This window comes from Acomys minous (genome assembly GCF_964271855.1).
Source record: "Acomys minous genome assembly, chromosome: 4".
Taxonomy (NCBI): Eukaryota; Metazoa; Chordata; class Mammalia; order Rodentia; family Muridae; genus Acomys; species Acomys minous.
Window position 1 is genome coordinate 49,856,450 of NC_140486.1, and position 480,516 is coordinate 50,336,965.

General features: G+C 45.9%; 12 protein-coding genes, 1 long non-coding RNA gene and 2 pseudogenes across 36 annotated transcripts; 9 read left to right on the forward strand and 6 right to left on the reverse strand.

The window, feature by feature from the left end:
* Nucleotides 1-6,267: 6,267 nt before the first annotated feature.
* On the forward strand, nt 6,268-19,267 carry STING1 (stimulator of interferon response cGAMP interactor 1). 7 transcript variants are annotated; one of them, XM_084780401.1, is made up of 9 exons: nt 6,268-6,394; nt 6,472-6,556; nt 12,168-12,280; nt 12,643-12,869; nt 13,002-13,185; nt 13,404-13,512; nt 16,682-16,920; nt 17,500-17,686; nt 18,290-19,267. In XM_084780401.1, the coding sequence occupies exons 4-9, from the start codon at nt 12,643-12,645 to the stop codon at nt 18,481-18,483; spliced, it is 1,140 nt and encodes a 379-aa protein (XP_084636527.1). In that variant the 5' UTR covers nt 6,268-6,394; nt 6,472-6,556; nt 12,168-12,280; the 3' UTR covers nt 18,484-19,267. The 7 variants fall into 7 exon arrangements, with proteins under 7 accessions (XP_084636527.1, XP_084636530.1, XP_084636531.1 ...); XM_084780404.1 differs by having other exon boundaries at nt 12,192-12,280; XM_084780400.1 differs by having other exon boundaries at nt 6,271-6,556.
* Nucleotides 19,268-22,293: 3,026 nt separating this feature from the next.
* SMIM33 (small integral membrane protein 33) lies at nt 22,294-25,305 on the reverse strand. The gene is made up of 2 exons (XM_084779355.1): nt 25,243-25,305; nt 22,294-23,807 (listed from the first exon to the last, which is right to left on the reverse strand). Exons 1-2 carry the CDS (start codon nt 25,249-25,251, stop codon nt 23,418-23,420), a joined length of 399 nt encoding a protein of 132 aa, XP_084635481.1. The 5' UTR covers nt 25,252-25,305; the 3' UTR covers nt 22,294-23,417.
* A 6,967-nt stretch (nt 25,306-32,272) lies between these two features.
* On the forward strand, nt 32,273-42,250 carry ECSCR (endothelial cell surface expressed chemotaxis and apoptosis regulator). 4 transcript variants are annotated; one of them, XM_084779991.1, is made up of 11 exons: nt 32,273-32,428; nt 36,128-36,166; nt 36,490-36,534; nt 36,684-36,743; nt 37,329-37,466; nt 38,074-38,136; nt 39,276-39,389; nt 39,853-39,951; nt 40,155-40,191; nt 41,569-41,665; nt 41,910-42,250. In XM_084779991.1, the coding sequence occupies exons 1-11, from the start codon at nt 32,368-32,370 to the stop codon at nt 41,916-41,918; spliced, it is 762 nt and encodes a 253-aa protein (XP_084636117.1). In that variant the 5' UTR covers nt 32,273-32,367; the 3' UTR covers nt 41,919-42,250. The 4 variants fall into 4 exon arrangements, with proteins under 4 accessions (XP_084636117.1, XP_084636119.1, XP_084636118.1 ...); XM_084779993.1 differs by lacking the exon at nt 38,074-38,136; XM_084779992.1 differs by lacking the exon at nt 36,684-36,743.
* LOC311596497 (large ribosomal subunit protein eL22-like) lies at nt 38,478-38,941 on the reverse strand. Its single transcript, XM_084779995.1, has one exon. It carries the CDS (start codon nt 38,835-38,837, stop codon nt 38,556-38,558), a length of 282 nt encoding a protein of 93 aa, XP_084636121.1. The 5' UTR covers nt 38,838-38,941; the 3' UTR covers nt 38,478-38,555.
* A 5,356-nt stretch (nt 42,251-47,606) lies between the features above and the next one.
* Nucleotides 47,607-82,992, forward strand: DNAJC18 (DnaJ heat shock protein family (Hsp40) member C18). Of its 4 annotated transcripts, none has more exons than XM_084779987.1 (9): nt 47,607-47,769; nt 53,971-54,057; nt 56,266-56,452; nt 58,014-58,159; nt 62,165-62,350; nt 64,665-64,774; nt 66,560-66,669; nt 71,531-71,703; nt 78,508-82,992. In XM_084779987.1, the coding sequence occupies exons 2-9, from the start codon at nt 54,018-54,020 to the stop codon at nt 78,630-78,632; spliced, it is 1,077 nt and encodes a 358-aa protein (XP_084636113.1). In that variant the 5' UTR covers nt 47,607-47,769; nt 53,971-54,017; the 3' UTR covers nt 78,633-82,992. The 4 variants fall into 4 exon arrangements, with proteins under 4 accessions (XP_084636113.1, XP_084636116.1, XP_084636114.1 ...); XM_084779988.1 differs by having other exon boundaries at nt 47,608-47,750; XM_084779989.1 differs by lacking the exon at nt 47,607-47,769 and adding an exon at nt 54,560-54,652 and having other exon boundaries at nt 53,965-54,057.
* Nucleotides 82,993-88,684: 5,692 nt separating this feature from the next.
* Nucleotides 88,685-96,085, forward strand: SPATA24 (spermatogenesis associated 24). Its single transcript, XM_084778418.1, has 6 exons — nt 88,685-88,875; nt 90,330-90,395; nt 90,628-90,758; nt 90,850-90,920; nt 95,724-95,826; nt 95,930-96,085. Exons 1-6 carry the CDS (start codon nt 88,759-88,761, stop codon nt 96,057-96,059), a joined length of 618 nt encoding a protein of 205 aa, XP_084634544.1. The 5' UTR covers nt 88,685-88,758; the 3' UTR covers nt 96,060-96,085.
* Nucleotides 96,086-96,224: 139 nt separating this feature from the next.
* PROB1 (proline rich basic protein 1) lies at nt 96,225-102,870 on the forward strand. Its single transcript, XM_084778417.1, has one exon. It carries the CDS (start codon nt 97,731-97,733, stop codon nt 100,782-100,784), a length of 3,054 nt encoding a protein of 1,017 aa, XP_084634543.1. The 5' UTR covers nt 96,225-97,730; the 3' UTR covers nt 100,785-102,870.
* Nucleotides 102,871-104,047: 1,177 nt separating this feature from the next.
* Nucleotides 104,048-106,175, forward strand: MZB1 (marginal zone B and B1 cell specific protein). The gene is made up of 4 exons (XM_084778419.1): nt 104,048-104,268; nt 105,063-105,187; nt 105,507-105,617; nt 105,729-106,175. Exons 1-4 carry the CDS (start codon nt 104,068-104,070, stop codon nt 105,883-105,885), a joined length of 594 nt encoding a protein of 197 aa, XP_084634545.1. The 5' UTR covers nt 104,048-104,067; the 3' UTR covers nt 105,886-106,175.
* Nucleotides 106,176-117,840: 11,665 nt separating this feature from the next.
* On the forward strand, nt 117,841-131,284 carry SLC23A1 (solute carrier family 23 member 1). Its single transcript, XM_084780864.1, has 16 exons — nt 117,841-117,987; nt 120,324-120,385; nt 120,917-121,051; nt 121,632-121,789; nt 122,388-122,476; nt 122,599-122,666; nt 122,805-122,986; nt 123,119-123,239; nt 123,426-123,582; nt 123,820-123,967; nt 124,583-124,688; nt 124,994-125,123; nt 125,202-125,345; nt 125,772-125,867; nt 127,709-127,973; nt 130,715-131,284. Exons 1-15 carry the CDS (start codon nt 117,879-117,881, stop codon nt 127,954-127,956), a joined length of 1,953 nt encoding a protein of 650 aa, XP_084636990.1. The 5' UTR covers nt 117,841-117,878; the 3' UTR covers nt 127,957-127,973; nt 130,715-131,284.
* PAIP2 (poly(A) binding protein interacting protein 2) lies at nt 129,257-147,138 on the reverse strand. Of its 4 annotated transcripts, none has more exons than XM_084780866.1 (5): nt 146,984-147,138; nt 145,598-145,669; nt 135,188-135,351; nt 132,672-132,851; nt 129,257-130,281 (listed from the first exon to the last, which is right to left on the reverse strand). In XM_084780866.1, exons 3-5 carry the CDS (start codon nt 135,323-135,325, stop codon nt 130,225-130,227), a joined length of 375 nt encoding a protein of 124 aa, XP_084636992.1. In that variant the 5' UTR covers nt 135,326-135,351; nt 145,598-145,669; nt 146,984-147,138; the 3' UTR covers nt 129,257-130,224. The 4 variants fall into 4 exon arrangements, with proteins under 4 accessions (XP_084636992.1, XP_084636994.1, XP_084636993.1 ...); XM_084780868.1 differs by lacking the exon at nt 146,984-147,138 and adding an exon at nt 146,398-146,454; XM_084780867.1 differs by lacking the exon at nt 145,598-145,669 and having other exon boundaries at nt 135,188-135,346.
* On the forward strand, nt 135,432-136,358 carry LOC311595751 (large ribosomal subunit protein eL42-like; annotated as a pseudogene). Its single transcript has one exon. The product of its transcript is annotated as a large ribosomal subunit protein eL42-like (transcript).
* Nucleotides 147,139-153,774: 6,636 nt separating the features above from the next.
* On the reverse strand, nt 153,775-185,050 carry MATR3 (matrin 3). Of its 6 annotated transcripts, none has more exons than XM_084780858.1 (15): nt 184,920-185,050; nt 173,791-174,881; nt 168,839-168,900; nt 168,013-168,054; nt 167,602-167,714; nt 167,305-167,357; nt 164,602-164,727; nt 163,642-163,767; nt 163,053-163,220; nt 162,222-162,353; nt 160,904-160,947; nt 159,995-160,364; nt 157,990-158,356; nt 157,374-157,495; nt 153,775-154,865 (listed from the first exon to the last, which is right to left on the reverse strand). In XM_084780858.1, exons 2-15 carry the CDS (start codon nt 174,700-174,702, stop codon nt 154,815-154,817), a joined length of 2,688 nt encoding a protein of 895 aa, XP_084636984.1. In that variant the 5' UTR covers nt 174,703-174,881; nt 184,920-185,050; the 3' UTR covers nt 153,775-154,814. The 6 variants fall into 6 exon arrangements, with proteins under 6 accessions (XP_084636984.1, XP_084636986.1, XP_084636985.1 ...); XM_084780860.1 differs by having other exon boundaries at nt 157,990-158,212; nt 184,920-185,047; XM_084780859.1 differs by lacking the exon at nt 184,920-185,050 and adding an exon at nt 184,412-184,516.
* A 26,730-nt stretch (nt 185,051-211,780) lies between these two features.
* Nucleotides 211,781-214,884, reverse strand: LOC311596906. Its single transcript, XR_014779028.1, has 3 exons — nt 214,666-214,884; nt 214,226-214,463; nt 211,781-211,913 (listed from the first exon to the last, which is right to left on the reverse strand). It is a non-coding gene; the product is annotated as an uncharacterized lncRNA (long non-coding RNA).
* Nucleotides 214,885-244,618: 29,734 nt separating this feature from the next.
* On the forward strand, nt 244,619-473,555 carry SIL1 (SIL1 nucleotide exchange factor). Of its 2 annotated transcripts, XM_084780062.1 has the most exons (11): nt 244,622-244,774; nt 294,554-294,657; nt 297,346-297,459; nt 315,031-315,169; nt 393,070-393,190; nt 398,349-398,448; nt 415,620-415,811; nt 422,231-422,352; nt 471,248-471,344; nt 471,742-471,906; nt 473,047-473,555. In XM_084780062.1, the coding sequence occupies exons 3-11, from the start codon at nt 297,355-297,357 to the stop codon at nt 473,401-473,403; spliced, it is 1,398 nt and encodes a 465-aa protein (XP_084636188.1). In that variant the 5' UTR covers nt 244,622-244,774; nt 294,554-294,657; nt 297,346-297,354; the 3' UTR covers nt 473,404-473,555. The 2 variants fall into 2 exon arrangements, with proteins under 2 accessions (XP_084636187.1, XP_084636188.1); XM_084780061.1 differs by lacking the exon at nt 294,554-294,657 and having other exon boundaries at nt 244,619-244,774.
* On the reverse strand, nt 323,606-324,685 carry LOC311596132 (glyceraldehyde-3-phosphate dehydrogenase-like; annotated as a pseudogene). The gene has a single exon. The product of its transcript is annotated as a glyceraldehyde-3-phosphate dehydrogenase-like (transcript).
* Nucleotides 473,556-480,516: the final 6,961 nt, after the last annotated feature.

Here is a 480,516-nt window from a genome sequence, read left to right on the forward strand (position 1 = left end):
TCTGTTTTATTTTGTTTTGTTTGAGACAGGGTTTCTCTGTATAGCCTTGGCTGTCCTGGACTCGTTTTGTAGACCAGGCTGGCCTCGAACTCACAGAGATCTGTCTGTCTCTACCTCCCTGAGTACTGGGATTACAGGCATGCACCACCATGCCTGGTTTGTGGCAGTTCTCTCTTTAACTTCAGCTTTTCAAATTTGGGTAGTTACAGATCATAATAGATGTTTCCCATGTACCAAGCACTCTTCTAAGCACTTAGCACTTAGTTTCTTTCACATTTCCAGCAATCCTTTGTGGTCAAGGGAATGGTTCCCAGGGGACAAGCTAGTCCACACCTTTGGAGAGATATGTATAAAACAGGGTGGTTGGGGTGGCTGGAGACATGACTCAGAGGTTAAGAGCACTGACTGCTTTTCCTAGAGGTCCTGGGTTCAACTCCCAGAAACCACATGGTGGCTCACAACCATCTGTAATGTGATCCGGTGCCCTCTTCTGGCCCACAGGTGAACATGCAGGCAGAACACTATACATAATAAATCATAAAAACAAAGAGACAGAGCCCTTGGGGGAAGGGATGTAGGTGAGTCAGTGAGGATGCATACCTGGTTTAGGGCAGACAGTAGTTTTTTGGTTGGAGGGTATGGATAGGCTTCAGAGTCCACAGAAGACATAGCACTTCCTGCCTGCAGGCTAAGGGGCCTGGCTTGTTCCCACTGGGCTCCTTTTGTCTGTGTTTCTGTCTTAGGGAGTCATCTGCTATGGCTCAAGGAACTAGGCCTAGGAGTCCTGGCTCTGAGGCAGTCTGGCTGTGGAACGTGAAGTTTCTGCCTTCTCTGGACTTCAGTGCCTTCTCCGCATCCTCCCTCCTCCCTCCCTCCTCCCTCCCTCCCTCCTGCCTCCCTCCCTTTTACTCTTTGGCCGGGATCATGCATGCTGAGCACATGCTCTAGCAAGGAACTGCACACCAGAGACCTCTTTCTGAAAGGAGCATTCTATTCATAGCTCCTGAGCACGATGGAGCCCAGATGCAGGTGCAGCTTTAATTAACTTGTCCTTTCCTCAAATAGCGCTTTGCCCTGCCTCACAGGTGTCCTTGGAACACAGGTCAGGAACAGAAGAGAGATGGAGAAAACCACCAGAGGCTCACCCATCTGCACATGCGTGAGCAGGTGAATTGTCTGGCCCCTTCTTGGGGTCCTAATTGGTTGCCTGGTAGGCCTCCAGCCTGGGGCCTCAGCATCCCCCTTTTCATTTCCACAGTTTTTTGGTTTTTCTTTCCCCCCACCCCCCCCCCTTGGTTTTTCCAGACTGGCTGTCCTGGACTCCATTTGTAGACCAGGCTGGACTCGAACTCATAGGCATCCACCTGCCTCTGCCTCCCAAGTGCTCTCTCTCTCAGTCATTTTACCCCTCAAAGAAGAGGGTTCTTTCTTTTTTTTTTTTTTTTTTTGGTTTTTCGAGACAGGGTTTCTCTGTGGAGCCTTGGCCATCCTGGACTCACTTTGTAGACCAGGCTGGCCTCGAACTCACAACTCACAGCGATCCGCCTGCCTCTGCCTCCCGAGTGCTGGGATTAAAGGCGTGCGCCACCACGCCCGGCTTGAAGAGAGTTCTTTCTAAGCCAGACATTGTTCTAGTCCCTGAGGTACAAACCTGAACCCAGAAGACAACTGTCTTTTAGTTTAACTGGCCAGCAGGTGTCGCTAGTGCCATCCACATAGCACCTCATAGGCCCGGGAAGATGCAGGCTCATGCGGAAATGGGAATTGAATTTGGCCAGCTCTCTTCCACCAGCCCAAGTCAGAAGCAGGTTCCTCCAGTGGAGAAACACACCGCTCCCCCTCCTCCCACCACAAAGGCATCCTTGAGACTTCCTTAACAGCTCAGCTGGCCCAGGACCTTGCGATGCAGAATCACAGGACAGTTTGGAATCTTTCTGCAGCTTGTGGCTCACAGAGCACACCAGGCTTCCTGCAAACCCATCTGTAATGCCCCTCACTCTTTACCCAAGGCAGTGTATGTTATTAGAAAGAATTTCCTAATCTCCAAGCAAAGTCTGACGCTCACTTTAGCTTCTCTTCTGTATGCCATCTATGGTCAAAAGAGGAAGGCTGGGGCTGGAGAGATGGCTCAGAAGTTAAGAGCACCGTCTGCTCTTCCAGAGGTCCTGAGTTCAATTCCCAGCAACCGCATGGTGGCTCACAACCATCTATAATGTGAGCTAATGCCCTCTTTCGTCATGCAGGTAGAGCACTGTATACATAATAAATAAATAAATCTTTAAAAAAAAAAAGCCTGGTGATTTGTGCCTGATGGTGCACATCTTTAATCCCAGTACTCAGGAGGCAGAGGTAAGAAATTATGAGTTCAAAGCCAGCCTGGTCTATAGAGCAAGTTCCAGGACAGCCAGGGCTACACAGAGAAACTTTATCTCAAAAGTACAAAAACAGCCGGGCGTGGTGGCGCACGCCTTTAATCCCAGCACTCGGGAGGCAGAGGCAGGCGGATCGCTGTGAGTTCGGGGCCAGCCTGGTCTACAAAGCGAGTCCAGGACAGCCAAGGCTACACAGAGAAACTCAGTCTCAAAAAACAAAAAACAAAAAACAAACAAACAAAACACTACAAAAACAAGAAACAAGTAAAGCCTGGTATGGTGGCTCATGGCTATAATACCAGATTGTGGGAGGCTGAGGCAGGAGAATAAGGAATTCAAGACCACCTTGGCTTATATACTGAATTTGAGTCCTGCCTGAGTTACATGAAAACTTGTCTAAAAATAACAAAACAAGCCAAGAGTGATGGTGAACCCCATTAATTCCAGCACTGCAGAGGCAGACACAGGGGATCTTTTTGAGTTCAAAACCATCGAGGACTATTTAGCAGACTCCTTCTCAAAACAAAAACAGAAGCGATGGGCTGGAGAGATGGCTCAGTGGTTAACAGCACCACCTGCTCTTCCAGAGGTCCTGAGTTCAATTCCCAGCAACCACATGGTGGCTCACAACCATCTATAATGAGGTCTGTTGCTCATTTTTGGTCTTCAGGTGTACATGCAGGCTGAACATTGTATACATAATTTTATTTATTTATTTATTGGTTTTTGAGACAGGGTTTATCTATGTTATCTTGGCCATCCTGGACTCAGTTTGTAGACCAGGCTGGCCTCAAACTCACAGCGATCTGCCGCCTGCCTCTGCCTCTCAAGTGCTGGGATTAAAGGCATGCGCTGCCATGCCTGGCAATAATTAATAAATCTTAAAAAAAAAAAGCCACATCAAAAGAGAACAAAACCCAAAAGGGAGTGGAAGAGATACTCAGCTGTTAAGAGTGTTGCTGTAAACCAGGTGCAGTAGCACATTCCTATAATATCAGGAGGCAGAGGCGGGTGGTCTACAAAGCGAGTCCAGGCCAACCAAGTCGACACAGAGAAACCCTGTCTCAAAAACAAAACAAAACAAAACAAAACAAAACAAAACAAAACGAGTGTTGCTGTATTCCCAGAAGAACCTGGGTTCAGATTTTAAAAAAAAATCTATTTCTTTATTATTATGTATACAGTGCTCTACCTGCATGTACACCTGTTGGCCAGAAGATCTCATTATAGATGGTTGTGAGCCATGTGGTTTCTGGGAATTGAACTCAGGACCTTTGGGAGAGCAGGCAGATGCTCTCAACCTCTGAGTTATCTCTCCAGCCCCTGAGTTCAGATCTTAACTTCTGTCTTAGAGTTCTATTGATGTGAAGGGAAACCATGACCAATGTTATTCTTATAAAGAAAGTTGTTTAATTGGGCCTGGCTTACGGTTTCAGAGGTTTAGTCCATTATCATCATGGTGGGGAGCGTGACAGCGTGCAGACAGATACTGTGCTCTAGGAACTGAGAGTTCTACAGCTTTCCTTTCCTTTTTATTCTATTCTATTCTTTTTTCTTTTTTCTTTTTTTTTTTCTTTTTTTTTTTTGGTTTTTCGAGATAAGGTTTCTCTGCGTGTAGCCTTGCCTGTCCTGGACTGGCTTTGTAGACCAGGCTGGCCTCAAGAGAGTAAGTTCTACATCTTGATCTGCAGGTAACAAGGAGACTGGATGTGTTTCACTAGCTTGAGCATTTAAGTGCTCAAAGCCCCACCTCCACAGTGACACAGAGACACATTTCCTCTAAAAAGACCACACCTCCTCCGATAAGGCCACACCTTCTCCCATAAGGCCACACCTCCTAATAGTGCCACTCCCTATGGCCAAGCATTCAAACCCATGAATCTATGGGGGCCATACCACCACAGCGTTCATGTAACAAGCGAGGCATGGTCTTTCACACGCCTGTAGCACCAACACATAGGGGATAGAGACAGGAGGCTCTGTGGAGCATTCTGCCTGCCAGACTAGCTGAAAATGCAAGCTATGAATTCAGGGAAAGACTTTTTGTTGAAGGAATAAGGTACAGAGTAATAGAGGACACCAGATGACCTCATTTGGACTTTGTACACAGGCATATTCACATGTGCGTATACCACACACATATGCCATTAAAACACTTTGGGTTGGTGGTGCAAGCCTGTCATCCTAGCACTTGTGAGGTAGAATCCTGAGGAGTCTTTTTTTTTTTTTCCAAGACAGAGATTCTCTGTGTAGCCTTGGCTGTCCAGGACTCACTTTGTAGACCAGGCTGGCCTCGAACTCACAGAGATCCACCTGCCTCTGCCTCCCTGGGTCCTGGGATTAAAGGTGTGTGCCACCATGCCTGACTACTGAGGAGGCTTCTTAGTGAGGTCTCTCTGTGGACAGATCATGGAAAGTTTGCTGCTGTTGTTGTTGAGAAAACTGACTGAGTCTGCTTTATTGAAATAGCAAAGGGGCTCAATCTTTCTGAGGTTGAGGTACACACACACACACACACACACACACAAGAGCAGCTACCAGGAAGTGACAACTGTTTTCTGTGGTTTGACTAGGAGCAGGGTGGGTTGTTTTTGATAAGTGGGGCCTATTGTTTGTTTGTACAGGTGGAGCAGATCAGTCAGGCTGCTGCTAATCCATGCTTTATGGCTAGGGGCTATTGCCCTGTATACCCTGACTCAGTTCCTCATGGCCTGAGGCTATTACCCAACAATATCACAGAGCCATATACTGATCCCTTTTTAAACTTTGGAATTTTAAGATAGTTTCTCTAGGTTGCCCAAGCTGAACTCACTCTGTAGTTCTGACTAACCCAGATCCTGACCTGCTTTAGCCTTCTCCTTTTTTTTTTTTTTTTAAAGACAGGTTTCTCTTGTAGTCCTGGCTTTCCTGGAACTCAATCTTGTAGACCAGGTTGGCCTTGAACTTGGAGATCTGCCTGTCTCTGCTTCCCAAGTGCTGAGATTAAAGGCATGCACCACCACCTCCCAGCTTATAGATTTTTTAAAAGGTTCCTTTTATTTATTATTTATACAGCGTTCTGCTTGCATTGTGAGCTTGCACGCCAGAAGAGGGCACCAGATCTCAGTATAGGTGGTTGTAAGCCACCATGTAGTTGCTGGGAATTGAATTCAGGACCTTTGGAAGAGAAGACAGGACTCTTAACCACTGAGCCATCTCTCCAGGCCTCTAGATTTTTAAAAAATTAAATTTAGCAGGGGCTGGAGAGATGGCTAAGAGGTTAAGAGCACTGCTTCTCTTGCAAAGGTCCTGAGTTCAATTCCCAGTAACCACATGGTGGCTCACAACCATCTATAATGAGATCTGGTGCCCTCTCCTGGCATGCAGGTGTACATGTAGGCAAAACATTGTATAAATAAATAAATAAATAAATAAATAAATAAATAAATCTTTAAACAATTAAATTTAGCAATTACACTTTCCCCTTTATATATTGAGCCATCTTTCTGCACTGAGACAGGCGCTCTTGTAGTTCAGGCTTTTTTGGAACTCACCTTGTGGCTAAGGACAGGCCTTGATCCTGGCTTGTAATGTATTACATGCATATAAATTCATGTAAATGTGGGTAAAACCATTTTTTAAAAAAAGCTAGGAAGAGCCAGGCGCGGTAGCACACCTTTAATCTCAGCACTCGGGAGGCAGAGGCAGGCGGATCTCTGTGAGTTCAGGGCCAGCCTGGTCTACAGAGCAAGTCCAGGACAGCCAAGGCTAACACAGAGAGACTCTGTCTGGAAAAAAAAAAAAAGCTAGAAAGGAGACCAAGAGGGAGTAGAGGCGCTGGGGGAAGTGGAGGGAAGGGCAAAAAGAGGCTTGTGAAGTACGAAGTGAAAGTAGGCAGGAGTCTGAGGGGCAGACACAGGAGAGGGTAGAAGGAGACAGGGAGTGTGTGTGTGTGTGGGTGAGGGTCTGCTAAACACACTTTGTTTGACAATGCCATAATTAAACCTGTTGTTGGGGAATCCACCAGAGAAGACCACTCAGACGTGAGTTTAAGCCAATAGAAAGTCGGGCAACTACACTGGGTGTTGGGGATCCCAGAATAACCCAGAGCCTTTCTCAGGGAGAGCTTTCAAGAGCGAAAACCACATCCTGAGTTGCCACTCTTCAGTCAGCCAGAAGCCGAACTACAGAAGCCGAAAAGCAAGGTTAGTGCATTTAGAGACGTTGCTTTCCTTCTTTCTTTTTTCTTTTTCTTTAAAAAAAAAAAAATTAATTTAGCTTGGTATGGTGGCTTATGCCTTTAATCCCAGCACTTGGGAGGCAGAGGCAGGTGGATCGATGTGAGTTCGAGGCCAGCCTGGTCTACAAAGTGAGTCCAGGACAGCCAAGGCTACACAGAGAAACCCTGTCTAGAAAAACCAACAACAACAAAAAAACCAAAACAAAAAACAAAAAACCCCACCAAAAATTTTTAATTTATTTTTAGTTTTTGTCCATTGGTGTTTTGCCTGCATCTATGTCTGTGTGAAGGTGTCAGATCTTGGAGTTTACAGACAGTTGTGAGCTGCCATGTGGGTGCAGGGAATTGAACCCCAGTTCTCTGGAAGAGTCGAGTAGTCAATTCTCTTAACTGCTGAGCCATCTCTCCAACCCCCTCTTTTTTAGGTTTTCAAGACAGGGTTTCTCTTGAGTAGCCCTAGCTGTCCTGGACTCTCTTTGTAGACCAGGTTGGCCTCGAACTCAGAGCGATCCACTTGCCTCTGCCTCCTGAGTGCTGGGTAGAGACTTTTCTAGAACTATGGACATTGACGGAGTAGGTCTTTGTTTTCATTTTGGCGGGTGGTGCTGTGTACGTGCTGAATTTTATGGTCTGCACGGAGCTTCCACCATGGAGTCAGTTGTGCTAAGGCCTGGGATCCTGTTACAAAACCCAACACCTTGAGTTGATAACTCAAAAAAAAAAAAATCAGAACAAGCCGGGCATGGTGGCGCACGCCTTTAATCCCAGCCCTCGGGAGGCAGAGGCAGGCGGATCCCTGTGAGTTCGAGGCCAGCCTGGTTTACAAAGCGAGTCCAGGACAGCCAAGGCTACACAGAGAGACCCTGTCTTGAAAATCCAAAAAAAAAAAAAAAAAAAAAAAATCAGAACACCACACAGTCTGAAAAGAAAATCTAGGGAAGGCAGAAGTTAGAGGTTGAAGGTTAGACGAGATGAACAAGAGCTGAGAGAAAGAGGAATAGAAAGTTGTTACTCATGGGTAAGTGTATCTGTTCAGGATGATGAAAAAAAAATTATCAACACTGGTGATGACTCAATCAAACCACAAACATAATTTCTGCTGCTACCACTTCTTGGTCTTTTTGGCTAAGATCAAGTGTAATTTTTGCTGCATAATTATGCTTTGCAGGCTAGTCTCGCTGTCTTCCAGGCTCCGCCTTCTAAATGTTAGCATCATAACACACACAATCACACCTGGCGAGAGGGCGGGCAGCTAAAGACACAAGTCAGACTGGGTCACAGATCCGCTGGGGTCACTGAGATGAAAACTTCCCCAATGTTGACATCCTACTAGGATTAAGCAATGCTGAGATTGAGTGAGGGCACAGTGGCTCTGAGAGGCCAGAGGCCATCAGACATATTCACGCTTTGTCAGCATGAGGCTTCCTCTGAATGGGTAAAGGAGGCTCTTTCTCTTCCAAGAACATCACTATGAGTGTCAGAGAAGACGGAAGAACTGGCAGGAAACAGAAGTAAGAATCTGTTCAGACTAGCCCTTCTGGGTGTCTGGACAGAAAAAAAAACAACTACAAAAATTGTGTAGTGGCCTGTATGGCAGGCAGCAACTTAAGCTATCTACCCTCCACGGCCTTCGGCCTCTTCCTTGGCTGGCGAAAGTCAATCTCAGACAAATACAGACTCCTTGCCCATCTCTAAGGCTGGTCTGTCTCTATGTCAAGGACAGTCTTAGGCAAGCCCTCTCACAGGATATTTCCCAGGCCTGGCCTTAAGGTCCTAGTCAGCTCTCCAGGCCTCTGGCCAGGTCAGGCATTTGCGTCTCCAACAATGTGTGTGTGTGTCTGTCTGTCTGTCTGTCTTCTGTTGTCAAAAGCACAGTGCAAACTCGGTAAGTCACAAAGAGAACAGCTTGATTTCAATTTGTAGTTCTGGCCCAAGGTCAAAGGACCTCATTCAGTATTAACTTTCTTGCTGGTAAAATGACAAGGCAGGGCATTATGTTGCCGAAGACAGAAGGCATGTAGTCATTTATTTATTTCGGATTTCTGAGATAGGCTCTTATTCAGTCCTGGCTGTCCTACAACTCACTGTTTAGCCAAGGATGACCTTGAACTTCTCGCTTCCATTGCTTTTCAAGCACTGGAATTACAGGAGTGTACCACTCTGCCTGGCTGAGACAAGAGACGTAAGTGTGTCTCTCCACTCCTTTTTTTCCCTTGTAAGTCCGCCAACATTAAACAACAGATGCTCCACCCTAATGACCTCTAGCCCTAGTTACCCCGCAAGTGCCTCATCTTTGTACATCTTGGTTGCACTAAGTCCCCACCCGCTCAGTACCCCTGAGGGGAAACCGCATTTCAGATCAGGCAGCCTGTTGGCGGGACCTTAAAAAAAAATTTTTTTTTGGACAACTTTGAATATAATTGAGACAAAATAAGCTCACTGTGTGGACCGCTGATCCAATCTGACCAGGTCCTTAGAAAAAGGAACACCACCAGGTAAAGACAGATACCCAGAAAGTGAGGCTGGAGGGAAACATTCAGTTCAACTCTGTAGACCAGGCTGACCTTGAACTTAGAGATCCACCTGCCTCTGCCTCTCGAGTGCTGGGACCAAAGGAATGAGCCACTACCTCCCGGCCTAGAGAATACATTTATGTTGTTGTGAACCTCCCGATTTATGACACTTAGTTATAGCAGCCTTGGAGAGTACATAGATGCCTCCCCGCATGCTCCTTTGCCATTTCCCTCATCACAGAGTTAGCTGACCCCAAGGCTTATACGTCTCTTTTCAGAATGTTTTATACTTATAAACTGAGTCTAGGATATCCAGAGCTCTGTTACACAGAGAAACTGTGTCTCTAACACATACACACACACAATTTACTTGGATAGAAATGTTATGCCCATTTGTTCTGCTCAGTTGTTGATGCCAGTTCAAGGCCTGGCATAACAGGCTGATTCACCAGCAGACCTGCTCAGGCACAGCATCGTCTCTAGGAGGATGCACTGCATGGGATGCGTGGACAAAAGATGTGCATCACTGGCATAGTGGTGCACATCTGTAGTCCTAACACTTGAGAGGTAGGAACAGGAGGAGCAGGAGTTCAAGGTCATCCTGGGCTACACATTGTGTTTGAAGATAGCCTGGGCTACCTGAGATCCTGTCTCAAAATAAAACAAAAACAGACAAACAAACAAATTAAAAAAAAATTTTAAAAAAGCAAACCTGTGCAGGAACTCCTGGCAGTGGAGGCTTTCCCCTCAGCAGCTTTATTCCTCTTGCCCAGTGCCCAGGAACTTTTGCTGTGATCAGTCCACACCAGCTTGTAACCACAATCCATTCACCAGGCTCCACTGGTTTCTCTGCTTCCTCGGTCTCCCACATTCTCTGCTCCTGACTGCCAGGCACGTCTTAATGTTCCTGAGGGACACTGCTCGGTACCTTCTGTGGCATGCATCACTCCAGTGCCTGGAGCAGTGGATGAGTGTAGGGGCCAGAGCAAGAAGGAAGCAGGGCCAGGCACAAGCAATGTCAAGAGGTTTTCTTCTACCTCGATATTGAAAACAAAACAGCCAGGCATGGTGGCGCACACCTTTAATCCCAGCACTCAGGGAGGCAGAGGCAGGTGGATTTCTGTGAGTTCCAGGCCAGCCTGGTCTACAAAGGGAGTCCAGGACAGCCAAGACTACACAGAGAAATCCTGTCTTGAAAACCAAAACGAAACTAAAACAACCAAACAAACACACACACACACACACACACACCAAAAAACAAAAAGAAAAGAAAACAAACAATAAGCACTTATTTATTTATTTAGTGTATATGATGTTCTGTCTGTGTGTATGCCTGTACCACTTGCATGCCTGGTATTGGAAGAGACCAGAAAAGGCATTAGATCCCCTGAACATGGAATTGAGATGTGAACCACCATGCAGGTGCTGAGACTCTAACTTAGATTCTCTGGAACAGCAGCCAGGGCTCTTAACCTCTGAGCCCTGTGGCCGGCCCACCCTCACTGAATACTTTGTTACTATTGCTCACTCTGCAAACCAGGCTTTCCTGAAACCCACACAATCTTCGCACCTCAGCCTCCCCCATGTTGGGATTCAGGCAGGTGCCACTGTGCCTGTTCTCGGATTACAGGCATGTGCCACTGCGCCCAATCTCCTACTCAATTGTAAACTGTCTGTATCATCGGTCCATGTAGTGAAGGAAAACAGAATAACAATCAGCCAGATTCTTACTGCAAGGAGTCATCATCTTTCTCATGCCGTCACCTCTCCTTTAGCCCTTTGTGTGCCAACTATGAGGAAGAGAAAGCGCAGGGAATTCCCTGCGGTTTAAGGAAATAGTTTTTTAAAAAATCCAGAGGCTTTCCAGGAAGAGTTAAGGGGCATCTCTGAATGCCAGTTTTTTTTTTTCCTGGTGTCTGCTTGTGATATGGGAGGGGTTCAGGAGAGGATTTTCTTGTCTGGGAGCGAAAGAGCTACTCCTGCCCAGGGGCAGCCACAGTCAGCTTCTCCCTGTGCCAGGGAAAGTACATGAACCGTGCCCTGGCATCTTCCATCTGCGCCTAAAACAAGGCACAGAGCCAACTGGCTTCCAGGGAAACGTCAGGCTTCCAAGCCTCACGCACTAGGGTAAACTGATTGTACTTCTCTGGGTTCAGATCACCCTCATGCAAAAGAAGGATCAAGAGCTTGACAGTCGGCCAGCGGGAAGAGATGCTCGCCACTAAGCGCAAGGATCTGTGTTGGATCCCTGGTACCCAAAGAGTAAAAGGAGATAACTGTACCCACAAGTTGTCTGTGCCCTTCTCCCAACAACAAAAAACTGTAATTGTAAAAACAAAACAAAAACAAACTAACAAACCAGGAGAAAGAATTTAGGGCCATCTGCCTTGGGGTGTGGGGTGTGCTGATAGGACTGAGAGAAACAGGATTCCGGGATTCAAAGCCCTTTGGCTATCTGCACCAAGTCAGCAGGTTATTTAGTGCTAGTACCCGCCCACGCAGCTATTCTGTGCTTGGCGTTACAGGCGTGGTCATTTCCCAGGCTTCTCCCCCCCAATTCTTTGCTCAAAGCCCGTGGTTTCAGTGGTTTCAGGAAGTGAAGTGTGCTGTTTTACCCTCTCAACCCTCCACTGCCCCAACCCTCTCCTCTTAGTGTCCCAGACATCAATCAGTAGCAGAGCAGAGGGCTTCTGGGCTTCTGGATCTCCTGTAGGGCCGTGTCAGCTTTGGTTCTTGTGTGGAATCCTGCGGGGTATCTAGTGGACTGTGTTATATCCCCGGTGCTTTAGAAGAATCCAGAATTCAGGGCTGTGGCTGCTGGTAAGGGAATGACTTCCTGAACACCAGAGTTTTGGGGGTTAGGAAAGGGCAGTGGGGGACGGGGTGGGGTGTGGTGGGGTGTAAGCGCTAACTCAAGCCTCGCTCCCACACCTGTACTCAGACCTAGTTTATCAAGGCTGGCAGGGTGGGGTGTTCCCGGATTACCCAAAACTATGATCTGGCAAAGGGGCCAGCGCTGTGGTTTTACTGAGGAAGCTGAAGTGTTTTTGTTTTTTTCTACAGTGTTTTTTAACACTTCATTTTTAGTCTAGCATCGAGAGGCCACTTGCCAGCAGCTGCTCTACAGCTCTTGTGTTTCTCCTGTTCCAGAAACACCTCCATCTAGGAGGTAGAAGGTAGGGTAAGAAATGGGGGCAGTCCTGTCCTGGTACTCTCTGGTGGGAGGGCTGACCGTGGGCTGGCCTTTACCGTCCAGGTCTTGGATTGTCACTTCCTTTTTTATCAGACCAGGGAGGAAGTCGGGGCTCAGTGGGGCTCACATGTATGCGCTGTGTTTGCAGAAAAAAAGAAAGACAAAAAACTCTCCTAGACAGATACTGTGGGATGCTATGTGCCCAGGGCATCTCCTAGAGGCATCTCCAAGAGCAGTCTGTGGGGACAGCTGGGCAACGAGGAATTGGAGACTCAGTCAGGACCTCAGTCCCTGAAGGGCAGGAGAGGACCACAAACACAGCTGTGGATTTCTTGATGCCCACAGATGCCATACTCCAGCCTGCACCCATCTATCCCACGTCGCCGAGGTCACCGCTCCAAACAGGCTGCCTTGGTCTTGCTGGTGGCCAGCCTGACGATCCTTTGGGTGGTAGGGGAGCCACCAAATCACACTCTGAAGTTCCTGGTACTCCACCTAGCCTCCCTGCAACTTGGACTGCTGTTGAAAGAGGTCTGCTGTCTGGCTGAAGAGCTGTGCCATGTCCACTCCAGGTAACCCTCTGCAGTCCCCATGGAGATTTGGTACCCAACAAGCATCATTCTCTTAACTCCTAACCTTGGCCTTCCCTGAACATCATTGGTTGATCTGGGCTGGGATCAAAAGCGGGATGCTGTCTCCTGCAGGTACCAGGGCAGCTACTGGAATGCTGTACACGCCTGCCTGGGCTGCCCCATCCAACGTATGGCCCTGCTGCTATTGTCTTTCTATTTCTACTGCTTCCTCCCAAATACTTCTGGCCATCACCTCAGTTGGATGCTTGCCATCCTGGGCCTCTCACAGTCCCTAAACATCCTTCTGGGCCTCCAGGTATGACACAGATGGCGTCGTAGGTGTTGGTAGATGGGGCTGTGGCTAGTGTTGACCTGACTGAGCTCCCCGCTGGGATTGAGACTAGTTTAAACATTGGAGATCTGGGTGGCTTGAGATGGTGGATTCCATAGCATCAGTGAGAGCAAATGTTGGAAAAGCTTCCTGCAAAAGAAGGGCCCCTTGACAGTCCCTCAGGTCCTTTCTGCTGTCTACAGAACCTGACCCCAGCGGAAGTCTCTGCAGTCTGTGAAAAAAAGAACCTCAATGTTGCCCATGGGCTGGCTTGGTCATACTACATGGGGTACCTGCGGCTGATCTTGCCAGGTAGGCCACCTTTTGCATCTTCATTTGTAGACCACAAGACACACAGCTTTTGCTATACTTTTTGCCTATGCTTTTCAAAGCATTTACATGTCTACCATATAATTAAATTCCTAATGTATCCCCATCCACGTGAACGGTGTTATGGAGTTTTAGTTTGATCTTTGAGACGGGAGCTCATAAACCCGCGGTGCTTTAAAACACCCTATGTATTTGAGGATGACCTTACACTTCTGACCCTCCTGTATCTCTCTCCCAAGGCCTGGGATTTCAGGTGTGAGCCACTACACTTGGCTGGTTATTATGGTTGTTTTGTAATTATTTTATTTGATGGCTTGAGGATTGAATCTGAAGCTCTAGTAAACACACTACCACTGAGCTACCTTACCAGCCCAAGGATATTGGCTTATTATGCTTGGTTTACAGTAAGTAAGACTGAGTTAAAAGGTAGTCAGGGCCAGGGGTGGTGGTGCATGTCTGTAGTCCCAGCACTCGAGAGGCAGAGGCAGGCAGATCGCTGTGAGTTCAAGGCCAGCCTGGTCTACAAAGCAAGTCTAGGACAGCCAAAGCTACACAGAGAAACCCTGTCTAGAAAAAACCAAACCAAAAACAAACAAACAAAAAACAAAAACAAAAAACCCAACAACAACAAAACCCCCAGGAACAAAGCAAAACAGCAACAAAAAGGCTAGCCAGTGCTTTGCCCAAGGTCATCTATGCTGTTTGCTTTCTTTTCCCCTCCCTTTAAGCTTTGTATTTTGTGTGTGTGTGAATGTGGGTGAGCCAGAGAGTCAGCTCTCTCCGTCTGCCTTTTCGAGGCAGGGTCTTTCTTTCTTTTTCTGGTTTTTCTTTTTCTTTTTTTTGGTTTTTTGAGACGGGTTTCTCTGTGTAGCCTTGGCTATCCTGGACTTGCTTTGTAGACCAGGCTGGCCTTGAACTCAGTGCGATCCACCTGCCTCTGCCTCCCGAGTGCTGGGATTAAAGGTGTGTACCACCATCTAGCTTGAAAATATTTATTACATGCTAGATCTCCTTACTGTACCTTTTCCTCTTTGAACTTATATGCTGAATGAAATCATTATCATCCATATTTTACTTTAATCTTCTTTTCTTTTTTTTTCTTTTTCTTTCTTTCTTTTTTCCTTTTTTTTTTTCTTTCCGAGACAGGGTTTCTCTGTGTAGCCTTGGCTATCCTGGACTCACTTTGTAGACCAGGCTGGCCTTGAACTCACTGCGATCCACCTGCCTCTACCTCCCCAGTGCTGGGATTAAAGGTGTGCAGCACCACTGCCTGGCTTAATCTTATTTTCTTAAAGATTTATATATTTCATTTTTAATTTTTCTTTTATTAAAATTTATTTTTATGCATATGAGTGTTTGGCCTGCATGCTTGTCTGAGAATGTGTGTGTCTATTACCCATGGAGGCCAGAAGAGGGCATCAGATCCTTTGGAACTGGATTTAGTTATAGACGGGTGGTCACTGTATGAGTATTGGAAATCAAACCTAGGTCCACCGGAAGAGCAGCCAGTGCTCTTAACTGCTGAGCCATCTCTCTAGCCACTGTTTATTTTATTTATTTATTTATCTTTGAGACAGGGTCTCATTATGTAACTTTAGCTAACCTAGAACTCTTGACCTAGATCAGGCTGGCTTCAAACTCTGCTTGTTTCTGCCTCTCAAAGCTGTTTGTTTGTTTGTTTGTTTTTGTTTTTTGTTTTTCCAGACAGAGTTTTTCTGTGTAGCCTTGGCTGTCCTGGACTTGCTTTGTAGACCAGTCTGGCCTCGAACTCACAGCAATCCACTTGCCTCTGCCTCCCTGAGTGCTGGGATTAAAGGCATGCGCCACCACACTGGGCTTCAAGGCTGGCTTTAAAAGCATGAACCACCAAAGATTTATATATTTATTCTTTTTGTTTGTTTGTTTGTTTCTCGAGATAGGGTTTCCCTGTGTAACAGAGCCTTGCCTGTCCTAGACTGGCTTTTTCCTTGTGTGTGTGTGTGGGGGGGGCGGTTGAGACAGGGTTTCTCTGTGTAACCTTGGTTGTTCTAGACTCACTTTGTAGACCAGGTTGGCCTTGAACTCACAATGATCCGCCTGCCTTTGCCTCCCGATTGCTGGGATTAAAGGCATGCGCTAACATGCCTGGTTAGACTCAATTTTTAGACCAGCCTGGCCTCAAATTCACAGAGATCCACTTCAACTTCCCCTAGTGCTGGGACCAAAGCCACCACACCTGGCTCCAAAGATTTATTTTTTCTTTTTGTGTATGCATGTGTCTGTAGCTATGTGCACCTGAGTACAGGTGACCATGGAGCCCGGAAGAGGATGTCAGAGCCCCTGGAGCTGGAGCTGGGGGCTTTGAACCATCCAGTACTGCTTTTGGGAACTGAACTCAGTACCTCTGGAAGAGCAGCAAATGCTCTGGTCCACTGTGCCATCTGCCTAGCTCCCACCACTCATATTTTAGATAAGAAAAGTACGTCTCTGAGAGAGAAGTGACCCACCTATTGTTACACAAATGAGTGAGACAAGGAGAGGGAATTGGGAGGCAGGTCTGTGCAGAGCCAGCACACTTGGCCACTGTACTGGGGAGCTCACGTGGCTGCGCCTTGACTTTCAACCACAGCCTATGGCTCTCCTGAATCTCTTGGATGCCAGGAAGGCTCTGGAGCTCGATGCCTGACACTCTCCATCAAGGAAAGCTGAGAATGCCACTTCCCAGGGCTCTGCCAATCTCTCAGGGACCCGGCTGCTGTGGTAGTGGTGGTAGGGGACTGACAGAAGTTCAGGGGCCAGGCACGGTGGCATCTTCTTTTAATCCCATCACTTGGATAGCAGAGGCAGGCAGATCTGTGTGTGTGTTCATGGTTACCTTTGTCTAACACAGGGAATTCCAGGACAGCTAGGGACGGACACACACACACACACACACACACACACACACACACACACACACACACACACACACACAGAGACAGACATACCCGCACTCGAGAACAGAATAGGGGGTGGAAGGGAAGGTCCTTGAATATTCTCTCCTTCTTCAAAATCTCCTTCCTGTACAATGAGAGAGATCAGATCCCCCAAGTGTCTCGTGCCCACCCACTGAGGAGGCTGATGACCTGGAGACAAAGTTAATGAGGTGATTTCTTGGGCTTCCCTAATGCAGGGCTCCAGGCCCGGATCCGAATGTTCAATCAGCTGCACAGCAACATGCTATGGGGTGCGGGGAGCCGAAGGCTGTACATCCTCTTCCCGTTGGACTGTGGGATGCCTGATGACCTGAGTGTGGCTGACCCCAACATTCGCTTCCGAGATATGCTGCCTCAGCATAGCATAGACCGTGCTGGCGTCAAGAATCGGGTTTATTCCAACAGTGTCTATGAACTTCTGGAGAACGGGCGGCCGGTAAGTGCACAGAGCTGGGTGGGCTTGGGGGAAGGAACCCTGGATCCCTAGCCACGCACCGGTAAGAGCTTATGACTCTTCTTGAGCCCGCTTGCACAGGATTCAATTCCTGACGGAGACGACACTGAGGAGTGACGTTTATGGAGCATCTACTGTATACCACGGCCACCTCATTTTAACCCTTACCACCATTCTGTGGGGTGGGTGCCATCCCTACTTCTACAATAGAGGAAATTGAGGCTCGGGGCACAATACTGGAGGCTATGAGAGCATTTGAAGAATTTAGTGTGGGTGTGGGAAAGCCACAGCAAGGCAAAACCCCGGACCCCGCTCCCAGACTCCATTTCCCAGAATGCCATGCTCCTGGATCATGGAAGAAGAATCTGTGAAGGCTTAACTCAGCCCTGGCCTGAAGTTAGGAAGGAGGCGTCAGAGGCCTTAGCAGGGCAGTCACGACCCAGGACTCTCGTTCCTTAGACTGAAGGAATCTGGCCAAAGCCGGATCAACATCAGGGTCTACAACTCATCTGTCAGGGTCCTTCCTGCCTGGTTCAGTCTCCCTGTTCTCACCTCCCCCAGGTGGGCGCCTGTATCCTGGAGTATGCCACGCCTTTGCAGACCTTGTTTGCCATGTCACAGGATGGGAAAGCTGGCTTCAGTCGGGAGGATCGGTTTGAGCAGGCCAAACTCTTCTGCCGGACACTTGAGGACATCCTGGCCGATGTCCCTGAGGCTCGAAACAGCTGCCGCCTCATTGTCTACCAAGGTAAGAGACTAATATGGCTGGAGGGCAGGAATCAGGCATCCCGGTGTCTCACAAAAGGTTAGAGATCGAGGAAACAGCAATTTCTGGGCCTTCCCAAGTGGTCAAAGGGTTTGTGCCCTGTCCTTTCCTGCTATGGCAGATGTCTTCTTGCCGCCCAAATGTGGCCAGCCTTGACCCTGCCGCTCCCTGACTGTGGGCCCCTTGGCAGGTCTTTTCCTCTTTCTGAACATAAACTCTAAAAGCAGGAGGGTGGGCTTCCGTGATTTTTTGTTTGTTTGTTTTATTTTTTCAGACAGAGTTTCTCTGTGTAGCTTTGGCTGTCCTGGATTCCCTTTGTAGACCAGGCTGGCCTCGAGCTCAGGTCGATGCGCCTGCCTCTGCCTCCCGAGTGCTGGGGTTAAAGGCGTGCGCCACCACGCCCAGCTTGGCTTCCATGATCTTAATAATTACTTCTAGCTCTAGGATGCCCTGAGAAGCTTGCAGGGTAGGTGGGAGGAGGGGAAGGAGGCTGAAGGACCATCTCACGGTTCCTAAGGGTGCACGCAGCCCTGCTGAGAGTGAGGAAGGTCCTCACCCAACCCTTCTCCTACATCCCTGTTCCAGAAGCCACAGAGGGGAACAGCTTCTCCCTGTCTCAGGAGGTTCTCCGGCACATTCGTCAGGAAGAAAAGGAGGAGGTCACTATGAGTGGTCCCCAGACCTCAGTGGCGCCTCCTTCCTCCGCCCTGTCCCAAGAGCCGAAGCTCCTCATCAGTGATATGGAACAGCCTCTCCCACTCCGCACTGATCTCATCTGAGGCATGGGGACAGCCTTGCCCAGGCTTCAGGTGATCCTCCTGACCGGGCCTTCCCTCAATGGCTGGGGGCCTCACAGAGACTTCACATCTCTAGACGAGTCTCAACAATCTCCCGGCAAGCCGTTTCACCTCTCCTCAGCCTACTCCTCTGTGAAACAGGGAGTCCTCCTAGGGTTTTTGTGAGGACTATACATGTAGAGGTTTGGTGTCAAGACCTGCCACACTTAAGAGATAGGCCAAAAACTCTGCCGGGACAGGGAAAGCAAGTCCTCAATAGTTCCTGCCTCACTAATATGTCGGTCAAATATACTGGGCTAGAAGGCCGAAGATGACGCTCCAACGTTTTAGAGAGTTATGGGTGACTCTCCAGGCAGCAAACTCTCTCTCTCTCTCTCTCTCTCTCTCTCTCTCTCTCTCTCTCTCTCTCTTTGCTAACCTGTGCTTCCTATTTACTCAGGTAATTAATTTTACTCCTCCTCAAGTCTCTGATGGGGTTGAAGACCAGATAGTTTAGGGGTTAAGATGTCTTTGGGTCTAGATAGATGTTTTAAGTGATAGAGATGAGATATGATAGATATTGAGTTACATTCAGAATTTTAGACTCACCGAGATAGGAAATATGTTTTCTTCAAGGTTGCCAAATACAAACAGCCAAAATACTATGAATGTAACATGAATATAATTCCTCATTGTTCTGTGGTTCTTGCTGTATGTAGTTTATTTTATATGTGTGTAATAATATAAATGTATATGAAAAAATAAAAATTTAAAGAGAGAGGGGGCACGCCAAGTATTTCCCATGGATGTTTCAGGCACTCTTTACTCTCTGCTCTTCCTTGACCCGTCTGGATGGTACCAGCTGACCTCTGACCCTCCAGCTTCGGGTCATGTGTGTTCAGTAGATGGAGAGAGGGAAGAGGCCAAGTTAGGAGCATTTGTTCTGTCCTGCCAGGCTGCTTCTCAGGAAACATATGTCTTCCTCTTGCCCCTTGCACTGGTATTCATGTGGTCCTGAAGTACTTATCCTCTGTGGCCTCCTCACGTCATGTCCCTTGTACACGGTCCTTTTAAAGCCATGCCCCACATTACCCACTTGGAGCATACCGTCCTTTTGCTGCCCGGCTGTGATAGCTGTGAGGCAGTGAAACACATCACTCTTGACATCCGTGTCTGGCTGTGTAGGCAGCAGGCTTCCAGCACTCCTTCCCAGCCTGGCACAGGGCAGTCAGGGATGTGTGCCATTTCAATTCAGACAGAGCTCACCATTCACTCTGAAGGCACACCCCACGTGTGCTTTCAGTGTCCTCGTCTCCTGTGGTAGGCTGAAGGGTCGGGAGCCGGGACTGAGTGGAACTAGTGCACAGATGCCGCAGGTGGTCCATAGCCGGGTCCCAGGGAAGGGACCGTTCAAAGAAGCAGAGGCCACTGAACAGAGGTTCCCCAGGGAGAGAGCTGTGAAAGGTTCAGGGAGGACTAGCAGGGGACGAGATTGACATGCTTGGTGTCCTGCACGTAGCTGACTGCCAAGAAGCAGCTCTTAGCATCACAGCTGCCACTTTTTCTCCCCCAGAGACAGGGTTTCTCTGTGTAGCCTTGGGTCTCCTGGAACTGTGACCAGGCTGGCATGGAACTTAGAGATCTGCCTGCCTCTGCCTCCCTGAGTGCTAAGATTAAAAACATGCACCACTGAGCTGGAAAGATGGCTCAGAGGTTAAGAGATTAGCTGTTCTTCCAAAGGTCCTGAGTTCAATTCCCAGAAACCACATGGTGGCTCATAACCATCTATGAGATCTGGTGCCCTCCTCTGACCTGCTAGCTCATATGCTGGCAGAATACTGTATAAATAATAAATAAATCTTAAAAAAAAAAACATGCACCACCATCGCCTGGCACACAGCTGCCTCCTAAGCAGTCACAGGAGGTGGATTCATCTCTGTGAATTCACATTTTGACCTCATTCAGCCCCCCCCTCACTTCCCTGATTTCCAGCCTCTCTCTTTCTGTGGGATGCCAGGGCCTTAAGGCTCACTTATCCTTAATGGTTCCCCAAGGGAGTCAGGTGTGGTGGCGCATGCCCGTAGTCCCAGCACTCAGGAGGGAGAGGCAGGTGGATCTCTGTGAGTTCAAGGCCAACCTGGTCTATGAAGGGAGTCTAGGGCAGCCAAGGCTACACAGAGAAAGCCTGTCTGGGGCGGGGGTGGGAGTAGGGTGCGGTATAAAGAGTTCCCCAAAGGTCAAGCACTAGAGCTATCTTTTTTTTTTTTCTGAGACAGGGTCTCTCTGTGTCAGCCTTGGCTGTCCTGGGCTCGCTTTGTAGACCAGGCTGGCCTCGAACTCACAGCGATCCACCTGCCTCTGCACCACCCCCCCTGAGAGCTGGGATTAAAGGCGTGTGCCACCACATTCGGCTTTTTAAAACTTTCATTGATTCTTTGTGAGTGTCACATCATGCACCCCAGTCACACGCATCTTCCCATTGCCTCATATGTGCCTTCTGCCCTTGCAACCTCCTCCCCCAAGTAAGAAACACTCAAACAAACAAAACAAAACAAAATGTAGAAAATATCTCATCATGGAAGCTGTGGTGTGTGTCACAGAGTGTCCCACACTATGCTCCTTTTGTCCCTTCATCTTCACTTATGAATGTTCATTGCAATAAGTCATTGTTCTGGTTCGAGATCTCTGGCTTCTGTGACGCTGCGTTCTCACTGGGACTCCTCCCGGTTATCCTGTTGTTGTCCTGGAGATCCCGCAGCTTTGGATCAGCAGGACCGGCCCTTTTGCAGATTGTGTGGATTTTGGGGAGGGGCAACTCAAAGCACTAGATCTGGGTTTGGGTGATAACTGAGCTGGTCAGATTACTGGCTCTCCCTTATCCACACCACTAGGGTGAGCTTTTCAGGATCATTCTGGCTGAGCCACTAAATGCCACCCTTGGCAGGAGGCAGGGTCAGCTCTCTGAAGTCATGCCCTTGGGTCGGCTCACCCACACCTATGCCTCCAGAGCCAGCTCCACTGTGCTGTCCACTGCAGGTCTGGTGTCCACTCTCTCAGGTGCTACAGCCAGTAAGGGTCAGGGATAGCTCTTCCATTCTCATGATCTCAGGGCCAGCTCTCTTGACTGCCGCAGGAGGAGAGGGGCAAGGAGGGGAGGGCATCACCCCTGTGCCCACTCCATTTCACAGCAGACGAGTGGTGGGGGCAGTTCTCCCACACTCATCTCCCCCAGGACCAACTCTACTGTGCTGCCCAGGTGAGGGGCAGGGCCCACTTTCCCATATGCTGCAGTGGGTAAGGGGCAGGACTAGCTCGCCCACTCTTAAGACCTTGAGTTCAGGGCTCCCAACTGCTGTAGGTGAGCCTCCCTTTTTTCTTAGAAATATTCTCCCCCCCCCCCAAGACAGGGTTTCTCTGTGTAGCCTTGGCTGTCCTGAACTCGCTTTGTAGACCAGGCTGGCCTCGAACTCACAACGATCCTCTTGTCTCTGCCTCTCAAGTGCTGGAATTAAGGGCATGCACCACCACTGCCCCCAGAAATATTCTTTTTTTTTTTTTTATGTATTTATTACGTATACAGTATTCTGCCTGCATTTATGCCTGCAAGTCAGAAGAGGGCGTTAGATCACATTATAGATGGTTGTGAGCCACCATGTGGTTGCTGGGAATTGAACTCAGGACCTCTGGAAGAGCAGTCAGTGCTCTTAACCTCTGAGCCATCTTTCCAGCACCCTCCCCCTTTTCTTTTCTTTTCTTCTTTCTTTCTTTCTTTTTTTTTTTGAGACAGTTTTTCTGTGTAGCCTTGGCTGTCCTGGACTTGCTTTGTGGACCAGGCTGGCCTCAAACTCACAGAGATCCATCTGCCTCTGCCTCCCAAGTGCTGGGATTAAAGGCGTGTGCCACCACACCCGGCCTGGCCCCCTTTTCTTAATAAACAGGGCATCACGTAATCTAGGCCAGCCCTCAAACTTGCTGTATCACTGAGGATAACCTTGAACTTCTGATTTTCTGCCTCTATCTCTCAAGTGATACGATTAAAAGACTGTATCACAGTGCCCAGTTTGTATGGCTTATTTTGTATGTTTTTGACTGCATATGAGTGGGGTTCAGGGAAAGGGGTGCCTTTCCAGCTTTGTTCTCCTAACCACAGATTGAACTACACTACTTTCCTGCAGGGATGGGGTCCCCCATACTTCCCCCATCACCCACACAAATTCCATGACACTCCTTTTCTTTTCCTGTTTTCCCACTGGCGGGATCTGGAAGTAATTTGCAGGACATTTTAGGCTTGTTCCAACAGGCCTACCCTCACACAGAAAATAAGATGTAATAAGAGCCCCCTCACTCCACCGTCAGATCCGAGGGTGTCAAGACAGAGCTGGGGACGCTCAAAGCCAATCTTGAAACTCTAAGTGGAGATTACAGATTCCAGGAGCTTTGGAAGTTATCAACAAGGCCAAGGCCTGGCAGCCAAAGGTGCCCTGCAAAGGCAGAGAGGCAACAGAAGGGCCTCCTTTCCAGAGCACCCAGTGTGTCAGAGTGACACCCCACAGCTCCTCGCTCCAGTTCTCTCTGCCTCAGCCGATGTGTGAAGGTCTTCTCAGTAGACCTCTGACGTTCCTGCTCAGGGATGGGATCTTCCCTGTACTCCAAGAGGGCCGGAGATCAGAGGTACAAGAAGGGAACAGGAACTCTGAGGAGGTTCCGGTGTTCCCGGAGGGGAGCTTTGTAAGGGTGGCCTCGGCACCAAGTCTCTAGGCAAGGTCCTCAGGTGGCGTTTCACAGTCACTTATGAAGCTTTCTTGTTAAACATCTGAGCACAGCTCCAGCCGGGTCCAGAGTCCAGGAGGTCTGTAGCTCTGACACCCAGGCTCCAATTCACTTCTCAGCGCAGTTTCTTGTCCCGAGACCAGTCAGGCTAACTCCAAATCATCCTCCTACAGATATGTGACTTCATCAATGCTGGCCCTGTGCCCATCTAGGGTTGGGCCAGAGTGAGGCATAGCAAGTCCCCGCTGGGTTTCTCTGTGGCTGTCCTGCAGGCCCAGCAGCCGCCAGTGGATGAGGTAAATGCCATTCTCTGGCTTAAGGGCTGGTGGCTCTGGGAGGAGAGTGGCGTGGCCCTGGTGCAACGCAGGCCCAAAGTGAACTGCCAGCACAATGCAGATGGCCAGTAGGACGAAGGCAACGATGATGAAAGTCAGTAGTGGCAGCCCGTCCCCTGGAGGCAGTCCCCTGACCTCACCTAGCATCTCTGGGGGCTGCCTTTGAGGCTCCTGTTCCAATGAACCATTCACAAATGGAGAAGGCTGAGAATAGTGGCCATCCTGGGGGAAGAGGAGAGATGACAGAGAGAAGTTGACGTGGGCATGGACATACCCCCCCCCCAAAAAAAAGGCCAAAGGAGAGGAAGGGATCTGAGAGACAGAAAGCCCCAGAGACAGTAGTAAATAGAGAGTGGGTAGAGAGAAAGAGAGGACGGTGAGACACACTCATAATAGCAAACTGAAAGGCAAAGACAGTGGGAGCTATGGGGGTGGGGAGGAAAGAGAGATCACAGTCAGAGACAGAAATGAAGATGAGGACAGTAACAGGAAAACAAAGCTCCCAGGAGGATAGGTAGTTAAAGTCATTCAGAAATGACAAAAAGGGGAGTTGTGTTTTTTTTTTTTTTTTTAAAGACAGGGTTTCTCTATATGAGACCTGGCTGTCCTGGACTCTCTTTGCCTCGAACTCACAGCAATCCGCCTGCCTCTGCCTCCCAAGTGCTGGGATTAAAGGCGTGAGCCACCACACCGGGTTTGAGGAGCTTTCTTATAGCCTGGTCTTTGTCCCCAAAGACCCCTGTCAGCACTACCTCTTCCCAGGTCTCCAGCAAGAGTCACAGAGAGACCCTGTGTTGCACTGGAAATCTGAGCACTCTCTGGGCTGCTGCCCCACATCCTGGGCAGCGGGCAGCCACTGCTCTGAGATGTTCTGGAGAAGGGGAGTAATTGTCTGGTCTCAGAGGCTCCTGTACTGTAAAGTCACCTGAATCAGAAAGGTAGCACCCTGGACAGGGGATAGGAACAGAGACACAGACCCCAGAAATTTGGTGTGTGATAAGTATGCCCCATTCCCCTCCAGGTCTTGGGGCCAAATTCCAGAGGCGTAGGTAGGGCTGGTGTCTGGTGTAGATTCCTGGCTATGCCCAGGATGGGTTAAACAGATCCTGCACCAGTCTACCCTGGCCAGGATCTCTGGGCTTTTCTACTGAAAGCTGAGGCCAAAACCCACGTCATTAGTATGTCCCTACCTTGCTAGGTGTTGAGTGGGGATAAGAGATTTCAGTGAGGGAAGATAAGATCAGAATTAGTGAGGTGGCCTCCCTCTGTCCAGGCATCATCATGCCACAGTACCCTGAGAATTGGGGGCCTCTCTAATCTGAGCCCTCAGCCTGGCCCACTCTGAGGAAGGCAATTGGAGCCAAGAGAAACTGATAAGACAAAACTATTTCCTTTAGTCCCTTAGTCACATTGTCCCAAGATCCTATCTCAATACTGCTGCCCATGCAGGGCTGAGGCAGTGTGTGTGTGTGTGTGTGTGTGTGTGTGTGTGTGTGTGTGTGTGTTGGGGGCAGGGAGGCTGTCACGGGGCTCCTGGCTGGGGTGGGAGAGCAGCTCTGGGTGTACAGAGGGAAAAGGAAGCTTAGGTTGGGAAAGGTCTAACGCCCCTGTAGAGAGTCAGGCCAGCCCGGCAGGAAGGGGTAAGCCAAAGGTCTACCTGGTGCATTGTCCGAGGCTGGCGCAGAGTTCTCTTGGGACTCGATACCAGCTGGGCAAAGGAAGAGAGCTCACTGCCCTAGTCCAGCCCCTACCCGGAGCTGCCACGTCTGCTGGGCTCCTGGACACACACCCTCTGCACACACCCTCACTGTTCTTTCCCGCGCTTGCACTTCCGGGAACATCTGGGCTACCCTGGGCCAGCCCTCAGCTCTGAGAGTACCTTGACCCTTCTTCTAGGTACTTCCTTTCACACCCCCTGCAGCTTAGGAACCCAAGTTGCCCTGCCCACTCCTTGTCCAACAGATTCTAGATGCGTGGGGGACACCTACTCCCTCCCTAGGGCCCGCCCACTCTCTTACTCCCTCCCATTTCCTGAAGCTATAATCTTTTGCTCTTTTTTTGTTGTATGTAATAGCTGAAGCACTACAGAGTGTAGATCATATACTCCATATAATATATTGAATATAATGCCGCTAAATCTCTATAGCCCAACAGATTCGTCAATCCATTTTTGATTTACAACATTTATTTCTAAAATACTAAGAACTAAATTAATTTTCATTTTAATTTAAAAAATAATTTATTATTGTGTGAATGGGTAAGTGTAGTGGATGCACAAGTGTTTTGGTTTGTTTGTTTGTTTTTATTTTTATTTTTATTTTGGTTTTTTGAGACAGGGTTTCTCTGTGTATCCTTGACTGTCCTGGACACGCTTTGAAGATCAGGATGGCCTGGAACTGACAGCGATCTGCCTGCCTCTGCCTCCCAAGTGCTGGGATTAAAGGTGTATGCCACCACTGTTTTTGTTTTGATCCCAAATGTGGGATGGGGAACAGATTTGTGAGAGAACAGGTGATGTTTATGCACTAGAAAATGAACCACCTAGTTCGGGGGCTTGGTTTTTGCCAGCTGAAACACATCTTACATGAGACAAAAACAGGAGGCGGGGCTTCTTGGGCCTTGGTATTGTTTGGCTGTTCATTGCTCCATTTTGAGAGGCTCCAAGAGAGAATGCTCCAGCGAAGGCTTCAGGGCTCCGGGTTCCAGCTGCTGTTCCAGGTTCCAGCAGCAGCTTTGGTTGAATCGCTGGTCTGCTGAAACCCTGCCGACCACGCCAGGGGAATCGCTCCCAGGAACTGAGTCCAAAAAGGTCTACTTCTCCTGTTCCCATTAACCTCTTTTCTATCCTATCTAGGGTAGGTGGGTTGGAAGGGAGGTATAAGCATTAAAGAACCTCAAAGGTTCTTTGGAAAAGGTCAAAGGTATGTATACATGCGTGATATGTAGGGGGTGCTTGTGCCATGCAGGTATGTGGACGGCAGAGGACAACCTTTATGATGATTCTGAGGATCAAACCCACATCACCAGGCTTGTGCAGTAAAAGAACATTTACCTGCTAAACATTATTATTATTATTATTATTATTATTATTATTATTATTATTATTACTATCAGAGACAGGTTCTCTTTATGTAGCTCTGGCTGTCCTGAAACTCGCTATATAGACCAGGCTGGCCTCAAACTCATAGTGATCCATCTGCTTCTGCCTCCCCAGAACTGGGACTTAAGGAATGTGTCACCATGCCCAGCTTCAGCCCCTATTTTTAACTGACCCATTGTCATTGTATATACAAATGGAACATAATGTATCTTCCCCTCCCTATCCTGGAAATCCTTATCCTCCTGCCTCTGTCTCCAGAGTCCTGAGATTATAGATGTAGGTCATGTGCAGCATTTTATTTTATTTTTTAATACAATATGTTTACTTTTTAAAAAATTATTTATTTACTTATTTATACAGTATTTTGCCGGCATGTATACCTGCAGGCCAGAAGAAGGCATTACATCTCATTATAGATGGTTGTGAGCCACCATGTGGTTGCTGGGAATTGAACTCAGGACCTTTGAAAGAGCAGCCAGTGCTCTTAACCTCTGAGCCATCTCTCCAGGCCCCCAGTGCAACATTTTAATACATTGTACAGGTGTATAAACATTGGCTCAGGGTAGCTGGTGTATCTATCATTGTAGGCTTTTTTTTTTCAAGGTGGAGGTAGTGGGGATGAATTCTACACTCTACTGTAAAGATTTCTTCTTTCTCTGTGTTGAGAATAAAGACCTAAAATGTTAGCAGCAAACTAGAAATCCTAGGCTGACAAGATGGCTCATCTGGTAAAAGCACTTGCTGCCAACACTGATGTCCTGAGTTTCCAGATCTCCAGGATCTCCATGGTGGAAGGAAAGACTTGACTCATACAAATTGTCCTCTGAATCTCACACACACACACACACACACACACACACACACACACACACACACACTGTGGAATGTATGCTCTCCTAGTACACACCTAAAATAAATGTTTTAAAATATGTAATATGTATGTATATATATGTGTGTGTGTGTATATACATATATGTGTGTGTGTATGTATGTATGTATGTATGTATGTATGTATGTATGTATGTATGTATATATATTCTTACCTCACCACACATTTTTTTAAATCTCATGATAACCAAACACCTATAGAACTCTGATTTATATCCTTATGAAAAACAAGAGTTTTTTTCTCTGGGTTGTTTTGTTTTGTTTGTTTTTTGTTTTTTGTTGTGTTTTGAGACAGGGTTACTCTGTGTGGCCCTGGCTCTCTGACTGTCCTAGAACTTACTCTGTAGACCAGGCTGGTCTGGAACTCAGAGATCCCCCTGCCTCTGCCTCTTAAACTCTGGGATTAAAGGTGTGTGCCACCACACCGGCTGTTTGTGTTTTGCTTAAGATGTGTCATTATGTAGTTCGACTCCAACCTCAAACTCAATATTCTCCTTACTCGGTCTCCAGAGTACTGGGATTACAGGTTTGCACTATTCCTCCTGGCCTAGCTTTTTCAAGATAATTTTTGGTCCCAACTAGCTATCCACTTCTCAGCCTGCCCTGGATGCATACTGGCTTCTCTCTATTCATGTGGCGACTAGTAGACTCCCAGAAGACCCCTCACCTAGTGCCTTAAAGCTTTATGGCTTCCTGTTCTTGGCCAAGCTTCCTATACCCTGTCACGCCCACTGAGCCCAGGGCTATTGACCTGACCCTCAGATTATCTGAGGCCTCTTGCTGGTGGGCTGTGGAATCTCTATTGATCATTCCCCCTGGTAATTGAAGGTTCTGCCTCCCTCCCACTTTGGTCCTCTTGGATCTCAGCCAGCTGGGATCCGGACTGTTCTCCAAGTCAAGACTTTCTCTTCTGAGCTCGGGAGAGGAAATGAGGACTTTCTGGAACCAAAGCATGTCCCCAGGCTTCTCCATCACTTTCCCACGCCCCTCTCACCTTGCTGTCTAAGCCTTAATTAATCATCTGGTCTCCTTAGGTTGGTGTCACCCTTTCCTGGAATGCATTATTCAGCTCCTAAGACTGGAATAGCCTTCCCCTGCCGCCCCCGCCCCTCCCCCCAACTCTACATGAGGTGTTTCTCACTTGTTACTAATATTTGATTTTCTTTTGTTTGTTTGTTTATTTGTTTTTTGAGACAGGGTCTCTCTGTGTAGCCTTGGCTATCCTAGACTCACTTTGTAGACCAGGCTGGCCTCGAGCTCACAGTGATCCACCTGCCTCTGCCTCCGGAGTCCTGGGATTAAAGGCGTGCGCCACTCAGCAATATTTGGTTTTCTTTGTATATCTGTGTGCATATGAGTCCCGTGGACATCTGCGTGCGTGCTTGTTCATGTGTGTGAGTGTGGACATGCTTGTGACATGGCATGTGTGTGGGTGTTGAGGACAACCTTGGGTGTCTGTTCCCCTCCCACTTTGTTTGAGGCAGTCTCTGTGGTTTGCTGCTGCACACACCAACCCGGCTGAGCTGATCGTTCCCAGGGACTCTCCTGTCTCTGCTTCCTATCTCACCTAGGTGCACTGGGCCTATAGAACCGCACCACCGCACCCCAGCTTTGTGTGGGTTTGGGGGTTTTAAACTCTGGTTCCCACTGAGCGATTTCCCAAATACCTGTTGCCAATATTGTCAAACTTCACCTGAGACAGGGGGTTTGACGCTATAGGGTAAGAGTTTGTCTTAAAACAAGATAAAATAAACAAAACTACAAATGCATATAAAGTAACAATTATATTTAGAGAAAAGGTTATGAAGCCAGGCGTGGTGGCACATGCCTTTAATCCCAGCACTCGGGAGGCAGAGGCAGATGGATCGCTGTGAGTTCGAGGCCAGCCTGGTCTATAAAGTGAGTCCAAGACAGCCAGGGTGACATAGAGAAACCCTGTCTTGGGGGGGAGGGAGAAGGTCATGAATTTGAGAAAAAGTTGGGGAAAAACAAGAGGAACTTGGAGAAAGAGGAAAGGGCAGGAAGGTTGTAAACACAGTATTCACACAGAGTGTGAAATTCTCAAAAAACAACCAGGCGTGGTGGCACAGGCCTGTAATCTCAGCACTCAGGGAGGCAAAGTCAGGAGGATTTCTGTGAGTTAAAGGCCAACCTGCTCGACAAAGCAAGTGCAGGCCACTCAGGGCTACACAGAGAAACCTTGTCTAGAAAACAAAACAAAACAAAAACTCCAAAACAAAAAACCCTAAATCCAAAAGCAAACAAACAAACAAAACAAACAAACATAAACCCTAAAAAACAAACAAAACAAAACGAAAACCAGAGGTTTGAGAGAATGTTCATCAGTTAGGAGCACTTGCTGCCCTTCCAGAGGATCTGAGTTTGGTTCACATCAGGTAGCTCTCAACTACCAGTGACTCTAGCCCAGGGAAGGTGACACCTGTTACTGGCTTCTGTGGACACCCATATACATGTGGCATATGCTTACACACACACACACACACACACACACACACACACACACACACACACAAATACATATCAATAAAAATAAAATCTTGCTGGGCATGGTGGTATAATCCTTTAATCCTAGCACTCACGAAGCAGAGGCAGGCGGATCGCTGTGAGTTCGAGGCCAGCCTGGTCTACAAAGTAACTCCAGGATGGCCAAGGCTAACACAGAGAGACCTTGTCTCAAAAAACCAAAAAAAAAAAAAAAAAAAAAAAAAGCCAGGCATCGTGGCGCACGCCTTTAATCCCAGTACTTGGGAGGCAGAGGCAGGCGGATCACTGTGAGTTCGAGGCCAGCCTGGTCTACAAAGTGAGTCCAGGACAGCCAAGGCTACACAGAGAAACCCTGTCTCAAAAAAAACCAAAAAACAAACAAACAAACAAACAAAAAAACAAAACAAAATAAAACCCAAAAAAACAAAAAAAAGAAAGAAAAACAAACAAAACTCCCCCCAAAGTTTATTTTACTTACTTATTTATTTATTTATTTATTTATTTATTTTGCAGTGGAAGTATGCTTCCTCTCTTGTACATGTCCCTGAGTTCCAACATTATGAAACAAATACATAAGAAAGCCAGGAATCATGACCAACACATGTAATCTCAGTACTTGGGAAACGGAGGGAGGAGGGTTAAGAGCTCTTGGGCAGCATTATCTCAACAGTGAGTTACAGACCAGCCTGAAGGACCCCAGGGCCTACCTAAAACTAATCCACCAATCGACCAGCCAATCAATAGGCAGGGAGGGCATGAGGTTGCACACCTTTAATCCCAGCACTCGGGAGGCAGAGGCTGGCAGGTCTGAAGTGGACAGATCTAATCTCGGGCTACAAAATGAGTTCCAAGGCAGTCAGGGCTACACAGAGAAAAACTCGGTCTAGAAAAACCATAAACAGGCTGCGCCATGGTGGCACACGCCTTTAGTCCCAGCACTCGGGAGGCAGAGGCAGGTGGATCTCTGTGAGTTTGAGGCCAGCCTGTTCTACAAAACGAGTCCAGGATAGCCAAGGCTACACGGAGAAACTCTGTCTCAAAAAACAAACAAACAAACAAACAAACAAAAAGAAAATGACAGGAAGAAAAACCATGAACAAACAAATGGACATAGTATTATATATCTGATATCTCTATTCTTCATTTTTTTCTCATACTCTTGAGTGGTTTAGATTTACTTCACTAAGTCTGTGCTGGGGCCTTGCTGTGTGGTGGGCTTTGTGTAGGAATACTGTTGGCTCGCAGCCTTCAGGAGAAAGTGAGGACACAGAGCATTCTATGGCAGGTAAGGACGGGATATTGTTCAAACACAGGGACCATCTAACCTCAGGGGACTAGGGAGGCAAGGGCATGCACACGCGTCTGTGTATGTGTGTGTGGGTGCCTGTGCCTGTGTGTGGGTGTGCCAGTGCAAATGTCAGTACAAAGGCCAAAAATCACCCTCAAGTATTGTTCCTCAGGAGCTGTCACTTGTTTGTTTGGTTTGGTTTGGTTTTCGAGACAGGGTTTCTCTGTGTAGCCTTGGCTGTCCTAGACTCACTTTGTAGACCAGGCTGGCCTCGAACTCACAGCGATCCACCTGCCTCTGCCTCCCGAGTGCTGGGATTAAAGGTGTGCGCCACCACTGCTCGGCTTTTTTTTTTTAATGAGGGTGTTGGGATGGAATTTAGGGTCTCATGCTTGCAGGGCTGGTTCTTTACCCACTGAGCTCTTTGCCCAGCCCACCTCTTGTTTGTCTATTAGGAATAACGAACTTGCTTGTAAGGTCTCCCCAAACGATGCTGGAAGTCCCGTTTGGACAGAGAGCCCTGAGTGGGGGGAGGAATGTGGGGAATTCATAGTCTACAGGGCATGGGCAGCTGGTGGGTAGGGCTTGGAGCTGGGTCCTTAGAGAGGAAAATGTGTGTGGATCAGTAGCTTGGGGGAAGAGCAGGTGCTGCAGGGAGGGACCTGAGGGATCCCACAGAGAGGAAGGTAGTGTTGGGGGCAGACTGCCACCATTGGTCATTGCGCACAGAACCCAGAGCGGCCAAAGAGGCCCTAGCCAGTGCTCACTGCCTGGGCTGCTCAGGCTTATATCCTCATCTGGGCTGCGTGCTGAACTGGGGCCCCTGGAGCAAGCTCCAATCTGTTTCCTTCTATTCTTTGACAGGAAGCTCCTGGAGAGCCAGCCCCCGCCCCTGCCCCCGCCCCCCCCTCCCCCCCATCTCGGCCCAGCATTCCCTCTCTCTTTTCCACTATGGACAGAGAAATACGCTGAGGAGCCTGCTGGCTACACACCCAGCTGATATGGGGACCAACGGAGCCATGCGACTGGGTTCTGCAATCCTCGGTTTACTCCTGCTCCAAGGTAAGAGGTACTTGCCACTTTTATCCAGAAACCTGCCCCCCCCCTCACCACATGTTCTCATCCAGGGCTCTGCCTGAAAAAGGGAAATTCCAGAACCTTTCCGTGAACAGGGATCGGCTGGCATAGAGGATGGGAACCGCCAACCTGGTAAACAGACACCATTAGGCTCAGTTATGATGTTTCTTTGGGTTCCCCCATAGAGTCTGGCCCCCTAAAAGGTGGGAAGTGGCTGGCTTGATACATAACAGAACCTGGAAAGTTCCTTCTATGGGGTATGCAGGCAGGCAGAAGCGTGTAGCTGCCCTGTCAACACTCTCCAGTAATCTGGGCACCATAGTCACTCTGGAAGATTCTAACACAAAATGGTCTCTGTTCCTTGGGCTTTATGGGTGACCTTTTCTCCTTACCTGTGAAAAATTACAACCTGTGAATTTTGAATGCTGACTTTAATCTCAAATCACAGCAAGAGGGCTTCTGATTAAACACAAAGAAGTCTTTACTGAGGAGGATATACACAGCCCAGGGGCTGGACACGATGGCCTCCAGTGAGGTGATTGAAATAATGCTTCTCAGATATCGCTGGCAGTGTCAGGAGTGGGGTCTTGAGGCAGGAGTCTCTAATTAGGGAGTCACTGCTGGGAACCATGAGAAGTCCAGGATGTTCTGATTCACAAGGCAGCAACTTCCCTTTGTCACTAACCCCTGCCCCCCACCCCCCATCCTTTGTGGAGGATGTCCCAGGCTGTACTCCAAGCAGCAGGAAGATGGGCCAGGGTGCTTAGGTGAAAAGGCCTGTGTTCCAGAAAACATTGCCTCCTGCCAAAGCAGAACACTTCTCTAGAAGCCCATGGGCTGGGGTCAACGATGGTAGCCCTTCCTACCCATCAGCCCCCACAGGGGAGAGTCAGAGCTTAAGGTGGGGGGATTTCTGAGGGTGTCCACAGGCCTTCCAAATGCACAGTCCTTCCAGTTGCTGGCCTAGGCTTTCTCTAACTCCTTGTCACCCTGACTTGTCACTCTGACTTGCCCAAACTCTCTAAGCAGTTGTCCGTCTCATTTTGGTGGCTGAGGCATTGTCTGGGGGCAAATTCATGCCAACAGAGGGGCTTGACTATGAGAAGAGTCAGCCAGTCAGCCAGGCATGGTGGCGCACGCCTTTAATCCCAGCACTCAGGAGGCAGAGGCAGGCGGATCGCTGTGAGTTCGAGGCCAGCCTGGTTTACAAAGTGAGTCCAGGACAGCCAAGGCTAACACAGAGAAGCCCTGTCTCAAACAAAACAAAACAAAAAGAGTCAGCCAGTCTTTAGATTTGGAGAAATCAAGAGAATGGGGCAAAATTTTAAATGTCTGGCACCGACTAAGCAAGGGTTATCAGGGGCTGTAGGCTTCGTATGTTCTCTCTCTCTCTCTCTCTCTCTCTCTCTCTCTCTCTCTCTCTCTCTCTCTCTGTGTGTGTGTGTGTGTGTGTGTGTGTGTGTGTGTGGTGTGATGCTGAACATCCAATCTAGGGCATATATACAATTATACCTCTAGCCTCCCACACTTCAGAGAACCCAGGTCCAACTCAGACAGCGAGTGAAGCCAGATCTTCAAATCCTGCTTTCTGCCCCACCCCTTGTGGTGCTGGAATTGATTCCAGGACACATGCTAGGTAAAGGCTCCACCACTGAGCTACATCCCCAGCCCCCGCAAAGCCATGCCTTTCAGCACTAAAATCTGCTGCAGAGGAAAACAGGGGCATGGGCGGGGTTAGGTTGGAAGGAAGTTAATTAAGCAGGTAGAGATTGGGAAGTGGAGTCAGGAAAATTAGAAATTCTTTGGCTATGGCTCTTTGGATGTCTGTAATCCCCTGGTCAGAGGCACTGGGCCTACAGAAACACACCCCTCAAGTCCTCCTCTGCTCACAGCAGACTATAGGTGACGGATTGGGAGGAGTCGGGTAGGTGGCAAATAGAGTGCAGGCCTTTAAGGCTTGACGCTTGTGCCCTGGGAATTTGTCAAAAACTTGTAGATCATTTTCTAGATCTATGTAGAAAGGCAGGTGCACTCTGACTTCCTGTCTTCCCAGAACCAAGATGATATATATATAATGTGCTTGAAGAGGAAGCAACTGTCTTCAGAAGTGTTGGATGGAAAGGGTTAGCCCAGGCTCATCCCTTGCTAGGAAGGATTTTCCCTAGCCTGGGGTTCCTGTGAACCCTGTTGCTTCCTTCTGGGATCTCTACCCACAGCTGAGCAGAGATGTCAGAGATCCTGATCTCAGGGTTGGGTAAGCGTTGGCTTGGAAACGGTTCCACATTACCCACGTGATGTGGAGGAACATAAGGCCTTAAGGAAAACAAGCAAACCAGCCGGCTGCCACAGCCTGGGGCAGGATTCCTGAAATTTAGCTGCCTCGGTCCTTCCGGGGCCTGGTTCTGATGCTTCCCTAATGAAGAGAAGCCAAGGAAACCGGCGGAGTCAGCTCAGCAGCCTCATCTAGCCCGTGTGGAGGGGAGCGGCTCCAGATGGGTGGCTCCATTTCCCTGTGTTGTTTTCCTTTCACATTGTTCATGGGTTTCGAGAATGACTTCATTGTGGAAAGTGAGCAAACATAACCTGACCTTCCAGGTCCCACCCCCCACCCCCCACTAAAGCATGCACATATCCACGCAGAGGCCCGCAGACACATGAGTACAAACAGAACAGCCAACAAAGGGCTCCAACTAGTAGCTGCTGGTAACCTCCTCCCTGGATCTGGCCCAGAACAACCATTTCTTCACGGGCCTCTGCCTGTGAGAGCGAACCAACCAATCAGTTCTCAGAGCTTCCTCTCCTTCTGGACATACCTCAGAACTTGTTTCCTGTGCATGCCTCTGCCTCTGGTGGGGGAGGGAGGCAGAGGGAGGGAGGGGGAGGAAGGGAGGGAGGGAGAAAGGAAAGAGAGAGAGGGAATGAGGGATGGATGGATGGCAGGAGGGAGGGAGGGAGGGAGGGAGGAAGGGAGGGAGGGAGGGAGGGAGGGAGAGACAGATTCACTACCCAACCCCGATTCATTTACCTTCCCTTTCCCTCCCCTCCCCTTGGATTGGAGCCAAAATGGCAGCCACCACAGGGGGAAACAAGTGGGTCAGTAGTATATAGGCCCAGAGACCTAGAGTTCTGGGTATTTGTCCAGATGTGTCACTAGTTTAAGTAACCATCCCTAGACTTGTGTTAGGGTGGTGAGATACCTATGATTGAAGACACAGTAGAAGACTCTGGGACTCTGAGCCACGAGGTGATGGTGACAGGCCATTTAACATTTAATCCTCTGCCAAGTGTGCCTACCTTCTAGCATGGGGGGCCTAGTTTCCCTCATGGGCTCTGCTCAGCTTTTTTTTTTTTTTTAAATTTTGTTTTCTCTGTGTTTCTCTGTGTACCCTTGACTGTCCTGGACTCGCTTTGTAGACCAGGCTGGTCTCGAACTCAGAGATCAGCCTGCCTCTGTCTACCTGAGTGCTGGGACTAAAGGTGTGTACCACCATGCCTGGTGTGGTTTGTTTGTTTGCTTTTTGTTTTTGAGACAAGGTCTCTCTCCACAGTAGCCCTGGCTGTCCTGGAGCTCACTATGTAGACCAGGCTGGCTTTGACTCAAAGAGCTATGCCTACCTCTGCTGGGATTCAAGGCATGTGCCACCGCGCCATCATAGCCTACGTGCTTTTTGTTTTCTTTCACAGGCTACAGCTCTCAGCCTACGACGACTCAGATCTCTCAGGGTAAGATTTGGTGCCCGCGCCAGCGTCTGTGCCTCAGAGCTTAGGAAGGCATTAGAGGAGGGAGCTCTGGTCTCTTTTTCACTGACTGCAGGTGACGGGAGCTTGGGCCAGAGGTCTCTGGGGCCATTCAACTGGTCTAGTCTAACGTGCCTTGAAGAGGGAAGAGATGAATAGTCAGAGGTAGAGGAGGAAAGGGAAAGAGAAAAACAAAACAAGTAAACAACAACAACAACAACAACAACAAACTAGCATCAGAGAAGAAGAGAAGGGCACAGGACCATTGGAGGACATGGGTACCAGATCCCTCACATGCTGTGTTTCAGGGCCTTTCAGGAGTCGGAGCCCCCAGCCAGTTTCTCTCAGCTCAGGTGAGTGACTGAGTGCGACTGCTGAGAAGCTTACCTCTACCCTCCCACCAGCCATTCAGGACTGCTTAGGGTGCTCAGATGGGCAGCAGCGGGTAGGGCATCAGCAATCCTGCCCCACTTCCTCTCCTCATCTGCTTCTGTCCTTGCAGGAGACAAATCTTCCTTAGAGCCTGGCAGTGCAAGGTCCCTGCTTAGCACCATTACCCCAGGTACTCAGCCCTCGAGACTGCAAATGGTGCCCAGAGAGGGCCCAGGAGGAGTGGGACACAGTTTTGCCTCTGCTGGAGGATGTAGACCTGTGGCAGGAGGGACAGGCAAACAGCGCCTCACACTGGTGATTCCAAGGCAGGCCAGCAGGGACGGGGATCACAGGACCCACCCAAATGTCAGCCACTTCAGACTAGAGCTCCATGCGTCTTTCCCACAGGCGGTGGCCTCAAGAACTGTGCCCATGGAGGAGTGAGATGAACAAGTGGAGACTGTGGGGGGCTGGGGGGGGGGGTGGAAGGAGGGAAAGATGCGTTCCCAGCAGGGCAGACTGCAAAGACCAAGGGTCAGAGCTGAGCTGGAGGACAGGTCCCTCTGGGCCTGAAGGCAGTGACGAGGAGGAGGGCTGGGGCCGCAGCTCAGGGCTATGGTGCTCGCCTAGTGCAAAAGAAGGCTTGGGTTCAATTACCAGCACCACGCACACAAGAAAAGAAACAGAAAGACAGGACAGTGTGAAGTAAGGAGCCCTCCTTGTACGTATTCTGGATGATTCTCAGAGCAGGTCATGTATGCTCCCTAATGCACAGAAAGTCTACGGAAGGCTTCTCAAGGCTCCTTGGTATCCAGTCAGCCTGTGACGCCGAGGTCAAGCACCATGGGTAATCACTCCCTTTCTTTGCCTGCACGGATGTCCTTCCAGGCACAGAAGCACACGCTGGGACCTGGTGAGTAACCCAGGGCAGGCAGGCAGGAAGTGATGGACCCTAGCTATCTTTCAGTGGGCTCCTTCTTCCTTTAGTCAGGTAGCCTCAGTGCTGGGGTGGAGGTTATTTGTTTGCTTTTGGTTTTTCAAGACAGGGTCTCTGTGTGTAGCCTTGGCTATCCTGGACTCGCTTTGTAGACCAGGCTAGCCTCAAACTCACAGAGATCCACCTGCCTCTGCCTCCCGAGTGCTTTTTTTTTTGAGACAGGTTTCTCTGTGTGTAGCTTTGGCTATCCTGGAATCACTCTGTAGACCAGGCTGGCCTGAAACCCACAGAGATCCACCTGCCTCTGCCTCCTCAGTGCTGGGATTAAAGGTGTACGCCACCACCACCCATTTGGAATGGAGGTTCTTAAGTCTAGAAGCTACATCAGTGGTACCTCAGTTTGGGAAATTACAAGAAAGCCTTGGGAAGAAGCAGAAACAGGCAGTTGGGCCTGGTCACAGTGAAAGTTGAATAATCCTGAATTTGGGGCTGAGAAAAGAATGAATAGGGAAGGGCGCTCCCAAATAGATGCTGGGAAAAGCTGAGAGGGATGGGGACCCTCCATTTTGGCCATTTGCTTCAGGTACAGGCCCAGGGGCCCCAGAAAGTAGCAGCGGCGGTGGCGGCAGCAGCAGCAGCAGGGGAGGTATGTCCAACGTGTGTTCCCAGCAAAGGGAGCAGTGCACATGTCTATAACTGTTTCTTTCGAATCATCTTCTGGTCCTTGGACGTTTTACACTCTAAGGCTTATTCAGGAAGTGAGTATAGAGAAGGAGATAGGACAGCAAATGGGTGTGAAGCATGTGGCCTGTGTAAGGGAAGAGAAACGGGACATTGATTCTATCCTTCTATCATGTATTTCATAGAGACTGAGCCCAGGCAACCAGCGTTGGTGGCAAGCACCTTTGCCTGTTGAGCCGTTCAGCCAGCCCAATATCATTTTAAGAAGGCTGGAAATCTCTGCCCCTTACCTGGGGCACCCTGGCTCTTTTTTTTTTTTTTTTTTTTTTTTTGTTCCTAAGTTTTATTTATGAATTAATACAAAATACTCCAGACCAACGTGTCTCAATCCTCGTCCTCCTCCTCATCCTGGTTGATCTGGAAGTAGCGCAATTCATAACTCTCTTTGCTGTTGGCAACAACGCGCAGCCAGTCTCGAAGATTGTTCTTCTTCAAATATTTTTTGGTGAGATATTTCAAATACCTTTTGGAGAAAGGCACCTCAGAAGTGACAGTGATCTTGCTCTTGCTCCGCTCGATGGTCACAACCCCTCCGCCTAGGTTCCCCGCTTTGCCGTTGACCTTGATTCTCTCCTGGAGGAACTGCTCAAAGTTGGCAGCATCCATGATTCCATCTTCTACAGGATGGGTGCAGTTGAGGGTGAACTTCAAAACTTGCTTTTTTTTTTTTTGCCCCCCTTCGCCACAAGCTTTTTCACGGTGGCAGAGGAGGCAGAAAGGGCGGCACCCTGGCTCTTTAGGTCAATGTCTTCTTTCCTCCCATCTTCAACTGTTGGCAGAATGTAAATGGTTTCCCTGTTTCTGCAGCATAAATCCTTTCTTCTGGGTACCACATGGTGGTGGGAAGCATCTTAAACGTAGAGAAGGAAGATCTCCAGCCTCTGTCTTCAGGGGCCTCGTCAGTGGCAGAGAGGAAGTCCTTTCCCATGGGCTGTTAGCTCGCTCTAGGGTCTTATATCTCAGGGCATCAGGAAAGAAGCTGATTCTCTTTGCCAGTTCCTGCCTGTCCCCTTCACTGGTGCACCGATACCCACTCTGTTTCAGGAGACTCTCTGAATGCTACTCCCAGTCCAGTAACCACCAGCCTGCTGACAAGGGATGCTGTGACCATCCTGCCTAGCCCCACATCAGAGTCAGTGCTAACCGTGGCTGCCTTTGGTGAGAGACGGCAGGGAGGATGGGGAAGGAGGCGGGACTCACTCCACCTCAGGACTCACTTAGACTCTGTTTAGGAACACAAGTTCAAATCTCACCAATCATTTGGGATGGACTCGCTGATGAGTAAAGCCCTGATAAAAGAAGTCTTCGCTGGCCTTCTGGCCAGCTCTTTTTTACTCTCTTGGGCTCCAGATTCTTGTGGATGATAGGGCTGGGCTAACTAGACCACCATAGTTAGGGGTTCCAGCTAATAGACTACTCATTTTTCCAAAAGAGAAGCAGAATCCACTTCACTCTCAGAGCAAATATATATTGCGCGCGTGCATACACACAAACACACACACACACACACACACACACACACACACACACACACACACTAGCACTTACCTGGGAAGGGAACTCTAGACTCATCCTTATTGTCCCTTCTCTTCTTGCCTGTCCCCGTCTCTTCCCTGCTCAGGTGTTATCAGCTTCATTGTCATCCTGGTGGTTGTAGTGATCGTCCTAGTCGGCGTGGTCAGTCTCAGGTTTAAGTGTCGGAAGAACAAGGATTCTGAAGGTGATTGTCTCCACCTGGGCTCCTTGACCCTTGTGCTGAGGGAGCAGGAGCAGGGGGCTCAGGCTGATGACAGCTGGGCTGGGTGAAGCAGTGGACAGAAGAGCCCCTTGGTGACCTGGGGAGGCGGGCTTGTGTGGGCTTTTTAATGGGAAGGCTGGACATGTGAGCGTAGAACCCTAATCTGTGTCCTTGGGATTTTACAGATCCGCAGAAACCAGGGAGCTCAGGGCTATCTGAAAGGTAAGACTTTAGATGTTTATGAAAGGAATCTTTTATCTGATCCCAAACCCCTCTATGCCAAGAAGAAAACAACTCTCTCTGCCTTCTGTACATGCACATTCATGCACACACAGGAACACAGGAACACACACACACACACACACACACACACACACACACACACACACACACACACGCTTCCCCCCTTCACATACCACACCCATCCACACCATTTGCAGACATATGTCCCACAATCATCTGGTCTTCACTAAAGCTGGGGGCAGGCTGGCAGGCTTAGGGGAGCAGAGATATGTGAGGTTCCTTAGCACCTGGGCTCTGCGTCTGTTTCCTCTGCATGAGAATGCAAATTCTGATATAAGATACATCCCTTCTAAGTTGGAGAAACTTGTCGAAAACCTACTCTGGGCTGGTGATGGCACACACTTTTAATCCCAGCATTTGGGAGGCAGAGACAGGTGGATCTATCTCTGTGAGTTCAAGGCCAGCCTGGCCTACAGAATGAGTTCTAGGACAGCCAGAGCTGTTACACAGAGAAACCTTGTTTGAAAAAAACAAAAACCCTACTCTGATGTCTGGCGGTGGTGCCTGCCTTTAATCCCTATACTAGGGAAGCAGAAGGCAGTCAGATTCCTGAGTTCATGGCCAGCCTGGTTCTCACAGTGAATTCCAGGACAGCCAGGAATACACAGAGAAACTGTCTTGGGAAACCAAAACTAAAACCAAAATGGAAACCGAAACCTACCTTGTACCATATGCAATGGCATACAAGTTGTGATATTATCTCAAATTTTTACAGCATTTTTCCCCCTGAAGCATGAAACATGCTTTGGAAGCTGAAGCATGACAGGTTATAACTTGGTCAAGATCAAACAACCAGATAAGAAAAACAGGTTTTTTTTTTCTTTGTCTTGTTATGTTCTGTTGACAGACGGTCTCACAGAACTCAGGCTGCCTTTGAACTCACTATATAGCTGAGGATGACACTAAACTCCCTATCTTTCTATGTCTTGCCTACCAAGTGCTAGGCTTATAGCTGTACACCACCAATCCTGCTAGGCTTATAGTTGCACAACACCAACCCTGCTGGGCTTATAGTTGCACACTACCAACCCTGTTGGGTTTATAATTGCACACTACCAACTCTGCTGGGCTTATAGTTGCATACCACCAACCCTGCTGGGCTTATAGTTCTACACCACCAACTCTGCTGGGCTTATAGTTGTATACCACCAACCCAACTTAGAAAAGAACAAAAATAAACCAGGTTTAATTACCAGTCTCAGAGCACATTCTCGTATTATTATGAGTGCCCCCACGGTGCCTTGACGCCCCATTGCTCTGTCCTCTCTCTATAACCCTGACTCCTTCCGTTCCCAGCTGTTCCACAGCCAATGGAGAGAAAGACAGCATCACACTCATCTCCATGAAGAACATCAACATGAATAATAGCAAAGGCTGCCCCTCAATGGAAAAGGTACATTGTAGCTGTTCTTTCCTTTCCCCAAATTCATCCACCTGCACTCCTCCCCTCCCCTCCCCTCCCCTCCCCTCCCCTCCCCTCCCCTCCCCTCCCCTCCCACCTCTCAATCTTGTTTTCAGGCTCTGGTTCCTTAGCCAGAAAGGCTAAAGTCATGAGCAAAGATGCAGGCTCTTCCGCTGCTGCTTTCCCAGCTGGCCCCCACCACGCTTACCCTTCCTCATACAAATGTGCTTTTCAGATTCTTTAAAAGCGACCTTGAGTCAACAGGGTCCAACTGTGACGCAGCCATCCGGTAACCATGAGGAAGAGACAAGATGTGATCGGTAAAGGCAGCAGACCACATAGAAGTTATTGGCCTTTGTGTCTGCTACCAGCTCTAAAGGATATGAAATTCTCTAGATCCAGAAGCAATGTCCCACCCGAGAGAGACTCCTTCCCACTTGGAAGCCACTCTAGGCAATTGCCCTGCTCTTGCTCCTCCTCAGAAACTCACGAATGAGTCAATAGAACAAGACTTAAGGAAGTAATGAGGTAGACTAGCCCAGTCTACTCGAATTAAAATTATTTTCTGGCCTGTAATCCAATTTCTTTTAAGGTTTATGTTCTCATCTACTTTCCTTCCTTCCTTCCGTTCTTCCGTGTGTGTGTGTGTGTGTGTGTGTGTGTGTGTGTGTGTGTGTGTGTGTGTGCCTGCCTGTGTGTAGGTATATGTACTGTGTGCATGCAGGAACCCACAGAGGTTAGAAGAAGGCATAGATCCCCTAAAACTGGAATTACAGATGGTTGTGAGATGTTCTGTGGGTACTGGGAATTGAACTTGGGTTTTCTGAGGCCAAACATGCCTCTGTGTCTCTGCCTCCATGGGTAGCCCTGAAAAATGTGTGAACAAGAGGGAAGTTTTTCTAGGTTTGCCTGTTGCCTGTCTTTATTTATGAATTTAATTATTTTCTTGTGTATGTGTGTCTGTGTGTGTGTGTGGTGTGTGCTGGGATTAAAGGTGTGCACCACCACACCCGGTATTAATTTTAATTTTTAAAAAATTATTTTAAAGGCCAGGTGTGGAAGCACAGGTCTTTAATCTCAGCACCGGGGAGGTAGAAGCAAATGGATCGCTGTGAGTTCAAGGCCAGCCTGGTCTACAGAGCGAGTCTAGGACAGCCAAAGCTACACAGAGAGATCCTGTCTCAAAAAACCAAACCAAAACAAAACAAAACAAAACAAAAAAATTAAAATTAAGGGGGTTGAAGAGACAGCTCAGTGGTTAAGAGCATGGGCTACTCTTCCAAAGGACCAGGATTCAGTTCCCAGCACCCACATGGCAGCTCACAAGTGTCTTAACTCCAGTTCCAAGGGTTCTGATATCTTCTTACAGTCTTACTTGTAGGCAAAACACTAATGCCTAAAATACTAAACACTAAATAAAAGTAAATTATTTTGGGGTGTGGTGACACATGCCTTTAATCCCAGCACTTGGGAAACAGGCAGGTGGATCTCTGTGAGCCTAAGGCCAGTCTATTTTACAAAGCTAGTTCCAGGAGCCACAGGTGCATAAGTGAGAGACCCTGTCTCAAAAAAACAAAACAAAACAAACAAAACAAAACAAAAAATAAGTACACACCTTTAATCCCAGTACTTGGGAAGCAGAGTCAGGCGGATCACTGTGAGTTCAAGGCCAGACTGGTCTACAAAGTGAGTCCAGGACAGCTAAGGCTACACAGAGAAACCCTCCTGCCTACACATATTATATACACACAAAATCTTTTTTCTCTAAGTGTTATTGTTAGATGCCTATAAATGCCTAAGTATATGAATACAACCAGATGACTTCATTTAGTGTTGCTTGTATGTATGTGATTTCAGAGCTGACCACCGGAACTGAGTAACCATCCCTGGGGAAGGTTATTTCTCCCACTCCTAGCATCCCTTGGTTGCCTATAGTTCCTATGTTGGGATGGGGTCCCTGAGGACTCTTTCTCCCTCTCATGTTAGCACATTTGTTGGTGGCATGCTTCCTTGGGTCTAAAATAAATTTTCAGCTGAGTGTAGTGGCACACACCTTTAATCCTAGCACTCGGGAGACAGAGGCTGATGGAACTCTGTGAATTCAAGGCCAAACTAGTCTACAAAGTAAGTACAGGAAAGCCAAGGCTACACAGAGAAACCCTGTTTCAAAAAACCAAGCAGACAAAGGAAATATCTGTTTTCTTAGTACTAGGTGTGTGCTACTGTGATGTTTGGGAAGAGTAGAGGAAATAGTTGTGTGTGTGTGTGTGTGTGTGTGTGTGTGTGTGTGCCTGCAGAGAGCTTAGTTAGAACCCAGAGAAACAAAATGCTATTTCCTTCTGGCTTAAACTTCACAAAGTGAGAGGAGAAAAGAACAAAAAGTCTCACTCACACCTCCCGTCTCAGTAAAACTACAACAAATATTTTCCTCTTTTTTTACAAATTTATTTTTAGTTGAATGGGTGTTTATATTTTTAAAGATTTATTTATCATACAGTAGTCTGCCCAAATGTGTGCCTGCAAACCAGGAGAGGGCACCAGATTTCATTATAGAGGGTTGTGAGCCACTATGGGGTTGCTGGGAATTGAACTCAGGACCTTTGGAAGACCAGCCAGTGCTCTTAACCTCTGAGCCATCTCTCCAGCCCCTTGTATGGGTGTTTTATCTGCATGTATGTCTGCACCATGTGCAGTGCCCACAGAGGCCAGAAGAGGAGGTCAGATCCCCTAGATGTAGAGTTCCAGTTGTGAGCAGCCCTATGGATGCTAGGACTCAAGCCTGGATCCTCTGGAAGAGCAGCCAGTGCTCTTAGCCATTGAGCCATCTTTCTAGCCCCACTCTCTAAAAAACTATTAAAATGAAAATTTGAGAGGTTAAGTGCTCTCAATCACATAATTTGGGAGCAGAGGCAGGCAGAGATCTCTATGAGTTCAAGGCCAGCCTACTCTACATAGTTTCAGGACAGCTAGAGCTAAATCAAGAGACTTTATCAATATAATAATAATAATAATAATAATAATAATAATAATAATAATAATAATAATAATTGATAGCTGGGAGTGATGGCTCATGCCTTATCCCACCACTCGGGAGTCAGAGACAGGCGGATCTCTGTGAGTTGGAGGCCAGCCTAATCTGCAAAGTAAGTACAAGACAGCCAAGGCTACACAGAGAAACCGTGTCTCGAAAAAACAACAACAAAAACTAAAACAAAACAAAACAAAAACAAAACAGAAAAACCCCAAGAAACCAAATCAAAAAAACTGAAAGACCTCAACCCTACCTCCACAGTTAGCCATTTCTTCTAGCAAGGCCACACCTCCTCCAATAAGGCCACACCTCCTGATAGTGCCACTCCCTATGGCCAAGCATTCAAACACATGGATCTATGGGGGTCATACCTATTCACATCACCATGGTGATGATGATTGTGAAGATGAAGAACAAGAAGACCAGGTGCAGTATCTACATGCATAATCTTAGCACTCTAGAACTCTTGGGAAGGAGACTATTGAGTTAGAGGTTAGCTAGGAGCTACTGTGTCAGATATGTTTAAAGAAAAGAGAGGTAGAAGAGACAGCTCATCAGTTAAGAACACCTCCTGCTCTTCCAGAGGATAGGAATTACAGTTCCAGCACAAAGATCAGGTAACTCCAGCTCTGGGGATCTGATCCTCTTCTGACCTCTGTGAGTGGACATGGGTGCAAACACAGCCACACACACTACATAAAAATTAATCTTAGGTTAAAGATAGCATACCTCTTTAATCCCAGTACTCCAGAGGCAGAAGCAGGGGGGTGTCTGTGAGCTCAAGGTCAATAAATTCTGGCCAGTCAGGCTGCAGGCTGCACAGTGAGACTCTAGCTAAAAATAATTCTATTTCTCTCTCTCTCTCTCTCTCTCTCTCTCTCTCTCTCTCTCTCTCTCTCTCTCTGTCTCTCTGTCTCTCTCTCTGTCTCTCTCTCTCTCTGTCTCTCTGTCTCTGTCTCTCTCTGTCTCTCTCTCTCTCTCTCTCTCTCTCTCTCTCTCTCTCTCTCTCTCTCTCTCTCTTTGGTTTTTTGAGACAGAGTTTCTTTGTGTATCCTTGGCTGTCCTGGACTCACTTTGTAGATCAGGCTGGCCTCGAACTCACAGCGATCTGCCTGCCTCCGCCTGGGATTAAAGGCGTGCGCCACCACCGCCCGGCGTAATTCTATTCTCAAAAGAAGAGTAGGAACCAGGGACTGCAGGCATGTCTTTAGAGTGCTGTGGACTTCCTTCTCTTTGCATATTAGGAGCGTGAGCTGTACCTTGCCTCATGTAGCTTACACACTACTGGGCAGGGAGAATGGGGGGAAAGTACTTGGGAAGTAAGACTAGTCAGCATCTGTCCCAGACAACCTGGGGTACCACCACCCAGACCACACGGGGAGAGTCGCTGCATTTCTTCCTAAGCAGCAGGCTGCTGAGGAAGCTTGGCTGACTGATGGTGGGTGGGGTTGTGGGCAATGAAGGGCCTTAGTTTCCTTTCTACACGATTGTGTTCCCTTACTTGTTACAGAAGCCTTTGTTAATAACCCTGTGAGGGCTGGAGAGACGGCTCAGAGGTGAAGAGCACGGTCTGTTCTTCCAGAGGGCCTGAGTTCAATTCCCAGCAGCCACATGGCGGCTCACAACCATCTATACCTTGTAATGCCCTCTTCTGGTGTGCAGGTGTACAAGCAGATAGAGCACGTGTGTGTGTGTGTGTGTGTGTGTGTGTGTGTGTGTGTGTGTGTGTGTGTGTGTGTGTGTATTTTATATATATATATAAAATAAAATCTTAAAAAAATAATAACCCTTTGGTATGTATATCTCACTGTCTCAGAGTCCATTTCCTGGAGTATTCATCCTACATATGAACACAATAGGATTTACTTATAAAATTTTGAGACAGGATCTCCTCTATCCCAGGCTAGTCTGGAATTCACAACGTAGCCAAGGATAACCTTGAATGTCTGCATCTTCCTGCTTTCACTTCCCAAGTGTAGATATGCACTTCCATGCATATGTCGTGCTGGAGACCAAACTCCTCAGGGATCCATGCATAGTAAACACACTACCAAACGAACGAAGCAAACACATCCCTAGTGCTAATACGACAGCGTTTTCTTTCTTTCTCTTGTGTGTATATTTGCATGTGTGTGGGCACACGGGTTTGTGAGTGGGAATGCCCAGGTGTGCACTTGCATGTGGAGGCTAGAACTTGACAGGCCATGTCTTCTTCTTCTTCTTCTTCTTCTTCTTCTTCTTCTTCTTCTTCTTCTTCTTCTTCTTCTTCTTCTTCTTCTTCTTCTTCTTCTCCTCCTCCTCTCTCCTCCTCCTCCTCCTTCTTCTTCTTCTTTTCTTCCAAGGCAGGGTTTCTCTGTGTAGCCTTAGATGTCCTGGAACTTGCTCTGTACACCAGGCTGGCCTCAAACTCAGGGAGATCCTCCTGCCTCTGCCTCCCAAAGTGCTGGGATTAAAGGTGTGTGCCACCCCCCTCCCCCCCCCCACTCAGGCCATGTCTTCCTCACCGCTCGGCACCCTATGCATTTAGGTATGATCTCTCCTTTGAACCAAGTGCTTCTTGACCGGGCTAGCCTAGCTAAGCTGCCCCCACCTCAGGAAACACCCTTTTCCTACTTCTTCTGACACTGGGACCATAGATGACTCAAGTGGGTAAAGCTACTTGCCACAGAAACTTGAGGATTAGAGTTGGGACTCCCCAGCTTTTGTGTGGGTGCAGAGGAGCCCCCTATGGCAGTATTTTTTTTTAGAATGTTAGGTATATTTTATTTAAATTGCGCTAACAAAAGCGCATAGTAAAATCCAGTTACAGTACAAAAATCTATCATTGGCATAGAACTTTCCAGGTGACATAACAATGTTTAGAAGTCTTGAAATGGATTCTGTTGGCTTTGTTATCATTCTGCTGTGGACACATGGTTCAGCTGCTTAGCATACTGAACTAATCAGGTCAGGGACATGGGTGGATTTCACTCTGGTTAACTCATATGACATCTTCATTACAAAGCTACAAAATTTCCCCCTGACTCTGGACAATGTACTGCAAATGTGAGCTGTTAGTCATAAGGTATTTATATTTGGGAGGGGGAGGAATGAGCTGGTATTAATATCTTTGAGATTGCAAGGCTCTCGCCCAGCTGCTGACACTGCAGTACTACAGTAGGCATGATGTTCCTGTTGCTAAGTAACAATACTCTGAGGAAGGGTCCAGGATGAACTCATTTAGTGTTAATTCCCACTCTCAGCAAAGAGGAGTCTTTGGTAGGATCCTACTTTGTACGTAAATACAGGAGTCCATCTCTGACAGGAAATCCGAGTGGAGCCCTCTGCTGCTCCTGGAGTTTCCCTAAGCCCACATCTCTTCCTTGATGTCTAGACAACAGGATGGTGACCATTTACAGGACAACTTCCTCTCTTTTCTTATACAGACCGTGCAATCTTAAAGCAGGAAGTGAGCTGTGTGTGTGTTTGTGTGTGTGTGCATGTTAGAATATCTTTTTTGTTGTTGTTCAACCTATTCAAAAGCAAGCAACACACCAGCTCAGCTACACAGGCCCCGACTAAAAGAAGGAAATTTATCCAGTATCTTTCTTTTTTTTTTAGGCCTGGATAGGGCAAACCTCGCATCAGAATCTCTAGCAACAAATATTTTTGAAAGTAGATAATGGGCTGGAGAGATGGCTCAGAGGTTAAAAGCACTGGTTGTTCTTCCAAAGGTCCTGAGTTCAATTCCCAAAAACCACATGGTGGCTCACAGCCATCTATAATGAAATCTGGTGCCCTCTTTTGGCCTGCTAGCTCAATTGCAGGCTGAATACTGTTTTTTGTTTGTTTGTTTGTTTGTTTTTGTTTTGTTTTGTTTTTTTAGGAGGGTTTCTTTGTGTAGCCTTGGCTGTCCTGGACTCCCTTTGTAGACCAGGCTGGCCTCGAACTCACAGCGATCCACCTGCTTCTGCCTCCCCCTAAGTGCTGGGATTAAAGGTGTGCACTACCACTCCTGGCTCTTGTATAAATAAATCTTAAAAAAGAAAAAAGAAGTGACTAAAACTGAAAATACTGGCTGCAGGCTCCCTTGCCCTGACTCTGGCACATAATTTCTCAAAGCCAGGCTAGTCCCATTAAATTCTATGTAAATCTGTCCAAAACAAAACAAAACAAAAAAAACTTGTGGTCCTAATTGTAAGTTGTCTGGATTTGTTAATATTTTTCCTTTTTTGTGTGTGTGGAAAAATTTCCTGGGTTTTACATAGTCTTTTTTCCCTGTAACTTTTTTAAGCAATTATTTTATTTACTTTTATTTTGTGTGCATTGGTGTCTTACCTGCATGCATGTCTGTGAGAGTGTCAGATCTTTAGAGTTACAGACAGTTGTGAGCTGCCATGTGGGTGCTGGGACTTGAACCTGGAGCCTCTGGGAGAGCAGTCCCTTAACCTCTGAGCCATCTCTCCAGCACCCCCTATAACTTTTTGTTTTGTTTTTGTTTTTAAAGACAGTGTTTCTCTGTGTAACCTTGGCTGTCCTGGCCTCACTTTATACACCAGGTTGGCCTCAAACTGACAGAGATCTGCCTGCCTCTACCTCCCAAGTGCTGGGATCACAGGCATGCACCACTGCGTCTGGCTTTTCTTGCAGTTTTTGCACCTATTTCCTTCCTGAGAACTGGCTTGGAGACCCCAATTCCCTTCCGTATTTTCCTTCAAGAAGTTCTTCTATTTTTAGTTTGTAATTGTGTGTGTGTGTGTGTGTGTGTGTGTGTGTGTGTGTCTCTGTGTGTCTGTGTGTGTGTGTGTCTGTGTGTCTGTGTGTCTGTATAAGTGAATGCAGGTGCCCATGAAGGCCAGAAGAGGATGTGCAATGCCCTGAAGTTGTGGTTACGGGTGGTTGTGAGTCACCTGACATGGTTCTGGGAATTGACCTCTGCAAGCGCAGTCTATGCTTTTAGCCCCTGAGCCACTTTGCCAGCCCCCACCTCCAGAACCGCCATTGCTTTTGCTGCCTGTTGCTCTCCCTTGGCTCCTCCACCTCAAACAAATACAGCCTTTGACTGACAGCAATGATTTCTGTTGATTGGTGACTATCAGCAGCAATGGACCAGAAATGTTCTCAGTGTTGGGGTTTGGAGCCCTGAGTTTGTCCAAGTGATACCTTTAGAGACAGACGAACCCAGAAAAGTCAGTGGTGGCACAAAAGGGCCAATGGGTACATTATCATGCAATCATCTGAGAAGGTAGCAATACCTTCCCACCCCACGCCACCCCATCCCACCCTCTTTTTTTTTTTCTTTTTCCTTTTACTGGGAGGTTTGGGATAATGGGGAGAAATGCTCCCTGGGAAGCCTCAGTTTTCTAATTTTGCTCAACACTCTTAAAATCTAGACTCTGACCCCAACTGATTTCATAACACATGGACTTCTCCTCAACTTCCCACTTCCACACTTACCCAGATACCTCTGAGTTGATGGTGTGCAGGCATCTGTGACTACCTGCGGATCTTAACCCTGTGCCCTGGGTTAAGCCCAGTACCCTATCTCAGTGGGCCAGTGTCTAAATGTGGGCTATCTACAATTCCCCCAAAATAAAACCTTTTATGAACAGCCATCTGATGCATGGTGCTGATCAGGCCACAGGACCCAGGCGTCTGGCTTCTGGTAGTGAGCATAGCCTTTAACCAGTGAGCCTCCCCTCCTGACCAGATCCAGTCTTCCATTAGCACACTGCTACCTGAAATACACAAGCTGCTCATAGGCCCAGGGCCTCAGAGCTGCCCTTCAGCTTATCGCTTGGTTTGGATGCTGCTCTTTTCCAGTTTAAGAGGATAACATGCCCCACCTGGTTACGATGCACGGTCCTTCCCACACCAGTTCATGTCATTATACTATTTTGTTTGTTAAGACCAGGCCTCATTTTGTATCGAAAACCATAAAGACTTTCTACGTCCGTCCCAGCTCTGAATAATGCCATGGAGACTTATCTTTATTTATGATAGTTTTAGGCCATGGCTTACTGTTGTTCCCAATTAACTTTTTTTTTTTAAGATTTATTTATTATGTACACAGTATTCTGCCTGCATGTATGCCAGAAGAGGGCACCAGATTCTCATTATAGATGGTTGTGAGCCACCATGTGGTTGCTGGGAATTGAACTCATGACCTTTGGAAGAGCAGCCAGTGCTCTTAACTGCTGAGCCACCTCTCCAAACCCCCCCTCCCCCACCCTCCCCCACCCCCGCCAACTAGCTCTTATAACCTATGTTTAATCTACATTCTGCCACATGGTTCTTTGCCTCTCCTCAAATCAATGGACTTCCTCCACGTCTCCTGTCTCTTCGGTGAATCTTTTTGCACCTCTTTCTTTCCCATAGTTCCTTTCTCTCTGGAAGTCCTGCCTATTCTCCCCTGCCTTTGCTATAGGGTTAGGGTTAAGGTCAGCTCCTTATTCAGCCAATCAGAAGGTTCTGGAGAACAATGTTTACAAAACACGCAGACGGGTGATGCCCAACAACACCAAAGTCCAACCTGTACTCAACTCTCCGGGTATAGAAATCAGCATTTGAATAATACAAAGATAATCTTTACACAGTGCACAAAAGCACCACTCCAGCAATCTCAGGCTGGCCTCAAACTAGGGTCCTCCTGCGGCAGCCTCCCTGGGACTGCAGACATGTTCCACCATATCTGGTGTTCTTTGGAGATGAGGCCTCCTGTAAGCCACGCTTGCCTTGAACACCTGCCTTTCATTTCCTCTCAGTGCTAAGATTCATGTACATCACTCCCTGGCTCATCCCTTGATCTTTCTGAAATCAGAAGCGGGAAAGAGCATTAGCTTTAGTAGCTAGAACACAGGAAATCAGCTTCCTGTTCCTTTCGATATACAGGCATGGAGACCTAGTTAGACATATTGGAGACTTTATGACATGCCTAATACAGACCCTACACTACTAATTTACATGTCAAATCACAAAGAAATGGCTTTTGTTCTGCTATGCTAGTCTCTAGTACTGGCTAGCATTTATTAATTACCAGAAAAGGTGTTAAATACTTTATAAGCATTACCTTATTGCATCCTTCAGCAACGACAGGCTAATATCTTAACCATTATTCTGTCCCCCCTCCTAAATCAGATGACAGTGCTGAAAATATCTAGACAACTACCATTTTCTTTTCTTTCTTTTTTTGAGACAGAGTTTCTCTGTGTAGTCTTTTTTTTTTTTTCAAGACAGGGTTTCTCTGTGTAGCCTTGACTGTCCTAGACTCGCTTTGTAAACCAGGCTGGCCTAGAAATCAAAGCGGTCCGCCTGCCTCTGCCTCCCAAGTGCTGGGATTAAAGGCATGCACCACCACACCTGGCCCTGCCATTTTCTTGATAGTTACAGAGGTAGGGGGTAGAGCACAATGCCATCTTTAGGTGGTCTCTTTGTAATTAATATTACAAATGGCACAGGCCTTTAAGGATCAATTAGATAGGTTTTTCTTTTTTGATACTGAGTTCCTCTGTATAGTCCTGGAACTCACAGACCAGGCTGGCCTTGAATTTACAGAGATCTGTTTCCCTCAGTCTCCTGAGTGCTGGGACTAAAGGTGTTCGTGCCACCACAGGTCTGCTTTTGGTTTAGGGTTTTGTTTTTTTTTTTTTTACTTTTTTGCTGGTAGTCTTCAAATATACGCTTTTTTAACTCAAAAACTATAAAACTTTGTTTTTGTTTTTTGAGACAGGGTTTCTCTGTGTACATGCAGATAGAGCATTCATACACTAAATAAATGGATATTTTAAAAAAGATTTTATTTATTTTATGTGTATGAATGCTCTACTTGCATGTAGGTCTGCATGCCAGAAGAGGGCATCACATCCCAGTCTAGATGGTTGTGAGCCACCATGTGGTTACTGGGAATTGAACTCAGGACCTTGGGAGGAGCAGCCACTGAGAGTCCTGTTCTCCTGGCTTTCCAAGTAGTCATAAACTCAGCATGCCGCGGCTATGACGGTAGGGAGGTGTTAGAGCCACACACATCACCTGGGGCTCTTACTCTTCTGTTAGGGCTCAGGGCTATGCATCCCCATGTTCACCTCATTTTCCCAACAGCCTAAGCAGCTGTTGACAGCACAATTGATTTGGTTTCCTTGAAGAGATCTAAGTGAATTCCAGGTACTTTTTCTTCCCCAGATAATTTTCTGAAATCATGATCATTTTGCCCTTTTGTAGACTTGATTTTTTTTTTTAAAGATTTCTTTCTTTTTTAAATAGTGTTCTTCCTGCATGTGTGCCTGCAGGCCAGAAGAGGGCACCCGATCTCATTACAGATGGCTGTGAGCCACCATGTGGCTGCTGGGAATTGAACTCAAGACTTTTGGAAGAACAGCCAGTGCTCTTAACCTCTAAGCCATTTCTTCAGCCTGTACACCTGATCTTTAGCTTGGTGATTAGATTGGGTTTGGTGATTCCCAACCTAATTACCTTCCTCTGTGAAGGAGCAAGGGAGTGAGGAGACCAGTAATTCCCTTAAATCATGTGAAAGAGTTGCTTTGATTCTTTGCTAGACTCCACGGGAGACAGGGCGACAAACAGGAGGAATAATCAACCTTCAGTTCCTCTTTACAAACTTCTTAGAGCTCGTCTCTCAGAAACGAAAACGGGTCACGGAAAGAACTGGGCTGGGAAAGAGAAACGCCTCAGAGGCTCATGAATAGAAAGGGTCTGAAGAACAAGCAATGGCAAAGCTGTGATGAGAGCTCCCAAACTTGTCCCCTCAACCCATGATGGTCCCTCTGATGCCTGTGGAGCTTGGATGGGAGGAACCCAATCTACTGTTTTGTTTTGTTTTGTTTTTAACCTTCTTCACGGCATTAAACTTCCCAGAGTTGAGTTTAGCCTTTCCCAAATCATCTTTCTATCTCCAGGGCCTAGCTTTGAGTTTGCACAGAATAGGCACTGGCGGCTATTTACGTGGAACATTCCTGAGAGTGTAAACGGTCACCCGTTGGCATAGTGTGCTAAGCCGTTGCCTGTTGCACCTTTGTATGGTCTGAGGATCAAGCAGGACAGAAGTCGCTGTCCTCAGGTACAGATGAGTCTGAGTCAGAGTCAGTTGCCATGCAGAAATCAGCCAACTAAATCCCACAGGCCTCGCTCTAGGCGTCCAGTCTCTCCACGCCTGGGCATCTCTGAGTGTCTCGAGTGGGGCCGCCGGGACTTGTAGTCGCGTAGACGCGCTGCACACGGACTAAACTACAATGACCAGCGTGCCCCGCGCCCCGCGCCCCTTCTCTTTCAGTCTCTGGGACTTGAGAGGCTCCGCAGACCTGCTGACTGAAAACCGATATGGCCGCCACTCTGGGCAGCGGAGAGCGCTGGACCCAAGGTACCACCAGGTCCCGGACTGGAGGGTGGGTCAAGGCAGTGTTCCGGAGAGATCAGGAATGCGGTTCTTCAGATCTTAAGGCGGAGATCCTGGGCCAGATGGAGGCTTATGGGAAGATGCTAAGCCTGGGTAGGGTTTGGGTTGCAGTGGAGGACGGCCCAAGGCAGAGGCTAGGAACGCTGCCTCCGATTGAGGCTGTGGCCCTGAACTCAGTCACCGACTATGACTAGTTGCCACCAGGCCCCCAACCCTGCCCGGGGCTGCCTGGTGGGTCTTGACTTCCTGTGACTCGAGGGCTCTTAAGGATGCCGAGTTGTGTTAACTTACCTGCCGCTATGGATAACTCCTCCAGGTTAGCCACCTGACTCTCAGTCCCGGTTTCATCTTGTCCCTCTAGGCCTCATCGGGCCAGTAGGCTGTCTGTCCTTTTCCATCCTACGGTCAGGCAAGAAGTTTTGATCCCAATACCTATCATGTGTCCTACATTATGCTGATTCTGCAGGGGGAATTTGACAGACGCGGGTCCCTGAGGTCACAGAACTGTCAGTCCACTGAGAGAGTTTGACCAGTTAACAGCCTTTTACAAACACGGCCAGTAAGTTCCTGGGTTACCACAGCAAGGTTGGGGGTTTGGGTTGCACACTGACAAGGTATCCACCACCAGCTGGGTGTCGAGAAGAAGCTTCGAGGAGAAAACGTTACATAGAAAGACGTGAAGGGCGCGTTGGAGTTAGCCAGGCAGCCGTAAAGCAAGAGTGTGGAGAGCCTGTCACTGAAGGGTCGTAAGTAGGAGAGAAAAGGATTCCTGAAGCCTTTTCAGGCCTTTTGACAAGACAGGAATGCCCCGTCCTGGCTGGCTTGCTCTGTATTCAGTGAGTACTGAGCCCTCTTGCGCTAAACTATAACCTTTTTGTGGGCAGGAGTTGGTCTTACCCATACAGCCCCTGGTATGTCTAGTCCAGTATCTTGGTTCATATTAATTCTACAAGTGTTAGCTTATTGAATTAAAAAAGATTTATTTTATCTATAATTATGTGTGTGTGGAGGAAGGAACATGTGCCTGTGAGTTCAGGTGCCTTCAGAGGCTACAGCCATCAGATCTACCTGCAGCTGGAGTTACAGGAGGTTTGAGCTGCCACGCGAGCGCTGGAGGCCAAAGCCAGGTTCTTTTTTTTTTTCTTGAGACAGAGACTCTCTCTGTTAGCCTTAGCTGTCATGGACTTGCTTTGTAGGTCAGGCTGGTCTCGAACTCATAGCCATCTGCCTGCTTCTGCCTCCTGAGTGCTGGGATTAAAGGCCTGAGCTACCATGCCTGGCCAAAGTCAGGTTCTTTTTTGTTTTGTTTTGTTTTGTTCTTTGAGACAAGGTTTCTCTGTGTAGCTTTGGCTGTCCTGGACTCACTTTGTAGACCAGGCTGGCCTCGAACTCACAGCAATCCGCCTGCCTCTGCCTCCAGAGTGCTGGGATTAAAGGTGTGCGCCACCCATGCCCAGCCTAAAGTCAGGTTCTTACAAGAGCAGTCCTCACTCTTAACTGCTGAGCCATCTCTCCAGCTCCTACAGATGCTAGTTTAAAAGATTTGAACTACTCCATTCTTTGTTTTGTTTTGTTTGGGGGGGGTTGTTTGTTTTTGAGACAGGGTCTGTTTATGCTTTACATTTTAAGGGTAGGAGGCATTGCAAGCAAAGCATTGTTTTATGAGCAGTGTCACCTCTGACTGTAGAGCACAAAGAAGTGGGTCTCTCTTGTACACTGTGCTACAGGGGGAGTATTGGGTAGAGATGCCTCACAAAGCCCTTTTCTGTATCTAAGTGAATTTGTTGAATGTGCATGTTAAGTGTGGTGAAATTTTGGGGCTCTGTGTTTCTGGCATTTAAACTTTTTTTTCTTGAGTGCATCCCATATTTTCTGTATAGTATTCCAGGGAAGGTGTTTGCTGGAGTTTTGAATGGATGTTTTTAGTCATCTTAACTTCTCTTATCTCCAAGCTGCCTCCCAGAGAGTTAAGGCAAATAGCAAAACGGTAGAGCTGGGCATAGCTGCATATGCCTGTTAATTCCAACACTAGAGAGGCTGAGGCAGAAGGTTCATGAATGGGAGGCAAGCCAAAGGTACCTAGTGAAAGCTTTTCTCAAAAACAAAAACAAAACAAAACCCAAAGTCTAAAGTTGATTTGACCCGGAGGTTGGCTTGGGGGTTGCTTTGCAGCTTACATTGATGCAATTAGAAGAAACAAATACCCAGATGACAGACGGCCTGACAGCCATGATCCCTGTGGTTGCTGTAACTGCATGAAGGCGCAAAAGGAAAAAAAGTCTGAGAATGAGTGGAACCAGACCCGGCAGGGAGACGGGAACTCCACATACACTGAGGAGCAGCTGCGTGGGGTACAAAGGTAAGCCCGGAGAAGGATAAATAAGGGATTTGATATGAAGTGCTCAGAAGAGTGTCTGTTTAGTGTGTGGATGTTCTCCCTGCCTGTCCGTGCACCATGTGTCCTCGGAGGCTGGAAGAGGGCTTTGAACACTAGAACTGGAGGTACAGGCAGGCAGCACCCATCTGGTGCTCAGAGTCAAACCCAGGTGCTTTGGAAGAGCAGCCAGTGCTCTTCAGCACCGAGGCATCTCTCCAGCCCCCTTCTTGAGTTCAGATGAAAGACTGGGTAGAAATGGAGTCTTTGAGCAGACCATGAGTTGTCTGATCTGCTTTAAGGGAAGCAGAGAAGGGGGCTGAAGAGATGGCTCAGTGGTTGAGAGTGCTACCTACTCTTCCAGAGGTCCTGAGTTCAATTCCCAGCAACCACATGGTGGCTCACAGCCATCTATATAATGAGATCTGGTGCCCTCTTCTGGCCTGCAAGAGTACATTTAGATACATGCAGATAGAGTACTCATACACATAAAATAAATGAATAAGTCTTAAAAAATAATAAAAAAGATGTCCTTAGTAAGGTGTGGTGATCCAGGTTTGGGTTTGTTTGTTTGTTTTTCGAGAAAGGGTTTCTCTGTGTAGTCTTGGCTGTCCTGGACTCACGTTGTAGACCAGGCTGGCCTTGAACTCACAGTGATCTGCCTGCCTCTGCCTCCCAAGTGCTGGGATTAAAGGAGTGCGCCACCACTGCCCGGCGGTGATCCAGGTGTGTAATCCCAACTACTAGGAGACAGAGAGCCGGATCTCAGGGTTAAGGCTAGCCTGGACAACAAACGGAGTTAAAGACCATACTGGGCAGCTAGGGAAACCCAGTCTCAAAACAGTGAAGAAACAGCTGGCGGTATAACTCACGGTTAGAGTGTCTGCCTAGTATTTCAACACCCTGAGTCCAGTCCCCAGAATCATAAAACAAACAAAAAAGAAACCAGATTAATCCTAGTACTTGGGAGTTCAAGACCAGCCTGGTTTTCAGAGCGAGTCCAGGACAGCCAGGGCTACCAGAGAAACCCTGTCTTGAAAAACAAAAACAATCCTGAAAAATAAAAAAGAAGAAGAAGAAAAACAAACAAACAAAACAAAATAAATAAGGTAGCTAGCTTATTTTTCCTTTTTCCTTCCTTTTTTAAATTTTTTATTTTTCAAAACAGAGTTTCTTGTGTAGCCTTGGCTGTCCTAGACTCGTTTTGTAGACCAGGCTGGCCTCGAACTCACAGCGATCTGCCTGCCTCTGCCTCCTGAGTGCTGGGATTAAAGGCGTGCGCCACCACGCCTGGCGCTGGCTGATTTTTCTAGCTTTGCTGTTCTCAGATTAACTTTCTTCTGCCACTTCCATGGATAGAGGAGGCATGGAGGAGTGCACCCCAAGGAGCGGTGCAAAGCACTGAGGTCTGGGGAGGAAGGCTTGGATGCTTCGCTGTGGGTTCACTGATTTTCTCTTAGGCTTGTTTAGAGCTCACAGGCTGGAGGGGAGTGTTGTACAGATCAAGCCTTGGCAGATAGACATATTGAAATCTTTTTCCTTTAAGAATCAAGAAGTGCAGAAATTACTATGAAATTCTGGGTGTTTCTCGCAATGCCAGCGAGGAAGAGCTTAAGAAGGCTTACAGGAAGCTCGCCCTGAAGTTTCACCCGGACAAGAACTGCGCTCCTGGAGCAACGGACGCCTTCAAAGGTTTGACCTTGACCCTTGCCCATCTGCCCTTGGGGTGGCAGCGGCAGCAAGTTTGTTAGTTTTTATAACTTTTAATTATATTTGTTTATCTTAGTAGGGGCATATGCGTGGAGGTCAGAGAACAACCTTTAAGAATCAGTTTTGGGCTGGAGAGATGGCTCAGAGGTTAAGGGCACTGACTGCTCCTCCAAAGGTCCTGCGTTCAGTTCCCAGCATCCACATGGTGGCTCCCAAACATCTATAATGTGACCTGATGCCCTCTTCTGGCCTGCAGAACACTGTACACATAATAAATAAATAAATATTTAAAAAAAATAAAAAAGAATCAGTTCTTGCCAGGCGTGGTGGTGCATGCCCTTAATCCCAGCGCCTGGGAGGCAGAGGCAGGTGGATCGCTGTGATCCTGATCCAGGACAGCCAGGGCTACTACATTTTTCCTTGACACACACTTTTGTTTGATACGGATTCCTGTATCCCTGTCTGGCCTCAAACTCAGGGACAATCCTGTTGCTTCTGCTTTTCTTTTTCTTTTTCTTTCTTTCTTCCCGCCCCCCCCCCCCCCCAAGACAGGCTTTCTCTGTGTTAGTCTTGGCTGTCCTGGACTCCTTTTGTAGACCAGGCTGGCCTTGAACTCACAGCCATCCGCCTGCCTCTGCCTCCTGAGTGGTTGGATTAAAGGCGTGCGCCACCACACCTGGCTTGCTTCTACTTTTCAAATGATGGGAATACAGATATGCACCACCAAGCCTGGATTTTTACACACTTGTGTGTGTGTGTGTGTGTGTGTGTGTGTGTGTGTACATATATGTTGTGCTCCTGTGTATGTCCATGTGTGTAGAGGCCAGATGACAAACTCAAGTGTTGTTTTTCAGAATCCATCCACCTTTGTTTTTGAGACAGGGCCTCTCACCGGCTTCAGGTAGGCTGTGCTGGTTGTCAGACCCCACAGTGTCTGCCTTAGCAGGCTGGGTTATGAGCGTGGACCCACAGAGCCTGGCGTCCTACATGGGTTCTGGGCACTGAGCTCAGGTCATTATGCTGCAGCACACAAACACTACCTGTTGGATATCGCTTGGCGCTCTTTCTCTTTCCCCACCCCCCTCCACCTCTCTCTCTTGAGACAGGGTCTCAGTCTACAGCCCTGGCTGTCCCGGAACTAGTTCTGTAGACTAGGATGGCCTTGAACTCAGAGATTCCCCCCTCCCTCTGCCTCCCCAAGTGCTGGGATCATAGGCATGCACCACCACTGCTTTTTTTGTTTTGTTTTGTTTTTTTGGTTTTTCGAGAAAAGGTTTCTCTGTGTAGCCTTGGCTGTCCTGGACTTGCTTTGTAGGCCTTGAACCCAAGAGAACCACCTGCCTCTCTCTGCCTCCCTGAGTGCTGGTATCACAGGCAGCGCCACCACACGGCATGACATTATTAATAGCAATTATTAACAGTTCCCCCCAACCTTCATCTACTTACGTTGGTATCTTTTTTGGAACGAGGTTGGATTTTGATTTTTGTTTTCTGTTTTGGGGGCTGGAGAGTTGGCTCAGCAGTTAAGAGCATTTGTTGCTCTTGCAGAGGACCTGGGTTCAATTCCCGGCAACAACAGTATGTCTTACAATCATCTGGAACTCAAGTCCTTAGGGACCTGATGTCCTCTTCTGGCCTCGAAGGGAAAATCTTTTACATTTATTTCTGTGGGTGTGTGGATATATAAAGGCCAGAGGACAGCTAGCAGAATTTGGTTCTCTCTTTCTACCATGTGGGTTCCAAGGATTGACCCTAAGTTATCTGGCCAGGTGAGGAATGCTTTTGCTCACTGAGCCATCTTGTGGGTACCTAAGAAAATTTAAGTTATTCTTGGGGCTGGAGAGATAGCTCGGTGGTTAAGAGCACTGCCTGTTCTTGCAGAGGACCAAGATTCAATTCCCAGCATCCGCACAGTGGCTCACAACTGTCTGTAGTTCCAGCTCTAGGAGATTCAACACTCTCTTCAGGTCTCTGTGGACACTGCACACATGTGGTACACATACATACAGTCAGTCAAAATGTCCATACACATAAAAGGAAATAAATTTTGTTTGCTTGAGAAAATGCCCGTGTAGTCCTTGCTGACCTGGAACTCACTATGTAGACCAGGTTGGCCTTGAACTCACAAGAGATCTGCCTGTCTCTGTCTCCTGAGTGCTAGGATTAAGGTTTGTGCTACCATGCCCACCTAAAAAACAACCTTTGTAAAAAAAAAAAAAAGGCCCTGAGTGTGATGGCGCACACTTGTAATCCCAGCACTCTGGGAGGCAGAGGCAGGTGGATCAATGTGAGTTCGAGGCCAGTCCAGTCCACAAAGTAAGTCCAGGACAGTGAGGGATACACAGAGAAACCCTGTCTTGATTAAAAACAAAAAAACATTTTTTAAAAGTGCCTGTATACCATGAGGCCAGCTTCTCTGTTGTAACTCTGGTTCTCACAGCACTGCTTAGAGAACATGTGGAAAGCCCACGTTCTCTCGTGTTTTTGGTGGTGAGCCCAGCCTTTGATGGCTGAGCCATCTATCCAGCCCCCGTGTTCTCCTATCTTCAAATGGAAGTCTTCTCAAAAACCAATGCCATTTCTTTGGGAGATCTGTTGCATTTCAAGGAGTATATCAGCCGGGTGGTGGTGGCACACACCTTTAATCCCAGCACTCGGGAGGCAGAGGCAGGCAGATCGCCATGAGTTTGAGGCCAGTCTGGTCTACAAAGTGAGCCCAGGACAGCCAAGGCTACACAGAGAAACCCTGTCTTGAAAAACTAAAAGAAATACAAAAACAAAATTAAGGAGTGTGTGTGCATGTAAGCAACTTTATTTGTGTGTTTCTGTTTTTCTGTTTAGCTGATTTCTTGATGCAAACACTAATAGTTTTGAAGAAGAATCGTAACAAAGTGCTTTTTCCTACTGTGTCTATGGTTGTGTTGATACCAGCAGGTACCTGTGACACAGAGTGCAAGGAATATCTGTGTGTGTGGTGTGGTGTGGTGTGTGTGTGTATGTGTGTGTGTGTGTGGTGTGCTTGGCAGATCCTGAGCCTCACAGGTAAGCGTGCTTCTTACCTGTAAGCTGCAGCTCCATCCCTTAAAGAATTTATATTTATGTGCATGTGTGTGTTTATTTGTCTGTGCTCACACTGTATGTACATATGTCCTAGAGGTCAAAACATGGTGCCAAAATCGCAGAAACTAGAGTTTCAGGCAGTTGTGAGGTACACATTGTGATGCTAAGAACTGACCATGGGGTTCTCTATAAGAGCAACAGTGAGCTGGGCGTGGTGGCGCACACCTTTAATCCCAGCACTCGGGAGGCAGAGGCAGGAGATCTCTGTGAGTTTGAGGCCAGCTTGGTCTACAAAGCAAGTCCAGGACAGCCAAGGCTACACAGAGACACCCTGTCTTTTTTTTTTTTTTTTTTTTTTTTTTTTTTTGGTTTTTCGAGACAGGGTTTCTCTATGTAGCCTTGGCCATCCTGGACTGACTTTGTAGACCATGCTGGCCTCGAACTCACAGCGATCCGCCTGCCTCTGCCTCCCGAGAACTGGGATTAAAGGCATGCGCCACCACGCCCAGCGAGACACCCTGTCTTGAAAAACAAAAACAAAAACAAGAGCAACAGGTGCTCTTGACTCTGAGCCATCTCTCCTGCTCCCTCCAAAGCCCATTTTTGAATAATAGGAATGGTAAGCATTTCTCCAACATGTCTGAAATTATTGTCACTCAGAGCTAGGGACAGAGTCCTAACCTCAGGACAGCTGGGGTGACTCAAGAACCCCTAGTTAAGGGCTACTTCTCAGTTCAGTAGCAGTTCCTAGTTGTTCCTATTTATCAAGACTGAGCGATCCCTAGGGCAAGTCCTTTGAGGGAGCTGTGTGAGGCTGTCTAGCCTCAACTCTGGGCGTCTTGCCTTTGCTGCAGTGGATGTTGTTGCCATGGTGATCCTCAGCCACAGCCAGGGATGTGCTCATGTGCTGCCTCTTGTTGGTTGCAGCAATAGGAAATGCCTTCGCGGTCCTGAGCAATCCCGACAAGAGACTCCGATATGATGCGTATGGAGATGAGCAGGTGGCGTTCACTGCACCTCGAGCCAGATCTTATCGTTATTACAGAGATTTTGAAGCTGACATCTCTCCAGAAGAACTATTTAATGTGTTCTTCGGGGGGCATTTCCCTTCAGGTTGGTATCTTTTTTTTTTTTTCTTTTTAAGTTTTGCAAGCATGTATGTCTGTGTACCTTATGTGAGGCTGGTGACAGAGGTCAGAAGAAGGCCACTCTGGAACTGGAATTACATTTGTGAGTGCTGTGGGTACTGGGTCCTCTGGAAGAGCAGCCAGTGCTCTTAGCCACTGAGCCATCTCCAGCCCAAAGCTGGTATCTTAAAGCTAGGATTCTTTGTTCCTCTCGTTACCTCTCTCACTCGCTTCCTCTCTTTTGCTGTCTCTGTCTCTCCCTGGGGGGGGGGCCCTTCCCTTCCTGCTCTCCCACGCTCATATAATAAACTTCTCCATATCATAAAAACAAAGTATGAATTTTTATACCATTTTTTTAATGGATGTTTGCTAACTCTTGTTTGTTTGAAGATCTGAAAAGACCCCGGGCATGATAGCACAGACCTGTAATCCCAGCACTCGGAAGGCAGAGGCAGGCAGATCTCTGTGAGTTCAAGGCCAGCCTGGTCTACAAAGTGAGTCCAGGACAGCCAAGGCTACACAGAGAAACCTTGTCTTGAAAAAGAATATAAATAAATAAATAAATAAATGATGCAGTGGACTGAATGGGAGTTTGATGAAGTCTCTAGCCTACACCTGTGCTTAATTTTGACTATATCATTTCATTTCTTCCACCTTAGTCACATACCTGAAAAATAGGACTGATATGAAAAACTATATTTACATATTACAGCACTGTAGACTGAACCCAGTGTTCACAAATTGTAGGCAAGGCAGAATCTAAGTGCCCTAGCTGCCTGGCTGGTTTTGAAACCCTTATGTAGCCCAAGGCAGTCTTCTTGAACTTGCTGTCCTCCTATCTCAGCCTTTCAAGTAGCTGTGATAATAGACTACATTTCCAGGCCTGCCTGAGGGGTTGTTTTTACTAATTGTTTTTCATGACTTTTTTTTTTTTAATGGGGCTTGTCAGGGATGAGAAAAGTCACCTCAGGGCTTGCCCCTCGGGTTAGGTTTTGTAAATGGTTTATAGATCAATAGAGAAATGTCTTTTATTAATGTCATCACAAAATTGCAATTACAAAGAAAAGTTAGGCCTCTCCCCAAAACAAATACTATTTGTAAAAATAGGGGGAGACAAGATAAAATCAGGGAGGGAAGTGAGTGTGTGTTACATGTGCTTGCCCCACCACACCCGAAGCCTGAGTATGATCTCTGGGACCTGCAAGGCAGAAGGATAGAAACAGTTCTGCAAAGCTGTCCTTTGACCTCCATGCATGTACACATGTGCACACATGCATGCACATGCATACGCAAACACAGACTAAATAAATGAATAAATGTAATATTTTTAAAAGTCCTTTAGGGGCTAAGGAGATGGCTCAGGGGTTAAAAGCACTGGCTGCTCTTGAAAAGGACAAAGGTCGCCAGGTATGGTGGCGCACACCTTTAATCCCAGCACTCAGGAGGCAGAGGCAGGCAGATCACTATGAGTTTAAGGCCAACCTGATCTACAAAGTGAGTCCAGGACAGCCAGGGATACACAGAGAAACCCTGTCTGGGGGCGGGGGGAAGTGTGTGAAACCACACCCAGTAACATAACACAAATCAATTTTTAAGGAACAAATGAAAACACATAAAAACAGCTCAGCAGCTAAGAGCACTTATAGAGGACCTGGGTTTGATTTTCAGTACCCACACAGCAGCTCACAACCATTCCAGGTGGATCTGATGCCTTCTCGTGGCCTCCCTGGGTACTGCATACATACAGTACACACCAGTCCTATACACTGAATTATATGAGTGGCTATTAAAGATGCCAGTTACAAGCCGGGCATGGTGGTGCACGTCTTTAATCCCAGCACTCGAGAGGCAGAGGCAGGTGGATCACTGTGAGTTCGAGGCCAGCCTGGTCTACAGAGTGAGTCCAGGACAGCCAATGCTACACAGAGAAACCTTGTCTCGAAAAACCAAAATAAATAAATAAATAAATAAATAAATAAATAAATAAATGCCAGCTGCCAACACTGGCCACTGAAGCAGACAAAAGTATGTCCCATAGGATTCATGGCTAAAATGCTCTGTCTGTCTTCTGGCCTTTCAGAGTTTCTCCCATGACGTCGGGAGAGTATTGTACATCCCACGCCCAGTTGGCTCCCTTGGCTCACCTACTGCCGTGCTTTTCTGCTGGGTACAATAAACAGATGTCATATCTTTAGCTTCATTGGGAGCAAGACATGGAAAAAGAGAAAAAAGAAATTGCAGTCTCAGGAAAGTTCCCTCCCTCCCTCCTTCGCTCTCTCTAATCGTGTCTCTTTTTCCAGGCAATATTCACATGTTCTCAAACGTGACAGACGACAGTCACTATTATCGCAGGCGGCACCGCTATGAGAGGACACAGACACACAAGAGAGAGGAAGAGGACAAACCTCAGGTGCGTGGGGAGCTGAGATCATACACATGGCCATACTGAGCCTGCTTCTATGGGGGTGAGGAAGCCTGCTTCACCATGCCTAGCTTGTGGGGCTGTCTTTTTTTTTGTTTGTTTGTTTTTTAAATTAAGATTTTTGTTTGTTTGTTTATTTTTCAAGACAGGGTTTCTCTGTGTAGCCTTGGCTGTCCCGGACTCACTTGTAGACCAGACTTGCCTCAAACTCACAAAGATCCACCTGCCTCTGCCTCCCAAATGCTGGCATTAATTATTATTAAGCATACAGTGCTCTGCCTTCCTGTGCATCCACGTGCCAGAAGAGGACACCAGATCTCATTATATATGGTTGTGAGCCACCATGTGGTTGCTGGGAATTGAACTCAGGACCGCTGGAAGAGCAGCCAGTGCTCTTAACCTCTGAGCCATTTCTCCAGCCCATGGGGCTATCTTGATTGAGCTTTTCTGTTTACTAGAGAAAATAGGAGCCGGGCATGGTGGCGCACGCCTTTAATCCCAGCACTCGGGAGGCAGAGGCAGGCGGATAGCTGTGAGTTCGAGGCCAGCCTGGTCTACAAAGTGAGTCCAGGACAGCCAAGGCTACATAGAGAAACTCTGTCTCGAAAAACCAAAAAAAAAAAAAAAAAAAAAAAAAAGTAAGAATCCCTTTACAAATATTCAGAACTAGCTGGGTGGTGGTGGATACCTTTGATACCAGCACTGAGGAAACAGAAGCAGGTGGATCTCTGTGACCTGGAGGCCAGCTTGGTCCACAGAGTGAGTTCCAGAACTGGCAAGGCAACACAGGAGAAGCCCTGTCTGAAGAAACAAACAAAAAATTCAGAATTTTTTTTAAAAAAGATTTATTTATTATTATGAATATGGTCGGCTTGTACCCCTGCAGGCCAGAAGAGGGCATCAAAGATAGTTGTGAGTCACCATGTGGTTGCTGGAGATTGAACTCAGGACCTCTGGAACAGCAGTCAGTGCTCTTAACCACTGAGCCATCTCTCCAGTCCAAAGTTCAGAGTTTAAAGGGGTGTAAAGTAAGAACCCCAGGGAGGCTCAGAAAGCTCAAAAGGCAAGAAGTGCTGCTGGGCTCAGCCTGGCTGTCAGGCTTGCTGGCGAGCCTTGTGACTTGCTGAGTTATCTTGGTGGCCTCACCTTCATGTACACATTCAAAAAACAACAACAAGGCAGTCACAGTGGCACACGCCTGTGATCCCAGCACTCAGGAGGCAGAGGCAGGCGGGTGTCCGTGAGTTCAAGGCCAGCCTGGTCTACAAAGTAAGTCCAAGACAGTCAAGGCTAGATAGAGAAAACAACCAACACACAAAAAGGCAACAACAAATACTATGCCTCTGGCTGGCTCACATCACAGTCCCTGAGAAGATGTGTCCTTTCTCCAAACAGTACTTAGTAAAGGAGGGGGATGAACCTTGACCCTGCATTGCCAAGGAAGAATGTGATTATCTCTGACAGTTAGATGTCTTCAATTTGGACAGCTGTGACATAGTAAGTGTGGCTTAGCACTAGCAATTAGCAACTAGCCCAGCCGTATCTAGCAGAATTACCTAGAGGCGTAAGGGACAGTGGGATTATGGATAGTCAGTGCAGGTTGGAGGTGTTTCCTTTAGCCTCTCAGCAGAGAGAAAATATGTTGTTTGCTTCTAAGTTGAAATCCAGCCTTTTGGCAAACCTTGGCTTTGGGGCCGTTCCTGTGCAGTACAATAATAATCCATTTCCTGTGGATGTCTGTATTCTCAGGCCCTTCTCCGTTCTCTTCTACAGACACCGTATTCTGCGTTTATTCAGCTGCTTCCAGTTCTGGTGATTGTGATCATCTCTGTCGTCACTCAGCTGCTGGCTGCTAACCCCCCGTACAGCTTGTTCTATAAACCGTAAGTTGCCTATTTCTACCTTTTCCCTAGTAACAGCCTGGAAGATGAAAGACTTGAGGTTTTGCTGATTCATGCTGACAGTTCATCTCACCCTCCACGGTGGAGAATGCTGATCTCATGTGCCCAGGACTAGTCATTCAGAGTTTCTCTAGTGTTTTCTGTGGAGGTGAGGACTACCACTACATTTAGGCACTTGGAACAACTAACCTAAACTAAACTAAAAGGAATAGCCCAGCTGTGAGGCAGTGGCCGTGGGAGAGGGATTAGCCTGCTACACAGTGACCCCCCTCTGGTCAACTGCAAAACCGTCTGAATGGGCTTAGAAGAGTCAGCTTAATAATTTGAGCTGCACAGCAAATCTTTGTCACCATGGTGGAGTTAGAAAGGACCCTAATGAAGGCAGGAGTGCTGACAGGTACCTGCATTCCAGCAGTAAGCAGGGACAGAGGATTGCCGTCATTGCAGGCTAGCCTGAGCTACAGTGTGGTGGCGGGGGGGGGAAGAGGAAGAGCAAAGGCACTGAGACTTAGTGGTTTGTTTTTTTTTATTTATTTATTTATTTATTTATTTTTATTTTTGGTTTTTCAAGACAGGATTTCTCTGTCCTGGACTCACTTTTCTAGACCAGGCTGGCCTTGAACTCACAGTGATCCACCTGCCTCTGCCTCCCGAGTGCTGGGATTAAAGGCATGCATCACCACGCCTGGCTTTTTTTATTTTATGGAGGGGCTGGAGAGATTGCTCAGAGGTCAGCAGCACTGGCTGCTTTTGCAGAGGACAGTGTTAATTCGCAGTGCTCACATGTGGTCACAGCCATCCATGACTCCACTTCCAGGGGATCTGTGCAGTCACCAGGCATGCAAATAGTTCATGGACATACATGCAGACAAAACACTCATGTACATAAAATTAAGATTAATTTTTAAAAATTGCAAGGAGGGCATTTGTTACCCATAAGGGCACAGGGTCAAACTATACTATTGTGTTTCTTTTGCTGAGAACAAAATTTGAGTTTTTTGAATGTTGTTTGGTTTGGTTTGGTTTATTAAGACAGGGTTTCTCTGTGTAGCCCTGGCTGTCCTGGACTCAACTTTGTAGACCAGGCAGGCCTCGAACTCACAGAGATCCACCTGCCTCTACCTCCCGAGCGTGGGATTAAAGGTGTGTGTGACCATCACCCAATGAGAACAAAATTTGTTATAATGCTTGTTCAGGCTTGTAGATTATATAAACACTGACAGGAACCTCCTCCCCCTCCTCTCCCTCCTCTCCTTCCTCCTCCTCTTCTTCCTCCTCCTCCTCCTCCTTGTCCTCCTCTTTCCCATTTAGTACTTTCAGTTGCTTTGTTCAAAACTCCTAAGTGAGCATCAAGAACACCAGCTGGCAACACCTTTAGACCTTTTAGATAAGTGAACTCCAGGCAGGCGGATCTCTGTGAGTTCCAGGCCAGCCTGGTCTACAAAATGAATTCCAAGACACCCGGGACTACACAGTGAGATTCTGTCTCAAAAAAACAAAAGAAAGAAGAAAGAAAGAAAAGTAAAGTCCAGTTTGGCTTTTGTTGTTGTTTTTCGGGGAATCTCTCACTGAGTAGTCTGGCTGGCATCTGACTGTGTATCTCAGGCTGCTCTCCTATGTTTGGTTCTCTCACTGCCAGCTTCTAAGTGCCAGGACGGCAAGGCGTGCACCACCAGATCCGATGCCAGGACTGCATGTGCATCCCACTGCATCTAGCTTGGCATTTTTTAAAAAGTAGCCAGGAACTCTTATGTATTTGTTTGTTTTGTATGTATAGCTGAGTGTGAGGCTGGCAAGATGGCTCAGCAAATACAGGTACTTGCTGCCAAGCCTGACGACCTGAGTTTGATTCCCCAGCACCCACGTGGTGGAAAGAGAGAGTAGGGTCTCTCAAGTTGTCCTCCAACTTTCACACGAGTTGTGGTCTGCATATACCTGCCACTCATATGGGGGGCGGAGGGAAGCTGGGCGTGATGACACATGCTTTTAGTCCCAGCACTTGGGAGGCAGAGGCAAGCCTGTCTCCATGAGTTCAAAGCCAGCCTGGTCTACATAACAAGTTCCAAGTCAACCAGGCCTAGAAAGTAAAACCGTGTCTCAAAAAATAAAACAAGCAAATAAATAAATGGGCATGGGCATGCTAGTGCATGTGTGGTCAGAGGAAACTTTGGGAGTGAGTTTATGCTTTCACCGTGTTATGGCAGGATCTCCCTCATTTCTTCCACTGTGTTGCATATTCCAGGCTAGCTGGGCTATGAGCTCCCAGCCAGTTCTCTTGTCTGCTTCCCACCTGGCTGGAGAAGTGCTGAGATTACAGATGGCATGGAGGGAGGAGTCCAAAGGAGGAGGGAAGAATCCAGGAGAGGAGGGAGGAGTCTAGGGGAGGAAGGAGGAGTCCAGGGGAGGAGGGAGGAGTCTAGGGGAGGAAGGAGGAGTCCAGAAGGGAAGGGAAGAATCTAGGGGAGGAGGAAGGAGTCTAGGGGAGGAGGGAGGAGTCCAGGGGATGGGGGAGGAGTCCAGGGGAGGAGAGAGGAGTCCAGGAGAGGAGGGAGGAGTCTAGGGGAGAAGGGAGGAGTCCAGGAGAGGAGGGAGGCATCTAGGGGAGGAGGGAGGAGGCCAGAGGAAGAGGGAGGAGGCCAGGAGAGGAGGAAAGAGGCCAGGGGAGGAGAGAGGAGTCCCGGAGTAGTTGCCTCTGCTCCTGGGAGAAGGCAGCAGGGATCTAGGCAGATATAGCCTTTATATAGGATTTTTTTTTTATGTGACAGAGCTTTCTAGGGAAGAGATTTCCAGAGTGAGGATTAGTGGGATTTCAAGTTTTGAGCTTGGGAAGCTCAGGGATTGGTGGGCTTTCCTGTTTAGGGGTTAGTGGGTTCTGCTGCTTAGGGATTGGTTGGGTTTTGTGGGAAGCCCAGGGATTAGTAGGTTCTTCTGCTCAGGGATTAATGGGTTTTTGTCCAGACTTTTCACCTCAAATTAACATAATCCGGGATGGGTTCTATTGAGGGTCTGGAGATGACCTTTGTGACAGTTACAGAGGTCTGGAGGTGGGGTCTGGCCACTTTCCTGCCTTGACAGTTTACAGAATTTACCAAGTTTACAGAAGGAGTCCAGGGCAGAAGAAGCCTGTCCCTAGTTGGGTGCAGTAGCGGAGGCTGTAATTCTAAAACTCGGAAGGCAGAGGCAGGCGGATGTCTATGAGTTTGAGGCCAGCCTGGTCTACAAAGTGAGTCCAGGACAGCCAAGGCTACACAGAGAAACCCTGTCTCGAAAAACAAAACAAGAAAACAACCACATACAACAAAACAAAACAAAAGCCTGTCCTTGCAGCATGAATAGCTGACAGAGATTGGAAAGGTGCTGCTTCATAGACAGCAGTAGGCTGGGGCAGGAAAGGTCACTGTGGACAGCTCCTACTGAGGAGGCTTTGCACTGACAGGAGCTGCCATTTTGCCTGCTCCTGTAGCAGCAGCCTGGGTGGGAAGGAGGGGCTCTGACGGCCTTGGTGGGGGCTGGGGGGTGGCTGCAGGAGGTCACTTTGATCACTGCTCAGGTATTACAGACTGTATGAGAATTTTGGAATTTTGGCTTCTTTAAAAAACACAGAAATAAGCCAGGCAATGGTGGTACGCACCTTTAATCCCATTATTTGGGAGGCAGAGGCATGCAGATTTCTGTGAGTTCGAAGCCAGCCTGGTCTGCAAAGTGAGTCCAAGGCAGCCAAGGGTACACAGAGAAACTCTGTCTCAAAAAACCAACAAACCAACAAGCCAAACAAACAAACAAAGTACAGAAATAGGGCTGGAGAGATGGCTCAGAAGTTGAGTACTGGCTACTCTTCCAGAGGTCCTGAGTTCAATTCCCAGCAACCACATGGGGGCTCACAACCATCTACACTGTGATTTGATGCCCTCTTCTGGTCTGCAGGTGTACATGCAGGCAGAGTACTGTATACATAATAATAAAGAAATAGATCTAAAGCCGGGCATGGTAGCACACACCTTTAATCCCAGCACTCGAGAGGCAGAGGTAGGTGGATCACTGTGAGTTCAAGGCCAGCCTGGTCTACAAAGGCAGGGTAACATAGAAAAACCCTGTCTCAAAAAAACCAAAAAAAAAAAAAAAAAAAAAAAGAAAAGAAAAGAAAAGAAAGAAATCTAAAAAACAAACAAAAAACCAAAAAAACAAAAACGGAAATGTCATGGAAATTTGTTTTTGTTTTAAATTCCAGGTGTAGGGCTATGGGGCTGCTTTCACAGCACCTATGGCTTGCCTCATACTCTAGCAGGGGTGTGGTTTTTCCAGCTGCAGGGAGTTTCTGGAATTCTGTGATGTTTGACATTCTGGGAACTTTCAGAGGGTATATAAATTCAAGAGCCCTGATGTAGGCTGTTGCTGGTTGGTGCGTGGCTGCTGTTGGTTATGGTTTGTTAAGTAGTCATGCACAGAGAAAGAATTAGAAGAAATTAGATAGCCTTCCAGCAAGGATCAAACTTGTCCCAAGGAACTCAGTGCCCCTAATCAGAGGAAGCAGTTAATGATAAGCTTGCCCCTTTCCTCTCTGTCCTTTTTTCTCTCCTGTCTAGTGTTAGGAGGTTGAAAGGGTCAGAAAAGGGTAGATAAGGATGCCCCAGGTGACTCTTTGTAAAGAATAAACTAAATGTTAAAGCTGCATTGGTAATTCACTATCAGGCTGCGTGCTTGGTGTGCGTAATCAAGGCTGTGTCCTACTGCACTAGCGGAATGACACGTGTTGGGAGATGATGGCGATCGATCGTGCTTAGAGGCCAGAGCCCAGAGTAAGATTGCCAGACAACGCAAGCTGACGTGTGCCGCTCTGTTTCAGAACCTTGGGCTATACTATTTCCAGAGAGACGCAGAACCTGCAGGTACCTTACTTTGTGGATAAGAACTTTGACAAGGCCTACAGAGGAGCGTCTCTTCGTGACCTGGAGAAAACAATAGAGAAGGATTATATTGATTACATCCAGACGAGCTGTTGGAAGGAGAAGCAGCAAAGTAAGTAAGGCCAAGCAGGCTTTCACCGCTGGCCCTGACTCTCCCCCCCCCCACCCCCACCCCCAACGTCCTGGTCCTGCTAGTCTGCTGGTTTGGGTCACATGTTTATGTGAGCAGATACAGATACAAGCACCCGCTCAGAATCTACAGCAAAGAAGGAATTTATTGACATGTGACCAAGACTGGAAAAGTTAGAAACTCGGGCCCCTTTTTTTGGTTTTTCAAGACAGGGTTTCTTTGTGTAGCCTTGGCTGTTCTGGACTCGCTTTGTAGACCAGGCTGACCTCAAACTCACAGTGATCCACCTGCCTCTGTCTCACAGTGCTGGGATTAAAGGTGTGCGCCACCATGCCTGGCAGTCCTGAATTTCTGATTTCCTGAGGACTTAGATTACAGGTATATACTAGCTCTCCCATCTTAGTGCCTGCTTTTTTTCTTTTTTAAAAAAAATTACATTTGGAGGTTCAGCGCTTAAGAGCACTGACTGCTTTTCCAGAGGACCTGGGTTCAATTCCCAGCACACACATGGCAGCTCGCTACTGTCTGTAACTCCTGTTCTAGGGGATCCAACCCCTCACACATGCATGCAAAACACCAATGTACATAAAACAAAAATAAATAAAAAAATTTTAATTACAGTTATTTATTTGTACAAGAATGTGTGTATGTGCCCCAAAGTGTGTGTGGCAGTCAGAGGACACCTGTGGGACTTGCTGTATTCAAATTGCTGCTCTTCTTGTCACTGTCTTGAGGTCCCCAGCCTCACTTGTCACTGGCCACATTTTGCATCCCAAGCTTCTTCATGAAGTTCTCAGTGCTACCTAGTTTCCTTCACAGTTCCTAAATTCAGAGGACTCTGATCGAACCAGCCTAGATTTTTTTTTTCCCCCGAGACAGGGTTTCTCTGTTTAGTCTTGGCTGCCCTGGACTCGCTATTTAGACCAGTCTGGCCTCAAACTCACAGCGATCCACCTGCCTCTGTCTCCTGAGTGCTGGGATTATAGGCGTGCACCACCACCGCCTGGCCAGCCTAGCTTTTTTAGTCAAATCAGAAGTTTAGAAGTTGTTGGCATGAGCCAGGCATTGAGGCGCCCCCCTTTAGTCCCAGCACTTGGGAGGCAGAGGCAGGCGGATCTCTGAGTTTGGGGCCAGCCTGGTCTACAAAATGAGTCCAGGACAGCCAAGGCTACACAGAGAAACTCTATCTCAAAAAACCAAAGGAGAAGGGAGAGACAAAGAAGAGGAAGAAGAAGAAGAAAAGGAGAATGAAAGAAGAAGAAAAATAAATAGTAGTTGCTGTTGCCACTGGCATGGAGTTTGATGTCCCCTTCTTGTTGCTATGGGTACATAGAGGAAAAGTGACCTCCTAGGTCTGGCCTTTCAGTAGGATGAGTAAGAATGGATCTTTATTCTTTTCCCTCACAGGATTCAGTGGGGTCACAGTGTCTGTTACTTGGCTTACAGGCCCTATTGTTATGGGAAGTGCTAGTCGGAAAGGTAGCCCTGTCTCAGCCAATACTTTAATTTATTTATTTATTAGATTTTGTTTTGTTTTGTTTTTTGAGACAGAGTTTGTAGCCTTGACTGTCCTGGACTTGTTTTGTAGACCAGGTTGGACTCAAACTCAGTGATCTGCCGGCCTCTGCCTCCCAAGTGCTGGGATTAAAGGTGTGCGCCACCAGGCTTAATTTTTTTTAATTCCCCCCCCCACAGTTTAGAAACACACACACACACACATACACACACACACACACACACACACACACACACACACACTCACACACACACACCACAGTAACAGTATCCTAGCTTTGAAAACTGGCCTTTGGTTGATATTTTTTCAAAGCCAACTATACCTCATCTTTTAAACCTTATCACTGAGTGTCTTTAAGTGTGTACTGAGCCAGGCGTGGTGGTGCATGCCTTTAATCCCAGCACTAGGGAGGTAGAGGCAGGTGGATCGCTGTGAGTTCGAGGCTAGCCTGGTCTACAAAGTGCATCTAGGACAGTCTAAGGCTACACAGAGAAACTCTGTCTCGAAAAACAAAACAAAACAATAAAAAAAGAACTACATGAAAATCTGCATTTTGCATTCTTTAGACCCTCACACACACAAGTACACATGTACATGTACCACACACATACACACGCACACACGTGTTATATTATACTCGGGCATTAAGATGCTGGCTATGCTTTGAGGCCAGCCTGGTCTACAAAGCGACTCCAGGACAGCCAAGGCTAACACAGAGAGACCCTGTCTCAGAAAAAAAAAAAGATGCTGACTGATTATGCAAAGAGGTTAAAGATTGTACTAAAATTGGCATCTAAGCTTTTGATCCCGTCCACATGAGACCTGTTCAGAGATCCTGGGGCCCTCTGCAGGTACAAGTAAAAATTTGATGAGAGCTAGACCTGGTAAAATAGGCTTATAATCCCATTCTGTAATCTCTTGGGAAACTAAGGCAGGAAGATCACAAATTCAGGGTCTGCCATGGCTGCCAAGTAAGTTTAAGACTAGCCTAGGCAATTATCTCAAAATATTAAAAAAAAAAAAATCTGAGGCTTTGGCTCAGTGATATCAGTACATGCCTAGCATACTTGAAGTCCTAGGATCAAAACACACACATACATACAGACACACATACACACATACACACAAACATATACACATACACACACCACACACACATACACACAAACATATGCACATACACACACCACACATACACACACACATGCATGCGCGCACTCCTAAACAAATCCACTGAATGAGCCTGATGTGTGCAGCTCACCAGTTCTGAATGGAGCTCGTCAGTTCATACTCCTGTAAAAATCTATTCCTAGCATTTAAACCCACTGAGCCTCCACACCACCCACGTGCCATTTGAGAGCAGGCAGCATCTGCCCTCCGCTTGCAGCAGCAAGTGCAGCCGGGAAGGTTAAATTTAGTACTTTGAGGTTGTAAAAATAAACTCACTTGAGAACAAAGTTCACTCTTGGCAAAATACCAAATGGAAATTGTATCGAGGCTAGCCATTGTCTTTGAAAGTCTTTATTATTCCTTTTTTTGCTTCTCCTTGGAAAGCCTAACATGGGTGATCTTTTATGAGTAATTCCTCACTGTGGATGATAGTAGTCCTGAGTACGCTTTCCTGGCTATATCTGCATGTTATAAGTACCGCCAGGGAAAGAGATCGTGCCACTGTGCTGGGCGAGATACGCGCAATGCGGAAGAACTGCCTCCTGGCCCAGGGCAGCGGAGCTGAGTGAGGTCTTGGCCTTGGATGAGCAGGATGGCACAGGGGTAGAATCCTAGGCTTTGAAGCGGGTGTGTGTGTAGGGAGGAGAAGAATTCATTTTCTACTGAGAGGTTGTACGATATGGATGTAGCTTAGCACAGTACCTGCCACAGAGGACACCTCATTGCTGGTGACATCCAAGCTTGAACAGCCTCACACAGTAGCCTAAACAGCAGTGTCCCATGGGATTGTGTCCTGGGTAGTTATAATCGAAGGAGACATTTTGTTAAAAAGGAAAGGTCTTTTCTTTTCTTTCTTTCTTTCTTTTTTTAAAATTTTCTTTCTTTCTTTTTTTCTTTCTTTCTTTTTCAGGACAGGGTTTCTCTGTGTAGCCTTAGCTGTCCTGGATTCACTTTGTAGACCAGGCTGGCCTTGAACTCACAGAGATCCTCCTGCCTCTGCCTCCCTGAGTGCTGTGATTATAGGCATGTGTCACCATGCACAGCTACCAAAAGACTTTTTTCCTTTGTTTTACTTATAAGTAATGTAGTGTTGAAAACAAAACAAAAAGCTAGTGAGCGTTTCGGCTGGAGAGACAGCTCAGTGGTTAGAGCACTCAATGCTCTTCAAAGGACTTGGTTCAGTTCCCAGCATGCATGTAGGTGACTGACAACTGCCTGTAACTCCAGTTCCAGAGGACCCAGCACTCTTCTGATTTCCACAGGCTCGGGCCTGCAGGTCGTATACATATATACACTCAGACACTCATATATATACATAAAATAAATTTTAAAAGATTCATTCATTTTATTTTACATATGAGTGTCTTATCTGCATGTATGTCTGCACCACGTGTGTGCTTGGTGCCTGCAGAGGTCAGAAGAGGGCACTGGATCCTCTAAACCTGCAGTTATGGATGTGATGAGCCACCGTGTGGGTGCTGGCAAGCTGAACCCAGGTCCTCTGCGAGAGCAACCAGTGCTCTTAACCTTTGAGACATCTCTCCATCCCCTAAAATGTTTTTTATTTTATTCTTTAAAAAAGATTTATTTACTTATTATGTATGCAGTGTTCTGCCTGCATGTATGCCTGCATGCCAGAAGAGGACATCAGATCACATCATGGATGGTTGTGAGCCACCATGTGGTTGCTGGGAATTGAACTCAGGACCTTTGGAAGAACAACCGGTGCTCTTAACCCCTGAGCCATCTCTCCCTCCCCTTAAAATATTTTAAAGTTATTGAGCATTAACAGAATTTGTTAAAAATAACATACTGAGCCGGGCATGGTGGCGCACGCCTTTAATCCCAGCACTCGGGAGGCAGAGGCGGGCGGATCACTGAGAGTTCGAGGCCAGCCTGGTCTACAAAGTGAGTCCAGGACAGCCAAGGCTAACACAGAGAGACCCTGTCTCAAAAAACAAAAAACAAACAAACAAACAAACAAACAAAATAACATACTGTTTGAGTAGACCCTTGGCTTGTGACATGGTGGAAGGAGAGCAGGCTGGGACACATTTCCTTGAAGCGCTGACCTTGTGCCTGGTCATTGCTCCAGAGCAGGTTGTTTGACCTATTTTCACTTAGCTTTGTGAAAGCAATCCAGGTCTCATATGAAAAGCATCTTTCTTCAGCTTGTTATAGTGGCTGTCAGGACAGAAAATACAAAGAATCACTAGTGTCTAATGCCTTCTGGATGAGGACTTCAGAGAATGAGGCACATAAAAGTCAATAAACAAAATAGCTGGACGTGGTGGCGCACGCCTTTAATCCCAGCACTTAGGAGGCAGAGACAGGCGGATCGCTGTGAGTTCAAGGCCAGACTGGTCTACAAAGTGAGTCCAGGACAGCCAAGGCTACACAGAGAAACCCTGTGTCAAAAACCAAAACCAAAACCAGAAACAAAAACAAAACAAAACAAAAACCCAACCAGCATAAAGAGCTGGGGGGATGGTGATGGCTACAGCCTTTGATCCCAGCACTTGGGAGGCAGGCAGATCTCTGACTTCTAGCCCAGCCTAGTCTACAGAATTCCAGGCCAGCCAGGGCTACAGAGAAACCTGTCGCAAAGAACAAAAACAAAACACCGGCATAAGGAGATTGTTCCAGTGGAGACAGACCACAGTGTGTTCTGGACACTGCTGTAGCTGTGACTCTGTGGGAACCAGGTGCAGACTGATTTCACAGAGGCCTCCTGCATAGCCTTCCCACCTGCCAGAGCAGCCGTAGAAATGAGCACCTGGTGAAGGAGCCAGAACTTAACACTTGAGTGCAGCGCACCATCCTCCACAAAGCCCCATCACTTGCAAGGTGACTCTGCCAAGGCAGGCACTGTGGGCACCTGCACCAAGGGTGAGAGCGCATTGTTCCGCAGCCTGGGAGACCCACTGCCTGCCAAACCACTGCCTGGCCAGAGTCCAGTCCCTGAAGCCCCACTGCACAGGGAGGGCTGCCATGCTTATCCACCCCTCACTGTGGAGCCCTGCGCTTCACCTGCACTTTAGCCCTGCTTGGTGTAAATGGAATCATGCTGAGCAGAAATGCCAGGCAGTGTTTTGTGTTGATAGAAATGTATTCAGAAGTCATGCCCATTGTTCCTCCAGGCTGCATGCCAGTCCCTGTGCCCTGGGAGTTTGCTGATTAATCAGACAGCTGCATCTTGTTCCACCAAGAAAAACAAAACCTGTCAGCAAGGTGATTAAGAATGGCAGGCATTTTTCAATGATTAAAATAGCATTTTCACAAGCATAGTCCTGTAAAAGCTGCCTGCCACTGGAGACTTTCAGAAGCCATGAAGCCCATCCAAGCATGCTACCCTATTAATAAGTGGTGCACATGACAACTCTGTGAAGGTGCATTTCTGGAGCTCCCCACTAAGAAGGAGCAGCTTAAAAGAGAATAAAAACTTAGACCAACCACCGTGGAGTTGGAAACACAGCAGAGATTATATCCCAGTTAAAAATAGAACGTCCTTCTCCATCATGAGGAGAAAATGGAATTTATTTAGTCAAAGAGACAGAGGCCACTGGGCCAAGATGATTTGACTTTTGGAAGAGCCATTTGAGTTGGTGACCCCCATAGGTGGTTAGGGAGTGAAGAAAGCTGCCAGCCTGGCCTTTTGTAGATGCCCACTGACCCGAGTAGGCCCTGTGTCACATGTGGCTTACGAGCCCACAGTGCTCAGGAAGAATGCAGCAGCTGTCTTTGTCCAGATGACAGAAATAGGCCATCGGGCTCCAGTCCCTCCAACTGCCATCTCACCACCACGGGAGCAAGGCCATGGCACGCCCCTCTTTCCACACATGTGCAAGCTTCCCCGGCCTGTGCCAAATGTCTTGTTGCTAAGAGCTAAGCCTAGTTCTTTTATAATGCAGCGCAGAGACTGCAGGGCTCTCAGGTTTCCAGGTGGCCTGAACTTCACGACCCGGTGCAGTGCCTGATAGGTACCTCTAGGGTAGAGGGGCAGCGGTTGCCCGCATGGAACAGAGCAAAGTGGCATGAAAGTAAACGGAAGTGAACGAAGCCCTCAGCCTTAATGCACCATCACCTGTTGTGTCTTTCAGAGTCAGAGCTGACCAATCTGGCCGGGTTGTACAGAGATGAGCGACTTCGGCAGAAAGCGGAGTCGATGAAACTTGAAAACTGTGAAAAGCTTTCCAAGATCATGGGCCTCCGCAGGGGTGGCTGAGAGGACACTGGCCCTGCTCATGGTGGGGTTTCTTACCTGTTACTATTTACATTGCGAATTCCACTTTATAATACAAGTTAGGAACTGGTGAGCGTTCTACTATCTGCTGACTTTGTTGGGCAGAGCTGCAGCAGATGGAGCCACTTGTCACCATCCGGCTCTTCCCCAGGCTTGGCTCCCAGGGCAGGGACAGTTCATCTGAGGTGCACGGGAATTTACATGGTAAATTTTGGAGCCAGCCCCTTTGTGAATGCAGGTCAGGGCATCCCAGAGAAGACCCACACTGCTCCCTTCATCCTGTCTGCAGCAAAAGCCCACTTCCTAGGCATTTTTTGGTGTAGCCAGTGCACTTCCGAGTACTGATGGTGTCTGCCAAGAGTTGTAGTTCTCCCTGCTGTAGTGTCACCATCTCCCTCAATTTTCAGTTTTCCATTCCCTAAGGACAGTATAGAGAAATCGAACTGTTTAGCCAATAATTCAGTATTATCCAAATCTCTGCTGAGTCAAGAGCATTAGCAAACTACCTGATTTGTTTCTTTCTTTCTTTCTTTCTTTTTTTTTTTTTCCTTCTTTTTTGAGAGAAGGGCTTATTCTGTAGCTCAGACTAACCTGTAACTTACTGTATAGTCCAAGCTGGCCTTGAAGTTGCAACGATTCTGCTGCCTGAGTCTCTTGAGTACTGGGATAACAGGTGTGAGTCACCACACCCAGTGAAGTTCCTTTTATTTCCTTAGTCATCTCTTTCAGAAGGTCTAGAAGGTAAGACCTGTGGAGCAGGCTGGGCTTGGTGGCATACACCTTTAGTCTTAGCGCTCAGGAGCAGAGGCACACCAGTCTTCATGAGTTCAAGGCCAACCTGGAAGTTACCAGCCAAAGTTACATAATGAGACCTTGCCTCAAAACAATGAGAAGAGGAGCCAGGCACAGTGGTGCACATCTGTAATCCCAGCACTCGGGAGGCAGAGGCAGGTGGATCGCTCTGAGTTCGAGGCCAGCCTGGTCTACAAAGTGAATCCAAGGCTACACAGAGAAACCCTGTCTTGAAAAAACAAACAAAACCCCAAACAAACAAAAAACCTGTTGAGCTATGAAACAGTTGAGTGGCAATTCAGCAGCAGGAAGCAGGGCTAAGGGAGAAGGTAAGATACGAGACTGTCAGAGCCTCAGTGTAGTCCCCAGGCCCTTTCAGGAGTGGAGAGATCCTGTGTGTCCCTTCCCCTTTAAGTCATCATCGAGGATTGTAAGTCATGTGATGAGCACGAGTGTGCACAGAAGTGCAGCAGTCAAAACCAAGAGGAGGCGCAGGCAGCCACCGGCTGTGGTTCAGGCAGGAGTAGGACGGGCAGAGCCTGCCTGCGACATGGAGGGCTAATGCCAGCCTTAGCTAATGCCAGCCTTAGCAGTCACTCTGACCCAGTGCCCTGCTCATCTTTTGTTCATTCAATACCTATGGAGTGCCTACTACAAAGCAATGGCTTTCACTCACATGTTTTGTTTTGTTCTTGCTTTGTGTTGATGCCTCCTCACAGTCTGAAGCTGGTGCATCACTGTTTTATGAATCAGGACACTGGCTGGAGAAGATGAAGTGTTGCCCTAGGTCACATGACTAGGTGAGGAAGTACAAAATGTGATTGTCCTGTTTCTCAGGAGATTCTAGTCAGGATGGCAAAGCAGATTTCCCCTAGGATGCCTCTGTCCTCCGGACACCTCGGCGACCTGCAGCGTGCGTCCCTCCCATGGCAGTCATGCGTCCCTTCAGGACTGCTTCCCAGAGCTGGGCAGATGGCCCAGGTTCAATTCCCAGCACCTACGTGGCAGCTCCCAATATTCTGTACCTATATTCTGTAACTCCAGCTCCAGAGGACCTCCCTCTCTCTTCTGGCCTTTACAGGCACAGAATGCACCTAGTACACAGACATACATGCAGGCAAAATACCCTTTTTGTTGTTGTTGTTAAGCAGAACCCTTAGACTGGGTGTGGTAGCCCACATCTATAATCCTAGCACTCAGGAGACAGAGGCAAGTAGATCTCTGTGAGTTTGAAGCCAGCCTGGTCTACAAAGTGAGTTCCAGGACAGCCAAGGCTGTCTCGAAAAACCAAAAAAACCCTGTCTTGAAAAAACCCTGTCTCGAAAAACCAAAAAGAAAAAAAGAAAGAAAGAAAAACAAAGAAACAAACAAAAAAGCAGGACTCTTGATACAAATTCTTCAGAGGCAGAAAAAGCAACTCTTTCTAGAACTCAGCTGTGTGTTGAGCCTTCCTGTGGAAAGCAGAGTAAGACTTGAGTTCCTGAGCTGCCCCCATCATCACAAGACTTAATTGAAAGGACCAGGAGGTGACTGGTTTACAGAACATGTATTTAGATAGGGTCTCATGTATACCAGGCCAGCCTAAAAAACCATGGTTTGGGGTGGGAGTGGGCAGCGGCAGGGGGATGTGGTTTGAGACAGATTTTTGTGTAGCCCTGGCTGTCCTGGAACTTGCTCTATAGTCCAGGCCGGCCTGAACTCCTCAACTCCTGCCTCTGCCTCCTGAGTGCTGGTATTAAAGGTGTGCGTCACCATTGCCGGTCCTTGCTTGTTTGTTTTGTTGAGACAGGGTTTCTCTGTGTAGCCTTGGCTGTCCTGGAACTCACTCTGTAGACCAGGCTGGCCTCGAACTCAGAGATCTGCCTGCCTCTGCCTCCCGAGTGCTGGGATTAAAGGTGGGCGCCACCTGAAACCTTGAACTTCGGATCCTCCTGCTTCTACCTCCTGAATGCTAGAGCACTCCTGGCTTACCTGGTGCTGGGGACAGAGCCCAGGGCTTTGTGCATGCTAGCCTGCTGAGCATAGCCCCAGACTTCCTAATTTTTTGAGAATCTCTTTAACCTATGAACAGCAGGGAACTGATTTTGTAAAATGTGCTGGGCGTGGTGGCATCCGCCTTTAAATGCAACGCCCAGGATGCAGAGGCAGATGGATTACTTTGAGTTCAAGGACAGCCTGTTCTGCATAGCAAGTTCATAGTGAAAACCTGTCTCAAAACATACATTGTAACATGTACCCATGAACCAAACAAACTTGTGGAAAGTTCTTAGACATGAAAAAATAAAAGCTTTGTTCTCCTAACCTCGGCTAGAAAGTGGACCGTCATGAAACAGGTGTGACAGGGTCAAACCCCTCGGCCTAGACGCTCTTGGAGAGTTCTGTGGCTCTCATGGCAGTGACTGAGTTAGCTGTGATAATGACCCAGAGACAATCTGCACTAAATGTCACACCGACTGATCGTCTGTTCTTATAGCCTGGTGGCACTTTTATTTATTACTGGCAGAGTACAGTACTCTTATCTCGTTTCCCCAAGAGAACCATATTTGCTTCTGTTAGATTATAGTTTAATCAATTTGGCACTAATTCTCTTAATTCCTTGCTTATAATTTAGATATGTTGTCTGTGTATTGGTAAAATAAGCTTTGTCTCTTGCCTACATCTTCTGGGAGATTTCCTGGCAGTGAAAACTCTTTAGCTACAGCTGTTGTTGTTGTCACTGTGACTCACAGCTTGAGACGACAGAGTAGAGACTGTGATGGGAGTGAGGTTAAGACACAGGACTCAAGGCTCACACAGGATCAGAAGCTGCCGTCCAAACGAGGTTCCCTCACGAGTGAGAGGGAGACAGAAAATCCTTCTTGAAGGGAATAGTGGAGCTTGGCGGAGCCTGCGGCCTTGTTCATCACTCAAGCCAGGAAAACATCTAAGCTTCATTGATCAGCTGCAGGCTCACAGCCTGGGGGAGGTGACCGGTAAGAAAATAATAGCATTGCTGTGCATGCTTAGGGAAACTGTTAGAAACCACAGGAAACGCTGAGCCCTGCTGGGGCCAGAACCCAGCAGGCTGGCTGAGCTGTGCGCTGCTGCCGTTCTCATTTCACTCTCCTCAGACCTGGCACCTTGGGAAGCCCAGCAGATTCTTCTTGCAGCTGGCCCACGTGATCGTGATCAACCCGTTGTCTCTGCATGCACTGCCCCTCACAGGAGCTGCCATTTACTTTGTATTCATTTAAGGTGTTAGATGGATGTGTCCTAATATATTTATTTTGGGAAAGGGCCAAGTTACCACACATCTTGATGTTTGGGCCTGCGCTGTTGATACCTCATACAGTATCAAGTAACTGCTGTACACTGAGTCTGTAGTTGCATCCCACTCAGTGTTTGGAGGTAGAGATGGAAGGGCTCTGTGACCAGAGTCAGGGATGGATGACACATGGGAAATTAGTTGGCAGTGAAAAATGCTGCAAAGTCTGGTCACCTGATACATTGCATCTAGAGTGAGTGTATTTTAACAAAGTAAACATTAAACAATTTTATATACAAAATGCAACCTTGTGGCTTTTCTTTGTTCGGCCTTTGCTAGGAGCCACTGTGGACTAAAAAGGGCACTGTGGAATAATTTGTGTTTAAAACAGTATATAATACTGATGGTGTGGATTCTACACTTGTTTGTTTTATTTTGTTTCAAGACAGGTTCTGCCTGTCTCTACATTCCAAGAGCTGGAATTAAAGGCTTGTGTCACCACTGCCTGGCTAAGGATTTTTTTTTTTTTTTAGATTTATCCCTTTTAATGTGTTTATACATGTAGGTGTTTTACCTGCATGCGTATATGTATGTGTACCATGTGCATGCAGTGCCCTTGGAGGCCAAAAAGGTGAGTCAGTTGTGAGCCATCATGTGGGTGAGGGGAATTTTATTTGTTTTGTTCTTTTTTTTTTAACATTTATACATAAAATTTCAGCAATAAACAATGTAAAATGAAAACACTCTTACGTTAAAAGTGAAAACAGCCAGGTGTGTGGTACACACCTTTAATCCCAGCACTCAAGAGGCAGAGGCCGGCGAATCACTATGAGTTCGAGGCCAGCCTAGTCTACAAAGTGAGTCCACAGAGAGACTCTGTCTCGAAAAACCAAAAAGAAAAAAAAGTGAAAACAAGAAAATAGAAGTCAATTCCATGTATTTATTTGTTTTTTATTTATTGGTTTCTTGAGAGAACATTTCTTTGTGTAGGCTAGCCTTGAACTCACAGAAATCTACCTACCTGCCTCTTGAGTGCTAAGATTAAAGGTGTGAGCCACTATGCTTGGCTTTTACAGCAATTCCTTTTTGTTGTTGTTTGTTTTGGGGGGGCGTGGTTTCTCTGTGTAGACCTGGAACTCAGAGATGCCCCTGCATCTGCCTCCTGAGTGCTGGGATTAAAGGTGTGCATTACAGCAATTCTTTGAGGGAGGCGTGGAAGTGCCGGAGAGATGGCTCAGCAGTTAAGAGTATATACTGCTCTCCCAAAGGTCCCAATTGGGGTTCCTAGCACCCACATTGGGTGGCTCACAGTGACTGGGATCAAAGGAGTACACCGCAACAACCAGCAAACACGCAAATTCTAAAAAAGAGGAAAAAAAAATCATAATCCAACAACCGTGAAAATAGATCTGGTCTTAAGAAGACATTATTTTATGAAAAACTTAAATTGGACAGTTTATTGTTTTGGGAGTTAAAATATGTTTACAAGAGAAGCTGTTGACAAGCCAGTTCCTACCCTGAAGTGACTGTATAAAACATGAAATCTGCAGCCAAATAGCTCGAAGCAACCGAATCACTGAAAAAGACAGTAGAGATGGCGGGGGGGTGGGGTGGGGGGTGGGGGGGGGTGGTTACGGGGGGAGGGGAGGGGCAGCTTGGAAACAGCAGAGAGTGCCTTGGGTGAAGGCTAGATTTAGCGTTAGAAACCTCACTGTTACCCAGCTCTTTTCTGGCATTGTTCCCAGTGGCCCATATGTAGCAAAGTCTTGCCTGAAAAAATATCGCTCGTGGTTTTAAAATCTTAGATAGTCCGACTAGTGACATCTACTTGGACCAACATGCACATGAGACTCAGTTCAGCAGAGTCAGACCTTGTCTGTGTTCCAGGTGGGCTGGGCCAGGAACAAATGCTACCCACCCCAGGACTCCTAGAGCAAACACTGAGTGCAGTGGGTCGCAACCCTCACAGGGTCACAGATTATGTATCCTGTGACCCAGATTGCTTACATTACGACTCAGAAGCAAACTTACAGTCATGAAATAGCCACGAAAATAATTTTATTTGGGGGGGTCACAACATGACGAGCTGCATTAAAGGGTCCTATCAGCATTAGGAATTTTGAGGAGCACTGTCTCGTTACTTTTCATTTTACCTTGGCACTTCTAGTGCCAGGATTACAGGTGTGCATTACCCCAACTTGAAAGTCTGGGTTTTTGCCTCAAAAACATCCCAAACCTCTCTTCTGATATGATTAGATGCACACCTCCAGCGACATCCACTTAGAGCACAGTAGCTTACCCTCTTGCCTAGGTTATTTCAGTAGCTTGCTTTTGTCCCCAGCATTAAAATCATCAAAGTTCTAATCATGGCCCACATTTTGTTTTGAAGATTTTTGTTTTGTTTGAGACAGGGTTTCTTTGTGTAGCCTTGGCTATCCTAGACTCACTTTGTAGACCAGGCAAACTCACACCGGTCCACCTGCCTCTGCCTCCTGAGTGCTGGGATTAAAGGTGTGTGCCACCAGTGTCCCTAGACCTTTAAATAAAATTTATTTTACTTTGAGACAGTCTTGCTAAGTTGCCTAACTGGCCTTTGAACTCATGTGCTTCCTGCCTCAGCCTCCCACGTGGCTGAGATGATAGGCCTAGAGCAGCCACCGTGCTCTGTACACTAGTTTCTGATTAACCTTGCAGTAGTTACTCTGCCATCGCTCTTGCCCCAGAACAATACTGTCCTTTTTTTCTTTTTTTAAGATTTTATTATTTAATGTATGAGTTTTCTATCTGCATGTATGCCTGCATGCCAGAAGAGGGTATCAGACTCCAACATAGATGGCTGTGAGCCAATTTGGTTGCTGGGAATTGAACTCAGAACCTCTGGAAAAGCAGACAGTGCTCTTAACCACTGAGCCACCTCTCCAGCCCCCGTTCCTCCTTTCTAAGAACCTGCCCCGCCTCACCTGTTCCCCCTTTGCTAAGATCGTCCCTGTTGTCAGCGCAGGTTTCAGCTAGAACACGTCTGCAGACACACTGACCGGCCTTGCCTAACACCCCCCCCCCTTTGAATTCCTCTTATTCCTCTTTTTCTTGGCACTGTCATAGCTATAACGCTACCTATGTTTGATTATTGATTCACTGGTGCACTAAGTTCTATCCTGGTTTTGTCTGAGAGGAGCCTTGAAGTAACAAGCCGCCTTCCAGAAAGAGATGCTGTTGGAGAGCAGTCTGGCAGCTGTGGTGACACAGCTCAATCCCAGGACCTGAAGATGACTGCTACAAGTTCCAGGCAACCTGAGCCAGAGAGGGCAAGGCCAGCTGGAGTGACATGTGGAGACCGTGCCTAAAACACTACCACCAGACCCAAAAGACAGCAACAAAATAGGTGTGGTGGAATAGGCCGGTAATCCACCTGGGAAGTGGAGACAGGGTCAGGAGTTGAAGGGCAGCCTGGGCTATACAAGACCCTTTCTCAACAAGCAAAAAGGAGCCTAAATCCTTTGACAGTTATTGAAAACAGGGAGAATAGTGTGGGAGAGTTGGGGAACTCTCCCATAAAAGAGAACTTTTATGTTCTCTTTCTTTTCTGTAAAAGGTAGAAATCTTTTAAAATTATGTTTATGTGTTGAGTGCTTTGCCTGAATGTATGTCTGTGTACCATGTGTGTGCCTGGTGCCTGCAAAGGTTAGAAGAAGGGGCAGGTCCCTGGGACTGGAGTTCCAGGTAAGTGCTGGGAACTGAATCTAGGTCTTCTGGAAGACCATCTTTCTGAGGTAGAAATTTAAAAAGAAAAAAAAAAAAGTCTGGGCTGTCGCTCAGTAAGTACCTGTCTACCATACATGAATCTGGAGTTCAGGCCCCGGCATTGGACACACACGGATACACACACCTGCCTCCTCCCCACCCTACACAAGGCCTTCAGACAGTGGCAGTTCCCACTGCTGTCACTCCAGGTGCTTCCCCTCGTCCACTCACTAGGCCATGAGAAGGCTCAGGCAGCCCCTGTGGAGAAACCAGGATGATCAGATCCTCAGCCTGAGCTCCTGCTCCCAGCACTAATCTACCAGTTATCAGTGAGCACTCACTTTTTCTTTTCCTGTCATTTTTAATTTATTGTTTGGGGGGAAGATCTCTGTTTAGCTCAGGCTGGTCTCAAATTCAAGAATCTTCTGTTTTAGCATCGCAAGTACTGAGTTTACAAGCGTCGCTGTGATTGCCTGAAAACAGATTTTTAATTTTTTGGTTGGTTGGTTTGGGGTTTTTATTTTGTAAGAGAGGGTCTCACCATGTTATCCTGGCTGGCCTGGAACTTGATATGTAGACCAGGCTAGTTTTGAACTCACAGAGATCTACTGGGATTAAAGGTGCGTGCCACCACTGCTCATGTAAACCCTTCTTTCTACGTTGCCTTGGTCATGGTGTAAGTAACTACTTACACTGGCTGTGGGTGCAATGTGGCCGGCCTGCTCCAGGCTCCTGCTGCCATGCTTTCCCTACTGTGATGGACTGTCCTTCCAAAATGTGAGTCAAAATAAACTCCCCCTTCCTCGAGATGCTTTGTCACGCAGCAAGACAAGTGACTAAAGGAGGCGTCCTTTCCCAGGTAAGAGCTCAAAACCATGGTGTGTGGCGCACATCTTTATTCCCAGCACTTGGGAGGCAGAGGCAGGCAGATTGCTGTGAGTTCGAGGCCTGCCTGGTCTACAAAGTGAGTCCAGGATAGCCAAGGCTACATAGAGAAACCCTGTCTCAAAAAACAAGCAAACAAACAAAACAAAAATAATAACCCACAGTGTGCCATCCCATGAGTTTCGCTGAGCCTAGGTCCCCAGAATCCCAGAATGCCAGCTGACATGCTCTTGTAGTGATGTCTAACAAGGCTGACCGGCCCTCATGCCCACACTGGATTCAAGGATCTCTCCTTGCAACCTTGCCCCATCCTCAAGCTCCGGCTACTGGAACTTCCTTCCCTCCTGGGTGTCGTCCCAAATACATAGGACACAGCCTGTTTAGACTGATGGAGTGAACATTGAGTGACAAGGACATGAAGTAACATCTCATGAAAACCCTTAGGGATGGGACAGAGCACAGTTCATGTAGGAATACTATGGGTCACTGCCCTGGGGGACTATGGAGCTTTGTCTGGGGTAACTGAGGTGAACACCCTCATCTACTAGACAAAATTTTGTATAAGTTCTGCACTGAGGCCACAGAGTTCATGGCATCTTCCGCACACGCTATCCACTTCAGTAACCACTGGCTATGTGTAGCTATTGGAATTGTGGGCTTAGGATGTAGCGTAGAAGTAGAGCACTTTCCTAAGATGGAAATCATAACTAAAGTTATAATAATAAAGTTATAACAAAAACAAAAATTAGCTAGGCAGGCGAGGTTTTGAGAACCAGGTTTGGCTAGTGTCCTGCAGAACATGTCCACTGTGTATGGAATGTTCTAGTGACTGCTTCTCTGGCCCATTTCCCCAAGGCCACTTCCTCACCTTATTTTTTGAAACAGGATCTCACTATGTAGCTCTGGCTGTCCTGGAACTCACAGCGAGAATAAAAGGCATCTGCCATCATGCCTGGCTTATTCTATAAGATTTCGGTCTTTATTTTTTCGTTTTTGTTTTGGAGGCAAGGTCTCTTGAGCCCAACCTAGCCTTGAACTTGCTATGATTCTGAATTTCTTCTACCTCTACCTCCAAAGTGCGGGCTGGGCAGTGCATACTGCGCAAGCGCTCTTTCGACTGAGCTGCTGTATTTTTGTGGATTTTATTGTTTTGAGGCAGGGCTTTTTTATGTAGGCCAGGATTGAACCCACAATCCTCTAGCCTCCTGAATGCTTAAGTTACCAGCCTGAACCACCACACCTAGTCATTTGTTGCTGCATTGTTAGGGATGAAATCCAGCTTGGCTCTAACCTACTGAACCCCACGCCCCGGCCTCGGCCTGGCGAACAGAGGAAGTCCCCGCCCCCGGTTGCCAGGGTGCTCTGTGGCGTCTCATTCTCATTGGCTGGCGACGAGCAAGGCGCGCAGCGGCAGGCTATTTCCAACGAGCTGGCGGGGGGCAAAAGATGGCGACGCCCCTTGGGTGGTCGCAGGGGGGATCCGGATCTGTGTGTCTCGCCTTTGATCAACTGCGGGACGTGATTGAATCTCAGGAGGAACTGATCCACCAGCTGAGGAATGTGGTATGGAGACCGAGCTCAGGGAAGGGCCGCACCCGACGCCTCACCGGTGGGGGCAGGGCCAGCCCCTCGTTGGATGTAGGGGGCGTGTCTAGAGTATACCACGGAGGGCGTTGTCCCTGGCTGCCAGGGGTGGAACGGAGAAGAGCTGGGTGCCTTCCTGAACGTTAACCCAAACTGGCCAATGTTCCCCACTCTGCCTGGTTGCTGAAGGGACTGGCAGATCCTCATTGAACTTGAGTGTCTCCACTTTTAGGGGTAACCTCACTGACTACCCAAGGCTTCCTGCTCACTGAACCCAGATCATTCCTAAGCTGCACTCTGCAGTGTCAGATGCAGTGCTAATACAAACTTGGCCTTTCACAGTGCTGAGTTAAGAGTCTCCAAACCTTTCCGTATCCATTTGTTTCCGACCTCAGCTAAGCGGAGCCAAGCATTGGCGTCACAGGTTACCTCGGTGCTGGCCAGCTTTGAGATCATGGTTTTTGTTTTTTCTATTTTGGTAACAATATTGAGATGTGTTTCTATCTCAAAAAATAAAACTGGCTTCGCATCTATTTTTCACTTTAATGATTTTTTAAGGTTATTTTTTAAAAGATTTATTTATTGTTATGTATACAGTGCTCTGCTTACAGGTACACCTGCAGGCCAGAAGAGGGCATCAGATCACATTACAGATGGTTGTGAGCCACCATGTGGTTGCTGGGAATTGAACTCAAGACCTCTGGAAGAGCAGCCAGTGCTCTTAACCTCTGTGTCATCTCTCCAGCCCCTCACTTTATTGATTTTTGTTGTTGTTGTTGTTGTTTGGTTTTTGTTTTTCAAGACAGGGTTTCTCTGTGTTAGCCCTGGCTGTCCTGGACTCACTTTGTAGACCAGGCTGGCCTCGAACTCACAGTGATCCACCTGCCTCTGCCTCCCGAGTTGCCTGTATTAAAGGTGTGAGCTACCACACCTGGCCACTTTAGTGATTTTTAAACACTGTCTTCCCTTGTGGGCAGTTAGATTCTAGGGGGTTATGAGAGGCATACTCTCAGTGAAATGTACGCTGCTGCGGGCACTGAACTGCCTTCACTTCCCAGAGGGCTCCCAGATCTTTCTCTTGGCAGCTCACTTTAGCATACCCACCGTCTGGAACTTTTTTTTTTTCTCTGTTTATCCTAGTTAGCAGTCTGAGCAACCCTGATCCTTCTAAAGCCGGGCCCAAGGGTCCGTCTGTGTACCACATCACCTACTGCTTTCACCAACGACATACACCGAGTGCTGCCTAGGAGGCTGGATGCTCCTTGCAGGCAGTACTTAGAACCAGCCCTCAGTAATTAAGTCTCCTGTCCTAAGGCCAGTCAAGTCCTGGATGCCTTGGTCCTTGGTCCATTATCCATCCATGTCCTGGTCATTAGGGGGCATCCCCCTCCCACCCCAGCCCCAGTCCCTTCCTGAGCCAGGCTCTGTTGCAGATGGTTCTCCAGGATGAAAATTTTGTCAGTAAAGAAGAGTTCCAGGAAATAGAGAAGAAACTGGTGGTGAGTAGCAGCCTCTGCTGACTCCTCCTCCCTGTGGCTGGGGCTGACTCCTCCTCCCTGTGGCTGGGGAGGGTCCTTGAGTGCTGCCCTGTTAGACCTTGTAGCCCTCGTAGTGAGGCAGACCCTTCCTGCACCCTGGCTTCAGCATGCACCCCTGAGAGAGGGGGTTAATTAAGGGATCCTGAGAGACCCAAGCGGCTTGGGATAAAGGACATGACCACCTCCCCTGCAGGAAGAGAAGGCTGCTCATGCAAAAACCAAAGTCCTCCTGGCCAAGGAAGAGGAGAAGCTGCAGTTTGCCCTCGGAGAGGTGGAGGTGCTGTCCAAGCAGCTGGAGAAAGAGAAGTTGGCCTTTGAGAAAGCGTGAGTGAGCAGGCCTCCGGGCTGGGCGTGGAGGCCAGGGCCGCCTCTGCTTTCTGCCTGCCCACCCTCCCATTTTAACTTGTCCACCCAGGCTCTCCAGTGTCAAGAGCAGAGTCCTGCAGGAGTCTAGCAGGAAGGACCAGCTCATCACCAAGTGCAATGGTAGGCGGGAGGCCCGTGCTGCCACCCACGTTAACATTCATGGACTCTTTCCCAACAGCCCAGTGCCAGTGCCAAAATCAGGGTTGTACCCCAACTTCTGCCCCCGGCTGAGGATACAGGCAAGTCCAGGCGGGTCACACCTTCGAAAATGCCTTCAGGGACCAGGCAGGCCACGGAAGTGATGGATACAATTGGTGTGCGGTATTCTTCACAGCCATAAAGGAACGGGCTTGCTCCCATTTTACTTGAAACATACAACATTCTTAGTCCACCTTTTGTTTTCTCCCATTTTTGATAAGTGTTAGAAATAGTGTACCCTGTTTATGACCTTGCTTCAGGAGGAGCCATAGAGTAAGCCGTCCTACTGGGGGGCTGATCTCAGACCCAGATCAAGGGACTCAGTAGGAGTGGGGACTGGGGTAGTGAGAGCCGCGCCCTTCCCTAGGCTCGCCAGATGGGTTTTTGTTTTGTTTTGCTTTTTTTGTTTCTTTTTTTTTGTTGTTGTTGTTGTTTTAAGAATCTAGAAGCCAGGTGTTGTGCACACACTTCTAATTCCAGCATTCAGGAGGTGGAGGCAGGGGGACTGGGAGTTTCACGCCATCATGAACTGTGTAAGCCCTTGTCTCAAAAACAAAAACGGAATTTACAGACCAACTTTAATGGAAACGTCTGAATTGTCAGTGGAGGCAGCTGACTTAGGCAGTTTTAAGGTACTGTATTCACTGAGTGAAATATGTCTGGGCCACACTGGATTTCAGCTCTGCCTTTCGCCACTTGCTGGTTCTGTGGGACACTGTGAGCTGAGGGCACAGCTACGTAATGTCCTAGCTTTCAGGAACACCTTCCATTTTCAGAGAAGGCTGCACTCCTGTCACTTAGCCTAAGAAATAGCCATGAATTCCATGCATGAAATCTGTTCATTCTCTGTAGGAGATCTTGAATAGGCCGACTTGAACACAAGAGGGTTAAGATCCTTCCCTGTGTGGGTGGGTGTGGTGGCACACGCCTTTAATCCCAGCTCTCGGGAGGCAGAGGCTGGTGGATCGATGTGAGTTCGAGGCCAGCCTGGTCTACAAAGCGAGTCCAAGACAGCCAAGGCTAACACAGAGAAACCCTGTCTGGGGTGGGGGGATATCTAGGGCATTTCCTTAGATCAAACTCAGCCCAGGCCCTAAGGCTCTGCCTGTGTTATGGCTACCTCCTCACAGAAATGCCAAAAGAACTCACCCAAGCCAGTATGGTAGAGTGAACCTCACTTTTAATTAAAATTTCTACCTGGCCCTTTGTAATTGCCTGTTTTAGAACTCACTCCGTAAATCAGGCTGCCTCTGCCTCCAGAATACTGGGATTAAAGATATGTGCCACCTCTGCCACCCAGCTCAGTTGTTTTATATTTACATAGCTATTTTCCTTTTTTTTTTTTTCTTTCCTTTTTTGAGACAGTTTCTCTCTATGTAGGTCTGGTTGATCTGGAATTCTGTATGTACACTAGGCTAGCCTTGAACTCACAGTGATCCCCCTGCCTCTGCCTCTAAGTATGGGAATTAACAGGTCTTTGTCACCATGCCCAGCTAGTCACAGATTTCTCATTCTCTTTCCCAAAAGAGTTTTAGTTGTAATTGATCCAGACTGCTCAGATGACCCTGAGGCCCAGGCTCTGTGGCCCCATCCCATCATGCTTTCTGGTTTTCACCAATGCCTCCTTCCTCTTTTCCACATTGTGCCCCTAGGACCAGATTCACCTGAACTGCTAAATGCAGCAATGTTTCTGCATGGCCAGAACTTGTGTTGTAGTTACCTCATTTTCTTCTTTCTTCTTTCTTTGTAGGTGTGCATGTCTGTTTGTATGTACATGCAAGACCCAGAGGTCAAAGCCAGGTGCCTTCCTCAGTCATTCTCTACATTTTTATTTTGTATGAGTGTTTTACCTGCTTGGGCGCACACACACACACACAATGCATGACTGGTGCCCACAGATACGAGAAGAAGGCATCTGATACCCTGGGGCTGGAACTGCAGACAGTTGTGAGCTGCCATAGTGGGTGATGGGACTTGAACCAAAGTCTTTTGCAAAAGCAACAAGTGCTCCTAACCTCTGACCCAACTTTTCAACTACCTAACCTTATTTATTTATTTATTTATTTTGGCTTTTAGAGACAGTGTTTCTCTGTGCAGCAGCCCTGGCTGTCCTGGACTCACTTTGTAGACCAGGCTGGCCTCGAACTCACAGCAATCCGCCTGCCTCTGCCTCCCTCCCGACTGCTGGGATTAAAGGTGTGCGCCAGCACGGCCCGGCTGCACCTGGCTTTTTGTGTGGATGCTCAGTATCTAGATGACGGTCCTCATGTTTGTTGCGGAGCACTTTACCAACTGAACCACCTCCTCATATGTGTCGGGGGAGGGGTGTGCCTGTGTACCTGTGTACCTGTGTGCACATGCATATGGAAGCTGGAAGGCAACCTCTGATGTCATCCTGAGGAGTGGTACCCTCTCAGTGGCCTGAAGCTCACCAACTTGGCTGCACTGGCTGGCCTAGAGAGTCCCAAGGATCCTCCTGCCTCTGCCTCTCCAGCACTAGGATATAAACAGATGCCACCACACCCAGAATTTTCACATGGCTTCTGGGGGCCCCACTCAGACCCTCAGGCTCGTAAGTCGAGTGTCCCACAGTCCAAGCCCTTCTCTAGTTCTCACCCCTCTGATTTTATATGTGTGTCAACTTTAATGAGTTTGGGCTTTTTAGCTTTATCTTATTATATGTATGGGTGTATTATCTGGTGTGCACAGAGAGTTACAGAAGGTTAACTATGGCGTGGGTGCTGGGAATAGAACCCAGCCAGTGCTCCTAACCACTGAGGTCACGCCCCTCATGCCCTCTGAGAGATGACAGCGCGTGCATCCCAGGCTAGCCTCAAACTTGCTAAGGAATGACTGAGCTGATCTTCCTGCTCTCCGAATGCTAAGATTACCATCCTGTGCCACCACACCTAGCATTTCCTTTATTTTTCTGTCTTTAACAGTGTCGGGGATTGAATCCAGGGTTTTGCATGCTAAGCATAAGTGTGCTTTCTACCAGTGAGCTGTTTTCCCAGTTCTGTGCGGCCTTGTAGCCAGTGGGATGCCCCCTCCCCACCCCCCCACCCCCCCCCCGTGATCAAAATCTCCCAGTGCTCCATGAAGGACAAGTATATAGATGAATGCTCTCAGATCCTTATAGCCAAAGCACAAAAATCTTTGTATCTAATGTGTGCTTAGTTAGGAGCGAGGTTTTTCCATCACTGTCATGCTGGAATAGGGATCACTTACATATGAGGAAGCAGGTGCGAAAAGCTAACTCAGCAGCTAATGCTGCCTCATCAACCTGTGCCTTCCTCAAGGGTGGCCTCATCTTGCTCTGATCGGTTTCCTTTTCTATGTGTCCTTTGTTTTCTTTTTCTTCTCTCTTTTCAAACTCAGAGCTTCACACATGCTAGGTGAATGTTCTAGTAATGCGCCGTGCCACCAGTGTTCAGTTCCTTTTTATTTTTATTGTTCATTCATTCATTTGGAGACAGGGTCTCAGGTAACCCAGGCTGGCCTCAAAATTGACAGGATGACCTTTGGCTTCCGATTCATCTCTGCCTTCCTAGGGCTGAGATTAGTAGTATGTGCTGGCACCATCAGTTTAGATTCTGAGTTTTGGGGGGTTTTTTGGGGGGGTTGTTTTTTAGACTTATTTTATGTGTATGAGTGTTTTGCCTGCATATATGTTGGTGTTTCATGTGTGTGTCCAGTGCCTGTGGAGGTCGGAAGAGGGTGCCAGATCCCCAGGAACTAGATTTGTAAGAACCACGTGGGTGCTGGGAACCAATTCAGGTCCCGTAGGAGATCAGTTAGTGCTCTTACCTGAGCCATCTGTCCAGCCTCTACTTCCTGAGTACGGACTCCTCTTTTGGGGACGCTAAGCACATGTCTGGTGGAGTCCCTGTCCAGCCCAAGGCTGGCGGCTATCCAGCCTGCCGGTGATAAGGCTGGTTGAACTGAGATGGCCAATGTCGATGTTTTCAAGCCCAAAGTCCTTAGGGGACATCTTTTTCATCCATTCTACAGGAGACAGATCTATAAGCTAGGCACTGTTTTAGGTCTTGGGGACAACAGCGAGGAAGTCGTCGTCCCTGCCCTTGTGGACCTTATGTGCTATTAGTAAAGACAAAAAGGTGATGTACGAGACACTCTCCACATGGGCACAAGGGGAAAGGGGGCAGGAAATGAGGAAAGGGAGCAGGAAATGGGTATAGGAAATACCAAGTGGGGTTGTAATCTCTAGACCAAGGGTCTGGTCAAGGAAGTGTAAAGATCTCAGGGCGGCACCCGAGGGCCGGGGCTTCAGAAGGCTCTCTGCTTCTCTCGGAGGCTTTTGCCCACCCTCACCTGCCTGAGGGGCACAATACATAATCATCGTCTCCACCCCCAAGATCCCATACATTTGCCGGTAGGGCAGGGTCCCGTGAAGAACACCCATGATCCTAGCTGCTCAGGAGGCTGAGGGAGAAGGACCAAAAGTGTGAGGCCTGCCAGGCCAACCGGAGGGCGAGTTTAAGGCTAGCCTGGTCAACTTAATGAGACTCTGCATCAAAACCAAGTAAAAAGTAGATGGATGTGAGTTCAGTCCCCAATACAGAAAAAACAAACTGGTTCATACTAAGGGACTGGCAACTGTTCAAGGAGAACCCTTGGGCAGGGAGAGTGAAGTTCTGAAAAGCGCCCCAAGGGAAGACCTGAGAGATGGGACCCACCCCTCCTCCCTGCCTCTCTCCCCCACAGAAATTGAGTCTCACATTATAAAGCAAGAAGATATACTTAATGGCAAAGAGAATGAGATTAAAGAGTTGCAGCAAGTTATCAGCCAGCAGAAACAGATTTTCAGGTGAGGGGCCGGGCCAGGCTGGGGGTTGTTGATGGAATGGGGAGTCTGACTTCCGGCCCCTACCCAGAGCTGTCCAGCCTACGACCAGCTGGCTCCATTGCAGGAATCACATGTCTGACTTCCGGATCCAGAAGCAGCAGGAGAGCTACATGGCCCGGGTGCTGGACCAGAAGCATAAGAAAGCCTCGGGAGCACGTCGGGGCCGTAGCCGTCAGTGTTCCAGGGAAAAATAAAATGCTGGTTCCCTTCCTGTTCTCTAGCACTAATGCCCAACCTCTGTACTCTGTTCTGGGGAGACCAGCTCTTCCCTTCCACCCCTGTGGGTCCCTCCACTGAGGGAGGCTGCTCTGTCTGCCTCCTGTAGCAAACCAAGGCACCAAAGGCTGCATGGGACACAGGTCTGGGGACCACCACCACTGGGCCGCCTCTTCTGACCTTAGGCCCTGCTGCCACCGCCCTCTGGGATCCAGTAGAGCCGATGGGAGTGAGTGGGAACTGGGTCTTTGTGGTCTAGTGGGAACTGCAGCTTGTTACTGGTCATTAGCCCCAGTCAGCCCAGTCGCACCCTAGCTTAAATGCGATTCTCTGGGGTTGCCCATAGGGTTAGGGTTAGGGCAGAATGGAGTGTGTATGTCAGCCCTGACCAGAGACTTCAAAGATGATTCCAGGACCACAGTGAACTGAGAAACCAGAAGCCATCAGGTAATAAGATGTGTATACTATCTACACAAATCACATCTGCAAGCCAGGTGAGGTAGTGTACACCTTTAATCACAGCACTCAGGAGGCAGAGGCAGGTAGATCTCAGTGAGTTCAAGGCCAGCCTGATCTACAAAGAGAGTTCAGGACAGCCAAGGACAGTTCCAGGACAGAGAAACCCTGTCTTGAGAAACAAAATCAAGTTACACCTGCACCTTCTTACACTTCAGGAAAGCAACAACAACAAAACCACAAAGAGGAGGGAAGTGACAAAAGCGGGAAATGCGAAAGGGCAGCCTGTCCAAGTTGCAGGTCTTGACAGGATGAAAGGCTAAATCTGTTCAGAAGCCATCACTAAGTGTGCCCCTAGGTGGCCATGGGGAGCACAAGATCCACAAGACTAGGGTTCAGTCTAGCCTGTGCTGGGTCACTCACTGTAAGGACAAGTGCAAAGGAGGGGCCAGTTCTCACATCAGGGCCCCTGGGGCCTGAGTCATAGCCGGGCCTTCAAGCCAGAAGTTAAGGACAAGTGTCCTAAGACAATGACAGCTGGCCACTGCCTCCCTACCAGGGAAGGAATAGAGCCTTGTGGGCCTGACGCTTCAGAGGGAACCCTACAAAGGTTGGTTTGTTGCCCAGGTTTGCTCAGTGCTAGGCAGCTTGTGAAAGCTAGCTAGGGACGATCCTGCTCCAGGCCACTCTTCCCCGTGGGCCTAAACGGTGAGTCTACCAGTACCTACCTCAGGAGAACCCTCTGGTTCTCCCTACCGGTCAAAGGTGGTATGGAGGTGTGAAAGAAGTCATGGGGGAGAGTTTCCTTGGAATGTTAAAGAGTTGGGGCCTGAGGATGTGGCATATTCAAGATCTCGAACCCTAAACTGCGTTTCAGGTAAGCCCCTTGCAAGGGCAGTTTTCTCACCTGTGATAGGTAGAGTTGGGCCTAGCTGCTGGTTCCTCTCTAGGCCTGCCACCCTAAGTCTGGAGCCCCGCCCCCGCGTTGCGCCTGTGCTGGAAAAAGTTAGACATAGGGGTTTCACCCCACAGGGCCCACAGCTTAGGTCTCTGCTGCCAAAGCCGCTAGCTCAGGGGTGGACGCTGGCGCTTTAAGACGCTTTGACCCCGCGGCATCCAGGCGGGGCGGGGACAGTGCGGGCGCCACCGGCCGTGGCAAAGGACGGGTGGTAGTGCTAGGTGTCCTGCCCACCATGCTGACTGCGCTCGCCGGGCCAGCCCTTCCTGGGCTCTCAAGGCGGCTGCCTGCCCCTACGCGGCGTCAGGACTCATCCAGTTCGTCCGGCTCCTACCACACAGCTCCGGGTTCTCCGATGCCCCCGGACGTTAGGCCGGACACAGAAGGCCCGGGGACTTGGCTCTGGGTGGCCCCTGGGCGGGGGGCGGGCGCGCAGCCTGCCCTGTCCGTCAGCGCCCAGAATAGCCGCCAGCAGCAGTGCTCCGGCTCGGGTTTCCCGCGAGGCCCGGGCTCCAGCCGGCAGCCACCCCGGCCCCAGCTGCGCATGCTGCCGTCGGGGGAGATGGAAGTCATCTTCGGCGCGGGGCCTCTATTTAGCCGCTCCGACGAGGAGGATCTGGAGGAGCAACAGCGCATGGCGCCTGCCTTCAGCAGTCCCTTGCTGCCTGGGCCAGCATCTCCTGCCTCTGTGTCGCCGCAGCCGCAGACCCCCGACGGGGGCTCTCGCTGGGCCACGTACCTGGAGCTGCCGCCCCGCGGGCCGAGTCCTGCTGTCTCAGGCCAGTACGAGTGTGTGGAGGTGGCACTGGAGGAGCGCACCCCGCCCGTTAGACCCCGCACGGTGCCAAAGCGTCAGATCGAGCTGCGTCCGCGGCCTCGAAGTCCCTCGCAGGACAGTCGCGCGCCGCGTCCCCGACTGCTCCTGCGCACCGGCTCCCTGGACGAGTCTCTGAGCCGCTTGCAGGCCGCGGCGGGCCTCGTGCAGACGGCGCTGGCCAGAAAACTGGGTTCTGCGGTCCCGGCCCCCAGCAACGTCACTTGTAGGTCTACCGGGAAGGAGGAACGCACGAACCCTCAGGAACCCGCACACAGCACTCGGGTGGTCCAGGAAGAGGCTAAGTCTCGGCCACCCCGCGCACACGAGAGTTCTGTCTCCACCAGAGCCCCGCGGCCTTGGCCTAGCCTCCGAGAGCGAGCGATTCGGCGCGACAAGCCGGAGCCCGGGACCGAGCCTCTGGGTCCAGTTAGTTCCAGCATCTTTCTGCAATCAGAGGAGAAAATTCAGCAGGCTCACAAACAGGAACCCAAGACCCAGTTGCCCCGTGAGACTACGGACCGAACCGTACCGAGGGCACGGAGTCCCCCTTTCTATACTAGAGGTTCCCGGGTGGTTCCCAGTAAGATTGTGAGGCCGAGGAGCCCATCTCCTTTGCAGCAGGCTCCAAACGGGGCTGTGCGGGGTCCTCGCTGTCCATCTCCCGAGAACCGCTCAGAACCTCATAGGACTGTTTGGAGAATGAGCAGCCCATCCTTCCCTGGGGCATCCTGTGCGTGGGAAAATCGGAATGCAGCCGTCGAGGAAGATGGCAGCAGAAGGAGCCCTTCCCTTTCGCCTCGTTCCCAATGGACTCAGGGTGTCCGTAGAGTTGAGAACCCTTGTCCCGAGGCTCCTTTGTGGAAGGTTCCTTATTCGATAGGTGGAGATGCAGTAGGGCTGAGGAGGGACCCATCTCTGTCAGCCTTGCTCCCACGGGAGTCGCGCCATCCTATAGAAATGCGTAGCCCATCGCCCCGAGAGACACAGGGTCCTATTGTGCAGGGCTCACCCACGGTATTTCGTCAGAAAGCTATGAATGGCCTAACTCAGGAGTTGGAGCCGCCTACACCATCAGCACCTGGGACGCCAGAACTCACAGAGGCGCAGCAGTGCCTGCTCACACTGGAGAATGCGGATATTGCCTTCAGAGGCGGTCAGCGGTCTCCAGATGTAGATACATCGGAACCGCCCTCAAAACATCTCACAAACATCCTGGACGACGACGTGAGCCCAGAAACTTTGAGCTCGGGAGAAGCGGCTTCTGGGCGTCCACGCGTGACCATTCCACGGCCGAGAGACGTGCGCAAGATGGTTAAGACCACTTATGCTCCAAGCTTCCCTGCAGGAACCCCCGGCTCCGGGCTTCCCGCGCCTCCCGCTGACACTTGCGGGGAGGAGGGCGATGCATCCAAAACTCACGAGCTCCCAGCGCTGGAGTCTCCCGCTCCGGCTCATTACACTTCCATTTTTCTCAAGGACTTTCTGCCAGTAGTACCTCATCCCTACGAGGTTCCAGAGCCTTCACTCCATGCAACCCCTAAGGACGCTCCCCAGTCCAATGGGGTCCCGAGGCGGAGGGCGGAGAACAGCACCGCGAAGCCTTTCGCACGCAGTGAGATCCGCTTGCCTGGTGCTCTAGCCTTGGGCCGGCGACAGGAGAAAACCCTGGGTGTCCAAGGTCGCAGTCCTGAGGGAGAAAACCCGGATGCTGAGGCCCAGTGCCTGGTCCTGGACCGCGAGGGTCGGACCAGCCCCTTAGGAGGCACTCGCACCGCGATCCAGTGTTGCCCTTTACGACCAGTAGGGACTGGACCGCCTCGTCCGGGCTCCCCGCAGGCATGTCCAAACTCGAGCCTTGGGTCAGCACCGGAATTGGAGACGCCGCTCGTGGCTCCTGCAACTGCCGTCCAGGCGCCCCTCCCACCGGATCCTCAGGCGACGGCGGCCAGGACCGCCGCACCCTTCCCGAGAGCTGCCTCTGCGCCTCCCACCGACCGGCTCCCTCTTGCATCTTCCCTGGGGATGCGGAGACCTCCGGGACCCGCGCCCCCCGGGAAGGTCCTCGTAGACCCGGAGAGCGGTCGCTACTACTTTGTGGAGGCGCCGAGGCAGCCGAGGCTGAGGGTACTCTTCGACCCCGAGAGCGGGCAGTACGTGGAAGTGCTGCTGCCACCCTCGCCCTCTCCCTCTCGGCCTGCCCGCCAGGCCTATGCGCCGCTGGGCATAGGGCCCGGCCTCTACCCGCCCGCCTATGGGCCTATCCCTGGCTCGTCACTGTCGCCGCTGTCCCCAAACCTGCCGGCCCTTGGTAGTCTCCAGCTACCCTGGGCCTCTGAAGCTGGGCCCCTGGAGGGGATGTACTACATACCTTTGAGCGGGACCCCTAGTCCGGCTCCACCGATGTTTTTCTGTGCCCCGCCCTCCAGTTCAGGTCCCATCCAGTCCAGCAAGGGTTCTGCGGTTCCTTTGTGAAGCTTCAGTGCCAATCCCCATTAGAGTTGGGTTCCTTCCCTAGAAGGTTTTGAAAGTTCCGGTTTCCTGTCTCTTAACTTTTTCTCCCATCAATTCATTGGCCAGTTCCAGCCAGTCACCAGACCAGAGGTGAATTTAAGAGAATGTACCTGCTCTCTGGGCTGATATTGCTAGAGCATCATTAGCAAATGGCTGGCTGGCTCCCCACCCCGTCCCCTGTCCCCCCAACAAAAATGTGTGTCCCTTTCCCAAACCTTCCCATGGTGTGGTGTATTTGTGTAGATGTGTGTGTGCAGGCAAGCAACGCAAGTATGTCAAAGTGAGAAGCCAGACTAACAGGTGTGGAGGCAGCAGGGCCCGGGGCTGCCTGTGGTCAACTGTCTGTATCTCCCTAACCCTGGGCCCAGTTGAGTGGGAACAGGGCAGTGGGTGCTGCTGAGGTGGAAAGGATGGACAGCAGCCATCAAATCTGGATTTGAGCTTTGTCCTGGGAGGCTACGGGAGAACGCAGTGCGGGCCCAGGCTAGCGAGGGGCTGAGAGTGGGAGCTGTGAGGCTAGCAGGTGGAGGGGAAGCATGGATGCCGTATGAGATGTGGAGGGTCAGCCCGGAGCTGGGGGTGAGAGGACTGGATGAGGTGGCCCAGGATCGCTGTGGTCCCTGCAAAGACAGCCAACGGGACAAGCAGCCCCTTGGCAGAAAGGCCTGCGGAAGAGTCTAGGAAATCAGGAAAAGCGGTGAAATCATTCTTTGGCCCTTCTGTTGCTAAGGGTGACTAGGGACACGTGGTGAATTGAAGAATGTCAAGTGATCAGTAATCGTTTCTCTTGGCTGGCCGTTGCCGGAGATTGACAGGGCAGGGAGGACAAGAATCTAGCAAAACAAGTTACTTTAGTTTGGGGAATTATAATTGTTTAACCAAGTGGACGGACTTTATAAAAATAGCTGTGATAGCCAGATGGTGGTGGCACATACCTTCAATCTCGGCAGAGGCATGCATATCTCTGTGAGTTCAAGGCCAGCCTGGTGCACAGAGTGAGTTCCAGGACAGCGAGGGCTTTTAGACAGAAACCTTGTCTCGAAACAAAAATGGTGTGACCACCAGCCAACAGCGCACAGCAGGGCGCTCAGATCCTCCTTCAAGCCCCACTGTCTGTCTTCTGGAGACCCTTGGAGTTGAGCTAGCCCCTGTTGAAGCTGTCCCCACCCAGATGGACATTAGAATCACCAGGGTGATAGGAAGGAAGGAAGTTGGGCGGGTTGTCACAGGGGTGGCTCTTGGTGACTGGAGTGTGGACAAGAGGAAGGATGTTCCTATATGGAGTAGGCCAAGGGGCCCTGACACCTCAGCCAGTTCCATTGTCTGTGTCCTTCCAGGAGCACAGGAAACAGTGCCCACACAGGGACTGTCCCTCTCCACTCCTCACAGCATAGGGAAGACCCCTGCCCTGAGCCAGGGGTAACTGAGGGCCAGAGAATAATCTCTGTGAGGTGGGAGGTAATCTCTGTGTCGTACTGAGGCTAAAATGACTGGGCTTTGCGGTAGGGGTGTTTGACATGAGGTGTTTGGGGAAGGGCAGTTCCCACTAGAGGCAGTGTCAGGGTTGGCGTTTGATAGCTTTCTGGTGTTCAGCCTTTCTGGTGTTGGAGCCTCTCTCAGCCTTCCCCTAGACTGGAAATTGACTAAAATACCGAGTCAATATAACCTCAACATGTCTCCCAGAGACACTGGTCCCTGTGGCATGGAGGGACCAGGGACCAGGGCCACCCCTAGAGTGCATCATCTCATGGTGTGCAATAGCTAGCTAGCTGGCCATGGAGAGCCATGGTGGCTGAAATAACAGCTAGTGTATGGTCAGAATTTCCCGCTGCCACCCTTTTAAAACAAAACAAAATAAAGCAAAACGAAATCCCGCTTTTCCCTGGCATGGTGGTACATGCACCTTTATTCTCAGCAATTGGGAGGCAGGGACAGATGGATCTCTTTGAGTTCAAGGCCGGCCTGGTTTACAGAGCAAGTTCCAGGACAGTCCAGTGCTATCTCAAAAAGCCCAATAAATAAATAACACTTAAAATGTTTATTTTTACTTTATGAGTGTTTGCCTGCATGTATGTATGTGCATCATATGTGTACCTGAGACCCACGAAGGCCAGATGAGGGTGGTGAATCCCCTAGAACTGGAGTTAAGAGATGGTTGTGAACCACCATATGAGTGATGGGAACTGAACCCAGGTCCTTAGCAAAAGAAGCGATGTTCTTAACCACTGCGCTGTCTTCAGCTTGCAGCCTCTTAAGCAGCCCCCCACCCTCCCACCCCTGCGCGCTCACACACACACACACACACACACACACACACACACACACACACACACAAAGCCCTCCTCCATGCCTGGCTCTAGCCTGGGTGAAGGGGACCCTAGGGTTGGAGAAAGGGACCATGCATGTGGCACACACTGTGGTTTCCCGGTCTCACTACAGTGAGAGCCCTAGGCTAGCAACCACACCCATGGCCACATTCCTCCTGGTGGCTGAGTGACCAGTGGGCACTGGGGACCCCTCTCAACACAGCTTCTCTCTCTCTCTCTCTTTTTTTTTTTTTTTTTTTTGGTTTGTTTGTTTGGTTTTTCGAGACAGGGTCTCTCTGTGTAGCCTTGGCTGTCCTGGACTCACTTTGTAGACCAGGCTGGCCTCGAACTCACAGCGATCCGCCTGCCTCTGCCTCCCGAGTGCTGGGATTAAAGGCGTGCGCCACCACTGCCCGGCAACACAGCTTCTCTAGCTAGAGGATTTGTCTCTTCTCTCTGAGCTTTCACATCCACTGTAGCAGAATAAAAGATGACTGTAACCGCCAGCCGTGGTGGCGCACACCTTTAATCCCAGCACTTGGGAGGCAGACTCAGGTGGATCGCTGTGAGTTCGGGGCCAGCCTGGTCTGCAAAGTGAGTCCAAGACAGCCAAGGCTACACAGAGAAACCCTGTCTTGAAAAAAAAATGTAACCAATCGCCTCGCCCAGCACAGGCCCTACCACTTGATCAGGTCACACTATGTAATATCCACCAGCCACCAAGTGCGCTCGCTCAGCCCCAGCCCCTGTCCTTGCATCTTTATCCCCTATATGTAAAATAGAGCTGAGTCAGCTGGAGCTAGGGTCCCACTGCAGAAACTGCCTGCGTGGCACCTCCAGGGCCCTGGGGGAAGGGAGGATACCCAGAGAGGTGTCAGTTCCCTATTGGTCTAAACCACAGATAACTCGAATGCGCATCTGCACCTCAACCTCGGCCCATGCTCTACAAGGTAACTTCAGAGGCCATGCCGCTGCCCCTGCCACTGCTGCTTCTGTTGGGGTGCAAGGCTACCCTGGGGAGCCTTGGGGATAAGGCTTCGCTCTCAGCTACAGCTCCGAGGCTGGATGATGAGGAGAAGTACTCATCTCACATGCCGGCTCACCTGCGCTGCGATGCCTGCCGGGCTGTGGCCTACCAAGTAAGCTCTGCCTGTCCTTCCGTCTACGCTCCATCTACCTTAGACTCTGCCCTGGCCTTTAATCCCCAGCCCTCAGCCCCAAGCAGCAATCTTTCCAGGCCTTTATACACTGCCCCCCCCTTCACTTTAGTGGCCATGCCTCAGTTTACTCATTTGCCTAGTCACCAAAGGGCAGTCGATCTAAGATGGCCCCATCTTATCTTGTCACCCCAGGGAATCACTCATTCTCTTATATTCCTCCCTGTCTGCCCCCTTTTTTTTTGTCTCAACACCCTCCCCAGGTCCCTGAGATGCCTTTACTTTACGCGTGTTGAATACATGTGTATCCATGTGAGCTCACCATGCTTGTCCCCTCTCAAGCATCGCCTGTGTGGCCATGCTTCTGTGTGTGTGCAGAGTGAGTGAGCACATGTGTTATATTAAAGTCAGACGGGGCTCTGGTTATTCTATTTATATGTTTATTATTACTGTTATTATTATTGGCTTTCCTTGTTCTCATGGTTTAAAAATAGCATGTACAACTGGGCAAAGTGTGCCCTGAAGGAAGGGTCAGATCTTTCACATAGCGTTTCCTCCCCTAGCCCCAGAAAAGTAAGTCCTGCCCCCGAAAGGGCCCAGCCTAGCCTTGGGGCCTAGAGGGGGCCCCCTGCAGCTTGCCTCGCAGGTGCTTCCGGCTCAACAGCTCCCTTGCCACCTCATTCTCCCCAGAGACTTGGGTGTCTTGTCCTCCTTTCCTTCCCCCAACTGACTACCGCTCCCAAAGTCCTGGCTCCCAGCACCTCTCCTCATTCCAGATGGGACAACATCTGGCAAAAGCGGAGGCTAAATTTCATGCTCCAGACTCCAGTGGAATGCGGGAGCTGAGGGAGTCGGAATACACGGATGCCCTGGACCGGACCTGCTCCCAGAACTGGCAGTCGTGAGTTGCCAGTCCAGCCCATGCCACCTTCCTTAAGGGGAAGAGCGGGTGGGTACAGACCTCCGGCCTCCCTCATACCCAGTCCACGAAGGCTCTGGCCTGGGGGAAGGCTGGGCTGAAATCTGGGCGAGAGCCGCGGTTGGGAAAACGTGGGAAAACAGATGGCCACAGAAAGGTCACTGTGAGATCCCGGGCCTTGGACTTAACTGTGTCTTAGCTCAGCAAGCATCCGACCAGAATACTTAGCTTAGACTAGGAGCAAGTCCCTCCCCGGCCTGGCCCCATTGACCCTGTCCCCTTTGCTTCCCACTGCCGTCAGCTATGGAGTGCACGAAGTGAACCAGATGAAGCGGCTCATGGGCCCAGGACTCAGCAAGGGTCCAGAGCCAAGCATCAGTGTGATGGTTACTGGGGGTCCCTGGCCCAATAGGTAATGACGGTTGTGGGAGAGGAGGCCCCAGAGTCCTGATTTGTCGTCCCCCCCCCTCCCCCAACTTCCCTGTGGGCAGGTTAGAGTTCAAGGTGCCTGTTGCTCCCTCAGGCTCTCCATGACGTGTTTTCACTACCTGGGAGAATTCGGAGAAGACCAGATCTACGAAGCCTACCGCGAAGGCCATGAGGCTCTGGAGGCACTGCTGTGCGGAGGTGCGCAGGGGTCCTGTTCGCAGGAGAGCCAGGCCCCGAGAGAGGAGCTTTAGTCCAAGCTGCCGTACCTCTGGATCTTCACTACCTTTTTATTTTTGGAGACCGGCTCTCATCACGTAGCCCAGGCTGGCCTTGAACTTGTCCTGTGGCCTCAGTCTCGAAAGTGCTCCAATTACGCAAGCGTCTTTGTGTTTGACCCTCCCAATCCTTTCCTCCCCTTCAGTGGTGCTGAGGAGAGTCCGGGAAGCCTGGCTCTTGCCGTCAATCTTCTGCCTTCACCCTTCTCTGGGGCACTGGGCTGGACCCCACTTTCTACTTTTAAATAAAGCTCACTGAGCTTGAATCCTCTCTGTGAAGGGATTTGGGGGCTGGGAGTAGGGGGAGGAGAGCAGACAATGGTGTTTCTGTTGAAGTTCTTCCCAGCAGGGCCAAAGGCATCTCATTCCACCCACCAAGAAGGGAGCTGGAAACCTGACTGAGCAAGTCAGGAAAGGCCAAACACGGCAGGTCGTTAAGAGTCATGAGATGAGAAAGCAGGACAGCCACCTTGTGGCCACCCAGGCACTTCTCACTATCTGTACCCATTTAGACACTAGAGGCTCAGATCTAAGAAGTGAATAAAAATGAGGACATGGCTGCTCCTATGTATGGTTAAGGAGAAGGGATTTATTTATTTATTTTCAAGACAGGGTCTCTCTGTGTAGCCTTGGCTGTCCTGGATTCACTTTGTAGACCAGGGTGGCCTTGAACTCACAGAGATCTGCCTGGGATGGGATTACAGGCATGTGCCACTGTGCCTGGATAGAGAAGGGTTTTGTGTAGTCATGAGGGAGAGAACAGCCAAAGGTGTCTGGAAGAATCTGAACTGGATGGGGCAATTCAGAGAGGAGGTGAGGCAGGGACGCTGGGGTGGTGGTGGTGGTGGTGATGGTGGTGGTGATAGTGATGGTTATGGTGGTGATGGTGGTGGTGGTGGTGGTGGTGATGGTGGTGATGGTGGTGGTGGTGGTGATGGTGGTGGTGGTGATGGTGGTGGTGGTGATGGTGATGGTGGTGGTGGTGATGGTGATGGTGATGGTGATGGTGGTGGTGGTGGTGGTGATGGTGATGGTGATGGTGGTGGTGGTGATGGTGATGGTGGTGGTGGTGGTGGTGATGGTGGTGGTGGTGATGGTGATGGTGATGGTGATGGTGGTGGTGATGGTGGTGGTGATGGTGGTGGTGATGGTGATGGTGGTGATGGTGGTGGTGGTGGTGGTGATGGTGATGGTGGTGGTGGTGATGGTGATGGTGGTGGTGGTGATGGTGGTGGTGATGGTGATGGTGGTGGTGATGGTGATGGTGATGGTTGTGGTGGTGATGGTGGTGGTGATGGTGATGGTGGTGGTGATGGTGGTGGTGATGGTGATGGTGGTGATGGTGGTGGTGATGGTGGTGGTGATGGTGATGGTGGTGATGGTGGTGGTGGTGGTGGTGATGGTGGTGGTGGTGGTGGTGGTGGTGATGGTGGTGGTGGTGGTGGTGGTGGTGATGGTGGTGATGGTGGTGGTGGTGATGGTGGTGGTGGTGATGGTGGTGGTGGTGGTGGTGGTGGTGGTGATGGTGGTGGTGGTGGTGGTGATGGTGGTGAGAAGGGACACCAAGAGCCAAGAGCAGAAGACCGAAAGGACCAAGAGAAGAGCGGAGGACCGAGCTGAAATGGCAGGTTTATATAGGAATGAGAAGTTGGGGGAGGGAAACCCAGCCCCCGGGCTGGAGAGGTTTAGGTGCGGAGGGTGGGAAGTGCTGGGGGAGCCACAGGTACTGAGTGAACCTTGTCCTGGCTTTTGTTGGGGTCTGACAAGAAACAAACTGAGTAAAGGCTGGGCTGCCTTAGAATGTTGGAGCAATTTGCTGCTGGAGGAACTGGGGTGTCTCACGCAAGCCTGAACTCCTAGGCCCTGGGAACTGCACTGGTCCCCAGTACCCCACTGTGTGGATCAATTCATTAAGGAATTGTTAGGGTCCAAAACAATCCAAGCAGACACAGGAGCCCAGCAAAGCAAGATCTTTCTTTGAATTAGGCGGCAGAAACTGGCCAGTCAGGGACAAGAGCGCAGACTCGGGAGCTGAGCTGAGACCCCGACCCAGACTGGTACAGACTTTTTAATCTCCAAAACCACAAACATCTGGGCCAAGTTACAGTCACAATTTTCTATCAATCAGAATCATTTGTTCTTTCATGGTTAGGAACAATCTTTATGTTTGGGGAAACAGAAGAATAAGGAGGAAGTTGGCCAGCCATCTGGAAAGCTCCCCCAGAGCCTGGGAACTTGAACTTAACTTCACCTTCCGATCAAGATGGAGTCTGAAAACAAAATGGCAGTGCTTAGGATAAGTCTCATTTATTTGGTCCCAACAGAATGAAAACACAGCAGCTTCCTCCTGGATTAGTTTGACCAAGATCGAGTCCAAGTTTAAAGTCTTCACTTCTCTCTCTGAATTTTTTGATTGTCCATAGTCTGGCTTCTGGCCTGTTTGTAATCTGTCTGTTGTGTGTGTGTTTGTGCTTAAACTGTGCCTGTCCCTAACAAAGGGCTTGACTATCATTTACTTTGAGATAAAGTTTCATTATGTGGCCCTGGCTGTCCTGAACTCCCTATGTAGACCAGGCTGGCCTGGAACTCACAGAGATCCAGATTGCCTCTGTTTCCCAAGTGCTGGGATTAAAAGTGTGCATCACTACACTGAGCTAGGCAGGAGGGATTCTTTATAGAAATCTGCAACAGAGTTTTATGAGGGAACAGGCCACCTTACTGCATCCAACTGACCCAGACTAGTAAATAAAGCTGCAAGCCGATGGCATCAGCCCACATCAATGTATTGTTTTCAGGTGTCTCTTAGCCTGTTGGCCATTTTTAGTAGTTAATCACCACCACAAATACATACACACATGCAACGCTATTCTGGGTGAGAACATTGAAAAGAACATAATTTGAAGTTAAAGCTATGCCTCTTTTGGTTTGGGTCATAAAAACTCATTGTGTGGGGTTGGTTACGGTGGGTGCTCTCCTAAAGAAAGGCAGGTTAGCCCAGCACGGTGACACACCTTTAATCCCAGTGCTCAGGAAGCAGAGGCAGCGGATCTCTGTGAGTTCAAAGCCAGCCTGTTCTACAAAGCAAGTCCAGGACAGGCAAGGCTACACAGAGAAACCCTATCTCGAAAAAACAAAACAAAACAAAACAAAAAGGAAAGGCAGGTTAAATTTAAACAGGCAAGCTGGGCATGGTGGTGCATGCCTTTAATTCCAGCACTCAGGAGGCAGAGGCAGGTGGATTGCTGTGATTTCCTGGCCAGCCTGGTGTACAGAGGACAACCAGGGCTCTGTTACACAGCGGAAACCCTGTCTTGAAAAGCAAAACCAACCAAACAAAAATACTTAAGCAGGCTGAGCAAGTTCATAATAGGACAGTAGGTTAGCTACATAGTCTTAAATGACCTTACTTTAAAAACATTTATTTCTTAATTTATTTATTTGTATTTTATGTATATTGGTGCTCTGCCTGCATGTATATCTGTGTGAGGGTGTCCAATACCCTGGAACAAGAGTGACAGACAGTTATGAGCTGCCATGTGGTTGCTGGGAATTGAACTCAGAACTTCTGGAAGGGCAGCCAGTGCTCTTAACTGCTGAGCCATCTCTCCAACCTCCTAAAGGGTATTATTATTAACTGTTCTGTGAAGGTTGTTGAAAGTTCAGCCTACTGGAGGGCCAAGATATATCTTTATTAAAATGCATCACTACACCCTGCATCCCATCTAAGGATCACAATCAGGTTTGTTTTTTCTGTCAGTTAAAGAATTAAAAGGCGCCGGGCGTGGTGGCACACACGCCTTTAATCCCACCCAGCACTTGGGAGGCAGAAGCAGGTGGATCGCTGTGAGTTCAAGGCCAGCCTGGTTTACAAAGTGAGTCCAGGACAGCCAAGGCTACACAGAGAAACCCTGTCTCAAAACACCAAAAAAAAAAAAAAAAAAAAAGAATTAAAAGCCAAGGTGTGTGTGTGTGTGTGTGTGTGTGTGTGTGTAGTGGATGTGAACATGTTTTTGTTTTGATCCCAAGTGTGGGATATGGAATAGATGTGTACATGTTTTTGTTTTGATGAGGAACAGACTTGTGAGAGAACAGGTGATGTTTATCCACTAGAAGATGAACCTCCTCTTGCGGGAGGGCTTGGTTTTTGCCAGCTGAAACACATCTTAGTGCAGACTCTAAGAGGAGAGATATATAAGAGCCCAAAACAGGAGGGAGGGTTTTTTTTTTTGGGTCTTGGTATTGTTTGGCTGTTATCACTTCATTTTGAGTCGGGACTCCGGGTTCAGGCTGCTGTTCCAGGTTCCAGCAGCGGCTTTGGTGGAATCGCTGGTCTGCTGAAATCCTGCCGACTACACCAGGGGAATCGCTCCCAGGAACTGAGTCCAAAAAGGTCTACTTCTCCTGTTCCCATTAACCTCTTTTCTATCCTACCTAGACGTAGGTGGGTTGGAAGGGAGGTATAAGCATTACAGAACCTCAAATAAAGTAGGCTTGGAAAAGGTCAGAGCCTATGGGGTGGGGGTGGGGGATCCGGAATGTAACAAGTAGCGTCAGAGAAATCTGGAGCCCTGGAGAAAGCAGCAGGCAGAAGCAGTGGAAGAAAGGCAGTTATTGAGGTAGGAAAACACACCACACACACACACACACACACACACACACACACAGAGCAGGCACATAGAGAAAAAGACAGGGAAAGACAGGATGGTTGATTGACCCACAACTGTTTGTCCTGATCCAGCCTCCAACTTGTTGAGCCAGGTCATCAGCGGGAGGCATGCTCGCAAGAGAAACCACGCACCGGGCCTTGGTTTTAAACTGCCAGATTTTGTCTTGGGGCAGGAGGGTGATCATTTTGGAAGTTCACCACCTTTATTACCTAGTCATACCCGCCCTCCGCCCCCACCACCAATCCGTCTGCCTACCATTGAATATGTCTGTTAGGAACATAAGTGGAAACCATTTTGTCTGACTTGGAATAATGTAGTACCTGCAAGAGGGGAGCCAACCACAAGGTGGGATGTGAGCTAAGCCCTAGCAGGCTTTGGTATGATAAACAATGAAAAACAGCATTGGTAGGCTAATGAACAGCCCTAAGAGGTGAACCCCGATGGCACAAAAGTAATGCCCACTGAACAATACAAAAAACTGGAGATTTGGAGGTGACTTGAGGACCAAACTGCCATGCTTCTCCGTTGGGCAGCTCGCTCCTCTGTGCAGATACCCATTGGGAAGGGGAGATAGGGGCTGGCTACTGTGTAACTCTGGCTTTGGGTGTCCAGCACCAATGCTGAGCTCACACGTGCCCTCCTGTCAGCACTAGGCACTGGCAGGAGCACTCAAGGGCCTTCTGGGACCTTCAGCAGTGTCATCCCCTTGCCTGCCACAGATGACGTACATCACGGTGGATGCCAGGCAGGCAAGCTTGCAAGCCACCAGAATATTCTAACCAGAGAATTCCCTAGTGGAACATTAGCTGCCCGGTGGACCATCCAGCTGATGAGATGTCTGTTTGCATGAGATTACTGTAACCTTTACAATAGCATAGTATTGTAAAGAACATTTACGTGACCACGCCTAGCTGAAAGGCAAATCTGGTGTGGACATTCTAATTGCTGAGTGCCTCTCAGCACCTGGGGCGTGCTTTCCGCAGTGTCTGAGGCCTAGCCCCTGACCATCACTTGTTCTAGGAGCTACACCTTGCTGCTTTGTTGCCTGGCCCTAGAGAGAAATCTAGGAAACCAGAAAGCCAGGGCTCAGGTTGCTGGCCCAACCCTTAGGAGTGTCAACTGTGGGTCTGAGCAGGTAGCCATCATGAGGGCCTGGGCTTGGGGAGATCCTGTCTGATGTCACCAGGGAAACCAGGGGTTTCTGCTTGGTTCTTAATCTTGGTTTTGTTTTTTTCTTTTTTCTTTTCTTTCTTTCTTTCTTTTTTTTTTTTTTTGGTTTTTTTGAGACAGGGTTTCTCTGTGTAGCCTTGGCTATCTTGGACTCGCTTTGTAGACAAGGCTGGCCTCGAACTCATCAATCCGCCTGCCTCTGCCTCCCAAGTGTTGGGATTAAAGGCGTGTGCCACCATGGCCACCTTGCCCTGAAAGTTGAAGGTGAAGAGCAGGCAGTGTCAGCCATGTCCTGCAGCAGATAAGGACAGAGGAGTGCTGGGGGAACCTGGAGCTGTTTGTCGTGGTCCTAGAGCACAGCATTTCAGCCTTTTGTAATGGATAAAGGGCGAAGTGTCTTAACTACTTCCTGCTGACAGTAGGGCGACCATAGGGGGTTTAAAAGGCTGAAATGTTGGCCAGAAGAACAGGCTGTTGCATTGGCTGTCCAGGGTCTGAGAACATCTGCAGCTGGCACGATTTCTGAGGTTGGACAGGAGCACTTGTGGGTAGCTACTTTGACGATGTCTCAGATGTGGGCAGTCTGGCAGAATACTGGAATATATATATGAATGACAAAGTTAGTAGGTAAGGGAGAAATTTCCTTTTAGGTTGAAACTTGTGGGAAAGCAAAGAGAAAAGGCTTGAGACAATACTGACAATTCGTGAAAATTTTGGGAGAGCAAAGAAAATGTCTGGATACCCATACTTCCGTCCATTTTACCCGAGGAAAGGCTTGAACATGGGAGAGCAAAGAAAAGGTCTGGATGTGGGAGCTTCCTTCCATTTTACCCGGTTGCTGACGATAACTAAAACAGTTGAGTTTTGGATCTGTCCAAGTTTGGTACAGAGGCGTATAAGCTTAGAAGCCCTTAACGTGGGCGCAGGGATTTGAAATTCTCAGAAGGCATCCCAGAGGAGCCTGGAGAAGCAGCGAATGGGCTGCTCCCCTTGGGGAGAGTAGAAGTCAGTGTGACCTGTCAGGGCGTCCCCTGAGCAAGGTTTAATTTGATGAGGTTGGAACAACGGTTCCAGCAGCTTGTCAGTGCTGGTCAGAGACCAAGGGCATGGCCCGAGAGCAGACATGGTTACCTAGCGCTAGGGTTTTGAACTGGGGTGTGTGTGTGTGTGTGTGTGTGTGTGTGTGTGTGTGTGTGTGTGTGTGTATAATGAACCGTGCTGGTAGAGGGAGATGTCACCCAAGGGATAAGGTCCTAGAGGAAGGGTTTGGATGTAGGTTGGTAAGAATGACAGGAAACATCTACAGCAACCAGAAGAGGAGACTCAGCAGTCAGTAGGTGTTGGGTGTAAGAATGTAGCAATAGTTAAGGGAGCCCCAAAACCAGAAAAATGGGGAGGAGTCCCACCCTTACAGATAGGAGACACGTGGGAAACTTAGGCTGTGGGTTGACAGTACTTATCTGGACTCCATTTGACCTGAGAGGTGGATTTTCTGTAGCTTACAAGAATCCTTTTAGGTTCATCAAGGGAGATAAATTTAGCATCATCACTGTAATCTGTACTGAAATATAAATTGTTAGACATGTACACGTTGTAGGAAAAGGTGGTAGACATATAGCACAGTAGAGGCTTGGGAAAAGAACTTTGTGTTAAAAGCACAAATACTCTGAGGTGAGCTTAGGAAAGGCAGAAGCTTTTTTTTGCTTCCGTGGAACAGTAATATGGGAGAAGAGAAATCTGTAGAGCAGAAGGCAAAAGCTCACTTTAGCACCAGCACACGTCATAAAAGAGGGGCTGCTTCTCTCTATTTAGAAGACTGGATAATTTTAGTACAATGAGAGACACTTTAAGACAAAGACAAATGAAGGAAATTTAAAATCTTGAAACTATGATAGGATTGTATAGTGGAATTTTTTTTTTCAAGACAGGGTTTCTCTGTGTAGCCTTGGCTGTCCTGGACTCCCTTTGTAGACCAGGCTGGCCTCGAACTCACAGCGATCTGCCTGCCTCTGCCTTCAAAGTGCTGAGATTAAAGGCATGCGCCACCATGCCTTAGTGTAATGTTTTTTATAGTTAGATTAATAAACTAGAGCTCCATTGATCAGTGTCAACACTCTGAACAATTAATACAATCATAGCACAGCAACAGCACAGCCACAGGAAGAGAAGCAAAGCATCTTTTAGACATGTTGACCTTCATAATTTGTATTCACCAACTTAAAATACATTTTAAAACACCTTCTTGGGAGCTTTAAGACATAGGTGAAATGTTGTCAGCAGCCACTGTCCTTTAGCTAAAAGAACAGGACCAAGGCTGACTGTATCTAGAGCGGACAGTTAAAGTTTGGTCTCCTGCATAGGAAGAGGGCTGGGAAAGTCTGGGAGTAAGACAAACCTGTTTGTCTTTTAAATAAGAGATCCAGTATCTAGTAGCCTTAGTGAGCTAATGAGTTGACTAGGTATTAAGCTAACATCAGCTTAGCCATCAATGTGATCAGAGACCTGAGAAGAATCAATTGTAACCTAAAGGAATCTATCTATTAGTAACAATGACAGAGATGACTAGTTAGTCATATGCCAGTAAACAGACAGTGTCTCAGTTGTCTCCTGTGGCAGCATGGCACCACGGGCAGAGACAGTCTTGCATCAGGCACAGAGGACGAGGCTGTTTCTGTGGAAGGTGAACATGGGAGAGACTGACCTCACCTTGTTTTCAGCAACGTGAGACAGTGACTCTCCGGGTGTCCAGTTTGTCCACAGGCTGACCCATAGCAGACATTGGGAGCAGTTTTGCTCCGTGGCCAGAAACCACAGTCCAAGTCTTCTGAGACCTGAGACTGTTATGATCTGGGAATCTCTGTCTTTATAATAAATTTACACATGTTAAATGCCACATTCAGCAGATCTCTGACAAGTTTGATGGTTAGCTCGCATATTTGAGTTAACCAATCTTTATATCTAGTTACCTGTAATTAATTAATGCTTTAAAAAAAAACCGTATCAAACCCATTAGCCAGGAAGCCTGTAGTTGAATCCAGATTAGCTGACTACAGGAGCAACAACAACAAAAAAGGTGCTCACAAGGACACCTGAGGACAGTTTCTATCAGCGTTTGAGAGAAAGAAGGCAAACCAGCAAGAGGTACATCTCAGAAGCTGTGGGAGAGAGCGCCACACCTTTTAAGTCAGGGTCCAAAAAAGCAGAGGAGTCTCTACAGAGGAGGATTCCTTGCCCGGCTCCTGGAGTTTGTAGTTCCAGGAGACCAGGTCACAGAGATCAGGCCAGTGCTGCAGGGGTGAAGGCTTCCAGACGACAAGGAGGCATGTGGAAAGGAGACCACCAAGGCGTCTGCTGCTCTCATACCCACGACGACGCAGCGGTAGGTTTGGGCATCTGGCATGATTTCCTACAAATACACTGTAATCTTGTAATTCTGTAACAAGACGACAATAATAAAAATAGAGGGTGACCAATGGAGGCATGCCAGCATTTGCAAAGGGAAAGAGAGTTAGGGATTGATTAAAGCAACACAGATAAAAGCAGGCAGGCACTTGAAGCAGAACTGGTTGCTTTTGTTTTGTTTTTCAAATCAGAACAACTCAAGTGTCATAAGTGAGACTGTGCATCTGGTGTGAGGTATCTTACGCTATTATAGGATGGCCAAGGGGTGACCTTGGGGGTGTAGAGAGCATCTGCAGGCCAGTTGCCCTGGGGTCTGGAGGCGGTAGATGCCAGCAGGTTTGGTTTTGGTGTGTGGGTCACCTTATCAGAGGCTTTCACAGGCCTTATCAGTGAGGTCAACCTTCCTGCCCAGAGCTTCAGTCCACCTGAGGCATTTAGGTAATTAGCCTTTCCCAGAATGTCTAGGAAAGCAGGTTTGGGGAGGGGAGGGGCGTGGGGGAAGTATCTTATAATTTTCTGAGCTAGGACTCACAAAAGTAGGTGAGGTCTATGACTGAGGCTCTGCGAGTGGTCGCACCAAGGAAGCTGACTTCTGGGAAGGACATTGTTTCAGGAAAGGGTGAGTCAGCCTTCGTGGGGGGCGGGGGCAGGGAAGGTTCTTGGCCAGGTGATTGACAGCCCAGCTGGATTAACTTGCCCCTTTTCGGGGTGTGTGTGTACGTGTGTGTGTGTGTGTGTGTGTGTGCGCGCGCGCGCATGAATGCACACCTGCATGTGTGTATCCTCACATGCAGTCCTGTGGAAGTTGCAGGAGGACTTACCGGAATCAGCTTCCTCTTTCTACCATGTGGTTCCAACGGGTCAAACCCAGTCCCACCTCCCAAACTACCTTTTTTTTCTGTTTTCTTTGAGACAGGACGCCTTAGTGTTCTATTGCTGTGGAGTGACGTCATGACCAAGCCAACTCTTTTTATTAATTTATTTACTTATTTAAGGCAAGTCTTGTAAAAGAAAGCACTTAATCGGGGGCCTTGCTTACAGTGTCAGAGGGTGAGCCCATGCTCATCATGGCGGGTGACAGCCAGGCATGGTGCTGGAGCAGTAGCTGATCTGCAGGCAGAAGGCAGAGAGAGCGGACACTGGGCCTGGCCTGGGCTTATGAAAAACTCAAAGTCCACCTCCAACAAGGCCACAGTTCCTTAGCCTGGTGACTACGCATTCAAATATATGAGCCTCTAGACCACCATTCATATTTAAACCACCAGAGAGAGAGAGAGAGAGAGAGACATTGGGAATGGTTTGGGAATCTCAAAGCCCGCCCCCACTGACACCTCCTCCAACAAGGCCACACCTCCTAATCCTTTCCAAACAGTTCTATTTCCTGGTCACTAAGCGTTCAAACATCTGTGCCTATGGTGGCTAGTCTCTTTCTCTTTTCTTTTTCTTTTTGGTTTTTTGAGACAGGGTTTCTCTGTGTAGTCTTGGCTGTCCTGGACTCATTCTGTAGACCAGGCTGGCCTCGAACTCATAGAGATCCGCCTGCCTCTGCCTCCCGAGTGCTGGGCTTAAAGGCGTGCGCCACCACGCCCCGCCATGGCCATTCTCTTTCAAATCAACACGCAGGGTGTATTAGTCAGGGTTCTCTAGAGGGACAGCACTTTTTATTTATCATCTATCTAGGAAGGGCATATTAGTGATAGGATAAAAATTGTGAGCGAGTACAGTTGGTAGACCTGTGCCAAGGTGTACCCCCACAACAGATCTGGCATAAGAAGTTTATCATGGGAGGGGACAGTGAAAGCCATCTCAGAGCAGGGAAAGATATTGAGGCTGACAGGCAGGGAGATAGAAGGAATGGGAGACAGAGAGAGAGAGAGAGAGAGAGAGAGAGAGAGAGAGAGAGAGGTCTGAGGTCTGGTATGGCTGGGGACTCTTTTTTTTTGTTGTTTTGTTTTTTTGAGACAGGGTTTCTCTATGTAGCCTTGGCCGTCCTGGACTCACTTTGTAGACCAGGCTGGCCTTGAACTCACAGCGATCTGCCTACCTCTGCCACTTGAGTTTTAGATAATTCTAGGTATAGTTAAATTGCCCACCAAGGGTCTCATTATGTAGCCCAGGCTAGCCTGAAGCTCACTATGTAAACCAGGATGTCCTTGAACTCAGAGACCTATGACCACTGCTGGGAGAAAAGGTGTGTCACCATGCCTGCTAGGCCTGGACTAACTCTTAGGAGAAGAAACAATAGGTAATGTTCTAATCTTCGGATCAGAATGTTGTCTCCACCCCAGGCCAGAGGTCTTCTATTCTTTTGAGAAGTGTAGGCTTAAAGAGCAGTGACAAAGCAGATACTTATCTTCCGATTGTTGCCAGAGAAACAGGAGGTGGGGTCCAAAGCTGACCAGGAGGGAGGGGTCCATCCTCGAAAGCCTCTTAGGTTACACTACCTAACTGTGTTTTAAAGGCATAACTGTGGAAGGGCTAGGTGTGTGGCCCTTGCATGGGGACACATTTTCAAGCCTTGTAAGGCACCCGTCCTGGTGAGGTTTGGGCTGAAGCAAGCGGGTGATTGAATAAGTGGGGGTAGGGGCTCCCTTTCTGCCTCCTGCAGAGAGCTGGGAGGAGTTGCAGAAGGCCCAACAGGTCAGACCACTTTGAGAGCCTTGAGCAGGAACCTGGCGAGAGAGAGGAAAAGGGAGCTGGAAAAGGAGCTGCGCTCAGCTCAAGACAGCCATGAAGCTACTGCCCAGCTGGAGAGCCGTGCTGCCCGTGGGCCGCCCTTGGCCTGGTCTCTGCCCCTGTATCCCAGCCTGGCCATGGGCACAGCAACTCAGAAGTAAAGGTAGTGTCTGGGGTGGCTGGGACTACGGTAACCAGAACGGGGAGCGGGTACCAGGCCCAGCTCTCGCTAGCTGGATGGGCACCTTGGTCCTTGTGAATGTCTCTGATGGCTGTCACATCTAGCCTAAGCCTGAGAGGAAAAGGGGGCGCAGACAGGCCCAGAGTGAACACCCCATGAGCTGCTCAGAAAGTTCCTATGTCCTTTTTTTTTTTCTTTTTTTCTTTTGGTTTTTCGAGACAGGGTCTCTCTGTGTAGCCTTGGCTGTCCTGGACTCGCTTTGTAGACCAGGCTGACCTCACACTCACAGAGATCTGCCTACCTCTGCCTCCCGAGTGCTGGGATTAAAGGTATGCGCCACCACGCCCAGCATAGGTGGTTTTTTTTGTTGTTGTTGTTTTCTTTTCTATTTTATTATCTGAGGATCTTACTGTGTAGCTTTGGCCTGGAACTTACTTTGTAGACCATGCTGGCCTCAAACTCACAGAGATTTGCCTGCCTCGGCCTCTACCTCTGCCTCCTGAGTGCTGCTGGGTTTTAAAGGTGTAAGCTACCAAGACAGGGTCTTATGCAGCAAGGATGTTGGAGGCTGGTCTTGAGTCCGCTATCCATCCTCTTGCCTGCACTTCCTTTGTTCTGGGATTGCAGGGATGTGTGTCATCAGATCCAGCTTTTCTGTTATTTAAAAAGAATTAATACATTAGCCAGGCACAATGATGCACACCTGCTATCCCAGCACTCAGGGAGGCAGAGGCAGGCGGATTGCTGTGAGTTCGAGGCCAGCCTGGTCTACAAAGTGAGTCCAGGACAGCCAGGGCTACACAGAGAAACCCTGTCTCAAAAAAATTATATTTAGTGTGTGTGCTTGAGAGAGAGAGAGAGAGAGAGAGAGAGAGAGAGAGAGAGAGAGAGAGAGAGAGAGAGTGAGGGAGTGAGGGGGTGGGAGGAGAGAACTCGTGAGAATCGATTCTCTTCCGGCTCGCAGGTCCTGGTGAGAGGACTGAGCTCAGGTCACTGGGCTGGGCAGCAAGCGCCTTTTCCTGCTGAGTCATCTTGCCAGCCCCCATCAGTTTGTATATGTGAGTGTGTGTGTATATCTGTGTTTTTTTGTGTTTGGGTGTTTGTGCCAAAGGGGTACATGTGGAGGTCAGAAGACAGTGTATGGAAGTCAACGCTTTCCCTCTGGTCCCAGAGGTCAGACTCAGGCCATGGGGCCTAGTGGTCTATGCCTGACGAACCATCCAACTAGCCCTTTCCTGCTGCTTCAGCCAGGGCTTTGCTATGTTAGGTATTATTTTTTAGTGTATAGTCCAGGCTGGCCGAGATGGAACTTGCTGTGTAGGCCAGGCTGGCCCTTGAACTCACTGTCATCTGCCTGCCTCAGCCTCCTGAGTTCAGGGATTACAAGCATTAGCCACTAGACCCAATAGAATTCTTAATACTTTTTGCACAAAGGGCACTCTTCTCATTTTCTTTCTTTCTTTTTTCTTTTTTTCTTTTCTTTCTTTTTTTTTTTTTTTCAAGACAGGGTTTCTCTGTGTAGCCCTGGCTGTCCTGGACTCTTGTAGACCAGGCTGGTCTTGAACTCACAGCAATCCACCTGCCTCTGCCTCCTGAGTGCTGGGATTAAAGATGTGCGCCACCACGCCCGGCTCCCTACTCATTTTCACAGGGTCCCACAAACTGGTTAGTTTGATCCTGGCTACCGTGTGTGAGGAAATCCTCATCCAGACACAGCACTAGCCGGCAGGGGCCTATCTGTGCATGCCAGAAGGGTGGCGGGGAGGGGCACCTGAATTTAACATTGGCATTCCAAAGCCTCCCTTTCTGTCTGGCCTCGGTCATATCACTACTAACCCTTTTTCTCCCAGGAGCGGAAGAGTTAATAAACAGGCAGCCCCAGAGGATACATGTGACAGCGCATATACAAATACAGATATTGGCATTCAATCGTGTCAGCGATGATGATAAGATTAACTTCTATTAATAAGTGCGGAGGGCTTCATGAGGAGGGTGATGAGTCACATCACCTCCCGCTCCTCGCATGCCATCCTCGCACTGTCCCCTCTGCACCCTGTAGACTCTGTCCCTGCCTAGGGAAACAAGAACAGGCCTCATGCCAGGCGTGGATGCGGGTAGGAGAGATACCCAGAGAGTAAATGTGTCCCTTGCTTGGGTGGCCTTTACCACTGGAGCCAGGGTTAATGCCTTACTCCGCCCGGGTCTCCCTTTCGCAATCTGGAGCTATGGACCTGGTTACAGATTGACTTCGAACAATGTCTGATGTGTGGAGTAAAGTCCTCCTCGGCCTTGGTAAAACCCTCCGCTCTTTTCCTCAGAAGTTTCTCAAACCCGCGTCTCAGAGATGAGAGCTCAGGAGGACCCCGAGAGCCCAGTGCAGGTGCTGGGGGACGAGGGGAACTGGGCAAGAGACATGGTGGGCTGGAGGTGTGTGTGTGTGGGGGGCCGGGCCTTGCTGGCCTTTCTGGGCGGGCAGAAACAAAATTGCTAGTGCACTTGACAAAAAAGGACAGCCCTGAGCTGCACGTGGCACTCGGGGGAATGGGCTGGAGGGAGGGGTGGCAGAGCCTTGGGTTTGGGGGGCTGGCTGACTTGGGCTAAGGGGTCTGTAGGGGCAGGATGGTACGGGACAGGGCTTAACCATAGACTACAGCTGCCTAGGCTGATCCCTTCCCAGTCTTCTGACGTAGGGGCCTCACTAGGAAGCCCGGGGACTAAGGCCTCTCTAGAAGTCAGCACATGGCTTTCCTGAAACGGGGTGTGGGTCGTGGGAAGGGCCACCAGCTGGGGAGCAGGGGGTGGGGGTGGCTGCTCCAGCCCCCCCACCCCCACCCCCGGCTCCCTGATGCCAGGCAGCACAGGCGTTGCTGTTCCTCACTCTGCACTGAGCTCCAGCGTTCTCTTGCCTCAGCATGAGTCCCTAGCATCAGCGGGGACTTCCACCAGGGACCAGCAGTCATCCTTGCCCTCAGAGCCCAAGTTTGACATGTTGTACAAGATCGAGGATGTGCCGCCATGGTACCTGTGCATCCTGCTGGGCTTCCAGGTAGGTTTTTTTCCCCCCAAGGTCTACCTAACCCTAGGTGGCGTGCTCCCCTGGTATTGCAAACCCTCTCTGGACAAGGTCATTTCAGGCCAGAGAAAGAAATAAGGTCAGTACAATGACTGTCACTAAGTAGCAGTGCCAAAGAAGGCTAACTGAGGCTCAGTGTGGTGGCGCACGCCTTTAAGCCCAGCACTCAGGAGGCGAAGGCAGGCAGATCTCTGTGAGTTCGAGGCTAGCCTGGTCTACAAAGTGAGTCAGGACAGCCAAGGCTACACAGAGAAACCGTCTCGAAAAACAAAACAACACAAAACAAAAAAAAGAAGGCAAAGTGGCCTGGGAAGATTGTGGGTGGCATATGACAGACAGGAAGGGCCCATTCACAGAGGGCATAGAAATACCTGGGGGAGAGTGGGGGTCCCCTGAGTGGTGAGCAGTAGCTTTCTGGGAATCCCTTGTGTGTGTATAATGTCAGTGTGAGTAAGCAATCTGTCAGTATGGTCTAGGTTCAGGACACAGACCTGGGGTGCCCATTTCCATGTGCTCATTTGTGGGGCCACCTCTCAAACTCCTCTTACCCCAGCATTACCTGACCTGCTTCAGCGGCACCATCGCTGTGCCCTTCCTCCTGGCTGAGGCTCTGTGTGTGGGCCGCGATCAGAACATGGTCAGTCAGCTCATTGGGACGATCTTCACCTGCGTGGGTATTACCACTCTCATCCAGACTACAGTGGGCATCCGGTGAGCTGTCATGAGTGCGCGCGCGCGCGCGCACACACACACACACACACACACACACACACACACACACACACACACACACACGACATGCAATTGCATGCTTGTCCACGGAGAGCAGGTGATCTAAGAGTGGCTGGTTTCTGCTCTGTGTGTTGCCTGCTCTACCCGGCCAGCCTTAGCGCTGGGTAGCTGGGCTTTCAAGACGCCTGTGATTTAGGAGGTCCCCGGGACCCACTCCACTCCAAAAGTGAAGGAGTGCTGTCTCCTGGCTCCACTGCCCATACCTGTGAGTGGGCTTCCGGCACCTATGTGGACTTGGGGCATTCCTGGTCCCGCATGAGCAGCCCTAGTCTGATTGGCTCAGTGGTAGTGGATGGCAACAGCTGTGAGGAGCAGCCCTCAGACGCAGAAACAGAGCAGCCCGCTTTGGAGCATGTGGTGGTTCTGGGCCCTGGGAGTGCGGGGTTTGAACGGGAGGCGGGGCAGTCCTCCTGGGGCTTTAATGACTTCCCTTTTTGTGTCCCTTCCTCTAACCCTCGTCTTCTGTACCTCTCCCTCAACCCACTCCGCCACTGCTACTCTGTGCCACCTTCCCCAGGCTGCCGCTGTTCCAGGCCAGTGCCTTTGCGTTTCTGGTTCCAGCCAAAGCTATCCTGGCCTTGGAGAGGTGGAAGTGCCCTCCAGAAGGTGGGTTCAGTATTGGTGTCTATCCAGGAGGACAGGTCTTGGAGGTTTGGGCAGCTACCTAGAGACTAGACACTAGGATGTATTCATGGCGTTATGTTTGTTCTCGCGATTTCTGTCCTCAGAGGAGATCTACGGTAACTGGAGTATGCCCCTGGATACCTCTCATATCTGGCATCCTCGGATTCGGGAGGTGGGTAGAGAGATCGGGTTTGACCAAGGGCCTAGGTGGGCGGGCCGCTGCTGAGCTGTGTTCTAGGGGTTGGTTGAGGAACTTACATCCTGCTAGTGGCCAGGTCCAGGTAACTCATAGCTGACTTTGTCTTTCTAGGTTCAGGGTGCAATCATGGTGTCCAGCATGGTGGAGGTGATGATTGGGCTGATGGGGCTGCCTGGGGCCCTGCTCAGCTACATTGGGCCTCTCACGGTCACCCCCACTGTCTCCCTCATCGGCCTCTCTGTTTTCCAAGCTGCTGGTGACCGAGCTGGCTCCCACTGGGGCATTTCAGCGTGGTGAGCAGGCAACAGCACTATTTCTGCCCGATCCTAGGCCCTGTGCGCAACCCCTTCACTCCTGCCCTCTCGTCTGTTTCCAGGTGCCACCCTGGCCTACCAGCTATTTCCCTCTTGTGTCTCTGTCCCCAGCTCCATTCTGCTGATTGTCCTGTTCTCCCAGTACCTACGCAACGTCACCTTCCTGCTGCCTGTTTACCGCTGGGGCAAGGGTCTCACCCTCTTCCGTGTCCAGATCTTTAAGATGTTTCCGGTGAGGAGCTCGCAGGTGCTGGTGTTGAGGAAGGGGCAAGAGCCCCCGATAGCCAGGGAAGGTTGGGGTGAGGGCAGGGGGTTCCTGTCAGTCAGCCAGGGCTCTGGGTGCAGGAGCCACAGGAGCAGGTCAGTCTGCACTGAGGTCCCCAGCGCCTGCAGCACTCCCTCACCCCGCCCGCTCCAGATCGTGCTGGCCATCATGACCGTGTGGCTCCTCTGCTATGTGCTGACCCTGACAGATGCGCTGCCCAGCGATCCCACAGCCTATGGCTTCCAGGCTCGAACTGATGCCCGAGGGGACATCATGTCCATCACTCCCTGGGTCCGCATCCCCTACCCGTGTAAGCAAGCCTGCTTGGTCCCTTCTGCTTCCAGCTGGTGACTCTGCTTCAGCAAAGGCAGCCCTAGCCCTGCTTGTGGGTGGCCACTGAGTAACGGCTTACCCCCAAACCTTAATCTGGGTCCCTGTATCAGTGATTCTCCCCCCCACAACCAGTCCCCCTCCCTCTGAAATAACCCCATCTATTTCCAAGCCATCACAGCCTCCTCAACAACCTGTCATGTTTCCTCCAACCCAGGTCAGTGGGGCCTACCCACAGTGACTGTGGCTGCGGTTCTGGGAATGTTCAGTGCCACACTGGCGGGCATCATTGAGTCCATCGGCGATTACTATGCCTGTGCCCGGCTGGCTGGGGCACCACCCCCTCCAGTACATGCCATCAACAGGTATGCCCATTCAATGTCTGATCCCAAGAGGCCACTATGTTGTTGTTGTTTTTGGATTTTTCGAGACAGGGTCTCTGTATAGCCTTGGCTGTCCCGGGCTCGCTTTATAGACCAGGCTGGCCTCGAACTCACAGTGATCCGCCTGCCTCTGCCTCCTGAATGCTGGGATTAAAGGCATGTGCCACCACGCCCGGCTTGAGAGGCCACTATGAAAGCAAGTGTAGGGACAGGACTGGGTCCCAGTTATAGGCTTGGGTATAAAAGGCCCTCTCATCTCTAAAAGATGTTTCCTTCGAGCATGGAATTACTCCACACTCCAAGGGGAGCCAGTGTTGGGAACTGCTGATGGTGTGAGTCTCAGGGAAACTAGCTTATACAATGGCTAATGATGTGGTGAGGTCGGGACCCTTATCGCCATGGTACAGATGTGGGCCTGAAGCTCAGAACTGTCCAAGGGAGTGAACGGTGGGGTCTGAGTGCAGGTACTGGCTCCTGGCTTCCAGGCTACAGATGGTGCCAGCCTGCACAGCCCCAGAGGGGCAGGCAGTGGACCAAGATGACAAGACAGACTGGTGAAGGGGCTGGACCAACACCCCACTCACCTTTTCTTTGCAGGGGGATTTTCACTGAAGGCATCTGCTGCATTATTGCTGGGCTACTGGGCACAGGCAACGGCTCCACCTCATCCAGCCCCAACATTGGGGTCCTAGGGATTACCAAGGTGCCAGCCACCAGCCAGAGCAGCACAGTCCTGTTCATGGGCTGCAGGCCCTGTTCTAAGCAGTCTTGGCTTTGCCCTAGCCCCACCTCGCATTTGAGAGCATCCCACTTTCGTCCTACCCCCCCTCCCAACGCTGGAGTCTGTTTATATGCTCAATACCCTCCCCCTGGAACTAACCTCGCCTCTAGGTCTAGCCCTGGAACTAACCTCGCCTCTAGGTCTAGCCCTGGAACTAACCTCGCCTCTAGGTCTAGCCCTGGACCTAACCCCGCCTCCAGGTCTAGCCAGCCCTTGGCTTCCCGCAGGTGGGCAGCCGTCGGGTAGTGCAGTACGGTGCTGGCATCATGCTAATCCTGGGTGCCATCGGCAAGTTCACGGCCCTCTTCGCCTCACTCCCAGACCCCATCCTGGGAGGAATGTTCTGCACCCTTTTTGGTGAGTGTCTGATGCCTGCCGGGTGGGAGAGGCAGGACCTGGCTAGCCAGGCTGCCTCTAGCAGTTGTGCCGTGGCAGGCATGATCACCGCCGTGGGACTATCCAACCTGCAGTTTGTGGACATGAACTCCTCACGCAACCTCTTTGTATTGGGATTCTCCATGTTCTTTGGCCTCATGCTGCCCAATTACCTGGATTCCAACCCAGGTGCTATCCACACAGGTACATTTTGTTGTCTGCTGTCTCCAGAGGTGGGGGAATGGGGTGGTCTCTCAAAACTCTTCCACATGTGGCTTGGAAACCAGTTTAGCAGCATGGCACCTGTGATTGCCAAGCATGAGCCTAGCTAATTTATTGAGTTTTTTTATGTGCTCATTTAATTTTCCTAAGAGTTCCACCAGAGTCTATTATTACCTCTGTTTTTCAGAGGAACATGAGTTCCTAAGTTAACAACTAGCAGCTGACAGAAGATTGTCCCCAAAGATGGGAGAGACCAGAGGTACAGATAGGCTTGAAGGTTCAGGCTTTGGAACATTCCATGGCCAAGACAGTTTCTAAGTCAGTGGGCTACACAGATGGGAAGTTCCTCGAGCTCACGGGCTCAAGGTCATTAGCCCATGGGGCCCCCCTCTCTGACTTACTCCACAGGCATTTCTGAAGTAGATCAGATCCTAACTGTGCTGCTGACCACAGAGATGTTTGTTGGTGGATGCCTTGCTTTCATACTGGACAACACAGTGCCAGGTACTGGATTGGCTCTGGGAGGGAAGCACAGAGCCAGGCTAGACTCTTTATGTACAACAGATGTTTTGGTTCCTGAGGAATGGCCAGGCCCGGTGCCATGCAGGTCAGCAAGCAGAAGAATGGACTGGTGGAATGTCCAGTGTCTGAAGGCGGGGAGGGGGATGGACTGCAGCCTAGTTATTTCTGGGTTTCCTCATCAGTTCTTTACAGCCACCCACCAGGCTGAGAGCACCTTTATTTTCAGAGTTGGACAGGTAAAAATGCAGCATTGGTTTGTGGGAGAAATCTACAAAGCATGGTAGCGTCCTGATGCACAAATACAGGAGCCCTAAAAGGAATCTTTGATGAGCAAGTTGTTTTTTGCAAGGAATGTGGAAATGCGATAGACCAGTATGCATATGCCTAGTAAATATGTTTAAAATTAATCCCCATCAGATCTAAAAAGTAGCCGACATCCACTATGAGTCAGGGATGGAGTGTCTCATGTCAACTTTAAAACCTGACAGGCCGGCTGTATTAGCGGCAAAGCACTTGCCAAGCACAGGAGGTGCTAGATTTAATCCTGTGTTGAAACAAAGCAAACAAAAAAAGACCACAAAGTCATAAGGTAGCATTAAACTGCAAATCTGAAACAGCTTGTATGCATCCCAGCCGCTGGACCACACTGCCTTTTGCAGATGGGTTTTGGGAAACTGGGTGAGCAAAGCTCAGTGAAGAGAGTGGTTATTAATCAAGAGTTTTGAGACATGACAGTTCAGCTAGTTTGAACTTGCCATTCTCTTGTCTCTATCTGCTCAGTGTTGACATTATAGCCACGCGTCACCCCACTTGGTTTATACCTCAGCGAAGAGTCAAATGCAGCTCAGGCAAAGCTGGTGGAATTTACCAGCTCAGCCCTGAATCCATCTGAGGAGATGCACGCAACGGTTTGTTATGAGGAGTCCCTGCCATAAAGCGAGAAGTAGAACTGGATTTAGCTAACAATTAAGTTGCCGTGATTAGGTAGGAGTCATTGTAGGTAAGCCTGCTGTCGCAGGAGGAGCCTGTTACCACGAGGGCACTCTGGGCTAGGCAGGCTTTCCCACTATGGCAAGGGAGTAAAGGCAAATGGGACATCGGGACCGGTCATGTCCGTGCCCTTCACTTTCTTCTCTTTGGCCAACTGATTCCCGGCCCAATTCAAACATCTCGATCTCCAGGTGGCCTTTCCTGAGGCCACTAGCCCTCCCCGTTGAGAGCCCAGAGCCTCATTTGTGGTACTCTGGGAGTTGCTCTTGGCTCTAACTGCCCTTACGAGAACCTGCAATCCCTGGGACTCCTCTCCCATCCAAGATCTTGGCTTAGCCTGGCTTTCACTCATGCTATAAAAATGGTTTATTTCCCAAATGTAGAATCCTAGTATACTCAAAGTATATCAAGATCTCTGTCCTGCTGCCGAAGGATAAGGTATTTCCTGAACTTGATGATCTGAGATGTTAACAGTGGAGAACCTACTTCTGAACTCTGACCTCCTTACTCTCTTAGTTACAAAGGATAACCAATAAATACGATAAAAGTCTAAAAAATATGTCCCTACCCCAAGGTACAACCTAGACACTATTTGGCCTGTTTCTTCATCTTAAGAAGTTATGCAACAATGCCTGCATAATTCCCAGGGTGTTCTGAAATAAAGAAATTATTTAGCATGCATATCTAGCATGCAAAACTGCCTTGCGCTCCAGCAACCAACCAGCCAACGCCTACTTGATTTTAGAGATATGCCTTTGGACTGATTGGCTATGTGAGGGGGGGCGCAGCAGAGGGTTGCTAGCCACCTAAGTGACCCCTATGTCCTCTTGCAGGGAGCCCAGAGGAGAGAGGCCTGATACAGTGGAAAGCCGGAGCCCATGCCAGCAGTGAGACGTCGGCAAGTCTGAAGAGCTATGATTTCCCCTTTGGGATGGGCCTGGTAAAAAGGACTGCCTTTTTCAGATACATTCCCATCTGCCCAGTCTTCAGAGGATTTTTTAAAAAGACAGAAAATCAGCCTTCAGTTCCAGAGAACACTCCAGACAATAAAGAAGCTGGGTCTGTGTGCACCAAGGTCTGAAACTACCTCTATGAAAGGTAAGTCGTGTTAATACGGTGCTTGTGGGAGACTGAATACTCAAACACCTGTTCCAACAAAAAGAAAAACCAACTACTCTCATTTAAAAAATCTGTTCCAAGTTTCTTCAAGAGAAGAGTAAAAAGTAAATGTAAATTTTGGGTAGAATTCCTTAGTCATGTTACAGAAATTGCCAACTGTTGTGGGGCACCACTGATTACAAGTAAGCTGAAATAGCAGCCCCAGCAGACACAGGCAGCACCAGGGCAGCTGGAGCCCATAGGCGGTCACCAGCAGCCTGGGTCCTTATGTTAATGCATGCCATGTATACTTTTGCAGCCTCTCATAAGCCACCACCGTCTGTTCACCCTCTCCCAATGCATGATCTTCTATCACAGCCCGCTTGAAAGTGAAAGAACTAAAAAATTAAATTAAAAAATTAAGGAATATTTATTTTAGGTACATGGGTGTTTTGCCTGCATGCATGTCTGTATATTGTGATTTGTGTGGGCCCCACAGAGGTAAGAAGAAAGCATAAGATTCCCCAGAGCAGGAAAACATTTATGAAGTAAAAATGAAAAGACCTTCATTGGCTGGGCATGGTGACATAATCTCAGCACCCGTGTGGCAGAAGCAGACAAGATGACCAAGGCCAGCCTAGACTAGAGAGTTTCAGGACAGCCAAGACTACACAGAAAAATCCTGTCTTGAAAACAAGACAAAACAAACAAAAGGCCCTCACTGTGGCTAAGGATGTGGTAGACCAGCGAACAGTCCTTGCTTAGCATGCAGAAAACAATTCCTAAATTCAACCTTCAGCACCACAAAAAAACCAAAAACCCCAAACCAAACCAACAAAAAAATCCCAAAACTTTGCCTTCCGCAAAGTACAACCAGAAATAACCATACAGGAGAGCAAGGTAACCCCAGCACCCAGGAGCTTGAGGCAGGAGGGCCCTAAGCTGGCCTTAGTGATGTAGCAAAACACTGCCTGAAACACATTAAGTGACATGTCATTTATTATAAGTCTTCAGGTTTGTAACATCAAGAAAAATCTATGTTGCTGCACATACTAAGGATGGGTTCTGCTACTAACACACACATGTCCCCAGCCCAACCAGTTTTATACCATGGCTATCTAAGACTTAATTCTGCAGTCAAGTCGAATACTGGACAGCTCCTTGCACAGCTCCTGTGGATGTGAGCACATCTCACCCCCAGGGATGCCCTGAGGCACTGGGCCCAGGCTCAGTGAAGACCAACAGTGGAGTCTGGAGTCTGCACAATAAACACAAGCATCAGCTCAGTTCTACTATTATTTATTTTTTTAAATATTTTTGAAAAAATATAATTTTTTTTTACAATATTTTCAACTTAAACACTATTCACACTGAACACGTATGGCAGCTTAACCTACCCAAATATGAAGTTTAAGAAGCCAAAACTGTTCTAGCTTAGTTAAAAGAAAAGTTGTGCTGCAGACTATAGTCCTGATGGTTAACAAAGCCAGGAAGAGCACCACTCAGAATCATGCTACCGTCTTTTCAGTACTTCAATTGGATTATGGGCTGGTGTTGGTCCTGTGTTAGACTTCACACATGTATGGCGTAATGCAATGACCCCTCAGAAGATGCAAGCCTCAAGTCGTATTTCCTCAAGGTTAACACTGGGAGAACTCAGTACTCCTAACAAGGTAGTATACCAGGCAAAAGCCAGACTAGCTCCTAGCTGACCACCACCTTACAACCTTGGTCAAAGACATGCTTGTGCAACGACTTACTTCAAGTTAACAGACTTTCTCCAGAAAAGGTTATTTTTGATGGACAAATGCAACTGAGAAATCTGCTTAACAATCAGAACCTGGTTTAAACTCACTTTTTTGTTGTTTTTTTTTTGTTTTGTTTTTCACAAAGTGCAGACATTAGAAAGTTTCAATTAACCCTAAGGGAACAGTTCAGCCTCAAAGACAGACAATTCAGTGAGATTTGGAGGTTATTTAATTTGGTTCTTTGTCACAGTTGACTGGTGCTTCTTCCACTGCTGTCTTTACATGAAGCCATGGGGCCACTTCTACTTTCAGTAACTGTGTGACAGCTTCTCACTTAGTAACAGTCTCAGCACTTTATTAAGCATGCAAGACTAACAACAACTTTGGCAATGCATAAGTGTAACACAGTGACGAGAGCTTTTACAATGAAGTCTTCTAATACTGCCTTCACAGTGTGGAAATTGTGCTACATCCACCAAAAGAGGGCCCGGCTACTCAACATGTTAGTACTTCACCCCAGGAACAAACTCCTTTGCATTTGGATTCAGATTGCTCTTGACCTGGAAAATAAGTACATAAAATTAAAAAAAAAAAAAAAAAAAAAAGCAAGTTCATTATAGATGGCTGTGGATTCTCAGAAGCATTCAGCCTAGATCTTTATGTTAAAAAAAAACAAACAAACAAACCTCCCAGAAAAACACAAAAGGTTGGACAGTAAGGTTAAAGGTGTACACCACCGCACTTGGCCTCTATATCCTATTTTACAACTTCTAAAGGAGGAACTGACATTAAGTCTAAACAACCTAACTTCACATAAACTATAATAGAACAGAACAAGGCATTCTGTCCAGTTACCGATTCTCTGAAGACAGTTTCAAACATGTTAAATACATGCTCACAGTCTAACCGTGGTGCTGTTGGCTACTGGTAATTTATTATCACTCACTGAAAATTAGGGATTATCTTTCTACAACTGTTTTCTCATTCTCACAGGAAACACTATATGAAACAGGAAAAGAAAACTACAAAGGAGACAGAAGACGATCTGAATTGGAAATCTCAGCTCTGCTTATTCCAAATTCCTGTGTAAGCTTGGACAGATCACTCTCTCTATGACTCCATTTTCACATGATCTTAAAATAATTTTTTATTGGAAGACTGGGCCCAAGTCTTTAAGCACTCTAGAGACTTGTGTTAGCATTATTCTGTTTCTTCACTGTTATTTTCCTAAGCACACAGGCCAATATAAAGGAAGAAGAGCTGGAGGTTCTCCACATTGAGAGCTAGAGTTAATACAAAATAAACCAGAGATTATAGGGTAAATGCAGACATGCAGGTAGGCTTAAAAAAAAAAAAGTAATTCTAATGTCATATATTTAATACTAAATAACATATTGGATCAATCATTTAGATCAATACTATTAAATATTTTTCCTTCCAACAGGAGAAATAAACTCACACTTTAAGACTAGCTCAGTGATAAAATGTCTATTTAGAATGTTCCAGGCCTGGGCTTGACCTTCAACATTACATACACACAAATAAAAATCCTTAAGAAGAAAACTAAGCGTGGTTTAATTGTAAAACAAAACGAAAACACCCACCCACCACCAGCCCCCAGAATTCTTGAGTATCTAATCTTCTGGCAGCTAGAGAAGCCAAAGAATGAATTAAAGTAATCTCAATAGTCCATGTCATACAAATCAGTTTCTGTATTATGGACTTATGCAAATCCAGGTTCTACATTAAGCCCAGCAAAGGCCTTTATTCACCAGAACATCAGTATTATGTGACATGACTAATGTAGCCATGAGTAAATATGTCCCAACAGACTTCAGATCACACGCCAGGTTCAGCTGGGTCACTGTAATTTACTGCAATGAAAGTTGTACCACAATGTGAGCTTTGGTTTTTCTGTATTGCCCTTTAGCAGTAGAACATTTTCCAAAAGTGATGGGGAAGATGCCTATAAAATATCTCCTTTGGGATGCTTTTAAACAATTACCATGCTTAAAGCTTGATTGTAAAGTTTAGGTGATTATAACGAACAGCTTAGTAAACTAATGCACAACAGGCAGCAACTGAAAAAATTCCAGAGCCCAGGAATTCCAGATAATTCTCTTGGTCAGAAAAGGTGAACATCTAAAACCAGAAAAAAATTCTAATTTCAAAATCTTGTGGAGCACAGTGGCTCATGCTTGTAATCCTAGGTCTTGGTAGGCTGGGGTCAGGGCTATGTAACTGAGTTCCAGGCTGGACTGTGCTAAGTGAAATCCTGTTTCAACCACCCACCCACCTCACGAAACAAATCCTGTATCTTTTTTTGTTCTTTTTGGTTTTTCGAGACAGGGTTTCTCTGTGTATTTGTAGACCAGGCTGACCTCGAACTCACAGCAATCCACCTACCTCTGTCTCCCAAGAGCTGGGATTAAAGGCGTGCGCCACCACTGCCCAGCCTTGTATCTTACTTTTAGTAAAAGACTCATCAGGTTCTACTTTAGTGAGGATGAAAACTTTATTGCAAGCGCATTAACAGCGACAAGACTGAGAATAAATATGAATCTAGGTTTGCATTCTTTTTCTGCCAACAGCTTGTAAAAGTACCTCAAAGAAACCCAATCAGGAGATCTCAGAAATTTTATCCGATAAAAATATTTAAAGAGCAAAACTTATCAAGATACTTTTATATAATCATATGGTAGTACTGTACGTTCGTGGACCACTCCAAGACATTAAATATTCCAAGGGCAGCAGTGAGTTTAATGCAACATCAAGGGCAAAGGCAGCAACAAGTTACTGTACCCTAAGTGAGACTGGGGACTCTGTTTCCACTCTTAAAAAGTGGAAACCTTTTTAAAGGAGAGTTGTGGAACTCTTCTTAGAGAGTAGCTGGGTTTTCCACTTATGGGAGATGAGATGGGGTCTAAAAAGACGAGAAATGACTTTTTACCACAAGATCTTCCAGAGAAGAGCCATCGCTGATAACAAGGTCATTAAACTGGTCTTGGATTTGGTCCATAGTTTGTGGGAGATCTCGAGCTGGGATAAACCATTCGTGTTCTTCTTCTTCTTCCAGCATTTCTTGGAAACATCGTTCAATAAATTCTTCTTCCCACAACTCCTCTTCTATCTAGATTTACAACAAACAGGTGATAATTAGAGCCTTGGCTATCCCAGACTTGCTTTGTAGACCACCAGGCTGGCCTCAAATTCAGAGATCTGCTTGCCTCTGCCTCCCTGAGTAGCCTTAAAATATCTTTTTTTTAATTAATAAAAAAATTATCTATTTATCTATCTATTTATTTATTTTTTAATTTAATGTATCAGTGCTCCATCTGCATGTACACCTGCAGGCCAGAAGAAGGCATCAGATCTCAGTGTAGATGGTTGTGATCCATCATGTGGTTGCTGGGAATTGAACTCAGGACCTCTGGATGAACAGATAGTGCTCTTAACCACTGAGCCATCTCTCCAGCCCCCCAAAATATCTTACACTAAGCTATTTGAAATCATAATGTAAGAGCCTGGTGCAGCAGTGCACACTTTTAATCCCAGTACTCGAGGCAGGCAAGCAGATATCTGAGTTACAGGTAGATATCATGGTTACACAGTAAGACCTTGTCTCAACAGAACTAAATCAAACCATAATGTAGCTGGCTGTGTGATTTACAACTATTATCTCAACACTTGAAGAAAAAGGTAAAATGGCACCATGAGTTCCAGGCCAACCCTTAATACAGAAGGGGCCTGTCTCTCAAATGCTCCCTAACAGTCAGGCACACTAGTGCACAACTGTCATCCTACAACTCTGGAGGTTGAGATACAGGAATGGTGAGTCCACCCCAAGTGTCAGAGCTGGAAGCGTAACTTTGGTAGAGAACACTACTATGCATGGAGGCCTTGGGTCTGATCTCCAACATCAAAATTCAAATGTTAGAAACTTTCCTCCCTGTTTCTGTACTACAGGAAAAAATAGCCCCACACTACCATCAAGACCTAGGAAGATCTGTTTAGGGTTATTTTAGGTCTTTACTTGTTGCTACACAATGTTTTCTTCATTGAGAGTAGCAAGGAAAGAGTAATGGAATCATCTCTTCACGGAATATTGTTCAGGATTACTCAGGAAGCCCTTAAAATAGCCAGGCCTAACCCAACCCCTGTAGAGATAATCTCTAAAAGGCAGACATTAAGGGCTGGAGAGATGGCTCAGGGGTTAACAGAACTGTCTGCTCTTCCAGAGGATGCAGGTGCAATTTTTAGCATCCACAGGGCAGTTCACACCTGTAACTAGAGTTCCAAGGGATCTGACACCCTCACAGAGACATATATGCAAGCAAAGCACTAATGCACATAAAATAGAAATAAATAATTTTAAAAGACAAGAGATTAAAAACAGCAGCAAACTCCCACAACCGGTCTCAGTATGAGGAGGGTAGACAAGGTCAAGCCTCAGCCCTGCAAAACAAAACAGAACACAAAGGGCTGAAGACAGGGCTCACTGTACCAAGTGCTTGTTGTTCACGCAGAGGGCCCAGGTCCGATTCCCAGCACCCGTGTTAGGCAGCTCACAACTGCCTGCAATTCCAGCTCTAGGGGATCCAATGCCCTCTTCTGGGCTCTGCAGGGACTTGTTTACATAAACAGCAGAAATAAATCTTAAACCCAGGCCTGTTGGCTCATGCCTTTAATTCTGGCCAGCATTTAGAAGGTGGAGGCAGAGGCAGACAGGTGATCTCTGAGTTCCAGGCCAGCCTGCTCTACATAGTGAATTTTAGCCAGCCAGGGCTACAGGGTGAGACCCTCTGCTTTCAAAATAAACAACAGCGCCCCCCTCCCCAACCCAACTGACTCTCAACTGAAACAAGCCTGAATTGCTTTGTTCTAGACTGTTCATTATAGGCTACAGCGAAGCTGGGCTAACTACTGACTGCTGAGACCATGACCAGGCTTGGGAATGAGGATGAGGACAGACAGTGGAAAGATGGAAATCCAAGATGACATCTATAATCTATCAGACTGCTCTGAAGAGAAGTAGCAGCAGACTTTTCAGGCTGACTAAGATGAAAGAGGGTCTCAAGTGAAAATCAGATCAATTTTGCACCAGAACATCTGTGGTCTCTGTTCCAGCTTCCTAAATTTTTTTTGGATTTGCAGTGTCATGCAGAGACCTGATTGGTTTAAGGCAGTGGTTTCCAAACTCAAACTATCTGGGATCTTTGTTCAGTTTCCCAGGCTCCACCCTATTCTTCTGAATCAATCTTCTTCAGGGTGGGACTCCGAAACAAGCTGCCCAAGTAATTTCAATGAGCACTTAAATCTGGCAGTAATTAGCAGCCAAATCAAACAGGAGTGCTAACACATCAATCCTTACAGCGCATAAAGAACCAGACACACAGTTCAGGGCCAAGGACATATTTGAGAGGGTTGAAGTTATGAGAAAAAAAAATGTTTGTATACAAAACTAACTTGTCTGTTGAATTCCTCTTCGTTTTCCATCCACATGTACTCTGCAAATGGATTATCATCTTCGTGAGAATGACCGTTAATAATCACATCTTCATTGATGATGCTTGGGCTAGTACTGCTGCGACTTGGATCTTTCATGGTTGGTGTTTGGTGTCGTTTCTAACCTTTATAAAATAGAACACAATTTTTAGTTCTTCATGAGCACACCTCATTAAGGTATTAGAGGCACAGGCTACATTAGACTTTTAAGAAGCAGCTGAGGGAGGCTCCCAAAAACACGGTGAACATTCCTAAGACCCACCAGACATTCTGCAAGAAATGTAGCAAGCACCAATCCCACAGTGACACAGTACAAGAAAGGCAAGGATTCTTTATATGTCCAGGGACAGCGGCGTTATGACAGGAACCAGAGTGGCTATGGTGGACAGACTAAGCCTATTTTCCAACAACGGGCTGAAACTACAAAGAAGATTGTGCTGAGACTGGACTGTGTTGAGCCCAACTGCAGATCTAAGAGAATGCTGGCTGTTAAGAGATGCGAGCACTTTAAACTGAAAGGCAAGAAGACAAAGGGCCAAGTGATCCAGTTCTAAGCTGATCTTGTTATGACGACAATAAATCATGAGCTTTGATTCACCTCATTTGATTGTAGTTAGTCTTTGGGGAGAGAATAAACCAGAAGAAGAAGAAAAACAAACAAACAAACAAACAAAAACCCAACAAAACAAAACCAAAACACAAAAAACGAACAAACAACAAACAAACAAAAAATACAGCAGAGGACAGGGATTGAGATACACAAATAGAAAATTCTTTAGTGTTTGTGTGAGGATATGTATATGTGTCTGGTGCCATCTACTTGCTTAAAAATTTTATTTTTATTTTTAATGTCAATACTCAGAGGCAGAGGCAAAGGCAGGTGGTTGGTTATCTGTAAGTTCCAGGCTGGCCTGGCTTATATATCAAGGTCCAGCACAGCTAGTGCTACACACTAGAGACCCTGTCTCAGACATGAAGCATGACCACGGGGTATGTACATGTCATGAGATGTTGTGTGAAAACCAGTAAACAGTTTATATAAATTGGTGCTCTCCTTCTACCATGTGGCCTGTGGGAACAAGCAAATAAAACCTTTATCTGGTGAGCCATCTTGTTGGCTCCCACACTTAAACATTTTTTGTTTTGTTTTGTTTTTTGAGACAGGGTTTTACTATGTAGCTCTCTGGCTGTCCTGAAACTCAGAGATCCACCTGTCTCTACCTCCCAAGTGCTGGGATTAAAGGCATATATCTTTGTGCCCAGCCAGAAAATTCTTTAAAATTTGATTTCAGTTAAGTCCCAGAACTAAAACTGAAACTAAAACTAAAACTCTTGAAAATTTATGTTTAGCCAGTTGGTGGGGCATGCCTTTAATGCCAGCACCTAGGAGGCAGAGGCAGGTGGATCTCTTTGAGTTGGAGGCCACCAGTCTACAGAATGAATTCCAGGATAGCCAGGGCTACAGAGAGAAGCCCTGTTGTAATTTTGTTTTTGAGTGCAGCCATGTGTTTGTGGAGACCGGAGGACAATTTTCTAAAGTAGGTTGCCTTCCATCTTGTTGAGGCAATCTCAGACCTCCACACACACCCAGTGATGCATGCTCTGATTTTACCCAAGTGATCATCAAACTGACTGTCAGTACCACATACTCTCTCAAGCAGGGGTATGGCAAATACACTAAACGGTGTAACGCTAGCTGAGATTAGAGGTGTTCTCATGTGCATTACAGCCACTGTCAGATATGCCACGTAACACCTAAGCATGCCCAGGCCATCAGTAACTCCATTATTTCAAAGGCAATGATAGTCATTTGGTCATATTTGATATGGTTTCTCACAACCTACTCACCAGCAAATAGATTAATGCTACCTAATTAATTACCTCTAAAACTTAGGCTAGTCAGATTGGTGGCACAAGCCTAATTCTAGCACTAAGGATGAAGAGGCAGGTGGATCTGAATCTGAGGCTAAAAATTAAAGCGCAGAATTTCAGATGCTTTACTATTTTACTAGTTAAGTTGAAACTGCTTAAGAGTTTCATAACTCTATGCAAAAGAGATGCATAAAAGCAGTTACTTGTACACAAATTCAAGCAATACTGTGACCTGGCCACATAAACACTGCCATCTCAATTTAAAAAGAGGCAAGGAAGCCGGGCGTGGTGATACACGCCTTTAATCCCAGCACTCCGGAGGCTGAGGCAGGCGGATTGCTGTGAGTTCAAGGACAGCCTGGTCTACAAAGGGAATCCAGGACAGCCGAGGCTAACACAGGGAGACCCTGTCTCGAAAAACCAAAAATAAAAAAATTAAAAAAGGCAAGGAACTTCAGTGGGCACTAGATGAAGGCAGCCTGACAGAGGTGAGGGTGTCTTGTGGGCGCAGGTTAGATCTGCCATAAGCTTAACACACGCCTTCACTCCCAGTGCTCAGGAGGGAGAGGCAGATGATCTCTGATTTGGAGCCCAGCTTGGTCTACACAGCAGTTCCAGGCTAGTGAGAGCTGCAAGCTAAAACTCAGTCTTTTTCTTTTATTTTCTTTTGGTTTTTTGACACAGGGCTTCTCTGTAGCCATGGCTGCCCTGGATTTGTTTTGTAGACCAGGCTGGCCTTGAACTAACAGTGATTCGCCTGCCTCTGCTTCCTGAGTGCTGGGATTAAAGGTGTGCGCCACCACGGACAGCAAAACTCAGTCTTAAAAATTCTAGAAGATGGGGCTGCAGAGATGGCTCAGAGGTTAAGGGCACTGGCTGTTCTTCCAAAGGTCCCAAGTTCAATTCCCAGCAACCACATGGTGGCTCACAACCATCTATAATGAGATCTGGTGCCCTCTTCTGGTATGCAAGCACACATGCATGCAGAATACTGTATAAATAATAAATCTTTAAAAAAAGGAATTCTAGAAGACAAGTTTACTATCATATACTGAAAGATTATGAAAGAGATGCTGGGAATCCACAGCTACCTCATGAAACATACTGTTCTCTGAATAGAAAGTACAAAGACATCTACAGTGAAAAATAGACACAAGAAAGATATTTGGACTAGAAAAAGCACATGTGCTTTTCACAAGAATATTCCATGAATAAAAGCAAAATTTGAAAGAAACATAGGGAGTTTGAGCTAGCCTGGGCTATGTGGGATGCTGTGTTAAACACTTTTGGGCTGGCTGGAAATATTTAATGGTAGAGTACTAGGAGACTGAGTAAGCCAGGTGTTGGTGACGCACACCTTTCTTTAATCCCAGCACCTGGGAGGCAGACCACCGAGTCTGAAGCCAGCTTGACCTACAGAGTGAGTTCCAGGACAGCCAGAGATATACAGTGAAACTCTGGACCGGGGGTGGGGCTGGGAGTGGGTGGGGCGGGGCTGGGGGAGTATGTGTGAGGCCCTGTGCTCATTCTATTGTACCACATGAAATATCAGACTAAGCAAATTAAGAGGCAAAAAGAAAGAGCACTGATAGTCTAGTGATAGCAAAAAGAAACATTAAGGGTGACAGTATAGGTAATAAATAGGTTTCTTTTGTGAGGCAATGAAATTGCGCTAAAGTTTTGTTTTTGCTCCCAAATCCCTAGCCCTCCTGTCTCCACTTCCTAAGAGACCAGATTATAGACTTGTAGAGATCTGTTAAATTCTAAATCACTTACAAAACAAGAACTCTGTTTTCTGCCTAGTCTTTCCATCTTGTCTCACTATGTAGCCTTGGCTGTCCTGCACCTCGGTGACACAGCCCAGGCTGGCCTCACACAGAGACCGCCTGCCTCTGCTTCCCGAGTGCTGGGATTACGAGCACGGGCCACCACCACCCGGCTAACATTTTTGGATGATTCATCTTTAGTTTTATCTATTTCCACCCTAATTCTATGTTTTATTTTCTTATCTTTCTTTTTATATTCCATTAACTATTTACCCCATTGTTTATTTTATTTTCCTGTGAACTAAAATATACTCTATACATCTAAATGTTTTCCTTACACGTGTGTTGTGATCACACCCAGGGCATCTGAACACAAGCCAGGTGTTCCTGATCCTTTCCTGATCCTCCTGAATACTGACATTACAGGCTTTTGCTACCACAATTTTTTTTCCTTGTATTTTTCACTGGGTGCATGTGTAAATGCAGGGACCTGCAGAGGCCAGAGGAGTGCACTGTATTGCCTGTAGCTAGAGTCACAGGCATTTTGAGCCACCTGATGTGGGTGGTGAGAACTGATCTCTGGTCATCTGCAGTAGCTGTACATCTTCTTAACCTGAGCCACCTCTCCAACCCCTAGGATTTTTTTAAAAAAAAAACCATTCTTTGTGAATGTCACACCATGCACACCAATTCAACTCATCTCTGTCCTTCCTCCACCCTTGTACCCCACCCCCACGTTCCTTGCAATGAGTCACTGGTGTAGTTCCAGGCCTCTGACTTCTACTGCACTATCAACACTGGATCCTCCCAGACACCCTGCATCTCTGAATCTTCAGGACTGGCCCCTTCTCTCTCTCCAGCAGTTCATAGGTGTGGTAGATGTTGGGTGGGGTGGACCAACTCAAAGGCCTGGATCTGGGCCTGGGTGTTAACTGAATTGTCAGCCCACAAGCTCTCCCACACCCATACCACCAAGGCACTCTCTCCAGCACTGCCTTGGCTACCTCACCCAATATTGCAGCAGACAAAGGGTAGGGCCAGCTCTCCTACTGTGCTGCCCAGGTGCAGGGACTGCTCTCCCCAGTGACCAAGTATGTATCTTTTAAATACATTTTTCAATACTTGACAATTTATGTAACCATCTTTATTTTACTAGATTCTTTGTTTACCATATTTTCCTTTATTTGTAATACTGGGGAATGAAGTCCAAGGTCTCATTTATGCTAGGTAAGAAGCCTAGCATTGACCCACAGCTCTAGCTAGCTCTTTTAGATTGTTTGTGTATGAATATTTTGTTTGCATGTATGTACATGCACTACATGCTTGCACAGAGCCTTCGGAGGTCAGAAGAGGACATCAGATCCCTTGGAAGTCTCACCATGCTCAACAGTCCTCCTTGTTTCTTATATTACCCTCTCTTAATTTGATACATTTGAATATTACTATTAATTTTTAAGAATTATCACATTTCACAGAAAAAGGAATAATGGAAATGGGTCACAGATGCACACACAAAAAACCCTCTGGAGTTTGTATAATGTGTAATTTATATGTATGCTCAGGGAATCTCAATTAACATAACTTCTGTCCTTGCTGCATGCCTCTTTGGAGGCACGATTATGCCAGGGAACAGCAGTACTTTTTACAGGATCTATTTCAGCCACGAGCAATCATGATCTATACCTAACCCACAGGAAGCTGGACTTCTAAAGAAAGTAGTAAAGATGCAGGAAGGTAGATTCTCTTTTAATTTTCTTCGTATTTTATGTATAAAAGTGTTTTTCTTGAGTGCATGTCTATGCACCATATACATGGTGCCTGCAGAAAAGGACATTGGATCCTGTTTTTGTTTTTTTGAGACAGGGTTTCTCTGTGTAGCCCTGGCGGTCCTGGACTCTCTCTTTCTTTTTTAAAGATTTATTTATTCACGCCAGAAGAGGGCACCAGATCCCATTATAGATGGCTGTGAGCCACCATGTGGTTGCTGGGAATTGAACTAAGGACCTCTGGAAGAGCACTCAGTGCTCTTAACCACTGAGCCATCTCTCCAGCCGGTCCTGGACTCTTATAGTAGACCAGGCTGGCCTCAAACTCACGGCGATCTGCCTGCCTCTGCCTCCCGAGTGCTGGGATTACAGGCGTGTGCCATTACTGCCCAGCATATCTGAGAGAATTCCAGGACAGCCAGAGAACACAGAGAAACCCTGTCTAGAAAAACCAAACTAAACCAACAAAAACAAAAATCAAGAGCGGTCAGATAGCCAGGCATGGCACCTCATGCCTGTAATCTTAGCTATATAGGAGGCTGAGGCAGGAAGATCAGATCTAAACTGCAGGCTTGCCTCAGCCGTACAGCAATAAGTTCAAGGCCAGCCTGCATCACCTATTAAGGAAGATACTTCAACATAAAAGTTTTATAATTTTATTAAGAAAAAAGAAAGGGGGGGGGACTGGCATTGGGCTGGGACTATAGCACAGCGGTAGAGTGCTTGCTACTTGTGGGGCTCTAAACTAAATCCCCAGCACCACAAAACAAGTAACACTCCCTCCCCACCACCAAACAGGGGTGGGGGCTGAGGAGGGATTTAGAGCATTTACTGTTGTGTTACATGGGGTTGAACCTCAATTTAAGTAGGGAAGAGGATGGCTGTTAAAACTTTAAGAGTCATATATTTTACCAGGCTTCTATTAGATATATATTTTTTCTATTAATGCTTAGAAATCAGCCAACCCTTTCAATTTAGGAGCTTGTTTTCACTACACCATGATCTATTTATTCCTACCTGAAATTCCTAATATACTGGTTTCCAGAGTGTTTTTTTATATTGCTATTAAAATTCAAAATACGGTTTTACTATCTTTCTCCACTAGTTTCATTTCTTAAGAATTCTCATTAAAACTCAAATCGAATGAATTATGTTTCTTTCATTAATTTGCCTTCGTAGACATTACTCTTTCTTAAGACTGTACTCTGAACTGCTGTGACTCCTTAGGTTTAGGTGTACTCTTTATGCGACACATACACATTTATGTGTTATGTCTACCAGTCTCTTCAGCTATTAAATAAAAACAAATATTGCACCAGGCATGGTGATGCCTATTTGTAATTCTAGCACTCAAGGGGTTAAGGTAGAAAGATTGCTCTGAGTTTGAGGCAATCCTAGACTACATATCAAGTTCCAGGCCAGCCTGGGCTATACGTTGAGGCCTTGTCTGAAAAAGAAAACAAAACCGACAAAAGAGAACTTCGTTAGTCCTTTTCCACACAGAAGCTTTGGGGAAGCATTAAATTTCTGTAGTAATGATTAAAAGAGCACCCTAAAAGCCAGATGGTGATGTAGAGTAACTTTAATTCAGAACACTTCTCTAGCAAGAGATGACATCCAAAGACCTTTCAGGTCAGTTTGATCCAGCTGAAATACAAACATGCCTTTAATCCAGGAGACAGAGGCAAACTGATCTGAGTTCAAGGCCAGCTTGGTATAAAGCTCATTTCAAAGAAAGGAAAGCCTTTAATCCCCTAAAAATGAAGGTAAAGTTAGTTTGTTGAAGGAAACACCCATGTTTGAAAATGATATCTAATTGGCAGAAAAAGAAATGTCAAACCAGAGAAAGATTTGACAGAACAGGATACACCCAACTCTCACTAGAAAAGAGAGGAAAGGGAAGCTACTTAAGGGGCAATGAAGAGAAAGGAGGCAGTTTTACCAGGAGAATTTTACAGAGAGAGGTTGAATGAGAGAACAAGCCAGAGAATGAGGAGCCAGGACTTACAGCAGATTGCTGTAGTTTGAGGCCAAGCAGAGCAATTCCAGGCCGAGAGAGAAGCCAGATTAAATAAGTCAGCTGGGAGAGGAGTTTGAGCCAGAACAGCCGAGTTGAACCAGGCAGCGCAGAGCTCAGAAAGAACAAGTAAGGGTGAGCTTATTAAGCAGTAAGTCTCAGAGGCTGGAAACATTCTAGGCCTAGGTTAGCAGACACAGGCAGTAAGCCTCTGAGATACAATTGAAACAGGTGAATAAAAGTTTGTTTTACACAGTGAGACAGCCTTGTAATGCTGGGACACGGAAGGGGAGTACCTGGAGTCTAAGGCCAGGCCGTACTATGTATATGGATAAGACTTACTTTCAAAAGAGAGGAGGGTGGGGGTAGTTACAGGTTAGGGGGTGCTGGGTGGAGCACGCCTTTGATCCCCGCACTCAAAAGGCAGTTCTCTTGAGTTCCAGGCCATCCAGGGTTATAGAGCAGACCTTGCCTCAAAAAACAAGTAACAACCCCCCCACCCCCAAACCAGGTATCACCAGTCTGCTTTATTCTTGTTTTTGAGACAGGGCTTCTCTGTGTAATAGTCCTGGCTGACCTGGACTCACTCTGTAGACCAGGCTGGCCTGAACCTCACAGAGATCCACCTGCCTCTGCCTCCTGAGTGCCTGGCTCACTCTACTCTTACTAGCTGTGTAAGGACAGGCCAAGTCTCACCTTCCTCACCTAGGGCTGGGAAAGTGGCTCAGGAGCTAAGAGCACTTGTTGCAGTTGAGTCCCTGGCAGCCACAGAGCAGCTCACAGCATCTTTAGCTCTAGTTTCAGGAGGTTCTGTCTATCCCACCCTCAGACGACACACGCGCACACACTCACAGGCATTAAAGTAATACTCGTAGACTTTAAAATAAAGTACATTTAAAAGGGTTTGGTTTTGTTTTTGGTTTCTTTTTTTTTTTTTTGGTTTTCCGAGACAGGGCTTCTCTGTGTAGCCTTGGCTGTCCTGGACTTGCTTTGTAGACCAGGCTGGCCTCGAACTCACAGTGATCCACCTGCCTCTGCTCCTGAGTGCTGGGATTAAAGGCGTGCGCCACCACCACCGGCTTAAAAGGTTTTTTTTTTAAAAGAATAATTTTGTATGTTTGTTTTGCCTGCACGTATTTATTTACACGCACCACCTGTACACCTAGTGCGAGGGCAGAAGAGAACAACAGATACTCTGGAAGTTACTATGGCCATGAGATTCTGTTCTGCTGAGAACACAATCTGGGTCTTCTGGAAGAGCAAAGTATCCTTAACTGCTGAGCCACGCCTCCAGTCCCCGTCTCTCTCTCTTTTTTTCCCCCCAGACAGGGTCTTGTAAGCCAAGAGCAGCCTTGAACTCTTGATGCTTCTGCCTTTATCTCCCAAGTGCTAGGATTATAGCCATGCAGCACTGGTGTTTATAGACAGGGTTTCAATATGTGGCCCTGGATGGCCTGTGACTTGCTATGTAGAGCAGTCTGGTCTCAAACTCACAGAATCCACCTGCCTCTGACAAATGTGTGTGTGTGTGTATACACACTCCACACGCACACACTCACACTTTGCGACAGTCTTATATTGTAACCCAAGCTAGCCTCAAACTTGAGGTAATCCTCCTAAATGTTAGGATTATAAACTTGATCTAACCAAACCCAACAAATCATTTAGAACAATTAATCCTCTAACGTTAAAAATCAATGTTACAGAAAAATCTTTTTGTTTTTTTAAAGATTTATTACGTATATAATGTTCTGTCTGCATGTACACCTGCACACCAGAAGAGGGCATCAGATCACGTTGTAGATGGTTGTGAGCCACCATGTGGTTGCTGGGAATTGAACTCAGGACCTCTGGAAGAGCAGCCAGTGCTCTTAACCTCTGAGCCATTTCTCCAGCTCCTGCTACAGAAAAAGTTTTATGAAAGGCTAGAACCTGGCAGTCTGGTCAGTTTATCAAGACGTGGCATGGCCTCAATGGGCTGGAGATGTTGGTTGTTGCACAACAAAACAAAACCCAAAACCCAGTTTATTTAACACTAATCTCTAATGTTGAAGAGTAAGAAGGACAGCTCACAATTCTCCATCGTTTCTTTAGTCAAAAGCTCCAATATATCAGAAACACTAATTTATGCAACCAGGTATTAAAGTGCAAGACTTAATGCAACCCCTTCAGCCATGAATCAAAGTCATTTTAATTAAAATGTACTTTAGTTCTTTAGTTGCACCTGCCGTATTTCAAGTACGCGCCAACACACACCACACACACATACACAATCTTACTAGGTAGCTATGGCTGGCCTTGAACTCAGAGGTGTTTGCCACCATATCCAGCCCTATATTTCAACTTATCAATAGCCACAGGAGTACTGTTTTTTTTCCTTAAACAGAATTTGACCACCATATCTAGATGATGATGATGATGATGATTATAGGGGTTTTTTTGTTTGTTTGTTTTGCTTTTTTGAGACAGGGTTTCTCTGTGTGTAGCCCTGGCTGTCCTGGTTCTCACTTTGTAGAACAGGATTGCCTTGAACTCACGGAGACCCACCTGCCTTTGCCTCTCAAGTGCTGGAATTAAAGGTTAGCTCCACCACAACAGGCTGCCTGGCATTATTAAATGATACATACTTGCTAAATAATCCGTCAAGCTCCTCTTGTCTCAACGTTAAGAAAGACAAGGAAAAAAAAAACAAACAAACCTCTAGTTCACAAGTTGTTATGAATATGAAAATGCTTTATAAATTACAAAAAGATGTGAAAGAGCCAAAGGTTATTACTTACACAATAACCATTAAAACTGTTCCAACAGTGGACCTTTAAAAATTTTCATTAAAATGAAGGCACCACTATCTAGGGTCACAAAATGATAATCCTAAACAAGATTTATTGCTTATTGGAGGAAAAATCCACTATAAATTACTCTCTCCCAAAGAGGATAGCGGATCACCTACCTCAGCTTGAGTTCTCAGCGACCAATATGCACAGCCTTTAACCATTACATGACTCGCCATTCCCCCCATCCCCTAAAGAGACAGATAAATAGGGTATAATTTTTCTTGAAAGTTACCTATCTTTGTGATACATACTTGTAAGAATGGTTTCGTTCAAGGTCATTAACACAAAAACTGTTCTCAATGTCCTGTCATTCACAAACCAAAACCAGAAACCCCAAGTCCTGGATCTCATTAAAGTCCTTGCACAGGCCCTTTTCCTAGTTGAAACAACCTACAGCTGGAATTTCAGACTCTAATGAACCAACACCTATCAACTGCTAAATGAAACGTGAAAAACGTGCCACCGTGATACAAGAAACGCTCAGACAGCACTCGCAAAATGGGCATTTACTAAAATAAGCGTCAAAGGCCGTCAGCAAACTGAAAAACCGAATTCTTCCTAGGGTTTGGGGCTGCCAAATCAGGAAAAGCAAAAAATCACTAAACCAAGTCTTTTAGCGCGTATTAGAAAATTACCGCGGGCTGCGGCAACACGTTTTGAAAGATTAACTACATGAGAAGCCCTAATACCCTCTTTCCTTTCATTGAGGTAGTAGTGGTGCAGAATAAGTATATTTTAACGAAAAGTTAAGAGTAACAAATGGCCTTTTAAATTAACCTAGCTAAAAGCCTTGCTGGTTTAAGTGTTCCCAGTGCCCCCAAACATCAGGCCTATCTGGAGCACGTGAAAGCTCAAATTAAAGGGGTAGGGATGGTGAAGAAATGGAAGAGGTTGAAAAAGATACAAGCCGTCCGACCGTTACAGAATGCTCCCCTGGGACACCGCCAGCCTGCCAGCAGTCCCTTTTCTCCCCAAACCCTAGCATCGGCAGAAACGCGCAGGCGCAGCAGTAAGGGCTGCGCGTGGCGACGCGCAGGCGTATAGTGGGTAGAAACAATAAGCTTTGTTGCCCAAGCGGCTAAAGAGAGGGATTGGGGTGGGGGTGGGGGTGGGTGGCCCGCAGGGAAAAAGGTACTGGACAGGGTAAGGGGTGGGGGTGGGGGGTGGGGAAAGACTGAAGACTGAGGAACGCAAGAAAGCGCTATCCCGGCAATACTTGCGCGCCACAAAAGACCCGGATAGACGACTGTGCGATCGAAATCGTAAGTAATGAAATGAGGAAAAAATGAGCGAGGGCCATTTCGGAGAGATGGATGGAGCCTGCCACAGCTTATCCCTCAGACTCGGCGGAAATGGGCCACGAACAACCGAGGTCAAATAGGGCTCGGTGGCCCACAGCCGAGGCGGCCCTTTTGCCCCCCCTTGGCCTTCTCTGAGGGCAGCCTCTCGACCGCCAGGTTCGCCGCGCGCTCACAACGTTCCGTCTGAGGGGACCCCCTCACCCAGTGCACGGCAGCGGGGACGGCAGCCAACGAATCTTGTCGGCCTCCGCGGATCTCCACAGGCAGCGCCGCTCCCCCGCTCGACGTGCGCTTCGCCCGCCGCCTCCCTTCTCCAGTCCAAACAAACACCCCAGCCCGGAAGTGACTTCATTTCCGTCACCGCCGGCCCCGCCCACTCGTTCTGTCTTTACTTTCCCGCTAGGCCACTAGAGGGCGCAAGAGAATGCGCCTCCAAAGGTCTGGTCTGTGTTGTGCACTTATTCAGGAGTGAAAGCCTTCCAGGTGCTCTGAAGAGACCCACTTGGCCTTTTCCAGTTCTGTTGACTTCTCTGTATGTGGCAGGTGTGGCTCTTCACTCACCCGCTCTACCAGATTGATGGATTCTGTGGACTTGGGAGCTGGTATCTAAGGAATGCATAGGTAGACTCAAGTGTATATGCCAAATGGAACATCCAAATAATGACTCTACCCGGATATACATATTACAAGTGTTCATAGTAAAAGTAAGAACACGCACTGATGTCATATTGGGATCCTGACAAACAAAAAGCAAAATCAGAGGCATATGGCTGATCCACAAGAACTCGTACTCACACACTTTTTTAAAGGCTTTTACATATTCACAAAATACCAGCAGGTGTTTCCTATGCAGCCCGCAGAGCCTCTTTGAAACCAAGATGAAACCAAGGAAGGCTCTAGATTCTCTACACAAGTAATTCCAGCATTTAGGCTGAAGCAGGAATACAAGATCATCCTTCGCGACATCAGTTCTTGTTCGTAAAAGAAAAAAGGCCAGCAAGTTTTAGTGGGCAAAACGCTTGCAGTACAAGCTTTGTGGCTTGAGTTCCATCGCCAGGACTCACACTAAGGTAGAACACCAACTCCACAAACTTGTCACTGACCTCCACACGTGCCTCAGCAAACCAACCAAAGCCAACTTTTGAAGCGCCCTGTGTACTGGCCTATATGTCCTTAGCTACATGTCCATGCTATCATCACTGGCTAACTCTTAAGATCTACAGTCTACTGACACTAAACAAGGTAAAGATATGTGAAAAACTGTCTGGGTATGATATTCAGTAAGAGGATATATAAACCCCATTAAATGTCTTGGATGAACTTGGGAATAAATTTTAATCCTTAAAATCGCAGGCTTGTACTACTCACTGAAACCACCAAGTTCTTCTGAGAGTTTTGGTTTTGGAAACAGTTGCAGCCAGTGCCAAGTTTGCATCTTTGTATAGTATTCAAAGGTCTTGGCAGTGGTGACATTCCCTTTGCATTAATGCCTTAGGCCCTTTTGTCTTCACTTCCCCTCTGGTAGCACTTTTATCCTGGGCCAATCTAGGTGACAAGGGGAGTTATTCCTCAGTATTTTTTTTCCTGGCTAGTTCCTGGCCCAGAGATCAACATGGGTCATCTAACATGGCTCAACTATGTCACCTACATTTACAGAACTGTATACTAAACTGTTCTAATCTTAAACCTCTCACCTGTACAGCAAGTGCACAAACCACTAAGGTGAAACCACCATGACCTCATAAAAATAAACACCTAATCTAAGCATGCTAGTCTGGAATCCCCAGCACTCAGAATCAGAGGTACATGCAATGGGGGAAAAAAGGCGGGCGGGGGTGGCGGAGGCGGGCACGGAATGTAGCTTAGTTGAGTGCCTGTCTACTTTGCTCTAAACTTTTAAAAGATTTATCTATTATGTATACAGTGCTCTGCCTGCTTGTACCCCTGCAGGCCAGAAGAGGGCATCAGATCACATTATAGATGGTTGTGAGCCACCATGTGGTTGCTGGAATTGAACTCAGGACCTCTGGAAGAGCAGCCAGTGCTCTTAACCACTGAACCATCTCTCCAGCCCTATGCTCTAAAAAAATTTTTTTTTTCTCTAAACCTTTAAGTTTGATCCCCAGCACTAAGTAAAAATAGGCACGGTGGCACACCAACACTTGCAGGGTAGGAGGAGGAGGAGGAGGATCACAAGTTTAGATCAGTTCATCCTTAGCTACACATGGATGACCTGAGCCACACAAAACTTTTCAAACCTGGCATTATTTTAACATCCCTTTAATTCCAGTATTCAGGAGAAACAGGCAGGTCTCTAAATAGAAGCCTAGTCTACATAGTGAGCCCCAGCTCAGTCAAGGATACTTAGTGGGAACCTGTGTCAAAACAAAATAGCCCAAACAAAAATCTTGTTTCAAAAAGGTCCAAAGTGCATGAATAAGTGTTATGTGAAAGTTGGGCGATACACCCTAGAACCTACCACTGAATTTAGTAAGCCTATCTCGGAATAATTTGAAGATTGCATTATCAATACTTTTTGGAAACAGGTCTTGGCAGGCAGGTAGCTTACTGGATTTCAACTAATGGCCCCCATGCCTCCCTCAACCTCCCAAGTGAGCTATGTCTAGCTAGTTGATACTGTTGAATGCTGTCAGCATTCTAGTCACTGAACTGGTGGATAATTACATAGCATTTTCCTCTAAAAGAGCCTTCAATGAAAAGCAAAACCAGATCAACTTGAAAAGGGACAGTTCTATGTAGTTTAAATAAAAGATTAGAAAAATAGCATGGTTAGGGGATAAGACTGATGGTGTGTGAAATATTGTAAAGGCACAATTCAGTTAACAAGTTTGGGTTGGGTTTCTACACTCAGCTGTTTCTGAAAGATGGGTCAGTTACACTTAATGTCCATAAGCACCAAGCACAACCAGAGAATAGGAGTTATACCTTTTAGTTTTTTGAGGCAGGGTTTCTCTTATGTAGCTTTGGCTGTCCTGTACTTGTTTTGCAGACAGGCTGACCTCAAACTCAAGAGATCTTCCTGCCTCTGCCTCCCTGAGTGATGGGATAACAGGTGTGCACCACTGTGTCCTGTTTAGGAATTATATTTAATTACATAGGTCATTATATTTGTAATTATTTGAACTGCAATCACATGGAATTACAATTGAGTGTGGAGGACTTGGGCGTGCTGGGCAAGGGTTTTAAGAAAGCTCTAACTCTAGTCCATGATACCCACCTTATAACTTGGTAGGTAGTAGCTGGGAATTCATATTTATATTCAATTCTAATTTAGGGTGAAAAAAAAAAAAACCCCTTCCATTTAAATGGTTTCTCACTGGGAATGGTGGCACACACCTTTTATCCCAGCACTCAAAAGGCAGAGGCAGGTGGGTCTCTGAGTTGAGGCCAGCTTGGTCTAGAGAAAGAAATCCTTCCTGTCTTGAAAAACCAGTAAATAAAGGAAGTTTTCTCGTGATGGTGTTGAAACTGCTCTTCATCAGTGATTTGAGGCATTCCTGGAGAGTTTGAATTACAAACACAATAGTGTTTGTGATCACAATAGTGTTATCTAATCTTCCAGTTCAGGACCCGGTCTCTAAATAACTAATGAGAAACCACCCTTCACACAGTAGGAATCTGGTTCTGGAACATCTTCAGTTTAGTCATGAATACTATCATATAAAACTTGATACCATGCTTTTAAAACTTACGAGGATTAGCTCAGTGGCATTGCACTTACCTACCCAGTAGGTACATTACAAAGTACTGGGTTAGATCTCCCACACCACAGTAAGTGATTAAACCCAGCTAGATACCTTAAGATACAGTTCCAGCTATGGCAGATTCTAAATAAAGGGTATCCTGTTGTTCATGCCAGCCACCAACCAAGAGTCCCTTATCCTCCTCCCAACTTTCTTTTAGGCCTGGCTGTCCTGGCTCTGCAGACCATGTCGGGTTAGATCTTAGAATGGATTCCTTCCCCTGCTTGTGCCTCCCAGCACTTAAGTCCACCTTGGCTGCCCATTTTTAAGTTTCAAAAAATTTATTGTGAAAAATGCTAAATAAAAATGCCACAGCTTTTTTTTTTTTTTTTAAAGACAAGGTTTCTGTGTGTAGCCTTGGCAGCAGTCCTGGTCTTGTTTTGTAGACCAGGCTGACCTCAAACTCAGAGATTCACCTGCCTCTGCCTCCTACAGTGCTGGGATTACAGGTGTCCGCCACCACACCTGGCTGCCACAATTCTTTGTCACTTCATCCTAAAAGGGAACATTCAAAGGTTGAGGATGTAGCTCACTGGTTGAGTGTTTATACTCAGCATGTACAAGCCTTTGTTTGAATCCCTAGCATTGCAATAACTACTCAATAAGAAAAAATGGGGGAGGGGGTTTAAATAGCCAAGGTGGGAATGGAAAGGAATTCTTTTCCTCCTATATTATGGATATATAACTTTAAAAGTTCTTAGAGGAAGCCAGGGATAATAGTGCACCCCTTTGATCCCAGTGCTTGGAAGGCAGAGATAGGCCTCTGAGAAGTCTGCCTGGTCTACACAGTGAGTCCCAGCTACATAGTGAAACCATGCCTAGAAAAAGCAAAAACCAAAACAAACCTCAGAGGGCCATTAATATGGCTCAGTGGGTACACCCACTTACCATATAAGCCTGACAACTTAAGAGTTTGACCTGGGGTACCCACAGTAGGAAACAAAATAATCCCACAAAATTTTTCTGACTTCCACAAAAGTACATATGTCCACATTCCCACAAGATAAAAACTGCTTCTGGGATCCACAAAGTTAACTCAAACATTAACAATAACACTACCAGAATTCAATAAACTAGATCTGGAGAGAGCAGGCACATGACCAGGTATGTAGTAGTTTGGGCAGGATCCAAAGTTCAAGCCAAGTTTGGGCTATACAGAATGAACTGAAACGCTCTGTTGCTGGAGGGCTTTTTTTTTTAATAAGATGAATTTACTTATTATGTATACAGTGTTCTGCCTGCATGCATGCCAGATAGATGGTTGTGAGCCATCATGTGGTTGCTGGGTATTGAACTCAAGACCTTTGGAAGAGCAGCCAGCTCTCCTAACATCTGATCTTGTATTTTCTGAGTTCTGAGATTAAGAGTATGCACCATCACTCCAGGCTTATGACGTTTGGTTAATGCTAGGAGTACTCTGCCAATACAAAATGAACTGCATCTACAGGCTCCTCAAGTTTTGTTTTGTTTTGTTTGTTTTGAGACAGGGTTTCTCTGTCAGCCCTGGCTGCCCTAGAACTCAAGAGATCTGCCTGCCTCTGCCTCCTGAGTGATGGGATTAAGGTGTGTACTACCACCACTCAGCTGCCATCTCAAAAGTAAAAACCATTGCCACGTCTTATGATGGTGTGCAAGTGGTGTTGCACACCTTTGATCCCAGCACATGAGAGGCAGAGGCAGGCGACCTGTCCTACAGAGCAAGTTCCATGACAGTCAAAACAAAACAAAAAACCTAAGGATAAAACACACAAACAAAACCCAAAAAGATTGCCATAATCTAGGGGAAAAAAAACAAAACAAAACACCAACAAAACGAACCTGACACAATTTCTCTCTTTTTCCTGGTTGTTTTTGTTTTATAAGACAGACAGGATTTCTCTGTGTAACAGCCCTGGTTTTCCTGGAAGTCACTTTGTAGATCAGTCCAGCCTATAATTCGGGTCACAAGAGACCCCTTCTTTCCTAGTGCTGGGATTAAAGACCTACACTACTATCACCCTGATAAAACCTTATTTCTTAATGGCACAAGTCAAGATACTAAATCCAGTCGGGTGTAGTGGCGCACGCCTTTAATCCCAGTACTTGAGAGGCAGAGGCAGCGGATCACTGTGAGTTCGAGGCCAGCCTGGTCTATAAAGCAAGTCTAGGATAGCCAAAGCTACACAGAGAAACCTTGTCTCAAAAAACCAGGATACTAAATCCAGACAACAGGCCATTGGAACATAAGCTATCACTACTGATGGATATTATGTTTCCATTTATATATGCACAATGTTTTTTTGTTTGTTTTTGAGACAAGATTTTACAATGTAGCCTTGACTGGCCTGGAACACTACACTTTGAGGGAGGGAGGTTTCCAACTCAGAGGCAAACTTGCCTCTGCCTCCCAACTGCTGAGAACAAAAGTATGTGGTACTATGCCTATGCCTGGCCCTTGTCCATGGTTTTTGTACTTGCCGTTAGATAAACAAAACAAACACGGAATTAACAAAAGTGAATAATTAGTAACAGCTAAAATTAAACTGGGGAAAAAAAACCTGCAAGGATTTTTTGTGCATGTTACAGAGGATATTAAATTTTTACCCAACAATATATTTGAAATGTCCTTTTAATACAACTGGGCTGGCACATTATTTGCCACTGATTTAAATTAAAGCTGTTCTAGGCACTTCAGATTATCCAACATACCAACCCCAAACCAAAAGACAAAACAAAAGACCCCAAACAACCAACCCCCCCCCAAACAAAACAAACAAACAAAAAAAAAACACCAACAAAAAACAAACCATCAAACTCTTCCCGATTTTGAAACAGTGACACAACTAATTTTTCCAATGCTATTTTCAATTGTTTTTCTTTTCTTTTTTTAGGCCAGGTTTCTGTGCAGCCTTGGCTGTTCTGGACTCACTTTGTACACCAGGCTGGCCTTGAATTTAGAGATCCACCTTGCCTCCCAAGTGCTGGGATTAAAGGCGCGCACCACCACGCCTGGCCCAATTCTATTTTTAAAATTTGAGGTTTTATAATTTCTTTATCCTCAGTATTTCAAAGTGTAAAGTTAAAAGAAGTCTCATTTTTAGTAATGTAACAAGAACAAGAAATCCATTGGCACTAAACTGAGCTCTTTAGTAGCTTTTAGAACACTCAATATAGATTTATGAATAATTTGTTAAAGCATGCACAAAAATATAACAGTGAATAAAAAAAAAAAGTCACAACTGACAAATATTTTGGTTAACATTCCAAACATGTTTAACCAACCAATCAACATGGCCTAGTTTTTTTTTTTTTATTGGTATTCACTTCAGTAACTTGAATCCACAGATATAAGCAGTATATAACCAGAGAGTTACAAGTAAACACAGATTATACATGCAAATTTCTGCTCACAAAGGTCACATGTGCAGGTACATGAATTAGAAGCGTGCGTCTAGAATTATGGCCAAACTGTTTTTAAAATGCAGAAATGTAAAATTACATCCTGAAAATATAGAGATGGTTTACACACTTCAAAAATCAAATGTTGCTTATACCAGATGTATGACAGCTACAGGATTCAAGTGACAAGCAATAGGTTCTTGAGAAATTAATACTGGTCAAGGAGAACGGGAATATTTTTACATTTCACTGAAATAACATTGACTACTGGAATACGAAACCGAGCAGGAACGCAGGGAAAAAAATTACAAATCTAAAGCCAATTACTTAATATTTCTTATCATCTAAACAGCATGACATTAAAAGAAAACTGCACCTGCATTTGAATTGTCAATCTCACATGAATGAAGTTCTCAAAAAATGCAATGCAACCAAAACAGCTTCCATAATCAAATGAAAAGTGTGCAAGGCTCAGATTAAAATGTGGAATGTTTCAGATGAAAAGTAATAAAAAATACAATTGGTTTTGTTCTTTATTGAATGGAATCAAAAGTTGACATTTCTTTGAAGCCTCAAACTACTAAATTTCATTTTTCTGAATGGTTCTATGTTATCTTTCTCTTAGTGGTGCAAGTTGTTTTCCATAGCTTACAACAGTCAATCTCTACAAAGTACTTTTGTCTGTTGTCACTCTGATGAAACAAAAACTTTTTCATTAACTTAACCGTATGTGTACTTTTTGCTATAACACTAAAAACACATAAACAGACATCTATTATTTTCCACTAAAACAAAAGAGTACAATAGTTCTATCTATATTGTACTTAAAAAAGGTTAACATTAAAGTCAAAGAACCATTGTTTTCTTTGAAATTAAGCTTCTTGTACGTCTTAAGTTTCCTTCTTCTGCCTCCGTTCTTCTGCCAATTTATTCAGAAATTTCTGAGGGGAAAAAAGAATTATAGGGACTAAGTAAGTTACAAAACACCTAATACATATATTAATTATAAAATAAAATATTCTCCAAGTTTAGGGACTTAAATTAACATTGATATTTTATGAATGAGTTAATCTAAACATACAAAACTAAACTGGCTCAGGACACAATAAAGCATGAAAAAAAAATGGCAAATGTGGAAAATGGATATTTCAATGTGCAATTAACCCTAACGTTTAGAAATAAGAAAACACAAGAACATGATCACACAGGAAGAAATAGCTAGATTAGATCTTTGCTGTAGCAATTTCACTGACCTAAAAAAGCCATAGACAATACTTAAAGACCATGGCTATGATTGATTGATCTAATAAAACTTTATTTACAACACAGGTGACTGGGCTACAAAGTATAGTTTGATGACCCCTGCCACCTATAATCTTGACAATGATCCAATAAGGGAACATGAAAGATATTTTTAAAAGCATTTCAATTTCCTTACTTCTGGTTAAAATATATCAGTACTGGTTATTGTAGATTGATGAGAGGGTTAAAAGCCATTATATATCCTTAAAAAGAAAATGAAAACAAACAAACAAACAAAAACAGGGGAAAAAAAACCCCACAAAACATCTATTTAAGTGCCAAGGTGTCAAATTTGAGCAACATAAGCTGCCTAATGATTCATATTTCTCGCTAATACAGAAAGAAATACTTAATGATAAAGTATACCCTTTTAGCTTAACACTGGTTTTGACCCCACACAGCCTAAAATCCAAATAGTGTATGTCCAAATCTGTAGTATGAAGTACATCCCCTCCCAAAGTAAATTGTTGTTAGCACTAAAAATGATATTCTTTTGTTATATCTGTAACAGTAAGAAACATAAAGATTGCAAAAGGATATACTTGAAAACAACAAAAATGATGTAACCAAGAACTAAAATTATTTTTTGAAATTCAAGACTACTATTATCCCCGAGTCAATACAGAAAATGTGCTGAGATAACTGAATGCTATACAGATTGAGTTCCTCTTGTTTGAAACACAAGGGATTAGAAGTGGTCTGGAGTTTAGATTTGAATGAGGCTCCATGAAACTTAGCCTAGAGGTAATAATTCTTTTTTTTAGTCAAAGTCAGTATATTACACATTCTACCAAGAGCTCTGCTACTGAGCTGCATCTCTATTCCCCATGGGCAATTTTACGGCAAGTTCATTACTGGCTATCAGCAATCTTCCTTGATTGCCCTTCAACCTCATTCAGTGATACAGGGTCTCTCAATCAAACCGAGACCTTGTTGATAAAGCAGGTTTCACTAGCTAGCCTGCTAGCTCCACTTCTAAGCTTTGAAACCTAGAATTACAGTCTAGCCACCAATCCCACCAGGAATTTATCTGAGTTCTGGAGAGCAGTCCTCTTGCTTTTACAGCTAGCAGTTTAAACACTGAACCATCTCCCTAGCCCTCCAATATATAACTTTACACAATATTTTTAAATGTATCAGCATTGACTACAATTTACTTGTTACTAGACTAGCTGTGTATCATGCTGGAGTATTTTGGACTGTCAGATTATGAATATTCAATAGGTAGCAACTATTCATTATAAATGAAAAAAATCAAGTCCCCTATGATTAAGTACTACTTTCAAGTTTGCGTGCATTACCTAAGATTCAGGCCTTAAAGAGGCTAACTAAAAAACACAATAGGAATTATTCTTGCTTCCTGTTGTGTTTAACCCATTTAGGCTGTGATGCAGAGATAATCTGTTGTCTACAAAGTAAGAACATCATCAGTAAATAGCATTGGAATAATAATTTTAAACTGTGGATCACACTTATAACCCCAGTACTTTGGAAGGCTGAGACAGAAGGATCTCAAAGTCTGAGTTAGTATGACCTAGGAAGGCAGACCCGGTCTCTAAAAATGAATAAGTAGAATAGAGGATCCATACTCTACAAACTCAAAAACTTTCAATTGTTTTCTTTCTTTCCTTTTCTTTCTCTAAGACAGGGTTCCCTTGGCTGTCTTGTAACTCAAATCTGTAGACCAGTCTGGCCTCGAGCTCAGGATTCACCTGCCTCTGCTTCCAAGTAATAGGATTAAAGGCTCCACCACTAGGCCTAATTGCTTGATTTCATGTTCAGACCTCTAGCATATTTGAAATCTGAGAAATCAGTTTGAGAATACTTAAATTATAATATGAAAAATATGGTTAGAAATTATTAGAGATTTTCTTTCTTCCCAATTTACCACATAGCTAAGGATGACTGTAAGTCATGATCATACCACCCAAGTCTAAGAATTGAGTATACAACAATAAATCTGGATTCATTTCAGAAAAGAGGCTCAAAAGTTTGTAGAACCATTAAATTTCTTAAAGCCTAGGGAATTATGAAAAAATGTCTTTGAGTTAAAGCATTATGCTGGGTTCAGAGACATATACACATTTATTTCCATAACTTAAACCAATTGTTAGTTTTCACACGTCTCCTCTTATATTCAGCCTTACCTTTAATTTCTGATAATGAGGAAGGCTGCTGCAATGAGTATTCTTTGCAACTTCTTCATTTGTATAAAAGAGTGAACACAGCTTACAGTAAAACCCTGTTTTAGGTATCACATAGTCTATACCTAGAAACACAAACATACATTCTTACAAATTAAGTAAACTTAAATTTTACTGAGTAGTCTCAAATCTTTTTTCCTGTCAATATGATTTGAATCAGAAAACATACTTGTGAGAAGTCCAGTATGGCCTAAGCTAGAAATATGAACAATATTACATAAATCTAACTCTTTTTTTACTTAACTGATGTTTAAGGTCCTACCTATCTGTATACTCTAAATGAAAGACAAGAATATAACAAACACAAAACAAAAAGCAATGAATAATTTTAAAAATCATTATGAGAAGAGAACATAGTGGAATGGTAACATAATACAAAATTAAGAGACAGATCGGAGAGAAAAATAGAGCAGTATGTCAGTGTAAAATTACAAACTAATTAATCCATGGGTGACAGAACTTTACATACTATCAGCTTATCTATGATCAAGTTTAAAATCCTATTTTAATACATTTGTTGGGAGAAACAGAAAGGGGGAAGAAAGTCTTTAAAGCTCACCAACAGGAACATTAGGCTGATATGGTCCGATTCTATACTCATCTGGAATTGTATAGTCCTCCTTGTTTTCATCATTTTGGCCATCTGCATTTTCACTTGTGTCTTTGTTCGGGTCATCAGCATTCTCAGCAGACTCAGCACCTGGTTCTGTATTTTCCTCATTTTTAATCCCATTTTCCAATGCAGCTTCATTTTCTTGATCAAGTTCCTCCATCTTGTCCACCTTAATTTCAACCAAACCATCATCATTTTTGTCACCAGATTTAAATGTCATGCCTGATTTACGAAGTTTCTGAAGTTCGGAATCTTCCTCATCACCAACCTCATCTATAGTGACCAAACCTTCCATACTCCCTGGGAAACAACGCTGTTAAGAAAGACAAATTTACTCTGCAACAATTATCCTGCAGCATCCCTTCGATTTGTTTTACTTGAAGGGAAAAGGATAGAGTTTTTGTCTTTTTTTGACAGGCTCTTACTAGTATAGACCTGTCCTAAACTAGAGATCATAATCCCTCAGTTTCCGTTTCCTGTTATGCCTTTGTTTTTATTCATGTTCTCAAAATAGCCTTTTCTTGGAATAAGAAAGCAGCTCACATACGGTGTACTTTCCTAGCATGTATAAAGCCTAGGAACAATCCCCAGCACCATAAATCCCTAAGAACAAATGCATTATTTAAGAAAAAGATAAGTTTTCTGTTAGACTCACTAATGTCTTTAAAAAAGAACTGAGTTTTCTTTTTTTTTTTTTTTTAAATAAAGAAAACAGGTTTACTGAGTATACTTTAAAGAGGAACAGGATGGTCAGTTACAGGAATACAGATTGTGGCCAATTTAGCGTCTTACAAAATTAAATAGCCAGGCGTGGTGGTACACGCCTTTAATCCCAGCACTCATGAGGCGGAGTATTCTTAACAGATGAGCCACCCCACCAGCTTATTATAATCTTATTTATTTTTGTTTTATTGAGACAGGTTTCTCTGTGTAGCCTTGGTTGTCGTAGAACTCACTCTGTAGAACAGGTTGGCCTTGAATTCAGAGATCTGGATGGACTTTGTGCAGGTGCCTTAAGAGGCTAGAAAAGGGATTGGGGTCTCCTCAAATTGAAATTACACTGTTTTAAGCCACCAGATGTTGGCTATAGGAACGGAATCTGGGACCCCTGGAAGAGCAGGACTGGTGAGCCATCTCTCTAGCCCCTAAAATCATTTTTTCCCCTTTTAAAAAACAATATTGTTGCTGTTTTTAAAGGCAGTGCTGCTTTAATTAGCACTGTCTGTCTTGGAGATCAGAGATCTGGCTGCCTCCTCCCTCTCTCCTGGACTTAAATGCATGTATGACTAGACCTAGTGCCCAAAAACAACCTTTAAATGTTTAGGGTAACTTGAGTTAGTGAATTTGAAACTCATACTCTTATCTTTGTAGCTGTCGGGGTCTTGCTATATTGCACAGTTGAACCTGAGACTTCTGACAGTCTTGCCTCTACCTCCTAAGTGTTCAAGTTATACGGATACACTAGTACAGCTGGTTAACTTCTTGAAAAACAAACTGACCAGAATTTAATATATTACCACTGCAATACAAAAGCTTATGTAGTTTAAAACCTTTCTGTACTTTTGTTACAAGTTTCCTTTAAAAGTTGACTACCTGCGGGGCATGGTGGCATACCCCTTTAATCCTAGCACTCGGGTGGCAGAGGCAGGCAGATCGCTGTGAGTTCGAGGCTAGCCTGGTCTACAAAGTGAGTCCAGGATAGCCAAGGCTAACACAGAGAGACCCTGTCTCGAAAAACCAAAAAGTTGACTACGTTTTTGTAGCTATAAGGAAATGTTTCTTTAGAAGAGTTCCTTCCCTCTTTAAAATGCTTTAATCTTGAACTATACCTGGTTTATCTGACCCTACTCGAGGAAAAGGGGAAAAAAAACAAAAAACAAAACAAAAAACTAAAACACAAAAAAAATTGGTCTGAGCTGGTTCTAATTAAAACAGCAATATAAAACTTTACCTTTTTAAGTTTTTTCTTGGATGTTGCTGAAGCACTTGCATCTTTTTTCACAGCTTTATCTGAAGGCTCCTTTTTCCCATCAGAAGATACATCCCCTAAATTAGCAAGATCTGTCTCATCACCAACTGAACTACCACTTTCTAGGAGTGCTGCAGCTTCTTCCTCATCAACAAGCAGCTCATCTTCAGATTCAAGAAGCATATTGGGCTCCTGTTCAGTCTGGTCGTCCTTGGTGTCTTTCTCACCATCTTCACCTGACTTTTCTTCTTGTTCTTTACCCTCAGATGGACTCTCAGTCTTCTGAGCACCATCAGTTTTGGACTTCTTATCACTTGGGGATTCTTTTCCATCTGGAGAATAGGATCGTTTCCTGAAATGAGTCAGAAGCACATTTTGTTTGCTGAGTTGAAAAATAAAAACCTAATAAGCCAGTTTGTATGGCTAATTTTGATTCCAATTTGGTAGTATCTAATACCAGGTCAGCCGAGGTGAAAACATCCACCATGAACGTGGGAGTACCACTGTTATGGACTGTCTAAATAAAATGACAAAGTAAGTTGAATGGAAGCATTTATCTTTCCTTTCCTTTCTTTCTTTCTTTTTTTTTTTTTTCTAGACAGGGTCTGTGTTAGCCTTGGCTATCCTGGACTCACTCTGTAGACCAGGCTGGCCTTGAACTCACAACGATCCTCTACCACGCCCTGCGCATTTATCTTTTTTTTACCTCCTGACTACAGATCCAATGTGACCAGTTTCCTCAAACTCTTCACTGCCATTACTTCCTTTCTATGATGAACTTTGAGCCAAAATATACTGTTCTTTCCTGAAGTTGCTTTGTCGAGATATTTTGTCATAGCCAAAGACTAGTAATTATTACATAATATAGAGATATATGCAAAATTAAATTACCGGGATTTATCTTTTTTCAGTAAGTCAATGCCTCTGTTAGGAATCTAAAAGATAAAAAATTTTCAGAAGTTAAATACATTAAAATGAAATTTTACTCTTTGTGCAATATATCACCAATCAAGTAACAATCTGCAACCCTCTTTTATATCATCAATCTGTACAACCACACCCAAGAGAATCTGCCTGGAGTTAAAAATATCTCAAGAACCAAACCAACATAGAAGTAGATAATAAACATTTTGGGAATATAACTTTTAAAACAAATTTTAAACAGGCTAGAGAAATGGAAGATGATTCCATAAAACAACATCTTTCTACTGAAAAAGTTCTTTTTAGGATTAAAAAAGAAACATCAATTTTTAAAAACTTAAGATATTTATTTATTTACGTTTTTCGAGACAAGGTTTCTCTATGTTATCTTGGTTGTCCTGAACTCGCTTTGTAAACCAGGCTGGCCTCAAACTCACAGGGATCCACTTGGAGTACTGGGATTAAAGGCTCGCGCCACCACCTTGGCTTTATTTCTGTTTTTCTAGACAGGGTTTTTCTGTGTAGCTCTGGCTATTCTAGACTCACTTTGTAGACCAGGCTGGCCTCAAAATCACAGAGATCCGCAGGCCTCTGCTTCCTAAGGCTGGGATTAAAGGCATACACCACCACACCGGCTAATAAAGATTTTTTTGAGGCAGGGTCTCTCACAATGTAGACCTGGAAGTCCTGGAACTCACTCTGTAGGCCAAGCAGGCATGAAAGCCACAGAGATGCCTCTGCCTCCCAAGTTTTGGGATTAATGGTGTGTACCACCATGCCCAGCCCAGATTTTTTTTCTTTTTCTTTTGTGTGTTTTTGAGACAGGGTTTTTCTGTGTAGCCTTGGCTATCCAGGACTCGCCTCAAACTCACATTGATCCGCCTGCCTCTGCCTCCCAGTGCTGGGATTAAAGGCATACGCCACCATGCCTGGCTTTAGCTAGTGTTCTTGAGAAAACTTTGTCATCCTCTCTCTCTCCTGCTCAAAAAGGGTAGAGAAAACATTTTTGTGGCGTTTGCCAGGCATATGGATTATCATCTTAGCTGATTAAGATCAGTTGAACCCAGTAGCTTGGGGCAGACTGGGTTATATAGTTAGACCTTGCCACCTAAGAGATTAAAAAAAAAAATTTTTTTTTAAATACAGGACTTCTCTGTGTAGCCCTAGCTGTCCTAGACTAGCTTTGTAGACCAGGCTGTCCTCAGAGATCTGCCTGCCTCTGCCCGCTGGGATTATAGGTGTGTGCCCGAGTGCCCGGCTCAAATTAAAACTATGAAGCACTACATACCCTCAGCACCAGCTTCTTATATTTCTCAGACAAGTCAACTTTAACACATCTCCCTTGAAACCAAAGTGCCTTCTTTAGACAATGGTCAACCATTGCCATTGCATCTTCTCTGGTCTCCATTTCAATAAAGGCCTGGAGAGAGGGAGGGAGAGAAATCCACAATGACATCACTTTTCACAGAACCGTGTTGAAACTATTTTATTCTACATCATGAAAGGATAAAAAACAAAAACAAAAACCTACACCCCTCTGGCTGATTCTGGGGACTGCACCCCAAACCCTGCACCTGAGTTTCAATCCTACTCCCTGAATTCTTTACATTAAAAAAAAAAAAATTTAAATGAGTAAAGGGAATTCTGCTGCTAATTTTGGATTCTGAAAAGCTGGCCATAGCGGATCATGTTTTTAAATTTGGCGCATTAGAGGCCAAAAAAAAGTGATTCTTTTAAGGCAGCCTGGGTTACATATTAAATTTTAGGAAGCAAGAGCTATCTAGCAAAGCTTAAATAAAAAACAAAACAAAACCTTCAACCACTATCCAAATCTGTAAAGCTGGGTGTCTACATATGTATCAGATCTATAGGAAGAAATCTCTAAAAGCAAATCATTTTTCTACTATGACAAGGGAAAAAAAACTTCACTTTCCACTTTGTACTTTTCAAAACTTTAATGCCTGGCCATGAATATCTAACCAAATAATTACAAACTTTGTATGTTTAAGATTCCACCCACAAACTAATGCATTTGTACTACTGACATCTACTCCCAGTAAACCAAACTGTTTTAAAGCACACTGAAAATTGCTCTTAAACTTTTGTCCATGTATATTACCTGACTCTTCATCCTCATCAATATGTAGTTCTTTATTTTCCCATAAGGCTCAGCAAGCTTGAGGACGGCACTGTCAGAATAGCCAGAATGAGGTAAATTGCTGAGATGGATCACACGTCCAAGTTCTTGCTTTTGATCAAACTTCTGATCTGGCTTTCCTTCAGGTTTCTTAAAAACAGAAAAAACAAAAACATAAAATAAAAACAAAAAACAAAAGAGAGAGGATATTTTTAAAAAAATAATCAAAAAGCAAGTAAAAGGCTGGCAGGTAAGCGATAGTTATTAACAGCTTAACTTTTATTTATTTATTTATTTATTTATTTATTTAATTTATTTATTATTTTTTGTTTTTCAAGACAGGGTTTCTCTGTGTAGCCTTGGTTGTCCTGGGCTTACTTTGTAGACCAGGCTAGCCTCGAACTCACAGCGATCCACCTGCCTCTGCCTCCCAAGTGCTGGGACTAAAGGCGTGCGCCACCACGCCCGGCTTAACAGCCTAACTTTTAATCAACCAAGTTAACAATAGAAAAGTGATATATTAAGATAATTTCATATAACCTAGAGGCAAGGACAAATAAAAGGCTACTACCTTTATTCTCTTATACTTCTGGGATAAATGCACTCTCACTGGCTTGCCAAATACTAATGCTGGTGTAGTTGTGTAATAATCCACTGCAGCCTGAGCATCTTCTGTGGTTGCCATTTCAATAAATGCCTGAAATTACACAAAAAGACATTTCTAAAAATGTTACCCCCAATTTTCATAGTATTTTAGTTATTGTATTTTACCCTTTTATAGAAAGCATCCTCAATAACAGAAATGTAAGACTATTGTGGTCAAACTGGTTTTCCTTAAGAATAACAAACCATACATTTACTAAAAATCTATAGCATTAGGATCTATCTCTTCCTATGATATCTGAAGTTAATTATTTAAAATTACACAAATGGGGCGGTAGTGGTGCATGCCTTTAATTTCAGCACTCAGGAGGCAGAGGCAGGCGGATCGCTGTGAGTTCGAGACCAGCCTGGTCTACAAATTAAGTCCAGGAGAGACAAGGCTACACAGAGAAACCCTGTCTCGAAAAACTAAAAAAAGAAAAAACAAAAACAAAGCCCAAAATTACACAAATGTCTCCATAATCCAAAACCATTTAATTTCATTAAGAAATATATATATATATTGTTTTGTTTTTTGAGACAGGGTCCAGGCTGTCCTTTACTTGCTTTGTAGACTAGGCTGGCCTCGCACTCACAGCGATCCACCAGCCTCTACTTCCCAAGTGCCAGGATTAAAGGCATGCACCACCACACCAGGCTCAAGAAACATATAGAACTATATATATGAGTACTCTATTTGCATGTACACCTGCAGGCCAGAGGAGGGCACCAGATCTCATTGTAAATGGTTGTAAGCCACCATGAGGTTGCAGAGAATTGAACTCAGGACCTTCTAGAAGAGCAGACGGTGAGTGCTCTTAAACGCTGAACCATCACTCCAGCCCCTGAAATATATCAATTCTATGAGCAGCTTATGTCCAACTCATACCTCATTAATTTTATTTAAAATCAGGTGATTTGAAATGACTCCAAATGGTTCTACTAGTTGTAATAGCTGGTATCTCAAGTTTTTTCCTCGCTGAAAATCCATAATGTGAACAACTCGGCTGGTTTCCTATACATTGGAGACAAAAAGAAAAGTTGATTAAAAGTCCTTTTAAAAACATCATAGTTGCATACATTTTTCAGTGACAATATATATACTTAGCATGTGGTAAGCATGAAGCCATGGGCTAAACACCTAGCACTAATTTCCACACGCTCGCGCATGTACACACACACTTTTCCCCCCCCTTCTTTTCTTTTTTTTTTTTTGGTTTTTCAAGACAAGGTCTCTCTGTGTTAGCCTTGGCTGTCCCGGCCGGACTCACTTTGTAAGTGAGCAATCCACCTGCCTCTGCCTTTTGAGTGCTGGGATTAAACATGTGGGCCACCATGCCCAGCTACACACTCCTTTTGAAATTATGTGTACTTGTGCCCACTTGATTGTCTGTGGACACAAGAGGGGAGATTCCTTAGAGCTGGAATCATAAACCAATCATAGGAGTTGGCATCCAAACATGGGTCACCTCCAAGATCAGTATGTGCTACTAACTGCTGAGCTATCTTTGGCTACATGCTAACATGTAAAAATCAATTCTTGGTTTTGTTTTGTTTTTCATCATCACCTGCCTCCTTCCCCTCCCACCATTGGTTTTGTTTTGTTTTGTTTTGAGACAGGGTCTCTGTGTTAGCCTTGGTGGGGGGTGGGGGTGGGGTGATAGAACACAAACAAACTTGAGTGGGTGGAGAGAGGAAAAATACTTTGTTTGCTTTTTCAGACAGAGCTTCTTCATGTAATAGCCCTCCCTGCCCTGAAACTCACTCAGGCCTCTGCTTCATGTGCTAGAATTAAAGGCATGCACAGCTACAATCAAAATATTTTGTATTTAAAAAATGGAGGGTTGGAGAGACAGCTCTGACGTTAAGAGCACTGTCTGCACTTCCAGAGGTCCTGAGTTCAATTCCCAGCAAACACATAGTGGCTCATAACCATCTATAATGTAACCTGATGCCCTCTTCTGGCCTAAAATATGCATGAAGCCAGAACACTCATATACATAAAATAAATAAATCTTAAAAAGAAAAAAAGAAAAAGAAAAAACTCAAAAACATGAAAGAAGCTGGATCTGGTGGTATAGCTACTTGGGAGGCTGGGAACCCCTAAGCAACAGTGTTTAAGGCCAGCCTAAGGAACTCTCAAAACAAAGAAAAACAAAAGGCTATACTTGGCCTAATATAGGCAAGGCTCTAGGTTTGATTTCCAATACCATAAAAAAGGTTGGCAAAAACCACATGATGCATTAATTTTACTTATTTACTTTGGTTTTTCGAGCCGGGGTTTCTCTGTGTAGCCTTGGCTGTCTTTAAGCTCAGAGAGATCTGCCTGCCTCTTCCACTCCCCCCAACCCTGAGTGGTAGAATTAAAGCTGTGTGCCACCATGCTTAAACTGGGATAAATTAAAAAAAAATTTTTTTAATTAATTAAAAAATAAATAAATAAAATGGTAGTTATTGTCAAGTATCAGAATCAGTCCCTCTACTGATCATTATTACATTCTTTTTTGTTTTTGCTTTTCGTGTTTAGAGACAGGGTTTCTGTGTAGCCCTGACTGTACTAGAACTTGCTCTGTAGACTAGGGTGGCCATGAATTCAGAGAGCCTCCTGATGGGATTAAAGGCAAGTCACACCACTGCCTGGCCTTTATTATACTCTTAAAATTTTCATGTGCATAGCATAGTTGTAGGCATTTACATGGTATGGTGTTAAGTGTGGAGGACAGAGAACAATTTGTAGGAGTTGTTTCTTTCCTTACACCATGTGGATCCTAGAAAATGAAATTTAGCTGTTGATAGTATTAAATTATCTTTCCAACCCAAATTCTGTTAATGAAAACTATATACAAAACTTGATACTAAAGTTCAAAGATTCTAAACCAAGGTAAAGTTTTTACCAGTCATTTAAAAGTATAACAGCTTGTGGGGGGGTTATATATATATAATTTTATTCCAAGACAGAGTTTTTCTGTATATTTCCCGGCTGTCTGGCAGTTTTCTTGTTTTTATTTTTTATTTATTTATTTATTTATTTTGGTTTTTCGAGACAGGGTCTCTCTGTAGCCTTGGCTGTCCTGGACTCACTTTGTCGACCAGGCTGGCCTCGAACTCACAGTGATCCGCCCGCCTCTGCCTCCCGAGTGCTGGGATTAAAGGCATGCGCCACCACGCCCGGCTAGTTTTCTTGTTTTTAAAGATGGGTTCTCATTATATAGCCCTTGGCTGGCCTCAATCTGAAAGAGATCTGCCTGCATTTGCCTCCTGAATGCTGGGATTAAGTACATGCCATCACACCCAGCAAACCTAATAGTTTTCAAATTAAAAGATCCACCTAGTTATAAGGACTGTGATTAAGACTGAATTAATAAGCAGTCAGACCTGGTGGTATATGCCTTTCATCCTAGTACTTGGAGGCAGTAGTAGGCACATCTCTGAATTTGAGACTAGCTTGGTCCACAACAGCGAGCACTACACAGAGACACCCTGCCTTAAAAATTTCCCAGCTACCGCCCAAAAGATTCAATTAATAAGCATTTAAATGGAATCATATTCTCTTAACAGCAATTATGATAAAAGCAATAGCTATATTACGGACCACTCTGCCTTTTTGCATGTGTCTTGGTCCCTGTAGGTTCCCATTACCAGCACCTGTACAGAGGAGGGGGGGGGGGAGAGAAAGATTTACAATAAATATATTTCCTTTATAAAGCAAGGTAGCTTAATTTTTAAAAATGGACTTATTTCAAATGCAAATGGAAAGATTTATAAATTGTCTTTCACGCTATGTTACTTTAAAAGAACTTTTCAATGAACATCTTTACACCACCACTCACACTAAAAGCAGTTATAGTAAAAGTTTCTAGAAAAGGAAGTGTGAATTTCATATAATCACCCAGATTTCCTCTTGGTCCAACTGCTGGCCCTCCAAGATGAAATGAAGGAGGTGGAGGTCCCAGAATTCCTGGTGCTGGATTTGTAGACTGCTGTAGCATGAACGGATCACCCCTAGAAATAAGAATAAAGTAAAGCACTATAAAGAGATTCATCAGAAATGAAGTACCTCTTAAGTAACTATGACTATTTTAACCTTTAGGAATATCTGTATATAAAGTAAGTAATGGAAAATGGTAAAAGCAATAACTGTATTAGCAATGAATGAAGAAAAATTACTGCATTAATTAGTTTCTGAAAATTCCTTACACTGGTGAAGAAACATAGAAATATTTTTATGAAACAAGACAGTTAAACTTGGATTCCTTACATTGATCTCCTTTATAACAACAGCCTAAAAATTTTAACTTACATTGTGTGTCCAGTATCATTGTCAGGATTCCATTCTGGGTAGCTTTAAAAAGATCAGAAAATTAATTTTAAATAAAATGGTAATTTTCACAAAGTAGCCTCTTTAAGCCTCTAAAACAGAGATGATTAGTAAAGTTAAGCTGAGACTCTACATGCCAAAAACATAACAGATACTTCAAAAGAATATCCAGATACCAAGTAATTTGGAATAAACCCACAGTACTTATAAATGATGCAAGTAGAAATGTTCCTTTATTTCTTAAATTGTAAGCAGGGAAAGTGCTGCACAAGGAATTAGAAAGTAGGTTATAGAAAGAAAAAGAAAAACCAGTTTCCTGCCCCAGTATTAGGTATAGGAGCAGAGTTAAGCTGTGGCACCAGAAAGAAAGGACAGCCTCAAAGGAGTTAGGTATGAATGGGTAGTGTGTGCTACAGTAGGCAGATCCTTTGAATTCCATTTCAATGTACAAATCTAGCTCAGAACTAACGCCATGTATATCAAAAGCTTTCCACAGGGAACTTCAACTTTGTTTTTAGGAATTTTCAACTATTCCTCCATATATTCTGTTCTATAGCATGTATTAACTATTATTAAAGCACTATCTTTTCATTAACTCTACTGGAATTGATTACCAGGCCAAGGTGTACTTATCCTAGAAATTAAATAGCAAGTAACCAAACATCTATTATTCATTAAAATATAGTTTTCTGTAAATTATGTGATAGTAACACCGTATGTATAAGTAAATGATGGAATTCCCCAAACCAATAATAATGGCTGTTTGGATTCACGATAAGGATGCTTTATACGTATTTCAAATTCCTACATTTCAAGAAGAAGCTGGCACCGACGACTGTGACTTGCTCCATTGATATGTTGACTCCACTCCTGTAGCAAAGTAAATTAGTAGAATTAACAAAAGTTAAAAGCTAAAGTATTTTTATATGAACCATTAAATTAATGTGTATGTAGTATCAGGTTGCACAAATACTTCCTCATTCATTAAATCACAGTGGTTTATGTTAAAACCATTCCTGAGTCCTTAAAAGCTTGATCCTGCCCTCAAATACTCTATGCACATTCTTGGAAAAACTGGTCAATATAGTTGGTGAACATAATTGAGACCTCACAATGGAAAGATGTAGATAGGAAAGATCAAGAACAATAAAACATGAGGTCAGCTGAACACAGTAACTGCTGTGGATCAACTCACTCAAGTATCCACTGTTACTGGAACTGTTATTTTATAATATTCTGTATGTTCAAATAGGCACATACCTAGCCTTTTAGGAAATGTGTGTGAATAATTAAAGTAGAATCTTTAATTTCACCTAGCCTTTTAGGTAAATTCCAAGCACACTATACTTTCTACTATAACAAAAAAACAAAAACCCAAACAAACAAAAAACTAACCAAACAAAAAAACCCAATCCCCACAAAAGAACAACAAAAAAACCCCATCGTCATCATCATCATCAACAACAACAACAACAAAGCACTGTTGAAAAAGGCCAGCATGATTTAATGGAAATGGCTTATCTAAGAAATGTTTCCCATTTATCAAAAACTTAAGTTCCCATCTCTCCCTAAAATAGAATCAATTTTAAGGAGTGCTTTTCCTCAAATTTTAAGGAGGAAAACAGTATATCCTATCAATATTGTCTCCTTTGTGATTCATTTTAAAATATAAGGTATTAACTAAGCTTATTTGAGCCAAATTAATTTTCCTTTCTCTAGAAAGAAAAAAAAACCCAGTTAACTTTTTATCTAATATTAAGAGTTAAGAAAGGTGGGCTTGGCTGCCAAAATGCTTTGATTTATTTCCCAAATTACAATATAACTAGACATGACTCCTACATCTAAATTATTTAAATGTCTTATAATAGAAGTCTAAGGTGGTGAAAAATACCTGAATTAACAAAAGGTAAACAAACTATTAGAACACTACCAAGCATATGAAGTTATCTACACTGCACTGTTTTAAAAATCCACATTGTTTTTATTAGTTTTCATTTTTCACAAATCCCCACAAATCGAGGCAATTTCTAAAATATCTACTGTTCTTGAAAGTTCTAAATAAATCTAAGTGTGGTCAGGCAATGCATTTTTTAAACCGGGGGATTAGAGAGCTTAAACTAAAGAAAAATATCAAGTCATACAACTTGCCTTTTATGAAGACTCAAAATGGCATTTTATAAATTGGATCCTAATTCCTAAAGTTTTACTTATATTACACAGCAGTCTACATGTATTTTATGCTCTAAGAAAGTTAACTAGGTCCCAGTGAAAGAACTGAAATGGAATATTGCCAAACAAAATAGTAATTAGAATGTGAGGTGCTATCAATGTCTATTCTTAGTATCTCTGAAAACTAGATTGTCTTTCAAAAGCAATAGCTAATAGGAACCTAAGCAATTTCTATAGCTATTATATAATCAGACAGTTGAGCGAGACACGATAGACCATTACTGGAAGCCATTTTAAAAATGGCTATAAGCAAGAAGCACCATAGATCAAGTCACAAAATTCTGAAAGGGGACTAAATGAAACCATCAATCTTAAGAATTTCAGAACAATTTTGGAGACATTACAAGTATCTATCCTTAATAAATGTTATCCTACGAAGCATGCTTCTGAATTTATGGGAAATGGAAAGGGCAGAGCTGAAAAGAAATATATCCAACCCCTCAAGTCCTCTAAGTTTCAAGTTTATGGTAAAAACATGGCTGGTCTTTCAAGAACTAGAAAGAAGGCCAAGATCAGAAAATTAGTCGTGTATCTCCCAACTCATCCATTAATTAATCAGTTAATGTCTAATTTTAAATGAAAACTAAGAATCCAATGGTTAAAAACAACAAAACAAAAACAAAACAAAAAACCACACACACACACACACACTCTCTCTCTCTCTCCTCTCTCCAAAATTTTTTCTCCCTTGATTCTATTCTGGCAATAATGCCTACATGAGATAAAGACTAGGGATTTACTTTTTGGATTCATAAGGTTAATGAAAAAACTACACTCATACTGATATCTTTCAGGTATCTTTTGTTTTCTGAGGCAGGATCATAGATGATGGCCTTTTAAGTACTAAGATGAAAGATGTGTGGCACCAAGCTCTTTGAGATGTATCTAAATAATCATTCTGAAAGCATTTCCAAAGTGGCAGAATAGATTGTATTTTAAAGACCTAGGTAATACTAAAAGAAAAACAAAACAAAACACAAAACAAACCCAAGTGATAAGACAAAAAGGCTGCATTGGGCAATTTTCTTTAAATGAAAGGAACCTGAAAGAAGTCTGAGATTCTATAGATATGCTACTTGATGTTCTAAGATGACCCTGAAAGAACTGAAAGGAAGACTATTACTTAAAAATCACCCAAAAATATAAAATGAAGGCACTCCATCATGACAAGTTACATTGTGCTTTTCACTTGAATTTTGTATAATGTAGGCAATTTAACCTTACCACTAAGTGAAAACAACAGATTTTCCAAGTTATGCAGTGATACCAGAGAGCAGGATACTTAGTTTTTTCATTATCTATGTCCACCACATAATTTTTTTTAAAAAGTTATGTCTGTATGAGTTAACAGCTTATTGCTGAAGTAAATAATTGCTTTTTCAATTAAGCAGAAACACAGAAAACATCAGCTAAGTTGAGGCAACTATAAAACACTGAGAAAATCCATGTGCTTAAAACTTGTTCCAAATTGGTCTAATCTATAAACACAAATTTTATAAACCCAATGGTTAAGCAGAAACCCTCTAAAATAATTGTTAAATATACCTAATATTTTGAAAAATATTCAAGCTAACTAGAACCCAAACTTTTTTATAGGCTAAAAACACTCTTCAATCCAAAGTGTCAACAAGTTTTGTTAATTTATATTCATTTAAATTTTAGCCTTCTTTGGGAACTAGGAAGTAATAAAATTGGGAGAAAAAATAATCTTATACAAATAGAAATTTTTATCTGACAAACATGGTTCCTTTTTGTGTTCCTTTCTTCCAACAGCAAAAATTCACAGTTCTTTAAGATCACCTTCATTTGATCACTGTAACTATTTCCCTTGGAATTTAGAGATACTTCCTGAGAATATCAGTCATGTAATTCCTGCTATATGTCTTGGGAAAGAGGCTAAGAAGTAACAAAGAAGTCAAAGTTATTTAATGGACCTTTTTTTCATCAATTTATTTTGCACTAGACTACAAGTTTTTAGTACAGAATAAAACCTAAAATAAATTCTATGGCATAATTAGTGCATCTAAAAATCTGGCAAAAATAAAAATGTCTAACAAGTAAGATTTTGACTCTTAGGGCTTCTATTTCTTTGTTGAGACAGGGTCTCAACTATGTAGTCCTGGCTGGCCTTGAGATCCACCTGTCTCTGCCTCCCCAGTGATGGGATTAAAGGCATGAGCAACCAAGTCCAGTAGCTCTATTTCTTAAATGAAAAAATCTACAAATCTAAATTTGACATTTATGTTATCTGATATGGAGTAAAAAATTAAAATGCTGAGATTAAATAATAGAAAAGGGAACAATAAAACACAAAAAATTTTAACAGGATTTAGTGGATTAAAAAAAGATACTAAAAAATGAAGTTAAAAGAAAGTGATATGAAAAGAAAATGTCCCAGATGTTGCTGTAAAGAAAAACCCTGAAACAGTAACCATAAAATCAATCTCATAGTAGTACTTATTCCAGTTAGGGAGGTTACTACAAAGCACATCGGGAAAAATGGATGGTCATAGATTACAGATCAAGCTAGTGGGGTGCTTGCTGCATCATTGACTTTAAGTCAAATATATATTGAAAAATAGAATTAAAAAAAAAACCCTCTTGAGAATGAGTTGAAAGAGAAGGACAATATATTTAAAGGGGCATTTTGAAAAGGTTTCCATTTTGCCAGATGTGATAATTAAAGGAGAATTAGGTTTGGGTCTTCCCCCCACAAATGACTATACCAGAAGTACAGTAAGCCTAAGTCAGAAAAAGATTTAAAAACAAAAACAAAACAAAACAAAAAAACAAGGAACACAGAGCAGGATAATGTAGTCAATGATTTATCAGAGTCTCTAAAGGGACAGATGCAATAAATATGGGATAATAAAAAGTGAGCTTTGAAGTATGTTTAAGGAAGCTGTGGAAACGGAGGAAAAAAACGATGAAAAAATTCAGTCATAGCATGAGAGTTTGTTAAAGGGAAATTAAAAAAGGAAGAATGAACTAATCTAAAATATGAAACATACTGAAACACACACCAGGGCTCTACATTAACTCTTTCCCTGTAGCCACAGATAAGGAAAAAAGAGAATTGTACAAGAATATATCTTTGACTAATACAAATCAACAATCAAGATGGATGGCAAGCTGAAATCTAGCATCCTAAATGGAAAGCACATTGACTTCGGTGGGAAAAAAAAATGCTTATAACTATTCAACACAGCAGACCAGGCTGAGGAAAGCCTGCTTAAATATTAAGAAGAACTTACTGATGCCAAAAAAAACCCAAAAAACCCAACAAGATAATCCCAGTAGATGACAGCTTTGTGGCCAGAAGCATTCTAGGTAGATTGTATTATTAATGTAAAGCCCTGGTTTATATTGCTCAAAAACAATTACCTTCCAAATAAAGTGTTCTCAAAAGCATAAACAATTCTTGATCAACTCAAGTCATCAGACTACAGAATTAGAGTAAAAGATATAGGTAAATACAGAATAGGCACTACAATGTAAAAGAAATTAGAAGCATCTGTTGCTTTAACTCACCTTATTAGAATGAACTGGCAAATCACATATAGAGCACAGATGGGGATAACCCTTCGGTAAGAGTCCATGGAAGTCTTCAATATTGCTACTTGGAGGAGCGCCCCTCTTTTTCTCAAAGAGAGATCTCTCTTGTAAGGGGCCAGGACCACGTCCCATTCTCTCATACTCACTGTCAAATTTATGATAGTTATGCGAGGTCTCACCAAAAAAAGAATCATCCCTACACCTTTCTCCATCTCTTAATCTGTCATCTTCATAATCCATTCTGTCATAATAACCAGATTCTTGAGAACGACTTCCATGGTCATAATCAAGTACTGGGTTGAGACTAGGACCACGATCATCGAAACTATCTCTTCTAAAGTGCCTTTTTTCTTCCCAATCATCCCTAGGTACTCTGTATGGTGGTTCCCGTGTAGCAGATCTGCCATCTCTACCATAACTCAATGTAGGGCCTTCTTCAGTTCTCCTCCTTTTAAGCTGTAGAAGGATTTGGGGCAAGTTTTCAGGAGTAATCTTGTCCTCTGGATAACGACTCAGTTCATCTAAGTCTCTAGCAGACAGACCAAAGCTGGCCAAAATATTACTGGCCTGGTCTGCATCTCCACGGTGTTGAGAAGACAAAGGGAGTGGACCTCTACTTCCAATGTTAAATATAGACTGCAAATTATGGGAAGAAGTACTAGCAGAAGACAGTGCACTATGAGCTCCTTGTTGATTCAATGAAGAACTCATTCCAAGATTCATTAAACTAGCAAGGCGTGCAGTACCCTGGTTCATCCTTCCAAGAGATGCTGGCATACTTAAAGACTGGGTAGCAGCAGCAAGAAGGCCTATTCCTGCTGCAGACAGGTCACGCCCATGACCCTGTGAGTCCCTACCGAGAGATGACTGCTGGAATGACTTGGACATTGTAGAACTATCTCTTGTCTATTTTATAGATAAAAAAAAAAAAAAAGTTTTAAAAGACGGCCAAAAAGAAAGCTCAAACTAGAAAGCTAGGTTAACTTTGCTTCAAAAATTGTAACGCCAAGAAAAAGGATCAATAAGGACTGTAGAATCTTCTTCAAGCTGAGAACCAGCAGACAACTCTGTAGAAAAATAAGCAGTTTTAGTCATAAATCCCTTTTAAGTAGATGCCGTTTTTTAAGAAAAAAAAAACTTACGCATCATGTTGATTTTTAAAAAACCACTTAAGATCTCAAACTTACAAGGAATTCATTACATATCTTAAACAGATTCCAGATGTATGCAGAGCCTGCATATAGATATTTAAAAAGTAGCTTTTCATGCTGAAATTTAACAAAGGGAATTTCATATTGGGCTTAAAAACATTTAAATCCAAGGGCTAGATGTTTGGGTGCATCAAAATATCAGTGAAAACATAGATGGCTCTCTTCTTTTAGAAGAATAAAAATATATTCTATAGTATAATGCTTAAGTCCCAGAAGATTAAAAAATAAAAATAAAAATTAAAAATTAAAAAAAAAAAATCAAGGTCAGCAAGTCAAAGATGAACCAGTTGTATTCTGCTTTAGAAAATGAGACCTATTATCACTCTCAGAAAGAACCAAGTAAAATCACAAGTAAATGAAGCTTAGGGTGTCAAGCATCTGATGTAAGATCTAAGATCAAGTAACAGTTGAGACCTTCATGCAGCAAAATTAACTCGAGGTGAAGACAGATGTGAATAAGAAAAATAAGTCATTTCCTACAATTTTAAGGATTTCTGCCCAAATTTAAGCCACACAACTAACTGCCTTCTTACTGACCATCCTATACCAGGCAGTGATTATTTGATACCTAATCTTATAAAGTAAGGAGAACAATTTTGGTCAGTACAGAAACAGACCTACCAAGAAAAATCCAGGTTCAGGAAATACAGGTTGATTTAAAGAAGGGAAAACATCCCCAAGTTAGCACCTACTATTTTTTCATTTAATTTTTAGGGCTATCACATCTCTAAAAGTTCAAAGCATATAAATGAAATCTAAGATCCTGTTAACAGATTTCTGCAAACTCTTCACAAGAATAGCCCAATAACTTGAAAACTTTTAATTCTGATTATGATCCTTCAAGATGTGTTTCTGGATGAAACTTATCAAGTCATTAGCACTGTATCTCAAAACTGTTATAAGAGTATGTAAAGTATTAACATGTGATTCCCATAAAGCATTACTGGTAGTTAAAAGACATAATACAACCAATGTTTTCTGTAAGGCAATTTTTTAATCACAATCAAACACAAGATAAATCTGATCAGTATGCCACAGACTTCTACTATGATGCAGTGTTTCTTCGGTTTTATGTTTGATTAGCCATACACCTAAGCATTGGTAGTTAAATAAATTTTATTACACTAAACCCCAGAAAATATCCAATAGTTAAAAGGCAATTATAGGATCAATTTCATCAATGATAGATTAAAGCAAGGATATACTGGACAAACACAGTGGCAGAGGAAGAATTAAAAAAAAAAGTTACAGGCAAGAAAGATTTGGACTAGATTAAAAAAAATAGATGTAATAAAGTAAGACACAAATGCTATCAGTGGTAGCTGGAATTACAGATGTTTTTGTACACCAAGAAAGATGAATTTGAGAAAAGACACCAAGGAAACTAGTTCTAGACAAGATCCACTTATATAATCTACTTGAGCTTTAAGGTAAGATTATTGAAGAGAAGAGTTAATGAACAGGGGATGAAAGTTTTTTGTTGCTTTTAAAAATAGTATCTTTAAAATGCCACACACACAGCAGCAGGCTAAAATACTATACACTAGCATTAACGTCTACATTGTACATAAACAATTTTTTTAAGAAAATGAGTCATTTCAAAATAACTTTTAAGATATTAGGGTTAATATTTATCACAGCTTTGACTTTCATGTTACAGCCAAAGCCTTTTATTATTCAAAAGCCTGTCTTTTGAATAGGGGAAAAAACCAATACTCCTATAATACTAGTAGTATTTTGTTGTGCATAAAAAAATTAAAATGGCCATATTTTAAGGAAATAATCATTAAGTTACAGAGCATCAATTACATTCTTGTACTTAAAATGAAAACAGTGGATCCGGAAAACAAAGTTAAGGTAAAAGATAATTTAAAAAGACAAAACAGAAAATGGATGTTAGAAAAACTCACAAAAGGGAGGACAAACAATATAAATCTTATGACACAGTGTAATTCCACAAGAATCACTTTACTACTTTTTTTTTTCTCCCGAGATAGGGTTTTTCTGTGTAGCCTTGGCTGTCCTCGAACTCACAGATATCCACCTGCTTCTGCCTCCCGATACTACTTTTAAAGTACTTAATTTCAAAATGCAGCTACTCACACAACACTTAAGCACATTACTGAAAAATGAACTTAAGTTGGATTTTTAACTAATACAAACCAAATAAACTGTCATACCCCACACTCACACCCTGGGTCAGTAATTCTCATAAATATAAACTCAGCACTTAGGAAGCTGGGTTTGAGGCTACACAGCCACACACAAATTCTACATCTTGGAATCCAGCTTCAGAAAAACTTAAAAGTGTGTTATGGAACAAAGAAGAGAAATCAAAAGCGCTCAAAAAATATGGAAATGGAGCCACTAGCATTTTTTAGGCAATGACCCGAAGATGTACAAGTGATTATTAAGGGCTCACTCCCAAAGGACCTGCTGCTCATTAGTAAAGTTAGCACAATACTGCGATACCTAATTAGTAATGATTTATTAAAAATTTGAGGGCTGGGGATCATTTAGATGGCTGAGTGGTTAAGGGCCTGGAAAGACCAATGGCACAAGTTTGATCTATTGAACAGACAGAAAGGTTTGAGAATGACCATATGGAGTTGTCTTCTTGTTGTGGTATGTGTCCTGTCCCCAATAATAAGCAAAACAATATTTATTTTCTTAAAATTAGGAGGTTGAAAGCTTGAGATGTTCATTGCTCAGTGAATAGAGTACTTAAAGCCCCAGGCTCCACGCCCAGCACATATATAGCGGCACATGACTGTCATCCTGGTGTACTGTCCACTGTCCCAGCTTGGCTTCAAACTCAAGATGCTCCCGTTTCCACTGCACTGGCAGAGCAATCATGAGTTCAAGGTCCTTTTCAGCTACAAAGAGAGTCTGAAGCTGCCTGGGATCTTCTCAGAGAAATAACCTATGTAGTGGAAAGTTTTGGTGTCTTTACAAACCTCAGTTATAGTGTCATTTTAATCCCAGGCGTGGGACTGGGATTCAGATTGTCCACAGCAGCAAACTATTTGCACTGAGCAAGCTATTTGCCAGCTGCAGGTAAGTTTAATTCTGAGGACTCTGGAGAGGGATAAATATCAGAGTGCGATGGGTGAATGGGTAGGAGCACCGAAGGCTGCTGCTCCTGGTTGTTGTTACTGCAGTGTAAGATGTTGGAGATATCCTGAAATGAAGATTGGACTTGCCCCAAGGAACACAATGACCCTAACCAGCAAGAAGTAGCTAAGGAAAACTATGACCCCCATTTCCCCCCAACCTTCTTTCTCTCCTACCTGGTGTTGGGGTGCTGGAAGGGACTGGGGTGGAGAATTGAGAAAGAGGTATAAGGAATCCCATAAAATAGATTTAAAGATACATGCTACAAACCTAAGACTATACTGTCTATATATAATTACCCATAAATTCTAAATGTCCATCCATGAATGCACAATCTTCCACACACACAAAGGAAACTCAAAACACAAAGGAAAACAAACAAAAACTTACCAACATGACCTATAATTTCATTTTAGGTAGGATAGAAGGGGAATAGTTCAGTGAACTTGTTTGCCTAGCATGTGTGAGGTCTTGAGTTTAACTGCTAGCAACATCCACACAAAAATAAGTTGAACAATTGCAACTTACTACAATATGAAAATCAATTTAAATTTTATTTTTTACTTGGAAAACAGAGGCAGGAGCATCTTAGTCAACATAGTGTAGGGCTAAATAGTGAGACCATGTCTCAAAACAAACAGCAACCAAGCCAGGCGTGGCAGCATACGCCTTTAATCCCAGCACTGGGGAGGCAGAGACAGGTGGAGCACTGTGAGTTTGAGGCCAGCCTGGTCTACAGAGTCTAGGACAGCCAAGGCTATACAGAGAAACCCTGTCTCAAAAAAACAAAAACCAACCAAACAAAAACCAAACAAAAAAACAAAAACATCAACAACAAAAAACCCCAACAATACAACTTCCCTGAGTATCAAATATTCTCTATTGGATTTTCCCCCCCAAATTAAATGAATACTAGGTAGGTTGACAGCTCAGTCAGCTTGCCTTGTAAACACAACAACTGAGCTCAATCCTCGGAAATAAAGTTTAAAAAGGCTGGGGCATAACAATAGGACTGAGCCAGAGACTAGGCTTGCTTGGCCAACCAGTGTAGTGTAATTGGTGACTTCAGGCCAAATGAGATGGATGGCGTTCCTGAGGACACCTGATATTGTCCTATACATGTCCCCCTACACAAAAAAACAAAACAAAAACAAAAGACAACTAAAATATGCCAGAAAAGAGTAACAGTTAAAAGGTATCTCTTTAACTGCTGTATCTTGAGTTATATTATTTTCTTTCTTTTCTTTTTATTTGATGTAGCCCTGGCTGTCCTTGAACTCACAGAGATCCTCCTGTCTCTGCCTTCCTGAGTGCAGAGATTATAGGCGTGTGCCACCACACCTGGCTTATGCTGGTAGCTTTTTATTAAAGCCTTCTTTAAGGTTTAATGAGTGACAGACTGTTTTTTTTTTAAAGATTACTTTTGTCATTCTAAGGATTAATCTTAGGACCTTACACATTAAGTGTTCCACCCAATCTCCAAATGAAATACTTAATATTTTGTCTAAGTGGTGTTTTGCCTACATGTATGTCTACGTACCACATATGTGCCTGATGCTCACAGACAGCATCCCCTGAAACTGAAGTTACCAATGGTTGTGAGCTTCCATGTAGGCTCTGGGAACTGAACTTGGATCCTCTGAAAGAGAAGCCTGTGCTCCTTGACTGCTAAGCCCTATCTCTAATCCCACCAAATGAAAAATTTGAAGAATAATTGTCAACCCTGTCCTTGAACATGAATCTCACACTGTTCTAAAAATCTTCCTCTTGGGCTTGGAGTATAACCCTGTAGTAGAGTACCTGCTTATCATGTATGAGACCCTGGGTTTGAACCTCAGCAGCATGGAAGAAAAATTTCAAAGTCCTAATCTCAGGTATAAATCTGGTGGCTCACACCTGTAATCCCAGCACTTGGGACACAGGGGCAGGCAGATCTCTGTGAGTTCAAGGCACGTGTGATTTACAAAGTGAGTACAGGACAGCCAAGGCTACAGAGAAACCCTGTCTCAAAAAACAAAAATAAAAAAATAAAGGCACAACCTTTATAAATGATATCACCTTGAGATTTGTAATGAACTATCCATGCCATCTGCCAGTAATGACATCTTTGTTGTCATTCTTAGCTGTTTAACATGAATACAGTCAGTACTCATAAAGTGTTTGAACTTGATAAAACCTTTAGGTTTAAGTGAGATGAGACAATTTTACCAGCAGTGGATGCAAAAAACACCACGTTCATGACTGGTGCCTGCAAAAGCCAAAAGTGTTATAGATATCCTGAATCTGGAGTTACAGATTGTTTTAAGCTACTATGTAAGTGCTGGGAGCCAAATACAGTTCTTCTGCAAATTCAAGTGCTCTTAACTGCTCTGGTCCATCTCTCCACCTCCTAGAATTGACTTTTGAGAGCTATGCATTGGCTTCTACAGGTGTACTGTAGCACACACATGCCTGCCCTCACAAAAGCATATACCCAAAAGTGGAAAATCTAAATAATTTCTTGCCCTTGCTCAGAAGGAGAAAATAATACAAGAACTTAAGTTTTGTAGCTATTTATAGATTTTGGGGGGGGGGGTGGTGCATGAGATTAAAGGGTTAAATAATGCATGAAGGTATTTTTTGCCTGCATGTTTCTAATTTTTGGGTCATGCCATAAACTACCACTTGTGGTTAAATTGCCTTCAAATTAATTGACTTCTCCAGTGATTTTGGTTTTTGTTGCTTTAAAAAAAAAAAAAAAAAAAAGAAACAAGAAGTTACCAGCATAGGACTACAGCTGACTTAATGGGTAAAATGGTTTGCTGTGCAAACATGAGGACAAGCCAAATGCACAGCATGAACATCTGTAATCCCAGCACTTCTACAGGGAGATGGAATCAGCAATGAGATCCCAAAAGTTGGAAGGTCAGCAAGCTTGGAGTACAAAGCAGGGGGTGAGGATATGATTCTGCCTCAAGCTAGAGGTCCATACATTTAAGCCTACATTTGCTCCTGCACAAATACAAGTTGTTATGTAGAAAGATCCTGTTTCAAAAATAAAACAGGGAAAAAAAAAACAACAAACAACAACAACACTGTATTTTCTTTCTTTCGGTTTTGAGACAAGGCTTCTCTGTGTAACAACAGCTTTAGCTGTCCTGGAACTCTCTGTAGACCAGCCTGGCCTCAAACTCACAGAGATTCTTCTGCTTCTGCCTCCCAAGTACTGGGATTAAAGGCGTGTGCTACCACCACCTGGCTTGTATTTTCTAGTATGTGCTTCTGATTGACATAATTACAGTAAGACACAGCTGACTATCTTAACACAATGGGTGTGTGTGTCATACTATGCACTGCATTCCAGATAGTCTTAAAGACTTAAAAAAAATTCTGTATAATAAAACGCCAATGTCCCAAACTTCCCACACCAATTTCAATTTGAAAAGTTAGACATAAAACCCCTTAAAGATTACACATCCAAAATTTTCTCCATTATAGTTTCTTTCTGTTCTATTTTTATTTATCTATAGCTTTCCACACAGAGTTTTTGTTTTGTTTTTTAAATTAAGGATTCAGAACAGCTGAGTGTGGTGTTACATACATAATCTCAGTGCTGGGTTGGCAGCAGCAACAGCAGTCAATCTCTGAAATTGAGGCCAGCCTGATCTACACAATGAGACCTAGATTCAAAAATAGAAATAAAATAAAAAAAAACAAGGAATTTTAGAAGAGAACATATTCTGTGCAGATATACTAAGGACATCTAACAAACCATGTTAACACATGTACTAGTTTTTTTTTTTTTTGCCATTTCTGAATATTCTACTTTCCAGACTTTGTTAGAAGCCAGACTACTTTTATCTTAATTTGCTTAAAAAAATGTATGAGACACTAAAAACCACGAGAATCTGATCTGAGAAGAGTTTGTACCATTTATACCCACACACTCATTTTTTCTCATTACAAAAGCAAATGCAGGCAGGTGTAGTGGCACATACCTGCTGCCTTAGCACTTGGGAGACAAAGGCAGGAAAATGGAGAGTTGGAGGCCAGCCTGAATTACAGTGCCAAGACCATGATCCAACACAAAAACCAAACAGTAAAAGTAACTTCTTGTATAAATTTCAGAAAATCACCAGGCAGAAAATATAAATCAACCTTAGTATCAACCTTCAAAGACATTTTTTGGGCACATTTTTTAAAAAACACATCTCTTTAACAAAATCAAGGCTGACATCAGCAATACTGACTTTCCTTTCCATGTAATAATGTATAGCATAGTTGCTTCCTACTATTTCCCTCTTAAAATATTTTCCACTCCCCCAAAAGTGAAGTCTTCAATTTTTATTCGCCTACCAACAAGCTCAGTCTTTGTGCATAAATGAATACTAAATAAGAGGGAAACCACTCAACTCCATCAATTAAAGTATCATGCTAAAAACTGCCATTATTAATATTTATCAAATACAACTTACTGCTAAATTCCTCTAAGTGCAACGTTTCCATTTTAGTACTATTAAGGATCATACTGGTTCTATATAATTAGCACTCGGGTCACTATAAAATTAAGACTTAATATTCAGGCTGAGCATGGTTGTGAACACCGCAACACTCAAGAGGCAGAGGCCAGTAGATCTCTGACTTCAAAGCCAGCCTGGTCCACACACAGGGTACCTGTCTCAGAAAAACAAAACAAAAACACCAAAAATACTTAATACTCTCTTCTACCACTGCATTTATGTGAACCATACTTCCACAATTATGCAAGATATTATCACTGCATTCCTGATTTAAATTTTTTACTTATTGTACCATTAGTCTAAAAGCATCAGGTAAAAAGTTAAAATACTTTCAAATCAGTTTATGTTTAAAATGCTACATGAAAGCTGTATATATAATTCATGAAGTAAATGAAAGCTACTTCTATGTGTAGGAAGTATAAGCTAAGTCTTGTGAAGTGCCAAGAACCGTAATTTAAAGAACCTCAAAGCAAAACACGTTGGATAAATGTTTTTAAAGGATTATATAACTAACCAGAATCCTCTCATAGTACTTTGGTGACACATCTGAGTTTGTAGAAAACATTTTAGTGCAAAGGCAACTTTGTGATTGTGTGTGTGTGTACAGTAAAATACTTTCTCCTCCCTTCCAGATTCCTAAAATACTAATGTTCAAAAGTTATGAAGATAACTGGGTGTGGTGGCACAAGCCTGAAGGTAATTCCGCTCTAGGGAGGTTGAGACAGGAGGCCCAGCCTGTCAAAGATAGCCTTCAGCTGTCTCAATAAGAAATTTACATAACGCCTAAACTGTTAACTGTTAGGACAATAATGTTGTTTTGAGACCATCCTGATGTTGCCCATATTGGCCCCTAAGTCGCCACTTTGGTCTTTTGGGTGACGCTATTTACAGGTATGCGTCACTGTGCCCAACAATTAGGAGCTTTTCAACACCTATGGAAAACCGACTAAGATATAATTTTTGCCCGCATAATCAAGGCTAAATTTACCTGGGCGAAGCACGTTGTACGAACTGACAAGTTAGCCCAATTAAATACGCAACACGCAGCATCAACACAAAAAATCCCATGACTACTTCCTATGAAATCAGCGACACCAAATTTCAGAGCTCCAGAAAGATTAGAAATTTCAGAACCACAACTGTTCTAGAAACGTCTAGATGAATAATTGTAAGCTACCCAATATAGAAATATTCCACAAGACAGAGTCTCAGGGAACGCACCTAAGGGGACAAATACCTACTGTAAAAGGAAAACACAAAAGCATGGCACAGCACTAGCAGTGAAAATAAGGATTGAAGGACTACACCACGGTCCTCCAAACCCTTTGTCTGAAAACCGGAAGGTCCCACAGCACTCGATCCTGTCCAGAGGAACCTTGACTATTTTGATAGCGAAAAGAAATGGAAGGCAACTAATTAAATAAACAAATATCCTACCTAGTACCATGCAAAATGTTTTACCCAAGACGCAATTCAGAAATCAAGCGTTAACGTTTCACTTTCGGCCATTTTTACGCAACTGGGGGGGGGGGGGGATGGGGAGGAATTGTTCCAAATCTCTGGCTAAAATCGCGCGCGGCCCAGGGACGCGGGAGTCTTGGGAACGGGGCAGGCAGCACGACGTGCTGGGTGAGGGATGGCGTGAAGGCTACCGACGCCAGAGAAAGAAGCGTTGGTGAAAACCCGCAAGCTTCTCACATCCTACAAAAGCCTCCATTTTGGGTTCTTTTTTTTTTTTTTTTTTTTTTCAGAGGAAAAAAACGGCAAACGCACTATCCGGGCCTCGCGCTCCCACGGACTTCTCAGCGCAGCTATCCTCCTCAAATGGCAGGCCCCAATGGACGCCCGGTCGGTCCCCCAGGCTTCGAACGCTCCTCCCTCCTCCTCCTCCTCCTCCTCAGCGCCGCGGCCCGCGTGTAACGGGCTCGTCCCGCCCCCGCCCACTGCCGAGTCCAGGGCGCCCGGCGCTCGGCGCGCACCTCCGGGCCCCGCGGCTGTCCTGCGGCGTGGCGGGCCGTTGGCCGGCGGCGTGCCTTCCACAGAGCCGCTCAGCTCGGCCGCCCGAGGAGGCAGGCTGCGCCGCCACTGCACTCCTAACATGGCGGCCGCCGCTCAGGCGGCTCACATACGCAGCGCCCAAGGAGGCAGAGCGGGCGAGCGGGAGCCGGCGAGAACGGCGCGCCAGCGTCCCACAGCCTCGGCCGGGGCGGCGGCGCCGCGGTTCGCGGACGCGGAGGGGCCCCCGGCCACCCACCCGGACTCTTACCCTCCTCACGCCTACCTTAGGGGAAGGGAGAGGGAAAAGGAGATACCTCTCTCAGCGAGCGGGACGCGGAGGTTCCCACAATCCCCCGCAGCAACGGCGCTAGCTGGAGGTGGCGACAGAACGAGAACGCACTCTCGCGATAGCGCTCGTTCCCACCCCCGCCCCAGTTCTAGTTCGGCACGCGCTTAGGCCCCTCCCCCGGCGAGGGTTGGGCCCCCGACGCAGGCGGCCAGCGTTGTTCTCTCATGGCGAGGCTGCCTCCCTCCTCCCGTGAAGGCGGGAAAAGCAGCAGGAGCACTTCGCCAGAAAATGCTCTCCCATCTCAACACCTAATAACCTATAGTTTTAGTCCTGTACCATAAAATTACGTAGGGGTCGATAGGGCAGCCCGACTCTTCACACCAACTTAAAAAAAAAAATTTTTTTTTTTTTTAATCTGTATGCTCTGGAGATAGCAGGACTCCGCAGAGGCCAAAGAGGGTTAAGACTCCTTGGAGCGGAAGATGACAATAGCCCCACCCTCTGAGAGGCTGGCCTCTGCAAAGCGCCCTGGGACCAGAGATGCTGGTCCCAGACTAAAGTCCATAGTTATAGCTGGGCGTGGTGGTGCACGCCCTAAATCCCAGCAGAGGCAGGCGGATCTCTGTGGCTTCGAGAACACTCTGGTCTATAAAGTGAGTACAGGCCAGCCAGGGATAGAGAATCCCTGTCTCAAGACAAGGGCTGTGGGCGGGGAAGTTCAGGTTTTTAGAGAAAAGCCCAGCAGAACTCAGAATATGGAAGACAGAGAATCTTCCTACATAGACTAATTATGGGACGCCTCCTATGAGGTGGCAATGCTGTTTACATATAACCAGTTCATCTTGACAGGTGAAAAAGAAAGCACTTCACCTCAATTTTTATTACTTCATTCGTCAGTACCTCAGAAACACGGTCAACTGTTACAAATGCAATTTTTCCCTCGTGGAGCTTACAGTATATGCAGGCAATTAAAACAAATGTACATCATTTTAGCTAGAATAATCTGAGGAACGAGAGAGCTAATGTCTGGTGTTAGAGTGTTAGACAAGTGAAGTTATCCCAGGTAGACGGAAGACCAGTGCTTTTGTAGGTAGAAATCACAAAACTGCAGAAAAGACTGAACGAAAGTGCAACACTTGGAAAATAAGTTCATCACAATGGGTAAGATCAAGACTTAAAAAAAGATTTAGCAACTTGGATCTGATCAGAGATGAATGTGCTGAAGGGAAACAAAGCTCAAGGAGCAATGCGTGGCCCCAGCAATCAGCTAAGGAAAGCTCATCTTACTACAGCGGGAGCCATAGCTATTAAATACAGCTGGAATGGAGAGCATCAGGTAAAAAGAGGCTGGGAAGAGGAAACCTACAATAGAGGCTAATAGAACCGAAAATTCAAGCTTTATTGGAAGACAAGGATATTAAACTCAAGTCACAATACACGTTATCAATGTTTGGATGATGGCAATGGCATCTCATGCTTTTAAGTCGAACACTTTTTTTGTTTTGTTTTGAGACAGGGTTTCTCTGTGTAGCCTTGACTGTCCTGGACTTGCTTTATAGACCAGGCTGGCCTTGAACTCAGTGATCCGCCTGCCTCCCAAGTGCGTGTGCCACCACTTTTAAATGAGTATGTATTGAAGATCCGCAGTGAAATGGACGACAGTTTTGCAATATTTATTTCTTTGCTTTCATTTGCAGGATAACTTGAAAGTTGCCTGGCACCTAATTGAGAAACGATTTAGTAAACTGATTCACTGCAGGTGTTCCTACACAGTAGTTAGGCCAAGGGTGCTGCAAGCCAAAAATCTTTAGTATTAGTTCAGTGAAATTGTTTCACCACAGTTCCATTAACAGGAGCTGTTCACAATTCTCAAGAGTCATTTCCACTCTTTTCATGTCCTTAATTAGTTGCTCTTACCCTGCTCTTTTCCTTTGTGTAAATTCCTAGGCATTGGAGAGGCCTTTCTGTGTCTCTTTGGGACTGTAAAATTTATCCCTCTGGGTTTTGCTAATTATAACTTGAGACCTGGGCCAGCATTTTAAGAAAATTGAATGTCACTTGTATAAACCGAGTGTCAAAGTATTAAATGACCATTATCAGTGACAGCACCAACTAGCTCTTACCCTTTTTTTTTGTTTGTTTGGTTGGTTGGTTTTGATTTTTCCAGACAGGGTTTCTATGTAGCCTTGGCTGTCCTGGACTTGCTTTGTAGACCAGGCTGGCCTTGAACTCAGACATCTGCTTGCCTCTGCTTCTTCAAGGGCTAGCACCAGCACCATAGCTGCCTACTTACATGCTGGGCATTGAACCCAGGTCCTCTGGAAGGGCATCCAGGACCCTTAACTGATGAGCAGTCTCTATAGCTCCCCCACAAAAAGAAATTTTAGGGGCTAGAGAGATGGCTCAGTGGTTAAGAGCGCCACCTGCTCTTTCAGAGGTCCTGAGTTCAATCCCAGCAACCACATGGTGGCTCACAGCCATCTATAATGTGATCTAACACCCTCTTCTGCAGATAAAGCACTCATATCCAATAAATAAATCTTTTTTTTTTTAAAGAAAATTTAAGCTGTTTAAAAATGCTTTAATGGTTCAACTTGAAATTAATTTACCAGGACTCAAAGGACAACTGGGATAGTGACCAGTTAACTCCACTTATCAACTAGGAAATCCCATTAAATTATTAATTGGTTAATTTATGTATTGAATCGCCCCAGGACAAGAATACATAGTAATAGCCATAGTCTTATCCTTTCAAGAAACATCGCAGGAATCTCTGTATCCTAGCTGGGGCCAGGAAGGCAACCAACACAGCCCAAGAGAGTCAAGACCCTAGATCAAAAGCCTTGCAGACAAGATGGGGAGAGATGGCTTAATGGGTAAAGCTGCCTGCACCAAGACGAGTGGGAGTCCCAGAAATCACGAGGTAGAAGAGAATGAGCTCAGTGTTGTCCTCTGATTCCTACTAGTGTTGCGAGCAGCAGGATATGCATCTCCATGTACACTTGCAAAATCTAGATACAAAAGTTCATGCAGGAGGGGGGCATGGTGTATATTTCAAGTAGCCAGAGTGCTTGCAAGGTACAGAGGGAGGTTACTGATACATAGTAAGTTTAAGGCCAGTGTTGGTTACACAAGACTATCTCCAAAAAGTAGGATTGACCAGATGTGGTATATGTAGCCCCATCACTCAGGAGACAGGCTGCAGGATCTGCCTCACCTACACTTCGAGATGGAGACAGTGAGTATAAGGCCAACCAAGTACTGGGCCTAGATGGATGGGTCAGTGGTTAGCCTTGCTGGTCTTCTCAGCACTAATATCAGCACGTACATGTCACTTTTGTTTTACTCTCCCCTTTAAGCTCATTACAAATAGAGAACCACTATGAGAGAAGCCATGTAAAGCCCTTATAAACACGTAAGAAATAAGGATGTTCTTTCTTTTCGATAGTTTAGTCACCTTATTCCTCTAAGATAGGGAATACCAACAAAAGCTTGGCATGTGGTTCATGGCATCAGGGAGGCTGACCCGGAAGGACCACCTGGTTTAATGCCAACCTGTGTCAAGTGTGAAGGTGTATTTTAGTTCTGGGATTAGTGCTGCTCAATCCTCAAGGCCTAAACGTCAAAGGTCAGGAGTGTTACTAATCCCATTCTGCCGCTTCTTTGTCAATGTCCCCTGAGAAACTTTAAAGCTTTCAATGAAATTCCAATCTGTGTTCATCAGTATGCTTTATTGGAATATAACCATGTTCATTTGCTAATACATTGTCTGCTCTTCAGTCAACATAGTTATAGAAACAAAGACAATATTAACAATATTTACTATCTACATACACTATTACAGGAACTTCATAGACTTTGCTTTTAAAAAGAAAAGGTCCTAGCTGGACATGGTGATGCAGGCCTTTAATTCCAGCCATCGGGAGGCGGAGGCAGAGGCCAGCCTGCTCCCCAAAGAAACCCTGTCTTGAAAACCCAAAACAAATGTTGTAAACTTTCTGGAATGCTCTATGCTCTCCTGAGATGGCTATTATCTAAGTAGATATCTGAAAAGCACTTACTTTTGAATTAGCACGTCGCCAGCCACGTGTAGTGCATCTAATAATTATAGCTCGAGATACAGCTCAACGGCCATGGTGTGGCTGGACCCTACAAGCATTCTCTGGAATTTTATCACAGCGTTTTAGCTTTCTGTCCCTGTCTGAACTGAAGCACCTCCTACAGGGACCACATACATTACTCAAAGCGCGGTGGTGCCAGAAACCTGACGTCCCGACGGAGGCAGTTTTCTCATTCCGATCTAGAATTGAAGGAGGGAAGGGGGACATGCTGTCAGTCAGGTGCAGAGCCTAGCGCACAGCACAAGCGTCCTGCGTGTACACTACATCCCAGTTTTAACGTAGAAACTGTTTGCACCTAGACCAGGACCAACTCCACAGGGAGTCACTCCACTCTCAGGGATGCATCACTGCCTGAAGGAACTCGGTTCCCACACCAGAACAGTGCTTGGAGCCAGTCCTTTGTAAAGCAGCGTTTGCTCTGCCAACAGTGTAACACAGTCGCAGGCACAGCATAGCCTGGATAGCTGACAACTGTTGGGTTCCCTCCGGAAGCCTCCCTTTCTCATTTCATGTACACTGGGACCCCAGGCAGCAGGCACTAGCGGACTGCACCATCAGGTAGATGCTGATGCAACAGGCACAGAAGTAGTCTCTGCTTTCTGCTTTCTCTTAGTCTGGCACATTCTACTTGTCTTCTAGGACTCACAACATCCCTATCAACCACCCCCTAGTCAGAATGGCAGACACTAACATCCTTTATTCCTTCAAACAGAAGTCACAGAATCTCAGTCACTGCCAAGAGTGAACTTTCTAATTGTTTCCTGATGTGTACCAAGTAGTGAACAGGCCTGGCAGGAGGCTAGAACAGACACTTACCAGAACTACACTCACACACTGTTGCAGGTTATTACTTCCTTTAGGGGGATGAACACCACACTACCTTCGAGTCACTCTGGAAAAAAAAAAGCCAAGTAAGCTTTAGCAATTCACAGCATTGGTGTAACTACCAACATCCCACCATTTTTTTCCTGCTAAGCACCTCTGAAGCCCTCTGCTCATCACTAGTCTTAAGACCAGGTATGTGTTAGCAGCTGAGCCCTTTGAAGAGGTGAACTGACAGAACACTCGTGACCTGCTGCCCGCATCTCTCCTGAAAGATGGGTCTCGAAAAATAAAAGGTAGGGGATTGTTTTATTTTGGGTACAGTGCAACAGCAGCTGGGGAGTCGATCTGAGTTTAGAAATAAGGTTCAGTTAGTGAAGTTATTCTGAGTTGAGCATCAGGGGAGAAGTTAGCCTCTGACGGACAGGAAGTGAAGGGCCCTGGGATGGCGAATTAAACCAGGGCAACAGTAACTATAACAATGTAATTGTGGGCATGAACCCGAGCACAGGTGGAGCTAGATGGCGCGGCAGAGGGGGAGGAGTGGGCACTGTAGGGCAGGACCTTCCCCGTAATACTGCACTCTGATCTGGCATTTGAGAACCAGCACTCTTAACATCAAAAGGGCGCCTAACTAGTCACACGGCACGGTTTGACCTAAGCTTAGTTCCCAGAACCCCATGATCAATTCTGAAGGAATCCCACACACAACACCAGATTCAATATTCTCAACAGCAAGCGTACTCCATGGGCATCTAGTTCTGAATTGCTTTAAAAGTGGGATATTGATCTAGCTTTTATTATCTCGGGTAAAAGAAACCGAGCACTTTTAGTGAATGCACAGACCACTATCACCGTCCACTGTCTCAAGCCCATTTTCAGCCATTTGCAGGCACTAAGTCTTGATTCCCTCCTCCTATTTATATATCCCCCACTGTCTTTTCTTTCTTTGTTTTTCACAACAGGGTTTCTTTGTGTAACAGCTCTGGCTGTCCTGGAACTCGCCCTGCAGTCCAGGCTGGCTTTGAACTCAGGGAGATCCACCTTTGCTGGGATTGAAGGCGTGGATCACCACTGCCGCCCCCTACTGGCTTTTGTTTAGTTTCATTTCCAAGCTGTGATTTAAGTAGCCTCCATGTCAAACCCGCCAGACCATACCCCTCACCCTACCCCCAAGACCTGGATTTTAGGTTTCTTCTTGCAGAACTTGCTCTTAGTGACTAAGCAACTATGCTGACATCCTGGTGTAGTTAATAACAGAGTTGGCATGAACCAGGACCAGAATGCCAACCAGCTATTGGCTGCTGTTCTCCCAGCAGTGTAACACTTGCCTAGGTACAAGGAAACCTAGGTAGCTGCCTACAGCTGGGGCAAAGGGAAACTTGCTGAATTGTACTCACCAGGGCAGGCACTTCCTGAAATCAGCAGCTGGGCACTATGAAATACAAAAATCCCAGATTACAATCAGCTGTCAACACCTGTGCAATTAAAAAAAAAAAAAAAAAAAAGACACCACCTTCCTAAAGCTCCCTGCTCATGTCTGTGCCTCAGCCACATTTTGTTTTGAGAGCTCCCCCCCCCCCACAGCCCTTCCATTAACAAAATCCTCTACCTCAAAGGACCACTTGTAGAACGGGAGCAGCAGGATAGCACCCTGTCCACCAGGTAGCCTGGACCACAGTACCCTGATGTGGCGGATACCTGTAATGTCAGCACGTGGCAAGCTACCGCAGAAGCCTACAGAACCAGTCTAGAAGGCAGAGGCCCATGTCTCAAAATGCCAAACCGAACAAAATCCCCACAGGATATATAATATACAGTGTATTGTCGAGACTCAGTGAACAAAAATGAGATTTAGTGGTTATGGGAGAAATGAATCGGACGTTACCTAGCACACTGACTAAATCTACAGGACAGGCTTGGATACAATGAACGTTAACACTTCAAAAAAATAATCGAATATATGAAACGGTGAGAGGAGACTTGTGTTAAGGACCTCAACAGTTGGAGTTTTACATACCATTTTAACATATATAAGGGCAAATTACCCAAGCAATTTTAATAGAACAGGAAAACGAATGCAGGCTTCATTGTTCGGATCTAACACCCTTCCAGGGCGTGGGCTGAAACAGATCTGCTTCCCCGCAGACACGTGCTCCTCACAAACCGTTCTGGGACCCTGCCTGTGACTCCGGGAACGCTAAACTCTGAGCCGGGTTCCAGGTGACTCCCTCGCTGGAAGGTCCCTGCCTCGTTGCTACAATTTCCCCTAGTCCCCTCAAAATGACCTCCAAGGCCGGAGGCACTAGAAAAGAAGCTCCCGATCCTCCCAGTGGCCAGGCAGAAACCTTCTCACCCTCCTTCTCGCCTTGGCCGTTAAAACCTGCAGGTCCTCTCCGCGCTGGGCCCTCACTCACCCACACGTGCACGGAGCTCCGCAGGACACAGCAGCCTTGGCAGAGGCCGTGGAGGAAAAGGCAGCCGGAAGCCGGCGGGAGCCCCGCCCCGGGGCGGTTGGAGGGCGGGGCGACGAGTCCCGCCCAAGAAAGGCGGGGCTAGAAACACACCATACTGACGAGGTAGGAGAGCCAGGTCCCCATTTTACTGACCTGGGCTATAGAATTGCTTAGTCTCCGCACAAAGCCTACATTTCCTGGGGGGTCCCGTCGGGTTTCTTACATGAAGAGCCCTGTGTTTGCAGCTGCTACAGAGCCCCTTGTGTCCTAGTGGGGCCAGGCCGACTTCCTAACTCCCCTTAGTGCTTGCAATCCCTGTTTCCCTTCCACGCCGTGGAGCCTTTTGGTTGCTGCCGGTCTAGCTCACGCTTTTTGCGCCTCCAGTGCAGATTCTCTTTCTTGCTTTCAGCATCTGCGTTGTCGGTTAGTTAATGGAGCTCCTACCCACGCAGGTCACTTGGTCGCATTCTCTGTATCTTTTCTGGAGGGTCATTAGATTAGGCCTGGCAACGCTGTAGTCTAACACTCATGTCCTTCAGTGAAATTCTTAATCAGGGTGGCAGCAGCTAAGACTGGCTCTCTCTGCCATGCTTGGGCTGTTTGAGTGGCATAGTCAGCTGAAAAAAAAAAAAAGGCCATATTCTTGGTTTGAATAGACAGACACCACTCGGTTACCAGGATTTCTTTTGAACACTAACATCCTCCCCCCCCTCCCCCCCTCCCCCCGCCCCCGTAGTTAGTGAGTCTGTTTCTATCCTGCTGAACAAATGGTGATGCTGGGTCCCAGAGGAACAAGGCCCACCAACAGCAATTCCTGAATCCATTTTGTAACTTCTTTAAATCCTGCTTTTTGACTCCCGTTCCTAGCGTCTCTGTTGATTATTACACCTGTCAATAACGGTCAGGCAAGCCTCTGGGAATCAGCCACTGTCCTCCGCATCTGCCAACAAGATTTATTATCGATTTCCTCAGTTCCCTCGGAGTGAAACGTGGGGGAAGGGGCCCTGCGCATCCCAGGCCTAGCCTACTTTCCTTGGAAACCGCGGCGGCGCTCCAAATTGATTCAGACAAGAGACTCTAGGCGACAGATGCGTAGCAATCCCCACCTCTTCTCCCCAGGTTTTGATGGAGTTGGACACTGCCCCTGGCTAGGGGAAGGCTTACATAAATACAGTAATTTAAAAGGTCACATAGTCAGTGCTAGGCTGGAAGACAGGGCCTCCGTTTTCCAGGTAAAAAGGAATGTGGCTGAAGACCGTGGCCATAATCAATGCAGCATCCGCCTGTCACAGTGTATTCATAAAAAGAGGCTGACCAGACCTACAAAGCCTAGCAGATTGGCAGGGTAGCTGTCCTGCAGAGCTCTGCTAAAGGAGGAAGTGCACTGGCACCGCCTACGTTCTGCTGTCTTCTTTTCCAAACCCACAAAGTAGAAAAGGCAGGATACCTGAGGAATTCATAAAAGGGGAAGATGACAGGGCGAGAGGGGAGAGAGAGAGAGAGAGAGAGAGAGAGAGAGAGAGAGAGAGAGAGAGCACTCACAAGTGTATGAGTGACTTCAGAGAGGAGGCATGAAGTATTTGAATATCGGGAGTTGTGAGGGTCTTTGAGGAGAAAGAGACTAATAACCTGGTGGTGTGTGTATTCACAGTTTAGTCTAGGTAGAAGAAGAAGGCAAGAATTATGTTTTGTTTTTGTTTTTGTTTTTAAAGGTATCAGTGTGAGTATGGCTATGTGGTGAGCCCTGCTCTCTAGTCATAGTAGAAAGTTACGGTCAACTTTTGTTTAGTGTCCCATGGAGGAAAATCTGGATTATGACTTATTTTCATGATAAAAAAGATCCACAGCCGGGCGATGGTAGCGCAGGCCTTTAATCCTAGCACTCAGGAGGCGGATTGCTGTGAGTTCGAGGCCAGCCTGATCTACAAAGTTAGTCCAGGACAGCCAAGGCTACACAGAGAAACCCTGCCTCAAAAACAAAACAAAAATCCTTCATACTCAGCCTTAAAAAAAAAAAAGCCTGCTGGGTGGTGATGGTGTACGCCTTTAATCCCAGCACTTGGGAGGTAGAAGCAGGCAGTTCTCTGTGAGACCAGTCTGGTCTACAAAGCTAGTTTCAGGATAGACAAAGCTACACAGAAAAACTCTGTCTCAAAAAACAAACAAACAAACAAATACATCCTTTTTAGTCATGGTAGTGGTTGATGGATGTGTATGTAGGGTTTTTGTTGGTGTTGTTTGTACTACCAACGGCTTCCTATATTTGTTGTCTCTTCTTCAGAGACAAGACTGTAGGGATAATAAAAGAACCGTTCTTTTTTTCTTTCTTTTTTTTTTTTTTAACAGTGCTGAGAACTAGACCCCAGATCTTGGCTGTTTTGAATCCGGAATCTGCTCTGTAGCTCAGCTGGGCCCTGAATTCATAGTGCAGCTTAAGAAAGAACATTTCCAGACCAATAGTGTGGGGAGGAGGAGAGCAAGAGGATGACAGCAAGCCCACAGGACAAACACCGGCCGGAAGCGACCGGTCCTGCAGCTTCCTGCTTGTTCCCCATCTTGCCCCCTCTCTCGTTTCTACCCACTCTTTCTTGTTTCTTCCTTTTCCCTTTTGCCATTTAGATTGCTCAGCCCCTTTTCCAGGGACCCCCAGTAGAAAAATAATTAATAGTTTGTACAATTAACTATTCAACAGCTGCAGATAATGTCAGGGAGATAGACACTTCAGTTTGCCCGATGCTTGCAGTTTAGTAGGGAATAACAAATACTACACATACGGGCTGTGGCAGCTGGCACGGCCTGGGAGAGTTCTAGAGATGGCTGATTCTCTCTCAACGGCCCTAAGTGTTTACAGGAGACTCCTTTTTCATGTCTGTACTGCACTAGCTGGTAAGTAAATAACACCTACCCAAGTTAGACAGGGTTCTGTGTCGGCCTCATCATGTCTCAAGAGCATATTAGAGTCACAAGAATGTGGAGAGACTAAGATCCCTCATGTGCTTCTGGTAACAATGTAAAACGCTTCGCTGCTTTGGAGAGCAGGCTAGCAGCCAGGTTCAATGGCACACACCTGTGCTCACAACGCTCCCCTGGATGTGAGAAGATTGCACAAGCTTGAAGCCAGCCTGGGCTATATAGACAGTTCCAAACCATCAGATCTTTCCGAGAGAGAGAGAGAGAGAGAGAGAGAGAGAGAGAGAGAGAGGAGATGAGACCAAGAAAAGGGAAAGAAAAAAGAGAAGAAAGGATGAAAAAAAAGTAAATTTAATAAAATTTTAAAAAGAAAAGATGGAAACCGGGCGTGGTGGCGCACGCCTTTAATCCCATCACTTGGGAGGCAGAGGCAGGTGGATCACTGTGAGTTCGAGGCCAGCCTGGTCTACAAAGCGAGTCCAGGACAGCCAAGGCTGCACAGAGAATCCCTGTCTCGAAAAACCAAAAAAAAAAAAAAAAAAAAGAAAGAAAGAAAGAAAGAAAGAAAGAAAGAAAAGATGGAACTGGAGAGATGCATTTAAGAACTCCAGCTATTCTCTCAGAGAATCTGGGTTCAGTTCCCAGCACCCGCATGGTGTCTCATAACTGCCCATAACCCCAGTTCCAGAGGATCTGACTCCCTCTTCTGGCCTCCAAGCACTGCAAGGTACATGGTGCATGGACATATTTTTGCAGGCAAAACACCTATACACATAAAGTTAAAAAAGAAAGAAAATAATCTAGCAGTTTCTCAAATAGTTAATCTGAGCTACTTTTTGACCTAGTGACTCTGTACTTAGGTATAAACACAAAAGGATAGAAATGGGGCAACAAAAATTTTGCACAAGGTCCTCCCTTAAGATGACGCAAGCCTGACAATCTGAGTTTGATTCTCAGGATTCACATAGGAGGAGAGATCCAACTTCTGTGTGTTGGCTTCCACATGCTTCCCCTGCCTGTGTGTGTGTGTGTGTGTGTGTGTGTGTGTGTGTGTGTGTGTATGTGTGTCTGAGAGAGAGAGAGAAAGAAAGAGAGAGAGAGCAGAGAGAGAGAGAGAGAGAGAGAGAGAGAGAGAAGAGGAGAGAATAAATGAAAGTAATTTAAGAACATTTTATAGACAGTCTATGTGGCATTGACTGACCTGGAACTTACCATACAGACCAAGCTAGCCTGGCACTCATAAAGATCCACTTCCTTCTTCCTCCTGAGTGCTGGGGATGGGACTCAGGTTCTAGAAGAACCATAAGTGCTCCTAACTGTTCAGCATTTCTCCAGCCCTTTCTTTCTTTCTTTCTTTCTTTCTTTCTTTCTTTCTTTCTTTCTTTCTTTCTGTTTTTCAAGTCAGGGTTTCTCTGGATACCCTATAACTCACTATGTAGACCAGGTTGGCCCTGATCCCAGAGATCTCTGTCTCCCAAGTGCTGGGATGAAAGGTGTGTACCACCACCACCACCACAACCTTTTCTTTCTTTTTTAAAAAAAGATATATTTATTTTATGTATATGAGTATTCCATCTGCATATACACCTGTATGCCAGAAGGGGGCATACCACCGGATCTCATTATTGATGGTTGTGAGCCACCATGTGGTTGCTGGGAATTGAACTCAGGACCTCTGGAAGAGCAGACAGTGCCCTTAACCTCTGAGCCATCTCTCCAGCCTTTCTTTTCTTTCTTGACATGGTCTCATTATATAGCTTAGTCTGGCTTCACCTTTACTATGTAGCTTAAAGTGGCCTTGAAAGCTTGGTGATCATCCTACAGCAGCCCCTGAAGTGATGGGTGTGACCACTACATGATTGAGTGGGACACTTCAAATGGGTATATTATATGGTATATAAATTATGACTCAATAAAGATGTTCAAATAACAAGGAAAAATACAGAGGGCCTGGAGAGATGGATCAGAAGTTAAGATCAGTAGCTGATCTTCCAGAAGACCAGGGTTCTGTTCTCAGCACCTACATGGCAGCTCACAAACCTCTGTAACTACAGTCTGAGGGGGATTCGGTACCTTCTTCTGGCCTCTGAGGTCACAAGGCATGTGAGTGGTGCACAGATGTACAGTCAGAAAACATATGTATATAAAAAATAAATGGTGGGGGGGAAATTCTTGGGTACCGGAAAAATCTGCCATCCTGCTTATAATTATAAGGCTGCCAATGTTTTTTGTTTTGTTTTGTGCCAAGCTTAAAAACTAAAAATGACTTTTTCCTATGTGTCCTGTGGCTTCTCGGCGTTTCTTCCTTAGTCCCTGGGAAAACAGAAGGCATATGGGCCAGCAACACAGCCCATTCATCCCGCCCTTCCGTGCCCTAACTAGGCTCCCGTATGGTGGCTCCACTCAGGATGTTTGGTGTACCTACTACGCACAAACCATTTAGGACTTAAAAGAGCCAATCTGTCTTTACTTTCTCCAATGCTTAAAATTAAATTCTTATTGCTAATGAACTCTATATGAGCAAATAAAGCTCTTTAGATAAAAGGGCAGTTAGGTGGCAGTGATAGTCGCAAGGCCGCCTGGGACTTTGGGCTCTTTCTATTTCATGTAGGGGAGCATGGTTGAGCAAGCTCCGGGACTTGGCTCCGCCCCCTCACATGCCTCCAGTCACCCCTCCGTTTGGTTGCTAGACTCAATTTGTTAGTCTATTTTCACGCCCCTCATTTCCTCACCATCCCCACCCCCACACTGTCCAAATTGGCCCTCGAATACTGAAACCATTTGCCGGAAATTCATTAAGCTGAACGCATGGGAAATTACAGAGGAGGCCTCACTTGTCACTTAGGCTCAAATATAGAAAGTAATTTTAAAAGGGCAGTGCTGGGAGGCTATTTTCATCTTTGTATGTCTGTGCTGAGTCCCCTTATCTTTCAGCTTCTCGCTCTCTTCCTGCCTATCTCTCTTTGCTTTGCTTTTCTCCCCCGCCCCCCCCCCCAACACATGAACTAAATGCCGCCCCTTTTAAATCTTTATCCCCAGCTTCACACTTGAGCTTGTCACAGATTCCCCTGTCTCACGGTTTTTTAGAGTCTGCTTCTGACTTCATTATTCACTCAGTGTGCAGCAGGCCCTGTGCTAGGCACCGGCAGTGGGAAGACAAAAAAAGTCCTGGTTGTTAAGGAGTTCCAGCCTGAAGGTGAAGCCTTAGGGACGGTGAATTCAGATGTGGTCACTGGAAGGCTGGCAGAAGGATATATTTGCATCTTTCTGATTCCGATATGAATGAGGATGTGAAAATAGCCAGAGACCTGGCATGTTTACTAGGAAGTACGCCCGTTATCAAAAAAGGTAAGAAAACTAAAGGCCTTGGCTTGCATGTGGAATGCAAGTTCCCTGTGTAGAGGGGAAATGGACTTGGGAGTCAGATATAGGTTTGAACCTGACTACCCCACTCACAGATTAGTAGCTTGCCTGTGAGATAAGTGACCTCGGCTTCAGTTTCCTCACCTCTAAATTAGGAATAGTTTCTGGGCACGGTGGCCTGTACCTAGTTAGTCACAGTTACTGAAGATGTCCGGCTGGGAAGGTTGCTTAAGCCCAGAAATCGGGGCTAACCTGGACAACGTACCAAAATGCAGTCTCTTAGAAAACAAAACAAAAAACTTAACAAACCCAAAAAACTTACTAATTTTCATAGTTTAACCTTTCCCACTTAAACTGGGGTGTGTGTGTGACCTTGAACTCACAGAGATAACTTCTGCCTTTGCCTTCCAAATGCTGGAATTACAGGTGTGTACTCCCTCTCCAGGCTCTAAAGGCTTTTGTTTTGTTTTGTTTTGTTTTGTTTTTTGAAACGGGTTGGGGAGGTCACTCTGTAGTCCAGTTCATCACTGTGTAGCTCAGGCTAGACTCTGGGCTTGCTGAGTGCTAGTGTCCACTTATGCTCAACTTAATTTTTTCTTTAATTTAAAAAATATGAATCTGAGCTGGGTGGTGGTGGTGCACACCTTGAATCCCAACCACTTGGGAGACAGAGGCAAGTGGATTTCTGTGAGTCTGGGGCCAGCCTGATCTACAGAGTGAGTTCTAAGACAGGCAGGGCTACACAGAGAAAATTTGTCTTGAAAAATCAATAAAATAAGCTGGGCGTGGTGAGACACACCTGTAATCCCAACACTCTGGGAGGCAGAGGCAGGCAAATTGCTGTGAGTTCAAGGCCAGCTTGGTCTACAAGGCAAGTCCAGGACAGTCAAGGCTACACAGAGAAACCCTGTATTGAAAAAAACCAAAAACCAAATCAAATCACAAAATAATAAAATAAAATAAGAACGTGGGGTGGATGGGTAGCTCAGGCAGTAAAGTAACTGATGTGTGAGCACGGAGACGTCACAAATCAGGTGTGATGTGCTCTTGTAATCCTGGCAGACAGGTAAATATCCCTAGGGTAAGACAATACCCAAAATTGTTCTTTGATTTCCTCCCACACATGTGCACCTGCACACATGAACAAACACACATTAAAATTCATCATGTGTCACACACAGAGGAATGGTAACCTCATCTTTGAGTTGTAGTTTTTGTTTGTTTGTTTGTTTGGTTTGGTTTGTTTTTTTGAGATAGGGTTTCTCTGTGTAGCCTTGGCTGTCCTAGACTCACTTTGTAGACGAGGCTGGCCTTGAACTCACAGCGATCTGCCTGCCAGGCTGGCCTTGAACTCACATCGATCCACCTGCCTCTGCCTCCCGAGCACTGGGATTAAAGGAGTGCGCCACCACCGCCTGGCATTTTTGAGTTTTTATAGAGATTAAATGCCATATCATCTATAATGGGTCACACAAATGTCTGTGCAGGTGACCTCTTTTCTCTTTTCTATCCTATCCTTGAATTTCACATTTAAAAATATATATGGGAGGCAGGCAGTGGTGGCGCACGCCTTTAATCCAGCACTTGGGAGGCAGAGGCAGGCGGATCACTGTGAGTTCGAGGCCAGCCTGGTCTACAAAGCGAGTCCAGGACAGCCAAGGCTACACAGAGGAGACTCTGTCCTCAAAAAACAAAACAAAACAACAACAACAACAAATATATATATATGGGTCAGTGGGCAACCAAGACTGCACGGTGGGCAAAAATGCTTGCTGACAAGCCTGATGACCTTAGTTTGGTCCTTGGGACTTTCATGATAGAAATGGACTTCCACATGTGCTAAATGATACATGTGTGCCAATGCTTGCATACGCTCATGCTAATTCTCTCTCATATACATACAAAACAAGCAAGTGAAGTTTGTAGAAGTGAGTAAATATGGGCCTGGGCTGTGGAGCAGCTGACAGGGTGGGACGAAGCTCAGGAGGTCAGAAGCCCACTGGACCAGGCTTCATGGAGCAGGCCTTTAATTCTAATACTTGGGAGGTGAAAACAGGAGATTCAAGTTAAAGGGCATCCTAAGCTATATAGTTTGGGGCCAACCTGAACTAAGTGAGACCCTATCTCAAAACAAATACATAAAATTAATAAGTATGAGCCAGCTCTGGTGGCACAGACTTGTAGTAGCAATTCAGAGGCTGAGACAGAAGAAGAGGGATCCAGAGCCTGTCTGACTTATACAGTAAATTCAAGATGACCCTAGGCACCTAGTGTGTGTGTGTGTGTGTGTGTGTGTGTGTGTGTGTAGGTGTGTGTGTTGTAATTACTTTTGCACCAACCAAAGAGATCCTTGCATAACAATCAGTTCAAAATGAGTCGTTGACTTTGGTACATGGACCTGTCTGAGGAAAAGAGGCCAACGCTTCAAGATAAGGAGAGGAAAGCTTCTAGAAGGGTTCCAGCAACACAGCAAAAAACCTCAAGGAATAACAAATAGGAAGAGATTAAAAAGCATCTGCGCAGCATAGAAGACAATCAGCCGTGAAGAGCCAGCCTGCAGAATGGGAGGAAATCATTGCTAACTATATATCTAATTAATATTTAGGAGATTCTAGAGTCTTTAAAAAACAGTAAAAAAATAATCACCAGAACCTCAAATTATACAGTCAACAAATGGGCTAATAAATCAAAATGACAGGTTTTTTGTTTTTTGTTTTGGTTCTTTGAAACAGGATTTCTCTGCGTAGCCCTGACTGTCCTAGACTCGCTGCTTTGCAGATCATGCTGGCCTTGAACTCTCAGAGATCCACCGGCCTCTGTCTCCCTAGTGATAGGATTAAAGGTGTGTGCCACCACACCTGACGTACAGCCCACCATTTTTAAAAAATGTATTTATTTATTACATATACAACGTTCTGCCTGCATGTATGCCTGCCCACCAGAAGAGGGCACCAGATCTCAATATAGATGGCTGTGAACCACCATGTGGTTTCAGAGAATTGAACTCAGGACCTTTGCAAGAGCAGTTGGTGCTCTTAACCTCTTGAGCCATCTCTCCAGCTCCAGCTCCCCAGCCCAGCATTATTATTATTATTATTATTATTATTATTATTATTATTATTATTATTATTATTATTATTATTATTATTATTATTATTATTTTGTCTTTAGAGACAGGGTTTCTCTGTGTAGCCTTGGCTGTCCTGGACTCGCTTTGTAGACCAGGCTGGCCTCAAACTCACAGCGATCCGCCTGCCTCTGCCTCCCGAGTGCTGGGATTAAAGGTGTGCGCCACCACACCCGGCCCAGCATTTTTTTTTTAAGACAGTGTCTCACTATGTAGCCCAGGCTAGCTGCAAACTCACAAACTGCTTATCCTCTTGCCTCACCCTCTGTCCTAGTTTGCTTTTTTGTTGTGATAAACAATGACCAAACCAAATTGAGACGGTTATACTTCTCTCCTCCTGGCAGCGTCCGTCTGTCCTTCCTTCTCCTTTTCCTCATTCTCCTTTTCCTTCCCTCCTCTTTCATGTCTCCTTCATTTCTGTTTCTCCTCCTCCTCCTCCTCCTCCTCTCTGTGTCACCCTGGCTGGCTTTGTAGACCAGGCTGGCCTTGATTCTTTCTCTTCTTTCCTCCTAATGTCCATGTCAGCTGTTGAATCTCATCACCCACTCTACCAAGACTTCTATTCCAAGAACACAGGCACTCCTTCTTGATCTAAGTATTCTGGTCACAAAGGCTATATATGCAATGGTATATATGCTATATACTGTATACAAAGGCACTTATATACCTATCAAGCTTTCCCAATGTGTAGGCAGGTGTTTGGGGTATTGATTTTTTTTTTCCCGAGACAGGGTTTCTCTGTGTAGCCTTGATTGTCCTGAACTCACTTTGTAGACCAGGCTGGCCTTGAACTCACGGGGATCTGACTGCCTCTGCCTCCCTGAGTGCCGGGATTTCAAGCATGCACCACCATGCTTGGCTTGGAATTATTTATTTATTTACTTATTTATATTTTGTGTGCATTGGTGTTTAGCCTGCATGTATGTTTGTGGATATCAGATCTTGGAGTTATAGACGGCTGCCATGTGGTTGCTGGGAACTGAACTCTGGTCCTCTAGAAGAGCAGTCAGTGCTCTTAATCACTAAGCCATCTCTCTAGCTCCAAGGGATACAGATTTATTTTTTCAAGACGGGTTCTCTATGTTAATCTTGGCTGTGTTGGACTCGCTTTGTAGACCAGGCTGGCCTCAAACTGACAGAGATCCATCTGCCTCTGCCTCCTCAGTGCTGGGATTAAAGGCATGCACCACCACGCCCAGCTTGCGATATGGAATTTTTGAAACTCTTTGTTTTGATTGGTGTTTGAGACAGGGTCTCTCTGTAGTCCCTTCTGTGAGCCATGGAATTTGTGTGGTCAGAAGACAGATAGTAGGAATTAGCTCTCTTCTTCCACCATGTGGATCCCAGGGATGAGCCCAGTTCTTTAGGCTTGGTGACAAGTACCTTAATCATCAGGTTATTGTTCCAGCCCTCGCACTTTCTTTTTCTTTTTCCTCTCACCAAGTAGGCTAGGCTGGCCAACTTGTGTCATCTTACTCTGTGTTTTTATGTGGATTTTGGGGATCAAGCACAGGTCCTTGTCCTTGCAAGGCAAACGTATCAGTGACTGAGCTAGCTCTGTACCCCCTTCCCCTCAACTCTTTAAAACAAAACAAAACAAAGTCCCAAACAGATTTTATTATGAAGTTAGACTGACCTCAAACTTGTGTTTTTCACCCTTGTGCCTCGTGCTGGGGTTATAGGCTTGTTCCATCACACCTGGCGAGCTTTTTATTTTTTTAAATTTTATTTAAGTAATTTATTCAGATTACATCTCAGTTGTTATCCCCTCACTTATGTCTTCCCATTCCCCCTCTCTCCCTCTTCCATCCTATTCCCCTCCCCTAAGTCTGTGACAGAAGGTACCTCATCTCCCACTATAAGATCACAACCTATCAGGTCTCTTCCTGGTAGCCTGCTTACTGCTTTTTCTTTTCTTTTCTTTCTTTTTTTCTTTTTTTTTTTTTTTTTTTTTTGGTTTTTTGAGACAGGGTCTCTCTGTGTAGCCTTGGCTGCTCTGGACTCGCTTTGTAGACCAGGCTTGCCTCTGCCTCTCAAGTGCTGGGATTAAAGGCGTGCGCCACCATGCCCGGCCTGCTTTTTCTTTATGTATATTTAAATTTTTATTTTATGTGTAGTTGCCTGCATGTATGTCCGTACACCACATGCATGCAGTACCTCAGGAGGCCAGTAGAGAGTAGCAGATCCTCTGGAAGTGGAGTCTCAGATGATTGTGAGCCCCCATGTGGACAATGGGAGCCAAGTCAAAGCCCTCAGGAATAGCAGTCAGTGCTTTTAACCACAAGGTACCTCCTTTTTCATTTATTTATTTATTCTGGGGAGACAAAGTCTCTATCTAGCACAGACTGACCATAAACTCACTACATAGTTGAGGATGACCTTGGACTTCTGATCCTCCTGTCTTCACCTCCTGAGTGCTGGGGTTTTGGTTGTATACCACAATACTTAGTTTTGCATGTTCCTGAGGACCAAGTCCAGTGCTCAGTTCATGCCAGGTAAATACACTACATTCCCAGCCCTAGAATTTTCTTAAATGCTGCCACATTCACTTCCTTGTTTGATCACTACAAGCACCCCGTAATAAGAGAGAGGATTTGTAGTAGTCCCATTTTATATATGGGTAATGGTGAGGTTCAGGGAGTTTACATACCTGTTTGATAGTCAATTAGCCAACAAGCAAGAGAGGCAGGTCTTCCTTCGGTGTGTGTGTGTGTGTGTGTGTGTGTGTGTGTGTGTGTGTGTGTGTGTGGCATTACTGTCTTACTTCATAGCTCAAGGAGGCCTCAAACTCCTGATCCTCTTGCGTCAGCTGCTGCCTTCACCACCACAATACCCAGCTCAAAGTTATTGATAGTCTTGGTCTGTCTGAATTGCCTTGATATGAATTTAAAGATAGTGTAACCATAGCCTATCATAATATAGGATGCAATATATTATATGAGAATTAGAAAACATACTATAAGCTGATGAATTTGATGTCTAGGTTTTTTTCTAGTTAACTAAACACGTATGATAAATTCACTATGTCTTGGCACTATTCCAAGGAAAGGGAAGAATAATAGATATCACTGAAAACACAAATTTTGCCTTTGTGCAACTTATTTCTAGTGTGTGTGTGGGAATAAAAATAGCAGATACACATAAAATTTATTTATTATCTATTTATATTATACAATTCTAAGAGATAGGAATACAACATAAACTAGAGGACAGGATAGGAAGACACAGAAGTGCCTTTAACCCCAGCACCCAGGGAGGCAGAGGCAGGTGGATCTCTGTGAGTTCAAGGCCAGCTTCGTCTACAAAGCAAATCCAGGACAGCCAAGGCTACACAGAGAAACCTTGCCGTAGAAATAAATAAAAAATAAAAAAGGAGAAAGGACCAGAGAGATGGCGCAGAGGATAAAGGTGCTTGCACATGACTGGAGGAGAAAACTAACTCCACAAGGGGGCAGGATCAAGAAAAGCTACCCTAGATAGAGAGGTGATTCAGGGTTAAGATGACTTGTTGCTCTTGCACATGCCCCCATTTCTGTCTCCAGAACCACATGATCGTCTCACAATCAGTTGCAGGGTATCCAATACCATCTTCTGACCTCTGAGGTCAACAGGCATGCATGTGACGACTAGACATACATGCATACAAAAGACCCATGCACATAAAATAATAATAATTTTAAAAAATCTAACAATAAAATGAGGAAAAGCTGTTCCGGGAAAGTAGCATTTGAGTAAAGACCTGAAAGGGCTGTGGCTGTGGCTCAGCTGGCCAGAGCGCACGCCTGGCTCGGGTGAAGCCCTGTGTTTCATCCGCTGCCCTGCATAATGTAGGCGAGGTAGCTCAGACCTGTGATCTCAGCACCTGGGAGGGAGAGGCAGGAGAATCAGAAGTTCAAGGTCATTGTCAACTTCAGTAGGAGTTCAAAGCCACCCTGATGCACATCCTGTCTCAGAAAGAAGGGCAAACGTATTCAAAGGGGCCCGAGTTAGAGCTGAGCCAAGGGTGAGTCTGAGCTGAAAAGGCAGCTGGGTACCAGGAGATGACAGAGAGATTGTGGGGAGAGATCAAGCTAAATTTATAAGGTATTGAGGTGATGTATAATAAGAGGATGTAATAAAAATGCCATACGGTGGGTCTGCTATGTTGCTACAAAACAAATTATCTCAAAACTTTTAAGAGCTTAGAGTAACGAGTGCAAATGCTTGTCTCAGACGTTTCTGAGACGTGGGGGATGAGCAGGCTTACGGTCACTCATGAGGTTGCAGGCTAGGTGGCCATTAGGCCTGCAGTCAGTCATTGGACTGTAATCTTGTAGTTTTGTCTTTTTCCCCTCTGGAGCTGAGGACCAGACCCAAGACTTTGTGCTTGCTAGGCCGTCACTTTACCACTGAGCTAAACCCCCAACCCAGAGCTGATGTAATCTTGTTCAGGGCTGGAGGGCTTGTCTCTAAGGTTATGCACATGGCTGTTGACATGAGCTTCTCCATAAGGCTGATTACTGCATAGCAGCTAGCTTTCCCAGGACAGGTGATCAATGAGACCAAGAAGAAACCGAGTGTCTTTTAAAATCCAATCCTGGAAATTAAACATGATTACTTCTGCCATGTGCCCTGCGCACAGATCCTGGCACCAAGGGGATGGGGACTGCAGATACCTGAAAATCAGAAAAGGCGGGTCGCTAGGGATTGTCGCAGAGGCTGCTCTATAGAACCTTCTTCAAGGGCAGGCATCGGTGGGTAAAACGCCTTCAAGGGATAGCAAGGTGGGGAAAGCAACTTGTGGAACCTATAACCTATGGTGGGAAGAGTGAACTGACTCTGAAACGTTATCCGCTAGGGCTGGAGAAATGGCTCAGAGGTTAAGAGCACAGGCTGTTCCTCCAGAGGTCCTGAGCTCAATTCCCAGGAACCACATGGTGACTCACAACCATCTATAATGAGATCTGATGCCCTCTTCTGGCAAGCAAGTGTACATGCAGACAGTGCACTCACACACATAAAAGAAATAAATATTTTTTTTAAAAAAGTTGTTCTCTTATCTCCAAATATGCAACATGCCCCATGCACATATACTCCTTCTCCTCTTCTTCCTCCTCTTCCTCTTCCTCATTATCATCAGCAGCCTTCAAACTAACCGTATCTTCAACCATGTGGTCCTCAGAGCACTGGAGCTCACAACTCTCTCTGGGAAGAGGCTGGAAAAGGAATAACAGATGGGGAGCTTCAGAAAGCTGCTGAGAATCCGTGTCAATTCGTCAGGGGCAAGCTCAGTTTTTGTTTTGTTTTGTTTTATTTTGTTTTGCTTTTCAAAGCTCGGATTCTTCTAGGCCTGCACTCATTATCTTACCCATCCAATTAACTCAACTTGCAACAGCCTTAAACACGCACACAAACTAAAATCGCTTTGAGGAAACCTATAAAGTTTCAAAGGAGGATGGTCCTTCTCTGTGTCAATTAACCTTGAGAGAACGCTGCAGTTATATTAAAAACAAAAACAGGGCAGACCCACCTATCCTCTCAGAACCTCCAGGTTCCTTTTTTTTGTAGAAGACAGGCCTCTTGTCTTGCCTAAAGTGAATGGCTGACGATAATCATCAAAACATTTGTCTTGTCCCCGAGGGCCAGTATTGGATTTGTCCAGAGTCAGCCTTCCCGGCCTCCCAGGCTCAGCCTTGCCTTTTGCGGTCTTAGCCAGTTTCCTCAGCTGAGCAGCAGATGGCGCTGTAGCCTCAGCAGCGAGCAGCCGAAGCTGCTGGCAAGCGCAGGGCGTTGGAAAGAAAGCAGGCTGCTGGTTTGGCGCCTGGAGGCTCACGAGGGAGGTAGACAGTTCTGTTCTGTGGTTGCAAATGAAGATACTGTCAGGCTGGAATCTCAGAGAGCAGGGCCTGAGCCCTCAGTTAGGAAACAGATGGTGAACGGAGGGCCTTAAAAAAAAAAAGGGCTCTTTTCTAATAAAGATCAAAGCCAATAGTTGCAGGGACTGGTTTCCCTTTGGCTTTGAGGGGTTTGCAGGGAGCATGTCTTAGTTCAGGGGATGGCCAGCATCTGTAGAACTCCTGGGATGGCCAGGCGCAGCCAGAGTGATTTTAGGTACCACATAGTACTGCAAAATATTTAGGGAATTTCTAGGGTTTAAAAACATGGCATCTAGTTTGGCAGTGGTGGCGCATGCCTTTAATCCCAGCCCTTGGGAGGTAGAGGCAGGTGGATCGCTGTGAGTTCGAGGCCAGCCTGCTCTACAAAGCTAGTCCAGGACAGTCAAGGCTACACAGAAAAACTCTGTCTCAAAAAACCAAAAAATCAAACAAACAAGCAAAAATCACGGCATCTTTTCTCCCCCTCTCAGTGACCCAAGTGAGAAGCCACACTTCGCGCAGCCTGATCTCACTGGGCTGGAAGCTGACCTGCGGGCCTTCCCCTGTGCCTGCCTCCTTCCTTCCCGGATGTGCCTTTCATTTTTTTTTTTACATCTTCCCCCTCTCTCTGTCATCTCCTTCCCTTTATGCCTTTCCCTCTAGAGATCAATTTCTTTACTCTTCTACAGCACAAGGAAGAAACCTTGTTACCAAACAAGTGAAATGGCTGTGGTGCTGGGCTGCCAACATCAGCTCCTGTCTTCAGTGATTCAGTTCCGTCCCAGGGGGCTCTCCTCCCTCCCCCTCCCCTCTGCTGCTGGATATAGCTGGTTTCTACTGGGCCTAGATACAGGGAGGTCCATAGGTTATCTAAAGAATATATTTCCTTTCTCCAGCACCTGTGCTCCCTGCACAGAGATGAAAGGGATGTCTCAGTAGGACTGAGTTTCACTGGGCACTCATTATGCGTCACTGGAATGTCAGCTGGAAGACAGGCTCTGCCGAGATGGTTCTCGAGTGTAGCCACAGTATCCATATAATAAACAGTGATTAAAAAACAGCTGAGTAGCCATAGGTGGTGGTGGTGGTGGTGGTGGCGCACGCCTTTAATCCCAGCACTCAGGAGGCAGAGGCAGGCGGATCGCTGTGAGTTCGAGGCCAGCCTGGTCTACAAAGTGAGTCAACCAGGACTGCAAGAGAAACCCTGTCTCAAAAACAAAAACAAACAAACAAACAAACAAAAAAAACAGAAACAAAAATGATTCAGCACTTAAGAACATTTGCAGCGGTTGCAGGAGACCCAGCCCCCTCATGGGGAGGCTCATAGCCACCTATAATTCCAGGTCTAGAGGATCAAATGCCCTGTTCCGGCCTGTGACAGCACCTGTATTCATGTGGTACACACACACACACACACACACACACACACACACACACACACACACACCAGAGAGAGAGGAATAAAAGTAAATAAAAATTTAAAAATAACAAGTGAAGGGGCTGGAGAGATGGCTCAGTGGTTAAGAGCACTGTCTGCTCTTCCAGAGGTCCTGAGTTCAATTCCCGGCACCCACATGGTGGCTCACAACTATCTGTAATGTTATCTGATGCCCTCTTACAGACTGCAGGTGTACCTGCAGGCAGAGCACTGTATACATAATAATAAATAAATATTTAAAAAGATAGCAAGTGAATGGTGGCTTGGCTGGTAAAATGCCTATCCTATGAGCATGAGAACTTGAGTTGGAATCCCTAACTCCCATGTAGAACAAAGCCAGGGCAGCTGGGGGTATGCATGTCTGTAACCCCAACATTAGGAGGAGTGAAACTGGCAGAGCCCTAGAACTCTCAGCCAGCCTAGCTGGGTTTAGTGAGAGGCCCTGTCTGAACAAAATAAGGTGAAGAGCAATACAAGAAGATACCTGATGTCTGGCCTCCAATGTACGCACATGTATGTGCACCAACATACACATGTGCACACACATACACATGCACACAGAGTAACAATAGGATGAATTCTGAGCTTTGTATGAGGCAATAGGGGTAAAAACACAAAAATGCAACCCCAGTACACAAAAACAGAGGAAACTCTAATGAGACTTCTGCAATCTAGGTTAGAAGCTGCGGCTGTTGGAAAAGGCTCCCTGGCTCCTGCATTTGTATTGTGAAGATGAAGAAAACTTGTTCACTTACCCATTCATTAGCTATTCCTGTGACTTGCTAGACTGTTGGCAACATCCCAGATGCAGGCCTGTAGACAAAAATATACTACTTGAGAGGCTGGAGTGATGGCTCAGTGGTTAAGAGCACTGTCTGCTCTTCCAGAGGACCTGAGTTCAATTCCCAGCACCCACATGGCAGTTCACAACTGTCTGTAACTCTAGTTACTGGGGATCTGACACCTTCACACAGACACATATACAGGCACAATACCAATACACATGAAATAAAAATAAAATTTTAAAACATACACTAGTTGAGAGGCTGGTGTGGTAGCACACAACTTTAACCTTGCACTTGGGAGGCAGAGGTGGGCATGTCTCTGTGAGTCTGAGGTCATCTTGGGCTGCATAAATTCCAGGGGCTGGGTGTAGTGGCGCATGCCTGTAATCCCAGGACTCGGGGAGGCAGAGGCAAGCAGATTGCTATGAGTTCAAGGCTACCCTGGTCTACAAAGCAAGTCCAGGACAGCCAAGGCTACGCAGAGAAACTCTCTTGAAGAAAACCGAAAAAGAAAAAAGAAAGAAAGAAAAGAAACAAGTTCCAGGACAGTGAGGACTATATATAAAGACACACTGTCTCAAAAACAAACAAACAGACAAAACCCCCACAAAAACCCTAAGGGCTGGAGAGATGGCTCAGTGGTTAAAAGCACTGTTTGCTCTTCCAGAGGACCTGAGTTCAATTCCCAGGACCTACATGGTGGCTCACAGCTGTCTGTAACTTCAGTTCCAGAGAATCTGATTTCCCCACAGACAAAAATGCAGGCAAAACATAAATGCACAAAATAGTTAAAAAATAAAAAATCAGTTGTATATTGACTGGAATATTAAAAAAAAACAAACAAAAAACTCCAAAAGGTGTGTGTGTGTGTGTGTGTGTGTATTTATATAGTCCTCTCCTATTAATCATTAAGTAAGAAAAGTGCCCTGGCTTGCTTACAGCCAGATCTTCGTGCCCCTTCCCCATGCCCCACCCCATTGAACAAAACAAAACAAAACAAAACAAAACAGTATTCTGCTTGTAGGCCAGAAGAGGGCACCAGATCTCATTATAGATGGCAATGAGCCATCATGTGGTTGCTGGGAATTGAACTCAGGACCTTTGGAAGAGCAGCCTCTTAGCCTCTGAACCATCTCTCCAGGCCCCCACCCCCACCCCTATAGCCAGATCTCCCTTTAAAAAGATTTATTTATTCATTTTATGTATATGGATGCTTTATCTATCTGCATGCCAGAAGAGGACATCAGATCACATTACAGATGGTTGTGAGCCACCATGTGGTTGCTGGGAATTGAACTCAGGACCTCTGGAAGAGCAGACAGTACTCTTAACCGCTGGACCATCTCTCCAGCCCCTATAGCCAGATGTTTTTGTTTTTGTTTTTGTTTTTCGAGACAGAGTTTCTCTGTGTAGCCTTGGCCATCCTGGACTCACTTTGTAGACCAGGCTGGCTTCGAACTCACAGTGATCTGCCTGCCTCTGCCTCCTGAGTGCTGGGATTAAAGGCGTGCGCCACCACGCCCGGCTGTATAGCCAGATCTTATGGAAGCATTTACTTAATTGAAGTTCTTTCCTCCCAGATGACTTAGCCTGTGTCAAGTTGACCTAAAACTACCCAGCACAGAGCTTAAGCCAAGAACCACGTAAAGATTTAGTAGAATTTAGCTGAGGAAAGAGGAAAAGAGTCTAGATCAAATGAGTATGATGCAGGGTCAAGAGAGAACAGTAAGTTTCAAAGAATTGAGCAAAGGTGTTAGGAGCGCTGGCTGGAGTAACAGTAGGTTAGTAAGTGTGGTTAGAAGGCAAGGAGCAAGGAGGGTGGGGGGAGACGGGCAAAACAGCGCCAAACTATTAAGAAGTTTAAGAAGGGACGCAATAAGACTAAGTTTTAGATTACTCTGGATATTCTCTCTCTCTCTCTCACACTCTCCCTTCCCCCGCCTCCCCCCCCCCCCGCCTCCCCCCTGCCCCACACCTACTGTTCTCACTGTGTAGCAGTGGCTGGCTTGGAGCTCTTGTGTAGACCAGACTATCCTTGAACTCACAGAGACCTGCTTGTCTCAGCCTCCCAAGTGCTGTAATTAAAGGTGAGTGCCACCTCTGGGTGCTTTCTATAAAACAGAAAAGGTAAGATCAGAGGGGGAAAAAAAAAGCTTTTCTGGAGAACATCTAGAGAGTAGTGTGCAAGGCTCTGGATTTGATCCCCAGCAGTGTAAAAACAAACAAACATCTGAATGTCTCTATCCTAAAGTGAGTCACTTGGCCCAGCAAGATGGCTCAGCAGTTAAGAGCACTTGCCAACCAGCCTGATGGCCTGAGTTCAATCCTAGGAATCCAAGTGGTAGAGAGAACTGACTAATCTCCACACCAGTGCACACACATGCGCACGCACACACACACACACACACACACACACACACACACACACACTCTCTCTCTCTCTCTCTCCACATAAAGACAGAATAATGTAATTTTAAAAATAAGGCAAGTTCCTGACTTATTCTCTCTTCTGCCTCCAGACCTAAAGGCATCCTATAGATATTTCTCATTTTTTTCCCCTAAATAAAAGACTTGGAAAGAGGTAGAAAGCATGAGTCACCTGACACAGTGGTTGAGAGACCAAGCTTAGCTTCTTCCTTGTTTTGTAACTCAGAGCAAATAATTTAATGGAGCCACTTTCCTCATCTGTGGGTGCTGAAAGCTTGAAATGAGCTTAATGTGAACAGAAAAATTCCCCAATGAAGCCTCACTGTAAGCTGTCGGTGTTCTCGGGAGCTTGGTGTCAGTCAAATGGAGTAGACCATGCAGGGAACAAAGAGAGAAAGAGATGTTAACAGAAGAGGACAGGGCGGGGAGGGGAGTGGGCTCCCATGTGCTCACAAGTCTTCTATGGCTTCCGTAGCCCACACAGCAAAATCCTCCACTGCTGTGGTTCAAGTGTCTTCCCGAAATTAGAAATATCTGTAGGATGCCTTTAGGTCTGGAGGCAGAAGGATCCGCCAGTGTAACACCGCCAGGAGGTGGAGCCTCATGAGAGAGGGGTGACTGGGTCTTGGGTTTCTTGTAATGGATTGCTGTGTTTCTGGAGTGGACTGGTTAGGAAAGTGAGTTCAGCTCCTTCTCTCTCTCTTCTGTTTCTTTCTTTCTTTTTTTCCTTTGTGTGTGTGTGTTTGCAGATACATGTACACATGTTAGCCTCTGTGTGTGGAGGCCAGAGGGCAACCTTGGGTATCATTCCTAAAGAGCTGTCCAGCCTTCTTCTTCCTCCTCCTCCTCCTCCTCCTCCTCCTCTTTATTTAGTTTGTGTTTGTTTGTGTTTGTATTTTTCCAAAAAGGGTTTCTCTATGTAGCCTTGACTGTCGTGGTCCAGGCTTGCCTCAAACTCAAAGCAATCCTCCTGCCTCAGCTTCCCCAAGTGCTGGGATTACAGGTGTGCACCACCTCGCCTGGCCTGCTTCTTGAGACAGAATCTATCACGTGAACCTAGAGCTTGGTCATCAGGCTAGGCTGGCTGGCTAGTGGGCCCTAGGAACCCACTGTCTATGTCTGTCGCTGCTTTCCCAGCCCTGGGACTGCTGCTTCGTGCCACCACATCTGGCTTCCTGGTTGAAGACTGAACTCATGCTTGATCATGCTTGGATGGCGAGTGCACTGCTGAATGAGTTTCCTCCCCAGCACCCCTCTCCTCATCCTTGTTTTTGGGACAGGGTTCATGACGTAGCTCAGGCCGGTCTGGAACTTGCTGACATCAAATTCATAGCGACCCATCTGCCTCTGTCTCCTGAATATTGGATTAGAGGTGTGCACCACCACCCCACCATGCTCAGCCCTTTTTGTTCCCAGCGCTCAACCATCTGAAACTGCAGTTCCTGGGGATCTGATGCCCTCTTCTGGTCTCTTCAGGCACTACATGTGCAGGGTACACATACATACGCACACACAAAACACACACACACACACACACACACACACACACACACACACACTAAGTATAAAAGAAGCCACATTAGTAAAAGAAGGGTTTCATGTAGCTCTGGCCATCCTTGAACTCACTAGGTAGCCAGGGATGATGTTGAGTTTCGGATCCTCTTTCCTCTTCCCTCCACGCACTGGGACTAAAGACTAGTATTGTAGGCGTGTGCCACCACACCTGGTTTATTTGGTGCTTGGGATTAAACTCACAGCTTTGTGCATGCTAGGCAAATACTATACCAAGCTACATTTCCAGCCCTCCAATGCTTTCTTACCATCTACTTTCCGCTACGGCATGCCCCAGCAAGAAGACTTTTATTGGAGATTAGCCTTTACTCTTGCCTCTAAAACCATAAGGAACAGCTCCCTGCCCTTTGTAAGTTCCCCACCCTTAGATTTTGCGTTACACTAGCACAACATGGGCTAATATATCAATCAAAGACAGTTTCACCTGGCTATCCTGGCTCCTCTCCGTTCGCCAATAACACAATTTTCTAGATTAAACATGACACTACCACTTATAAAAATGTATCGGGCTCTTCAAGTTCTTGCACAAGCTGTTCTTTTGGAAACAACGCCATCTCTCACCACTGTCATATCAAATATGGGGAAGCCAAGACTGTCAGAGACCTGGAGCGGGTGCTCGGGAAAGACTCTGTGTGCACGTGCCCCGAGAGAGGCAAAGCGTCCTAAAGAGAAAGAGGACCAGGAAAAAATTAATACGGCTCCTATGATGTGACACCGTGCTTAGATGAGACCGAGGGTCAGACACTGATAGACATGCTTCTTTTGGCTGTGAAACTTAGATTGGAGGAGAAGAAGAAAAAGAAAGGGCTTAACAACCCAACATTGTCCTGAACCTTCCAACCCTCCATGTTTTCTCGCTCTTACCTTCCACTGGGGTCCATGTTCTCTGGGAAGAATTGTAAATCTGCATACTGCCCAGGGGTTCATTTGTTCCAGTCAGGAGCCTCAACAGAGGCTCAACAGTCATGTGGTGTCGCAGAAAGGCATGCACACGGGGATGGAGATGCAGTTTGGTGTTTAAGAGCACCGGCTGCTCTGTCAGAGGAGTGGGGTTTCCTTCCCAGCTCCTACATGCTGCCTCACAACCATGTCTGTGCACCATGTGGACGCCTGATGTCTGCAGAGGCCAGAGGAGGCTGTCAGATCCCCCAGAACCGAGTCATAGCTGGCTGCGAGCTGCCATGTGGATGCTGGATACTGAACTCAAGTCCTCTGGAATACCAGCTCAATACTAGCTCGTGCTGTTAGTGGACGAGCTCCCGCTCCAGTTTATTTTCTGAAATAGGGTTTCACATTAAAGCTGGAGATCACTCATCTGGTTATTGGCTGGCCAGCAAGTCCCAGGATCCTCCGGTCCTGGTGCTGGCGTTACGTCCCTCTGACATCTTTTTTTCCTTCCTTCCTTCTTTCTTTCTTTCTTTCTTTCTTTCTTTCTTTCTTTCTTTCTCTCTTTCTTTCACTTTTCATTTTTGTCTTGCTATGTTGGAGGTGCTCCCCTACTGCCTCTGCTTCCAGAGTACTAGGATTAAAGGTGTGCATCGGCCAAGCCTAACCTCAGTTTTTAAGAATGTGATTCTCACTGAACTGGGAGCTTGACATTTCAGCCAGGCTGGCTGGGATCCACCTGGCTCTGCACTCTAAGCACTAGGGTTGCTCAGTTTTACATGAGTTCTGGGGATCCACTCAGGTCCTCATGCTTGCATGGTATTGTCTTTTGAATACGAAACATCTCCCATAGGCTCACCCTTTTGGAGCTGGTCTCCACTTGGTGGCGCTGTTTGGGAAAGTTGGGAACTCTTAGGAGGTGGTGCCTCACTGGAGGAAGTAGGTCAGAAAGGGTGGGCCTTGAGCTTTTATACCCTGAAATACTTCCTGTTCACTTCCTGAGTGTGGATCCAAGGCGTACAGCCTCAGTTTCTGCCACCATTTCTTCCCTGCCTGCTACTGTTTCTTCTCCACCAGAACTGTGTCCTGGTACTATAAGCCAGACTAAACCCTTTCTCCCTTGGTTGCTTTTGTCAGCCCAGACTGAGCACCTTGGAAGCAAAGGACTTGTTTTCGATTGTATAATGAGCCATTATAGCCCAATGTGTGGCCCACAACATGTAAATATTTATCAGATAAATAAATAGGTTCTCAGCAGGTGTGGTAGCACACGCCTTTAATCCTAACACTCAGGGAGGCAGAGGCAGGTGGACGGCTGTGAGTTCGAGGCCAGCCTGGTCTATAAGGTGAGTCCAGGACAGCCAAGGCTACACAGAGAAACCCTGCCTCGGAAAAAAAAAAATGAAATAGGTTCCCATTTCATCCATAGAGAAGCCAAGGTTGAGGAGAGTTCATTCCAGACGTGGAGAGACTGAGACAGGAGGATTTTAAGTGTGAAGGCAGCAGCCTGAACTGCACAGAGAGACTGGGCACGAGGACAGAAAAGGTCACAGGATTAAATGCATTCAGTTAAGGTTGTGTTCGGAGATTCTTTGAGCTCAGTTCTGATGCCGGAGGGCACACTTATTCTCTGAATAAAGGCTTGCTGGGGGGGAGTGTTATGGGGAGCGATGAGACACAAGCCTTTAAAGACTTTGATACCTCATCAAAAGTGCACTCAAAAGGAGCCTTGTGGCTCTCCTTATTTTCCTACCCTCTGCTAACTAAGGACAAAAGTGAGAGCCTGGCACAGCCTCTAAAGACCTGGGAGTTCAGCTGGGCATGGAGGCATACACCTATGGTCCTGGCACTTCCAGCCATGGAAGCTTCCAGAGTTGCAGCTCATCTCAGCTATATAAGAAATTCCAGTCTGGCCTGGTATATATGAGGCTCTGAATCAGAAACAAACAAACAAACAAACAACAACAACAAACACAAAAATGACCTGGAATCTTCCTCACGCTGCCAGCAGCTGGCCTGGCTTTTGCGTTCCCATCTCGTTTCTCCACCACTGGACCCTGGCTGCGGAGACACTGGGCTTCCTTCTGTCTCTTCCTTTTGTCCCTCTTGCCTAAAGCCCTCTCCCCGCCTCCCTCAGTGTCTTCCCCTCTATTCATTTTTCTATTTCTGGCTGTCTCATCACTGCCCCTCCCCTTCTCCTCCTCCTTCCTGCCCTCCCTTTATAAAGCAATAGCCTTGCTCTCTCCTCCCTAAATTGAAGGGCAGTAGTGTAGTAAAACAAATTGCTGTCAACAAAAGTACATTTTCACTGTATTTATCCCTGTGCAGAGAAGATTTATCAGGGTCCCTCACCCTGCACTGTTATGTAAATGTGGTAATCCAATGGAAATATGGCATCTAAGGAGCCTGAGGAGAGAGTCACCATAAAAACTATCAATTACCCACCGAGGCTTCAGTGTGCTTAACTCGCTCATTACCTTGCTCACTCTTAGGGGCACATTTTGACAGGTTGTTGCAGCCAATAAAAGATGCTTTCTGCTCTCTGAGGTCCTAGGAGGTCATCTAGAGGATCAAATGTTTGTAAAGTGCCTGAGAAATGATCAAGCGCTACATAATTCAAGGATATTATTATTTCTACTGTCACGCGGGCCATCTCTGCGCTTCTGGTTTGACAGATGTCAGCTCTGTCTGCAATTCCGAGCTAACCCTCGGCATGCGGGCTCGTAGCTTCTTTTTGCTGTCTATGTCTATAAGCAATGCTCCCCTCTGTCCTATTTTTAGGTAGGTAGTCCCTAGGCACCCCCAGAGTCACACAGATGTCTGCTTGTCCTGTAAGTTTAATAGGAAGATTGAGGGAGATGAAAAGTTCTCTGAGCAGCTCTTAGTATTCCCCGCTCGCTGGAGTGGAGCAGCGCGGGTTAGGTCTGCAGGGACGATGCTGGAGCAGAGAGAGGGTAGGGTTGGGGTCCCTCCCACGCAGGCCCAAGCGAAGACTGAGGATGACACGTACTACCCACAGTTGCTCAAAGGTTGTACTCAATGGAGCCTACACCGTCCTGCGGTCCCAAGACAGGTAGCAGAGCCTCGTGGGTTAAGCGTAGGATGTAAGCTGTGGGTTTGAGCCCCGACTTTGCTTCCCTTCTAGTCAGTTCTCTCTCACTTTTCTCATTTGCAACATGCCCGTGATACACTGTCTCTTTCGCAGAGTTGATGTGAGGACAAGCGAGGCAGAGCACGTGAAGAGCTTGGCAGGTAGCAGAACACTTTTGTTTTAAGTGTGGGTTAGAAGTGCTTCCAGGACCCAGTCATCCTCCCCAAGAAAGGGCGGCAGGTCTGAGTTGTGCCTGCTTCTCTTGGGATGAGGATGTTTCAAGTCTGCAGCCCCTAGGGCGTGCAGTTGGAGTTCTGGAGGAGACAGAAAGGCAAGAAGAGTTTTGGGGGGAGGTGGGTGTCTCTTCCTTAGAAATGTCAAGAGTCAAGAGCTGGAAGTGAGGGAGGTGGCGGGGGTGGAGGGAGGAGGGAGGAGGGAGGAGGGGGGAGGGAGGAGGGAGGAGGGAGGATGTCTCTAAGCTGCCAGCCGGATGGGGCTGCAGTTCTCCGGGCCTCGGCACTTCCTGCCACCCCCAGTCTTGGGAATGAGTCACACCAGAGGGAGGAGTGGCGGAGGTGGCATGCTCTGCCCACAGAGCATCAGGTTCTGTTCCCCAAAAGAGGACTGGTAGGAGGGAGATGCTTAGGAGCGAGGGGTGGGCTGGGCCGGGCTTGAGGGGAGCAAGGAGGAGCTTCCGAAGCTCAGCTTAGACACTGCACAAGGGAACAGGTCGCGCTTTCCACCTTGAATGCCAGCTCAAGAGCCCGGGCAGAACCCATCTTCAATTGCTCTGCAGACTTCTACCTCTTTTTTTTTGCCCAGTTTTCTCCAGAAGAGGTTTCACATCCTTTTGGTTATCCGCTGTAGGGGAGGGGATCAGACTCCATTCCTCCCCGTTCTGTCTGGCCAAATCAAAGTCTCTTCTTGTCTAAAGCCTTCTTTCCCTTTGGCCCTGATTATTCTATCCATGATTCTGTTGTGTCTCTTGGCTCATTTGGGAGGACTGTCCCCTGCTAGGAATGATTGGTCCTTCTGTCTTCCGGTGCCCCAAAGTCACGGTTTTTGGAGCCGGGTGTGGTGGCGCACGCCTGTAATCCCAGCACTTCCGGAGGCAGAGGCAGGAGGATATCTGTGGGTTCGAGGCCAGCCATGTCTACAAAGTGAGTCCAGGACAGCCAAGGCTACACAGAGAAACCCTGTCTCGAAAAAGAAAAAGCCAAAACCAAAGTCACAGTCTTTGTTTTGTCTTTATAGCCCCGCCAAATGTTAATGCACAAATAATATAGATGTGGTAAGTTGACTCACCTCCCTGCCCCTCCCCCCACTCTTCTTCCTTTCTCCCTTCCTTTCCTTTTTCCTTGTAGGTTCTTGAGACCTGTAGCCCAGGTCTCTCTCTCTCTTTTTGTTTTTGTTTTTTTGAGACAGGGTTTCTCTGTGTAGCCTTGCCTGTCCTGGACTTGCTTTGTAGACCAGGTTGGCCTAGAACACACAGTGATCTGCCTGCCTCTGCCTCCCGAGTGCTGGGATTAAAGACATGCGCCGCCACCACCCTGCTCGGGGTTCAAACTTTCTATGTGGCCAAAGTTGGCCTTGAGCTCTTGACACTTTTGCCTGAGCTACTCAAGTGCTAAGATTACAGGTATGTGCCATCACCATACCTGACAAGAGGGTGCCTTGCTGTGCAGGCCAGGCTGTCATTCAACTCTTTATTCTTCTCTCAGTCACTGTCTCCTCCTCCTCCTCCTCCTCCTCCTCCTCCTCCTCTTCCTTCTCTTCCTCCCCGCCCCCCCCTCTTTTTCTAAGGCAGGGTTTCTCTGTGTAGCCCTGGCTGTCCTGGAACTCACTCTGTAAAGCAGGCTAGTGCCACACTCTGAGATTTGCCTGCCTCTGCTGGCATTAAAGCCAAGCGCCACCATTGCCTGACTCAGTTTTCTTCCTTAATTGCTGCTTTCTAACTCTTCTTCACAGTTTGCTTTTGCTGAACACTGCTACAGGCTGGGTTCCTTATACATATTTGTAATGTACTTAATCCTCATAATGACCTAATGCCCATTCCACAAACAAAGAAACTAAGGCCAGTAAGTGCCAAAGGTCACTGAGTAAGGAGGTAACAGAGCTGAAGTGTATGGCAAAGCCCTCACATTTTTGTTGTTTAAAGAGTTTTGGGAGCTGGACATGGTAGTGCATGCCTGTGATTCCAGCATTTGGGGACCCAGAGGCAGGCAGATTTCTGTGAGTTTGAGGCCAATCTGGTCTACAAAGTAGGTCCAGGACAGTCAAGACTACACAGAGTAACCCTGTCTCAGAAAAAAAAAAAGAGTTTTGGGGCCTGCTGTTGGTAGAGTACTTGTGTAGCATGCATAAAGCCCTTGGATTAATCCCTAGCACCACATGATAATGAGGATTGTATTACTTGCCTATAATCCCAGCATTTGGGAGGCAGAGACAAGAGATTACAGAAGGTTCTTGGCTAGCCTGGCCTACATAATGAATTCCAAGTCATTCAGGATATCATAATGAGACAAAATAACAACAACAACAATAATAACAACAATAACAACAATAACAACTATACATGTTAGATATGATGTTTTCTGCTCACACTCTTTCTTGCTTGGCCTCCCCAATACTGGGATTATAGATATGGTCCACTATGCTCCGCCTTAAATACTTCTGAAATATCCTGTCTCTCAGTGAGATCACAACAGTATTAGATTTCATGAACTTCAGAGGGAACAAACATTCAAATCAGCGCATCCTCCATCTTAACTGGGACACAACCCATCAGTCCCAAAGAGAAAGGAGCAGGGAGGAGCATGCAAAGAGAGGAAGAGCAGGAGGAAGGGGAGAGGAGAGGGGAGTGAAGGGGAGGGGTGGGGAGGGAGGAAAGGTGGAAGAGGAGAGGAGGAAGAGTCATCCAAATACAACAGACAGAGAATTCAGAGGTAGGAGAGTCACAGGTCAGTCAAGAGGGTGAATCTTGGGGAAACTAAATTCCTCCTCATCAGATGTCTTTGATTAACTCTAGTTTCAGCCCATATATCAGAAGATGGCCTGGCCCCCAGCCCTATGGTTATTCCTGCAGTTTTTCTAGTGTCTCTTCCAAATACCCAGTAGTCATAAGGACACCAAATATCCCTTGATTGGTGAAATTTAGTGAGAGGCCCCTGATGAAAAGCCTGTCTCAAAATGAAAACATCCTTGGAGTGTAGCTCAGTGGTAGATTAGCTTGTGTAGCATGCTCCAGGTTTTGGGTTCAAGTCCCAGAACAAAATAAAAAAGGGTTGTGGCAACGCATGCCTATAACCCTACTCCAGATGCCGAGGCAGGGGGAGCTCCACAGACTAGGTTATATGCCAAGATTTAGGCCAGCCACAGCTGCAGAGAGACTGTCTCAAGAAAAGAAAGTAATAGGGGGAAGGTTAGGGAAAGACATGAATTTCATTTTCCACTGAGGCCTCATGTAGCCTAGGCTAGCCTGGAACTTACAATGGGCTGAGGGTAACCTTGAACATCCTGCTGGCAGCTCCCTAGTATTAGACCTACAGGCTTGTGACACGATGGCCAGTTTATGAAGTGCTAGGGATGGAACCCAGGGCTTTGCACATGCCAGGCAAATAGTCCACCAACTGAGCTACATCCTTAGACAGCTACAGTCGTGGGAGCGGCAGGCACTTTGGCTTCTGGTCAGGAGATACTGGCATATGGAGGATGGACATATATCTCCAATGGTGCTATACCCTTGGGTGTATGGGGTTGAAATTAGGGCTGTGTCTTCTTTCTTTCTTTCTTTCTTTTTTCTTTTCTTTTCTTTCTTTCTTTCTTTTTTTTTTTTTTTTTTTTTTTTTTGACAAGCTCTCATATAATCTAGACTGGCCTCAAGCTCAGTGCCCAAGGATGATCTTGAATTTTAATTCTCCTGCTTCTACTTTTAGTCCTGGGCCTTACAGGTATGTGCCACAAATGCCCAATTTCATGGGATATTGAGGACTGAACACCAGGGCTTCCTGCGCTCGACTTAGCTGAGACGTACTGCTAACTGGTACCTCTGTCTCTCAACCAAGACCATCTTTGTAACTGAAAGCTGGGAAGGGAGATTAAGGCTGTGAGGGGTGGGGGTTCAGGTTAGAGGAAAATAACGCTTAACTCCCTGCTAGTGACTAGAGGGAGCATGGTTGAAATTGCTCACTTAGCAGACGATTTAGCCAGCTGTAGAAAATCCTATTAAATGACAATTCTTATCTCAGTGTCTGGCTTCTGGGAAGTGCAGTTCTGGGCTTTCATGAGGACCAGGGCAATTTCTCCTGAATCCAGTGAAGCGGGCATCCCTAGTAAGAAGCTAAAAACCAGAGATGAGCAAAACCCCCGTAGTCTCCTGCTTATTCATAACCTTTAGACCGGGTGTCCATATCACCTGTCAATTACTTGGTTAGCTGAGCCTTCTCTCAGCCCATTTAATATAAATAGTGAGCATTTTATCGCTCCCCATTAAACAATGTGATCAGCACCAATTACTTAATGAGACTCTGGGAAGTCGTGATTTAAAATCCTGCCCTCAGTTGTGACTGGCTTTGTCTGGAGACAATGTGATAATTGCAGTGACAACCAAACAAATTGTTCTACAGATGTGAGGTCTCTACTTCTAGCCTAGGTTTCATCCTGGTGAAAATTCACTCTCTCTCAAGGGACCCAAACTCTCTACTTCGCTCTAAAAAAGAAAAAAAAAAAAATATATATATATATATATATATATATATATATCCTCCAACATCTTAGGTAACCTGCTGCGGGTGGGCCTGCCCAGTTCCACCCTGCAGACTCAATGCCTCTGGGCATGAAGAAAGCTTGAGCCTTGAACACCGTGCAGGGACAGTGGGGACGGTCACTCATGGCTTACATCCTATCTAGTGGCTTCCTGGAGTTCCTAAACTCCTAGTCTGTAGCAGCCGTAAGGTGGAGTGAGACAAGAGATTAGCTTCCTAAATGATGGCCTCGTGAGGTGGCTGCTGCCTTGTGAGGTAGCACTGACCTGCTATCGTGAGACCCTTCCCTTGTAAAATGTATGAAAGTTAAGGAGCTTTCTTTGTTCTGTTGGCTTGCCTCTGCTGTGAGTGACCAGCGGTGTCAAAGGCAGCCTGATCACCTGAGATTCCTCTCCGTGCCTGTCTGTAGTGAACCAGTAGTATTCCAGGTTTGGTCTTCTTCCCTATTAACAGGCCAAAGGACTGGGTAAATTGAGGTAACACTCTGGGCCTTGCCACCCTGCCACCCTGTCCCCCGAGCTTGGCCTCACACCTTTTTCAGTCTTTCAAAAACACTCTTCTGTTCCTTTTCTTCTCTTCTTTGACCTTTTGTTCTGAACTTTCGCCTTTGGGTGTTTTGCTCTGTTGCCTTCCTCAATTCACACACTCTTCTTTTCTCTACCGGCTCCAGAATGAGCCCTGCAGCAGGCCCCTGTGTATGTTGAGCTACATGTAACACACGTGATGTGTGAACATATGCGATGCCAGCAGGGGAGAGGTTGAGGGAGGTGGATCAGTACTTCAAGATCGTCCTGGGCTACCCAGTGAGTCTGAGACCAGTCTGCGTTACATGAGAGTCTGTGTAAGCAAACAGACAAACCCAAGCACACACACAAAACAAAGAACTGGAATTGGTTGTGTATGAACACATTTAGCATTACAATTCAGTAGTGCTAAATGTGTGTGTGTGTCTGTGTGTGTGTGTGTGTTGCATGCCTTTAGTCCCAGCAACTGGGAGGCAGAGGCAGAGGCAGGTGGATCTCTGTGACTTTGAGGCCAGCCTGGTCTACAGAGCAGGTTCTAGGACAGCCAGAGCTGCACAAGCAAGGCCTGTCCCAAAACAAACAATTAAATTGTTTAAAAAAATGAAACCAAACCAAACCAAACACAAACCATGGGGGAGATGGCTTAGTTGGGAACATGCCATTGAAGCATGGAGACCTGAGTATGATCCACTGTACGTGTGGGGGGAAAGTAGAGTGTGGTGGTGCACCCTTGTACTCTTAGAGGGGATGGGGGAGTGGGGGGGGAGGGGAGGGACACGATGATCCCTGGAGCTTAATTGTTGAACTCTGGGTTCAGTGAGAGACCCTAGTTTTCCAAGTAGCTTTGTCATGGCTTGTCCCTGGCTCCTGCACCTCCAACATGTCAAATATCTTCTAATCTCAAGACTTTAGTATTTGTCTATGTGTCTGCTTAGTAAATTCCTTCCTTTAAAACATGCATGGCTTCTTGTCTTACCTCATCTACATGTTGTCTTTAAATCACATTTTTACTCTATTTTGTATTTTGTATTTTGATCCTTCTGCCTCTGCCTTCTAAGTGCTGGGATTATGGGATTCATTACCATGCCTGGCTTCAGAGCACCTCTATCTGTCTGTCTATGTCTGTCTCTCGTGTGTGTGTGTGTGTGTGTGTGTGTGTGTGTGTGTGTGTGTGTGTGTGTTTGAGATAAGACCCCACTCTGTAGCCTAAGCTGACCTATGAATTCAGAATATAGTCCAAGGTGGCCCCGAACTCATGGCAATCTTCTGTCTGGTTATCTCAAGTGTTGAGATCACAAGAACGATCTCTAAATGGAGATGTTGTTCTGGGAGATGGCTTAGGGGGATTGTTTCTGCAGGGCAAGCATGAAATCTGAGTTCAGATCCCCATTGGCCATATAACCCTAGTGCTTGGGGACAGGGGCGGGGAGATGGAGGGCTAGGGTGGTGATGACAAATAGACCCCTTGAGTTCATTCACTAGAGAGTCTAGCTAATTGATGAATTGCAGGTTCTGTGAGAGACCTTGCTAAAAACAAACAAACAAACAACAACAACAACAAACAAAGGTAGGTGATAAATTAGAAAGACATCACCTAATATGGTCCCTCCAGGCTTTCACATTTATCTTTTCACATATCCACATGAACACATCACACCACATCACCACCACCACCACCACCACCACCACCACCACCACCACCACCCACCCACGCACATGAGAGATTTAGAAACAGAAGAGGGCCTGGCATGGGGGTTCAAGTCTTAAAACCAACATTTGGGAAAATGAAGGGCAGGAGACTGGCCATAAGTTTGAGGCTAGTTTGGGCTACATAGTCAGTTTAAGGTTAGCTGTGGCTAAGTGGCAAAGATAGATTTAAAAAGAGAAATAAAATAAACACTGGTCTCTGAACCAGGTGGCGCACGCCTTTAGTCTCAGCACTCAGGAGGCAGAGGCAGGTGGATCACTGTGAGTTCGAGGCCAGCCTGATCTACAAGGCAAGTCCAGGACAGTCAAGGTGACACAGAGAAACCTTGTCTTGAAAACAAACAAACAAACAAACAAACAAATAAACAAACTGGTCTCTGATTTCTATTTTGTCCCATGAGACTAGAAGTGTTTGCAAATACACGAGGTCTTTGTCATCTTTGCTGAGTTCCATTGATTAGACAAAGCAGTTTGTTAAATTTTTTTTGATGCCTGATGAGGCACTCACTCTGGCCTAGTTTGCAATCGATTTCTTTAGATGGTCCATGGGTACTTGAAAGAATAATTGTTGGCTGTTTGATGGGGCCGTGAGCATAAATATTAAGTAGTACATATAGAATACGTCAAACTGTGCTTAGCCTTTAGTAAGATCTCAAGAATTGGCAGCTCTCACTTTGTCATTACTATTATTTCTGGTGGGTGGCAGTCTTTTTCTTTTTTCTTTTCTTTTCTTTCTTTCTTTCTTTCTTGGCAGGGTTTCTCTGTGTAACCCTGGCTGTCCTGGAACTTACTCTGTAGACCTGCCTGGCCTCAAACTCAGAGATCTGCCCACCTCTGCCTCCCAAGTGTTGGGACTGAAGGCATACGTCCTCACAGCCAGCTTGTGGGCGACAGTCTTGTTCATTGCTGTCACTAGGTGCCCTAGGAGCGGAGGAAATTGAACTCTGTCCTACAAGTCAGCGCTGTGCAGCTGTCTCCCTGTTGGTAAGGTTAACCGATCCTTGACACGCGGAAAGCGTCACTCTATCCACTATATAGACTAACAAAAGCTCAGAGCTAGGCTATACTCCCAGCACTCGGGAGGTGGCAGAGAGGCAAGAGCACCAAGAGTTCGACACGATGCTTTTCTATGTGTGGGATGTGAGGCCAACTTGGGCTTACATGAGACCCAGCCTCAAAAAACAAAGTTCAGTTCCGAATACGGCGTGACAACTTGCACTGAAGCTCCTTCTGTCCCCTCACTAGCTATGTGATACTTTCCTACTTTCAAACTCCACTTCCATACACGTAAGAAATGACTATACACTTGGACTGCAGGGGCTGCTGGAGGACTAACGGGGAAGCCTTTGGTGGGGGGCTAGCCGGAAAGCAACCCTTTGAGAAGTGTGGAATTTTTTTCCCCCCTAGGCTTCCACTGAGTCTCCAGGGACAGAGGAAGTGAAGTTGGAGTTGTAATGGCGGAGCCGCCTCCGCTCTCCTTTCCTGGACTTCTCTCCTTAAGAACAACCTCCTTCGCATCCCTGCAAGACTGTGCTTGTCTGATGCCCTTCCCCAGAGAGCAGCTTGGGACCAGCTGTGACTGGGAGAGAAAGGAAAGGATATTGGCACATTCAAATCAGCACCTAGCCTCCTGCCGAGTTAGCATTGACACCTGCTCAGACAGAACTCTCATTTTTTCCCTCTTATGTGGAGCAGCCTAATGAATTTTTCAGCCCACCAGTTACTATATCCTGCAGATGACAAACTCCTCACGCCCGGATAGCGGGGCGGGGCGGGGCGGGGGGGGGGGCGGGCATACAAACTGGGAACTTTGCCCCCTGCCCAGCGACTCGAAGTCACCCACCCTGTCTTCCCATGAATCTGCTGTTGATCCTCAACGCTGCCTCAGCATCGCCTCTCCTCTCCGTTAAGCCTCCATCCCGGTGTGCAAAGTGGGTCAGCTGAAACATAAGGTGGAGCTAAAGGAAACCTCTGGACTGGGGAGTTGCAGATGTGCTCTCAAGGGAAGACGGTCCTTTGCTTCCTTCCGTTCCCACACCCTCCTCTCTTTCCTCTATACCCTTTCATTTCGTTCCTCCCACTCTAAATCGAGCACTGGCAAGGTTCATTTTCTCAGCTCCTACCTCCAGGCTGCCAGGGGAAACCCCCGGGTCCTGGCTGCTGGCTTCAGTGTCTGATTCCTCAGACACTGGCATATCACTGCTTTTTGGTAATCTTTACAATCTCTTTCATTGTCCTGATATATGGACACTTGGAGCTGTTTCCAATTTTAGCTATTATGAATTATGCTGCATTGGGCATCCTCTTTCACGTCCTTTTGTGGGCATATATTCCTCCCTCCCTGGGTAAAACAGGAGTGAATTTGCCGGTCAAAGAGTTTAGCTTCATCAGAAAGTGCCAACAATTTTCCAAATCGGTGCTTTAATATTAGTTCAGTCCCTTATTAAAAAGAAAGATCCCTGGGCTCTGTTCTGCACTTACTGAATCAGAATATTGTAGGAATAAAGGCCAGGAAATAGTGTGCTTAACAGCTCTTCATAATGACTTTTATGTAGCTGTTATTGGCTGACCTTGACTTTGTGGCAATACTCCCACCTCTGCTTCTCAACTTGAGGCCACTGGATACCCTTAGGTGTTCTTTCCAGGGCACTGACTCTCCCTTCTCTGCTGTTCTCTCCCACCCCTTCTTGTTTTTTTTTTTTGTTTTTGTTTTTGTTTTTTGTTTTTTTGAGACAGAGTTTCTCTGTGTAGCCTTGGCTGTCCTGGACTCACTTTGTAGACCAGGCTGGCCTCGAACTCACAGCGATCCGCCTGCCTCTGCTTCCTATTTCCATTCTTAGAAGGTCCTTTTGTTTGCTTTGAGGAAAAGGCTTTGGATAGCCTAACCTGACCTTGAACTTGTTATTGCTGAGGCTGGCCTTGAACTCCCAATCCTATTGCCTCCTTATCCCAAGTTTTGGGATTACATATATGTATGGCCACATCCAGAACTAACAACAACTTCTTTCCAGATTTCTTTGGACTTGGCCTCTACCTGGTTCCTTATTTTGGGGCCTCAACTTTCTTGGAAATTTCCCAGTTCCTGCTCTATATTCTCTCTATTTCTCTATCAACTCCCCTGAGTTTTCCTCAACTATCTATTCTCCCTCCCTCCCTCCTTTTCTCTCTCTCCTTTCTCTCCTTCATCCCTTTATCTTTCTTTTCTTTTATATTTTATGTTTATTCTTATGAGTTTTTTTTTTTTTTTTTTTTTTTTTTTTGGTTTTTTGAGACAGGGTTTCTCTGTGTAGCCTTGGTTGTCCTGGACTCACTTTGTAGACCAGGCTGGCCTCGAACTCACAGCGATCCGCCTGCCTCTGCCTCCCGAGTGCTGGGATTAAAGGCGTGCGCCACCACGCCCGGCTATTCTTATGAGTTTTTAAAAGATTGTTTTGTTTTGTTCTTTTGGTGTTTGCAAACAGGGTTTCTCTGTGTAGCCCTGGCTGTGCTGTCCTGCAACTCACTCTGCAGACCAGGCTGGCCTTGAACTCAAGAGATCTGCCTCTGCTTCTCAAGTGCTGGGATTAAAGGTGTGCACTACTACTGCTGGACTACTTTTAAGTGTCTCTGTGTGCATGCGCCTGCATGTATGTAGAGGTGTGTGTGTGTGTGTGTGTGTGTGCGTGTGTAGAGCGCAGGTGCCCGAGGAAGCCAGAGGTGTCAGATCCCCTGGAGGTGGAGTTGTAAGTGGTTGGGAACGCTGCCTGATGTGGGTGCTAGGAACTGAACTTGAGTCCTCAGCAAGAGCAAGGCCTACTGTTGTTAATTGATGAGTCATCCTCCCAGCTGCAAATAATGCAATATTCCAAGTGAGCCTGCAGATTTACCCGCTGGACCATTTGCTTGCTTTCTCCAATTTATCTACACGTGATCTAGTTCCAGATAAACGTGGGAGGGATCTGGGAACAGACACTCTTCAACAAAGGCAGCAGGCATCGTAAAGAAGCCTCCGAGCAACAGAGAGAGTCCATGTTGGCAATTATGTCTATCAAAGGCCTGTCAGTAAGGACTTCAAATATGCCACCCAGAACAATTCTGTATTTCATTTTGTGTTTTTGGAAGAAAAATCTAAATGTTCATTGTATACCAATTATAAAAGCCTAAACAACCACAAATATAACATTTGTAGTCCTTAGTAGGGCTTTGTGAAAGAAGTCATTCCAAAGAACGGAAAACAAAACAAAACAAACACCTCCAAAACAGCCGGGCATGGTGGCCCACGCCTTTAATCCCAGCACTCGGGAGGCAGAGGCAGGTGGATCTCTGTGAGCTCAAGGCCAGCCTGGTCTACAAAGCAAGTCTAGGACAGCCAAGGCTACACAGGGAAACCCTGTCTCAAAAAACCAAAAACAGGGCTAGAGAGATGGCTCAGAGGTTAAGAGCACTGACTGCTCTTCCAGAGGTCCTGAGTTCAATTCCCAGAAACCACATGGTGGCTCACAACCATCTATAATGAGGTCTGGTGCCTTCTTCTGGCATGTAGACATAAATGTATACAGAAGACAAGAAAACAAAAACAAAAATCCCACAAAAACCCAACCAAACAAAAACCTCCAAAATGCTCATCATCCTGTTAATCCCATTCCACTTCTCTAGGTGTCTGCTAGCGAGATTGTAGAGGACAGCTGGCCCAGAATTTCTTCTAGAAATACTAAACCACTGCCACCCCTTGATTGAATTTGTTTTAGCATTATTTATTCATTTAAGCATGCGTATGTAGACGTGTGCATACTTGAATGTGTCAAGGCACCTGTGTGGCAGTCAGAGGACAACTCTGTGGGAGAGGTTTATCCCACCTATGGTTGGCCTTGAACTCCCCATCTTGCTCTTACCCCTCAAGTACTGGGATTACAGTCATGGACCATACCTGTACTTATTGATTGGATGTGTCAAATGATTTTTTGAAGTGACAGCATTTCGGTTTTAATGATGTAATTATTTTTATTTCATTGTTCATAGATACATCCTCTGCATTTAGAACAAACAGGTTTGGCAATTATAATGTGGTCCCCCCATCCAGCATAAGGGCACACATCTGTAATCCCAGTACTTAAGGCAGAATGGTTGAGAATATGAAGACAGCTGTGCTACATAGTGAGATCATGTCACAAGAAAAGACTATATATTAGGCTTCCAAGATGGGTCTTGGTAAAGGCATTCAAGTTTGATCTCTGGGACCCAAATGATAGAAGGAGAGATGTGATTCTCACAAATTGTCTGACCTCCACATGCTTACTGTGGTATATACATGCATGCATGCATGTATCCATCCATCTATCATCCATCCATAAGTGTAATATAAACATCTCAAAAAAGACTACACGCCCCGGGCTGCCCTAAAATTCACAATGCTCCTGGCCCAGATTCCTGCTTGCTAGGATTACAGGCACACACTATCATAGCAATACTAAATTGTATTACTGATTTTTTTTTTTAAAGGCAGGGTCTCTTATGTAGTTCAACCTGGCTTCAAACTCTCTATGTAGGCCAGGATGGTCTTGAATTCATGATGTTTCATCTGCCTCTCCCTCCTGAATGCCTAGATTACAGGCATGTATCACCATGCCCTGCTTTTAAATTTTTATTTGCTTATTTATTTGAGTGAGATTTATCAAATGAGGTTCTGAGATCCCTGTGGATTGTCACAGTTAGAAATCTTCACAATATGACACATAAGCTCTTTACAATCAAACTAGGAAGATTCAACCTGTAATTTTACCAGACAGTCTGGGTAGGATGTGGGGGCGTAGACCTTTTTAGAAAAAAAAAAAGTGAAAGTATAAAGGATTTATATACATTCTGACAGGGTGGATATGATATGCAAATACCATGCAAATATAATGCAAATGAGGCACAACTACTCATGCAAATGAGCATCCTGTCTTTAGAATCAACTGCTGGTTATTCACTTATTTGTCTGCAGTACTGACAGTAAATCTCTCAAAAGCTTGGGATTCAAGTTGCTTTGGTGGAGACGTGTATGTCTTGTAGAGGAGGGCGTGGCAGGAAGGGGGTGTCTCTCAAGGAGGAGTCAGTGTGATGCTGTAAGCCTGAAGCTTAGCATTAAGTTTAACATGGCAGGAAGTTTAATACACAGTTATTCTACCATCGTACCCCAAAAGCTTTTGGGGAATTGCCGAGGACAGAGGCGAGGGAATTTGGTGTCATAGAGCCTTTCAAGTCCCTTACCTCATCTGATTCTCCAACCCCCATCACATCACACACCAGCTGGGCTCTTGTCTAGAGGAGCAGAGAATGGGTGGTCAGGGATCCCATAAGGACCAAGGAAGAGCTCAAGTGACGAGGGCCTGTAAATCGTAGCCGCAGGAGGGAGGCTAAGAGCATGGTGTGGCGCTCTGCACTTGCTGGTCCCCCGCATCCCCCACAGAATGTGGCTGAAAGCTGAGTTTCTAGGCCTGTTAGAACAGATAGGCGGCACAAGAAGAAGCGAGACTTGGGAGAAATATAGCTATTTAATCTCATGCCAGTGATGCGGTAACTGACAACATCTCGACGCTTACTTGGAAATCTAAAGGAAAAAACTGTCAACGGGTTTTTTTCCCCTCTCTTCCCATTATAAACTTCCCCCCCTCCTTTTTTTTTTTTTTAATTTTTTTTTTTCCTTCTTGGTGTGAAAGGAAATTTCTGGTCACGCAGGCTCTTCCCTGTTGATATTGAGCACACAAAAATAAAAGGGCTTCTAGCGGATGTATTTTTAATACAACTCTAAAATTATTAATTTTTTTCTTCTTGGACACTTGGCAGTCAGCTCTGGGTAAAAACACGACTGCCTATCTGTATTAACTTGGGCGACCTTTTCAATTTTTCTCAAGCTCCATTTCCCATCTCTAAGGCAGGGAGAGTACAACCTCCATCGGGTTGCAGTGAAGGCTAAATGAAATAGCATGTATATTTGACGCAATGCCTGGCTCCCGCATTCAATAATGTAGATATTTGTAACGGCCACCTATGGGTTTGCTGCAGAGAGCACTGCGCCGTCTACCTGGTGGCTGTATCCCACTTCTCCCCGGTGAATCGTGAATCGTAATTCCTCCTCCAGCCTTTGTGGTTCTAGTAAGTGAAACCAACTGTCTCCTCTGCACCAGAAGCAGAGTGTATAATTCATGTTTACGTCAATCACGTTTAAATCTATTAGGTCTAACTGGGCCTGGTGGCACAGGCTGCTATTCCCAGGCACTCAGGAGATTGCTGTAGGAGTTTGGAAAGTCCAAGGCTTGCTTTGGCTACTATATGATTCCATTTGTCTAGATAAAGCTGACAAATTTAGGCAGACAGGAAATACATTAGTGGCTGTTGGGGATGGGAGGAAGAGGGGGTGGACGTGGCTTCTATGGAGGAGCACAGTTTCTCTTCGGAGGCTGGTGGATTGCTCAGCAGGTAAAAGTGTTTGCCATGAAAGCCTGACAACATGATTTCAGATTCTAGAACTCAGTTAAACATGGAAGTCAATGGCCTGTGAGTAAGTCCAGCATTCCTGTGACTAGATGGGAGACATATATGGCCAGGAAGCTCTCCCACCTGCTAGCCTAGAGTATGTAGATCATTGGCAAAACAAGAGAACTACCAGCCGGGCAGTGGGTGGCGCACACCTTTAATCCCAGCACTTGGGAGGCAGAGGCAGGTGGATCTCTGTGAGTTCGAGGCCAGCCTGGTCTACAAAGCGAGTCCCTAACAGCCAGGGCTACACAGAGAAACCCTGTCTTGAAAAGACAATTTCCCTTCTTGGGTAACAAAAATATTTTGGAATTAATGGTATGTTTGCAACACTGTAAAGATGCTAAAAACAATTCAGTTACATATTTTATTTCTTTAGGTGGAGAGGACAAAGTCTTGGTACATAGTTTGGCCCAGAACTCACAATGCAGAGCAGACTTGCTTTGCGCTGCGGATCGTCCTTCTGAGCGCTGGGTTTTAAGCAAACCCCACATGCCCAGCTACATATTTTATTTCATTTTATTTTTTACTTGTAATCCTCCTGCCTCAGCTTCCCAGGTGCTGGATCTATAAGCATGTACCATTATATCTGGATTGAATTCTGAACTTGAAAAAGATTAATTTAATGGTACGAGAATTATACCTCAACGTCAGAAAGCTAAATAACGGCCACAACACAGGAGAGACTCCGTGCCGCCCATGAGAACTGTGAGAGGAGCACACGAACTCTTTTCTTGTATAATGCCGCCTAAGAGGATATTGGAGATAGATGTGTCGACCTGTCTTGCTATGTGCAGAATGAGGCTGACTTATTCAGCTCAGCTGAGGACAAGACATGGCAAGCCATCTAGGCCTGGCTATATTGGAGCTCTGTGACCGAGGCAGACAAGCACAGGGAATAGCTTAGCAGCCTAGGGCTCTATTTGGCTTGTGCTTCGTACCCCCTCCCCACGCCCCCCCTCCCCTTCCTTTCTTTAGAAAGATGTCTGCATTGGTTTTTTTAAAATTACATTTGTTTATCTAATTGTGTGTGTGTTTGTGTATGGGTATTTGTAGGGGGTCTGTTCTCTCTTTCTATCCTGTGGGTCCTGAGGTTCAAACTCAGGTTGTCATCAGCTTAGTAGTAAATGTCTTTACCGACGGAGCCATCTCAGAAGCCCATATCCTATTTTTTTTTTCATTTTTAAAAACATTACAGATTTATTTTATGTGTATGAGTGTTTAGCTTTTTTATGTATGCATAGCATCTGCAAACACTGCTCATGGATGCTGAAAGAGGTCAATGGATCCCCTGGAACTGGAGTTACAATTTTGGGCAGTCATGTGGGTAGTGTAAATCAAACTCTTGTCCTCTGGAAGAGCAGCCAATGCTCTTAACTGGTAAGCCATCTCTCTTACCCACACTCACTACACACACACACACACACACACACACACACACACACACTCTCTCTCTCTCTCTCTCTCTCTCTCTCTCTCTCTCTCTCTCTCATGTACACCTGGTCCAAACAATGCACCCAGCAACATGTTTTCAACCCAAGATCCCTGCCTGTATCAAGGTGCATACAGACTCTACTCCAAAGAGTGGAACATGTTTCTCTTTACCCTAACCACCAAAAGACCAAGACACACTCTATTCTATCCAGGTATGAAGATGGGGGTGCTGATCTGGCTTAGATTGGTTTTGGGTGCATGTGCCATAAGGCAAGCTGTGTCCTTTAATGTGAACTTTTAGGGAGAATTCCCTACTTACCCTCTTAGGCACAACTGAGCATGTGTATAATTAAAATCAAATGAGAAAAATGAGAAAGGACGTGTAATTGGCATTTCCTACTTTGTGGGTTCTTCTTTCTTCCACCCTTCTCCACCCCTTTCTTCTTCCCTTTCAGCCCCTAACACTAGATAAGAGAGAAAAAGTGATAGAGAGGAAAAGAAAGCGATCCCTGAATAAAGTCAGGGGTTGGAAAGGGGGTGATGTTACTGTTAGACTGCTTCCTGCTCAATAGGGGCCTCCAGCTCCTTGGGGGCAAGTTTGATCTTAATTGTCAGGATATCTAATTTCTTCTTCTTCTTCTCCTTCTTCTTCTTCTTCTTCTTCTTCTTCTTCTTCTTCTTCTTCTTCTTCTTCTTCTTCTTCTTCTTCTTCTTCTTCTTTCCTCTTTGCACATGACCGCTTAACAAACTGTGACCATTAGCAACCAATAGCAACCCCAGCCAACCAGCCAACCACCAACCAACCAACCAACCAACCAACCAACCAACCAATCACCAAGCAAGCATCAACCAAGCATCAACCACCCACCCACCCACCAACCCACCACTCAACCACCCAACCACCCACCAACCCCCCCAACACATCTTTTGGGGTCCTAGCATTTATATACCCTCTGAAAAGTGCCCAGAATTCCAAACATCACACAATTATAGAAACTCTCTGCAGCTGGCAAAATCATGCCCCTACAAGAGCACCAGGAAATCATAGTCAGCTGCTGCAAAGCAGCCCCATATCTCCACACCTGGGATTAAAACAAAAACATTCTTATAATATCTATGAGGTCTTTTTTTGTTTTTGTTTTTCCAGATAGGGTTTCTCTGTGTAACAACCCTGGCTGACCTGGACTCACTTTTTTGAAATAGCTTGTTGCCCTATGTATTAAAGCAAACACCCCACAGTTCCATGAGTCGGGAACCCAGGACAGGGTTTGTCTGGCTAATCATCTCGCTCTCTGTGGTGCTGACTGATCTCTTGGGTGTGCACGGCTGGAGAGTGGTGTCTGGAGCTTTGGACCTCTCCAGCCTCATTCACGTACCTGGGTCTTGGCTGTGTGCCTGGAAGGGTGGACTCAGTGGGGTCCCTCTTCCTTTGAGCACGGTCGGTCTCTCTATCAGGGTGGTTGCAGTTATTACAGAACAGCTAAGGCAAGTCTTAGGCTGGACTTATACTGGGACGGCATCACCTCATCTGTACTCTGTGGGTCACAGGTCAGCATAGATTCAAACTATTTCAAAAGAGATCCAGGTCGTAAATATTTCCAGCTTTTTGGTCCATGTGCAATCTCTATCACATACTTTATTTTTCTTTATTTTGTTTTACAACCACTTGGAGATAGAAAAGGGTTAGGGAAAAACAAAGAGAAATAAACCTCACCTTTGCATGAATAGGGTGGCGAGGAACTCGAGGCCATCTTTACCTCAGGTCTCAGGATGTTCGTTCACCCCTGGATCCCTGGTTCACAGCCTATCAACTGGGGCATGAACTCGGATGGGTGGAATCGGACTCATTTTAATACAAAAAGAATTAGATTTTGAGTTAAAGCTAGGCTGAGGTCTACTTGGAGCCTTAGGGAGCACTGCGTGCGTGCTACCATTCTAATCTGCCCTGTGCCCAGCACCGCGCTGTATCAGCACATCAGAACTTGGGTTCCCGTTATGCCTAACGAAGAGCAATAAAACCTGCACCTCGCAGAATTAAACAACATAAGGGATATGAGAAGGCTGTATATGTAAGCTGGAATGTTCCCTTTAATGATAGGTTGTTATTGTTGTCAGCGTTGCCTGGGGTGCGGAGCAAACAAGGCTAGAGGCTCTGAATCCCCTGCTCCTCAACCTCGCTCCATTTCCCAGCATACACCAGCCTGTTCCCGAGAAACGCGTGATAGGACGGTGAAGCCGAGTTCCGATAGCTCTACATCAAGCTCCAGTCAAGGAAGATTTATTTCCCTGTGGCGGCTCTAATCACGGTTCGACGAGACTCACAATTCCAAAATGATCTCGGTGCCAGCGACTCCCCTCCCTGAGTGTCGCTGCGGAGGCTGTGAGGAAGTAGGAAGCCACAAAAGCTAAACAAATGAGAATGATGCGCTGCTTCTAGCCCACTCCTGGTAGCCTGGATCCGTGAAGACCTCCCTCTGAGAGACATTTTCCTCTGGGCCTCATTTGTCTGTCTCTGGAGGGAAGGTGTGTCTACCTGAAGTGATGCCCCGTCATACAAGCTTTCCACAAAACCTGGAACGGAGCCAGGCGTGGTGGTGCATGCCTGTAATCCCAGCACTCGTGAGGCAGAGGCTGGTAGATCACTGTGAGTTCGAGGCCTGTCTCAAACCAACCCTGTCTCGAAAAACCAAACCAAACCAAACCAAACCAAACCAAAACAAAACAAAACCCAAAAGCTGAAATGGGTGTTGTGCCTTTAGGCCAGAAAGTAAGATTGTTACTTGGAATGTTAAGTAGCTATGTAAAGTGGGGTCCATATCTCGCCCCCCCCCTCCTAAGTACCCATACGTCTGAGGTTAGTTTGCATTTTACTGTGTATCGGGCTCTGAGTGGAATGCTTCCTATGAACATAGTCTCTCCCTCTCTCACCTCTCCCCTTCCTCCTTTCTCCCCTGAAGATCAACCCAAGCTCTGTGCATGCGACGCAAGTGTTCCCCCCGAGACAGGGTTCCTCTGTGTAGCCTTGGCTGACCCTGAGCTGTGCTGGGGTGTTTAGTCTCCTGAAGTCCCTTGTCTGGAGATGCAATCTTGGCTCGTGTGGGAGGCTAGTCAAAGACTGACCCAAGGGGCAGGTACAGCTAAAGAGCAGCCTGCCCCAGCCAGCTTTTTAGGGCTTTTTTTCGCGGTATGGATGAGTGGCTGGGAGAAAATTTTACAGAATTGTGATCATCAACTTGGTTCACCCCAAATATGAAACACAGAGTTCAACCATCTGACTTATTATTATTGTTATTATTTTGGCTTTTCAAGACAGGGTTTCTTTGTGTAGCCTCGGTTGTCCTGCACTCACTTTGTAGACCAGGTTGGCCTTGAACTTGCAGGGACACCGCCCTTCCCCCTCCCCCTTCCCCCAGCCTCTGCCTCCTCCCAAGTTCTGGGATTATAAGGGTGTGTGCTTCCTTGCCTAGATCTGACTAGTTGTTTTTTTTTTAAGATTTATTTTTACTTTTAATTATGTGTTGTGCTTGACAGCTTAATGTCAACTTGACAGAAGCTAGAGTTATCTGAAAGGAGGGAAGCTCAATTGAGAAAATGCCCCCATAAGATCTGACTGTAAGGCATTTCCCTTTCTTTCCTTCCTCCTTCCTCCTTCCTTCCTTCCTTCCTTCCTTCCTTTGGCATGGTTTCTTTGCATAGCCCTGGCTGTCCTGAAACTTACTCTGTAGACCAGCCTGGCCTTGAACTCTCAGAAATGCAGCTTGGGTTAAAAGCATGTATTACCACAGCTGGCTTGCATTTTCCTTATTATTGCTCAGTGGGGGAGGGAGGGCCCAGCTCATTGTGGATGGTGCCATGTCTGGGCTGAGGGTCCTGGGTTCTATAAGAAAGCAGGCTGAGCAAGACATGGGGAGCAAGCCAGTGAGCAGCATCCCTCCATGGCCTCTGCATCAGCCCCTGCCTCTGGATTCCTGCCCTGAGTGAGCTCCTGTCCTGACTTCCTTCAGTGTCGGACAGTGCTGTAGAAGCGTTAGCCAAATAAGCCCTTGGCTCCCCAACTTGCGTTTTGGTCATGGTGCTTCGTCACAGCAACAGAAACCCTGACTAAGACACATGTATACAAGTTTCTGGGTGTGGGTTTGTGCAAATAAGTGCAGTGCCTTTGGATGCCACTGACATTGGGCGCTGGGGACTAAACTCAAGGTCCTCTGCAAGAGTAGTGTTCTAGCTTTGCTTCTCTGCTCCTGCGATAAACACTACAGCCACAAGCAACTAGGGGAGGAGAGGGTTAATTTCATCTTCCACTTCAAGGTCAGGGTCTTGCCTTGAGAAAAGACAGGGCAGGGACTCAAGTGGAAACGAAGCAAAAAATATGGAGGGATGCTGCTTTTGGCTTGTTCTCCGTTCATGCTCAGCTAAATCCTAAGCCTGCCTACCTAGGGATGGTACCACAGTGGGCTGGGCTCGAACTCACAGCGATCGGCCTCCCGAGTGCTGAGATTAAAGACGTGCGCCACCATGCCTGGCTTGGGCTGGGCTTTCTTGCATCAATACAATCTCACAGACATAGGCCAATCTGACAGAGGCAATTATTAATTGAGCTTCCCTCTCTCCAAGTGATTCCAGATTGTGTTAAAGTTGGCAATAAAAACTAGCCAGAATAAGCAGAATACACTTTATTTTATTTATGTATTTATTTGTTTATTTATTTGAGACAGGGTTTCTCTGTGTAGCCTTGGCTGTCCTAGACTCACTTTGTAGACCAGGCTGGCCTCGAATTGACAGAGATCTGCCTGCCTCTGCCTCCTGAGTGCTGGAATTAAAGGTGTGCGCCACTGCCACCACTGCCACCACCGCTAGTCTCTTCATGTTTTTTGACAACAGGATGTTGACACAGATACCACAGGGAGATGATGGTCTCTTTCTCCTTGACCTCTGTGATTCTCTCAGTGAAAACTGTATGGAAGAGGTGGTGCCGTGTAACTTCTGAGGCTGGACCCTAAGATGCCATGCCCTTTAATTCCTTGTTTGGATGGAATGCTAGTTTTGGAAAACAGCTGATAATCCGTAGGCAGGGCACTAGGACATGAATGTTTGTCCTTATCTGTTGAAACTTATTTGCCTCTGTAATGGCATTAAGAGGTGGGGTCTACAGGAAGTTATTGATGTTTTTATTGATGGAGTGGGGTAGTTACACTAGAGTGTGTTGTTACAAGCCAAGTCCAGCCCCCCTGCTTTGCCCTTTCACACATGTTCACTCGCCCTTCTGCTACGGGAATGATGCATCCTGAAGGTCCTCACGGCATGTTGTCTCTTCATTTTGACCTTCCAGCCTCCAGAAACATAAGTGAAATTCATTTCCACACATTACAAATAACCCAGTCTGTGGTGCTCTGTCATAGCAACGGAAGATGGATTTAGGAGGGCAAGCAGCTACATGGAGAGGTTTGTTGGTGTCCTGGCTGACAGCACCTGCTGAGATTCCGACCTGCAGCCTGTGTCGACTGCCAGCCTATGATTGAGCAGCTTGTCTTTGTCACACCACCCGGTTGCCAATGCATGGAGTAGAGTTGATGCTTCTCTGCTGTCTCCTGCCCAAGCTGCTAAATAAATTATTGTTTTAAGAGACTAAGTCAGGGGGTGGGGGTGGGGGCCTGGAGAAATGGCTCAGAGGTTAAGAGCTCTGCCCATTCTTCCAAAGGTCCTGAGTTCACTACCCAGAAACCATATGGTGGCTCACAACCATCTATCATGTGATATGATGCCCTCTTCTGGCCTGCAGGTATACATGCAGGCAGAACACTGTATACATAATAATAAATAAACCTTTAAAGAGAGAGAGAGAGAGAGAGAGAGAGAGAGAGAGAGAGAGAGAGAGAGAGAGACTAAGTCCGGAGCTGGGTAGTGGTGGCACACACCTGTAATCCCAGCACTCGGGAGGCAGAAGCAGATGGATCTCTCAAAGTTTGAGGCCAGCCTGTTCTACAAAGTGAGTCCAGGCAACCAGGGCTATACAGAGAAACCCTGTCTTGAAAAACTAAAAAAATAGAAAAAAAGAAAAAAGAAAAAAGAAAAAGCAGAGAGAGAGAGAGAGAGACAGAGACAGAGAGAGACAGACAGACAGAGAGGGTGAGGCAGAGAGAGAGACAGGTGGCAGGCAGGCAGACAGAGACAGAGACAGAGACAGAGACAGAGACAGAGACAGAGACAGAGACTAAGTTGGAGGATGCTTTGTTATGTAGCAACGAGTAACCTGAACAGGCTCATTAATGCTATGTCTGCCCTAGGAATGTGCAATTCCTACTCTTGCAGTTCCAGGCCCCTGTGGGTGCCTGTAGGCAGTGTGTTTTGTCAGATGTCTGTGTACACAAATAGATGTGTGGCTGAAGTCCTTCTGCCGACAGAGCTGCGGTTCTTGGAGCTTTGCTTCAATCTTGGTGTGATGCTGTTTGGTGAGAAATACTTTGAAATCTTGTCTGTCTTCTGGAGATCTCTCTCTCTCTCTTTCTCTCTCTCTCTCTCTCTCTCTCTCTCTCTCTCTCTCTCTCTCTCTCTCTGTGTGTGTGTGTGTGTTCCCTTTGAACCAGAAAGGCCTATTTTGCTGAGAGCTAGTGCAGTTTATATTTACTGACCTTCCTCTGGTGGACAGGAGCCTGCCATCAAGACACTTTCATACCCCTTTCAAAAGGACTCAAAACACCGTCTTGTTTCATCCATCCCCCTGTTTTGCCTTTGAGGCTGTTAGCAATGCAGTCACTGGGGCCTGGGTATAGGAACCAGAATTAAACAGACACTTGGCTATACTTTAATCTTAATTTCCTTTATTCATTTATTTGTGTGTATGTGCACATGCCTGTGGCCATGCGAAGGCCACTCACGCCTCTGCAGGTCAGGATAATGTTGGCAGCTGGTCTGATGGATTTTGATGCTAATTACTGCTTGATGTCTTTTACTGTGCCCCAAGTACCGCTACTTGTAACCTGGCCTAACAATTTATTCCTGTTTGACCAATAAAAAGCAGACACACCTGGGCAATGAGATAGGCGTGGCTAAGGTTCAAGGGCTTTGGAGAGGGCAGGGGGGATCTTGGGGGAGAAAAGATGGGATGGAGGAAGAAGGAGGAAGAGATCGCCATGGGATAAGAAAAGAGCCACATGGGCCCAGAAGAGGAATTCTGAAGTTCCTCATGGGAAGAGATGGAGAACATTAGCAAGTGTCTGGGATTCTGGATGGGAGGTGGCCAGATAGAAATTATTAGAAGCCGATGGGATGGGATGGAGACTGGCAGATAGAGAAGAACAGCTTAGGAGGTAACACCCGCCTTGCCCCTTGCCTTAGTCTAAAATATATCAGGTGTCCGTGTTTTCAGTGGGTGATAGCGGGTTAGAAAATACCTCAGTAATAATAATTAGCCAATAATAAACATTTATTAGCCGGGAGTGGTGGCGCACGCCTTTAATCCCAGCACTTGGGAGGCAGAGGCAGGTGGATCTCTATGAGTTTGAGGCCAGCCTGGTCTACAAAGTGAGTCCAGGATAGCCAAGGCTACACAGAGAAACCCTATCTCAAAACAAACAAACAAACAAACAAACAAACAAACACCCAATCCCCTTTACTAGGCCCTACTTCTAAACTGGCCACCACAGGATAACTTACTGGGGTTGGTTTCCTCCTCCCCCCACAGGAGTCCCCCAGGACCAAACTCAGGTCTCCAGTCTCTGCAGCATGTGGCTCTACCCACTGAGCCATCTTGATGGCCTGAGACTAGAATTCTTGACTTTCACCTGTGTGCCCAAGTCCGAGGAGAGGGCAGCTCGTTTCTACCGTGCCTTGGCTTGAGCTCCCTCTTCCGTGTACAGCCTGGGCAGTTGTGGAGTCCAGTTCTGAACCTGCGTGGGCACTGCACTCACATGCACATACTATACCCAGGCACACAGATACATACACACATAATTTAAAAAAGAAAATATAATAAACTTTTGAGGCAGCCTCTCTCTTTACCCCTGACTGTCCTGGAACTCACTATGTAGACCAGGCTGGCCTCAAACTCACGATTTACTTGCCTCTGCCTCCTGAGCGTTGAGATTAAAGGTGTGCACCACCTATCAATGCCCAGCAAAATAAATATTTAAAAAAAAATAGGAAAGGGATTTTGAACAACTGCAGTATGACTAAAGCGGAATGCATTTGAGCTCTTTGTTAATATTGTTGTAAAATGGTACTTGCTGGTGGTTCGGACTTGATCCCTTTACACGTTTGTGTTTTTTCCTTGACCCTGAGCTCTTTGAGCTTAAGAACCCAGAAGAATCGTTTCACGTACAGCTGCATTTCCACACGGCCATGGCTGACGTATAGCTTGATGCTCACACTCAAGCGCACCAAAAGTCTAGAACACAGACAGATAGGATTCCTGGCAGCAGGATTTGAGGAATGAGGTGTAAGGCTCCCTCACGCTGCGTGTGGTGGCTTCATGCCTATATTCTCCAGCCTCTCTGAAGACTGAGGCAGGAGGACTGTAAATTCAAAGCTAGACTGCATACAAAGTGAGTACCAGTCTTTGTCAGGGCTATAAAGTGAGACCCTGTCTCACAAAGACAAAGGCATAAAGACACAAACAAACAAATATATTCCCCTGCATCCTTACTGTTTTCCATCGCTGAGACAAGCACCTGATGAAAGCAGGTGAAGGATGAAAGGCCTGATTCTGACTTGCAGTTGGCTATCCGTCATGGTGGCCGTGCAATGGGAACATGAGGAGGCTGGTCATACTTTGTCTCCATCTGGGAAGCAGAAAGAGAGGAACGCCCCTGTTGTTCCCACCCTTGCCTTTGCGTTCAGTTTGAGCTCCCTGCCCTTATCCACAGTGCGTCTTCTCACTCTAAACCCCGTTAGCGATACATCCATCAGCCTGGTGACTCTAAGTCATTCGAAGCTGACGACGGAGAGCAACTGTCACATCCCTGGAGGTGCTGAGTAGTCCTGGCTCCCACTTGGCCATATAATTGGCGGGGTGAGCAGCAGGTGCTCTACGGTGTATGTGCTGCTCAGCGGCTATTGATAGGATAGGAACATCAAATGCAGTTTTTTTTGTGTGTGTGTTTTGTTTTTGTTTTTCAGGAGATAGGGTCTCGCTGTGTAGCTCAGACTGATCTCAGACCTGTCGGGCTACTCCCTCAGCCTCCTAAGTGCTGGAATGTAATACATTATTACTAACTTTAAGTGCATTTTTGAGCTAGGAGAGCAGTGACACACAAGCTAGAATTATCCCTGGGTCCACCTCCTCCCACCACTCTCCTGGGTATGCCGTAGGAGAGTATGCTGTCCAGTGTTCTTTCCTATCTGGAATCCAAGAAATCGATTTATCCTTCCTCGTTAACTGGTGCTACTGATTCAGCTACGGCGCGGGAGCTCACTCTCCTTCCTTCACTACTGACCAAAGCTTTCCCACCTGCTCGACATAAACATAATTAAGAAGGTGAACTAAAAAGCTGGTAGCTCACCTAATGTACAAAGAGGGGGCAGGAATTCCAGAAATAACTATTTTACTAGTCAAGTTTCATGGGTCTCTCTATATGTGCTACAGTAGTAAGAAAACATGACTATATGGGGCTGGAGAGATGGCTCAGCAGTTAAGGGTACCGGCTGCTCTTTTGGAGGACCTGGGCTCAATTCCTAGCACCCACATGGCAGCTCACACCTGACTGTAACACCCTCACACAGACACACATAGCAGCAAAACAGCAATTCAAATGAAATAAAAAGTGAATCTTAGAAAACATGACTTTGGAGGTGACCCATCGACTCTGAATCCCCACGTCTACCATTTTCATTCTACGACCTTGCGTAAATCCTTTATCCTGCCATAGTTAGCTTCAGTTAACGTTGCCAACTTGACACACCCAGGAAGGAGGAACCTCAGTAGGTAACTGCCTCCGGTATAGGTAGACTGGCCGTTGGGCATGTCTGTTGGGCACTTTCTGGATTGGTACTTGAAGAAGGGCCCAGACCGCAGTGGGCAGTACCAATCCTGGGAAGGCCGGCCCGTGCTGTGTAAGAAAGGGAGCCAAGCAAACCAGAGGCAGGAAGACAGTAAGCGACATTTCTCAGTGGTCTTCGCTTCAGCTCCTGCCCACGTTCCTGACCTGTTGCTTTCGGTTAGTCTTTTCTCACAGCAACAGAAAGCAAACTAGAACATCCCTTTTGAGCTTTGCTCTCTCTCTCTCTTTGTGAGAAAAGAGGACAGCAATTCTAATCTTGTGAAATTATTCTGTATGTGAATTACTCGGCAAGTATACATTCAGTGGTATGGCAGGGTTAGAAATGCAGTCGATAGCCCGGAGCGGTGGGTTTACAAACCTGTAAGCCCAGACCAGGCAGGCCGATCTCTGTGAGCTCTAGGCTAGCCTGGTCTGCAAAATGAGTCCAGGAGAGCCAAGGCTACACAGAGAAACCCTGTCATGGGTGGGTGGGTGGGGTTAGTAAGTGGCCTATTTATCTTTAAGATGATTTATCATTTTAAAAACGTACTAAAACCACAGTTACATAAAGCGAGTGACTTACAGGTGCTCTATTTTGCATGGCTTTTTTCAAAGGACTATTTATTGCTTGAGATTCAATGCGTGTCGCAAACTGAGTCATAACATCGTGATTTATATTTACCTCCCACCTACTCCGGTTTCTTTCTGAAGATCCTTACGCTAGAAAGAAATTACGATCTTGGGAAATTAAACAAGAAACTGGGTGGGAAACAAGACTAGGCCCACGGGTATCTCTTTTTAGATACTGCTCCCAGCGGACGGACATGAACGAACTTCAGCATGTCTGCGGAGGAAGACGCTAAGGGCGGGGCTTAGCAGCCGAGGAAGGCGGGGCTAACAATGCCGCGTGGGGGTGGAGAGCCGCCGGAGGCTGTTCTGGCAGGTTACCATTGGGCAAGCTTGGGGATGACGTAATAGCCACGCGCATTCAGGTGGAGGCTGCCGGGCCACCGCGTTTGCGCACGAGGAGCTGGTTGCCGCTGCAGCCGCCTGGAATTGTGGGGCTTGTGTCTGCCCCTCGGCTGCGGTGGGAAGCCGAAGGTAGGGGAGGTGGGGGCGCCGGGCCCTGGAAGCGGGACGCAGGGTGGACTGCGCCGTGCGGGCCTGCTGCCGTTAGCGGCCTCCTCCCTCCCGCGCTCTCCGCACCTTCCCACAGTGTTCGGGTCCCACCACATCCACCTCACTGCCTCGCAGGCGAGAAGTCCCAACTGCGCCCTAGCTGGCTGCCCCCAAAGCTGTGCTCTTGTCATTTTCCACTTAGCCACGCAGTGACCCCTCCAACGCCAGAAGAGGGGGCAGTGGCTTTGAGCTGCACATCTGTTTTGAGTTTCCTTCTTTTCTTTATTCTCCCGCTTCGGCCTCAGTTTTCCCACGGCTGTCCAAAGAAGGGGTGAATTTGGTGATGCTCTGTGAAGACACCTCTAGGGTTGACGTTTTGGTAATTGGTCAAGACCTAACAAGTCTCTTGACGTAAGAAATTGCGCCCTATGCCTTTGGTATTCCACGTCGTCTTTTGTGTGTTTTCCTTGGCTCTGGTAGACGTAAAACTTGCCTTTGACGCGCAGGTTATAAGGTTATGGACTCTGTTGTGATTTCAGATTACTTTGTGCTTAGTCTCCAGCCTTCCTCCAGTAACTTTGGTTAAAGTATGATGTGGGCACATGCTGCCCACATCTCAGGTGTTCCCAATCTCGTGGCCCCAGAATCCTTTTGATGGAAAGGACTGCATTCCCGACATGCCCAACAGTTGAGAAAGCAGTAGGGACCTGCACCGTTAAATACCCTTAAATATATATTGATGAGGGGTGGAGCTGTATCTTAATTGATGAGCCCCGGATTCAATCCCTAGCATCGCATAAGCCAGGTGTATACACGATAGTGTGCGCCTGTAATCCCAGCACCAAGGACTGGAAGCAGGAGCATCAGACGTTTCGTTGTCCTACACAGAACTACACATGGTTACATCCTACACATAGCTACACTGTAGCTACTCAGAGTTCCAGTTTGGCCTTGAAAGCTCTAGCCCATCTATGTATAGAATCTATGACCCATATGTAGGATCAGTTTCTAAAATGTATAATGCCTGGCTTGCATTCAAATTCAGCTGGCGTCTCCCACCTCAGAACAAAACAATACTGCAAAGTGCTTTGAAAGAATGATTAGGTTAACCCATGATAGGCAGGAAAAAACCGAATCCTCCATGTTTGCTAAGAGAAGAAACTGATGTGTTTACAAATACTAGCAATATTTGTTTTGAGGGTATGAGAGAGAGATAGAAAGAGAAAGAGAGAGAGAAAGTGGCTTTTTTTTAAAGCTTTACACTCAAAATGTTTTTCTGATAAAAAATTAGACAGATTTAGAGATTAGATAAAAATAATGGAATCCATATGTAATATTAGGATTGCTATTTGTGTTACATGGGTCAGAAATTGACCACTGGGGCTTGGCTTTTGGACACTTGGAATGTGCTGCCATTATCAGCTTGAGCATAACCTTTCTTTTCATAACTTTTTTTTTTCAGGTAGTAAATTTGATCCTTGTGCTGTTTCAGGGTAACTGGCAATAGAAAAGACCGAATATTTTACTGATAATGGCCATGGGGAGTGTGTTAGGAGGCACATGACAGCTCAGAAATAAAAATTGCACGGTATTTAACGTTGTTTTCTTCCTCTTTCCTGTTGTTTTTTTTGAAGGCTGTTTCATCTCTACTGAGGCCAACTTTGAGCTGGGATGTGTCTCATGACAGGGAAAAAGGCCAATTAAGTGAAACTGAAAAATAACAAAATGGATTCAAAATAGCAAACACACTAGAACCTCCAGTTGCTCTCCTCTCAGAGGCTGTGTAGGTGTGGGCTTCGGGGGCCGCGGGCAGGCATCATCTATGTGGTATGGCTACTGTCCAAAGCAGTTTTGAAAAATCCATACCCAGAAATTGTTTTCAGAGATCAGTCTCATTAACATCTGACACTATTTCTTTTCTCCCCCGCCCCCCCCTAAAAACTCTAAATGGCACATGGCTATAAAACCTTGATACTGGTAAATCTTCCCATGAATTAAATAGTTTTTTTTGTTTTGTTTTGTTTTTTGGTTTTTTTTTTTGAGACAAGGTTTCTCTGCTGTCCTGAACTCAATTTATAGACCAGGCTAGCCTCAAACTCCCAGTGATCTACCAGCCTCTGCCTCCGTAGTGCTGGGATTAAAGGCGTGTACCACCACACCGGGCCATGGTTTTGTTTTTTTAAAAAAAGACATGATTTCTCCTTGGTAGCCCCAAATTTACTATGTAGCCTAGGTTGGCCTCAAACTTGTGACCTTTCTGCTTCATCCTCCCCAGTGGAGGAATGAACAGTTCTAGAGCCAACAGTTCTTTTTTAAAAAATCTCTTTTAAAGTTTTATTTATTTATTATCTATACAGTATTCTGCCTGCATGTCAGAAGAGGGCACCAGATTTCATAGGTGATTGTGGGCCACCTTATGGTTGCTGGGAATTGAACTCAGGACCTTTTGGAAGAGCAGCCAGTGCTCTTAACCTCTGAGCCACCTCTCCATCCTGAATGAACAGTTCTTTAGAGCAGGACATAGTGGGTTTTTGAGTGTGGCAAATTCTACCACTTATTGGCCTTATGACCTTGGGCAAGTTTTTCACCTCTTAGGCTCAGTTTTCCACTGCTTACAATGGGAGCATTACTTAAAAGGACGGCTAAGTAAAGTGATATACATGAAAACTCTTAGACATAGAAATTCAACAAAGGGTTTCCACTGTAGAAGGAACGGAACAGTTTTTTTTGGGGGGGGGGCTTGCTATCTTTTCAATATCAGGGATCAAAGCCTATGGCTTCTTTGTGCATGCCAGATGCCCACTGCAGCTGAGGCACATCCTAGTCTGTACATTTGCTGTCAGAAAGGAATGGCAATCTATAAAGGGGAAGCTGTACCTTCCCCGTGATTCTTCTTCCTGTTTACATATTCACACTCTGACCTCACACTGTCTTCACCGACTGCATCCTGAATGAAAGTTACGGAGCTGTGTGCCAGGTGCTTGAGTTAGCCTCTCTGCAGACCGCCAATCTGAACGCTTTTACGATGCTTGCTCCTCAGTTGGTTGTAGACTCCTGAGGAGTTTGCCCGGGCCCCAGCTGGTGTTCTGTAGCGTTCTACAGCACAGGCATCTCCAGGTCCTAGCTGGATGTCAGTTTGGAGACCCATCCTTGCAGTGCTAATCTTTTTTCTCTGACCAAGGATGTACTTTATCCTTGTCCCAGCTGGCCTTGAGCTACAGTAGACAGCGTCATGTTTTAATTCCATATGGTCTGAAGAGGGACTATCCTGCCCTCCGACTTTTCATTTCATTTACGGATTTTATTATAATAGCCTGCTGTTCAGATGATGAGTCCTCCTAGTTCAAGTTAGTAACAACAGTGGTTTCTTTCTCTGTGCTCAGGTTCATGGAGAACGTCATGGACTCTTCTTGACTTGTGAGGAGCTAGTCGTGACACACTCGTACAGCCTTCTAACCAGTAGTGGGGAACCTCCCTCAGCCTAGGCTTGTAGTTCCTCCAGATTCTACTGGCAGCTGGTAGTTTAATTTCTGTCGCTGTGATAAACTGCCCTGGTGAGAGCAACTTTAAAGGAGAAAGGTTCGAGTCTTGCATGGTGGTGCTCGCCTTTAATCCCAGCACTCAAGAGGCAGAGGCAGGCGGATTGCTGTGAGTTCAAGGCCAGCCTGGTCTACAAAGCAAGTCTAGGACAGCCAAGGCTAACACAGAGAGACCCTGTCATGAAAAACCAAAAAAAGAAAAAACAAAACAAAACAAAAAACAAACAAACAAAAACCCAGACAAACAAAAAACAAAAAAGGAGAAAGGTTCATAATTTTGAATTACAGTTCTTTATTTTGGGGAATTCAAGACAGAAACCTAAGTCACTAGTCACAGCGTATTTACAGTCCAGAACAGAGAGAAGTGCATGCACACATGCGTGCTTACATGCTTAGCTCACTCTTCACCGCTGTATGGCTCAGGGTCCAAATCGTGAGACAGATTGTCTTCGTGCTCACAGCTAAGCTCTAGAGGACCCTGGAATGTTAAATACACAGGGTGGCTCCTTCACGGGAAGGAATGCGTAACCTGTTGTCTACTCTGAAGGCTGGGAATTGACACGTTTAATAGCCTGGTGACCTTTGCTCTACCTGTTGTGGCTGGAGAGATTCTCCCCGAGACCTTTATCCCAAATTTGTTTTGAGTCTGTAGAACCTATCTTTTTGGATTTTACAAAGAGTTTTGATGTCACATCTAATAACGTATTTAGCTTACTTTGTTCTTCAGAGAGATTCAGTATGCTTTGTTGTGCATGCAGGATTGAGTTAATTATCACGAGAATAACTTTTCACCAAATTGTGCTGTGCTTAATTAAACACGCCTAAAATAAACTACCTGGGGTCAGACTCCAGAAGTTTGAACCAACATCAGCTACTGAGTTGTGTTGAACCAAACTGCCTTGTTGTCTCCCAGGGATCATCACTCTGCTGGCTGTGGCAGCCAGAGACCCCTGCAGGTCAGAGTGGATGTTGCCACATCAGTTAACCCAGTTAAGAACATTTCCTCCTGGGCCAGGAGTGATGGTTCAGTGGTTAAGAGTGCATGCTGCTCTGACATAGAACCTGAGTTTGGTTCTCCACACCCGTGTTTGTGGCTCACAACTGCCTGTAACTCCAGTCCCAGTAAGATCCTATGCCTTTGACCTCTTTGCCCCTCCCCCCACAGGTGTGCACACACAGACACACAATTAGAAATAATGAAAATGGGCTGGAGAGATAGTTTAGTAGTTAAGAGCACTGGCTGCTCAACCAGAGGACCCAGGTTCAGTTCCCGGCACACGTGATGGTTCACAACTGCCTGTAACTCTAGGTCTACGGGCTCCTTCTGACCCTGGAAGGCACCAGGCATGCATGTGCACACATGCAGGCAAAACACTCATATACAAAAAATTAAATAAACCAACAACTTTAAGGCCAACCTGATTTAGGCAGTCCCTTATTGAGACCTTCCCCAGGTGATTCTTGATTGTGCCAAGATGACAATTAAAGGTAAGCATCACACACACACACACCTCATAGACATGATAGTGCTGGCAGTACAGCAGGTCTGCCTTCAGCCTCCTAATCTTGCCCTTGGCTTTAGCAGTGAGAAGGAAGTAGCTGAGTCAATGCATGAATAGTGTTTCGAGCCAGGCCTTGAAAGTGAGGGGCAGGGAGCTCTGAGCTTAGGGCTGGACCACTGGAAATTCCAGTCTTAGGGATGCCGCTGAAGTGCTATGTCCATCATGTTGGTGTCACTCCTGTGAACTATATAAATGTCTTCATTAATCAATCTCTCCCATAAGAAAAGTGAGCAACCATTCCACATCTTATATGTGGGGCCCAGCCCAGGAAAGTCCAGGGCAGATGGAAACAGTTGGTCATTCCATCTTTTCCCACTACACAAACTCAGTAACATGTCCTTATGCAACTTAGTCCATCAAGTGTTTCTCAACCTTTTATGTGTGTGACTGTTTTGCTTGCATCTGTGTATTGTGTACCACTTGCATGCACAGTGTTAGCAGAGGTCAGAAGAAGGCAATGTCTCCCCAGGAACTGGAGTCACAGAGTGTGAGCCACCATGTGCATGCCGTTTGGGAACTGAACATGAGTCCTCAGCAAACAGGAACACATGAGTCAGTGAGTGGTGGTGGCTCACGCCTTTAATCCCAGCACCTGGGAGGCAGAGGCAGGCAGAGCTCTGAGTTTGAAGCTAGCCTGGTCTATAAAGTAAGTTCAGGACAGCCAGAGCTACACAGAGGAACCTTGTCTCAAAAAACCAAAAACAACAATAAAACAGTAACATATGCTCTTAACTCCTGAGCCATCTTTCCAGCCCTATTATTTATCATGTTATCCCCACTTACATATTCTATATGAGATTTAGAATTTTAAAAATTACTCACTGCTCTCTCATTCACCTTTCTCTTACCTACCTCTCCTCTCTCTTCCTCTCTTCCCCTGTCTCTCTCTCTCTCTGTCTTGTCTGTTTTTCTCCTCTCATTTCCCTGCTCTCCCATGCTTCTTCATGTTAAAAAATTACTCAGTGTGTGTGTGTGCGCGCACGCACGCGCCACAGAGCACACATGGCATTAAGAGGACAATTTTCTACAGTTGGTTCTCTTCTCCCAGCACGTGGGTTTGGGGATGAAATTCCGGTCAGTAGCCTTGTCAGCAAGTGCCTTGACCTGCTGAGCCATCTTTCTGGTTCCCACCTGAAGTTTAATACCATTGATATTCTTTTTTAAAAAAATATTTTAATTTTAATTTTAAATTTATGTGCATTGGTGTGAGGGTCTCAGATCTTAGAGTTACAGACAGTTATGAGCTGCCATGTAGGTGCTGGGAATTGAACCCAGGTCCTTTGGAAGAGCAGGTGGTGCTCTTAACCACTGAGCCATCTCTCCAGCCCCCAACCAGTTTGTGTTGTGGCCCTTTGCATGGCCACAAATCACTGTACTGATTAAGATTCTCTCGCCTTGAAGCCAATTTTTACCTTCATGATGATGTCCTGTGATTTTTCTCTTGTATAGTTATCAAGGCCCATTTCCCATCTAATCAGTGTAGCTGTTACCACAAGCTTTTTCAGTGCCTTAAACACAAACTAGTGAAACAAAGAAATGTTGTCTTTTTTTGTTGTTGTGTTTGTTTTTTTGTTTTTGAGACAGGGTTTCTCTGTGAAGCTCTGGCTGTCCTGGAACTTGCTCTATAGACCAGACCCGCCTCCAACTCAGAGATCTGCATGCCTCTGCTTCCCGAGAGCTGGGTGGGATTCAAGGCATGCACCACCACTGCCCGGCAGCTTTTTAATTTTTTAAAAAAATTATGTGTTTGATTCATTTGCATGTATGTTTTGCGTACCTTGTGTATGCCTGATGCTGAGGCAGGAAGAGGTTGTTGGATTCCCTGGAACTGGAGTTAAAGATAGTAGTGAGTTTTCATGTGGGTGCTGGGAATTAAACCTGGGTCTTCTGGAAGAACAGCAAGTGATCTTAACTGCTAAGCCGTCTCTTCCACCCCCCTTATTTACTTTTTAGATGTTTGTAAGATAGATATTTCTGTTTTACTTATGAATATTCCTAGTATTTCAAAACAGAAGTTGTTCTTTTTAAAGTTGTTGGGGATTGACGTTCTTAGGATGAGTGCGGTGGCCTATCCTTACATATCCAGCACTTGGAGTCTGAGGCAGGAGAATCATGAGCTTCAGGTCAGCCTGGGTTCTGTAAGAAGTTCGAGGCCAATCTGGACCCAAAGGTGAGACCTTGTTTCCAAACTTCAGAAACAACAAAAGCAGATTGTTTTCTTCAAGTCCTTATGCTAGTAAGAGAGTTGGACAAGAAAGGCAGTGGCAGTGGAGGAGGAGGTGTGGGAGAGAATCCCTACCTGGGCTCCAAGAGGCTCGCGTTGGCTTTGCTCTTCATTGTCTCTATTCTAAACCTTGGACTTGGAGGTGTTTTGATTCACCATCTGCTTCTCTGGTGCCTCGTGGGCTGTCTGTTTTCACAGCTGAGTCTGTTCCCAGACTGAACACTGGAGGCTTGGGGTAGTTGGTGTCTGATGCTTAAGGTTACGTTTCCTGTCCACAGGCAAGCGGGGAGGGCCGTGCTTCAGGGGTCTGCTCCCTGGCCAGGAAGCTGCCCCAGGAGCTTCCTGCTATGTCTTTTCACTGCCACTTCTCCTCATCACTGACAGAGGAATAGCACAGTTGGCAAACCGACCTTCTCATGTTGCTACGTGTCTCTTGGCAAGCCGACTGCCCTTTCTGTGTTGTATGTTAAGGAGTTCTGGGAACTGAAAGAAGCAGCTGAGATGCACCCAGAAGGTCTGTGAAGACTTTAGAAATGAGCATTTCTTTAAAAAAGGATTGATTTTAATTTAATATGTATGTATGTATGTATGTATGTATGTATGTATGTCTCATGTAACCCATATTGGCCTTGAGCTCCTGATCCTTCTGCCTGTAACTCTGTGGTGAGTTACAGGTATGTGCTACTGTGCCTGGCTTAATTTTAATTTTACATTTTGTTTTCAGGATCTTGCTATTAAGCCTGAGCTAGCCTGTAGTTCAAGCGGACCTCAACCTTGTGATCCTGTTGTCTCAACCTTCTTTGTGCTGGAATTACAGGCATGCGCCTCAATTAAATGGACATTTCTTTACTTCTAGGTATTGTCTAAGGGTTCAGTTCTTACAACCAATTGCCCTGGAGATGTGTGTGACCATCAGCGCTGGCCCCTGACTGAAGCCTGCTAGTTTTCTAGGCTCAGTCAGTTAGCTGCTTCTGTTGTGAAATCTCAAATAAATGAAAGGAGTTTAAGTTCCCAGACAGTTCCCAGAGGGGAGGTATCAGGGACCAGCTCCTAAGCAAGATGTCTAAGGGTAACCTTAGTCTTACGGTCAGGAGGGAGTTGGGTTTGATTGTGTTTGTGATGTGAAGTCTGTCCTTCGACCCTTTCGCCCATGGTGCTTTGCGGCTGGAAGGGATGACTATAGAAGATGTTTCTCAGTTCTCAACCCCTTGTAAGCATGGCTCCTATTCCGTGTGTAGCTGTTGATGGTGCTTACTCTATTTGGATGAGTCTCATGTAGCCCAGGCTAGCCTTTAACTCATTTAATAGTTGAAGATGACCTTGAAGGTTTTGGAACTTTTTTTGATTCTCCTGCCTGTACCTCTGAAGAGTTGGGATTTTCGGGCGTGTCACAGTAGTTGATGTGATGCTGGGATCAAATCCAGGGCTGTGAGTGTCTAGGCAAATACTCTACCAGCTGAGCTACATTGGTAGGTCCCCCACTTCTTTCTTGTTATTTATTTTTTTGGTTTTTCGAGACAGGATTTTTCTTGGCTGTCCTTCACTTGCTTTGTAGACCAGGCTGGCTTCGAACTCACAGTGATCCTGGGATTAAAGGCATGTGCCACCACACCCGCCCTTCTTTTTGTTTTTCAACACAGGGGTTCTCTGTGTAGCCCTGGCTGTCCTGGACTCACTTTGTAGACCAGGCTGGCCTTGAACCCACAGAGATTCACCTGCCTCTGCCTCCCTGAGTGCTGGGATTATAGCCCTGCACCACCACACCTAGCTTGTAGCCTCTGTTTATGTTTTTGCTTATTTGATCTTTGGGTCAGCAGCCAAGGAGATACCTCTCTAGTTTTTAATGCTCAACGTGTCAGTTTTGCGATGAGAGTTCTTTCAGTGATGACAAAACTGATCCTCAGGGAAATCAAGTGGGCCTCATACCTTTTAAAAAGCTACTTGTATCAGTGGGAATCTAGTGCTAGTGAGAGCCAGAACACAAGCCAGGGGCTAACAGATGATGACCATAGAAAGTATTAGGATTGTTGAAAGAATTGTAAAGAGGCAAGATGCTTTTGTGGTTAAAAGTCTTTGGTGACAGGAGAAAAGAAATGTGTGGGGAAGGAGAAAGCCCTGCCTTTCCTTTTCCAGGACATGTCCCACCTACTGTCTCACTGTTGAGCGTTTCCTGACTGTGCTCATTTGTTTTCTGCTCACACAGGAGTATCTTCCTTCTTGCTCTTACTTCAGAGGAAAGAAGATTTGAGGTCTTTCTCTGTTTTAGAAATCATACTCTGGCTGGGTGTGGTGGTGTAGGCCTGTAATCCCAGCACTTAGGAGGCAGAGGCAGGTGGATCTCTGTGAGTTCAAGGCCAGCCTGGTCTATAAAGCAAGTCCAGAACAGCTAAGGCTACACACAGAAACTCTGTCTCAAAAAACAAAAAACAAAAAAAAAAAAAACAAAAAAAAAAAAGGGGGGGGCGGCTAGAGAGATGGCTCAGAGGTTAAGAGTACTGTCTGTTCTTCTAAAGGTCCTGAGTTCAATTCCCAGCAACCACATGGTGGCTCACAACCATCTATAATATAATCTGACATACTCCTCTGGCCTGCAGGTGTACATGCAGGCAGAGTACTGTATACATAATAATAAATAAATAAATCTTTAACCATGCTCCCAACCCCCCCCCCCAATAGTACTCTGGCCAGACTGCCTTGTTTCTATAAGAAATATGACTGTAGACACCGGTGGACTGTGGTGACCTAAGCAAGCCTTGAATACATCCCTAAAGAGAAAGGCAGGCAGGAGGAATGTGTGTCAGAGCAGTTTCAGGCAGGCTTACTTGGGCCTGTGGTGTCATGCTGTCTATTTGCTACTACCAGATCTAAGTTACGTCCTGTGAGCCTTGGTTTTGGGTCTATAGAAAGGGAATAACAGTACCTCCTTCTGACGCTGTGTTGAGAGAACAGATTTGCAAAGTGCTTCCTTTGGTACCGTGTAACTGCTTTGCTGTCAGTAGCTGATAAGCTGGAGATTTCAGTGGGCGTGGCTGGCTGATAGAGAGCCTCATGGAGGAGGACCTTTGACACAGTGTTCATCCTCAGCCAGATGCGAAGCATGCTCTTCTTACAGGATCCTGGACCGATTTCTCTGCTCATTTCTGGCCTTTGAGACAGGGCTAAGAAGGCATGGTTTTATCCTGAGCTTGACTGTGTTACTCTTTAAGATGGTGGCACACACCTTTAATCCCAGCATTTGGGCAGAGGCAGTTGGATCTCTGAGTTCAAGGCCATCCTGGTCTACATAAAATAGTTCCAGGCCAGCCTCGGCTACATAGAGAGTCCCTATCTCCGTTTCCGAAGTATTTGCATCTGAATTGGATATGATGGCACATACTTGTTATCCCAGTACTTGGGAGGTACAACAGGAGAATCAGGAGTTTAGGGACATCTACAAATATGTAATGAATTTTAGGCTTGCTTGGGCCACATGAGACACTGTTTTATAAAACCAAAACAGACCTGGTTGGTTAGCTCAGTTGTTAAGACTGTGGTGTTAATATAACCTAAACAAACAATTGACAGTCTTTATAACTGACAGAATGGGGGTAGACGAAGGGCCCCGAAGCTGTTCTCACTACACTAATCCCAAACCATGTTATTTTACTTGTTTAAATTGAGCACTGTAACTGCAGCCTGTGCCTTGCTCTTCGGAATGAAATCAGGTGGAACCGCATTATACTGCTGGAAGCCAGTCTGACTTAGCTAAAAAAAAAAAAAAAGGAATTAGAGAATTTTCAAGAAAATGCTATTGTTTTAAATTTCTTGGCAAGCCTCTGCAGTTTCTTTCCTACCTCGTCTTATTGCACTGTTTCCGATTACTGGGTTTCTCAGTCATTACAGAAACCACCTCCTGTTTTCTTGCTTCTGATTTGCTGCTTGTAGTCTCCCTGTATGCAGTGTTGAGCAGTGAACACGTAGACCTGGATGCCTTCCACGGCACCCATTGCTGTACAGTTGTCTTGGTGTTCCAGGCCTGCGGCTGTGGGTCCCTGTCCTACAACTCGAGTTACAATGAGTCATTACTCCCTGTCCCCTCTGCTCCTGAGAAACTGGACGTGTGGTGGTGCCCTATGCTTTTGCCCCTGCCTTTTCTTTTGCCAGAGTATTCTGAGTGCCCTGCTTTATGCTGCAGAGCTGAGCTGCCTCCTTTGGCGAGCCCCGTTAACTCCTCATCTGTATCCCATAGCAACACCCTGGTGTCTGAATCCAGCACTCCTTATTCTGCTTAGTTATTTGTTCCTTATTGTATGAGCTGTGCAAGGACGTGGGCTATACTTTCATCTTGTGTCTTCTAGCATAATGCTGAGTGTATTATAGACACCGTGAACGTTGTTGAATTAATACATGAAAACCTGAGAACTGATTGTGAAGTCCCACTTCCTTGATGCCCAGCTGCGGTGAGCTTGCCGTGCTCTGTTCTTAAGCCCTTCATGTCCAGAGCTGACCGGCTTCTTAGAATATGTTTTACGCCTTTAACTGGATTAACCATTCCTTTAGAGATTCCTCATTCCTCTTTGGTGCTCACCCCTCCGCACAGGCTCTGGCACCGTGGAGATGGGGTTTGAGAAAAGCATGTCGATACAGAATTCTACTGTTTGGCCAGTTTAAGTATCTGTTCAGTTGAGCAGTTTCTTCTGTCACTCGCTGGATGGGAGTCATCAACTTAGATATTACCAGGGCCAAGTCAGTATGAAGCGGCAAAGAAGGGTGGGCCTGTGTCTCAGTGATCCATCGGGGAGGCTGCTTGTTGGCTTGTTGTCTTGGATGAGTGTGGTTCTCATGACCTGGTTAACTCCCATTACAAGAGGAGCTAGGGGCTGGAGAGGTGGCTCAGAGGTTAAGAGCACTGTCTGCTCTTCCAGAGGTCTTGAGTTCATTTCCCAGCAACCACATGGTGGCTCATAGCCATCTATAATGTGATCTAATATCCTCTTCTGATATGCAGGTGTACATGCAGGCAGACAGAGCACTGCATATATAATAATAATAATAATAATAATAATAATAATAATAATAATAATAATAATAATACAGAAAAAGAGGAGCTAGAAACACAGGTTCTTTTGGGTACAGTCTCTGAGGATTCCCAGAGCCCATCTGTGGTCTGTTTTTCGCCTATAGGCTACCTCTGGGTAGAGACTAGAATTTACATAGTTAGATTTTCCATAGACAACCTGGATGCTGTTGAGGGAGTTTTGGTGAAGGCCTGGCTCTGGTTTAGAGTGTCTAATTTTTTTTTATATTATAGTTTTCCAGATAAAAAAAAACATTTTAGCTTAAACTTATCTTTTAAAATGTATTCACTTTACATCCCAATCTTAGTCCACTCCCTTGTCTCCTTCTGGTCCCTCCCTCCTTCCTTCTTCCTCTAGTCCTCAGAGAGGGCGAGCCCTCCTTCTTCCCTTACCAACTGACCCCAGCCTACCAAGTCTTGTCAGGACTGTCTGCATCCTCTTCCTCTGTGGCCTGATAGGGCACTCCACCAGAGAGAAGTGATCAAAGAGCAGGCAACAGAGTCCATGCAGGGACAGCCCCTGCTCCCCTTACTAGGGGACCCCGATGGAGCCTGAGCTGCCTATCAGCTGCATCTGAGCAGGGGGCATAGGTCCTCTAGCTGCATGGCCCTTGTTTGTTGCATCAGTCTCTGCCAGCCCCACTGGGCCTAGATTTGTTGGCTCTGTTGGTGTGCTTGTGGAGCTCCTGTCCCCTCCCGGTCCTTCTATCCCCCAACTCTTCCATAAGACTTGCTGCTGCTTCTTCTTCTTCTTCTTCTTCTTCTTCTTCTTCTTCTTCTTCTTCTTCTTCTTCTTCTTATTATTATTATTATGTGATACTATTTTTTTTTCTTTTTTTGGTTTTTCGAGACAGGGTTTCTCTACATTATCTTAGCCATCCTGGACTCCCTTTGTAGACCAGGTTGGCCTCTAACTCACAGTGATCCGCCTGTGTCTGCCTCCTGAGTGCTGGGATTAAAGGTGTGCGCCACCACTGCCCGGCCAAACACATTATTTTTAAAAAAGACTAAAACATATGCCGTTTTATCTGATACTTAGAGTATCTTTATTTATTATAGTCAAAAGTTTGGGGTTTACAGAGTCTTTCAGAACCACACAGCTACAACAGTGGTGCTGTGACTGATGGGCAACCTCACCTCATGGCCACAGCCTTTGCTTTTGTTTTTGTCTGGTCACCTTATTTCTCTGGGTTTCCAGAGCTGTTTTCAGCTGGGTCAGGACTAGAACCCTCATGTTATGTTTCTGGTTTTATTTCAAGCCTTCCTAACTCAGGACTCTAAATTGCATTAGCTGTTGGGAGGGGTCAGCTGAATATTCTTTATTTTCAGGGTGAGCTAAACCCAAGGCTCTGTTGGAACAGGCTCTTAGAGGAGTTTGGATTGATATCTTGGTCCCCTGCTCTTTGTTGAGACTGACTGCTGCTGCTGTGGAGAGGGCTTGGTTTCCAGGCTACAGATAGATTTAGCAGAGAAGTTAAGTATGGAATAGAACCAGAAGGACTCATGTAGTCCTTGGGTGTGCTGATTTAATGCTTTACAACCCAGGGAGAGTAAACACTTTAAAGTGTGCAAGATGGGTTTGGATTAATATCCTGACAGCATATGGCTTGGCTTGTAGGGCGTTCCTTGTAGACCCTCCTCACTATGCACGGCTTTCCTTTGCTGGGTGGCCTCTTCCCATAGCTCTGTCTAGCAGCTGTTGCACACCTGGGCGAATCATCAGCTTTCCTAAGCTTCAAAAACAAACCCACATTTAACTGATGGAAGTCCTTCTACAGAGGGTGGAGTAAACAGCCACTCTCAGACAGTTCTAGTTCTCCCTTGCTGCCCCGAATGTGTGCAGCATATCCACCTCCATCAGAAGCACTGCTTTGTCCTTACTGCGGGGCTCTTGAGAAGCATTCACTGTCCATCGGTCTCCTGCCCTTCATAACCTGGATGCTCCTGAGGCCAAGGGTGTGAAGGCCTCTGGGAACTAGGGATGCAGCAGCACCATGGTGGGAAAGGCTCTTTTGTTTCTAAGGATCAAGCAGAAATCCTTGGTGTGTAATCTCTGCTATTTCTACTTGAATCAGAATTTAAAGCTTTTATTTATTTATTATTTATTTTTGTTTTTTCAGGACAGGGTTTCTCAGTGTAGCCTTGGTTGTCCTCGCCTCGAACTCACAGAGATCCACCTGCTTCTGCCTCCCGAGTGCTGGGATTAAAGGTGTGCACCAAAAACTTAAAGCTTTTAAAGATAATTCTGTGTATCACTGACACAGCTGGGAGTTGGGGAGGCTCCTTTTTAATGTTTGAAGAAAATTTGTTGGGAAATGTAGAGGTCATTCATTCTCTCTCTCTCTCTGGTGTGTGTGTGTGTGTGTGTGTGTGTGTGTGTGTGTGTGTGTGTGTTTTGACCTCAGCTGTCATCAGAAGCTGTTCACTTTTTTTTTTTAAGACGGGTTCTCTATGGAGGCCCAGCTGTCCTGGAAGTTGCTAGACCAGACTGGCCATGACCTCAGAGATATATTTGCCTCTGCCTCCCAAGTGCTGGGATTAGAGGCACATGCCTTCCCCTCTCCTCTTACTGGCAACGTTGTTTTTTTGGGACCGGGTATTCACTGGGAGCTGGGACTTGCCAGTTATCTTAGGCTGGCTGGTGGTATCCTTGGCAATGTGCCTTCTACCTCCCCTGTTCTGGGATTATATGCACAGGCCTTGAGGCCTGGCTTTTTATGTAGGTACTGGGGGTTAAACTGAGATCCTCATACTTGTGCAGGAGTCACTTTACCAACTAAACTCTCTCTCCCCAGCCCTCGGGTCCTCCCCAGCCATGATCTGTGCTGTGACAAAGAGAGTTGTAGAGATGTTATCAGCTGATAGCTTAGTCTGACCTCTGCAGACTTAGCTGGTCACCCAGGTTTTATTTCCAGGGGGTTTTCATAGACATTTGAAATTCGTAAAAACATGTGAAGCAATAGTTCCAGTTAGCAAACTCCAGGAATGTGGATGCCAAGTTGATTTGTGTAAACTGGTAAGAAAACATTCTCTCTCTAAGAAATGAAAGCCAGCTTGCCTTTGGAGGAATCAAAACGCAGTGTGGGGGAAGGCCTTTGGGTCATTGCATTGGACGTTTGCAGCTTCAAACTGTCTGCTAGCTGGGAGACTTCATGGGTGCTTAGCCTCTTTGCTCTTAGTCCCTCATTTGCACCCATGGAGTTTTCAGATCTATACATGGTAAGGAGGCACAGGGCCAATGTTCTGTAGCGTCTGCTCCCCTCCTCTCTTTTACTTCTTCACTCTCCTCATTATTCTTCAAGGGCCAAATCTTACTCTGACCAGATCCTTTCAGTCTGTTCGGACCCCAGCTATACACAGACACTCACTTTTAAACTCTAGGTTCTCCTTTATTTAGTCTTTGCAGTCCATGGTCTTCCTGTTACAGATTCTAGTAACAGATTCTACGTCTTGGGAATCACTTCCAACCAATGCCCTTTACAGTTAGTATTTCATCCACTGTTATTTGCTGAGCACCCATTGTGTGTCAGGTTGTTTGGCTTCTGGGTGGTGATAAATAAGACAAATGTGGTCTTTGTCCTCAGTAACACTTCTCTGAACTCCTTCCTCAGATGGCTTACTTTTGATAAATCTTGCCCATTCTGTGTGGTGTCTGTGGATTTCCTCCTGAGAGGGCAGTCTTCTCCCTAGTCCCAGGGGACAGTGCCTCTCGGTGTTGCATGGGCTTTGCCTACTGACTCACCTGCTCCCAAAAGAGGAAAGCACCGTGCCGAAGCACGAAGAAAGTGCCCCCAGGACCACTGCTGCCTCAGCCACACATGTCCCACGAGCCCATGCTTGGCACCCCTGAATGTCCCTTTTCCCCTTGTACACAAATTATAGTGTTCACTGGTAATTTAAATTCAAATAACCTTCTGCCCCCTCTCCTCTTTATTAAAAAAAAAAAAAAGCCCTGTGTATTATAGGGTAGAGAACAAAGCAGGCCAAGCCTGGTCTCCTGGTGGTGCTTGTTTTCCCTTGTGTTTTCAGCCAGCTTTGCCGTGGGTTGCCTTTGCTTTGGTAGAGCCGATGTGTAGTTAGAAATACTGATATTCTGCAGTCACAGAGTCCTATCTTTTCCAGTCTTGTTTATCATAAATAGTGTGACAGGTAGATTCAGGGGCTTTGGCCTACAGGCTTCCTGATTTGCTCCTTTGCTTTGGGCTCCAGATTCCATCTAGCTCCTGGCGGGGCCCTGCATAAAGAAGGCCCTGTGGCCAGGATGCTGGTGCTCTGCTTCAAAATAGGAGCCCAAAGGTGGCCTTCTGTCTTCCCCTCCTCCCCTATTGCCAGTTTCACTGGCAGTTGCCAAGAAATGTGTATGGGGAAGCAGGCGGAATAGCTCTCTGGGAGCCATTTATTTGAGAGCTCCCAGTGGAGAGATGCATTGCCGTTTTCAACCTCTCTTGCTGCGGTGTGACATTGTGAGGGGACTGCTTGTCCCTCTGCATATGGTACATGACAGCCCCAGCCTTGTTAGTGTTAGAGTTTATTCCTGGTTGGTGTTTCCCCCAATCCTTTCATCTTCCTGGGAGAGTGGGCAGGGACCCAGCTGAGCCTCTTGTTTTTGGTGTCATGGCTCTCAAATGCCCCCCCACCCCTGTTAATATTATTGTTGGCCTGATCGTGTGCTGTATTTGGACTTAGTGTAAAGAGTCGCACTAGAGGCTTGCTTGGAAAGGAGAAGGCATGACATAATTATTGCTTCTGTACCAGCTAAACCTATCAGCCAACAGATGTCAAGTGCAGGAAAAAAGCACTATAATGTTATTATAATGGAATAATAGTTATCATTATAATAATCAGTTGACATAGATTTTGATAAGAGGCAGATTCTGAAATAAGTGCAGGGGGAGGGGCTAACCTTGAACTACAGCACAATGAGTGGGTGTTATTCCTTGCCAGAGATGCTGTGTAGATAACACATGAGGTATGGAGTTACTACCCTTTGTACATAGGTGAAAGAGCTATGGAACTTCACCTGGGGTCGTGTACCCTGAGAAAGCAGTGGGAACACAGCGGATGTTGGTGTACATCGCTTTGGACCACAGGACCATCATCTTGGTGCTTAGCAGCAGTGGTTTCTGGGAAACGCAGAGACCTCTTCTTTGGGGAAGAGTCATGGGTTTTGTTTTATTTGGGGGACATTGTGTCATTGTGTAGCTCTGGTAGGCCTAAAACTTGCAAGGTCAATCAAGCTGGTCTTGAACTCACAGAGATCCACCTGCCTTTAACTCTTGAGTGCTGGGGTTAAAGCTATGCACCACCACATCTGGCTTTTTAAACAGATTTATTTATTATTTTTTGTTTTTCAAGACAGGGTTTAAAAAGATTTATTTTTATAAGTGCAAATGTGTGGGTTCATATGTATACACAAATGCTAGTGTCTGTGGAGGCCAGAGGCAGCAGATCCCTCTGCAGCCGGAGGTACAGGTGCCTGTGAGATGTCTGGTATGGGTGTTAGAAACTGGACTTGAGACATCTGTAAGAGCAGTATGTGTTCTAACTCACCGAGTAACCTTTGCAGGATCTCATGTAGGATTTTAAGGAAACCCAGCTCCATCTATTGTAGAGTGGCTACTCTCTTCGTTAGATCAGCTGTGCTTGATTTCAGAAGACCACCCCAATGATCCAGCTTGTCGGTGGTTGACATTCCCTCATAGCCTGTGGACCCTTACTTGAGGTTTCAGCCACTCCTCTCAAGTATTTGTATGCAATTCTGACCTAATCGCATGTGGGATCTTAGAAGATGCTAGAGTAGCTAGGCTGGGGAAGGTTAGCTGAAGGGGGCTGCGTCTACTTGAACATAGGGAAGCCATCATACAGGCTGGGTGAAGACTTTCTAGTGTGGTTGCTCCACGGTCACCCATGTGTGTTTGTGTAAGCAACCCCTTACCTGTGCTCTACAAATCAGTAAACTCGTTGGTTCCCTAGGGTGGACTTTGGTAAAGTCATGTTGTTGGGTCCTTGTAACGAGAGGGTACATGATGCTTACGTCTCCCCAGGGAAGGAATTACTACTATATCCCATAGCTGCAGACAATATTCTCTGCTCCCTTTGGGGAACCTCTATAGAAAATGCACATGCACTGCAGTTTATCCAAACCAATGCGGTGGCCTTGGTGTAGAAGACAGGCTTCTTCTTTCCCGGAGGGCTTGTCAAGAGCTGCAGTCCCAGTTCTGGCTCGGAAGATGATGGTGAAGGGGTGAGGAGCAGACCTATGGTTCAAGGCACTGAGCTAGGAAAAAGTCTTTGGATTCTAGTTTGTTTTATGGCCTTGCCATTGGACTAGTTGCTTAACCTTGCAGTATATCAAAAATCCATGTATAATACCCCTGATTTACACTAATACCCCTGTATCTTTCACTGTGCCTGACACTGTGTAGTGTTCAGTAAGTATTTCTGTCTCTCCATATCCCACCCCTGCCATCTAAAGAACGGAAAGGTAGGGGGACAGTCCTCTGGCTTTTGCAGAGGAGAATTTTGGCCTCAATTAGAGCTTTATACGAACTTCCTGAGCTGTTGATGCCGCTTTGTGAGCCATGATCTGTAGTCCTCTGAAGCTGCCTCATCGGGGGAGACTTTGATATTTAATGTTTGGGTACATTTATGCTTTCTACAAGAAGTAAAGAGAGGGTTTAAAGTCCCTTTAGGGAGCAGTGTACCTGCGTCTGCAGCCTTTCTTCCTTCCCTTTCCCTTTGGGCAGGTCACTTGGGGGTTCTGCCTGCCCTGGGGATCATTCATTCCTTGCAAGGGCGGCTGGTTGTTTGGCTCTGTCTTTACTGGGTAAAGATTTTTGTGTTTCTGCTTTGGCCTCTGCTGTGGACTTTTATTTTGGAAGACCAGATAGAGCACACAGACAAGGTGATATCTTTTTAGACTATTTTTGGCAGTAGGCCAGCTTGTCACTATGGCTACCGCCCTTGGAAGAATGGCAGGACATAGAAAGTAACTTCTGTAAGAAATTTAGTAAAGAAGGGGGAAGGGAGAAATGATTGGGCTTAAGGTCATTTAGGGAGAACAGCTTTTCTAAGTAGAGTCTTTTGATTTGGACAGTTTCATTCCTGTCCCTGAAGTTTTGCCTTTTTAATAATAAACTTATATAAACCATCTGTTACATTCCTAATACTTGGAGGCCTAGAGATTCATTCATGGACTATTCAGTGACGTGAACTATTCCTATTAAAGTGTATTTATTAATGTCCATATTAATCAAACAACAGCCACACAAATATAAAACTGTAGCAATGGATTGAGAGGAAAGAAATAATATACCATCAAAATATTTGAAAGGGATAGTCTGTAACAAAGACGGCATCAAGGGATGCTATCCTGGGAGGATGGTTGAATAAAATTGTGAAGAAAAACAATTAACGCTACATAGTGTGACATGGGTTGAGCTGGGCGAGTGCCTAGCTTTTGCAAAGGCTCCAGTCACTTTTTTGTTCCTATGACAAGTACCCGAGAAGAACAACTTAAAGATTGATTAATTTTGGCCACAGGTTTAGATGCTGACATCCATAGTCTTTGGCTTCATTGAGTCTGGTCTGATGGTGAGCAGGATAGGGTGGTAAGGCCTGTGTCACTGCAGTGAGTCATTGGTCTGGTTCAAGGCATTTGGCTTCTGCTACACCATCAATACTGAATCTTCATGGGATTTCTCTTGGATAGCCTGCTGTTGCCTTGTCTCATGGAGATCCCTCAGCTTTGGTTCCAGCCAACCCCTTCACGCATTCCAGCAGCTTATAGATGGGTAGATGTTGGGGTGGGCCAACTCAGTGCCCTGGATCTGGGGCTGGGTGGTAGCTGAGCTGGTCAGCCTGCCAGCTCTCCTGCTTCCTTGCTACTAGTCTAGCTCTCCCACGTTGCCCAGGCAAAAGGGGTGGGGCCAGCTCTCCCTCAATCATGCCAGGGAAGTGGGGCATCTTTCCTGCATGCATGCCATCAGGGCCACCTCTACCACACTGCCCAGGTGAGGTGCTAGACCACTGTCCCAAATGTGGCAGCTGGCAAGGTGTGGGGCTAGCTTTCCCACACTGCCTGGGGAGTGGGGTGAGGAGGGGGAAGCTCTCCTATGCCCATGCTACCAGGGGTGGGGCCAGCTCACCTACTCTCACACTGTTGGGTCCAGCTCTCCTGTACTCATGCCGTCGAAAAGTTCTGCTAGTATAAAATGACAAGTTAACATAACATCTCTCTTAATCTATTTTTTATTGCTATAGAAAAATACCTAAAACTGGGTGGTTTGTAAAAGACAGAAGTTTATCTTAGTTCATGGTCTGAAGTCTAAGAAATCAAGAGGATGGGGCCAGTATTTTCTTGACTGGTCAGGACCTCATGTTGCTTTAACTCACAACAGAAGGTGTGAGGGCAAGGGGGCTTGTGCAGGACAGACAAGGGGTAAAGGAGGCAGCACAGTTTATAACAACCTACTTTCTGGAACCCATTTTTGCAAGAACTATATTAATTGATCATGAAGGTCATGTCCCCATGACTTACTTAATCACCTCTTACTCTTCTTCTATTTCTCAGTACTTTATTTGCTACCAAATTATTATTATTATTATTATTATTATTATTATTATTATTATTATTATTATTATTATTATTATTATTATTATTATTATTATTATGCCTAGATGTACATCTGTACCATGTACATGTGCACGGTGCTCTTGGAGGTCAGATGAGGGCATCAGATCTCCTGAAACTGTAGTTGCGGATGGTTGTGAGCTACCTTGTCACGGAGTAGGAATTGAACCTGGGTTCTTTGGAAGAATAGCCAGTGCTCTTAACCACTGAGCCATCTCTCTACAGCCCCAGCTACCAGATTTATTCTCCTTGTTTGATTGCTTCTTGTTGGCTCTGCCTTCCTTCCCTCCACTTGATGTGTGCACAGTGCGTGTGCCCGCCTGCCCTGCAGTTGTATTGCTGTTGTTAGGAGCTGTACTGGGTTAGAATAGATGACTAACATTTGCTGAAGGAATGAGCTTGTCAGTGAGAATGTGTTCTTTTATAACTCGGTACCCGCGCTTACAAGTGTTCATATTCATACTGTGCTGTTTCCTAAACAAATGTAATCAAAATGATTTTCCTTCTGGTTCATTATTTATTAAGCGCTTCCCTGGCCCTTGTGGTGGGCACATTCTGAGGAGATGCTGTTTTCTCCTTGCCTCGTTTTGGGTAGCTCTTTTCTTTCCTGAGTTCTGTTACTGGAAAGAAGAGTCTATAGTTGTTGTGGTTTGAGCATTGATTTTTAGGTTGTGTCATAAGGAAGCAAGCTTTAATGTATTTGCTTGGAATGAAGCAAACAAAAAAGTACACCAGGGCATGGGGATTTATCTCACTCTTGCTTTCCTACTGACACTTTGTACAGTATTACTAAAGTCCTTAGACAAGGTCATTAGCCAAGAACTGACAGCTCGACAGTGGCCAGATAGACGCACATGGGTGGAGTGGAGTGGGTGGTGGGGTGAGGCATGGCCCACACAGTCAGAGGGTTCTCATGCCCAGCACTGGCTGCGTGTGAAACCCTGGGCCAGTTTAACTGTTCTCTTTTGATAGTAGCCCTACGAGCTGTAGAGAGTGTACAGGGCTTGCAGGGACTGTAAGGGAGCTGCTTAGTGCTGGAGTGCCCATCTGGTAAGGCTGAAGCAGTTCCTTCCTGCGCTTGGCTGGGGCAGTGTCGAAACCCCGTGGAGCACGAGGCAGTGGAACTCCAGCCTCGTTGGCAGATGTGTGAGATGTCGGTGCTCTCGGCAGAGATTGGTTTGCACTTCTCAAAAGATTCTGTGTGGTTATTGAGAGCCATAGCCATGGCAGGTCTGAGCAAGCAGCTACTCAGTTCTACTGTTCTTGTCACCTGCCAAACACTGCCATCTCCTCTCCCTGTCTTCAGAGAAGGTCTTGTGGCTGCCGAGGCGACTGGCCACTGTTTTCTCCCCTGCTGTTGCTGCTGACCATCCTCCGTCTGCGACAATCTTCAGTTTCTATTTCAGCTTCTCTAGGTGTTGATTTTAGCCATGCTGTGGTCTCCCCGTAATGGATGAAAGTGGGGGAGAAGCCAGCAAGGCAGGTTTTTGGAGGTTCTTGGGGCCAGAGGGTGGGTGCTTGGAACAGCAGCCCTCACAAGCAATATTCGCTGGACTTAGAGAGCATTATTAAGTCTCCTTAATTCTTCCCCTTTCTCCTGTCTTCTCTAAGCTAAGTGATGGTGCTGATTCCTTTCCTATTTTCTCATTAACTCCATTTCCTGTCCCCTATGTTACAGTTGCTGCAGTTTCTCGTCAAAGAAATGTTGTTTTTCAGAAAAGTCCACAGTTGTCTTCTGACATGGTTTTAGGTAACAAGTTGCTTTCCATCTTTCCCACTACAGTGGTTCTACCATGTTCTTTATGACTGTAGAAAGGTGGTTGGGATGGGAAGATGCCTCTCCCACCCCCAGTTTGACTGACCAGGATTTCCATGTCATGTCAAAGTGGATAGGCGGGGTCTCCAGACTGAAGGCTCTTCACACCTTCAGGTGATTCCAAGTCAAGCTTTCTAGTTTACTCTCTTTTTCTTTTAAAAAAAAATTATACCACTGTTTTGTTGTTGTGTTGTTAGAGGGAACAAGTGCACATTGTTGTTTCAGTTGCTTGGTTTCCTGTTCTTAGGTTACTCTCCGGTGAGAAGCCCAAAGTAGCTGCAACTTTGTCTTCACAAGGATTTGGAGGACAGGCTTCTTGGCTCTGTCCTGCCCGTTCTGCACACCCCTTTGGCTGATAGCCTGCTGTGGAAACAGCTCTCGATGCCTCTTACACATATGCTCACTTGTGCATGAGCACAGCCGAGGTCTGAGGAAGACCCCTGTCTAAGAGGGAGCTCATCCTCATGCAAATGCCTTCCTTTGCAGCAAAATCCAGAGACTCTGAAAGATAGAATTAGTGACTTTTTTTTCCCCCTGAGAGGCCTCAAAGCTCTTAAAATAAACCTTAAAAAATCTGGTACTCAGAACCTCAGCTCTGAAAGCAGACAAATTGCAAACCCGGTACAGCCAGACTCTCCTTCTCTGATCTTTTTCTGTTTTCTCTCTCAATTTATTTTAGTATTCCCTTTCATGGTCTTAACCTTTTAGAAATTTGACTCAGGCCTTCCTTGCCAGCTGCTGGCAGGAGAAGCAGCAGGACTTCCGGTCCTGGTTTTTATGCCTTATATTTCTTCTGTGTTCCCTTGCTTTGCTGCCCTAGTTCCTCACTGTCCAGCAACCTGGAGTATCATGATGTGGCTTTGGAATTTGGATGGTGTAAGTTCTGGTCTAGTGATCTGGGTAGAATTTAGAAGCTATTTTAAATGATAATTAAATAATTATTAATAATTAAATAATAATTTTTTGAGACAGTCTCTCTCTCACTGTGTAGCCCTGACTGGCCTGTAATCTGCTATATACACTAGCCTAGCCTCAAACTCACAGAGATCTTCCTGCTTCTGTCTCCCAAGTGTTGAGATTAAAGGCGCTTGCTACCATACAGTTTTTATTCAAGTGGTGCTTGATGGGTGACACTTTGTCTCTGCCCTGTTAGTGCAGCTTTTCTTTTCCTTCGCCCCTCTGGCCTCCATGAGCCCTGTTACCAGGGGAAATGGCAGATTCTTTACCTTGATTAATTTGGAGTATTAGCCTATGAAGTTACAAAATATCATTTCAGAGCAAGATGTCAGGGAGGCTCCTTGCAGTTCCCATGGAACAGGTTGACCTTTCAGTTAATTTTTTCAACATCTTTGGGGACCCATTTGAAAAGAGCTCAAGCAGTAATTAGGACTAAGCAAAGAAAATGAATGTGAAGCCAGAATGTTTAATAAGAAGCTTAAAGACCCAGAACCTCCTGATACATAATAAACAGGGGTTTGAACTTTGTTCTCTTATTCCTTCCTTTTTGGTTTAATTTTTTTGGTATTCTCACTTGGCCTTGAGGACTGTCTCTGATTTTCTTGTGGTAGAATAAAAATTTTTTGTGGCAACAGCCTGCTAAGGCTCCGATGGGACTGCAGACTCCTCATCGGGGAGGGGTACGCGCCGTCTACTCGTCTCCCTCCAGAGATTTCAGGGATTAAATATTTCCCAAATGAATCTTTGTGAGGAGTGGAAGAAATTTTCTGGACGGTAGTTAGAGTCTCTGAGACTTTGACCATTGTAGAGACTCAAACCAAAGATCTGTGGCATTGTCTTGTAAGGTCTTTATGGTGATAGTGCTAGCCCTCCCCCTCAGTTGCTCTGAGTCAGGCGGGCACTTTGATATAGTTCAGAGCTTTGGGTGTGGTGGTGCAACATCTGTAATCCCAGCATTTGAGACCAGCTTCATCCTATGCCCATGTTCAAAAATGTATTTTAGGATGCTATACCTTTGTCCAGACACGTTGTGCTCGTTAACTGGCTTGCTAACTCCGGAGTGTGTTAACTTGAGGCACCTCTCTGCCCAGTCTACTCAATACTGGCACCCAACCTGAAAGCTCCCCAGAGGGTCCACCTAGTGTTTGTTCCTTAGAGACCAAAAGTGGTGAACAGGAATCTCTTTGGGGCAGAAGGAAAGGTGAACTTGTATCAGCCTGGCCGCTGAAGTCCCTCCCCACACGTCTCTGTGGAGAAGAATGAATCAGTCGTAGGCTAGATGGAGCAGAACATCACAAGCTCCAAGCTTCTGCGAGTGGATGACAGTTAGGTGCCAACAATAAGTTAGGCACTTACATGTTGTGCTCAGTCTCTGCTAAGCGCTGGCTGTGACGGTGGAAGAAAGGGGAGGCTCCTCTGCAGGCCTGCAGTGGAAGAGCTGTCAGTCCTGGCTGTTTCAGTTCTTGGCAGATCACTTACAGGTGGTGAAGTCTGCTTTGCAGAAAAGGAGCATCACGTAGTGCTCAAGCGTTCAAGCTTGGAGTCACAAGGACACAGGGTCAGAGCATGGCCTTCCCACTTGTTCTAGATTTCTGCGGCTGCTGTGACAGCGGAGATCTGTTTTCTTAGTATAAGTGGGTGTTACTAGCCTGAAAAGCAGATGCTGGCAGGGCTGTGCTTCCTCCCGACGCTTAGGGCAGATTCTGATCCTGGGTTCTTCCTGTTCCTCAAGTGTAGCAGGCATGGCAGAGGCAGAAGAACCACCTGCCTGAGACAGTAACCTGGGGGAGCACCCAGAGGTATTTTGGAATTCCTCTGTTTTACCTAGAGTTTGGGAAATCCCTCAACATCGTGCTATTTCCACTATGCAAATGAGGGAAGTCCTGGCTGGCTGATGTTTGTTGGGCTTGTAGAGTGACTGCTCTGTAGCAAAGAGTGCTTTTAATTTTATTGACAGTGTTTAGTTATGGCATTCCACTGCTTCTGGCTTGACTGGAACCAATCCACTGTTTCCTTTGGTGGGCTTGACTTTTGGACCAGGCTTATCTTGTAGAATTCCAGATAAGGCTTTGTTTGCTTTCTGGATTCTCAATCGTGGCCTCCTCCCCTCCTTCTTTTTTTAATGCAACAATCTATCTTGATGTCATATCCATATATTCACCTCCCACTGTTCCCCTCCATTTCTAGTACTTGACCCAGCAACGCTTGCTCAGTCATGGCTTCTTGCCACATTTCTCCCTGATAAAGCAACAAGCCCAGGCTCAGGGAGTCAACTGCAGGGTTTTTCTTCAGTGACTTTTTGAGCTGTGCAAGGATGACACATTCACTAGCCCTATCTGTCACTTGCTAATCTGATTGGGACTCTGGGGTGCTATGAAAAAAGAAATCTGCCTGGGGTACTTTCTTAGAAGATCTGTGCTGCCTGGCCAGGGGTCTTAAGGGCACTGAGGACTTTGGGTAATAGGAGCTCAAAGCCTTTCCCGGAGGAGGAACTGCTGGGCTCAATCTGGAGTGTGCTGTGGGGCTGTGGGTCTCAGGCCATTGTCCAGAAAAGACGGGGAAGGGAAACTGTAGATTAGGGGAGCAGCTGCTGTAAGGTATGGACTGTGTAGCAGCTGCCAACAGTGCTTGAGCAGAGAGAGGAAATGTCTTCTCTCTCACAGGCCAAGGCTGGCCCATGCTGACTGATTCCACTAATGGTTGCCTGGCCAAAGATCTCTGGCTGCCTGAGAGGAGGACATTTCCACTGCAAGGCCTGTTAGGGAGGCTGGGTTCCTCACCTCTGGACTGTGGGGTTGTCTTGGAGAATAGGAAGGCCTTTGGATCTCACCAGAGAGAGTTGCTTCAGTCAGAAATCTCAGCTCCTAAGCCACTGTGGAGTTCTGGGGGTCCCGAGGCAGAGAGGAAGCTGGGTTCCTCACCTCCCAGTATGCATTGGAACAGGGGGACTGGGCATGTCCCTCCCTCCTCAGGCCAGTGTACAATGTGGAGATAAGGGGACAGTTTATGAGAGTGGCTTCTCTTCTACCATGTAGGTTCCAGGGATGGATCTCAGGTTATTAGGCTTGACCAAAAGCACTTTACCCACTAACCACCATCTTTACCACTAACCATCAGCTTTACCCACTAACCACCATCTTTACCCACTAACTACTATTTTTACCCACTAACCATCACCTTTACCCACTAACTACCATCTTTAGCCACTAACCACCATTGTTACCCAATAACCACCATCTTTACTCACTACCTACCACTATTACCCATTAACCACCATCGATACCCACTAACCACCATTTTTATCTACTAACCGCCACCTTTACCCACTAAGCCATTTTGCTGGCCTTATATTTTTGTTTTTCTGAGATAGTATCTCACTAAGGTAGCCACCTCACCACAAATTAAATACATAAATACAGTAAAATTTAACTTTATGTAGAAAAGAAAAACAGCCTACCAAACGCTTCTGTCTTCCTCTCAATATGTATGCTAGGCATGGTAGGATACAACTGTAATCCCAGCAATTGAGAGGGGATGCTGTTTGTCAGCATGACAAGCCACAGTTTGTCTCCTGGGAAGAGGGAGCCTCGGGAGGAGTTGCCTCCATAGCCTGGTCTGTAGAGCATTTTCTAGCCTAATGGTTGTGGTGGGAGGATCCAGTGAACTGTTGGCAGTTCCATCTCTGGCAAGCCAAGGGGAACAAGCCAGGGGTTATTGTTCCTCTGAGGTCTCTGCTTCAGTTCCTGCCTCCAGTTCCTGCATTGGCGTCCCTGTATGAGGGACTGACTATAAAGCGTAGATGAAATAAACCCTTCCTCTCCCAACTTGGTTTTGGTTATTCTTTATCACAACAAACAAGCAAAGTAGGACAGAGAGTGAGGCAAGAGGGATAACTAGTTTTGAGAGTCTGCAGCTAGCCTGGGCTACATATCGAGACACTATCTTTAAAAAAAATGCCAGACGGTGGTGGCCCACGCCTTTAATCCCAGCACTTGGGAGACAGAGGCAGGCAGATCTCTCCAAGTTCAGGAGGCCAGCCTGGTCTACAAAGCAAGTCCAGGACAGCCAAGGCTACACAGAGAAACCCTGTCTTGAAAAACATGTTTAATCCCAGTGCTCAGGAGGCAGAGGCAGGCAGATCCTAAGACTCTGGTTTGAGGCCAGCTTGGTCTACAGAGAGAGTTCCAGGACAGCCAGGGCTATACAGAGAAACCTGTCTCACAAAACCAAAAATAAATCTTTGGCCTTCACCCTCATGGTCACTCCCATTGTAAACAGGTGTCTCCAAGGTCACCTCTTCCCAGCCTTCCCTTTTTCTTTGTTGGAATGTGGGCTGTTCTTTCAAAATGTGTTATATCTGAATGTGCGTCCTCTCTGCCCCCGAAGTCATGCATTTTAGCCTTGCCTCAGCTTTGAGTTTCTTTGGAGAAGGGTAGTAATTAATCATGGCTGCGGCCTTGATTCCATAGGATTATGTTCCTGTAAGAAGAGACCCCAGTGAGCTTGCTTGCTTACACTTACTTACTTTTGCTGTTGTGTGCTTTCTTTCATGTTTTCCATGCATACATTTGGGAAAGGTCATGTTAGGACATTGTAAAACGGCAGCTGCCTGCAAGCAAGCTGGGATAAGGTCTTCCTCCAGAAACTGAATTGTTGACAACCCAGATCTTAAACTTCCAGCCTCCAGAATGCTGAGAAAATAAATGTTTGTTATTTACGACACCAGTCTAGGGTAGTTTCTTGTTTTAGCTGAAGCAATCTAATAAAGGAAGGTATAATCTGGCTTTAAAAAATTATCTCCTGTGCCTAGATATTTAGGAATAAGCAAAGATATAAAATTAATCCTAGTTATCATTCAAAATGGCCATGTTGTTGCGTTCCCATGGATATTTCTAACTCCATAATAAAGAAGGGAAGAGTATAATTTTTTACAATGATATTCAGCATCCAATAGCTATTAGCCAAAAGGTAGCTGTCCCTGGCGAGTTACTGTTGTACATTTTGTCTGCCCTGTGTTAGCTGCTGTTTCATGAGTGCATCCCGGAAGCAGCCTATCTTGTTTTTTATAGTTGTCTTCTAGTGAGACTTGTTCTGATCTGCAACTTCGGGGGATAATTACAATGTTCATTAATTTCTGTTCTTCCCTTCCATTTATTTCTGATTCCTTGAGAAAAATATCCCCTCAGTCTATAGTAACAGGTGTAAGTTCCTTCATTAAAAAGGTGCTTTATAACACTGGCTCCTCTAGGCATGGCGGTGGAAGGATGGTGTCAGCACCAAGGTCTCCCTGGTCTGAGCTGAATCGACTAAGGTTTGAAGGGAGAAAGGCTGGCCTGGCCTCGGGCTGCACCAGAGAATATGCTGCTGTTGTTGTATTGGAATTTCTGAGCAGGAGAGGATTATTTGGTTTTCATATCCAGGATTCAGTCATAAACATTAATCACACATGTTATATGCAGCACATTGAGCGTGGTGTAGTATGGACCACCATTCTTGGTACATAAGGGTTCATATTGATCAAATGAATGAGTAGCTATATGGAGTAACTTCAGCCTTCAGAGACCCAAGGACAGGCCCATAGCGTCAGTGCCTGGATGCTAGTGAACGTGGATAGCGTCAGTGCCTGGATGCTAGTGAACGTGGATCGCGTCAGTGCCTGGGTGCTAGTGAACGTGGATAGCGTCAGTGCCTGGATGCTAGTGAACGTGGATAGCGTCAGTGCCTGGATGCTAGTGAACGTGGGCCCGCGCTAAATTTTCCTGGAATGTAACAGCTGAGAACATGTGCTTGAGGGCTGCTGTTGTAGTTTCATTTCTGTTGCTATGATGAAATGTCCTGACAGAAAGCAACTGAGGGGTTTATTTGGCTTACAGTTCCAGGGCACAGTCAGTCAGTGAGGGAGGGCCAGGCAGAAACTCAAACCACTAGTCATGCCACATCCATGGCCAAGAACATAGAGAAACACACACGCACCCCACCCCCACCCCCGCTCCCCGGTCTGCTTTAGACCTCCTGCCAAGAGAATGAATGTTATCACCCACAGTGGGCTGGGTCTTTCTGTAGCAGGCAGTCTCTCACAGGTGCGCTCACAGGCTAACGTGATCTAGGCAATTCAATTAAACTATTCTCAGGTGATTCTGGGTTGTGTCAAGCTGACGGTGAAAACTAGCTAAAGGAAGCAGTAGGGACAAAAGGCTGTGTAGAGGGAGACTCGTTGCACTTTAGTTTTTCCTGGTGTTTTGCCCTGGTATGTCCATTCTTTATCATAGATGGGAACTGTTATTCATGTTCTGTATAAATGAAGATTTTTCTTTCTTTTTTTTAAAAGACAGATTCTCTAGCCAAGGCTGGCCTTGAATTGGGTATGTAGTCATTGACAGCCTTGAACTTCTAATCTCCTTCTTCTCCCTAACTGCTGGCGTTACAGGTGTGTCACATCACCCTGGATTCATGCAGTGCTGGGGATTGAACTCAGGGCTTCACACATGCTAAGCAAGCGCTTTCCAACTGAGCTACATGACATTCTGTGTAAATGCACGTTTAAAAACGAATACCAAGTAATCACCTAAGACTTGATGGTTGAAGGTCAGCTTAGGATAGGGCAGAAACAGGAAGATCTGTGAAAGATGACTGAGAAAAGAGCTGAAGAGAGTAAGGAAGCAGCCGCCAAAGGAATCTGAATCACTAGGACAAGTGGAAACCCAGACTGGAAGATCTGGTCTGGATTCACACCCATGGGGGGGTTGTGGGGAGACCCCGGGAGGATATCTGTCTGTGGGAATGAAGAGAGACAGGGACAGTTAGCTAGGGATGTCCTGGGAAGACTGGCTTAATTATCAAGCCACCTTGGCTGTGCCCCTCCATCCCTTATGTCTCTCTGTTACGGCACTTCTGCTACTACTTGGGGAGTATTCTTGTAAATGCCCCTTTGTCTTCTAAAAGGCAGGAGAGGGGCCCGGTCTCTATCTTAGTTACTGAACACCGTGTCCACTGCTTAGCAAGAGCTACACGGATTGCTGGTGAACATGTTTAAAGTCTGGGCCTGTTGTCCATTATGGACAGTGAAATGTGAGGGCTTGGGTGGGGGTGGGGTGGGTGATGGTGGCAGCACACACAGAACTGTCTTTGGGAGGTGAATCAAGACAGAACAGAGAAGTAAGGCTGGCACTTCCTTTGTGTCGGCTGCCACGGTAGTCCAGGCTGTTAGGTAAATTCAGTTTCAAACACAGAATGAGTGTGGTCCCCTTCCTTTTTTTTTTTTTTTTTTTTTTTTGGTTTTTTGAGACAGGGTTTCTCTGTGTAGCCTTGGCTGTCCTGGACTCGCTTTGTAGACCAGGCTGCCTCGAACTCACAGCGATCCGCCTGCCTCTGCCTCCCGAGTGCTAGGATTAAAGGCGTGCGCCACCATGCCCGGCTTGTGGTCCCCTTCCTTAAGACACCCAGTCTACCATGGAGAAGGCCAGCTAAAAAAGCAATGCACTATGGTGACGGGACAGGGACAGGTGCTTTGTCAGCATTGGATTTCCTCCAGAGAGGACTGGAGGAGGATGAAGGAAATGCCTTTCAACCTGAGTGGGAATTTGCCACGTGAAAACTAGGAGGCCATCGTACTCCAGTCAGCTGGAGTTGCACGGGTAAGAGCCTGGTGGCGGGAGACAGGTGAAAAGGCTGGGCCAGGAGACAGACAAGCTGAAGACTGGGGCCGGCTGGTGCAGGCTCGGAGTGTAGCGTTTGCTCTGTGTGTTGGTCAGGAGTCTCTAGAGCAGCAGGATTTATAGAATGAATCTCTAGGGTTACACAAAGGAGATCTATTAGAGTGGTTTACAGGTTCAGGTAATCTCACAGTGGCTGCCTATGGATGGGAAGCCCAAGTTCAGTGCACGGAGCTGGGTGTCCAGCTGGTCTTCAGTGTGTGCCGGAAGCCCGAAGGAGGAGGCTCTAACGCCAGTGGGTGCGGGGGGTGGACTTGTTAGTGAGGCGATAGCAAACAGGAAAAGACCAAAACTTCCTTCTGGTGTTCCCAGCAGAAGGCGTGGCCCAGATTAGAAGCAGACCTTCCACCTCAAAAGATCTGGATTAAAGGGGTATCTTACCCCAGCTCAAAGATCCTGATTAAAGGGGTGTCTTCCCACCTCAAAGGTTCAGATTAGAAGTGGATCTTCCCGCTTCAAATGAAGCAAGTCACCCACAGGTGCACTTCATTAGTTAATTCCAGACACAGCCAACTTGACAATCAAGAATAACCCTCACAATCTGTTTTTTTCCAGTCTTGGAAAAGGTTTTCAATAGGGTGGGAGATGGGGTCAAATTTATGCAGTGGCTACTAAGTGACCTTATTACCATTTAATCAAGGTTTATCCTTTGACAGAGCAATGAAGGCTACCTGCCTTTTCCGGATGCTTTTTCACCCGCCTGTGTTTGGCAGTCTGAGGCAGGAGAGAGGGGCCTGCCACAGGCCTGGGGCCTGGTGTTTGATCTCAGCCCTGCAGCCCAAGGCAGTGCTGCTGAGCACGCGTGTTCCATGTTCGAGAGCAACTGCTGACACCTCTTCTCCCCTGTCCGCCCTCAGCTCTCACTGCAGAGTGCCTGCTTAAAATTCTTAGCTACTCTCTGTAAAATTGAAAAATTTTACAACAATGCCATATCAACAGAAGCAGTCTTGAAAAGCAGGATTGAGAAATAAAGACCTCTCTGCCTTTTCTCCCTGCAAGGGAGTTTGAAAAAAATATAGAATTTCTAAGTTTCATGTTAAATATCCTTGGGGTTTCTTTTCCTTCCCTTTAAAAAAGTTTTTTTTTTCTATTAACCAAAAATCCAACAGAGACGCTCGTGGGAAGATAATTCCTTTTGGCTGGAGCTTAAGCTCCACATTGTGAGCTTTTTAATTTTCTCTCATCGGCAGTGGGTTGAGACCCAACTGTGCAGTCACCGGGGCTCAGCACAGGCCTGTTGTCGGGCCAGTTATCTCTGGGAATCTGTTTTCCCCTTGTACCTACCTAATGAAAGCCAAATTAAATCAATTTTTAATCAAGGAGACGAATGACAGGCTTTTCCTTAGAAAAGAAATCATAAGGCCCCGAAGTACTAGATATGTTAAAAAAGTGAAGTTTGTATTTGCATGTGTGCTGTAAGGCATGATTTCATGTCCAGAAAACAGGAGGCGCTGTTAAACATCTGGAGAGCTGCCGAGCCAGGGGGAGCTAGGCGAGTGCTCTTCTCTCTCCTCTTGCCTGTCGCAGTCTGGCACACCTGTGTGCTCCCAGCATTCTGTGCAGATATGTTCAGTGGCATTGGGATGAAAGAAAGGTGGTTTGATTAGGACCTTCCTCCTCTCCCGTTTCTCCTCTTTCTGGCCCCTCAGTCTGCTCTTTGTTCATTTTTTTCACGCATTTGTTCATTCGGTCAGCATTTATTTCTTCTGAGGCGCCATGAGGGTCTATGTCCAGGAGCAGGGTGAGGGGAGCAGTTCTAATGAGTTGAAGCTGAGAGACATGATTAGATCGTTGCTACATTTTGTCTTTTATTTCTGGAAAGCAGAATTCCAGGGCACCATCAATGCCAGCACCCTTGTGAAAATCGCCTTCTTACATCTGCTTGGGCAGATGCGGATGGCTCCACCCACTGACTTCCCTTATGGCAGGGTAGGATGGAGGCGGGGTAGGAATGGAGGCTTCGGCTCAGAGGCTATCCTTGGGATTTCCTCCACAGCAGTGAAGGGCGAGTGTGTAAGCCAAGCTTTCTTTGCTTAGGATTTGAGCTCCCTCACTACAGGCCTCCCTTTTAGGTTCTGGCCTCTTAAAGCAGTGACATTTGTAAAGAATCGATGCGGGGGGCCACATCTGTCCTGAAGCCTCTGGTGTCTATTGCTGTTGAGTGAGCTCTGTGAGTGCTTTTCTTTATCTGCAGAGAAGACTATGTGGTTTTTGTTTGGTTTTGGTTTTGTTTGGGGGGGAGGGTTATTTGATTGGTTTTGGTTTTCGAGACAGGGTTTCTCTGTGCAGCTTTCATTGTCCTGGAACTTGCTCTGTAGTCCAGACTGGCCTTGAGCTTCTAAGAACCACCTGGCTCTATCTCCCAAATACTGGGATCAAAGGCGTGTGCTGCTGCCACTGCCACTGCCACCACTGGCGAAAAAAGTGAGTTTTATTGAGAGCTATTTGAAGGGATTGAGGAGAATGGTTATTGGTTCTTCCAGCCACCTGTGTTGAACAAGTAAAAGCTGCGTGACTCCTGCTTCCTCACTGCGATGCTCCGCCTGGATCTGGCCTATTGAAAGCCTCAAGGGGCTGTCTTCACCGAAAACATGAGAATGGCTCCCAGCTACTAGGGATGTGAATAGCATCATGGGCGTTTGGAATGCTTGGTAAATAAAGGAACAGCAATTGATAAATCTGGATAGCTGGTATCCAGAGCTCATGTGTTTTTGACTTGGGTAGGATAGCCAGCTAGGCGGCTCTTGAGGAAGATCAGGCATATAGAGTGAAGACCCATACAAGAGGAGACCATACAGTAAGACTGTCTTTCCTTCAGGGGAGGCAGCAGGAAGGCTCTGCTGGAAGTCTTGTGTTGATTTCATGTTCAGATTAGTCACTGCAGCATGTCTCTGTGGGTAGGCAGTGTGATCCAACTCTGAATGCTGTTTACCACCTCCTTCTATTGAGAGAAATAGAAGCTGGGGGTTTGTAAGAGCTAACCACTGAGTTACAGGGCTAAGGAATGAGACCATGGGTAGAGTTCACAAACTGTGATGGTCCATATACCTAGAGGGCAGGCTTCATTCTATCCATGCAGACAAGAGAGAGTCCAGAGATTTGCTCGGACAGTACAGTGAGCTATGTGTGCAGAACGTAACACATCAGTCTGGGGAGGAAGCTCTGTGTAGATCACCATGTTTGTTACCCAGCATATATTGGTTGAAATAAGTCCATACGCCTATTTTTGGGTCTCCACATCTTCAAAAAGTACTGTGGCTTCTATTTGAGTTGTCCCCTTTACTGTCTTTTAACTAATCTGTTTTCCACATCCAGTCTTCCAAAGCCTACTTCTTCTTCCAATAATCCCTCTGTGACCCACATACAAGGTCTGCACTCTTGCCTGAGAGCTGTCTTAGTAGGGCTCTTTAACCTAGTGTGCCCTTTGCCCTTCTGGGAGCTCCTAGGGTAGAACATCTCTGGTTGGTTGTTCTTTGCACCCTCAGCATCTGGTACATACTTAGGATGTGGCAGGCTTTGACAAATACGCATGGAAGGGTGTGCTATCTTCCAGTTGGATGTGTTGGAGTGACAACTGGATAGGAATGTTCCATTTCGAAACATTTTTTCATAATGTATAAATTTTTGCTTTTCTTATAGTACTCCTCTTTGGGAGGGTGAACAATGTCTTTGCAAAAATACTTTTTTGGGGGGATTGGCCTAACTGGTAACTGCTTATCTAGGGTTGAGATGGCTTTGTGTGGGTGTAGACCACAGGTAGTAAGTGGACTGTGCATCAGTGCTGTGTGGGCACAGTGCTTCTTTGTGGGTTTTGGATGCTCTCCACATTACCATGAATTACAAGCCAAGTATCTGGCTTCTCTGAAGCCAGGGCTTAGTCTTTATGGGTGTTTATGGGGGTGATTGCCTTTCATGATGAGAGCCTGCAGCATTAACCAAAGTTCTTGAGCCTAGTGTTTTCTCTCAGCATTCCCAGAGACTGCTGCTGTTGTCTGAGAGTCACCACAAGAGGAATCTGAGCAGTGAGAGGCAGAATGGAATAGTTAGGAGGAATTGCTCCTCACCTGGGGAGGACAGGCTCTTTAGGCAAAATAGAGGAAGACGTAGGGAGAGACTGAGCAACACAGACAAAGTCACTCAAGACTGAGGTAGTTCTGGAAGGAAACTAGAATGGACCGAGGCACTTGTTATAAAGCTGAGGCAAGGGGAGGCCTGGGCGTCTCTCATGCCTTGATGCTTGCTATCTATCTATTTATTATTATTATTATTATTATTATTATTATTATTATTATTATTATTATTATTATTATTATTATTTTGAGACAGAGTTTCTCCGTGTAGCCTTAACTCAACAGGCTGTCCTGAACTCGCTTTGTAGACCAGCCTGGCCTTGAACTCACAGAGATCCACCTGCCTCTGCCTCCTGAGTGCTGGGATTAAAGGCGTGCGCCACCACGCCCGGCTCCTTGTTGCTCTTAAAATGATGTTATCGTGCATTTGGAGAGATGGCTCAGTGGTTAAGAGCACTGGATCCTCTTCCAGACAAGCAGGTTTGATTTCTAGCACCTACATGGTGGCTCACAACCATCTGGAACTCCAGTTCCAGAGGGTCTGACTCATTCTTCCATCTTGCACAGGCACCAGGCACACATGCAGTACACAGCCATACATGCAGGCAAAACACCTATGAACATACAGTAAAAAAAAAAAAATATCATCCTGCTTATTATGCCCTGGGGTTGGGTTGTGAGATGCCGAAACTATAAGCTTTAAATGCTTTCTGATGTTTAGCTGGCTGTCCCCTGCCTAAAGGCCGTTAGTATAGTGGACTGTTTCTAGGCAGGTAGGTGGCATGTCATTCTCTTGGAGCTGATGTAGTTCAGGGAGGAGGCTAGCTGGCAAGTCATCTCCAAGCTTACTGTGGCAAGGGACTCAAGGGTCCTGCTGGCCTCTCCATCACAAGCTCACTCATTGGAACCCAGAATCCCTTTGCAAATTCCCATCATGGATGCTGCTGTTGGCTAGCTGTGCCTCTGTCAGTTGCAGGCTGTTGACTGCTGGCAGGCTGGGATTTGGTTGGTGGCATCTTGCAAGGCCCCTTGACCCTACCTGCTGTCACACATCCTGTTGTATACCCTTATTCACATGCATGACTATTCCTTAATATACCACTCTTAAAAACAGATACCAGATGGGGAACGTAACCCTCTTGGGGTTATATAGCATGCTTTCAAAAACTACACTTTAAAAAATAAACTGTAGCTGCCTTTGGTGCTTTTCCATGCTCAGAATGTGTGCATTTGTCATGTTCTTGCTGCCCTACAGAGACGAGCAGAGCTGTAAAGAGAAACCACCTGGTTAAGATACACTAGAAGAAAACCTGGGAAATTCTTGGATATGAATCTTTCTTCTTCCACACCTTGCCAAGGCCAGTGCCTGGGGACGACTTCTCGGGGCAGTGTGCTTGGTACTGTTGTCAAGGACCTTAAGCAATGAATAGACCAAGGGATGTTTGAAGTCAAAATATTATCAGTTAATGGGTGTTTTTAATACTGTTTCTTGACTGCAAGTTTGGTTGCTGTAGTTGACTGGACAAATGCATGGGACATAGCTGACCATGGGTTTGGAGGAGAAGTGACAACACGCAGTGTACAGCTGCTGATATAATTCAGCTGTTTCCTGAGCTGATTGCTCTCCCCTGTAGTGCTGATGCACTGGGTTGTTAATGGAGAAGCTCTCGCTGTGCCAATCAGGGTTGCAGTGAGGCCATTTGGATAGTTGGAAATAAACTCTGAGATGGAGATGGGGCGGGGGGGGATTTAAGGCTTGAAACGAAGGCCATGTTCTCCTTCAGCCCTAGTGTAGGACCTAAGCTTTGGGGTGTGCTTTGATTTGAGGGGTGTATCGCCATCACTCAGGGCAGTAGTGGAAGATGGGAGAAGTTCAGAGTTGGAGTTCCCATTTTCTTTTTCTTTTTCTTTTTAAAAGATTTATTTATTTATTACATATATAGTATTTTGCCTGCATGTACTCCTGCCCTCCTGAAGGGGGCACCAGATCTCATTGTAGATGGTTGTGGCCACCATATGGTTGCTGGGAATTGAACACAGGACCTTTGGAAGAACATACAGTGGTCTTAACCTCCGAGCCATCTCTCCAGCCCCAAAGTTCCCATTTTCATATTGGGTTTGGCTTTCTGTTGTTCAGTTGTATTATGTATTCTGATAGTATATTCTTTTTAAACATTTTAGTTAAATGTTTTGATGCATATCAGTGTTTTGCCTACATGTATGTTTGTGTGAGAGTGTCATACCTTGGAATTAACACACATGCACGCACGCACAATATTTCTTAAAAGCCAGTTACCCATAGATTGCCATATTCTGTCCTGTTTCCATTGGTTTATATATTTATTCTATGTCAGTTTTTTTTTAACCTTTGTAATAAGTTTTGAAATAGGGACTTGTAAATTCTTCAGCTGAAGCATTTCAAGATTGTTTTGAGTATTTAGGGTCCTTTAAAATCCCGTATGAGTGCCAGTCATGGTGGTGCACACCTTTAATCCCAGCACTCAAGAGGCAGAGGCAGGTGGATCTCTGTAAATTCGAGGCCAGCCTGGTCTACAAAGTGAGTCCAGGACAGCCAAGACTACAAGAGAAACCCTGTCTCAAAAAAAGGACAAAAACCAAAACACCCCCCCAAAAACTCCTAAAAAAACCCAAAAAATCCCATTATGAATTTTATGATTTAAAAAAATTCTGTAAAAAAGAAAAAAAGACCACTGGGAATTTGAGAGGAATTGTGTTGAATCTGTGCGTTGCTTTGGATGGAATTGTCACTTTGAATCTTTTAATCCACCCCAAGATGTCTTCCTGTTTATTTAGGTCTTTTTAATTTCTTCAGCAGATTTTTATAGTTTTTAGTACGCAGCCTTTCACCTTCTTTGTTAATTAATTTCTGAGTATTTTATTCTTTTGGGTGTTATTTTAAGTGGCAGTGCTCTTTGTTTATTTTTGAATTATGTGTTCTTGTATGTGTCTGTATGCATCAGTGAGTGTAGGTGCCAGGCAGTGGTGAGCTGCCTGACATGGATGCTGGCGACTGAGTGCGGGTCCTGTACAAGAGCAATGACTGCTCTTAACCAATTAACCACTTACTGGTGAGCCTTCACCAGCCACATTATCATCCCTTTTTGATAGCGAGCTGCTGATTTAAAAATACAGCTAATTTCCCCCCTTCATTTATGAACTCTAGAAGAGTCTTTGGATTCTCTGGGCTTAAAAAAAAAAAAAAAAACCATGTAAGACCATGCTGTCTTCATATAGAGATAATTTTCCCTCTTCCTTGCTGTTATAGCTGCCTTTCCCCTAATGGCACTGCCTGTTACTGTGCTTTTTAGAAGTGCTCAAAGCAGTTAGCTTGTGCCCGATTTTAACTGAAGGACATTCAGTCTTTACCGAGGAATATTGAGTTAGCCACAGGCTTTTCATATATGCTCCTCATTATACGGTGAAGTTCTATTCTATTCTGGTTTACGTTGTTAGTTACCAGGAGAGGGTATTGGATTTTTGTTAAATGCTTTTCCTTTATCAGTTGAGATGATCATGGGCTTCCCACTTGGGTTTACCTTCCCAGGACAGATATGATTTGATCATGTTGTATAAGCCTCTTACTGTGCCGTTAAATATGGTTTATTAATGTTATGCTTAGTATTCTTACATCTATATGCCTATGGGGGCTTGTAATTTTCTTATATCTTTGGCTTTAATAGCAGAGTTAGACTGATCTCAGAGAATGAGTAAGGAAGGTTCTCTTATGCTTTTTGGAAGAGTTTGGGAAGGATTTGAGTACTGATACCTTCTATTTACCTAAACCATTCTTTGTCTATGTATGATGTATGTGCTTATTTATGTATTTATGGCCCATGTAATGCACATGTAATGCAGGCTCACTGGCCCAGGAGTTTCCTAGGATTTACCTGTTTTCACCACCCATCCCTGACAGGAACACTGGAATTGCAGATGTATATGCTACCATGTCCAGGTGTGTGTGTGTGTGTGTGTGTGTGTGTGTGTGTGTGTGTGTGTGTGTGTGTTTTGTTTTAAATGTGGGTTCTGAGAACTTGAACTCAAGTGCCCATCTCTGCAGTCAAGCACTTTACTCACTGAGCCATCTCCCCAGCCCATTGCTGGCATCCTCAGCCATCACTTTGCTGATGCTGCTGACCCTTGGGCCTTGGCATCCTTCGCCCAATACTCCCTATTTGAAGCTGTAGCCTTGAAACCGGGTCAGGTCAACTTTTTCATACTTGCTTTGACACTTCCTTCTTGAGCACTTTTCTGGGGAGGCAGTCACACCGATGACTCTTCAGACTCACACTGGAGTCTGACACATAGGGACAGGTTGTAGCTTAGCCATGTGCTCTCCATTGCCCTGGGCTGATGAGTGGATGCCTGATCTTGGACTTGCTGAACAGGCCTGCGAGTCATCCAAGAGCTCATCGAAGTGTTTCTTGTGTAGTTAACATTTCAGGATAAAAGGTTGCATTGAGCACAGCTTTCCATAATTTTAGGTTTATATATGATCATGGGCGCAGCCACACATACTTTGCTTAAACTCATAATTCTTCTATTCAATATTTTGAGAGGAGATGCGTGTTCGACAGGGTCTCACTATGGAGCTCTAGCTGGCCTTGGACTCTGGTGACCCTGCTGCTTCTGTCTCCCCAGAAATATTTTATGTACCTGTTTTCATTGGTCTCAATAGATATTTTTAAAAATTAATTTTTGTGTGTATAGGCATCTTGCCTGGATTTATGTCTGTGTACCATGTGTGTGACGCCAATGGATGCCAGAAGAAGGTGTCAGATCCACTATGAAAGGAGTTACAGACAGTTGTGAGCTGCCATGTGGATATCTGGAATTGAACTTAGATCCTCTGGAAGAGCAGCCAATGCTCTTACTGCTGAGCCACCTCTCCAGCCCCCTAAACAATTTTTAAAATGGCCAATCATTTGATTTTCCATGATTTTTAAAAATGTTTTTTCTTTTTCTCAATTAAAAAATATATATTTAGTGGTAGGTAGCATTATTCCTTGAAGACAGAAGGAATAGGCTAGGCAGACAATTATCCCTAACCCTGTGGACTTGCCAGTGAGGTAGATTTCAGTTGTGACAAGCCTGTGGAGCAGAACCAAGAGGGCCTGTGCTCTACTTCTCTTTTTGTTGCTATGCTAAAATTATTTGGGGCCAGGTGTGGTAGTGCACGCCTTTTATCCCAGCATTCGGGAGGCAGAGGCAGGTGGATTGCTGTGAGTTCGAGGCCAGACTGGTCTATAAAGGGAGTCCAGGACAGCCAAGGCTACACAGAGAAACCCTGTCTCGAAAAAAAAAAATTGACTAAAGGCAAATTAGGGCAGGAAAGGGTTTTATCTTACACTTCCAGGCCACTGTCCATCACTGAAGGACTCAGGTCAAGAACCTTGAAAACAAGACTGCTTGTTATTCCACACAGCATTTCCTCCATCCAGGAACTCATTCACTGTCAAGAAGCACAGCAGAAACCATAGAAGAGTGTTGCTTGCTGCCTTGTTCTCTGGCTTACTTACTCAGCTTCCTTAGAGAGCCCATGGGAGGGAGGGAGGAATGGGAGGATACAAGGGAGGGGATAACCATTGAGATGTAATATGAATAAATTAATTAAAAAAAAAAACCAAACAAGATTAAAAAAAAAAAATACCCGCCCAGGGAATGGTTCTGCCCATAGTGGCTTTCCCACATAAGTTAACAATCAAGACAGTAACAGACATGCCCATATACTGCCTGATAAAAGACAGCTAGCTCAGCTTAGCCCTTTTCCAGGTGATTCTAGGCTATGCAAGTGACAGTTAATGCTAACTAGAAAACCTTGGGTAGGCTCGCTCCTTCCTTCCTTCCTCCCTTCCTCCCTTCCTCCCTTCCTTCCTTCCTCCCTCCCTCCCTCCCTCCCTCCCACAGGCTCTTGTGTTTCTGAGGCTGGCCTGGAGTTTAAAGCTGGCCTTAACTTGTGCTCTCCCTGCTTGCTGGTTCTCCTGAGATTACAGCAACCGCCCCCCCTCCATTTTAGTCACTTTCAATGTTTCAAACTTTACATTAGTATATATTATACATAAATAATTGGTCTTATGATATTTTCATACATGTATATATTGCATTTTGATCACATACACCCCATTATCACTTTCTCCCAACTCTTGAAAAAAAATAGCCTGACTAGAATGCAAGAGATAGTCTGCTCTGCCCTCAAACCTCCTTCTGTCTCAGTCTGCTAAGTGCTGTGATTACAGGCTTATACCACTGTGTCCATCCTTGTCTTCTGAGATACAAAGGAGATTTTAGCAGAACAGTGGCAATTCTACTCAAATTAGTATCTCAGCAAAGCCCAGGAAGGCTAGTACTGGGAGCATGGCAGCGGTAGTTCTGAGCTAGGGCCGCAGCAGCATAGAAGACTGCTGTTTCCAAGGAAATACTCTGCTTAATATTTTTAGCGTGTGGTCACGGCAGAACTAAATGTAGTTTCTGATCCCAAATTGGTAATAAATGTAGATATATTTAGAACTAGAAACAATGCATCTAAAATTCTCTGCTCCTTAACTGTGTGCCAAGTGCTGAGCTTAGGCTTCGCTGTCTCTTGGCTACCTACCCAGCCTCCCACCATCTTTTGGAGAAGGCGCCTGAATTTTCTCTGGGTGTTGGGTGGGTTTGTGAAACCCGTGAGTTATGGCTCTCTGAGTTATGTTGAGAGGCATCTGACTCTTTGTGTTTCTGCCCACGTATGTAAATGTGTATGTTTAAAAATTCCATCTCCCTTTCAAAATTTTAAGGATGTGGTATCATAAATAGCTGTGGGCTCTCAAGCACTTTAAAAATAAAGTATAACGTTTTAGTTACCTGAAGACAGTCAGAGCCAGCATGGGTAGTTGTAAGTTCTGTGCTTGGTGGCCTGTCTTCTCACACTGCCACAAAGTATTTTTGCAAGTAAACGTGTTTTGCTTTGTTTTCTTTGTGGGTGTCCTCTGTAAGTTAAGGAGCACCCTACATGTTGCCTATCTTAGAATTACAAAGTTGCATTTCAGGTTGGCTAATCAGTGCTTGCTTTCTAATGGCATGTCCCCCGAGAACTTTCTTTAGATAATAGTACTGTCTGAGCCTCAGATGTGGACAGCCACATTAGCTGTTGATTTTAAACCTTTTGATAGCAGTAATGATAGCTTTGGTGTGCTCTATTCTGTAATGTTGTACAGTAGGCTCAGGATCCTGAAGCTGTTGCTGAACTGTATCTATGTGGGGCTGTAAAGATTTGCTGCTCAAGGACCTGGTTCCCAGCACCCACACAGCAGCTAACAACTTGTCTATAACTCCAGTTTTAGGCGATCTGATGCCCTCTTCTGGCCTCTGAGGGCACTGTGTGAAAGCTGTGTATTTACATACATGCAGATAAAAAAACGGATACACATAAAAAATAAAGATAAATAAAAAGATAAGCTGTGTCTATGTGAGTCTGAATACCAAGTGCTTATAACCCACACCAGCACAGACTAAGGTTTGGATGTTACTTGAAGCTATGAACTGGAAATTTTGCCTTCCTCCAGAATCTTCTGGTCCTACGAAGAGACCCTGCTGTGTTCTGAAAGCCTAGAGGCAATAGGAGAAAGGACAGATGAATTCTGATCCCTGCTCTGCTGTGCTTGCTGTGGCTGCTCCTGAAACCCCCATACTGTATAGAGATAGAGAAGAACTACAGGAGGAGTGTGGAGACAGGCGTGTGGAGTTATCACGAAGCTGGACTTGGAAGCATCTTTGTGCTTTTGGTCAACTGGCACTGATGCAAAGGCAGCCAGTGTCACAGGTTTCAGTGTGTATACCCACCCTTTGTGCAGCCCAGGGTTCCAGGGCTGGACTCCAAACAGGGGCTGGACCGGGAGGCAGAGGCGATCCTGCATGGCCATGGGATCCTGACTGCTTTGCTTTGCTCAGAATATTCTCTAGTAATAGATATTGAACTACAAGCTTTTTAATTTCAATTTCAATTTTGTTAAAATAAGGTCACACTGTGTAGTCCTAGCTGGCCTGGAACTTTCTGTGTAGACCAGGCTGACCTCAAACTCACGGAGACCTGCTTGGCTCTGCTTCCTGAGTGCTGGGATCAGAGGTTTGCACCCCTGCATTCAACTCAGCTACAAGATTCTTTGAACCTCTACTTTGTCTCAGACACTGTTCTGTATGTTTTGCTATCTCATTTAATCTGATAACTGTACTACTAAGTAGTTATTTTCAATTCTCTTTATAAAGATATTGAGACTTAGCCACGTTAATCATCTAGCCCAAAGTCACGGAGTCAGGGGAAGCAGCGTCAGCCCAGTCGTTGTACTGGAGCAGAGGTGAGATGGAGTAGCATTTCCTGTAACCTGGATTGTTACCATCAGCATGGCTGTTCACTCTCAGGACCTCAGCAAAGCCAAGGAACGATTATGAAGGAGTGTCTTCTTAGCTCATTCTGTGCTTAGAGCTTGTCAGTGGTAGGCATACTGACTCTGTGTGTGTGTGTGTGTGTGTGTGTGTGTGTGTGTGTGACACAGTAGCCTGGACATGATAGAAGCAGGTCTTTCCACAAGAGGGCCCTATTTGGCTCATTTAAATTTTTCTGTCATGACATAAAATGTGAGTTTTAATTTATACTATTGCAAAACAAATAAAATGATGGACCCAGTTTCTGTGGCAGATTTCACAGATCACTGGAGACCCAGCCTGGCCTATGGAGAGCCTGGTTCTGGGGCTGAACTGGATTTCAATTCTCACTCTGTTGCTCTCTGGCTGCATGAACTCTGGCTAGTTACTTAACCTCTGCATTGTGGTCCCCTCGTGGGTAAAATGAACAGCACGTTAGAACCACCTTGGAGGGTCATTGGGAAGAGTAATGAGCTTAGCATTTTGCTCAGCACATAGATAGTGCTCTACACATGTTGGGCGTAGTTATTATTTGACAGAATTCATTTTCCTCTGGGATGCTGGGTTATTGCACTGGGAGACCCACATGGGGAAAGGAGTGTGTTTTTCTGCTCCACACTAATTGCTACAGTTGTAATCAGTAGGACTCAACAAATAACCAACGCTTCTGAGCAGACTAGGACAGACGGAGGGCTCGGAGTCAGTACAGTTATGTCTGGTTTGAGTTGATCCTTGGAGAATTTGCCGCCTTAACCCAGTTCTCTGATGGGATGATTGTCCCTCGCTGTCCTGGGAATGTGTGCCTTGGGACATGGCTATGTATTATTCTAGGAACCTGCTTCATGGTATGGAGAATCCCTCTATGATACTATTAGAGTATTTTAAAAATAGATTAAGATTGCAGTGGAATGTTGAGAATCTCCAAACTCCAAAGTGTACTACCTCATGCCTCCATTTTTTTAAAACACATGGCTCCTCTTTGAATGGCCTCTTGCTGCCTCATTGCAAATCCAGTGATCAATTCCTCTTTACTCAGACCTCTTTCTTGACGTTGCTGTCTACACCTTGATTTTTCTTGTAATTATCTCTTTTAAAAATATTTATTTTTAGCCGGGCGTGGTGGCGCACGCCTTTAATCCCAGCACTCGGGAGGCAGAGGCAGGCGGATCGCTGTGAGTTCGAGGCCAGCCTGGTCTACAAAGTGAGTCCAGGACAGCCAAGGCTACACAGAGAAACTCTGTCTCGAAAAACCAAAAAAAAAAAAAAAAAAAAAAAAAATTTATTTTTTATTATTTTTAATCATGTGTAGGTGTGTTTATCTGCATGTGAGTATGTTCATTTAAGTTCAGGTGCCCGCAGAGTCCAGAGGCCTCTGAACCCTTGGAGCTGGAGTTACAGACAGTTCTGAGCTGTGTGATGTGGGTGTTAGGAAGTGATCTCATGCCCTCTGGGAAAGCAACACGTGCTCCAGCTGCCGAGCCATCTTTCCAGCTCCTTCTCTTGCTCTCTTTCAAAAAATGTTTTTATTCATTCTTTGACTTAACCAGTGGCTATAGCACTGAAGAAAAATAACTCCTCCAGTAGTTATTAACTGCCGCAGCTCTTCAGCTAGGGTGGGGTCCCATGAGCTCCTCTCCATCCATGTAGGAGTTGACTGGCTTTGCCTTACGTAGGTCTTATGCAGGTAGCCACAGCTGCTGTGTGTTCATGAGTGCAATGGCCATATCTCACGTCCATAAGAGAGTGTTTCATACCACTCTGCACCATTCTGGCTCTCTTTCTGCCTCATTTCTGGTGATATTCCTTGAGCCATAGGAGAGAGGGAGGGAGGATACTCATTAGTCAGTTTTTCTTAGCTCTTTAACCAGGTATGAGTCTGCATTAACTACTGCCTACTGCAGAAACGTTCATCAAGTGCTGGTTATCGAGACCAGTCTAATCTATGGATGTAAACATATATAAAAGCAACTTGCCAGCAGGTCCATCTACAGCAGCAGTAGATTCTGCACTAGGGCCTATGACCTCTGTAGTCATGGACCAGATTTACAGTCCTCGTCCTGAATTCCCTGCTATGGAGTGGGCCTCTAATCTAGTCAGAAAGCAGTTGATTACCTCCCATAGTGTCATGCTGCTGTTGCCCCAATGGTTATACCTTGCCTGGCAAGCTGGTTTTGTGGTGCTCAGGTTCAGTCCGCTGTTGGATAAGATCATTGACGATGATTCTTTCCCATCGCACCTTCCAGCAGCTCCAACGCTAGCCAGCATGAAGGAGATTCTCAGGTCAGTTCCAGCTTGTCATGTATCCAGTGTGTGATGCCTTCAGCGTGAGGGTCTGACCATCTTGTCATGATGTGTAACCAAGAGCAATTGCATTAGTCTGTATTGTTTTGCGTACCTCTGGGGGCGTCCCTGACATGGAAATGTATCCCATACTTGGCACTGGGGTTCTCACCTAATAACCCATGGCTTCTAGGGACAGCTGTGCTCATCCACGGAGCCTCTGCTCTCTCGGACTGTGTAATTCTGCATACTAATCTTTCTGCTGCTCCTCTGGCGTCTCAGCCTGATGCCTTTCTTTTCCTAACCTGCAGTGGGCACTGAAGACTATTTTTGTTCTGTTATCCTTTGCTCTCTGAGGTTTCTCCATGAGACAGTGACTCTGCTTCTGTTGTTTTGGTCTTCACTCCTGTTCTGATGGCACCAAAATCCTTGCCCTACCCACTTTCCCTTTGCTTTTGTTTTCACCAGGCATGAAGTTATCAGAACCTTCATGGTTCTACTGCTGTGCTCTGTGGCTGATTAAGCAGCTGCCTTGTCATCTGGATTTCAGCAAGCCAAATGAAAACTGAGCCTTAGCTTCCAACATTGAGATTCTTTGAAGGCTGCGGCCAATCTGCAGAGGGACAGGCAAGGCTTCCTTTTAGTCAATCACTCTACTTGTCTCTTGATTGCTCTTAGATAGAGCCATTATTTTTTGTCTCTGAGATTGCAATTTTCTGATAATCTATTTAGCTACTTTCTTGAAAATATGTACTTCGTCCTACTGCAGTGGGCAGAGGTAGGTCACGTCCTCCCACCTCCTGGAGCACAAAGGACTGAATGTGTCTTCAGTGCTCTTTACATCTGTGTTGTTTGCTCTCCTTGCAGGGCTCTGCTCCCAGCTGGGCCTATCGAGCTCTCTCGGCCTCCTGTGTTGTCTGATAGGACCAGAATCTGCCCTGTGCTGCTGTCGGAGAGGCCTCTTGGGCTTGTCCCTTCAGGACTGTGAGAGTGACCTCTGGAACTTTCTATCTTCCTCTCTTCACCTTTGCTCCTGGCTACCCTGGATTTGAGCGACATCCCTCCTTGCTTCACCACAGGAATGGCCTTTCTACTTGGGGCAAATATAGCACCTGCTGTACAGATGCCTCTCAGTGCAGTGTGGCCGGCAAGTGGGTGGGCTGCAGCAGACAGCTGTATTTCCTTTGATAGTCACAGACTCTGTGTTCTGTTCTTTCTTGACTTTCTGCTTAGTTTGTATCTTGGGAGAACGCCTATTCGACTATTTCTCTTGCCCTTCAAGTTATTCTTTTCTTAAGCCTTTGCACATTGCTCTTCCATGTCAGGGCTGTCCTTTCAGTGTCCTCTTTGCGTTTCATATTTGTCTGCTTAAATTAGGTGGCTAGCTTCTGTTTGTGGAGAGGTGAGTGACTGTGTGTGCGTTTGTATGGCCCATAAATAGTAATGAATGTGTCTGTGGGACGAGCTCGTCTTCTAACCTTCAGTTTGCAAAGCACAGGGTGGTTTCACAGCTGTTCCTGCAGCTGGCAGTTCTGTGTGCTTGGGCCTGGCTCTCTGGATGCTAGTATGCTGAGAAAGCTCTGAGTGGATTGGATCTGCCCTGGGATTTTAGCTCAGAAGTGGCCATACTCAGGTGTGGGGGCTTTCGTTAACATCTGCTGTCCCCTCCTGGGAGCAGGCACCCACCAAAAGCCTGTGGGTTAGCTGGAGACTGTGTGGGGCTTGGAAGAGGTGTGGGCCCTAGGATGTGATTCCTGGGTTTGTGGTCTGCCTTGGTTGGCTGTGGGGTCAGGGACCACGGTAATTACTGTCCCCAAGGTGGAGGGCAATTAAGTACTGGCTGCTGCACCAAATACTTTTCATTCTTTACTTATTTAATTCTTCTGTCCATTCTTCATAGTAAAAACTCTTATGCCCATTTTATAGGTGAAAAAAGTAAAACTTAGCAAAAGTGTGTCTTTAATTTTTAAAATTACATTTATTTATTTAATTTTTATGTGTGTGGGTTCATGTTTTCCACAGCATGTGTGTGAAGGTCAGAGGACAACTTGTGGGACTCCTCTCCTTCTGCCATGTGGGTCCTTGGGACTGTACTCTGATCATCAGGCATGTTGCCAAGCGCCTTTACCAACTGAGCCATCCTTTCCAAAGCTGTGTCCGAGATCATGTAGCTAGGAGTTTGTCAGAACTGATCTTTTAAAGGCTGTCTGACTCTAAGTCACTGTGCTATGCTTTCTGCCCAATCTTTTTGTCTCTCTATGATTTTCTCCTTATAAATGAAATGTGAAATCTATGCCCTTTCACGTCTTCTAGAAGATGGAGGAAAACAGTATGTTTCCACATTCTGTAGACAGGACCAAGCTCAGAGACACCAAGATGGGCTGCTCATACAGCTTGCCTCGCACTGGACGTTTCCATGTTTCGGCCTTCTCTTTTTTCCCCTGTGCTCCGTGCCCATGACGTGGGGCAGCCAGCCTTGTCAGAACCTGCCTGCGACCCACAGTCCTCTCGCCCTCCCTTTACTGGTTTCTTGCCATCTTCTTTGCTTTCTTGTGTAAGGTTACTGGCAGTTGTCTTGTTTCCCGTAGGCCCAGTCTGTGTGGCTGGAGTGGAGGGACAGAGTGCCATGAGGTGCCAGGGAGGTGGGAGCTTGGTGGCCTCTCCTCAGCCGTTCCCCGAAGGCCTTTATGGGCAACGGTAAACTGACCGTACAGATTGTTGAGAGTGCCTGGCCTCTGTTCGAGTAGAGGCACCGCCTCCAAATGGCCAGTCTTGATAGAAGAACGGCCATCTCAAGTACCTTACTATCTCCCTGTCAGAGCCCAGGGTACTAAAGGAAAGTGTCTCTGGGGGACACGGAGATCGCTTCCTCTTTCCTGGACTGAGGGTGCTTTAAGTTGGATGAAGCCATAAATGTGAAGTTTGCAGATGTGTTGTCTGTGAAGGCCAAGCGCGATGGGAGGGGTTGCTTGGCAGGCCATGCAGGTGAACCCACAAGCACTTGGGCCACGTGCTGTGGGAGGGCACTCCCCTTAGGCCTGGTGGGCTGCCATGACTTTGGCTTAATGTTTTAGTTTTCTTTTGTGGTCCCAGATGCCTGGGTCCCTGCTTGTGGTTCTTGGATCATCCTGGCAAAACAGGAGCTATGTGCTTTCTCCCTCTCCGCCGGCTTCAGCCAAAGTTCAAGGCAAGCTTTGTCTGCATTCTCCCTACCAAAACCAAATGACATGGCTGCAGGCTAGGCCTTAAAGGACGGACACTTGCCCCTGCTACATGCTGCCGTTTGTACTTGTTCTCTGCATATCCCTGCAAAGCCCAGGAAAACTTACTCCTTTGACCTAACCTCACTTGACCTAGATCTCTCCTCAGGCCACTCCTAACTCTTTGCTGCTCTCTCTTGAGGGGAAACAGATGGAATCAGTGTGTGGTCCTTGTGGAATTATTGAGGGGAGATGAAAGATCCATGTTCAATTGATCTCTCTTCCTTTGTATTGACAGAAAATGTTCCTGCTGACATGAGTGTGTGTGCAGGAGATGAAGTGACGAGAGCCCTGTGAGGGCTGACATCTCTCTGCCCTCTAGTCCCATTCCTACTCAAGGAGGTGAGGAAGCTGCTGTGTGTGCATCGGCTGGCCCTGACCTATGGTTCCTCAGTCTCTTCTGGGCTTCTTGTTCATTTGTCATTTTGCCCTTGACTTCTTCCATTTGTCCTTCTCATTGCCAGTTGCGTATTTACCCCTGGCTTAGGAAGGGCCCATATGACTGCATGTGCACATGCATGTATGCATGAGTGCTGTCACGCAGTGAAGAGCATCTCTGGCTTTGGGGTTAATGTGCTTTGTTTTTCTTCCCTCCTCTCCCTTTCTTTCTTTTCTTTTAAGATAGCATCTCACTCCACGGTCCAGCAGTCTGGCCTTGAGCTTGCAGTGGTCCTCCTGACTGAGCTTTCCAAGGCCTTGGATTGCAGATGTGAACCACCAATGCCTGCCTATTTTCTTTTGTTTTATATTGTGATAACATTAGGTCTCCCAAAATTTCCTGCCTCGCATTGGGAGGTCTAGGGCTGTGCTCTCTTGAGACCCTCCTCCCTGGGCCTCCCTGGCCTCTCTTAATATGCCAGCCCCTTCCCTTGTCCATCCTCAGCCTCACTCTTTCTATCACCCTGGACATGGCCAGGCACCTGCTCAGAACAGTGTAGTTGCTGTGAACTCATTCTCCATCTCTCAGTGTGATTGGTGCCCCCAGGAAGCCAGGATGCTGGGAGGAACTTGTGTGGCACTCAGCAGTTCCATTTTGTGATTTAAAAAAAAAAAATGGAGAGGGAGACTGGCAGAAAGCAAAAGCTGTTGCTGCTGGGTGAATGTAGCAGCTATTTTTAGTGCTAAGCCGTTGCTTTTCCGTTTGCCTGTGCTTTTTTAGCACAGTGCTGGTCCAGCAGGGCTGTTTTCTTTCAGGGCCACAGATGTCCTTAGGGAAGGTTTCTGTCTGGCCCTGGGAAGACGTGGGCTGGTCAAAGGGCAGTAACTTCTGACACTGACAGAGCCAGCCATTTGGAGCAGGGCGGAGTGCAGCAGGCGTAGGAGACACACACGTAAACATGACACTCTTCAGATATACAGGAATTCTCTCTGTAACTGATTGTTACACCACTGCCAAGGAGACTGCCGAGGCAGTTGCATCAGGGCTGAACGTTATGTATAATGCGTCTTCCAAGAGTCTCACTTCGAGTGAAGTTTTGTTGTGCTTGTTCAGGGTTTTTCTTCCTGCCTTCTAGGTTATGTACTGCTTAATGTCCGCTCTAGTTTACTGACCAACTTCTGTTACAAATTGCATTACTGCTCTTTAAGCAGAAACTCTGTATTAAACATTAGTTCCCCGCCCTCCCTTTCTTTCAACCCCTTGAAGATGGATTCTACTTTCTTTCTCTATGATATCTAAATACTTCATGAGGGCTAATATATGCCATTTTGTGTCTGGCTTATTTTGCTTAATGTAATGTTTTGGGGTTTGTGCTGCAGTGTGTATCCAATTTCATGATTTTTATATGACTAACAATCCATCCTGTTTATGTAGCAGGTTTTTTAGTCTGTGTGTGTGTGTGTGTGTGTGTGTGTGTGTGTGTGTGTGTTTACGGGATCTTACATATGTAGTGTGGTTTGAACTCACTATACAGCCAAGGCTGGCTCTGAAGTCCTGGTCCTTCTGCTTGTGCCTCCCAGCTGCTGGGATTAGAGGTGTGCGCCACTGTGCCTGCCCAAACCCCTGTGTTGCTGGGTACCTGGATTAGCTGCACTTGGTGAGAACTGTGAAGAGTTCTCTGAATACAGATACACAGGTAGCTGCTTGAATTCCTGCTTCCTACTTCCCTTAGCTGTATTCCTAGGAGCAAAATTGCTATGCAGCATTTTTTAAATGTAGCTTGTTTTTATTTATTTATTTATTATTTTTTAAAAAGTAGTCCAGGATGGCATTAAACTCTTTAATGATCTTCCTGCCTGCTTAAATGTAGAGTTTTTGTTTGTTTTGTTTTAGGTTTATTTTTAACCATGCATACTAATGTGCCACTGTATGAGCATTACACACAGGTGTAGGTGCTGCAGAGGCCAGAAGAGAGGGTTTCAGACTCCCTGGAGCTACAATTATAGGTGATTGTTAGCCACCTGACATGGGTGCTGGGAACTGCAGAAAACACCATGAGGTTTGATAGCAAATGCACTGAATCTGTTTGTTGTTTTGGTTAGGATTGTCATCTTAACAATATTGTCCCCAATCCAGAAATATAGGATGTCTCTCTGTCTTGTTAACATCTACTAATATTTGTGCTGTGGTTGGTTTGGTCATTTAAAAAGTAGTGCAGAAGATTCTGTGGCTTAGAGACATTGAGCTTTGCTAGGTTAGAGGATGCTGATGGTATGTCAGCTGTGATATGGATATGGTTAAAAGAAGATGTTACAGATATTGATATGGACTTGGTCTTGTTTCTGATCACATGCAGTTCAAGTGGTTACTTCCTCCTTTTCCCACTGTAGCCAGTAACACTTTCCACAAGCCCAGGTACTGTCAGTGAGGAAGGGAGGGCCAGGGCTATTACAGCAAACGCGTTTCTAATCAGGGCATATCACTGAGCTATGGGAGGTGGAGGTGGGAGCTATAGAGGTTTATCTAGCAGTAGTGGAAGGCCTGCTACACTTCTGGCAGGAAATGTCTGGCATTGTGGTGTAAGCGCTGCCATGGGGATCGTGATAGCGGCAAGCAGGCGCTGACCTCTGTCTCCATGCTTGTACCCTCAGGTCCTGCTTATGGTTCTTCCGCACCTGCCCTCAACTAGAATGGCTCCTCAAGGAATGCTGCTTGGGCTGCTGTTGACTTCCTGTTTCACTTGCTGCCTCAGTTGTCAGAACTCGGTAAGTGTCTTCCTGCAGATTGGAGCAGGCAGGAGGAGGCCTGAGACAGCTTCCTTGTCCCCAAGACCACTGTGGGGTGGGCTAGACTTGGGGTTTTCTGTTTTATGGGAATGTGGTCTCCTTTTTCTCATTTCTGATTCGTTTAATCTCTGTTTAAAGGTCATGGCAGTTTCCCTTTGGGAGGACAATGATGATAGCAGTGATGACAATAAAATAATAATAAGCTTCCATGTGCTAAGCATTGAACTCAATGTTCAATATATATATATATATATTTTAAACTAATTTATTTATTTTATGTGCATTGGTGTTTAGTCTGCATGTAAATCTGTGTAAGGGTGTCAGATCTTGGAGTTACAGACAATTGTGAGCTGTCATGTGGGTGCTGGGAATTGAACCTGGGTCCTCTGGAAGAGCAGGTAGTACTCTCAACTGCTGAGCCATCTCCTCAGCCCCCTTGTATGCATTCTTGCCTAATTATTCCAGCAACTCTATAAAGCAGGCAACTATAATCATTATTCTGAAAAGGAAGAGACTAAGGGTCAAAGATTTAAGTACTTTTTACAGAATCATACATGTGAAGAAGAGCTGGTGGTGTGTGTGTGTGTGTGTGTGTATGTGTGTGTGTGTGTGTGTATTATCCTGAGGAACTAGGTGGCAAGATGGAAGAGAACACCAGCCCCTAGACAGACTTTTCTTCCTCTACTTTCTTTGTCCTTGTGTTTTCTCTCCTGTCCAGATCTTGTGTCTTAAGGTTAACTTCGCCCTCATTGTTCAGAGCTGCAGTGTTTGTCACAGGTAGACAGAGAATGCCCAAAGAAGCCTGGCCTGCTGCTCCCCATTAAAGCTCCAGCAGGGCCTTTCCCCCTGGGTTGTCCTAGCAGTAGGCTGCCCTTGCCTGGCTCCCAGTGTACCCCCTTCCCTACAGTTTACCATTCTGGCCGCCTTTTCCAACCCCCCAGGGCTCTCACTAAATGTTGGGTAAAGCTTTGGAACTCGAGGCCCTTGAAGTGCAAATGACAAGTGTGATGAATTTAATAACAACCCAGCTCAGCTAAGGTTCACCTCTGGCTCATGGCAAGCTTCTACCCTCTCTCTCAAGTCATTTGTTCTCTCCTCACCCCACCCCCTCTGTGGATTGGAGGATGTACAGTTGGAGTCACGAATCCTTTTGAGCTTTTGATATTCTCTGACTAAGATCCTGTTGGTCCTGTTCTGCAACCTCCCCCTCCACGCACCCTTTTTTCCCTTTCTTTTTCTTTCTTCTCTTCTTTCTTTCTTGTGTCTTTTTTGGCTTTTTCAAGGACAATGAGAATGGAATCCCAGGATTCCTGGGGATAGGGCTAGTTACAGCATGATTCTCTGACACAGCTTAGTAATAAAAATTTCCCAGAAAGGCACCCAAAAGTCTTGAGGGATCAGAAATGTGTCCCCTTCTCAACTTCCGGCTCAGGAGGAGCCCTGTGTTCCCTGTTGAGAGCGAGAGCAGATGCACAATTAACAAAGCGTGCTGATGAATTTGCTTAAGGACTGTGTCTTAGCCAGTCCCTTTTGGATAATAGTCTAACCAGATAGATGAGCTTTCAGAACCATAATTATTCTGGCCCATTTATATTAGCTCTATTGAGTCTAGTCTTAGGAAAATGTTAATACTGACTCTCATCAAGAGAAGCTGCTTTTTTCCTTGTCTGTTCCTAAGCTGTGTCTGTTTGTCATAATCTCTCATCATGTGCTAAAAGCAGTAGGAGTGAAAGCATCTTTTCTCTCATACGATAAAAGTGCTGCCCTGATGACATTTAAAATCCAAATTATGCATCCAGTTAGCTTCCCAGTATCCTAAGTGGAACCGGTGCTTATGACCCTTTGTTTGGAGCATTCTTGCTGACCTGGAGGTGTCCTGTGTGAAGGTCCTTGTGATGGTTGATACCTACCCAGGATGGGGTATCTGTGTATCAGTGTGATCTGGGACCATCTTCTCCTCCCAGTACCTGCCGTGGTCCTCCCCGTGGGATAGTCATATTCACTGTCACCTGACAGGCTTGAGAGTCACCTAGGAGACAAATGTCGGTGCGCGCCTGTGAAGGAGTTTGTAGATGGGCTCTCTGCGGGGGGAAGACCCACTCTAGCTCTTGGTGACACCATTCCGTGACTACGTGGAACAAAGCAAGCAAACTGTGCCAGCAGCCATACCTTTCTGCTTCCTGTCAGGATGCAGGGGAACTACCCTAAACTCCTGCTGATGCCTTTCCCCACGAAGGACATTGACTGCTGTTTCCCTTTTAAGACACTGGCCAAAATAACCCTTCCTCCTGTAGGTGGCTTTTATCAGGCTTTTTGTTACAGCAACCTGGAGTGTTAAATTGGATGCCACATCTTAAGAGGGGTATACGGGCTGAAGGAATGAGGCTATGCTGCACCCATCTCCAAAAATGGTGGTAAGCGAATGGGGCAGGCAGTAGAGTTTATGAAAAGAGCACAACCTGTATTTATTTTTTATTGTCCAATTGGCAGTGTGACCACATCTGAGGTTCGTTTCTTTATCTGAGATACTGGTTGCTATCTCCTTTTCAAGTTTTATTGAGATTAAATATGATTATATAGATAAACACTTAGCATTGGCACTAGTACAGTATGGCCAATAATATCAGATGTTATTAATTTTTCAAGCGGGGTTCTAATATGATACCCTAGAAGTCTTTCTATGTCATGGTGGTATTGACACCAAAACCACAGCTCTCATCTTAAAGGGAATAAGAGAGAGTTTATTTGGAAGCCATTTTGAGTGACTATGGCCTGGGAACACAGATTTAAGTTACCCCAAATTCCCTGTTCCAACACAGAAGCAGTTTCACAAACTTTTTACAGGTCAAGGCACGTTTAAAATATGTTGTTGAGTCTATCAGAGAAGAAGTTACAGTAAGACAGGTGAGGCTTTCTTAAAGGCCCCAAATGCTCTCTGACGCATTCCTAGCTTTTTAGATTGGTGGAATTTGTCTGCGAAGTCAATATATTCTAAAAGGTTTTTATCTATTGTCATAAGGTGTCAGTGCTGATGTGGCGGTGGGGGTGGGGCGTGGGGAGCAAGGCAAGACTGTTCTAGAGAGCCAGCCAGAGCTTAGCTTGAGGGAAGGTCCTGTAGCCTCTGGACCTGCAGCATTCCAGTCTCTCCACAGCACCGAGATTCTAATGAGCCAGTTGGTTTCTGCAGTCACAGACTCCTCCCAGGAATTTTTGCTCACAGCCAGGTTTGTCTTCTTTTCAGAACTTTTCATTCACAATGTCTACCAACTATGATTAGGATTTATTCATTCTCGGTGCTCTTGAAGGCTTTATTTAGCTTTGAAGACTGTCCTGCTCTCAGGCTGGTGGTGGCACATGCCTGTAATCCTAGTACTTGGGAGGCAAAGGCAGGTGGATCTTCATGAGTTCGAGGCTAGCCTGATGTACAAAGGGAGTCCAGGACAGCCAGGACTATACAGAGAAACCTTGTTTTAAAAAAAAACAACCCCCCCCCCCAAAAAAAACCTATCCTCATCTATAAGCACTGGAAGGGCTGGTTCCATTAAGCTGTTTGTTAGCTAACCCCTTAGCTGGGAGTTCTTGCTAGTCAGGTGAGAGGACGTTGCTATTTGGACTGATGTGGTAAGGAGGAGAGAGGCTGTGATCCAGCATGGATGGGAGCCTTGGGAAGCCAGCTTCCAGTGCACGGGGCAGGGGCAGCCTGCCTCACATCTCTTGGTTTCTCTTTTTGTCAGGACACTGTTTTGTGCCCCTCCCCCAAATCCCCACCTGTGATTTTTCTCACTTGTCCCATGCTCAGGAAGAGGGATGTGCTGGTACGTGTGTTAAAGTGATCTTATTGTCCCAGCTTTATTTTCTCAGCATTCAGGGTACAACCATTAACTAAGGCATTTGACTAAGAAATACAGAAGCGAACCTAATTTCACACATGGTTCTGGAGCCATGCTTAGCAAAACTTAAATCTTTCCTTTTCTGAGCAGTGTGATTATGAACAGGCCTTGTGTTTCACCTCATCTGTACAGTGGAATAGTTTATGCTTCACAGGTGAGGGCCTGATGAGCTGACGGTGGGAAACATTTAACCAGGGCGTGGCCTCTGCTCAAGGCCTAGTAGATGGTAGCTGTCTTTATGATGCTGTTTACAAATCCTCTAATGGAACCCCCACCCGCCTTTTTTTTCCAAGACAGAGTTTCTCTGTGTAGCCTTCGATGTCCTAGACTCTTTGTACACCAGGCTGGCCTTGAACTCACAGCAATCTGCTTGCCTCTGCCTCCCTGAGTGCTGGGATTACAGGCGTGTGCCACCTCACCCAGCTTTGGAACTCTCTTTTTGAATTGACTGTCCAATCTGTGGCATGTTGATGTCACGCTGACTTTCTGTGTTTCTGAATCCTTGATCTTTTCTAATAGCCTGATATGACCTGGGGAAAAATGTCTAGTTACTCAGAGCCAGATAACAGGAAAACAGAGAAAACAGCTTGAACATAAGAGCATTGATTTTATATCATTCTCCACTAAAATTTGTGGTACCTTAAAATCTGATTCAAAGATGATATTAAGAAATGATGTAGCCGGGCGTGGTGGCTCACACCTTTAATCCCAGCACTCGAGAGGCAGAGGCAGGTGGATCGCTGTGAGTTCAAGGCCAGCCTGGTCTACAAAGTGAGTCCAGGACAGCCAAAGCTACACAGAGAAACCCTGTCTCGAAAAACAAAAACAAAAAAACAAAACAAAAGAAATGATGTAAAAAGAACATGTTGAGCAAGAAGGATTGTTGAAAATGTTAGGCCTCCTTAGGGCTTAAAGCATGTTGTTTCTTTCTTTGGGTATACTTTATTCTTAATCAATGCAGTAATTATACACATTTTTGAGGTATAAGTACATGTATACAATATGTAATGACCAGGTTAGGTAATTGCCCTGTTTATTATTTCTTCATGTCAGGAAAATCAAACTCTTCTCCACTAGCTATTTTGAAGTGCCCAGTTAACTGTTATGAAACATAGTCACTTTACTATGCTATTGAACTTGTATCTAACAGCATCTGTATCCACCACTCATCTCTCCACCCCAAGTACCTTTCTCTGCTCAGTACCATGAAAGTAACTGTTTAGCCTCAGTGTGTTTAAGGATATGTGGTTGGGTTTGAGCGGTGGTAACATACACCTTTAATCCCAGCACTCGGGAGGCAGAGGCAGGTGGACTGCTGTGAGTTGGAGGCCATCCTGGTCTACAAAGTGAATCCAGGATTTCAGGTCATCTAGAGTTGTAGTTTGGTGGTTGAATACTTGCCTAGCTTGGGCTTGCTTCCTAGTACCATAAAAGACAAAACAACCCTTCTGTGCCTGGCTTATGTCACTTAATGCAGGGCCTTCCAGTCAGTCTTTGCATGTTGCTGAAAACTTGTCTATTGTAAATGTCTGTTTGTTTGTTTGTTTGTTTGTTTCTTTCTTTCTTTCTTTCTTTCTGTCTGTCAACCCACCACTGATGGGCACCTGGATTGATTTGTATCTTAGTGACTATGTATCTTGGTGCTGCAGTAAACATGAGTGTAGTAATTTCTTTGTCACACTGATTTTAGTTCCTCTGTATATATGATCAGTAGTATGATAGGCAGATCCTTTGTTAGTTAGTTTTATTTCCGTTTTTTTTGGGAACCCTTAACTATTTTTATAATGACTACACTAATTTATATTTCTACCAACAGTGTGTAAAAATTTCCCTTTTCTTCATCCTCACCTGCATCTTTTGCGTATGTTTTTTTCACAGCAGCCATTTTAACTCAATAGAACGATAACTCACTGTGGTTTTGATTTGTGCTTTGCTAATGGTGTTGCTGTTGCTTTGGCAACTTACAGTCGGAAGAGTCTGCTGGGAGCTTACAGTTTCAGAGGGTCAGAGTCCATGAGCATCATGGCAGGAGGCATGCAGTGTGCAGGCAGGCATAGCACCGGAGTATAACTGATAACTCATATCTTGATCCACAAGCGTGAGAGACAGAGGACAGAGACAGAACGGGAGAGGCGGGTGGGTCTTAGTCACTGTTCTCTTGCTGCAGAGAAACACCATGACCACACCAACTTTTACAGAAGAAAACATTTAATTGGGGGCTTGCTTATAGTTTCCGAGGGTGAGTCTGTTATCATCATGGTAGGAGCATGGTGGTGCCCATGGTGCTGGGACAGTAGCTGAGAGCTACATCCTGATAGGCAGGCAGAGGGAGAGAGCAGAGAGACACTGGACTTTGAGGTTTCTAAAGCCCACCCCCAATGACACATTCCTCCAATGAGGCTACACCTTCACCAACAAGGCCACACCTCCTGAAGCCATTCTCATTCTTAGCAGCAGGGTAATGCTGAACATTTTTCACATACTTGTTAGCTATGTCTAAGCTGTGTCTACCCAGGGCTTGTGCACAGCAGGCAGGTGCTCTGTTACTGAGTCCTGCCTTTAGCAGGTGACTCCATGTCTCCCCTCCCCCTTATTTTCTTTCCTGCCCAGAGCTGGGTATGAAGCCTAGGGTCCTCATATATGCTAGCCAAGCATTCTACTGTAGAGCTATGTCCCAGTCCCATTTGCCCATTAAATCTTTCTTTCCCCCAGCCGGATAAGATGGTGCATGCCTTTAACCCTTGGCACTTAGGGAGTCAGAGGTATGAGGATCTCTGTGAGTTTGAAGCCAGCCTGGTCTACAGAGTGAGTCCAGGACAGCGGAGGATACACAGAGAAACCCTGTCTTAAAAAAACAAAACAAAACCCAAAAGCCATAATAATAATAAAAATATTTTTACTATTGGTTCTTACATATTCTGGTTAGCAATCGCTTGGTGGCTCAGAACCTTGTGAATGCTTGTCATTGTTACTGTATGTATGCTGTTGTCTGTAGGGACACATGCATAGAGAGTCAGAGTACAACCTAGTTGGTCCTTTATATGGGTTCTCGGGATCCGACTCAGGGACCACAGGCTCTGTGCCACAAGTGCTTTAAGCAGCTGCAGTATCTTTCTGGCTCATTTCTCCTATTCTCAAATAGTTTGTTCTGAGGTCGTGCTGTATAGAAGGTGTAATACCAGTAGTTTAGTTCTGTGTTTGGGGACCATATAAAATACAAAAGTCCTTTACTCAGTGTCCCCATGTATTTCTCCTATGGGTTTGTTTGTAGTTTGTTTTCCTTCTCCTCACCTTCCCCCACCTCCTCCACCTCCCCCACCTCCTTTCCCCATCTCTCCTTTCTTTTTTGATGAGGTCTTTTGTATCCTGGCTGTTTTTCAACTCCTTATATAGCCTAGGATAACCTTGAACTTCTGATGTTCCTGCCTCTCCCTCATTAGTGCTGGGATTACAGGTGTGCACTACCACATCCAGTTTATGTGGAGATAGCGACTGAACGCAGGCCCTCTGGATACATTCTAGGTAAGCAACATATTACCTGAAATAGATCCCAGCCCTCACCAGCGTGGTTGGTTTTTGCTCAGGATTGTGTTGACTGGCTTTGTTTTTTGGTGTGTGTGTGTGTGTGTGTGTGTGTGTGTGTGTGTGTGTGTGTGTTTCCATACAATTTTATTGTTGCTGTGATTTTTTTGTTTTGTTTTGTTTGAGACAGGGTTTCTCTATGTAGCCTTGGCTATGCTGGAACTCACTTTGTAGACCAGGCTGGCCTCGAACTCACAGCCTCTGTCTCTGCCTACAGAGTGCCGAGATTAAAGGCTTGCACCACCACGGCTGACTAAGTTCTACACAAGTTTTTGCAATGAATTCCCCCCCCCCATTTGTTTGTTTATTTTGCGTGTGTGTGTGTGTGTGTGTGTGTGTGTATGTGTGTGTGTGTGTGTGTGTGTGTGTTGGGGCATGTTTGTTTTATGATGTGTGAAGTCACAGGAAATCTTGCAGGAGTCAGTTCTCCACTGGGTGAGTCCTGAGGTTGACTTCATGTTCTAAGGCTTGGTGATAAGCATGCTCACCTGCTGAGCTGTCTAGCCAGCCTGAATTTTAGCAGTCTTTAAAAAACTTATCTGGAAAATTACATCAACTCTGTAGATCAGTTTTGGGAGTGCAGACATTTTGACATTAATAAGTCTGATCTATGAATATAAGATGACTTGTCATTTTCCTGGGAGAGAAGGTTCAATTTCTTTGATGTTTGGTCTTTTATGATTTTCACTGTAGAACCCCACCCCCAACTTCCTTGGCTAAATTCACACCCCCCCCCCCCACACACACACAAAGACCCTGCTCCTTTCTCTGTCTCTGTCTCTGTCTCATTATTGTATGAATAGGATTTCTTTCTTGCAATTTTGTTGTTGATATATAAAAGAGTATTTGGTTTTTGTATATTGACTTTATATCCTGTAGCTTTATTGAATTTGCTTCTCAGGTGTGTGTTGGTGTGTGTATGATGTTGTCAAATTTTCTTATAATAAGAAATCATGTTACTTGCAAATGGGTAATTTGACCTCTTTTTTGGTTTGATGTCCTTTATTTTTGCCTTGTTCCAGATTCTCAGGGAAACAATTTCAGCTTTCTGCTGCAGCATGCTATTAACTGTGGGCTTACTGTGTGGAAGGAAGTCTGTTTCTTCTAGACAATTGTTTCAGTTTTGAATCATAAGCACCACTGAGTATTAAATGCTTGTTCTGTGTCTGTTGAGATGCTTATGTGCTTTTCATCTTGGGTTTGCTTGGGTGATTAATTATGTTTATTGATTTATGGGTGTTGAGTCATGCTTGCACCTGTGGAATAAATCTTACTTGATTCCTTCTCTTTCTCTGTAGGATCTGGGGATCTAACTCAGGTCTTCAGGCTTGTGGGTTAAGTGTTTTACTCACTAGCAATCCCAACAGCCCTGTAGTTATTTATTTATTGTTTAGTTTTGATATCCTATTGTGTTTCATTTGCACTCGGTTTGTTAAGAATTCTTGCACTTACGTCATCACATATATTGGTTTTTAGCTTCATTGGTTTGTTGTGTTCTTATCTACCTTTGATATTTAAAATGGTGCTGGCGTCATAGAATGAATTTGGAAGGATCCTGAACAAGACAATTCTTTGGAATAGTTTGGTAATAGGTTTTAGTTTGTTGAAGGCTTGGTAACCTACACCGTGGAGCCTTCTAATCCTACACATATCTTTGGTGGGAGAGGTTCTTTTTGTTTTGTTTTTGTTTTTGTTTTCCCCCAAGACAGGTTTTTTTTGTGTAGCCTTGGCTGTCCTGGACTCACTTTGTAGACCAGGCTGGCCTCGAACTCATAGCGATCTGCCTGCCTCTGCCTCCCAAGTGCTGGGACTAAAGGCGTGCGCCACCACCGTCTGGTGGTGGGAGAATTTTTAGTACTGATTTGGTCTCATTTTTTATTGGTCTGATCAGGATTTTTATGTCATATGTAGACTCATAGGTTGTATGTCTAGAAATTGACCTGTTTCTTGTGGGCTTTGCAAATTTTAGTATTTAGCTATATGTAGTAATATTTACATTTCTGTAGTTTCTGTTGTAATATCTCCTTTTTAACTGCTCATTTTATTTGTTTCTTTCCCTTTTTCTCATTATATTAATTGTGTTTTCTGTGCACAAATTACCTGATAGAGAAAAAGAAGGAAACTGTGTTTTGAATGATGATTCCAGTGGCTGTGGATCCATTATGACAGGATGGATACCCTTATGGAGTGGCTGTGGCTGTGGTGACAGGAGCATGCAGTGGAGGCTGTTGACGTGTGGTGGACCAGGAAACAGAACAAGAGGGATGGCAACCAGAGTCATAGCCCCCAGAGGCCTTTTCCTACACACCTGCTTGTTTTAGTAGCACTTCCTCTCATAAAGTTCCTGAGCCTTCAAAATAGTGTCATGTTCTAGGGAACATGTTCAAAACATGAGCATGTGGAAGAAACTTTAGCTCAAACCGTAACATCCTTCATCAGTCTAGCTAATGTTCTGTCGGTTTTGTTTATCTTCAAGTCAAGGAACTCTCCAGAGCTGGACCTAGTAGCATGCTTCTGTATCTCAGGACTTGAGAGGTGAGATACAGCCTTGGCTGCTTAGTGAGTTCATCACCCGCTTTGGCTTCATGGGCTTAAGTCTTAAAACACCAACCAACAGGGTTGGAGAGATGGCTCAGAGTTAAGAGTGCTGCCTGCTCTTCCAAAGGTCCTGAGTTCAATTCCCAGCAACCACATGGTGGCTCACAACCATCTATAATGAGATCTGATGCCCTCTTCTGGCCTGCAGGTGTACATGCAGGCAGAACACTGTATACATAATAAATAAATAAATCTTTTAAAAACCCAATCAACAGAAAAACCAATTACAACTCTTTTTACTGATTTTTTTCCTTTTTAAAAATTTTATTTTATTAATTATTCACTTTACATCCCAGTTATAGCCCCCTCCCTTCTCTCCTCCTGGTCCCACCCTCCTCTACTCCTTAGACAAAGGGAGCCCCCCCATTTTTACTGATATCTTGTTTTTCTTTTTCAGTCTGCATTTTATTTCCGCTCTGCTCTTGTTTTTCCTCATCTTTTACCACCTATGGGTTTGTCTAGTTTCTCCAGTTGCACTGTTACATTGTTTGAAGCCTTTAAAAATGTGAGCATGTGTACTGTAAAACTCCCTCTCAGGATTGTATACTCTGGCACAAGGTTTTTGACATGCCATGATTTGATTTTCATTTGTTTCAAAGTTTTACTTAGTTTCCTGAGATGTGTTATGGGGTGGCCTTGAAACCACTGTAGTTGGCTCTTGCTCACAGGGCTCATCATTACACTTGGCTCAAGAGAGTTGATTTTAAAAAAAATCACTGTTGACCTGTTGGTCATTTAAAGAAAGTTTATTTCCTCCCATGTATCTATATACTTCTTCTTAAAGTTTTATCACATTGTGTATGTGTGTTCACCATGGTGTGAGCCTATAGTGACTTGTGGAAGTTGTTTCTCTTTTTCCACCATGTGACTCCCAGGGACTGAACAGAAGTTTCCAGGCTTGATGCCAAGTACGTTTGCCTGCTGAGCTATCGTGGCAGCCCCTTTTTATATAATTTCTAAAGTCCCACTTGTTGATTTTTAGTTTTATTCAATTGTGAGTAGAAAAGGATATATATTACTTCACGTTTTAGTTTTTATTATCTTTTTTTGTTTTTTTGACTTGTTGCCTGACATATAATCTATCCTGAATAAAGTTCCATGTTCTGAGAAGAAAAATGTATCCTAAAGCTGTTAGATGAAGTGTCCTGTAATTATCCATTAATCTATTTGGGCGATAGTATAATTCAACGCTAGTGCTTCTTTATTGATTGCCTAGTACCTCTCCTTTCACAAAAGTGGGTGTTAAGGCTCCATGATTATGCATTGGAGCCTGCTTTGTACAAGTGAATGTTCCAGCGTTGGGTGTATGTACATTTATAACTGTTAGTTATAATTGCTGAATTGGCCCATTTATTATTATATGGTGACCTTATTTGTGTTTTAAAGTGTTTGATTTATTTTATCTAATACATGTGTAGCTACTCCTGTTCATATTTTTTCCTCCTTGCATGGTGTTTTTCCTCCATCTTTTCACTTCAAGTCTATGTCCACTTCACTGGTGAAAGGAGTTTCTTGTAGGCAGCATATCACTAGGTCTTATTTTTAACTCCATTTAACTTGTTTGCGTGTTTTTACTGGGGAATTTAATCTAACAGGATAGGTTGGTTGCATTGGCTTTGGTTCTAGGTGAATGCTTTAGTGCATGTAGCATACTTAGCTATAATCAGCGTAGGTGATGTCCATGGTGTGTTCGTAGCCTAGGCTACAGGGGTTGTTGGATGGCACCTAAATTCTCCGAGGTGGATTTGCTAGCAGCTCTGGGTGTAGAGTATTTGGTTGTGGGTGGGGGACGCCTGTCAGTTTCTCCTGGTCATATGAGAGCTCTGTTACTTTAGAGGGCCTGCTTAGATAAAGCATGCAGCTGAGCTGTGAGTCCTATCTATTTACAAGGGCCAGTGTGTGAGCACTCCGCAGGGCTGGGTACTGCAGAAGGGGGTGTGTGTATGTGACTAAAGGCATTGCTGCCAGTGCTTCGAAGGGCCGCCTGCCAAAGGCCGCTTGTCTCTGCTTCTCAGGGCCTCTGGAAGGCAGAGACTCTGAGGATGCACAGCCTGGTTGCTTCTTGGGGCTGCAGGAGGATAGATAGGACTGAGAGCTGTTTCCTTGGGAGCTTGACCAGCTACACTGCTCAGTGCTGCTTGTCATTTTGCCCCCAGAGCTGAGCTGGCTAAACTGCTGTGGTGGGTGTCCAGCTGTTTCTCAGGATCCTACGTGAGCATAGCCTCAAGGCAGCACAGGAGCCGGTGTAGAGGAAGGCACAGGATGGCTGAGATCATTCTCCATGGCAACTCAGGGATAGCACCCAGACTGGGCTCAGGACCTGTGAGAGCTGCGGGCTTCTCCTGCAGTAAAGGCTGCAGGTGTCAGTGCCTAAGGGAACTGTGGGGCCTCCTGCATGCTCCTTCCCCACCAAGTGGCTCAAGTTGATTTTAAGAGACGGCACAGTAGGTTGTGTATACTTTGTTCCCTTCTTAAGACAATGATGCATCTTCATTCTTTGTGCTGTCTCTGCCACACCCGCACTATACCCAAGTGCTGTGCTTCAAATACTAGTGCGAAAGCTATTGTTTTTATTATTATTATTTTGTGTTGTTTTGATTTTTTTTTTTTTTTTTGAGACAGGGTTTTCGTGTTTCACTTTGGCTGCCTGGACTCGCTTTGTAGACCAGGCTGGCCTCGAACTCACAGAGATCCACCTGCCTCTCTGCCTCCCTCAGTGCTGTGGTTAAAGGGGTGCGCCATCAAGTCCGGCTTGTTCTTTATTATGGAGAAAAGCACGTCGGGTTCCTGTAGCAGCTTTGTTGGATGAACCTGATCTGTTATGTTTATGAAATCCAGGGTGTGCGGGGGAAACCTTTCTTATCTCTGCGTCATCAGCATGGACACTTACAACCCTGCAAGCGTTTGGAAGAGTGTGAAATGGCATGCTCTTTCAAATTAGACCTTCCCCTCCAAGTTGCAGCATTTGCCCAGGGAGGGGGAGGCGCATGAACTTCAGGTGGCAGACAGGAAGTAAACAAAGGAAGATTGTTGGGTCTCTTCTGACAGCTTGAGAGGGAATAAGTGCAGGGTGAAGGGTGTGGGTGGACAGTCTGAGCAGCCACACTGCAGGAGCAGCCTGGGATTGCGGCACTGCATCCAGGCTGTGTAGAGAGGCCAGGCTTTGGGAGAGGTCACCCCCCTTGTCAGTGTGGGCTTTCTGGCAATACAGCTGCTTCTGAATTATCGCTGCTCCTTGTAATTCTTTACTCCTCATAGTAACCTCAGTAAAAAGTGCACTTGGGAGGCAGGCAGATCTCTGTGAGTTCAAGGCCAGCTTGGTATACACAGCGAGTCCAGGACAGCCAAGGCTACACAGAGAGACCCTGTCTCGAAAAACCAATAAAAAGATCCTCATTGAGTCACCAAATTGGACTTTGATGCAGTCATTACTTTGGCCTGTCCTGGGTTCCTTTTCCGGCATGAGGAGACCTGTGTGTTGCATCTCCTCAGGAAAAAAAAATCTGTCATGCAACAAAACACTTCCTGCTTCCCTAGGTTGTGAGAATTATTCTCCTGTTTACTGACACACATGCCGGAATTTCCTCTTGGTACACCAAAGCAAAGTTGCAATTTAAAGCTTAGGTGTTTGGTTTGGTCTTCATAGCATCCTAGAAATGAGAACAGTTCACAAACCCAGATTCCTGGTTGTGTTCAAGTTGTGTAGCTGGGGTGGATAGCGGAGCGGCCGCAGCCGCAGTGACAGTTCGAGGGCTGGGCTTCACAGGCCCAGTGCTCCCTGGGTCTCCACCCATTGGCATCCACTCCTGCCTGGCTGCTAGAGGCATTTGATTTACACACCCGAGGAAATATTTATTACTATTACTCTAATCCTGTGATCTAGCACTTTGGGTCAGGGGCTGGCAAGCATGGCTTGGCCCTAGAGTCCATAGGTTCGGGATACTTAGCAGAACCTAAGTACCCAGATATTCTAGAATACGGTACTGCTACCTCTCTGCAGAAGACTCAGGGGTTGGGGCTCTCCAGCCACACCTGCCTGTGACGTGTGACTCATTTATTCATTCACCCACTCACTCATTCACTCAGCTGTTATGAACTATGTCTTGTGTGCTAGGTCTTGGGCATACACAGTTATAATAGATGGACACACACCTGTCTCAGGAGACTTGGCAGCTGGAAACCCTAGGTGGCCACACCCTCCTGACAGGTTCTCCCAAGTGCAGCTGCTGTCCTATTCTTACTTCATATTCGCCGTCTCCTCCTCTGTCTCTTATTTCTTCTTCTGTCCTCCTTTCTCTCTCCTGCCCTTCTTCCTTGTTTCATTGGCAGAGTCTTTTGTAGTGCAGACTGGCCTTGCACTTGCTTGTGTAACTGAGGCTGGACTTGACCTCTCCTGACCCTCTTGCCTTCACTTCACCTCTCCGCTGGTGTGAGTACAGATGTGTGCCGTGTATCACACCCAGTGTCTGATTTTCTTTTCTTTAAAAATATTATTTTATGATGGGCGGATCTGGGTCCAGGGGTCCTGCTCAAACTATGTCACCAGCCAAGGACAATACATGCAGTAAACTTTGAACCCCTACCCAGATCTACCCAATGGACAGGACATTCTTCACAGTTGAGTGGAGAGTGGGGACTGACTTTCACATGAACTCTAGTGCCCCATATTTGACCACGCCCCCTGGAGGGGGAGACCTGGTGGCACTCAGTGGAAGGATAGCAGGCTACCAAGAAGAGACTTGATACCCTATGGGCATATACAGGGGGAGGAAGTCCCCCTCAGTTACAGTCATAGCGGGGTAAGAGGAAAATGGGAGGGAGGGAGGAATGGGAGGATGCAAGGGGTGGGATAACAACTGAGATGTAATATGAATAAATTAATAAACTATATTAAAACACATTGTTACACACACACACATACACATATGTTTTGCTTGCATGTATGTCTATGTACAGTCCATTACAATGCTATGGAAGCCAGAAGCAGATGCTGGATCCCCTGGAACTGGAGTTACAGACAGTTGTGAGCTGCCATGTAGGTGCTGGGAATTGAACCAAGGTCTTCTGGAAGAGCAGCCAGTGCTCTTTACCACTGAGCCATCTTTCCAGCCCCTATTTTTTTAAGTTAATTTTTTGTGAAGACTTAAAATTGAATAGATAAGAAGGGCTTGAGCTAGGCTGTGATCCTGGGTCACAGAGTGACCTCCCCTCAACCTGCCCTGCCCAAGTGAAACTGTATTGTGTGGTTACTCTAAATTGTCATGGCACAGACTTCTCTGAGCTGGAAATTTAGACTGCTTTTGTGAGTAATGTGATGGTGGTGAGTACCATGTTCTCAGGGCTAGTGGCTTACAATATAGTATCTCATCTAAAATACAAAGGAGAGATTGTCATTTCTACTTTTCTTTTTAAAGATTTATTTATTTATTAGTATGTATACAGTGCTCTACCTGCATGCACACCTGCACACCAGAGGACATCAGATCCCAGTATAGATGATTGTGAGCCACCGTGTGGTTGCTGGGAATTGAACTCAGGACCTTTGGAAGAACAGATAGTTTTTCTTTTTTTTTTCTCTTTCTTTCTTTCTTTCTTTCTTTCTTTTTTGAGACAGGGTCTCTCTGTGTAGTCTTGGCTGTTCCAGACTTGTTTTGTAGATCAGGCTGGCCTCGAACTCACAGGGATCCACCTGCTTCCCAAGTGCTGGGATTACAGACGTGCACCACCACGCCCGGCCTGGAAGAACAGATAGTGTTCTTAACCTCTGAGCCATCTCTCCAGCCCCATTTCTACTTTTTAAATGGAGAAACCTAGTCTTCACAAGTTAAATAACTGTTCCAGAATATCTCTCTCTCTCTCTCTCTCTCTCTCTCTCTCTCTCTCTCTCTCTCTCTCTCTCTCTCGTGCATGCACGCGCCGCACCCCCCCACACACACAAATGGGATCTGAACTTGTGCTCTATGACAGAGAGCTCCAGTTCTTTATCACTGTGCCATATCAGTGTTCTCATTAATTGTGAAATGATTTAAGAGCTTCCTTCTGTCCAAGATGTTTTCCTTTCTGGTCCTTAACAAGGTGTGAAATTCTGCCACTTAAATTTCAGGCTTTTATTTCTTGTTGAAATGTGAAAATTCTTGGAAGGGTTGTGTTTTGTCATCAGCAGCACCTTAACACCTTAACCCGTCTTCTGACAGCTAATTAAAGATCAGACATGGAGGGACCCAGGCAGGTGGGAGTCCCTTTCTAGTGCTGGGTACGGCTTGAGGATGGCATGCACATACCACTACCCGGGCAGGCTTAGGGTTGTTGAGAAATCAAAATGAGGTCTATGTAAAGTACTCAGTACAGACGTGGCTCAAAGGAAGGCTCTAAGAAATACACCTATTATGGTAGGATTTGAGAAATGGATAAAAAGTAATAATATAGAGGTGGCTTGGCTGGGTAACCTCCCTGTGTGCTAGTATACGTTCCTCCTTACTATCACAAATGTAATTTTCCCAAGCTCTGGAGCCCTCTGCTTCAGGTTCTTGAGGCTTACATGACTACTTTTATCAAAATGCAGATTTAAAAATGGGAGGCCAGTGCTGTAGTCACACAAGCATGCACACACACTCACTCTCACATACATGCATACACACACACTCTCATGCACACATGCATCAGGCAAACATACATGTAAAATAAAAATAAGCGTTAAAAAAGGAGATAAAAGCTGAGTGTAGTTGCTCATGCCTGTAATCCCAGAACTCTGGGTGGCAGAGGCTGGTTGATTTCTTTGAGTTCAAGGCCAACCTGGTCTACAAAGCAAGTCCAGGACCGCCAACGATACACCCACACAAAACCCTGTCTCAGCCCCTCTCCCCCCATAAAAAAGACCAGGAAGAAGCAAAATGAATAATACTCGGTGTTCATGTTCCCTCTCTCTTTTAAGCTCAGGGCTTCACAGACTCCATCTTCCTATTCCTTGATGTCCCTGGGGTAGAGAGAAGCAGGTTTGGGGAAGCCGTTTCCAACTTGGACATGTTCTTGTCTTGGCCACGTTAGAATCCCATGTCCCTACTTGCAACTCTTACTCCATGGTTTGGACTGTTCCGGGACGTTTATATCGGTCCCCAGGGGATTTGCCAGGCTACTTGGGAGTCAATTAGAACTCAGGCACCAGGCTGTTTGAAGCAGGGAAATACAAAGTAAAAGCTGTGCTAACCCTTCTCTCTAGTATTTTCTTTAACCCCTCAAGAGAGTATGGAATCTTCCTTGTACATGTATAAAAGTACTGTATATGCCCCACAGCCTACTGTGTTCACTTAACCATACTGGCTCACATGCTAGCTCTGAGGCTCACCTTGTGGAAGGAACTGCCAACGTGGCACTGTGTCTGAAGATGGGGAGGGGGTACAGGGAGAGGGCAGCGCTTTGAGCTGCGTCTTTCCTCTTGCCTGCAGCCTAGAGTGGTGGGTCATGCACTATTTTCTTTTCTCAGAATGCGCTTGAGCTCATCAACTCAGAGAAGAGCGTCCACAAAGAACCAGAGACAAAGGAGCCCGGAGGAGAGGAGGAGCTAGACACGGAGGTCCTGGAGGTGTCCCACCCGGCTCAAGAGTGGCAGGCTCTTCAACCAGGTACCAGACCCGCTCTGTTCCTTTGAAATACACTGAGTTGGAAACCACAAACGTTCTTAGTTCTTGAAGGTTGGAAGCAACCGTTCTCACAGTGACCATCAGAGCGGCAGCTACAGTACCGTGGAGTTTGGGGAGTCTCCTTCTCTAGCAGAGCAGGGTTTGTGGTATGAGTGCCCTGGAAGGAGGCATGTGGTGGGTGGCCGCGCTTTCTGAGCAAGTGATGGAAGACTTTCTTCCCTGCACTCCTGAAGCCCAGGCGCGGCAGTGACATGTGCCTTGCTCTGCAAATGCTATTTTGGGCTCTGCTGCTCGGCTCAGTGCTGCTGAAATAGTAGTGTTCACGGGAGAGTCCCGAGCACTGATGTGGGGCCCAACTGTTCTGTTAAAGGAACCTGGGCCAAGAAGAAAAGGGCTAGTCCTTGCCTGACCATCATTGGGGCATCTTCAGAAGGAACAACTTTCTAACCCTTTTATGACCCTGAGTCCGAGGTTTCAAGTAATAATGACAGTAGCCTGCAGTTGTGAAATGCTTACCATATCAGGCCCACTGCTAGGTTCCTCGTGTGCACCGTCTTCAGTCTTTGTAGGAATAGAATTATTGCTGTCTTTATATCCCAGTGGGAACACTGAGGCTCGAGAGGCTACATCACTGGTCCTGTGATTGGTCTGATGCCGTACGTCATGGACCTCAGAGCCTTGACCCGCTCCCTACCCACTTCTTCCCATTTGCACTGTCCTTGGCGGGAGCCCAGTCTCAGGTGCTTGTGTTCTGTACGGTGGCAAAGTGAATGGCAAGTTCTGGCAGCAGCCACAGAATGGTTTTATCAGGTCCTTGCTGATATTCATCGCTGTGTCCTCACAGCCCCCATTGCTGCTGTGCTGCCAGGGATAGCATTTGCTGTGCCAGCCAGAGATCTCACTCCTGCTAGGCTTGCATATGGGTAGTTGCTGCCGCACAAGACTGATGAAGTACCAGAGAAGCCAAGTGGAAGCTCGTGGCATCAGGCAGAGGGAAGGCTGAGAACAGAGGTATTTGATGCAGCAGGCCTGACTCTGCCTGTCCTTTCTCAGCTACCCTGAGAATAGAATTTGGCCTTTGAAGAATAGCTCGGGGAGGCTGTCAGGGGTGAAGAGGTACAAGATGTGGCTCTATCATCTGGTTTTATGTGGGGTTGTTGGTATTCTTTTAAACAGGCAAGTGCCTGAAGTAGATGGATGCTCATGTTCTGAATTCCTACTTGTACTCTGTGCCTTTGGCTGGGTCAGTAGCCTCCTTCCAGCCTTTGGTCCACACTGCAAACAGAACACTCCTCATATTTCTGACCTTGAGCCTTGCCTAGCTTTCTGGCAGTGGCACTGCTGCTAATAGCTCAAGAGCCCCTGTAGGTGTACTTTGGGAGGAAGAGCCAGAGACTGTGACTAGAGTGAGGAGTGGGCTCTGAGAGCCCTCAGGAGAGCCTGGAGTGAAGCACTTGTCCTGTTTAACTTGATGATCCTTTGACAGCACTGTCTACCTTGTAGTTTCTCGAGAGCTCCTTATAAGCGCTCTGTACAGAATTCTCGCGAAGCTGCTGTGAAGGCTGTTGCCACTAAAGCACACTGTAGATAGAGTCCTCTTCCCAGTCGTGAAGGCCTCTTAGTCCAGCTGTGGGACTGCGCAGCACTGAGGTGCGTGAGCCCACGGCCTGCTTTTCCTTGTGGTCTTCGCTGGGGAAGGCGACCACGATGTGAGGGAAAGACTTGTATGATGATGAAATGCTCTCCCTTCTCCTTCAGTAGCAGTGTTGATGAGGGAGCCTGGATAAGCACAGGTCGGAAGTGTAGTAGACTATTTCCTGCTTGAGAGTCAGAGGCAGGCACAGAAAACTGGTGTCACCCTTTGGGGATTTTAAAGACAATGATGGTAAGTTTATGTAGCTATTTGTTGACCTTATCAGGCCTACCAGTCTTGTTTTTCAGTTTAAAGGACTTTTGGGAAGGCTCCACCTCTGATTTCCTTTTGCCTCAGATTGAAGAATAGTAGGGTATATGGGCTGTTTGGGTTATGGGCTAAGCTCATTGGAAGGCAGATTGCTAGACTGCCTGCTGTAGCCTGGCACACTAGTGAAACAACACATGACTTTTTAGGTCTTCCCACTTGGCCAGGTGGGCACTTGGATTCAGCCACACAGCACTGAGACAGCTACAGGTTTCTCCTCTGAAGTCTGCCCGCCTCTGTTATTACTGTCAGCATCTTCACTGGGAGTTGCCTGTTCCTGGAAGTGATTTTCCTGTCTCCTTTCTTCTGGTTTATTTTGGGATCTGCCTCACCTAACAGAGGCACAGCAAGCATTTGAGTGTGGATTCAGTATCAGCTGTTCCTGAGCAAGCAGGGAAAGCTGTTTGCTGGCAGGTCCTTTCGGTTCTGAGCGGGGAACTGAGACATTTGTCCTGGAGCCGAGCACTCCTAGGTCCCTGTGCACTTGTTATTATAGGACACTGTTTACAGCCAGATCCCATGGCTTTGTCTTTTCTGAGATGCTGTTTTGTGCCAGGTACTGTACCTGTAGTCAGAGACACAGATGATAGCTCACACTCACTAAGAAGCACTGACTCTTCCAGGCACCCTTTGAGGGTAGATGCTGTTGTAGCCATCCTCATTTTACAGATGAACTCATTCTCAGCAAGAAGAAATCACATGGACAAGCATCAAAGTGCTAGAGTCAAAGTTCAGACAACTTTAAGCCCAGCTCCAGTACTGTGTATTCCTAAGGAACAAAATGGGCACGGGCCCTTTGTGCCTCACAGCTTATAGGCTCACAGATGATACAGAAGCAGTCCCTTGGTGTGGCAGGGCCAGGCTTTGCTAGTGCTGAGAACTCAGTGGGGCAATTTTTTGATTCTGGACCTAGCTGTGGTTCTCTGAGCTGTGTGTGCTGAGGTTGCTCAGAATCTCTAAGCCTTAGTTTCCTTATCTGAAAATAGGAATGGAAATAATCTCACAGAAGTGGTATAAGAACAGTACAAGACGTGTGTGTGTGTGTGTGTGTGTGTGTGTGTGTGTGTGTGTGTGTGTGTGTGTAAGCTGTTTCTCAAAGGGCCTGACAAAGAGAATATATTCAATATGTTGACATTTTAAAAAAGACGCCTTTCCTCTCTCTCTTTGGCTACCTGAAGGAGAAGTGGAGGTGAGAAGGGCACCTGGACAAAGGCTGCCCCGTCCTCCTTGTCAGTGCTGCCCACCAGCCGCTCCAGCTCAGGAAAGCACAGCCAAGCTCAACCTGAGGCTTCTTATTGACCTGCTTTGACTTCAAGGCAGCTGTGAGAATCCCTGAACCATTGGCCTTAGAGCCCACTCAATGAGCGCATGCAGGAAGCTTGTGCAGGAACACGTTCATGTGAGGGGTGGAAAAGAGAAAAAAAAAAAAAACCTAAATCATCAACAACTGATGAGAGCAATCCAAGAATTACAGAGCCCCAGCCATCTGGTCAGATCATTTCAGATCCGCACGAGCAATAAGAGGGAATTGAATTTTAAAAACCTCATTTATAGTAGACCAACTACTCTGGCTTCAAGTATTTAAGAGAGGAGCCTGATTTCCTGCAGGCTCTGGACATCTGTCTGAAGGAGCGTCTGATCCTAGTCAGGGTGAAGGCAAGGCAGTTTCTTGGGGGCTTTTGATCCTTTGCAGCTTCAGAGGGGCTGCGTGGTTTGTTATTTCTGTGACACCACTTGGATGCCCAGGAATCAGCTCAATCCTAGCACTGTTTACTAAGGGTTACTATCAGATCCCAGAAGTTAGAGGCTTAGTTTCTCCATGACTGCCCCATTTCAGATGTCACTTCTAAATCTTCTGCCACCTGTACCTTCACTCCCCAGGATTCTCACACCTTCTTCTCAGTTTGATAATTCTGAATATTAAGTAAACTCAGAGTCAGAACACACTACTTATGTATATCTGTCTGGTGTCAAGAGTGTAGCTGAAGAGCAGCTAAAGGGAAGAGGTGCAGACAGTGAGCTCTTGGAGTCCGTGTGGAGGGCAGTCGGCCCAGCTCCCACACTCTCTGTGGGTCCACCATCTTCCCGTTCAGGAAGGGCCCTGAAGCCTATTGTTTTAGGACTCTTAATGGACGTTTCATTGCACAGGCATGATTGGTGCCACGCACTGGCTATAGCTGATCAATCTCCAGCCCTCCTGTGCTCCCCAGAGACGGAGGAAGGGTCTTAAAATTCTAACCCTCTAATCATGGCTAATCCAGGTGAGTTATCTGACTCTCCACCAAAGTCACCTATTAGCATAAATTCTGGTAAGGTAGAAAAGCACCTGTGAATAACAAAAAGTCTCTGTCACTTAGAGAAATTCTATATTTTATTCTTTTTAAAAATATGTTTTACTAATTTATGCATATTACATCTCAATTGTTATCCCATCCCTTGTTTCCTCCCATTCCTCCCTCCTGCTTTCCCCCTACTCCCCTCCCCTATGACTGTGACTGAGAAGGACCTCTTCCCCCTGTATATGCTCATAGGGTATCAAGTCTCTAAGAAATTCTGTATTTTAGAAGCACTGTGCTAAGGGGTGCAGGGCAAAGAGTGTTTTTGTTTTTGTTGTTTTGTTTTGAATTTAAATTTTGTTAATTTATTCAGATTACAACTCAATTGTTATCCCATCACTTGTATCCTCCCGTTCCTCCCTCCCTCCTCCTGCTTTCACCCTATTCCCCTCCCCTAGGTCTAAGACCAAGGGGACCTCCTTCCCCACTATATGGTCATAGGCTATCAAGTCTCATCTTGGTAGCCTGCTTACAAAGACCAGTTTTTAAATGCAGGCCACAGGTTGCAATAGATGTGAGACTAAGGTTCAAAGTATTTCTGCAACCTCTTCAGGTCTGTGGTTGAGAGGGAAAATTACCGTATTCTCCTAGGATCTTCTTTCCAGGTCACCCTACTCTCCAGGGTTTCTCCAAATACTCAGCTCTCCTGTAGAATCCGTCCTACACCAGAACAAGAGTACATACCCAGGACACAGGGCGTCCATACCGTTTGCTGGTTATCAGAGTGGAGGTGTGGGGCTTCTTGATCGCCTCCTGGAGGCATCTGTGGTGATCTTTCACTGTGACTTAAATGTAGTGTTGAAATGTGGACGGGGGACTGGAGAGAGGAAACAGTAGCTTTGTAGAGGTTTGTGTGTGTGTCTGGGTCTGTCTATGTGTGCGTGAGTGTGTGAGCCCTGGATGGTCTAGAATTTGCTACATAGAACAGGCTGGCCTTAACTCCCAAGCGCTGGAATTAATACCTGGCTCTTTCTTTTTGGCCCAAGTTGCTATGCCTAGCAACCTTTCAAGATGAAATGCTCAGAAGAGTTAATAATCTTTGCCTCACTCACCTGTATAATGCCTTCCTTTCCTAGTTTAGGGCCTTTCAGCTTCTAGGGATTCCCTGAGAATGGAATTTATCTGTTTTCTACCTATATTTCTGGTTTCTCTCCCTCTAATGCTATCACCTCCCCAGCTTTTGCTAAGCATTGTTCACTCTGAGCATCTGCTTGGTCCTTGGTAATGCAAGTCAGCTGGGACTGTTAACCCCACAGATGCAAGGAGAATGACCACTGACTCAAATCATCATGGCCAAATTCATTAAAGCAAGCTTTTTTTGTTTGTGTACGTGGGATGTCTCTCTCTGAAGGTGGGGTGCAGGAGATCAACATTAGACATGGTTCAGGAAGTAGGGGGGTTTCCAAGTGGGGGACTTGGCATGCAAATAGGTGGGGTTACAGAAGCAGAACACAAACATCAGGTGGTCATAACAACCTCCTGAAGCAAAGACGTGGTTGCAAGGTGGTCATTAAAGCCTTTGAAACAAAGGCATGCTTGCCATTTCCTGGAACAGGCAGTACAGAACCATCTGTAGTTAAGGTTACAGGTGGGGCATAGCCCAATCCTTGGAAATCAGAGGTTTAATCATAAACAGGAAGGAGCCTAGTTTGGCTTTCAAGCCCAAGGTGGAGGCAGGCTGGTTCATCATTCCCCCTTGTCTTATGTGTTCCTGTCAAATCCTTGAAAGGGTCTTAGCATTCCTTACCTAGGAGGAGAAACAAATTTTGTAATGCATCAAACGATTCATGGCCCAATCATATATCTGTTTGGTTAGCTCAGAAAGAATAAAACTTTTAAGACCATATAATCTTGGCATGCCAATAGATACTATATGTAGCCATGTTGTCTCCTTTGCCGAGGAATTCCTTTTTGATCTGTTCGCCTTCCTGCTTGAATGGAAAGGTATCCAGGGTAACCACACAGCTCTCAGGTGGGACAGTGTCCCAATAGAAGGGCATCATGAGACACCAGAGCCCAGGAACCACACAGCTGTAGGAGGAAGCCTCCTCAGCAGAGGCGTTGCAGGCCTGAGGGAAGGTTTCCCTGGCTGAGCTGCAGTAGTGTTGCAGTCAGACAGCTCCACTTCCCTGCGCCTCCTCTTCAGCGTGGCAGCTCCCAGGGGATGGGATCCCTATCTGAGCTGTGGAGCTCAGGAGCCATCCCCCTCCACTTCTTTGCTTCATTGCTTCTTGGCTTCTTCCCATGAAAGAGTCACGCCAGTCAGCAAATCTCATAAAAGAGATTTATTGGGAGGAACTAATCCAGGGGTGGCTGCCCCCCCACCCCTCCTACCCCCCCCCCCCCCGGGAGAAAATAGCAGGGAGCCTAAACAGTAGGCAGGGCTTGAATTTCTTAGTGGGTGGAACTTTTGAGGAGGAATGGTGGGATTTCAAGTCCTGAGCTTGGGGGTGGGGTGGGGCCTCAGGGATTGGGGGATTTTCACCTAAAATTAGCATAATCTGGGAAGGGTCCTACTGAGGGGCCGTAGATGACCTTTGTGATGATTACAGAGGCTGGAAACACTGTCATGACAGTTAGAAAGGTCTTGGGGAGGGACTTAGCTGCTGGAGCTCCTCAAGCAGGGGCCTGACCACTTGTCTGCCTTGAGAGTTTACAAAGTATACAAAGTTTATAGAGGGAGTCCACAGCAGGGAAGCCTTCCCCTGCCTTTTGAGTCGGCATGAATATCCAACACTAACATTCTAGCTCTCTGTTGAGATCAAAGGGGGATGTATTCTCTTCTGTAACTGCTTCTCAGATGAAATTAAGATGCTGTTGTCAGGGCCCAGGAAAGTTGGAAGGTTAGTCAAAGGCCAGGAGGGGATTAGGGCAATGAAGTATTCATCAGAAGCACCTGGTATGTATGTGTGTGTGTGTGTGTGTGTGTGTGTGTGTGTATGTATGTATGTATGTATGTATTTTGGTTTTTTGAGACAGGGTCTGTCTGTTCGCCTTGGCTGTCCTGGACTAGCTATGTCAACCAGGCTGGCCTTGAACTCAGTTATCCACCTGCTCTACCTCCCAAGTGCTGGGATTAAAGGCGTGTGCCACCACACCTGGCAAGAAGCACCTGGTTTGCTGACCCAGCTGAAGAGACAGGGAGTAATCATTAGCGACTGGTTTAAATCAGTTTTTAGCAAGTCCAGGGCTTTATGGCTTTGTAGGACCACCTGGGGCTGGCATAGATCACCTTTGGAGCATTTTGTAGTCTGGTACTGATTTCTAGATGGTGTCTACCAGCTGAGTGGAACTCTGCCAAGACAGTGTAGACCAGGGGCAGAAGTTTAAAAACTTAAAGGAAACTTTTATATTTGGAGCTTACCTGCCCTCTGCTCCCCAATAGACAGTAGGCAGGGAGGCTTTGGCTGTTGATTGACAGGAGGACCTGTACCTGTCTGGAGTCTGTTTGACCTGTGAGAGGTGGATCTAAGTCTTCTGACTTTCTTGGTTCTCTGGAGTTTACATTACCATTGTCCGTAATCTGTACTGAAATCCATATCATGGAAAAAGCTGCTAACAGGCGTCTGTAAAACAACTGGAATAGACACAAGTCATAGAAAAAGCTATGGCGTTGGGTTAAAAAGCATGAACTCTTTTTCTGTCCAAATTGGACTGAGATGTTTTTAGCATGATTAGAAGCATCATTAAGTCTATATTTAGAAAACAACTAGAGGAAATTTAAACTCTTGAGCTTATTACTGATAATAGTAATTAGGACTTTACCAGCTTATCAGAACTTTATTGATTGTTAAAGCTTTGAACTTTTGAAATCATAGTATAACAATAGCATAGTGGGGAAAGAAATATGAAGTATCTCTCAATTTAAATCATTTTTATATCTTTATAATTCGTGTTTATATATCTTAAATATTTTCTTAGATCCTCATAATTTATTTAGCCTTTTATATCCTTAGGTTTTTCTAATTTAACTTATTTTTAGACTTACAATTTATATAAATTCCATTTATTTATTTATTTTAGGTACAATGAACTTTATTAATGGTATTCAAGAGAGTATGGCTCTCTGGGCCCCTCCCGTTATTCTGTGTCTAAGATGGAAACTGTGAGGGGAGATGCTCAGTGTCAAGGGCTGAGTTAGGACAAGGACTCCTCAGCAACTGAGGGCCTCTCTCTTGCTCTCATGTTCTTGCTGGGGTGGGTGGTCCAGGGCTTCTCACTGCTTGGAGACCATGTACGCCATGAGGTCCACCACCCTGTTGCCATAGCCATATTCATTGTCATACCAGGAAATGAGCTTTACAAAGTTGTCATTGAAAGCAATGCTACCTCCAGCATCAAAGGTAGAAGACTAGGAGTTGCTGTTAAAGTTGCAGGATACAGCCTGGTCCTCAGTGTAGCCCAGGATGCCCTTTAGTGGGCCCTCTGATGCCTGCTTCACCATCTTTTTGACATCATCATACTTAGCAGGTTGGCATGTCAGACAGACCACAACAGACACATGGAGGGTAGGAACACGGAAGGCCATGCCAGTGAGCTTCACGTTCAGCTCTGGAATGATCTTGCCCACAGCCTTGGCAGCACCAGTGGATGCAGGGATGATGCTCTGGGCAGCCCCACAGCCATCATGCCACAGCTTTCCAGAGGAGCCACCCACAGTCTTCTGGGTAGCAGTGATGGCATGGACTGTGGTCATGAGTCCTCCCATGATGCCAAAGTTGTCATGGATGACCTTGGCCAGGGGGGCTCAGCAGTTGGTGGTGCAGGAAGCATTACTGACAATCTTGAGTGAGTTGTCATACTTCTCCTGGTTCACGCCCATCACACACATGGGGGCATCAGCAGAAGGGGTCCATCCTTCAAGTGGGCCCCAGCCTTCTCCGTGGTGGTGAGGACACCAGTAGACCTCACAACATAGTCGGCACCAGCATCACCCCATTTGATGTTGGCAGAATCTCTCTTCTGGAAGAGGTGATGGCCTTCTCCTTGATGACAAGCTTCCTGTTCTCAGCCTTGACTGTGCTCTTGAACCTTCCCTGGGTGGAGTCATACTGGAACATGTAGACCACGCAGTGGAGGTCAGTGAAGGAATCACTGATGGCAACTTTGCCAGATAAGAAGCAGGCCATGGTAACCAGGTGGCCAATACAGCCAAATCCATTTACTCTGACCTTCATCATCATGTTAGGGGACGTGGCTAGCACTGACTCTGGAACAGGGAGGAGCAGAGAGCCTAAATTTCAATTTAAAAAAAATCCAATTAGTTTTCAGTACACACAGTTAGGTGATTGGTTTTTTTTTTTTTGTTTTGTTTTGTTTTTTTTGTTTTTGTTTTTGTTTTTGTTTTTTGTTTTTTGAGACAGCGTTTCTCTGTGTAGCATTGGCTGTCCTGGAACTCACTCACTCTGTGGATCAGGCTGGCCTCCATCTCATAGAGATCCACTGTCTCTGCCTTCTGAGGGCTGGGATTAAAGGCGTGCACCACCATTGCCTACCCTAAGTGGTTGACTTTGAGACTAGTCTTTGGAGAGCAAGTTACTTTAAATAAAGGAACAGTAAAAGTTATTTTGAAACCTGTTTTGTGAGTTTATATTTTAGTGTGAAGTAAACAGTGTCTGCCTTTCTCAGCAGGATACCTAGTAGCTCTAGAAAAGTGACAGAGCTACAGTTAACCGTCAATACCATCAGAGATCTAAGAAGGATAAGTGATAATCCAAATGTAATCCAAATGGTCTCTGTGTTAATTAAAATGACAGTGACATACCAGCTACCTGGATGGTTACCCTAGGCTCCTGTGTCATCTTCAGTGGGAGCAGAGGTCGTGGGTCTCTGGATGTCACACAGGACAACATTACATCTTCAGCTGCCTGCACAGGATGGCATAGGCCTTTAGCTACCAAACCCAAAAGGTCTGAGAGATTTCAGATCCCCTTTGATGAGGGAGAGTAGAGCAGTCAACCCAGCAGTGTCCACAGTTTGGGCAAGCCATGGCAGTAGGCCTGTCACTGTCAGCTTTGCTCAGTGGTCAGTGTTACTGAAAATCAGGTCTGTGCCCCATATTTGGAGACCGTAGAGTCACTACTAGGAGCTGGCATTTCTGTCTGGAAGCTTTTTTCATTAAGACATTTTTGTTTTTTTATTTTTTGAGAGAATTTCTCTGTGTAACAGTTCACTGTTCTGGAATTCACTTTGTAGACCAGGCTGGCCCCAAATTCACACAGATCCTCCTGTCTCTAGAGTGCTGGGGTTAAAGGCATGCCCCACCACCACCTGGCTTAGATATATATTCTTTTTTGTTTCTTTGTTTTTGGTTTTTTTTTGAGACAGGGTTTCTCTGTGTAATAGCCCTGGCCATCCTGGAACTCTCACTGTAGATCAGGCTGGCCTCAAACTCACAGAGATCTGTCTGCCTCTGCCTCCAGAGTGCTGGGATTAAATCCCTGTGCCACAACACCCGGCTAGATATATATATTCTTTGTTTTGTTTTTTGTTTTTTTGTTTTTTGAGACAGGATTTCTCTAGCTTGGCTGGACTGGCTTTGTAGACCAGGCTGGCCTCAAACTCACAGTGATCCACCTGCTTCTGCCTCTCAAGTGCTGGGATTAAAGGCGTGCGACACTACGCACGGCTCTAGATATATATTCTTAAATTAGTCTCTGACCGGCCTTTCTCAGGGTGAGCTTTTAAGTGTAAAAACCATGTTTTGGGTTGACATATTTCAAATTAACAAGACCAGTTAGCTAGAAGCAGAAGTCAGGAGTTAACCACAGGTTTGTATATTGGAGACTTTCCCAGAACTATGGATTAGGTCTTTGCTTTTGTTTTGGTTGGTGGTGGTGTCTGTATGCTGAGTTTTACGGCCTGAATGCTAAGATTACTTATGTATACATTTCTAATTATTAACTCTGTGCTGTAGGTTTTAAGTCAACTTTTGTTACCGATTTTGCAGATTTTTAACCATGTCTAATAACCTTATAAATCTCGAGGTGCAGAAAGTCTTGAGGTAAGATTTATCTTAGAGGAAGGTTTGGACAGTCAAGGAAACCAATAGTTTAATTGTTTTTGGCTGCTCTGCCTTGCTCTTTTTGTTTATTTATTTTCCTGACACAAAGTCAGGTGGCTCACCTGACACCAGACACAAACTTCCCAGCTCCAGAGCCAGCTTTTCAATGGAGAATAGCACAAAAAATATTTCAACATTATCAATACCCCAAGAGACATTCGGATCCCTGCTCCTCTGAATCCAGTGACCAGAAAGCTTGGAGATAAGGAGCTCTGAGCCCTGGCTGTCAAAGCAGCCATGGCACCTGGTGGCAGCGGATTTGAGCCTGGGCCGTGAGAGTACACAGAGCAGCCCTGGTTTATCAGGACTAGCTTGAGGAAGTCAGGATGCCAGGCTTCTCCAGGCTGACAAATGACTGTGCACTAGGAGAGAAGAGTCATGGGGCTGGCATCTTTGACAGTCCCTGGAGACTCTGTGGGGACATTTTAGATTACCTCGTTTCTCCTGTAGGTAAGTTTCTTCTCTAGCCTGCCTCGATGGCTACGCTGCTCCTCAGCAACCAGATATGAACACGCAGAGGCTCTGACAGCACTCGTCACCTCCACTGCAGGGACCACCGAGGCTGAGGGCACTCTGTACTGTTGGCTGAGCTCTGCACTGCCACTAGAACGTGTCTGCCCAGGACTTGGCTTTATTACCAAGACAGGCCAGGCCAGGCCAGGCCAGGGTGCAGTCTGTGGGCTGAATGTGATAGAGAGCAGCTGCTGGCCAGCCTCTTCCTAACAAGTATTTGTATGTTTAATGCTCATCCGATGGCCCTTCTCCTCCCCTCCCTCTGCCTCCATCCACCTGTTCTCCCCAAGGCTCAATCAAGGGTACTTATCAGAGTGGCACAGGCGCAGCTTTCAAAGGTCAGCTCACAGAATGTGCGAGATGAAAGCTCAAACTAAGCAAGGATGACAGGACTAGCTGCCAGGACCAGTGTCAGCCAAGGGCTCTGCTTCAGTTCAGAAAGTCTATGTAGCTCCAGCTGCCCCTCTGCCTCTAGTATTGGCCTCACCCTTCTGGGGAGATGGCTTGATCCATTTCCAAGGGGACTAAGCAGGATTTAGAACAGCTCTCAAGCCAGGCACAGTGGTACATGCCTGTAATCCCAGCATTCATGAGGCAGAGGCAGGTGAATCTCTGGGAGTTTGAGGCCAGCCTGATCTACAAAGTGAGTCCAGGATGGCCAAGGCTACAGAGAGAAACCCCACCTCAACAAAACAAAACAACAACAACAACAACAAAAAGAATAGCTCTCAAGGGCTGGCCTAGAGGTGCACCAGGAGGCCCTTTGGTAGAGCATCTTGCATGTTAAGTCTCTACAGAACACATACAGGAACTAATCTGTAGCTTAGAGAGTGATGAGGAGGAAAGAGGGCAAGGGAGGAAGCAAGAACGGAGGGGAAATGACATAAACCGTGACCTGAATGTGAGAGCGTTCTTACTTGCTTTCTATTGGCTGAAAAGGCAAGGTCTATTGGGAAATAGTGACATGGTAGTCCATTTGTTATGGATAGGACCTATAAGAGACAAGAAGTGAGGGAACCAATAGCTCCTCTGTCTTGAAGTGTGCAGGTAAGTGTAGCCCACGAGTCTATCATTGAGGGTAGCCAGGGGCGGTGCTAACAGACGAGGGAGTATGGAAGGGGATGTGGACGCCTGAGTTAGAGAACAAGTTTGAAGCCTAAAGTGTAATCTCGGATAGAACCATGGCAGAAAAACTGTTTTGTTTCCTGTTTCACTAGTTGAACTCCTACAGCATTCTAAGTACATCAGGAAGTCAGTGGCAGGCATGGCAGGCATGGCAGAGGTTGTCTGTATGAGCTTGTGTTGAGGGGAGGACTCCTAGACAGGGATGTGGCTGCGATAGCATAACAGTACTGGCAGAAACGACTTCCCAAAGACAGAGCCATTGATCCTCCTTGAAGAGCGATTTTGGTATGTGTTGGAAAAGAATCTGTACAGATGGATTTAAAATCCAGACTGGGCTGGGCAGTGGTGGCACATACTTTTAATCCCAGCACTTGGGAGGCAGGGCAAATAGATCTCTGTGAGTTCAAGGCTAGCCTAGTCTATACAGTAAGTTCCAGGATAGCCAGGTTTATGTAGAGACACTGTCTTAAAAAAAAAAGTTCCAGGAAATCTCTGATGGGATGAAGTGATTTTGGTGACATGACCTCTTGATTGGGATGAGCTTTAGAAATTAGGGCTAGAGGTGGGAAGGAAACATGGAAAGGTGAGAAAAGTGGAAAGTTGAGGTAGTTTATATGAACCAAATTGAGGGTGGGTTCTGCCTTGGGTGATGAAAAAGGGGGCCTTGATTACATGCTTGAAAAAATGGAGTTAGCAAGAAGTATTGTCAGAACTTAGAAACCAAGAGGTCAGAACTCAGCATCTCCAGAGCATGAGGAAGGGCCTCGCAGACACTTTTTAAGATGAGCTGAGCCCTGGGCAGCGGATGGCCAACGAGAGAGTTAGCTAGCAGCTGAGCGATAATCGCAGACTTCCCCACGCTGGCCCTGGGTTGGTGAAGATGCCTGTGTGTGTTCCAACTGTGGGCTTTTGGGAGGAAGATCTCTGGTAGGCTCCAGAGCTGTAAGAACCTCCTGTCGACTAGTGCCGACTGGCCCTTTTCTGAAGCCAGGGAGCATCCATGGGTCGGTTTGAGAACCTTGACAGTGGCTTGTCAGAGGAGCATCTGCCCCCTGCTAGCCACTGCTTTTCCAGAATGCCTAGGAAGAGTGGCAAAGAGGCAGGCCTGAGTGCAGGGGCCCTGCAGGCCTCCTGGTGCGCGTGCTATGGCTGAGCCAGTTGTGTCTCTGCTCATGTCAAGGCTTTTTTCACTGTTATTGCTCATAAATTCACAGGCTGTTGATATTCCCTTACTCCCCATGCTATGTTAATTTGGGCAAACCAAGAATTGAACTTTATTTAATTTTTTTTTAATTCCCAGAAAAGTGTGTTTCTGTTTTATGTAATGTTGTTGTTTAGAAGATGGGAACTATTACTTTGGGTTAAAAAAATTGAAATTTGATTACCTGTGGCTGTAATTAGTTTATCAGGACAGAGGAGAGGGTTTATGGAATAGTAATATGGTATATTTGTAAAAGTGCCCCCCCCCCCAGGAGCATGGAAAGAAATCTCCTGGTCCTCATTCTAGCAACAGCCTCAATGCTGGGAGGACAGTCTTCCTGGTTTTGCCAACTCTGGCTTTTAGACCGAAGAGCAAAGGTTGTTTAATATCTCATGGCTGAGAGTTAATAAGATCTAGAAATTTTAGTCTAGCAATTGGGAAAACTTTTTTTTTCTTAACTTTTCCCATTGTGTTAAGTTCTTTGTGCACCCGGTTTAGAGTCACCTGCTGAGTGTGGTGGCACATACGTGAGTCCTGGCAAGTAGGGTCACTCTTGGCTACATGTAGGGAGTTGGAGCTCAAGGCCTGCCTGGGCTGTATGAGACTCAGCCTTAAAACAAGGGAAAAACAAAACAAACAATACCTCTTGAAGACCACGTGAGGATGTGACATTTGGAGGTTGTTGTGCAGAAGGGAGCAGTTCCTCAGGCAGAGGCCACGTTGTTCACGCTGCCCTTGGCTTTCGAGGCTAGACCCAGATGACCCCAGACACAGTGAGTAGGTGCTCTCTGCAGGGCGCTAGAGGACTGCTCTTTGGTTTCAGATCTAGGACTGTCCCCCTACTTTAAAACTTTATCTGCCTGTGATTAAGGCAGTCAGTTGGTGTCTTGGTTTTATAGTGACTGCACAAAATGCTCCTTTCTTTCCTTCCTGTTTTTTTGTTGTGTTTGTGTTGGGATATGTGTGGAGGCCAAAGATCAAGGTAAGAGGCTCTTTATTTTTGTGTATATATGTGCTTATGTGTGTGTGGCATATACGCCTGTGTAGAGGCCAGAGGAAGGTGTCAGGTGTCCTGCTCTGCCTCATTCCCTTGAGACAGAATGTGTCACTGAACCTGGAGTTAGGCTGTGGCCCGCAAGCCCCAGCAATGTCGTGTGTCTGCCTCCTACAGCGCTGGGGCTAAAGGCTTGCACATGGCTTTGTCCCCGGGTTCTGCCGTTTGATCTCAGGTCCTTGTGCTTGTGCAGCACGTACTCTTCTTACCTTTGGCTTCTCTACTTGAGCTTTTGAGACAGGGTCTCTCACTGAATATGGGGCTTACTCATGGCTAGGCTGGCTGCCAGGCAGCTCCAGGGACAGCTTGCCTCTGCTCCTCTGGCACCACCGGGAGCACAGGCACCATCATTCATTATTTCCTGTGAGGGCAGGGGGTCTGCACTCAGGCCTCACGCCTGTGCTCGCTCTGCTTTTCATGCTCTGTTTGTCTCCCTTTCCCCTTCATGGCCTGCCATTGTCGCCTCCTTCTCTGCCTTGCTGTAATGGCCTCTACCTGCAGCTGAGTGGCAGGTGGCAGGGATGGATGGATGGGATGTATGCAGCTGAGGGAATAGTTTCTCAATTGTGTTAGCATCAAAGCAATGATTTCCAAGCCAGTCCTTCCAGCCGTGCATTCCACTGATCAGTCAAAACAAAAGGAAAACATATTAGCATTGCCAGAGAGGGGATGTGGGGGAAAATCAAGTCTGTGGAACTGAGTGATCTAAACTCATAGCTCTAAAAACAAATCTTGAAGTGCAGCTGGAGTATTTCCTAGTCTGTCTGCGATGGCCGGGTCCCTTGATGCATGCCCGCTGTGCTATATGAATGCTATGTGCTCAGCCTGAGAGAACCTGAGGCTGAAGAGGGGCACAGGCCTGGGTTGCCCATCATTAGATATTTCTGGGCATGACATGGGAAACAGCAACCTCAGGGGTTTCTTTCCTTTCAAAAATGATTTATGCCTTAATTTTATGTGGGTGAATGTGTGCCTGACTGTATGTGTGTGCAGCATGTGCATACAAAGTGCCTGGGAGGCCAGAAAAGAGTGTGGGAGCTTCTGACCTAAGTTCAGGAGGTTCTGTGCTGCCCAGTGTGGGCACTGAGAATGGAACCCGGGTCCCTTACAAGAACAGCAAGTGCTCTTAAGTGCTGAGCCATCTCTCCAGTGTGTGACTTCCATGCCTCCACACGTTCGCAAAGGCCTTGTAAGAGTTCCCTTGAATTAAGCGTGCCTTCAAGGTCATTACTGTATTTGCCCCCCTGCCTTGGACCAGTGCGGATGGAGGTCTGTGGAGAATAGCCTCTGTCCTAGTCTAGCAACCTGCTTCTTACTAAGAAAGAGACATCTTCTGGTTGTGAAGACAAAACTAAAATGGAGTTTGTCTCCTTTGGAAAAGAAAAACAAACATAAAAACGCCCCCCTTTTCCCAGTTCATTAAGCTCTATAGGGAAGGAGTGGCAGAGGCAGAGCTTGGGAAGTATTTTGGCGTTTACTTGTTGCAGTACCTTGAATGCCACAGCCTACCTGGGCTCATACTTATGCCTTTTACAGCTGTGTAGCCTTGGGCAAGTTACTTAATTCATCAAGGTCTAATGAAATATTTAATGAAGTATTTTCTCATTAAAAAAGTGGTTGGTGGTAGTGGCAGAGAGCTTGTTTAGCAGTTAAGAACATTTACTGATCTTGCAGAAAAACCTAAGTTCAGTTCCCAGTGCCCACATCTGCTTACAACTGCTTGCAACTCCAATCAGTTCCTGGAGGTCCTACACCCTCTTGCTGCTTCTTTGAGTACCTGTATATACATGGTATAATAAACTCATGTAGGCAGACACACGTACACAGGAAAATAAATAAATAGCTTTTAAAAGAAAAATGCCCATCTATAAATAGATAAATAAAAAAAAAACAGCTAACATTGAGCAAATAATTTGAACATGGCACTATTATAAATACTTTATGAATATTTTCACAATAAATATTAGTTGTTCTTGCTTCTATTGTATTAAAATTGGGTATATATCAGGCAAATCAAAATTGAGGCAAGGGCTGGAGGGGTAGCTCAGTGGTAAAGTACTTGCCTGGTTCAACACTAAAGGAAATAATAACAGATTCCAAAATGGAATAGAATATAATCTGAAAACAGCTGACTAGTACTCTTCAAGTGTGTTCAAGCCAAGAATGACAAACAGTGAGTTGAATAGGTCAAGAATAGCAAGTGTGGGGGCTGGAGAGATGGCTCAGAGGTTAAGAGCACCTTCTGCTTTTCTGAAGGTCCTGAGCTCAATTCCCAGCAACCACATGGTGGCTTACAACCACCTGTAATGAGATCTGGTGTCTTCTTGTGGTGGGCAGGCATATGTGTGGGCATAATACTGTATAAATAAAAAATAAATCTTAAAAAAAAAAAAAGAATACCAGGTGTGAGGAAGGTGTGGTGGCACACACCTTTAATCCCAGCACTCAGGAGGCAGAGGCAGGTGGATCGCTGTGAGTTTGAGGCCAGCCTGGTCTAGAGTGTGAATTCCAGGATAGCCAGGGCTACATTGTGAGATCCTTTTTCAGAAAAAACCAAAAACCGAAAACCAAAACTCCTAAACCAAATCAAACCAAGCCAACAATAAGAAAGAAAGGAAGGAAGGAAGAAGGAAAGAAAGTAAGAAAAGGAAAGAAAGGAAAGGACAGGAAAGAAAAGTAGGAAGGAAAGAAAGGAAAGGAAAAAGAGAGAAAAAAGAAAGAATGGCAACCATGGAGCTGGAGAGATGGCTCAGTAATTAGAACTAGGACTAGAGTTTGGACCCATCACCTGAGTGATGAGCCAGACATCCCACAAGTGGCTGAACTCCAGCTCTGAGGGATCCAGTGCCCCCTCTGATAAATGTACACACACAGGCTTGTCCACCTACACACACATAGGTATACAGCACACACACAGGCTTGTCCACTTGCACACACACATAGGTATACAGCGCACAGACACAGCCTTGTTCACCTGCACACACACATAGGTATACAGCACACACACACAGGCTTGTCCACCTGCACACACATAGGTGTACAGCACACAGACACAGGCTTGTCCACCTGCACACACACATAGGTACACAGCACACACACACAGGCTTGTCCACTTGCACACACATATAGATATACAGCACACAGACACAGCTTTGTCCACTTGCACACACACATAGGTATACAGCACACAGACACAACTTTGTCCACTTGCACACATACATAGGTACACAGCACACACACACAGGCTTGTCCACTTGCACACACATATAGGTACACAGCACACAGACATAGCTTTGTCCACTTGCACACACACATAGGTATACAGCACACAGACACAACTTTGTCCACCTGCACACACACATAGGTACACAGCACACACACACAGGCTTGTCCACTTGCACACACATATAGATATACAGCACACAGACACAGCTTTGTCCACTTGCACACACACATAGGTATACAGCACACACACACAGGCTTGTCCACTTGCACACACATATAGGTACACAGCACACAGACACAGCTTTGTCCACTTGCACACACACATAGGTATACAGCACACAGACACAACTTTGTCCACTTGCACACACACATAGGTATACAGCACATAGACACAGCTTTGTCCACTTGCACACACACATAGGTATACAGCACACAGACACAGGCTTGTCCACTTGCACACACACATAGGTATACATGTGAGTAAATGTAAATCTTAAAAGAATGGCAGACACTGAAGACAGTCACAGGCTGAAGGATACTAAGAAGATAAGGCAATCAAATACGGTGTTGTGTCTTAGATTACATTCTGGGACAGAAAAAAGTACGTAACTTGTGAAATCCAAGGAAAGAATATATTTTAATTGTTATTGCCTTGTTTGTTTGTTTGTTTTTTGAGACAGGGTTTCTCTGTGTAGCCTTGGCTGTCCTGGACTTACTTGGTAGACCAGGCTGACCTCAGACTCACAGAAATCCACCTGCCTCTGTCTCCCGAGTGCTGGGATTGCAGGTGTGTGCTATGGAGCCTGGCTGCTACCTTTTTTAAAAAAATCAGTATTTCTTAGTTTTGGTAATCAATTTATATCTATAGAAGATCTTACTATCGGGTAATCTGGTAAAGGACATGTGATAACTCAGTATTTCTTTCTTTTGCTGCTGCTACTTTTCTGAAAGTCTGAAAATTACTTCAGAATAAAAAGTTAAAGTATACTAAGTACACGTCCAGGAAACCTAAGTGATGAAGGAAAAACTAGCCAGAGCATGGTCTTGTCCCTTGTATAGCAAATGGCATGTGATTCCCCCTGGCAGAGCGAGCAAGGGCTCCTAGTAAATGGCCGTTACCAGCCTGTTTGTGTACCTCCTGCATCCTTAGGAGACAGCTGCTCCAGGCAGGTCACTGGGCACATAGCAGCGCAGCTGTGTCCCTCAGTCTGGTCCTGTGGCCGAGCTGCACATCAGCTGGCGGGGAGAGCACTCACTTAGTATTAGAACTCTGCAGATCTGAGTGATCAGGGCACTTGTCTCAGTTCCTTGAAATGTAATTTAAATTCTGCCTGTTTTATCCCTGAGTCTAAGCACCCATCACTATGGCAATATGTTTTCAGATCGCAGTTCCTACCCCTACGCTCACTGTTTGATCATCCAGAAGAAAGGAAGATAAGTTCAAACTCGGCTTGCAATAATTTATCATTTTCTTTCCTGTTTTAAGTGCCTTGCCCTTGCACAAAGCATGCGTTTTGCTTGCTTTTCTTGAGTGCAGATGCACACGTGCCCATCTTAAGACTGCTGTGGCCGTCTCTGCCATATTAATAACAGGGTGTGAAGAAGAGAGCCTTTGTATCATTGGGAGAATGTGAGTCTTCCACGCTTTATTTTTGCTTTGAAGTTAGCTATGGGGGCGGTATGGAATATATATTTCTGTTCTAGCCCGTAACTCCCTTACAAGTATTTACCAACAGCAGCTCATATTTTCTATGTTAAAAAATCAATGCTAAAAATTGTTCTTTGTATTTTAGCTGAGTAGCTGAGGTGTTCTGCCTTCTCCTATTGATTCTCATACTTTATTGTCAGACCCTTGGGATGTGCGTGGATTACTCAATACAATACAAATGCCTGGGCTCTGAATTATGTATTGTATTATGGGGAGTTCATTAACTCTATTTCTGTATTGGTTATTTTAGGCATAAGACTACCAAACCGTTATTTCTCTTTTAGTTACCTGCAACTAAAAGGGAAGATAGAGGATGATGCTGAGAGGGAGAAGTTTGTGTGGCTCAAGGCTGAACAATGGCTTCCCTCCCCCCAAACTGTGAATTCAGAGGTGTAAGATGGCCAGGTTTGCGGTAGGGACTGGGAGAGGTGGAAATGCCCGGGGTAGAAGAGAGAAGCCACTGAAAATCAGCACTTTTGCTGTATCTTTGCTCAGGCTAGACCCCATGGAAGGAAGACTGACTAACCCCTCTCCTGGGCTTCTAAGGCCAGAGTCCTGAGCCCTGAGATGGTCTTCTTTGATATTGTCTGTCCCTCCGCCCACAGCCACTTGTGCTGATGGATGTGCAAACCCTTTACAGACGGTTTGGCACTGCCTGGCTTGCAGAGATCATCTGTCTCTTTTGAATGAGCAACTTTATGTTTGCAGCTCCTTTTCCCAGCACAGAAATTGCCTCTGCTGGCTCCTGCCTTCTGATGGAAATGTTTACTCCCTCCAGGGAAAGGCACTATTCTTTGGTGTTAGTGTCTACTAGCACTCCCCACCCCGTGTGGGAGCAAAGCCTGAGCTCAAGGGTGGACAGGAAAAGGTGGCCATTGGAGCATGCACAATTGCCACTGGGGCAGCCATCTGCTAATGTTGTGACTTGCAGCCTGCCTCAGAGCAGGCTGCCGGGAGGGAGAGTCCATGCTCCAGAGCCTGCATGCATGATGCACAGCCCATTCCCTAAATGAGCTTGCTAAGTGTGTGTAACTCCTGTCTCCCCTGTTCTTGTATGGCCTGCCTCAGGGCGCCATTCAGAATCTCCCCTAATTATACTTCTAGTGGCGCACATGTAGAGTTTCTGGTAATAGCTGATGGGGGGGCGGGCATTTCTAAAATCGCAGTGAGGGATTGATTTATAGTTATGGGAAGATTTGCTTCTTAGAGGGAAATTATCACACTGCAGTGATACAGTTTCACAGCAGTGGTATTTTCCCTCCATCCCAAGCCACAGCTGCCCTTCCCCCACCTATATAGCTTCTTCTAGAATGCATTCCCTGTCTTTTGTGGAAGCTCTCAAACATTAGAATGAAATGTGGCCTTCCCATTGCAGAGCACCACCTTGTCTCATATCACAGTCTCCTCCCCACCTTCTCTTCCTGAAATGGTAGACATTTTCACATGCTGTTTAGATGAAGGAAATTTATAACATGACTCAGTCCTCGCCCACACAGTGAGGACGCCTGCCATGCAAGCAGGCTGTGTATGAAGAGCAAGTCCTGCCTTTCATCCCTCTGTCGCCCCCTTTATTGCGTATGCCTCTTGGACAGAGTCTAGGGGATGCAGCTCTTTGTTTCCTCTGCTCCCCTCCCAGGCAGTTATTTCTTCTCTTCAGTATTGACTTGTAGTAGTTGGGCAGTTTCGTATATCTCCAGGACTTCGCTGGTAGATGGATGTTGACAGCTGGGGTCTGGAGGTGTTTGGTGTGAGTGCTTGTCATGGCTGAAGTGCAGTGAAGGTATACGCAGGATGCTTTGGCCCACTTGTGAACCTGTTCAAGTAAAACTTGACAGTGTTACCACCAGCCACTCCCAGGGTCTGATTCCCAGCGTCCTTTTCTCCTGGTAGTGTTGACATGTCAAGGTCATTGAGGCCTTGTGTTGGACATGAGTTCCTATGTGTCAGCTCTTTTGCTGCAGGACCAGGTGTGGCATTTTGTTTTTCAGCAGAGCCACTGGCCAGCTCCTGCGGGAAGCACATGGATGTGGCAGGGTCAGGACAGTGGAGGTATCAAGCTGAATTTTTCTTCTCCACAATGGCTTCTGTAGAATTCCTTCCCATCTTGCCCTCAGCTAACTGGCTTGCTGTAGGTTCTGGAGCCTTTCTAGCCCAGCAGCAAATCTGGCTTGGCAGTGACACTAACTGTTGTAGGGATGCAGTTATTGAATGTCCTTTGAAATTAACTTGCTAGATATTCATAAGTGCTCATGGGAGACTCTTCCTTCACTCACTACCTCTGCTAGCTCCCATACGCATTACTGTGTTTTTCATCCTAAACACGGTTGGCAATGACGTGGGGGATGGGAGTGAAGTATATTTGACTTCATTTCTCATACTCTGTCTCTGAGTCTGACACAGTCCTTTGTGCCCATGTTTAGTACTGCCGTGTTGCTGGACTCTCCTAGCAAAAATTAGGCTAATGTCTCCAACGGCTACACTAGGCGGCAAAATGAGGCTCTAAATTGTAGGTACTATACCAAGGCTCTCTCCCAGGTATTGCTTTGCTCTGGTTTTTATTATTCAAATTCATTCTCTCAACGACTCTCTGCAGACTGACTGGCACACTGGCTCGGTGCAGTGCATCATATTAGCTGAAGGCAAGATCACCTTTTAAGAAGAGGGAGAAAGAAAGAGAAAAAGACAAAAGATGAGTGCTTCAGTGCACAGTCAGTGTTAATCTACTCTAAGCTTCCAGTGGGTCTTTGTGATGCCTCAGAGACAGAGAAGGAAGAGCCCAGTCCCGACTAGTGGGCAGAGGGGCACTGGGTGGGCAGTAGTGCTACAGCAGTGATGCCTGCTCTCCCTGCTTGTGGCACCTTGTTAACATCCCCTCGAGTTAACCACTAGGCTGTATGCTTAGCTGAGTGCAGGGTATCCAGATTCAAAGCCACAGGTTGAGGCTCTGGCCCTTCAGGCACTCTTGCCCTTCAGGACACTAGCTGTCTCTGTCTGGGCTGTATGTATGTGTGTAGAGGGGGAGGTAACAGGAGGGAGGGGGACAGATCTTAGGATTCTTACATTTTATATGGAAGTAGGAGCCCCTTGGCAGTTGGATACCTAGAGTGTTGAAAACTTGGCTCTTACATGTTTGTTCCTTAAAATGACTCTCTCCCACCCCCCAGTGAGGAAAAAGTTGTAAGTAATTCAAAGCAGAAAACTTAGAAAACAGAAAAGTGCAAAGGGAAACTTAACAAGACAGCAGGAAAAAAAAAAAAGCCCAGATCCCACTATACAGCTGTAAAATTAACGCTGTGGCACTGCTCCTCCAGTTGTGTTTACAGACGTGCTCTCGTTCTGAACTTACTGTTGTAAAGTTGGTGCTTTCCTTTTATAGATGAAGAGCTTTTTAAGCCAAGCTTGCTGGCACCTATCTGTAATCTTTGCATCTGGGAGACTGCCAGAGGATCATTCATGAGCTCAAGACCAGCCTGGGCTAGTGATATAGTCAGCTCCTGGCCAGCCTGGGCTAGTGACGTAGTCAGCTCCTGGCCAGCCTGGGCTACAAAGCAAGCCCCTGTCTCAAAAAGGAAAAAAGAAAACACAGAAGGAGGAGGAGGAGGAGGAGGGCGAGGACAACGATGACTACGATGGTGGTGGCGATGGAGCTGGGGCTGGAACTCAGCGCACTGCTTACTTCAGATGCACAAAGCCCCGGCCTGATCCTTAGCACTACATAAACTAGGCGTTGTGATGAATAATGCCTGTCATCTCAGCACGAAGGAGGATTGGAGGTTCGAGATCATCCTGGAACATGGTGAGTTCCAGGCCAGCCTAGGCTACTTGAGATTCTGTCTCAGAAAACAAAACAAGGGCTGCAAGAATGCTTAAGTAGGTTAAGGCCCTTGCTGTCAAGCCTGGTAATCTGAGTTCAGTTCTTAGGACCCACGTGGGGGAGGGAGAGAGAACCAACTCTTACAAGTTGTCCCGTAACCCCTAGTGCAGGCCATGGACTAATAGCCCCCTATAAATACATGTAATAAAATGAGACAGGTTGGCCTTGAATTCACAGAGATCCACCTTGCCTCTGCCTCCCGAGTGCAGGGATTTCCTGCCCCACCATCACCCAGCAGGAGAGATATTTTTAAAAGACTATTTATTTTTATTTGTATGTGTGTGTGGGTAGCTGAGGAAGCCAGAAGTGGGTGTCAGGTCCCCTGGAGCTGGAGTTCAGGTGGTTGTAAGCGGCATGGCATGAGTTCCATGAATCAAACTTGAGAGCTCTGCAGCAGCAGTGGATGCCGCCCATCGATGTAGCTAGGCCGGCTCTCCGTTCCTGAGGCAGGGAATCGTGAAGGTTAGCGCCTTGAGCCTACACTTATGTATGCAAAGAACGTTTTCTGGATGTAGTATGAGCATGGCATTTAATTCAACATAAATTATGCTGAATTAATTATTGATTTCTGATGGTGGGTAGTGTCCGGATTTTCACCTTGTAAATACTTCTCTATGGTTTTAGAAAGGGATACACCAAAGTAGAAGCACCTATATTTTCTGATTTTTTTTCTTAGTATCTCAGCGAGGGAACCTCTTCTCTGAGTGTGTATGTATCACACATACACAGGGATTTGAGTATTTTTCAACCTGTTTCGCATCACACATCATATTCCTTGATAAATGATCCCTGGATTGTTCTGCTTTGACCAGGAAACAGCTAGCTTCCAACGAGACAGGGCAGCAAGCACAGAACACTTGTCCTTACGGTCTTGTGCCAAGATTGTAAGGTTCCCCAGGGACAGAGACCTTGTCACCAAGCCAAGTGACTGATGATGTGTGTCTGACCCAGTACAGAGGGAGATACAAACAAGGCCCGCACCACAGAGAACTTTCTATGGCTGTATGACAGTAGACATAAAGGAAGCCTGTCACTTATGAGCGTTCCCTGTGGTGTGTGCTATCCGAGGCTATTGAGAAGAGCGAGGATGATGGCGCAGAAAAGGCTGTTCTCCCCTGCCCTTCCTCTTCTTCCTCCTCACCTCTTTCTCACACACTCTCTCTGTTCCATGCTGGGGATCAAACCTAGGACTTTTTGAGGCTCTTTTTGAGATAGTATCTAACTATGTAGCACAGGCTGGCTCCCGCCTTTGTCTCCCCAGTGCTATCATTTTAGGTGTATTATACCATATCTAGCCCCAGCCATGCTGCCTGCCTCCCTCCCTCCCTCCCTCCCTCCCTCCCTCCCTCCCTCCCGTCCCTTTTACCATTCCTACTCCACCCAAAGGTGTTCTTGAGAGAAGCTGTCGTTCTAGGTAAGGCTCACTAGCCATGTAGGGTACTAAGCAACACATAGATACAAAACGTTATAGAGCACTAAGGCTGTTTTGGAGAGGAAATTCATTCATTGCACTAGACAAATTTTAGAGAGAATATAGGACAATAGTTGTGGCCTAAGAATAGGTGGAATCTGATGAAGTAGAGAGGGTTTTCCACACGGGTGACCGCAGTAATGATTGTTCAATAATGACTTTCCGCTGTACAGCAGTAAGGGGGCAGAGCGGGGGTAGAGAGTTGTAAGGGACCAGGGAAGGCTAAGGCTGCTTATCGAAAGCATTCGGTGTTGGGATCCATAGCTGTAGTAGATATGCAGTGAAAAGAAAGTTCCAGCTTTGCCTTTGATTAAAGCCTTAATTTCTTCCAGTACCAGGGCGCCTCCAGGCCCATCCTTGGGCTTTCTCTTCCTTTATCTGTTCACACTATGTCCTTGGTGATCTCATCTAGCTAATGGCTTTATGTCTGTATGCTGCTGACTCCCAGTTTATTTATCTGTTTTCAAATCTCCAAGCCTGACTTCTCTGAGGTCCGGATCTCTCTGCCTACTAGACAGTTTCTACTTTGGTGAGTAATTAAAATTTATCATTTCTACAATTGAATTCCTGCAACGTTCCCCACTTAAATTAATGGCGACTCTATTCTTTCAATTATTCACATCAAAAGTATTGTAGCCATTCTCTATTCTTTCTCTAACATCCCACATTTATCGACAGCAAATCCTGAAAACTGTCTTCAAAGTACATTCCCGGTTTGACGGCTTCTCATCACTCTGAATAGCTACCATCATCTCTCACCAGATTATTACGGCAGATTCTGAACTGGTCCCCTCCTTCCCTTATCACCAGCTGTCAGTTCTCAGCACAGTAGCCAGTGGTCCTGTTGCCACATCCGCCTGTGCTTAGCAACACCCTCTGATGTTCCTTTATACGCAGTCAGCCCCTGGCCAAGCCCGTGAAGCCTGATGATGTGGCTCACCATTGCCTCTGTAATTTAGTTTGTTACTACCCTTCCATTCCCTGTCCTCTCGTCACCCTGGTCCTCTCATGCTCCAGGAGCATACGCAGCCCACCAACCGTGAGACATGTGATGTCCCTTCCCTATGGAGCCATGTGCCTGGCTCCCTCATCGCCTTTAGGTCTTCACGCAGAAACCATGTCTTCAGCTAGCAGAAACAAATTGATTTTCAGAACAAAATAACCACGGTAGGTGTATTAGTCAGTTTTCTGTTACTATAGCAAAATACTTAAATATAGGTAAATAAAAGAAATGTGGGCTGGCAAGATGGCTCACTGGGTAAAGAAGTGTGCCACCGAGGTGCTAACTTGAGTTTGATTTCCAGGACCCACATGGTAGGAAGAGAGAACTGATTCCTGTAAGCTGCCCTATGACCTCTACATACATACTATAGCGTGCACACACCTTCTCCATAAGATAAAATGCAATGAAAGGGATTTAACATTTTTTTTTGTTGTTGGGTTTTCAAGACAGAGTTTCTAAATGTAGCCTTGGCTGTCTTGGACTCATTTTGTAGACCAGGCTCACAGAGATTCATCTGCCTCTGCCTCCCCCAATGCAGGGATTATAGGTGTGTACCACTGCACCCTGCTGAAAGGGAAATATTTTTAAAAGAAGCTTATTTTTTTTTTAATGAAAGAAATGTAACCAGGCGTGGTGGTACATGCTTATAGTCACAGCACTTTATGGGCGGAGGTAGGAGGACCAGTAGTTTAAATTAATCTTTCTTGGTCTACAATGCAAATTTGAGGTTACTCTGGGCTATATGAGACCCTGTATCAAAACAATCAAACTAAACTAACGTAAAACTCTTCCTGTAGTTTTGGAAGTTCAAGATCATTGCTTTGATATCAGCTCTGTTATGGCAAAGGCCTCATGGGGGGATGGACGCCTCTGTGAATGGGAGAGGTCTACTGGCAGGACAGGAGACCAAAGAACAGAAGGTGGCAATCTTGTTCTTTTATAGCAACCATCGAAGTGGGATCCCAAGAGAACAGCATTATCTCTTACCATAGCTGTCCTACCTTTTAGCGATGTCACCATCTCAGGGCTGGAGAGGTGGCTTAGCTGTTAAAGGCTAGGCTCAACAAAAAATGTAAGAGATCTCACCATCTCTTAACACTGCTACTGGGAACCAAGATGACAACTTAACCCCAGCTTTTGGGGATTTTTTTTTTTAAGACAAGGTCTTGCTATGTAGCTCAGGCTAGTCTGAAACTTGCTATGTAGTCTAGGCTAGCCTCAGCCTTATGATCCTCCTGCCTCCTGAATTCTGGGAGTAAAGGTCACATATTACTATCTATAATCCACCAAGGGCACTCTTAAACAATATTCATTGTTGGATTTTAGTCCAAAGTATAAAGAAATGTTTATCCATCTAAACTCAAATAAACTATGGAATAAATAAGTGAAGGATCAAGGATAAGGCTTTCTAAGAGGAAATCTAATAGTCTATGAGACACCTCTGTTTTTCAGGAAGTGAAGCTACAAAGCTTCCTGAGTCAGTTGGACTTAGTGACTTGCTCCATAGAACAGATTCCAGGAAGGGGAACAGTGACTTTCAACTGTAGAAACTTGGTAACTTCTGTTTGCATCAAGAATACCAAGAGACCAGTGGCAACAGCAGTGGTGTTGGGTGGCTTGTCTGTACCACTGTCATAATAGAACAAGGACACTCTATTTCTGTGACATGCTTCCTCCAACCCAGTAACATAGATCATAGGTCAGTATCAGACACGCCAAAGTAAGGGTTTGGTGGTTTTTAAAGAGTAAAGAAATGTATTATGTGTATGGTGCTTTCTCTTCATGTATGTGTGTGTACCACATAACTGCAGAGGCCAAAAGAGGCCGTTGGTTCTCTTGGGACTGGAGTTACATGCAGATGGTTTAAGTCACCATATGGGTGCTAGGAATTGACAGGTGGGGTTAGTCACCACTGTACTAATGAGGAGTACTCTGGGTGCTAGGAATTGAATCTGAGTCTTCTGGAAGAGCAATAGTCCTCTTGACAACTAAGCCAGCTCTCAAGCCCCCTGTAAGTTAGCTTTGGCAACTTGACACAACTTAGAAGTAGCTAAGAGGAGAGTCTCAATTAGGAACTGTCAGCTGGGTATGGTGGCGCACGCCTTTAATCCCTGCACTAGGGAGGTAGAGGCAGGCAGATCTCTGTGAGTTTGAGGCCAGCCTGGTCTACAAAATGAGCCCAGGACAGCCAAGACTACACAGAAAGACCTGTCTCAGGGGGGAAAAAGCAATTGTCTAGATTTGGTTGGCCTGTGAGCCTGACTATGGAGAAATTTCTTGATTTTTCTCATTGATGTGGGACGGTCACCACTCCTTGTTTTTGAGTCCTGGTCTGAATAAGGGCTGAGAAAGCCAGCTGAGTGATGAGTGAATGAAATGAGATTGTGACCACTCCTGGGTGTGGCTGAGGAGAAGGCTGTGTTGTAGATAGGAGCGAGAGCACAGCCAGAGGCATCTGCAAGAGTCCAGGCTGAACATGGCCAGCAGAATGGACCAGGCCATTACAGGGGTGGAGAGCCAGGGAGGGAGAGAAGTGGTAGGGAAGAGCAAACAGGGCAGATAGATGAAGAGAGGAGACAAAAGCCAAGACAGGAGTGAAGAGCCTGTGGGCAAAACGGGGAAGGGAAGAGAAGCTCAGAAGCTCAGGCGCTGGGGGGTGGGGGGGGGTGGGGGTAGGGTGGGAGTGAGAAGTGCTGAGCTGTAGGGCTGTATCCTTAGCCTCATTCCTTTTTATGCGTGGGTGCGTGCGTGTGAGCGACAAGTGTGTGTGCGAATGTTTTGGAGACGGGATTCGCTGTGTAACACTGGCTGACCTGGAATTTGATGTGTAGGCCAGGCTGGTCTTGAGCTGGTCATGATCCTCCTGGTTTGCCTCCCAGGTGTTTGGATTACAGGAATGTGTCACAATGCCCAGCTTTCCAGCCCACCCTTTAAATTTTTTTCTTTTTTCTTTCTTTTCTTTTCTTTTTTTCTTTTTGGAAATTGGGTCTCCCTTAGTTATGCAGCTCAAGAAAATCTTGGATTTGAGATCCCCAGTAGCTGGGGTCATACATAGGCTTGTTTTATCTCTCCTTGACATTTATACCTCTTCCTGCATTGTTTTGTTCCTTGCACTTAACGCTGTATATCTTACTTAAACTATTTATTGTCTATTTCCACATTAGAATGTCAGCTCTCAGAGGACGGGTCATCTTTCTTGTTCAGAAATCAGGACTATACTTGGCTTTTAACACTTGTTCAATAAATATTTATTCACCAATGAAGAGCGGTGTTCTCAGTATCAACCTTTTATCCGTAAGCAGTCTGTGGGTTTGAGTTTGTGTCTTCCTTTTTCTGTTGAGATTTCCAGCTGTCCTCAGTTTCCATGTCGGGGGTGGGGAATGACCCTGGTTTCTTTTAGCAGGCACAGAAATTCATCATGCCTGCTGGAGGTAGGCCTGAAATGCTTCCAACACGCTCACCCCACCAGCAGAAGAGCAAGTGCATAGGTTCACTTCCTAGTGTCCTGGTGGCAAGTCCCGATTTATGAGGCATACATCCTTCCCTCCAGTGGTGATTTAGCGTGGTGCTCCAGGACTGGCTTCCTGACTCCAGTTCAGCCGTGACAGATGTAGGGCTCTATGTGGATATGAAGACGCTGAGGAAGGGGAATGTGTCTCCCTGATAGAGAAGAATAAATCCAGAGAAGGAATACTGTTTAATCACAGCATGTGTTTAACTTCTCTATGTGCTAAGCACTAAAGATGGTGACAATAATAAATCCTAGCCAACAGGACCTGATAAAACCACCTGATCTCAAGTGGACTGAATTTAGGACAACCTAAAGACAATATACCTCACATAGTAATAAATATGTGGTTGAAAGTATGGACTTAAAAATCCCTTGAAACAGTGTGAGGGTGTTCAGAGTGTAGCGAGTGCAATGAGTAAGCAATGGAAAGAGAACTCATGGATCCTGGCTGAACACCACGGAGAAGGGCCTGTGTCTTCTGCCCCTCAAGCCCTTGCATAGGTGGTTCTATGATGTCCCTAATGCACTCACTGAGGGGTGGTGGTAGATGAATTACATCATTGTGTTTTTCAGGAAAAGGCAGTGGGCTAGTGCAGGAGAAAGATAACTGGGCTCTGGGCTGCTGGCACCTGCCTTTTCCTGTGCGGGAACATAATTATCTCATAATGTATTTGAAGCGTTCATTCTAAAGAATAGAGTCATACTGATCTGAGGCCTAAATAAAGTCATGATCCATAACAGAAGCATGAAGAATAAAAGCTATCTTCCTGTACAGTGCACTTTTAGCTCCTGTTGTGTTCACGTTCCTCCTGTCTTGAGCTCAGGAATGTGGCTGGTTTGCCTTCTGGTTTTGGTGCTGTGCCTGCCACACCTGAGGTGCTCACTAAACAAAGGCCTGCTCCCCGCAGGGCACAGGAATTGGGCTAGGCCTGGGGCTGCATTCCTTTTGGAGAGAAATAAGCAGGGCATCTTGCAAGCCCTTGCATTTTGCTTATCTTACAGAAGAGGCCAAGGGTTCCCATCCTTTGCAAGTGAAATAGAATGTACTTTGCTCAAACTATTCAAATATCACAGTTGGATTCAATTATCTGAAGAAACAGACTTATATAAAAGGAAAACTTAAAAAGAAATTTGCACCAAATAATGGCTACCTTTTTGTTAAGGTTGTTCTCTCTCTCTCTCTCTCTCTCTCTCTCTCTCTCTCTCTCTCTCTCTCTCTCTCTCTCTCTGTCTCTCTGTCTCTGTCTCTGTCTCTCTCTCTCTCTCTCTCCCCCCTGTCCAGTTTGAAGTCTGAGTATCTAGGAAAGAAGGAGGTGGGAGAGGGAGGGAGGTATGAAAAAATAAACAAAACCCACAACAGGACTTGGAATTGCTCGAGGGTGAGTGAGAAGTCTCAGTGATGGTGTGCTCTGAATTCACCTCCAGTGCGGCACTGCGGGGCTTCTCCACTGTGAGGTGCAGCACACCAGGGCCTTCTCAACCCTGGCCCTTTCCCTTCTTTTCTGCTCCCCGTCCCTAGTGGACAGTCAGGCAAGGAAAGCCTGACACAGCAACCTAGCCCTGCCTGATGCTGCAGCCAAACTAGATAGCTCCAGGTCACACACAGCCTATTATTCTCACCTTGCATTCTGCAGAGCAGTTATAGTGCTAATTACAGCCTGGAAACCAATTAGCATAAGAGCTTCAACCCCTACCCCATGTATCGTCTCAGTTTATGTAGGTCAGAAGTCCAGGTACTGGTTAGCCGAAGACCTCATATTCTGTTTTGTTTTGTTTTCCTAGATAGAGTTTCTCTGTGTAGCCATGGCTGTCCTAGAACTCGCTCTGTAGACCAGACTGGCCTCAAACTCACAGATCTGCCTGCCTCTACTTCCCCAGTGCTAGGATTAAAAGGTGTGCGCCATGCCCCCACCCCCACCCCTACCCTGGTGGACCTCATATTCTGAAACCAAGGGCGCAGCCAGGCTTTGTTCCTTTTTGGAGGCTCTGAGAGGAAATCTGCTTCCAAGATTTATTCAGGTTGTTGGCGGTTTGTCTTTGCAACCGATTCCTAGAAGTCAGATACTGGGTCAAAAGTTAAACACAGTGTTTTATCGCATGTCCTTGAATTCCCCGCTGTGAGGTGTGCCCTTTTGTATCCCAAGTACCTGTGTGTGCAGTTTCTGAAGTGTGACCCATAGAGTAGATGTAGGAAAGAATGGCATATCCTATTGTGGTCTCATTTTACCTCTCTCATCTTGAGCAAAGCTGAACATATTTTCATGTTCTTAAAAGGCTCTATTAGTTACTTGTCTCGCTGCTGTGACAAAATATCTGACAGGAGCAACTTAAGGAAGAAAAGGTTATTTTTGGCATAGCATTCGAGGTACCATGCTTTCCCCACTACTGTGACAGGAGCTCAAGGCAGAGCTGGTTGCAGTGCGTCTGCACTCAGGAAGCAGAGGGTAAGGAAGCCTTGTGCGCAGCTCCTTTTCTCCTTCCTGTTCATCTTAAGATCAGGGCCCATGGAAGGGTGGCAACTACAGTGGGCGCGTCTTCCCGCCTCACTGAACCTAAGGTAGACACTCTTTTGCAGGCGTGCCCAGGGGCTTATCCCCTCAGTAATTCTAGATCCTGTTAAGGTGATAGTCAGTGTTAACCATCACACAGACATAATACTTGTCTTTCTGTGAGATGCCTGGTCACGTCCAGTTATTTATGGTAATGTTGCTTTAAGCTCTCTACATCAGTTATTCGTTTTATCTATGGTATTAAGCACTTCACCCAGTTTGTCATTCTCTTTCTGTTTGCTTAGGATATTTTCCTACAGCTCTTTGCTTTTTTAAATTTTGTGTAAGCAAATTTATTTTTAATTGCTTCTGGATTTCAAATCATAATTAGTAAAGGTAAGCACTATTCCCAGGTAGAGCAGTTCACCTGTGTTTCATTATTCATACATAAAAACCTAATTTGTCTTGGCTTTCTTCTGGTATGCAGACATAAAGCATGGAATTAAGAGCCAGGCAAGGTGGTGCACACCTGTAATCCCAGCAGAGGCAGGTGGATTTCTGAGCTCAAGGCCAACCTGATCTACAAAGAAAGTCCAGGACAGTCAAGTCTACACAGAGAAACCCTGTCTGGGGTGGGGTAGGGGGGAATAGATGAAATAAAAGTTACTTTTTTCAGTATAACAATGAAGTTATTCCAACACCCCATATTAAAAATTTAATCAGGGTAGCCAGGAGGTGGTGGTGAATACCTTTAATCCCAGCAGAGGCTGAGGCAGAGGCAGGTATATCTCTCAGTTTGAGGCCAACGTGGTCTACAGAGTGAGTTCTAGGATAGTCAAGGGTATGCAGAGAAACCCTGTCTTGGAAAAAAAAAAGGAAAGGAAAGAGAAAAAAGAATATTGATTAGGACTGGAAAAATAGTTCTGTGGTTTAGAAAACTTGCTGTGCAATCAAGAGGATGGGAATTCAGGCCCCAGTCCATCTAATTAACAAGCTAGGCATCCCGCATATGCCTGTGGCCCAGCTGTGGAGGCAGAGCAGGGCAGTTGCTGGGGCTTACTGGCTTCCAGCATAGCTGAGAGAACATAGATCCCTGTCCAGCGAGGCTCGGAGGTATCAGTGGAGATTGTTACACACACACACACACACACACACACACACACACACACACACACACACACGAACAAAGAAATCTCTCTTTTAAAAAGTCAGTCCTTTTGCTCAGATTCTATTTTATCTACTCATTTTATTATTATATGTGTATGGCTGTTTTGCCTGCATTATATGTCTGTGAACCACATGTGTGCCTTGTACCCAAGGAAACCAGAAGGCTTTGGATCCACTGGGACTGGACTTACAGACAGCTGTGAACCCCATATGGGTGTGGGGGGTTGAACCGGGGTCCTTTGGAACAGCAGCCCCTCTCCCACACGTTTTATATGTTTTCATTATTTAATACTAAATTTCCATGTTCAGTTGAGTCTGTTTTTAAATTTTCTTTCCTGTTTCATTGGTCATTCTATCTGTTCTATCGCTAAGCCGAGCCACTTTTGAATATAGAGTCTTTGCAACATATTTATTAGCTTGTAAATTCTCCTGGTTTTATTTCTGTACTATGGTGTGTGTGTGTGTGTGTGTGTGTGTGTGTGTGTGTGTGTGTATGGCATTTAGGGATTAAGGTCTGATCGGCACCAAAGAGAGCCACAGATGACTTTTAAGACATTTCTGCTCTCTAAGGTCAGAAGGATGCACTGGCAATGGAACCTGGCAAGGGAAAGGGTGTTGCCAGAGGTACTGCTCTGAGGTGTGCCGAGCACCTGCTGTCTGTTAGGGCCCCCTGATGTCTCTGGACATGAGGAGTGAGAAGCCATAGTGTGTGTCCTTGGATGTTGAGTAGAGTGGCACGGGTCTAGGTGAGCGGGAGGTAAGGAGATGGAGACGGCAAGTGTAGAAGGCCCTTGACTGAAAAGCCCGGTTGGTATAAGAGAAATGAAGGGAGGTAAGAAAGGGCGCTGACTAGAAGGGGTCTAGGAAGGTTCTTCTTTGTCTTTTTTCCCCTTAAAGTGAGATGAAATTCTTACAATAAAATCAACTTAAAACAAAAGCAAGTGGTTTAATGGCGTTTAGTGTGTGTACAGAGTGGTCTGCTAGCTCTCACATGGTGTCTCCAAGGGAACTCCAAAGCCACTGCGCAGTCACTCCCGTTCTAACCAGCTCCCCTTGTAAGCCGCCAAGCTTCTTTCTGTACTTATGAATTACTGGTTGGGTGGCTCATATCCTTTTTTCTTTTTCCAAGGCAGGGTTCTCTGTGTAGCCTTGGCTGTCATGGTCTCATTTTGTAGACTAAGTTGGCCTCGAACTTATAGCAGTCTGCCTGCGTCTGCCTCCCTCCCAAGTGCTGGGATTAAAGGCGTACACCACCACACCCAGCAGCGTGTCTCATATTCTATTTGGAGTCATATGTGACTTTCTGTTATCTGGCCTTTTTCATTTATGTTTTAAAAAACTCATCCGTGATACAGCATATATCAATATTTTTGTTTATTTTATGCTTAACAATGGTATAGATATGCCATTATATGAATAAGCTTACTTGTCCACTGATGGACTCTGTATAACCTTTAGTGTTAATGACAAAGAAGGACAGGAGACCATGTGTAAATGCTGATGGAAAAATAGTACTTAAGTATGGCTTAAGTACTCCAGTACTTAAAGCCAGGTACAGGACTGAGGAGAGGATAGGTAGGAGGAGAGGATCTTAGGCTCATTTGAAAGTAGAAAGCTGAGAAGGCTCAGTCTGCTACCTTCCATCAGCCCCAGAGAAGGCTGGGCCTCTGCCTAGTGCCTCCCAGTGTACTTTAGAGTCAGAGGTTCTGCAGAAAAGGCAATGACTGGAAACTAGTGGATGACTAGAGTGCGCTAACCAAAGGATGCTGGCACCGTCGTAAATGGTGGGTGGTACTGGATACTATTCGTTTGGGCCCACTGTTTATTCAGTTTGCAAAAGATCTTTCAGGAAGTCCTGCTCATATTGCATAGACACAGAGAGATGTTTATTATTGCAACTTCCTTCTTCCATGATGATGTTCCAGTCATATTAGAGTTTAAAGATACTCATTAATCAGAACTACAGCATATAGCCGGTTCCCAAGTCTAAATGGCGTCCTGTAATTGGGGATTGGGTTCTCCTGAAGCAGACATTAAGATGACAGTTGGAGTGTAGTGTATTGATTAAGGATCAACCCCTATGGAAAAAAAGGGAAAGAGCAGGATTGAACAAAGAAGTCAGACGTGACATAGGTCTGAATCCTTGGCCCCATCCCATTGAGATACTTCGGAGTGAATCTTGTGTTGTAGATTGCTTACATTTCACCAAAATGGTTTTAGTTTTTATATCCATGCCTTGCCTAGTCACCAATTATTAGTTGGCTCAGAAGGTCATGACCCTATGCAAAGTAGCTTTCTGCAGTTGAGGCAGACAAACCGCAGACTGCCTGTTCACTGGTACAAGTCTTCCCTTGAAAGGGGGCCTGGATCCATCTTCTGTGACAGCGGCAGTGCAGTTGGGAACCCAGCTGGAGAGCCTGGGGTTGGGACACGTGGGAAGTTGACTTCAGAAGGGCTCATTCCTTCACTACCTGTGCAGCTGCTCTTAGAAAACGAGCTAATGGGAGCGCACTGGGCTGGTGCAGAAGTTACATGCTGCTTCTCAGGCAGAGTGAGCGGAGCCGTTGCATTTGAGGACAGGGGCATGTGTTCCCATGGGGAACGGAATCTCCCTTATTAGAAAGACTTTGTTCTTAGCCAATCAACTGTCCAGGTTTGGAGTTTGAAAAGGGTTCATGATGTTTTTGATTTCTCTGTTCTTTGTCAGATACATGACAGAAAGGAAAGGGCACCTAGCCAGCAGTCAGCAAATATTTGCTGAATGAGTCAATGAAAGGGCCATTGTGGGAAGTGCACCAGCGGGAAGCAGAGGGTCAGGTTCCGTGTCATCTTTTCAGAGAAGCCTGGTCTTTAGCAGTAGCAGCTCAACAGGAATTTTAATAATTGCTCAACACAGAAAGGGAGGGTGATGGACAGAACGTGGAGTGGGGACAGCATTCCAGGGTAGGCGGAGCTACTCCAGTTACCGTAGACGTGGGCAGGCGCCAACTGCCTCAGCTGGCTTGCCGGAGGACAGGGTGGGTGTTTGGCAGCAGAAGGCAAACTGGACTCCTGTCACATCTAACTGGGCAGTAGAGGCGGTGGACTGTTAACATTCCCTGGGCGTATTTTCCCTCTCACTTGTTTGATTGAGACCTTGGTACAAGGGATAAGATTATTCTCTTTTGTCTACTTCCTGCTGTAGACAAGACCTGGCTGCTTCTTGTGGTTTCCCTTTGTTGGCCTTCTCGTGAGGCCTCAGGACCCTGCCTCCTATTCGCTCCTTCAGCAGGGAATAGTGCTTATCAACACAAGGTAGCTGATGTCCCACTCTGGCCCACCAGTTATTACTCCGCTCCCCCCACCCCCGTCCTCCACCTACCACCTCTGCCAGTTCCTAGAGCGTGTTTTTCCTCCCTGGTTAGCTCTGTAACCCATCAGGCCTGTTTGGGTCCTATTTTGTGTTGATGTCTTCGTGGTCTTCCCCACATAACAGGGCCCTTGTGGTGCCTTTCATTTCCAAGGCGTTACTGCCAGCCTCCTAAATCTCCTCACCTTGCTGAGCTGTGGAGAAAGAGTCAGGACCAAGGGATGATATGATGTAGGACTAGGAATGAAAAAATGGCTATTGGGTAGAGTCTGAGGTTTGGCCTTTTTAGACTACTGAGACTGGGAGGTTGAAGATATAGTTGTCGTTGTTGTTTTTTTAATTTTAACAACTCTTATTTATGAAGTTGGTGCATGTGTAGATGCATGTATATATGTGTATTGAGACATGTCTTTAATCTGTAGCTGTGTGAGGCCTAGAATTCAATATGTAACCTAGAATGGCCTTCAACGATTCTGTTTTAGTGTCTAGGATCACTGGCGTGAGGCAGTGTGCCTAGCGAGCATGTTGCGTGAGGCAGTGCGCCTAGCCAGCATGTTGCTGCTGCTGCTTGTTAGTTCACTGGCACATCCATATCTCTTTCCTGGTTCCTTTTCCTCTCCCTTCTTTTTAGGTGTCATCATTTATCAAAGTTGTAAACATTGTCTCTTTTCTACTTACTTTCTGTCCTGGTACCTTCTGGCACTAGCCCTCTTTGCCTTGTAGATGACTCCCAAATGTGTGTTTCCTGCCACAGACTCAGCCCTTGGACTCCAATCCTTATTTTTGCTGCCTGATATGTATCTGTCTGCTGTGTTGATACTATAGATAGCCTTATAAACCACGCATGAAAAGTTCCCCGACTGCTATTTAATTATAGCATCACCATGTTCCCAGGCACCTCCTTTGAAGCTCTTGTGTGTTTCTCTTTCCTCCAGGCTCTCGGTCTCAGCAGTCACCTTGCTCTGCAGGTCTCATCTCTTACTTCCAGTGCACTGCCTTCTCTTGTTCCATCCCATGACTTGGTTCCCAGCTGTGGCAATAGCGAATAGCACCTAAGTCCACACATTTCTGTTAACAGGTGCTGCTTATACATGCTTGCCACTGAACCATTTGTTCCAGGTTCTGATTGTTTCCCCACTGTCTAGAGTTAAGCTGGGGCTTCTCAGCCTGGACTAGAAGCTACACAGCCTTTGTCCCGTCTCTTCCTGTATCCTATGTGCTCCCTAGTCTGGTTTTATCCGTTGCTGTGATAAGCACCATGACGAAGAGCAGCTTAGAGGAGGACTTGCCTTATTCAGCTCACACTGCAGGCCATGCTCTGTTATCGAGGGAGGCGGAGCAGGAACCTGGAGGCAGCAGCCATGGAGGAGGGGTGCTGCTAACTGGTTCCCTCTCTGGCTCACTCAGTCCAGAGAAATAGTCCCACCCACAGCAGTCCTCCTGCCTCGTCAGGAATCAAGAATGTTCCCCACAGACATGGCCACAGCCCTGTGTGGTCTAGGTACCCCTCAGTGGAGGCCAACTCTTCCCATGTTCATGGTATACCCTAGCTAGCATATCATCGCATTCGGATTTGAGGAGTTCAGGTCTGTTTCTCTCTCCCCCACCCCCCCGCCCACGACGCCCGATTATATCCTGGTCTGTCCTATAGTTGCCTCTTTACTTCTCTCCCTAGGCCCTTAGTTTATATAATTTCTAACCTGTTAAAAACATACGCATGTGTGTTCTTTGCAGTAGAATGAAATCTCTGACAGTGTGCAAAGGAGGTAGAGGGATGTGTGTTGCCAAAGTGATGTTCAAGGCATGTTGTAGGATAAAACATGCTGTAGGATAAAGCATGTTGCAGGATAAAGCATGCTGTAGGATAAAGCATGCTGTAGGATAAAGCATGTTGTAGGATAAAGCATGCTGTAGGATAAAGCATGCTGTAGGATAAAGCATGTTGTAGGATAAAAAGCATGCTGTAGGATAAAGCATGCTGTAGGATAAAACATGTTGCCCGACCATGTAATTTCATTCTCAAAGAAATCATTAGTACTAATAAATGTAGATGAGCAAATAAAGACAAAATTTTTAGAAAACTATGCTCTGTTAGTGATTATCCTTAAAGTAAGGTAGTAATTAAGAGATTTTAGGGTGATATTTAATACTTTTTTAAAAAAAACATAAGGATTGTCTAGTTCTATAGTAACCAGAAAAGATAATGCAAGTAAAAAAGTTAAAAAAAAAAATTAAAAGAGTTCAAGCTACACTGCGTGATCTTTCCCAGGTCCTCATGGTGGCAGGTGCTCCTGCTTGCGTTCTCCCTCCTCACACCCCTCACGTGATGGTCATGTGCTCAGGTTACAGTCTTGTGTTGCCCGCTTTTCCCTGCTCCTGAGTCAGGAGCAGGCTGTATTGTTTGGCTTCTGGTGCTCCCTAGGACTCAGCCAGCCTGAAGCCTGTGGTCAGCAATCCTCCATGAGAGTGGGCTGAGCAGGCCGCCATGCCCTAGGCATGCCTGGGTGCTGTGTTTGATCCTAGACTAGGCTCTTGGTATGGCCAGAGCTGTATGATTGATGAGCCTTTAGTTCTTATTAGCTTCTTGACTGGAATCACACTGAGGATGATTGATGAGGATATAATTGGAAACCTCTTGTGTGTTTCTACTGATCTTGAGGAGAATCTACTTCTAAATAGCAGCCTAGATGCTAACCTAGTGATAGAGTAATTCAGTTCAGCAGTCCCTCAAGACAAAGCAGTTCACATCTGGATTGACACCTGGAGGGTTGCCAGGAGGAATGATAGAAAGGCTTCTGGTGGTGTTGGTTACTTTCATCACTGCTACCAAATAATCTGAGAGAAACAATTTTTAAAAAGGAAGAATTTATTTTGGCTTATGGTTTCAGCCAGACATGGCAGGGATAGTGTTGCACTCGGAGCAGATCGTTGGGGTAGGCCAGAGAGAGAGGAGAGGGAGAGGATGAGTATGGATGAGTGAATATGAATATGAATATGAATATGAATATGAATACCCGTGCCAGCTTGTGATCCTTTTCTCCTTTTATTTTTATCCCACCCAGGCCCCTGACCTCTGGGATCATTCCGTCCCATTCTGGATTGCTCTGCCATTTAGTTGCTTCTCTCAGGAAATGCTCACACAGTTACACCACAAGGCTCTTGTAAAATAAGAAAATCAACACGTGCTTCACTAATATTCTAAGTGCTTTTCCATCACCTTGACAGGCAAGTTTTTCTACCAAAAGTCTACTCCTTGCGAACTGAATACCTACATACGTCTCCTGGTATCATGATTTTTCATTCTTGTCTCCCAAAAGTTTCATGTCCGTCTCAACATAAAGTGCATCGGTCCATCTCCAAGAGTTTTATAGTCTTAGCACTTCTCATGTTGTTTAACAGTCTGTGGACAAATGGATGGAACTAGAAATGATCATAAGGAGTGAGTTCACCCAGAAGCAGAAAGACTCACATGGTATATACTCACTTATACCTGGACACTAGCCCAAGGGGTATGTCCCAAGAAAGTCTTCACTTCCCAGGAAAGTGGGACAGAGGGGAGGACATCGTATTCGGACTCTAGGTGAGAGAAGCATGGGAGAATGGGGAAATAGAAGGATCCAGAGGGTCCTAGAAACCCACAAGAAGAACATTATGATGGGCAGATCTGGGTCCAGGGGTCCTGCTCAAACTATGGCACCAGCCAAGGACAGTATGTGCAGTAAGGAGTCCTTACCCAGATCTAGCCAATGGACAGGACATTCTCTACAATTCAGTGGAGAGTAGAGTCTGACTTTCACACGAACTCTGGTGCCCCCTATTTGACCATGTCCCCCAGATCGGGAGGCCTAGTGGCACTCAGAGGAAGGATAGCAGGCTACCAAGAAGAGACTTGGTACCCTATGAGCATATACAGGGGGAGGAGGTCCCCCCCAGTCACAGTCATAGGGGAGGGGAGTAAGAGGAAAATGAGAGGGAGGGAGAAATGGGAGGGTAGAAGAGAGGGGATAACAATTGAGGTGTAATACGAATAAATTAATAAAATATTAAAAAAAAGAAAAAAGAAAAAATTCTCTGAGACTCTGTGAGTCAGGTGTAGTGGCGCACACTTTTAATCCCAGCACTCGGGAGGCAGAGGCAGATGGACTCTGAGTTCAAGGCCAGGTTTATAAAATGAGTGTAGGACAGCCAAAGCTACACAGAGAAACCCTGTCTTGAAAAACAGAAACAAAATTCTCTGAGACTTAGCTGTCAGCCCTCATGAAATAAAAAACAAGTTGTATATTCCAAAGACACAGTGGCAAGGAGATAAAACATTCCTGTACTGAAGAGGAAGAATGGGGCTTTAGAAAGAAGAACTGGGGGGATGGAGAGATGGCTCAGCGGTTAAGAGCACTGTCTGCTCCTCCAGAGGTCCTGAGTTCAATTCCCACCAACCACATGGTGGCTCACAACCATCTGTAATGTAATCTGATGCTCTCTTCTGGCCTGCAGGTGTATTTGCAGGCAGAGCACTGTATACATAATAATAAATAAATTAAAAAGAAAGAAAGAAAGAAAGAAAGAAAGAAAAACTGGGGCCAAAGCAAGACTGAAACCCAGCAGGGGAACATCAAATACTGTGTGTAGAGGGCCCATGGCAGATGGTGTGAGCTCTAAAGTCTTAGGCAGACCAACCATGCCATTTTTGGACCAAATCAACAATCTCTTGTGTTGGCTTTAATCATTTACCATGGCTTTCCTTGGGGTGGTGGTAAGAATCTCCTCCCAGCACCCTTAATTTTCTAGGCCTGTGATTGCATTTTCAGTTTCTCTCCTCCAGCTTCATACATCATCCAGGGCTTCCTGCAGGGATTCTGACGCTGCCACGCATTACTTGGCAACCTAGACCTTCCTTTTAAATCTGTGGGGAGGTGTCCATGACCTTGAAATTCTTATATTTTGTATACCTGTAAAACCAGCATCACACAGATGCTAAAGTTTGCTCAAGCAGTAGCGGGCCCCCTTTGATGGCAGCCACAGTGCCTTCTGAGTGTTGAGGTGGTTGGATGTGGAGAAACACTTCTCTACTGTGGGCTTGTATGAACAGTGTACCCTGGAGCTCTCCTCTTAAAGCAGCCTCCCTCCCTCCCTCTCCAACCTCCCTCCCCCCTCCCTCCCTCCCTCCTTCCCTGTCTATGATGTGTATAGTATGTATGTGTGGTGTGCAAAGTTTGTGTGTGCGCACACATTTGAGTGGGTGAGTACGGAGACCAGAGGTAGATTTGAGGTGTCTTCCACCACCACTCTCCACTTTATCTCTCACTGAACTCATTGATTAGCTCATTGATACCACTGAGCTCCAAGGATCTGCCAGGCTGTGTCCCACAGCAATATGGTTACAGATTCCCTAGCTTTTAATTGTGCCTACTAGAGATCTGAATCCAAGTCTTCATGCGTGAGTGACACACTTCACCAGCTTAGCTATCCCCACCCCCCGCCATTCTGTTAAGCTCTACTTGTAGCCATCTAGAGCACTTCTGACCTGAGCCTCCAGCCTTTTCCTAATTCATTTGCAAACCAGTTTCAAAGACTTTTACATCACTGCGTCAGTAACCATAGCAATGACCGCACATCTCCTGTTCCCGTTTTCAGCTTTACTAAGTCATTCATTGCTGTGACCACATACTCAAAGAAACAGAAACAAAAACAAAAAACTCAAGAAATACCCCAACTTATTAAGAACAGGTATTTTGGCTCCTGGCTTTAGAAGCTTCAATCATGTCAGGGAGGTCACGATGGAGCAGAATGTCACCTTACAACTACAAGGAAGCAGGATGTGTGTGTTGGTGAGTGAATATGAATGAGGCTGTGGTAGCTGGCTTTCTCCTTTTGTCCCGTTCAAACCTGTGGTACCAGGGTATGCAGGGTGAGTCTCCCCATCAGTTAAATCTTCTCTATAGACACAGCCGTTTACTACCATCCTAGGTACTTTTCTGCCCAGTCAAGTTGACAGTCAACTAGGCATGGAGGCATATGCTTTTAATCCTTGTACTCTGATCTTAGTCCTTCTTAGTCTACATAGAGAGTTCCAGGTCAGCCAGGGATACATTTTGAGACCTTTTCCCAACTAACCAACCACCAACCAACCAACCAAAGATCATATATCATATGCCAAAAGGGCTGAGTTGGTTGGGCCCATTATTTTACTCATCCCCAGTGATGTCTCTGCTGAGAGTCACAGATATTTGCTTTGCTGAGCCTTCAGGGCCATTACTGGAGTATAGACTTGTCTTTGTATTGAAGGACTTGTAGCACATAATGGGACTTTGCTGTCTGAACTCCATCAGCTTTCTTGGGGCAGGAGGGGAGAGTATCAGTATAACTAATTAGGCTTTGGTGGCTCTTGAGATACCATCAGTAACATCATGTCTTTGTCTGGCTCAGACACAGTGTGAATACAGTAGCAAGTGATGGAAAACTGACTTGAAGTCACCCAATTCTACTTACTAGCCTATTTTAGAGAGGCATTACTGTGGGTTGGTTACAGGATGCAAAATGCCTGCTAATTGTGTGTGTGTGTGTGTGTGTGTGTGTGTGTGTGTGTGTGTGTGTGTGTGTATTTTGTAATTAGTTGTATAACCAAGGAATTCTCATCTGTAAAATGGAAATATGTTCCATGTAATTACCGTGAAAAATAGCTTTGATAATGTGTATATATCAGTTCCAGTTCCCAGCACCAGGAAGTTCTGAGTAACTACTGTCTTTTGTTTTGTTTTGTTTTGTTTTGTTTTTCAAGCCTGGGTTTCTCTGTGTAGCCCTGCTGTCCTGGAACTCACTTTGTAGACCAGCCTGACCTCGAACTCACAGCGACCTGCCTGCTTCTGCCTGCTGAGTGCTGGGATTGCGCCACCACCGCCTGGCACTGTGGGCCTTTTTTTATTGCCCTCTTCCCTTTTGACTTCCTGGAAGATCTGGTCTTCTCACTTGTTCTGTACATCCTGGGCTGAGGTGCTAGTGGCCTGGGCTGACACATGTTTTAGAAAAGATGACCTCTGTCCCATCTAGAGTTGTCTTTTAAGGGCCTTGGAGCCACCTACTAGGTCTGTGGGACTTACCAGCAGTGCACCATGTTGTGGAACACTGGGAAGAGCCAGGGACATGGGCAGGTTATTGAACTTGTTGCTCCCTTCTTTATTTCCTTCTGATTTATGTGTGTCAGTCTTTTGCTGGCATGTATGTATGTATACCGCGTGCTTTTCTGGTGCCATGTGTGCCAGAAGGTGGCACTGGATCCCCTGGAACCGGAGTTTCGGGTGGTTGTGAACTGCCATGTGGGTGCTAGAATTGAACTAAAGTCTCTACAAAAGCAATAAGTGCTCTTAGTTGCTGAATCATCTATCCAGCCCCCTATCACCTATCTTATTTATTTATTATTTATTTATTTGGTGTTTTTGAGACAGAGTTTCTCTGAGTAGCCTTGGCTGTCCTGGACTTGCTTTGTAGACAACACTGGCCTTGAACTCACAGAGATCCACCTGCCTCTGCCTCCCGAGTGCTGGGATTTAAAGACGTGTGGCACCGCGCCAGGCTCCTATCACTTATCTCAACTATACAAGGTAATATTGGTCCTGTCCAGACTTTCTATTCAGTCCAAATCTACTTTTTGGAAAGAATGTGATTGAACGTCTCTACTCTCACCATTCCTGAATTACTCTGTGCTGGCAGCTTTCTGTTACTATAACAAATACCTGAGATAATTAACTTATTTAAGTTAGATAATGAACTTGTTTAGGTTTGTTTGGGTTCCTAGTTTTAGAGGTTCTAGTCTATTATGGTTGACTTACTTGCTTGGGGCGTCTAATGAGCAGCACTGGTGATAGAAACACATGCGGGATAAGACCATTCATTTCATGGCTGAGAAGTAAGAGCATGAAGCCGGGCCTGGCATTGCCCAGCCATTTTCTGGGGCATACTTCTACTAGGTCCCATGCTTCTTTGGTAGGATGTTGTTTTTTGTTTGTTTAGTGTATGCACATGCTTATCTGTGTCATGGCGCACATACACAGGTCACACGGAGGCCTTGGCTATTGTTCCCCAAATGTTTCCTTGTTCTCTCTCTCTCTCCCCTCCCCTTTTCTCTCTCTCTGTCCCTTCCTTCCATTCCCCTACCCTGTCCCCTTTCCCCCATTTTCCCTCTTTCCCTCCCTCTACCCCCCTCTTTTTCTTTCTTTTGAGTCATCTCACACTGCCCTGCAACTCCAATTTGGCTAGTGTGAGGAGCCACCAATCTCCAGGGACCACCTGTCACACTCTCTGCCTTCCTATTGCTAGGATTACAGTGAGCCTCAACGCCCAGATTTCGTATGTAGGTTCTGGGTTATTGAACTTAGATCTTCACACTTGAATGGTGGAGGTATTTTCCCAGCCCTCTTGATTCTTGAAACATTGTCTCCATGCTTGCCTGGAATTCACAGTATTTCTCAGGTTGGCATGAACTCATGGCAGTCCTCCTGCCTCATCCTGCAGAGTATTTTATGTGTGTGAGCCACTGTTCCTGACTTCCTAATTCTTCAAGGTTCCCTACCTCCCAGTATCATTACTCGAGTCTAAGCTTTCGGCCCTTGGCCTTTCAGAGAATACTGAAGATCTAAACTGTAGCATCTGTTCTTCCCAGCAGCCTGCCTCAATTCATTTCACTCTCTTTGAATATATATCTACTGTCCCAGTCTAGTGACTCATCACCACTAGCCCAATAGTGTATTAGCACTCGTTAGTTCTGTGCTGTATTTTTTGTGAGGCTGCCTTCTAATAAAAATAAATAAATAAAAAACTCTTAAGTTGCTTTTAATAAGAACATACATAGAGGGCTTTGCACATATGTACTCTGGTAGTATTTTTTAACATGTTTAAAAACTTTTAATTTATAATCAGATTACATCCTGATTGTTATCCTCTTACTTGTACCTTCTCATTCCCACCCTCCCTCCCTCTTCTGCCCTATTCCCTTCTCCTAGACCTCTGTCAGAAGGGGACCTCCTCCTCTACCATAGGACCGTGAGACATGACCAGGTCTCATCTGGATAGCCTGCTTCCCCTTCCTCTGTATGCCACCAGGCCTTCCCACCAAGGGGAAGTGATAAAATCGGGCACTAGAGTTCATGTCAGAGGTAGTCCTCACTCTCCTCACAACTGTGGAGAACCAGCTGTCCATTGGCTAGATCTGAACCAGGGGTCTAGGTTCACTGCATGCATTGTTCTTTGTTGGTGCAACAGTTTGCACAGGCCCCCTGTGTCCAGATCCACTGGCCTTGATGGTCTCCTTGTGGGGACCCTGAACCCTCTGGGTCCCTCCATTCTCCCCCACCCCATTCTTCCATACCACTCTCAGCCCAGAGTCCAGAAGCATCTGACCCAGTCCCCCGTCTCAGAGGCTATCTGTCCTCATGTAGTTTAAACTGTCTGTGAATATGACGAGTACCGGATAGAATAGAATAGAAGGATTGACTTGGGCCCATCATCCTTGACTCCATTGGTTCTGGTTAGAGCATATCAGGACAGAGGAAAGTGTAGCAGAAGCTATTCACGTCCTGGCAGACAGGAAGAAGAGAGATGTAAAGGGTCCAGAGACACAATACGGCTCCCAAGAGCATGTGTCTGCCTACCGCCCCCTCCCCCATTTCTTCCATTTAGGCTGCACTTCCTACAGTTTCCAGAACCTGCCATAACTGCTAGGACCAAGTTTTCAACACAGGAGAAGAACACTTCATATCTAAACCATAGCAATGGAGTTGGAAAATATGGCCCCCGTCTTGGCTACTTTCTGTATAGGACCTAGGCATTAATTATAGTCTGAGTGTCCTCATACCCAAGAGAAAGGGGATAGGATGATGAACTACATAATTACGTACTAAGCAGTCTATAGGTATATGGATTGCTGAGAAACGCTTTTTCACAGTCCTAGCAATGACTGATCTAAGAGCATTTTTATAACAGATATGAGGCTGTGTTTTGTTTTTTAAGACAGAGTTTCTTTGTGTAGCCTTGGATGTTTTGGTCTTGCTTTGTAGACCAGGCTGGGCTCAAACTGAGGCTGTGTTTTGGACAGTGCCTTTTGAAACAACATTCTTTCAAAATATGCAGGATTTTTTTTGGTAATCTGATGCTTTTATAGGCCCCTAATAAAATCTTGGCGCATAGAAGGAAGAATTTTAAAGATTTTATTCTTAGGGTCATAAATCTAGTGAGCATTCCTTTCTAAAATTGGTACTGGAAGTATAGTATCAAACTGCCTCAGCAGATAGTATAGTGTAGAATATCCTTAGCAGATAGTATAATATAGAATGTCCTTAATAGTATAAAATTGTCTTAGCAGAATGAATGTGGAGACCTGTCCTTTTGACTATCTTCTTTAAGTATTACTTTGTGAAGTTGGCTTTTTGTGTCATTGTTTTTAAGGTGGATACAGAGACTGAATAGTAGCTTCAGAATGAAAACATGCCAGGTGTGGTGGTGCACAGCTTTAATCCTAGTACTCAGGGAGGCAGAGGCAAGTGGATCATTGTGAGTTCAAGGCTAGCCTAGTCTATAAATCGAGTCCAGGCCAGCCTGGGCTACACAAAGAGACCCTGTCTCTAAAATCCAAAAAATAAAAAATAGAAATAAAAATAAAATTTTTAAGAAAGAAAGAAAGAAAAGAAAAGAAAACATTAGCCAGGCTTGGCACAATGCAGCTAGCCAGTGTTTCATCTTTCAAGACAACCATACCCTTACTCCACAGCTCCTTATATGCAATGATCAATTTGTCTTCATTCTAAATGTGAAAATGAGCTCATGCTGATTTCTTTCATTTTGAAACAGGGTTTCTCTGTATAATAGCCCTGGCTGTCCTGGCCTCACTCTATAGACTAGGCTAGCCTTGAACTCACAGAGATCTGCCTATTTCTACCTCCTGAGTGCTAGGACTAAAGGTGTGTACCACCAGTACTGGATTTATGTTGATTTTGTAATAAAAAATTCTCTGGAAGAATGTAAGAGCCAGAGGATGGAGAGGAGTGCTGTTAAATTCTGTCTTCTGGACATGCCATGGTCAAGGCACTCATGAACTCACAGCAGCCATGGTCACCTGCACGACATCAAGCCAGCCACCTTCCAGCACAGGTCGGGCAGAGCCTGAGCTCCACCTAGAGCTGAAGAACTCTTGCTGGGAAGAGAGTCAGTTTTCTTCCGGTGTGGCCTTCGATGGGTTGCACATCCTTGTGCATGTGAGTGGAACTAATTGGACTCGGCAAGTTATGTATTTAAAAAACAACATGAAGGCAGGAGGTGAGGAAGTAGGGGTAAGTGAGAGAGGAAGGGGGAATGGGGGAGTGGTGGATGCAAGCAAGGCTTACTGCACACATGCAAGCAATTACTAGAATAAAGTTTTTAGAAACTATTCTGGGTTTTGGTAGTATCTATCTGTAACTCCAGCCAGCACTTGCAAGGTTGGTACAAGAAGATCACTAATTCAGGATCAGTCTGGGCTACATAACAAGATCCTGTCTTGTATAAACACAAACAAAAATCTAATAATTGGCACTGGAGAAATGGCTCAGCAGTTAAGAATGTGTGCTGCTTTTACAGAGGACCCAGCCCCCACATCAGGTGGCTCCTTACTGTCTGTAGCTTCAGTTCTAGCATATCTGACAGCCTCTTGTGGCCTTCGTGGCCATCTGCATGGAGGTGGCATGTATAAACCTAAGCAGGCACACACACACATATAAAAAGGCTAATGATTTGTTTATCTGTTTTTATTGGCTTGTCCAATGTGTGGTATAGAATCCAGCAAGTTTTATGTTTACACATAGTTTCATTTGCAGCAGAATAAATCATTCACAGCCTCTTGCCAAGGAAAATAGTGTGGCATCTCTCTCCTCTCTCCTGACGTCATTACCTTTAAACATATTCATTCAGCCTTCAGTTATACCTATTATTTTGCTTGAGCTCAAATGTATAAATGTAGAGTTCGGAGATCCACTGAGAAATGTCACTTGTGGCTATATGAGAAAAAGAAGAGACCCCAGGTTTTCTCATCTTTTAGATTTCTGTTTTTGGAATTGTGAAGTAGTGTAGGAGGGTGAGCAGCAGACAGGGCCAGAGGGGAGACGCAGAGGCTTAGACCATTTGCTGTTCTTTCAGAAGACCTGGGTTCAGCTCCCAGCACCCACAGCAGGCAGCTCAGAGCCACCTCTAACTCCAGTTTCAGGGGATCTGCCACCGTCTCCTGGCTTCCCAAGGATACTACATGCACTCAGGCACACACTTACACATAAAATAAATAAACTCTAAAAAATGGCATTTATTAGAAAATGTTGCCATAGCCAGTGCTAGTTCCCAATGAATATGACTCTTTCACACATCCAAAATGGGGGAGTCACTGGTTTTCATATGAAAAGTGGTTTTCTTTGTTGGATCTTTTAGTTTTAGTTAGTCTCATAAGGAACTATTCATCAGAGTATAGTTTTTGTGGTGTTCTTTTGGCTACTACTAGGACTGAAAAAGCCCAGGTCAGTCCCTTTGTGCCTCATTAGAAAGTTCTGCCCCTCCATTTCTGAAAGGGTTTTCTAGATGATTTGGGTGGACAGGGCATTCCGTACTTGTTTTCATCCATTGTTTATGCTTGTGTTCAACTATACTCAGCCTTCCTTCCAGTTATGGAGATGGCATTTGGGCATTTAGGAGTGGATGTTTGTTGTAAAGGTTGGCTCCAGAGAGTTGGGGGCATTGTTACCCATAATTCTTGTCCTCAGGAAAGAGGTGGCTCTGCTGGATCACTGGTCTCCCATCCTATGGAGAGCTGCTGCTCTCATTGCAAACCAAGTTTGAGTCCTTTAAAGAGACTCAAAGTCCCAGGATTCTGGCTTGTGCTTTGCCTCCCAAGACACTTTCTTCTTATAACCTCTTCTTATCTCATATTTCCCTGGCTCCTTACTGTACCAGCCATGTAGCATGTGTGCAATGATGATCTGTTATGCTTTCAGATATGGCAGTCACTAGCCATTTATGATCATTTTGATTAAAACTAATCACCATGAAAAAAATTCACAATGCAGTCTTTTAAAATGCTCAGTAGCCACATGAGACCAAGGCCTACTGTCCTAGGCAATGTGGATATAGAACACTTCTGTCATTTTAGAAAGTTCTGTTGAACAGTAATGGCCTAGAAAAAACTGCATGCCTGAAGCTGGTCTGCCTCCTTTGATGGCTGGTGCCCTGCATGGAATCTCTTTACAGTTGTCACCGTCATTCTGCTGCATGGTTTAAAGTCACCAAGTGCCCTATAATCTCTTCTGCTCTGGAGGCTGAGGCAGGAGGATTACTTGAGCCCAGGAATTGAAGGACAGCGTACCAACAAAGTGCGAGCTTACTCTAAAACAGCTCTGAAAAAAAAAAAAAAAAAAAGTAAGAACCGGGAGTGATGGCTCGTGCCTGAATCCCAACACTGAAGAGGGTGACATGGAGGGACGGCCATCAGTTTAAGGCCAGCCTGTGCTACCAAGTAGGTGTGACCCTATCTCTAAAACAAACAAATAATAAAGTTGTATGTGGGAGGTACTGACTTTTTCTTACTATTAAGACTTAGCTATTGGCCTATGCCAGGTTTTCTGCCTGGATCTCCTGTGCGCCATGTGGTGATAGCTGTCATGCAGGCTGTAAAGCTGTTCAGCAGATGAGCCACAGCTAGTCATATGGCACATCTGTTGCCTGGCCTCACCTGCTACTGTGACTTACTCTAACAGAGAGGTGTGGGAAAAGTAGTCTGGTGAAATCTGGAGGCCTATTTGGGAAGATACTTGGCTTTCAGGTCATGTATTATAAAAGCCAAGTCCATAGACATTCCAGGAGAATTAAGATGACTTCATAATTGAATCTGGAAATAGCCTAAATGTCCCTCAGTTGAAGAATGGATAAAGAAATTGTGGTACATTTACACTATGGAATACTACTCAGCTATAAAAAAAAAAAACAAGGAAATCCAGAAATTTGTGGACAAATGGAGGAAATTAGAAATGATCATACTGAGTGGGTTAACCCAGAAACAGAAAGACTCACATGGTATACACTCACTTATAATTGGACACTAGCCCAAAAGACATGTTCTATGAATGTCTTCACTTAACCAGGAGATTGGGACAGATGTGAGGACATCCTACTAGGACTCTAGGTAAGAGAAATATAGGAGATGGGGAAATAGAAGGATCCAGAGGATCTTAGAAAACTATAAGAAGAACATTGTAATGGGTGGATCAGGGCCCAGAGGTGTCTACTCAAACTATTGCACTAACCAAGGACAATACAAGTAGTAAACACCGAACTCCTACTCTGATCTAGCCAACGGACAGGACATCCTCCACAGTTATGTGGAGAGCAGGGACTAACTCTAACATGAGCTCTGGTCCCCCATATTTGATGACCTCCCCTTGGAGAGGAGCCCGGGTGGCACTCAAAGAAAGAATAGGCAGACTACCAAGATAAGACTTGTTAGCCTGCAACCATAAGGTAAGGGAGGGGCTCACCCCAGACATGGACCTAAGGGAGGGTTATAGGGTGGGGGTGGGAGGGTAGGAGGAACAGAAGGATATGAGTGATGGGAGAACAATTGAGTTGTAATCTGAATAAATTAATAAAAAATAAAATAAAATAAAACAAAAAAGTATCTAAGAATGTAAAATATTGAGTAGTCTCAGGGATTGGATAATAGGAGACTTTGAAAGGAGGAGATTGAAATATGTGGCACTTACATCTTTCTTTCTTTCTTTCTTTCTTTCTTTCTTTCTTTCTTTCTTTCTTTCTTCTGTGTTGTCATTTTGAAGCTACTTAGAACTAATGAAGGATATTGTGTATTAAAGTATTGTGTATTAAGCAACATGAAATCCCAGAATGCCACAGGAACCCGCTTAGAGCGCCCAGGGTGGTGAAGACCTAGATCTGGCCTTTCGCTGCTTTCTGGTGCCTCTTTCACTGCTCATTCTGGGTCACAGCGATCTTTGAGTAACTGTGACCATTAGCCATGTCAATAGAAAGGAAATTGGTTCTTAGTCCACTGTGCTGGTAAAATAATGGGTTGGCTATAAATCTGACCTTTTGCTGTCACGTTTCCAGTTTTTTGACTGTCCATCCACCTGCCACAAACCCTAGAAACAATCCTTTACTCTTGTAAACGGAGGCGCTGTGAGGTGCTGTCGCACCGGGATTGAGGAGATTGATGGTGGGACGGGACAAGGTGTAAATGACTATCAGTATCAAGTGTTGCTGTTGCCAGGGTCTATATATCCAGCTGTTGTGGTGGCTTTCCATGTAATGCATTTGACTTTTAGCTTCTGTTGCTGAAGTAATGGTAACACATTCTGTTTCCCATTTGTTTATTTATGGTCTTGTTTTCTACCCTTGCAGAACTTGATATAGGTACAAAGCTTCAGAAATGTACACATAGTGGAGTAATAGATAGCTCTGATTTTGTTACAAGGCAATAATTTAAGTTGGCAGGTTTAGCTGATAACATAAAACACAGGAGAGAAATAGGATCAGTTTATAAATGTCAGCAGAACCGTGAGTGAGTTGCTGCCTTGGTACTGCCTCCAGGACTGTCGTTCTGTCTGATATGAGGTGAAATAAACCAACGTCTGTGAGGATCTGGCTGGTCAGATTAAAACAATAGGACTGTAAATTAACTGCTCCCTTTATGTCACTCTAAGAAACTTGTAGAAATGACTAAGCAATAGGAAATTGGGGTCCTTAGAAGGACTTGGGGTCTAGATTTTTCTGGTAGGTCATGAGGTCAAAAGAGTGGCCTCTAGTGAGTTCTGTTGGAAATTTTAGTTTTCCAGCTCTCCATGTGCCACTATGTCTGTTCTGGAAAAATAGAGCCTTAGAATGGGAGAGCTTGTGACATTCAGGTGCCTGGAAACTAGGCCTGTGCAAGGTCATTGCCACTTTTGTCACCATAGCCATAGAAAATGATGAATATGGACTCTTTCAGTCATTTGATAAAACTAAAATCAGTTCAACATAATGGGGCATTAACACACAGGATTGCCACCTCCCACACAGCCAATAAATATTCCTGCCTTACCTTGACATTTATTTCCCATAAACATTCCAGAGTTTATGTGGCATTATCTTACGAGTGTGTTTTATTTTCTGAAGCATGCTCTTCCTGGGGAAGTGGAGGGGACTTCCTAGGGCATCAGAATCAGGTTGATTTTAGGGAACTAGTTTCAATACCGTGTAGTTAGGACAAACATAAAAATAAGCACATGAAGGTCTTCGTGCATCTCAGTGGCTGCTGCACACTTGAGGATGTGGTCTCAGATTCTTGCTTCCCTCTGTAGAGCCATTCTGTAGAGCCCTCTGTAGAGACTTCTTCTAAACCTTGTTTTGAGATATCTCATGCTGCAGATGAAAAATAAAGTTCTTGGGGCCATAAGGTTTTAAAAGGATATGCTTGTATCCATCTTTCTCAAGGCAGAAGTATGCAGGACTCAGCTAAACTGGTCAGAACTCCCTACTGTCAGACATTTATGGATAATTCCCATAGACTCTGATTGATGAGTTGTTTTTTGTTTTTTGTTTTTGTTTTGTTTTGTTTTGTTTTTTAAGTAGGAATGGGTGCTTAACATATATAGGCCAGAGATGCTTAGCTCTGAAGGCAAGAGAGGATGAAGGGAAGATGTTTCTATTTTTAAAATGCCTAGATGGGCTACGGGCTACTTAGAGCCTGTCTCAAGAACCAGAAACCATGCCTTAGTGTTTAAGAGCACTTGTTGCTCCCCACCCCGACCCCTACCCCACCCCCACCCCCCACGCAAGACGAGGTTTCTCTGTATAGCCCTGGCTATGCTGGAACTTACTCTGCAGACTAGGCTGGCCTCGAACTCAGAGATCCACTTGCCTCTGCCCCAGGGGTGCTGGGATTAAAGGCATGCACCACCACTACCTGGCTTCTATAATAGTTTATCTTTTTAAAAAAAGGTTATGAGCATTGGTGTTTTGCCTGCATGTATGTCTGTGTGAGAGTGTTGGATCCCCTGAAACTGGAGTTACACAACGGTTGTGAGCTGCCATGTGGATGCTAGGAACCTCAGTCCTAAGGGAGAGCAGCCAGTGCTCCCAACTGCTCAGCCATCTGTCCAGCTCCTTAATAGTTTCTATTAAGAAGCCCAAATGAATCCTTCCAGCCCAGTCTGCCCAGCCACTTGCTGCTGTTGTAGAGGACTTGGGTTCCATTTCCAGCATCCACATGGTGGTTCACAAGCACTTGTAACTCTGGTTCTAGGGGATCTAAAAGGTGCACTTGGTGCACATATGTGCACACATGCAAAACATTCAGACATATAATGTAAGATAAATAATCTGAAACCAACCAAACAAATGTAATAGCACATGCTATTAATAACAGCACTCTGGTTATATAGGCAGGCATGTATCAGTGCAGGACAGCCTGATCTACATTAATGGGTTTCAGGCTAGCTGGGGCTAGACTGTGAGACCCTGTCTAAAAAAAAAAAAAAATCAAACAAACAAAACCAAAGCCAGCCAACCAATCTTCCAACCTCTTGACCCTTCCCTGCTGAAGGTTTAAGGGGCAGATTGGCTAACTCCTTCCAGATCCTCCCCACCCCACCCCCAACCTAGTTTGATGTTCCTTCTCCCTCTCTCAAAAACAAAACAAAACAAAAACAAATAAAAGAAAGAAAAAAGAAGCCTGCCCACCAAGACAAAGAATACCAAAGCAAAACAAAAACTTCACAAAAGTCCAGTCTGTCTTGTATTGGCCAAGTAGTCCTGGGCATGGGTCAGCTGCCCTTGAGTGTGGACAGCATGCCCAGTGTCACTCCACCAAGTAGTCCTGGGCATGGACCTGCTGCCCTTGAGTGTGGACAGCCTGCCCAGTGTCACTCCACCAAGTAGTCCTGGGCATGGGTCAGCTGCCCTTGAGTGTGGACAGCATGCCCAGTGTCACTCCACCAAGTAGTCCTGGGCATGGGTCAGCTGCCCTTGAGTGTGGACAGCCTGCCCAGTGTCACTCCACCAAGTAGTCCTGGACATGGATCAGCTGCCCTTGAGTGTGGACAGCATGCCCAGTGTCACTCCACCAAGTAGTCCTGGGCATGGGCCTGCTGCCCTTGAGTGTGGACAGCATGCCCAGTGTCACTCCACCAAGTAGTCCTGGGCATGGGCCTGCTGCCCTTGAGTGTGGACAGCATGCCCAGTGTCACTCCACCAAGTAGTCCTGGGCATGAGTCAGCTGCCCTTGAGTGTGGACAGCATGCCCAGTGTCACTCCACCAAGTAGTCCTGGGCATGGGTCAGCTGCCCTTGAGTGTGGATAGCATGCCCAGTGTCACTCCACCAAGTAGTCCTGGGCATGGGTCAGCTGCCCTTGAGTGTGGATAGCATGCACAGTGTCACTCCACCAGAGAAAAGTAATGTTCCCTTCCCCAGCGATAGCAACTGCACACAGCTTCTCCGTCAGGGGTGGGACCTTGTATATACTTACCCTCCTCAGTGCTGTGTTTTTGTCTGGTTTGAACCTGTGCAGGTCTTGTGTGTGCTGTCCATCTCTGTGAGTTTGTATGTGTGTCAGGGCTGTTGTGTCTGGAAGATGCTGTCTCCTTGGAGTCACCTCTGGCTCTTACACTCTTTTTGCCTCCTCTCCTTTATAGAACCCTGAGCCTTGAGGAGAGGGGTTGGTGAGGACATCTCATTTAGGTTGAGTGCTCCAAAGTCTCTTCTTCTATGTCCTTATTCTCTACAGTGTCTGTTTGTGAGTCCTTACGCTATTGCCATCTATTGTAAGAAGAAGCTTCTCTGCTGAGGGTTGAACAATGTACTGATCTGTGTATAGTAAGTAGTATGCCACTGGAGTCTTTTGTTTTTTTTTTTCAAGACAGGGTTTTTCTATGTAGCTCTGTTAGCCAAGCTGGCCTTGAAATCATGGAGATCGACCTGCTTTTGCTTCCTGAACACTAGGATTAAAAACATGCATCCGCACTGCCTGGCAAGAGTCATTTTGTTGCTATTTTTTCTAGGTGGATAATAGTAGTAGGTTTTCCCATAGTCCCATGACTTATCTACTCTCAGGTTCTTGGTCATTTTTGCAGTGTCATTTATGAGTTCCACCTCATGGGGTGGGTCTTAAATTCAACTTAAAAGTGGTTGTTTACTCCTGTAACATTTGTGTCACTATTGCATCAATGTATCTTACTGTCAGGTCTTGGTTGTAGGTGGTGGCAGTGTTTGTAGCTAAGATATTGATGATTACTTTTTGCCTTCAATAACATACAAAGTACATTCTAACACCATGAACATTAGCCAGTAGGGACGAAGCTTCTAGTTGGGCAAATACTCCATTTCTTCATATTTGATGACATAAATAAATTATGTTTTCAACAGTAGGGTCTTACTACCCATCATGCTATGGTACTAACCTGTGATATTTGCAGGGGAATCCATGGGACCCCTTTGGCCAATGACTCAACAAGATATAACACATTCCTGGCACTGAAGGTCTGGTTTTATTTGTTGTTTTTAGGTTTTTTGAGACAGGGTTTCTCTGTGTAGCCCTGGCTGTTTTGGAACTCACTCTGTAGACCAGGCTGGCCTCTAACTCAGAGATCTGCCTGCCTCTGCCTCCCGAGTGGTGGGATCAAAGGCCGCACTGGAGTTTTTATTTGGTAGCATAAGATGTTTAGTTGGGGCACTGTCTTCCCTTTTGTATGGTGACACTATTTAAATTTCTTTTATATATGTATATGTTTTAGGAAATGTCTACATGTTCTAGTAGGTTTCCATATGACTTTTCAAAGGGCCTTTAGTGTCAGTTGTCCATCCCCATATTTCTTCCTTTATTCTGAAAAAAAAAATCTTAAAATCTTGGGAAGGAAAGAAATAGAACTTGGGGAGCTGGGGCTGGGACTCAGTAGTCTATCATACGCTTGGATATGTGAGCCCATGTGAGCCCAACAGCAACGAGGGAAGAGCAGGGAGAGGAGGAGGGAGGGGAGGAGGGAGTGGAGGAGGAGGGAGAGGAGGAGGGAGAGGAGGAGAGGAGGAGGGAGGGGAGGAGGGAGTGGAGGAGGAGGGAGAGGAGGAGGGAGGGGAGGAGGAGGGAGAGGAAGGAGAGGAGTAGGGAGGGGAGGAGGAAGGGGAGGAGGGAGAGGAGGAGGAGGGAGAGGAGGAGGGAGTGGAGGAGGAGGGAGAGGAAGGAGAGGAGTAGGGAGGGGAGGAGGAAGGGGAGGAGGGAGAGGAGGAGGAGGGAGAGGAGGAGGGAGTGGAGGAGGAGGGAGAGGAAGGAGAGGAGTAGGGAGGGGAGGAGGAAGGGGAGGAGGGAGAGGAGGAGAGGAAGAGCATTGCTAAGGTTCCCGATTCCCTACCATGCCATATGGACTGTACTTCTCTTCCTCCAAATGCAAACACTGTCCTACTTTTATTGTTAGTTATTCTTTTTTAACATCTTTGCATTTTCAGGTAATTTATCACCCACATGTATACCCTAGACTGTAATTTAGTGTTACCACCTAAAAAGTTGTAAAAGATCTTAAGTGTCTGATTCTTCATACCGACCCTGTTGCCTTTTTTTTTTTCCTTACAGTTTGTCTGCTGAATAATTTAGGTCACTTCCCAGAGTAAACATTGTTTCACATTCATGATGCACACCAACATGGTCTTGGATTATAGCATTCCTTGCAGATTGTTATCTTCATCTAAGGCTCATTCTGGTTCAAGCTTTGTCCCTTTGGTAAGAATGTGTGCGGCTTTAGGTCTTTTTTTTTTTTTTAATGAAGTATATATAGTCTTTTAATAACATTTTTGTGAGCCTGAAGAGTGGTGATACTGAAGCCATAATTTAAAATAAGGTTTTAGCTATGCTGCTTTTCTTTTTTATAAGGAAGGTACTTCCTCCTGTATACTGTTTTATTACCCACTGACGCTGTTCACAAAGGAAAGAAAAGGGTGCATGGTTTATTTTCTGGTCTGCCAATTTTATTTATTTGTTTATGTGTTTTTTTGGAGGAAGGGTCTTATTGTATAAGGTGACTGCCCTGAAACTCTATATGTAGACCACACTGGTCTTGAAATCACAGAGAATTGCCTACCTCTGCCTCTTGAGTGCCGGGTTGAAAGGCATCATGCCCAGTGTTTGGTTGGTTGGTTTGTGTGTGTGTGTGTGTGTGTGTGTGTGTGTGCGTGTGTGTGTGTGTGTGTGTGTGTGTGTGTGTGTGTCTGTGTTGAGTGTATGTCACATGTGTACAGGTACCATGGAGAAAGAAGAAAACATCAGATCTCCTGGATCTTGTTTTGTTTTGTTTTGTTTGAAACAAGGTTTCTCTGTGTAGCCTGTTTGTCCTGGAACTTGCTCTGTAGGCCAGGCTGGCCTTGAACTCAGAGATCCCTCTGCCTCTGCCTCTTCCTTCTCTGCCTCTGCCTCCCAAATGCTCAGATTAAAGGCGTGTGCCACCATAGCCCTGCAATCCCTTGGATTTTACAGGCAGTTGTGTAGTGGGAACTGAACTCAGATCCCCAGGAAGAAAAGCAAGCACTTTTAACTGCTGATCGTTTTCCAGTCCCTTATTTCTTTGTTGTTGCTGTTGTTGTTGTTGTTTGTTTTTTTCAAAACAGAGTTTCTCTGTGTAGCTTTGGCTGTCCTTGACTTAATTTGTAGACTAGGCTGGCCTCAAACTCACAGAGATCCTCCTGCCTCTGCCTCCCAAATCCTGGGATTAAAGATGTTTGCCACTGTGCCCAGTTAAGCCCTTATAATCTTACTTAGTGTTCTTTTGCTGTGAAGAGACACCATGACCAAGGCAACTCTTATGAAAGAGAGCATTTAACTGGGGGCTTGATCACAGTTGCAGAGGCTTAGTCCATTTTCACCATGGCAGGGGGTATGGTGGATGCAGGCGGGAGCTGGAGCCCCAGCTGAAAGCTGCGTCCTGATCCGTAGTAGAGAGAACCATGACCTGACATGAGTTAGGGGTGTGTGTGTGTGTGTGTGTGTGTGTGTGTGTGTATGTGTATGTATGTATGTGTGTATGTATGTGTGTACGTACGTATGTTTTCCAAGACAGGGTTTCTCTGTGTAGCCTTGGTTGTCCTGGACTCGCTTTATAGACCATAAGCTCATACAGATGTCTCAGTGGTGCTTTTATTTTTACATGAAAGATTCTCAATTTTATTTTTATGGAGATGGTTGAATTGGAGAGGGAGGGGAAGAGAGGATTATTTTCCACAAAGGGCTAAACCCAGTAGCTGTTGTACCACCAATATAAGAAAATAACCCGTATGCTCTCCCTAATAGTAGGTGTTAATTGTTTGAATATATTTTGTTTAATTTTGCTTGTGTGCCATGTGGTCTTTCTCTTCTGTCAAGTACTTGTACATGAGCTTTTTAAAACTCAAAGACCACCCCAAGCGACACACTTCCTCCACAAGGCCACACCTACTCCAACAAGACCACACCTACTCCAACAAGACCACACCTCCTAATCCTTATAATCTTTTCAAAAAGTGCTACTCTCTGATGTCTAAGCATTCAAGTATACGAGCCTATGGTGGCCATTCTTATTTAAACCACCTCATTCCACTCCCTGGCCCCATAGGCTTGTAGTTATATCATAATTCAAAAATGCATTCAGTCCAACTTCAAAAGTTCCATAGTCTATCATATGTTGTTTTTAAACAAAATCCCAAATGTTCGATTTAATAATAAAGACTCAGGAGCCAGATGCTGGGGTGAAAGCCTTCTAGTTTCGAGAGGCAGAGGAAGCACGTAGCTGATATCACAGAAGAAAAAAGCCTTTTTTCCTTCTCCGTGCTGTGTTAAAGTCCCTTCAACTCAATGTCCCTCTTTCATGTGTTTTCTTATGTTCACTCCCTGTCAATTGGGTGCTTGTGCCTCCTCTTGACCCATGATTGGCTTTATTTAGCTCTTGTTTACAGAAAGCTCTTAGTTAAAGGTGTGAGCTAGGGCTGAGCCACAGCACAACTGCTTGTTTACAATAAACAGAAAGTTCTTGGATTACAGGTGTGTGCTAGGGCTGAGCCACACCACAAAAAGAAACAGGTTTTTCCAGTGTACAGTCTCATGGTTCACAGTGTGATTAAAAAAAATTGCCTTAACACTGTTTAAAAACCCAAAGTCTCAACAGGGTGCCATGGTGCGTACACCTGTAATCCCAGCAATCAGGGAGGCAGAGGCAGGTAGATCTCTGTGAGTTTGAGGCCAGCCTGGTCTACAAAGCAAGTCTGGGACAGCCAAGGCTACACAGAGAAATCCTGTCCCAAAGAAACCAAAAGAAAAACAATCCAAAATCACTTCTGAGTATAATGGCAATCTCTTAATTGTAACTCCCTGTAAAATCAAAATAAAAAAGCAGATCACATACTTCCAATATACAATGTCACAGGATATATATTCCCATGTCAGGAGGAATGAGCAGAGTGAGGGGACCCTGGGTCAAAGCAGGACTGAGAAACAGCGGGGCGAACTTCTTCTCTGTCTTGGGTTGGTTCCACACCAGTCCGCAGCTTTCCTTGCAAATATCTCACAACGCTGGCATCTCTGACATCTTGGAGTTTGTAACACAATTTAGGCTTCACCTTCACAGCTTTATGCAGTGCCCTCTCTGGTCCCCCATGCAGGATACCCCTGCTATACGCGTGGCCTCAGCAGCTTTGCTTAACCATGGAAAGTTCTTCGTTGTATGTGGCCAAAGCTGTCACGTTCTGCTGCTTGAGGAGACTGAGACTTGGCTCCTCTCCTTCAGTTATGTTTGTATTGGCTTTCTGTTGCTGATGGTTTCTTCCACTGCTTAACTTTTTCAAATTTCTTTTTACAAGTTGGAAACTGAGTTGGATGGGGACTTGCTCTGGGGTGGCCACTTGTGTTATTCTGTTTGTCATCAGGCTTTTCTTTAAATTTTTTATCTCCTTGAGCGCTGGACACATCCAGGTGCTCCTTTCTCCTCACGCTGTATGTATTTCTCTTTGTCTTTCTCAGCTTCAGTATAGAGCTACTATGTAAGAACGATTACCAGTAACCACACAACAGAATATATACTGGGCTGTGTTGAAATTTCCTTTGCCAGTGTCATTACTCCCTTCAATTTAGCCTCAGGCAGATTTTTGGGACAGGAACAAAAAGCAGCTACATTCTTTACAAGAATTGTCTCAAGGCTACTTACTAATCTTCTTCCTGGACGAAACCTCTTGACTTGGTCTCCACAGTTCAAGTTGTCCACAACAGTATTTTCCATGCTCCTACTAGGATTGCTCATTAAGCCCTACTTAATATATCCAACCACTTTTGCAGTGCAAAGTCCCAAAGTCTTCATACTCCCCCAACAAACAGCATGGTCAAGTCTGTCACACTATTACCCCAGTCTCTGGTATCAACTTCTGTCCTAGTCACAATTTTATTTCTGAGAAGAGACACTATGACCAAGGCAACTTTTATTTTATTTTATTGGTTTATCGAGACAGTGTTTCTCTATGTATCCTCAGCTGTCCTGGATTTGCTTTGTAGACCAGGTTGGCCTTGAACTCACAGAGATCCACCTGCCTCTGGTTGTATGCCACCATGCCCAGCTGACCAAGACAATTCTGATTACAGTTTTAGAGGTTTAGTTCATTATCATCATGGCAGCCTGAGGTAGACATTGGAGCAGTCCCTGAGCATTCCATCCTGATCCACAAGCGGAAGAGAGAACCTGGGCCTGGCATGGTCTTTTGACACCTCAAAGACCATCCCCAGTGACACTTCCTCCAAAAGGCCACACCTCCTAATCCTTTTAGTCCTTTCAAACATTACCACTCCTTGTGACTAAGCATTAAACTATTGAACCTATGGGGGCCATTCTTATTCAAACCACCATACATTGTTTACCAAAATTTTAGGTAATGAGATGAGCCCTAGTCATCCTCTGAAGAAAAGAGAGTCCCTTAAGTTCTTTCCTTTTATGAACCCAAAGATTTCAGCATATTTTGATTTATTTCATCACAGTTACTTTAAGATTATTTATTCATTTGTTTATCTATATGTAGATGAAAGATAGAGATTGCACGCAGGGTCTTGTACATGCTAAGTAAGTCCTATGCCACTAAAGTTTAAATTCTTTCATCTTTTATTAGCTAAAGGTTTTCAGGTAGGATCTTTTGATGTTACCCTAGTGCTCTGGTCATTTACTTGCTATCAAGTGTGGCAAGAAGGTATTCTAGGCTCACCTTTTCTATTTCCTGCCTCTTCTCTAAGAAGCCTTGGTTTCCTAATAGGAAATGATACTTTAAGAGTAAATTTTAGCTGTTAGATTAGCTATCACCATGTTGGCTAAAAATTTCCTTTTCTTTGCCAGGTGTAAGATCACAAGACATGTCTGGTACATTTAAATGGACTTCCTGCTTATATTCAGGACTGTAGGGTCTTCTTTTAATCTCTTTGATGCTAATTTCTTTTCTGACACATTAAGGCTTGCTTATGAACACAGGAGTTATACAATTAGAATATCTAATAATTACTCATCTGCTTTCTTTGATTCTACACAGGAGTTTCAGAATGGCAGTTCTACCTCTCTGCTAGGATTATTGAAAACAATCTGAACCTCTTTGTGTGTGTGTCTGAATTCTCATTGTTCTTAAGCAGCTGTACTGAATGGAAGCTGTCAGTGTGTGTTTATGTACTTTCCTTTTAACCCTCATTTAATCTCATTTCTACAAATAAGCGTAAGCAGTGCTCACCCCCAGTACAGCCTGGCTGACAGCATTATCCCCTGATGAGCCCCTCAGCAGGGGCTTGCTGAGACAGGGTTACTCGTGTTCTTGTGTGGGCTGTGGTGTTTGTACTCAAAGGGGCTTGCCCCACATTTGCTTCCTCTACATACTCCACCTCTGCCTGGCAGTAGGCTTTGATGTTTAAATAAAAATCACTCATGACAGCCAGGCTTTCTTTAGAAGTAACTATTTTTCTGCTTAATACACAATTTTTTTCTTTAAAAACCCAGTTATTTCTTAAAATATGTCTTGTTGGGCATTATTCTCAGGCATACATTGTGCTGTTTTAAATATTTTTTAGTTTAGAAAAGGTTTCTTGAACTACAGGGAAGTTTTATTGTTCATATTATGTGAAATGAGATTTCTTAAGATACATGGCTTTTGTCTTCTCTTATCTGGATTTTCTTCTTTGTTGGGTTGCCTGTGCCTGTCTTCATTGGTTGTCACTTTCTTACAGATCTTTTTTTTTTTTTCATTTGCTTTGGTTTTGTTTGTTTTTTTGTTTCTTCTTCTTCTCCTCCTTCTCCTCTTCCTCCTTCCTCCTTCTCCTTCTCCTTCTCCTTCTCCTTCTCCTTCTCCTTCTCCTTCTTCTTCTTCTTCCTTCACTGATTTTATCTTAAGAGAGAGCATTTTTAACTTGTATCTCATTTTTGGGTTTTATTTTTTAGTATTGTTAATAATTTTAAAATATTTTTGTGGGCTTCTGTGGATGTTTGCATACAATGGACTATAAGTGGAGCCCTGAGTCAAGTGGATGAATAGTCAGGCTGAGTGTTGCCAGGTGCCCACGAGCATTTTACTAATTTCATCCTTCCTGACAAGATCAGGCCCTGTCAGTATTGCCAAAGCCCAAGGTATGCATGCGCGCGCGCACACACACACACACACACACACACACACACAGTATATATATACTTGGACAGTAGCTTACATTCCTCTTAAAGAAAGAGTGAAAGATATAGACCTTCTTAGAAAAAAACATAATTGTATACTGATATCTTGAACATTAGCAAGGATCTTAATACTTAAGAGGACAGCGAGGAAAATAGAAGAGTAAGAAGGGGGTGACATCAAGGCTGTCCTGTGGAAGTGTTACTTAACTGCACTAGTGGGGGTGATTGTACAAAGGGGAAATAAATCTTTTTAGTAAGAGTTAGGGATCGTGATTGCCTCAGGTTTGTCCCCGGGATGCTGGGGTCACTGGAGAAATTTGACATCTCTTTTGCAGATTTTAAAAGGGAAGATGGAAGTAGGTGCCATAGAGATGACATCTTGTGACCCGGCATACTGCACGGACTCTAGTAGGGACCTGAAAATACATGATAGATAGGGTGTATGTCATTGAACAACAGTTGCATACTTCATGTTGGATGCTGAGGATTGGGAGTGCACACACCTGTGCAACTGCTCTAATGGTGTGGAACAGGCGGCTTGTCAGTGTGTACACAAGCAGGCTTGCTAGACTGCTGTCTCTGTGCCCACTGGGCTAGAATATCCAGGCCTCCTTGCCCGTGCTTGGGTGGACACCTGCCAGCACTGGCCAGTGATGGGGTGCGGAATGCCAAAGTGGGGCAGCTGTCTTCTAATCTCTTTGGTTCGTTGTTACAGAACTCTCTTAAAGCCCCTGATTGAGCTAAGCCTGCTGGAAACATAGAACGTCTCCCCTGTTGCTGGTACTTGTTCGTATTTAAATCCTTGCCCCTGCATTTATGTAAGCTATACTGGATTTGGCCTCTTGAGTTTTTAGATAGGTTTGCTGACCTGCGGGATGCTGTAGTCCTTTTTTTCAGCATGATTTTGGCTCGGCTTATCTAGCTTATTTGTTGCCTTCTCATTTTGGATACCCTGTAGCTTTCATTGTTATTGATTTTTTTCTTTTTTGTAGCCTTAATAAGACAGTTTGGCATGAAAATGCTACAAAAATCATGTGTTCATCTCTACTCTATAGAACTTAAGCAGGTGTGTGTTGAGAACTGTTAACAGTTTGAGCATCTATCATGGCACCAGTCCCTGGCTCATGGCTGGGAAAACTGAACAAATCAAGAAAACAAGGTGAATGCCATATTGAGAGCTCTTTAATGTCAGCCCTACTCCTGTGCATATTCCTTACTCCTTACGGTGAACTTTATTAACCCAGCAAGCTGATACCATGATGCCCAATCTGTAGGGGGGTCACAGATTATCACAGGGTGTTAGGCTCTAACAGGTAGAGCTATTAAGCAGTGGAAGAGCATCTTCAGGAGATGTTTCCTTCGCCGCCTAAGCTGAGCAGCTGCTCAAGTCATCCACATGGCCCAGCTGCAGCTCTGTGTGGTGAACCAGCAATGCAGATGAAAGAAAGCATAACACTGTTATAGTTCCCTCTCTCCCTCCCTCCTTCCCTGCATGCCTGCTCCCCTCTCCCTCCCTCCCTCCCTCCCCCCCCCCCTCTAGGTGAAAGAAAGCTTAGTTTATTGACCTCACTTGTTGTTCAAGGTGCTCACAATGGGGAGGGCCAGGATTGGTGAGCAGTTTTTCTGTGCTGTCTTCTCTACACTGTACCTGTTGTTAACACCTTCCTTTCCTCTTACTCTGGTTTGTACCCCAAGGAGGGGGGCGGGCTCCTATTTTTTTGTAGATAATCTAGAGAAAGGTTCTACTCTAGGACTTTTGCCTCCCAGTCATCCCTCTGGATCTCCTTGTTTTATGCTGCAGAGATGATACAAGCAGAGGGACTGAGAGATGTCTGTGGCAGAGAAATTACAGAGGTCACTAGTACTTGAAATAATTCCTAGAGCCATGTTTGGCTGTGGAAGTAACAAGTGCTCTGAGGAGAACAGTGCCAATTACAATGCAGGACCCCTGGGGGCTGATGTCGTGGAAGGAGGAAAGAGATCAAAAATGAAATCTCCATACCTTGGCACTTTGGTCTTTTAACCCTCTTACTAAATTATGATTTCTCCTTTAGGAAAACAAATGAGGACAAAATGCATGTTTAGAATGCAGCCTTTATGTCTTATGTTTGATAATGAGCAGGGTTAGCACTGTTTGGTTCTCAGTCAACCTGTGTTTAAAGTGTCAATTAACCAATAAATATTATGAGAAACAAGAGTCAGAAATGGTGTGTCACTCCTGCTAATGAGCTGCTAATGAAATTGTGCCTGGGTGGGGAAGGTGCACACTCCACCATCCTCAGGGGTCTCCTCTAGAAAATGAGCAATAGCAAAACTGAGGCCCTGGTCCCTGAGAAACAGGCGCACTTAACTCCTTCACTGCCAGTTTGTCTACTTTTTTTTACCTCTTCATTGTGAAGGGAAGCTTGTTGCTACTGTATCATGCTTAACTTCGGTTGTGGTAATATTTTTTTTAAATTATCTTTATTTTACTGCATAGCTTTGGAGCAGGCTTAGAGGGCCAAAAGAACTGTACTTGAAGTTTTCCCCCAACTTGTTGCCTCCTTTTCCTTTTTTTTTTTTTCTGGTTTTCTCCTTATTCCCAGCTCCCCTCCCCCCTAATGAAGCCTAAGTTTGGGATTCTGTAAAGATGAAGGCACAAGGGGTGGATAGGGAGTGTATCTTACAAAGAGATGTGGCAGTACATGGTGAACCCCACCAGAAAACAAAAGCCCAGGTGCCCCAGATTAAGGGGCTCTACTGTACTTGCTGGATTTGCTTGCCTGGTCTTGTAAGGTAAGAGAGGGTCGAGGATGAGCACAGGCAATGAGCCCTAAGGGACGATGTCTCTGGTCCTTACTGCTGCTCGGTCTTCTCATTTCATATTCATTCCAAGTTCAGGCTCTGTTGTGTTTGAAAGGATGGTGATAACAGCCGGATGACCCTTTGCTCGTTGACCTCTCAGTTTATACGCTGAACTCCAGGTGTTTCAAACATGCTCAGGCACTGCTTTCAGGAAAGCATTCTTTAGATTTTGCATTTTAAGAATCCTCATCCCTCTCCCCATTTATTTACTGGACCTCAGTAGCCTAGATTGGTCTTGATTATGGATTTGTCCTTCCTGGTAGGTACCAACACAAATGGTTCAGTGCGTACACAGTAGACCATGATAGAAGAAATGTCTAGAAAACATTAGGCTCTTGCCCAGGCCTCCGTAAATGGTCATTGGCAAGCTAGTTGTAGAGAGAGGGTTCGCTATGTCCAGTTTGCTCAGCAGAGTCCTTGACATGATGTGTAACAGAAATCTCTCCATTGTTGTTGTTGTTGGTGGTGGTGTGTGTAGTGTACCGTGTGTTTGTGGCTGTGTGTGCCCATGTCTATCCATAAGGAGACCAACATTGGTAGTTCTTCCTCCATTGCTCTCCACCTCATTTTGAGACAGAGTCCCTTACTGAACCTAGAGGTCACTGTTTTGTTAGCCGAGCTGTCCCATGAGCCTCCAGGATCCTGTCTCTGCCCTGCCAATGCTGGGGTCACAGAAGCCCACCACCACTCCCAGCTTACTCTGTGAGCAAGCACTAGAGTACAAACTCAGGTGCTACTGCTTGCACAGAAAGCCCTTTGCCCATGGAGCCATTCCCAGCCCCAACACTTTCATAGTATTTGTTCCTTGGAGATTATATTAGTTAGGGCTCTTGAGAGGAATAGAACTGCTAGAGAGAGAGAGAGAGAGAGAGAGAGAGAGAGAGAGAGAGAGAGAGAGAGAGAGAGTGTGTGTGTGTGTGTGTGATATTTATTAGAGTGTCTTATAGGCTGTGCTCCAGCCAATCCAACAATGGCTGTCTCCCAACAGAAGGTCCACACAGTCCATGAGCTGGATGTCCAAAGTAGGCCCTAATGCCAGTTAGTCCAGAACAAGGGCAAGCAGGCAAAGAGCAAAAGCTTCTTTCTCACCATGTCCTTCATATAGGATGCTAGAAGAAGGTGTGGCCTCAACTTAGGGAGGGTCTTCTCACCTCAAATGATCCAGATTTAAGGGGCGGTCTCCCAACCCCAACTGTTAGCTAAAAACCCCTCACAGGAGTACCCAGCAACGTGGGCTTCTAGTTAGTTCCACATGTAGCCAAGTTGAAAGCCAAGCATAGCATCCTAGAGTAGCTTACCTTTGTGAATTCTGCGATGGTAGAGCTTGGAGACCAGCCACCATCTGTTTGCCGGTGCTGGAAAGGAGACATTGGTTGGGTGCAGCAGTGACGTTTGGAGGTTCTTCCTGGGAGGACACGAATACTTCTGAGGTAGCTCCGTCAGGGGCCTTACTGCAGCCCAGAGAGCTCTGCCTGCACTGAAGTCATCTCAGAGGGCTCCGGGCAGAGTCTATGACTCAGATCATAGAAAAAAAGATCCGTTTGATGAAATTTTTTATTTTTCTCAGTTTGTCATTGTTTAGTCCTTTAAAAAAAATGTGTCAGTATATCTAAAACCCAGAATATCTCATTAATTGTTTTGTTGTTCAGAAAAAAAAATCTGTAATTCACATTAAATAATAATAGCACAAAGTGGAGTTGAAGGTTCAGCGCCTGAGAGATCTGTGCACACTCTTCCGCCACTTATTCAAGTTCTGCCTTAGAGACAGAGATGCTCATCTGTGTGCAGCAGAGACCTTGCCAGGGCTTGTTTGGGGTTTGAATAAAAAGGCAAAGACAGGAGGATAGGGCTGTGGTAGTCATGGCAACAGGGCCTGGGCTGTCTCAGGGTTGACCAGCTCTTGTTAGGGAGTTGGTGAAGCCTGTGGTGTTGCTTCCTGTGGCATATTCTTTCTATTCCTTTCTGTCTGGTATGGCAGAAGGCCTACTGTGTGCCCTGAAGCTGAGCCTGAGCTGTGGGCCTCAGTAATTGGTCCCTGCCCTTCAGAGAGTGTTAGTTAATGCAAGATTTTACTCTTACCTGCAGAACTTAAAAAAAGAAAAGTTTGTGTTTCATCTGGGTTGAAATCTACCTTTTGGGGACTTTTGGGTCAGTTTCCTGAAATACTTTTTACGTCTTCTGAACACTGAGTAGTTTTTTCTCATTTGTTCTCTACAATGTGGTAAATTCTCTTTATTTGATACATAAGGGTGCAAAGATTCAGAAAGATAAGGGAATATGGCTCATTTCACCTGGCTACCAAAGACACGCATACCTGTGTAGCAGAGTCATAGGCCATGGTAGTGTAGCACAACTCACTTGTCACAGAGAGGCAGGTGGGCAGTTGTCTTTTTCAAGTGCATTGTTTATCATTCACACACCAAAAAGTGGAAACAACACACAGCAAATGAATTTAACAACCTGACAATCGAGCACTAAGTGATGCAACAGCATCTAAGGCAGAATTCCTGCACTGACAGTGGGCGAGGTGGAAAGGCGATTGCCAGGTGCTTAGCGAGCCACTGTCAGTGGGGAAGGGCAGCGAGGGCTCCTTGAAAGTGAGGTCCTACTAAAGCTGTCTGATCAAGGCCTCAATTCGGCTTAGCCAGGTCAGCTAGGATCCCAGAAACTTAACTGTCGTAAGGCCAGGGCCAGGCCAAATGGTAGGGGATGCTGGTGGGTGATGCAGTCCCTGGAACGGAAGTATGTGTCTGTGTGCCCTGAGTTACAGTGGTGAGCCACATCTGTGGAACTGCCAGGAGTCTGGGTTTTTAGTGCCCTTAGAGGCTTATCTTGTCCTTGTTACATTTTTGGGGGTCCCTGCTTCTGATTGGGGCAGGTAGTAGCTCCCAGGCAGTGCTCCATCCTGATACTAGCATGTTCTGATGTCATGATAACTGAGGGCCTCCATCTTTGTTTTCTTATATGTTGTTGTTGTAAGTGGTCACTGTATGTGGCCGGTGGGGCCAGCCTTTTGGCCTCTGTATCCAAGTTTAACTAGAAGCCCCCAGAGTGGAAAAGATCTTAGCTGGAGCCCACAAAATATACCTCATACCTCTTCCCTCCTGAAGCCACAAAACATTCAAAGCATCTGTTGCTGGGCTGGCAGAAGAGCGTCCATCTTAGCAGCACTGTGTCTGCAGAGGCTGGCCAGCCGGGTGACGTCACAGCCTCATTGCCTGAGGAGGTCCCTGCAGTTGTGAGTCCAGAGGGGACAAATCTTAATCACTGGGCCCTAGGAAGAGCTAGGACAAAGTCAGGCAACATTTGCTAATGGGTGGAATGTATCTTTTCCAGCGCTGACAAATTGGCACCTGTGGGCTGACTTCTATTTATAGTTATGTTTTGTTTAGCTTTCAGATGTGCAAATTCGACTGAATTTGAAAGGACACTTTTCACAGGTCCTACCCTTGCCTGCGTCCTGACAGATGGCCCGTCTCCCCCTCCTCGCCAGCCTTCCTTCACGGGGAGCTTGTCCGTTCCCTGGGATCGCCCTTTCTTATCTGCTCTTCTCCCAGGTCCCTCTGCCCAGATGCTTCATGGTCTCAGGCTTCTGTCTCTCCTCCTTCCCAGAAATGCCTTGCTGGGACTGCTTCTAGGCTCCGAGCTGAAGGGCTGTCCTGGTCCCTGGAAATGTTTGCTGCCATTAGATTGCATCTGATAAACTGATGGCTGTGTGAGGATTAAAAGGACAGCATTCTTTATCCGAACAAATAAAAATTTTAAACAAATTTATTGAGAGATAGATCATATACCATCAACTTCACTCATGTAAACAGTGAGAATAATTCTCAAATGTCCTAAGGAAGAGACAGATTACAAGGGTACTTTCTAGGCTGTGGTGTTCCATGGAGCAGAAAAACATCAAAAGAAAAGACAACTTCTTTGCTGAGTTAAAGACTTTAGCATAGAAATAACCAACTGCCATCTATCACCGTTATCACATTTGCAAAAGGACATTTTAGTGCTAAGAAGAATCATCATTTTATTAGTTCCTCTTGTTTTCCATGTTTCAGGACCAATGGGGTGAATTGCTGCTATAAACAAAACACCTCAAAGCTTAGAGGCTTAAGGCAACAGTAATTCCCTTTTGTGTAGCTCTGACTCTTAGATCAGTCCCAGCTCATGTACCCTTCCTGTGCTCTGAAGGAAGCAGGTGAGGCAGCCAGGATGTAGAGGGATGGGAACACAATAGGCTTGTAAATGCCAACAATGAGCAACTATTACAGGGTGGGGAAGAAATGGCAACCTAGGTGGCTTCATGTATAAAGCCAAAGGCAAAAGTGCTGTATTTTAACGCTGGGGCCAGGTTTGGCACATGTGTTTCTCACATAGGGGTTGGTATGAAAATTTTGTGTTGTATAGCATTGTATTTTGTGTATGCATGTACATATGTGGTACATATGCCAGGGCTCATGTTTGGAGGTCAGAGGAAAACTGTAGGAGTTGGTCTTTTCTTCCACCATGTGGGGCCCAGGGATTGAACCCACCTTTGTGAGGGTTGGAGCCAAGTACCTTTATTCACTGAGATATTTTGCCAGCACATAGGTTGGCATTTTTGAAACTATTTGTTTTACATTGTAGCATTAAATGTATTATATATGTATCATAGCTAGTGAGAGCCAAGTTTCTCATGGCTGGAGAAATAATTGTAAGGAAGGAGGTTGAGAAGACAGATGTTTGTGTTGTGTTAGATTGGAGTCTGTATATCAGTATAAATTTTTAAGTTTCAAAAAAAAAAAAAGACAGACAGACAGACAAAGGCTAGTGGAGGGCTTGTCTAGCATGAAACACTGGGTTCAGTCCCCAGCACCACATAAAACAGACATGGCAGCACACATCCATGACCTCAGCACACAGGAGGAGGAGGCAGGAAGCTCAAGTCACCCTGAGCTTGGGATACATGAGGCCCTATCTCAAAAGCATATACACACAGACAAATGGAAATAGAGACCTGTTCGTGTAGGTGTACCACTTTATACATGGATGAGAGAGTGTGTCCCCTCAGAGGTACTAGGAGCAATAGCTCCCTAGTAGGAGCGGACATTTGTATAATTAATTTTGGCTTCTAAACACTGTTCTCCAGTAAGAAATGAGGGCCAAGAAAAAGAAACTATTAAGTAATGTAAGACCACTTGTGGTACCAGGAAGTGAAGAAATGCTTGGAAAAAGAAAATGGTGTTGAGGAAGCAGGGTACTTGTTAAAATAATGTGAGAGCCAACAAAGTAATTCCTAACTGTTAAAATTTAAACAGTTCGAACAGCAGGATACTTACTATTCTTGAGCTGTAGAGACGGCTTCACAAGCATGAGGACCCGAGTTCTGATCCCCAGACCCACATTTATGGGGTGAGCATGGCGCCTTCCCTGCACTGCAGCTTTGGAAGGTGGAGACCGGGTGTGGGTTCAGATGACATGTCCTCAGACCTGGTCCCTAGTCTGTGCTTGTTAGGGTGAGGAGGTGTGGCTTCACTGAAGGAGGTATGTCACTGGGGCTTTGAAGTTTCAAAGGGCCCTTTTGTGCGAGGTCTCTTGGGTTCCTGCTTTATGGTTCCAATTGTAGTAAGCGGTTGCTAGCTTCTTCTGCTGTCACAGTTTCTTGCCGTGAGGGATTCTTATCCCTCTGGAACCATAAGCCCCAAATCAACCCTTCTTTTGATAAGTTGCCCTGGTCATATTGTTTCATCACAGCAACAGGAGAGTCAATAATACCCAGGGGAGTCCCAGGGTAACCCAGCTAGTGAGATGATCCTTATTTGTGAGCTCTGGGTTTGATTGAGAGAGCCTGCCTTAAAGAATAAGGTGGAAGAATGAATTATGAGGAAGATGCTGATATTAACCTTGGACATGCGTATACACACATACATGAATTGAAGGGAAAAAAAACAAAATAAAACCCAGTTACTTCTAGAAGGAAACATCTGGATCCCGGTAATATTGGTAAGGTTTAAAAGCAGTCTTTAATTACTTAACACTGTTATTAATTTTTCTATGGCTTTGTAAGATATTAACTTCAGGAAAGGGCATTTGGAATATGTGGAAACTCTGTACTGTTGTTTTGTTTTACATTTTAAAAAAAATTTAGAAGTAGCTCAAAGTAAATGTCTAGAGATAGGCTTGGTATGGCTGATGATGCCAGGGCGTGGCGTGACCTGCCTCCAGCCTTGGTGCGGCTGGTTATGCCTGGGCTCGGTGTGACCTGCCTCCAGCCTGCACTTTGATTATGTTTGGCTCCGGGTCTCTCCTCTGCTTTGGACAGAGTTCTAGCCGATGACAGGTTTTCTCCTGGTGATGATAGAAACCCAAGGGACAAAAGCCTGCTCCAGAAGGCATGTTTGTTAGCATCTTGCTAGTCAGAGCATCTCCTAAGCCAAGTCCACCAGAAAGTGCACTCTGCCTTTGTTAGGAAGAAGCACAGGGTCACATGGTATAGTAAAGGGAGGAAATTGGTGGAACTTTGCAATCAGCCACAGATAAGGAAAGTAGGAGTCATGTGCCTGGGTCCTGGCCTCTGACAGAAACCACTGACCGACCCAGGGGAGGTAAAGCATGAGGTGGCTTTCTTTTCTTTTCTTTCTTTCTTTCTTTTTTAGATTTATTTGTTTGTTTATTTATTATTTATACAGTATTCTCCCTGCATGTACAACTGCACACCAGAAGAGGACACCAGATCTCATTATAGATGGTTGTAAGCCACCATGTGGTTGCTGGGAATTGAACTCAGGACGTTTGGAAGAGCAGTGCTGTTAACCTCTGAGCCATCTCTCCAGCCCGAGGTGGCTTTCTTTAGAAATGAAGTCTCTCTGGGGTGGGATAGTAAGGTTTAGAATTTGGCTCCAAAGAGTCAGTGGTCAGTCCACAGCCCATGTGGGCTTTGGGGCTCCTGCGACTTTGGGATCACAGTCTTCTGCCCCTTGTCTAATCTTCTGTCCCAGTTCCTCTTTCCCTTGGGCTGTCTTGTGGCACCTCTGCTCTCCCAGTGCTTGGTTTGTTTGCTGTTTTTTCTTCCTTTTTAGAAGCTAAGAGATGCAGGTCAGATCACACTCCAGCTTGGCATTTTTCCCAGCAGGGTAGAAACAGTTGAAATGCTGTATTTTCTGTCACCCCTGCAACTGCTGCTGCACTGGTTTATAGTGAACTTAACCTGTATTTTGAGTCAGTGCTATTGTGCTTCCTCTTGCCCCCTGTGGCGGCTCATGTGAAAAGAGCAATTTTGGAATTTTCTCCAAATAAAATAATTATTCACATAAGATCTTCTTTCCTTCCGGGGCTCTTAGCACAGTCTAACCTGCTGTGTCTGGGGCTTATGGAGTCATGTTCTTTCATTATCCTGTTTCTGACTGAGACCAAGACCGGAAAATCTTAAGATATCACTCTTGTTGTTATAAGCATTAGTACTTTACTACTAAAAATAAATCTTTTTTGTTTATTTGTTTTTGTTTTTCAAGACAGAGTTTCTCCGTGTAGCCTTGGCTGTCCTAGATTCACTTGGTAGATCAGGCTGACTTTGACCTCACAGGGATCCGCCTACCTCTGCCTCTAAAAATAGTATCACCACTTGGCTCTAAAAATAACTTTTAACGTGATTAATTGTTATGAATGTATTTGCTCTAGTGAAAATCTGTCAATCAATAGATTTCTCTTTCTGTATTAAATATTTCACTCAACAAGTTATCATTGAACATTCAGGTATACTGAGCATGAGGTAATCCCTTGGAAGAAAATGGTGACAAATAACCAAACTTTAAAACCATATAAATATGGGTTGTGGTACAAGCCATAAAAATGATTTGTGGTGCTGGGTATGGTGGCCCATGCCTGTAATCCCAGCACTCAGGAGGCAGAGGCCTCAGTGGGCCTCAGTGCCAGGGAACACGTTCTTCTGTGGAGCGGAGCATGGGAATAAGGCTGGGCAAGGCTGGAGGACCTCACTGACTCTCAGGGAGCCACCAAAGGGTTTAAAGTGGAGGGGTTACATAGATTATACACATTATTCTTTCCCTCTCTCTTCCCCTGCTACACACACACACACACACACACACACACACACACACACACACACACACACACACGCGCGCGCGCGCGCGCGCACACACGCAGGTGGGGGAAAGGCTTTTGGGAAGTTACGATAGAGTCCAGATGAAAAATGGTCAGAGTCTGCACAAAAGCAGTTGTGGAAAGATGGAGAAATGTTGTTTTTATTCTTGTTTTTTTTTTCTTTTCCCTTTAAGTAATTTTTATTAACCAGGCAATGATGGCACACGCCTTTGATCCCAGCACTTGAGAGGCAGTAGCAGGCGAGCCTGGTCTGCATAGTGAGTTCCAGGACAGCCAGAGCTACATAGTAAGACCTGTCTCATAAGACAAGAGTGGGAGGAGAGATAGCAGAAAGCATGAACAGGTTTCGGAGATGGCAAAGCAGCGGTGCATGTCAAGGGTGGTCTGGGCAGGGTTACAGTGGCGATGGGCTCTGCTCTTCTGTGAGTTTCACATCTCTGCAGTATACATCCAGAAGGGACTGTGCTGTTTGCTTTGTTAGTTTGAGATATCTTTGGGTGAAATAGCCTCTCCCCTCATATGTTCAGAGAGAGAGATACTAAAGAATTACCTGTTAGGAATAGAAGAGAAGTTGCCAGATCTGTCTTTTTGCCAGTGTTTAGCCTCACCTCTTTTTGAAACCATCTTAGGTCGTTAGGATTTTCATTTGTTTTTGTTTTTGTTTTTCTTGTGACATAGTCTTACTTTACAACCTATACTGGCCTGGAACTCACTGTGTAGCCCAGGCTGGCTACACAAGTGCTGAGTTTACATGTACATGCTATCACACTTAGCTCATTAGTTTTATTTCTCTGTTCCAGGAAAAGACACCAGGCTTCATGGTCGAGCAGCAGTGCAGGAGTTGTACAGCCTTACCAGTCCTGTGGGTCAGGCTGTGACTGTGTGCATGGTTTCTGTGACCAAGTCTTTGCACATGGGTCCCTTCATGTAGGTTCCTTTTCCCCAGTGTGGATCCTGGTCATAGTTTGTTAGAAAGCATCTCTGAGGAAGAATTCCCCACTCTGACTGGAACATACTCTTGTCCTTAGAGCAGGGGACCAATAGATGTCCTGTAGGTTCTGTGTATGTTAGCAGAGGTGCAGCACTCCTGACTGCAGTGGATGGCAGGATGGAGACAGCACACCCCAGGGTGCTGTTTCCTTAGTTCCTTGGGTGGAGGCAGATGGTGAGAGGAGTCAGGGATCTACTGCAGCCCTGTGCGTGGTGAGGAGTGTGGACTCTTGCTGGGACAGTGCTCTCTTAGACACTGGGTTCCTGTCATCATCCTGAGAGAGCTTGTGCTATGCTTTCTTCTTACAAGGAATTTTTTTTTTCAGACTGTTGCTTCGTTTTTTAAACGTCGTGCTATGTAGCTCAGGGTGTCTTTATTCTCGCTGAGTACCTAGGCTAGCCTCAGTCTCAGAATCCTCAGGCTGTGAGAGGTGGGATTGCAGGCATTACTGCCACGCCCATTTCCATCTGTTTCCTGAATCAAATCAGTGCCAACACACAGGACCGTCCTCTGGCAGAGAAAGCAGAAGCAGAGTCCAAGTGCCAGGATCATCCATCTTTCTCTCCCTCCTTCCTTCCTTCCTCCCTCCCTCCTTCCTTCCTTCCCTCCCTCCTTCCTTCCTCCCTCCCTCCTTCCCTTACTCCCTCCCCTCCTTCTCCTTCTTCTTGTTCTTACAGAAAAGTTCTCATCTCATGTTTCTACCTGAATGCCAGGATTAGAGCTGTGTACCACCACTCCCACTTTTAGAAGCATCATTTTTCCTTCAAAAATGTTCAGTTTCTGCCAGGCGTGGTGGCACACGCCTTTAATCCCAGCAATTGGGAGGCAGAGGCAGGCGGATCACTGTGAGTTTGAGGGGATCTACAAAGTGAGTCTAGGACAGCCAAGGCTACATAGAGAAACCCTGTCTCAAAAAACAAAAACAAAAACAAAAACAAAAAAGTTCATTTCCGAAAGCTCTTTCTATGAAATGTTCAATCCTGCAGCCATAGACGCTCAACTTTTTGCTTGATGTTTTGGTGCATGTCTATAATCCCTGCAGTTAGGAGACTCAGGCAAGAGAATCAGGAGTTCAAGTCCAGCCTGGGCTACATAGTGAGTTCTAAGCTAGCTGGGTTACATGTGAGAAATATCTTTAAAATAAATTTCTTATTCTTAGAACCTAAAGAAAAATTATTTTTGTATTCCTAGAAGGTGTTATTGTGGTCTGCTGTGTAGCAGTTGCTTGGTAAATCCATCTTCTGTAAATTATTGATCGAATGAGTATACCGTTCTATTTGTAGTACATGATATAGCATAGTTGCTCATAAACTATCCCTGAGTACTTTTGTGTGTTGCATGCACATAAGCCATCCATCCACTCACTACGCTCGGTTCCCCAGCTAATGGATCTGTTCCTCTGCGATAAGTGGGTGTAGTTTTTCAGTTTCTTTTAGCTCTGCTGCCTGCTTCCATGGCTTGCTGTATCTTGCTTTTCTTTTAGGCCAGGGTTTCTCTGTATAGCCCTGAAGCTCTTTCTGTACACCAGGCTGGCCTTAAACTCAAAGATCTGCCTGCCTCTGCCTCATGAGTGCTGGGATTAAAAGCATGCTCTACCATCCCCAGCAGCTTCCTTTTTCTTATTCATAATTGTTACAACCCACGTATTTTATGCACAAAACTCTAGCACACAGGCTATGGAGATCCAAAAGGAAGATGTACAGTTCCTGTGATCAGGGAAAAGAGATGCAAAATAGCCTGGTTTTGAAAATGAGGGTGATGAGCTACAGAGCTTGCTAGCGTTCTGGGATATCTTGGGATGCTGTGGGTCTGTCAAGGAAGGGACAAGAACGGTGTCAGGGAAAAAGACAACAATGTCTCAGGGTTTTGATGGTTGCCTGAGGAGTTACTCACTATTTACCTGCTGTGTGTAACAACAAAGCTCATTAGCTAAATTCACAGAAGACACAAAGTAGGCTTCATTATCACATCCTAATAAGCAGATGTTGATCTGAGATGTTGGTCCTTTGACCTCCTTGCCTTAGTGTCTTATAGATTCTGTTATAACAGTGAAAGGAGTTGGTGTGAGTAGAGTGTGGGGTTAGGAGCGTTGGGCTGAAGAGGTAAACTGGATGTGGCAGTCTGCTCTTTGGGACGTCTCAGTCCTGTTGGCATGCTAGCTGCTGCACCCAGTGCCCACCAAGCTTCCTGTGCCCCATGCAACTCTTCTCTTCTTGACTTGCAGGTCAGGCTGTCCCTGCAGGATCCCATGTGCGACTAAATCTACAGACTGGAGCAAGAGAGGTGAAACTCCAACAAGAAGACAAGTTCCAAACTAATTGGAAGGGATTTAAAAAAGGCAAAAGGTACTGTAGTGATCTGAGGGCCTGGGAGGCTGAGTGATGACATTGACTTGGAAATACTAGCAAAGCTACGCAGATTCATGGGTGTGAATTGCTTCTTCATTTTCAAGACTGAGTTTCTCTGTGTAGTACTGGCTGTCCTGGAACTTGCTCTGTAGACCAGGCTGGCCTTGAACTCAGAGATCTGCCTTTGTCTCCTGAGTGCTAGGAATAAAAGTGTGCCCACCACATCCAGCTATGTATGTTATAATTTTTATTTGAAATTTAACTGTAGAATCTGTGATACAACTGTCATGATTTTATGGAAGTTTATTTCCACAATCTTTGGAAAGAAATATCTTGCAAACAAATAGATGCTTTTAAAAAGGCTGTAGGGGGAATGCTTAACCTTCCTTAAAAGTGAAGCTGTTTCCCCGGTACTTTAAGAGCACCCATTTGAATCCCAACAATTAATGCGCTGATTACAGATGAGTCATCTACTCATTAAAACAGCCTGTTAGGCCTTCTGCTTTGCAGTGATACTTCCTTGGTGAACAATAAAATTGCCTTTTAAAGTCCTTAATTCAGACTAACTTTTCCTCTTGTTAGTCAGTGTTAAAATAGGTTTTCTCATAGTATGTGAGTAGAATTTAACACATTTCCCAGTGGTTATAGGTTTCCTAACTTTTTAATAACCAGTTTGAGAGATTTGATTTTAGAGAATTAACAGTTTCTATTTTTCCTTTTAATTGCCTTAAATTAACAAGTTTCCTTGCTTGGTGTTTTCTGAATTGAAAGGTAAGGAAACTCAGGCATGGTAGGCAGAGATTTCTAGACCCGTTTCTTGACATACCTAACAATACCGTTCATTTATGATCCATGAGCCCATTCAGTCGTGTTGCACTCGCCCCATGTCAGATGTGGTTAGTTAGAAGATTTTACACACACACACACACACACACACACACACACACACACACACACACACACCACACATGAAGATTTTACACTTAGAAGATTCTAATGTGCGTTAAGATGGAGGCAGTTGTCATCATCCAGACCCAGGAAGTTCTCTCCTCCTCTCTATCTCTGTATATAGGCCTGACTTTCAGTGCTCCAAATCATAGTTACTCCTGTCTCAGTCACATAGGAATAACCAGATATCATGGTACAGCCTGCTACCCTTTCCACCCCCAGGAAGCCTGCATGCACACTCACTTCACACACACTTCAGTGTATCAAGGTACTTTGAACTCTTCTTACACATCTAGTCTAATTCTTATTTTTGAATGGAAAAACCAGCGTCCTTGTCTTAAGAATGCTGACCTTGGAACTTTATTAATTTGGAGCTGTTGGTTTGGTGTTTTGTATGCCATCTCCACCCTCTGCCTGCAGGCCATCAGTAGGAACACTTCCTATGTTGTCCTTACTCCTTTTAGAGCAAAGCCTTCCTAGTTCCCACCTTTCCTTTTTGCTTTTCTCCGTTGAACTGTTCCTGAGAGTTTTGCCCTAGATTGTCCAAGATATGCTGGCCATTTCCGCTTCTCTCTCAGCTGCTACAACTTTTCTGGACAGAGCCCCACCCTACCTCCTGTATCTTCCTGGCTGTTCAGCAGTAGCCGGGGAACAGAAGCTGCCAGCATCCTGGGATTGGCACAGGTTTCTGGTTATCTGGTTAGTGTGCTTTGGAAGACAAGGCATGCAACTTTCTAGCAGCTTGTTCAGATGAGCTGGTCAACCACTGTGCAGGAGACAGATGTGGGGGCTGAGCCGCTCCACCAGTCCTGCCGCCTGCTGCTTAGAGCTACGATGCCTGTTGGGCTCTTGGCCTGGCCAGAGACTCTGCCTTAGGGTTGTCCCCGTGGGTACTCTCGTATTGCCTGACTTCAAGCATATTTTTAGGTATAAAAAGAAACATACAAGTTTTATTCTACATCCTGTCCACATCTTCCTAGAGAAAACATCTCTTTGCTCTGGAATCTTCTTTGAAACTTCCTTCTGTGCTAGAGAAGTGAAGGACAAACTCTGCTCCGTCTGAGTTGTACCGTTTTGGGTTGGGCGTTTGCCACGCTGCGGTACGGCATAACAGTGAATTGACGAGCAAAGGACAGCCTGTCTACCTGCTGTACTAGTTCATTTCACAAAGACCTACTGAATGCAGTGTGGCAGGCAGTGCAGAAATTGTAAGACAGATGAAGTGGTAGCCTCCGTAAGGTGAGTGGAGGCCTTGAGATTGGCTGGCGTAAAACAACAACAACAAAAATAAACACATGAGTAAGATAATTATAAATTATAATAAGTTCTAGGGGAGGAATGAGGCACGGTAATGAGTCTCTGCAGGAGACCATGTTAGGTAGGATGATTCGGTAAGGAAGGCCTCATCAACATATTTGAGCAAAAGCTAAAGAAAGAGAATTTAAATCCTACAAAGAATTAGGTTTGTGAGCTTGGGGGTTATAGCATTTCAGGCAGATGGAACAAAAAGAGCCCCAGGTTTGAAAAACAGGAAATGATTCAGGTGTTTAGAGACATAGGAGATGAAAATGGAGAAGTCGGGCTTGGGGATTTAGCTCAGTGATAGAGTGCTTGCCTAGCAAGCACAAGGCCGTGGGTTCGGGCCTCAGCTTTGAAAGGAGAGAAAGGGGCCGGGGGGGGGGGGGGCAGAGGGATGAGAGGGGAGAGGCGAGAAAAAATGGAGAGGTCGATGTGGGTGGGTGGTGTATAGTGTGCGGAGCGTTAGGGGCGTTCTGAATGCTCTTCCTTCACCTTTAGTAATAGTAGAATAGACTAGAGCGGGTTTGGAGGAGAGTGACTCAGTGCAGCCTCACAAATAACCGTAGTGTCTGGGTAAGAGACTGCCAATAGGGGAAGAAGCAGTGGGAACCGCCAGCATGCCGTTTCAGTAGATCAGACAAGGTGCAGTGGTGACTAGGTCCAGGGTATCCTAACGGACAGTGGGTGACTTTAGAAAGTTAATTTGGAGCCGGGTGTGGTGGCACACACCTCTAATCCCAGCACTTGGGAGGCAGAGGCAGGCGGATCGATGTTGAGTTTGAGGCCAGCCTGGTCTACAGAGCGAGTCCAGGACAGTCAAGGCTGCACAGAGAAACCCTGTCTCAAATAAATAAATAAATAAATAAATAAATAAATAAATAAATAAATAAATATAAAAAAAGAAAGGAAAAAAAGAAAAGAAAGAAAAGAAAGCAAGAAGTTACTTTGGAAGTGTGGCTAAAGGGCTTGCTGAAGCACTGGGTGTAGAGGTTGGAGTAAGGCCTCTTTGAGAGTGAAGCCTCTGGTTGCTTAAAGGTGTTATTTTTTTGAAATGGAAAAGTCACAATTGGACCAGAGTTTTAAAGACAAGTATTATAAGTGATGCTTTTTATTAAATAAGTGTGAGGTATGTGTTAAGCACCTGAGACTCACTTGGATGGGCTGGCTGGCTCGGAGAGGAGAGGGACTTCTTGCCAAGTCTGATAACCTAAGTTTTATCCCCTGGATCAATATGGTGGAAAGACAGAAGCACAGCCAACCCCTGCGTATTGGCCCCTAGCTGCCGAGTACATGTCATGTACCAAACCAGTTCCATAAGCGAATGAATAGAGGTCGTTGTTCTTAGCAAAAAGCGTCTGAGACCAGAGAAGGCTAGCTCAGTTAACACACTAGCCAGCTTCCCTGGTGCGGGGAGCACACACACGCTGAGAGAAGGAACTGAAGGAATTCCTTATTTGGGCTCAAAGTTTCCCAAGTGCCACACCATCATGGCAGGCAGACATAGCCCCTGGGGCGTGCCCCCCTCACAGTGACCTGCCTTCTCCCTCACAGTGGTCTGCCTTCTATCTTCCATCACCTCTCCCAAATGTCATCGATTGTGAATCTGTCAGGAATCTGAGCCCTTGGCTGGGACAGGGCCCTCATGATCTAATTGTCACTAGAAATTCCTTTGCAGAAACACTCAGAGGTATGCTTTATACCCCCATAGGTATTTCTTCATGAAATCAAGTTTAAAATTAACCATGAAATCAGGATTAACCCTAGCAGGTCACTGTATAAGATCCTGCTGTTCGAGGGGAGGGGTTTGAGCTAAAGCTATTAGTGCAGGCATCACTGTGAGATAAACATTTAATGTCTTACTCCAGAGATAGAAAAAAGGTTGTTCAGGACCTGACTGTGAGGCATTCCAGTATATATGGCTCATCTAGAAGATGAAGAATCATTAAAGAGACGAGGAGGAATGAGGAGTTGGGCGAGCATGGTAAACAGCAGCAGAGTTAGAAGAAGGGAGGGTGTGCTGTGCAAATGCTGCTGACTGGTGGAGGAACGTACAGTTAGCGAAGACCCTGTCAGGCTTGAGTATCAGTCACTGGTAACTTTGAAGAACAGTGTACTCTGCTTCTCAACCAGTAAGATCTCAGTTATGAAAGGAAAACAAAACAAACAAAACACATCCTGCTCATCTTTAACCTAAGCACAGCTGGACAGTCTGGCTAAATGGCGGCCCCCTTCCACTTGTCTGTGCCACTCCTGCTCTTGCCTCTGTTCCCTCAGCTGAGCTGAGACTTCACCTTCTCTCCACCCAGGAGGCTCCCTCTCCAGTCAAGATGGTGGCTGAAGCTGATCAGCTGCAGGGAGGTATGGGAGGAAACTCTCTAGTCTCTGCGGGTTCTGAGATTACTGCCGTGTACTGCCATTGCTCCATCCTCTTGGGAGATGACCATAGAAGGTGGTTGTTGGTTCTACTCCTGGGTGTCTCAAAGCTGCTTGTTGTAAGAGCGACGTAGACCTGTGTGCTCAAACATTGACTTCAGTGTGTGAGCCATGAGACACGTTGGCCTGTCAAATCAGGTCTGGAACATGTTGCCCTGCTTCCCGAAAGTTTATAGAGGAGAGTGCCTGTTACTTCAGCGTCTGCCTGCTTTGCTCAAGCAGCAGGCGACAGACCTGTCCAGGGTCAACCTCTGTTTGCCCTGTGCCTTGTCCTCCTGTCTCATAAACAAACAAACAAACAAACAAACAAACAAAGTAGCAAAACCCATTTTGGCTTCAGGTACAGTTACTGAATTGGATCCTGGCTGCCGTAAGGCAGAGCAATGGAAGTGTACTAATAGTAAGCTTCTTTGGTGCCAGTCACCGTCTTTCTTGGAGAAGTGCATCCCTTCTGACTTGGCTTCTCTGTGGACAGGCTGGACATCAACACCAACACATATACATCTCAGGACCTCAAGAGTGCGCTGGCCAAACTCAAGGAGGGAGCAGAGATGGAGAGTTCAAAGGACGAACAGGTATGTGATGGTCTTTCTATTGTTTCTATCTGAGAGAATGATTTTACCTGGAAGCTCTTGTAGTAGGCATGGAATAGTGACTTATGACAAATTAAAAGAAAAGCCCTTTATATGCTATTTAAAAAAACTAGTCAGAGTGTTTCTGGTTTTTTTTTGTTGTTGTTGTTTGTTTGTTTGTTTTTTCTAGGTAAGGAGTAGACACAAATTTGCCTTTTTTCTTTTCTTTTCTTTTTATCTTTTTAAATTGGGCTTGGAGGCACAAGCCTTTAATCTCAGCACTTGGGAGGCAGAGGCAGGCAGATCTCTGGGTTCGAAGGCAGCCTGGTCTACAGAGTTGAGTTCCAGGACAGCCAGGGCTACACAGAGAAACCCTGTTAAAAAAAAAAAAAGATAAAAACAAAAAGAGAGGACTTGGATAGATGGCTCCGTGGTTAAAGCACTGTCTGCTCTTGTGGTGGCTTCAGTTCTCAGCACCCACGCGGCAGTCCACAGCTGTGTGTGACCCCCTAGTTCCAGGGCATCTAATGCCTTCTCTCGGCCTCCACAGACAGTGTAGGCATACTGGCAAATAAAACACTCATGCACATAAAATAAAAATAAACCTTAACATTTTTAAATAAGGAGATAGACAAGAAAGGAAGATGTCTGAATATTTGTCTTCTTAAAAAATGGGTCCTCCAGTTTCTTAAGCATAAAGAGGACAACTGAAGTTCGCCTTGCCCTGAATCTCGGCACAGACTAAGGTATCCAAGGGGAAAGCAGGACAGCTGTGCCCCTAACTTTTGGGAGGGCTCACTGATATAGCTCACAGGAAGAAATACACTGCGTTGAGTTGGATCGTGGACTCACATAATACCCGGGGATAGCTCAGAGCTTTCCTCTGTATTCCCAGGCGAGTCCTAGGGGTCCTGAAAGAACTTCCTCTGACAGCTGCTTTGTAGATCCAGGTTCTTCCTTCCTGTTTTCTTTCTCACAGTTACTTTGCCCTTTCCCTTGAATAGTGGGAGAAGCTTAAAAGGGCAGCATTAGGTCCTTGGAAGTTTGTATGTTATTTCAAAATGGCTTAGGTCCTTCAGACCTAACATTTATATATTTATTTTGTAGGGTGGAGTACATGCTACAGTGCATAGGCAGAGGACAATTTATGGGGACTGGCTTTCTCTTTCTACAGTGTGGGTCCCAGGAATCCTTTAGACTCCTTAGAAGTGCTTCTGAGACTAATGAGCCTTTATAGTGGAGCCAGCGCTGGCCTGTTTAAGATGTGCTAAAGCCAGATGTTATGACACACACCGTTACTCAGTGCTCAGGAGGCTAGGGCAATGGATTAATGACATTTGAGTCTTTATATGTATTACCTAATATTTATCCTCAGAGTGCAATGAGGCAGCCAGCTGTTACCTTTCAATACCATCAACAAACCTAATCACAACCTAACCCAGGATGTGGATCTTATCAGATAGCAAAAAGTCAATATACTAATCAGTAGAACATGACATCAAAGTCAGCAAGGACCTTGCACATCTGAAAATACTTGTGCATTTGCAGCACCAACAACAGTCAAGACAGAGATATTTGTAAATGAAGTATGAGGTCCAAGCACAGTGACCACACCTGTAATCCCAGCGCTGCAACCCTAGCACACCAGAGGCTAAAGTGGGAAGAGTACTTAAGGTCTAGGATTGCCAGGGATACATAGTAAATTTCCAGGCCAGCTTGAGCTGTATAGAGACTCAAATAACCAAGCCGCACCACTACAAACCCCAAAGCCTTTGTGTGTTTAGTTATCTTACCAAAGTCACATGTCTGTCGCAGAGAATGCCTGTCAGAAGGAAGGGACAGGACTAGAGAGCTGGCCCAGCGGCGAGGAGGTTTGATCCCAAACACCCACATGGTTACTCACAGCCTTTTGTAACTGCAGTTCCAAGGTATCCAGTGCCCTCTTCTTACCTCTGTGGGCACCAGGCACATACATGGTGCATATACGTACATGTAGGAGAGACAAAACAGTGAAATACATAAGAAGGAAGGGGCAGGATGACAGCTGCAGCACACGAAGAAGGTGATGCACGGGACTATACAGCTGCATTCATTGGCTGGAAACGGGTGAAGACCAGCAAATGTGTCCACAAGTCAAGGGGAGGCCAGGAGCCCAGGTTCAAGGCTGGTGTCCCTGTGGCCAGGGCTTTAGACTTTACCCCTTGTCGCCTTTGCTCCAGGTATCATGTGGTCTGTAAGGGACATAGAAGTCGTTCCAGGTTCCCTATTGTCTGTGGATGAAAACCCACGTAACCTTACTTCTCTCTGCTTTCTTGGGAAAGCAATATTGAATTTTTCTTCTCAGACCATGACATTTTCTCTTTGTAATTTAGTTAGTGTAGAAAAGCATGAGTAATGTTTAAAAGATTTGAGAAAATGGAAAGGCAAAGATTATTAGTTTTCCATTGCTGTTTAAAAAATCATTTTCCTCTGCAAAGGGATCCACAGAGCAGCACAAAGCAAGACCTTAGCACCTGCTGGCTTGAGCCTCAGGCTTCCTCTCCTTGCTTTTGCAGTCCAGCACTCAGCAGGCTGGAGGCAGAGGTGGTAGTTAGCTTCATCCCGAGGTGCTGGGACCTGGGCTTCTGCTCTCACCCAGAACTGATGTACACCGACTCAGTACACTGACCGTGTGCTGTCAGCACTGGCTCTGGGACAAGCAAGTGGACTTGAAATCGGTTTGGGTATTTGTTTGTTTGTTTTTAAGCACATTTCTTGATCCGGGCTACAGATCCTCTCATTCTTTTAGCTAATTAATATTTAAGTCCATCCTATGCAATGCCTTGTAAATACAGGGTGATGCTTTTGCTCTGTTTACAGAAAACCCCAACCCTGTCAGATATTAACCATACCTCTGTGTTTCTCATATTTTATATGAAATTTGCAGGAGAAAGGGTATCCAAATCTCTTGCATTGATAGCTACACTCACACTTTATTTAATTTAGATGAAGTCTCTTGCTTCTCAGAAAAGTTGTCTCAGGACTTGCCAGATGCCTCAGTGTATAAAGATGCTTGTCATTAAGCCTGATGACCTGAGTTCAATCCTGCAAGTTTGTCTTCTGATCTGCACACATGCATGCACACACATATACATATGCTACGATATACATGTATGTACACATACACAGACACACACACACTGTATTAAATAGATGTAAAAAGAATTAAGTGTGACTTTATAAAGTATGACTTTCTTAGCCTGGTGGTGGTAGCACACGTCTTTAATCCCAGCACTTGGGAGGCAGAGGCAGAGGCAGGTCAATCTCTGTGAGTTCGAAGCCAACCTGGTCTACAGAGTAAGTACAGGACAGCCCGAGGATACACAGAGAAACACTGTCTTGAAAAACTGTTTTTAAAAAAAGGTGTGCCTTTCTTAAGCTTTTCACTCTGTAGAAAGCTCATGTTCCCTATTGCTCCCACTAAAGATAACTATGGCTATAACCATAGATGCAATATGGAAATTTCTATGAGGTGCACTAAGAAAGTGTCCACTAAGGAAACAGTAGATTGGACAGGGATCTTGGAGGTATAGGAATGACATGACAGTGTCTTTCTTGGGTCTTCTTTTAGCCCTAAATATTCCAGACTGGACACTGAAGAATTTCAGGTGCTGAAATGCCACCAGGTTTTAGATAGTTTAAAAGACTTTTTGTTTCCTAAGGCAGGGTCTCAGTGCACAGCCTAGGGAGACCTGGAGTGCACTGGGTCAAAGGCTGGACTCAAACATGTGACACTTCTGCCATAGCCGCCAGGTTCTGGCATGTGCTGCCAAACCTGGCTTAAGTAGTGATTCTAAAACACTGAAGAAACCTTCTCTTTCCAGCTAGAGAAGAAATGATCTATAGGAAAAAAAAAAGGCAGAACCTGTCATGCTTCTGCCAGAGACCGTAGGACTCTTGACCACCACCCCATAAAATATACACTCATTACCAGTAGAAGGCCAGTAGAAGAGGAAGGGAGTCTAGAATTGTATTTCCTGCTTGGTGGTGGCAGCAACCCTGTACCAGAGTCAGCGGAAATTACCTGGGGAACCTGAACTGGCACCTAATCACGATGGCAGCTTAGACAGCGTGAGCCAGGTCTCTGCTTCACCTGAATGGTGTGGGTGGGAGCGAGACAGCGTGTCTGCCCTCTGCCTGTAGCTGCTCTCTGTGTTTCTTCTTGGCGTGTGTGCAAGTGCATGTGTGCACAGGTGCACACACACCACACTCACACTCTCACATACACACACACATGCCTACACTTTCACACCATACACATTCACACTTTCATACCCACACCCACACACACCCCTCCCCCTGGCCATAGAGACTGTGGAGCTGGGGTGGTGTGAGCAGAAACCCAATGGGGAGCTTGAACACCACCTCTGCCTGGGAACCCTGGGCTGCTTGTTACTTCTCTCTGATGAGGTGTGCGTAGGAAGTCTGCCCTTCCATCCCCACCCGAGTGACCACAGAGAGCTGCCCTCTGTGGTGTGGTGAGTTGGGTAAGAGAACAAACAGCAGCACCTATTCCTTTCCCACAGTGAGCATAGCAGTTGCCCTACCAGGGTGCTGCTAGTAGAGGCCAATAGGAGGAGCTGTTCTTCCATTCCCGAGACCTGCGCCCAGTGATAGCAGCCACGTCTTCACCTCCCAGCCTAGGGTGAGGCCGGAATTGCTTTGGACAGAGTAGATCTGAAAAGTTAAAGTTTGCCTACGAAGTCCTGGACATAGTCCTTCATTTATCTTCAGTAAAACAACAACAACAACAACCACCACCACCACCAAAAAACCAGCCAACATCCACACAGCAAGAGGCTGAGAAACTACTGTGCAGAAGGTCACACAGGAAGGAGACAGGCCAGAGTAGCACTGAAAACTGAACTGTCACTTGCTAGAATCAGCACATAACAAACAAAAACTAGCAGGTGATTGACCACGTACTAAAAAAAGGTGAAGAAGATTTAAAATATTAAGCTTTGTAACTTAACACCTTAGATATTCAGCATATACTTGAAAATTGCTCATGCAATTAAGAGCCTGGAAAAACCACAACTTGAGTTAGGCGAGAGAGTAAACTGACGATGTTATGGGTTAAATGTTTATGTTTTCCCCAAAAGCATGTGTTTAAGTTCTAACCCCCAATATGATCTTATTGTGAGGGACAAGCTGGGGTACTTAAGCCTAGGCCACTGAGTGTGGGGTGGCTCTTTCAGAAGAGGAGGGAAAGAGATCAGCTTTCCTTCTTATTCTGTCATCTGCACCCTAGGAAGGATCCTTCAGCTAGGAATTAAATTGGCCAACAACTTGAGCTTGTGTTTCTCAGTCTCTAGAGCTGTGAGGAATAAAAGGTTATTATTTAAAAATAATCTATGGTATTTTGTTATAGTAGCTGAGCAGACTAAGCTAGGCACTAACACCTAGATGACTCAAAAGTTGGAAACCTAGTAACAAATTTTAAAGCAGATATCATAAAATTGCCTAACAAGTAATTATTAGCACTATTGAAACAAATCAAAGCATCAACAAAGAAGCAAAACACACACACAGTCATAGTTAATGTTCCATTGCTGTGAAGAGACAGCATGACCATGGCAACTCTTACAAAGGAAAACATTTAATTTGCAGTTTTAGAGGTTTGTCCATTCCCATCATGCTGGGAAACATGGCAGTGCACAGGCAGACATAGTGCTGGAGTACCTGAGAGATCTGCGTCCTGAGCTGCAAACAGCAGGAAGGAGAGAGAGCTTGCCGCCACCGAGCCTGGCTTGGGCTTATGAGACCCCAAAGCCCACCCCCGTGACTCACTTCCTCCCACAAGGCCACACCTCCTAATCCTGTCAAATAGTGCCACTCCCTGTGAACCTATGGGGCCATTTTCATTCAAACCATCACACAGACCATGTAGAGTTACAATAGCCCCTCTTCCAAGGAGAATGTGTACTAACACTCCTCATGTATAACACTGAGCGGTAATACACTATGCTTTTTCCTGAAATAAATTAGGTAATTCCTGTATACTGTAATAAGACTTCTCTAGTATGTAAGTGGTATATGTAGCATGTATATGCTGGTCAAGGGGTGTTCATGTGTGTAGCAAATAAAAAAGCAAGATAGCATGAGAGTTTGCTATTCAAAATAATGTATAAATAAAACCTTAAGGGTTTTTTTGTTTGTTTGGTTTGGTTTTGGGGGGGGTTGTTTCTTTTTTTGGTGGGAGGACTGGAAAGATGGCTCAGAGGATAAGAAAAAAAATTCTTTTGGATAAGAAAAAAAATTCTTTTGTAGAGGAACCCAAGTTTGGTTCCCAGCCCCATACTGGACAGCTCACAACCACTTGTAGCTCCAGTTTTAGAGGGATCTAATGCCCTCCATGGCCACTTACACTCATGTGCGCATGTATATCCCTTATAATACATAAAATTAAAATATTTTTAAGGAAGGAATTATTTGGAATTTCCTATTTAATTTATTTGTACCATGGTTAACATGAATAACTAAATTCATAGAAAGTTAGATAAGAAGTATGGAAGAGAAATAAAATAAATAAAAATTTAAAATTCACTGGATTAGAGCCTGGTGGTGGTGGCACACGCCTTTAGTCCCAGCACTTGGGAGACAGAAGCAGGTGCATCTCTGTGAGCTCAAGGCCAGCCTGGTCTACAGAGCAAGTTCCAGGACAGCCATGGCTATACAGAGAAACCCTGTCTCAAAAAACAAAACAAAACAAAAATACACTGGATTAGATCAATAACAGATTATATGTATGAGGAAAGAGAATCAATAAAGAGATAATAAAATTATAAAGTGTGATTAGATTAAAAATCTAATTGAGGAAAAAAATGAAGCAAGTGTTGGGGACCCGTAGGACGACAACAAGAGGTCCAGCATTTGTGCCACTGGAATTCCAGAGAGGAGAAAAAATATGGGACTGAAAAACAAGCTAAAGGAACAGTGAGTGACAGATTCTGAGTAACAAATTTCCAAATTTGATGAGAGGCCCAAAACCACAGACTCATGAAACCACACGGACTCCTTGTGATTGAGTGAGGAGCCTGAGGTCCGGATCAGCGCAGTAGAGCTTCTGAAAGCTAATGATAAAACAATCTCAAGGCAGCTAGAGAGAAGCAGTACATCTGAGTGAACTGCGATTGAGGGATAGTGATTTCTCATCGAAAGCCATAGGGGTTGAAATGTGATGCATTTTTCAGAAGTACAAAGAGAAAAAAACCAATTTTTAAAAAATTTTATAGCTCATACTGTGTCCTTTTGAAGTAAGAAGAAAATTATGATATTCTCAAATAAAGGAAACTGGAGGAATGTATTGCCAGTGTATCTACTGTGAAGGACAACTGAAAGATTCTGCAGGTGGGACAGGACCACAGATGGAAACTGGGACCAAGCGAGGGAGAAAGAGTAGTGAACACAAGCAAGGGAAATAGGTTAGCATTCTCATTTTGAATATTAAATTGATTACTTAAAGCAAACATTATTGCCATCATCTGATTTACTTCCTGATGCCCATTGAGAATATTTTAAGACAACTTTAGAAGGAAGTGACATAATTAGTTTCTATATTTCACTCAGAGTTTAAGATCTCAACATCAGTAGCTTATTAGTTACTTAGGTATATTGCAATACTTATCAGTAGTAAAATGAAGCTAAAAACAGATACAATCAGAAAATACTGTAGATAAACCAAAATGGAGTTCTATTTAAAAAAAAAAAAAGTCAAAGAGCAGAGACAGGAAGCCAGCCTGGACTAGAGAGACACAGTCTCAACCAAAGCCCAAATAAAGCCCCATTACCCAGAGACCCACGTATGGATAGAAAGGGCAGGCTTGAGCTCTAATATTTCATAATTACATTGAAAGTGAATAGTCTATCATCTAAAGCATTATACTAAGTGGATTATTTTTGTATGTTTCTTATTCTTTTTTTTTATACTAAATGGATTTTGAACAGCCCAAATATATGCTTCCTACAAGAAACCGACTCAAATATAAGAATAAAGGGGGGAGATTGAAAATAAAATAATAGAAATTATATTGTCAATTAAAACATTATACTAAATGGATTATTTTTGTGTGTTTCTTAGTCTTTTTTTTAACTAAATGAATTTTTACCAACCCAAATACATACTTTCTACAAGAAACCCAATCAAATTTAATAGTAAAGGAGGTAGGTTGAAAATAAAGAATGAAACATACTGCACAAGCATTACTTTTAAACAGTGATGGTAGCTGTATCAACATCAGATTGACTCCAAAGGGAAGGCAGTGGCCAGAGGTAAAGAGGAGTGCCACATCATGATAAAAGGGTAAGGCCCTAAAACATTTTTATGTCTAAATTCTTGAGGCAACTTGGGGATAGTGGTGGCCCACGCCTTTAATCCCAGCACTCGGGAGGCAGAGACAGGCAGATCTCTGTGAGTTTGAGGCCAGCCTGGTCTACAGAGTGAGTTCCAGGATAGCCAGGGCTACACAGAGAAACCCTGTCTCAGAAAACAAAACAAAAAACAAAAATCCAAGTACTTACAGCAAAACCTTAGTTTAAAGGAAGAAACAAATAAATCTACACTTACACTTAGAGACTTCAACATTTCTTTCTCAGAATTTCTAAAAAAGCAAATCAGAAAGGACACGAAAAAGCTGAGTGACAGCCATAACATGATGACATTTGTAGAGAGTTGTACCCAACCCTGGCAGAATATGCTTTCTTTTCAAGTTAGAGTGCACCTTGAGTTATAAAAGAAGCCTCAACAAATAAAAGAACTGAATTTACAGACTATTCTCTGCTCATAAAGGGGCCAGAGAGGATATCTTCACACACTTGTGTTAAAGAGAAGGTCTCCAGTGAAGTAGAAAGGCGCGTTGACCTGAACACAAGCAAAAGTTCAGTTGGTTAGGCATGCTGGTACCCCTGCCCCCAGCATGTGAGAGGCAGAGGCAGGAAAGCACACCAGGAAGACCAGCCTCATGCCACATAGAGACGCCTGTTTCAGAAACCCAGGGTGCAGCTCAGCAGTAGGACAGTTGGTTAGCGCACTCATGGCTCTCAATCCAGCCCCCTACACAAGGAATCGAGTATGTGCTGCCTGCACGAAACCATAGGAAACCCCGTGAAGACCCCTGCAGCCATCGAGGAGGCCTGATGTGTAGTGAGAATGCTCCGAGAAAGAAGTCCTTAGGTTCTAGCAAGCACTGAAAAGCACTCACCTCAGCTCAACAGTCTCTTCTGGAAAATGGAAGCAGAAGTGATACTTTCTTACTTATTTTATAAGGTTGCTGTTATGATTCTTGCTAAACCAACTAAGTATTAAAGAAAAAAACTTTTCAGAATTAACGGTCCTCATGAATATAGATGCAAAAATCCCCAATAAGGTAGAGACAAGTCAAGTTCAGTAACTTAGAAAAAGAGTGAAACACTACAGCTGAATTGGGTTCATTACCGAAAGGAAAAGTTGAATCTAGCCTGGTGCAGGCCTTTGATCCCAGCACTCGGGAGGCGGGAGCAGGGGGTCTCCGTGAGTTCAAGGCCACTTATCTGCACACATAGTTCCAGCAAGGGCTGCGTAGAGAGACACTATCTCAAACATTTTTTTCCTATGTAACAAAATCTAATCAGACTGGGTGTGGTGGTGTACACCTGTAGCCCCAGCACAGAGGGTTGTGGATTTGAGGCCAACCAGGCTGCATAACAAGATTCTGACTCAAAAAACCAGACACACGCAAACAAAAACATAAAACCCAAATGGTAACCACTAGTCGGCAGCTAAAGAAGAAAAATTACCTCATCATATATCAATTGAGATATTACGAACATGTGACAGAAATTCAATACCAGTTTATGATAAAAACTCAAAAAGTCCAGGAATAGAAACCTTCCTCGACTTGATAAAGAGATTGATGGGGGAAAAAACCTATATTGAATATACTTTACAGTGAGAGGCCATCTATGCCAGGGAACTCAGGAAGAAGGCAAGAGTATTCCCTCACCACCTGTGATGGCTGCCCTTGGTCAACTGGAATTAACAAACCCAAGTGGCTGGGCACACCTGTGAGGGACTTTTTTTCTTAATAAAATTCTTTGAAGTGGGAAGACCCAATTGTAATCTGGATCTTTTGAGTTGGGAAGGCCCACCTTTAATCTGGGCCACGCTTTCTGCTGGCAGCCTATATGTAAGGGACACAGAAGGAGAAAGCTGGCTCTCTCTCTGCCTGCTTGCTCTCGCCCTCCAAAGCAAATCCATTCCTGCGCTAGCGTTAGAGCCTAGGTCTTCTGGATTCCCGTGTGTGCTTAAGACCAGCTGAGACATCCAGCCTCACGGACCGAACAACTACTGGATTCTCAGGCCTTCTGCTCCTAGGCAGCCACTCTTGCCTCTGACCACAGCCTACAGGTCATTCTAATAAATTCCCTTTATATATTTTTATAAACGTGCTTCAATATGTAATATTTTAATATATAAATATATTTATAAAATATTTATATAATTAGTATGTAACTAAATATAAGATATTTTATATAAATTTATTTAATTTACTTTGAAAGGGAAAAACGCTCAGACAATTTAAATACAAGTCCAACAGAACCACTGTCGGTCAGCCACGATGCCATCATGTGTCCTTGGAGTCCTCTCGGTGAGGAGGAAGGCGCTGATACTTTATTCTAACACATCCTTATCTGCAATGCAATCTACAAGTTCTTGTGGACACATTAACTTCTCTGTATCTATATCAGCAATTTCAACCCCAAATTTGTCTTCCAATCTCCTTCCAATCTCCACTTGGTCCAAACTGTCTAAGGTCTTTCATAAAGTGGGAATTTACTGAGAGCTTTCTGAGTCAGTCCTGTCATAGAGTGTCAAGCCGTGCTGAACTCGGTCCTTGATTCCCTCTAATGTTAGTGGGGTGCGTCACTGTTCTGGCGGCACAGTGTGTGATCCCTTCAAGCACCTGCCATGGAGGCGGGCTGCAGAGTTCCGGGCCTCCTCCGGGTTCCCTAAGGACAGAGAGTGGTGCTGAGCCCAGGGACAAGGCCAGTGTTGGCAGTCCACGATGGCGGAGCAGAGGTCACAGGCAGAAAGGACACGAGCCGCCATGGCTACCGTATGCTTATAAAATACAGATTTACATTCATTCTATAAGTTCTGTTCCTCTAGAGAGCCCTGACTAGTGTACCACTCATTTAAAGCAGTCCAAGCCACACCAGTAAGAAAAAGAGGACAGAGACAAGGCATTTAAACTGGAAAAGGGGAAAAAGAAAAAAAAAAAAAACACAAGCCCAGCTCTCCTTATTTTCAGGTGACACAGATTAAGCATAAATCCCAAAGAACACCTAATAAACAAAAATACCCTATTAGAGCTAGTAAAAACAGCTAGGTCAGAGGATATGAAACCAACACAATTCAGTTGTATTTACATGGATTAGTTATGAATATCTGGAAATTAAAATAAAAAACATAAATTCCATCATATTCTCCCCAAAATAAAATATTTAAGTATAAAGCCAAGAAGGCATACACCTTCAGTATAGGATCTATACTGAAAGTCAAAAGTTGATGAACAATGGTGCAGGTAAATTAAAGACTTCAATAAATAGAATTAAAATTCAACATAGTAAAATATATGTCTTTAATGTAATTTCTATCAGTATCCCAGCAGTTTTTTTTAATGTTATAGGCCTTTTTTTTTTTAAATAGACAAGGTCAGGCTGTCCTAAGACTCCATGTAGCCAACTGAACTCCAGATCCTCTTGCTTCTGCCTCATGAGACTGGACTTACAGGAATATGAGCTACTGTCAGCAATGTATGTGGTGCTGGGAATTGAACACAGGGCCTCAGACATGCTGCCAATTTCTTCCTGTGAGGTCTAGGGACCGGGCGTGGTGGCAAACACCTTTTTTAAAAAAATATATATATGTTTTAATACATATATATGTAATATATATATTACATCTCAATGGTGATCCCATCCCTTATATCCTCCCATTCCTCCCTCCCTCCCATTTTCCCCTTACTCCTCTCCCCTATGACTGTGATCTTAATCCCAGCACTCGGGAGGCAGAGGCTGGTGGATCGCTGTGAGTTTGAGGCCAGCTTGGTCTACAAAGTGAGTCCAGGACAGTACAGCTACACAGAGAAACCCTGTTTTGAAAAACCAAAAAAAGAAAAAAGAAAGAAAGAAAGAAAAAAAAAAAAAAGAAAAAAGAAAGAAACTAAAAAAAAAAACCAACCCCAAACCCCTCACCCAAGAGCAGGGCAGTCTCCACCCTGCTCTGCTCCTTATACAGAACACCTTCCTCCCTTGGTCACATTCCTTCCTAAATGTGGATCAGCTCCTAGAATTTTACCTACTGAGCTCTCAATGTTGTGAGGTTCCTGAGTTTCTCTGACATGAAGGGTTTTTGCTGCTGTCACTCACCCTTTCTGTCACTTTATGAATTTGTCTTCTTTTTGGTGCTAGAGATGAAACCTGCGGCCTTATATGTACTACAGTGCTGCATCTTCAACCCTTCTTAAAAATTTAAAGTACATTTATTTAGTGACCCCTACCATGTGGGCCACATACCAGATATCCTGCATAGCAGATATTTATATTATGATTCAGTAGCAAAATTACAGTTATGAAGTAGCAACAAAATAATTTTATGGTTGGAGGGTCACCACAATATGAGGAACTGTATTAAAGGGTCACGGCGTTAGGAAAGTTGAGAACAAGAGGGGGGAGGTGTGTGTGTGTGTAAAAGTCAGCAGACAACTGACATAGGGTAGAAGTTGGTTTTCTGTTTCTACCATGTGGTTCCCTTGACTCTGAGGACTGAATTCATGAGACTTGGTGGCAACCACCCTTATCCACTGAGCCATCTTGCTGGTCTCAGTCTATCCCTATTTTAAAGAATCGTTGATGTTACTTACTTAATGTAGAGCCTCACTCTACAGTCCAGGCTGGAATGGAACTCACGGTGTAACCCAGATAGCCATCAGTTCCTGCTCTCTAGTTCAGCCTCCCAAGAGCCGGGATGGGCCACCACATCTGGCTTCATTGTTAATTTTGAAACAGGCTAGTCTTTTAATTCACTGTGTAGTCTAGGCTAGCCTTGCAGTTAAGACTGGCCTTCCTTAGCTTCCTGAGTCCTTGAGATTGTAGCCAACAGGGCCTGCTTACCTTGCTAATCTATGTTCAGAAGAAACTGCAGTGGCAGTTAGCACCCCAGAGCTGCCCTCCTTTTTCTTTGTGTGTGTTCATCTTAGATCTTATTGCCAAAGCTATCAGCAGAGGTAGTACTATATTGAAAGCAAACATTTTAAAAAATTGTGTGTGTGTATGGGTTCTATCTGTCTGTGTGGAGGTGGGGGGTGGGGGTTGTCCATGTGAGTGTGGGAGTCCATGGAGGCCAAAAGACGGCATCGGACCCCCTGGAACTGGCATCACCGGCACTCCTGAGGGAGCCACTTGATGGGGTGCAGTATGCAATCCTGTTGGACATTGGCTTACTCTGCAGGCCATGTTGGCCTTGATCTCACAGAGATTCTCTGCCTCTGCCTCCTGAGCAGAGGCAAACAGAAAAGCAAGCAAGCAAACAAACAAAAACTCTGCCATGTCCAGCCAGTGTGCACTCTTGACTGCTGAGCCATTTCTGTAACTTTCATTTTTATTTGTGAGACAGACTCTTGCTCCGGCCCGCCGGGGCTCGACTAACACTCGGGAGGAGAATTTTCCTGTATAGAGACAGAACACTAGACACGAAGAAGGGGGCAAGTCTGCATTCTGATCAAACCCCCTTTATTGAGAATTTTCAGAGTTTATATAGGCACAGAGGCATGGGTATTTGTGTAAGCAAGGGTTGCTATGGATACCTAACTCTGGGATGCTCCAGCAGGTAGGTCTCTACCTTTACAGCTGCTATAATTGCAGGAGAGAAATTCCAAAAAAGTCGTGAAGGATCTGGTTAGTCAGGAAAAAGCTCCCGGAACTGCTGCTCGCGGGCAGCTGGCCTTTAATCTGATCTTATCAGTAGTCCCACCGGAAAAGGAGTAGCTCGGGGGTCTAGAGTGACCAGCCCCCACAATAAACCACAGCAGGTGTTTAACTGCTGACCTACGACAAGGTCAGCTAGTTTCTGGTGAATGGCAGACTTCTGGAGAAATAGGAACCTAGGTTCTGACAAGATGGCTGAACATTGGCCATATAGCCTGTCCCCAACAGACTCTGATGTATCTCATTCGGCCTCAAACTCAAAATGTAGTTGAGGACGACTTTGACCCTGATGCTCCTGCCTACACTCTGTGAATGCTGGGGTTTATGCGGTGCTAGGGGTCAAACCCAGGGCTTCGTGCATGCTAGGCAAACACTCTCCCAACCGAACCATATCCTCAGCCCTAAAAATGTAGTACAGAGGATAGTTGCAATTAATATCCTGTGAACATCCATAAAGGAAGGTCTGCCTGTACGCATCTAACAAAGTAGCTATGTTTTCAGTGTGGTGGGGATTAACCCTGGAGCCTTGCATGTGCTGAACCCATGCAAGTGCCCTCCCTACTGTTGAAGTATATACTCAGCCCAACATAGGACTTTTACCTAGAATATATCAACAACTCTCAGAGTTCCAATAGTTTAAAAAAAAAACATTTTGCCAAAGAGAATATGTGAATGGCAGATAAACCATGAAAACCTACTTAGCATCATTAGCCATTATAGGATATGCAAATTAAATATATAAAGAGATACTAGTAAATATTTCTTAAGAGATAAAAATGATGATAGTACTAAATACTAGTGAAGATATAGGGATGTAAAATAGTACATACGCTCTAGGAAACAGTTTAATAGATTTAATAAAACCATAGTTTACCATATAAGCCAGTAATTGTGCTTATATGGATTTATCATAGGAAAGTAAGATGTATGTTTAAACAAAAATTTGTATGTAGGTTTCACATGTTTATATCAGTTCCACTTATTTGTTGTCTATATGTATGTGAGAGAGTGTGTAGGTGTGCACATGACGCACTGGACATGGAGAGGTCAGAGTGTAACCTTCAGGAACTGGTTCCCCGCTTCCACCTGATTCAGGGTCATAGTCAGGTTGTCAGGATCCTGTGGCAAGTTCCTTACCAACGGAGCCGTCTTGCCTGCTGAGCAGGCTTATCATAGTAGCCAAAACCTAGAAGCAGCTTGGATGTTCTGTAGCAGGTAAATGATTAAGCAAACTGTACAGATGTGATGAGATACTCAGCAATAAAAAGAAATGAGCACTTGGTGTGTGCAGTAACTTGGGTAGATCTCAAGGGCATTATGTTTAGTGAAAAAAAAAATGCCAATCTTAAAAAAGCCAATCTGTGTGGTTCCATTTATATAACATTCCCCAAATGTCAGAATTACAGAGCTGGAGGAAAAAAACCAGCGGTTATCAGGGCTTCAGGATGGGACTCAGTGGGAGCACGAGATGTGGCTATAAAGAGCTTGTACAGTGGGTTCCTCAGGAGGGTGGAACAGTTCTGCAGTATGATTGCATTGATGGCTACGTAAGTCTATAAGCTGGATAAAAAACTGTAGGATGATACACATATACACTCAATGTACCTGCAAGTATGTATATGTAAATACAATATAAAACTTACATTGTATTATAAGAACTATTTAAGACTTACATTATAAGACTTATTGTACCTGTGTCCTTTTCTTGCTGTTGATGTTATATTTTCATTATAAAAGATGTTACTATTGGGGGAAGCTACGTAAAGAGTACATGAGTATTCTATTTTTATAATTTCCTGTGAGCTTATTATTATTTCAGACTAAATTTTCTTCCTTTTCCCCCCCCTCCTTTAACAGGCCTTTTTTTAGAGCCAGGAACCACCATCTTTGTGAGGCAAAATTCATTTTTCTTTCCTTTTCTTTTTTCTTTTTTTCCTTCCCCCAAGTCAGGCTCCTACTATGTAACTCTGGCTGTCCTGGAAATCACTAGGAAGACCAGGCTGGCCTTGAACTCCCAAAGATGTGCCTGAGAGCTCAGGGGTCTGTTGTGTTGCTCCCTTGTCTATTGTTTCCATTGCTGCCTGGGTCTAAGACATGACCCCAGGCTTCTTTGCTGGCTCTGTTCCCTATCCAGAGACCTCTGCCTGAGACTTGCAAGAGCATCCCACAGGGTTTTAGCCCAGAGTTGGAGTGTGGTACCTCATAGATGTGATAACTGTGCTGCAGCAGCATCTTTTTTAAGAGAGGGTGATTCATACCTTTGGTTGGTGTTTCTATAGAATACCTCTGCCAGGGAGAGAAACCATAGGTAATGGATGAGTAATTAGGTGCTGACAACTGCTCGTCATTCTGCTTTTTATAAATACCCATGTCTTTTAATTCTTCTTGTAAGATAGATACATAAACCACTGCAACCTTTCAGACTCTCTTTATAAGCACTATCCACTGAAATTGGGAAGAAAGCAGAGTGCCACATGTATAAAATATCCAATTAAAGTCTTTTATTCGCCTGCAACATAACTTCATTTTTAAAACCTTTCTCTATGTGTGGGGTGGGGAGCATTGAGAGAAAACTGTTTGAGATTTGAGTATAGTACATATAGTAATTTAGCCGTTTCAAACAGTTGAACAAATTGTACACCTGTGGTTGGATTGACAGTAATGACAGTGATTTAATTTTCATCGGTAAATTGTTCTTGCTCTGACAGCTCTTCCCCACAGTTTGCAACATCCGGGTTTCCATAGACTGTGACTGGGTTGGACAGTGGAAGGCCAGGGTTGAGACTGTCCCACAATTCTGGTTGGGGAGGATAGAGAACCGTGCTACAGAACCTCTTACCTTCTACTCCGGCTGTCCCGTGAGGTTAGAGGTTGCTCCCCTGATCTCAGTGGTGGCACCAAGAAGACTCAGTTCTTCCAGACATGCATAAGTGTGCCTGGGAAAGCCCTAAGTTTGTGTTCGGACAGAGCCCTGCATGGGTAGACTCCAGTGGCTTTTTCTCTGAGTCTCTTGGGAAGCACCAATGTTTCTGTTCCAACAGATCAGATCCCCGGTCAGGACGGCAGTTCTGTAAGGCTGGGCATCCGCATCCCTGGCAGACTAACTACATGGACTTTAGGGAGCTGTCTCCAGCCCCTTGGATTGACTGTGTCTTTGCTGCTCTCCTTAGGCAAGGCAGGCCTCAGTAAAGCGGCTGTTCCGCCCCATCGAGGAGCTGAAGAAGGAGTTTGAAGAGCTGAATGTGGTTCTGGAGACTGACATGCAGATTATGGTTCGGCTGATAAACAAGTTCAACAGCTCCAGCTCCAGCCTAGAGGAGAAGGTCGCCGCCCTCTTTGACCTTGAGTACTATGTCCATCAGGTACTGGATCTCCTCACCCACGGTCTGACATAAGCCCTGGCCAAAGCACGGAGAAAGCAGCATCAGCAGGTTTACCTATTTCCCGCGACACAGACATTTTAATGTAGGCCAGTGTCTGCAGCAGTTAGAGAGGTTCTTAGAGGCCAGAACAAACCTCTTTGTTCTGTTTTTCAAACATTAAGAGAAAATAATCATAATCTCTTGTTACATAGTCTGGAAGGGGAAGCAAATGCAACGAGCAGCTGAACAAACTAACAGATGAGCTAATTTAAGATTGTCCTAGGGGTTTCAAAGGGTGATGTGGGATGGTGTACCACAGGAGAGCTTAGAACTAACTGACTAGAGTCAACAAAAGATGGCTTCTCGGAGGATGTGTGGTTTAGGCTGAGTATTCAGGGAAGAATAGGTGAAGAACAGAGCCGTTGCCCACGGACCTCATCTGGTGTAATGTCTGTACTTGTGAATAACATTTTATTGTGATAGCTACACCCATTTGTTCATGGCGGTATTTATGGCTATTTTCATACTGTAGTGATACAGTGAATAGTTGTGACAGAGACCATGTTTACACAGTCAAAAGTATTTGCTGCTTAAACTCTCCTCCCATTATTCACCTTTTTCCTTCTTCTCACCCGTGTTCTACTCGCCTTCCCCACAACACTCAGGGAACATTGTAGAAGAGGGGACAAAAATACCCTGAGAGCCAAGAGTCAGAGCGGGAAGGACAGTCTCTTCTGAACACAGCAGGGTACTGTGCTCACAGCTGCTGTGGCTGCTTACACAAGACCTGCACAAGATCAAGCCAATCCACAACAGCCCCACCCCTAGCTGAGGAGGAGGGAGAGGAAGCTTTCTTTATAGGTGTGGTCCCTGGTGGGTTGACCACAGCTGTATGCCCATGCAAGCATGGAGGTTTTTTTTTTAAAGGACGTCGAATTGGGAGGGGTGGGGTGAATTTGGGAGTAGTTAGGGGGAGGAGGGGTTAGTGTGATCCAAGTACATTGTGTATATATATATGAAATTCTCAGAATATAGTAAAATTGTTGTATTTATTTATTTTAGTTTGAGGCTGGACATGGTAGCACATCCCTTTAATCCCAGCTCTTGGAAAACAGGCAGATCTCTGGGGAAAAAAAAAATCAAAGCCAGACTGGTCTACATAGTGAGCTCCCAAATAGCCAGGGCTACACAGAGAGACCCAGTGTCAAAAACAAAAAACAAAAGGAAAAGAAAGCAGCTTGGAGACTCTTTACTCGTTAGGAACTTTAGAAAAAGTTTGCCAGTCCTTGTATTGGAACTTTCGTTTTTGTTTGTTTGGGTTTTTTTTGTTTTGTTTTGTTTTGTTTTGTTTTTCGAGACAGGGTTTCTCTGTGTAGCCTTGGCCATCCTGGACTCACTTTGTAGACCAGGCTGGCTTCGAACTCACAGCGATCCGCCCACCTCTGCCTCTGGAGTGCTGGGATTAAAGGTGTGCGCCACCACGCCCGGCTCGGATTGGAACTTTTGAAGCGGCATAAGCTCCATGCAGAGACGAGCTGGGGGAGATGGAAGGCGGGCAAGGCTTGGAGTGGGCGGAGTACAGACACAGAGGGAAGCCGATCCTCCTGCTCCTCGTGATTGTGCCCTTAATCCTGAGACTTGGTGGGGAGTTTGAAGGGAAAAAGTAACCGTTCAAACATCTAATACTAATACTGAGTTCTGTGCTTTCTCCTGCATCAAGCGCTTTGTGTGTATTAGTTCCTGTGAGTAGGCGCCTCGGTTAGCCTCATCTTTTTCCTTGTTGTATTTTGTGTTTGTTTGTTCCTGAGTTAGGGACTCACTAAGTTGTGTGGGAAAGACTAAGCTTTGTCACAGGTGGAAGCAGTCTTGGCGGGCTTTACCCTTGGGCACCTCATGAATACCTTGTGACAGACTGAGTGGAGCCATCCTGGGCCTGGAATTCAGGAAGCAGACCTGGGAACCCCACCTGGACTGTTGTTTTTCGGAGAAGGAGACCCGCCCTTCCCACTTGACACAGGCAGGCAGGGAGGAGAGCAGCAGCAGGTTCAGACTGGGTCAGCGAACAGGCTAGACCAACACACAGGCCAGAAACACCTAAGAACCCATCCATACCAAAAGGTTCACTCTTTTTTCCCTTTAACCTTTTTTCCTTCTTGTGTAAACTAGTTGGGTTGTATAATAAAGTTTAATTGTTACAAAACAGAGCCTACAAAGTTGTCATCCAGGATGGTCTGGAATTCCTGGGCTCCAGTGAGTCCTCTCAGCTCAGGTTCCTCAGGGGAGTTGCCAGCACTTGACCCTGCCTGGCTGCTCCCACTGTTTATGTGAGGACAGTGCAGCTCAAGGAGGTGGTGTGACTGCTGAGCATCACCCAGCGGTGAATGAGAGCTAGGACTGGTAAAAAGGTCAGTCTAACCCTCAACTGTAAGGGTTTAGACTTTTGACCAGTGCACTTCTCACAGAACACTGGTACCTTTTGCGTGAAGAGCAAAAGATAGAGGTAAGGAAGAGCTAACGCGAGCCTCTCATTCATCCAACATCTTTTCCACAAGTGAGTCTGTGGAGTGTCTGCTGAGTCTCAGGCACTTGAGGTGCATTTGTGGACAAAATCAGAGCTTAATTTCTAGCAGAGGCACATAGTCAGATTTACCAAAAATTTGTTTGAAAGGTAATACATATTATGAAAAAATAAACAGAACAACAGTATAGAAATTGGTGGACAGGAGGTGGGAGCATGCTTAGTATAATTGAAGAAGTACACGGTGACCCTGACCAGAGCTGGAAGGAGGACACCATGGGACCTCACAGGCCATAGCAAAGAGTGGCATTGGCGCACAGAGGACAGAGGACAATGGGAAAATAGCCCCTCCAACTGTCGTGTTGAGGATTTGACCAGAGCAGGGAGCTTTGGTGGGAACAGAGCCCAAAGAGAAGGCTGTTGGAATGGCGGCCCTAGGGGCTGTGCAGTCATAATCAAAGGCTGTTTGAGATCCTTACCCAGCGGAATACAGCCCCAGTGTCCCACACACAGGACAGCACCCTTGTTCTCCACAGACAAGGCTCAGAGACATTATTTTCTTTGTTTGGGTTTTTGACAGCATCTGTGGTGAATGCGTGTGTGCTGTCTGCAGGGGTTGTGGGGCAGCTCTTCGTCCTCTTTTTCTGCTCAGAACGCGTTCTCAGACCCCAATAGCGAGACTGTGACCCTCTTACAAGGTAGAAAAAATGAGCCTGAGTTCTCTTTCCCCTTCTTAGTCCTGTCTTTGGGGTGAAAGACAACTCCTCCCACCCCCAGCCTTTCCATTAGAGATATTTAAAGGATCAAGGCTTCCAGGGGTTATTGACCAGCTCATCCTTCTTCTGATGTTGGCAGCTTTTATTACCTGCTCATTTTTAACATGCTTAGGTGGATCTTTAGGTATTAGCTTTCTGAAACGCTAAAATCACTAGAAAGCTTATGGTGCCTAGAATGGAGTGAGTCACACAAACGCTAAGCCGGCAATGACCTAGCAACAACAAAATTTACTGCTGCAGATCCATCTGACACCGTCATCCCCAGGGCAGTATCCCATTGCATGGTTATAAGTTCCTTGGGCGTCACTAGACCCAGCCAGAGGTCATCACAGAACCATTCCGTTGATCAAGGCCGAAGTGCCCACAGTGTTCTGTGCCATTTGGGCTCGGTACTAAAGTGCCACGTGACCCTGGTAAGCTGTGACTTCTTGGAGAGATTCCAGAATACACAGCTCAGCCCGCTTTCCAGTTGTAATGGAGACTTGGGTGGTGTGATGCTAACTTTGAGGCAAATAGAACTTTTCCAGCCAGGACCTTCAGTTGATTTCCCACTCTAAATTCACCGAGTAGAGATTTAAAGAGCCATGGGCTTAAGGACCTGAACTGGATCTGCCAAAGGATTCCTTGCAGCCATATTTTAATTATTAAAGCAGGATATGTGAAAAGCAAAACCTTGTGTGTAGAAAACAGTTTGTGAGTTATTTATGAGGAAGGCCTGTGTGTGCCCCTTCCACCCGGGGCAGAGTATCCGCCTTTTCCCCCGTGGCTTCTCAGTTACTTACCCTGCCTTCCTTCTCAGATCCCCGTCCTCTCGGCATCCTGCAATGCTCTGAATTCTTTCTAGTGTTGCCTTAGTTCCCCCCATCCCTGTCCTGATGCTCTCTCTGTCTACACGCCTTCCCACTGGTTCTGGCCCAGCCTGAAGGCAGCCTGCGAAAAGTTGTCGTCTTTTTGTGGCTCTGGGGAGAAACCAGCTTTTGGTGTGCAAGTGGGCAGGACGAACCTTTTCTTTCTCATTGCCAGTCAAATAATGCTAGAATACCTTCAAAGTGTTTACAGAAATACCATCAATTTGTACCACATGGAATTGTTGTCGTAGAAAAAGCAAAATTTAGAACAGACCCTGGTGACTCTGGGCTGTGTTGCCTTGGGGGTCAACAGAAAGGCAAGCCTCTCTGCCAGGTTTGGGTGAGTAGCCATCCCAGATATAGGTTGATAGGAGTTTGAGCAACAAGTTTGTGTCTCGGAAACCTGGAGCAAGGAGGATCAAAAGATAGACGTGAAAGTGATAAGTTTTGAAAGCCAAATGTGTGAGGAAGGAAGCTGTTTCAGCAGAGTGCCCGGTCATAGTCTCCTTTACTAGCTGGGGTTTGGCACTGTAGTCATCCTTGCGTAGGGAGGCACAGGCTGGGCCAGAGAAACCCCAGCTCTGGCCTTGGACAGCCCATGGCAGCCAGACTTTGTGCTGGGTGGGTACTCTCTCAGCCTGTGGTAATAGGGCCCATGCACTTCATCAGCACAGACACTATAGCTTGTTTTTTGTTTTTGTTTTTAATTCACAGTAGGGATTTCTATTCCCCAACTCAAGGGTAAATCTTTGCACACCTAACTCTATACTAATCACTCTAGTCACTGGTGTGCAACAGTGATGGGAAAGTCTTATCAAAATGTATGACTGTGAGTATCCATGTGCTAAAACAGAGGCCAGGTCCACCCCAAAGACACTGCACTTTGTACTTGCTGTTCCTCTCAGATCCTACTTTCTATTTGGAGGCAGAAGCATGGACAGTCAACTAGGAGCCGACCCTGACTTCTAGGGGAAAGGTCACCTGCGTCACAGTGCTGCTGGCTCCAGCTTCCAGCACATCCTGATCTGCTGTGTTGTGGCATCAAATGGGCCAAAGGGCACCTTCTGGGGCTAGTGAGAATAGAATTCCAACTTCTTATGTATATATGCAGGTACAGGATTTAGTAAGTTAAGTAGTAAAATGGTAATTTAATAGCAATTTAAAAATGATAGTTTAAGTGCCACAAAGTCAACATATCTGTTATATCTCAAACTAGGACACATGATAAGACATCAGTGTAATTATTTTGTATTGATTTCATTGTAATTTTTTGCAATCTTTTTTAATCACTTGGGTACATTATTTGAAGTCACTCATATTACCATTATACAATGATAAAAAATATTCTGCACAGCTGGCATGTAGCTCTAGTTAGTAAAACAGACTTAGACCAAAGCCTTTGGGAAACTGACTTTTGTGTAGATGTTATGATAAATGTCCTCAGATTCAGTCAACCTTACCAAAAAAAGGATAATATTGTTACTTCTCTCCTAGCACTCCCTCATCCCAACACAGACACACACACACATACATCACACCATACCACACACACACACATCACACCATACCACACACACACAAACACACATACACCACACCACACCATACCTTAGACACACACACACACAAAAAAAAAACACATACACACACGCCATACCACACACACACACAAAAAAACACATACACACACACCACACAACACCATACCACACACACACAACACACAACACCATACCACACACACACATATCACACCATACCCCTCCCCACACACACACTACACTCCATCACACTGCACCCACCTAAAACCTGCTCCAACAACAGGGTTCGTTTTATAGTCCCTAGTTTCTAATTATAAGTCAAAGTTTTATTTGTTTGTTGTTTTTGTTTTTTGCCTCCATTGCTCTCATTGTGTTTGGACATGCACAGGAAGTATGGCACTTTTTAGTGGTGCCATGATGCCAGATTCTTTGTGTTAACAGCTTACATGTTTGGAGTAAGCTTTGTGACTCATTGTAACATTAGAATTTTCTGAGACATGTTTGGCATGAGCAAGAGCTAGGTGCCATTTCCGCCGGTTCCCACGCAGGTGCTTATAAATGGTGTTACATGAATGAGAAGTTCTCAAATAAGATTACTTTTAAACTTCGGCTGCTTTAATGCACCCTTTCGAGTTACTCAGAAAGGCCACTGCTGCTCTTTGCTTGTCCTTTACATTTGTGTTTGCCAGTCATTCAAGAAAAGATGTCTGAACAGTTCTTTCTGCCTTTGTTGCAGATGGATAACGCACAGGACCTGCTGTCCTTCGGGGGCCTCCAGGTGGTGATTAATGGGCTCAACAGCACAGAGCCCCTGGTGAAGGAGTACGCTGCTTTTGTGCTGGGGGCCGCCTTTTCCAGGTGAGCAGCACAGACGGATGCCACTGGCCGGAACTGTTTGCCCTAATTGGCTTGAGGAAAGGTTACACTTACCCTTCCTTCTGCTCACTGGTCAGTGTGGTACTGGTAAAGCCAGAGTTGAGTCACTTTTTATTCCAAATGGAAGTTTTCAGCCATGTTATCCTGTTCTGTGATGTCTATTCACTCTGTGTGTGTGTGTGTGTGTGTGTGTGTGTGTGTAACATGTATATAAATATGTAGAAGATCATAGGTCATATTTTCTATTTTAGTAAATATGAATAAAGGGACCAGCCAGCTATAGTAAGTAGTGAGAAATGAGAATACGCTACAGTAGTCAATGCTTTAGCTAGTGAAGCTACAGCTAGTGACTAAGTGATGAATCTGACCAAGAAAGGCCTTTTGAGGGAGATGTGGCTTCCCCTGGTTGCCAGAACCAGCCATGCAGTCAAGTTGTTGCATTTTTCTAGATGAAGTCTTTTTAGCATTTCAGTTAGTCTGTTTTATACTGGAAAACGTATCAGGCAAGATGAGCAGCAGACAGCTTCTTGAGAAAATGGATGTAGAGAAGAAATGTGTAGGTATCAAATCATTTTGCTCATTTAAAAAGGTCAGAATATCTTTATGCTGTCATTATGTCCATTTAAGAACATCTGCCTGTAAGACCAGCTGTATTTCTAAAGTAGAAACAGATTCTCTGATTCTTGCTTCAAGGGTGGTGACTGATGGTGCCTGGCTTAGACTGTGGTGAGGTGGGAGGATGGCTGGGAATGCCGTTGTGGAGCTTGCTTGACAAGACTTTGCTTTTTTATCCATTCTTATATTTATTTAATTAGAATCTTAATCTGATCCTTTCTTTTCATAGCCAAATGAAGGACAGTTGTCCCAAGGAGAGAGGCTGCAAGCAGGCAAGGTTTTGTTCCCTAATGGCTTCCTGTTGTCCTTGGTTGTCCTGTGGTAGTGCTGTAGACAGATAAGGCTCTGGCCTCCAGGACAACTCCATCTCCCTTGGCCTCACTTTCCAAAGCCAGCTTTTCAGAAATCCTAGTGTCTCCTGGGCAGCATCTGAGTGTGGCTGTGCTGTCAGTCCAGGATCTCCCCTCCTGGAGAGACTGGAGAACTTACTCAGGCTCACTGTTCGCTTCTCAAGCCAGAAGCGAGCTATCTAGCCTCTTCATTAGACTCATTTTTTGAACTCTCTGTCTTATTCCCAAATATTTCCAGTATGAATATGACATACCGCTTATCTCTTGCTATTGCTTCTCGAAATAGATTTTGGAGAAACAGTAGCATCTTCCTACCACTTCCTTGTTAAAGGGGACTCTAACTTGAGAAGCATGCATTGAGGCGTACTTAGCACGCCATGCCTCACAGGATGCTAAGCCAGTATGCGGTGTTATGACAACGTCTCCATGGCTGGACTGTGTTAGTGTAAGGCCATATTAGCGTTCATACAGCATCACTAAAATTAATAGAGATGAATATAAAGTATTGCAATTTAGTGTTTTGATGGCAAGCACACTACTGTAGTCAAAGTGTTCCAGCTGGGTTTTTGATAGCTCACTGGAGGGCTGTTACAGCGACAGCATGGTATGGCGCCAGAGCTTTTGGAAGCCAGCACCAGGCTTCCCAACACCAGGAAAATGTCAGTGTTTTATGCAAAGAGGATCTTGACACAAGTGAGACTATTTCTGGGCATAGAGGCTGGCTTCAGTGCTGTCTGATATGCATTACTTACTTTTGATGTCCTAAGTATCGACTCTGCACCTCCCTGACTGTTTCAGGCATCAGATGTGGAGTCACAGCGATTACATAATCCTGCTCTTTGCCAAAGGGCATTCAAGAAATAGCATCCTGGAATCACAGACTTGTTGGCAACCTTTTGAACTGGGAACAATAATAGGTGTCTGGTGCATTTCATAAAGATGAATAGCAAATGAAAATATATAATAATAACTTGCCCATAACAATGTGGCATCAATACCATCATTACCTCATTATGATGGGCCCTTTTTACTATCAGTGCTCCTGATAGGGAAATTCTTGCATCATTCCTTCCTCCCTGACGTCCTGTTTGTCTTTGTTAAGGTGTTTATATGTTCCATCCTGTCTCTTGCTGCTTCATGGGAGTGCTTATTGCCTACCTAGGTTAATGGCTTAGTCAGCGCTTCCATGCACATTCCTGTGAATGAAGAGATCTCTTCCCCAATGCTGACTATCAGTTATCCCAAGATGAAGAAAAAGGATGACAGAAATGTAATTGACATGGCTACTGAAGTAGATTTTGTTCCTTTACTTAAACATGATCAACACCCAACTGAGGCTCAGACACACTCATTTTCTGCTGTTTATTGCCCATGTATAATAAAGTGGGTGAAGTTTTGTGTAGGATATGCAGAAATTGGTATGCTGGTCATTAACAGATTCATATTTTCATAGCTACCTTCGTTTAAAAGTCCCTATCTCCTTCAAATAAGTTAGTTTCATTGGCCCTTCTGTGACCTGATTTCACCCCGCAGTGGCACCCGTGAGTGTGTGCCTGCAATCTGAACTACCAGGAGTCTCAGACACGTTCTGTTTTGCTGCTATAGAAAGGAGCGTTTAAAGCCTTGGGAATTTCAGAAGCCATACAGCTTTCTGTTATCTGGTTTTGCTGCTTCTCTGCAGACTGGCTGGGTGGCTTCTCTTTGCTCTTTTCTCCCTGTGCACAACCCTTACGCTGAACTGACAAGAGTTAACCCATCACGAAGCTGGTGTGCTCGCCGCAGGGAGCCCTGGCTCCACTGTCCCTGCATCCTCTTCTTGTGCTCTTGTGGTGTTTTCTATCTTTGGTGACCTGTGTTTGTATTTATACATGTATGAATTCTCATGTGTAATGCCTTTATTTGACCTGTCCACAGTGTGTATGATGTGACGAAACGTAACCTAGTACACAGGAGTTACACATGAATCCTCGGCCGTAGAGGGAGTATGTTCTACAGCTGCCTCCCTTGGCGTCTATCTACCTCGGGACTTGCTGGCAGATTTTGAGTTGTATCCATTTCTTTAGCATTGTATATGCCCACCCTGTGCTCTATTGGCTCCCTCACTTGTGCTCTTCCAAAGGTTTTACCAATTCATTTAAAAATAATTTTAGTTTATTTAACGAATATGAGTGTTTTGAGTGCATGTATATGAGCCACCTGTGCGCCTGGTGCCCACGGAGGTCAGAAGAGGGCACCAGATCCCCCAGGACTGGATCATTGTGAGCTGTTGTATAGGTGCTGGGAGCTAAACCTAGGTCCTCTGGAAGAGCAGTGAGTACTCTTAACCACTGAACCAGTAAAAACTTAGTTAACAAGTTTTAACTTTTTGGCCAGTGTCTTATTACCATGGCTGCCTCTGTCTTCAGCCTTTAGTTCCCATGCTGTTTTCCTTGGATCTCTCTGTGAGTTTCTGTGCTGGGCTGCATCTTCTCTTTTCCTGATGGCTTTGTGGGCTCACTTAGTACCTACGTTGTCAATTTCACGGACCATTTTTTTAAACTTCCTGTCATCTATTAGATAACTTTGAAATTTGTTTCTTCTTCTTTTTTTTTTTTTCAGTATCTTTTGTTGTTCAGCCACCAACATATCTCTTTTTGTGTGTGCATGGGCAGGAGGCGGTGGGGAGAGCATTGTTTGTTTTGTTGTTGTTGTTGGTTTTGTTTTGTTTAATTTTTAGATAGGGTTTCTCTGTGTAGCCTTGGCTGTTCTATACTCCCTTTGTAGACCAGGCTGGCCTCGAACTCACAGCGATCCGCCTGCCTCTGCCTCCCAAGTGCTGGGATTACAGGTGTGCGCCACCACTGCCCAGCTAGCCATATTTCTTGTGTCTTGTTCTTATGTGTTCTTTCTTTTGTCTTCATGATTCCTGTTGAACATACTTGTTGTGCCGGTTGTGGCCATTACTTCTGTGTTCTCCTCATCACCATCTGTGTTCCTTACTATGTCCCCGCTAAGGCACGGCCCTCCTAGTACCGCATGGTCCTCACTTACTCTGTTGTACCTCCAGTACAGCTTCTGAACCTTTATTTTCCTTCCCTTTGTTTCCAAACTCTGTAGAAGAATAAATAAAAAAGAGTTCCAAGGAGTTGCATTATGTAAATGTACTCAGACCCACTGTAGTTAGGATCTGGTTTCTGTCCCTCCATCCATGAGCATTATCCAGAACTCCTTGCTGTCAGTGACACCTTTATAGTAGTCAACAGTATCAGCCATGACATTCGTTGGAAATGCTGCTTCTTGCCTGTCATTGTAGCTTCTTGTATTGAGTGCAAAAAAATTGATTATTTTGCCTCCTTTTTTCCTGTGCTAGTGATCCAATCCAGGGCTTTGCAGAGGCCAGGCATGCGCTCTGCTGCTGAGCTACATCCTCAGCTCACATTTTCTTTTATGGCAACATCATCCTTTAAATGTCTTCCAGTCATAACTACTCACCAAGATCCTTCCAGCCTTGCCCTCTCTACTTATCTCCTAATGGCTCTCTTCCTATGGTCCAAATACCCCCTAGTTGTGAGGCACTCCAAGTCTGTGTTCAGGTCCAGCCTTTCCCTCATGCTAGATTCTGCCCAACTGATTGAATCTCACACTCTAAGCAGAGAAGGTTGAATTCACTATTGTTTCTTTGAGTAACTAGATTTTTCTTCGCACATCCCCCTTTCTTTTTATCACAATTATATTTACTCCAACTTGAAGCTTTTGAATGATACTTGAGTCCCTACTGTCCCTGTCAATGTCTTGTGCTGAATGGCTCTTGTGGATTTTTACCTGCACTATTGTTCTCTACTAAACCATTTGTCTTTTTCACTGACTTTAAGAATCTTTTTTAAAAAGGTATGTTTATTTATGTACATGAACACTATTTGTATCTGTACCTGCATGACAGAAGAGAACGTCAGACAGAAGGTGGCACCAGATCTCATTACAGATGGTTGTGAGCCACCATGTGGATGCTGGGAATTGAACTCAGGACCTCTGGGTGAGCAGCCAGTGCTCTTAACCTCTGAGCCATCTTTCCAGCCCAACTTTAAGAATTGTGATGATAAACTATTCTTCCTTTTCCTTTGACTTTAAAGACCTTGACATTATATGCTCAGTATCTTGTCCAGAGAGCTCTCTCCCCCTGTGCTAAGAAATGAGGCAGGATTAATCTAAAGCAAGTGTAGTAATACCATTTCTATGGATATTGGGTTGATTTAGAAATGGGCACGTGATCTCGTTCTTACTGATCCAACATAAAGAGATATTAGTTAGGAAGCTTCCTGGGAGGATTTGCTCACCCTCTGCTTCTTGCCTGGACTGCCTCCATTTTGGAGCCACAACAGCTCTACCAGAGAGGTGAGAAGTACAAGGACAAAAAGCCAGTAAGCTGAGAAGGAAAACAGAGAGGAAACACAGCAGCCTGTGGAGACACTAGAGTGCTCTTAGGAGATGTTCATTTTTCAGCCTTTCTTGTGAAGTGTAATTAAATGTCTTTTTTTTTTAAATCACAGTTAATTATCATACTGATCCTTGTAATTGAACTTACATTCATATTGGTAAATTTCCAAAATCCCTTTTAGATTTTTTTTTTTGGTTGTTGTTGTTTAGTTTGTTTTTTTGTTTTTTATTTTTCCAAGACAGGGTTTTCCTGTGTAGCCCTGGCTGTCCTAGAACTCTTTGCAGACCAGGTTGCAGCCTCCTGAGTGCTAGGATTAAAGGTGTGCGCCACCACTGCCCAGGTCTCTTAGACCTTTTGAAGTTTGTTACATTCCTCTTGCTTTTTCAGAGTACTCGTCTCAGCTTGCAAGTATGTAGTTGTTTGATAACTTTTTTTTTAAAGATTTATTTATTTATTATGTATACAATGTTCTGTCTGCATGTACACCTGCAGGCCAGTAGAGGGCACCATTATAGATGGCTGTGAGCCACCATGTGGTTGCTGGGAATTGAACTCAGGAGCTCCGGAATAGCAGTCAGTGCTCTTAACCTCTGAGCCATCTCTCCAGCCCAGTTGTTTGATAACTTATTCATATCCTTTACTCTATAGGACCAGGGAGGATAGGATAACTTACATACTAACTTCACTATTAATTGTATACACAGGGCCTGGGATTAATGAATGGTCAAGAAAAGTAAATGAAGAAACAAATGAATGGAAGCGATGCCTAGGAGACGAGTTATTTCTGAGATAACGAATGAGGCTGAGTGGGGAGGGCTGTTTTTATTATTAATGATGTAATAGTGGATGACTCAGATACCACACCTTGACCCTTTAAGACCTCAGGCCATGGAAATGAGTATGTTACCCCACTGGCCGAAGGCCCAGAAAATAGAAGGCTAGTGATTGGGGTGACGTCAGACATTGGAGTTGCCAGCATTTAAATACAAGTTTAAATGTGACCCTTAGGATCAGACTGACATCTTGCCTCAAGTTCTTAATTTTCTATGCTCTTCCAGTGACAAGGGAGGTGCTCAAATCATGTCTCTAATAAATTGATTAGTATAATAACCAACACTGGCCCAGGCAATTGGGTAGCCATAGCTCCTAAACTGCATTTGAAAGCTGATTAGTGTTTTCCAGATGACATTTAATGACAAATGGAAAATGAGCTTTAAGCTTGACCAGCTGCCTTGAGTACTGTAAAAATCAAGACTTCACTGTGGGGAGGGAGGCACTATTTGCTTAATGAACTCGTCCTCTCGAATTGAATCTGTCTCTGTGATGTGCTCCTGCCTCCTCCACATTCGCTTTGTCGCCGCCTTCAGACTTCTCACTATTGAATGCTCCTTTTAATTTCTTCCTTGCATTGTCCCAACCCTCAAAGTTCTTTTCTTTATCTTCAATTTCACTAGCATTTGTTGCCTGGACACCTAACCTGACTCTTTAATGCATCAGCTTCTTTGCAGCTCACCAGCTCTTTCATTTATTTACCAACAAAATTGAATGCTTCGGGGAGTAAGAATAGGACCCAAGTCCACAGCACTTTACAGTGTGTGAGTCTATATGGCTGCTTCAAAGATAAATAGTCTAAAAACTAAAACCTAAAATCATCAAAAATCAGAAGAGAAGGGAGTCACAAAGAGCAGGGACTTGTCATTCTGTGTACTTCATTTTGTTTGATCTTTCTTCTGTTGATTATGTGTTATTTTTGTAATTAAAATTTAAAATAGTAACAAAACAAAGCAGAGTAGACCTGGGAGATTCCTATATCTAATACTTTTCTAAGAACCAAAATACCTGGAAACGCTAGATTCAATATTTAAACATTTCTTTACATGCTCAACTCAGCAGTCAAGAAATGATAAGACAGTGTCTTTGTATAACATCAAACCTCTATGTGGAATCTCTGAAAGTGCAGAAATCCTAAATCCAAATAAAAATTAAATCCTAAGAGGCACAGAACACTGGATCAGACAGCTGCCTTGGGAAGTTGCCATACTCCAGTGGCTGAGAGCTTCCAGTTTCCGCCCAAAAGTTACAGGAGACAAAATTTAAGACCTCTGAATGAGAGAACAGAAAAAACAAAATCTTCTTGTCAAAAGGAGTTGTTCACATGGCTTTGAGTACAAAGAGAAATATTCCTGCCAAGGTTCTTCACCCAGGCCAGCTCTGGGTACATTGATGTTGAAAACCATGCTCCTTTTGTAGTCTGAAAGCCTCAAGCCACTACGGTATGGTTATTCCTATTTCTTCTATAATTACACATTTTTGGCCATATTTTGAGCTATTATTGTTAAATGTAGACCCATGTGGTTCTAGTAACATTATACCTATACTTGTGTATCTTTGGTTAGAGGTATCTTTGCTCTTATGGAAGTTATTTTTGTCTTAAAGTTTGTTTGATATTAATATATCCACTATCCTTGTATTTTCCACCTCTTTCAGTCTTTATTAGCATTGTATTTTGGATATATCTTTTATTATACAGCATATAGTTAGACTTTGTGTGCGTAGATATGTGTTGTGGTGTATCTTAGTAACTTTTCTATTGCTGTGAAGACACCTTGACCAAGTCAACTTATAAAAGAAGGCATCTAATTGGGGACTTGCTTACAGTCTCAGAGAGTGAGTCCTTGACCATCACAGTGGAGAATATGGCGGCAGGCAGGCAGGCAGACATGGAGCTAGAGCAGCAACTAAAAGCTTTCATCCTGATTTGCAAGTTGAAAGCAGAGAAATAGAGTGACTGAGCCTGGCATGGGCTTTTGAAACCTCCGAGTTCACCGCAGTATCACACCTCCTCTAACAAGGCCACACCTCATAATCTTTCTGAAGACAGTTGCAGCAGGTGGGAGGAGCAAGCACTCAAGTATAAGCCAAGGGCCATTCTCACTCAAATGACCACATGGTGTATATGAATTTGTGTACATGTGTGTGCTCATTCTTATGCCTGTGGAGGCTGGAGTTTGATCATGATGTCATCTTCAATGGTTCTCCACTCTATTTTTATTTTAAAAAATTAATTTAATTTTAACTGTGTAGATGTTTTGCCTGCATAAACATGTGTGTCACATGTGTGTCTGGTGCTATCAGAAGAGGGCTTTAGGTCCCCAGGAACTGGAGTGACACAGTTGTGAGCCACTTTGTAGATGCTGGGAACTGAACCCAACACGTGCCCTTAACTGCCGAGCTATCTCTCCAGCCCTTCACTTCATTTTTGAGGCAGGGTCTCATGTATGCCAGGCTGTCCTAAACTCCCTCTGTAGCTGAGGGTGACCATGAGCAGCTTCTGAGTGCTGGCTTACAGGCATGCACCACCATGATGGGCATGCTGCCAGCTCTGTCATTTTGCCTTCTAGGGGCAGTTAGTTTTACAATTTTTAAAAATATTTTTGTTCATATCAAATTATCAGCAAATTTCATCATTATATGTCCAAGTATGATCTGTTTTAATTTGTCCCCTTTGGCTCTCAGTGTGCTATTTTAATCTACAGACTTCAGCTATGGAAATGTTCTGGTTTATTACCAGTACTATCTGGTTCATTGGCTCTCCCCCATAGTCTCTATTTGCGGATGATATTAGGCCATCTGTTTCTAACATCTCTCAAGTGTTCTTTTTTCTCTTTTTCCCATGTCAGATGGATAATGTGCTGACATCATAACAAAATTTGAGGCGACGCAGCTCACACAGTAGAATGAAAACCCAATCATCACACTTAGAAAACACAAAGGCTCTTTCTAAGTGTCTCTGTCTTTGCCTTTCTGGGTGATTTCATTTGCTTAACAGTTTTTGTTTCCCTTAAATTTGTTTAATGTGTTTATCACATCCATGAAATTTTTAGTATTAGATGACTGTATTTTTCACTTCTAGGAGTTTCCTGTTAATTATTGCTTTAATTGAATTGAAAACTTCAATATGTAGCATTTTGATTATTGTCCAATTGAAATGATTTAAATTTTAATTGTGGTTCCTTTGGTTCATATGAAATTATATTTCTTAATTTCCCAGTATAGGAGAAAGTTTCTAGTCAGTGTTTTTGTCATGAATATTGACACTGTAGCCAGATAAATGCCTTCAATTATTAGTCATTTGAAATGAACTGAGATTTTCTGTGTGGTTAGTTTCCTGTTATGGTTCGGATGAATGTCCCCTAAAAGTCTGTGTACTAAAGGGGTGGGCTGCAGGATAGCACTCCTTGGAGATAGTCAGCCCCTGGGGAGGGGCACTCATAGGCAGTGCCATTGAGATATTCCCTGGACATGGGTTGTGAGGCCACAGGCAGTCTCTGCCTGCTTCCTGGTTCAGGAGTTTAGTCATTTGCTCCAGTGTGTGTGACTTGTGCCCATCAGAGACTGAGCAATGCGGATACCTGATTGTGGACTGGAATGCCCAGAATTATGAATCCAAATATTCCTTTTCTCTTTATAAATTGACTCTCAGCTATTTCGTGATAGTAATGTGCAGCTGACTAATACGGTGAGTCTGCTTTTGTAAATGTCCTGAATATTGTGCCTAAAAAGAACGTGCACTCAGTTCTCCCAAGAACGCAGCATCCGTCTTGCATAACCCCCTCCTTTCCATGTATGTCAAGACTTGGTGGTTGTGCAGAGACAACGTGCAGTTATGCCAACCATGGTTCACGTTGGGAAGTCTGATCTTTCCTACCCCAACTGGCAGAACTGGTACAGCACTCTTGTGCTGAGCAGCAGCAATGCCAGCTGCCAGTCACAGGCAGTCAGGCAGGTAACCAGCAGTTGCTCACATTGAGACTTAGCTGTTTGCTCAGTAGAATAGAGGTATTAAATACATTTTTAAATTTAGAGGGCATTTGTTGAAATGTAAGTCTATCATAAGTCAATACCTGTGTGTGTGTTACACATATATGTATCCATGTTTTTATGTTCACATATTATGTACACACTACATAGATGCACACATTATGTAAGGTAACAAACTCCACTTTTGTCTAAAACTGTATTATGTTGTTCTTAACTTCAAAGGTATTTTATCTGGCTATAGAATGCTGTCTAGCATTTACTTTAACAATGTAACACACACATACACATACACACACCCCTACACCCCTCTGATCTTAAGACTTTCTCCAGAAGTTTCTATTACTTTGCATGATTATATGTATTGTTGTGTCTAAGACATATTTCCTTCTTGGAATTCGTTAAATTTCTTTAGTATGGATTTGTTTCTTTCATCTTCCTAGGCTATTCCCAGCAATCTCTCAAATGCTGTCTCTGTTGTCTCTCTCATTCCTGCGGCTCCAGCTTACTGCCAGGCCTCCTTACTCGGTTGTCCTGTGTTTTAACACATTTGCTTAGTTTCTTTTTATGTCATACCCCTGCTGAAGTTTGGACAATTTTTTTGTAGTGTATTTTTCTATTATATTCCCTCTGCTGTGTCAAATTTACTATGGAATCTGTCTGTAACTAGTTAGCCATGGCTTATAATTCTAATTTCAGGAGTTTAGTTTCTCACTGCTGAAATCTGATGTCTCTTTTTCACAGATCCTTGTGCACTGTGCACACTTGCGAGGCTGCTGCAGGGAGGACAGCTAGCGCTAGCACTCCTGTTGTAGTCCAGCTCCGCCGCTGCTGCTTGCACCAGGGTGTCTTCCCTCTACTCAACTTTTGTTTGTTCACTTTTGTTCTTTTGCCATTTTGAGACCGTCTGGATCTGTAGTTCAGGCTGTCCTTGAATCCGTGAGCTCACTACATAGCTAAGGGGGCCTCAAGTTTGTAGCCGTCTCTTAGTGTTGGGATTACAGGCCTGTACTACCATATCTGACCTTCTCATTGGTTTTTTTTTGTTTGTTTGTTTATTTGTTTGTTTTTTTTATTTGTTTGAGTCTAATTAAGGAAATGTTCTCCCTTTAGAAAGGATTGATATTGTCTTCTGACAGGTGTCTAGAGTTAAGTAATAGTCCAGGACCATCTCATGTGAAGCTCACGCTTAACACGTCCCAGGCACTTAGGGATGTGAAGCAACATGACGGCTGGCCTGAAGCTTGAACTTGTCACCTCTGGTCTGTGCTTCTCACCCACTCTTTGTGCCCCTATTGGTATTGCCCACATGGTTGCTCTGATGCCCTTTTAACTAGGGCCCAAGCCATTAAGCTCCTAGGATAAAAGTGGAAAAGATACCAAAAAAAAAAAAAAAAAAAGTGGAAAAGACTCCCATATTGGAAGGGTGCTTGTCTTTGACATAGTTGCTTTTTCTGTGCATAGTTGGAGAATCCCAAAGTCAGCGTCACTGACTCTGACTCCGCAGCCCAAGTAGCTTCAAAACTGCCCTCTTCTCCCTGGCTTCCCTCTCTCTCAGCTTTTGGTCTAATGGTTCCCGAGTTTCATTGCTTTTCTTTCTTGAGACAGGATCTTGTTTATGTAGCTCAGGCTAGCCTCAGATGTTTAGTCAGTTCTGTGTTAGTGTCCTGTATGATGGGAATTTTGTTGCTTTTTTACACGATTAAGGTTTGGTTTTTTGTTTTTTTGTTTTTTTTGTTTTTTTGTTTTTTTTTTGAGGAGCTGCATAGGAAGACCTTACTTGGAATTCATCACAAGCAAGCCTTTAAATGTTGTGAAGTTAAAGCATAATTATATATTTGCATCTTATCTCTCCTCTCTCTAAGCCTTTCCATGCTGCCCACCCCCCTCATTGAGAGGATTAGAAGCTATGCACCGGGCTGGTTTTCAAAAGGTGGGCGTGTCTGAATGTTACTGAAATGGATGTTGGCTACTGATAGAAACAAACAAAACCCAAACAAACAGAAATCAAACACTGCCAGCTACCTCACTGAAGTCTTATTATTCCAAGTATCTTCTTTTTTTTAACTTACATTACTCATAATGCCTACAAACAATGTTAAACCATCCCCCTTTTTTTACTATAATGGTGCTAACAGGTACTTTTATTTATACCTGTTCTTGACAATAATGATTTCTATGTGTTTAATAATGAGGCATAATGCTAGCATGTAATTGTATTTGTGTGTGTGTTTTGTCTACTTATGTATATGTGTTTATATTTGCTTTGGTACTTATGATAAAGTGTGTGTGTGTGTGTGTGTGTGTGTGTGTGTGTGTGAATTGATCAAAGGCTATTGAGGAATTTACAGTGAATTTTATTTCTTCTCCCACCTATTAGGATGATGGTATAATATACATCTGTGACTTCTTTTTGGTGAGCTTACTTATATATTACTAATAGAGAGCCATCCCTCCTTTTTTGTAATGAATGTTCTTGGTCATTGTATTATATGCTGCTGCTTCACAAACTACTGTAGACTTAGTGGCTGTAAACACTGTAGCCCAGTCCCCATGGGTCAGGAGGCCACATGTGGCTTAACTGTGTCCTCTGAGGTTCTCTACCCCGCATGTCACCTGGAGCTTGAGTCTTGCATGGCACTTGCCTGGGAAGCGTCTTCCTCTGAGCTTGGATGATCTTGCGCAGAATTCTGTTCTTTATACATTGTCAAACTAAAGGCGTGTTTTGTGCTTGCTGGAAGGTTCTCTCAGCTTCTTGTCACGTGGCCATCTCAATAAACTACTCACACTATGGCAGGTTGTTTTTCAGACAGGAAGTGCAAGGGCTCAGTGAGGGAAGGTGCTCTGGAAGGTGAACGGCCAAGTTTGCTCTCCAAAGCCCACGCTGGAAGGAAAGAACAAAGCCCTAAAAGTTGTCCTCTGCTCATTACATTACATATGCTTACTCTCCTCTCCCTCCACCCAGGAAGAATACTTTGCAGCAAAACAGGTGTTAGTCTCGCATGTTCATATGTGCATGTATATGTGTGCAGTGTACAAGTATGCCTGTGGAGGCCAGCTTAGAAGCTGTCCACCTTGGTTTTTTGAGGTAGTATCTCACTAGGAATCCTGGGACTCACTGATTAGGCCAGCGAGCCCTTCTAGCCTCCTGCCTCCACCTCTTCAGCACTAGCACTGTAAGTGTGTGCCTCCATGGACGTTAATGTGGCCCTGGGCACCACATTCCAGTCCTCCCACTTCTAGGAAATTACTAGATGTTAGTCTTTGTAGTGTTATCACATACATAGCCACATACGTGTTGTCACCTTTACCATGTTCTGTTGGTTAGCGACAGGTCAGACATTCAGTGCTCTAGATGGGTGTGTGTGGTTCCAGGCTACTCATTACGAGTTTGGCTGCAAGTGACAGAAAATGGCATAACTGTAATAGATGTGAACAACTTCAGGTCAGATGCCTAGGGTAGGTGACAGCTCACTTCAGGTAGACCCTGGGGTCTTCACTTCCTTTCAGTCACACTGTGGAGCCGTGCCTAAGAAGTTACCTTTCCCTACGAAGATCAGGGAAGGAGAGAGCTATAGAAGAGAGGGCAGAGGGGGCCAGGTGTGGTGGCGCACGCCTTTAATCCCAGCACTCGGGAGGCAGAGGCAGGTGGATCGCTGTGAGTTTGAGGCCAGCCTGGTCTACCAAGTGAGTCTAGGACAGCCAAGGCTACACAGAGAGACCTTCTATTTAAAAACCAAAGAGAGAGGGGGAGGGGGAGGGGGAGCACAGAAAATACCAGAGACTGTCAGACAACAACAGTGCTTCCGCCCAGGCTAAGTCCCATGGCCAGCCCTTGCTACCAAGGAGGTTGAGAAATGCAGTCCTTATTCACTCGGCAAAAATCATGTTGCTGTGTAGAAAAGCAGAAACATCATGGGTGCCACTGAGAGTGTCTACCACATGTGGCTTTAAGATGAGATTTATTTGTTCTGTGCTTTGAAAAAAAATTTCATAAAGTTACCTGAGCTTTGAAGTGAGAACAGCTAATTCAGGGCATCTCTCTTCTCTATTTGGTGCCAGTATACTTTTACTCTTGTAGTGCTGGAGATTGACAGACAAGGTGCAGTCTGTGCCAGGTACATGTTCTACCAATGTAAGGGTTCATCTTCATTGTCAGTCCTCACTGAAGTCAGATTCACCCAAAAGCTACACCTCGGGGGTGCAGACAGGTTTCACAGAGGGAAGACCCACAGACTTTGGCTGGGCATCAGTATTCGTTTCTCTCTGCTTCCTGACTATAGACACAGCCTCTTCACTTCCACAGCCATGCCTTCCCACGTGGTGGGCTGGACCCTCCTATGCTGTAAGCTGAAGCACAGCACCTAGGAAAGCAGCTGAAACCACCATGAAGATACAGTCCTGGCCTCCTGGTTTTTGTATTTTCAAAATTAGTATGGGTATGGTGGTGCACACATATACATCCTGTTATAAGCCCTGTATTTGGGAAGTCAAAGCAGGAGAATTACCATGAGTTTAAGGCTAGCCTGGGCTACATAATGAGTTAAGGCCAGTGTGGGCTACTTAGTAACACTTGTATTAAAAACAAAAAACCCGCCGAGTGTGGTGGCGCCCGCCTTTAATCCCAGCACTTGTGAGGCAGAGGCAGGTGGATCACTGTGAGTTCAAGGCCAGCCTGGTCTACAAAGCGAGTCCAGAACAGCCAGGACTACACAGAGAAACCCTGTCTCGAAAAAACAAAACAAAACAAAACAACAACAACAACAACAACAAAAACCCAGCAGGATGTGGTTGCACATGCCTGTAGTCCCAGCATTCAGGAGGCAGAAGCAGTGGAGTTGGAGGCCAGCCTGGTCTACACAGCAAGTTTTAGGCCAGCCAGAGAAGACACTGTCTCAGGAAAACAAAACAAAAAACAAACAAAACAAAAAAACCCTCAAAACCCAAACCAAACAGAAAAATAACAACAATAACAAAATAAGAAACAAAGAAAACTGTGCAAGTTTTTTAACTATATGATTTTTAATTTTATTATGTATTTACTTGCTTATTTATTTTAGCTGTTCTATAAATTAAACACAGGGCGTTGCACATGCCAGGCAAGCAGGGTCCCATGATGTCAAAGCTATGGGTAAGGTTTGAAGAGCCCTGCACAAGGAGGGCAGGTATGGCAGGACGTGAGAAAGGGAACTTGGGAGGGTCGAGGGCTTCCCACACAACACAACATTTAATCACTGTAACAACCTGAGGGTAGTGTCCTGGCTTTATGGAGACGGATATATTCCAAAGGCCCATAGATAATTTATGGAAGAGGTGAGCCATAAACTCAGATGACCAAAGCGTGTTCTTCTGTAGTGTGGAGATCTGACAGAGCTCACAGAGAGGGGCATTCCTCTGGGTGTTTTGAACGAGGTCTCATGTTCCTTGTTGGCTATACAGCATTTGAACCTGAGAGTGGACGATGATGGAGAGTGATGTAAAGAGAGGAGAGCTGGGATTTGTGGAATCTCCATATTCAGGCTGGTTCCCATATCCAGAGTAGTGGTCATGATGCAGCTAACTCTTCCTGTCTTTGTGTGTGCGTGAGGTTTGCACCAGGAGGCATCTCAGTGTTCTATTGCTGTGAGGAAACACCATGACCAAAGCAACCTGAGGAGGAAAGGGCTGGTCCACCTTATGCTTCCACATCATCATCGAAGGAAGTCAGGACAGCAGCTCCGGCAGGGCAGGAACCTGGAGGCAGCAGCTGATGCAGAGGCCATGGAGGGTGCTGCTCACTGGCTTCCTCCCCACGGCTTGCTCAGCCTGCTTCCTTATAGAACCCAGGACCACCAGCCCAGGGATGGCGACACCTATAATGGGCTGGGCCATCCCCCATCAGTCACTAATTAAGAAAATGCCTTACAGCTGGATCTTACGGAGGCAGTTTCTCAATTGAGGCTCCCTCCTCTCTGAGGACGCTGGTTTTGCCAAGTCTACATAAAACTAGCCAGAACAGGAAGTGACTGTGACACTCTCTTAGACTAAGCTTGATAATTGCAGCCTCTCCCCATCAGGAGTGTACCCTGAAAATGCTCAGACCAACCTATTTAGGATGCTAGGGAGGTAGCTCAGCTGGTAACCTGCACAAACAAGAGGAGTTGAATTCAGACCCTCAGCACCCATGTAAAAAAGCTAAGCATGGCATTGTGTGTCTGTGTGCCCAGTGCTGGGGAAGCACACAGAAGTGTCCCTAGGGCTTGCTGGCTGACTTGGTGGCCTCCAGAATCAGTGAGACCTTGTCTCCAAAATGAATAAATGAATGAACGAATGAAGTACAGAACGGTTGAGGAAAGCACCTAATAGCACCTCTGTTGTAAGCATATGTGTGTGTGCGCGCACACACACACACACATGCCATGTGGGGAAAAAAAAACATGATTTGACTGGAGCAAGCATTTTTTTTGCAAGCATGCTTTTAATAAATAACAAAACAAAATGAAGCAAAAACATATCAGCCAGGAATTGGTGGCACATCCCTTTAATTATAGCACTTGGGAAGCAGAGGCAAGCAGATCTCTGTGATGTTGAGGACAGTCAGGGCTACTGTACAGAGAAGCCCTGTCTTGATCCCTCCCCCAATAAATTAAAATAAATAAAACATACCCCTCCTGCGAGGTTTTTCTCTGATGTTTAAGTCCCAAGGCCATGGACGGGACTGCTCCTGCTTTGCATGTCTAAGCTTCTCGTCAAGCGTTTTGTTGATTTTTATCAGCTAAAAGTTTCTTTCCCAGCTCCACTTGTGCTGGTAACAGTGTCCATTACTTGGAGAGGGGAATTGTAAAGGCTGTGGAGGGGGCACTAGTTGAAAGACGCGGGAAATACTGACCCTGTGCCCTGTTGACCACCATCCCTTTCAACCCTGCCCTGACATTTCAGTGAGGGAGTCGTAGTTTCAGGAAGTTGGCTGTATCTCATTATCTCAGAAGTGCCTGCAGAACAGAGGGTTTCCTTGTATCGGGCAATCCATAATCCCTTTGCTTCGGGGAACTCTCAGGAGTGGCTTCCCAGGCTGCATTCCACTTGCATGCACAACCTTGAGGTTTAAGGCTAATTTATTTCTATCCCATTTTCTCTCCACTTTTACTCTGCATTTACTCAGTTGCTGTGGTCCCATTGCCACATAGCCAGGCTGCTGGGAAAAGATCTTACCTTAGTGCCCTAGCCTCCACCCAGTGCCTCCGGTCCCCATCCCAGAAAGCGCATTGTCTGAGGCCTTCCTACTCTGATGGGAAAGTACAAGATAATTTAAACCAAAGAGACTCCTGTCCCGGAGTCTGCTCTGCACAACACACACAACTGTAAGCTTAGCAGAATGAAACAAAGCAAAATAAAGAGGGAAAAAACAGCTGGAAAACATGAAAAATAAAATGAAACCACCTGTCCAGTTCCGGACACCTCCCACACCCCACACCCCAGCCAATTACCTCTTTAATTAGCTGGTCATTTAGATTTTCATGACAGGGAGCTGAGAGCAGAGACTGCTGGACATAAGGTATAACACTGGGGGTTCTGGGGATCCTAGAGGGACTGCACACCATGGTGGATGTGCTGGCACCCATACTCTAAGCAAGGGTCCTTTTACAATCTTCCTTATTGTGATGGGAAACTCTTTGGGGTGAGCTTAGACCCAGCTTAGAATGGGATCTGAGATTCAAAGAAAAGCAAAGGCCAAGGAGAAGATGGGCCCAAGACTAAATTTGTGGGACAGTTCTCAGCCAAGAAGAAGCTAAGAATGGATAGGCTTTGGAGCATACATGTGTCACTTAATATGGAATCCTTGTTGCTTAGATGCCTTTGCCAAAGAACTGAGAACAGCTGATGGGTGGCTGGATGGAAGGCCCTCACTTCCCACTCAGTGCCTGTGCAAAGGAGATGTCTTCAAAACCGTGGAGCCAGCTGGAGGCAGGATGAGGCAGAGGCTCAGCTTCCAGGCCAGGCTGGGCTTTCACGTGGCGTTTCGTGCCCAGTTAGAGAACTCCTGGGATCTGAAGGGTGTGCTCCTGCCAGGATCACACAAAGCCCCCTCCCAGCTCTATGACTCACGGTGAAGTTTTACTTCTGTAAAAGTGAGAAACTATCGGAGGCCGATGAAGCAAGACGGTGCCTAGTGGGGCAACTGGGCATGCTGTACCGAGTCCAGCCTCTGTTCTCCGCCCTTCCGCTCTCCGTCCGCCACTGTCTGCCCCGCTCTGGCCTCTCTCCCCAGATTCCCCTTCTTTGCTGCTAAGCCTGTCCCCAGATAGGTCTAGTGGCCGCACCGGGGTCTCTTTCTCTTGCGGTGTCTGCTCTGGTCCTTGAAGTCTGTATGTGAAGGCTCACTAACGCTGTACTGCCAAGACATGTGAAAGACTTGCTTTCCCATGGAATGTGCCTGAGGTAACTTATGTAAGTGTTGTTTCTTCAACTCTGGTTGGTAATGTAGTCACGTGGCTCAAAGTGCAAAGGGCATAAAGGGGCATGCTGACTCTCAACGCACCCTGTGCCAGCTCCCCTCCCCGCCAGGCAGCCACTGTTGCTGTTTCTGCCAAAGACGCTTATTCATGTTTGAGTCATCTTTACATAAAAGGCAAATGCAGGATTTCTCTTTGTTACTAAGTTCTCTTTATTTAATTAACTTTTTAGCTGGTGTGAAAAATAATGAGTTTTGTTTTCATGTATATATCTGGTACTTTGCTCACTTATAGGCAAAATTCTATAACACGTCCTCCCTGCCCAGGGACGCATTGTGAGCATCATGCTTTAGCAATCCGTGAAGAGGTTCTTAGGAGGGAATATTTTTTTGTAATTACAAAATGGCTTAGCTGGAAGGTTTTGAGAGAATGCTTACATTGACACATTTTAAAATGACAGTGCTCTAATTAATTAGACTTATTACTAGGCAAAATTTATTGTTGAGATGGAGGAGGTATTTGATTGTTGTGTCTATGACATGATTGTGGTAGCTTTTTAAAGCCAGTATGACTCACAAAGCATCTTTGGTGTTAAGTTTGGAATGGCTGTCATTAGTTCTGATTGGGAGTTTGTGTAATTCAAGATCTTATTTTGAAAGCTGTTAAGGCATAAAGAAACCACATGCTGGGCCTCTCTGACTGCAGCGCAGCCCTTATGGGACCATTAAAAACAAAAAACAAAAAAATAAAAATAAAACAAGAAACAGCACAGAGTCCATGCTAGGTAGACCCCAGTAACTAGCAACTGTAGACTCTGAGCAGACCACAAGCTATGACTTTGTAGCTGGAGAAAGAGTAAAAAGCCCCTTGCTGTGCTTTGCGGTTCCCTGTTGAAACCCACTGGCCAGTTAGGCTGTTTCCCAGATCCAGGATGTCCATTGGCTAAGCCCTGGCCACACCTCTGCTCATGTTCCCTGTAAAGAGACTGTCTGCAGGAGCACAGGGAGCGATTGACTGGACCCCAAGTATTTGTCAGGAGAGCTAATAATGCTTTGGGGAGAACCAGGCTGCTTTTATAAGATAAAAGCAGTATTTCTTGTCTTGTAGAGGAGTGGGAGGGCGTAGACGCCTCACGGCCAGCTGGAGACTTTCAGAGGTCCTGAATGCTAAAACAATATGGTCCCCATCTTCCCCTCCTGAATAGATTATTTAAAATATAAGTAACTCTATACATTAAGTAAATTAAGTCCACTAGTCTCAAGGTGGATGACCAATTAGATTTCTTAAAATAATGTATGAAATAACAAGTCAACTAGCTCCATTTCTTTCCTCAATTTCGGGGGTCTCCATGCTTTGTCCAAGGACAGATTGACTCTGTTGTATTATTCAATGCTGGGTGTGGCTGACTCTCCAGGGCACTGTCTTCTTCTGAGAGTTTTTTTTTTGGTGGGGGGGGGAAGCAGAATTATGTCAAGAATTCTGAAGTTTCTAAAAAGCATATGTTCTTTTTAAAAGTATCTTTTCCAAACAAAAAAATTAAAGTATTTCTGAAATTTTTTCAAAATATAAATTTTGGTTTTGAGTACAGTGTGCTGAAATCAGTCTCAATTTCCGTTTGTCTAGTGAGTAAAAACACATAGTGAGTGGTTATCAGTTCCTGAAGGAGGCAAGACAAATGGAGCCCAGAACGGATTGGCTTTATGATTAATTGAACCCTTGAAGGCTTGAATAGAGTTAGAGCTGATCTGGCCCAATCAGGGCCCTGAGATGTCTCGTGCTGTCCTGCGCCTCGGAGAGAAAAGGGCACAGTGGCCTAGATTTATCCTCCACTAAAACAGGCTGGATGTATGCAGCAGACAGTTCCCATTCTTAAACCATTGGTGCAGGATAATTGGAATAGAAGCAAACAAGATTAGAACCAGATCACAGGTATTTGTGCACGTCGCCTCCTAAATCAGTTAGAGCCCACAGTTTGTGCTGATGGTTCTTCATCATTAGAGTGAATCACTGGAACTCGGGCACATCTGGAGCTGTCCAGCGAGGAGCAGAAGGGAGAGCGGAGGGCTGCGTGGGGTTGGGAACTAGTGTAATTCCGGCCTGCTTTTCTGTTTTTGGGGGCAAAAATCTGATGGAGAGGATTGTAATGTAATCATGCTTTCTATTTTCTTTCTTTCCAGCAGGGATGCATAATGTACAGATTCCAAATAACTGCCTCTTCTCCATAGTGACTAGATGGGCAGGCTCTTCTTTAATGTTTGGAGCAAACAGTCACCTAGGGCACCTGCCATCTGTGGGGACCATGCCTGCTATGGGGTCAGTTGGGGCCCTTGTTCATGCCCACCACGGCCTGGTGAGCTAGATGACCTGGGCTTGCCTTCACAGCCAGGCAGAGCTGAAGGAGGAAGGAAGCCATAGCTCCTCCCAGCACACCATCACTGACCAGTCTCCAGCCATGGACGGTGGGACAGGGTGCCCAGCCCCCAAGAGTGACTCTGCCCTGAGCTCAGAAGACTGGCAAATGAGACACAGAATCAGTTCTGCCGAAAGATGATGATAAATTCTCATTTTATGTCTCTAGGAATTTAATTTCCTTTGTGTAAAAACAAGAGGAATAGTTAGCTAAGGCCCCTGCTGGCCTCAGCAATGTGCCAGTGAGTTAGGTGTCTTTCAAGTGGGTCCCCGTGCCAAGTCCCTGGCGGCATGCTGGGCATAGCCGCGCTCCCTGCATAGGTAAGACTCACCTTTACCTTTGAACTATGCTGCTTTTCTCTCTTTGTGGTTTTTTTTTTTTTCCTTCTTCATCTTCTTCCATTTTGAGTTCCTATGAGTCAGGCTGCAGGCAGCTCATTTACATAAGAGTCAGCCAGAGGGAGAGCAGTTGAAGTCTGCCTTCATTTGTGGTGGGAGGTGTTCTGTTGAACTGCAACCAGGCAGGTCAGTGGGAATCAAGGGGCCTCACTTATCCCTGGATGGAATCTTGCATGGCAAAACATGAGGGTCTTGCTCATAAAACCTAGAAGAAGGTAAGACGAAGGGAGCAAAGGAGGAGGGGGGAATTAATTCTGATATTTCTCAAACTGAACTTAAAAGGCAGTGTTCCCAAGAGAAGGAGAGGAGGTTCCTTACTCTCACATTACTGACGTTAAAATCAAGACCCTTGTGTTGTGAGGTAGCTACCAGAGAAGACCACATGGACACAAGTTCAGTCAATAGGAAGTCTTTATTAGCTGGCCAGCAACCACACTGGGTGTCAGGGACCTAGTGCAGTCCTGAGTCTTTCTCAGGGTGAGCTTTTAAGCACAAAAGCCACATCCTGGGTTGATGTACCTCAGTTAGCCAGAAGTGGACCTACAGAAGCCACAGAGCAAGGTGGCACTTAGGCACTTGCCCAGAACTGTGGACTTTGATGGACTAAGTCTTTGCTCTCCTTTTAGCAGGTAGTGCTGCCCACGTGCAGGGTTCTAAGGCCTGAATGGCACTTCCATCCTGACATTAGCTGTGCTAGGGTCTGAGCGTCTGTTACACTTGGGTCATATAAAGCTCCCGTCTCCACTCGCGTAGCGCCATGTTCTGCATTATCTTGATCTCACTGGCTGCTCTGACGATAGCTTGCCTGAATTGCTGAGGTCCCTTTTGTGAACAGTAGCACCGAGAAGTAGCTAACCCTGAGTCTGAGCCAGCCTTCAGTCTGATGAGAGGTTGTCCTTCTTCAGGGTTATATCCTCATGTAGGCCCTAAGAATAAGCAACAGCATTTGTTTTCCCCTGCTTTTCTCTGCATATGGGTTGTGTCAGGGAACGTAGCAACACCATCCTTGATTGCCTGGAACTCAGAAGCTTCAAGAATGTAGAGGCGAGGGAAGCGTGGTGGTACAGGACCAGTCTTTGCTTAGGACTGTGCAGCTTTTGCCGTGCAGGGTCTAGGGAGCGTCCTCGTGTACTAGAGCCTGGTTCTTATTTCCCATAAATTCCCATCTGCCTTGAGTACCGTTCCTCCGGGGTTCTGGTAATGCTGCTGCTCAGCTCTGTGTCCAGAGGTCCACTTAGATTCCTTATTCTGTCGGTTAGAGCAGAAGAGGAATTTTTTTTCATAGCCTTTGAATTCTTAGTCCTTCATTGGAATGTATCCTCGAGGCCAGGAAAGCATTCTGGCTACCTTTCCAATCCTCCAGTACAGCTCGGTGTGATTAAAAGCTGATTATTTTGGTGTCCAGGTTGACACAGCTCACACACACACACACACACACACACACACACACACACACACACACACTCCATCTGTCAGTGGGCAAGGTGTGTCCCAGGACAGTTCCACGCACTGTTTCCGTAGGGATGGGTAGCGAGGGCCTGTCTGGTCCCTGGCGGGAGTGGGACACTCCCTCCACTCGGGCTTTGTTAGCGCCTGCAGTCACAGTTCCCGCCAGGCCTCCCTCATCCTCCGTTGCTGCTGGAGAGCTGTTCTCTGTTGCATCCAGGAGGGTGAGTGACTGCATGTGGCAAGGGCTGGCATGGGACACTCCTTGCAGTAGAATGAGGTTGCAGGACAGGCGTCTGCTCCTACATGTCTCCTAGAGGAAAAACAAGCCTTGCCCTTGCCTTGCTCCCTTTCTGCATGGTATCCTGGCCTCTGACTGCCTGGCAGATGTGATTCTTTCAGGAAATGGAGGGCTAGGCCAAGCTGCAGTCAGCACCAAGGGCTCCACGCTGAGGTGGATGCTTTGGAGAATTGTACCCTATGCCATTTACACCACAGGTGTTTTGTTAAACAGTTCTGTTCACAGATGAAAAACCATACTGGGGAAGCCCAGGACAGCAGATATGCCAAAAATACCAGGGTCTCACTGACTAGTACAGTAACCTTGGCCAAACCGTCGGTCTTTCACATTCTTATTCAGCAGCAGGGAAACCCTTCCTGCAGCTGCTGGGGCAATGGAGATGCCACTGTAAGACGATGGCGGTTATCCTGGAAGAACAGTCTGTCTTTGCCAGTTGTTGTTATTAATAATGACACTTGGAAATCAATAGGGCAGCACTCTGAGGAGCTAGTATACTGCGCATGCATTTGCTTTCCTGTTGACTCTCACCTTTCCCTCATGCCTATGGAGACAGGCTGCTTCTCTGCATACCTTGTTTATGGGTAGGAACAAGGTTGAGATAGTGAGCGACCAAGGGCCGTGGATAGGGGAGAGATGCATGTGGCCTCTGCGCCTGCTGCACATGGGCTGAGGAAAGCCAGCTGACCTGGCAAAGGGTTACTGAATTGCATCTCTGTTAGGCTCTCAGGAGACAGAAAGATGCTTTTGGCACAGCTCTTGCTTTCAAAATGTTAGAGGCAGGGCAAGAAATGAAGAATGCTTAGAAATACAAGCAGGCACCAAACTAAGACATTTGACATACCTTCTCACTGGATCTGGACAAGTAAATACTCTTGTGAAGTAAATACAATTATTACTCTTACTTTATGCATTTAAGAAACTTAGGTTTAGGGAGATCTTGGCTACAGCTACAGCTACAGTTAAACGCTATAGCTAAGATATGGACCAGGCATTGTGACTTAAAAGCCAAGCCTTTGCCACTGTTTCATGCAAAGTAAATATTGAGGAAGGTGCTACATATATATGGTCACAACAGTGGGTTGTTCTTTTTTGTTTTCTGGGTTTTGTTTTTTGGTTTTTGTTGTTGTTTGTTTGTTTGTTTGAGCCAAGGTTTCTCTGTGTAATAGCCCTGGCTATCCTGGAACTCACTATTTAGAGCAGGCTAGCCTCAAACTCATGAAACTTTGTCTTTCTGTGTCTCTGCCTCTGCCTCCCAAGTGCTGGGATTAAAGGTTTGCACTACCATGCTCGGCTCACAGTAGTTTTTTAGTATTTGAGATACAATCAGAACAGTACCCAGTGCTTACCACTGCCCACTATAATTTGGGTTCCTATTGTTTTCTCTGCCTGTGAGTCATAAACAGCATATCTCCTGCCGTTATTGCCCTGTGATGTAGGTCGCATACCTCTCGGAAGGAAAATCCTGGGCTGTGAATCAGAAGTGGGCACCAGATAAGAAACTTGATTTCAGTGGCTCACCTAGCCCACAGAATGAGCGCTGTCGAGTGCCCGTGTTGTCAGGTTGGTTCCGAATGTTCCTTAGGGATGGAGGTTGGGAGTCTCCTGTCCATGAAGTTCTGGGAGCACCATTGTCTCTGCAGCTTCCTCACTGAGGCTCCCTTTGGGATTGATAACCTGTCCTCTGAAGCGGCATGCCCAGCTCAGCTTCAAACTCAGAGTCGCAGATGCTTCTCACAAGAGATCATCCTCACTGTGAAGCCAGCTACCCAGGGGGAGCCTCTGAAGCAAGCATGAGGCTGCCGTGGCCCTGAGAGGGCTCTGCCCATCGCCACCAAGCACAGAGGAGGACTTAGGCCATGGCTGAAAGGGTCAAGTGTAGCATCTGTAATGAGTTGTCCTTTATCACTTCTCAGCCACTTTAAAAATAGTAACATCCTTTCTCCTTAACTGGTTCCATTTGTTCGTCATCCTGTGTCCTTGTTCACTCACTGAACTATGCATGAGTATTTACTTTCCCAGGGGCAACTCCATACCTGTGCGTGTGCATGTGCGTGCGCTTAGGCTCAGGCACTCACTCTGCTGTCCTTTTGTTATCATAAAAGGCCAAGTCCTGTAGAGGGCTTTGTTGCTTAGCATACAGGAGGCTTTGGGTGGACAAGGTAAGGAAGTCAGTGGGAGCCAGGAAGGACAGGCAGATGCCCTTGTCTTCGTATCTTTTTGATCTGCCCCTCTAGGCAGAGGGGACAAACAGAACCAGCCAATGGAGCCATCAGAGCTCGTGTGGCTGAAACTGTGGTGAGCCAGAGGGACTAACGGGGTGCATTTGACGGTGTTAGCAGTGCATCTCAAGACCGGGGCATTATATGGATCTTTTTCTAGGAGTAATGAGAAGGCTCTGCTGGCTTTTGATCAAGAAAGTAACGAGATGTAATTTACATGGCTAAAGCGGTCCTGGCTTTATCGTGGGAAGAATATTAGGCCCCAGTCTTGTACTACTCTCAGTAGCAAGTTCTTTTTGATATTTCGTTGGAGTCACCCCTCGCCAAGTTGCATGTCAGACCTTGTGGCTGTGGTACTTTATAGCTGGGAAGGTTATTATTTGCCAGATTGGGAAATGTCTCTGTGGGTTTAGCTCCTTTGCCATAGGAACATGGCTGTCAGGCTCAGGACCATAGTGTATACCTGGCTTTCTGGCCATCTCCATCGGCTCCCAGCACACCTACTCCTTTTCTCTGAGGTCAGGACTGGGCAGTGTACAGTATTGGAGATGCACAGCCCAAGGGCAGTGTTGGCGTCTGCTTTTTTATGGCTCCTGGCTGCTCTTGAGAGGCCATGTGGTGTGACATGTAAAGTATAAAGCAGAGGCTGCGTGGCACCCCCACAGTCACAGGAGTTCTGTTGTCCCTGCTCACACCCCTCCTCTGACCTCCCCCTGAGGTGTATCCACTGATAAGCCCTTCAAGTCGGAGTTGTAGCAGAAGGACGGGGTCAGTCGCAGAAGATAGCCATTCCTCACTCATTCGACAAATACTCACTTAGTGCCTACTGTGTGCCACCTCTGAGGGTCACCATGAGGGAGGAGGGGGTAACAGAAATGCCATGCATGGTGGCTTTGGTTACTGTGACCATCACCCCTGCTGGAGCAGAGCGATGCTCGCTATGTGACATGTCAGCTCCTTCTCCACTAGACTTTTGGAGTATCTGGGACGTGAAGGTAATTGTTCTCGCGTGCATGGACCTTGGGGCTTAGTCAAGGCTTTTGTGGCCTCTGGCTGGCACCTGACGTGTCTCTGCCACTGATGTATCATTTGTCGGAAGTGTTTATTTTCCTCCTGTCCATTTGTCAGTGTGTTTGTGGGCAAACAGCTGTCCGTGCTATTTGTTGCTCTGTAACAAATTATTTCCAAAGTTAGTGTTAAAATAACAGTCTGTCGCTTGTCATAGTGTGTGTAGGTCAGGAATGTTGATGTCTACGTCAGGTGTTGTCTGGCATTGAGATGGGAAGTTCTGCTTCCAGGTCATAGGCCTGCCAGGCTGGTGCTGACTCCGTGGGCCTCTAATAGTACTGCCCCCAAACGCATTCAGGCAGCTAGATAGCATTGCACCAGAAAAGACAGATTTCAGTTTCTCAAAGGCCCAGGTGTTTTGGAAAGACTTACTTCCAAAGTGGAAATGGTGAGTTAGGTAGAAAAGAGTATTTTGGGGTAAGGCCTGGGCTCTGGAAAGACATTAATATGGTGTCCCCCCAGATGAGCTATTTAAGCTGCCTGGCTCTCGACCTCCATAGCTAAGAACCGGAGAGGACCTCGTGCATCAGACTCCTCTTGAGATGAAGTGAGCTCTGGTGCGTTGAGTGCACATATAGCTCAGAGTCCAGGGCACAGCACATGTCCCCACACCAGTGTTATCCCACTGTCACCATCATGCCATTGGCTTGAGAGAAGACGGCAGTGTATCATGACTGTGAGGAGGCCTGAGGGGGAGTGTGGCATTCATTCTTCCTGTCTTCAGTGTTCTTCCATGTGACGCCTGAGCCTCTAACAGGAGTTTGGGCAATTCCCAATTATCCCACATGTGAATAATTCACTCTGAGATAATCTGTGTGGCTGGCTGGCTTCCCAAATCAGCTGAGTGGATTATTATCCTCTTTCAATTATTTAGCAGTACAAGTAATTGGGAGCTGGCCCTGGAACGTGAAGGCTATGAGATCACCTCCTGTTGTTCCCAGTTTGCTCAGCCCTGTCAGTGATGCCTCTCAGAGGAGCTTGGAGGCTACAGTGCAGAGCTCAGAGAGGAGGACACCAGTGGTGACAGCTATGCCAGGAAAGAATGAAAGCCCCTGGGTCGCTAGGACAGACAAAGCTAGTGTAGGCCAACAGAAGGTGTCCTACTGACACACGCTCACACTGTCTGCAGGAGCACTTCGGTTTTGATTCTGGAATGTCAGATCTTCCTGGAGTCTTTTAGGGTGTGGTTGGCCACCCTTCCCCCTTCTGTGTACTGCTCACTTGGCATTGAGGAGCTGTGCTGAGGATCTGAGGAGCCTCCCTAACCCACCCCCGGGAAGTAGGCTCTTTATACGGACGATTGCACGGATAGTAGTGGCCCATATCAAAGAGAAATGGGCAAAGATTTTGGTATAAATGTATATTGTATTTCTTTTTACCTGAGGGATAAGATTTTTTTTTCCTTTCTATTTTATTCCTGTATATGGCACAAAATCTATCTTGTTTCCTAATTAAGAGATAGAAGAGAGTAAAATTAAGACAGAAGATGCTGTTGGATTTTCTAACGTGAGTCCTTTGACTGTACATGCCAGCTCTCTTGGTCTCTGTGCCACTTCAGCCTTTCACGGCCTTGAGTTTGGCTTGAGTTTAGGGGTTCACTCAGCAGTTGCCTACGTCCCTTCAGCCTGGTGACAGGCAAGTCTGAGCAATAGTATGGCAGACCCAGCTCAGAGCCATGTACTCCTCACTAGGGCTGAGAAGTGATTCTCCTCCCCCGTCCCAGTGCTGCTCCCAGGTTGCCACCCCTCCTGCTTGCTTCATTCCTCACCTTCCTTCCTGACTGAGGACCCAGGAACCCTTGACATGGATCTGCTGGACCTAGCTGACGCCGGGCACTCTGTGCAGTCCACTCCCCAGCTACGCTGGAAAGGGTTATTACTCTCTAATTCAGTCTGTTTTGATGTTTTGATTTGTTTAAGCTCAGTAGTTTTGAAGAAACGGTTGGCTAGCTACCTTTTAAACTGTTTCTCCAGGACTGACCAAAAAAATAAAAATAAAAATAATAAATAAATAAATAAAAATAAACAATTAGCTCAAGAAGAAGTACTTGAGTTCAGTCTGGGGTTCCTAGCAGCTCAGATTCACTCCAGACATTGGCTAGTGATTCATTCTGTACTGAGGAGGGCCGGGCAGAGTGGGAGGTGTGAACCTGCTTGTCTCTGGGGAGAGCTTAGGCAGAAGTAAAGTGCTGTCCACAGCAGCAGGAGCAGAGACAGCTTAGAAGGCTTCCAGGCAGAGAGCGGCCCTCCACGCGCAGGCTGCCCTTCAGCCTGGCCCCTGGTTTTTACATCTGGGTGGGGATGGCTGCTGTGAACCAGGCCATCCAGTGTGGCTCCAAGTGCCAGAGCATGTCATTGTTCCATGTGAGCACTTATCTTTGTATTCTTAATTTCGAGGTAACGCCTCGGAAGATAGCTGATGGAAGAACTTGTTTGCCAGGTGTTGGCTAGTACCACCGCTCAGGGCAGACTCTAGGTTCATGGTGAAGTCGGAAGATGCACTTAGGAGTATGCAGAGCTGTGAGCTGAGGCCTAGTGGTGGTCCTGCCTTGTGGTGCCCTCGCTCTAGCTGGTGCCCTGAACATCTTGGCATCTAGAGAGCCTAGAAGTTTGTTCTTTGTTAAAAGACAGCTGGAGTCTGGAACTGAGGTAGGAAGGGCCTGCATGGCTTCTCTTTCTAAGCTGTATGGCAGGGAGAGCCCCACTGTGAGCTGTTGAGCAAAACGGCAGGTTTAAAATTGTGTGTGATGACACTTACTATAATCATAGCATTCGGGGTTAAGGTCAGAAGACTGTGAGTTCAGGGTTATCCTGGGCTACGTTGCAAGCTCTAGGCCATTCAAGGGTACTGTAAGGATGCCTGCCTCATAGAAGAAAAACAGGATCAGACAAGATGGCTGTCTCAGTGAGTAAAGGCACTCGCCACCAAGCTTGAAGACCTGCGTTCGATCCCCAGGACCCACATGGTAGGAGAGTTGTCCTTCACCCTCCCCATGAACGTTTAGACACCCCCCCACACACACACACCCCCACACCCCCCCCACACACACACACCCCACACACACACACACACCCCCACACCCCCCCCCACACACCCCCCCCACACACCCCCCCCACACACACACCCCCACACACACACCCCCCCCCACACACCCCCACACACACCCCCACACACACACACCCCCCACACACACCCCCACACACACACCCCCACACCCCCCCACACCCCCACACACACACCCCCCACACACACCCCCCCACACACACACCCTCCCCCCCCACACACACACACACACCCCCACACACACACACCCCCACACACACACACTAATTAATTAAGGGTTTAAAGAAACTTCAAAGACAAGGGAAACTTCTGTGAACTGGGAATACGAAAGCGCTTCTTCTCTTCCTAAGAGAGACGGAGCCGTGGGACCATTGGTGTGAATGGGAGTATTGCAACCCCTACTTCAGGTCCCCTTCAGAGGCGCTTGTGTTTACAGGTGAGGAAGAGCTGACTCCACAGTCAGCACTCTGAGGAGACTCAGCGAGCACTGAAGTCCCACAAGCAACTGGCTCCCTGGGATCCCTCTCAGTGTTTCAGTACTGTATGAGTTTCCTAAGTGAAATAGTTTATTGACCGTGTAAGTGTACAAATAGCAAGACCTTTGCAGCACTTCCAAGGGCTAGGGCCAAATTGGATCTCTGCAACCAGAGCCATGACCTGGCTGTTAGCAGCCTGTCCGCCTCCTAATCCAGCCCCAGATAGCCAGTTTCCCCTGGTGCCTTGGTTTAAAGGGGTGTAAAACAAAAGTGACCTCTGAAGGCTGTTCCTTCCCACAGGTTTGGGTCTCTATACATTCCTTTGGAAAACAATACTTTCCTTCTTTTCACAGTATCCTCACCAGTACAGTGTGAGCAGATGAGGCTGTTGTAGTCACCGGTCCACTTGTTAGATAGGGCTGGTCATTTGCCTGAGATTAGCTCCTCACTCCCACTGTGTAGTGACTGGCTCAGGATGGGCACACATATAAACAGGGTCCTTCTCCTGGAGAGGAAAAACTCAGTGTTGGGATTGATGAAGCATCATGTGGTTGCTGGGAATTGAACTCAGGACCTCTGGAGGAGCAGACAGTGCTCTTAACCGCTGAGTGGAAGCCAGACCTAGAAAGGCCTCTCATTTCACACACCTTGTGTTGCTTCTGCCATCCTGTCTTTTTATGGGACCCAATAAATTTCAGTTTAGTTTAATCACTTGTGGTGCACGCCTTTAATCCCAGAACTGAGGAGGCAGATGTAAGTGGATCTCCGAGTTCAAGGCTAGCCTGGTCTACAGAGTGAGTTCCAGGACAGCCAGGGATACACAGAGAAACCCTGTCTCGAAAAACAAAACAAAACCCAAACCAAATTAACCAAACAAAAGCAAAACAAACCATAAGTCCTTATCTAAAAATCAGATTCCAGATGATCTGTTTGCTCCTAGATATCAAATACCGTGTTCAGAGTATCTGTTTTCTTGGTACGGTAGCATACCTAATCTGTGCCTTGCGCACAGTGAGTACTTGTCTCATGTTCCTTAGCTGTCTACTGAGCTTTATTTACTACCAACTTCCGGGAGAGAAGTGCAAGTCCTGACCCTGCCATTTGTCCACACGTGTGCCTCCCTTCTCTCTGTCTCTGCAGTCAGTCAGTCTTACTCTTCAGGGGCCTTGCCAACCCCACCAGTGGGCCCGGGGCTTTATTGGTCTCCCTCAGGCTATGGTCTTCAGAATAGAGAAGAGATGGTTTCCCGTGGTGTAGCACTGCTTGTGTGCTGATGCTTCCCCTGGGCACATCTTGAGCTGGTGCTTAGTTTATTGTGCCTAAACATGAGGGAAATGTGAGGCATTCTTGGCCCACTGCTTTCTCCCAGGCTGCTTGCGCCAGCTGCAAGGCCCTCATGAGGCTGTTAGGTGTCTCTCTGTGGCAGATTCATTGTTCCATATTTTTATTTAATTACTTACTTTTACAGCTCTCAGAATAAATCTAATTATCCATCTGTTATGCTACGTTATGCCACTGCAGTTCATGCAGTTCTCTCTCATCGTGTGGTATTTGTCTACTTGACCTTGCCCTCTTCCAATGCGCTTGCTCCTCTGCGTGACTCAGTGCCAACCACTCAGTGGTCCCCTGTCTGTTAGGACCTCAAGCAAAGCTGACTTCAAGTTGCTCTTAGAACTGTGGCTGGCAGAGGACTGGCAGGAGAAGAGAGGGTCAAGGAGCCAGCCCTGGGGTTGTGCTGACCTGAGGGAAGTCTGGGGAGTTTGACAGAACGCCAGAAAAAAGCAGAAGTCCCAGCCACAGCTCCAGCCCTCACCCAGGGCAGTCAGATGAAGTCAGGCTGAAGGGAGTGACAGTGGCCACCTGTCAGCATATGTGTGCCTCACAGCTGGCTTCCTACATGACCGAGGCAGACATGTAATTTATTAAAGATGATTTCAGGAGCCATGTAGAGGTTACTAGCCTTCCCAGTCTTTGTTTCTCTTTCTCCTACCTAAAATTCTATTAATGTGATTAGAGATTAGTTTATTGGTTTTAAGTATTAGTTTTTGTTTATAGGCAAATATTAGGTACTCCCAGACATACTCTGGCAGTTGTTGGACAGCTTTCCTGTGTCCTTTTTCTCAAGTAGCCAGGGGACCTAGGATGGTGGGGGCACATGAGGGGCCTGGCCAAAGGAATCAAGAAGAGAAGGTAAAGTCCAGGGCGTTGGCTGGGGTGGTCATTGTTGAGCTCATAGGGTGGTTAGGCACTCAGTAGGAAGGGAGATCATGTGGCAAACCCATCTCCATACCTGGTTTACAAGGTTAGGCTCAGCAGGCCCCATTGTCTCAGTGGAGATGGATACAGGGCTGGCACATCTCTCAGAGTGGCTTGTTACCGCATGCCACGGTGCATTGGATTGGGCCAGACACCTGGAGTGAGGCTGCATATGATGCGACGACAAACCGCAGTCCATATTTTCAAGAGAATTCCTGACTGACTGGACTGATGAGAGTGTTGAAGCAGAGTGAAGGCATCAGAAGGCAGAACAGGGTGCGGTGAAGGCCACGTGGTCCTCAGATGTGTTCCTGTGGAAGTGGTGTTTGAGGTGCGACTTGAAGGAACTAGACAGCTGAAGATGGAATCTGGAGAAGGGTGGGCAAGGGCCCCTGAGGGGCTGCTGTAGAGAACACAGCATGTTTGAGCTGAGAAAGTCACTGGGAGAAGGAGGCTCTCCTCCATTACTCATAGTCCTAATAGAACTGTTTTCCGCAGACTCCCTGAATGGCAGCAGTGGGATTGCTGCTATCACCCATCGCACATGCCTCGGCCAGGAGAGGTGGAGTGTGGCACCGGCACTCTCTAGGCTCCGCTGTGCTGTCCCGCCCACCAAGCCTCCTGCTCCGTTGGCCTCACTGGGTTTCCCTTGTACGCACATGTTCCACTTCCAACCAGGGCTTCACCAGGCTGACGCTCACTATGGCCCAGTACCTAGGCCCTCCATTTTCCCTTTCTGGTTAAAACGTGGCAGGCATCAAAGACTGCAGAGTCAGCCCACAGGCCTTCACCCTTCGTAGTCACATTCCGCCCCAGCCACATGGCCGCCGCAGCTAAGCTTTTCCTATCATCAGAGCCTCTGATGATTTTCTCTAAATTTCCCTCATCCCAACAAGCAAGATTCAGTGACTAATTGCTGGTATTTTTTCCCTCAAGACTCTATTTATATAGGCTGTCATGTTGAAGGGATGGGGGAGGGGACCCAGTCTCTAGGAGGAGGCGGTACTGTTCTCCGCTACTGCCATCATTAGGCGGCAGCCCATGTGGCATTGATGTCCATACTTTGTCTTTCTTCTCATGTTTTTCTTTCTTTTTTTTTTGTCATTTCACCATTTGGCTCTTTGAACATCTAACGTCCCTTTCATGCTCCCATCTCCACAGAAGATTGTTGTATTTTGTCCCCCACTGAAGCTGCATTTTCCTTTTGTCAGATTTTTCACTTTCTTCTTTATTGTAGTTTGATCAGTGTGGCCCTGTAGGTCTGGGTTCTATGGAGAGCTTTTCATCTTCTTGGCAGTGGCCCTCACAGCCTGGTCCCTGCAAAAGCTGGGCTCCGCTGCCTGCCCCGAGGCCAGCCTTTCCTGACTGGGGCAGGAGAGAGCGCAGCTTGTTGTGAGTCCAGGGTCACTCTTGCCTACTGCTTCCAGTCCACGGCATACGTCAGAAGCTCCTGGCAGGCTTGTTAAATGCAGGTGGCCACGCCCCTTCTCTACAGTTACTGCTCTGGCAAAACTGGCTCCAGGCCTGAGAATTTACATTTCTGCCTAGTTCCCAGATACTGCCAGTGCTGCCAGCCAGAGAGCAGACTTTAAGAATGGTGCTACAGAGCCTGGCATCTAGCATGGGAGCGGCAGGTTAGCGGGACGTGCAAATGGTTCCTCCTCTCCATCCTGGGTCAAGCTCTGGAATTAAATGGTGGGTGGTGTTGGCAGTAGCACCGTGATATGCCATGGTCCCACTTGCCCTGTCTCGTGTGACACTCACAGTGCTCCTTTGGTGAAGTAGCTTAGCATCTTGACAGAAAATGCCAATAAGGTAGACACGTTCTGGCCGTCCAGCTAGCAGCTCACCATGAATGCCTATTAGAATCCTTAGAACTCCCACACTGAGCCGGGCGTGGTGGCGCACGCCTTTAATCCCAGCACTCGGGAGGCAGAGGCGGGCGGATCGCTGTGAGTTCGAGGCCAGCCTTGTCTACAAAGCGAGTCCAGGACAGCCAAGGCTACACAGAGAAACCCTGTCTCGAAAAACCAAAAAAAAAAAAAAAAAAAAAAAGAACTCCCACACTGGGGCCTCCGAGACTCTGCTCCGTTTTAGTCTTATGACCTTGGAAAAATTACTTAGCTTTCTGTGACTGAGTTTGTGGCCTAGTAAAATGGGAGCAATAGCATCTGCCTCACTGGGTTGTCACAGGAGGACATGAGCTGCTATTTGAGTTAGTTATTGCACAGAGGCACACAGACACTGTTCTCCTTGGGGCTGGAGCACTGTCTTTATTCTTGCATTTCTGTCGTCAGAGGCTCAAGAAGCTGAAGAGGGTGCAGTGTCTGGACAGTGTCCAGAACCCTAGAAATGACGTTTGCTTACTGGAAAGCTGCTTCTCTCTGTTGAAGAAATGGTCCAGGTGAACAACATTTGCCACCTGACGCTGAAGAAGGCACAGTGGTGGCTGGCTCGGTGCAAGCTGAGACCAGGAAGAGTGGCACCTAAGGATTAGTATGAATGGAGAAAAGCTGAATATGCCCGGTTGGTGTTTTGGTTTTCTTGCCTTCCTCCAACTTCCACTTTTGGCATTTGCGGAAGTAGTTGGGTCTTAGGTACATGGCCAGTGTTGATAATGCTGATAACGTTGACTTGTTGAAAAGTAGTGTCAGATGTCTTATCACTAGTCTCTTATTTAATATTCATGAGGAGTTTATGAAATAAGCTTTATTTCACAGATGTAGAAGCCTTGGCAACAATACACTCATTAACTTGTCTCAAGGTCATGCAGAAAGGAAATCTGGACTCAAATTCAGATGTGTGACATTTTCTTTTCCTGGGCCATTTCTACCTCTGTGTAGTCTGGCTTTAACCTGCTCCCAAGAACCCCAGCCCCTCCAGTCAGCTTCCAGGTCCATGAAAAGTCCTTTATCCACCTTTGTGTCATCCGTAGAGCCTAACAAAGCCTTCTACAGGCAGTGGCCGTCATGTGTTCTCTTTATGCCTCTTGTTCCAGTGCAGTAATTAATAGAACCATCTTTCATTCTTATTGTCCTGCTTGAGTCAATAAATTATATGATCACCCTACTTAAGTGTGACTGTTTCTCCCAACCAAGGGGCAGTGGCATTTTAATAGGGCACCCTGAAAGACTGAACTGTCTTTAAGACTCAAAGAAATAAATCCCAGATGGTAAAATTTGAAGCACATAACACTGTCCCACAATCCTGTTGTTGAAGGCTATTATGGGTCAGTGTGTAGGCACTTAGATTCTGTGGGACAGGTGTTCTGCTGTGCTTCATGTAAATATCTGGCATAAGGTGAGAAAAGGCAAAGCTCCTGCCTGGTGTCTGGACATTCTTGGCTTTATAGCCTCCCCGCCCCCACCCCACCCCCCAGTGAGCTCCAGCTCGGCCTTATCCACAGTGCTGCCTTCACCTCCTGAAGAGTTTTCCAGGGTCTCCAGCTCTGGCTTCTGCCCACCGCAGGCCCTGCCCCTGTATCCGGGACGTGGGCAAAGCTAAGATCAGGGCCCAGGCCCAGCCAAGGTTCATATTGTCACACTCTCGCAGGCGGCTGAAAACTGCCATGCGTATGACAGTCCACATTTGAACTGGCTTAATGTTTTCCCTTTTTAAATTGTGATCTAAAATTCAGTCTGTAAGGAACGCCGAAGTTCCAAGCCTTTGTTTCCCTCACTATTCGGGCCGTAGAGATTTTGTATTTGATGCAGTGACAATCGCTGAATCTTAAATAAGCCACTCACATTCTGACAGCAGCTACGTTATGAGTGTATCTTTTCTTTGACATTAGAATGCTCCCTGCAGAAGGCCTCTTAATGATTTATCAGAGACAGAGTTAAAGAGCTTATGGAAAGCAACTTTTAACATTTTCTTAAAAGGAAAAAGATCCTCTCCCTCCCCAAGACAGGGTTTCTCTGTGTAGCCCTGGCTGTCCTGGAACTTGCTATGTAGACCAGGGAACTCACAGAGCTCCCCCTGCCTCTTCCTCTGCTTCTGCCTCCTGAGTGCTAGCACTTAAAGGCACCCAGGATCATACCCCACAAAAACTGGATTCTTATGTGACTTCCGATGGACAGTGTGTAGCAGCGTGTAGGCTTTCTCCTCTGCTCTTAATGTTTGGCCTTTGCCAAGGCCGTTTTTCCTGGACAGTCCATTCTTAGGTAACCATCTCTCTCTCCACGTGGCTCTTTTAGCTGCTAATTTTGCCTGATAGAGGCAGGAGCTATTTCCATTCTTTGCTCTGGACCTAAGGTGCTTAACTGCATGCTGAGCACAGTCGCTCTCTGTAGAGCAGCTGACTAGACCAGGAGTCCCAGCCAGACAGTATGGTCACAAGCCAAGCCATCCGTTATTCTGTCTCTAGAAGCTGTCAGGAGCCGGGACTTTGCCTCAGTTCTCAAGGGTTTCTGGACAGTGAGAAGCCTTCCTTTCCTTCTAGGCCCCAGTCTCCCATCTGACCAGTCGGGCAAAGGGCTCCTGGCAAGGCCAGGCCTCTCCCCTGCATCTAAGGAAGCTATGGGGCTGGGCGCATAACTTATTGAGAGAGCAGTCATCTAGCTGCCCAAGGCTCTAGGTTCAGTCCTCAGCACTAGCAAAGACAATGAGGAAGCTCTTTAGCCTTCCTTTTCAAAATTTTATCTCAGTACCTGCATGTGCACCACATATGTACAGGTGCCCGTGGAGGCTAGAAGAGGCCGTCAGATCCCCTAGAACTGCAGTTACAGGTGCGCCTCATGTGGGTGCTGGGGAAAAAGCCCAGGCCCACTGTAAGATCAGACACCTCTCTAGCCCCTTTGTAACTCAGAATAAGCCCCTCGTGATCCCTGCACCAGGATGGGGAGGCCACAGAGCCATGTCACCCAGTGCCGTCCTCTGTTACGATGTGAGCAAAGCTGCATGAGAAACCCATGTTAGTGGGAGCTACGATGCCATCCTCACAGTCTGCAGCTGGCCAGTGAGGCCACGCTGATCTACCCCCGTGGAAACCAGGAACCTGGTGTTGTACGTGCCTTTTAGAACCTGAACTAATTGTTTGTAAAGATCCTTCCAAATACCAATGATGTAAAATATTTGGATCGTTCACCATATTGTTCACCATATTTAAACTGTCATAAACCTTAAATATCTGAGCAAAACCTCGGCAAACAAAGGATATTTTGAGTCTTGTTATGTATGTTGCACAGCAGAGACATTTGTAGACTATACGACTTCCAAATCCTGTAAATGAAGCTCTTCAGTGTTGTCATCTTCAGCTGCAGACCATCCCACGGCTGCTGCCTTTCTTTTGCTATTAAGAGATTGCTCATTCATAAACATTTCTGCAGTTGTGTAGCAAAAGCAACTTGGATTGGGACGATTTTCATACAGTGAGATATGCTGTGTTTATCAAGTTTATTGGAGCACAGAGAAGGGGAGGGGTGGAGGGAGAGGGGTGTTCAGTTTCCCAGAACACTTCTCAGGTCTGGGTGAGTGGAGAATCTGTCCTGAGCCACACAGGACCTGCTAACGGTGTTTTGTCTGTGGCTTGGAGCAAGGATTGACTGCACAGCTTGCTGGGAAGACGCCTTGCTACACAGGGTGCGGCCTATGACGCTTCCGTTAGCACCTGTGGGGACGGCGGACCACTAACTGGTATAAATGACCCAGGTGCACACCTTCCCTGAGCTCCATAGTAAACTTGAGAAATCTCAGTGTGGAAAAAAAAAAAAATCTCCCCTGTGCTTTAACTAAATTTTCTTCTGCTTAACCTTGTTATTCCTACCTCATCTCCCTCACTGCCAGAGACAATTGCACAGAGACTTCTTTAGAATAATTAGAGGCCACAGATAACTCTCTCTAGTCCTCTCTCTTCCATGTGCCCCACCCTGCGGACTCCCTCTAGCCCTTTCTAATTAGCTTCTCTGATCCTTCCTCTCAGTCTTCCCCTCTAGCTTGTTAATTACATTTCTCCCCCTTGGATTCTTTTAGTACCGCCTTTGCCTCTCCAGCCACAGGAGCTGAGAAGGAATCTCAGGCCATTGTTTGCAAGCTGAAGCGTCTCTCCTCCTTGTCCGCTGCCACAGGTGGGCCCTCCCCTCCGGAGACAGCTGAAAACCCAGGCATTTTCTCCGTGCAGAAAAGTAAACATAAAAGCCATGCAGGGTGACAGGATGACTTGTTCTGGGACATTATAGAGTTTTATTAGTTGCCTTTCACCACCTGATGTTCTGTGAAGCATTATCGTTCACCCCACTTTACAAATGCCACAGAGGGGTGTGCTCCCCTACCTGCAGCACACAGCCTGGAAATGTTGGGCGCAGGACTTGAGCCCAGGTTCCTCCAAGTCTAGATCAGTGCACCCTTTATTCAGCTCACTCCCTGAAGTTGGATTTGAGTTGAAAAGTTAAAAAGTCATGGTAGCCCATGCCTTTAATCCCCAGTGTCTGTCTGCCTGCTGCCATGATCCCTGCCGTGATGATAGGGACTAGACCTCAGAAATTGTAATCCAGCCCCAGCTACATGCGTCCTTTCATAAGAGTCGCCTTGGTCAGTGGGCCAGCGTGGTGGCGCACACCTGTAATCCCAGCACTTGGGAGGCAGAGGCAGGCGGATCTCTTTGAGTTTGAGGCCAGCCTGGTCTACAAAGTGAGTCCAGGATAGCCAGAGCTACACAGAGAAAACCTGTCTCAAAATACAAGGGAGAGGGAGAGAGAGAGAGAGCGTGACCAGACCATCGGCTTTGAGCTGTCATCAGCCCTCAGCTGGGATCACTGCCCCTTTACGCTGCCCTCACCTCAGACGTTAAAACTACTTCAGAAGCAACCAGTAGGGCTCTGCACAGTTAGAAATCTGTTTCTGCAAAAAATAATCCCTGGCTTGCTTTTTTATAAGGTTCCAGGCTGGCATCACACTCACTTTAGAACCACGGGTGACCTTGAGCTTTGGATCCCCCTGCCTCCACCTCTGAGGCTGGTTTATGTGGTTCTGAGGACTGAGCCTAGGGCTGCGTGTATGCTAGGCAAGCTCTCCGTCAACCGAGCTAAATCCCCCAGCTAGCCTGCTCACAGTTTAAACTCACTTCTCTGACAGTTCGTCTCTCAGAAGGTTAAGAAAACAAATTAAAATCCAAAATGAGACTGTGAGCAACAAGAATCATTTGGTGCAGCGAGAGGTTGGAGAGCCTTTCAGAAACGGGCTGTTTGGAGAGGCTCCGGCTCCAGGGGTTAGATGTGATGTCTGAACCAGATCTTTGAAGAGGAGGATGACTCAGTCTGAAAATTGAATGAAGTCCAAGTGACTGCTGCAGGGTGGCTGTCTAAGGGGCCCCACAGGCTTCTGGGGACCAGCCGGAGTTGAGATTTTATGTATGAAGTGTAAAAGTCAAAAAGATAGAAGAGGAGAAAATTATCCCCTGGAACACTGTCAGGGCGAGGCCGGAGGTAAGGATAGCAACAAGACCTGAGGAACTGATGTTGAGAGAGGAGCAGGACCAGTAGACCACCTGTGTAAGTCAGGTGCGGGGCAGCAGACCACCTGTGTGAGTCAGGTGCGGGGCAGCGGACCACCTGTGTGAGTCAGGTGCAGGGCAGCGGACCACCTGTGTGAGTCAGGTGTGGGGCAGCAGACCACCTGTGTGAGTCAGGTGCAGGGCAGCAGACCACCTGTGTGAGTCAGGTGCGGGGCAGCAGACCACCTGTGTGAGTCAGGTGTGGGGCAGCGGCCATCCATGGTCTGCCTGCTCCATGAAGGGCAGTGGGCTTCCTGCTGGGAAGAGTGAGCAAGTGCAGATTGTAGGAGCTTGAGGTCCAGAGTGTGGTTTCCAGTAAAAAAGCATCTACAGATTAAGGCCTGGAAAGTCAAGTGTCAAAGGGAAACTTGGGACCATCTCCATGAGACCTGGGTGTGTGTGAACCTTTGTGGTGTGTTGGGGATGGAGAGGGACAGGGAGACCAAACCTTGCAGATTAATTTAATGTTTGAGTCCTTCTCTGCCCCCTCTTTTATGAAAAGACAAATATCAATTTCAACAATCTCAGTCAACACAACACAGGATTTCAAAGCATGTCTAGAAACCTCATATTATTAGCGCCCAGGAGGAAACCCTTGTGCTCCCTCCTACTTTTAATTTCCTTTTTCACAAAGAGATTGGTCCAGTGATAGAGGCTCATGGGAAGTCTGCATTTCTTGAAAACTTGTGTAGAGTCACAGGAAGGATGGTGAGGCTGTAGGGTTGGAGCAAGGGCCTCAATGTGGGAATGTTCCAGGGAGACCATGTCACACTGTCCAATCTGAGTTTTGAATCATTTTCCCTCCCTCCTTCTCTCTCTCTCTCTCTCTCTCTCTCTCTCTCTCTCTCTCTCTCTCTCTCTCTCTCTCTCTCTCTCGTTCTTGCTCTCTCTCACTCTCTTGCTTTCGTTCACATCATGGCATTTTTATTAAGGCATGACAACAGATGAGACAGAATGAAGACCAAACCAGGATGAAAGGCTCAAGTGCAAAGTGATGGTCTAATGTTTACTATTAAAATTTTAACTTTAGGCAGCTGGAGAGAGGGCTTAGAAGACCCAGGGCTTGTTGAGTTGCAAGCCGCCACAACAACTGACACAACGTCAGTCCTAGGGGTTTAACGCTCTTAGATATTTAAAGTCATTTTTAGATATTTTAGAGTCATTTCTCTTTTGAGATTATAATATAATTACATCATTTCTCCCTTTCCTTTTCTCCTTCCAAACCCTCCCATATACCCCTTCTTGCTCTTTTTCAAATTCACAGCCTCTTGTTTTATTATTAGTAATTGTTGTTACATGTGCATGTGTGTGTACTCATAAGTAAAATACATCTGCATGACTCTGATATTATTTGTATGTATGTTTTCAGGTCTGACTTTTGGTATTGGACAACCAGTTGGTGTGCTTTTCCCTAGGGAAGACTTTCCCTCACAGCAGTCAGTGACTACTGTAGATTTTTTAGATAGGGTTGAGGCCTCCTGGACTCCCCCACTCCAATCCATGTTAGCATGTTAGCATGTCTACTTTTGCTGTCCACCTTCTGCTCATGGTTAGGAGGTCATGTTGACCAGATTTTACAGGTGTAGCTTCTGATATTCCCAGGAGACACAGTCTCACAGCAAACTCTATGATCCTCTGGCTCTTACAGCCTTTTTGCCCCCTCTTGCACAGTGGTGCTGCCAGCCCTTAGGTCAAGTTGTGTTCCGGATGTGTCCACTGGGACTGGACTCTGTGTTTTGACTGACTGTGGTTTTCTGTAATGGTCTCCATATGTTGTAAAGAGAAATTTCCTTGATGAGAGATGAGACCTACACTTATCTGAGTATTAGGACAAATTTTAAATTGTAGTTGGGGGTTATTCTGTTTTAATAAAGTGGCAGTTGTCCATTCTCTTCCAAGATCTGTGATTTCACCGGCCTGGGAAGGTGACTAGGTCCAGCACCAGATGTGGTTTCCTGCTTGTTGACTGGGTCATTTATTTTGTTTTGTGTTTTCAAGACAGGGTTTCCCTGTGTAGCCTTGGCTGTCCTGGAACTCATTTTGTAGACCAGGATGAATGGCCTCAAACTCAAAAAGATCCACCTGCCTCTGCCTCCCGAGTGCTGGGATCAAAGACGTGCACCACCACCCAGCTTTGTTAAATGGGCCTTAAGTAAGAAAGCTGTTGGTAACTGCCAAGGTATGTGTGCCACTACTGTACCTCTAGAATTTTAATGCCATGCTGGCCATTGTTGTGATACAATCTTTAAAAATAATTTATTTTAGAGGCCGTGTGTTGATAGATACCTTTAATTCTAACACTTAGGAGGCAGAAGCAGGCAGGTCTCTGAACCAGGTCTGCATAGTGAGACCCTATTTCAAAAATTAACTATCTTTAAAATGATAAAAACAAACATATATTTATTCTTCATTTAGAGAAAATCTGACCACTGGAAGTAAATATCATAGCACTCTTATTATTTGTAACTTAATTTTTGGTTTTATACATTTAACATTTATTCTTTAAGAAAACTAAATAAAAAACCCTATATTTCGGTTCTGAGTCAGTTTCATCAGAGGATCGTGTGACCAGCCTCCAGGGATTTAAGCAAAGTCAGTTCTATAAAGTATTGTCATAAATGTAGAGGTAGCCTCAAGCATAGGGACAGAGTGGCCTTACAACAGAGATGGCGAGGCCCACTGGGCTCTGGGAGATTCGACCAAGCTGGAGCCCCTGAGCATGGCTGGTGGAGCGTTCCCACAGAGCACTTGTGGGAAGTCAGGGCCGCAGGAGTCAGAAGCACCGGGAGAACAAGAGCAGGGTGCCATGGTGCCTGGTCAGGGATGGCAACCTTCTCTGGGCGTTTGGTGCTCTGAGCTTCAGAAGGGCCAAGACCTATCACGGCAGACTAGGGTTGGGTGGGCAGAAGTTTCACATGGGTAGCCTGCGGGTCAGTATCAGGAGGCTGTTCTACAGCAGGTGGGAGAAGGCAAAACTGCGTGCAGCTGTTCTTGTCTGATGGCGGTCTCTCTCCTGCTCTTCAAGTGCTAGACAGCAGGTTATCAGAAATGATGTACAGGGCCACAGGTGAGGCGTCAGGGCTAGTTATCACAAACTAGGTGCAACACTCAGGAAAAGCAGAGTGTGGGACCAAAACCTTCCAAGACTATAATTTAATAAATGAAGGTAGGGGTTAGAAATTGTATTTTCAAGAAGTGCCCCCAAAAGAAGTGTTCCTTAGAGAAATCATTGCAGTGTGTCTGTTGCAGAAAAAAGACAGTATTTCAAATAAAAGCATCTTGTGCCAGAAAATAAGATAATCACAAAGAATGAAAAAAGGACATCACAGCTGAGTGGTGGTGGCACATGCCTTTATTTTATTTATTTATCTTTTAAAGATTTTATTTACTATGTATACAGTATGATCAGATCACATTATAGATAGTTGTGAGGCACTGTGCGGTTGCTGGGAATTGAACTCAGGACCTCTGGAAAAGCAGTCAGTGCTCTTAACCACTGAGCCATCTCTCCAGCCCCTTGCCTTTAATCCCAGCTCTTTGGAGGCAGAGGCAGGTGGATCTCTGAGTTCAAGGTCAACCTGATCTACAGAGTGAGTCCAGGACAACCAGGGCTAGACAGAGAAACCCTGTCTTAAAAACAAACAAGCGTGTCGGAAAAACATAAGCCATAGTGAAGGGGTACTGGTTATTGATTCAAGGAGAGTTTGTTTGGTTTGGTTTGCTCTTTTTGAGACAGGGTTTCTCTGTGTAGCCTTGGCTGTCCTGAACTCACTTTGTAGACCAGGCTGACCTCAAACTCACAGCGATCCGCCTGCCTCTGCCTCCCGAGTGCTGGGAGGCATGCGCCACCACGCCTGGCCCTCAAGGAGAGTTTGAGCATCAAAATATTAGCAAAGGTGAGTGGCATCCCATAGGTTAGAGGAGAATCTGTGAATCCATAGTGATATGTAAATGAGTAAGTGAAGAAAGACAGACCTGCGATTTCAGGTACCGTGCCGACATACAAAGATGGAGGCCATGGTGGAGTGTAGATGTTGCCGTTTGACAACACAGAAATAATTAGGCAAGAATTCCCAGTGAATGCCAGAACCAGTGGGTGAAAGGCTGATGAGGAGGCAGTTGTCTTACAATCCAAAAGTGTCTCCACACAACAGCTATTCATTTCTAAGGAATAAACAATAACATAGTAAAGTCTGACAAGCACCCCCATAATCAAATATTCAAAGTGAACATGACTGTTGAGGGGCTGATTGACAACTTGTGTCCCCCGATGTGATGTACTGAGAAGTCAACAACATGTTTCTTGTAGTGTTCCTGCCAACACGAATAACCTCAGTCTAATCATGAGCTAAATCTAACCTGAGGGACATTGTACAAGTGGCCTGCACTCTTAAATGTCAGGGCCACACAAGACAGGACTTCCAGAGCAAAGGAGACTAGCAAAACAGGCTCCTCCTATGGGCTTGGACTGGACAGGGATGAAAAGTGTTTTTCTAAAAGAGATGTTATTGGGATGCTTGGCAAAAGCTGGACACCTTGCAAATCACTGTGCTGGTGTTGGTTTCCCAGCCTGGGTTCTGTGCTTCCTGTGTTCTGACGTTAAATGGAAATCATGTCTGCAACCTGCTCTCATATGTGTAGGGCCGTCCTGTGTATATAGAGAGGGCTGGAGCACAGTGGCAAAGGATTGTGAGGACATGCGCGGCCCCGGATTTGCTCTCCAGCTCTGAGGAGAAGTGGGAGAGATGGGGAGGAGGGAAGGGAAAGAAAACAGAAAGGCTGATGTGTAACCATTAACGGCTGGAGAGTCTTGACGGGAGGTTTCTCTGTGAAATACGCTGCTGTTGGTTTGAAATAGGGTCTTGAACCCATGAGTTCAAGTGATCTTTTTGCCTTATAAAACCCCAGCGTACTGGGATCACAGATACATGCCACTGTGTCTGGCTTATTTTTCTGTAATCTGCAGTGCATCGTTTGAAATGACTTTCAAAAAAGAACTGTTCCAGGGGGCTGCGTCTTGTGTGATTGATTACATACCTGCTCGTCCCTAAATGGCCTGTGTGGCTCCCTCCTGCTCCCCAAACTTAGAGCAATGCTCAGGCCACATATCAGGTTTAGGCCAGGTGAGGACACTGGAGAAAGAGTCTTACTGTCTGCAAGAAAAGGTGACAAGTCTCTCAAGCAGAACCATGCAGGCTCCAGATGGGGACAACCATCCAGAGATGTGACTTTGTCTTGTGACATGGCATCTTCTACAGACTTTGTAGTATACAGTGAGGAGAAGAAATGTTTGCCTTGCTTCAAGTGCTGAGGCCCCGTAAGAAAGTACACCGCTCGTACAGTATGTGCCCAGTGCCTGTGGCCATGCCAGGGCCCAGGCTCCATCTGGAAAGTTGGAGGATGCAAGCAGAGCTCCACGCCTTTACCTGAGTATTTTCTGGTTCTGTCCAACTTGTCATCCTCCCCCATTGCTCACCCCAGACTTCTGCCTCCTCCATCTTTTCTCCCTGTTCCCGGATTCACACTCCACGTTCAGTCAGATTATCCCAAACCGTTTCTGTGTATCCCCCACCTCGTACATATACTTGGCCTGGAGACAGTGCAGTGGCACAGAATCCTCACTCGAAAGGGCCCACGTCTGATCCAGTGTTCTCCTCGAACCTTGAAATTGCTAATCTTTGAAGTAGTCCACATTCCTGTGTTGTGTGTGGGCCTGAGGGCCAAGGCTGGAAAATGCAGGCCGAAGACCTGTGTCTCTGGCCCTGACTGGCTGCTCTTGAAGTCAGGTGTTCTGCTGGTAGCCAAACACTTGCTCAGCTTAGCTAAAATATGACTGATGGCCCTTGACAGATTGACCTATTGCTGTCACCTGACCCAAACTGTTTGATTTCAGCAAGTGCAATCACTTCCGATTCTGAGATCCACCCCGCTCCCCGCCTGCCCCACTTAAGATTTACGGAGCAGCAGCTGCTGCTGGCCCTCTGAGTACAGACAGCTGACTCGCCTGCTGACTGTGAACACCCCACCATTCCAAGTGCCCGGCCGGATTAGCCCTGAGCAAGGCCTGGTCTCATCTATCCCGTCAGAGGCGAGCGCTGTGCTCACTGTCCTCCTGTTGACTCTGAGTACACTAGTGTTGCTGGCATGTGAGGGGCAAGGCGGGCCTCTGACCGTCTACTGTGCTCAGATCCCCTCTGTAGACCAGCACCTTCCAGCCACCAGGACTGGCCCCCTCTGGCTCAGGTAGAACTCGGGTCCAGCCCAGAGGTGGACAGGGGTGGAGCTGGCGTGGATGCAGCCGTGCTCTCGGGGATTGGTCAGGCCTCTTGTGAAGCAAGTCGCTATGATGGCGTCGCGCTACAACATGTTCCGCATTTCGCTGTGCGTTACTCATTCTGTCTAAATAGGAGGTCGCCCTAGCTCTGACTCCCAGGTGAGGGAACCATCCCAGGACTTATGCGGGTCATCAGTCGCTGTTGACAGATCTCCTCTGACTGTGCTCCAGGCCTTGGGCCATGCACATCCTTAGAGCTTAGTCTGGGCTATTTGGGCATTTCCCCACTCCTACCCCATCCCCCACCCCACCCCCCTGGCCCCCAAGCACATGGAGCCGTGCACACGGGATCTATAAGTGGGTTGCCTGGAGAGAAGATGTGTTTCTGAGAGCAGCACGTCTGCTCAGGGCTGGCGGCAGAAAACATCCTTTCTGTTGTCTGTGCCTGCACAGTCTGAAGCCACCTGATATCTGCAGCCCCACCTTCCTCCTCCTTGTTCCTCAGCCTTTGCCAGGAGGCACTAACAGCCCACTTTAGAGGGTGTTTTTGGAACCCTGAGGTCATGAGACCCCAGGGGAGGGGCCCGGAGTTAGTGTGGACACTTTATTTAATTTGGAGGCATGGAGGGCTAGGCAGCATACAGGCCCACGATGCCAATGCTGTTGCCTTGCCCGGGCCCCATGTGTAGCTACGCCTGTAGTCCAGCTGTCCACTGCTCCCTTGGGACTGTGCTGCTGCTGAGAAGGCAGATTTATTGCCTGGGAATGCTGTTTCTGAAAGTCCTGGGAAGTTCTCAGCTTTCTTTTATTCTCTGATGCTCACCCCTGTGTTGGGAGCTCTTTTTCCTCTACTCCGTGTGGGCTTCGCTTCCTAGGAAGGGTGGGCCCTGGGTCCGCATGCTCTCTTCAGAGGGCCCATGGGGATGAGGTGCTTCCTGGGGCTGATACACTGTCGGGCCTCGCGGCCCCCCTTTGGGAGGCAGAATTTGGTGTCAGTGAATTTCCCAGCATGGCAGCCTTCCCTTCATAGCCCCTGCCTGCTGTGGGCGAATGTTCCTTAGCCACATGATGACACAGACGGCCCTAATTAACTCACACTTTGATGAAGCAGCTGCCTGCCTCCAGTACAGGCAATAGAGGCAGGCAAGGAGCTCCACTCCAGCCCCTGCACAGACTGCCTGCCTGTCTGGAAGGGAGCTGTCAGCCTGCCATCTCCTGGGACATCTCCGTTTCTTCACTAGGCTGCTCCCTACGCACAAAGGTGGAGCTGCCAAGGGACTGGCCAGCACCCTCCATACATCCCTCTGATGGGAGGATGCCAGGAGAGCGAGGAAGGAAAACTGCTTGTGTCTGCTCTCAGACTAGAAGATGGTTCCTGGCAGGAGCACAAAGGGCAGGCCATTTTGGGGGTTACTGGTTGTGTGCTGGGCCTCTTCCAAGGGCAGCAGTGGGGTGCGCCATTTTTCCTGTTACCCATCTTTCCCCTACCTTCTGAACTTTGGACCAGAACAGAAGCTGACTGTCTCTAAGTTGTCCTTGCTTCCTGGCAGCCTGCCATACTGTTGGGGACACTGTGTGGCTTCCCAGCTAGGAAGCTGCAGTTTGGGAGGGCAGACGCTTTGGAGGCTCTGTGGTACTTGTAGCCCTGTGATGAGCTGAAGGCAGCCAGAGACTCATGGAGATTTTGGCATCCTTTTTGGGCTGCCTGGGTGTGTGTGACTGCCGGGCCTGTGGCCTGACCCTTCTGTTCTCTGGGAACTCCTGCATGGGCCTCTGAGTGGGAGACCCTTGGGTTTGCCTAAGAAGCTGACCACATAGGCCTCTGTGCTTGTCACATGTGCCATAATTGACCATTAATATGGTCTTAGAACCCTAAGGACCACGGCACATGTGTGCAATCCCAGCATTCAAGAGCCTGAGATGGGAAGATGGCAGTGGAACTGAGGTTAGCAAGACACTGCCCCCAAACAAAAGCATAAACAAAAACAATCAAAAATCAAAAAGAAAGAACAAAAAAGAAAGCAAGGAGTAAGCCAGGTGTCGTGGTGCACACCTTTAATCCCAGCACTTGGGATGCAGAAGCAGGTGGATGTCTGTGAGTTCAAGGCCAGCCTGGTCTATATAGTGAGTTCCAAGACAGCCAGGGCAATGTGGCTATGTGGAGAGACCCTGTCTTGAAAGGAAGAATGTGAAGGGGGTGAAAGGCCTGTTCATCGCGGCTTTCCAGCATGTTCCTGCTGGTGTCCTCTTTATGTCCAGGAGGGCTGGGATTGAACTAATTTTTAAGGATTTATATTTTATGTGTGGTTGAATGTCTGTGTGTGTATATGTGCACAACATGTATAGAGTGCTGAGAGGGGAAAGGATGGGCTTCTGGGCCTGGCCTCCAGCTCTGTCCAAAAGCATAGAGCGTTCCAGGTTCTGCCTAGTGTGTAGCTGCCTGGGATCACGGAAGACGAAGCTCCCAACACCGGCTTCACGCAGAGGGAGCATGCAGCAGTGCTTCTGGGTGCTGTTTCAATTTCAGGATGGCTTGGTGGTGGTGCAAGCCATCCTGGTGGTGGATGTGATTTCTCCCCTAGTGCCTCAGTCTGTCGGCTTCTGGAGAGCAGCAGGCTGGCGTGTGGCCCTTGGCCCTCTCACCTCTGCCACAGGCTGTTGTCCCCAGTTGGGTGTGCACACATTTCTCTTTTTTTTCTGCAGGTGAGTAATAACTTGTTTGGGACAAGCAGCACCCACCTCTTGTGTTCCTGCCTCTTCCAAGAAAGCTTGGTGTGGTCTTAGCTCCCTAGTTCCCTGGATCCTGCGCCCAGCAAAGTATCACCGTTTCTTGTGCTTCTTCCCACAGCAATCCAAGGGTCCAGGTAGAAGCCATTGAAGGGGGAGCTCTGCAGAAGTTACTGGTCATCCTGGCCACAGAGCAGTCTCTGCCCACCAAGAAAAAGGCAAGTCTGCCCCTTACCCCTACCCTGGTGTCCGGCATGTGCCCTGGGCCTGCAGGGGAAGGCTCTCTCCTGCTCATGCCATACACAGGGTCCTGAGCACTGTCTGCTGTTGTCACAGAGAGCTCACAACATCTAATGCAGGTGGCAGTGTCATCTGGAGGCTTGGGGACAGCTAGGCTCGATGACCTTGCATTTCCCCTGAGCCATATTGTTCACCTTGGTTTTGTTGAAGGCCCCTCAGCTTTCGTCATCTGAGTTCTGGAGTACAGATGGACTCAAGGGAATGGAGGAGCCTGGCGGGTCCTGACTCACTGCGCTGACCTCAGCTGCCTCTTTTGTGCCATAGAATTGGTACAAACCTGTGCGGCTCTCACTTACCCCTGGCATGTGCCCCCAGGTCCTGTTCGCGCTGTGTTCCCTGCTGCGCCACTTCCCCTATGCCCAGCAGCAGTTCCTGAAGCTTGGGGGCCTGCAGGTCCTCAGGAGCCTTGTGCAAGAGAAGAGTGCGAAGGTGCTGGCTGTGCGTGTGGTCACCCTGCTCTATGACCTGGTCACCGAGAAGGTGAGTGCCCACACCTTTGTTTTGCTTTGTATTTGCTTCTGGCCATTTGACCGAAGTGCCCCCTCAAATGCCTCTGTCCAGCTAAATGGATGGACAGATGAATGGATGGACAGAGGAGACGTGTATCAAAGAGGATGTCCTATGAGACATGACACCACGGCTGGAACCCGAGGGCTGGTCAGGAAGGGAGGAGGTGCTAGTGATGATTAGTGCCAAGTACGCAGGCAGTAAGGCCTGGTGAGGAAGGCATGGGATGGAGCATCAGAGCGTGGGAGGCATACAGCAGCCAGGGGACCAAAGAGCTAGGCTGACCCGGCCCTGGGATTCTGGAAACCTGGGCACACTTCTTCTGGGAGCTTTGTCTCTGAGCAGGGGCTCAGGAGGGATCCTATTGTTTGTTACTGGTCCACTTAGATCTTTGCAAGCCCAAGAGGCACCCTGAGTAGAGAGACACAGGCCTAGATCCTTAGCCTCTGCAGAGGGCTCTCCTTAGCTCTGTGCCCATTGCTGACTGATGGCACAGGGCTATCTAGAGTATGACACGCCAAGGGCTAGGACTACAGGCATGAGCCACATGCCAGGCCTGGAGCAGGAATCAGAACCCAAGCTCTCTGGCCCCATGCTATACAAACTGTCATGCTATTCAGGTATATTTTAAGTTGTGTGTGTACATAATATGTACATGTAGGTGCTGATGGTATGGCGTACGTGTCAGGACCATAGGGCATCTTAATGGCTTAGTGTTTCCCGCCCACCTTTATGTGGCTCCGGGACTGGACTCATGTTGCCAAGTGCATGGAGCTAGTGCCTTTCCCCACTAAGCTGGCTCAGCAGCCGCACGTCGGAATTCTTCCTCACTTGCTAGACCCTGGGAGCAGGGAGTGGGTCCTCATTTGGGTTCTCCAGCCCCCAACACCGTGTGCTGGTGCTGGGTGAGTGGCTAGATCGAGGGACTCACAGATGGGCGAGGGAGCATGGAAGAAGCTCCCTCTTCCAGGAATCCAGCTGGTTGCCTCCCAGGAGGTCCCTGGTGGCCCAAAGTCACATAGAAAGTAGCTGAGCTTCTCCTAAAGGGAGGAGCTAGCCCAGTGCAGGGTGACTGCTGTCTGTATTCTCTCTACCTTATCCTTGGCTGTGCAGATGTTTGCTGAGGAGGAGGCAGAGCTGACCCGGGACTCATCCCCAGAGAAGCTGCAGCAGTATCGCCAGGTGCACCTGCTGCCAGGCTTGCGGGAACAGGGCTGGTGTGAGATCACTGCCCACCTCCTGGCCCTCCCAGAGCATGACGCTCGGGAAAAGGTACTGCAGACACTGGGTGCCCTCCTGGCCACCTGCCGAGACCACTACCGCCAAGATGTCCAGCTCAGTAGGACACTGGGCAGTCTCCAAGCAGAGTACCAAGCGCTGGCCTCCCTCGAACTCCAAGAAGGCGAAGATGAAGGCTACTTCCGGGATCTGCTGGCCTCCATCAACAGCTTGCTAAAGGAACTAAGATGAGGCTGCCACGCTGGTGCCAGGACCGGACTGGGATGCTGTTACATGAGCTTGGGTGGCTCTTCAGGGGACATCACCCAGGAGGGAGGACTTTCATACTGGGGCATGAGCTTTATCTGGGCAGAGCTGGCTTGGCCATTAAACAGAGACGCGAAGACTGTGGTCTGTCTCTTGTGTGCGTGCAGATCGGGCTTAGCCCTGTGACTGGGCACCAGGCCTTGAGCCCTGAGTCAGTGAGCCGCTGGGGATGGGCCTCTAGCATCATGCTGGCCAGCCCAGGGCTTGCAGTAAGAGGCTGCTCAAGGAAGGCCTGCTCTAAGACTTGGCAGCCTCCAGCTATTTCACTTTGAAAGCCGATTAACCTCTAGGATAAAAGAGAGTACTGGTAGTAACAACAGAGGGCGTGCCTAAGGCGCTGGACACTCAGCTTGTCCCTCCCTGAGCAAACTGTGAGGCTCATCTCACTGTACTCTACCTGGGCCAAAGGCTGCTGGCACCGGGGAGGCCTGAGGGCATCTCCACCCGGGACTGCTCTATCCACCAGGCAGCAAGTGGACCGGTGCTGAGGGGCCATTGCTGCTGCAGCCTGAGCGGTGGGAGGGTGCAGGGTGGGAGGGTGCAGGGTGGGAGGGTGCAGGGTGGGTGGATGCAGGGTAACACTGACTTGGGAGTGAACAGTGGATGCCCAGGCAGGCCGCTAAGCAGGGCAGAGGTGTCCCATCTGTGCCCTTGCCCCCTCCAGTGTCCAGGGTAAGCCTAAGGAGGGGCAGACCCAGCCTGCATGGACCTCCACCCCAGAGAGAGAGAGTGCCAGGCTGGGAGCCTGCTGCAAGTTGCCATGGCAACCCCAGCGCTGGGCTTTCCTGATTTGGATTCTGGTGAGTGTGTTTTTTCAGTCTTTCCCAGTGCACCAAAGGCTGGCTCCTGCTGGCTCCTACAGCCCTCCCATCCCCAGGAGGGCAAGTTGGGAAGGTCACTGGTTGGGCAACCTTCACAGAGGAACAAAGGGTGAGTGGGTGGTCTCGCTCCTTGCAGTTCCCTCCCTGGGCCTTCCTCTCTGCCCTCCTCTGCCCGCATTAGCCACAAAGAAGCAGTGAGCTGTGGTCATCAGAGCAGCTGATGCTCTGGGAAGGCTGTTTCCCTGTGGGGATCAGAATTCAGTCTGCCAAACGTTGGGTACCACTGCCGTTTACCCTTAAAGATCCACGGCTGTGGAGGTACAGTTTTTCAGAGGAGCGAACATTGACTCCAGGAGCCTATGTGCTGCCTGAGCTGACACACTGAGACTTATATACGCTGTGGAAAGTGTACATGTGCTCACTGGAAGCAGGCTCAGGGGAGAGGGCCCTGCTGTCTTAGCCACCAGCCGGCCATGGCTCAGAAGGGCTTTGCTGGAGCCTAGCCATGGCCAAGTCAAGACACACTTTGGAGATGTGGTCAGCAGTGTCTGTGAGTGGGTTTTAGAAAGGAGAAAGATGAGGGGGCTGGAACAGGGCTGGCCGGAGTTGGGGGGAGCTGCAAAGGAAGCCCAAGCAGACCTCCATGTGGTAGCACACCTGCTGAGCCCTGGGCAACTGTGCAAGCCCTGGTGTCCCCACTGTCCCTTCTGCCCTCACATATGACTCTTGAATTAGCACATCTGTACTTCCAAAGCCGCTTGAGGCTGTGATTCCTGGGGAGGGCAGGGAAGTAGCTTCTGGGGACTGCAGTGCGGGGGGGGGGGGGGGGCGCTGGACCAGTGCTAGGTTTCGAGCTACCGGCCTGGTAGGGGACTTCTTCACACCTCGCCCAGTTTTACCCCTTAGCATCACCAAAGGGAAGGTTGATTTGCAGCCTGCTTGGCATCATCCAGGTTTGTGTCCTGGACTGGAGCCAGGGAACCACGAAGCCAGCTCAAGCGTCTTGCGAGCAGGCTCTGGTCCTGTTACCCTGCTCAGCACTGGTTGAGTCTTCAGGGTTACAGAAAATCCCTCATTGCCTTACCTTTCAGTACTGCCCTGAGAGCGATAGCCAGGAAGCGCGGCCACCTCATCCCCTGACCTCTGTCTTACAACTGATGGCTAGAGGCCTGACCCTGGCTTGTGTCTTCATCTAATGTCAAGGGCTGCAGAGTGGGGGGGGTGGACTAAGGCCCTCAGCAAGCTTGGTTTCTTTTGTTTGTTTCTTTGTTTTGTTTTCAATATAAGCAAGCTTGGTTTCCTTGCACTTGCTTATTCATTTTTTTTTTCATCCGAACTGTACTGACTGTTTCTGAGATGAATCGGACACAAATTCTTGCACTACGGGTCGAGGCAGCTTGGACTGTAACAGAGCTGAAGAGATTAGGGAAAGCCCCTCAGAGACTGGTGATGCCCAAGCTGAGACTTGAAGAACAGCCCAGGTAAGGTGGAGAGAGTTTGAGCAGAGGGGGGGTAAACACACACTTGGAGTTGCTGGCGGAAGCGGTGGAGAGGCCAGGTGACCTATGGTGCAGCCACATGGGCCATTAAGGATCCAGGCCCTGTCAACCTTGTCACAGAGCGTGTCTTCACCCTGACGCAGTGGGGAGCAGCCTGGCCGCCCCTCCCTCATTTGTCTTGTCTTTCACACATGTTCTGGCTTAGTGCTGTGGGTTAGGCCTCTGCTGAGCAGGATGGAGAGAGAGGAAAACTGAATTCAGTAGCACTGAAGGGGATGCAGGAGAGTCACAAGCATGTTGAGCTGGGGATAAAAACAGCCTGAAATGATAGAACCTGTGGCTCAGCCATAGATTACAAAGTCAATGGTAATTTTATAAAATAGTAAAAAACAGAAAAACCCAAAGGGGGAAAAACCCAATAAAATTGAAAAAAAAAAAAAGTATAGAGAAAGATCAATGAAACTAAAAGGTGGGTCTGTGAAAGAGAGGAGTTGCAAATAACCAGTATTCCAGATGAAGGGGCCACCGCTCTGAATCCACAAGCATCAAAGGATAAAAGTTGGATCAACCAATGGCAACTCTAAATAAATACGTTGTAAAGTCCATTTGACAGCTTGGAGGAAACAGGGCCAGGTCCTTGGAAGCGTGGGCTTTGCTTGCCGGTCCTATTGCTGTGCAGCAAATCTCCAGGAGCTCAGGGCTGTGAACAGCACAGTCAACTGGAGTTTCTCTGCTTCCGCCATTGACCGAGCAAGGACCAGCACCCTCTGGGTGTTATGGTGATGGCAAGCGGGGTGGTTTGATAAGTTCTTGGAGTGTGTTTCCCTCCACTACCGTATGAATCTCCATTCCGTTCCTCTGGAGAGCCCTAATGCGCCACCCTTAGTGAAAAGCTTCCACAAACTACAAGTGCAGAGAACTTTCCCGGCTTCATTAGGGTTCCTGCATAACCCCGCACCTGCCACCCTCAAACATGATGGTGAAAGACCAAACTCTCCCCTCCTAGATTGACACCAAGGGCCGCCTTCACAACTCCTCAGTCTTGTGCTGAAGTCTGGGCCGACCTTAGCAGCAGACAGGTGACAGATGGTCAGTGTGTGAGACCCCACAGAGTCCACGCAAGAAGGTCTCCCGGAGCTATTACGTTTGTAAATGCAAGGTCTGTGCACCGGATGGATGTGTTTCTATATACTTGGCATAAATAGATATTAAAAATTGAAAGCGGCACTTCACAGTTGCAGTAGAAGATGATGTGTAGCTTCTTCGGGCCGAGGTGCAGGGAGCTGTGCTGGCAGCTATGAAACACCAAAGAGGAGCGTCAGAGATTTCACTAAATGGGAGACATTCTGAGCTCCCAGGCTGGAAGGCTCAGCGCTGCTGGGATGTCTGTTTCAGCACAGCTAATCTTATGTGTAGAAATTATACGTCTTGATTGAAAATTTAAGTGGAAACACAAAGGCATTAGAATAGCTAAAATAATTTTGAAAAGGAGAAAGAGGGCTCACACTACCCAATTTTAAGACTACAAGCCCATAGGAATCAGGCAGGACCAGAGGCTTGACCAGCTAGACACTTGGCAAGGCTTGGTAGCGGAGGCCTTTAATCTAACACTTGGGAGGTCAAGGCAGGCAGATCTCTATGAGTTTGAGGCTAGCCTGGCCTACATAATGAGTTCTAGGACAGCCAGGGGTTATGTGGAAAGACTGTCTCCAAAATAATAAATAAATAGAAATATATATCAATGAATCAGAGACCACACAAATAACTCTCTGCCCACAGTTGGGGCTGACTTTCCAGAGCCCGGCGTAGGCCTGAAGCACAGATCCTGCCTAACCCTCTAAAGCTGCCTGCTTTCCTGTCTAGTTCCTCACTATGTAGATCAGACTGGCCTTGAACTCATAGAGATCTGCCTGTCTCAGTCTTAGCCGTGCGCTTACGCTCGGTAGCTCTAACTTGCAACTTTGAGACATGATAGCAGGAGAACAGCTTTCCTTTTCCTTCCATGAGAATGACCTGTCATGTGGAGAGATTACGGTACAGCGCTTTGGAGGTGTATCACAATTTCCCTACTGTCACTACCCTTGCACTTTGGAGCCATTATTAAGTAAAAATAAGTGTTACTTGACTATAAGAGCTGCACTGCTGTGACTGGGGTCCCTCTGATAGCCAAGATAGCCCCCACATGACTTGTGGGCAGAAGCAGGTGCAGTGTGGATACCCTAGCCGCTGGGCTGATGCCCATCGCAGCAGGATCGCGCTGGACAGCAAGGCTCTGTCACTACACAGGCGTGTGCCGTGTTCATGTCCACAGCTGTCCACTGAACGTTGGGGCCATGCTTGACCAAGTGAGCCTAAATGACGATGGACTACTCAGGTGCCTTCTGGTTTCTTTTTTTGTTTTTAAAGATTTATTTGTATGAATGAGTGCTCTATCTGCATGTACCCCTGCACGCCAGAAGAGGGCATCAGACCAAATTATAGATGGCTGTGAACCACCATGTGGTCGCTGGGTATTGAACCACTGAGCCATCCTTCCAACCTCTGTTTGTTTTGGAGACAGGGTCTCTCTCTTACATAACTGGCTGTCCTTGAACTCAGAGATCCACCTGCCTCTGCTTCCCCAGTGCTGGGGTTAAAGGCGTGCACCACCATACCTGGCTGATTTTTGACAAAGGTACAAAGATGGAGAAAAGCGTCTTTTCAAAGAATGATGCTGCAGCAGCTGGACCTCTGTGTGCCCTGTGCCTCATGATACAGTTCAACTGGAATCAATCATGGACCTACATCTAAAACTTTTATTAAAAAACTAGATAGATCGTTGTGATCTAGAGCCAGGCAAAAAGTTCTTAGACATAATACAGGACTTAAAATCCAGGGATTTAAAAATCTCATAAATTGGACTCAAAGTAAAAAACTTCAGTTAAGAAACTAAGAAAATAAAAAGCTCAAAACAGAAAATCCTTTGCAAATCACATATTTGACAAAGGTTTTGTATCGAGAATGTGTAAGGAATTTTCAAAGCCCATCTGTAGAGTCAACCCAATAAAAGAGATTTGAAAAGGCATCTTACCAAACACAGATGGCTGAGGAGCACTTGAGCACGCTCAGCATCCACAGTTGTTAGAGAAAGGCACATAAAAACACAACTACACACCTATACCCAAGCATAGCCTGGGGATGCCATGTGCCGGAGCTGGAACAGCTGGACGCTCATGGCTGCTGGCAAAATACAGAATGGTGCGGCTGGTCGTGAACAGTGTGCAGGTCTCTTGTAGCTGTACGTTACTTATTATGGAACATAACCTTTTCCTAGGTGTTTACCTGAGATAAGCAAAAATCTGTTTATACAAAAGTCTGTGTTCAAATGCTTCCATGAAAATGTATGTATTAAAAGCAAAACTAGAAACAGTTGCAGTGTCCCTCATAGGAGGAATGAGTGAACACACTGCACACCCTCTAATGGAATATTGCTCACTACTGAAAACAGGATGCTCACGAGGACGCATGCGTCCCAAAGGCTCTGGCTCCCTGGGATGCACTGTGCAGGTGTAACCGACGTCAAGTCTGAGAACAGGGATTTCATTTATACAGAAGGGTGTGTTTGCACTATCTGGGGATACCACAGAGGAGAGTAGCTGCGTAACTGTCGTGTGTCGTCAGAATCGGTTTTACTGCATGTAAATCCCAACCTAGTTTATTTTAATTCGATTTAAAAATTTTAAAGTCTACTTAATTGTGTATGTTTTGCCTGCATGTATATCTATGATTCATGTGTGTGCTGGTGCCTGCAGAGGCCCAAAGAGTGTGTTGGATCCCTAAAACTAGAGTTGCAGCTGTGAGCTGTGTGGGTACTGAACTGAACCCCCGAACAAGTGCTCTTAACCACTGAGCCATTTCTCGAGCCCCACTCCAATCGGAATTTTTAAAAAGCAAAAGACCAAGAAAGAGCTTTAATAAACCCCTCCTGCCCATTGCTGAGTTTCCTCACACTGTGCTCTGGAGGCTGTTCGCACCATCTCGGGGTAGCAGGACAGCCTGGGGATCCTATGCCAATCTTCCCAGTTCTAGTTCAGGACAGCCAGCAGGATGCGACAGCTAGCTCACATGGTGGCAGAATCTGCGCCAGAGAAATTGGGATACTCCATTGATGGAAGCTTGGGGGACCACCCATCGCATTTGAGGACCATCTGACCAACAACACTGACCAGCAGGTATATTTACCTCCCCAAGATAAGCAGAAATGTCAGACAACGCTCATGTCATCTGTTCACGGTGACAATAGGTTGGCTGTGGTACAAGAGTGCAGCTAAAGTTGGTAGAGGCTCCTGTAAGCGCTCCTCAGTAGCGCTGACAAAGGGCATGGCTTTACTGCTCATATATGGGGTGGAGTGTAGAGGTGTGGCCTCCCCTGCCCCACCCTGAAAGGCCTGTAGTTGAACAATTTAACAGCAGCCACTGTTTGGGTGTCCCAGGCCTGGAGGCTGCCATGGCAGGGCAGATAGGAAAAGAACCCAGAGCTGAGCCCTGCGCATGGCAGCCTCACAGCTATCAGGAATGGGCTGAGAAGCCTAGAGAAGGCACTCTTTACAACTAAAGTTCATGGGGTGACTGCAACCTGGGGGATGCCAGAGGGACTAGACCTTGAAGTTGGCGTTGGTGTTGGAGTTAAGTCACTTGGTGCCAGGTGACTTGGATGAGGGGCTCTGCATCTTTCTCAG

Excerpts from the sequence above, each read along its gene's own strand:
- STING1 (XM_084780401.1), top strand. The coding sequence starts at position 12,643 with ATGCCATACTCCAGCCTGCACCCATCTATCCCACGTCGCCGAGGTCAC. Across the intron at positions 16,921-17,499 it reads TTCTGGAGAACGGGCGGCCG|GTGGGCGCCTGTATCCTGGA; the intron begins GTAAGTGCACAG and ends CACCTCCCCCAG. Across the intron at positions 17,687-18,289 it reads CCGCCTCATTGTCTACCAAG|AAGCCACAGAGGGGAACAGC; the intron begins GTAAGAGACTAA and ends TCCCTGTTCCAG.
- ECSCR (XM_084779991.1), top strand. The coding sequence starts at position 32,368 with ATGGGGACCAACGGAGCCATGCGACTGGGTTCTGCAATCCTCGGTTTA. Across the intron at positions 38,137-39,275 it reads CAGCAGCAGCAGCAGGGGAG|GAGACTCTCTGAATGCTACT; the intron begins GTATGTCCAACG and ends ACTCTGTTTCAG. Across the intron at positions 39,390-39,852 it reads GCTAACCGTGGCTGCCTTTG|GTGTTATCAGCTTCATTGTC; the intron begins GTGAGAGACGGC and ends TTCCCTGCTCAG.
- LOC311596497 (XM_084779995.1), bottom strand. The coding sequence starts at position 38,837 with ATGGATGCTGCCAACTTTGAGCAGTTCCTCCAGGAGAGAATCAAGGTC.
- DNAJC18 (XM_084779987.1), top strand. The coding sequence starts at position 54,018 with ATGGCCGCCACTCTGGGCAGCGGAGAGCGCTGGACCCAAG. Across the intron at positions 64,775-66,559 it reads AGGAAGAGGACAAACCTCAG|ACACCGTATTCTGCGTTTAT; the intron begins GTGCGTGGGGAG and ends TCTCTTCTACAG. Across the intron at positions 71,704-78,507 it reads TTGGAAGGAGAAGCAGCAAA|AGTCAGAGCTGACCAATCTG; the intron begins GTAAGTAAGGCC and ends TGTGTCTTTCAG.
- SPATA24 (XM_084778418.1), top strand. The coding sequence starts at position 88,759 with ATGGCGACGCCCCTTGGGTGGTCGCAGGGGGGATCCGGATCTGTGTGT. Across the intron at positions 88,876-90,329 it reads TCCACCAGCTGAGGAATGTG|ATGGTTCTCCAGGATGAAAA; the intron begins GTATGGAGACCG and ends GCTCTGTTGCAG. Across the intron at positions 90,396-90,627 it reads AAATAGAGAAGAAACTGGTG|GAAGAGAAGGCTGCTCATGC; the intron begins GTGAGTAGCAGC and ends CCTCCCCTGCAG.
- PROB1 (XM_084778417.1), top strand. The coding sequence starts at position 97,731 with ATGCTGACTGCGCTCGCCGGGCCAGCCCTTCCTGGGCTCTCAAGGCGG.
- MZB1 (XM_084778419.1), top strand. The coding sequence starts at position 104,068 with ATGCTCTACAAGGTAACTTCAGAGGCCATGCCGCTGCCCCTGCCACTG. Across the intron at positions 105,188-105,506 it reads TGCTCCCAGAACTGGCAGTC|CTATGGAGTGCACGAAGTGA; the intron begins GTGAGTTGCCAG and ends CACTGCCGTCAG. Across the intron at positions 105,618-105,728 it reads GGGGGTCCCTGGCCCAATAG|GCTCTCCATGACGTGTTTTC; the intron begins GTAATGACGGTT and ends TTGCTCCCTCAG.
- SLC23A1 (XM_084780864.1), top strand. The coding sequence starts at position 117,879 with ATGAAGCTACTGCCCAGCTGGAGAGCCGTGCTGCCCGTGGGCCGCCCT. Across the intron at positions 120,386-120,916 it reads ACCCCGAGAGCCCAGTGCAG|CATGAGTCCCTAGCATCAGC; the intron begins GTGCTGGGGGAC and ends CTCTTGCCTCAG. Across the intron at positions 125,124-125,201 it reads AATGTTCTGCACCCTTTTTG|GCATGATCACCGCCGTGGGA; the intron begins GTGAGTGTCTGA and ends GTGCCGTGGCAG.
- PAIP2 (XM_084780867.1), bottom strand. The coding sequence starts at position 135,325 with ATGAAAGATCCAAGTCGCAGCAGTACTAGCCCAAGCATCATCAATGAA. Across the intron at positions 132,852-135,187 it reads AAGAGGAATTCAACAGACAA|ATAGAAGAGGAGTTGTGGGA; the intron begins GTTAGTTTTGTA and ends TTGTAAATCTAG. Across the intron at positions 130,282-132,671 it reads CTTCTCTGGAAGATCTTGTG|GTCAAGAGCAATCTGAATCC; the intron begins GTAAAAAGTCAT and ends CTTATTTTCCAG.
- MATR3 (XM_084780858.1), bottom strand. The coding sequence starts at position 174,702 with ATGTCCAAGTCATTCCAGCAGTCATCTCTCGGTAGGGACTCACAGGGT. Across the intron at positions 167,358-167,601 it reads TGGACCAAGAGGAAATCTGG|GTGCTGGTAATGGGAACCTA; the intron begins GTGATTATATGA and ends TCCTCTGTACAG. Across the intron at positions 162,354-163,052 it reads TGATGAGGATGAAGAGTCAG|GCCTTTATTGAAATGGAGAC; the intron begins GTAATATACATG and ends CCCTCTCTCCAG.
- SIL1 (XM_084780061.1), top strand. The coding sequence starts at position 297,355 with ATGGTTCTTCCGCACCTGCCCTCAACTAGAATGGCTCCTCAAGGAATG. Across the intron at positions 315,170-393,069 it reads GTGGCAGGCTCTTCAACCAG|GTCAGGCTGTCCCTGCAGGA; the intron begins GTACCAGACCCG and ends CTTGACTTGCAG. Across the intron at positions 471,907-473,046 it reads ATGACCTGGTCACCGAGAAG|ATGTTTGCTGAGGAGGAGGC; the intron begins GTGAGTGCCCAC and ends TTGGCTGTGCAG.